At 35.0% G+C, this 576,716-nt stretch overlaps 1 protein-coding gene across 1 annotated transcript; it reads left to right on the forward strand.

Moving 5' to 3' along the window:
* Positions 1-145,171: 145,171 nt before the first annotated feature.
* LOC308264450 (bifunctional heparan sulfate N-deacetylase/N-sulfotransferase 4) lies at positions 145,172-470,851 on the forward strand (the record flags this gene model as incomplete). Its single annotated transcript, XM_080697735.1, has 13 exons — positions 145,172-146,149; positions 297,013-297,100; positions 307,342-307,496; positions 339,516-339,701; positions 341,662-341,790; positions 411,904-412,086; positions 431,443-431,539; positions 436,315-436,438; positions 438,309-438,483; positions 461,843-462,013; positions 463,056-463,165; positions 468,514-468,616; positions 470,732-470,851. 13 exons carry the CDS (start codon positions 145,172-145,174, stop codon positions 470,849-470,851), a joined length of 2,619 nt encoding a protein of 872 aa, XP_080553861.1.
* Between the last annotated feature and the right edge of the window lie 105,865 nt (positions 470,852-576,716).

Below are 576,716 nucleotides of genomic sequence, written 5' to 3' on the forward strand. Positions count from 1 at the left end.
TGTCCTTTGTGCCCTATTACATAATGGGGTTTATTAAAAAGAACCTCAAGTTCCTAAGGTTTGGTAGAAAACCCTCTTGCTAAAAATTAGCTCTGGCGCTTACTTACCTCCCAAGGTTCCTGCTTTCATTTAAACTTAATCATGGTGTATTTTTTTTTTTTTTTTTACTTTTGTGCAGTTCATTTTAGTGCAATGCATTGAAGTAGGTCTCAACTCTTTTTAAGGGTTGCTCTGTCATTTAAGTTGCTCTAATCAAATATGTCCTTCAGATCTCTAATTTTTAATTTGTCAGATATGAAAAAATAGGGAATGAAATCCATTCACATCTGTGTTTTCATGAAGACACCATTTGAAAATGTATTTGTCAAAGAGATTAACTAAATACAATACTTTCTTTTTTAGTTCTTAAGTGTCTATTCAGCAAAGTTTCCAATTTGACTACTTCTTTCTTAAATAATTTGGTTACAATTTATAACAAAGCACATATCTATCTATCATCTATCTATCTATCATCTATCTATATCTATAATGTTCATTCAATGCTCTTTTTCAGGCTTTTTTTTCCAAGGCACTAAAGACAAACACTTTGAATCTTTATAGTAGACTCTGGACATTTTCTCATTAGAGTACAAACCAGCTCACACCTCTAGCTGACAATGTCCAAAGGTATATCTCTTACACAGACTTCAAAGTCTCAGTTAATTTGTAAACTTGATTTATCTGTATATAAGGCTTTCAATTACTTATCATGTTTAAATTGGACCCAGCTTTCTCTGAAAGTCACTTTCCAGTACGTTCTCTGTCAGCAAATTAGAGAACCTGTTAGAAACCTGGAAATCATTCGTAATTACTCTCTACTCACCATTCCCAGCACCACCTCACCAAACCAAGTCCCTCAGCACATGCTCTCAAGTCTACATGCAAACAGTGTCTCCATAGCTCTCAGGCTATCACCATTGATTTGGCTTCAATCATTTCTCATAGTAATCTGCACAAAATATTTTTAACACATAGCCTTTGTTCCCCCTGCAATCTAGTCTTGATGAGGTTGGAGTGGAATGTAAATCAGAAATTAGATTACACATTCACCTGTTTAAAACTTCTCATTGATTGGCATAAGAGAAGACATAAGTGTCTAAAGGTTTACAAAGAACCTCTAAAGATCTGCATGTGTGGACTTGTTCACAGGACTTGTTACAACCTCGTCTGGTAACTATATCCTCAGCCCTAACCTTTGGGTCTGAGGCTGGTGAACACAAGCTCTGGTATAGCTGAATCAGTCTATCTTCCACTGAGGTGCTGTTTGCTTCCAATAGGCTTCAGGTTCATCGCCACCTACTACCTTTCCTTTTCCTGAACCTCTGTCTACTCTGTATTCTACTTCTTCAGGGGCTGTCTTCTGTCATTCACAGTACTCGTCCTACTTCCCAGTGTTTCCATTGCAAACATAGTCTCTTAGTTTATGCAATACCTTTGGGGCTTTCAACTGTGTTTCTTGAAAATTAAAATGTCAATATTAATGTAGTCCTTTTTCCTCTTTTTCTTTTTTTTTTCTTTCATGGTTGGTGCTTATATGTGACCTAGTTTAAAAAATTACCTTCTCTAATATCATGTCTAGTATCATGAAGATAATCTATGCTTTTTCTCAAATAATTATTTTTTACTTCACATTAATATTTTCTATGTGGAATTAATTTCTAAATGTAATGTGAATTGGAAAGCACTAATATAATTTTCTCAAATATTAATTCAATGGCTCTATGAGCTTTACTGCAAATACTATTGTTTCCCAATTTAGAAAAAAACTTTTGTTAAGCAGGAGGCCCCTATCTTGAGTCTATTTTTAGATTTTTTAATTCGATTCCATTTGTCAACTCTTTCCATACCTATGCCAAAATATATTTTGAAAATTATTATACATATGCATATCTTGATCATGATAGTGTAATTGCTTGGTTTGTTATTTTCATCATTAGAGATTTTTTTTTTTTGCATGCTTTTTTTATTAAGTTATACTAAAATGCAAACACCTTAAATGTTCTGTTTGACGATTTCTGACAATTGTGCATATCCATTTCAGAATCCTCCAGCACAAGATACAGAATGTTACCTTTATACTCCCTGCAATGTTTTGATACACATCTGGGCCACATACTAAAATATGTTTTAGTATATATCGTTTAAATAAAACAATTCTTAAAAGCATAGCCATAATGCAATTATCTCTCTTAAAGATATTAACTTTAATTTTACTAATAATACCAACATTATAAGACTTGATTTTTTAAGTTGAAAATCATGCTTCCTTCCTCAGAGAGCAAATTATAGAAAGTTATAGACAGAAGGATTCCATTTAGCATATTTAAAAGAAAAGTTCTCAAGATCAGCTCTACTCAAGTTGAAACGGAGATTTTTAATATGTTTCCTGTCCCAACCAAAGAATTTTATGGAGAGACAAAATATTTTTTAAAAAGTTTGCAAACCCTAATTTTCTCAATATGTATAATGACAAATATCTCTGAAAACTGTGTCATTTTACATAAATCCAGTGAAGCTCAGAGAATTCAATTTGCCATTTGAGACACATGAGAATGTCCTGGGCCTCCTGCATCTGCTCCCCTCTGCCCTTCCTGATGGAGCTATTCCTTTTATTGGAAGCAATTCCTATGATGAAGGAAGATTTTCTTTCTGCATCTTTAGGTAGATTTCTCAAGAGGAAACCAACCTCACTACCTTTTACCTGCTTTTTGACCATTTTTACACTCGAGGTCAGCAGGATTCCCTTACATCCTTTCTCCATCTTCTCTGAAGCATGTCTATCTTTTTTTAGTTGCACTCACATTTACTCAGATAAAAAATGCAGGTACAAAGCCCTTATGATGCGAGTGAAAAATCACACAACAGTGCTGCTTTCTTTGTAAATCATCTTTTTTGCATTTTGCAGTATTGTTTTCATCTGTGGGTTTTTGTTTTTTGTCAGTCTTGGAGAATTCTTGGCCATCATTAAATATCGCTCTACTCTATTCTTTTTATTCTTTCTTGGAAATTAAACTGCAAGTACATTACATTTCTCTAATGGCTTTCCCTGTGTCTATTATTCACTTCTATATTTTATGCTCTTTTACCCCTACTTAAGCCATTCATAATTCTTCACTTCCAGTCACTAAATATATCTTTTACTGTGTACAATTTGCTATTAAGTTCATCTGTTTATTGTTAATTTTTTAAATTTTCAAATTATACAGATTACATTTTCTGTAATTGTTTCCAGTCCTCAGGTAATTTTTTTTTATTTTATCATCTTTTTTCTTAAAACCTAAATCACCTATTTTTGTGTATATTACTGTTAAATATGATATTCAGTTTTTTGTGGACCATGATTTACTGTCATGTATTTCTCTTGGTACTGTTTTGTTTTTGTTTTTGTTTTTGTTTTTAGTTTGCTTAGTGGTTTTGATTGATCATGATCCATTTTGCATTAATAGTTGTATAGCTTCTAAATATTTTTATCTTGCTTCAGAAAGAATTCACTTTTCCTTTTGCTGAACAGCAAATGGGAACAGCTGAGCTAACTCATGATGCGTTTTTCAAGAGCACTTCTGCATATGTCCTCTAATTTTTGTTTAAACTTCTTTTATACTTTTAAGATTGTCAAAAACTTTATAACATTTTGAACACCCTTCTGTTTATCTCCTTTGTGATTTTTCTTTTGTGGATTAAGATTTCACTAAACGTTGGGTGGGAGTCACAGATTTTGTCTTACTTCCTTCTTTATTTTTTTTTTTTTAAGTTTGGGCCTCTAATTTTTTTTTTTTTTTTTTTTTTTTTTGCTTTTGCAAATCTAAGCTCTATTTCTTTTTTCTTCCCAGACTTATGAAACTACTGAAAGCTCTGCAGGTTTTCCGGATTCTTAGTAATAGTATTGCCTGACCTCACAGCTTTTCTGTCTTCCCTAATAATCATAAAATTCATTGAGGTCAGAGGGTTTTGTAAAATGGCATCCTACCTTCTGGTAGGATTTTTCAAATCCTGGCTAACAACTCTAGAAACTGCAGTTTCTATTGTGTTTCATCTGGTCTTACTTTTCTGCAAGCCATTATCTCATATCAGAAGGAGAAATCAACTCCTGGGCTTTTAAAAATGATTTATTTTAAGGTCTTGTGAGCTGAGAGATGGGGTAGAATTGAAAATTTTGATTGTCAAATAGAAATAAGAATGATGGGTGCTCTGTTGTCATCAAAATGAATTACATTTCAGAAAATTATTATATTTGTTTATAGTATTTTCATCTTTTTAATATTGGCTATTTTAGTAAATAGGCATAATAGCAAAGTCCTCAGTCTCCAATTTTGTTCTGTTTTGTTTTTCAGTTATAGCAAAGTGAATGGTCTCCTTTTTTGTAAAATAAGTCTTTATATTTTAATCATATTAAAATGCAATTGTACTTGCTAAAGTTCTTTTCTTTAAATTTCTAATGGCCTTATCCTATAACTTTCTTAAAAGCCCAGTATGTGTCAGGCTTATTTAGGTCATTTCTTCTGAATAATTCCCTTTCTCTTCACTGGCTACCTATTGAAAGAAAATTTATTGTACTCGGTACAGCTAAAATTTTGCTTCTTTTATGGCTTTTCTTTACATCATTATATTAGAAAGAAAAAGGTCATTTATCCTGACATTCATAGGTTGGATGGGTGGGCAATGCTTTGCTGGGCATGGCCCTGTTAACTGAGTCAATGCTTTATAAGATTCTTATGGCAGAATTCAAAAGGGAATGTTTACGACAAAGCAGTTTACAGCACAGCAAGATTTTAATCATGACAGTCAAATTCTTTTTTAACAGAAATTTATATAGTTATTTAGTCATTCTTCTAAGTTGCACCAAATAACCTGATTTGTTTCATAATATAAAAGTCTATGCACTAATCTGAAATTATATGATAATCTTTGCCATCTATTCTCTCAATAACTTTCTGATGGGTTTTCTGACATCTATATAGTTTCAATGTTAATGTATTTTGTGTGATACATCTTTTATATATCTGTAGCTGGTTAATCACTATAATTTGCTAAGAGTCAAAACTGCTAAACAAAACAAAAAATAAATAAATGACAGGTAGAACAATTATAGTGTTATAAACCATACTTCATAATAAACTTGGTTAAATTAAAACATATATCGAACAAGAGTATAGAATGTAACTCAAATAAAATTTTATATTGTACTATTAAAATTGCTCGATTTTATTATATACAAAAGTATAAAAATCATATAAAAACAATACTATCATAAACCAGAAGGTGGCATAAATTACATGTTTGTACAATCTTGGCATAGCCACAAAGGGATGCTCAACAGAGTTCTGAATGTTATTTGTTTTCTCTTAGGTAGAAAAAGTTTCCAAAATTTTACAATTAATTAGCAATTAAACATTCCTCTACCATATCAGCCTTGAAGCTCTGCATACCCAAGAATCACAGCCAGTTCTTCTGTGTCCAAAGGGTATTTCAGTGTTGCATTAGCCCACATATTAAGTACTTACAGAATAATTGAACCAAAATAAAATATATATCAACTAAATTCCATCTAACCCCATTCAGAGTGGCAAGCATAAAGAAATCAAATAACAACAAATGCTGGTGAGGATGCGGGGAAAGAGGAACTCTTTTACACTGTTTGTGGGAGTGCAAACTAGTTCAGCCACTATGGAGATCTGTGTGGAGATTCCTAAGAAAGCTAGGAAGAGATCCACCATACGATCCAGCCCTACCACTCCTGGATATTTTTCCAAAAGGATTGAATTCAGAGAACTATAAAAACATATGCATACCTATGTTCATAGCAGCACGGTTCGCACTAGCCAAAATATGGAACCAATCCAGGTCTCCATCAACAGATGAATGGATTGCAAAACTCTGGGAAATACACACAATGGAATTCTACTCAGCCATAAAGAAAAACAAAATCATACCATTTGCAAGAAGATGGAAAGTCCTGGAGAGCATTATGTTAAGTGAGATCAGCCAAGCACAGAAGGAGAAGGTACATATGTTTCCTCTAGTATGCCCAAACTAGGGGACATAGAGGATACCAGTGGTACTCCAGATAATGGAAGGGAAATACCAGCAAGGCTTGAATGGAAAGATAGAGGAGGAGGAATGCTGAACTTGATTAATGAGGGCCCACATCCGAATATGTGTAAAATTATGATTATGACATGGTTACCCAGGACAATCATTGGTGGGAGGGGGGAAGAGAAAACAGGAGCAGGGGTGAGAGGACATCAAGTATAGTTTAAATGTATACAATTTATGTTCAATATAAAATAAAAATAAATAAATTAGGAATTCTCCAAGAGGAGATGATGGTCATAGATGTTCAACTAATATTTTTTTTATTATTCCAAATGTCAGCATTTATTGAGTGTTTATTGTCTCCCATGAAATGTGCTGGGCTGGATGATACAGCTCTGAGGAAAAGAAAAAATGCGCCCCTCATGCTCGCCCATCCACCTATCCATTCTCTTCCTTCTGAATCTTATCATTTAGTGTATTTCTACCAAGAAAAAAATATTTATTGAGGACCAAACTTATGAGGAAGCATAAATGACTATTGACATTTATTTTAGAAGCTTTTTATCTCTAGTGCTAGGATAATTCTCTATTTTTGTCTTGCCTTTCATCAATACAACAGAAATTTTGAGAACATAATTGTTCCCTGGTGACTGAGAGGAACTTTGATTATTCAAGGTCCAAATCTGAATTATACAGTTTCTCCCTCTTTAGGAATTCACTCTACATAAAAGTTACAATCTATGCTTGAAAGAAGACATAATTTTCAGAAATTCAAGGATATGTGTGTTAACTGTGATCTTATGTGGAGAAAATTGTCAGGAGTATTAAAAGAGAAGTAATTGTAGTTTAAAAAGCAATAAAAATATTTAAATTTAAATAAGATTTTAGGAGATACAGTTGAAGCTCTCATCTCTCACTCACATTATTTATTTCATTCATGAAATAAATTTTGTTGAAAGCTAACCAAGAGCTCTGTTTTGCACTAATGTTATGAATAAAATAAAGAATAAAATAGCTCAGTGGTAGAGCTCTTGTTTAATATACATGAGGCCTAGTTTCAATCATATGACTAAAGAAAATAAACCCCATAGAAAACTTAGTCTGGGAAAGGTCATAATGTATCAAGAAACCAAGAAAGCTAAAAACCAACTAGAGTATAATTGACAGCTATAATATATATGTGTATGTGCATGTGTCTTAACAATTTACCCAGGACAGGTAATTCATTGCCTTGACAGGGTCACAGCTTCACAGACAAAATTTAAAGTGTACTAAAGAACTAATACTAATATTAATAATCAAATAATAATCAACCAGATGAGAAAAAAATAGCAAGCAACAGAAATAATATATGCAAAGAAAAAAATTATTTGTATAAATTATATTTTATATTATAAAATCCTTTGTAGATAATCCCACACATTTGTCTGGGAAAAGTATGTGTTTGAAGGTTTGGAAAGAGGAGAGGATGAAAAAATGTAATGTATTGAGCTAGGAAAGTAGGCTGGAACTGATTCAGTATTATCTTTGATTCTTTACACATTTCTATTAAAACAATTTTATATCTGGAATTGAGCATGAATGGACATCTCATTAATTAATAAAACAAAAACATGATTACTACCTAGAGATATTTGTCACTATTTGGTGAATATGCTAGAGCTATTCCTCAAAACTCATATAAACAAAATACATATAAATTATTTTTATTTAAAATATGCATTGGATGGTAATGCATATTCAAATTAATTACACACTTTAGTTTTATACAATATATTCATGACAAAACATACTTTCATCACATTTTGAAATTCTAAAATATGAGTTCATGCAGATTTTGAAGACTTTTTCCTTTGAGCAGGGAAGAGTTGTAAATAGGTTTATCTTAGAAAGTAATTTTGGTAATTTTGAACAAGATAATTTGGTAAGTAGAAAGTGGGAACTAGAAACAGGGCGGGAATATTAAAATATTTCACAAGTAAATCTGAAAAATTGGAACTCATACTACATGACTAGATGGGAGAAAGTGAAGAACGAATAGTGTTTGAGGTTTTGACAAAGTGGGAACCAAGCAGAGTGTAGGAATTATTTTAAACAGAAGAAGAACAAATGGAGAAAAACTAGAAGGCACAATGTGCATCTACCACCATGGTTACACACACCTAAAAAAATAAAAGAAAATTAAAAAACCAGAACACCAAGGGGATAAAAAATATGCACTTTGTAATGATATATTAAATTTAAGAGTGTCTATTACTCTTTTATTAACTCTCAAAACCGAGGTAAAACCAAGAATATTGTCAATTAATTAATTTAAAGTACTGGCTTTTTATTTTATCTTTTAGCACTTCATAGCAATACCTCTCTGATTAAAACAAGCAGAGTCAATGGGACAGGAGGCCTTGTTCTGCAGGGGCAGGCACAGTTCCTTATTTTGTCAAATCCACCAGATCCTCTTGACTGGTCCTTGACATGTGTGATTAATTGCCAGGAGTCACTTTATTCTGAGCATCTTCTTTCCCCGTGTTGATCAGGCTCTGCTCTCCAGCTGCCACACTGCATCTCTCAGAAGAATTGAAATATGCCTTTATATTTAAATTTAGTCCTTGTGATCAGGCTGAACCTGTCACACACCTGCCATCCTTACCTAATAATAGGCAAGCCTGAGTGAGTACCAGGACTCTCAGTGTCTTTTCAATACACTATCCATTGTGTGAAAATACTGGCGCGTGTCCCGAAGCCTGCATTTATGCACGCATTTATTTTCTCTTTTCCCACTCACCTTGCCATCTGACAGTTTTTATTAAACCCAGTGTGAGGTTAGTTAATGTCTGTTGTGCTTTCTTTACTTTATTTACTTCAAATACAAAAATCACAAATATTAAAAACTAGCTCCAGCCTTGTTCTTTAGATTCTTCTACCTAAAAATGATATAAGCAAGAAAGCAGTCATCTAGAGAGTAGCTGGTAAAATTAAGAGTTAGTGTCTCTAAAAGGTAACTGAATGCACCACAGTTACTAGATTTTGGGGGGGGAAATTATTTAAAATCAGTCAACCAATCTTTGGACTGTTTCCAAAAGCTTGAAAATAGGGTAGTGAGCATTTGAAGGAAAAATGGCAGCTGTGGGAAACAGCACATCTCAGTAGCTGTAACAAATAAAATTCAACCAAGAAGGCAGCATCTTGAAAAAAATTGGAGTATTGATAAATCAATGCTAATAAGATACCCTTCCTAATACTAATTTAAATATTATTACAGTGCTTTCTATTTAACATAGACACTAATTCAAAATAGCAATATTCTCATTTTCCAAAATGACTGTTAAATTTTCACTTAAAAATAGTGCTCTTTCATTTTATACCTATAAATAACATTTGCCCAATACTTTCACTATTTTTTAATAATTAGTCTAAAGAAGGCTAACAATGGAAGTGGTATTTCACCCCCACACTGTTTTCATTGTCTCTTAAGTAGCCATTCTTTTCCTTGTGTATATTCTGAGCTACATGTCTGCTGCCAGCCATGGCACCAGTGGTGAATGTAAAGAATGATTTGTCCTTTTCCAGAAGAACGCCTAGTCTTCTCTCTTGAGGATACTTACTCTTAATTCTGCAGCTCCTGTTTCTCTGCTTGGCCAGCAAGGAGGTTGATTAAAGAAAGTTTTTTTTTTTTTCCCTTCTGTTTTTACAGCAGGGCAAATTCATATTCCTTTCAGAAAAGAAGAAAAAGAGTTAAATTAGCTGCATTAAATACTCTGAATAGACTAAAATATAATTTTTATTAATCAATGTGAATTTAGAAACTTTTATCATCTATACTGTTTTCTTCAGTTTAGATCATAGAGAGGCAATATCCTTTTTTTTTTTTTTTTTTACTTTAATAAGAATAAAACAGCCACTGTCTAGCAAATTTATTCAGGTACCTTTCTCAAAGTTTAGGTACATTTTATTTCTATTACTCATTCATTTTTTCAATCTTTAAATCATTGATGATTTTCTCACACATTTATTGCAACTGTTAATACAGATATAAAAACAGCTAGTCAGAGATTGGTAAACATTAACATTAAATAGTTCACTGATAATTCCATTTATATTCCAATCAAAACACTATGATATCTAGTTGACATTTAAATTTATTGAGACCTCTTAAAATTCCCCAGGAATACGCCTCAACTTAAGCAAATTTGATTCTGTAGAATCATTTTTTTTGTTGTTGTTTTTTCCCCCTATAAAATAGTTAAGAACCTAGGTATAGTGGCACATGCCTATAATCCCAGGGCAGATTGATATAGGAGGACCATCAGTTTGAGTCCGGCTTCTGCCGCTGAATGAGACCCTTAGCAATTTAGCAAGACTGTTTTCAAATAAAAAACAAAAAGGGCCGGGCATAGTGGCACATGTTTGTAATCCCAGCATTCAGGAAGCTGAGACAGAATGATCTGTCTTCACAGACAGCCTCAGCTATTTAGGGAGGCCCTTCGCAACTCAGTGAGACCCTGTTTCAAAAACAAAAAGACTAAAAAATCGGGCTGGGGGTACAATACTCCTGGATTCCATTCTGGGGGATGGAAAATAAAAATGGGCTGGGGACATAGTCCAGAACCTAGAATGTTCCTGGGTTCAATGTCCAGTACTAAGAAAAAAAAAAAGTTAAGAAATTTTGTTAGATGTTTGATCTTTAAATTTTCTATTAAAAAGATTTGTTGGCTAAGTTTTTGTATTTTGATATTATTAATGGAAGCATTTCTCGACTAAGTGAGGCTTTTATTATGCAATAAGTAAACAAATTCATTCCTTCACTCTCCCAATTGCCTGCTCTATGAGAATGGAATTTCCCTGCCCTAGATGAAATTTTTGACAGGTTCTCCAACTCTGGGCTGCTTTCCATTTTCATTACAATGAGAAAGATCTTATTTAATAGCTTCATTCATAGTTACCTCTTTTTCTGTCAGAAAAGGGAATATTTTAGGGGGGAAGCTTGTAGAAGGAAAATACTGAATACATATTTTTTAGTTTCTATTCTCTGTCTGGATTTTTGTTCTCTTCCATACCTTACTTGTCTGCCTCAGACTGCTTCAGAGTTAAAAGGAAGGGAAAGACTAATGAGAAAAAAGGTAAAACTCAAGGATTTTGTTGCTTATCAATTAGTGTTATTATTTATATTTCTGACTTTCTCTGTGCTTTGCAGGTCATTAGAGCCAAATCTGTTGGAGTTCTGAGCTACTTCTAATGACCTAAATGTTGTGTCTTAATCTAGATGTTCACTTATAGTACCTCCATCAGGGCATCTATGTTCCATTCCCATAGGAAATTGAAACAAGTCTATATCTTATGTATCAGTTAAAAATAAATTTAAAGAAAAAAATTAATCGTGAATATGTTAGAAAAATACTGAATCCAAGATTTTCAAACTTAAGATAGGCTACTTTTTATTGCATTATTTTGAGGAGAAATTTTTATGCCAATTTCAGGCCCATTTCTTACTGTTCCAATTTCCCTGATAAGCGAGAGGATGTGCTAACCCTTTGATAAGTTATCCTTGAGTATTCCACCTAACCTTGGAACCCAGTGGTAGATGGTATTTTGGGGGGAATGGATTCTCACCTGAATTTGAAAAATGTTCTAATTTAATAACTTTATTAACTTTATAAAACTCCTTCCACATTGGTGTATCAGTAGTTATTCATAATGATTTTACATGTTAAAAAAAAATTGAGGTTTTGCCGGGCATGGTTGCACACGCTTGTAATCCCCGTGCTTGGGAAGCGGAGACAAGAGGATCACACAGGTTCGAAGCCAGCCGGGCTGGTTTAAGAGACCCTGTTTCCAAATAAAAATATAAAATAGGTCTGGCAGTGTAACCCGGAGGTAGAAGGGCTTCCAGAAACCCCAGTACCACAAAAAAAAAAAAAAAAAAAAAGTTGAGGGTTAAATTTTCAGAAAACACACAGACACACACACACACACACACACACACACACACACACACACACACACACTTCCAGTGATCTAACATAAGTTTAGACAGGGGATATAGCTCCTGTAGTGTAGGACACTAGATTAGCTGTGTGAGTTCCTGGCTTTCTTCAGAATATCATTTAAAATAAGCATTTTAATGCTTTTTATTCAAGTACAATATCTGAACGGGACAATTCTTACAAATAGAATATCCATATTGATTGGTCTTAAACAGAGTTTTATAATCTGTGTGATCTATATTTTCATATTAACAATGAAAAAATTATAAAATCTGGAAATATCTACACAAGTGCCTATTTAATAAAGCATACATAAGTTAATATTACATACATATTTCTGATATTTCTGAAGTTAGTCAATGATTCCAAAGGAGAAAAAATATTTTTAAGCCATCTAGGAACCACTCAGCAGGACTTGTACGAGTGTGCTTCCCCATGTGGAACTGCTGCAAAGCCCACAGAAGCAGCAAATGCAATTAATAAAAGAAATCTAGAACTCTCATCTATTATACTGAATCATGTGTAAGCAAAAATATATAAAATATGAGAAATCCTTATTTTCCCTATTACTCTCTCAATTCCTTCATCCAGACTGCTCTCTAGTCCCCAAGATACAAGAGGTCTGTACTTTGACTCACTATCTGAATGGGGTTTCAAGAGTGCAAATTAATTTAACAATGTGTTTGGGATTTTGTGGCAAGCATCTTTCCTAATACATTATCTACCCAAGCATCTTTCTCAAGCTACCTTCATCCACTTATTTAATACCTATTCATAGCAGGACAGTGAGCCCCAGGGGCTCCACCTTGTCCAACTTCATTTCTTCCCACTTTAATATCTAAATCCATGCTTCTCTCATAGTCATTAAGTAAATGTGTATTTTTTCTAACTGTCCTTTAATTAAAATGATGAAACATGCTCCAAAAATTCTCATGACTCTCAAATTATGGGTAGGTATAGGAATGGCAAAAAGTGACAAAATTGTTAATGGAAATTTTATTGTCTTTGTAAGGAATGAGTTAAGGAGATTTTTTTAGTACCAAGCTGAAGGTTACTTATCAGACTGTGCCTAATATTCATTTGTAAAATGATCAACAATTCCTTTTATGTACTGGACCTGGTGTGTGTGTGTGTGTGTGTGAAGTACTAGACAACCAATAAAAAATTTGATTTGAATGTAAATGAGATAACAGAATAGTATCCCAGAATATTGTTGATTTCAGATATGAATTAACAAAATCTATCACTTTCTAAGTGTTAAATAAATCACATATCATTTACTCTTAATGGTCCTTTAAAATACATAAATTAATACTATTCTCCAGTTACTGATAATGTAAATGTATTAACTTTTCCACATTCCCACCTTCTGACTCCAGAGACTCCACTGTGGTTTTACACTATTTGAAAGAGGATGTCCAGTGGCCAGCCACTGGAAAAGGACTTATTAGTTACTGTTGCTACTGACCACCTCACTTGACTTTTTTTGTGTGTGTGTCTGGAGGTGGAACCCAGGGGCATTCGACCTCCGAGCTACACCTCCTGCCCTAATTTTTATTCTTTATTTTGAAACAGGGTCTCACTGAGTTGCAAAGGGCCTCACTAAGTAGCTGAGGCTTTCTGTGAACCCAGATCCTCCATTCTCAGCCTCCCAAATGCTGAGATTACAAGAGTGAGCCACCACACCCAGCTGTAATTTTAGTTTTATGAAAAACTTCTATATGGTTTTCCCTAGTGGGTATAGTAATTACATTCCCACCAAAAGTGTATTAGAATTCCTTTTTCTCTACATCCTTGTTAGCATCTATTATTTCTTGTTTTATTGTTTGTTTTTGTTTCTTGATGCTAGCCATTCTAATTGTGGTGAGGTGGAATTTCATGGTCATTTTGAATTGCACTTACTCAAAGACTAAAGATATTGAGCATTTTTAAATAAATTATTTGCCATTTTTATTTCTGCTTCTGAGAAGTGTCCATTCAGATAATTTGTTCTCAAATGTGGTACTCAGCCTTTTTTGAGGTTAAGCTTTTTAAGATTATATAAATGGATAATGTATATGACATATGTTTTATAAAAATATATAATATATATAACATATATAGTACTTTTATTGTTACATTGGAATTATACATAATATTTAGTAAGGTTCAAAGTGATACAAACATCTTTGAACACAGCCCCTGGTGTAATTCCTTACAGATCTCACCCCTGCATTCATCATTCACAGTACACATTAGTGATATTGGCAGTGAAACCTTCATACGTGGACAAAGAATAATGTGAGTTGTTTCCCTCCTCAGGCATCTTTTAGTCCCTCCCAGCCTCTCTACCCAATCCCCTTCCTCTATTCTACTGGCCTTCATCCTCATTTAAATAAACTCTCTATTTTCTTGTTGTTTCCTATTTTCTCTCTGGAAAGATACTGAGAAGTGGTATATCTGAATCCTCTGTTTCTATCATCTGCCAGATGAACAGCTGGCATAGATTTCTCTCATTCCTCAAGCTGTTTATTCACTTTGTTTATTGTTTCTTTTGCTGTAAAGAAGCTTTTTAATTTGCTGTAATCTCATTTTTTTTTAATTCTTGCTTTGGGGATCCCATTCAGTAAATTGTTCTGTGAGCCAATTTCTTTAAGCATTTATCTATGTTTTCTCCTAATAGTTTCAAATTTTCAGGTCTTACATTAGAAACTTTGATTCACTTTTATTTATTTTTATTTAAAATGAGACAGAAATGTCGAGTGTTAGCTTTGTAAATGTAGACATCCAGTTTTCTCACTACTGTTTGTCAAAGATGTCATCCTTTCTAAAATGTATATTTTGGCACTTTTATTTAAAATCAGCTGGCTAAAGATGCATGGATGTATTTCTGCATTTTCTATTCTGTTCCAATGGTCTACATGTCTGGTTTATGCCATTTTTTTATTTTTGTTTTTAGTACTGGGGATTAAAACTAGAGGCATTCTACCTCCAAGCTATACCCTGAGCCATTTTCTTTTCTTTTCTATTTTTTCTTCTTTGAAACAGGCTCTCACTAAATTGCTGAGTTTGGCCTCAACCTGTGATCCTTTTTCTTCAGCCTTCCAAGGATTGGGTTTACAGTAATGTACCACAGTGCCTGGCTTGCATTGGCTATTTTTAATATATATTTGAAAATAAAAATCATACTTTGAAACCTCAAATTTATGACTGATTTAAATTTTTTGAAATCTTGTGAAAAAAACAAGTTAATTTTTTGTAATCTTACATTTGAATCACTTTTCAAAAATACTATATAACACCAAAGCCTGACCAGGTCTCCACAGGTAAATGAAGATGCAGGTGAAGTGCAGCAGCCAGAGCTGGAGAGAGGAAAGCACACCTTGGGGAACAGCTCTGGGGAGGGAGACAAGCATCCTTTGGGGTCTCTATGGAAATCTCAGAGATTTTCCTCAAAGAGGACATATACTATGTGACCCCTGACTTGGTTACTTGTTAACCAAGTAACACATCTTGGCTTGCACCAGAGATAATGGGTGGGCCTACACCTAAATCAGGTCAGGGGCAGATAAAAAATACTTGTTCAATCAGTATGGGAAATAGTGACTCCTTATAATCATAACAAAGGCTTGCATTAGAGATAATAGGTAGCCCTACACTTGCATTAGGTCAGGGGCAGGTAAAAAGACTAATGGTTAAGCAGGATGGAAGAAGAGAAATCCTTATAAAAACTATTTTGTGCTAAAAAAACTTCAGTGTCTTACCTTCAAGGCACTCCACTGCATTTATCTCTCTAATGCAGTGTTTTATTGCTCATTCCCTTCTTTCTACCTTTGTAATAATAAAATTTGCTTAAGGTCGCAGCAGTATAGTTCTAGTTTTTTCTAAACTAGCTAAGAACAAGAACCCATGTCAACTTCTCAAACTGTTAAATGTATATGTGTTTTGGTGGAATATTTTGTATGGTACTTTAATGATATATAAAATAAAGAACCACGATTTTTCTCAAGTATTTAGGTGTTGTTCTTATAACCTGATAATTTCTTAATGTGAGACCTCAGAGACTACCCCTTATAATTATCTTCATACAACCAGATTAATTCTGGGTATCTATCTCTAGAGAGATAACATTGGGGTATATACCAAAATATTTTACACTGGACAATTTTAATGCAGTATATTTAGAAAATGAGCATTTACAAAAATGAACTGAAAGCTAAGCTCTAGATCATAATATATCTGAAAATATAGGTAACATATTAGATTGAAGCCAACCAAAAGGATTATCAAATTGGGTAATAGAAAGAAAATAAGTCCTTGAATATAGCTGAATGAAGCCAGATCTATCTTAGGCATCTGTTGGTATGTATTTTTATAATAAAATAAAGTTGCAGGTAACTTTCTGTTACTTACAACAAAAATAATACTAATAAAAGCACACTTAGAAATTCAAACAGGAATAGTTGGTAAAGATAGAGAAATGACCTCATAATTATTTAATTTAATAGATCAGCTATAATATTTATATCAATAAAGAATTTTACTTAGTAATAGCAGTAAAGAATGTAAATTGAATTAAAAATTTAATGGATTTTTCAATAACAAAACAATACATTTTTCTGAATTTTAAAAGTTACAAAACTATTGTTGTCATACACACCTGTAATGTCATTACTTAGGAAGCTGAGACAAAATGATCCCAGGTTTGAGACCAGTCTCAGAAACTTAATGGGGCACTTAGAAACTTAAAGAGACCCTTTTTCAAAATAAAATAGGAATGGAGGTATCAGATGTAGAATGTCTCTAGGTTCAATCACTACTAATACACATGGACACACACACACACACACACACACACACACACACACATCACACACACACTGTATAACTAAGGATCATCCAGGGATACCAGCCATTTCTTCCAAAGGCTTTTGGTTAATAATACAATTGCTTCTATATTAACTATCAGTTTGGTTTTAATACTTAGTCCTGTCATATGAAAATTATTAATTTTTCTTAATATATTCTGAAGAAGTATACTCCCAAAAGAATATGTAATATTAGTAGGCTTATAGGAGTAAACATATAATACTGCCATGAATTTTAATAATTTCATCTTAAATTAAAATGTTTAAAAATTATAGATTGCAACACATAAGGTCTAAGCATTTAAAGGGCTCTGGAAAGTCAGTGGACCACTCTCCCAAACCTTTATGGTTTAATTAGCAGACACGTGTACAGCTTCTACTTGAATTTTTGCATGTGCCCATCTACATAAGATAATTCTCTCAAATGATATTCCAGTTATACAAGATATACAGATATAAAAGTTATCCAGATATACAAGAGACAATACTGTCTCTTGTATTAAAATAAAATATATCCTCTTCCAAATTTAAATTGTTATTTCTCACTTGGTATTCAGAAACAATATAGGCTATTTCAATCAAGCTATTATATTTTCTTTCAACTACTGTAGTCCAAGTCTCTTCAGTGTATTAAAGCACTTTTGATTCTTCCTGGCATACTCCACATCAAGTATAGTGCTTGGCTCCAAATATGGAAAAAAAAAAAACTGGCAGAGAAAAGTTCTGCTCTCATGGAGCATAGTCTCTAAATAAATAATATGCATATATATATATATATATATATATATATATATATATATATATGAAATAATATGTAGGACTGTCAAGATAAACAAATGAGGTTATGAGGAGATGTTGCTGTAGAATAAAAAGGCTCAATAGACGAAAGTAATAATCAGTAAGAGGTGGTATTTGAGCTAAGACCTGATGATAAGAAGAAATCCTGAGATCTGGTGCAAAAGCATTCCAGACAAAGCCAGTTAACCAGGTTGGTCATTACTTTCTTTTATTATGTGGTTTTTAAGCCCCTCTTTTCTGATATGATCTAGCAGCTTCTTTCACCCAAAGTATAAATTCTAAAGATACATATATTTTAAACTAAATTTTAATAAGCTTGAATACATTGAAATTATTATTTTCTATGATTTGATGTTCTGTTTCAATTAGTGAAGCCAAGACTGCATTAGCCTTTTTAGCACTCAAATTGCATTATTGATTCATATTAATGAAGCGCTATTTTCAGCATAATTTTTAAAATAATTTTACCAGTTAATTAGTTTCATCAACACGGGTCCTTTCCTTGCACTCTTGGGAATTCCTAAAATGAGGGATAGAAACTTTTGCAACATAGTTATATTAATAGTTATAATTAACATCAAATAACTTTAACTCAGGTGCTGTTAAATGAGTATGGGAAATCTTTTCTTCTTCCATGTGCAACTGAACTCGATTTTTATGTTTATCTACAGGCTTATAGTAACTGGAGACAATGGGTGACTTTCTATTAGAATTCCTTGACATTGTGCCTTTCTGCGATCACTGGTTTATTACAGAAAGGAAAATAAATTGTCCTCTCATTTCTTTCTTTCTTTTTTTTTTGTTTGTTTTGTTTTACTGGGGATTGAACCCAAGGGCATTCTATCTCTGAGCTACAACCTCAACCCAATTTTTTATTCTTTATTTTGAAACAAGGTCTTACTCAGTTACGAAGAGACAAACTAAGTAGCTGAGGCTGGCCAAGAACTTGCAGTCCTCCTGTCTCAGCCTCCCAAGTATTGGGATACAAGCATTCAACACCACACCCAGCCCCCCCCCCTTTTTTGTTGGTATATTTTATTTTTCTTAATGGTGCATTATTGCCATACATCTTAATGGGGTACAAGATGGTAGAGGCATACAGGCACACATAACTCATTTAGCCCTTCCCCAATTCCCACCTCCTTTCCTCCCCGATCACTCCTTCTCATGTTTGGCTTGGTGATTGATATGTTTATTAATTTTCAACATGCACATTAGGGAATTTCCCACTTCTCTTCTCCCACCCCCCTCAGTTAGGTTGCCTTATTTTCTCACTAAGGTTTTATTTACTTTTTTTTGTCTAGAGTTCTTCCTCATTTTTTATTTTTTATTTTATGTGAAACATATTGAAAATGGCATACATTCAGGCTGTGCTTGGTGCCCTCTCCATCCTTCACTTTTCCCCCCAACAATGAGTATCCAGATTGATCATGCTACATTCACACTTTTACACATATCTGAATGTAGCTCCTTCATTAATCAACCTCAGCCTTTTTCGTCTCCTACCCTTTCATTCTAGCTGTACTGAAGTTTCCCTTCATTTTTGGGAGACCCTCTGGCATTCCTAATACTCCCTACTTTGGGTATATTAGAGAAAACCTGTCCCTTCTTTTTCTGTGCTTGGATGATTTCACTTACCATAATGTTCTCCAGGTCTTTCCATCTTCTTCCTAATGACATGATTTTCTTCTTCTTTATAGCTGAGTAGAATTCCATTGTGGGTATTTCTCTTAATTTTACAATTCATTTATCTGTTGATGGAGACCTAGGTTGGTTCCATATTTTGGCTATTACAAATTGTGCTGCTATGAACATGGGTATGCATATGTTACTGTAGTTCTCTTGATTTCAACCTCTTTCAAAAAATACCTAGGAATGGTGATGATAGATCATATGGTGTCTCTATTCCCAGTTTTCTAAGGAATCTCCACAATGATCTCCACAGTGGATGAAATACTTTGCATTCCCACCAACAGTGAAAGAGTTCCTCTTTCCCCACATTCTCACCAGCATTTGTTGTTATTTGATTTCTTTATGCTTGACACTCTGATTGGGGTTAGATAGACTCTCAGCGTAGTTTTGATTTGCATCTCCCTGATGGCTAGTGATGTAACACATCTTTATTTGTATCTATTGGCCATCTGTATCTCTTCTTTTGTGAAGTGTCTATTCAATTCAGTTGCCCATTTCTTGATTGGGTTGCTGGTTTTGCTAGTGTAGAGTCTTTTGAGCTCTTTGTATATTCTGGCTATTAGCACCCTATCAGAGTGTTGGCTGGTAAAGATCTTTCCCATTCTGTAGGCTTTCTCTTTAGGTTCTTGATGATTTCCTTTAATGAGAAGAAAACTTTTAGTTTGATGCAATCCAACTTGTTAATCTTGCTTTAATTTCCTGAGCTTTGGGGGTCTTGTTGAGAAAGTTACTGCCTGTGCCTATATGTTGGAGTGTTGATCCTATGCCCTTCTCTAGTAACTTCATAGTCTCTGGTCTAATTTCTAAATCTTTGATCCATCTCAAGTTGATTTCTGTGCATGATGAGAGGTAAGGATTTAGTTCCAACTTTCTACAAATGGATAGCCAGTTCTCCCAGCACCATTTGTTGAAAAGGCTGCCTTTTTTCCAGTGTCTGAGTTTGGCCCCTATGTCAGAGATCAATTGACTACAGGTGTAAAGCTGAAGTGTTTTAACAAAAAGAATACTTTAAAATATTCTCATACTAATTTAGCAGGACACTGCTATGTATTTCCATCTACTCCTCAAGTCTTCTTTGAAGAACTTTTCATTATAATTACATCTGAAAATGTTTTTAAATTTTGCAAATTTATATACGTTGTGTGAAGTTTCTATAAAATATCTCTAAAAAAATAAAAAAAATTAAAGAACAATATGTTGGTTGCTAAGCCAGAAACTCATATTAATGTTTCTGCTGTATTTTCTACTATAAATATTTTTAAAATTTATAACATCAAAGCATTCTAGCATCAAAGCATACTAAAAAAATTGACTATCTAAATATATATCAAACCAGCTTCCAGCTTGAAACCCATCTACCATTTATATTAGTTCAAGGTTTACACTGTTAATATTTAATCTGGTATTTTCAGTGGAGATGTGCTGAGCTTTGTGGTATATATTTAGGCAAAGAAGTCAGCAACCCACAGGCAGACACGTACTGCTTGGCTGTATTTTATTTTATTTCAGATAAACTTCTTCCACAAAAAAAAATGCACAAAATAAATCCCACATTTTTGAAGTCAGATTACATTTCCCTTTACCTTTTGTATAATATCTCTAATTGTACTTGTTACATTAAAATAATAATAGGCCAATAACAAATATTCAAAAAGTAATTTTATTTTTGCATGCACAAAGCTAAAACTTGTTCATTTTCCCCAAACATCAACTTTTAGTAATTATAATAGCTAGAGATAACTTAAATAAAAAGCATTAATTTTGTATATTTGTAGATATATTAAGCCTAAGAATTAACTTTTGATGTATATAATTATGTATTTTATAATTTAGAATCAAATACAGTTATTTCCTTGAGATCTGTCTTTCAAACTCAGCTCAGAATATGTGTTAAGTTATCTTTTTGATGACTATTAAGATAACTACAGAAAATACTAAGCAAATTTTTTATTTCAATGAAAATAATCTTAAATGATAATAACCATTGAAACTTAGGAAAAAACAGCTATTTATGCATTTCAAATGCAAAGTAACAAGAAACATACAGGTGTTAATATAATTTGATACAAAATTTACGGAAATTTTGTCATAAGATACCATTTATTAATTTTTTTATTTTTTATATTGCTTTTTTGTATGAACTTTTAAATTTTTAATTGACAGATAAAACCTGCACATAATGGGTATAATGTAATGCTCTGATATATTTGTGGAATATTAAATCAGGTTCATTAAGATATATATTACCTCATATTTATTTTTTGTGATGAAAAAATTTAAAATCTACTATTTATGCATTTTTAAATTAGAATTTTTGAATTATGGCATAAATTATTATTAAGTGTAGTCACCATTCTATTCAATGTCTCACTAAAACTTCTTTTTATTATCTATATATTATTTTATACTCTACAAATTATGTCGAATAATTTTTTGTGGTTTATTACTACCAAAGTATGTTATTATTATAGCCCCCTATTTTAAACAATTAAAACATACATTAGTGAAATGATTCCTATCTTGAAATAATAACCATTTCACTAGAAAGGTCTTAAATGAAATAAAAGAATATAGTTAAATCTTCATGTAAGAAATGGGTGTATTTCTAGCTCATCATTAAATTGATTTTGAAAATTGTAAGTTTCTTTCTCAACCATGAAATTATAATGGCTTTCTTTTTTCTTCTTTTTTTGAGCCCAGTAAGTGTATTACTAAAGAGAGAAGGAGCATTCAAGAAATAAAAGAAATAATGTGCTCCTTAATTTTGATACTGAAAAGCAATTTTTCATCAATCATTTCAATGTATGATATAGTAATTTCATTGATTTAATAGATGATTCGATTTGCTGAGCTTTGAATACAGGAGTAGAGTGCAAATGAACAATATATATATATATATATATATATATATATATATATATATATATATATATATATAGTGTGTGTGTGTGTGTGTGTGTGTGTGTGTGTGTGTGTGTGGTACTGGTACTGGAGTTCCTGGAAGCCCTTCTGCTTCTTGGCTACACTCCCAGACCTATGTTATACTTTTTTATTTAGAAACAGGTTCTCTTAAGCCAGTCGTGCTTAAGAGAACTGCACGATCCTCCTGTCTCCACCTCCCAAGTGCGGGGATTACAAGCATGCACCACCATGCCCGGATAGGAAAGCATATTTTAATAAAAAGTTGAAAGGAGGAACTTGAAAATGTTTTGTCAGAAAGAAAGAAAGAAAGAAAGAAAGAAAGAAAGAAAGAAAGAAACCACTACTGTTGTTAGAAGTCTGAATTCTAAAAGCCAGACTGTCTGGATTCAAATTCAGCAACATCCTTTGCCAGGTGATGGCTGAAATCTTGCAGCTTGTCTGCATGCTTGTCTGCCTATAACTATTATGATAAAAATTGAAATTGTCCACAAATGATTAGGATTCAAAATGGTGACTGAGGGACACAGCACTTCTCAGTAGCTAAAATAAATAAAGTTCAACTACCTAAAAGGCAGCATCTTAACCAACAAAATAAATATAACTCAGGAACCAGAACTGATCCAGGAACCTTGGAAGAAGCAATCCAGAAACCCTGAACTGTGAGATCCACTGAAAAAAAAAAAAAAATTAGGCATCAGACTTGCTGCAGACACAACTGGGCCGCCCATTGGCGCCACTGCAGGTTGCCGGCCCAAACCACAATTCCTGGACCTGACTGAAATCACCATGGCAAAATAACCCAAGAGTTTGAAAATGGACATAGAGCTCCAACATCTTAAGCAGTGAGCGGCACCCAATCTAGAAGCCAGTGTGCTCACCAAAGACAGAACCACAGCAGCCTAGTGAGTCCTCCAGACACCTGGATCAAGGAAGCCAGGTATCTGAGTGCATCCAGAGAAGCTGTGGGTCTTAGTGTGTGCCCCAGGTCTGGCACTAGCCCTGGGTGCCTGTCCCCTGCCCCAGGACCCAGCACTATCCTTTATGCCCTCCCTGTGCCCCAGGCCCTGTGCTAGTTGTCTGTGCTACCCATACCCCTAGACTCAGTGCTCATCTTGTGCGCCTAGCCCATGCACCCTGCCCAAGCATGAGCACTAACTTTGTGGGCCCTGCCCACTCCCTGGGCAGTAATAGCTGTGTACATCCCACCCACACCAGGAGACCGGGAGCTATCCTTAGGCCCCCAGCCCATGAACAGGGTCCAGCACTAACCGTGTATGCCTAGCGCTACCCTCGGAAGCCCTGCCTGAGCCAGAGACCAGTGCTAGACCCTGCACTATGCCTGCACCCCTGGAACTGCCTATGACCACCCCACACCCCTGACCCACTGCTGGCTGGCTGTGCCTGCCCCACAGCTGGAGGCAAATACAGAAAGAGACTTGGATCTTCATGTTCAGGAGACATACAGAACACAACTAAGACAAGATCAAAGAAGAATGTCCCCACATTATATAATAATCAAAATGACCAACATAGACATCAAGGAAAGAATCTTAAAAGCAGTGAGAAAAAAAGGACAGGTGACATAGAGAAGTAAAACAATAAGAATCACTCCAGACTATACATCCCAAGTCATGAATGCTAGGAGAGACTGGTACGATGTGATCCAGACCCTGGAAGAAAACAACTTTCAACCAAAACTACTATATGAAGCAAAACTAATATTCAAAATTGATGGAGAAACAAAAGTGTTTCAAGATAAGCAGAACTTCAAAAAATTCATGAATTCTAAGCCAACACTAGAGAAAATACTTAAAGAAATAAACCATAAAGAAGAAAAAAGAAGCAGACTTCAGAACCAGAGAAGAGAGAAAGTTAATGAGTGGGCCATTTAAGTAAAGAACAGAAGATAGAACACAAAATGACAGGAAAAAACAACATACTTCAATAATAACACTGAATGTCAAAGGACTTAACTCTCCAATCAAAAGACACAGACTGGAAATGTGAATTCAAAATATAATCCAAATATATCCTGTTTGCAAGAAACACACCTTCCAGCAAAAACCATTCACAGACTGAAAGTGAAAGGATGGAAGAAGATATATCATGCCAATGGGGACCAAAAACAGGCAGGAGTAGCAACACTAATATCCAACAAAACAGACTGTAAGCAAAAATATATCAGAAGAGACAAAGAAGGGCACTTCCTTTTATTAAAAGGAAAAATCCACCAAGAAGATATAATGATAGTTAATGTTTATGCCCCAAATGTGGGTACAGCCACATTTGTAAATCAAACCTTCTTGGACATCACATCTCAAATAGACCCAAATACAATAATAGTGGGAGACTCAATACACCTCTCACACAAGTGGATAGACCTTTAAGGCAAAAGATGAGTAAAAACTCTTCAGAAATAATGAAAACTATAAACCAAATGGACTTAATAGACATATACAGAATATTTCAACCAGGAACAACAGAATACACATTCTTCTCAGCAGCCCATGGCACCTACACCAAAATAGATCACATTCTGGGACAAAAAGCAAGCATCAGCAAATTCAAAAGATGTAATATATTTCCCTGTATCTTTTCAGACCATAATGCAATGAAAGTAGAAACCAACAACAGGAAACCCAAAATAAACTATTTAAATACATGGAGATTGAATTGTTGGACCTGACGGCCCCCCGGGAAGCATGCACCCCTCCCAGAAATCACTCACAGGCAGATATCGATGCAATTTGCAAGAGGTTTATTTCATTCAGCACTGGGGTTGCCTCACGAGTTGAGGAATCGACCCCTAGTAACAGAAGCTTGCAGCTTTTATACTCTTAAAACACAAAAGTACAGTTAACATTAAGCATTAGGTGTCTCATTGTCATTGGTTCTTACTTCTGACCTTTACTAGGATTGGGTAGTTTATCAGGTATTATTCTTTTTGGCACTTAGCAACAGCTGCAGATAGCAACAGTTTCTTTGGTGGGCCAGTTCCTGGAACACAGGGAAGTAAAGTCCCGGTAACGGAAAGTCCCAGTACCTGTAAACAGGGGCACTGGGGCGGAAAGTCCAGAATACTGGGGCAGTTGGGGTCCTACAGAATGATATACTCTTGAATGACGAGTGGGTAAGAGCAGAAATTGGGGGAGAAATAAAGAAATTTATGGAATTAAATGAAAATAGAGAAACAATTTACCAAAATCTATTGGACACTTTGAATGCAGTGTTGAGAGGAAACTTCATAGCATTGAGTACCCACATAAGAAGAACAGAAAATCACCAAGCAAACAACCTAATGACACATCTCAAGGACCTTAAAAACTGCAACAGTCTAATCCCAAAGCCAGCAGAAGGCAGGAAATTATTAAAATCAGAGCAGAATAGCCAGGCGTGGTGGCACACGCTTGTAATCCCAGGATTCGGGAGGCTGAGACTGGAGGATCATAGTTCATGGACAGCCTCAGCTACTACTTAGTGAGGCTCTCTACAACTTAGTGAGACCCAGTTTCAAAATAAAGAATAAAACATAGGGCAGGAGGTGTAGCTCGGAAGTCAATTGCCCCTGGGTTCCATCCCCAGACCCACAAAAAAAAAAAAAAAAAATTCAGTAGAAATAAATGAAATAGAGAACAAAAAACAACTCAACGAATCAACAAAACAGAAAGCTGGTTCTTTGAGATTAATAGGATTTAAAAACCTCTGGCAAAAGAAAGAGAGTATCAACTCAAGTTATTAAAATCAGAAATGAAAAAGTAGATATCACCACAGACAGAGGAGAAATTCAAAGGATTATTAGAAACTATTTTGAGAATTTATACTCCAACAGACTGGAAAACATGGAAGAAACTGATAGATTTCTAAGCACATATAACCTACCTAAACTGAACCAAGAGGACATAACAAGCCTAAACCAACCAATAGCAAAGAAATAGAAACAGGAATCAACAATCTGCCAACAAAAAAAACAGCCCATGCCCTGATGTGTTCCCAGCTGAATTCTACAAATATTTCAATGAAGAACTTATACCAATACTTCACAACTTGTTCTGGGAAATTGAAAGAGATGGAATTCTCCCTAATTCCTTGTATGAATCCAGTATCACATTAATCCCCAAACCCAATAAAGATACTTCAGGAAAGGAAATTTACAAATCAATATCCTTAATAAACGTAGATGCAAAAATTATAAACAAAATATTAGCTATATGCATTCAAAACCATATCAAAAAAATTGTACACCATGACCAAGTTGGTTTCATCCCAGAAAAGCAAGGCTGGTTCAACATACACAAATCGATATGTGTTATTCACCACATAAATAGAACTAAGAACAAAAACCACATGATCATATCAATAGATGCTGAAAAAGCATTTGACAAAATCCAACATCCATTTATGTTAAAAACACTGCAGAAAATTGGAATAGAAGGAACATATTTCAACATCATTAAGGCTATATACAATAAACCCAAAGCCAACATCATATTGAATGGAGAAAAACTGCAAGAATTCCCTTTAAAATCAGGCACAAGATAAGGATGAATATTATCACCACTCCTTTTCAATATAGTACTTGAGACTCTTGCCACAGCAATAAGACAAAAGAAGGAAATAAAAAGAAAATAGGAAGAGAGGAGCTAAAACTATCCTTATTTGCAGATGATATGATTCTTTATCTAGAAGATCCAATGAACTCAACCAAAATACTTCTGGAGCTGATTTACCAATTCAGCAAAGTTGTAGGATACAAAATCAACCTAAAGAAATCAGTTGCTTTTCTTTATGCTAACAATGAATCCACAAAAAAAGAAATAGAAAACTATTCCATTTACTGTAACCTCTAAGCCAATAAAATACATAGGAAAAAAGCTAACCAAAGATGTAAAGGACCTCTAAAGAGAAAACTACAAAACATTAAAGAAAGAAATTGAAGACCTTGGAAGATAGATCTCCCTTGCTAGGCAAAATAAATATCATCAAAATGGCCATTCTGCCAAAAGTGATCTATAGATTCAATGCAATTCCCATTAAAATACCAACAACATTTCTCACAGACCTGGAAAAATCAGTTATGAATTTTGTATGGAGAAAGAAAAGACCCAGAATAGCCAAAGAAGTTCTCAGCAATAAGAACCAAGCAGGAAGAATCACAATCCTGGACTTAAAATTATATTATAGAGCAATAGTAGTAAAAACAGCATAGTATTGGAACAACAATAGGCAGACTAATCAGTCGAACAGAGTAGAGGATACAGAAACAAACCCACACATCTATTATTAATTGATCTTTGACAAAAGGGCCAAACTCACACGCTGGAGAAAAGACAGGCTTTTCAACAAATGGTGCTGGGAGAACTGGCTATCCATTTGTAGAAAGTTGGACCTGACTTCTTACTTTTCACCATACACAAGAATGAACTCAAGATTGAGCAAAGACTTAGAAATTACACAAGAGACTGTGAAGTTACTAGAGAAAGGCATAGGATCAACACTCCAACATATAGGCACAGGGAGTATCTTTCTCAATACAACTTCCAAAGCACAGGAAATTAAAGCAAGAATTAATAAGTGGGATCTCATCAAACTAAAAAGTTTCTTCTCATCAAAGGAAACCATCAAGAACCTAAAGAGGAAAGCTACAGAATGGGATAAGATCTTTCCCAGCCACCACTCTGATAGGGGGCTAATATCCAGAATATACAAAGAGCTCAAAAGACTCTACACTAGCAAAACAGGCAACCCAATCAAGAAATGGACAACTTAATTGAATAGGCACTTCACAAAAGAAGAGATACAGATGGCCAATAGATACATGAAAATATGATCAACATCACTAGCCAGCAGGGAGATGCAAATCATAACTACGCTGAGATTCATCTAACCCCAATCAAACTGGCAAGCATAAAGAAATAAAACAATAATTGCTGGCAAGTATGTGGGGAAAGAGGAACTCTTTCACTATTGGTGGGAATGCAAACTAGGTCATCCACTGTGGAGATATTGTGGAGATTCCTTAGAAAACTGGGAATAGATCCACCATTTGATCCGGCTACACCACTCCTAGGTATCTTTCCAAAGGGGTTGAAATCAGAGAACTACATTAACATATGCATACCCATGTTCATAGCAGCACAGTTTGTAATAGCCAAAATATGGAACCAACCTAGATCTCCATCAACAGATGAATGAATTGCGAAATTATGGGAAATACACACAATGGAATTATACTCAGCTATAAAGAAGAATAAAATAATAGTATTTGCAAGAAGATGGAAGAAACTGGAGAACACTATGTTAAGTGAGATAAGTCAAGCACAGAAAGAGAAAGGACATATGTTTTCTTTCATATGCCTAAGCTAGGGAGTAGTGGTAATATCAGAGGGACTCCAGATGCTGGTGGGGAAATCTCGGCAAAGCTAGAATGGAAGAATAGGAGAGAAAGAAAGCTGAGGTTGTTCAATCGAGGAGCTGCATCTGAATATGTGTAATAGTATAAATATAACATGCTTAACCTTGACACTCTTTTTTTGGGAGAGGGAGGAAAATGGGGGTAGAGGGCACAAAGCACAATCTAAATGTGCAATGTTTTCAGTATGTTCCACTTATAAATAAAACAAAGTATGGAAAAACAAAAAAATAAATAAAAAATAAAATCCATAAATTAAAAATGCCCTGCACATAGGATGCATTCAATGAGTATTTTTTACTGTAAACAAATGGCTAATGTGTCTAAATGTGTGTATTTCTATATCTTTCTGTATCTCTAATAAGAATAGAATTGGAAGAAGTTTACGTATCTAGAAATTTTTTCCAATTTCAATACATGAGCAGATGGAAATTAGCTAATCATGAACATTTGGGGTGAGATAGTTCTTTACAGATATATAAATTCAGGAACTGTGGAAGTCTCTATATACTAAGATATAATGCCGGGATCTTCTTCCTCTCGGCATCTGCACGGGCAAATCGGCATATAGCCCCGAGAGAAGGTGTGGTCTCTGGCTAAAGTTCTTCCCATGTTTAGATATTCTTTCATAACTATTATTCTTTTGGTAATGATTCTTTTAACTCTCCACACGAATTGCTCCAGTGGTGTAAGATCAGGACTGTGAGAGAAATTGAGTCCGTGGAAAATAAAATTTCTGGTAAACGTCCTCGGCTTTGTTCAAATGGTAATAAAAATTAGTTAGAATTTAGATGCAGTGGCAGCATTCCAGTCAGTAATTACAAATGCAGAACTCCTCCCTATCTTTGACCTTCATTCTAATAGAGCCAAGGGCTGAAAGGAATTTTGACCTTTGCACCTAGTGGTAGCGCTGCCTGGAAGCAGGGCAACACCACCTGGTTAAAATAGCTATGTCAAAACAAAGGACAGATAAAATAGATGTATAAATGTGAAAGAAAGAAAATATGGTGAGAATAAGAAAGTATTTTTGTATGAAGAGGAGCTTATCCTAAGATTGTCCCGAATAGGAAAAAAAGGAATTAGAAAGATAAAAAGCAGGTTACAGAAAGAGAGTGGTGAGGAAATGGATTATTAAAAGAGGAATAGGCTTCTAATAAGCCTATCATTTGAGGAAAAGTGCTCAGCTGCTAGAGAAGTACATCTGACAACTAAATCTAAAAACTTCATGTTATTTCTTGGTATTTACCTGCTAACCTGTGTTATGAGCTTTCTTAAGCTTTCAGACAGCAGATGGTATTGCAGACAAAATCCAGCAGACATTCATCGAAATCCTCTAAAATCATCATAAAGGTACACGGATTTCCCTATGCCAACTACATGTATGAAAGCTGGAATCTCGGACTTCATCCCCCATTCAGCTCAAAGGAGGTTGCTAGATAGAGAAGGACATTGGACCAAGCCCTATGAATAAAAGTTCCAAAATGGTTAAAAAGTACTCTTAAAAACTGGATTCTTCAAGTGATTTTGGGTGTAACTTTTTTGTTCTTCTGGAATTAGCCTAGTAAAAGCCTCTGCAACTGCAAGGCCAAAGGGGCTGACTCTGCAAGGCCAAAGGGGCTGACCCGGAGCACAAGACCGGGACTGTGCTTGAGGTCATGGGACTGGTTTCAATCAAAAGGACCTGTGATGTCACAGGCCTCACTTTTGTCTTGTTCAGGGTTGGTAATTTGCATGTGTATCTCTCTATTGTACTTTGGGTGTTTTGCACTTTTCTACTAGAGGATCACTGTAAAATGGGAAAATATAAAAAATCTTGTGTCTAGAATAAAGTGTTCGATTGCACAAGAATCATTGATCCATGTCAGGTTCTTTTCAGAAGTGCCGCTAATAGGAACTTATAGAAACTTATTTCCTAGAAGGGAAAGAATCGCTGCAGATAAGTGGCTGCAGTACGGGCACCCTATCCTCCCCCATCTTTTCTGAGATTGATCGCGAGTGGACTCGCGCCCCAACTGAGCAAAGTCTGTGACAATATAAGATATGATTGCCCAATTTTTCCAGAAGATTGCAGTATTAAATAATAGAACCAATTTTAATATTATGTATGTGTAAAAGGGAAGGAGGGGAAGCTCCCCAAGTGCTGTGTGCATGTATGTCCCTATCACTTTGTACTGCATATTATAATGTGAGACTATAGCACATCAGAAAAAGTATATAAAAATACTGAGAGTTGATGCAGGTGGACTGCAGAGAAGACAAAAGCCCTTGGTGTCCAATGGCTGAGGAAGGAGGGATTGCAGGCCACAAGATGACATTTGTTTGCCTTGCTGGTATAAGTCCTTAGCAGAGCTTCAGAAGGCCTTTTGGATGTGTCTGCTGTTTTCAACAGGCTTTGAAATGTAGGGCTTTTCAGGCAGTGGGGTTCTGTGTTGACCTGGGGGATGTGAGAGGAGCTGAAGAATAGATCTGAAACAGATGAGGACAGTTTCTGCAGAGCTGCTCACACCGGGTTTGCACACAACCTGTGGCCATTTGTCAAGGACCTTGAGGGCCCTTGCTTTTCTTTTGAATCTGTGCCACATAGTGAGTCTGACTACCTAGATGAGGGATTTCAGACATGTTGAAAACTCTGAGCATCCCCAGCATGGGTCCCTGGAGGAAAGCAATGACCCTCTAGGTTTCTGATGCCTCTCGTTCCCGTGGAGGTTAGTGCCCTTCCCACTTTCCTGGGAACAAGACTCAGTCTGGACTCTGCTCTCTTTTTGTATGCAAAAACCAATTTGCTGCACATTGGTATATATCTGTATCTTGGATTTTCAGTTTCTTCACAGTATCATGTAAGGTAGTAGCAAAAGAGCCAAAGAAGATTTGTACAGGTGAGCTCAAAGCTTAGCAGGGGCCAACAGTGAAGGCTGAACCCTGGGAACTCTCCGGGCTCCTCAGCCCAGAATACCAGGTCTCATCTCAGCCCAGCCTCTCCCTGCTCCGCTCTGGTACTTTCTCCTCCTAGTACGCAGCTGGAGCAGGCTGCCCTTGTCCTTAGGAATCTCATGATGCTTCTTGCCTCAGGGAAATGTTTCTTTAATGGGGAGTCTGAGATTTCTTTTTTCTTGATTATGCTTTGTTTGTGGTAACACAAGAGTGAGTACCTTAACCAGCCAGGGTAAGGCAGATCTATGGCTGCCTGCAGCAGAGGGTGAGGCAGAGCCTACTCAGGGATCTTCCAGGTTTCCTTGACAAGCATCAGTCTCTGAGCACTTCCCAGCCATGGTTATTTCTTTGGTGAACAGGGCTGTGGCTTTTGTACAGTAAATATTTTGGTGTTAGGCAGTGGTGTAGAAATTGTTAATCTTGTATAAAACAACTCAATAAATTGTCTCAAGGTTTCCAAATAATAGCAACAACAACAATAATATCTGTTTTCAGGGTTTTATAGTCCTATAATAAAAGATTGTGTGTGTGTGTGTGTGTGTGTGTGTGTGTGTGTGTGTGTGTGTTGGGGTGTACTGGGGATAAAACCAGGGGCATTCTACCTCTGAGCTATACCCCTAGTCCTATTTTTTATTCTTTATTTTGAAACAGGGTCTCAGTGAGTTGTAAAGGGCCTCACTAAGTAGCTGAGGCTGTCTGTAAACCTGGATCCTCCTGTCTCAGTCTCTCAAATGCTGGGATTACAAGCATAAGCCACCATGCCCAGCTGATTCTGTGTGTTTTTAAGCAGTACTGAACAAAAGAAAAAAAAATTGGCAAAGCATTTTCATTTTCAAGAATAAGAGCAAGAACATTCTTTAATTTCCTCTTAACTATACTAGATTCTGCCTAAAATGACAAGGAGTACATTATTAAAATTTTAGTTAGAGATATTATATATATTATGAAAGTGTTTTTCATGTTCCATTGCAAAAATATTAAAAACAAAATCAACAAATATTTCTGATTTGTTCAAAAATAACTAATGTTAACTGTTTTGAACTGTCTATTGGAAGGTTTTAAGATCTTATAAATTTAAATAGAATTTTATGATCTCTACATATATCTGAATAACAAATAATGGGATACAAGTTGATTTTTATAAAGAACATATATTTCTTAAAAATAACTATGTTATGCTTCTTTATGGAATGACCCCTTAAAGTGTCATTTAAGCATAATTGATGTTTAATGAGCAGCAATTTTTCAGGAGATATGATACTGCAATATATCATGCAATGATTTATACCACAGCAAATATTTGTATATTTTATAAAATTGTTTAAGGAAATATTTAAATTATAAACCAAATATATTATGAAATATATGCAGCTTATGATATTGCATAATTGCATGTATCTACAACAATTCTTCCATTGTTAAAATTTATAAAACAACAGCTCAGTAACTCAAATGTAGTGAGTTATTTATACTCCAAAAAGCTAAACTACAGTGACTGCAACCTGATAATTGATGAGTTAAATGAGTTTTATGTCCATAAAAATTTAAAAATCTGAGTAGCCCAAATTTATTGGCCATATCCAGATGGAGTATAAAGTCAATACATTACTGTTTATGTATTGAGTCAATAAAAATTATTAAGAATGATTTCAGCCATAGATGTCTATGTAAAGTACCTTGGTTAAATTTATAATTCAAGAAAATTTTATAGCTGCAAAACTAATATAACAAATACTATCACTGTGTTTTAATAGACTTTAGCTGAACTGTTTTCCTGATATTTAAAAATGTACAACTGGAGTTTAGTAATTACATAAAACATTTTGTTGAGAAGCAGCATTTTTTGCAGGCTTATTAGGATATAAGGCATCATATTCATGGAAATTATAAAAATCATATATAAGCAGATATGTTAATATAACTAAAATAGAAATGAGCTATTGGCAATGTACATTTAAAATGATTCTGCTTTAGCACAATTTTATCACAGAAAATTGGAAAGATTTTTGTTTTCACTGTGGGAAAACATTAAATGACTTTAACTAAAAATAATGGCATATATTTTGTTCATTAGCAATTATCAGAAAAATGAAAATATAACCAGAGAATATCAGAAGAAGAAGGCATATAAGGATAATATTAAAAATATACATTCTCACAGAAACCAGAATTTTTCTCTTCAGTATTAAATGATGTTAGATGGAGTATATTGGCCCCATACTGGAAACCTTAAGTAATTTTGAACAAGAAACTTAAGTCTTCAAGAATAAGCATATTCAAGTGTACTTAGCTCACACCACACCTGCATCTTCAACTAGAATGTAATTGTTGAAAATGTCAAGACTTGAAACATTTTACTCTAGCAAGCTAACAAGTTAACCTGCTACAATGTCATAAACACTTAGCTATGATTTGATATTCCTGGATCAAAGACAAAGGACTGTATTTTGAACATTAGCATGAACATGTTTACCAATTTTGTTTGACTCCAAATCCCACAAAGGAAAAGCACATGAGCCCAGATGGATATCAGCATACATGCTGGCTATGTTTCAGGAAAGAATCATATGGAAAGCATATGGAAAGTGAATCTTTTATAATGGGCCTTACACATTATGCCTACATGTAACTATATAGAGGTTTTTCAAAAAATTAAAAACTGTCTTTATTATACAAAAACAGTAAGCATGTCTCTCTGATGCTACAGAGAGAAGCATTATATCTATCTTTAAAGGCTATTCACTAGGAAAACAGCCTTGCAAGGATGTCCAGAATAAAATGGCAGCCAATGCCTCACAGAAAGATATGAAGACATGTAAGAAAATTATGGGGGAAATGTTTTCTCCCAACAGGAGCAATCACCATTCATTTACTCAGGAAATTAATGGAGCACTATACTCTAAACACTATCCTAGAAACTGATAATATGGTGATGAATAAGGTAGATCAGGTCCCTGTTTTTATGGCACTAAACCAACATAAAGGAAACATGTGAGATAACTTTATGAAATGAGTAGGTTAATAAGACAGAAACTGAATATCTGTGACAAAGTAGTATAGTCAGGGAAAACTTCTTTAAGATTACATTTAAGTTGAGGACAAAATTCTAAGACTTAGGTAGGATTCATAGCAGATGGAAAACTGAATAGAAAGAATTTGAGTGTTGAATATAGGAAAGATGATTTCTGATTAGTATTCTTGCAGCTATAATCTAAAAGACTGACCATATAACTTAGAGAAAAGAAGATTTAATTTTTCATGGTTTTAGATTCAGTCCATGTGAGGCCCAAGGTGGTGGATCTAAGGGCATGGTAGCAGGAAGTGGAGAGAGGGTGAGCTCATGAGCTGTGCTTACATAAAGGAGGCCAGAAGCAAGAGAGATGGAGCAGGGTGAGGGGAATCATATATAATCTCCATGGATGGATTTATCCACTGCTGGAATTACAACCCTCATGACTCTACTATGTCAACCCTGAATATTAATAAATACCTTCTTTGGGGACATCTTATATATAACTATAACAGGTAGCTCTGTCAACAAATTAAAAATTAGACAGATGACAAAATTTCTACAAAATATATCTTAAAATGAATATATAGCTTTTGAATAACTTTATTTATTATTTTAAAATTGCGTTCCACAGAGAAAAAATGTTTGACAGGCAGCTTTTTTCAAACATGTAACAAAAGTATATCTGAGAATTATAACATTATATAAACTTCTCAAAATAAGGAAGAACGGAAAGTAAAAAATAATTGGTAACAGATTTAAATAAATATAACATTCTGTACTGTGAATGACAATAGTCAAAAAATAAAAATATAAGCTATGGACAGGGATAACATATTTTCAAAATATATATCTGATAAAGTGCCATTATAAAAACTATACAGGGAACTTTTAAAATTCAACATTAAGAAAACAAACAATCTGATTAAAACATGGACTAATACCCTAAAATGATATGTCACCAAAGAAGAGATGCATGTCACAAATAGACCTCTGAAAATGTTTTGCATCAGGAAAATGAAACCTAAAACAGTAAGATACTACATCACAGTCAGAAAAATAATGCAAATCCTAAAGACTGACAGTACTAAATTCTGGCTAGGATGTGAGGCAACAGAAACTCTTATTCATTGTTGGTAAGAATTCAAAATTGTTCCACCACTCTAAAAAATAATTTGACAGACTATTATAAAATAAATGTAATATTGCCACACAATCTAGTATTGTACTCCTTGGTATGTACCTAGAAAAATGGAAAGATTAGTACCCACAAAAACCTGCATTTAGATCAATATAGACACTTTATTTTTCCATGATAAATTCTTACAAGTCACCATAATTTCATTCAGTAGGCAATGAAATAAACTGCAGTGCATTCAGAAAATACAATAGTACTTCAGCACTAAAAAGAATTTCAATAGCAAGCCAGGAAATAACATGGAGGAAATACTGCATGCATATTAGTAAGAGAAGGAAGCCAGTTGGAGAAGACTACAAGATGTATGATATCAACTATAAGAAAACTATGGAGCTGTAGATCCATTGTTCCAAGGAATTAGCAAGAAAGGAAAAATAGATTAAACAGCTATCTTAAATATTACTAGAATAATGAATATATACCTTTATAATAATGTCTTCTAAAAAAATGGTCCAAGATAAATAGGGCAACCATTTTTAACAAGTGTAACATTAAAGTAGGGGTTGTAAATAATGGGGAAACTTATGTGTAGGGGGAAAGTATATATGGAAAATCTCAGTGCCTTCCACCCAAATTTTCTAAGAACCTAAAGTTACCCTAAGAAATGGTTTTAAAAAATAAAGGAACTAAAGAGAAGAATGGAACATTTATCAACATATTATGTAAGTCATGTATATGTTTTATACATAAATGAGATGAAGATAGTACAAAAAGAACATTAATGGCTAATTCTACTCAGGAATGAAAAATGAAAACATAAAATAAAATTAAAATATATGTATACCATATATATTTATACATAGAAGTAAATTTACTAAAATATTAATGAAGAAGAAAATTTTCTAAAAGGAAAAGGTGATTACAGTGTTTTGCATACTACTGAGAGATTTTATGAGTCACATTTGAAATTCCAACTAATTGATTGTGACTATAACCAAGAGTGCTTTCAATGAAAGAAATAATAAGAAAGCCCTATTACTTTGTTTTGAGGAAAAATGGGAGTGAGATCAAGCATGTAAAAGTTCATTTATAATAAGGCATTACAGTGAGATCAAGCATGTAGAAGTAGTTCATTTATATTAAAGCATTCAAATATAGCTTAAAATCTCTTCTCTCTGAAACCTCCTTAACTCCAGACTGAGATTTGAAACCATATAATTGAATTGAATTGAAAATTTATGCATATATTAAAGACTTCACATTATGCTTAATGATGCCTTGATTCATTCACAAATAGTAATAATTTAATAATATGTCATCTACTCTTAATATTTTTAAGAAAAACACAACACCATATTTGGACATGCTCAATTGCAAGTTTATCAGTTAAACTCATCTTGTGATTTTTACTTAAGATCACATTGGAGACTATTTAAAATGTCAAAGGAAAGCTGCAGGAACTATACTTTCACACTAAGAAATGTTAAAAATACAATAAATGTGAAGTAAGTATGTAAACAACTGTGAGAATATTTTTCTCAACTTCAATCGTGTGGTGAAACTTCAAGTAAAACTAAATATAGAACTGACAGTGACTTTTTGTCATCAAAAAATATATATTCTAAAACTTTTCATTTTTAAATTTAACTTCTCTAAAATAATATCTGATGAGAGCTTCTTTTCATTTCCTCTTAGGGATGTTAACATAAAAACCATGAAGATGTTGAGTATTGCTTATATTTTGTTTTGCTGTATAATAATACTCTTGTGCCCAAACCAAGGGAAATATATTAAGTGAAAATGAATGTATTTTTATCTTGGTGTTACATGTCTGAGCAAAGCTTTATGAAAATGTAATATTATATATACATGAAACTCGATTAACCAAAATAACTCACTTGATTTCAAGAACACTATCTCGGTATTTTGAAAATAGAAACTTTATATAGTTTCTACTTTGCTATGCTTATACCAAGCATAAAACTTTGGTGATGATTTTCTTGTGAAGCAAATATATTTGCAATAAAACCTAAAGCTTATCTTTAAGCAATCCCAGTAAATATTATGGATATATGTGCATCTTAATACAGTTTCTTCTACAAAATATATGAGAAAAAAGGAAATAGAGCTACCTGATCTTTGCTTTAATTTTACAGCTAATTATGTCTAAGTTACCTGCCTACTTTATTAGTGTAATCAGAAGAAATTATAATAAATTATATGTATCTAAAAATTCCTTAGTTACTAAAAGTTAAGGTCCTTGTCATTAAATAAAATTATAAATCAGTCAAATAGGATCAGCAGGTCCCAAATTATTTCTGACTTTAAAGTTTAGAAATTCTGAATTACTAAAATGAAATGCTGATATTCAGTCATTCCAATCATTTTCACTTCAATACCTCTTCTTCTATCTTTTGTTTCTTACTTCTGCTGATTTGTAGAGTGAGCCTCATCAATCTCCCAGTTTTCTGTCTTTAATATATCTTCCTGAAATCACTCTGATATGAGTTTTGTGCTATGAATCCCTGAAATGGTAATTAATTTCAGTCCTGGGTCACTGAATGATACAGATATGTTCTGAAAAATGTGTCAGGAATTTTGTCAGTGTGCAAACATCATAGAGTATATTTGTACAAATCTAGGTGATACAGCATATCATAATCCTAGATCACATTGTATATATCTCCTCTTGGATATGTGTCCTGTCCTTCATTGTTATGCAGTGAAAGACTGTTTCAATCAGCAATCCCATTGCTGTAACCAATAAATAAATAAATAAATAAATAAATAAATAAATAACAATAAAAAAACTGATGACAACAACTTAGATGAAGAAAGATTTATTTGTTCACAATTCTGGATATTTTAGGTATTCAAGTCTACAGAGCTCAGTAAATGGCAGCAGGAGGCGGAGAGAAAGAAATGCTCTTTTCTCATATTATAAAGGCCAGAAAAACATACTGAGTGAGAAAGAGAGAGAGAGAGAGAGAGAGAGAGAGAGAGAGAGAGAGAGAGAGAGAGGAGACCAAATATAATCCCTGAGGCCACACCGACAAGGATGCCTCCAACATAGCTACTTTGTATCTGTAAGCCCTAAGGGCACATTCGAAATCCAGTCCGTGACACTATTTGCCCCCATAAAAAATACCCACTGCCATTTCTCAGTCTCCTACTCTGATTTGTTAGCAACATGTCACTCTTTTATCTTTGGACTGACCTCTCAAACCTCTGAAATGGCGAGTCAATAAGCCTTTCTTCCTAAAGAAAGAAGTTGTTCAAGCCAGTTATTTTGGTGACAGCAACAAAAAAAGCTAACTAAAACACTTACCTCTTGCATATCTTTACTCAAATGACATTTGAGTTTCTGATGCCTTGTTTTTGTTTTTTTGTTTTTTGTTTGTTTGTTTGTTTGTTTTGGTGGTGGAATCCTTCTACCTCTGGACTACACTCTTATATGTATTTTATATTTTATTTGGAAACAGGGTCTCTTAAGGCAGCAAGGGTGGCTTCAAGCCAATCCTCCTGCCTCTACCTCCCTAGCTCAGGGATTACTAGTTTGTGCCACCATGCCTGGCCAATTTTCTGGTCCCTTTTTATGCTATCTTATTTAAAATGACAACTCATTTACTTTTTTTATTTTTCTTTATAACATTTATTACCATCTAATGAGTATTTACCTATATATTTTATCATTCTCTGTCTCATCCCACTACAGTATGAGCACATAAAAATGATGTTTAATTCTGTAAAATTGTAATTTTGAACATTTCATAGTAATCTGTATGTTTTGCATTATTTTAACATTATTTACTTTCAGAAACAAATCTGACTTCTTTGATACTGATTAACATTTTTATGCTTTTGTACTTCTTGATATTAAGAAAACCTGAAGTCTTTATGTAAAAATAGAATATATGCTGTTTTATATTTGAAGTTTTCTGCCTCAAGTTTTGAATTTTATTTGTACAATATGATGCACACAACATCTCTTTGTGCATTCCCTTCTAAGACCCTTTTTCTAAAAATATAGGAAAGATATTTGGGAAATAAAAATTATTTTCCCTAAAGATATCTAGATATTCTGTGTTTTAAAAAACATAATCTTTCTCATTGCCTTAGACACATATAACACTATATCTTCACCTATATACAACTGCAAGTAAAGGAGAAAGAAGCTATGTCCATATTTAAGTTACTTTTCTAAATCAGCCAGTTCTCTGCTCTTAAAAACTGTTTTAATTAATGAGCTAACATGTAAGATAGGTATTACATAGTAGATGCAAATAAAGCATGTAATGGCATAGTTTTAAAAGCACTGCGTAGATCATGTCAGTAAGGTGGCCTGGGGCCCTCACTGTCTTCTGTCCAGTATGTCACTGACATTTCCCATTTCTTCTCATTTGTGAAACGTATCATCCTGATTTTATGCTGTATGCCACAGCCTCTAATTTTAGAACCAATGTGCACTTTTCCTCAAATGATGTGCTCAGTAGGGTGAAACACAATACAGTTGCTTATAATTAGTAAAGAAGACATAAAAATTTACAGAAGCAAAGCAATTGGGAGCAAAGTTTTCAGTAATCTTAGTACTTTGGTTATCACATGGCAAAATCATGTATCACTCAAGAAAAATGAAAAAGCAGGAAAAGAATATTAATATTAAGATGAACTGGGCATGGTGGCACACCTCTATAGTTCCAGTATTTGGGAGGCTGAGACAGGAGAATTATAGCTTCAAGACCAGCCTCCATAATTTAGCAAGACCCTCAGCAACATGACCCTGTTTCCAAACAAAAAATACAAAGGTCTGAGGGTGTAACTCAGAAGTAGAATGCCTCTGACTTACATCCCAGCATCCCAGTAACAAAGAGAGAGAGAGAGAGAGAGAGAGAGAGAGAGAGAGAGAGAGAGAGAGAAAGGCAACTGAACATAAACATTTAAAATATTTATATTTATATTAAAAACACAAGTGTCTCATATATCTATGAAGACTCAAACCTTTAAGCACTCAAGATATAAATTAAAATGGGATGAGATATGAGACCTATTTATTTTTGCATTATTTTATTCACTTGAAAACTCCAACAGATATAGAGTGTAATATTTTAATATTAGAAAAAGAAGGTCAATTAAAATGAGGAGATAGCCTTTATCCAGTGCTTGGACGATTAAGCCAGAAAATTGTAAATTCTAGACTAGCATGAGAAAAAAAAATCCTTTTGCAAAATAAAAAGAGCTGGGGATGTAGCTCAGTGATAGAATACCCCTGGGTTCAATCCCCAGTACCATAAAAAAGGAGATGTTGTTAGCATTTAATAACTTAAATCATGAATGTTTCTTTCTGAGACATATTTGTTCCTTAATAGGAGATCAGAGAATAACATGAATATTTATTTCTCTCTATTATTTTGTCTAATTAGATATGATCAACTGTGTTTGATTGATTTTTCTTGATTAACAGTGTCTCAATTTTTTTAATTATAAATTCTTATAATAATAACACTCTGCCTTAGAATAATATAGTGATGTTGACTAACAACCTCATAAATCCCCAAAAAATTATGTGCTAGAGAAGAAGTCAAAATGTTAGGCAAAAATATATATTGAATAATTTTATATGTGTGTTGCTAATGTTATCCTACAGTCATCATTATGCTTTAATATTATTTAAGGCTGAGGAGGCATCTGAGAATGACATTTAAATTTCTAATAAAAATATCATTTTTATTATGGCTAAGCTCTAATTTCATTTGATATAAATCTTAAACCTTTAAAAATTTAGAATTTGGAGTAAGCATGTATTTATTATTAAGAGAAACCCAGAAACAAAAGAAAAATATACATGCAGGACTAAATGAATTGTCCTAAACACTCTTTGAAAATCTGTGTATATGCTGCAGTTATAGTTATTTTATAATACTGGAGTGAATTACTGAATTTATCCCCAAAACAGAGAACCATAACTACAAATTCTTCATTCATAATAGTGGGGTAAGTAGCAAAAAAAAGGGGGGGTGAAGATAGGTAAAAGGGAAAAAGAAGAAAGAATAAACAAGAAAATACCTAACAGTCTTTTCTTGAGAAAATCTAATCCACCAAGAGTCCTGAGTATACTTTTCTCCTTTTCTCATAATATTATAATACTTATACTTTTTTTTTTTTTTTTTTTGGTGGTACTGTGAATGGAACCCAGAGGTCTTCTACCTCCAGGTACCTTCCAGGCTTATTTTATATTTTATTTGGAAACAGGGTCTCTTACGCCAGCCGAAGCTGGCTTCGAACCTGCACGATCCTCCTATCTCAGCCTCCCAAGTGCAGGGATTACAAGCATGTACAACCACGCCCAGCATACTTGTACTTTGCTTACTTAATAATTTTTATTGATGCATTGTAGTCATACATCTTAATGGGATACAAGATGGTAGAGGAATACATGCACATATCACTTATTTAGGCCTTCCCCAATCCCCACCCCATTTTCTCCCTCCTCCTTCATTCTCATGTAGGCCTAGTGATTGACTTTGATGTTTGTAAATGTACATTATGTACATTAGGGAATTTCCTTCTTCCTCCCCATGATCTCCCTCAGGTCACCTTAATTGCTCATCTAAGGATTCTCCTTCTTTATCTAGAGTTTGGTAGTTTGGATAGATACCCAGAAGTGGTATTCCTGGAACATATAAATTCATTCCCACTCTTCCTAAGATCTTCCTGTTTTCCAAAGTAGTTTCAATAATTTGAAATTTCATTAACCATGTATTAGAGTTTCCACTTCTCCATACCCTCATTAGCATTTGTTTTTGTTTGTGTTTTTATTGATCACCATTCTAATTAGAGTAAACCAATAAAGTTAAGCTGGGTGTGGTGGTGTACACTTGTAATCTCAGCATTTGGGTGACTGAGGCAAGAGGATCGTGATTCGTGGACAGCCTCATCTACTTGGTGAGGCCCTTTGCAATCAGTGAGACCCTGTTTCAAAATAAAGAATAAAATAGGGTTGAGTGTGTATCTTAGAGGTAAAATGCTCCTGTGTTCCAACCCCTGCACTGAAAAAAAAACCCAACAATTTAAAAACAAAATTGAGTAAAATCTGCACAATGAAAAGAGAGACAATAAGAGAGAGAGAGATGATATAAAAAATTTGTTTCCAGCAAAAAATAGTATAAGTGATCTTATAAAGCTCTGGCCTTTGTGTCTTTGGCAGTACTTTGGTTGAGAGAAATGAGTAGCAATATATTAGTGACAATCGGTGTGTCATGTAAAATACCTGGCTTTTATCCATGAATTAATACAATGAGCATTATTTCTTTGGGCTTGATATTGCTGTGACTAATAATGAATTTAAGCATACTTTTTACTAAATGGTTATGTATTTGAAATTCTCCTTTGGTGAGTGGCCTATTGAAATCCTATACCCAGTACTTTTAATCACTTATTGATTTGTAGAAATTTCTTATAAATTATAGAATCCAGTTGTATGTCAGTTTTAAATAATTCAGATATCTTTGTTTTTTTCTTCGTTAACATTGTCAGTGCTTAGCATTTTGATGTAACCGATTTGTGTCTATTCTTCATCCAGACACCTTATGGTTGGTGCTAATTGAACATTGTTTGAACAATCCATTGTTTACCTAAAGTTTTATATTCTTCAATTTTTAATTGTATTGCCTTATATTTTTTTCCTTTTATATCCTTCATGTACAGGCATATTTTTACAAAACATTTATTATACTTTTACCATTAGTCTTTTCATATGTTCTTTTCTTATAACATTAAAATTAATTTTTTTACTAAGGCTTTCTATAAATTATTTTATTATCAGCCAGAACATAATATCCCAATATTCTCCCTTTTTCTTTTTCACTACAGGAGATTGAACTCTGGGGCATGCTACCTTCAAGCTATACCTCTAAACACAATTTTTTATTTTTATTTTGAAACAGGGTCTCACTAAGTTTCAGAGGTACTCACTAAACAGCTAAGGATGGCTGTGAACCTGTGATCTCCTGTCTCAGCCACTCAAGTACAGAGATTACAAGGGTACATCGCCATGCTCTGATCTTCCCAATATTCTCCATTGTGTACTTTGTTTTCAAAGTTAATATAGTTATCTGAGTACTTTTTTCCCAGTTGTCTTAATACATGTTTAAGAATAATTTAGAAGCTGGTGTGGTGGTGCACACTTGTAATTCCAGTGCTTGGGAGGTTTAGACAGAAGGATCGCACGGGTTCAAAGCCAGCCTCAGCTACTTAGTGAGGCTCTCAGCAACTTAGTGAGACCCTGTTTTCAAATAAAATATAAAATAGGTCTGGGAGCTTAGCCTGGAGATAGAAACGCCCCTGGCTTCCACCCCCAGTACCACAAAAAAAAAAAAAAAAGAATTTGGAATAATTTTAGAATTAAAAAATTAGAATTAGAATTAACATATACAATTAAAAGTTACAATAAAAAGTTAAGAGAATTTAACTGGGATTACAATTAGTTGAAGTAATTACCATTAGTTATGTAACACTGATGGAAAAATGACAGGTAAAAATAAATAGGTTTGATGGGCATGGTGGCACACTCTTGTAATACATATGCTTGGGAGGCTGAGACAGGAGGATCAAACAGGTTTGATCCTCAGCTGGCTTAAGAGACCCTGTTTCCAAATAACAATATAAAATAGGTCTGGGAGTATAGCCCAGAGGTAGAAGGCCCCTGGGTTCTATCTCCAGTACCACCAAAAAGATAAATAAATAAAATAAATAAATAGGTTATATTAATTTATGTAGTGAATACTTTGTGTGTCCTTTAATAAAATTTAATCACTTTCCAAAAGTTCTGTGTATTAATTTTCAAGATAATATTTATTTGACAAATTTCTTTATAGTTCCTGGGACTTTGTAAGTCATATCTTGTTTTTCCATTGCAATTTTTATTCTCAGTATATTACTGCTGATTATTAAGTAAAATAAAAAATTAAGCAAGTAAAATAAAAAATAATGTGAGTATGACAGAGTGTGAAAACACGAGAGAGGTCCGGTACATGTGGCATGTAAAGTTTTAATTGCACGGCTCTCCCAGGGATCAGGGTGAGGCACCGTGGAGCCCGTGGGCCTGTCCTAAGCTAGAGGACGCGGGCTTTCCTTTTCAAGGTATGCATCTCACAAGATGGGGGGGATTTACTCACTGGAACGCCCAATTCTCGCGGGGGTTTCAGCCCCCCCTTGCCCACGCAGAGGTCATGTGAAGCAAAGTCACCCGAGTGCAGGACCCAATTTATCATCCCGGCCTTTTGATGGTAGGGACAAAAGATGACGATTAGACCCTCTAGCGACTTCCTGCTGTCAAGGGGTGTTGTCAGGGGCCCCAGGCCGGGAGAAGTCGGAGTCCACAGGTAGGGGACAGGTGGGTACATAGCTGCAGTGAGAATTGGAGGTTACCCTGGATAGCTTAGTGATGTGTGCTTGAAGAGGCTTGAACAGGCAAGGGCTATTAAAGAAAAAAAAACAAATTGTGAGATTGAGCAGGCAACCAAAAAGGAGACTGGCTTACTCACTACCTGGAGAGCTATCCTGGGCTGGCAAGGAGGATAGAGGTTGAGGGATCCAGGAGCCATCAGTCTTTAGTCAGGCTGAGTTGGGCCAGCGGCAGGGCCTGGTCTGGAAAGGTGGTCCCGCTGTGCTGAAGCACCTGGGGCTCACCCTTTTCAAAGGGCACTGTTTCAGTGGCCCTCCTGGCCACACACTGGGCATGGTCTGATTAGTGGGCGTGGCTTCACCCTACTTCAGGCAGGCTCCTGGAGGTAGTCATTGTTGCAGTTCTCCACCCCTAGGTGGCGCTCCAGAGGGCTGAGCCGCCACCACCAGCCAAAGGGCAGCTACTAGGGATCTGCCTTTTGGTAAAGTCAGAGTGTACACTCCATCTTCACCTGTTTCTCTCTGGAATTAAAACTTTAGATGCCATGTTAAGGTTGTCAGCTGCGCTACACTCACACACAAAGAGCGCGTCTCGGGGCGGGTGGCCGGCAAGAATGGCAACGCGGACTCCCCACGAATGGCCAGAGGGTGTCACCCTGGCCTCAGCCCTGGCCCTGGCATTTTCCACAGCACTTAGGGTGTGCCCAAGAGGGCTGGAATGGGATCCAGAAGCCAAGTGTGTTTAGGACCGTGCGGAGCTGGCTGGGGAGCCACCCAGCAAAATTGTAGTCTGGAGCTGGTCAAGATGGTGACTGTGACATCACCAGGCAGTGACTGCATGCCATCACAAAATGGCGGCTGGTGGGAAAATAAATGGCAGCTGATGGGGGAGAGCATTTGGAGGGATACCAGACCGCTAACAAAGGTTCGTAACTATTCCTGGGCCACCGCAACCCATTTCCCAACTCATATTAAGGCCAGACAGGCGCTCAGGGCATCTGCTAGTTTAAAGGTTCGACTTCCCATAATTGGTTCATGAGCGGAAATGAAGAACAGGAAATGGGCATCCCCGATTTCCCTGCTCAATCTTTCGGAAACGGAGGTTAAGAGATAGGGAAGGACGTCTCCATCCTTTCTCAAAAACAGAGGATGACCTGGTCATCCGGAGGGTGGTTCCAGTGGACCAGGGGACAGTGGGACACCAAGCACTTAGATTTTGGGGCCCCAGTGGACCAGAAGACCCACGTCCGGAACCTGCTAACCAAGTGAAGGAGAGGAAGCTTACCGGAGTGAAGTGTTGCTGCATAAGCGCTGAGAAGCTTCTAGGGGCGCGGTGGAGCCGGGGTACACTGGTGTCTGTTGTGGATGCCACTGGCAGTCGGCGCAGGCGGGATCAAATGGGGCACCCAGGAGGCATGGCTTGCTGGGCCCACGGCGTGGAGACAAAATGGCTTCTAGGCACGCCAGACGCTGAGGCTGGGCCCCAAGGAGCACCACCAGTGAGCCTGGCTCAGGGCGGGTATAACGGAACAGCAGCAGAGAGTGGAGGTATGCCTGGCACAGGTGGCTGTGGTGGACGCTGAGGCCACCTGTGCGCCACCCAATGAGCCTGGCTCCGGGCGGGCGGGGCAAACTGGCCAGAGGTCCTGGTGGTGACCGGATCGCCAAGCTGGAACAGCAGTTTTATGAGGTCCAAGCGGCAGGCAGAGGTCCTGGCCCGTGCAGGCAGTCAGCAGGCAGAGCAGCCTGGCTTGGGGTGAGTGGAACTGGCAGCCTGGTGGCCAGTGGAGCCTGCATGCCCCGGCGGTGGTGGCTGCGGCCGTGGTGGCAATGGAAGATGGCTGCCAGCTCTCCGGAAGAGAGCGCATGGGTGGGAAAAGATGGCCACTGGCTCTCAGCAGAGCGCGGAGTGGGAAGAAGGCCACCTGCTCTCTGGGGCTGGGGAAGAAGGCTTACGGTCCGGGCAGGCACAGGGCGGCAGCGGCAGCAGTGGCAGGAGCAACGCCTGCAAGTGGAGCGCTGGTGTGGGACCTCGCAGTCGAACTGCTGGCAGGTTGGAGAGTCCGGGGCTCAAAAAGAGAGTAAAAATAAAAAGAGATAAAAGAAAAAGAAAAGAAAAAAGAAAAGGGGAGGGACCCAAAAGTCTTCCGGGGTTTCGGTACCAAATGATAAGTAAAATTAAAAATTATGCAAGTAAAATAAAAAATAATGTGACTATGACAGAGTGTGAAAAACATGAGAGAGGTCTAGTACACGTGGCATGTAAAGTTTTAATTGCACGGCTCTCCCGGGGATCAGGGCAAGGCACCGTGGGGCCTGCGGGCCTGTCCGAAGCTAAAGGATACAGGCTTTCCTTTTCAAGGTATACATCTCGCAAGATGGGGGGGTTTACTCGCAGGAACGCCCAATTCTTGCGAGGGTTTTGCCTCCCCGCCCGTGCAGAGGTCATGTGACACAAAGTCACATGAGTGCAGGATCCAACTTATCACTGATATAAACCATTCTATTAATGTAATAATGTAATGATGGCTCTTAGCAATCTTACAATTTTTTAAAATATTTATGGCAATTTATGTGTGTGTGTGTGTGTGTGTGTGTGTGTGTGTGTGTGTGTGTGTGTGTTGGTCAGTGATCTTCATAATAGCTGCCTACTATAATCAAAACACAGTACTTATTGATTTCAAGGAGCTATAGTGCTATACAATGAGTTATCAGATGTAGTAAACAAAATATGTTTTCTAGTTATTTTATATCATAAATAAGAGATTAATAATGCTTTAGTATAAAGTATGTCTTATTCAATAATTGGGACACATTTAATCAGCTTTTTCAATGTTTATATCTTATGTTCAAATGTACCTGCAGATCATGTATTTTATCTGGTAGTCTTATCCTTCATTGATTCTGTTTCACTGACACTACCAAGAATGATGTATATAGATTATTATATTGCCTGCAACTAATAATTTTATTGCTAGACTCCAAAACATTAAATTTCATTTCATTTAATATAATGGTAAATTTCTTTATTATTTATTAAACCAGTGAAAGTAGGTAATATGCTCATTGAAAATGTTTTATTGATCTCTTCCTTTAATTCTGGCCCATGTATTATGGGTGATTTGGTATCCATCTTTTAGAGTGAGTGTACTGTTTGATATCTACCTCTTTTCTTATGTTAATTCTCTTCAAGCATCAACTAACCTTTAGTAATGTTTGGACTTCGCCTTAAGAACCTATGTGAAAATTTAAGAACATATTCAGGCTATTCTGGATGCTATATTGCCTTCATTTTTTTTTGTAGAAAATCTCTAAAATTAAACAAGATAGTTGATGAGCCGTAATCACTTTTTGATTGCTTTCCTTATTTTTGCTTTCCATTTCAGAAAAAATCTGCAAGTTTATGTAAAATGTGGCAGAGATTACATCAGAGAAACAAGGAAAGTGTATTATAAAAGAAAAATAGGTTTTGCAGTAAATTAAGATAAGCGGAAAGTATTATATCACTAATTAATGAAAATAGGCAACTCTGGTTAAGGACTGAGTCATATATCCAGAAGTGAGAGTAAGTATTCAGCAAATAATCAGTAAAATGGAAACAGTTCCTAACTCTTCAAGAAGTTTCAATTTCTGCTTTCTTCTGGGATATCCCTCCAAATATCAATTTTCTTGCAGTGCCAGGCACTGCACTGCCTCTTGTCTTTTGCAGGAGTTGGGGCCCAAGTACTTAATAGCAATGTGTTTTATCTCCCTGCCAAGAGCAGAGGCCCACAGCTTCACCATGGAGAGCAGGTTCTGCGGCTCAGAGCACACCCAGCCCCAGCGGTGCAGAGGAGCGCAGCAGCCAGGAGCGCCTTTCGGCTCCCAGGATGCAGGGCACCAGTCGACCCGACTATGTGGGGCACCATCTGACATGCCCCGAACATTTTTCTTACATAGTGTGTTGTCCAGAGTCCCTGAGCATATGGGGCAGGTGCAGTCTACTTTTGGGAAGATTTCCTCAAAAGTTCAGGGTGGATTAGAATGAATCTACTTGCCTCTCTGAAATCCTGACTGCTGCCGCCGCCACCATCTTGACCCTCCTCACGAGCATTTTTCTTCCATAATATGTTGTCCAGAATTCCTGAGCATGTAGGGCAGATGCAATCTTTTTGTACCAGTATTGGGAATGGCTTAGGAAGATTTGAGAAAGCACTGATTATTACTAGATATATTTCAGAAATAATTGTGTTGAAATGGCAGACCTGGAGAGAGAAAGGCTTGGCTTTGGTCAGGAAGCAAACAGCTATTGAAACTTAGATTGACTTAGCTAAAAGTAATTAGCAAGTCAATAGGAGAGGGGAACTAGGCCTTTCTCTGTCTAAAGACATAGCTACATGATTAGATAAGCTAGATAGGATGGGATGAGGGGGCGACCTTCATGAAAGGAGACACCTTGCCACACCTTGCTGGGGGAGGTACCTTACAGGGTGAGGGGAGGAACCTTACAGGGATGTTTACTGCATCCGAATTACATAAACAAGATGGAAGTCATGGGTATAAAAAGTCTGGTCCACCTGCTGTATCTTGGGGGTGGTGAATTGGCTCGGACCCCCCCCCCCCATGCCATTCTGGCATGGGGCTGTAACTATCTTCTGTATTTGTATCTTTTTAATAAACTTCTTTAAATCTTCAGCAAGTGTCCAAGCTATGTATACTTATCCTTGGCTCAGGACAAAAACCTGCGGTTTTTCTGTTTTTCTGGTTTTGGTTGTTTTGGGTTTTGTTGTGGTTTGAGGGAAATTGTGTCCGGGACCCTAACTGGGGTCCCCAGGGACAGTTTCCCCAAAACCATAACATTCCCCAAACCATATCATATTTCACTGCAACATATTTTGGGGAAGATTTCTCCAACAGTTCAAGGCGGGTTGGATTGGATTTATCTTCCTCTCCAGAATACTGGCCGCCGCTGCCATGGCCACCATCTCTGCCATCTCGGTCTGTCTCTTGTCTCTTATATTTTAGGTAGGAAGTCATGGTTATAAATGTCTCTATATGTTGTCTCAATCATATATTAACCCAAAATCTGATTTCTGAGGTTTCCAGCTATCATTACTGTGGCCACAGTCGCCACTACAACTGCAGCTGCCGCCACCTTGGCCAGGAAGCACTAGAAGCTGCTGCTGCCTTACCTAATCTCTCAGCAGATTTCCAGATCCAAGTGAGCTCTATTAAAAGAAATTGGTTGTGAGTGGATCATCTTGTCAAAGTTACTCACCTTCTGGCTTTCAGGTTTTCAGTAAGTGGAAATAAGTGTGAAGAAATAGAAGCTCTAATACATTGTTGGTGGGATTGAAAGTTGGTGCAACCACTTTGGAGGACAGTATAGAAGATCCTTAAAAGAAAGAAAATGAACTTACCATATGATCCAGCAATACCACCTCTGGGTATCTACCAAAAAGAATGAAAACCAAAATACCAAACAAATGCATAAACAACTATGTTCATAGCTGCACAGTTTACCATTGCCAAACTGTGGAACTAGTCAAGATGTCCTTCAACGAATAAGTGGACTTCAAAACTATGGGATATGTATACAATGGAATTTTGCCCAGTCATAAGGGAGAGCAAAATTATGGCATTTACAGTGAAATGTCACAAAAAATAAGAATTTAGATGCTTTTCTTAATGTGTAAAATATTAGGGAGAAATGGGTAACAATAGGAGCTCTAGATGACGAAGGGAACCTATAGAGGAGCAATTAAGGTGACATATCTGAGAGGATAAGAGGAAGGATAAGAAAAATTCTTTAAAGTACATGATGTACTTAAACATATCAAAGTAAATCAGGAAGCCAAGCATGGGTAGGAGGGAGGGGGATGTTAGAAGTTAGAGATTGGGTAGGGGCTGATTGGGTGATGTGTGCATGTATATCTCCACAAGTTTCTTTTTTTTTATCTTATTTAAATGTATGACTAAAATGCACCAATAAAAATTTATTTAAAAAAAGAAGTTTCAATTTGAAAATAGTAATATAGGGCAACTAGCAATAGCTGAAATACTTCCTAATAATTGTTTTCTTTCATTCACAAATTTCTTATATTCACAAATTACTGGCTTTATGTATTATAAAATATATTAACATTATTAAGGAACTAAATGGATCCTTTTATAAACTGATTGAAAAGAGAGATGAGGCACATCATGACTGTTTTTCTAAAAGCAACAGTGCTTTTCAAAATTAAGTTGCTTGATTATAAAAACTATTTTGAAAATAAAATAAATGACAGTGGGTTAAAAAAGAGAAAGTCCTTTTAGTGAACTAATGCTATTTAAAATAAACATTCAAAGTAGTACAAAATGTTTTATGGTGCATTTTAATGATACATTATACTGAGGTTCAAAGTAATACAAGCACGTATGCGCAGGGCATTTGCAGTTCCCTCTGCAGCCCACTCTGCTCCATATTGGTGAAATCGGTAATGATGCCTTCATATATGAGGAGAGCATTATTTGAACTGCTTTATTCATTTGTTTCCCTTTTTCTCCTCCCCACCTCTCTTTCTCAATATCCTTCCACTATTCTACTGGTTTCTCAATTCACTCATTTAAAGTCCCTTTTGTGATCTCTTTACTCTCTAGCTTCCACATATGAGAGGAATCATAAATCTCACTTAGCATCATATTCTTCAATTCCATTCATTTCTCTGAAAATATCATTTTTTTCTTTTTTATGGGGAAGTAAAACTCCATTATCACATTTTTATTATCCATTCATCTGTTGGACACTTAGCTTGATTCCATAATTTGGCTATTGAAAATTGTGCTGCTATAAACATGTATATGCATATATTACTATAGCATTCTTACTTTAATTCTTTTGGAAAAATACCAAAGAATAATTTTAAATGTATAAGGTATACCTATATTTTAATTAATTAATTTATTTATTTGCAGTACTGGAGATGGAACTCAGGGGCATTCTACCTCCAAGCTACACCCGCAGCCCTAGTTCTTATAGTTCTTAGTCTTTTTATTTTTTGAAACAGGGTCTCATTGAGTTGTGCAGGGCCTTGCTAAGTAGCTGAGGCTGTCCACGAACCACAATCCTCTGTTCTGTGCCTCCCAAATGCTGGGGTTACAAGCATTCACCACCATGCCCAGCTAAGGTATACCTTTAAAGGACATTTCTGAACAATATTATATATTTGAATATGACAATAACTTTATAAAATCCAACATTTCAAAGTATATTATATTGAAAAATTTAAAATATAGTGAGAACAAATGAAAACACAAGTGAGTAAATACCTAGGAATAAACATTGCCAATAAAATAAAATTACATACAAGTTCTTCCATTTGAATCTAGCCTAACTATAACACCTCCTCCATACTAATATGGGTTTAGTTTTCAGAGAAGCAATAGTTTCTCCTATGTTATCTTAGATCTGAGCATAAGTTTTATGAAAGCTAAATGGCCATGTGCAAGTCTATCATAGACTGGTGTGCATCTCTTTGGAATCTTGGCTCTATTTTTAATCAGCTAAGTGATCTTAGAATATGTAACTATCATCCCAGATCATTAGTATGTAATACAAAAATAGTAATTTTCAAATGAGGAATAATCCAAGGTTCATCTCTAGCAAACACTATTATACTCTCTACTTTTTTCTTTAGCAATTATACTTGTATAATAATTTTCTGCCTCCTATAGTATGCAGGCTTAGTTTCACTTTTTGTTTTTTTTTTAATTTATTGGCACATTGTAATTATATATTTTGTTGAAGTTCAGGGTGTTAGAGGAATACACACACACAGTGCTCATTGAGGCCTCCCCCAACCCCACCCCATTTCCTCTCCACCCTTCTTCCCATGCTCAACACAATGATTGATAAGTTTGTGTATGACCATTGAAGTGTTTTCCTCTTCCTCCTTCCCATCTTTCTCAGATTGGTCTCCTTCTTCACTCAACTAAAATTTCTTCTTTTTTGTCTGGAGTTCCTCCTATGTCCAATTTATCCCTAGCTTGAGGAAAATATTTGACCTCTGAGTTGCAAAGGGGATCACTAAGTACCTGAGACTAGCTTTGAACTACTGATCATAAATTTAAATTTTGGGGGAGTGGGTCTGGAGATGGAACCCAGGGGCATTTGACCTTTGAGCTATATCCCCTGCCCTATTTTTTTATTCTTTATTTTGAAACAGGGTCACACTGAGTTCCAGAGGGTCCCACTAAGTAACTGAGGCTGTTCCCAAACTGTGATCCTCCTAGCTCAGCCTCCTAAATGCTTCGCTTACAAGCATACACCACCATACCCAGCTCTTCATTTTTCATTGACCCTAAATTTAGAATTTTTTTTTACTTCTATTTGCTTTCTTTTTTATAGTGGGTCCTTCTCAGCCACCATTTTGGATTATTCTTTACATTTTCCTAAAATACAATATGAACTTAACTAAATACCACATTTTCGACTTATTTTTTTCTTTAAAATTTTATTTTTTTTGACCTGGACTTATGGTGCATTTCTGTAATACCAGTACTTAGGAGAATGAGACAGGAGGATCACGGGTTCAAGGAGAGCCACAGATACTTAGTGAGACTCTGCTTCAAAATAAAAAAGGAATACAGGTTTAGATCAAAGGTTGAATACATCTCAGTTCAGTCCTCAGTTCTCAAAACAAAAAGAAACAAGGACAATTGTTTCTTTTTATGACTTCACCCAATCAATTTACTCAACATATGTATTAAAAAAAAACTATTACATACCAAGCAATCTTTCAGGCAATGGAAACATATTAATGAACAAAATAATATAATTTTCTCTCAAATATGAGACTATAGAGGAGAAATTGTAAACAATAAATAAAATTTATTTTTGCTATAACAGAAAAAAAAGTAAAACAAGAACAGTAGTGTTTATCGTTGGCAGGAAAGCAGGGTTGACATTTGATAGAGACTTATAAAAGAATAACTTATTAAATTACATTGAGATTCTAGTAGTCAAGTTATGGATTCTGGGTCTAACATTACCTTCTGTCCCCAGATTGGCTTTGTTGCTTACTCAGCTCTCAATATGAAGAAAACCTTTGTAATCAATTAAACCACATACTATTGAAAAAGTAAGGTAAGCAGTATGGTAAGTTAACTTTGTAAGATCTGTGTGAACTCATAACCAAAAGGAAAATATTTTCAAGCTCTTTCACAAATAAAAGTGATCCAGTAGAAGAATCAGAACTAAACACATGCCTACCACCAACTCATCTGTGAGCACCCAGCCTCTATTAATTTTCCACACTATAGGGAACCAAAACTTATTTGAAGGTACCTCATCACCTGTCTTTGGATTGCATAAAATAAGATTTTAATACCATTTGCCAAAAATGTTTTAAACATAATGTTTTTTTTGTTTTTTGTTTGTTTGTTTGTTTGTTTTTTGGTGGTACTGGGGTTCCTGGAAGCCCTTCTACCTCCGGGCTACACTCCCAGACCTATTTTATATTTTTGAAACAGGGTCTCTTACGCCAGCGCGGCTGGCTTCGAACCTGCGCGATCCTCCTGTCTCCGCCTCCCAAGCACGGGGATTACAAGCGTGCACCACCATGCCTGCCCAAACATAATGTTTTAAACATAAACAAAAGGATAAGAAGTCAGTATAAAGTAGCTTCCCTTACTCATTCTTGTACAATTTAATCTTTTAGACCTAGCATTACTTGTACTTTTACTATTATAAATATGTTTAAACAAAACTGGGTCTGGAAAAGAATACAAATTGAGGCACACATCCAAAAAATTTATTAAGTAAAATAAATGTAGATGTATTAAAATAAAGCAGAGTTCTAAAAATTCTTAATTATATCTTAAATATAAAATTTAATATTTTTAATCAAATTAGTGAGCATTTGTTTAGAAAAAAACTTATATAAGTTTGTTTTGATATGCAAGAAAAAATATAATCTCTAATCATACCTTACTTATTTTCATATTTTACCCAATTTTTAGAAAACAAAGTTAATGGCATTTTGTAATACATTTACACACATTGATTCATTCAGCAAGTATTTTCAATAGAATATTATTTGACAGTCTCCTTAAGATAATTAGGGTTTAGTAATACATAAATCAGTAAAAATCTATCCAATTTTAATTCTGATGAAATAAAAATAAAATGATAGACCTGAAAGTAAAATATTTATTGTATTATTTGTTGCTAACTATTGAAGTAAAACAATAAATAAAAAAGAAAATAGAATTGTGGAATGCCTTGAAAGATTAAGGCAATGTGTGGGGACAGGCCTCACTGAGATGATATACTGAACTGAATAAAGTCTTGAAGAATGCGAAATAGAGGTTTTTATACATCGAGTAAAGAATAGTGGAGGCCAAGAGAACAGGAGCCATGATGGCTAGAGCAGATGTAACAAAGAGAAGAGCAAAAATTATGACAAAGGGGCCAAAAACATACACTGGAAAAAGTTATCCCCTTCAGCAAATGGTGGTGACTAAACTGGTTAACCATATGCAGAAAATGAAAACAAACCCCACTCTTTTACTCTGCACAAGAGTCAATTCAAGATGCAGCAAAGACTTGGAAATCAAACCAGAGATCCTGCAGTTCCTTGAGGAGGGCATAAGTCCAACACTTCCACATATAGGCACAGATAAAACTTTCTCAACAGGACCCCAAAGGCACAAGAAATTAAAAGCAGGATCTACATGTGGGATTGCATGAAACTTAAGATCTTCTGTACAGCAAAGGAAACTATCAAAAAACCTCAACAGAGCCCACAGAAATTTTTGCCAACTTTTGCTTTGATAGAGAACTAATATCTAAAATATACAGGGTCCGGGCCCCTGGGACCCCAACCCTGGGCAGGTGAGCAGGCGCTGGCGGGGCACTCCTAGGCGACCCCCCTCTCCTCCACCCGGAAGGACCCCATGGTCTGGGCCCCTGGGCCCCTGGGCCTCCGACCCTGGGCGGGTGGGCAGGCGCTGGCAGGGCACCCCTAGGCAAACCCCCTCTCTACCCAGAAGGACCCTGTGGTCCAGGCCCCTTGGCCCCCGACCCTGGGCGGGTGGGCAGGCGCTGGCGGGGCACCCCTAGGCAAACCCCTCTCCACCCGGAAGGACCCTGTAAGAAAGGAAAAGAAAAAGAATAAAAGGAAAATATCGGAGAGGGGTCAAGGAGGTAGAGGATGCCAGGATACTGGAGATGCAGACAAAACTTATCCAAATGAACTGGAATTATTGGAAAAATTCCCCGCTAAGGAGGACTGCTTCTTCTCTACATTGTTAAGAATCTTGGACATCACCTGTAAGGAGAGAGACTTTAGCGGAGACCAAGGAGAAAGGTGGTGCTGAAAGAGGTCTCTGCATTGGCGGTGGAGAATTGTATTCAGGAGAAGCAGAAATTCGAGCCTACCAACCTTATTTATTTATTTATTTATTTTTTTGGAGAAATTACACCAAAAGTTGAATGCGCGATGGCACATGCTTAGGAAGACTGGACAATATTCAGAGTGGAAAAATAGCTTGGGAAAGATTTGAAATGGTGGAGGCAGTGGAAATGGCAGTGGCCAGTACTCAGGGGAGGCAGAGATGTGATACATTACACCTGAAACTTTTGAAGTAATGACCCCAGAGGCAGAATGCTACCACCACCACACACCCTCGAGAACATGCAACAAATAGTTGGGCAAAGAGGGTGCTCGGATTAGAGTCTGCAGAGGGGTGAGGCCGGCGACGGACACAGCAAAGCTGAGATCGGAGCCTGCCATGAGGCAAGGCCGGTGCTGGAGCCTCCAAGGCCGGGATCAGAGCCTGCTGAGGGGTTAGGCTAGTGCCGGGGCACTGGCCGGCATTGGAGCCTTCCGTGAGGCAAGGCCACTATTGAGGTCTCTAAGGCCGGAATCGGAGCCTGCCGAGGGGTTAGGCCGGTGCTGGGGCCAGCAAGGCCAGGATCGGAGCCTGCTGTGAGGCAAGGCTGGTGCTGGGGCCTCTGAGGACAGGATCAGAGCCTGCTGTGAGGCAAGGCTGGTGCTGGGGCCTCTGAGGCCAGGATCAGAGCCTGCCGAGGGGTTAGGCAGGAGCTGGGGCCAGCGAGGCCGGGATTGAAGCCTGCCGCGAGGCAAGGCTGGTGCTGGAGCCTCTGAGGCCGGGATCAGAGCCTGCTGAGGGGTTAGGCCAGTGCCGGGGCCACTGGCTGGGATTAGAGCCTTCCGTGAGGCAAGGCCGCTATTGTGGCCTCTGAGGCTGGGATCAGAGCCTGCCAAGGGGTTAGGCCAGTGCCGGGGCCAGCGAGTCCGGGATCAGATCCTGCCGTGAGGCAAAGCTGGTGCCGGGGCCAATGAGACTGGGATCGGAGCCTGTCATGAGGCAAGGCCGGTGCTGGGGCCTCTGAGGCCGGGATCAGAGCCTGCCGAGGGGTCACGTTGGTGCCAGGGCCAGCGTGACCGGGATCAGAGCCTGCTGTGAGGCAAGGCCTGTGCTGGGGCCTCCGAGGCCGGGATCAGTGCCTGCTGAGGGGTCAGGCCGGTGCCAGGGCCAGCGTGGCCAGCATCGGAGTCTGCCGTGAGGCAAGGCCAGTGCTGGGGCCTCCGAGGCCGGGATCGTAGCCTGCTGAGGGGTTAGGCTGATGCCAGGGCCATCGGCTAACATTGGAGCCTGCCATGAGGAAGGCCCGTGCTGGGACCTCTGAGGCTGGGATCGGAGCCATTTGAGTGGTTAGGCCAGTGTTGGGGCCAGCGAGGCCAGAACCAGGGCCTCCCATGAGGCAAGGCCACTGCTTGAGCCAGCGAGGTCTGGATCAGTCCACTAGATAGCCAGGCCACAACTGGGCCGTCAAGAGTGGGATTGGTATTTGCAATGCGGCATGCACAGAGAAATATAGCAGAAAATTAAAACCAGATGCTTCCCCTAATCAGCAATAACTAGGAGGAAACAGGCATCAGGAAGTGGTCGAGCTATAGAAAGGGCCCTATAGTGAAGCAATTAAGGTGACCAATGAAAGGGTATGGAATAGGGGAGGATGGAGCCTTTTTAAAAAGCAGGAGGTACATAAACACATGTATCAAAGTTAATCACCAAACAAGCATGAGATTGAGGGAGGGGGAGGGAATGGGATGGGGACTGGATGAGAGCTAATTGGATGATGTGTGCTTGTATATCCTCTCAAGTCTTATATTTCAATGTGATGTATGATTACAATGCACCAATAAAAATAAATTTAAAAAAAGATCCAGTTAAGATGAAAAGGCAACCCACACACTGGGAGAAAATATTTGGGAAATGTATTTGATTAAAAAAAACCCTACACTTAAAAAAATAAATAAATAAATAAAATATACAGATAATTCAAGAAGCTCAGCACTAAGAAAACAAATAACCCAATATGAAAAATGGGAAAGTGAACTAAATAGACACTTCACAAAAAAAAAGAAATTCAAATAGCCAACAAATATATAAAAAATGTTCAACATTATTAGCAATCAGAGAGAAATCAAAACTTTCCTGAGATTTCACCTAACTCCAACTAGAACGACAATCGTTAAAAACACAAACAACAACAATTTCTGGCAAGGATGTGGAGAAGTGGGAACTCTAATACAAAGGATGAAATCTAGTAAATAAAGAAGGAATCACAGAGGGCTAGAAGATTAACATGATGAAGGCCAATGGTAGGATTCATAATGTGCATTCACTTTCACCTGAACTCTAGCTGTTCTGTTGAAAATAAATGATAGCAGTTAAAGACAGAAAAAAGATGATAACAAATTAAAGAGCGACTAAAATATTCTAAGATGTACATGGTAATGACCACAACAGGAGTGACAGATACTGAGGTAACAGAAAGTGGAAGAATGTTTGTATAATTTGAAAATAAATATAAACAATTGCAACAAAGTAATAGACATGGGAGTAGAAGAGAGAGACCAGGGGAACACCAACATTTTTTAACAGTTTTGAAGAACTGAAGTGATATTTAGGGATGAATTGTGTCTTCCTGTTAAAGCCTATAAATCCAAACTCCTTGTAATTTGGCTTATTTGGAGATAGGGTCTTTGAAATTTCAAATGAGATTCATTTGATGGTCCTCAATGCAATATGAGTAGTGATTTTATAAAACAGGCAAATAAAGACACAGACACACACACAGAGGGACAATAATGCCATTTGCAAGCCAGCAGAGAGAGTCATACAGCAAACCCTCACCTTAGATCCCTCAGAGGGAAACTGCTGATATCATGACCTCAGATTTCAGGTATCCAGATCTAGAAGGTAATAAATGCTGGTTGTTTAAACACCTTGCTATGACAACACTAAGAAACTTATACAGATGGAGAACTCTTTTCAGAATGACAGTACTTATCATCAAATGACCAAGGAAACTCATATATGCACTTCTGGCTAAAACAGAAGCTTTTAATAGAATAGTCACTAACAATGGCAAATATTAGGCTGATAACAGCAATTATAAACTTCATTTTTCCCCAACTCATGTTTTACTTTGCCACACAATTCAATCAGAGCTTCTATGGTTGTCATGTGGTCTGTCCCCTGAAGTGTTGGGAGCTTGGTCTTTCTCCTAAAGATGGGACCTCCCAATGCTGCCACATGCAACCACTTCTCTCCACCAAGCCATGATGCAGCCAAAGAACTGAGCTGATGCTGGCATCATACCCTTGAACCTCTAAACCATTGGTTAAAGAAGCCTCTTTTTGCATAAATATTTTCCCCAGGTATTTTACTATGATAATGAGAAACTTCTTCATTCAAGTGCCCAAATTGAAATAAATTGTCTTTGACTATAAAAGTCAATACAAATAAGTAACCACTTACAAAACTCTTTGTTCTCACAAGATGAGACAAAATTGTCTGCCTTTGCTTTCCTCTATAATGTACAACCTGAAAAATAATGAGATAGCCAGTGAATGAAGAACTTTTAGAGGTGGAAAAAAAAGATAAACTAGCTGAAGCATGCAAGACTGGAGAAACAAATTAGCAACAGGGCATCTTACCAGTCCCCACAGAAGTCACTTCAGGTCCAGAATTTGCAAACATTAAAGAAGCAAAAGAAGGATAACCATATATTCTCATTTTTACCCAAGATTGAATAAAAGTCCTGCTGGCAACATCAAACAAGCCCAGCAGCTTGGGCAAGGAGAATCAACCAGAGAAAAAAAAATAGGCTGTGATAGACCTCTGCCAAGGGAAAGACCAACATAAGTTCCTCTTGACCTGAGGAGTGTCTCCCTTCCCCACCAGGCTAGATTTCTCTCCTCATCAAGGGCCTTCAGGTGACTGCCAAACACAAGCTAGAACAGTCCCTGAACAGAAAGTTACCTGATTCAGCAAGCCTCTTCCTCCCTGTGTACCATTCCTGTTTCTCACCTAGAAAGACAGGTGGCCCATCCTGTAGAAACTCCTTCTATTCCTCAGTCCAAAGTACCAAATCAACAAAGTAGAAAAAAATAACACCACAAAAGTTCTGAAAATTAAACTGCCATTGGGCCAACTGAGTATAAAAGGAGCTCAGGTCCTGCTTACTTAAGCCAAATAAATGACTGACCTATAAATACAAGATTCAATGTAATGTTATGTTCATATATGGATATCTCACTATGAATCTAACTATCACGTACAATTGTAATTTTTTTAAAGATTAAAATATGATTCATGAACTCAACATAATAGACACAATGTTCAAGACAACTCTCATGCTAAGAACAAGAAAATTACAACTGGAATAAAAAAGAATTGATGCCAACACTAATATGGATAAGATATTATAATTACCTAGCAAGAATTTTAGTTCAGTCATAATAGCATATTTCTTTACAAGAAATTAAAAATTTACTTGAAAGAAAAAAAAAGGAATGGGAAGCCTTGGCAATGAAATAATTCTTAAATCAATGACAACTGAAAGTACAGAATTGATACAATGCAGTACAACAATAGCAAAATTCTAGATGGGTTTAATAATAGAGTGGAAATGACAGAATAGAGTCAGTGAATTTGAGGGCATATCAATAGAAATAAGCAAATAGAGAATAGTCTGAAAAAGTGAATAGGCTGAAAAGAGATTTGCAGAAACCTGTGGGGCAAAAAAAAATGATCCAACTTCCTTATAATTGTCATTCCAGAAAATAGATGAGAGAATGGATCTGAAAGAATATTTGAATAAATAATGACTGAAATCTCATCTAATATGGCAAAACATATACATTTACAGATTAAGAAGCAAAGCAAACTTCAAGTAGTAAAAACCCAAAGAAATCTAGGACAAGGCACGATGAATGATATTTTTTAAAACTTAGGACCAAAAACTACTGAGTGCTACCAGAGCAAAATTTCCTATTGCCTATAGATGAAACACAATTAAAAGGGTAGTGGGTTAGTAGCTCTCATCTACAGAACCAGAAAGGCTAGAAAGAATTGACACATTTTTCAAATATCAAAATCAAAGGACCATCAACTACAAATTTTATATTCAGTAAAACTCTCCTTCGGGAAAGAATGAAAAATAAAAATGCTCATACCTTCATCAAAACTTTTCAATGTCTAAGAAATTTTAGAGTAAAACTTAATCTTTTTTATTGTCATAGTCAGGAAAACTGTTCACATAAACATAAAAAATGATGAGTGATGAACACCAACACCAATCGCAGTATTATCTGTAGAAAAGGGAGGAGAAAGGGAGGGCTGGGAAAAACTCACCAAATGCTATGTGCAAGTGTGTCACTATAACTGTGAACTACATTATGATGTGAAATTATAATATACCAATAAATGTATAAAAATAATGTGTGATTTTTCTAAATATAAATGTTGCTAATATATGAAATTAATCATGCCTTCTCTGCAATGAGCATGATGTGTATTTTTCTACTATTCATGGTAACAAACAACTTTGGATCTCAGTGGATTAAAAGCACTTCATTCTCGTTCATTTCACATGTTAGTTGTTATAGATAGATAACATCACTGCTCAATGGAATTTTTATTCCAGAATCCAAACTGAAAAGTATAGCATTGTCTAGGAATGCTACTTTTAAGACAGATAAAGCAGAACCATAAAATGATTCTTAAAGACTGTCTTCAGCAAAGCTATTACCTATGTGTTTATATGTGGTTGGTCAAGTTAGGGCACATGGTCCAGGTCAAAGTTAGTGAAACAACACCCACAGCAGGCAATGAGTTTCAGGGCAGTGGGCTGGGATGAAGCATGTATTTATTAGAAGGAGCAGTGAATGATTTGGACCAATAATAAATTTATCAAATCATAGCAACACTATTATAGCATTTTTCTTCCCCAGTGATCATTATTGCTTTATAAAATTTATATTTATAAAAAATTCATAACAATTACAAAACTCCAAAGAATACTTTTTGTAGCATTTGTTTAAATGTCTTCAATTGAGTAGTGGTGACACATACTCTTCAAAAAAAACAAAGCAATCAAATAAATTTATGAGCTGCCAGTCTATAAATAAATAGTTTACTTTTAAATTAGAACATCCTTAGGGTTAAGGATGTGGTTCAGTGTAGAGTTCTTGCCTAAAATGGATGAGGACCTGGATTCTATTATAAGCACCACAAATAAAGAACAAAGAAAAGAGATTTAAAAATCCTTGATTTATTATGTATTTTGGCAGTGACATTTTAACTATTTAAATTTAATTTCTACATTACTCACTTAAAATCTCTGAGAATATGAATATGTATACATATATATTTCACATATATCACATATATGTTATTTACATTATGTATTGTTATATACATTACATATACATTTTATAGAGTATTGGCACTAACTAGTTCTATCATCAGGAAAACCAAATGAACTTCCTGGCCTTTAGATATGATGTGATAATTAATCTAGAAAGAGATAAAAAACAGAGATCAAAAAACAGTATATACCATTGCTGCCAAGTAGATAATGAATCTAGAGCCCACCAGCTTTGTTCATCATCTCTAGAAATTCCCTTTGGATCTGTGAAAAAATCTCTTTATCCTTTGTTGAGCTAGTTTAAGATGGATTCCAGCCATTGGAACAAACAGAAAACACACACACACACACACACACACACACACACACACACACCCTTTCTCAGTTAAGTCCAATGACTTCCTAAGTCACTAAAAACAAGCTAGATGAAGAACTGAAAATAGAACCAACCCAGATATCCATGACCATAATTGCATCACTAAACCATAAACCACATACTCTTTTCAAAAAAAGTCTTAGAATGATTAATAATCTCATAGATTAAAGTGCATAGGAGAAACTTCCTTTGTAGACCAACAGAAGGAGATTATACTCACTTTATTTTAATGCCTTAAAAACCACAGATAATTACAATAAAATCACATTATGGTAGATGAGAAAAAAAAACTTTCAGAAATAAAATGAGAGGTTTGTTTTGGACTTTTACTTTAATAGGTTTTAACAGAACAATCTTTTAAAATTCTTAGGTTAAATGCTTATGCTGCTGATGATATTTTATTTGACCTATAAAGTTATTTAGCTACAAAGATTATGCAGGTTATTTGATCAAAAAATTTAAAAAAGAAAAAAATGAGCTATCATGGGCATAGGAATTTACCTCTATATGAAACAAATTGTTCATAGAAATATACTGATTATTTTTATAATTTATTAATATATTATAGTCTCACATCATAGTGCAGTTCACAGTGATATTGGCATGCCTGCATACAGCACTTGGTGGGCTTTCCCCCAGCTTCCTTTCCACTGCCCCTTCCTCATACATGATATTGAGATTGACATTGGTATTTTTTTATATGTATATAATGTTGATGGAAGTCTTTCCTCTCCTCCTCCCCACTTTCCCCAAAATCACTTCTATTTTTTTATTGGAGTTTCTCCTTCATTATCTAAAGTCCCTCTTGTATCCCAATCACTCTTTGCTTCTGAGTCCTGTGTGAATCAATGAATAAAAAGCATACACAGGTGTTTCAGTTGTCCTACCACCATTTGAATACTAATGATATTTTCCCTTTATTATTAACTATATGTTTATTTTTGAAAAATGATTTTGATTAAGAGATTCTATAGCTAAACTAAAAAAAGTTGGTCAAATTTAACACACATTTATCTCACCATAAAAATTATCTGCTTGTATTTAGGGTCTTATTGAAAATAGACGAACTCAGGACTTCCAGGAAGATGGCGATGGAGAAAAGCGGGGCTTACGAGCCCCACTAACAACCAATCTCTATTACTACAAAATCAGCGCCTTTCATAGTCAGAAAATACCATCAGCAGAGAAACAAAAAATGTAATTACAAGGGACAGAGAAAAAGAGGGCTGGAAAATGAGACACCAGAAAGAAACCAGATCACAGTGCTGCGGAATGGTGGGCACCATCTTTCCTTGCAGCACCAGGCCCCAGAGAGGAAGGGGACTCAGAAAGGAGCTCAGAGCCACAGAGGAGATATGCTGGCCTCACGGCCGAGGACACGGCAGCAGTGCCTTACTGTCGGCGGCAGCAGCAAGTTCACTGGATGGCTCTAGATGAACACACTCAACAGCCCACCAGGCTCCAGAAAGGAGCGGCAGACAGCGAGCCGAGGTGAGCCGCTGCAGAATAGCCGGGAAGGATTTGGCACAGGGAGGATCTAAAGCTCCCAGTGGCTGGGCTCAACACACCCTGCAGGGACTCAGAGCGGAGTGCAAAATCAGAGAAGAAATACGCCAGCCTCATGGCCAAGGGCATGGCAGCAGCGCCATATTGCTACCAGCAGCAGCAGCAGCAGCGAATTCACGGAGCCCATTACAGATCCATCGGCACACTCAACAACAGTGAGTCAAATTGTGGCCCCTAGAGAAGAAATCCCAGTACTGCACTCCCAGGGACTTGACCCAGTGGGGGAGTGGCAGTGGCAGAGATATCACACCATAGGAGAATGCCCAATCTGGCAGCCCCCCCCCCCCATGGTCTAAAGCAGCCTCTATTGACTCCCTGGGTCTGAGACTCTGCCATACAACCTAGTAAAGGAGTAGTGGAGACTGATATACCACAGACTCGAGATCCAGAGCACATTAAGTGAAGTCTTAGTGACCCAAGGGAAAAACCCAGAGAAGGCACAAACTTCCAAAATCATGGGAAAGAGGAATAACAATGGAGCAATGAATGCCCACAACCCCACAACATCAGAACCCGATAAAACTGAAATTCAGAGATTTCTAGATCAAATCAGGAAAATAACTGTAGAAATAATAGAGGTGTTTTGAAAAGAATTCAGAGAGAGTCAAAAAGAGATAAAGGATGCAATTAATGAAGTAAAGTCCTCAATTCAAAGTACAAACAACTGATTAGACCACATGGAGAATAGAATCTTGCTCTTAGAAAATGATCACTCCAAAAATGAATGCATAGTTTCTAAATTAGAAAAAAAAAATCCGACAGCAGGAATCTGACATTGAAGAAATATGGGCCCATTTTAAGAGAGCTAACCTAAGAATAATTGGAATAGAGGAGGGAAAAGAAGGTGAAACCAAAGGGATCAACAATCTCTTCAAGGAAGTAATAGCAGAAAATTTTCCAAACATAGAGCAAGAGATCAATACACAGGTCCAGGAAACTTATAGAACTCCCTTTAGATAGGATCGGAGAAGAGGTTCCCCATGCCACATAATTGTCAAAATGACCAATGTGGAAGCCAAGCAGAGAATCTTAAAGGCAACAAAAACAATGGGCCAAGTGACATTCAGAGGCAAACAAATTAGAATCACTCCAGACTTCCCAAACCAAGTCATGAAAGCCAGAAGGGCATGGAGTAACATATTCCAAACTCTGAAAGAAAACAACATCCAGCCAAAAATTTCCTACCCAGCAAAACTTTCTATCAAATTAGATGGGGAAATAAGAAGCTTCCATGACAAACAGAAACTGAAGGAATTTATGTCTTCAAAACCAGAGCTAGAGAAAATACTCAAAGAGATTAACTACAAAGAAGAAATAGGTAATACACACCAGAACCAGAGAAACAAGATTTTCCACCCAGCAGACAACTAAGCAAAGAAGAATATATTCATGTGTTTATTGGTTAAAATCTTTGGAGATTCATTAGTTATTTTAGTCTTTTACCTATTTCTAAATTGTATCGTTTCCTTTTATTGTTACTTATTTTTAGGATTTCTATTTCAAATATTAATATGCCTTCAGATATAGCATTTGGAAATATTTTACCCCATTCTATCAGTAACTTTTAACTCTGTTTACAGTGTCTTTAGATGTACAATTTTTTTTTATTTTTTAGGAAGTTTATTTGTTTATTCTGTTGTTTCCTGTGCCTTTGAAATCATATCCAAGAAATGACTGCCAATTTCAATGTTGTGAAGTGTTAGGACCCAGGTTTTCTTCTAAAAGTTTATAGTCTTAAGATTTACATTTAAGTCTTTTATCTATTTTGAGTTAATATTTGTATGTGGTATTAGGTAAGGGTCCAACTTTATTTTTTTTTATGTAATTATTATTTTTCTGCAGTATTTAATGAAAGAATTATTATTTCCTTCAGCAAATGTTTTTGGAAACCTTGTCAAAAATAACTTGACCATATATGGAAGAATTTATTCTAGGCTTTTTATTTTACTCCACTGGTTTATATATCTGCCTTTATAGCAGTACCACACTGTTTCAATTAATGTAGCTTTATAGGGTTTGAAATCAGAAAATGTACATCTTCTAGCTTTGTTCTTTTTTGAGATTGTTTTGGGTATTTAGAGTTCATATTTCATGTTAGGATAGTTTTTTTCTGGAAAAAAATGTATGATAGTTTCACCTTAAAAAAAAATATCCTCTTGTAAGAAAGAAAGCAAAAAGAAATATTGAAGTGTTATCTCTAAGTGATCAAAAGTTTGATATCAGACAAATAAATCTGTTATGTGAGATTATCATTGTTAATTATGGATAAATTGCTATAATATTAGATGTCAACCACTAAGCCAAGCATGGGAAGGAGGGAGAGGGAGGGAATGGTGTGGGGTAGGGGTTAACTGGCCAATGTGTGCATGTATGTCTACACAAGTTTTTTATCCCATTATGATGTATGAATACAGTGCACCAAAAAAAAATTAAAAAAGAAAGTCTTTGACCATACCTCCTTACATAAGTGTATTTAATTAGTTCAATCTTGAAACCAAAAGTCTTACCCAATATGCAACTTTAAAACCCTGCTTTTTGGGGTTTAGTTATAACTGCATGAAACTAGCTAGTAATCAGGTTTCTTTTATATTTATTTGTTAGTAGAAAACATACCTAAATATTAAAATCAAACAGTGAGCCAATAGGGATATTTTTATTTAAGAAATAAATAAAATAATTAGATAAGGGTGCCAGATATTTTAAATATATGAGCATAAACTTATATATATATATATATATATATATATATATATATATATATATTACACACAAATATATATATATGCATACACACACACACACACACACATATATGTGTGTGTGTATATATATGTGCTTTCCAGGTCATTCACAAGAGGTTTCTAAAATTTCTGCCTGATTATATTCCACAAAACAACCCACAGTGTGAGCCAATCACATAAAATATAGCTGAGGATGTTATTAGAAGAAATTGCTACCTAAATGCAATTTATTTTTTACTTTTATTGATGCATTATAATTTCACACCATAATGTAGTTATTAGTGATATTGACATACATACATATATACACACAGCACTATACGGTCCAAACCTTCTTGTTATTATCCTTTATTTTTAAAAGCTTTCAGGATGAAGTACTTTGTGCCATATATCAACTATTTACTTAAATCTTTTACTAGAACTGTAGCCCATGACTCCCTCTCAACCAAATTGAAAGGATTCTCAATGCTGATTCAATTCAGTTTCTGCTATGTTATTATAACAAATTTTATTTAAGAGTATTTTATGAGGCCAATCTCAACTAGAGGAAATGTAATGACTCTTTATTTTATCATATCTTATTAAAACAATTTGTGCTCAAAGATTTTCATCTATCTGTTTTCCCACCCTCACAGCTTCTACCTATAACACCTATTTTAATACTACTTCACCTAGACATTTCATGCTCACCAAATGCATTCTCTCACTGGTGAAATAAAGATTTTAATCTTTACAGATTACATTACTTAGTATACCTTTACTCTTGTTTCTTTGCCCTGTTTCATTTCTTCCATGACTCATTCTATGTGGACATCATGTTTGCCTGTTCCTATACAAATTCACGTCAGACATTAACATCGTACATACTCATTATATGACTTAATAGATTTTACCTTAAATTACAATCCTAAATACTTGAATATACTGCATAAGGTAATATTCATTTAATACAGCACATAATGTTAATATTTTAGGAGGTGAATTGTATAACACACAAAAAAATTAATTCCATAGCAAATATTTCCCTTATAGAGATTTTGTGGCATTGATTATATTTTCAGCCTCTCACTGGGGAACATTTCCAGAGCAGTGTTACACAGGTTGTCTAGTTAATATAAAACACAATAATCCTGGAGTTCTATTATCTCTATGTAAAACAAACTATTGCTTATGAAAATAACTCTAATAGCTATAAAAACAAAATATCTGAGTACCTTTAAACTATGTTCCAATAGATAACACCCAATTTAGGGAGAATTATTTTTTTATGGTACTGGGGTTCCTGGAAACCCTTCTACCTCTGGGCTACACTCCCAGACCTATTTTTTAAATATTTTTATTTGGAAACAGGGTCTCTGAAGCCAGCAAGGCTGGCTTAGAACCAGCAGGATCCTCTTGTCTCTGCCTCCCAAGCGCAGGGATTACAAACCAAGCCCACCTAATACCGCATTTAAATACCATTAAATAAGAGGCACTCAATGATTGGACCTTTTAAATGTACTAGGTTTTGCCAGAGAATAAACTGTATTAGATAACAGGGAGACAATTCCTTTACAGAAAATTGATGTCTGATTCAAATTCAAGTTATCACACTTATTCAACAAAGACCTAGTATTTCCCCAGTGACTACTCTTGCACCATTTGTGAAAACTGTGAAAATAGCTTTTTTAGATTCTTTGTCAGTTCTTATAAGATAGTAAGCATTTGCAGAATTTCACACATAGATTTCTTCAGCACACCATATCATTTTTTAAAAAATAGTACTAAACTAGAAACAAACTTGGCATTTCTTTTTTAGTGTGTGTTACTACAGATGGAACCCAGGGGCATTCTACATCCAAGCTACACCCCCAGGCATATTTTTTCATTTTTGGATTTTGAAACAGGGTCTCACTGAATTGCAAAGAGCTTCACTAAGTAGCTGAGGCTGGCCATAAACCACAATCTTCCTGTCTCAGTCTCCCAAATGCTGGGATTATAAGCATGCGCCACCACGTCTGGCTAGCATTTCTTTAGTTCTTATTTACCAACTAGAAAATCCTCTCTCACAGAAAACATTATGTAGATTATACTTTAATATATACATGAACAGAAAAATTAAGATCATATAAATGTTTTGGAATATGATTCTTTTTTATCAGGTTTCATTGAAATCTGAATTTTTAAGAAAATGTTGATTATAATTTTATTTTTTAAATATTCAATGCAGTCAGGTGTGGTGGCGCATTCTTGTAATCCCCATGCTTGGGAGGCAGAGTCAGGAGGATAGCGCAGGTTCGAAGCCAGCCTTGCTGGCTTAAGAGACCCTGTTTCCAAATAAAAATATAAAAATTAGGTGTCTGAGAGTGTAGCCCGGAGGTAAAAGGGTTTCCAGGAACTCCAGTACCACCAAAAAAAAAAAAAATATTCAACGCATATGGTTTAATAATTTATCTCACAAGGAGCATTTATGATGTTTTCTCAAATATGCATCTAACATCACTCTAAATTACCAGATTACCAAAAAGTAATAATTGAGTCATAAACAAATAGATAAAATGAATTAATCAGTGTAAGTATATTTTGTAGAATCTTGCTAAATATGTAAATCTTAATTCAGATATAACTTTTGTGGTGTGTGCGTGTGTGTGTGTGTGTGTGTGTGTGTGTGTGTGTGTGTTGTGCTGGGGATTGAACCCAGGAGACTTCTACCTCTGAGCTACACCCAGCCTAACTTTTTACTTTAATTTTGAAACAGGGTCTTATTAAGTTTTTAAGAGCCTCACTAAGTAGTTAAGACTGGCAGCAAACCCAGATCCTCCTATCTCAGCCTCCTATGTACTGGGATTACAAGAGTACACCACCACACTCAGCTATTTGTGACTTTTGATCAAGAGCTTTGATGGAAATATTATCTTTCTAATTTTTTGACATTCTTAAAGACCTGATGGAGAGTACTTTTCTAGGAGATGCTTCACTCAATGACCCCCAAAATATTTACAATTTTTATCTAAATAATATTAAGCAGCACTTGTGATAGACTAACTGGCATTATAGTTTCCTGCATAGTGTTCCACCAGTACACTTTGAACAACTTGGAAACCATTAATCTATTTGTCTTTTGATATCATAAAACCAAATATTCAATATCAGTTTTCTGAACTGAACTGTACTGAAATAAGAGTTTGATTGTACATTATAAAGTTTTTAGCAGTTCTGCTCATTTATGCATATCTAGTCAAATTTCTGCCAGATTCTCTTTTAATATTAAAACATCTAATAATAATGAAAAATCCTGTATAAGTAAACATTATGATGAGGGATAGGACAAAAATAATGAGCAAAAAATAGCTAAAAAATCATTCTTTTCATAGTGAGACTGAGCATACATACCTGATTACATTAACATCAGCCTCTCTCCAGCTAAGTTAACCAAAGGTTTAAAACTTAGTAATGAAATAAAGCCCAAGTTGTTAGCCTGCACACATATGTGTACCAAAACCTTAAAACCATACTTCTGAGTGAAGGAAAGAAAACTTTAACAAAGATCTAAAGATCTGTTAGCATATTTTACATATTATTATGTAAATAAATAAAATAAACAAGGTTAACATCTCAAGTGCCAATGTATACATAGGGTAGAGGCTGAGATGGCAGCATATTCAAGGTGCACTATTTCAGACTACATGATTTCAGTGTTTATTAAAAACACCCGGGCACATGAAGTGATACCTCTTAAAATATGTAAATAGTGTTCAAGGCTCCAATTGCCACTACCTAGCATCTGATTTGATATATTACTAGCTACATTCAGTTTGATATGTCAGTGGCTTCACTTTGATATATTTAATTATGCATAGTTTTGTAACTTGAGCATTGTTATACATAGTAAACACAGTTTAGGACTAAAGTGGATATAATCCATATACCTTTTGATGCCAAAACATATAAGCTATTCAGAGTTTGTATTTTATTTCTTTTATTTTTTGGTGCACTGTAGTTACACATCTTAATGGATTAATGGAGTACAAGATGGTAGAGATGTGTTATTTTATCTTAAAAAGATAAAATAGGCCTGTATTCACTTTTGGATATGATTTAATATCATTTGGTAAGGGCCAAAACTCTCCAATTAGAGAAGTTGGGGCAAAAAATGTCATAAATAATAAATATTATACTATGGGTTAATCTGGCTTCTTAAGAAAATTATAACAAATAGAATGTGAATATAGATGTAAGTAGATAGACCTTATATATAAAGAGATTTATTATAAGGGGTTACAGAGATTCATGGGGTTATTGATGCTGAGAAACCCCATAATCTGTAATTAGGAAGCTGGAGATCCAATATATTAAGATGGTATATGCTCCAAACTGAGTCTGAGGCAAAAGGCAGAAGATCATCACATAAGAAGAGAGAAATTTAACTGGGCATGGTGGCACATGCTTGTAATCCCAGCATTTGGGAGGTTGAGATGGGAGGATCGCAGTTCAAGGACAGCCTCAGCTACTTAGTGAGGCCCTCTGCAACTTAGTGAGACCCTGTTTCAAAATAAGGAATAAAAAATTGGGCAGAGGGTGTAGCTCGGAGGTCAAATGCCACTGGGTTCCATCCCCAGACCCGAAAAAAAAAAAAAAAAAAGAGAGAAATTTGAGGTTTACCAATGAAAAGAAGTAATAAATATCTGGGTAACATAAATATACCTTGAACTTATAGTTACACATTGCATACATGTATAAACTTATCACTAGTGTTCATAAATATGTACAATTTTTATGTGTCAACTTTATATGTATGTATATATACACACAAGATGAAATTTTACTTAGCCATAAAGAATAAAAAATTATATCATTTACAGGCAAATTGATGGATATAAAGAACATTATAATTATTGAGGTTGGTAGCCACAGAAAGTCAAGTGTTGTATGTTTTTTAGCATATGTGGATGGTAGAGAGAATATAAAAAGCAAAAAGAAATTTAGGTAAATGAGAAGGACTAGTAAAAAAGAAGAGGACTAAGGGGAGATAGTGAGAAGGGAAAAAGGAGAACTGATAAATAAAACAGTTCAAATAATGTTTAGTTCATACATGAAGATATCACTATTAGTCTTACTAAAATGTATGAAAGAAGTGGGCAGCAGGATGGGATCAGGAAGGAATCACATCTAGTGCTGTGTTCATGTATGTTTGTATCACTTTGAATATCACTATGATGTAAGATCAAAATGTACCAATAAAAGTATAACAAAATTAAAAATAAGTCATATATAAATAAGTCATATATATGAAAAACATTAGAAACTTTTTCTTACATTTCAAAAGGCTAAAACTGAAAAATCAATGTGTTGGCAATGCAATGCTTTATCTGGAGTTTTTCTTGCTCCTTCTTCACTTCTGGAAGTTTGCCAAAAACCTTTGTAGCTCGTTGGCTTATAGTTTGACCTCATCTTAATTATGGCATCTGCAGTAACCCTTTTTCCTAATAAATTCACATTCTGAGGTAGCAGGAGCTCAATTTGTAGATATGTGTTTTGTAGGAGACCCAATTAGATCTTTAATATATGTGTTCTCTCAGTTTATCTTTTATTTAATTCTTTTTTTTTCTTTTTTTGGTGCTGGGGATTGAACCCAGGGGCATTCTAAATCCGAGCTACACCCCAGGCCCATTTTTTATTCTTTATTTTGAAATAGGGTCCCACTAAGTTGCAGAGGGCCTCACTAAGTAACTAAAACTGCCTGCAAACCGTGATCCTCATGTCTCAGCCTTCAAAATGCTGGGATTACAAGTGTGTGCCACCACTCCTGGCTCTTTTTTAATTCTATGATTTAGTTTTTACTATCACTATTCTACAGATATAAAGAAGCTCTAAGTCAAAGAAGTTTAATGAACTTCCAAAATGTAATTGTAAGAGTTGACATTTGAACCTCATCTTTCTAATCACAAAGCAGATGAGAAAATTCTTATGAAAAGCAGCTACTAAAATTCAAGACACAGATCAGTGACACTAAATGCAGTAGAAGCCAAAGGGATAATTAATTACTTCTCACTAGGGAGATCATGAAAGACTTATATAGGTTATTAGAGTTGAGTTCTACCTTGATGAGTTGAAATTTATTTGGGAGAGAAGAAATATGTTGAAACTAGGAGGGCTTTATAAATAGTTTGCAAATATCAAAGAATTTAAACCAATTTTACCTTTCAGGTCAAGTAACAAGTCTTAAAAATGTCACTTAGTCTCATTTAAACTAAAAGGAAATGTACTGATTCATATAATCAAAAATTCTGAAATAGACAGGATTTACATTTAGCTTAACTCGTAAGTGCAGATGTTTGTCTTGGGCTATTTCTCTTCCTATGGGGAGAAAACAGGTATGAACTTTTCTCTGTATGCGAAGATTTTTCAAGAATGAGGTAATATTCTTTTTTGTTCATTTTAAGGAATAGACTCAAGATTAGCATTCATCACACATATTCAAATGATTTTTGCATAGAATACAAAATAAATGTAAAGAATTTAGAAAAGTGTATCAAATAATTTAATATTATATAGGGGTTACTTGCTAGAATATTATAAAGGAATTCCCATTATTGATGACTCAGAGAATTCTGTATATCTTTATCATTATGCCTAAAATATTACCTAGAAATTGTATTACTTCAGTAAATGTTACTTCTGTTATTAAATTCAAATACCGAATGATCATATCTTAATCATCTCATATCTTCATATTGTGTGATTCTCTTACAGTCATATTGTGTTGTGCAGTATGTGCTCAATGTTAAATCAAAGAAAAAAGTGTAAAACTGTACTAGAAATATAAAATGAGACTAAGCCATTTCCATAATAATTGAGACATGGAATAAATTGTTCTATTTTCCCATTTAATTAACTAAATATTATTTCTTTCTACTAAATTGGAAAAGCAAAAAAATACATAAATATATTATTTTCAATAACTTAGTGGCTCTATGAAAATCTAGAAGCTCTTGGTAATGGTATGAGTTTAATTTCTCTCTTCTTAGAACTTCAAAAGATTAGTTATTAGAAAGTACTGAAGATTATTCAACAAATATCTATAAAATTATACTCTCATACTTTTATATGTCCTCATATATATACTTATTATTACATATGCCCATTATGTTAATTATATTATGTTATATCATATTTATTATATGCTTGCTACTGGGATAAAAGAGTTGAATCAGCCATGATCCTAAGCATATGTATTGATAAAAAAGATCATAATTAAGTAAGCATGTTATTACCATCATTTTAAAATATTTTAGGTTTCAAGATGTGCATAAGCTTTATGAGACCTATACATTTTGGATGTATATTTACAAACACACATATTCTATGTAACATGCATATTATGATGATACTAAATGTCATATTTCATCAAATTGAGTATACTTAATATTTTATCTTTCATAAATATAACAATTATGCAATTTCTTCTCTTTTTTGTTGTTTAAACCTTTATTCAGTCTTCGTTCACTACATGGGATACAAAAGCAATACTTTTACAATCTTTTCATTCTTTTAAATTTTTTTGGTGGTGAATTGTAGTCATACATCTTAATGGAGTACAAGAAAAGTAAAAGCATATACGCACACATCACTCAGTTAGCCCTTATTCAAATCCCACCCCATTCCCTCTTCCTCCCTCCTCATGTTTGGCTTAGTGATTGACTTTCATATGTTTGTTAATGTACATCATGTACATTAGAGAATTTCTCTCTTGCCCCTCCCATCCCCCTAAGTTATGTCACCTTATTTGTTCATCTATAGTATCTCCTTCTTTTTCTAGAGTTCCTCCTATAAGATATTTCTCCCTAGTTTCTGCATATTATGGAGAGCATTTGATTTCTTATGTTTTGTGACTGACTAATCTCACTTATCATAATGTTCTCTAGTTCCATCTTTTGGTTTTGTTGATTTTCTGTATTTTTTTATTCTCTACTTTATTGATTTCTGCTCTGATTTTAATAATTTTCTGTCTTCTTACAGGCTTCATTTTAGACAGTTCCTGTTATTCAAGAGCTTTGAGGTATGTCATTAGGTTATTTATTTGGTGATTTTCTGTTCTTATATAGGCACTCAGTGCTATGAATTTTCCTCTTTATATTGCCTTTAACATAACCCCTGATAAATTTTTATATATAGTATCTCTATTTTTGTTTGTTTATAGTAATTTCTTGATTTCACCCCTTACTTCTTCTATGACTCATTCTTCATTCAGCAGTGTGGTGTTCAATCTCCACATGTTTATGTGGTTTTTCTAGGTCTTCTTATCGTTGATTTCTAGTTTCATTCCATTATGGTTTGAAAAGACAAAGGAAAGTATGTCACTTTTTAAAAATTTGTCTAGTGTTTACTTTGTGGTCTAGGATGTGATCTATCTTAGAGAAGGTTTCATGAGCATCTGAGAAAAATGTGAACTCTGCTATAGTTGGGTGGAATATTCTGTATGTCTGTCATAGGTCCATTTGGTTTATGGTGTTCTTAGGTTTGAGGCATCAGACTGACATTTTGTCTAGAAAACCAGTTTTGTAGTGTGAAAGGGTGTCAATGTCTCCCAGTGTTATTGTATTGGGACTTATGTGTATCTTAATGTCACAAATAGTTGTTTTATAAAAGTAGCTGCACCTATGTTTGGCATACAAATGTTCAGTGTCACTATTCCTCTTGTTGGATTGTTCCATTTACTGTTAAAAATGAACTGTTTTGTCTCTTCTTATAAGTTTGGGCTTGAAGTCTAACTTCTCTGATATCATAATTGCAACTCCTGCTTCTCTCTGAGTTCCATTGGCATGACATTGCTCCATCCTTCACTTTAGTTTGTCACTATCTTTACTTGCAAGGTGTGTTTCTTGTAGGTAGCAGATAGATGGATTCTTGTTTTTAATGCATTTTGCCACCTTATGCCTATGTATTGGGGAGTTGAGGCCATTTATTTTCAGTGTGATTATTGAGAGGTGATTTTTAATTCCTAACATTTTGAGTTTTAACTTCTTTTGAGGTAGTGTATGTTTTTCTTTGCTTAGTTGTTTGCTTGATGGAAATTCTTTTTTCTCTGGTTCTGGTATGTATGACTTATTTCTTCTTTGAAGTTAATCTCTTTAAGTATTTTCCCCCATGCAGGTTTGGACAATGTACATCCTTTTAGCTTCCATTTGTCATGGAAGATTTTTATTTTCCCATTGAGTTTGAGAGATAGTTTTTCTTGGTAGGAATTCTTTTGGCAGCAAGTTGTTTTCTTTCAGAGTTTGGCATATATTACTCTAGGCCCTTCTGGTTTTCATGACTTGGTTTGGAAAGTCTGAGTGATTCTCATTGGTAGGCTTCTGCATGTCACTTTGTCTTTTGTTTTTATTCCCTTCAAGACTCTATCCTTGGCTTCTACACTGGTTAGTGTGACTATTATGTGGTGTAGTAAACCTTTTCTCTGATCTTGTCTAAGGCACTCTATAAGCTTCCTGTGCCTGTATATCAACCTCTTGTTCTATATTTTGAAAGTATTCTAATATTACTTTTGAAAAGATATTATTATTTTGAATAATATTTTTAATAATTATTATTTTGAAAGATAATATTATTTTGAAAAGATTGTTGATCCATTTGGTTTCACCTATTCCCTCTTCTAAGCCTACTATTTTTAGGTTATCTCTTTTAAGATGAGTTCATATTTCTTCAATGTTCAATTCATGTTGTTAAATTGGTTTGTTTTTTCTAAATTATATACTATGTGTTTGTTTTTTGAGTGATCATCTTCTGAGAGCAAGATTATATTCTACATGTGGTCTAACCTATTGTCTATGGTTTGAATTGATGGCTTCACTTTAATGATTGCACACTTTATTTCTTTCAAGTCTCTCTAATTTCTTTTCAAAAGTCTTGTAAAATTTCTACCACTAAAGTTCTGATTTGTCCTTCTGGCAATCTCTGCAATATTGTTTTGTCAGGTTGTGTTATTGTGAGGTTTTAGGAGCTTATTGCTCCTTTGTTATTCCTTCTTCTCATGATCAGAAATTTGGTACCTGTTGCTTTTGATAGATTCCTCTTAGTCTCTAGGTGTCAGTTGGCATATCCAAGGAAAAGTTGTGTTGTATTCAACAATGAATGTTGAGTGAGGAGGGAAATAAAGTTGTAAATGCAAGAATATAAGGTAAAGCTACAGACAGGATAGCATAAAATGAGAGTGCAAGCTATTTAGTGGTATTCTAGTAACCAATGTAGAGTATTTAGTATAGTGATATGAAGTGGATTTAATATGAGAAAGAAGAGAGAAAAAAAGAGATGCAGAGAAGAGAGTAAGTATGTACAAGGGAAGAAGTTTGAGAAAGGGCTTTGGAAGAGAGAAAACAAGCATAAACACACACAAAATAAAAACACAATAAACAAACAAAATGGCAACAACATAATGCAACCATACAAATATATAAATACTCAGCATACTTGGCTTCTGCAGTCTTTTCTGTACAGATGCCAAGTGACACTGGCACCTTTTATGCTGTAGAACTGATTCTCCGAGTCTCTCAGTTAATGCAGATGGCCAGTATTAATGGACTGGATCTAGTGTTAAACATAATTTTCCCTCTATACTTTCCACAGATGTGGATCCTGAGTCTTTCCCTGACTGTGTAGGTGGCAAATGCCTCTGGGATCAAACCCAGGGCATATGTAAGAGTCTCTGTTTCCCATTGCTAGGCCTGGGCTGGGCTCAGTTCTTCCTGTTCACCATGATTTGGTGGTCTGTGGTGATCTCAGAGATCCTACTAGGTGGATCTAGTGTTAAGTTTAGGTCTTTCTTCATTTTTTCCACATGTGTGTTTTCCAAGCTTTCTCCAAGAGCCTCTTCTATGTCCAACAGCTTACTCTATCCCCACCTTTGCCAGTTTGAACCACAAAGTCTCAGATCCAGTTTATTGTGGCTGCAGGAGTTTCTGTGGCCACGCTGTGGCATTCTTTCCTGAGGAGAGCAAATTCACTTATGGTGTTGTTGATTGCTGCTCTGGATCTCTTGAGGGTGTGGTGAGCTCAGCTACCACTGCTGCAAATTGTAGCCAGTGTTTGCACTGGAGAATCTAATGGCTTACAATTCCATTGAGCTGCAATAGCTTACTTCATTTCAAATTAAGGCTGTTTTTCTGTGAGTCTCTAGCAGTTGGGTGTGATGAGGCAAGATGGCATCACCACGTTGCCTGTAGCTATAGCCACTGGAAGCAGCAGGGTCCTTTTCTGCTCTCTGATCAGCCATCTAGCTTTTTTCCTGCTGTCTTTCACTTACCATTTTCTTTTTATTTTATGGTGATTTACTTTGTCAAAATGCTGTTTTTACAGCAATGGAGACTGAGTGTCAGCATGACTGATATGTGCTGCTTCCCTAGGTCGCCATCTGTCTGCCAATTCCTTCTCTTTAATAAAATTTTATTATTTCAAATGCAATTTTCTGTTAATCACACTTCTTATTCATAATAAATTTTCCATCTGATTCTTAGGAAGAAAATAAAAAATGGAAAATTTTGAACAAAGAAGATATATAGTCAGATATTTGATAATTTTTCAATCCACTCTATTAAACAGAAGATACTACTTTTGATTACCTTATTGAACTCCCTTTTTCCCATAGTTCATTATGGAAATGTCTAATTTGGAGTTTTCACTGATTGATTCCCTTCTCTCTTTATACAAATAAATATATTCTTTATAGTATGAATTTAACATTAATTTGCTAAATATTTATAAGTGTAAAAATTATATAGTGGAGATATTTTTTAAGTAAAGTATCCTTCAGATTGCAACATTTAGAAAAAATGCTTCCTGGTAAAACCTTCAATTCAGACCTGACAGTTCTCTTGTGAAACAGTAGTTGGATTGAATTTTGAGCACTCATTATTGTCTCTGATATGCATAAAATATAATTAGATTAAGATGTTTCCTCAAAGTGGATTGAGTATTAGAAAATGTATTGGGTGATTTTGTCTTGATTTTACTTTTTCTTCTATAGAGTAAAATTTTATTAGAGAATATTTAGTAAGGAGGAATGAACCAGTAGGTCTGACAGCTTTCCTTTCCTTTTTATACACATTGAGGATTTCTTTATATGGCTCCGAAAGGTATGCTGTTTCTTTTAAAGTTCTATAGCACTGATTTTTGTAGACAAAAATCAGCTTTTCTAAATTTCTTTAAGAATTTATTCACAGAATTATCTTTTGAAAAGGATGTAAAATTAAAATATAAATTTAAAAGGCATTAAATGGTTTAGAAAGACATAATTCTTTATCACAATTTTTTTATTTTATACCCTTTCTTCCAGATAGCAGATTATTTTTTACATTAATGACTAAATGTCTTAGTAGTAATGCACCTGGCTTCCTCCCATCAAATTGCTGAGTTCTCCTTTTATAGCTCATGAAAGAAGTTTCTTCCAATTTGAGCACTTTAAAATCACATCCAGAGCAACTAGTTCCAGTCTTCAATGCTACTTTGGTACCTTTTGGAACTCCTTCAAAACTCTGATTTGTAATCTAAAGAACAGTTTTCTTTTTATGAAATTCATTGGAATGATAATTGTGTGATGTAGATATACTCTTCTGGGTTAAATAAGCCAGGTGCAGAAAGACAAATAAAACATGATCTCACTTATAGGTGGAGTATAAAATTGTTGATCTCACAGAATAGTGATTACCTGATGCTGGAGATGGAAGAAATTTGGGAAAATGTTAAAGGACACATATTTTTAGTTAGATAGGATATATAAGCTCATGAGATCTAGTAAAGGTCATAGTGACTATTATTAATAGTAGTGCATTATACTCATAATAATTACTAAAGAGTGATTGTAAGTTTTTTTTTACCACAAAACAATAGCAAATAAGGAAGCATAATGCTTATGATAATATAGAAGTACTAAGACAATATTTATATTAATTACATTAATTTTGCATTCCATATTGTACACATATTTTAAAACATGCTATACATAATAAATTTATATTTTGTTAATAAAAACATAAACATAAAAATGAAAAGGTTACTATAACATGAAATTCTTATGTTTGTGGTAGGAGACATTAATTATTTATGCCTTGGTTTTTCTATGTTATAAACTATGTGTTCATTTTTGGAGTGATCATCTTCTAGGAGCGAGATTCTACTCTCCATATGGTCTAAGCGATTATTTATAATTTGAATAGATGCCTTTACTTCAGTGATTGCATCCTTTATTTCTTTCAGACTGTCTCTAAATTCTTTTCAGAATTTCTGTATTAACTCTATAGTTACATTTCTATTTTGACTTTCTGGAGAACTCTGTAGTTCTGTGTTATGATACTGTAGTTGTGGAGTTGTGAGTGCTCATTGTTCCTTTGTTATTCCTCCTTTTCATAGCTTCAGACGTTTGCCTCTGTTGCTTTCCATGTATTTCTCTCAGTTTCTAGGTGCCAGCTGGACAGTTTGTATTGTATTCAATAGTGAAGGTTGAGGAAGGAGGAAAGTGCAGGAGTAAATGCAAAAATAGGGTAAAATCTCAGGTAGAGTTGAATAGAGAATAGAATAAAAGTATGAGTGTGAAATATATTTGTATATACTAGAGTTTAGAGATAGTAAGGATAAAGTAGTATTCTAGTTAACAATGAAGAATTTGTGGTATAATTATATGAAGTAGGTTTGATACAAGACAAAAGAGAGAGCTAAAAAACAGAAGGATAGTAAATGGATAGTGAGAAGAGAGTTGGTATGACAACAACAAGATAACCAACCAGGTAAACACACTCACCACATAAAACCAAAATAACTTCAACCACAAATTAATGCAATTCTGCAACTAAATGACGATCCAGCATATAGGTCTGCAGCAGTCTTTTTCTGTGCATATACCGAATGCCACTGGCACCCTTCCCTCTGTGAGTTTGGTTCTCTGAGATTTTCTCAGTCTGTGTAAGTGGCCACTACCGGTCCAGCTGTGTTAGGTATTAACCACAGGTCACTCTCCCGCTTTCCGCCAGTATGAAGTCTAAGTCTCTCTCTGCCACCATTAATATGGGTGCCTCTGTTCTCCACAGTTAGGATTGGTCAGGTCTGATTTCTCAGCCTTCTCCACTAATGAAAGGTAGTATTATTCAGGCCAGCTCTGAGCCTTTAGGGAGTGTGGTACTCTCTGTCAGTACTCGCTTTACTGAGTTTGACCACTAGATGTCAGACCCAGGGAGTTTATTGTGGCTGCTCAAGTTCCTAAGGGCACATTGGATAATCCCCTTTAGGCTGCAGCATTACTCACACTTCTGATGCTCACTGGCTGGAACTCTGGTGGGCGTGGTGTGCAGGGCTGTCACTGGATTAATGGCATCACAGAGGCGCTCATGAGCGTGCGAGTTTCTATTCTGGTGCTGAGCTCAACTCTGGGTTCCTGGGTAGTGTGGTTAGCTCCTGCAGGTCTTCAGGCGGCTGACTTCTACCCCGTGTGTCTGCTGCTTCTCCCTTCAGATCCTTTGTTCTCCTTTAGTCACTGGAACTCAGTATTGTGCAGTAAGCCTGTGCCCAAGTTGACACCCGCCACTGTGGGCGGGGCTTGCTTTATTTATTTTTTTATTCTCTCTGGACAGTCTTCCAGTCTTTTTCTCTCAGTCACTTGTGTTTAATGTTCTTATTCTTCTGCTGATTATTTTATCTTGCTTTGTAGCATTCAGTTTTAGGGATAATGGGAATCAAGTCAGCATGATTCCTACATGCTTCTACTTTCGGTCGCCATCATTCCCCTCTCTCTACTCCTTTAACTTTATAGTCTGCTTTTTTTTCAGAAATGCAAAAGATGAAGGATCATTCTAAGCATGCTTTATCTGATATCTTTTGTTTGGGGAACATTATCCATAAACTATGTGCTGTATGGAAAATCTATACAACTTTGTACTGCAGGAGTGTTCATTATTCTGAGACCACAGGTTTATATTCATGGTTACTCTAATCCACTTAGCTGACTGAAAAATGAGACCTAAGAATGAATAAACACAATAATATTACTTTATTTTAGGAACAAAATATTCAGTCCTTAAAACCAAAATATTTTAGAAGAGTAATGAGGGGAAAATAAGAAAGATGACATAGCATATACCACTTAGGAAGTTTCACATCCAATCACTTTTTTATCATATTGTTGGTATATTTTAATTATTTTTGGTGAAGTAATAAAATAATATAAGAATATAAGCAGTTCTGTAGAAATGGCCTAAAAAGATCAGTATCTGGGATGCTGACAAGAGAAGAAATGGCATATGGACAGGGAATACCATCTCTACAAGTGGAGTACTTCTCAAAGGTCACAATGACTCTAATAGGCCTGGCCTGATCCAAAATGCTTTCAATTTAAATGTAGATTTCTTCCCCCTGCTGGACTCTGATTCTTTGAACTCTTTTTCTCAAATGTCTTTGTTTCTTTCCCTCCATAAGCCTTTCACTTTCATGTTCATATCTTAATTCTTCTCGTTTTTGAATTATTCCTAATCCTCATATATCAGTTTCCCATTGTGTTGCAATAAATTACCACATCCTTCTGGTTTAAGCAATGCACATGTATTATCTCACAAATCTGGAAGGCAGAAATGGAATACATTGGGACAAAAACTATTTTGTCATTAGGGCTCTATTTCTTCTGGAAGCTCTAAGGGAGAATTTAAAATTTCTAGGCACTGCCTACTTATAGACTTCTTATTTCATCTTCTAACTAGTAAGGGCAGATGAAGTTCTTCTGAACTTATTCTTTTTTATTTTTTTATTTTTTTTAACAATTTTTTTATTGAACATAAATAGTATACATTTACACTATATTTGGGGCCCTCTCCCCCCCGCCCCCGTTTTCTCTTCCCCCCTCCCACCAATGGTTGTCCAGGTTAACCATGTCTTATTCATAATTTTACACATGTTCAGGTGTAGACCCTCATTAATCAAGATCGGCCTTTCTCCTCTCCTATCTTTCAATTAAAACTTAGCTAGTATTTCCCCTCTAATATCTGGAGTCCCACTGGTATCCTTTGTGTTTTCTAGTTTGGGCATATTAGAGGAAATATGTGTATCTTCTCCTTCTGTGCTTGGCTGATCTCACTTAACATGATGTTCTCCAGGGCTTTCCATCTTCTTGCAAATGATATAATTTTGTTCTTCTTTATGGCTGAATAGAATTCCATTGTGTGTATTTCCCAGAGTTTTGCTATCCATTCATCTCACCTAACACAGGAATCAACTCAAGATGGATCAAAGACTTAGAAATTAGACCTGAGACTGTGAAGTTAGTAGAGGAGAACATAGGTTCAACACTACAACATATTGGCACAGGCTGTAACTTTCTCAACAAAACCTCCAAAGCTCAGGAAATTAAAGCAAGAATAAACAAGTGGGATAACATCAAACTAAAAAGTTTCTTCTCATCAAAGGAAACTATCAATAACCTAAAGAGGAAGCCTACAGAATGGGAAAGGATCTTTGCCAGCCACCATTCTGATAGGGGGCTAATATCCAGAGTATACAAAGAGCTCAAAAGGCTCTACACTAGCAAAACAAACAACCCAATCAAGAAATGGGCAAATGAACTAAATAGACACTTCACAAAAGAAGAGATACAAAGGGCTAATAGATACATGAAAAGATGTTCTTCATCACTGGCCATCAGGGAGATGCAAATCAAAACTACACTGAGATTCCATCTAACCCCAGTCAGAGTAGCAAGCATAAAGAAATCAAATAACAACAAATGCTGGCGAGGATGTGGGGAAAGAGGAACTCTTTTACACTGTTGGTGGGAGTGCAAACTAGTTCAGCCACTATGGAGATCTGTGTGGAGATTCCTAAGAAAGGTGGGAATAGATCCACCATATGATCCAGCTATACCCCTCCTGGGTATCTTTCCAAAGGGGTTGAATTCAGAGAAATACAGCAACATATGCATACCTATGTTCATAGCAGCACAATTTGTAATAGCCAAAATATGCAACCAACCCAGATAATCTTTTTTATTTTTTTTAAATGACTTTTGTAACTACTTTGGGGGCACCCAGATAAGCCAGGATAGTTTCCCTCTCCTAATGTCATTTCATCAGCCATCTCATTTCACCTATACCTTGATTCATATAACCAAATACAATGCCATATGAATGGCTTACAAAGAGTTGCATAAAAAAAAAAACTTTGGGGACAATTTCTATGCCTACCACAGCTAAGTATTCTCATTTCCATACCTCTCCCTCTGAACACTATATCTTTTATATAATCAATTTTAGCATTGCAACTCTAGTGACTTTTTAACCTCCTGGGACTCAAAAAGTAATGCTTGGAAATTTTCATTACCTCATATGGTCCTGAAGGCTTCACACCCCACCTTAAGCCTAAAGCCTAATGATTCTAACACTTCATATGAACAGCCTACATCCCTTATTTGCCCTCCCTTTAATTGTATACTTTTGACAAAATACTAAATCTGATTATAGCTCACATCAATATTCATCTGTTTGAGTGCAGCTAAAATAGCAGAAATTCTCATACTATTTTCACTTGGAACTCATAAGTACCTACATATTCATATTTACTATACCATTGTACTAGAATATTAATATATACCTTTTCATAGCTCTTGAAAAGTTCAATGTTTTTTGTCCATTTTCCCTGCTTATCTCATTTTTTACTTCACCCAGAAAATAGGACACGTCAGAAGAGACAATCCAAAAAAGAGCAGAAGAAAGCTCCCTCCATTTAATCTACTGTCTGCTAGCTTTTGCAAGTCCTCACTTCTATTACCACAGAGACTTCCTGCACCACTGTCAAAGGTACATTTCTCCATCAGCAAAACATCCCCTGCACTCTCTCTTATTCACTGATATTACTTCTTTAAATTTTTGTGTTTCTCCCCACCATCAAAATTTTCCTTCTTAATTGGTTCTTTCCCATAACTCTACAAATATTCTGATTAGTCCAACCTTAAAATAATATAAACTTTCATGTCTGTGAGACAATTAATTAAAACTTAATTAATGCTTCAATTTTGTTAATCAATCTTAATTAGTACTTCAATTTCATTCTCATAGCAAAACCCAAAAAAATTCCAAAGGTATTTTCTGTCCACACTGTCTAAAATTATATCTTCTACTCTTTTAATTTTCAATTAGCAATAATCGCGCCTCAGACAAACCTCATTGGCTACGATAGTGACACTGCGCAAAGCTCTTCTACTCTTTTAAATTCACTAAAAGTGGGATTTTGGTTGCTATCTTCCCTTCACATACACATGTGTTATTTTAATGGCACCTGTATCCTATGATCTGTCCTCATCCTTCATTTTAATTGGTTTATCTATGGAATTTGAATTTTTAATGATCCCCTTTTCCTTGATATACAAACTTTACCTGACTTCCCAAAACCCACACTCCAGATATCTTCTTAATCATTACTTTTTGGCACTTTCCACTCTCTAACATGTAAGTTATGAAGCAGTTTAAGATTTCATTCTTGGGTCTTTTCTGCAATTATTCTCATAAATAGTTACTTTCTTCATTCACTCAAATTATATGATATTATGTGCTGAAAATCACCAACACATATCTTCTAGACATTTCTTTTGATTTCTAGATAAATCTATTCAGAATCATCCTTATAATTCTAATCCAAGGTCCAATATACACCTCACATTTATTATACCCACAATAGAAGTATTTATTTTCTTCTGATATGTAACCCTAACCACAGACTTTCTTACTTCAATTAAGGCAAATTTTATTCTCCATTTTCTCAAGTCAATAATCTTCAGATTATGTTTGGCACTTCCCTTTGTCTTTCACTGTACATTCAGTTTCTCAGCTAATACTTTTGGCTATATCTACAGAAGAAAACCAGATTCTAAGCTATTCATACCACATTAACCAACACAATCCATTTGTGTTACTTCAGAAATTTCTTCTTTATTATCACAAAGTCTTTATGTGTGGGGGGGTACTGGGGGTGGAACCCAGGGGCTTTCTACCTCCAGGCTATACTCCCAGACCTATTTTATATTTTATTTAGAAAAGGGTCTCACTAAGTTGCTGAGAGCCTCATTAATTAGCTGAGACTGGCTTTGAACCTGTGCTATCCTCCTGTCTCAGCCTCCCAAGCATTAGGATTACAATAGTGCACCACCATGCCTGGCTATTATCAAATTCCGATTAACAAATAAACAAGGAAGCCTTTATTTAAATTTATTAATATTAATCATGCAAATGGTAATGATTGACCATATTTAAAATGTGTAAAAACTTATATCTGTTTCAACTATTTATATGTATGAGTAGATGACAAGTCAATCTCATAAAAGTAAATTAATAGTGTTTCAAAATTAGTTTGCACATGAAAAAAATGTAAAACTATAGCTCTACAATATTATACATCTATAACCATAGTAGTTTGCCAATGAGAAATTTCAAATGCTAGATTCACAAAAACATCACCAATATAGTCTGTCAATATAACAAACATGAAGTTATTGCTTATTGGGTAAGGGAAGCACTACATTAAAAATACCATCTCAAAGAATATCCAAAGTTTGGATATGAAAAGATATTTGTGTTCTCTGTGTGGAATCTGACAAGGTCTTGATTAACACTGAAATGCTCAAAACATAATGGTATAGGATTATTAAAAACATAAAAAAGAGTCTTGAGACAGGGTTTCAAAGAATCTCAAAAAGTAAAGAGTTAATTGGTATTACCTATGAACAAACCAATCAACTTAAATGGGTCTTTGGGAAGTCACTGAACAGATAATTAAGCCATTTATAACTTTTATTTTACTGAAAAGAAACTTTCTACAACAGTAGAGTAATATTGCCAAAATATTTGTTTAGAAGGTTTTGTGTCTTCAGAAAACATTTTTGAAAATGTTAATATACGACATCCAGTTTGTTGCAGAATTGGACTTAGGAATCCAAGTCTTCTGTCATTAGGTTGGAAATCTATATTTTCTCAATATATCCCTAATTCTATTTTTATACTCAAAGAAGACTGGATGATTTGTTACCACACATTTAATTAAAAAGGTATAACATTATTATCAAGATAGTTTAGCTCTAATGTGAAACAATTCTGTGGTCAGAGAGATTATAAAAATGACAAGAGTGTCATGAGTGGAAAAGTTTTCTGGAATTATTTCTCAGTGAATTTATTTTTGGCACATGGAAAAGATTCTGATTTTTTAAAAATTGATTTTGTATACAGACACGCTGTTGAATTTGTTGATTAGTTTTAAAAGCCTTTTGGTTGAGTTTATGGGTCATCTGAGTAAAATATGTCAACTACAAATATAGTTGCAGTTCTTTTTCTATTTGTATTCCTGTGATTTTCTTTACTTGTATAAAATATGTATATGTAGCTGGGTGTGGGGGCTCACACTTGTAATCCCTGTGCTTGGGAGGCGGACACAGGAAGATCATGCAGGTTTGAAGCCAGCCATGCTGGCTTAAGAGACCCTGTTTCCAAAAATAAAATAAAATAGGTCTGGAAGTGAACCATGGAGGTAGAAGGGCTTCCAGAAACCCCAGTAACACCATATATATATATATATATATATATATATATATATATATATATATATATATGTGTGTGTGTGTGTGTGTGTGTGTGTGTGTGTGTGTGTGTGTACATGTATTTTTTTTTTCCTTCTCTAGCAATAACTCTGAGCTCTGGCCAGAGTCTCAAGTACTATATTGCAGAGAACTGATGATAGTGGATGTCCTTGTCTTTTTCCTGTTTTTAAGGGTAACTCTCATAGTTGTTTTCCATATTCAATATGATGTTGGCTACAGGCTTATCGCATATTGCCTTTACAATGTTAAAGTATATTCATTTTTTAAATATTTTATTGGTGCATTGTAGTCATACTTCTTGATGTAGTACAAGTTGAAGTACAAGATGGCACACATCAATAATGTAGTCTTACTCCAATTCCCACATTATTCCCTCCCCTTCCCTCCTTCTCATATTTAGCTTACTGATCAACTTTGATATGTTTATGAATATTCCTTCTATTCTAATTCTTTGCAGTGTTTTTTTTTTTTTTAGCAAAAATGAGTGTTGGATTTTTTCAATTTTATCCAGCATCTGTTGAAATGATCATATAATTTTTGTTCTTAGTTTTCTTTATATTGTGAATTATAAGGATGGTTTTTCATATTTTGAACCATTCTTGCATCTCTGGAATTAATTCTAGTTGATCATGGTATATAATTTTCTTGATGTGGTTTTAAATGCACATTGCTAATATTTTGTTTAGAAGTTTTGCATCCAAGTTGATCAGTGATATTGGCTTGTAGTTTTCTTCCCTTGAGCTGTCTTTATTTGGTTTTGCTATTAATATGATTTTGGATTTATACAATTTATTTGGGAGATTTCTGTTTCTCTTTGTCATGAAATAGATTAAAAATATTGAGGTTAGTTCATCTTTAAAGGCTTATTAAATTCACCTGGGAAACCATCTGGACCTGGCTTTTGTATGATAATAGGCTAATTATCATTGATTCAATCTCTTTGATTACTATCAGTCAGTTTAAATTTTCTATGTCTTTTTTATTCAGTTTAGAAAAATTGTATGTGTACATGAGTTTGTCAATTTCTTCCAGGTTTACGAATAAACATAATCAGGGAGGTAAAAGATCACTACAAGATAAATTATAAAACTCTGGAAAAAGGAATAAAGATCTTAGAAGATGAAAGGACCTCCCTGGCTTTTGGATAGGCAGAATCAATATCATAAAAATGGCCATTCTTCCAAATGTGATATGCAGATAAAATGTATTACTTGTTAAATTATCAAAATAATGAATAAAATAGGTCTGGATGTTTAGCTCAGAGATAGAATGCCCCTGAGTTCAATTTCAGGTACCACAAAAAGAGTGCTTTTCAAAAATAAACTTCTTCCTAAAGAATTATATGGACTTCTGGGAATATGGCGACAGAGCAAAACCGGGCTTACAAGCCCCGCTAACAACCAATCTCTATTACCACAAAATCAGCGCCTTTCATAGCCAGAAAACACCATCAGCAGAGAAACAAAAAATGTAATTTTAAGGGACAGAGAAAAAGAGGGCTGCAAAAATGAGACACCAGAAACCAGACCGCAGTGCTGCAGCCAGAGCTGCGGCGTAAAGCGACGGGTGCCATTTTGCCTTGCAGCACCAGGCTCCAGAGAGGAAGGGAACTCATAATGGAGCTCAGAAACCAGAGAGGAGATACGCTGGCCTCACGCCCGAGAACGCGGCAGCAGCACCTTACTGCTGCCGGCAGCAGCAAGTTCACCGGATGGCACCAGACCAACGCACTCAACAGCCCACCAAGCTCCAGAGAGGAGTGGCGGATAGCTAGCTGAGGTGAGCCGCTGTGGAACAGCCGGGCGGGATTCAGCAGATTTCTCGGCGCAGGGAGCATCTAAAGCTCCCAGGGACTGGGCTCAGCGCACCCTGCAGGGACTCAGAGTAGAGTAAAAACAGAAAAGAAATATGCCAGCCTCACGGCCGATGGCTCAGCAGCGGTGCCATATTGCTACCAGCGGCAGCAGCAGCGAATTCACCGAGTCCATGACAGCTCCATCTGCGCACTCAACAATGAGTCAAATTGGGGACCCTAGAGGAGAAATCCCAGTATTGTACTCCCAGGGACTTGACCCAGTGGGGGAGTGGTGGTGGCAGAGATATTACACCATAGGAGAACGCCCAACCTGGAACCCCCCCATGGTCTAAAGCAGCCTCGATTGACTCCCAGGGTCTGAGACTCTGTGATACAACCCAGTAAAGGAGTAGTGGGAACTGAGATACCGTAGACTTGAGATCCACAGCACCTTAAGTGAAGTCGTAGTGACCCAGGGAAGAACCCAGAGAAGGAACAAACTTCTGTAATCATGGGAAAGAGGAATAACAATGGAGCAATGAATGCCCACAACCCCACAACATCAGAACCTGATAAAACAGAAATTCAGAGATTTATAGAAGATCAAATCAGGAAAATAACTGTAGAAATAATAGAGGTGTTTTGAAAATAATTCAGAGAGAGCCAAAGAGAGATAAAGAATGCAATTAATGAAGTAAAGTCCTCAATTCAAAGTACAAACAATCGATTAGACTACATGGAGAATAGAATCTCGCTCCTAAAAATGATCATTCAAAAAATGAATGCATAGTTTCTAATTTAGAAAAAAAAAATCTGACAGCAGGAATCTGACATTGAAGAAATATGGGCCCATTTTAAGAGAGCTAACCTAAGAATAATTGGAATAGAGGAGAGAAAAGAAGGTGAAACCAAAGGGATTAACAATCTTTTCAAGGAAATAATAGCAGAAAATTTTCCAAACATAGAGCAAGAGGTCGATACACAGGTCCAGGAAACTTATAGAACTCCCGTTAGAGAGGATCAGAGAAGAGGATCCCCACGCCACATAATTGTCAAAATGACCACTGTGGAAGCCAAGTAGAGAATCTCAAAGGCAACAAAAAAAAGGCCAAGTGACATTCAGAGGCAAACCATTTAGAATCACTCCAGACTTCCCAAACCAAGTCATGAGAGCCAGAAGGGCTTGGAGTAACATATTCCAAACTCTGAAAGAAAACAACTTCCAGCCAAAAATTTCCTACCCAGCAAAACTTTCTATCAAATTAGATGGAGAAATAAGAAGCTTCCATGACAAACAGAAACTGAAGGAATTTATGTCTTCAAAACCAGCACTAGAGAAAATACTCAGAGATTAACTACAAAGAAGAAATAAGTAACATACACCAGAACCAGAGAAACAAGATTTTCCATCCAACAGACAACTTAGATTGGTTATCTGTGGAGATTCATTATTTATGTTAGTCTTTTACCTATCTCTAAATTGTATTGTTTGCCTTTATTGTTGCTAATTTTTAGGATTTCTAGGTGGAATATTAATATACCTTCAGATATAGCATTTGGAAATATTTTATACCATTCTATCAGTAACTTTTAACTCTGTTTACATTGTCTTTGGATATACAATATTTTTTTTTAGGGAGTTTATTTACCCTTTTGTTGCCTGTGCCATTGAAATCATATCCAAGAAATCACTGCCAATTTCAATGTTGTGAGGTTTTATGACCCAGATTTTCTTCTAAAAGTTTATAGTCTTAAGATTTATACTTAGGTCTTTTATCTATTTTGAGTTAATATTTGTATATATGTTAGGTAAGGGTCCAATTTTATAATTTTTCATGTAATTATTATTTTTCAACAATATTTAGTTAAAAGATTAGTATTTCCTCCACCAAATGTTCATGGAAACCTTGTCAAAAATAACTTGACAATATATGGAAGAATTTATCTCCTGGCTTTTATTTAACTCCAATGGTTTATATATCTGCCTCTGGAACAGTACTACATTGTTTCAATTATAGTAGCTTTATATGGTTTGAAATCAGAAAATATACATCTTCTAGCTTTGTTCTTCTTTGAGATTGTTTTGGGTATCTAGAGTCCATATTCCATATCAGGATAGATTTTTTCTGAAAAATAAATAAATAAATGTATGATAGCTTCACCTAAAAAAAAGAAAAGAAAAAATATTCTCTGGTAAGAAAGAAAGCAAAAAGAAATATTGAACTGTTTTCTTTTAGTCATCAAAAACTTGGTATCAGACAAATGAAACTGTCTTGTGAGATTATCATTGTTAATATTGGATAAATTGCTATAAAACTAGATGTCAACCACTAAGCCAAGCATGGGAAGGAGGGATGGGTAGGGAACGGGGTGGGGATCGGGTAGGGGCTAACTGGGCGATGTGTGCATGTATGTCTACAAAAGTATTTTCTTTATACCATTATGATGTATGAATACATTGCACCAATAAAAAATAAAATAAAATAAAATAAAAAGAAGAGATACTAAAGTAAATATATATTTATATATTATATATATTTATATATACGCATATATAAAAATATATAAATAAAAGTATGTTCTGTCTAATAGATATTTTACATAAAATATTTCATTTTATTTATTTTTATTTATTTTTTGTGGTTCTGAAGATTGAATCCAGAGGCATTCTATTTCCAAGCTACACTGCAGCCCTAGTTTTTTTGTCTTTATTTTGAAACAGGGTCTCACTAAATTAAGGAGGTGTCACTAAGTAGCTGAGGCTTCCCATAAACCCAGATCCTCCTGTCTCAGCTTCCCAAATATTGGGATTATAAGTGTGTGGCACTATGCCTGGCTAACCAAACATACTTTAAAATAACAACAAAATAATCATTATTAATACATATTCATAAACTATAAACTTTATCTTACCTTGATGGTAATAAGTTTCAAATGTTTTTCTGATCACTATATGTTGACTGTTTTGTCATTTTAATTTTTTTAAATTGCCAGTAATCATCCTCAGGGTTACATTTCATAATTAATATAGTCTAGTATTCACAAATTTAATAAACTCTTCTTACAAGACCATATTATTTATAATTGAGACAACGTTTTGTTTGCAGATACTAAGATATCTGTTACATTGAAGCTGTTATTTTATTATTTTTTTATTTGAAGTGAACAATATATAAATATATTTTAACCTCTTTCAGAGAACTTTTTTAACAGCTCTTTTTATGACAAGCCATGCTTACTCAAGATTATTTTCTTTCAAAAATTACAAATGCTTTAAAATGGTAGGACACAACTTTTATATCATTCTAATACAGAAAATAAATGTATTCAATTAATAAAAAGTCAAGTTCTTCCCACAATTCAAGATAAGGCACACACTTGTAATCCCAGCACTTGAAAGGCTGAGACAGGAGGATTGCACAGGATCGAAGCCACCCTCAGCTACTTAGTGAGGCTCTTAGCAATTTAGTGAGACCCTGTTTCCAAATAAAATATAAAAAATAGGTCTGGGAATATGGCCTGGAATTAGGAAAGCCCCTGGGTTCCACCCCAAGTACCACAAACAAAAAAGATGTTCTTAAGTACATTTAATATCATTTGAAAAGTAATTTTGTATCTTTGAGAACATATAAATGAAAACATTCAGTACCATTGCCCTTAGTTTTAATTTAATGTTATTTATTTTTTAAATTTTATAGATAAGTCAATAATCTTTAAAATGAGGATTTTATAGCATTTATTTTTTTTATTTTTTGGTGGTACTTGGGTTCTTGTAAACCCTTCTACCTCCGGGCTACACTCCCAGACCTATTTTATATAAATTTTGTATTGGTCTCTTAAGCCAGTGTGGCTGGCTTCGAACCTGCACAATCCTCCTGTCTCCTCCTCCCAAGCTCGGGGATTACAAGCGTGCGCTTATTGGTGCACTGTAGTCGTGCATCTTAATGGAGTACAAGATGGTGAAGGCATATGTGCACACATCACTCATTTAGCCCTTACCAATTCCTACCCTATCCACCCCTCCTTCTAATGTTTGGCTTAGTTGTTGACTTTGATATGTTTGTGGATATACATCATGTATATTAGGAAATATTCCTTTTCCCCCTCCTGTCACCCCCAGTTAGGTTGCCTTATTTGCTTATTTGTGGTTTCTCCTTCTTCATCTAGAGTTACTCCTATGACTGTTTTTCTTCCTAGCTTCAGCATATTAGGGGAAGCATCTGATTTTTTACTTTTTGTGACTGACTAATCTCACATCATTGTTCTCCAGTTCCTGTCTTTCCTTGTGAATGATGTAATTTTGTTCTTCTTGATGACTGAGTAAAATTCCATTGAGTAAATATTCCATACTTTTGTAATTCATTTATCTATTGATGGACATATTGTCTGATTCCATAGTTTGGCAATTATGAATTGTACAGCTATGAACATAAGTATCCATACATTAGTTTGGTAGTTTGGTTTCCATTCTTTCAGATACATTCCCAGAAGTGGTATTGCTGGATCATATGGTAGGTTCATTCCCATTTTTCTGAGTATCCTTCAAATGTTTTTCAAAGTCGCTGCACTAATTTGCAAACCCACCAATAATGTAGTAGAGTTCGCACTTCTCCACATCCTTGCCAGCACTTATTGTTGTTTGTGTTTTGAATGATTGCTATTCTAGTTAGAATTAGGTGAAATCTCAGAGTAGTTTTGACTTACATCTCTCAGACTGCTAATGATGTAGAAAAATACATTTTTTATGTATTTATTGACCATTTCAATTTCTTCTTTTGTGAAATGTCTATTTAGTTCAGCTGGCCAAGTTTTGCTCACTGTGAGTTTTTTGAGCTCTCTTATATTCTCGATTTTAGATCTCTATTGAAGGAATAGTTGGCAAAAATTTTCTCCCATTCTGTTGGGTCTCTTTTGAGGTTCTTGATGGTTTTCTTTGCTAAACAAAAGCTCTTCAGTTTAAACAATCCCATGTACTGATCTGGCTTTTAGTGTCTTGTGCCTTTGGGGTCTTGCAGAGAAAGTTTGTTTTTTGTTTTTTGTTTTTTGTTTTTTTTTTTAGACCTGTGCCTATGTGTTGCAGTGTTGGACCCTATGCCCTCTTCAAGGAGCTCCAAGGTCTCAGGTCTGATTTCCATGTCTTTGATACATCTTGTATTGACTCTTGTGCATGGTGAAAAGATAGGATTTATTTCTATTTTTCTGCACATGGTTAACCAGTTGGTTAATCAGTTTTGCCAAAATCATTTGTTGAAGATCCTATCTTTTTTCAGTGTGTTTTTGGCCCCATTGTAAAAAAATCAGTTGGTAGTATATGTGTGGATTTATTTCTGAGTCTTCTGCTCCATTAGTCTATGTGTCTTTTTTTTTTTTTTGGCAATACTATGCTGTTTTTATTACTATGGCTTTGTAGCATAGTTTGAAGTCAGGTACTGTGATGCCTCCTACATGGTTTTGTTTCTGATAATTACTTTGGCTATTCTGGGTTTTTGTTGTTCCAAATATATTTAAGGACTGATTTTCTTTGTCTTTGAGGCATGACATTGGTAATTTAATAGGTATTGGCTGAATCTGTAGATCACTTTTGGAAGAATAACCATTTTGATGATATTTATTCTGACTATACAACTTGGAAGATTTTTTTTATCTCCTAAGTTTCTTCAATTTTTAATGTCTCATAATTTTCATTTTACCTCCTTGTTTAGGTTTATTCCTAAGTATTTTATTTTTTGTGAGATATTCTGAGTGGAAATGTTTTCTGGATTTCTTTTTCAGTGGATCTGTGTTTGGCATACACTAAAGCTCCTGATTTTTTAATATTGATTTTGTATCCAGAAACTTTGCTGAATTTGTTGATTAGTTCTTTAAGCTTTTCAGTTAACTTTGTTGAGTGTTCTAAGTATAGTATCTTGTCATCTTTAGTTCTTCTTTTCCTACTTGTACTCCTCCTTTGTTCTATTCCTTTGATTTGTACTACTCCTCTGATATATACCAGCTGTTGTCTATATAATTCCTACACAAAAGTGTTAATATGTCTTCAGTTAATTTTAACAGAAAAAGGACAAAGCAATTTAACACCTACACTGTTGAAATTTAAAATCAAGCTGGGCATGCTAGTGCACGCTTGTAATACCAGCATTCGGGAGGCTGAAATAGGAGGATTGCAGTTTGCAGACAGCCTCAGCTACTTAGTGAGGCTCTCTGCAACTCAGTAAGACTCTGTTTCAAAATAAGACTCTGTTTCATATTTTATGCTTGGAAAAACAAAATAATTTGGAAGTATGAGTTAATAAAATATTAACTTGTCCTCATTTCAAGCAGACTAAATCACCCTAACATAAAAACCTATGTTGAAGTTCTTTAGTTATGAATGTATTTTATTATAATTCAGTCTATTTTCTTCAGGTTTTTGCTTTACAGTAGACATCAGGGTATTCTAATCATTTCACAAATGAAGTCAGTCAAAATGTCTTTTCTAATAAATTTTTCTTATAACTTATTTCCAAGTCAAAAAGCATTTAGTTTTTACTTTAAAAATATATATTTCAGCCAGGCGTGGTGGCGCACGCTTGTAATCCCCGCGCTTGGGAGGCAGAGACAGGAGGATCGCGCAGGTTCGAAGCCAGCCGCGAGCGCTGACTTAGGAGACCCTGTTTCCAAATTAAAAATGTAAAAATAGGTCTGGGAGTGTAGCCCGGAGGTAGAAGGGCTTCCAGGGACCCCAGTACCACCACCAAAAAAAAAAAAAAAAAAAAAAAAATATATATATATATATATATATATATATATATATATATATTCCATAAGTTTTCTGCAGGGAAATAAACATACCTTTCTAATGAGTACATGAGTGACATTTATGCTTCATTTTTAATTTGGTAATAAAATAATTAATTTGTTTAAAAATATAGAATGTATTTCCCTACAAAAATTGGCAGGCCTAAACAAGGTTAAAAAATAGTAAAATTTACTAATTTTTTAAAAGTTTTTACTTAATCTTATCCATATATAAATTTGTCATGTCCTATAATAAATTATAGGGATAAACATGATCATAAATTTCATATATATATATATATATATTGAGTATAATAGTATCTTTTAGCAATGACTTTAGATGCACAGTGTTGATTAATGCTCTGTAACAAACTATCCTAAATTTAGCAGTTCAAATAAGCATTTATGTTATAATTAAAGTTAAACTTTTGATTGCTAAATGTTTGCATAAAACATCATAATTGTGAATTATTTTAGTACTAAAATCAATGTATTACATCTTCTGCTATTGTTTACATAAATAAAATATTAATATATAGCTCAAAGCATCACTATTTTATATCCATTCATGTAGTCTTCTCCTGTCTCTATCCTCCTGTGAAGCCCATTTTTGGGAAAGTCTGCCCAGGTCAGCTGATCTGGCTGGCCTCTGCTGATGTTTACTAGACTTGCTTACACAGACACATATCAGCCAGTGACTCTACCCTAAGTTGGACTTGTAATGGAACAAGCCAGTAATTCCAGTAGCTATAAGGCTGAAACAGGAGGGTTGTAGGTTCAAAGCCCGCCTCAGCAACTTATATAAACTATATATATATATATATATATATATATATATATATATATATACATGGGATAGGGGTGTGGTTTAGAGATCTAACATCCTTGAGTTCAATCCCCAGCACCACACACATAAAAAAAAATTACAAAACTAAATGTATTTTACTTTGGCACTATAAAAGTATTTCAATCTTATAGGTAACAGAGAAATTATAATAATATTTTTATGGTATAAATTTCCCAACAAGTAATCATGGAAATACACTGACTACTACTTTTTATGGTTTCATAACAACTCATTTTCTTCATTTAACTGAAAATTTGGGATGTTTAAGTGTCTATAAACATATCATTGCAAAACTGGATATGGTGGTACATGCTTGTAATCCCAACACTTGGGAAGCTAAAACAGGAGGATTGCACAGGTTTGAAGCTATCCTCAACTACTTAGTGAGGCTCTCAGCAACTTAGTGAGATCCTGCTTCCAAATAAATTATGAAATAGGTCTGGTAGTGTAGCCCCTGAGTTCTACCCTCACCAAAAAAGAAAGAAAGAAAGAAAGAAAGAAAGAAAGAAAGAAAGAAAGAAAGAAAGAAAGAAGAAAGAAATAAGAATAAAAAATAGAAATAGGGCTACATGTAGCTCAGAAGTAGAATGCCCCTGGGTTCCATCCCCAACACCACATTAATAAAAAATCTATTATTGCGAATATTTAAAAATCTAAAGGGAATTAATATATTAAATATTACGATATTTTCCATATAAAGAGACCAATGTTATGATTATATGGGGCAAAGATCCATTTATATCTGTTTATATAATAACCTTATATACCTCCTTTAATTTTAAAATCCCAGATACTAGTATTTTCTTTTTATTATTTTGATGGTACTGGGGATTGAACCCAGAGGCGTTCTTCCTTTGAGCTATAACCCCAGCCTGATTTTACTTCTTATTTGGAGAGAGGCTATCACTAGGTTGTTTTGAGTTTCACTGCTTGCTAAGGCTGTCCTCAAACTTGCAATTCTCCTGTCTCTGCCTCCCAAGTACTGGGGTTACAGATATGTACCACCACGCCTGGCTAGTGTTATTTATTGGCTGTACCTTTGTCAAATAATAACAATGTTCTTATAAGATTATAAAAGTGGCCAGATAAATGAAAAAATTAGAAAAAAGTGTCAATGATTATACCATGGAAATTATGTTTTTTTAATATTCAGGACTTTGTAGACAAATAATGATTCTATATTTACATTGTTCAAAATGCAGTTCATGGCTTATTGTATGCATTTACATTAAGAAATTTAGGTCAGCATTTCAAATAGAATGGAATAAAATGGAGCAGGATAGAAAAGAAACTCAAATGCTCTGCCCATATTTTAAGTAAGAAATGTTTATGAAACTTTTATTTCAGGTGTGTGTGTGTGTGTGTGTGTGTGTGTGTGTATGTTGTGGGTGAACAAAAATTTGACAACCAGTGATCAAGACTGTGATATTTTGTCATGGATTCAATTACTATCCTTCTTTTTTCACACTGAAAAACTACAATTTGAAAATAATTGTATATACAGAAAATTATAACAAAGATTTTTTATGCATTGTGTTTATTGTAGAGCATGGGATTTTGAATGATTACCCAGCTTGCATAGTCATATGAAAGACTATTCTCTGACAAATCCATTCAGAGTTCTAGTATAGTGGAAAACCACAGCATGGAGGGTCAGTGAGCTCTACTTCTTACCTCAAACTTGCAGCTTTGTCTAATGTTTTACCATGTGCAATGCAGATACAACTCAGTGAACTAACCCACAGGGTCATTGTGAAACTCAAATGTAATGATCATGAGAAGACTCAGTAACATAACCTGTGAGAACATTTTTGTAAACATTAAAGTTCTTTTGAGTATAATGATTTGGTTATTGAATGCTATACTAACTAGGTGCATATTACTATAACAAAACACCTGAGATAAATAGCTAAATGAACAAAAAGGTTTATTTTTGCTTATTGTTTTGGAGATTTCGTTCCATACTCACTTGGCTCTCCAGTGCTTTGGGCCTCTGGCAGCTCAGTACATCATGGTAGAGGAGGCTACTCACCTTATAGTGACCAGGAAGTAAAGAAATAGAGAAAGGGATTGGGGTTCTAATATCTACTTCAAAGATATAACCCCAGTGACCTAACTTCCTCCCATGAGGTTCTACTTCTTAAAGGTTCTACCATATCCCAATAGTACGATAACAGATTGGTAAGTAACCGATCTGTTAATGCCTGGCCTTTGAAAGACATGACTCTATCACCCTGAACTTTATCAAGATGCATGATTATAATTCACGAAAAAATAAATAAAATAAAATAAAAGAGAAACAAGCATAGCAAATGTGTGTTAGATATAGGCATATTAAAACAGAACTCTGCTGACTACTGACAGCTATGGCTTAGAATGTCAGGTCTAGGAAGCTGTCTTTTTCATATATCATACAAATATTGGTTCATGCTGAAACAGTTACTCCTTCCAGGGTGATCTGGAAATCTGAGATTAAAGAAAAAGCCATATTTTTCAAAATGTGCTTCTTGTTTAATTGCAAATATGCACAAAAATTGTTTGATTGCCATAGTTACTTTGGCAGATGGGGAATATTAATTAGTTAGTTATGAGAAGTTGCACTTGATAAATTGAAGGTTTTTTGTTTTTGTTGTTTTGTTTGTTTGGTTTTTTTTGGTCATGCTGCGGTTCCTGGAAACCCTTCTACTTCTGGGCTACACTCCTAGACCTATTTTTATCCTATTTTATTTGGAAACAGGGTCTATAAAGCCAGAGTGGCTGGCTTCAAACCTGCGTGATCCTCCTGTCTCCTCCTCCCAAGCATGGGGATTACCACACCCAGCTGAAGGTTGTTTTTTAAAATTTATCATGATTTAATTTGAATTAAACAATTCATTGGACTCTGATTTAACCTTCATATACAAATTGATACTCTACATAATAGGTTTAGTTTTCTATGTATGATTAGAAAGAACTAAAATCTGACTTATGGTTATATTCATTTCCATTCATTTATATAGGACTGAAAATACTTTCTATGTATTATGAAAATACTTACTATGCTGAGAAGCAGCAAGGGGTGCATGGAGAGACAGCCATTTTCAAATCAGAAGATAGACAAGAAGGTAAATAAATATATGATTATTTAATGATAGAAATACTCTGAGGCTTACATCTAAGTATATATTTGCTCTTCATGGTCAACCCCTAGACTGTTTATATTTCTAGAGTCAGGTTTGAATTATAGACAAAGCTTTCATTTTATCTTTATATCTGTTATGTGATGCTTATTATATTCTAGGCTTTAGAGAAAGTGCTATTTTATTAATATTTTTGCTAAATTACTAAAATAAAATTGCATTTTATATGTATATATTAGTATGTATATTTATATGTGCATATGCACATATATTTAGTTATAAGATAGAATACAATCTACTATCTGAGATTCAGTGATTGAATCCAATTATAGGAGAAACTGGAGACTATTCACTCAAGTAATCTACCAGTAAGTAGGATACTGAATTAATTTTCCTTGCCTCTGATGAGTGTCTGTTTTTTGTGTATATCAATTTATATATTAGTCAGAGTTTAAGGGGGAAGTGCAGCATCAAATTTGTGGTAACAGCAGTTTTCTTTAAAAAGAATCAACAAAGATGAATTAGCAGATTCTTGGTTCACCATCTTTTATACAATATTGCCATCTATGGGAATCTAAAATATTGAAGATTTTAGCAGATGATAACCATATTCTCAGATAAAATTCTGTGATCATCAAATGTTTTCTGTTTCTTTTTAATTTAATTATGCTCTTTTCCTTGCTCTTAACAGATATATCCAGCTGAGCTAGAAAACAGGTTTATCATTTCTTTATTATGGTATGTTTATAGTCTCAGAATTCATTTTACTTTACTTATTATTTTATATTATATTCAATTGTTTGTTTTTTCTAGTTCTAGCAAAATAACCTTGTCATAATGGTAGTGCACTATTTCAAGCTACTTCATATAGTGATTTCATTTATAATATTTTCTATTTAGAAAAGCCTCAAAGTCCTAAAATTAAATTAAATTAAATTAAATTAAAATATAGAAGACAAATCACTTTGCATGAAGGATCATTCAAACATTGCAATGTCTTTTTCCAACTCTATAATTAATAAATACACTAAAGTTACATAAAATTTTTAAAAATTTTAATAAGAAGAATCTACTAATATTTTATTTATAAGTAATATTAGTTACATTTAAGTGAGATTTATTTAAACAAAAAAATTAATCTGGGTTTTCTTATCCATGGAAAGCATTATTCTAAAATGCATCTTTCTATCTTTCTTTTGAAACAAGTTGTTTCTTCTCTTTGTGGAATATAGAACTGTTACAAGAGTGTCATCAAAAATATGTTTGTGTAGGAAATGTTAACATACCCCTGTTCCCATTCTCTAGCAATCATTTCCTACATGTCTTCATTCAATCATTAATTCATTTATAAATTCATTTTTAAATATAATTACTCAATGCCATGACACTGCTGCAAGTACTGAGGATAGAACTCTAAAAATAGCTATAAATTCTGTCCTCAAATAGCAAGGTCTGCATGGCTGGTACTATGTTTGTCTACAGAACAGGCAATTGTTGACAATGTTGTGCTATACTCCTAACAGGTAGCTGATGACAGAAAGTGACCCTAGTGTCCCACAGGCCCTGGAATACACCTGAGTCTGGTCATCAGAACTCATATTTACTTGTAGCATCTCTCAAGCATAAGGAGACTTTCAGCCATTGTTGGCTAGTTTCAAAATATCACGTTTTCTTAGCACTGTTCACAATTCATCATCTCAACACATCCCTGCAACAAGCATGAGTGCACCCCCCACCACACACACACACTATGCTGAAACCAAATAGGAGACAGGGGGAGAGGATCCAGTTAATTATTCAGAGTGATGTTTAGAGTCAAGCATTCAAGCTAACCGAGTAGAAACTGATTTATTGAGCCTTTGTAAAAAATTAAGATTTCCCATGCTGATCAGAGCATTAGCTGGAGTAGCTCATAAATGAGAAGCCTTTTCCCGAAGGACTGGAACAGACAGAAAACAAATGATATTGGGATACCTAAGATAAAAGGAGTTTGCTAACAGATGATACAAAACACCCTATATGACAGAAAGGGTTTTAGCAAATTTATTATTGTGATTCTGGGATTCTGGCCTGCAAGTATGTTCCTCTCTATCAACATTACAAAAATACACAATTCATAACTGGAAAACCCTAACTCAAAAGGAGATTGCTATTAAACTATAGTAAAATTTTGAAAAACTAAAAAATGTTAGAAAATAAAAATTATAAAGAAAAGAAAGAGAAATGGAGAGACAAAATACATCTTTCTATTGGAATGTCACCATATGGATTGAAGCACTTTGTAGTATTTAAAGATGTTCTTGTGATGTGAAACTCACCATAGCTGTGGCACAATTGTTGTACTTTATGAAATTTCACCACCTTTGTAAAGCATCAAAGAGAAATTCATTGAAAGTTCTCATAGTAACAATCAGACAGCAGAATAACTATGTTTTTTCTATGTTTTCGTTGTTTCTGGTATGTATATGTGAGTGGAGATTGAACCCTCAGGGGTATTCTGCCTCTGAGATATACCCCCAAACCTATTTTAATTTTATTTTGAAACAATATCTTGCTAAATTGCTAAATAGAGATTAGAATCTCTCTAAATTGCTGAGGTTGACCTCAAACCTGCAATTTTCTTCTACTGAACTCTACATTACAGGTGTGTACCACCACCCCGTTGGCTTTTAAGTTAATTTTTATTTATTTCTCCTACTTTGCCCAGGACCTCACTTTTGTACTACTCTTTCAGCATACAACAAAAACTCTTGTGTTTCAAGGATGCTTTAGCCCACAGCTGCTATTTATCAAAACTCCTGTTCCTTTAGGCGTTGTCAGCCAAGCAGGAATTTAACAGTTCAGCCTGGGTATTTCCTCCCTTTGGCCTTTCAAGCTTTGTGTCTTCAAAGGATTTATGTGAAGCCTTAACATGCTGATTTCCCTTATTGAAACAATGCACTACAGTGGTAACTGGCAAGAAGATTCTTTCTTCTAACCAGTGGTTCCCATTTTTTTTCTTCTCTCAGAAACTTACTAACAAGAGATTCAAATGTGCAATAGGATCACATTTCAGTCTGCAATGGGGTGCTGATGATGAAAGAAATAGTATTTTTCATACGTTTTTAACCAGGTATCAGGATACCAGTGAATCAAAACTGACCTTATGTTCCCTATTTTTGTGAGGAATTCTTATCTAAATTAGTGATAGCAAAAAAAATTTCCCCCTTTATAAAATAAATACCTCTTTATTTTATTCACTCACAGGCCAATTAAAGGCATTCTGCCCTAAAGGCATAAACTGAGAACATGAATCTTTTAACTGAAAAAGAATCTTTTGTCCATTCTTTTTCTCTTAAAAAAGAATGAGCAAGAGTCTTTTGTATTAGTTGAAACAAGAGCACAGTTGCTCTTGATTTTTAAAAAATTGCAAGAAAAGAGGAAAGACAGAAAGTTGTGCCATAGTAATATAATTCTGTAAGAAAAATCCTTAGTATTTAAATACTACCAAAGAATAAGCAAATTGCATTCAGTCAAATTTAGAAGAGCTATTACCTTAATTAATTGTTTTCTGTCAAAATTAGAATTAAAAATAGAATTAAAAAAGGAAGATGAAACTTGAAAAGAAGTTTCAGCCTGTCTCAGTCTATCAAGTTCTGGTATTATGAGCATGTGCTATCATGCTTAACTTCTTTTCTTTATCTAAAAGTTACTATTTTTTATTTGCTTTATAATTTTCAATTACATTATGTTTAACACTTTTCCACTGTCAAAATACTTTTATTTTGTTACTAGTTTCATACCAAAGAATAATTGTATATTTCTTCAGATAGAAATATGATTTACATACTAACATGGGAGAAAAAAACTAATCAACAACTTTCTCTTATAATCAGTTAACAGCATCTATATTTATCAAGATTGCTGAAGGTGAAAACCATGCCCCATGTTTTAATGTGTTCAAGTTTTGTAATCAGAATCTCTACATTGTCATAATTTTGATAAAAGAAACAACCTTGATAAAGAGATACTCTTTATTGGGTTGTGAAATACAAGTATACCAATTGGATAAAGACCTCAAATATTTTGCTGTACTGTTTTTGTAAAGGTAAAACTTAAAGGTGATAATTAAAATTGATTAAATAAGAAGACATTATTGTTAAGAAAAGCTTCAGAATTTTTAATCAACATCTAAAATTTATTTTACTTTACCAGCATTTAGGGTTTACATAATACATTCTAGTAATAATTATTTTATTATGACATCGTTGAAATACTTAGCTGCTACTTATTTATATTTTTCAAAGTTTGATGTATGTCACTATGAACATTCTGACTTAATTTTCAAATGTTTCTTGGCACTCCAGATGTTCTTAAAAGGTAGCAAAAAGCTCCTAGACTTTGATAATTTCTAAAGTTTAATTGAATATATTTTTAATATATTTTAACCTGTACTAAGTTATTTGTTGTTATAAATAATTGGTAGGCACTCTTACTAAATTAATAAATGTCTTTTTCCCCTTCCTGTCATATCTATAACTTGTGATCCTCAAAACTTCATTCAGTATAATAACACTAGTAACACTAGGTGAATTGAAATCACTCATCTCAGAGAGCACATTATCAATAAGTGCTGAGTTTAAAGAATAGTCTTCTCATCTATGTCTTCAGTCAAAATGCTTCACTGATACTGCTCCAGTATTCCAAGCAGAACTACTTATAACCAAAGACATATATCCATGGGGTACTTGGAGTTGCAAAAAGTTTGTAGGTAATTTTCTAGCTACTTTTTTACTTGGTACTGGGGATTAAACCTTGAGGTACTCTACCTCAAGGATATAGCCCCAGTACTTTTTGTTTATTTATTTATTTATTTAGTGTATGTGTGTATGTGCGTGTGTCTTACTGGGGATGGAACCCAGGGGCACTCTACCTCTGAGTTACCCCCCAGCCCTATTTTTTAGTCTTTATTTTTAAACTGAGTCTCATTAAGTGGCAAAGGGCCTCACTAAGTAGCCAAGGCTGTCCTGGAACCACAATCCTCCTAACTCAGTCTCCCAAATGCTGGGATTACAAGCATGTGCCACCATGCCCAGCTCAGTACTTTTTATTTTGAAACAAGATCTCTCTATGTCACTGAGGTTGGCCTTCAACCTGTGATCTTCCGGTCTTTGCTTCCCAAGAACTGGAATTAAAGGTATGAACCATCACATCTAGCTTGTGTTTTCTACTTTTATAAGTGGTCTTGGACCAACTTCTTTTAGCTTATCTTGTTTCACTAAACTAAATGACAGAGACTAAGAACTGTAGTGAAGCAAGTAGAGCCCAGGAAAGCATATAGCCTGTAATATAGGAATGCATTTGAAAGTAGTTTACTTTTATCTTGTACATATTCTAATAAAGAATTTCAAAGAACCTTATACAGAATATACGAAAGCACTTTATAGCTTTTATGAGCTTGCCTGAGTGAGTAGAAAACAAAAAGCAGGTCATCTTATATCACATAGAGACTATGTTTCCCATAATTCATAATTTACCTTAATTATTAAACAATGCATATGAAACACACATATATGTATATATATTTCCTTTCTTCTAATATTTATTATGGTCTGTAATACTATAAACTTTAGCTTTCTTGTATTTTTCCAAGTTTTCTATTGCTCTTGCTGGCTTTTGTTGAGCTTGCAATTTCTGTGTTTGACCGGAATACATTAACAGTAGGAAGCCCTATCCTGAACTTTCCTTTTTTTAACCCGATAGAATCTTAAGAGTACCCATTCAAAGTGGAATGCCATTCGTGAATTTCATAGGAACTAGTCTAACTGTACAGTACAAGATTATGCAAATGCTCCAGGAACATCTAATCAATCAGCGTGGTGTGAGAGGGAGGCTGCCCATCGCTGAACTGGCTTCTGTTGGAACGTATTCAAGTGTAACATCCACCGACTGGATGACATCACAACGGCTGCAGGTCCTTGAAAGTCTTGAGGATGATTAGCTGGAGGAATTGGCTGTTTCTGCCAATCAAAATCCAGCAGAGCTGCCTTCATAGTTCTGGAGATAGGAGAGAAAGAGGGAGGGAGGGAAAGACCGACTCGAGCTCAGCCAGAAGCACGGCAGCAGGAGCAACAGAAGAGCAGGAGCAGCTGCTATTCCCGTGATTAAATAGTCTCCTAGCCTTTTTGCTGTACCCGATCTGCTCCCCAGTGTAATGCTCATGTCCAAGAAGGAAGATGCATTTTAACGGTGTGCTGAACAGAGGTTTGAATCATTCCAGCTGGCTGCTTGTTTTGAAAAGGACAATGTGTATATAAATAAAAAGACTGCTGGGAGAATTCAGATACTGAAACTGGGCTATAGAGTGCACTTGGAATATTGTTCAGACAGATTGTATCAACTGAAAGCTCCTTCTAATTAACGTGGAGCCAGTGAACCTGAACACTGGATATTTCCTTTTCTAACGGCGGGATAAATTCAAGTTAGCAAAAGAAAAAAAACTGACATGCTTCTCTAGGTAAGTTACGGTTTCATTTGCTCAAATTGAGATCTGTAAAATAAATGGCTTTATGTTGCTTAGCTACGTAAACAAGTTGAACACAATAAAGTTTTATTTGAGAAATATTTATGTAGCAACAGATAATATTTTTAACACAAATCCATTCTCCCTTTTGGCATGTGTATACTTACCTGTCACTAAGCTTTGTAGAAGTTATGTTTGCACCATAAGTGGAATAGACAATATTGCAAAAAAAAAGATAGAATTTAAAATATTTTAAATAGCTACCAGAACATTTACTCCAACAACACCTCACTTGATAAGAATTTTAGCCTTTTCATATTGAAATCACATATTTTACAAAATCAACACCCAAAGCTAACTGTGGAGCTATAAATGTTTCCTGAGAAGTGTCGACAACCTGGCATTTGAATTACCCAAGAAGAGGACTCTTCTCCTTGGGACCTAAGATTTATAGACATGCTCTGTTTTAATGTTCTGTTTTAGAGAAACAGCTGTCACAGACATTTGAAATTATACAATACAATCATAAATTGCTTATAAAGAAGAGATGCTTTCCTCCTAGCTCCTATTAAAAAAGAAAAAATAAATTCTTCGTATTTTTAAAAGCAGCTATAGAAATATTTAGAAATAATAATTTGTTTGGTTTATTGTAATAGGTTACACTGTGAATTCTTATATAGCTTTGAGAAAGTTTGAACAGTTGATACTTTATCAGATCTCTTTGAAACCCACCTTTCCTTGCTTTCACAATACATTCTATCATAATATTTTTCATTAGCTCAGGATCATAAATGGTTTAAAGTTAATTGCATGCCAAGATATTGCTGTTTCTATAACTCAGAAAGATTTTAGTTATCTACTTTATCAGCTTCATATTTAAAATCCTGTAGTTACAATCCTGTAGTTTTTTGCTAAAAGTGGAAATTGATGAAAGCAAAAGTTACTGTAATTATTTTAATTTCCCCAAAGCTATGAGGCAATGAATTTTCCCCCACAAAAAATTTAATTGTTTCATTTTCACATGAAGAGAATAATTTTGATCTCACTTACCTATAGCCATATGCCCAGAAGGTGCTACACTGGTCATGTTTCCTCCTGAAGCAATTGCATGCAGGGAATATGAAATCCACTGACCAAAAAGTCTATTGATATTTACAAAAAATTAACTAATAAGCAAAATATTCTTGCTACATATATTTAACTCAGTATTAAATGGGAGTTTAAATGTACTATGATTGTTCATTTTTTCAAAATAACTCACTGGCTACCTCATGATGATCAGCGTCATAAAGCACTTACATTGATAGATGTCTATAATAAACAAATTGGAAGATTTTTGCAAAATGAACAAAAGGAAAAATAGTCTTTTGTAACTTGATCTGAATGGCAACTGTTCATCACATAACTGATGTTTAAAAAATCCTTTGAAAAAATTATAATATATATGGCTTATTAACTATAGTATTAGAATCACTTCAAAGGGAAAATATTATGCAATTTAGAAATTCAGGAATCATTCTTAAACAAAATAAAACCTCAATATAATTTTATGTTTATTTTTAATAAGTTTATGTGAAATATATTTGAACATAAATATAATCATAGTTTAAAATTTTATGTGTATTTGATAATCAAATAGAAATATATTTTCACATATATATTTACCAGAAAAGAACAATTTTTAATATTTTATTTGAGTACTGAGTTAAAACTTTCTGTGCTTCATTTAATGGCAATTACTCAGAGCAAAAAGATAAGTGTTTAGTATACTATATTCAAACTAGAAGATTCTAGCTGATGCTGCCTCCCCAGATTTGAAAAGTAGCTGAGGAAACTTATAAAACTAGAATATCAACTCTGACTTGAAGCCAAGACTAAGAAGCTGTGCAGCCAGAAGGCTAATTCTTTCTGGGCTGACATTCATTGATAATGCAATATGTTTTAAGTATAACCCAAAGTGTTACTTTTTTTCCTTCAGTATAACTGTGGGATATTTGAAGAATAAATATCTTTCCTGAGTAGAGCAAATTCCAAAGTAACAAATGTTTCTTCTTTATCAAAATTTACCCTTATGAAAAAATATAAATAAGCTCATATAAATACCTATAAAATGCAATATATACACAAAAAAGAAAGATAGATGAGAAATATCATCTTGGAGAAGGCAGAGCAGCTAGAAACACCGCATAGGGATACATGCCAAGACAAAGGGGCATTTCGTTGGAGCAGCTGGCCTAGTAAAACTCATCGTAAAAGTAGAAATATTAAATACTGTTGGAGGGATTGTGAAGCTAGATAAGAGAAAGGAAGGTAAGCTTCAATTATTATGTAGTCCAAATAACCAGGAAAAAAGGAAATCATGTTATCTGTTGACTTAAGTTCCCAAAGTAAAAAAAAGGGGGTCAGGTGTCAGAAGCAATGCTACTGCCTTTAGACATCATGCAAAACATGTAACCAGCCTTTTTTTTTTAACACTTCAGGAAAATTTCAGATATGCTGTTATACAGAGTGTTAAATGTGCTCTTCATTTTAGTTATTTCCAGCAAGCTTCAGCAGTTAGAGGTGTCAATGGCAATGCAGAACTTGTACATATACAGTCCTGTCTCCAAGCTTGCTTTCTCTCAGTTTTCTAAGAAATGCTATCAAATTCCAGAGTTGATAGATCTGAAATTTCTCTTTGAAGCAATATTGAATTCACATCTTCCCCAAGCCCAAAATAGTCTAATCATGAATTTAAAACTCATTAGTGGCTTGAGGTAATTCAAAACAAATTGTTCCTTTTGAAATGTGAATATTAAGTTATTCTCCATTTCTATTGATAAAAATGTCTACAGCTATATCTCCATGCATTTATTTCTTGCCTTGATACAATTTGTAATATTCATGAGTAACAAGCAAATTCAAACCATGTCGTACTTTATAGCAAAATAACTGACATAATTATGAACTAAATATTAAATTTCAAGTATCTGAAGCAATTTATATGTAGATATATATAACACATTAGAAATATTTTTCAGATATTTTACAAAGTATTCAGATACTTTATGAATGATAAAAATAATTAATTAGTCGAAAATAATAACATCAGAAAACAAGGATTAAAAGTGACTATGGTTGAATGCTTGATAATATAATTTGATGTGATTCAGAGTATATGAGATCCCCAAACATACTAGCATTATTAAGATATAAAATCAAGGCTTCTTAACAAATCTTATTTCATTCTTCTTAAAAAATTAATTTAACAATTTTAAGAGAAGAATAAAGGTAGTATACTTTAGCAAACTCTCTCTCTCTCTCTCTCTCTTTCAATAGATGCAAGCATACTCATCCCTCATGCACAAACACTTCTCTTTGTTTCCCAAATTAGAAGAATTAATTTAATTTGATCTTTCATCATCAATTCAACATGTGTGGTACTTTATTTTAAATATTAATTTCTTTATTTCTTCATTGAATGTCTTTAGTGGTAGGTATCTTCAGATATAACCATATGGAAGTGAAAAAAAAAGTAAATGTAAAAAAGTATTGTTAATCAGCCAGGTGTGGTGGCGCACTCTTGTAATCCCAGTACTTGGGAAGTTGAAACAGGAGGATCATAGTTTGCAGCCAGCCTCATCTACTTAATGAGGCCCTCTGCAACTCAGTGAGACCCTGTTTCAAAATAAAGAATAAAAAAACAGGGCTGGGGGTGTAGCTCAGAGGTAGAATGCCCCCGGGTTCCATCCTCATACTGAAAAAAGAAAAGTATTGTTAATCTCCTTTTGCTCCCTCCTTTCTTTTTTCTTTCTCTCCTGTTTCTTATATCCTTTAAATCTTTCTTCCTTTTCTGTTTTTCTCCATTCCTTCTTTGCTTGACACTTCTTTTCTCTCTCCTTTCCCCACTTCCCACACTCTCCTTTTTCCTTCCTTCCTCTTAGCCATTCTCTTGTCCTCTTTTTCTTTTGCTCTCTTTTTTTTCTTCCCTCTCTCCTCCTTTCTTCTCTCAATTCATTTTTTCCCACTTCAACTTCAATGGTCTCTTGCATGGCTGGTGAGCAAACTGCTTAGTTTTAGTATGACAGCAATTACAATGGCTTTTTTTTTAATGCAGAAAAGGTGAAAAATGCATGGGAAAGAGAGTTAAAGTCCACCCCACAAGAAGTGAAAAAGCAGAGTGGCGTGAGAAATCCATGCCAGAACAGTTGTGACGCCACTCAGTCTCCCGCCTACGAATTCCAACTTGATTTATCAAATATTCTCTGAAGAGGCCTTTGCTCCATTTGCTTTCATTGTTAGTGGCATACTTTTCATGCAACAACTGCAGTTTAAAGGTAAACATAAAATAATAATATTAAAATATATCATCTTTATACTTGTATTGAAAATCCCCACAAACCATTTTGATACTCAGTAGTTTAAACATAGTAACATTCACATTCAGCCCAAAGGCCAATTGCCATGCTAATAGAAAGAAAAGGGAGAAGGGAAAGCCATTTTGCACATGTAGATGGCTTGGCTTGACTCCATTCCTGAATCAGAAATTCAATTGTAGACTGCTGATACACAGAATTTGTCATATTTCACCAGACATCTCAAAAGAGTTCTTTCTGATGCACTGAATAGTCTTTCACGCCTACATGAAAACCATTTAAACCGCAGAAATAAATATAGCGACACTGAAGACTAATACAAGGAAAGGAAACAGATGTAGAGATGCACATGCTCCCATGGATGCATATGAAAGTCCTAATTCTATTCATTACTCTAAAGTGCAAGTGAATAATTAGAGTCAGAATGTAAATCTGATGTTCCTCAATCAAGCTTTCCATAATCTCTATGTCAATTCACTTGAGATTTCACATACTGTAATAAGTAAAATAAAACATAAGCAATTATCTATAAGTTGTACTTATTAATTCATTGAAACTATTATGACTCAGGATATCTCAGTTTACAAAAATAAAAAATCACTTCCTTTGGAATAAGGCATCTTCATTTTTTTTTCAGTACTGGGGATGGAACTCAGGGGTATTCTGCCTCTGAGCTGCACCCCAGCCCTGTCTTTTTATTCCTTACTTTGAAACAGGGTCTCACTAAATTGGAAAGGGCCTCATTAAGTAGCTGAGGCTGTCCGCAAACTGTGCTCCTCTTGTCTCAGCCTCCCAAATACTGGGATAACCTGCATGCACCACCATGCCTGGCTGGCATCTACTTAGTAACCACAGAAATTATCCTGAAATTTATTAGTTGAAGTTAAACTTAATTCATAGTACCAATTCAATTTCTCTGTCTGTACATATTTTTCACTTTCAACAGAGAAAATAGCTTTTTATTATTTTTTGCTCAATAATGTTCATAATGGTCATGAAAATAAGCATTATTCTTTAGTATTTCTAATATGTACCAGATATGATTCAAGGGAGTAGAGTGAACAAAATTGCTCTTGGGAGGCTTATATTCTGGTAGAAAGACACACAGTAAACAAACAAATGTCCCATGAGGGCTACTATGACCACTCTAAGATGCATAAATCAAGGTGGTAAGAGAAGGGTATAAGTATAAAGGCTGATCAAGGAATGTCTTTCTGATAAATTGCCACTCGGAAAATTTTGTTTAAAAGTTATGTATCAGCCAGGCGTGGTGGCACACGCTTGTAATCCCCACGCTTGGGAGGCAGAGACAGAAGGATTACACAGGTTGAAGCCAGCCTCTCTGGCTTAAGAGACCCTGCTTCCAAATAAAATATAAAATAGGTCTGGGAGTGTAGCCTGGAGGTAGAAAGGTTCCATCCTCAGTACCACCAAAAAAAAAAAAAAGTTATATAACAAATAGAACAACATTTTTTCATGGAAAATACAATAAGTATTAGCAATTCCTTGTAATTTGTGAGCTAAAAGGATGAATTTTAACTCTGCCTATTGATTATTATTCCAAGTTTTGTGACACTCTTTGGGAGAGTTTAAGACATGGTATACAGTTTTATGTTACTTTCTTGGAATACAGAAAGACTCAGTTTTAGAAAATTCAGTTCTGAATTTTACTTCCATTCTTTGCAGTTCTAGCATTTAAAATTTTTACCTTTTTTCCCTTATAGCCAGAAAATGCATGGTATTATTCAAACTTAGGCAGCAGAAAAGCTGGTCCTCTTCCTGTCTCATTCTCACAAATTAGAGTGAGTACCAATATTTCAAAAGAATACTCTGTTGGCTGAACCATAAATATGAGTATTCTTTCAGAATGAAATTCAGAAAGATAAATGTAATTCTCAAGTATGTTTATTTTTAATTTCACCAATTGCAGAAGTATTTCAAATTCAATAAGAACTAAAAGTCTGATAAAGCAAATACAATACTAATAGATACTTAACAGTCCCAGGGTCAACACCAAGAAAGCAGTTATCAGTGATTTTCTTTATCACAGATGTGATGTCCTTTGCTTCTTTATCAATCTCACGTTCCTGATTCTCCAGTATTAAGAGCAGTCTTTTCTCACCATCCTCTTTTTCAGGATGGACTACGTGTCCTTCCTATATACCATGGTTTCTATCACTGTACTTATTACCTCTTGGTGTAATTGCTGAGACTATGTCAGTGTTTCCCCCTTAACTAACAGCTTTTCAATAGCAAGAATAAATTGAGGGAGCTTAGCCAAGAATAGGCAGGCAGCTAGCTTTTGATTGGTGCAAAATGTGAGAAGATACGTTGAACCATGTCATATGAGCAGCAGTTGAAGAAGCAGTGATGTCTGAAAGAAAAAAAGGAGGGCTGGAGATATGGCTCAGTGGTAGAACATTTGCCTACTTTGTGTGAGGTCCAATACCCAGCAACACACACACACACACACACACACACACACACACACACACACACACACACACCAAGAAAGAAAAAATAAGAATAAAAGAACCATAAAAAACTAGTATCATTACCTTTATATGTTGAGGATTTTTTTTATAAAAAAGGAATTTTTATTGTGCACTGGGATGGTAGCAGAATAAAATATGAGATATATTACAAAGTTGTTTCTAGGATATAGCAGGGAAAATAATACTGCTAGAAGTCAATGAGATTTCAGTCAAACAGAGCAACCAACATGGGTTGATGGGTTGGAGTGCTACCTGTACAGAAGATTTCTGAGGAAATAATTTCTGCCTTGAGTGGGCAACAAATGGTGGCTACCAAAATTTCTTATTTTCATCCTGTAACTGTCAGAAGTATGGATAAAGGTTTTAGAGTGAACTCTCATTCCATCTAGCATCAGCTCCAGCAGTTGGTTAGAAGACAGGTCAAAAATTTAAAGTAAATAGCAACTGGGAATAATTATATAGCAGAAAAAGATCAATCAAGGTGTTCTTTAAATTACAAAAGTAAATTTTTGCTGGGCGTGGTGGCGCATACTTGTAATCCCCGCACTTGCGAGGTGGAGACAGGAGGATCGCGCAGGTTCGAAGACAGCCTCTGCTGGTTTAAGAGACTGTTTCCAAATAAAAATATAAAAATAGGTCTGGGAGTGTAGCCTGGAGGTAATATCTAAAAGTAGAGGCATGTTCAATAATGAGAATTTTTGTTTCTATAAACTTCTATTTGTTAAGAAATATACAGATTATTTGGCTTAATGGAGAAATTTGAACCCTATTACAAGGGTTATTCGTGCCTGGCATGGTGGCGCACATTTGTAATCCCAGCGTTTAGGAGGCTGAGACAGGAGGATTGCGCAGGTTTGGAGCCAGCCTCAGCTACTTAGTGATTCTCTCAGCAACTTGGTGAGACCCTGTTTCCAAATAAAGTATAAAATAGGTCTGGGAGTGTAGCCCAGAGGTAGAAAAGCCCCTGGGTTCCATCCCCCCGCCCCCCAAAAAAGAGACAGTGTTACGGTCATGTAAATACATGTAGATTGGTTTAAAGATGAGTTACTGTTATGATAAAGCATAAGGCAGGTGGTGATATTAGATTCCACTAAACTTGGATGATGTGTCTATGACAAAACCTTGAGAAATCTAATTAGCTTTTCTCTTCCTCAAGTTTCTGATTTGTGAATGGGGCAATCAGACCTACTTCTTAGAACTTATGGAAGGCTAAATCTAATAATACATATAAAGATCCAGTACAAAGTTGGAAACATGAGATACTTTAGTGGAATTAAGAGTTAATTACATGCCTCAGTACTTTAACTTTGACATGCAATATAACATTTAGCTTTAAAATAATCCCTGAATGATTAGGATTGACTTTTTCTATTACTTTTCCCAATCTCCTTCACATGGAGATAGTGACAAAAATTATCTTTTTGTATTTTTCACTATATTTTACATAATACATTTGAATATTACTCATGTAAAACCCAACATAAAGAATAAAACTTCAGCATCAAATTTTAATCTAGTTAATCATCTTCTTACAAATTATTCAAATGTTTGGAGCTTGATTAAAAAATTAAAAATTTCTTAGTTGCTTTGTTCTTCTAACCACTTGCAAGATCAAGGTATTAAGTGAACAGACTGTTCCAAGGTTTTCACCCTCACTCCTCTGAAGTCACCAATGAAAACACCGGCCTTCTCCTTAGCTACTGGTTCTTTCCTTCTCACACCAGTAATCCCTCCACAGAGCTTCTCGACAAAATATTAAACTATTTTAAAGTAGAGATGAATAATGGTGACCTAGACTGTGGGTGAAAAGACACTAACTATTCCAAGTTTTATCACAAATTTGTTGGTACAATTTAAGTAAATCGTATGGCTTCTCATGTAAAACAAGATTATTTTAACTCTTTCTATTCTATTTTATCCAAATATATTTTGTAGATTAATGCAGTATTTCACGTTTCATAACCTCCCATTGTTTTCAACCAAATAGACTTGCTAGGTGGATTATCTTGATACAGTATGTAATAGTCACAGAATTCATAAATAACATTTGTAATAATTCTAGATTCTAGTCATCAAGCATTGAAATAGGAATGTCTCAAGAAATGTTGTTTCTGACACATAGCAGAATGCTTGAAACCATTCCAAATCTCTCCTCATCAGCTTTTATCTTGCTTTTCCAAACTTTGAGAATTGTGTAGTCTGGATTGGTTTAGGGTGGGAGGATGCAATTTTTAGATGGGATATATTTACATGCAACCATCCTTCTTATTTCTGAGTGATGACAAAGCTGATGTTTTAAAATAACATTAAATATGAGGCATTAAATGAAAAATAGAAGGCATATCAGGGAAATTGAATGGAGCATTTCTTTCTGTGATAAAAATTTACCCTACCATTTTGTGTTATATAACAATTAAACATGTTTTACAGTCTTAGTGTGTAAGTGGATATAGGAATTATAAGTATAAGGTGGATCTAGCAATTATAAGCTATATAAACTCCATGTTTTGAAAATAAGGAATCAAAAGAAAAACTTTAGTTCTATTTTAAATAAAGGATTTTTTTTTTTTTTTGCAATCTAATGCTAGATAATGAGAATTTTACATCTCAGTAATGTAGGAAAGGAGTCCAGGACAATAACAGTATAGGAGAGATAGAGAATTAATTAAAGTGTGAGTTTATATTATCTGATACTTGTCACTTCACCTTTCTGGACATTAAATTCTTTACATATTCTATCCCTTTGAATTTCTGAATAACATTTTTGGTAACTGGAATTTACAGTTGTCTACACACAAGATAAAAAGTGTTCATTCAGTTTATTTTCCAATACCAAAAACTCAAAGCCAATAGTTCAGAATGATACATAAATATTTCCTTACTGTGAGATAATATAATGGAAAAAAAAAATTTTATGACAGGTTCTAGTAATCTAGATAATAGACTCCAGTTATCAAAATTACTTTTAGATGGTTATACATTGACTACTTTTGATATATCTAGGTAAGAAGTAAAATTAGAAAAAGGATTTTTGCATTTCATTTAAAACAGAATGACCTTTTGTTACTTCTGATGCAGAAATTCCATTTATAATGGTAAAATTATAAGTTATCTAAATTAAGAAAAAGAATAATTAAATATTAAGTATATGTTAAATATAACTTCTAGAAGACTCTGAACATTACTACAATTTATGAATTTAATCACAATACTGTTAGTAACACACTAAACACATAAATCCAATTAACACATATTTACACATAAATCTAACACATATTTCTATTACTTTTTAAACTTATGCTTTAATAAATACATGATTTATTATTATAAAGACATGATTTATTATAATAAAGACATGATTTGAAATTAAACTTCAATGCTAAATATCAGGCAAATGTATTTTTTTTCTCTCTTTAGTCTATTTACAAGTCAAAAAGTAAATTTCTATATCTGGTTTCATTCATTCATTTATTCATTCAAGACCTTGGATAAATGGGAACACAAGGGCCAAGAGAACATTTTGTATTTTATGGAAAAGTACAGCCATGATTGTCTACTGACACAATTAGCAAGGATGCAAATCAATACTAAATATAATAAGCACTTTTAAAGTATGGTTATTGAGTTAAGCCAAAGTAATTATCAGTTGATGGCAATCATGATATTATTGCCTCTGGCTATAAGTTGAATGCATAGGCAATGAATTCTTCACTGGAATATCAAGGACAAAATTGACCACTCATTCTTCTACCTGGTTTTGAATCTTATTTTCTTTATTTTTTATTTTTTTAACTTTTTGTTGGTGCATTATAGTCATACATCTTAATGGAGTATAAGATGGTAGAGGCATACATATACACACCACCCAGTTAGCCCTGACCCAATTCCCACCCCATTTCCTCCCTTCTCCTGTCTTCAGATGGGGGAAAGAGGGAAATTCCTTTATGTACATGATGTACATTCACAAACATATCAAAGTAAGTTGCTAAGTCAATTTTCTTTTCTGTTTCAAATCTCTTTTCTTCTCTTCAAATCTCCAAATGGTCTAATTCTTCAGTGGTTAAAACAATTAGCAACCCTCTTCTGATTACTTCAGTCTATGAACATGTTTCCTTTGTCTGAAATCTCATAGCACATATCCTTGAATTCACACTTAGCTAATGATCGTGTATTATTCAAGACAGCCTGGTCTGAATTCCTGTTAACTCTCTCAGTTCTTTTTTCACTTTACTTGTAGCTAGCTCTTCTTGACTGGTTCACCCTCACTTCCTTTTCAGCTCTCCTTAATCTTTTATTTGACTTCACTACACTATTCTCCTGGTTTTTCTAAGGTCACCAGTAATCTTTTAACTGACAACTTTAAGGGCAACTTTCAGATTTATTTTCTTATAAACAATAGTCAGTACTTGACCAAAAAGATTGTATCCCTTGCTCACAGATTCAGTGACCCTTTTCTGGACCTCTAAAGCTCATGCACTGTTGCTTCCTAAGGTTTTCAGGATATGCTCCTATCATATCATCAGATCAGGCAGTCAAAAAGATGGGCAGAGGAGCAGAGAGAGTAATATGGGACCTTCAAGCACCTGAGAAAAGAGGTTGAACAGGCCATTTTAAATGAAAATAGCTGTTATAGTTAGGGATGACAAAAGGCCAAATCCCTAGGAGGACCTCTCTTACACCCTCTCCTGAAATATTCACTAAGGTGTGGCACTAGGAGACCAAATAAACCCACTAAATGCATACGCATTATTAGGGATCAAAGACCCCAGGCTGAATAGAACTAGACACGTGGGAAACTCCACACCATTTTTCACCCTGGAAAGTGGCTAGTTCCACACATTTTTTCTCTGTAATATTGCACACACACACACACACACACACACACACACACACACACACTTTTCCCCTTTACCTTATGATCTCATTACAGACCTTAAGCTTCATTCTTATGCTTTCAACAGCCTAGTGGACATTTCCTTTTGAATAGCTCACAGACCTTTCAAAAAATATTACAATCTACTCATTTTCTCTTCACATATCTCTGTTTACATACAATCTTGTGGCTCCCTTATTATGCTCTACTATAGTTGCCTTTTTTCTCAAGTACCTCATAGGATAAACTTGCATTGCTGCTTTGCTTTTGAAGGGGAGAGGTTCTGGCTCTCAGTGGAGAGAGCATCTGGCACTTGGTAAGCATTCAATCGATATTAAATGAATGACTACAGAAGCCTGAAGTCTTTGAGTGACATATTTTCCCCTTCTCTACATCCAATAAATCACAGAGTCATGACAATCCTATTTCTTATATGACAACACAAAAATAATTCATATGAAAATACACAACCTTGTCCCTCTAAAAATCCCCATGCAAAGCATTCAGCCCTTCCACTTCCTCCTGAAAGGAGAATATCTTGTTTTCTCAATGTTCTCAATATTCACTGACTGAACAATGTCCATTGAAAAATTGTTCACTGAACAGCACAAAGGGGTCTTAGTCTTAGAAAGGAGGCTAGAGGAGGGGGAATAAGAAAAAATATTGCCATCATTTGTCATAAAGGTAGTGTTGTGGGTGGATTTTCAGAGTCACTTTGGGGTGCAGAAGAACTGAAGAATGGAGAAACAGATTTTACAACTGTTATTTCATTTCACGAACTGAAACTATTTAGGGTTGTTTAGGAAATGTGAGTGAAGAAACATAATTCCTTTAAATAAATTATTCTGGCTTTCAATTGTGCTTATTAAGTACATCCTACCAAGCTACCCACATAGGGGTACAAATTAAAAGAGCCATAAAGTTAGACATAAATGTCATAAATAATCTTGGACTTTTCTTTAATAGCCTTTATTTTTAGAGTAGTTTTAGGTTCCTCCCCAAAAAAATCATAGAAGTTAGAAAGAGTTCCTATAGACCCTTCTCATCCACATGAACAGAAGTCTCTTATGCCACCAAAATCCCTTATAATCAGTGAATCAACACTGACACAACAAAATTATTGCCCAAAGTCCGAAGTTTACTTTAGGGTTCACACCTGATATTGAGAATTCTATATGTTTTGATAAGTGTTGATTTGCATCTATTGTTATAGCATTAAATAGAATAGTTTCATGGCTTCACATCCTCTGTACATCCTCTCTCTCTACTAATTCCTATTTTATGCTCCAAATTTCTAACAACCACTGATTAGTTCACTGTCTCCATAGTTTTGCCTGTTTCTGAACTTCACATAATTACAATAATAAATTGTATAGCATTTTCAGATTAGCTTCTTTCACGTAGTGATACTTATTCTAAATTCTTCCATATTTTTTGTGGATTGATAGATTTTGCTTTAGAGCTGAAAGGTGTAAATATCCATGGTGCAGATATATCAAAGCTATTTACCAACTAAAAGACATCTCTAGATATTCCAATTTTGTCAACTATGAATAAAAGTGTTATAAAACATCCATGTTGTTCTCCAGTTCTATCCATTTCCCTGAAAATGACATAATTTTGTTTTTTTTATGGCTGAGTAAAATTTCATTGTGTACATATCCCATAGTTTTGTAATCCATTCATCTGTTGATAGATTTTCTCGTCTCATAGTTTGTCAATCGTGAACATTAGGCTAAGTTAAATAATGCTCAGTAACAAAAAGTAAAAAATCAGATGCTCTCCCTAATAAGCAGAATCTAAGGAGAAAAGGATGATAGGAGGAACTCTAGACAAAAAAAGAGAAACAATAGATGAGCAAATAAGGTGACCTAACTGAGGGGGATGGGAGGGAAAAGAGGGAAATTCACTAATGTACATGATATACATTCATAAATATATCAAAGTCAATCAATAAGCCAAACATGAGAAGAAGGGAGGAGGGAGGGAATGTGTTGGGAATTGGGGGAGGACAAAATGAGTGATATGTGCATGTGTGCCTCTACCATCTTGTATTCCATTAAGATATATGACTGTATAAAAATAAAACAGCTATATGGAGATTTTCATGTCGATGTCAGTTTTTCTTAATTCATTTAATTAAGTATCAAAGATCATGGTTGCTGGCTAAGATTGTTTAGCCTTACAAGAAAGAGCCAGATTGTGCTTCCAAATGACTGCATCACACTGAATTCTTACCATCAGCAAGTGAAGGTTCCTACTGGTCTATGTTCTTCCCAGTGTTTGGTGTTCTCAGTACTTCAGATCTTAGTTATTTTAATACAGTTGTATTTCATTGTTATTTCAATTTGTAATTCCATAATGACATACAGTGTGGAGCATCTTTTAATATTCTTATTGGCCCTCTTTACGTCTTCATCTTTTGTGAGGTGTCTAAGTCCCTTGCTCAGTTTTAAATGATTACTTTCTTAATGTTGAATGTAAAAGTTCTTTGCATATTTTGCATATTAGTCCTTTACAAGATCCATCTGTTATAAATACTTTCCCCCAATTTGTAGTCTGTCTTCTCAGAGTGAAAGTTACTTATTTTAATTAAATTTAACATTTTTCTTCCATGGATTCTTACTTTGAAACTATGCATAAAAAGTCTTTCCCAAACCAAATCCAAGGTTATCTAGATTTTTTCCTATCTTATCATCTAGGAGTTTTTTACTCTTGCACTTTACATTCACTTAGGTAAGTGTATATTACATTTAAAATGGTCTATGAGCCGGGTGTGGTGGCTCACGCTTGTAATCCCCGCACTTGGGAGACGGAGACAGGAGGATTGCACTGGTTCGAAGCCAGCCGTGCTGGGTTAAGAGACCCTGTTTCAAAAAATATAACATAGGTCTGGGAGTGTAGCCGAGAGGTAGAAGGGCTTCCAGTAACCACAGTACCACAAAAAATAATGAATAAATAAAATAAAATAAAATAAAATAGTCTATGATCTATGAGTTAATTTTGAAAAGAATATAAGATCTGTTCTGTTCGTCCATCAGTTTTATGCATGTGAATGTTCAGTTATTTGGCATCATTTGTTGAAAAAATATCCATTTCTCCATTGAATTAACTTGGTTTCTTTATCAAAGATCAGTTGACCAGATTTGTGTAGATTTCCCTTTGAGTTCTCTAAGCTGTTCTATTGATCTACCTGTCTTCTCTTTCATAGATACCACACTGCCTTGATTACTGTAGCTGTGTAGTAAATCTTGACAAATGTGTCAGTTCTTTGACTTATCTCTTCTTTAATATTGAATTGGCTATTGTTAGTTTTTGTTGTACATTATATATTTGCTTGCTTTTCTAAAATATGTTTCTATTTTCTTAAGTCTTTAAATTGTAACTAATTCCTGACCAGACTCTTGCCTCTATGAGTCCAATCCATCCTCTGAGTCCTTCAAAGATGTATTAATTTACTTACTTATTTGTACTGGAGGTTTGAACCCAGGGGCATTATGCCTCCAAAATATACTTTCAGTCTTATATTTTAAAATATTTTTAAATTTTTAGACAGTGTCTTTCTAATTGCTGAGGGGTCTCATTAGTTTTCGGAGGCTGGATTTTCTCAATCTCTCTTTCTCTTTCTCTCTCTCTGTGGTACTGGGGATTGAGCCTAGCAGCATTCTACCTCTGATATCCACCCCAGACCCTATTTTTTATTTTTTATTTTGAGACAGGGTCTCACTAAGTTGCAGATGGCCTCACTAAGTAGCTGAGGGCCTCACTAAGTAGCTGAGGCTGGCTGCAAACCTGTGATATTCCTGTATCAGCCTCCCAAGTACTGGAATTACAAACATTTGCCACCATGCCTGACTGCTGAGGCTGGCCTTAAACCTGTGGTTCTCCTGACTAAGATTCCCAAGTACTTGGATTACAGGCATGTCCACCATGTGCACATTGAACTTAACATTTTAAAGGAGATATTTTTATCTTCTGATAAAAATATCAGTTTTCTATAATGTTCAATTCAGTTTTCTATAATGTTGCCCCTCATTATATTTAGGGTATTGGTTTTAGTTTGCCCTTCATACCAAGATTCATAGATGTTCAAATCCTTTATGGGAAATAATGTAATGTTTGCATATAACTTATACATACTTTAAATATCTCTATATTATTTATGATACCCAATACAATATAATTGCTATGAATAAAGTTGTTATACTGTATTATTTAGGTAATAATAATAATAATAAAAAAAGAAGTCTGTACAGTGCACTATAGCCATGACTATCATAGCCCTGTCTACAGAATGTCCAAAGAAGAGCCAGGCAAACAATGCTCAAATGAGTGTGGATAGAGACTGAGAATCTGCAAAATGGCTAGGGTATGCCTACAAGTAACTTCATTCACATGCACATATGTAGCGAATTCATTTTGTTCTTTGAAACATTCTGAAAATTTTTTCTGAATATGTTCAATATGCAGTTGGCTGAATTTGAGGATACAATAGGGATCCCTTATATGATGAAATATAGACACTGGTAATGGAAAGAAATAAAACAGAGTAATATTTAAAAAGCTTACATTTGAGTGGAAGAGTTAGAGAAGAAAAATTGTATTATTATTTATATAATAAGATAGACTGTTAAAACCACTCACACATATGCACACAGAAAACCAAGAAGAGGCTAAAAAATGTTGGAAGAAAGCTTGCATTTTGCTTTGGGTGGTCAAAAGTAGACATACTGACAGTATTAAATTTGGATTGTAAGATTTCAAGAGATGAGGACATTTCATGGTTCTAGGCAGAAGTGTTCAAGTGTTCTAGGTAGAAGGAACTGTAGGCACAGCAGCCCAAAGGAAAGCATGTGGAGAACACAGAATGTATGAAACACATGGAGAAATCCAGTGGCAGGCTGGAAAGAGTCCCATGAAAGAGAAGTAGTGGGGTTTAGGTAGGGCTGTGTAGACCACTCAAAAAATTTTGCTGTTACTCTGAGTGAAATGGAGGGGACATTTTGGCTTAGAGAATTAATCAGAGAAGAAACATAAAATGATACCTCTAGTCAGTGTATTGAAAAAATAAATGCTCTGGAGTAAGGGCTGAGGAAAAATCACTTAGGAAGATATTTTAATAATGCGGTAAATAAATAATTCTAATTTGGATCAGGGTATCTCTGTGAGAGAGCTATTCTCACATTCTAGATATATTTTACTTGTTGATCTAATGGATTGACTGTCTGATGAATCTGTGGGAAAGAAGGAGAGCTGTCAAAGACTAACCCCAAAAAGCATGTCTGTGTATTATGTCCCTTAGCAAATAAAATAATAGAGTTATCATTTACCTACATGGAAAGAATCAATTCATGGTTAAGGAAAATATCAGGTCACTGAATTTGGTCTGGTTTCAGTTGAATATTTCTATTGCATTTACAACTGGAGATATTCAGGGAGCTGAATAATTAAATAGGACTAATAAAGATTTAGGTGGGATGTAGATTTTGTAGTCAGCTTGTAGATACCATTTAAACCCAGAAGAACACCTGAGTTCAACACAGAAAGGAGCATAAACAGGACTCTTTCCTGTTTATGGAGGTCCAAGGAATAAGCACTTGGAAACTCTACACTTTTGACTAAAAGTGATTGGAAAGAATATGTGAGTAGCAAGTCATACAAAACCAAAAAGCATGCCTTTCTGAAAGTTTAGTATAAAAGAGCTTTTGTGTGAGTGACAGGGTGATCAGCAGTGTAAAATGCTGCTGATACACAAAGTAAGATGAATTAAAATCACTAATTTGAGTTCACAGCATGGAGTTTCATGATGACATTTATATAAAGAAATGTTTATAAAGTGGCAAATGTAAGCATGGTAGGAGCAGGTTCCAGGAAAACAATGGATCCAGCATTTCAAAGAGTTGATAAAAAGAGAAAAATGTGTGGTGGATTTGTGAGGTAAGTGAAACATGACAGAAATAACAATGTTTATATGCTGATGTGAAAACTTCATGATTATATGGGACAGATGTGATCATTACTGAGCAGAATTTTCAATGAGTTGGTGATCTAGAAATTGTGCACAAGTGGAGGTTTTCCCTTAGCTAGAATGGATAATTCATCCAGAAAAAGAACATAAGTGAGTGTGACAGAGGGGTGCTTATTAAAATTGTTTCTACTTGCTGCCATTTTTCCCATTCAATAGAAAATATGTCTATTAGATAAGAGTGGTGAAAAGGAAAGAAAACTTAGAAGTTTTAGGATAGAGAAAAAAGATATGAAAGAGTCATCTGGGAGAGGAGATAACAAATGGACTAAAAGAACATAGGACTGTTAGAAGTCCTATGTTACATATAAACTACTAGGAGCAGCAGCAGCAGCGGAGGTCCATTTGAGGATACTGGCCATGGATTTGTACAACATAGTTCCATTCATCCTCAGAGGAGCAAACAGATTTTGTAAATGTGAGATTTAGCCAATGATGTTTATGTGTTGAATAAAATTAAAGTGAGCAAAAAGATTTGAGAATATATGAAAGAAAAAAATAGAATGATTGATGGTGGAATTTAAACTGAGTCAGGAGTAGTATGAATTCTTGAGAGAGAGTAAAATATGAAAGATGAATGCTTAATGGTGCTACAACTTTTAAATGTTCTTAAAGTCGAAATAATAGGTGAAGTGAGCTAAAAAGATAGGAGATTGTGATTGGATAGCAAATTGCACAAAACCAGTATTCTGAGTCAGCTCCAGCTTCATGGTTATTAGTTATAATGCAAAGCCTTAACATTTGACTGTGAAACTCGGTAGCATTGGTAGGGAAAAAGACAAGAATATTAGGGAGGAGACCTGACAACCAAAGGTATCCTTGTGGAGGGATGAAATGACTATCTTTATTATGGATAATAATTATATTTTTACAATAATGAGTGTTCTCCAAAAAAGATTTCCAAAAATTTATTTTAAAAGCAAGGCATTGGATTGATGACTATTATAAGTAAAATTATTTCAATGAGATGAAAAATCAGAGGCTTTTAGAAAGTAGGAAAGAAGAGCCCAGAAATTACAATGAGAAATGAATCCTTTAAATTAACTTCCTGAGTCAATGGAAGTCAAAAAGGGAGAGAAAATGAAGCAGCAAGAAGCACAGAGGTTCTACAAGAAGAACCAGATTTCAGTGGGAGTTAAGAAGATGGAGATAACCCTCAGAGAATAGTTCACTATATAAGGAAAAAATGATTGGCCATGCATTCTGACAAGCAAAGTGGTAAATTTTAAGATACAGAAGACATAAAATGGAATCACAAATAAGTACTGGGAATGCCGACTTGTGGTGACTGACAAGGATGGGGCAATGGCATCATGAGGAAAGTTGCCAGATTCTCTGTAAGATGAGTTAAGCACTGAGGGACCCAGGCCTACAGACACCATGAGGCTGGGAGAGTCAGATGAGGGCTGGGAACTGGGAGAGGGTCAAGAAGTCCTTGTGAATGTTTATCTCTCTCTCTCTGCCACACTCTTGGGAGAACTGATTGTTTTATAATATTCAGCCAATCTAGCTCCTGCATTGATTTGTGAGAACTGCCATAAAAAACATCACAAACCACAGGGCTAAACAACAGGCACTGTTTTCACCATTCTGGCAGCGAGACATCTGAGGTCCAAGTGCCACCAGGGCCATTGTCCCTATAAATATACTAAGAAAAGGTCTGTTCCAACCTCCTTCTGGAAGTTTCTTGGCTGGCAGTGAGATAACCTCATCTTGCTGTGGAATTCTCCCTGTGTTCTTGTCTGTCAAATTTCTTTTTTTAATAAGGACTCAGTCACAAATAAAAAATAGGGCTGGGGGTGTAGCTTGGAGGTAGAATGCTCCTGGGTTCCATCCCCAATACCCCACCCCACACACACACACATGGAATGACTTATTCTTTGAGGATTTAATGGGGTTTTCTGATGGCATTAGTAACTTGAATTTCCTTAATAGAAAGATATTTTTTGACTATTTACTTGCATTCTTCTATTTTGCTTTATTCATCTCAAAGCTTCTTTAAATCTTTTAAAATGTTATGAGTACATTTTCTAGAAACTTAATACACTTAAATGCATTTAAAATTTAAATGCTATTTATAAATTCATCAATAATTTTATTTTTAATGTCTGAAGTAAATACAGTTAATATCCTTAACTGCTCATATTCTCTTTATCTCTTTCTCTCTCTCTCTCACTCTCACTCTCTCGATGTTTTTCAATGTCAGTGCAGGTTTGTCAAATTAAATAGCCTTTTAAATATTCAGTTTTTAGCTTTATTTCACTATTGTATTTTTCTATCTTACTGTCTTACTGTTTTCCTCTCATCTCTGCTAATTCTTTTCATATATATATATATATATATATATATATATATATATATATATTTTTTTTTTTTTTTTTTTTTTGCAGTACTGAGGATTGAAGCTAGGGTACCCCCATGCTATACGCCCATCCCTATTTATTCTTTATTTTGAAACAGTGTCTCACTAAGCTGCTGAGGTCCTAAGTAAATGTGATGCTCCTGTTTCAGCCTCCCAATTACTGGAATTACAAGTGTGTGCCACCACACCTAGCTCTTAAACTATTTTTCCTATTGCTTTATTCTTTTGCTAGCTTCTTGATATCAATGCTTACCTTAGTAGCTTGTTAATTTTCAGGCCCCCACCTCATCTTTTTTTTTTTACAGCACTGGGAATTAAACCCAGGGGCATTCTACCTCTGAGCTATACCCCCAGCCTTATTTTTAAATTCTTTATTTTGAAACAAGGTTTTACTAAGCTATTGAGACTGAAATCCTCCTGTCTCAGACTTCCAAGTACTGGGATTACAGATGTGAGCCACCATACCCAGCTCAGATTTTCCTAAGGTACATTATTGACTATTTACTTGAATTCTTCTATACTAGAATTCTACAGTACTCTAAATTTCTTTAACCTAGAAGTCATTTAGAATTATGTTTTTAATTATGTTTTGAAATATATAGAAATTTTATAGTGATTTTATTACTATTTTTCAAATAAAGTACATTAAGTCATAATAATGTACTGTCCATGTAATTTTTTAACTCTTTGAAATTTATTACTACTTGCTTTGGGGCACAGTGAATCAATTTTATAAAAGTCTCAAGTTCAACATGTATTATACAGTTGAGGAATGTATTTTAAATATGTCTTTTAGACTAAAGTTTGCTAATCATGTTGTTTAAGTTTTCTGTATCCTTAAAAATGTTCTTTCTAGTTTTTCAATTACTCTTGAAGTTGTTATAAATAATTTCTCTATATTTGGGAATCTCTAAAAGTCTCCTTGTATTTCTTCTAATTTCTGCTTTATATATTTGAGTCTATGATATTTAAATGCATAGACATTTAATTTTTAATATCTTTCTAATGAATTGAGTTTTCTATTGTTACAATCTTTTTAATTATAAGATTACTGATATATGATTTTTATACATTACTTTCATACATTATTGTATGCCACTTGTAATCATCATGTACTTGCTTTTAAAAGATCAGTTAGTTCACTTACTTTTATATCTAATTGCTAACACAAACAGGTCTACTTATTTTGATTTTCTAAATCCTACTTGGCCTAGGCTTATTTTTTCTCCTATAATCTTTGTTTTAATTGAGTGTTTTCCCATATTCCATTTTTCTCCTACCTCTGTAGTACACACACTCACACACACACACACACACACACGCACACACACACACACAGAGTACTTTTTGAGTTTACTACAAATCACAATGTGTATAATTGGTTACCAAGATCTGAAGTGAACTAATATTCTGACCTTTTCCCAGAAAATACAATGATTTTAGAACAGTTTTAATTTCTTATTCATATTTTATCTATTTATTTATTTCACTTTAACTTTTTAATCCCTTGAGGCATTATTATTATTATTACTATTATTATTACTATTATTATATATCTCATGTTTATTTAAATTAACACACATTACCACTATCTTTCTTTTGGGGGGCATTGGAGAAGAATAATGGAGATTGAACCCAGGGGCATTCTGTCTCTGAGCTACATGCCTTGTATTTTTACTTTGAATCGGGGTCTTGGTAAGTTGTTGATACTGTGCTTGAATCTACAATCCTCCTGTATTAACCTCCCAGGTACTGGGATGACAGGTGTGCACCACTAAGCTCAGATACCAGGATCTTTATCTTTAGTTCTATCCAGCAACTTGAGCAATCTTTGTTTGAGAAATTCATAATCTTATAAGTTCCCATTTCAAATTCAGATACTAAATAACTCTTTCCAAACCCACCCAAACACAGGTAATGAATATGCCAGCTAAAAGTGTATAACCTGGAATACCCCAGCTGACTTTGAATCAAAAGCTAGTGCAGTGTAGAAATGGGTCCAAACCAAGTTCCCCGTAGATTAGGTGTCTTCACCTGCATCCATCTCCTGGGCTATCAGCACCTGTGGCACTTGAAGAACTGCTCAGATCCCAGTACTGGTGATGCTGGCTGTGTAATTTTAGTTCTCTAACCACTTTTCAAAATGAGCATTTATAGGCTGTGTGTGTGTGTATGTGTGCTCTCACACACATGTGTCTTTAACCATAAATTTAGTGGAATGATATAGCTAAATCTAATTATGGACTGTGTTTTTGTTCACTTTTAAATTGGCATCTCATTTATAGTTTGCATCTTATATCATGATGTTATACAATATTTGTTTATGCAACATGCTATGATAATTATTGAACAAGAGCTCTTAGTCCCTAAAAATACTTTAACAAATTTTAATGACTAACTTATGGAGAGAAAGTTTAAAAACAACAGCTCTAACATGAATAGAAATAGTCGAGCCAGGCATGGTGGCCCATGCTTGTAATTCCAATGTTTGGGAGGCAGAGAGCTGAGGATCACAGTTCGTGGACAGCCTCAGTTACTTACAGAGGCCCTTTGCAACTCAGTGAGACCCTGTTGCAAAAAAAAAAAAAAAAAAAAAAAAGACTAAAAAATAGGACCAGGAGTGTAGCTCAGAGGTAGAATGCCCCTGGGTTCCATCACCAGTACCACAAAAAAAAAAGAAAGAAGAAAGAAAGAAAGAAAGAAAGAAAGAAAGAAAGAAAGAAAGAAAGAAAGAAAGAAAGAAGTGCACCAATAAAATAAAATTAAAAAAAAAGAAAGAAAGGGTGGGTCTATCAATCATGTTTGTGCATTTTCTTCAAGATGATTGATTTGAGTATATTTCATTGCATGCACAACCTCCTAATGATCCATTATCTTGCAAGTCATCTGCAAAGCAACTGCATATGAACATGTATTTTTACAAATTCTCAAGTAAATGATAAATTATAATGGAAGCACATAATGTTGCAACTCTAATATATAACTGGAGCAGTAGAATTTAGAATCCAGAAAGTCTCCTTTGCAAATAAATCAGAATTCCATCCTAAATAGAAATTATAATGGCATGGCAATTGTATTTCAAATGTAGTTCTCGTATTTTATACTTCTACTTTATAACTGAGAAATAGAGTAACCTAAGAGACAACCAAAATCATAATATACATATTTCTCTTTGTGCAAAAGGTTTTCTTATTATTGATGTTATTTCTCTCTTCTTACATTACTATACATTGTGTATTGTTTAAGTATTGCTAGAAATCATATCTTCTTGGAAATTAAATTATATCACCACCATTTTCATAATAGAGAAATTCAGAACTGAAAGGTAAAGCTTTTTCATAAGAACCAATGTATTTTATTGTATTTTCTTAAGAAGCAAAATAAATATATACTATATTAATTGTAATTTGCAACCAAGATGTGGCAAAGTTGGTTTTCTACATATTTGAATCACAGGTACTAACTTTTATTCACTTAAAAATATTTAGAATTTTAAACTTCACAATATTATCAAGACATTAAACAGCTTATGTTTAATTGATTCCATTTTTATACACAATAGCAAAGACAAAAATAAAGATGTATATCAAATCAACAAAAATAAAAATATAGAATCAAGAAAGTATACAACAAGATAAATTTGACTGTTTTCTCCAAATACCAGAGTTGAGTAAAATATATTTGGCATGTAATCATGGCATAATTGGTATTTTAACATTAAGGTTCACTGAGCTTTCCCAGATGTCAACAGCTGGATGGTTCTACTGACAGAAGAGTTAGCCTACACTATCTGGGCTGATCTTGTAACCACTTTCTATTTTTTATAAGTTGTCAATGGAGAGCAGGTGCTGTTGATCTATTTTTGCAATAAAAGCAAGAATATATTGCCCTCTAGTGTTGAAAAATTAGGACACCCAAAGATTGTTTAGCAATAAATATGCATGTTAAAAAGCAGTATCTTATTCTCTTTTTTGCAAAAAAAAAAAAAAAAAAGGTAATTATTTTCTAGTCCTTGAGAAAGAAATGCAAAATGTTATTGATTAACATTTTTTTTGCAGTACTGGGAATGGAACCCAGGCATTGTACCTCTGAACTACACCCCAGTTCTATTTTTTAGTCTTTTTATTTTTTGAAACAGGGTATCGCTGAGTTGTGAAGGGCCTCACTGAGTAGCTGAGGCTGTCCACAAATCATGATTCTCCAGTCTCTGCCTCCCAAATGCTGGGATTACAAGTGTGCACCACCACGTCTGGCAATTGATTAACATGTTTTTATGGTATGTGTTATAAAAAATGTGGACAAGATTGAAAACGAAATCTTTAATTTTATATTTTGACTTTCTGTATTATAACTACATCCTGTTCTATTATAGTTTTGGGTATTTTATAAGTTAAGAAAGATAAAATACTTATATTACTCCTTAGGCTAACGATTATTCTCTTTTTATTACAAGAATTAGCTTTAATTGTTTTTTTCTGAATTATAAAAACGTAGAAAACATAGCCGGGCATAGTGGCGCATGCTTGTGATCCCAGCATTCAGGAGGCCGAGACTGGAGGATCACTGTTCGCTGATAGCCTCAGCTACTTAGTGAGGTCCTCCGTAACTTAGTGAGACCCTGTTTCAAATAAAGAATAAAAAAATAGGGCAGGGTAGCTCAGAGTTAGAGTGCCCCTGGGTTCCATCCCTAGACCCGCAAAAAAAAAAAAAAAAAAAAAAAAAAGAACACAATTGTGGCACATAAGTCAGTCAACTGAGAGAGTTAATTTTATAGTTCCTATGTAGCCAGATCGTGTGCCTACTGAAAAGTATATTCCCTTATCTGAAAAATAGGAGAAAAGAAAGTGAAAAGTCCATTAGCAAAAGTTTTCTAGAAACTATCATAAGTAAATAGTTAATACTTAATGAGGAAAGAAGAACATATGTATTACTGTATTCATAAAATGATGGGATAGAGCTTGAAAGTAAATTATAAAGTAAAAAATTCAGTTAAAATTAGTTAAGAAAGTACATGACATTTGAGATTAAATCTAAATAAAAAAAAAAGTAAGTGAATATATAGTACATATATAATATATATGTAATCTATATATTCTGAGAGAATGCTAGTGATGTTAATATAATCATAGTTTTCCAGAGCTCTACATTCTATAGGTATAAATAAGGTCTCAATAACAGTTCACTTATTATTGACCTTTCTTTTTGGTTGTCAAAGAAACACGTTAGTGTCCATCCTTGTCTCCCCTGTTTTGGTGCACTAGGAGGCCCTGGCTTTCTAGTTCATTACTAATCATACTGCTCAGAAATCACTGAATGTGTCTAAGCAAGGCCATTGCTGCTGGTGTTTACCCTGGAAAGGGGTGTGCATGCAGAGCTGCTAGTTCCTTCATTTCCAATGTTCTATTTGCCTAAGGGTCTTGAGCTAAATTGGTAAAGAAACCCGGGCAAGAGTTTGCCACTTTCTGAATATAAGTTGATCAGAGATGCCAGGACATGTCTCAGTGGTAAACAACTTAAGTTTTGGGGATCCTGCCACCTTGTTTACTCCAGGTATTTGGTGTTTTAAATAATTATTTACTTACATCTTTATAGATATAAATGTATATAATCTAACAAATTTGAACTCAACAGAAATAGCTGATGTAATAGCTTACTTAAAAGTAAATTTATAAGATAATTTGGTGCAGTTGATTTTCTGGTTTTCAAAAACATATGCTAGAATTTTGAAATAATTGTTCCAATAGAACTATCACAAATATTATGCATGGAACATCAATTTAACTTAGTGAAGATTATTACATATTTACGATATTTCCAATTTAGTATTGGAAGGGAAAAGTTGCTTATTGTGAATGGAAACACTTAATTCTCAGAGTAAGCTATTGAAATGCACCCACAAAATTCTGTGAAAAATGCATAAATCAGTTAAAATATATGATAGTTTTACAAAAACTGATAAGGATAGCATATTCTTTAGAGGAAGAAAAATTATTGTGGAATATAATGAGTAGGGGTTATTCACAAGATTATAGAATTTTAGAATTTTTATAATATAGATGGTCATTGCAGAATATTCAAATTATATATGTAAATATAAGACACAGGTGATCAACTTCTGGTGAATATCCTTCCAAATCCCCCCTGATTATATATATATATATATATATATATATATATATATATATATATAGAGAGAGAGAGAGAGAGAGAGAGAGAGAGAGAGAGAGAGAGAAATGTAAGCATCTTTAAGTTTCTTCAGTTTTCCAATGAGAAAACTGAAAGTCAGAATTACATGCCACTCCTCCAACTCCCAGTTTTATGTAGAAGACAACACTGGAGTCATGCATTGTGTTAGAAGAGAAGGAGAATACATTCAAGATATAAATGAATTATTGTTGGTTTTGCATAACCTGTTGAACAATCTGCATATTGTTGAAGATTCACTTCTGAATGAATGGCAAATGGTTTACATTTAACGTGCAGAAATGACATGATGAAAGAAAGAATTTTGCAAGAAAAAAACTCTTTCAAAAAATTTTACACCAAATATTAAAAGAAAGAGTAAGACAGTTGCCTCAATTGAAGACAAGGGTGAGGGTGTTAAGAAATGAGGGTCTGGGTTAAAAGTTGTTAAGAAGATTATGGAATTAAGAATATCATGCTGCAATCAGACAGTCTCAGAAATATAACAAGGATCATATATTTTCTCTCACATGTGGAAGCTAGAAAGAATATAATGGGAAAATAGGACTTAAGACAGACAAGGAGAGAGAACAATAGAATAGTGGAAGGAGGTTGATGATGGCAAGAAAGGAGGGGCCAAAGGAGGATAGAGGGAGAAAACAGTTGACATAATTTTCTGACAAAATATGAAGGCATCACTACAAATCTCACTAACGTGTACTCGAAGGGGGAGCTCAGGGTCGATTTGGAGAGAAACACACCAAAGTGTAGTGTGCATGTGTGTTTCTATCACTCTGAATCTCACTATGATGTATAATTGCAAAGCACCAATAAAGGTATTTTTTAAGTTTTTAAATAATAAGATCATATCTAGAATTTCAAAATGAAACAAATACAGGCCCAGGCCAATAAACTAAGACTTATGAGTGAATGGTGGACATCATACCCCAGCAGATAGCAAAATATTATAATTATAAACAAAATACCTAATATCTATGGTCAATTATTAAGAAATCATTATATCCAGCTTTGAAAAAACTCCCTAGATGAAAAAAGTTAAAGTTCAAGAAAAGAGGTTGGGGTAAAGGAAAATACTGGCCTTAAAAAGGATATACTTTTTATGGTATCAGAAAGCAAATAAGTGCAGTGAAATTTCTGAGGTTTGAAAACCACTGGTAAGAGGAAACGGACTTGTTCGCCTACACGATTGTGAGTCAGTTCAACCTTCAGTTTCTGTTTTCATTGTACTGTCCCAGAGTTAGGTGTTAGGGCTACCAGGCAGGAAATGCTGTTGAAATCATCACAATATAAAAAGTTGAAAAAATTGAAATGAAAAATATAATGCATGTAAGAAGACCTCTTAATCATTCCCCATTAACTACAACTAATTATGACATAATTTTTTTATTTTTATTTTTTATAAGTGGAACATATTGAGAGTGGTATACATTTACATTGTGCTTCATGCCCTTCCCCCTCCATTCCCCCCATTAGAGAGTGTCCAGGTTAATCATGTTGTATTTATGCTATTACACATATTTGTATGTAGCTCCTCCATTGAACAACCTCAGCTTTCTTCCTCTCCTATCCTTCTATTCAAGCTTTGCTGAGATTTCCCCTCCATCATCTGGAGTCCCTCTGGTATTACCACGACTCCCTAGCTTGGACGTATTAGAGAAAACATATGTCCCTTCTTGTTCTGTTCTTGACTAATCTCACTCAACATAATGTTCTCCAGCTCCCTCCATCTTCTTGAAAATGCTATTATTTTATTTTTCTTTATAGCTTAATAGAATTCCATTGTGTGTATTTCCCATAATTTTGCAATCCATTCATCTGTTGATGGAGATCTACATTGGTTCCATATTTTGGCTATTACAAACTGTGCTGCTATGAACATGGGTATGCATATGTTAATGTAGTTCTCTGATTTCAACCCCTTTGGAAAGATACCCAGGAGTGGTATAGCTGGGTCAAATGGTGGATCTATTCCCAGTTTCCTAAGGCTTAACCACTTTGCACTCCCACCAACAGTGTAAAAATGTTCCTCTTTCCCCACATCCTCGCCAGCAATTGTTGTTGTTTGATTTCTTTATGTTTGCCACTCTGATTGGGGTTAGATGGAATCTCAGCGTAGTTTTGATTTGCATCTCCCTGATGGCTAGTGATGTTGAACATCTTTTCATGTATCTATTGGCTATTTGTATCTCTTCTTTTGTGAAATGTCTGTTCATTTCAGTAGCCCATTTCTTGATTGGGTTGTTTGTTTTGCTAGTGTAGAGTCTTTTGAGCTCTTTGTATATTCTGGATATTAGCCCCCTATCAGAGTGGTGGTTGGTAAAAATCTCCCATTCTGTAGGCTTCCTCTTTAGGTTCCTGATGCTTTCCTTTGATGAGAAGAAACTTTTTAGTTTGAAGAGATCCCACTTATTAATTTTTGTTTAATTTCCTGTGCTTTGGAAGTCTTATTGAGAAAGTTACTCCCTGTACCTATATGTTGGAGTGTAGATACTATGCCTTTCTCTAATAACTTCACAGTCTCTGGTCTAATATCTAAGTCTTTGATCCATCTCGAGTTGATTCCTGTGCATGGTGAGAAGTAAGGATTCAGATCCAGCTTTCTATAAATGGAGAGCTGGTTATCCCAGAAATAGAAATTATATTTGTTTTGTGAGAGCAACTCTACAGAAGCAAATTACAGATAGGCTAAGGACTAGAAAAACCACTCATTTCATCTTTAATGCTCAGGGTTTTGAAGTTTTTGTAATAGTTTTGTAGTATAAAATATATACATATTTATTTTGTTAAAAAACATTGGAGTAAATTTTTTAAAAATATTTTTTCACATCACCTTTGTAGGTGAGACAATTTACCAGAAAAAACTGTTTTAGAGAGAAATTTGGTGATAAGATTATATCTGAAGCCAGGCATGGTGGCTCATGCTTGTAATCCCAGCATTCAGGAGGCTGAGACCAGAGGATCGCAGTTCCTGGACAGCCTCAGCTACTGATTGAGGCCCTCTGTAACTTACCGAAACTATTTCAAAATAAAGAATAAAAAATAGGGCAGGGGGTGTAGGTCAGAGGTCAAATTCCCCTGGGCCTAGACCCGCAAAAAAAAAAAAAAAAAAAAGATTATATCTGAACAAGGAGATGTTCCATGTGGTATATTCCTCAGTCATCTTTTGTGGATTTCATATGGATTGTTTAAACATAGAGAAAGAAAATGGAGATAGGAAATGTAAGCATTGTTACATAGGTTGGTTGATTAATGCTATACTCTCCTCATTAAATTCACTATCACAGCTTTAAATGAATGGTTTTAAAGTCATCCATTAAAAAAGGGGTAATTTCTGGAAATGAAAAAGGGATAGTAAATAAAAAGAGGAAATGAAATTTGTGGGTTTACCTGGAAATGGTAGGGTCTCTTAAATAATGCCAATGCAATTGTAATTATACATCTTAATGAAGTTCAGGGTGATAAGAGGCATATATGCACACAGTACTTTTTGAGTCCTCCCCAAGTTCCCACTCTACTCTCTCTCCCTCCCCACCTTTCTGTGCTCAGCACAGTGATTTATTTTGATAAATTTATGTGTATACCTAATGTTCTAAAAAATGTTCATATATTTATTTGTTGTACAAATTTTAGATGCATGCCTTTACTTCTTACCTAAAGGAAAAAGTAGAAGCAAATCTAAGAATGAATTTAATTTTAGATTGTTTGACTTTTTATTTGATTCTGGATTTTTTATGTTTAACATAAATTTTGATATAAAACATGATCTGGATTTAATGGTGGACACATATATCAAACTATATACAACTAAGTCAGAGCTTCCTACAGATAATTCAGAAACCATTGAAAATACCTAGGATACTTAAAATGGGCTTTTTCTTATATTGGATATTTCGAAGAAAAGCTGTAAGGTACATGTCGGTCACTTACTGGATATCTTTGCCTACAGGCCTCCCAGTGCATACAGTAGCCATTGGTAATTTGCCTATTTAAATGGCTCCTCTCTGAAGTCTCACACTTCAAGGACCTGTCTGTTCTTCCAGAAGATAGGAAGCACCACACCTCAATTCTATGTGACCTCTGCTAGTGGCATTCTAGAATTGTTTTAGTTAACTCATTTTAGATATAACATTTATTATCACTGTGGAACCAGTTGTCAGTTATTGAGTTATCAGTTCTCAAAGAAATTTTGAGGTGATTTGGGAGGAAGGAATGTATCATTTTAAAATATTACAATGAATCCCACCTTTGATTAGTAGAAGTTTTAAATGTGTTGTTAAAAGTCTATAATAGAGCTGGGCGTGGTGGCGCACCCTTGTAATCCCAGCATTTGGGAGGCAGAGACTGGAGGATCGTGGTTTGTGGATAGCCTCAGCTACTTAGCGAGGTCCTTTGCAACTCAGTGAGACCCTGTTTCAAAAATGAAAAGACTAAAATATAGCACTGGGAGTGTAGCTTAGCTGTACAATACTTTTGGATTCTATCCCCAGTACCGAAAAAAAAAAGAAGTCTAATAGACATTTTATGAAATTACTGGAGAAATTTATGGGCTCATCAAACATGTCGGTATAGATTTTATCTATATCAAATGAATTTAAAGGAATGAGTTGCAGGTAGTTTGAATGGAAGAGCCATGCTACTGTTCTGCATCTGGTTGTTGCTGTTTACATTGCTTTTTTTCAGCCTACATCTTCATATGCTTTTTAGCAGGTAAATGTGGAATAGTTCTGCTTCATGGTCAAGACAGAATTAGGCCATCAATATGGGCAACTGACTTAATTGTTTTCTTCTGTCTCTTTCCATGACTATGTGTACAGCCTCATCTTGATTTATAAGCAAAACCTGGAAAATATACAAAATAAATGTTTTGTGGTTTATCTAGAAATAATACAGAAGATATTGCTGTTATTTTTGGTTAAGGATATCAATTTTGTATAGTTTATTTCAGTCTTAATAAAATGTGAATTTTGTTTAAGAAAAAAGAAGCAAATCCAAGACTGAATTGAATTTTAGATTGTTTGCCTTGTTTTTATTTGATTCTGGATTTTTCAATATAAAACATTGCTCCCAAAATCTATACAAAATGAGACAAATAGCAGAGATCTATCATAGAGTCATCTCAAGATCCTAAGTGAATTGTCTAGATTTCAGGAACATTTATAATAGGTACAGACATTTCAAAACTGTTTAATTCTAGAATTTAACAACAAAACCTTAAATATAAAAATAAATAATAACTTGCAATTATTTATTATAATACCTCTCAACTTAGCCACAGATAACATTTCTATTTCTACATCTTAATGCAAGGCAAAATATCCATAAACTAGTGCCCTTATGCTTGAGGTCCTTATGTTTTTCTAATGAAGGTACATAAATATATTATAGTTTGATTTTAATAAAATGCATTCTTTTTGAAAGTCATGTTCTGCTTTAGAAAACAAGACCTAAGAAAATTGTAAATAGATACTTTATGTAACTGCAGGAAATAGAGATAAAAGAAATCACCTGACATTTACTCTTGTATTTACTGAGTTACCTTCATAATATTTGAAGTGTGAACACAGCTGATAGCTTATAGCTATGTACCTAGTATAATATTATGTTATAATGTAATATCAGAGTAGTAATGTTATCATTATGTTTGAAATGACACTTTTAGAAGTTTGTGCTGGCACAACACACTTTGGGAACTAAAATTTATATTATGTCGCTAAAATCAAGAAAATATAAAGTATATAAATATAGGTAATAACTGGTTATTTATGAGTACATTTTTTCAGAAATTACAAAAAGCATACTAACTTGACTTCTATTTATTGCAGTAGTTACTTATAACTTTGTACCTTCATTTTATTTTTTTAATTTATTTATTTTGTGTGTGTGTGGGGGGGAATCTGGGGATGGAACTCAGGGGCATTCGACCTCCGAGCTATACCTCCTGCACTATTTTTTATTCTTCATTTTGAAACCCGGTCTCACTGAATTGCAGAGGGCCTCACTAAGTAGCTGAGGCTGTCCACAAACCAGGATCCTCGAGTCTCAGCCTCCCGAATGCTGGGATTACAAGCATGTGCCACCACGCCCAGCTTGTACCTTTCTTTTAAAAAGTTGTGTGTTTCAAGTAGGTTTATTTGCTGCCAACAGTAACATCAAGGCCAATGCCTCTTTAAGTTATTGAGCATACTGCTTAAGAAAATACTGCTTTTTCATACATGCAACTTACTCAGTAAACTATATATTGTCTTCTCATTCTATGATGGAAAGACTGACATCATTACCAGGCTAAAGTTCCTCAGTTCTAGTCTTCCTGAAAGAAATATTTTGGTCAATATACACAGAATAAGCAAGCACAAAGGAATATATTCAGTGAAATGAAAAGGTACTCCAGATAATGTGGAGCTGGCCACCCCAGGAGAAGGGGAGGCTTTGTGTCTTCTGAGTTGTGGTGTCTTAAGGCCCATGTGAGATTCTCCCTTCTCTTGATAATTTTTTCCGGTGATTAAATTTGTTATCTGCCTAGGTTTAGTCAGCCTGAACCCACTTAACCATGTTGGAACTTTGCCCTCACCACCTAATGAAACACATGAGGAAGGCGAATCCCAAGACAAATGGTAGTGTGATGATCCTGAGGTTGTCTGGAGGGGCAGCTCTAGCAGTCTGCACATATTCTAGTCTACTCAGTTTAATCCCAGATGGAGACAGAACTATCTGACCTTAACACATCAGCCTCTAGGTGGTCCCTTGGCTGTATGATGGCCAGTTTATTTCCACCAAGGGTGGATCCTGAATTTATACCCCAATGTGTCTACCTAGCTACCTAAGTAACATCACCATGTGTGGACAAGTTCCTGTTTGCTTGTTTGTTTCTATGTTCCTGTGTGTTGCTAGCTGGTCTCTGTTCATTCTGCACAGGACATTTCATTAAGATCTTAGCATAATACCTGAGTAGCCTTAAGAATACATGCCACACCCCATTGTTTTACTTTTGTGGCAGTTTTTTAATGTTTTCCTCATTATCTTGAAATAATTGTTCTTAATTCTATTTGAGTCATTAAATTTATGTGTCTTTTAAAAAAATTCACATGGCATGGTGGTGCCTGCTTGTAATCTCAGCATTTGGGAGGCAGAGATAGGAGGACCAGGGCGGACAGTCTCAGTTATTTAATGAGGCCCTTTGCAAATCAATGAGACTCTGTTTCAAAATGAAGAATAAAAAGTAGGGCTGGGGGTGTTGCTTGGAGGTAGAATGCCCCTGGGTTTTGTCCCCAGAACCACAAAATAAAACAAATTAAAAAATCAAATTGTCTTATTTGGCCCATATGGACAACTGAAGACTTTTATGTGGCTTGTTGCCCTCCCCAGCCCCGCCTTGCTTATTTTTTTCTCTTTCTTTCTTCTTTTTCTTAAATTGGACAGGACACTGGATAAGAGAGGTAAATAAATCAGCCTATATCCCCTTGACATTCCAACCAAAATACCCTTGTCCCGTCTTTTACCTCATATGTGGACCTGAGTTAGGATTGAGGGCCATCACATTTTACAGGCCAGGCTTCCTCACCTACACTGGTCAATTTGTTTTAAGAAAGGAAATGGTAAGACTGAATGGAAAAGATACACCCATAAGTTAAAACACACATACTGGTTAAAACACAATACTGTTGTGATAATCAGTATTTCTTATTCTTCTAACACTGAACACATTAAGTTAAATAAATGTCACATTTAAATTTTATTTATTCTTTGGGTTGGCAGATTCTTATCCCATATGCTTTTTTACTTCTTTTCACTGTGGTGTATTAGGAGGAACTGTTCTAATATGCAAAACTGACATCTCATACTTTTTGTATTTAAAAATAAAGCTTGCATTTTTATATTGGAATAGGTAATAATTTAACAAAAAGTATTATTTAATATTTAGTATTTCTTTAAGTATCTTGATTGGTTTTTGTTTTAAAAGACTAGACAAGCTTCTAACATATATGGGTTAAATGAATGCTTCTCTAGGGCCACTTGATTTGGGGCTATGGTGGGGCTCATTTTGACTTGTATGAGTGGATTATAAACTCATCTATATGAATTTGTAAAACAGTATATAACACTGGATATTTGTCTTCCAATATTTATATGCACATATATATATTATATGTAAACACCAGTTAAATTAATTTTAATTTAAGAAATTTAGTCATGAACATCTTCAAACATATATAAAAATAGGGAGTATAACCTAATTACTTTAACTACTATATATCATACCAAAGATTTTTTATTAGTGTATTTCATTTCTTTTTAGTAAAATGCAATTCATTTTGTTTAAGAAAACAGAATTTGGAAACATATAAAAGGCATTTGAAGAGCAAATAATTATCTTAAATAACTACATTAGAAAAAGTGTATTAGTAAGTTATTAAAATGCAGAATTATTTTTTTCATTTAAAAAGAATGTGAAATCACTAGGGGAATTTTCAATTTGGTACAATGCATTTCACAAGTAATAATTCAAGTACATTTATATAATTGGAATCTGAAAAAGCTTTTAAAATATATATAAATTTTGAAATTTGACATTGTGAACCTCTAAGAATATTAATTTTCAGTGTTTTAAAATTTATTCCACACAAAATCTCTAAAACACACAATGTACTTAAACATATCGAAGTCAACCACTAAGCCAAGCAAGGGAAGGAGGGATGCGGAGGGAATGGGGTGGGTATTGGGTAGGGGTTAAATCAGTGATGTGTACATGTATGTACACACAAGTCTTTTACCCCAATATGATTTATGAATATAATGCACCAATAAAAAAATTAAAAAATAAATTAAAATAAAAAAAATTACTCCATACAGATTTTGTATATACCTGATTAATTTTTATTTTATTACTAATAGAATATTTTCAAAAGATTAATATTTATTTGCTTATTGATTTTTTATATTTCTATATATTGACTTTTAATATACTTTTGCTGGTACATTATAATTATACATCATATTGAAGTTCAGTGTGATAGAAACAAAAATGCACACAACACCTAGTGTGTTTCCCTCCACAAGCCAGTCTTCTCCTCCCCTCCCCACACATAGTGTTGAAACTGATAAATTTTAAACACCTAAAAGACATTAAAAATAACATAAATAATTGAAGATACCTCATGTTCATGATCTAGGAGACTCAATAGCATAAATATCTCTCCAAATTAACAACAAAAATATTTTTTCTGAAATCTAGATGAAATACAAATATTTGGAGACAGGGTCTCACTAAAGTTCTGAGATTGTCTTCAAACTTGCTTAATCCTCTTAGCTCAACCTCTTGAGTAGCTGGAATTACAGGCATTCTCCACTACATCTATCTAACCATGTTGTATAATTACTATGCATCAATAAAATTATAAAAATAAATAAATGAATTCCTAAATACAAATAAAATATTATTATATACAGCATATAAACATAGATACATACATCATGAAATGGAAGTCAGCCATAACGAAGAATGAAATCTTGTCATTTCCATGGATGGAATTGGAGGATATTATGTTAAGTGAAATAAGTCAAGCAAAGAAATACCACATGTTCTTCTTGAGGTATGAAAACTAGAAAGTTGATTTCATAGAAGTGGAATAGTGCTTATCGGAAACTGGAAAAGGAAGGAGTGAATAGAATGGAGTCAATAGCTAATAGATACAGAGAAGTAGTTGGATATAAGGAACAACTTCCAATATTCTAGAACACAGTAGGATGACTATAGATGACAATTGTGTATTTTAAAATAGCTAGGGGGGGATTTTGAATGTTACTAAAACAAAGAAATACTTGAGGCTCTGCCACGTATTCTGATCTAGTCATTACATATTGTATACATGTATTGAAATGTTACATTGTACCCATTAATATGCATAATTATGAGTCAATTAAAATTAAAAATATTTTAAATAAAATATTACATTAAAATTATTGTAACCTAATGTTGAATTTTAAAATTTAAAGTGCTAATAAAGAAAAAGATTATTTTAGAACATTAAAAATTATAATGTTTAATCATTTAATTGAATAAATTTTAGTCATCATTAATAGTTATTAATTGCTTTGCTCCTCAAGTTAAAAAATAAAATGTAGAACCCCATAAAATATGCAATGTGATATAATGCACAGCTCATTACAAAACATGCAAATTTGATGGCCTGTGATTGTTTATAAATTAACTAACTCACATTAAATGTACCACAGGTTGGTAACAGGAACTACTAGGTGCTTTTCTAGGAACAACAATTTACAAACTGAAAAATGGAAAATTTTCTAAGCATTTTATCAGTTTTTGGGAGGATTAAACTCACTTATATCAGAATCATCTATTCCAAAAAAAGCATCTAATAATAAAGAACAATTATATGTATTCACAATGAAGCAGTTTGGGAAAGTTTTTTTTAAGTGCTTTCTATATATTTTTTTGAACTTCTAAAATTAAGAGATAGGGAAATAGAACTCTTGATTATTCTGATTACTAGAATAAGTCAAATTAAGAAATGTGCTCTGAGAAAAACAGGTCAAGGAGCTTTTTCTGGTCTCACCTTCCTGGTCTCCGTTATATTTAAGGGATTTAATAATGTTCCTGCTTCATTCTTTCCCTCACAGCCTCTTCCTTACACCTTTCCTAGAGGAATAGAAAGGGTCAGTCCTGTCTACTTATTTGGGCTATTATCCCACATGGTTTCCTGTGATTCTAGATAACAGATATAAGAGGAAAAATTCTGTAACTGCAATTAGCCTTAAGACAAAAATAATTTATTGAATTTGGCACTGAATAGACATGAGCAGATAGTTAAGAGCATGTTCCTCTGTTCTAAGCCCTCAAAGAATACCTGCTTTTCTAATACTATATACATGCAATGTTTACTTGTCTTGGAGAAAAAAAATATTTGTGTGTGGGAATTGAACTCAGAGGCATTCTACCTCTGAACTATGTCCTTTGACCTATTTCATTTTTCATTTTTGAAATAAGGTCTCTCTAAGTTACAGAGGACCTTCAGATCCTCCTGTCTTAGCTTCTTAAATAATAGTATTATGAATGTGAGTCACCATGCCTAGCTTTAAAGATACTTTCTAATTTCTTTTTTTAATTTTGAGATGACTGCTTGAAAATTTATCAGTGTTTTTTTCATATATATGCATATATATATGTACATAGATATTTGAGCGAAATTAGAGTTCTGTATACCAGAGGCCATGAGAAATATCTATTATAGGTCAAGTAATAAAATATAAATTACAAACACCATGCTATTAATATTTAAACATATTAACAGACTATTATAATATTTAATATGTTTCCTAAATATCAGCACATATGTATATATAAACAAATATGTTTCAAATTTTTGTCTTGGTTATATTTCTCTTTCAGAAAACACTTAGAGGATTCTGCAGCAAATCTTGTAACTGGACATATTTGAAATCTCTAGATTGTCTTCCTCATCTTCCAATTTTAACTCATTTGTGATCTTTTAAACATTTTATATGATCTGCAATGGTTACATCAACTTCTGGAAAGTGGCATTTGCACCATCTCATACTTTATTCACTATGGCGTTTTAGGAAAAGAAGTTGAAAATTACTTCCAAAGCATTACTTTTAAAAAATGAATCTTATTGTGAAGCTCCGGAGAAGTTTTCGAACCCTAATTGTTCTCTTAGCTACGTTTTGCTTGGCGAGCATTGTCATTTCTGCCTATTTCCTCTATTCTGGCTACAAACAAGAAATGACACTTATTGAAACCACTCCAGAAGCAGAATGTGCTGATGTCAAAATTCTACCTTATAGATCAACGGAGATGAAAACAATTAAACCTATTGATACATCCAAAACTGACCCTACTGTGCTTCTCTTTGTGGAGAGCCAATACTCTCAACTCGGTCAAGATATCATAGCTATCTTGGAGTCCAGCCGATTTCAGTATCACATGGTCATTGCCCCTGGCAAGGGAGACATCCCTCCTCTTACAGATAATGGCAAAGGGAAATATACATTAGTTATTTATGAAAATATTCTGAAATATGTCAGCATGGACTCATGGAACCGAGAGCTTCTAGAAAAATACTGTGTGGAATACAGTGTTAGTATAATTGGTTTTCATAAAGCCAATGAGAACATCCTTCCAAGTACACAATTAAAAGGCTTTCCACTAAATCTCCTCAATAATCTAGCTCTAAAGGACTGTTTTGTCAACCCTCAGTCTCCTTTACTGCATATTACCAAAGCCCCCAAGGTTGAGAAAGGCCCTCTTCCTGGGGAAGACTGGACAATTTTCCAATATAACCATTCAACCTACCAACCTGTGCTTTTGACTGAATTACAGACAGAAAAATCCCTTTCACCCTTGTCCAGCAAAACACTTCATGCAACAGTAATTCAGGACCTTGGTCTCCATGATGGAATCCAGCGAGTTCTTTTTGGCAACAACTTGAACTTTTGGCTGCACAAGCTTATCTTCATTGACGCCATCTCCTTCTTGTCAGGGAAGAGGTTGGCATTGTCCTTGGACAGGTACATCCTCGTGGACATTGATGACATATTTGTTGGGAAGGAGGGAACAAGGATGAATGTCAAAGATGTGAAGGTAAGAATGTTTATAAATAACATGATGATTTATTCACAAACTTTGTGGTATTGATGAAATTATCATTTTGAATATCTTATATTCCTAGTCACTGAAATTTTACATCTTAAGGTGTAATAGATTTGATACAGGCTTTTATCTTTTTAAACTAAGCCATAACCATTTCACACACACACACACACACACACACACACACACACACACACACACCCCTTTCATGCATGAACCAGAATAGAAGCTTCAGAAGGGGACCAAAGTACAGTAGGTCAAAGACCATTGAACTTAGTATCTTTGCCTGTTAGGCTTCGCCTACCCAACTAGAAACCCCTAGAACAGCCCCCATTATTTTTGTAGATCTGGAAGCTCATAGATCTCGCAGCTTGTAGAAATTGAGCTAATATAGAAATAAAACTATTTCTGAATTGATGGTTAAAATGTAAGAAGAGTCCAAGACCTTTCTGTAATCTCAAGCAGGCTTGAGTATTTGGGTATTTGCTAGTATGGAACATTCAGATTTATCATATTATTTGGGTAACACAAAATTTTCACTGGAAGCACCGCTAAGTTATAATTAGTTGACTTCATAGCAGATCTATCTTGTGGTTGCTATGAGGTTAAAAATCAAAACACAAATATGGAGCTGGCCATGGTGGAACATGCTGATAGTCTCAGCTACTTGGAAAAATTAAGTTATAGGATCACTGAAGTCTAGGGATTTTAGACGAGCCTGAGCCACACAATGAGACTTTGTCTAAACAAACACAATCAAAATTCTCTTTTATTTAAACTCAGCTCAATAATCTTATATCCTCTTTCATTTACACCCATTTTCTCCTATAAATAGATAAAGTCATTTTGTGCATAAGGAATTTCAGCAAGCTTAAACCAAAATTGTAGGAAAGATAATAGAATTATAAAAGAACCAAAAAGTGTTAAGATTTTGTTATCTTTCTTTTATCATTTGTTATTTTCCAAAGATGAACAATATGGTTACTATTTCAAAGTAACAGCTTTTTCATTCTCATCCTAAAGCATCATGATCACTATAAGACAACATGGTTAAATCTAATAAAGTAAATCCACTTTAAAAAATCTTTAAAGTACATTTGGACCAGTGAAATGTTTTTGACAAGCCACTGAATGAAATACTGCTTAACTTGACCCAAATGCTTCATTTAGGGATGGTACAAAGGGGTTAAATATTCATAGTTGAGTTTTAGATTTTTCCTTTTTTTTTTGTATGTGTTATTTTAATTAATATAAATGCTAGTGGTATTTTCATTTTACATTCATAAATTTCATAAATTTAAAAGGACACCATGTGCTATAAATAGTCTCTGAGGACTTATTTCCTAACTTGAAAGTTGTTTTTTTTTTTTTTTTTTTTTTTTTTTTGGTGGTACTGGGGTTCCTGGAAGTCCTTCTACCTCCGGCTACACTCCCAGACCTATTTTTATTATTTTTTTAATTTGGAAACAGGGTATTTTAAGCCAGCAAGGCTGCCTTCGAAACTGCAGGACCCTCCTGTCTCCACATCCCAAAGGCGGTGATTACAAGCGTGTGCCACCAGCCTGGCCTAACTTGAAACTTAATTAATTAATTATTTATTTATTTTTAAAGGGCCAAAGTAGAAAAACTTTACTTCCTGAGAGGCAACAGATGTTAACCAACTTCCAAAACTTCTGAAAAGTAATAATGATATAAAAAACCTGAAAGTGACCAGACATTCCAAAATTTGATTTGATCCTGATGACAAGCAATCCCTCTTCTGGCAGGTGGTATAGGCTTTGGGAAAAAGCAGTTTGCAATTGATGGTTCATGGCTTGGGCTATTCTCAAGTAGTGTCTGGAAGGCAGCTGTCAATCACCAGTGTCCAAATTGCCTGCAAGGATTTTCTGCTTCTTTTTCTCCTTCCCCATTCTCATTACAATAAACTCCTTATTCTTTCTGTTGTCTGCAAGTGTCATTATTTGTACATCAAATACATATCAAAACTTTACTATCTTAACTTTTTTCAGACAATAAATTTTATGTGTGTATTTCCAAAAATAAATAAATAAAATTGGTAATACCTATGCATATATAACAAATAAAACATAGATTCAGTTATTTTCTTTATAAATAACATTAATATAACTGCATATGCAAAGACAACATTGAGTTTAAAATCTTTCTACTTTGGTTTATTTACATATACTAAATAGTTTGAGTATTTTATTAAAATGATTGCATATATTATATATACATATATCATTAGTAACTATAACAAAAATTCAAGTTAGAAATGGGCATTATAAGTTAGAAATGGGCATTATAAGTTGTATATAAATTATAAAAAATTTTTATTGGATAGAATTTTCTAATTAAAAACAAGGAACAATATGAACTAAAAATTTCTGTATAGTGCTAGACAAACTTGACTAGGTAAAGTTTAGATATGATGCTTATTTTCAATAGAAAAGCAAAAAGTACTTATAAAATATTCAAGGGTCACTGATGACTTTCTAAATTACATAACCCCCAAGACAGTAAGGAATAATGAAACAACAAGGCTAGAGCAAAGTCACAGGTAAAGAGAGAAGTAAAATTTGTGTGAGTGTATAGATATGTATTATTGTGTATATTTACACAAGCACATATATACATATTTAAGTTACAGGTTGTACACTAGGTAATATATGAGTTTAATGTACATACATAGATGGGTTAATTTAACTATTACTTTGAGAAAAGGCATTTTTTGTTATTTCTGGTCTAAGGTAAGAACTGATTTTTAAATTTATTTTTAATTCACTTTTAAATTGCATAATTTATTATATATAATATGATGTTTTAAAACATGTATGCAGTTCAGCGTGGTGGTGCACGCTTGTAATCCCAGTACTTGGGAGGCTGAAACAGGAGGATCATGCAGGTTCAAAGTCAGCCTCAGCTACTTAGTGAGGCTCTCAGCAAATTGTGACACCCTGTTTCCAAATAAAATAGAAAATAGGTCTGGGAGTGTAGCCCAGAGGTAGAAGGCCCCTGGGTTTCATCCCCAGCACCACAAAAAAACAAATAAATAAAATAAAACATGTATGTATGGTGCAGTGGCTAATTAACCTATTCTACATGTATATTACTTCACAAACAATTTTTTTGTGAAAAAGCATTAAAAATTCACCCTTTTAGTGATCTTAAATGTATTTACAATGATATACAGTCTTAAACATATTCTTTCTATCTAACTGAAATTTCTCCAGCCTCTGGCCTCCAGCTTCTTGGTAAACACCATGCTACTTTTCTGCTTCCATTTATTAAAAAACTTCAGGAGCCTCATATAAATGTATTTAACAAAATGTCATTCTAGTTTATCCCTTCCAATGAAAATAAAAGAAATTTTTTAAAAAATGAAATGGTATTTTGTAGTTTATATTTATACCAAAAATTTTATTCACTCATTCATTGATACTAATTTTGATGACTTATCTTGACAAGTATGAATATTGCTGCAATTAATAAGGGAATGTATGTGTCCCTTCAACATGCTAACATGCTGATTTTACTTCATAAATATATATACATTTACACATATATATATATATGAATAATATACATATTACATGAAGTAAATAAATTTATATATATGAAGTATATTATTTTACTTCATTTATATGATATAAATGGCATATATGACTCAGACTGTATGCATGTATTTGTGTGTATGCATGTGTGTGTGTGTGTACTCAGAATTACTGGTTCATACAGTAATTTTAATTTTAGTTTTGTTAAGAAGTTTCATACTGTTTTCCATTCTGTCTAATTTGAATTCCCACCAAGAGTGTACAAAATTTTCTTTTCTTTCCATTCTTACCATTTGCTCCCTTAATATTTTTGATAGTAGTCAGTCTAACAAATATAAGTTGATAGATACCTCATTACAGTTTTAATTTTCATTTGCCTGATGATTAATATATCTTTGACATGTTGTTTTATATTATTTTGAATAGTTTTATCTTTTAACCTTCATACCACAGTGATTTATACTCCACAACTACAATATCTCACCATTCTGAATTTGATCGATTTGATTATTTGTGCCAGTGTGTTTTACACTTTTGTGTGTTTTCATGTTGCTAACTAGCAACCTTTTCTCTCAGTTAAAAAAATTCTCTAGCATCTCCTGTAGGATAGCTCTGGTGGTGATGAATTCCCTTTGTCTTATTTGTCTGAGATAATCTTTTTGTTTCCTAAATTTTTGAAGGAGAGCTTTTTGGTTGGTAGGTTTTTCGTTTGTTTCCTCTTGCACTTTAGATATGGTATCTCATTCTATTCTGGATTATAAAGTTCTGTTGAGAAGTCCTCTTTAAGCCTTAATAAAACTCTTTTATATATGTTCTCCTTTTTTCCTCTAGGTAACTTCAGTGGTATTCTTTCTTTCTTTTTGAATTTAACTTTTTGTTTACAATATGTCTCAATATTGTTTTTTTTTTTTGGTTGAATCTGATTGCAGATCTCCAGTTTTATTTTCTCTAAATATTTATATAGTTTCAGAATTTTTAAAGTTTTCTGATATTGCTTCTTTAAGTAAGTTTCTTGTTCCTTTTTCTCTTTCTACTTCTTAAATTCCTTTCCAGACAGTCCCTGTCTTATGATAGTTTAATTTATGATATCTTACAGTTGGTCAAACTCAATTACCACAAAGCAAGCTTCTTTTATAATAAACTATAGAAGAGCTCATGCAAGTTATTGAGCACAATACTGAAAATGAAAACACAATTTTCACCATTGTATTCACCATTGTTTTGCACCACTGTAAAGTCAATATAAGTTAGACTAGGCTAAGCTCTCATAAGCTAAGCCTTGATAGCTGATAGACTAGATACATTAGGTGCATTTTTGTACTTTCATATTTTCAACTTTTAAGCAACTAACTGGAATGTAATTCCATTGAATTACCTATCATTGAATTACCTATAATTCATTACAGGAAAAGAAAAATTGTGGGGAGGTAGGATCGTCACCTCCAAGCTTTCCATGGACATGGAACCTGAATCTCTCCCTGCCTGCATAGGTGGTGGATTCCTCTGTACCAATCCCACTGTAAGAGCCTCTGTTTTCCACAGCTTAAGCTGGTCTGGTCTGACTTCTCTCCATTCACCACAATTGTGTGGTCATTGGTGATCCCAGAGATCCTACTAATTGGGTCTAGTGTGAAGCATAGATCTTCCATGCTTTTCACTGATGCAGAGTCTGATTCTCTCTGAGTCTCTGCTATGTTCAACAGTAGACATCACCTTAACCTTTACCAGGCTGAAACGCAAAATCTCACACCCAGGTAGTTTATTGTGACTGCCTTAGTGCCTGCCGGCACCACACTTAGCATTTTTTGTGGGTACAGTGGGTTTACTTATGGAGTTGTTGAGTGCTACTCTGGATCTCTTGAGGGCGTGGCGAGCTCCACTGCCACTGCTACAAGTTGTAGCCAGTGTTTGCACAGAAAGAACTGATGGCTTACAATTCTTTTTTTTTTTTTTTTTTTTTTTTTTTTGGTGGTACTGGGGTTCCTGGAAGCCCTTCTAATTTAGGGCTATACTCCCAGACCTATAATATATATACATACATACATATATATATACATATATATATATATATATATTTTTTTTTTTTTTTTTTTTTTTTTTTTTTTTGAAACAGGGTTTCTTAAACCAGCGAGTCTGGCTTTGAACCTGCGCGATCCTCCTGTCTCTGCCTCCCAAGTGCGGGGATTACAAGCGTGCTCCACCACGCCCAGCTGATGGCTTAAAATTCTGATGATCTACAGCCATTCACTTTGTTTCCAGTTGTTGGTTGTTTTCTTGTGAGTCTCTGAAGTCAGTGAAGCAAGATGGCGCCACTGCGGATGGAGCCCAGGGCTGCAGCTGTTGGAGGTTGGCAGGACTCTTTTCTGCTCTCTGATTGGTCTTCTAGCTTTCTTTCTCTGCTTTTTTTTCCTGCTGCCTTTTACTTATCATTCTTTTTTTTAATGTTATGGTGTTTTCTTGCTTTTGTAAAAAAGCATTTCTTATGGCAATGGGGATTGGGTGTCGGTAGGACTAATGTGTACTGCTTTCCTCAGTTGCCATCCTTCCAGAAACAGGAATATTTTTAAAGCATAGCAATTTGGTATTGTGAACAGTACATGAGCTTTTATAACTGAACTTGAAAAGCCATTCTTTCTACTATGTGGTCCTACCTGCTGTAAGCTACTGACTATGTATCTATTTTTTTAGTAAAATCTTGCATATCTTATATCATTTTATCATGTTTTCCCTAGACAAAGCCACCGAGATAGAAATTAACTTCTTTTACGAAGCAAGCAAAATTAAGCAGTTTCCATATCATATTTATAGCAAATGTTCACTTTGTACTTAAAACCCAAGATATGAAAGAAAAATTACTCACGTATGCAATCATCTAGAAACAAGTTGTATTTTAAAAGAGAGAAATATCAGAAATCAATGAATCATACATATGGTTTAATTTTTTACCTCAATATAACTGAGTGCTCCACAGGCAATCTTAAAACACTTTTTGTACATTTGAGGCTCATGTATTAGCAAGATAAACTCAGACTATTAAAAGTTATATCCTAAAATCTTGAACTGGTTTCAAAAGTATCTCCTGTTTTATTAGTACTTATTTATATGCATGTAATATTCATTTCAAAAATGATATGAGTTGAGCAATAAAGCATTTTAGGGAAAATAAAATAATAAAGGAGCAACTTTCTTATTTTTTTATTGGTGCATTGTAGTCATACATCTTAATGGAATACAAGATGATAGAGGCATACATACAAACATCACTCATTAGCTCTTTAAAAATTTATTTTTATAAGTCTTGCAGCCATCTACCCTGACTTCCATGTACAGTGTCTCACCTTTGATTGGAATACTTAATATTGTAATAAAATTTTGGTAGAATTAAATTTTTTTTGCAGGTCTGGGGATGGAAGCCATGGGCATTCGGCCCCTGAGCTACACCCCCTACCCTATTTTTTATTCTTTATTTTTGAAACCGGATCTCACTGAGTTGCTGAGAGCTTCACTAAGTAGCTGAGGCTGTCCACGAACCATGATCCTCTGGTCTCAGCCACCCGAATGCTGGGATTACAAGCGTGCGCCACCATGCCCGGCTTAGAATTAAAATTATATAATTTTAAAATATTTCTCTGAAACAGAATAAAAGAAGTTTCCAAATAATAGTTTTGAAGATTTTAGACATGGTGAAAGTAAGTTTCACTTGATAACAAAATCAGATTTTTTTATGCTACCAATAATTTTGGTGCTCTAATCAATCTTTTCTGTTGGCCCCAAATACCATGGCTATTGTAAGCATTTGTACATGTCTTTGAAAAAATGCATCCTTTCTCTCATTGAACATCTACTATATAAAGTATTTATTTTATTTTATTTTATTTTATTTTATTTTATTTTTGATGGTACTGGGGGTGGAACCCTGAGGCTTTCTACCTCCGGGCTATACTCCCAGACCCATTTCATATTTTATTTGGAAACAGAGTCTCACTAAGTTGCTGAAAGCCTCACTAAGTAGTTCAGGCTGGCTTCAAACCCGTGTGATCCTCCTGTCTCAGCCTCCCAAGCGCGGGATTACAAGCGTGTGCCACCATGCCCGACTTTATATAAAGTATTAAAAGACATTATATATATAATAAAATAAAAGTTCATATTTAAAAGTCTTATGTGATCCAGCTCAAATTTATCATTCAATATCTATTCTTACAGCCGGGCGTGGTGGTGCACGCTTGTAATCCCAGCATTCAGAAGGCAGAGACCCGGAGGATCGCTGTTCGCGGACAGCCTCAGCTACTTAGTGAGGCTCTGCAACTCATTGAGAACCTGTTTCAAAATAAAGAATAAAAAATAGGGCAGGGAGTGTAGCTCGGAGGTAGAATGCCCCTGGGTTCCATCCCCAGATATGCAAAATAAAAAAAAAGAAAAAGAAAAACAATATCTATTCTTACTGCTTCCCAATGTACAGTGTTTCTGTTAGACTTACCTGTTGTTGTCTATGTGTCAATTGTAGTTTTTTTTTATTCCAACTTTGACCTATTTCCTCTGGTTCTATGCCTTGACTAAAATGCTTAATGTGCTCATATTTCAATAGGTTTATCAAAATCAGAGACAATAGAGTTATGAGTAATGTGTGCATGTATGCCTCTACCATTTTGTACCCCACTAAAATGTATGACTACAATGCATCAATAAATAATAAATAATAAATAAATAAATAAATAAATAAATAAGTAAGTAAGTAAATAGGAATGGTGGGAAGGAAGGATGAAGAGAGGGAGACTGGATAATGGTTGCTAAAATAAAGTCAGCCAAGCTGGGCATGGTGGCGCACACTTGTAATCCCAGCATTTGGGAGGCTGAGACCTGGAGGATCGTGGTTCGCAGACAGCCTCAGCTACTTAGTGAGGCCCTCTGCAACTCAGTGAGATCCAGTTTCAAAATAAAGAATAAAAAGTAGGGCAGGGGATGGAGCTCGGAGGTCAAATGCCCCTGGGTTCTATACCCAGACACGCAAAAAAAATAAAAAATAAAAAATAAGATAAAGTCAGCCAAGAGGAAGTTATAGTGTTTTATTGCATTGTGGGGTGACTATCTCACAATAACTTTTTATGTGTTTGACGATGACATAGAAGGAGCTTAAAGGCTTCAAATATAAAGAAATAATAAAGTAATAAAAATACTGATTATCCTGGTTTGATTATTAGACATTACATGAATTTTTTAAAATATCACACCATTTCTATAAATGCAATTATGTGTTAATTAAAAATTGAAAAAGATATCTCAAGTTCTACTTCTTTTGACAATATGACATGTACCTAATATCCCTAGCAGATGATGATTTCTCTTTAATCTGAGTCCATGAATAATCATCAAGTTTCTCCCTTTCTTAGCATCTACAATTACATGAATCAACTACAAAATTGGATGGTGAGACATATTTTCTTATTCATTTAATTCTGTCCCAAAGTATCTAAAGAGCACTTTAGACATTATTAGAAATTATTTAATTGACAATTGTAATAGTGTCCTTTAACTGTTTGATGAGTACAGGTCAATTTACTTTCAGAGTAATTGATTTACTACCTAAAGAAATCATAATTTGAGGCTAGTTTTTAACTTATCTTAAAACAAGTCATTTGTATATTTTAAATGTAGGGCGAAAGTAGAAAAAACACCTGTGCTATAAACTTGGAGCCCCAAAATAAGTGACTTGCAAGCTGATTGGTATGATACCCCACCAGGTAGTCTTTTTAATAGATGTGGATCTAGGCTGATATTAAGACTTGATCCAGACATAAGAAATAGAGCAGTGTTGTAACTTGGGCATTCCATACATTTCTTTGAATATGTGTTTCCAGAGTTTAGAGGATAAAAAGAGGCTTGAAAAAGAACAGAGTTCAAATAATTCTAAGTCCACGTATGAAGGTATCATTACCAACCTCATCAATACATAGGAGGGGAACGTAATGTCTAGAGGGAGACATACCAAGTATATCTGCATGAGTGTTTGTATCATATTAAACCTCACTATGATATATAATTGCAAAGCACCAAAAAAACTACTTTCCAAAATATGTGTTCAAAGGTATAAATGGAAAAAGTAATATATTGTACAAACTTCATGACTAAAGCAAAGATGTTGATAGATACCAGGATACCAGTTGGTAGAGGGTCTTAAAATACAAGCAGATGGATTTGGGTTACTTCCAAAAACCATTGAAAGCCTCTTTTTGTTTTGAAATGAGAAAACAATATGACAAATTTATTTTAGACAGTTTGTTCTACTAGTGATATAAATACCTAAAAAAATTGCCAGCTCAAAACTATGGCAGGAATAATGACATAAAATAATAAACAGAGTTTATAAACATGAAAGATCAAACTCATTATTTAAGTAAATTTTCAAACTTGGTTACTAATTCTAATTAGGGTTATAGGAGAAAAAGGAAAAAAAATCTATGAGTTATAAATTTGTGGTGTAAGATGCTATGAACATCAATATGGAAGATGAGAGATTATGCTGATAATCAATATTGGTTTTCTACATTTTTAATTATAACTAAAAACGTTATATTTTGAAAAGTTCGTAGAAAAACGTATTTATAAACTCTACTATATTTTTGTTTTAGTCAACATTTTCACCACAGTCACCAAAGTACAAATGACAAACACAACTTCGGGAAAGAAAGGTTTATTTGAATCTTACAATTTTAAACTTTATGGAGATTTTAGTCTTTGATTAACTGGCTCCTAAGTTGGAACCTCATGACAAGTCTGCAGAGCATGGCAGATAGGAAACAGAGATATGGGGAAAGGGGTTAATGTAGTCCCCAAGAGCACACCCCATTAACCCACCTCCAGCTATGCCCTACATTGGAACCTGGCTACATAGCTTAACATATAAACTTTAGGGGACATAAATCAAAACCATAAAACCAATCAAATAAAGTTACCATCAAAGGTATCTTTCAAAATAAAATTTGGTATGTGTTCATTGAGTCTAGTTTTGATAGATATCAACCAGTATTGATTTACCAATATACAAGAGTCTATACATAGGGGTTTGGTAGATGATCCAGTTTAACAGTCAAGCAAGCAGTGTCTAGAAGTTATTTGACCGATTCTAGGCATGAGACCTAACATACAAGCAGTAAGTGAGGATAAGAACTAGGCAGTAGCTCAGGCTGATTGTAGCCTGTATGTATCAAATATCAAGCTCCTGAATTCAGGTTTGTGGGCAGGTGTATTCTCCTTGAGAAAAAGATCAGAAGACATGGCTCAGAGTCCCAGGAAGTGTGGTATTTGAAATTATTCAGCATAGGCACAAAATAGGGAATCTGAAAGTCACAACAAGTAATGTCAGTAAGACTCTCTTGACACTATGGCCCTGATATTTGATCTAGATTTCTTAGACCTCTATTGTCAAGGTTATTGCTATAGAACCTTTCAGAACCTTTATGTGCCCAGTGTGAGAGTTAAATATATACTATCTGATGTCCCTCAGTTGGCTCAAGAAGAAAAACAGGTGCTGTTGAAGGCTTGGAATAAGAAAGATCCATTTTCTGCATGAGCAGAAGTCATTATATCAATTAAAACATTTTAGAAAATAGAGTTTGGCTTAGCTGAAAGAAAAACCTCCATGCTCTAAGTATTTTGAGAAAGTTGATAATGATCTCAGACACGCTCAAACTTAACGTTGAAGAGGACAGAATATGTCAGAAGAGGATATCGAAATACATTGTAAAGGATATATTTAGTCATAATTTTCTTTTATTTAACAATTTAAGTGCCCAATTTTTTCTTTGATTTTTTTTTCAAGTGGCACCCTTTAACTCTGTCAATGGAAAGACACAGCATCTGTTCCAGAAAACTTTTTTTTACAAAAGCAAACAGGAACTTTCTTCAGTTGAAGAAAATTGCCAACACTCATATAAAAGTGCACTTTTAAAAATGAATGAGAAAGTTGAGAAAGCATATATAAGGGACATCTCCTTCAAATTTGGCATTAAACTGAAAATATTTATATTTCATATATTAGCTTAACTCAGTTTTATATCCAAGTAGTTATTTACTTACCTGGGGGCTCTATATATCATTCTTTATTACAGAGTTTACGCAAATGTGTAAAATAGTTACTGAGTTAAGTGGTATAGATAAGATACATCTTCATTTCAAGGAAGAATACAATATATGCAACTACAAAATTAAGACAATAGTAACAAAAACAGGGTGGCAAAAACTAGGGAAAGATTCGTGGAGGAGGTGAAATTGAAGTGCTTCATGATGGCTGGACAAAGCACCTTCATATCCGTTGGGGAGTATGTTCTGAGCCAGAGGATCAGCACAAGCTAAGATTTTGTAAAAAATGATGAGTTGCCTGTATTGACTGAATCATGGTAAGGTAAATAGTGGGAGTAATGGTTGAAAATGTTGGTTGTGGCCAGAAATTCACATCATGTTTTAGGAGATTGACTTTTAAGTCTGTTGAAAATAAGGTATCGTTTGAGTTGCTAACAATTTTTAAGCTAAAAAGAGACATGATTAGAGTTGCAATTGAAGAAAAACATGTTTGAACCAGGAATGTGTTTTTAAGAGAGAGCTGAGGAATCTATTACAACTATACAAATATATCAATGATTATAGGTTATAAATATAGCATTTATTTAGCATATTAATATATGCTGAGCACTGTGCAAATCATATGCATCCATACAACTCTTAAGAGGTAATATTTTTGTATATTTTCCAAATAAATAACATGAAATAGTGGTGTTAAACTATTTGTCTGGAATCTGGCTAATATGTAGTTAGACAAGACATAAATCCATAACTTTCTTTATTGACTATACAAGCTTTTTTTTTTCTTAGTGAACAATGGCTTGTACTGGAGCTTGAGTCTTAGCTTCAGTATCAAGTAGTTAATACTGAATATATTTATCAGTCTGAATCCTCACATTTTTAGATACTTAAGATAATAAGATAATATATATTATATTACATATTATGTGAGGATTTACATTACATATAAATATTATTTATATATATAAATTCATATATGTATGTATATATTTTATGTAGTATATAACACACACACATATATATGTATATGTATACACACACACATACACACATATATATATGCATATATATGTATGTATATGTATAATGTGAGGATTGAAGTTGGTGATACCAATGTAAAGCAAGCTAATTCATAGCATCGTGGTGACCATCTAAGGAGATAAGGAGAAGAAAAGTGCTAGGGCAGAGTCTGGCCATTAAGACAAACTTCACTCAGGGTCCATTAGAACAAAGGAATGGCCAGAAGCCTCCAATGCATAGTAATCTGTGCACAATCAACAGGCCTTGGACATATATTCAATGGAGGAACAAAGAAGGAAGACATTCAGTGACATCATCATTGTTTTTAGCCTTCTTTTTGTCAATCAACATATGCAGAATTGGGTAGCTGAAAAGGCACTAAAAAATAAGTTTAATTTAATATTCATGGTTTTAATAGTTTAAGGTCTATATAAAATGGTATATCTACATTTGAACTTTTGAAACAAAATCTACATTTTCTGCAACTGTCATGGTGACAATGTAGATTTAGAGAAAACATCAATTTTAATATTTGCAATCTTACTCTTAATCACTAAAGGAAAATGAATGACACAGAAGGAAAAATAAATTGAGCATTTTTAGTATTCTTAATAAACCCATGACAAATTATTCACAGAGAGAAAATTGTTCATGTAACCACTTAGTAGCCATCCTCACAGCCTCATGTAAGCCTTCCATTTAATAAGGAAGAAAGTGCGAAAGTTTAGTACGTATTGAAAGTCTTCCAAGAAAGAAATTAAAGGAATTCCTGACAGCTCAGGGAATAGCACAGTATTCACAATACAGAGAAGGCACAACAGTTCATCTGGAATTCATCATTTTGAACTTTTTACTTTTTTCTTTTTATTTATGACCCTTTTAATAATAATTTCAAATTACCCCCTCTGAATAGCACTGTGTATTGTACCAAATGACACTATGTCATAAATATCTCTGAAATTTGAAATGTTATATGAGGGTTAAGTATCAAGAGAACAAGAAAGGTAAATCTTCACATAATTATTCTGACCAGAAATGACGGTATACTGAAAGAATTCAGTTTTCTTGTGTTTATTTTCTTGATGACAGTGTTCATTGTGACTATATCAATGTTTATTAGGAACAAGGCTTTTATAGGCTTGCTTTCTTTTTAATCTGTTTCCTGGGTATCAATCAATTTTTATTATAGCTTTTGAAATATATTTATTTTGTTTCTATTTTTTTCTTAACAGTGTTGGGATCAAACCCAGGGTATTTGACATGCAAAGCACATATTCTGTCACTGAGTTACATCACCAGCCTTCCAAAATATATTAGAAAACAGATTTAACAAAGAAATAATTTTGTGTTCAGAATATTTTCATGTTTATATGCAAATTAGATTTTAATTTAAAGTTGGAAATTTTCTGAATTATTTTGCACTCAAAACATGCTAGATAGCAATGGATCTAATACTAACAATAGTGCTTACTTTGGTTAGTTTACAATATAAGATAATTACCAAACAGAGAGCAATCTCCTGAAACACCAGAGGAAGAACCCAATTAAACTCTATGAGTTCCATTTTACTGCTTATGTCGTAATAATTGTCTCCATGGGAAAGAGGAAATGTTACCAAATATTTTGGTAAAAACAACAAAGCAGGCTAAGTCTCATCAAGGTAGCAAAGTAACCCATTATTATATTCTTTAAATTTCATTATTAATGTCTTAAAAGCTCTGGGGAGGTATAAGGGATCTTTTCTGTTTAGTTATCAAGATATATCATCTCTTTGATAATATCAGTAATGATTAATTAATTTGTCAATTAATTGGCTCAAATAAAAATGAACCTTTTTGGCTAAAGTCATTGAACTTTGGGTTTTGATAAGTATCAAAATATCACAAAATGGTTTCATAGCAAAAAAAACCACTAAAGGGAAAAAACAAAATAAACTGTTCATTTTAAACTCCTGGTAGAAATAAAGTGTGTGTTCTGAAGTAAATTTAATTATGAAGGAAAATAACAACTTAATTACTTACTCTTCAAAGGGCTAAAATATATTACTATTATTACCATTCAGAAGATAGGTTAAATTATTAGAGCATTCATAGGTAGGAATTACACTTTATTTTCATTCAACTGTTCATTATACACTTCTACTCTGAGCCTTGCTCTCTAGTGCCTCACTGGGGCTGATGATTTCTACCCGCTAATTTTGTTTCCTCAAAAAAAAATTTCTCTAATGTGTTCCTGATGTTATAATGATAAAACATTTCATATACTCTAAAGAGTAAATTTAAAAATGTCTACAACTTAATGGATAATTATAACATATTCCATTCCACTGATCATATTCCACTAGAGAAGAAACCAGTATCATGAATTTTGTGTATCATTGTTTTCATTGTTTATACTAGTATCATTTGTGAAAGTATTCTTAAATAATAAACTGCTTAGTATCTTAGATTTTTATCTTAACATGTAAATTGATTCCCACTATATATATTATCTGCCAACTTTTCTCATTACTAATATTCCTGAGATGAATCCACATTGACGCTTATAGCTTTAGTTCATAAACTTGTTTTCTCTGTACTGTTTATGTTGTCCAATGTTCATATGTCAAACAAAGTTTTACACTTGGTGAATGTAAAATTATTTTGAGTTCTTACTTGCATCTTCCTGCTTGTAAAACAAAATAGGTGTGTGTGTATGTGAGTGTGTATGTGAGTGTGTGTGTGTGTGTGTGTGTGTGTCTGTGTGAGTATCTGTGGGTGTGTGTTATTTAGTGGGGATTAAAACCAGGCCTGTGCACATTAGACAATTGCTCTACCACTGAGCTACATCTCCAGCCTATTGAATAAATTTCCTTGTATTTAATGACTATTATTTTTCACAAATTTTGCAATACTTATATATTGTTTCCTTAACTTAATTTGAATTATTTGTTTTATATTGATATTTAGAAGTTCTTTATGTAGACTGAACTTAATGCTTTGCTCAGGGCATATTTACAAGTATTTTCTCTCACTGTGTTAGTTGGATTTTCACATCTTTTAATGGTGCCATTTGATTCATAGAAATATTTAATTTTTACTCTGGTAAAATGCATCAATGCTTTATATATTATTAGTAGTCATATTTTACATGTATGCATTGATGTTTCTAAAAGTTTGTAAAATTCTGAAATACTGGCCTTATTCGTTAGTTAAATGTTTTCTAAAACTGTCAGAGATGAAATTTTTATTTGGGGAATTTTTTTTAGTTCTGACTTTTTTGAATTACAATATATTCTTTCTTTTTAAAATTTCTTCCTTATTTTGGAATTTATAATTTCTTAAAAGTACTCCAATGTGTGCCGGGCGTGGTGGCACAAGCTTGTAATCCCTACACTTGGGAGACAGAGACAGGAGGATTGAACAGGTTCAAAGGCAGCCTTGCTGGTTTAAGAGACCCTATTTCCAAATAAAATATAAAATAGGTCTGGGAGCGTAGCCCAAAGGTAGAGGGTTTCCATCCCCAGTACCACCCAAAAAAAAAAAAAAAAAAAAAAGTACTCCATTGCATCCCTTCAAACTTTTTTAGTAGTTCATCATAATCTTTTATTTTGTCTTAAAATTGGTAACTGATTAGTGTTTTAGTATGTCACATTTAATTTCTGATGTTTAGTTTTGTTTTTCCTCTTCTGTTTTATTGATATATTTACCTGAAAGAAATCTCTATATTGTTTGTTTTCTATTTCAATACTTGCTATTATAAATATTATTGTATATTTTTCCTTCCATAATTTTTATTTTAGTCTTATATTTTCTTCTCTGTCTCCTTAAAATGCATTTAACTCATAAAATCATCCTTTTACTCTAATATAATGTAAACATTCAGGGTCATGTATCTCAAGATTTAAATTTTAGCTAACCATACAAGGTTTTAAAAAAGAATGTATCTTCTATTCTTAGCATTGACTAATTTTGATTATAATTTCTTCTTTGACAGTTAGGAGTATTTTAAATTTACCCTAAGGTATGAAGTTTTTAAATTATTTCTTAAAACTAATTTCTGATTAAACATTATCTGCATAATCAAAGTTTACTTGGGCTGGTAGTGTAGTTCAGTAGTAGAGTGCTTGTCTAGCATACAGAAGGTCCTTAGTTCAGTCTCGAGTACTGCAAAAAAAAAAACTTAGTTTAAAAAAAAACTAAACATTCAATATTGAGAGTTATGTTATGGGGAAATGCAGCTCTAATTTTCTTTTCAGTTGCTTTGAGACATATGCTTGAAAAAGCAGGTATCTTTAGTTTTAGGGTCCAGAGATACAGTTATCATCTTTGCATAAGAAATAATAATAATGTTCAAATTATTTTAATCTTTCTAAATATTTGTCTTTTGATCTGTAAATTTTTTATCTGTTTGGTCATTGTCAAAATATTCATTGATTATGGTAAATTTACCACAATCTTACTGATATTTTAATTTGTGATTTGATATATTGTAAAGTTCTAGATTGTTTTTAGAAAATTAAAATTACTATATATTTGTGCTGAATTTAAGCATCTATCATTATCATAGAGAAACCTATATCATATATGAAGCATTTTTTTCTAAGATTTTCTATTATTCATTAGTCTTTAGTTGAACTTTCACTTTTGCCTGTTAAATAACTTTATATATGCACAATATTTATGTCAAACCTCTTGGTATACTATGGACTTGGTTGTTTTTCTTATAAATGTAATATAAACTGATTTTTTATGTTTTAATATAGTATGAAAATCTAGCTTTTTATTAATGAATCTAATCAAATCTCCAGAACATAGTTGAAAAACAATATTCAAAGAGATAATAGCTGTGACTTTCCCCCCAAATTGATGAAGTACAACAATTTGCTAGCCTCTTCACGCAGTCTATAGCAGAATAAACCAAAATAAATCTCAACCTAAGATGAATTTTTAATGACACAAGATAAAAAAAAGACTGATTACCCTGTTCAGGTGAAAAAAAAAGACTGGCTTCTAATTTTTCAAAAGTAGCAATGAAAGCAAGATCAAGAATAATTTTTAAAGGGATGATTGATGTTTTTATTTGTAAAAAAGGAAACTAAATTTTTTGTTTGTTTTTGTTGAATTTTTTTACACAGAAGGTGAATAATGGGATAATATTTTTTACAATATTAATATTATGTTTTAAGCTGGTCACAGTGGTGCAGACTTGTAATTCCAATACTTGGGATGTTGGGACAAAAGGATTGCAGAGTCGAGATCAGCCTCATCATTTTAGTGAGACACTCAGTAACTTAGCAAGACTCTTTCAAAATAAAAAATAAAAAAGGCTGGGGTTTGTGCTTTGGAGGTAGAATGACCTTGGGTTCAATCCAAATATATTCCTTCCAAAATTTTGCTTCATTTCAAAAAAGCTGGCATGAATACAAATTGCCTTTGTTCTAGGCCTATGTATTATTGCAGAAAGCTTTATTTGGCTGAAAAAATATGTTTAGCATAGATAGATAGATAGATAGATAGATAGATAGATAGATAGATATACATACATATACATAAACATTTAAAATTCATTTTTAAGGAAAGAACTGAATTGCTCTATTATTCATTAACTATAATTTTGAGTAATATACGTAACCTTATATACAACATTTTCCTCATGAATAACAATAAGAAATATTCCTAACACTCAACAAACATCAGTGGTTACTATATTTGATACTGTAGAGTTCAAGTAAAGCACTTCTTTTTAAAAAATAAATTATATATGTATGTGTAAAAAATTATATATATATATATATATATATATATACACACACACACACACACACACACACACACACACACACACACACACACATACATTTCAGTACTAGGGACTGAAGCCAGAAGCATTCTATCTCTGAGGTACACCCCCAGCCTCTTTTTTTTTTTTTCTTATTTTGAAACAGTCTCACTAGGTTGCAGAGGGCCTCACTAAGTAGCTGAGGCTGGCCACAAACCTGCGATCCTTCTATTTCTCCTCACAAGTACTGGGATTACAAGTGTGTGCCACCATGCCTGGCTTGAAAAATATTTATAATTGTATTTATTCTAATAATTCACATGTAGTTTCACATTTTAGCATTTCAGAAATTGAAATTTGTCTTTGAATTGATGGCATCTTAGATTTTATGAAGTAATTTTAAACTGGTTGTGTTTAAATTGAGATTTGACCATCCAATTTACCTACCTAATTATGCAATATAAGTTGATATAATTAAATCTGAAAGTAACCAGTAAGTTTTTTGTTCCCATGTATAGAATTACAGGCCTATCATAAACAGCTTTACTCATCAGAAAGATGTGGCTATATAAAACAGAGGTACTTTTTTCAGCTATTTATAATAAAAATGTGAGATATATTTACTGTAATTCTAATGATCCATGCAGTGTGATTGAAAATGCCTAGAGAATGGGAGATCTTTTCCAGTTATCCCTCTAATAAAGGATTAATAACTACAATGTATAAAGAACTTAAAAGACATTACAATAAGCCAAATATTGCTAAGTTACTGAGTGTCTCACTAAAATGATGAGGCTGATCTTGACTCTGCAATCCTTTTGTCCCAACATCCCAAGTATTGGAATTACAAGTCTGCACCACTGTGACCAGCTTAAAACATAATATTAATATTGTAAAAAATATTATCCCATTATCCACGCTTCTAATCACAGTACTTCAGAGGCCAAGGCAAGAGGTTTGCAAGTTTGAAGCCAGCCTCAGCTATTTAGTGAGGTCCTCCACAACTTAATGAGACTCTGTTTCAAAATAAAAAATAAAAAATAGGGTTGGGATGTATCTCTGAGGTGGAATGTCCCTGAGTTTAATCCTTAGTACCAAAAAAGACATTGCAATACAAAACAAATAACCCAATCAAGAAATGGACAACTGAACTAGACACTTCACAAAAAAGAAATGCAGATGGCCAGTAAACATATGAAAAAATGTTCGACATCATTAAAAATCAGGGAGATGCAATTCAAAACTACACTGAGATTCCATCTAACTACAATCAGAATGAAATCATCAAGAAGTCAAAAAACAATTAATGTTGGTAAGCATGTGGTGAAATTGGAAGTCTTCTATACTGTTGGTGGGATTGCAAATTAGTGCAGCCTTTATATAGAGATCAGTGTGGAGATTCTTCAGAAAACTGGGAATGGATCTATCATATGATCCAGCTCCTGGGTTTCTTTCAAAAGAGATTAAAATCAAGATATTATAGTAATATGCATATCCATAGCAGCACAATGCACAATAGTCAAATTATGGAACCAATTTAGGTGCCCATCAACAAATGAATGGATTATAAAATTATGGGATCACACAATGGAATTCTACTTAGCAATAAAAGAGAACAAAATTATGTCATTTGGATGAAAGTGGAAGGACCTGGAGAAAATTACAGTAAGTAAAATTAGCCAGTCAAAAAAGTGAAGGGTCATATATTTTTCTCATATGCAGAAGCTAGAAAGTAATTGATACCCGAGATAATGGAAGAGAAACCTGAGTGGAGCCAGAGAAGTGGTCTAGGGGAAGGGGAGGGAAAGAGTGAAGATCAATTAAACAGTTACTACCACCAGCCTGGTATACATATGTGAAAATACCAATGTTAATCTTAATACTCTGGTTTGGAGAAGGAGGGACGGGGAATGCTGGGCAGGGGCACCAATTACTGTGTGCATGTATGTCACTGTCAACATGATTTACATGATGATGTGAGATTATAATGTACCAATAAAGGTAATAAAAATGCATGAGTTTAGAATGCAACAAATCATAGTGCATACTTTTAAGTGACAAAAAGATCTAGTTATTTAAATGCTCAAACATAAACACAAAAAGAATTTCTGAAGTTTGTATACCAATATTAAAATTTTCATGTCAAGATAAATTTTCAAGCATATACTTTTTATCTGAAACTTGATTATATTACAAAAGTAATTTAATATAAGCTGGTTTTATTTGCTTAAAAATTATAAAATTATATTTTAATACATATTATGTATCATTGAACACATTTGCTGCATCTATATTTCCTTTTATTGGAAGATTACTGTGAACAACACACTAAACATGTGTAAGTTAAAAATAAGCTAAAACCTTAATTTTTTAAGAATTTATGTATATTTGAAACATGCATCTACATAAATACCCTCTACTATTACTGAATAATTACATATTTTTAAATAAATTCTTTCCATTATGTATCTTATAGTAACATTATACAATGTTTCTTATGCCTCAATTAATTTTTTTTCTTGCAATACTGGGGATTGAACTCAGGAGCATTCTATCTCTGAGCTACACTCCCAGCCCATTTTTTTTTTAATTCTTTATTTTGAAACAGGGTCTCACTGAGTTACAAAGGACCTCACTAAGTAGCTGAGGCTGTCTACGAACTGCAATTCTCTCTGAGCCTCCTAAGTACTGGTATTACAAGCATGCACCGTCAAGATGTGCTTGCCTGAAATAATTTTAGGAAGGGAATTTAACCAAAAAATTAATTTATATTACAAAAATTTCTTTTCTAGTGTTTATTTTAATTTTAGTTTAACATTTTGTAACTGTCCAATTTGATATATTAGAGTAATCATTATATATACTATTTCAAATATAAGATTCAATATATATGTTTGTTCTATAGGTTTTTGCACACATGCTATAATTTTTCTAACATTTAGCTGTATTAAATTATCCCACAATTAATTAAATATAAGTAGACTAGTAATAACATTTGGATTCTTTCAGATATTAGTAGATAAATATTCATAATCTTATTTCCATATGGCTAAAGAGTAATTATTATAAGTACTAATTTAAAAAATGAAATTGTCTCACTTTACATATGTTGCAATTTGCCTAATTTGTTTAGTTATTTTAGGAAATTCTTATTCTTATAAGTGCTGCTTTGGACCTAGACTGAACAAAACGTCTGGTGGTTCCTCTTGATCTATGGTTTGGCTTTTTGTGATTTCAGTTAGAAGTATTCATGAATAGTCTGAAAATAGCAAATGAAGGATTCCAGAAAAATAATTTATAGGTTTTGAAACTGCACATAATTTAGAGTTTCATGATAAAATCTTGCTTTACTCTGTGCTATTTCACTCAGGACATGAATTATCTCTTTGTCCCTCAGTCCACACAGAAAAACAAGAATGTGTTCTCATTTTCCTGTCACTGCCAAATTTAGGGTGAGTTGGTATGATGAGTGCTTAGTTAGAGGATTATAACTATATTATAACTATTAAAAGATTCAGTTTGTTCTGCAGTGTCAGCACTCACTGAGATTCACGCAATATATGCCTTGAAGAAACAGCGAGAAGACTAAAGTTTTGTGTATGTGTGGGCAAGTGTGTCTGCTTGTGTGTCAAGATGTTCTTATGAAATACTGCTGCTAGGGGAAAAAAAGGTATCATTCTTATTATTACATAAATTTTGCAATTTACTCAGTCCCTGAAACACATTTCTAAAACAAAACCCTTCCATTTTTTTCTGTTACTCCTTGCATTCATAAATTCATGGCAGAAATTTTAAACTGCAGCTATTTCAAATATTTAAATCATATCTTAAAGGTCAGGGAGGTAGCTCAGTGGCAAAAGTGCCTGCTTTGCAGGTGTGGTGCTCTGGGTTCAATCCTCGGTTCCAAAAAAATAATAAAATAAAATAAAATAAAAAATAAAATTATATCTTAATTAGAATATTCCAATTGCAATAATTGAAATTTTTGTTCATGTGTATATAGCTATTTTATATTTAACTTTAAATTTCTCATAAATTCTTAGTAATAGTTTTTTTTATTACAATTAGTTATTGACTACCTTTCAAAATAAAAATTAATATTTTGTGTTTTCATAGTGAAAAAAATTGTAGTAATTTATACTAAAACAGTAAGTAGTGTTCTCTCTCTCTCTCTCTTTCTCTCTCTCTCTCTCTCTCTCTCTCTCTCTCTCTCTCTCTCGGTATTTCCAAATTGAGACATTAAGAGTATTCCTATTGGTAATAATTCATCCAAAGGCTAATAAACCTTTTTGGACATTTCCCCAACTTTCCCAAATAAAGAAAAAGCCTGGGAAGCTTTGCAGAATGATGTAGAAAATATTTAAGAGCCATGTAACATTTTTCTTGAAGTCTAAATAGGTTTCCCTTAAATTATTAACATACCAAAATAACCACCGTCTATTATTTTTGTGCATTCATCACTGTAGGATGTAAAAGATTTTTTAACAGGATAGGAAATGTAGAAGGGGAAATAGGGAAAATATAAGAAAACATACACTTAACAGATGTTTTTCATCCATTATAATTATACATCAATGTGAGGTTCAGAATGATAGAAACACACATGTACACAGCGTTTGTTGTGTTTCCCTCCAGGTCCGTCCCCATACAAAATATTTTCATTTGTACAGAAATTTTCATATATGAACAAAAGATGATTTGAATTCTTTCTGTCATAAGATTTCCAGTTTTTCCTCTTCACCTTCTTCTCCAAATCATCTCCCTCTGTTACACTAGTGTCTCCCCTTATTTATCAAAAATCCTCTTTGTTTCCTGGGTTTTTATTTCTTTCTTCAATATATGAGTTAGAACATATGATCCTTCACTTTCTGTGACTAGCTGATATCACTTAACATAATATTCTAGAGTTTCATCTATTTTCCTACAAATGCCATAGTTGTATTTTTTTCTAATGGCTGAGTAAATTTCCATTGTTTACATACCATAGTTGCATAATCCATTCATCTTTTTTTTATTGTTGTTTTTTTTTTCTTTTTATTGGTGCATTGTAGTCATATATCTTCATGGATGTACAAGATGGCAGAGGCATGCATGCACACATAACTCAGCCCTTATCCATTCATCTGTTGAAAGACACCTAGCCAGGTTCCATAGTTTGCTATCTATAAACATAGAAATGCATGTAACCCTATAGTAATCTGACTTCAATTCCTTTGGAAGATACCCAAGTATGGTGTAGCCGGGTCATTTGGTGATTCCATTCCAGTCTATTAAGGAACCTCCATACTGTTCTCCACAGCAATGCACTAGTTTTTTGTTAATCCCAACAGCAGTGTATAAAAGTTTCAATTTCCCTAATACTATCCACCATTTAATATTGTTTATATCCTTTTTTATGTGTATGAGGTACTGGGGATTGAACTTAGTGGTGCTGTACATCTAAGCTGTACACCCAGCCCCATTTTATTTATTTTTTATTTGGAAACAAGGTCTCACAAAGTTTCTGAGAATCCCTCTAAATTGCTGCAGCTGGCTTCAAACATGTGATCCACTTGTCTCAGTCTTCCACATACTGGGATTACAGGCATGTGCCACTAGGCAGGCATATTGTTTGTATTTTTGATGATTATGAATCTATCTGGAGTTAGATAAAAGCTAAGTGTTGTTTTTATTTGCTCCCTGATTGCTACTGATGTTGAACATTTTTTTTTCAGATATTTTTTGGCCATTTGTATTTCTTCTTTTGAGAAGTGTATATTCTGATCCATTGACCATTTTTGATTGGTTCTTTTTTAGCATATAGTTTTTATGTTTTTATATATTCAAAATATTAATAATCTGTTAAAGGAGAACCTGGCACAAGCCCCCCCCCCTTTCTGTAGGCTCTCTCTTTAGGTTCTCAGTAATTTCCTTTGCTGCACAAAAACTTTTCAATCTTATGTCATCCTATCTATTAATTACTGTTTTTATTTCCTGAGCTTTGGGATTCTTATTAAGAAAGTCTTTACCATCAGTGTTTATACGTTAGAGATTTGATGTTATACCCTCTTCTAGTTTCAAGGTCTCTGGTCTAATATCTAGGTCTTTTATCCATCTTGAGTTGACTGTTGTGAAAGATTAGAGGTTGAGGTTTAATTTCATTATTCTAAATCTGCTTAACCAGTTTTCCCTGCATCATTTCTTCAAAGAGCTATTTTTTCTCTAGCATATGTTTTTGGCCTCTTAGTCAAAGATTAAGTGGCTATAGGAGTATGGGTTTGTTTCTGTACCTTCTATTCTACTTAGTTCATCTATGTGTCTGTTTTTGTGCCATAACTATAGCTTTGTAGTATTAGTGAAAGTTTAGTACTGTAATGCCTCCAACATGGTTTATGTTGCTAAGAATTGCTTTGGCTATTCTGCGTTCTTTGTTTTTACTTATGAGTTTTAGAAGTGTTTTTTTTTCTCTATTTCTGTGAAAAATAATGTTGCAATTTTTTTGTGTGTGGTACTGGGGTTCCTGGAAGCCCTTCTACCTCCGGGCTACACTCCCAGACCTATTTTTACATTTTTATTTAGAAACAGGGTCTCCTAAGCCAGCGCGGGTGGCTGGCTTCGAACCTGCGCGATCCTCCTGACTCTGCCTCCCAAGCGTGGGGATTACAAGCGTGCGCCACCATGCCCGGCTTAATGTTGGAATTTTAACAGGAATTGTATTGAATCTATGTATAAATTTTGGTAATATATTTATTTAGGCGATGCTTGTTTATCCAAGTATATGGGAGATATTAGAATTTTAGGTATTTACAGAGACATTCTCAAGAAGAGTTAGTTTCTATACTGAAGCTTTTAAAGAGAGCTAACCTAGTAAGGTTAAATGAATACAAAAACTTTAAAAATTCTTGTGACTTATGCATCATTTGGAATTTCTTTTTCTTAGTACAATTAAAAGTTTAGCCAACTTTGAAGTGGATGTGTTTAATCTTCCTGGCTAGATATCAATGGAAGATTTTCTTTAAGAAAAAAATTTGATGAAGCATTATATGCTGATAGATTAAGAAAAGTGGATGATAAAGAGATAGTCCATGTACAAATGTTCTTTAGAAGGATATTATGATTGAACTCTATTGTATAATAATTTTGTCCACAGTTTTTCCATTTTCCTGTGGCTGTGTTTGATCTATGTAAATGTGTATTCATTCTCAGCTCAGAAACTTTTGGATAACTAAATATGTCTCCTTGTAATTCTCAGTGTAAAATATTACAACCACATATTGAATAATGGTTTGGATTTAAAATATCTGCCTAACCTGGGTGTGGTGGCCTATGTTTGTAATCCCAGTACTTGATAGACTCAGACAGGAGTATCATAAGTTCAAGGCCAGTTTCAGCAGGTTAGTGAGGCTCTCAGCAACTTAATGAGACCATGTTTCCAAGTAAAAATATAAAACAGTTATGGAGGTGTAGCTTGGAGGTAGAAGGTCCCTGGGTTCCATTCCCAGTACCATGTGCACACACACACAAAATTGTTCTCTTAATAAGGATGAAAACAATGTTGGAAGCTGAGCTTGGTTGCTAAGCAGAAGCCCATGGCAGTGTAGCCTTAGGGATTATGTATATTTTCTCCTTTTCCCTTTCTCCTTTCTCCTTTCCCTGAGCTCGCTATCCTCCCCCCACCCTCTCTCATGCATGTGCTTCTGGCCTCCATAATTGAAAGCAGAGCTCTTGCGCTATTTCTCTGCTTCCCAACACCATGCTCTGAGCTCAAGACCCTGGCCTCATGTGAACTGAACCCATTATTTTCAAAAATAAATCTTCCATCTTTATTGTATTGTTAGTGTTTTGGGATTCTAGTGGTGAGGTTAACCAAGACATATGCTCATATATGTGTGCTATATGAGAACTTTTCCATGATGAAGATGATGGAAATGTACAGAGGATACTGCTGATGAGAATCTATGAGCAATGGAACAAAATTGAACTTTTGTTTATTGCCTTAAATTACACTGCTCATTCCACATCCTGCTTAGGTTCCCTTCTAATGCTTTTCTAGTATCTTCATTTTTATTATGATCAATTTTTCTCTTGCTATCTATTGGTATCATCGAAAGCCACTGGATGGCTTTGTATTGTTGTGGATGTCAGGGATGACATTGTTATTCTTTGACACTCATTATCACACTAAGAAATGTCTTAATATTAAGACATTAATTGAGTATCATAAAGTGCTTTAATACTGTTTTTTAAATGCTACATAATAAAAAGAACATTTCATGACTGTTCAGTGCTACATGATAAAAAGAGCATTTCATGGTTCTTGGCCTTAATAAATCTAATTTGGGGTGTGTGGGGGGGCATGTGAACACCTGTATATGTGTGAAACTTGAGAATTATTTTCATAGTATCAGCTACTCATTAGATCTGATTCTATTAAACATTTGATTTTTAAATTTTTTATTGGCACATTATCGTTATACATCTTAATGGGATACAAGATGGTAGAGGCATCCATGCACACATTACTCATTTAGCCTAGCCCTTTCCTGCTTTCAACCTCATTTTCTACCCCTCCCTCCTTTTCATATTTGGTTTTCTGATATGTTTGTGGGTGTACAACATGAACATTAGAGAATTTTCCCTTCCACCCTCCCCCTCCAATCCCCCTAAATTGAGTTGCCTTATTGGCTTATGTATGGTTTCTACTACTTTGTCTAGAGTTCCTCCTATGACCCTTTTTTTCCCCTAGCTGCTGCATATTAGGAAGAGAATACATTTTTAAATATTTTGTGACTGACTAATCTCACTTAGCATAATATTCTCCACTTCTATCCATTCCCCAGCAAAAAACAAAATATTGTTCTTCTTTATGGCTGAGTAAAATTTTGTTCTGCACATATCCCATATTTTTGTAATCCATTCATCTATTGACCATCTTGGCTGGTTTCATATTTCTGCAATTGTGAATTGTGTGGCTGTGAACATAAATATATATGTATTAGTTTAGTATTTTGGTTTCCATTCTTTTGGGTAGATACCCAGAAGTGTTATTGCCCTATCATATAATATGTTCACTCACATTCTTCTGAGGATCCTCCATACTGTTTTCCAAACTGGTTGCATTAATATGCAATCCCACCAACAATGTATTAAAGTTCCCACTTCTACACATCCTTATGAACATTTGTTGTTATTTGTATTTTTAATGATTGCCATTCTAATTGGAGTTAGGTAAAATCTCAGGATGGTTTAGATTTGCATCTCTCTAAATTGCTAATAATGATGAGCTTTTTTTCATACATTTATTGGTTATTTAAATATGTAAAGTGTCTATTTAGTTCATTTACTCATTTTGATTAAGTTAATTGTTTTCTTAGAGTTGAATTTCTTGAGTTCTTTCTATATTCAAATATTAGTCCCCTATAAGAAGAATAGTTGGGAAAAAATTTTCTTTCATTCTTTTGGCTCTTGGTTGAGGTTCTTGATAGTTTCCATTGTTGTACAGAAGCTCTTCAGTTTCATGCATTCTCGTGTATTGATCCTCTTAATTTCTGTGCCTTTGGGGTCTTGTTGATAAATATTTGCCTTGTGCCTATGAGTTAAAATGTTGGACCTCTACCATCTTCATGAAGCTGCAAGGTCATCTCTGGTCTGATTTTCAAGTCTTTGATCAATCTATAATTGATTCTTGTGAAAGGTAAAAAGAAATGGGGTTTATTTCCATTTTTATCCACATGGTTAATCAGTTTTAAGATGCAATCTTTTTTTCAAGTGTATGTTTTTGGTCCCTTGGTCAAAAATCAATTGGCTGTAAGTGTGTGGATTTGTTTCTGAGCTTCTATTCTGCTCCATTATATGTGTGCCATCATGTTTTCATTACTATGGCTTTGTAGTATAATTTGAAGTCAGGTATTGTGAAGCTTCCTTCCTCCATGTTTCTTGTTGCTAAGAATAACTTTGACTATGCTGGGGTTTTTATTGTTCCAAATAAATTTAAGTATTGTTTTTTCTATATCTTTGATAAATTACCTTGGTACTTTAATGAGTATGGTGTGAATCTGTAGCTCACTTTTGAAATATGGTGATTTTTATGATATTTATTCTCTTTCTAGAAAATAGAAAATTGTTTAATCTCCCAAGGTCTTTGTCATTTCATTTTTTAATGTTTTGCAATTTTCTTTGTAGAGGTCTTTTAGCTCCTTGGTTAGGTTTATTCCTAAGTATTTCATTTTTTTAGTGGGATATCCTGAGTAGAAATGTTTTCTGGATATCTTTTTTAGTGGATTTGTGGTTAAACCATACAGAGAAGCTTCTGATTTTTTAAGGTTGATTTTGTATCCAGACACTTTTCTGAATTTGTTGATGACTTCTATAAGCTTTTTGTTTGGATATGTTGGATCTTCTAGATATAGTATTCTCATCTGCAAATAGGGATAGTTTTAGTTCGTCTTTTCCTATTTTTACTCCTTTGATTTTCTTTTCTTCCCTTATTCCTCTGGCTAGAGTCTCAAGTACTATATTGAAAAGAAGTGGTGATAATGAACATCCCTGTCTTGTTCTGTTTTAGGGGGAATTCTTGCAGGTTTCCCCTGTTTAATGTGATGTTGGCTGTGTGCCTGTTGTAGATTGCCTTCATGATGTTGTGGTACATTCCTTCTATTCTAATTTTCTGCACTGATTTTAGCATAAATGGGTGTTAGATTTTGTTGAATGCTTTCGTCAGCATCAATTGAATTGATCACGTCATTTTTGTTTTTGGTTCTGTTTATGTGATGAATTGCATGGATTTTTTTCATATTTTGAACCTGCCTTACATCTCTGGAATAAGATATAGTTTTGCTGGGTAGGAAGTTTTTTACTACAAGTATTTTTCTTTCAGAGTTTGGAACATGTTGTTCCAGGCCCTCCTGTATTTCTTGATTTGGTTTGGAACTCTACAGTGTTTCTAACTGGTTTGTCTTTGAATGTCACTTGAATTTTTGTTTTAGTTGCCTTTAGAATTCTCTCCTTGGCTTCTTTAAATGTAAGTCAGTTTGACTTATGTGACATGGTGAACCTTTTCTCTGATCTTGTTTAAAGGAGGTCCTATAAGTTTTCTGTACCTGTATATCAACTTCTTTTTCTATGTTTTGGAAATTTTTCTGATATTATTTCTTTAAATAAGTTGTTGATCCCTTTGGTTTCACTTTATTTTCCCTCTTCTGTCTATTATTCTTAGGTTAACTCTTTTAAAAATGGGCCCATATTTCTTTGCTGTCCAATTCATGCTGTCCAATTGATTTTTTCTAAATTATATACTATATCTTCATTTTGAAATGATCATCTTTTATGAGCAGGATTCTATTTTATATGTGGTCTAATATATTGTTTATAGCTTGTATTTATATCTTCACTTCAATAATTACATCCTTCCATAGAACATAAAAAAGTCAATACATATAATTCATCATATAAACAGAATCAAAGACAAAAATTACATGATCATTTCAATAGATGCTGAAAAAGCATTTGATAAAATCCCACATCTATTTATGATAAAGCACTGCAGAGAATCAGAATAGAAGGAACACATCTCAACATCACAAAAGCAATCTAAAATAATCCCAGAGCTAATATCATATCAAATAGGGAAAAACTTCAAATATTCCCCCTAAAAACAGGAACAAGACAAGGATGCTGCCCATTATCACCATTTCTCTTCAATATAGTACTTGAGACTCTAGCCAGAGCAATAAGGCAAGAAAAGAAAATCAAAGGAGTACAAATAGGAAAAGAAGAACTCAATTTTTTACAATTTGAAGATGATATGATATTATACTTAGAAGACCCAAGAAAATCAACAAAAAGGCTTCTAGAACTGATCAGCAAAGTGTCTGGATACAAAATCAATATTAAAAAATCAGAAGCTTTTCTGTATGCCAACTATAAATCCACTGAAAACAAAATTCAGAAAATACTTCTACTCAGAATTTCCCACACAAAAAAATACTAAGGAATAAACTTAACCAAAGAAGTAAAAGACCTCTACAAAGAAAATTATAGAACATTGAAAAAAGAAATTTAAGATCTAAGAAAATGAAAAGATCTTCAATGTTCATGGATAGGCAGAAGGAATATCATCAAAATAGCTATACTTCCAAAAGTGATCTAAAGATTCAACACAATACCCATTAAGTCACCAAGATCATTCCTCAGAGACATAGAAAAATCAGTCCTTAAATTCATTTGTAACAACAAAAAACCCAGAATAGCCAAAGTAGTTATCAGCAAAAAAAACCATGCAGGAGGAATCACAATACTTTAAACAATACTATAAAGCCATTGTAATAAAACCAGCATGGTACTGGCACAAAAACAGACACATAGACCAATGGAGCAGAATAGAAGACTCAGAAACAAATCCACACACTGACAGCTAATTGATTTTTGACAACGGAGCCAAAAACATATACTGGAAGAAAGATAGTATGTTCAAAAAATGATATTGGAGAAACTGGTTAACCATATGCATAAAAATGGAAATAAATCTCACTTTCACACTCTGCACAAGAGTCAATTCAAGATGGATCAGACCTGGAAATTAGACCAGAGACCTTGAGGCTCCTTGAAGAGGGTGTAGGTCCAACACTCCATCACATAGGCACAGATAAAAACTTTCTCAAAAAGACCCCAAAGGCACAAAAAACTAAAAGCCAAATCAATACATGGGATTGCATAAAACTGAAGAGCTTTGGTACAGCAAAGGCAACTGTCAAGAACCTCAATCAAGAGCCAACAAAATGAGAGAAGATTTTTGCCACTTACTCCTCTGATAGAGGACTAATATCTAGAATATACAAAGAACTCAAGAAACTCAGCCCTAAGGAAACAAATAACCCAATAAAAAATGGGCAAGTGAATTAAATAGACATTTCACAAAAGAAGAAATTCAAATGGCCAATAAATGCATGGAAAAATGCTCAACTTCATTGGCAGTCAGAAAAATGCAAATCAAAACTACCCTGAAATTTCACCTAACTTCAACTAGAATGGCAATCATTCAAAACACAAATATCAACAAATACTGGCGAGGATGTGGAGAATGGGGAACTCTAAAACATTTTTAGTGGGATTGCAAATTAGTGCAACCTCTTTGGAAAACAGCATGGAGGATTCTCAAATGAATGGGAACAAATTTATCATTTGATCCAGCAATACTACTTCTGGGTATCTACCCCAAAGAAAGCAAACCGATCTACCAAACTAATGCATGAATATCTATGTTCATAGCTGCACAATTCACCATTGCCCAATTATGGAACCAGCTAATATGTCCATAAACAGATGAATGGATTACAAAACTGTGAGATATGTACACAATTAAATTTTACTCAGCCATAAAGAAAAACACAATTACATCATTTACAGGGAAATAGATGGAACTAGAGGACATTATGCTAAGTGAGATTAGTCAGTCACAGGAAATAAGAAATCAGATGCTTTCCCTAATATGTGAAAGCTAAGGAGAAATGGGTAACAGGAGGAACTCTAGAAGAAGGATATTCTATGGAGGAGCAAATAAGACAGTCTAACTGAGGGAATGGGATGGCAAAAGAGAGAAACTTTTAAAGCACATGATGTTCTTAAACATACCAACGTCAATCACTAAGCCAAGGATGGAAAAGAGGGATGGGGAGGGAAAGGGTTTGGGATTGTGTAAGGGATAATTGGGTGATGTGTGCATGTATGTCTGTCTAAACAAGTATTTTATCCCATTAAGATTTATGACTAAAATGCACCAATATAAAAATTAAAAATAAATAAAAATAATTGCATCCTTCCCTTCCTTCACAGCTTCTTTCTGATTTCTTTTCTGGATTTCAGAATCTTTGCTTATTTGTTCCTTTATTTCTTTCAGACTCTCTGTAAATCTCTAAATTATTTTTGAAAATCCTGTATCATTGATTTGTCCTTCTGGTGATCCCCGAAATTCTGTGTTTTCAGATTCTCTTCTTGTCATATTGTGAGAACTCATTGCTTCCTTATTCTTCCTCCTTCTCATGATTTCAGGTTTTATACATTTGTATATTTTTTGCTTTTGATAGCTTTCTCTCACCCTGTACATATCAGCTAGTATATACAAGGGGAAATTGTGTTGTATTCAGTGGTGAAGCCTGAGTGAGGCAGAAGGTGATGAAGTAGTAACTGAACGAATGAGGTAAATTAGCAAATAGGACCAGATATAATGGTAGTTTGAATTTGGTAAGGTAATATATAGTAGAGATTAGAGATAGTGAATACATAGAATATTTAGTATGGTGTATGAAATGGATTTAATACAACACAAAAAAGAAAAGAAGACAAGCAAAAGATGGGGAGAAGAGAGTAGAGATGTACAAAACAGAAACTCATTAAGGGGTGGGGGAAGAGAGCAAACAAACAAACATGCACATTTTCTAAAGCACAAAAAGAAAATAGTACAACCCTATAAATGAATACTTCACACTTATCCCCTGCAGTTCTCCTGGTTCTGCAGGTATTCTCTTAACTCTCATTCTATAATAGGTTCTTGTGCATGTTCCAAGCATTCTCACTTGCTCTGTAACCTATAGTAATGTTGTCAGTGTATTGCCCTGCATTTTAGTCTTCTTCAGTGATTATAACCCTGGCCTGGTATCTCTCTGTGCAGGTCTGAGTAACACCAGCATCTTTTCCACTACAATCCTGTATCCCTGAGCTATCACAAAACAAAACAAAACAAAACAAACAAAACCTGTTTCTGAGATTCTCTCAGTCTGTGCAGGTAGTCAGTATCACTGGACTGGATCTAGTTTTAAGTGCGGGTTTCCATGCTTTCTACCAAAGCTGAGTCCATGTCTCTCCCTGCCTTTATAGGTACTGGGTGCAACTAAGACTATACTCAGTGTAGAGGAGTTCCTGTTCTTCACAGCTAGGGCTGGGTTGGTCTGACTTCTCTCCAGTCACCATAACTGATTGGTTTTATGAGGATCTCCAGATTTTCTACTAGGGCTCTGAGACCTGTGGACTATAGGCCTTTTTGCCTGATTATCCCTGGGGTCTGTTTGCTAATCTGTGCCTCTGCTGTGTGCTACAGCAGACTCCATCCCCATCTTCACCAGGGTGTAAGATAAAGTCTCAGACTTTGCAAGTCTACTGCTTGCTGCAAGAGTCAGTGCAGCCAAGCTGGGCAGTCTCTTGTGGTGAAATCTGGTTCACTTATGTTGTTGAGTGCTGTTCTGGGTCTCAGGGGGACATGGTGAGCTCAGCCACCAGTGCTGCAAGTCATTGCTGAGTATCTGGCTGGAGGAGCCAACTGCTTACAATTCTGATGAGCTGCAGCCACTTAGTTTTTTTCAAGTCCTTGGCTTTTTTGCTGGGTCTCTGGTGGTGCAGTGCTGGCAGTCCCAACGTGGTGCCATGTAGGCACCTGGGGCCACAGCCAGAGGCAGGTAGGGTACTTTTTGCTCTTTAATCTGCCTTCTGGCTTTTTCCCCACTGCCTTTTAATTTTGGTGCTTTATTAAAATTAATGCTGGTTTCTTTCTTATCAAGATACTGTTTTCATGGCAATAGATATCAAGTGTCAGCAGGACTGCTATGTGCTGCTTCCCTCAGTTTACATTTCACATTTGATTTTTAAATAAAAAACGATTGTTACTACTTTATAAAGTTTCATAATTTAATTTCAAATTCTCTTTTTACAAAATAATAAGCTTTGGTGAAGGGTAATTTCACTTTATACGACTACTACTGGAAAAAAAAAAAGGAAATTGAAAAAATCCTTGAAATTGAAACTGCTTCTGAAAATGCCACATTCAAACATTGTTGCCTTTACCTCAAAGCTGGATAAATCTGTTCAAAGCTTTTGTATTATACAGAAAAGCATATCTTATGTCAATTGTCTTAAAAAATACATAAATACAGTGGAGGCGTGGGGGCGCATGCCTGTAATCCCTGTGCTTGGGAGGTTTAGACAGGAGCCTCGCACAGGTTCGAAGCCAACCTCAGCCACTTTAGTGAGGCTTACAGCAACTTAGTGAGACCCTGTTTCCAAATAAAATATAAAATATAAAATATGTCTGGGAGTATAACACAGAGGTAGAAAGCCCCTGGGTTCCACCCCCAGTACCACACAAAAAAATATAAAATATAAAATATGTCTGGGAGAATAACACAGAGGTAGAAAGCCCCTGGGTTCCACCCCCAGTACCACACAAAAAAATACATAAATACATAAATAAATGAATAAGTAGATGAAATGAAAAGTTGGAGTGGGGCTAAGTTAAACTGTGTTTTTAAAACTCACTAAACAGTTGGGCGTGGTGGTGCATGTTCATAACCCCAGCATTTGAGAGACTGAGACCAGAGAATCACAGTTCACAGACAGCCTCAGTTACTTAGTGAGGCCCTCTGTAACTTATTGAGACCCTGTTTCAAAATAAAGAATAAAAAAGTAGGGCAGGGGTTTTGCTTAGAGGTCGAATGCCTCAGGGTTCCATCCCCAGACCCACAAAATAAAACCTCACTAAACATAATATAACTTAACAGAAAGCCAAAAAATTCCTATATTGGAAAATAGTACATAGAAGGAAGATATAATGCAGCCCTTTTATTCCAAGCTCATCTAACTCAATATACATGCATGTCATACTTAGCTTGAATGTCCTTTTTGCAACAATAAAAATTGTCCAATATACTACAGTTTCATCAATAATGGTATTATTGAAGTTGCTGTGCAATTCAAAGCAAGTACAAGGATATACACTTAGGGTAGTAAGATGAATTAATATTATTAGCATCACTCAAGTAGCTTAAAATTTTTCATTCATTAATGATGATAATGACTCAGGTAGATGGAAAGCTATGAAAAGACATAAGTATTATTTCCCTAGGAATGGTGAGAAAAATATGACCTTTGTAAGATCTACACTTTGTTTGCTTGTTTGTTTTGTGGTACTGGGGATGGAACCCAAGGGCATTCTATGTCAGAGATACACTACCCAGATCTATTTCTTCTTTTATTTTGAAACAAGTTCTCACTAAATTGCAGAGGGTCTCACTAAGTTACTGAGGCTGGCCTTGAAACTATAATCCTCATGTCTCAGCTCCCAGGTACTGGGATTACAAGCCTGCATCACCACACCTAGCTACATTTGTTTCATTTTAAAGAAGAATAAATATTTTCTTGATTTGTTTATGTTAGTAATCATACATTAACTAACAGAACATAAAATATATTAAGTGTCATTTTGTACTATCTATGTTGACTTACTGAAGACCTTTCATGAATTTAAAATTTATAGTGTGTGTGTGTGTGTGTGTGTGTGTGTGTGTGTGTGTGTGTTTCCTGATATCTTCATTCTTCATTCACATACCATACTTTTTTATGAGCCTTGAAACAGTGATGCAGTCACATCCTGTGAATTCCTATGAAAGATGACAAGCAGGTAAATAAGAATCTCATATCTGAACACTGAACTTATAGAGTATATGTGTGTAGAAAACTTCTACCCATAAATCATGAAACTATATCTGTTTATACAATGTCTCAATAAATTATTATGGCTGAAAAGAAAAGTTTCTTTTTGCAGGATTAAAAAATATTTAAGCATTTTGGGTTACAAGTAAACTGAATTTACATGCACCTGTTTTCTGGAACAAAATTGATCATGATTTATATTTATGAAAAGCTTTCCAGATACTTTATATTTTAAACATATCCTTATTGTAGTTATTGTGATTCAATAATTTAATTAAAAGGAAAATTAAATGTCATAGTAACAAGTGGAATTGATGATTTTTTTTAATGAATGTTACAAGAATAAAGTAATAGGTCAAGAAGAAACCATAATAAAATATTTTTAGTTGCTACTCTGTAAATCATTCTTCTTTGTGTTCTACAAATTTTAACTGATTTAATTCTCAAAAATAATATCAGGCTGGGTGTGATGACACACACTTATAACCCTAGTATTTAGGAAGATGAGACAGGAGGATCTCAAGTTCATGGCCAGCCTCAGCTACTTTGTGAGACCCTTCACAACTTAGTGAGACCCTGTTTCAAAAATAAAGAATAAAAAATAGGGCTGAGGGTATATCTCAGAGGTAGAATGCCTCTGGGTTCAATTCACAGTACTACTACTGTTACTACTACTAATAATAAATATAACAGAAATGCTTCCAATACCCTCATTTTACAAAAGAGGAAACAAAAATGTAGTAAGTTGAAGTTTTCCAAGGCCACATAACAAAAAAGAAGTGAAGTTGCTACTTGAATTCCCAAAGCCTGGCTCAATAGCCTCTCAGATGACTTTGATCTTGATTTTTTTCATTCATGATTTTTTCATTCATGATACAATTGGGGTTTTTCTTTGTTGCCCTAATAAACCATTTATTTTTGTTATTCAATTGTTCAAATTAGAAAATATGACTCTAGCTGGGCATGGTGGCACATGCTTGTAATCCACGCACTTGGGAGGCGAAGACAAGAGGATCACGCAGATTTGAAGCCAGCCTTACTGGCTTAAGAGACCCTGTTTCCAAATAAAAATATTTTAAAAAATAAGTCTGGGAGTGTAGCCTGGAGGTAGAAGGGTTTCCAGAAACCCCAGTACCACCAAAAAAAAAAAAAGAAAGAAAATATGACTCATTCAATTAAAATTACAAAAGATAATACAAGTCATAATTTGTTCCTTTTTAAATTCATACAATATCCTGCTATTTGTTAACATTATATAGCAAGTTAAGTTTAAAAATACCTAAAATTTAATCTATTAACAATCATAATGAGAACTAGATCCCTCATAAGCCACCCAAAAGCAAGAAACATAAATACACATGTGTTTTAATACATTTAATCCAGTTTATAAACATAATTTTTTAAAAGTCTAGGAAATTTCTCTCCACATAACTAGTCTGTTCAATAACTTCGATGTAATACTGGAAAGATTTTCCAAATTACATTTTCCTTCAAGTCTATTTACTTTTATTAAAATTTATCAACAACACTAATTTATTTCTCATAGTTGTGGGGACTACAGTCCAAGATCAAGGCACGAGCAGTCTGGGTGCTGGTCAGGCCTCTGGCTGCTTTTTACTTCATCCTCTGGAGGGAGGAATGCTGGGTCCTCACATGGCACAGAGGTGGAAAAGGGCAAATCTGCTCCCTCAGGTGTTTTCATGAATCCCATCATGAGTGTTCTGATCTCAAGTCAATTACTGCTAAAAGGCCCTTTTTAAATACTTTTTCAAAAAGTTTCTTTTCTAATGCTGTACAAATGTTACTACTAATGTCTTGCTCATTTTTTGCTACATCTTTATTCTTGTGATCAAGAAGTCATTTAATAAAATTAATTTAATGGAAGATATAGAGGATCTTACAAATGAGTTTTGAAGACATTTTCATGAATGTTTTGTTGAAATTATAAGTTAATTCTTATAAAGTAGTTTCTTAATATTTTAAATCTCTCACTCTGTATCTTTAATTCACAACTCGATTTTCCTTAAATTATATTGGAAGAAATTAGCAGAAAAATATTTACTATATTTTATGCTTCTTTGATTATAATAATTTTGGTCTTATTAAATATCTGTCTAAATACAAATACTTGGTTATATGTAAGTGAGCTAGATTTGTAAAATGAAAGGAATGTCAACAATTAGAAAACTAATTCAGACAGAAAGAACCACTTATAAAATTCTGGGATTGGAAGGTATAATAATATATGTCTGATGTGACTGAATCTTATATTTGTGTATAAATGTTGAAAGGAGACTAGAAATAACATTTTATATTGTTTATGTAGCATGCTTCAAGAATCTTTAAAGAATTTATACACTATTCTGCTTCTGCATGAAATGAAGAATCATTGGATGTTTTGTTCTTTTTTTTTTTTTTTTTTTTTTTTTTTTGGTACTGGGGATGGAACCCAGGGACATTGTACCTCATAGGTACACCCTCAGCCACACTTTTCAGTCTTTTTATTCTTGAAACAGGGTCTCACTGAGTTGCAAAGGGCCTCACTAAGTATCTGAGGCTGTCTGTGAACCGTGGTCCTCCAGTCTCAGGCTCCTGAATGCTGGGATTACAAGTGGGAGCCACAACACCTGGCTTGGATGTTTTGTTCTTAAGGAGAAAATGAGCCAAAAATACTTTTTAGAAAAATAATAGTGTAGAATAAATGGGAGAAAATGAGATGAAAAATACATCCTCAGAGACATGGTTGAGGGAATTGTGACAATTGAATCATGAAACCAATAATAAGAAATTGAGTTAGACTGTGTCTTTTAGGCTATATAGGAGAGGATAGTTACAGAAAGACATTCTAAAAGTGACTGGTAATAGGGTTGGTTTACCACTGAAAGAAAGTATAAAAGTCTCTTGTGTCTTTAAGAAAGAGAAGAAAAACACATTTTTAAATGAGCGTAAGTTTTCAAGGAGAGGTTATTCAAATGTTGTTGATGTCACTGAGTGGAAGAAAAATATCATCATGTGTTTGGAGAGCACAGCAGAGGTAAGAGTTGGAGCAATAAGCAAGCTATCCAAGTATAAAATAGTAAACATCAGAATGAATAAAAATTAAAAGGCAATGAAATGATGTTGACAAAAGTAAAGTCAACTGGCAAAGATTTCCTCCCAGTCTATAGATACAACAGGCTCTTGATTTTTTTTTCTTTTATTGCACAGAAGTTTAATAATTTGAGGAATGAATAATAAAAGTGGGGTATATACACGTAATGGCATTTTACTCAGCCATTAAAAACAAAATTATGTCACTTGCAGGAAAAGGGATAAGCTAAGTGGTATCAGGTAGTCTCTGCAAGTCAAGGGGCATATTTGCTCTCATATATGGGAACTAAAAAGACAAAGGGACTTCAGATAATTGAGAAGAGAAACCATCAGAATAGTGAAAGGGGATTGTGGGAGGAAGGTAGGAAGGCAAAAGCAAGGATTGAGGAAGGAAACATTTCAAATAATGCTAGGTCCATATTCAAATATAGCACCACCAATTTCACTCTAATGTTGGGGGAGTGGATAACAGGCTGAGATCTGAAGGAAAACACCAAGACCTTTGTGCATGTATATTTGAATCACTTTGAATCTCAATATAACATATGATTACAATGAAAAAATAAAATTATTTTAAAAAGTAGATTGGTTGAAACCATTAGATCAGTCTAATGATAATGTCCTTATAATTGATTGAAAGTCACAAAGCATATATATTTCTATTACTTTGAATCTTAGTATGATATATAATTACACTGTGCCAGCCACAGCATTAAATTTAAAAAAGGGATTTGTCTTTAAATATACTGGAGTCTACAACTATAGACTTAAGGAAGAAGGTCAGAGTAGGTCATCAGGGAAGGCCTTCAAGGAAAACTGTAGTATGTCAAACGGAAAACTATACTCGATGTATTGTGGAAGATGAATTATAGCAGTGAAGCCAAAAGTGCTGCTGCACTGAAGTGATGGGAATTTTCTTCAGGGTGGCCATATTAAGAACTAGGAGGTAGAGACAACTCTGAGCTATTTGAAGAACAAGTCTGTTGAACATGGTGAATCGAGTCTACAGAACAAAGAGATGGGAAACATAATTTTGAATTTGAGTTATGAAATTAGCAAATACGATAGAGGGTGATTCAATGACATGAACAGGTCTGCTGGAGAAACAATTTGATGTAAGAAGACTTCAATTTAATCCGTTGGACTTGGTACAAAACTAGACATTATATAAAATATTTTGTGTGTTTGGAAATACATATTTATTAATTAAAAATAGAAAAAGGTAATGGGAAAAGCTTAGAAGTATTTCTCATAGTTATCATTCTATTACTAACAATCTGCTGACCAGGGATGAAGGCCCTGCCTAGCCAGAAACTATAAGTCTCCTCCTGACTGGTCTGTAGAAACTGGCCTCAGTTATTGAGCTGGGTTCTTTACAGTAAGGTCAAAAGCTAACCTCACTGAAAATCATGGCCCCAAGAACAGGAGGATCAGTAGGCTTTTTATTTCTATGTACCTGAATCCTTAAAATTAAGAAATAGAAGTCTGGTGGGGGTGAGTTCAGATAGGAGAAAATAAATATTAGGTAGAAAGGAGATAACTGGGAAAGAAATGGAAAATATATTTTTGAAATCTAGAATCTTCATAACCCTTAATCCTATAGGGCCTGTTCTACCTTAAGCAATAGCCTCAGCAGGCCCACACCCTTCATTATAATGGCCCCTCTCCCCACCGAAGATGCTTAGGAAAGAAAGGATCCATAAGGAAGGTCAAGCTCAAGTGCCACCCAGCCACCACCTATCGATGCCCAAACCTTAGAATTCTCTTTTTCCCCTCTGTGGTATTAGAGATTGAACCCAGGGGAATTCTACCTCCTAGTTACATCCCCAGCCCTATATTTTTATTCTTTTTAAAAATAGGGTCTCAATAAGTTTCTGGATGGCTTCATTAAGTAGCTGAGGCTGACCTCAAACTTATAATCCTCTTGTCCCAGCCTCCCAAGTACTGGGATTGCAAGCGTGCACCACGATGCCCCGCAAAACCTGAGGACTTTGAAGGAGTCCAGACCTCCACCCTGTGTGCTCCCCTTCCTACCCTCTCGCGGGGTCTCCTATAAAAGAATTGTGAGACCCCAAAGACATGCTCTCTCTCTTGAGATGACCCACTTTCTCTTTTGGGTGTGTATCTCCCAGTTTCATAAATAAACCTCTGTATTTGTCTTTAAAAACAAAAACAGTGCACCAATAAAAGTATATAAAAACCATTATGTGAATTATTAAAGGCCATGCAGTGAGAAACTGACACAAAAAAAAATTAGCAGATTGTTCCCTTAAACATTGCGTTCCTTGATTTTTCTCTTGATTTTCTCAAAATACCACAATGAAGAAAAAACTTATTTATAACATTTTATGAATGTTTGTGGTGACTAAGCATACATTAGAGTACCATATAAAAATTTAATATTGTATAATTAACTTTAAAAAATCCTTTGCCAGGTCAATATCTAAAAGTAATTTCTGGCCGGGCGTGGTGGTGCACGTTTGTAATCCCCGCGCTTGGGAGGCGGAGGCAGGAGGATCACGCTGGTTCGAAGCCAGCCTCGCTGGTTTAAGAGACCCTGTTTCCAAATAAAAATATATAATAGGTCTGAGAATATAGCTCGGAAGTAGAAGGGTTTCCAAGAGCCCCAGTATCATCAAAACAACAACAACAACAACAACAATAATAATAATAATAATAATAATAGTAATTTCTAAACCAAGGTATGGTGGTGCACACCCATAATCCCAGTACTTAGGAGGCTGACACAGTAGGATTACAGGTTTGAGGAGAGTCTCAGTCACTTAGCACACTCTGTTTCAAAATTTTAAGAAAATGAACAAATAAAATAAAGAGTTGCCAACGTGGTGGCTCATGCTTTTAATCCCAGCATTATGGAGAAGAAACCAGAGGATCACAGTTCTTAGACAGACTCAGCTACTTAGTGAAGCCCTTCGCAACTCAATGAGACCCTGTTTCAAAATAAAGAAAAACAAAATAGGGCTGGGGGTGTAGCCCAAAGGTAGAATGTCCTTGGCTTCAATCCCCAGTACAGCAAAAATAAATAAATAAATTGATTAATTAAAAAATAAAAGGGCTGAGTTACAGCTTGAACGTAGGTGCTCCTGAGTTCAGCCCCCAGAACCAAAAATGAAAAAAATAGTTTCTGGATGGCATTTTTTTGTTTGTCCGTTATAGATTGCTGGACTCTCTTTCTTCCTCCTATCCTCCTCCTACTCTATCCATCCACCTTCCTTATCCTCTCCTTCTTCCTCCTCAGCTCTCTCTTCTTTACCTTTTTTTTCTCCTTTTTCAAATTGATCCCAGACAGCATGTTGGAGGTAGTCTTTTTTCCAGAACAATCTGAACAACTGTTTAGCTGTCTCCCAGTGCCTTCCAATTTTTGTTCTTTCTCAGGCTAAGACTGAACAATCATTTTCTTTCTTTTTTTTGTGGTACTGGGGTTCCTGGAATCCCTTCTACCTCCGGGCTACACTCCCAGACCTGATATATATATATATATATATATATATATATATATATATATATATATATATTTTTTTTTTTTTTTTGAAACAGGGTCTCTTAAGCCAGCAAGGCTGGCTTCGAACCAGTGCGATCCTCCTGTCTCTGCATCCCAAGCAGGGGGATTACAAGTGTGTGCCACCATGCCCGGCTTATTAGTGGATTTTCTAACCAAAGACTATTTCTTTCAGAGAAAACCAGTCTCTCTTATGAGCAGAAGAGACATCAACCTCTAGGATTAAATGCTGCCAAATTACTTATATATGTAAATCACATTGCTATAAGTAACTATAGTGTAGTATAAAAATATTCTTTCCATTTGGCAATATACTAATGCAAAATATCAACTTTTACTCTGATAGCCTCCTCTTTGACAATATACATTATTATACATTGAACAAAGAGATATCCTTTTTATTAAGCAAAATATTTCTTGTAAGGCAGTGTCTGTCTAATTTTTTTTAATTCACATTTTCTTTCAAAGTGAAATATTCAGCAGTTTATGACACTTTATCAAACCAGTAATATGACAGTGTTATATGTCCTGATCCCTATTAAGAGCAGAAAATTTAAGAACGTTATTTGTAATATTTGAGTCTGTTAAGTCTAAAATAATATTTGAAATAATAGTATTTATAATAAATTTTAGTTCTAGTTATTTTTAATACAGACACATCATAAACAAATGCATGTGTTTTGGAGGAAGATCAAATGCAAATAATGAACAAGGTACATTGAATTAAAAGCATTTAAAGTGATTTTAACTACACATACACTAATATGAAAAATTAAGTCATCTATTTTATTTACTTTAAAGAGATTAAGGATATAAATGTTTGAAACATGTGATCTATGAGAGAAGTATTAATTCCAATTAAATTGACCTTTAAATTTCTAAAGAAAATTTTATCATATTATGTGTGGGGATCAATGAGAGAGAGAGAGAGAGAGAGAGAGAGAGAGAGAGAGAGAGAATAAAAAGTAGAAGAATCATGCAAAAATATAGTGCTTTATTAATGATATTTTATTGGTGATATTAATATTAGGATACATTACAGCATGTTTTTAAAATTGAAATCTCTGACCATAAACATTGGATACAAGAAAAATTTCTTTTACTATAAGTTTCTTTAAAAAAGGAACAATTAGTCTTTGGAAATAAGTGAATCCTGTTAATGAGAATAATTATGGTCTTTGTAAGCATATAAACTGTGCTTAAATCATAGTATAGATATTTATTCACTGAGCATGACCAGAAATACAGTGAAGAGTTTGGTTTTATGGCAGTACAACAATTTTCAATAAAAGTTGTATGGCACATTGTGAAAGTCACATTCTATCACAGCCTGAGTAGAGGGAATCTGATTTCAAGTTTATTTCCTATAGCCAATGAAATGGCCTTTCAGAATGCTTTATGAAACTACAAATCATTTGAGCTGCTCCCTGGTTGAGAAACTTAAATTAAAGTGGAAAGAACCTCCAAGGCAAATCAACAATCTTCTGAGGCTAAGTTAGCTCTGAAAACATCACCATCACTCTGGTGCAATTACAACTAAATTAAATACCTACAAGAATAGCTTTATTTACTCTTTTAAAAAGTATATAACTGCTATACTTTTAATGTAATCTGCTATTTGTTATATTATTAATCATGCTTCTATTAGTGATTTCAAATTTGAGTATTTTGCAAGTCCCTTGAAAGAAAAACAATAATGAGCTACAGTGATAATTGAAATCATTTTTGAAATATTACATTTTAAAAGATACTTGAAAATATAAAATTATATGTCAAGTCATGTATGTGATTTACATTCAGTTACAACAAGGAAACAACAATTTATCTAGAAATAAAGTCACTTAATTATTGGTACCAAATTAACACTATTAATTTAATGTGATAGATGGCATTGTTGTTTAATTGACTGTTATGCACAACAGAAGTGGCATGCACAATGTGAATCTGGCACTATCTGCTATGCTGAATTTCACTTTAGTTCAGCTTATTGATTCTTTCTCTTGGCATCATGCTTTGGTTCTGGACTGTTCTCCAAAAGCTCAGGTGTTGAAAGCATGGTCCAGGGATTGAGGATATCGATATAACTCCGGTAGAGTGCTTGCCTAGCATGCAGGATGCCTGGGTTTAATCCCAACAAAGCAACAACAAAAATAAAAGAAAGGAAGGGAGGGAGGATGGGAGAGAAGGGAAAGCAAGGTCCCAAATGCCAAGGTTCAGAGGTGGGAGCTTTTAGGCAGTGACTGAATCATGAAAAATCAATAAGAGGATTTATAAAAATCAAGAACACAGGTATAAAAAAGGGGACTTTCTATTTATTCATGTGTGTATTCCAACTTTACAGTGGGCAACAAAACTGTCATGGAATAAGCAAATCTATAAGTTAAAAGATAGACTTGTCATTTTTCTGTTTGTATTAAATGATTATACAGAATTAAAGAACCAAGATCTAAAGACCAATAATGTTAAGTAAATGGTAGAAGATGAGGAAATTTTTGGTATATAACTGTCATATATACAAATAGACTTACAGCAGGGTTAACATTGACAACCACTGTAATCTTCTGATTACAAGTCTACAAAGGTTGCATGTACCCCATTAGAATGTCAGGAGAAAATGTTAGAATCTCTAATCATTAGGCGTGTACTATGTATAAAGTGTATGTAAAAGTGTGTATAAAGTATATGTGTATAAAGTGTATGTGTATAAATTATATGTATAAAATATATGTAAAACTTATGTGCTTTTTGTGATTCCAATGATTTCTTACCTCCCAATAGATAAAAAATTTAATTTTGTCAAGTTCTCAAGTGATTCTTATATTAAAAATAAGTCTACTATGCCTTATCTTCTTGTATTATTGCATATCTTTTTAGGTAGATTATGTTTTTAATATTGTAAATTTTTATTCTTTATTAAATATTATATGTTTAAAATTTTTAATAATTTGTATCATTTTCTTTCTCTGATGAACTTTATAGTGATCTCTTAACATTTAGAGACATTTAATGGGTAATATGTAAAGTAGGCCAAATACCTCTTTTCAAAAGCTAAAATAATTCAAATCTATTATATCTTTCAGCATATGAAATAGTATGGAATAAGTAAGCAAAGAAGTTTTAAATATTTAGTGTTAAAGGGGTTATAATTATCTACTTTTAGTAAACTAGAGAACCAGTATTTTGTTTAAAGAAGGTCAAGAAATCCGAAGCGGTGAAGTGTCAGTGTCAGGAGGATCATATATATTCTAATTCATGTCCTTAGCTCTTTTCTTCTTTTCTCCTTCCTCCTGTTTTTTTTTCTTTTTCTTTTTCTTTCTTTTTTTTCGGTCCTGGGGATGGAATCCAGAGGCATTCATTTTACCTCCTAGCTACACCCCAGCCCTATTTTTTATTCTTTATTTTGAAACAGGGTTTCACTGAGTTACAAAGGGCCTCACTAAGTAGCTGAGGCTGCTTGTAAACAGCAATCATCCTGTCTCAGCTTTCCAAATACTAGGACTACAAATGTGCACCACCACACCCAGTTAGCTTTCTTCTTTATATAGCAATACTAAGTAGTAGGACTTTTCCCTCTACTACAAAAATATGTTACGATGGCAGTTGTAACAATTTTGCTAAATAGTACTATAAGTGACTTACAGTCTAGGAAAATTATCATATTTTTAGCATTATTTTATATTTGATTGTATTAATTATTTATGTGTTAGGGCTGTCCAAGAATATAATAAAGCACTACAAGAGTGCAGAGGGCAGAACTTAATAGTCAATGAGAACTTCCAAGGCAAAGGTGTAGCAGGTAAAAGGATATATATATATATATGTAGGTATATATTCTTTAAATAAATTTAAGTAAATTAGATGAAGAAGTTCAAAAATTTAATAGCATTAAGTCCTAGAGAATTTATAAAATATAGAATCTTAAAGCAATTATAATTTTTTAAAAGAGTTCCCTTCTGCCGGGCGTGGTGGCACACGCTTGTAATTCCCGTGCTTGGAAGGCTGAGACAGGAGGATCGCACAGGTTCGAAGCCAGCCTCAGCTACTTAGTGAGGCTCTCAGCAACTTAGTGAGACCCTGTTTCCAAATAAAATATAAAATAGGTCTGGGAGTATAGCCTGGAGGTAGAAAGCCTCTGGGTTCCACCCCTAGTACAACCAAAAAAAAAAAAAAAGTTCCCTTCTACTAATTACTTACAGTGTCTATTCCTGATATTTTACTACTAATTTACTGATGGTCAAAATGTTGATCACTAGCTGGGCATAGTGGTGCACACTTGTCATCCCAGCATTTGGGAGGCTGAGACCAGAGGATCATGGTTCAAGGACAGCCTCAGCTACTTAGTGAGGCCCTTTACAACTCAGTGAGACTCAGTTTCAAAATAAAGAATAAAAAATAGGGCAGGGGGTATAGCTCGGAGATAGAATGCCCCTAGGTTCCATCCCCAGTATCACACACACACACACAGAGAGAGAGAGAGAGAGAGAGAGAGAGAGAGAGAGAGAGAGAGAGAGAGAGAGAGAGAGAGAGAGAGAAGGGAGTGTAGCTCGGAGATCAAATGCCCCAGGACCGCAAAAAAAAAAAAAAAAGTTGATCACTGACTACTATTCATTGTCTCATTTGTAAAGCAGATAACAAAGTTACCTAAATCGACTATTTCATCTATTTCTGTTGCTCACTGGAACTGAGAAAAATTTCTCATTCATTCATTCGTTTGTTTGTTTATGTGGTTCTGGGAATTGAATCTAGGGGCATTCTACCTCTGAGCTGCTAGATTGCTGAGGTTTGCAATCATCCTGCAATCCTCCTGTCTCAGCCTCCCAAGTACTGGGATTACAAGCATGTGCCACCACACCTGGCTTCATTCAGCTTTACTTTTGTTCAATACATTCTGCCCCCATACCTTACAATGAGCTTCCATTTAATAATATTTTTTAGCATATTCTGGTCATTCTAATTTTCCATTGGACTCTAACAAAGAAGCCTTGTTTCATTCTAAATATTTTCCTTTGTTTAAATAAAACAGTGGAATTTTCATTTAAAATAGTGTTTTAATGTACTTTTGTTAGTGCATTATAATTATACATTATAATGAGTTTCAGAGTGCTAGAAACATAGTTGTACATAGCATTTGGTGTCTTTCCCTCCAGTCTCAGCCTACTCCTTTTCCTTCCTTCTACATGGTATTGAGATTGGCATTGATAATTGTGTATATGTACATGGTATTATTTCAACTGTTTCTTTCATCAAGTTTCCTTCTTCTGCCTCTCTTAGGCCTCTCCATCATGCCACTGGATTATCTCCTTTTATATCTGACGTCCTTTATGTTCCCCAATTTCCAATTTATCTCTAGTTCCTATATATTTACAACCCTTATTTTTATGAGGCAGACTAATCTCAAACAATAATAAATATCGATAAGGTAATAGTAACTGCGGCTAACAATACTCTCTAGTCCCATTCATTTTCCTGCAAAAGACACTTGTTCTTCTTTATAACAAAGTAAAATTCTATTGTTTATATGTAGCACCGTATTCTAACCTATTTACCTGTTGATGGATTTAGGCCCTTAATTTAGCTACTGTGAATGATGTTGTTATAAATATGGATATGCATATATCACTGTAATATTTTGACTTAAATTCTTTTGAAAATTACTCAAGAGTAATATAGCTGAATCATATAATGCTTTAATTCCCAGTCTTCTGAAGACCCTTTCCATTGATCTCCATAGCATCTGTACTAATTTGCAACCCTGCCAATAGCTTATAGAGTTTCCAAACATCCGTACCAGCATTTATTATTGTTTGTATCATTGGTCATGTTATAGTTTGTATTATTGCCATTCTGTGTTGGGAAAACTGATTATTCATTTGCAAAACAAGGGAATAAAGCCCCAACCTTTCACTTTGTAAAAGTGTCAGTTCAAGATTGATCAAAGACCTAGAAATTAGACAAGAGGCTTTTCAATGACTACAAGAGGGGACAGCATCATTTATAAGACTTTATAAATTATACATCCCCTGGGCATGATGGCACACACTTTTAATCCCAGCATTTGGGAGACTGAGACAGGAGGATTGCAGTTCGCAGACAGCCTCAGCTACTTAGTGAGGGCTTTTACAATTTAGTGAGACCCTGTTTCAAAATAAAGAATAAAAAATAGGGCTGTGGGTGTAGCCCAAATGTAGAATAAAACAAACAAACAAATAAGTAAATAAATAAATAAGACTTCCCAAAGCTCAGAAAATTAAAATGAATTAATAAATCGGTTACATTAAAGGTAAAAGCTTCTGTGCAGCAAAGGAAACCATCAAAACTCTAAAGAACGGGACAATCTTTGCCAACTATTGTTTTTCTTAAATAGATGCATCTAGATTGAAACTCAATAATCAGGTTAATTGAGCTGCAATGAAAACAACACCATACAATGTTTCTAGCCTTCACAGAATATATGTTGAAAAATGAATGAATGATAGGTGAATACAATACTTTTTTCCACATCTAGAATGAAAATCCATATCTATAACTTTTGACCATTTATCTTCTGAAAGGAGTTGGGTAAAAACTTTCATAGATTAAAATGTTATTTAAAATATGATTTCCCAAGGGTATTAGTTTATGGAATGACTACAAAAATGCTGTTTTTAAAAGAAAACCTGGTGACAAAAAATGCTACTACTTAGATTTATATAAATTTAAAACCAATTCCTCAATGTACAAAAAAAATTTCCATACACATTTGTCTGTCTTATATAAAGGTAGATAAAATTGGATAGAGAGGATCTGAAATTTGAACTATACTTGTTAATACAATTAATATGAACAAAATCATAAAGACAAGTAAAAATTGAATAAAATAAAATGTATATAATAATCTACTGTCATAAATAAAACAAGTCCATACAGAAAGGCAGTAAATAATTTCTAGTTCAAAAACTCTTGCCATTTTAAAGAGTTCAATCTAAATATTTGCTTAACTTAAAACTATGAAAATATGTTATTTACATAAGTCCATAGATACATAGAATAATTTATTACAATACATACAATGTAAACAAAGTGAGGTATGTCATACTAAGAAACTTTTCTGCTGATTAATCTGAGGATTTGCTTCTGGAATAGGATTCTCTGAACTTAAAACCTACAATATTGTCTTGTATGAAGGAGACTCTATTTTATCAAAGCATGGAAAATCTACTTATTTCTATAGTCATAAGAATTTAATGTAGTGCAACATCTCACATACTGAAAATTGTGACTGATAATTGTCCTTTTGGAAACATGCAAATGGAGCTGAATCCTTTAAGACCCTCATAAAATATGCACATCTCCTCCCAGTAGTACCGGCTAAAATTCATCAACACAGTAACCAAGCCTGATAGAGATTTTACAAACTATAATGTCACTCTATTTGTTATTGAAGATTAAAAAAAAGTATCCCGTAAAATGACATCATTATTTCTTTCAAAAGCATGTCTAGAAGGTTAAAACTTACTCAGAGTACCATGAGCATTTCTGGATGGACTCTAAATTACATAATATCATTAAAGTCAACAGACATATTCTAAATAGTGGTTGTTTGTGTATGTGTACGGTGTGCACATGTGTGTATACATGCGTGTATGTGCACATATGTGCACATATATATTATGTTCAATTTTCAAAGTATAATAAAAATATGCTCCAAGTAAGAAGTTACAATTTACCATTGATTAAGTAGACTCTTAACTGTTTCTATATATATAAAAGGTTACTTTGAATATTTATAATTGATGCTTGCAGAGATATTTCAATGGCAGGAAATATATTTACATGTTTGAGGATAATGATTCCCCAGAAATTAGGATTGCACAAACCTTAACTACAATCACTAGAATATGTGCATATGGAAAAACAAAGCGATAATAAATCATTCCATTTTATTCTCACAGGTGAGAAATTTTAAATCTATAGGTATTTGTTAGAATATATAATATGAAAGAAAGATGTTGGAATAAAAGTATATGGGGAAGAATTAAAAAAAAAATCAAGTAGCCCTCCCCTTTCAATAATCAGAAAAGTCTCTTTCATCCTATCTCTGAGAGAATTTTAAGTATCACCTTCTTGTTAACGTTACTGGATCTTTATTTGTAAAATGAGCATAATGGAATTGAGGTCCCATAATGAACTACAAATCCTCCTACAGCCCTACAAATTATTTTGCTTGGATGTAACAAAGAGAGCAAAGAATATGTTTCATATAACCTCTATTTTAAACTTCCTATGTTAATTCCATTGCCTCTTGTATATCCTCTAGTAACCCCAAACTCAAATAGATCTTTACCTCATGGTTCCTTCTCTTCCACATATTCCATTTCCAACGTAGCTCACTATGTGTTTGGTTCCTTCTCTACACTTTCAATTGCTGCCCATATCTCACAGGGCAAAACTCCAATTCTGTTTAAAACTGACTCTACAGTTCCTCTACAAACTCATTAGAGAAAAGACACACACACAGCTGATTCCCTTCAAACTGATGACTTCTCACTTTCAGAAGATGTTTAGTATTACTTGTATATCGTAAATGATTACCTTAGTGTAGTAGTCTACTGAACAATTGGTTTATGTGTAATTCTGGAAGTACACAAAGATTTGCATGGCAGGAATATAGTTATGTTAGTGACAATACTTCCAAATTTACTATGCACTTCTTATATCTTATCTACTGAAGAAGGTACCTGAGGTCTTTTTCCCAATTTATAAAATGCACTATATTGCCAGGCATGGTGGTGCATACTTGTAATCCCCGTGCTTGGGAGACAGAGACAGGAGGATCACGCTGGTTCGAAGCCAGTCTTGCTGGATTAAGAGACCCTGTTTCAAATAAAAAATATAAAATAGGTCTGTGAGTGTAGCCTGGAGGTAGAAGGGTTTCCAGGAACCCCAGTACCACAATACATACATACATACATACATACATACATACATACAATACAATTTATTTCTTATGAACTTAAATTTTACCATGCTGAAGAATTATAATGTATGGGTTGCAAAACTAGTGAAAGATTCAAAATTTTGGTGTTGATAGAATACACTGACTCTAAATATCAGCCAGGAAATTGTAAGTCAAGTAACTCAATAATTGCTTTCAACACAAATAATTGAATTATTTTAATTACACATTGGGAGTAAAACACTGCAAAAATGAATAAGCCTTTCTTTAACATTCATAAAATTGGTGTTTATTTTTTTCTAAAATTCTTGTTTTATTAAATTATTGTACAACAATATAATAACATAACTTATGTATGGGGAACTTTCATTCACACTCTTACAAAGAAAAATATAGCAACTTGAGCCGGGCGTGGTGGCGCACGCTTGTAATCCCTGCACTTGGGAGGCAGAGACAGGAGGATCGTACAGGTTCGAAGCCAGCCGCGCGCACTGGCTTAGGAGACCCTGTTTCCAAAGAAAAATGTAAAAAATAGGTCTGGGAGTGTAGCCTGGAGGTAAAAGGGCTTCCAGGAACCCCAGTACCACCAAAAATAAAAATAAAAATAAAAATAAAATCCTAGTTGACATTGTAACTCTCCAATAGAAGGAGATCCTGTTTCCAAATAAAAATGTAAAAATAGGCCTGGGAGTGTAGCCCAGAGGTAGAAGGGCTTCCAGGAACCCCAGTACCACCAAAAAAAATAAAAAGAAAAAAATATATAGTAACTTGAAATTTGGGGGTAGGAAGTTCTGGGGATTCGACCTCCAAGCTACACCCTCTGCCCTATTTTTTATATTTTTATTTTGAAACCAAGTCTCATTAAGTTGCAGAGGTCCTCACAAGTAGCTAACACTGGCCACGAACTGTAATCCTCTGGTCTCAGCCTCCCAAATGCTGGAATTACAAGCATGGGCCACCATGCCCAGCAGCAACTTGAAATTTTAAAATGAGTTATGTTTCCTTTTCTATAAAATTCTAAGCCTAAACTGAGTTGGCATTATAAAGAGTATATTTTTTTTACTGAAATGCAGTATCAGAATGCAAACCATGGAATGAATTAATAAAATATTTTATTTGAAATGTACCTCATAAGAAGTTAGTTACAATAATTATTTTTTCAATGAGTGCATGTTTTGATGGTTAAATTTAACTTATAGAAATAGACAAATTCAGTATCAAATTTCTTCCTTTATTTTTACAAATTAAATACTAAAATTTTGCTTATACAACTAAGAAATTTGGAATGGAAATAATCTTTTGATAATGATTCAGTTCTTTTAGCTATTTATTTATTTATTTATTTATTTATTTATTTATTTATTTATTGTACTGGTGGTAGAACATAGGGGCATTCTACCTCTGAGCCACCTTCCTCACCTTTTATTACTTTGAAATGGAGTCTCACTAGGTTGCTGAGGGTCTCACTAAGTTACTGAGCCTGGCTTCAGTCCTTCTGTCTGTCTCAGTCTCCCAAATACTAGAATTATAGACTTGTGCCACAGTGTCTGTCTTTGACTCCAAATTAGATGCTTAAACAATTCCTTAAACAATTGCATAGTAAGATCATATTTAAAAAATCAATAAATATCAACTAAAATGTTGATCAAGTGCTCTTTCATTTTTCTCAGGCCAAATACTATAAACTTTCTGTTCTATAGCAGGATGTTTTACCCCGTATTAGTATCTATCCCCTAGTAAGTGTCAAGAAGGAACACAAAAAAATCTTTTCCACACTTACTAGATAACTATTTACTTTGCATAATATGGTTTAATGTAATAGTACCTCATATACTCCGAAAGTATTGGGGAAAACAAAATAGTGTTAATTTTATTATAATTTGGGAAAATAGATAATGAGATAAATAATGATATAGATATGGATCTGTATATGTGGTTTACATTCTTTACTATATATGGCTTTAAACCTAATAAGCAAGGGAATTCTTTATTTTCAAACTTGTTAGGCATAGCCGGATGTAGTGGTGCACATTTGTAATCCCAGCATTTTGGAGGCTGAGACAGGAGGATCTTGGTTTATGGCCACCCTTAGCTACTTAGTGAGGCCCTCTGCAACTTAGTGAGACCCTGTTTCAAAATCAAGAATAAAATAAAGGCAGGGGGTTGTAGCTCAGAGGTCAAATGCCTCTGGGTTCCATCCCCAGACCCGCCAAAAAAACAAAACAAAACAAAACAAAAAAAACTTGTTAGGAAAATAAGTCTTTTTGCTTTCATGAAAAGTTCATTCTCATTATCAAATGTTAATATATTCAGAAGTACTTGTAAGACTACTCTAAAATAAAACTATATTATTTATTCCAGTGGGTGCTGTCCACTGTATCTTGCAAAATTTAGATTCTTGGAAAATATGTTACTTAAATGTAAACTTACCAAGTGTTTAAGCTTTTAATTCCAGATAAAGGTACATTCATGGTATTGGCTATGAGGCTATCTGAAACATATTTACATATGTGAAAAGGAAGTCATTTTTAAAAGGTACTATCCCATTTTTCTTTGATTTATTCTCTTTATATCATTCCTCAAGTACAATGAGTCCTTTGCCAAAAAATCAGAGGTGAAAGAAATTTTAGTAAACAATCATCCTATAATACTATAAGCTAATTTTTTTTTAAATTTCTGAATAAATAACCTTCTAGCATAAGCCAATACACAGACTTAGCAGAACTTTACTTTAACCAGATTCCTCTGTTTCTGTCCCTGATTATACTCATATCATAAAAGGAGCTATAAAAATTTTGCTGTTTATTGTGCCATGATTAATGGTTAAAGGAGGCTATCCTGTAATCAGTATTGTTGTTATTCCTTTTCTACTCCCACATTCTCACTAAGAAGATCTCCGCCTTGTACAAATATACAGCAGCAAAACTCGAAGCTAGGGTGTGGCTTTATTTCAATGAGTGGGAGAAGGACTACCATGAATAGCAGTAAATACTGAAAAGATTAGTAGTTGAAAGAACTTATGGAAAAGAAAAACATGAACAAGCAATTCTCTTAATGTTATCTTAGTTTGAGCTCAGAAGAAGTAGAACCTGCAAGGGCAATTCTTTTTCATGACATTTACTAAGGACATGCTCAGGGGCAGGAGAATAAGGGAGCAGAAGGGAGCTAGGGTAAAAGCTTAGGAAAAGAGAGGTCACAGCAAAAAATTCACTCCAGTCTTCTGAAATAGAAACTTTAGCTCAAGTCTTTTCAAAGACATTGGCCTGAATTATGCAGAGGACAGAGGGTGGATATTACCTGGGCATAACTGCCTAAGTAATGAGGCTTCTGCTTGACCTAGGTTATAAATGACTCTCCAGACAGAGGGACAGCTGCAGGCCACTGGCAGACAGTGCTTGTACAGCTGTGCACCTTCTAATAAAAATTATTTTAGCAGGGCACCTACATATTCACTGCAAACTACCAACGACCTCTGTTCCCTTGTGATTTCAGACATTAGTAGTCCAAAAGTGAGTCCATTTCTCATGGACTTGACTCTAGAAATTTTCTCTTCTCTCTCTCACATCAGATTTCCCGTCTATTAGGTAATACCCATCTCATTCCCACTTGCTACTATATTCCCACATCAAAAGAAAACAAAAGCTCTGTAAGCGAGGAAGAAAAATCCATTCTAGGTGTGGGGGTCCTGCCAGAATAAAGAGGGCTTTGTAGAGTAGCAGAGGGTCAGTTGTTCCATGCTTGTCTGTACATCTGGGAGGTCAAAGCATTCAGCCACAGCAATGAGATGATCACCCTTTTAAGAGGGGTCCACGAAGAGCTCTGTTCCCATTTCTTTCGTAGATTGTTGCTATGACAGTTTTTAGAGGACTCCATTGAATTGAAGTCCACTTCACTTCATTGTTGCCTCTAGAGAAGTACATTTGTTTCCATCAATCTCACAAGGAAGGAGAGGAACAATACCAACATGAATCATTTCTTAAGTCCTCTGCTAAGGTATTTCTTGAACATGGTCACAATGTTTTTTGAACTTAAAACTTATATGAAGATTGGTTTACAGCCTCAAATTGTTTCACCACCTAGTCTAATGACCTTGTTCCAAATGTCTTTGCAATGCTTATTCCCCATCCACCCATAAACTTAAGTCCCTTCACCCTTTGACTGAGAATATTAAAATTTGGGGTTTATGTGAATTGGCCTTACTTGACTCCATTCTAGTTCTTTTTAAAAGTGGAAATGCCAATTTGTTGAATATTCACATGTTCTTCATAATTAATGAAAATTTGTTTTACAATATGATTCTACTCATTTATATTCCTACCAGGAGAGTATAAAAGTTCCCAAATGCTTCGCATTCTTGCCAACACTTGCTGTTGCCAGACCTTAATGTTCCTTTACGTACTGGGGGTAAAATGGTATCCCTTGTAATCTAATTCATATTTCCCTGATCACTAAATAATTTAATATTTTTTCCATCTCTGTTAGCCATTTGGGGACATTTTTAAATCTCTTTAACTTATACATAATTATGTCAGTCTATTGATCATATTGCACCAATACATTTTTTTAGAAATTCAGTTCTGTAATATATTTTATCCCTCAATCAGTAATTTCTTTGTCCTCTGAAAAAACATAGCATTTTATTTTGTTATTCAGATAACACTTTATATATTAAACTTTCTAATTATTATCATATTTTATGCTTTTATCTCATTATCTATGCATTTGTCTCATTATCAATGCATGCCAATTAGTAAGCATGTTTGGTTTCTTAGGTAAATCAGGAAAAACAAGCCAGGGGTCGTGGCACACCCTTGTAATCCCCGTGCTTGGGAGGCTGAGACAGGAAGATCGCACAGGTTCAAAGCAAGCCTCAGCTACTTAGTGAGGCTCTCAGCAACTGAGTGAGACCTTGTTTCCAAATAAGGTATAAAATAAGTCTGGGAGCATAGCCTGGAGGTAGAAAAGCCTCTGGGTTCTACCCCCAGTACCACAAAAGATAAAAAAATCAGGAAAACAAAATGCAAGTTGAATGTTATACATCCCATTCTACATGTGAGTTTGCTGAGTTGGCAAGAGACATTAAGTAGTTTGTCCTCAGTCACCCAGTTATTCCTTGACTGGTCCAGGATTTTATCCAGCTCTCTCATATCTGAGAACCTATATTCATATGTTCTTCACTCTATTATGCTGCCTTTATGTAACTCCAAATGGGTTTTTACTTCATTTATTCTCAAAAGATATGACTCACTACTACTACATGTATATGCCTGTGCTCATGAGTTTATCTTATATAATAATAGTAATGTACAGTTGTTAATTGGATAAATATATTATTTTCTTCCTTCACTAAAATATGTGGGAATGAAAAACATTTTAGAGATAAGTTCATTATTCTGAAAATCTGGATATTTTAGCCCATATTATTATATTTCTTAAAACATTTCTGCCAACTCTTAGATAGATTCTAATAAATGAGTTATGACCATAATTGAGAATCAAACATTAGAATACATATCTATTATAAGTTTATTTTTATTGCTTCAGGTTTTCTAAACCTCAAATTACAAAAATGATAAGACATTTCAGGCATCTTTGTTGTCAGAGTTCAGACAGTGAATGGGAACTGTTTTTTTTTTTTTTTATGTGCAAGTAGCATGTGCAGTGTTTAAATGACCTGATGGTCCTTTCTAAGAAGTCCAGAGGTACCCTTGGGCACACACCAACTCCCAGGAGTGCCACAAAACCTTTGAAATATCTGAAAGGAAGATATTTTTTAAAAAGTGTGAGGACATCTGTGTGGCACCACCTATAAATTATAATTAACTTGGGGAGCTAAATATATAATAAGGAACTCTAAGATATTTCTGTTGATCTTCTAATACTATGAAATAAATTATCCAGACACTAAAAGTGCCATGAATAGGAAAAGTTGGGGGAACCACCGACATATCTGGAGTTCACTTCTTCGACTTCAAATCACAGATCTGCCAGTTTTAACAATGCCCAGCATAGAACGAGTATTATAAAACTGTTGAATAAATTTAATTAGTAAATCATTTCATCTGCAGCCCCTGCCTTAGAAGTTGTCATATAATGGACACTTTACAAACTATTGATGGCAATGAATAAATGATAGAATTAATACCTTCACAAAAAGCTATTCTTCATAAGGGAAAAATAATACCTAACTTTTATTTCCCAATTTACCTTTACAAATTTTTAAGGGATCTAGTCTATCCTATTTGCAAGTTGAGAAAGTCCAAACCTATAGGCAGAGACTCAGCTATTTTCTAATATATAATGTGGTGTGTCAAGAAGAAATAGATGGGAACACACCAAATTCTGGTTATGGCAATCAGAAACATTTTTGAAATGAAAATGAGAAAAATATCAAAGCTCTGTGATTAAATTAACTTTAAAGCAAGAAATTTAATCTTTTTTCTTTATTTTCATATTTTAACAATATAGTTTTATTCAGAGGTAATCCTTCTCAAAGAATATCATTAGCTAGCCTGTCAGCACAAGGATAACCAGAAATCACCTTGAACTGATTTGCATACCCCTCATATTTAATATTGAAGGTTTAAAAACCTGTTTAAACTTTTCCTTCAATGAACTGAGAGAGTTCTTCTGAAAGACTAAGGAAATTAAATGCTTAATTATCTCTACAAACTAATCAAACAGTGCCAGTTAACTATAACTGAAATTATGGACAATTATTGGCCTTTTGTTTTTATTATCTTTATGAAATAAAGAATAATAAATTTAATGTATGAATGCTCATTGTTCTGACATAAACTCTGTTAACAATTTTACTGCCATACCGGGTACTTCCAACCAAAACAGGAACAGAGTGTCATTTCAATCTCATACTTTTGTCTCCTTTCTCCCATGTTGAGAGGGGCTGAGTGGCATCTAGGATAAGTAAGATCTCACATCACTTACTTGCCATAACTCCAAGGTACGAGTATCACATCACTGAAGTACCAGTGTGGATGTTATTACTAATAATAATTTGAATTATTTTGTAAGTCTTATTATTCTTAAGATAATGTCACCTATGCATGTACCCCAAATACTTTTAAAAGCTATTTATTTATTTATTTTTAATTAATTATTTTTGCAGGTCTGAGGATGGAACCCAGGGGCATTTGACCTCTGAGCTACACCCCCTACCCTATTTTTTATTCTTTATTTTTGAAACCGGGTCTCACTGAGTTGCAGAGGGCCTCACTAAGTAGCGAGGCTGGCCGCGAACCGCGATCCTCCGGTCTCAGCCTACCAAATGCTGGGATTACAAGTGTGTTCCACCATGCCCAGCTTAAAAGGTTTTTAACTAGTACATTACTGTATGATTATGCCTTTAACTTGAAGTGCATTAATGTTACTTTATCAGTTTATTTTTAATATTTACAGGTTTATTTTGAAAAAAAAAATTTAAATTTTGTAAAATTGTTGTTTCTAAAACAAGTCCACCAACCAGTCAATAGTTAAAGAAATCTTAGGCAGGGCATTGTTATCATGTAGATAACCTTTTAAGAAGTATTTCAGAAGACAGGCATGGTGGCGCATGCTTGCAATCCCAGTGCTTGGGAGGCTGAGACAGGAGGATCACACAGGTTCAAAGCCAGCCTCAGCTACTTAGTGAGACCCAGTTTCCAAATAAAGTACAAAATAGGTCTGGGAGTATACCTTGGTGTTAGAAAAGCCCCTGGGTTCCTCCCTCAGTACCACAAAAAATAAATAAGAAATAAATAAGAAATATTCTGATCTATTATGTTTCTTAAAATGTAAGTGTATGTATATATTTACATATTAGTATTAGTTGCATGTAAGTGTAGATATAGTGAGTTGTAGCAAATAAGTCACTCATGTTTTTAAGTGTCATTGAAAATCTTTTAGCATGAAAGGAGATATAAATGTGAGATAAAACACATGTCTGTGTTTGTGTGTGTGTATGTGTATGACTCACACATCCCTCTTTCCTGAAGTGTTATTAAACACTACATACTTCCTTACACTGAATTTCTTCCCTTAACATTACACACTAGAGACTGATCCATAGTAGTATAGACAAACAAATATCATAATGTTGGATTTAGCTTTGTTAGACAATGTGACTCTTTTAATAAATGAGCTAAGCTATTTGCATTTATTGATATAATTTATATGAGCAACTGTCGTCCTGTCACATGCACATTAGGTGTGTGTACACACAGAAACCTAATGTGTGTGCACACAGAGAGACATCTTTTATGTCAATTCTTTTGCCCTATTTTCATTTCATGCTGACTTTGGATACTGAGACTAATAGGTTTTTGTTTTCTCCTCTAGATTTTTTCCTACAAGATATTGATTGATTAATTTATTATTTTGTGGTACAAGTCATTGAATCCAGGGCCATTCTATGTCTAAGCTATATACCCATCCATATCTTATTTTTTATTTTGAAATTGTTTCCCTAAGTTATCCAATGCAGGCCTCAAACCTGCGCCCCTTTGTTCTCAGCTTCCCAATAATGGGATTAAATTTGTGCACCTTTGCATATGGCTTCCTATAAAATTTATCCATGCTGGATGCTTATGTCAGTTACTTCCAAAGGTTATATGCCCCAGTTCTCTGGCCACTATGAACTTTACAGTGAGTACCTTCGACTCATCTGGAGAAAAAAAAATCAGTAAAAACTCTTCCTCTGCCAGCACTTTTGAAATTGGTATCCCTGCTTTCCCATGGATAAGGCTGGTGTTTCTATGCTCTCTCCTCAGGTGTCTCATGCATACTTTTGCTTTCTTTTGCTTCCTTCTTTAAAGATGCTGAAACACCCTGAAGTTTTTACCTGTAGGCACTTTTGTCCTGCCTGTTCATTTTGTGGGTTTCATTAGCTAGTCTATTCACTTATTTGTGTTTTAAATGTGGTTTATGATTTTTAGTTTCTCTAAAGTAATTACTATTTATATTTATATAAAAATCTAAGAAGTATGCTTCTACAACAATATTCTCAAAATATTTATATTACTTAATTTTTAGAAAGGAAAAATCACCTCCTAAAAACTAACATGTTTAATAATTGAATCTTTAATGCTTTAAAAATAAATGATCGCAAGTCACCTTATGATTATAAAATATTGATCTGAGACATGTGGCTTCTCAGGGTTTTGTAACTTGTTTCATGTACAGGTGTGTGTGTGTGTGTGTGTGTGTGTGTGTGTGTGTGTGTGTGTGTGTGTTATTGAGAATTGAACCCAGGGCATGTTACCTCTGAGCTACACCCCTAGCCCTATTATTTTTTTCAGATCTGGGGATGAAACCCAGGGGCATTCTACCTCCAAGCTATGCCCCCTGCCCTACTTTTTATTCTTTACTTTGAAACAAGGTCTCAATAAATTGCAGAGGGCCTCACTAAGTAGCTGAGACTGTCTGCGAACCTCGATCCTCAGGTCTCAGCCTCCCGAATGCTGGGATTATAAGTTTGCACCACCATGCCAGACTAAATGTACAAATTCATTAATGAATGATTAGCCCACTGTGCCCTTTTCCTTGGGTGGTTTTCCTGGCTCTCTTTGCAGACAATCAGGGGCCATAGGTTTCTTACTCTCTTGATGGATTCACCAGTCCATTTTCCATTGTTAGAGTTCCATTTCCCATTGTCTATGGTATTCCCAAGTTTTCCCTTTTCTGTTGCTTCTAAAATTAAGAACAAATTTAATTGTAATCATTTTCCTAATCAATAACTATATAAAAGAGACTAAAGCTAGGAAAAGACCAAACATGGGAAAATAGGAAAAGTTCTTGGACTTTTTGCTGCCCTGCCTGTTTATATTTTCTCACTTCCTTGGGAACTAATCAGTGAAAACCCCAACATTTTTAGTTACTCAACAAATAGTAATTAAACAGATATTATCTGTCAGCCACTCCACTTGAGTCTAGACTCACAAAATGTTCTGTCTGTCTTATGTAGATGAGGATTTTTTATCTTCATTTTCTGATTTTGGCTTTTGATACAGTGGAAGTCAAGGACATGCTTAACATAGAGAAACTTACCTGTAAATGTACTTCAGATTTTTACATTTAATAACCTATTCTACCAGGTTATATTCCTTTCTCTGGTTATATTAATAATTTTGATAATGTATTGGTACATTGCAATTATACATTGCTTAGAGAATCGAAGTCATATTTTCATACATGCATATATTTCTTGATGGGTTTCGAATTATATCCACCCCACTTCCAGCCTCCTCCTTCCTATATATTTAAAATTGTTGCTGATGCCTGATCTCTTCCTCAAGCCTCCTTTTAACCCCCATTCTCTCAAATACCTTTTTACTATTCCATTGATTTCTCTCCTCATTTATCTAAAGTCCCTTTTCTCTACTATGTTCTCTCTGGTTTGCACATATGAGAAAAAACATGCAAATCTTGACATTCTGAGACCAGATATTTCACCATTTGGCATAATGTTCTCAAGTCTCATCCATTTTCCTACAATTGACATAATTTTGGCTGAGTAAAACTCCATTATGTGTGTATATACCACACTTTATTTAGCTATTCATCCTTTGATGGATACCTAGGTGGTTCTACAATTTGCCTACTGTGAATTGTGTTGCTCTAAACATGGATATAGATGTGTTGCTATAGTATTATGACTTAGATTCTTTCAGAAAGATACCAAGGAGTAGTATAGCTGGGTCATACAGTGGCTCCATTCCTATTCTTTTGAGGAATCTCTCTATTATCCCTCCATAGTGATTGTACCAATTTACAATTCTACAAACAGTGTAAAAGACTATTTCCCTACATCCTTGGCAGCATTTATCATTTTTGTTTCTCAGTGATTGTCATTGAATAGATGTAATCTCAGTGTAGTTATTTGCTTTTCTTTAATTTCTAATAGTGTTGAAGAGATTTTTTGTATATTTGTTCACCATTTCTATTTCTTCTAGTGAGAAATTGCTATTCAGTTCAACTACCCAATTTTTTTTGTTGTTGTGTTGTGGGCATGTGTGTGTGTTTGTATGGAAATCTTTGTGTATTTGAGATATTACTCCCCTTTCATAAGGAGTAGCTGACAAAAGATTTTCTCCCATTATGTAAGCTCTCTCTTCAAGCTCTTCATTGTTTCTTTTGATGTACTGAAGCTTTTCAATTTGATGTCATCTGTTTATTCTTGGTTTTATTTCCTGAATTCTGTGGATCTTGTTGAGGAAGTCTCTGTCAGTTGCTCTCATGATTTCTTCTAGTAATTTCAGAGTTTCTAGTGTAATGTTTAGATCTTTGATCCATCTTGAGATGTGTTTTCTGCATGGTGAAAAGGTCAGGGTCTAGTTTTATTCTTCTACCTATTCTACCAATTGATATTTATTTTCCCCAAACCATTTGTTGAAAAGGTTGCCTTTCTCCAGGATGTATTTTTGACATTTTTGTCAAAAATCAACTGGCCAGCATTCAGGAGGCTACGACAGGAGAAATGTGGTTCATGGACAGCCTCAGCTACTTAATGAGGCCCTTCACAACTCAGTGAGACCCTGTTTCAAACATAAAAAAGACTGAAAAAGGGAGCTAGGAGTATAGCTCTGAGGTAGAATGCCCCTGCATTCTATCCCCACTACTGCAAATAATAATAATAATAATAATAATAATAATAATAATAATAACAACAACAACAACAACAACAACAACGACAACTGGCTAGGTAAGCACTCTACCACTTGTATCTATAGCTTGCATTTTATTCTCCATAAATTTATTCCTTTTAATTTATGTATAGGCTACTGAAGCAGACATAATATTAATTGGTTATATTGTTGAATGCCTGAATCAATAATGATGACTAAATCTGACATAGACTAGATTACCAGGATACTAATTTTGGCTTTCAGTATTAGCTATTATGTATAAATTATTCAAGCCAGATTTTTTATACCATACCTTCAAAATTATTTTTAAGCATGTAGAATGATACAGATACTAATTTATTCCCAGAAGATACACAAAGGTGTCTCTCATCACAGAGAACATTCTAGAGAGAAAGACACACACATATTTATATATACATACATGTACATAAATGTAAAAATAGAGTAAGAAAATCCCAAAATCTCCATTACTAGGGATTTGGATGTAGAACAAAAATTTTGTAAAAAAAATTGTATATTTTATGATTTTTCTTGGTTTATAGATTCAAATTTTGATCCATAAATTAGCAGTCATATGTGCATTTCACAACCCAGTTCGTATGAGCTAACTCAAATTAATAATCACATGTCCAATTAAAAAATCTATCCATAATCGCTTTTAACTCTGCTGGTACATTTTGCTCATTGACCTTGATTTTTCCTTTGATTCAGTTTTTAGTAATGTTCCCTCTACTACAGATTACCCTCTTTTTCTTTTTTCTTTCTGTAAAGAACATTAGCAGTCACTATCCCTACAAAAGACAAACAGCTTTGGAATCACAGCTGTATTGACCTTAATTAAATAATTATGTCCTGCTTCTGATGAAAGCTCTTGTAGTATAAACATTTTCTTTCTTCTCCAATCTTACTCCTCTTTTATAAACAATCTAGTTTATCAAGAGAAACAGCATAAAATGTTGTTTACTTTCATAGAGCTAAAAGGTTTCATTACTGCATTGAGTTAACTTTTGCTTTTTAATTCATCTATTTTATTTGCTAATAAAAATATTAGTATAAAATTAGTAAGTATGAAGAATATTACATAATTGTGTCCTCTAATTCCAATTTTTCATAGTAGTCATTTAGGAAGAAAACTAAAGTTTCTTATTTTTATCAGTCTACTGAGATGAATGCATAAGTATTTTTATTTTTATGTCTACTAAAATTATCTGTTTTAGTTCACTTTATAAATTATGCTTGTCATTGTTAGTTTTTCTTACTAGAATACTCTTTTGATCATAATACATGCATATATGCATGCATAATTACTATATTTAAAATTATAGAAAAAGGTGTCCTAGAGTTAATCCCCACAAAAACCAAATTCATATATTTAAAAGTAATTAATTTATAATTATAAATTATTATGATCAGAGATTTTTATATTAAAATCATAAGAAAGTGGACTTTCAAATACCCCCTAAGGAAAACATCCTATTGAAAAATATTATGTAGTCATCAACTTAGAGAAATTTTTCTGACAAGATAAAATTTTTTTTTCTTTTTGCTGGTACTGGGGTTCCTGAAAACCCTTCTGTTTCTGGGCTACACTCCCAGACACTACTTTTTATATTTTTATTTGGAAACAGGGTCTCCTAAGCCAGCGTGGCTGGCTTCTGAACCTGTACAATCCTCCTGTCTCTGCCTCCCAAGCGCAGGCATTACAAGTGTGTGCCACCATGCCCAGCTCCTTTTTTCTTTTAAAAAGTAAAATGTTTGCAATAAAAGTAGAATTCATTAATTGAATTCCTTTTTAACGGGGATTCGTATTAAAAACTACCATGTCATAATAATCATAGAGAAATCTAATCATTTATTTGAATTTTTGTTTCCAATGATAGTTACTCAAATGCTTAAAATCCCTACTATCTTGTCCTGCATAAAGTGGTAAAAGATAAATCCAAGTTATGCTCTCATTATCTCTCTGTGTCTTTACTGGAAATGACATTTTCCATTGTAAGCAGAATTCTATAATTGACTTTCATAGAACGAATTAGATTTTTTTTTTTTTGCTAACACATTTGCTATGCAGCTGACAAAGGAGGTGCTGAGCAAAGAGTCAGAAATCAATATAGTATGTCTGTCACCATATATGCTTGATATATTTATTATGTTTATACAATCACAATGCATGCACTCACATATGGGATATTTTTGCTCCTCAGTAAGTGGTTTGATTACTTTATATGGGGAGTAAAAGTCAGCAAAACATTACCTTATGCTTTCTTAAAAGAGAAACACACCATTATATGTTAAATAGCATTGAATGTATTTAAAGTTCATACTTAATGGTCATTATAAATCATTTCCATAGTTATTATTCTTCCAATGCATCGCACATTCCTTCCTCTTACTTCTTATATAATATCGAGTTCTCCTTGTTCTTACAATCTCTACCATTCATAGTGTTTCTCTATGTTTTCATCTTTTTTTTCTGTGTGTGTGGTCTGGGGACAGAATCCAAAGGCATTTGACCTCTGAGCTACACCTCCTGCCCTATTTTTTATTCTTTATTTTGAAACAGGGTCTCACTGAGTTGCGGAGGTTCTCACGAAGTAGCTAAGGCTGTCCGCGAACCACGATCCTCTGGTCTCAGCCTCCCAAATGCTGGGATTACAAGTGTGCACCACCACGCCTGGCTCTGTTTCCTAGTCTTGAAGAACTAGCTCCAGATCCATGGCCATGTAGACTTAACCCATCACTTTCACTATGACCTTTGCCTTTTCACAATTCATAGCATGGATTTTCTTTTGCATCACATAATAAATTAACACCTGATGACTTTTTTTACTTTTTGCCTACTTTTATCATTTTAGTTGTGCACAGTCTTATTTCCATCACAAATTTGCAAATTCTTTATTAGGCTAGCCCTACCACTTAATGGAATGATATTATATTTATGGTAAACAAATGAAATTTGCAACAATCAAATGAGAAAATTATAAAATAATGAGTTATATTTTTACTGTTTTCTGCAACTGGATTTAGTCTCTTTTGTAAAAATTAAAAAGGAAATTTAATACCACCAGTAATACAACTGTGAGACCATTATGTTAAAGCCAAGTTTGTACCTGACTTATGATTTATACTTGGGAAAAAAAAGATGGAGGAGATGTGAAGAGCTTTCAGATTGTGATGCTGATCTGACTTCTGTGAAAAAAAGAGGGAATGAAGGTAGAGAGATAAGAAGAGTTTCAGATTGTAATACAGACCTAAGGAAATTTAGACTAGGCTCCTGAGACATCCTTTCAATAAAGAAACTCACTAAAGAGTCATGTGTCCCACAGGGCTAGTTCTGACTTGGCACTCTGCCATTTCCAGTAATCAGGTTGGAGAAGGCTGGAAAAGCATTTGTTGTGAAGGCACTGGTAGATTCATGGGATCCCATGAGGGTTATCAATCAATTATGCTCCCAGTAGAAGATTATAACAGCAAATTTTCTTGGCTGCTATCTCATATTTCAAAATAGAGGAAAGAAAACCTTGTGAATGTTCTCATCATAGAGAAATGGTAAATGTTGGAAGAAATGGGTATGCTAATTACCCTAATTTGATTATTACATAATGAATTAAAATACAACACACCCCATTAACATGTATTTTTCTCATCTTAAAGTATTTTTAGAAGCAACAAAATGGTAAGTCCTGATTATTTCTCTTTAGTATTAGAACATGAGCACTTTCAATATGATTCAAATTATTGTGAGGATTTATTAACTATTTCATAATATTTTATTGCTATCTTAATTGTTTCATCTTTATCCCATTGCTGAGAGAGGCACTTCTGCCCTAGGGTTATGGGAATAGCCAATCACACAATTCCCCACACTGGACAGATGAGTCAGATGACAATTGGTCAAATATATCCACAACCTGAGCTAAGGAATATATACTACAATATGCAGAGACATATTTTGAGGTTGCACAGAGCAATAGAGTAAGAACCAGAGGATGTGCAGATTTGTGGTAGAAATAAAGTTTATATAAAGAATACAAGTATGCAAAACAAGAAATGTCATCAGGTTCATTGTGTGATACAAAAGGATAGAAAACAAGTGCTATAAAATGGGAAAAGATTAACAACTAGACTTTATAGTGCCTCTGGTTCCTGCAGGAAGATATAATTGATTTGTTTTAATAATTCCTTTGACTGGCAGAGAACTGAAAGTGCTATTCAAAAAACAGCAGGGACTGTGCATGGTCCTCATATTAATGATATTTGGCTACAGACCTTATCTTCAGGAGGAGAGTAAGAAGGGGAACTAGTGAATAGGCCATTCAAGTCCCTTCCTATTTTACCAGATGTCAAGGCAGCACATAATATTGAATGTTAGTGTAAGGATCAAAACATCTTAGAGCTGAGTGTGGTGGCACATACTTATAATCCCAGTACTTGGGAGGCTGAGACAGGAGAATTGTAGGTTGACAGCCACCCTCAGCTACTTAGTGAGACCCTGTTTGAAAATAAAGAAAAAACATAGAGCTGGGTGTGTATCTTAGAGGCAGAATGGCCCTGGGTTCAATTCTCAGTTCTGTAAAAAAAGAAATAAACATATCTTAGTATTAAAGTATAATTAATTTCACTTAATATTGATGTTAAGTTGTTTAAAACTGCCAAAATCTTTTTTTTTTTTTTTACTGTACTGAGGATTAAACCCAGGGGCATTCTACCTCTGAGCTACACCCCCACTCTAATTTTTATTCTTTATTTTCAAACAGGGTCTAGCTAAGTTGTTGAGGGCCTCACTAAGAAGTTGAGGCTGGCCTCGAACCTGCAATTCTCCTGTCTCAGCCTCCCAGGTTCTGGGAGATTACAAGCATGTGCCACCACAGCTGGCTGCCAAAATCTTTATGTAATTCTGCAACTAGAATATTGAGAATAATATGTTTTTTAATTTAAATAAATTTTAAACTGATGCTTTAGAAGTATATTTCCACATAAAAATACAATTTAAATACTTGATAAACATTGTTCAAATGCTACCCAAAAAGAGTGGACAAACAAATTGCTGGTCATAATTTTGTTTTTGTTTTTGTTTTGTTCTCCTGTGGTACTAGGGATGGAACCCAGTGGCTTTCTACTTTCAGGCTACACTCCCAGACCTCTTTTATATTTTATTTGTAAAAAGGGTCTCACTAAGTTGCTGAGAGCCTCACTAAATACCTGAGGCTGCCATGAGGCAAGGCCAGTGCTGGGGCCTCTGAGGCCAGGATAAGAGCCAGCCAAGGGGTTAGTCCGGTGCCAGGGCCAGTGGCCGGCATCGGAGCCTTTCATGAGGCAAGGCCGCTACTGAGGCCTCCGAGGCCAGGATCGGAGCTTGCAGAGGGGTTATGCCGGTGCTGGGGCCAGCGAGGCCGGCATCGGAGCCTGCCATGAGGCAAGGCCGGTGCTGGGGCCTCCGAGCCCAGGATAAGAGCCAGCCGAGGGGTTAGTCTGGTGCCAGGGCCAGTGGCCGGCATTGGAGCCTTTCATGAGGCAAGGCCGCTACTGAGGCCTTCGAGGCCAGATCAGAGCCTGCCGAGGGGTTAAACAAGGGCTGGGGCAAGCGAGGCTATCATCGGAGCCTGTCATGAGGCAAGGCCGGTGCTGGGGCCAGAAAGGCTGGGATCGGAGCCTGCCGAGGGTTTAGGCCAGTGCTGGGGCCAGCGAGGCCGGCATCGAAGCCTGCCATGAGGCAAGACCGGTGCTGGGGCCGCCAAGGCCAGGATAAGAGCCAGCCGAGGGGTTAGGCCGGTGCTGGGGCCAGCAGCTGGCATTGGAGCCTTCCGTGAGGCAAGGCCACCACTGAGGCCTCCAAGGCTGGATTGGAGCCTGCCGAGGTGTTAGGCCGGTGCTGGGGCCAGCGAGGCCGGGATTAGAGCATGCTGTGAGGCTAGGCTGGTGCTGGGGCCTCCGAGGCTGGGATCGGAGCCTGCCGAGGGGTTAGGCCTAATGTTTTCCAGGTCTTTTCATCTTCTTGCAAATGAGATGATTTTCTTTCTTTATACCCGAAAATTGCACTGTGTGTATTTCTCACAATTTTTCAATTCATTTATCTGTTGATGGGGGCCTAGATTGGTTCCATATTTTGGCTATTACTAATCATCCTGCTATGAACATGGATATTACTAAAATTATGTGAGATTTTTCAGTATCAGTGTTAAACCACCATTATGCAGAAGCCTATCAGAAAAATTATTCTAATAAACACTCAGGACTGGAGGTTCATTCTTACATAAATACTTAACTATAATTTCACTGAAAAACTAAACAAGAAAATTCTAAAGGTCATCAGTGTTATTGCTGTCTAGTACCATTTTTCACATGGTTTGTGAGATTATTTTAATTTTTAATTGGAGAATTAAAATTTTTCTACAAACTAAGGAGATTGCATACTTTAGCAATAAGACAATTTGTGGTCTTCCTGAACATCGTATATAATTAAATATAATTTGATTTCATAGTACTACTACATAGTTCCAAAATCTATTTGAAAATTTTCACCAGAGTTGGGAATTATTAATAGTATTTATCATCATCATCATCATCATCATCATCATCATCATCATCATCATTCATTGGTATTGAGAACTGAACCCAGGGTCACTCTACCACTGAACTACACTTAAGTCTTTTTTATTTTGAAATAGAGTATTGCAAAGTTACCAGGCACTGGCCTTCAACTGGCCATCATCCTGTCTCAACCTTCCAAGCACTGGGATTTCAGGTGTGTGCCACTGTGCCTGGCTGATCTCATCATTTTATAATGAATTGGAAAACTATTACTTTAGGCTGAACCTTCAATCACCAGTCACCTTAGTTCTGTTTTCTGGAGATAGCAATATAAGTCTCTAATGATTCTGGTCTTTAGCCATGAAAGTTAAGTCTTCTTCAGAATAACAAATGTGACAAAAATATTCCATGTAGCATTTTCTGTTTTGTGGAAGATCTTGGGAAGACACATTCTTCAGGGAGTAGGTGTTGAATTACAAGTAGACTCTTAATCTCTCTCTTACTTCTAAGTTGTAAACAGGAAGAGAAAAAAAAAATCAAAGGGGTTGTATATATGGACAGAGAAGCAGTTAACAACACAGATAGTATAATATCATTGTATTTGAAATAATTCAATAGGTTACATAGCTATAAATATTTAATTATTCTTTTCAGAATATATTAAGTTTACTAATTGTTTTTGTATTTCTTTTATGAATTACCTACCATTTCTAAATTAACCTGAGACCTAATACTTACTTCACTGTAGCACTATTCTCAAAGGAACATGACACAGTTTTATGCTTATTCCTAATAACTTCCTTTTCAATTTATCTTATCTTTTAGTTAATGCTTCAGTTAAAATCTCCGACCATGGTATAATAATACAATTTTTCTATTGTATTATCTTTTACCAAAGTGTGATTTATTTTCTTTCTCTGTTGAAAAATGCAAGATTCTGTGACTTATGGTTTCTATCAAGACAACATTATAAGTGAACATTATTGTGTAGGTCAGAATTAAGATGAAAGTAGTCATTTCTCTTGTTACTTCTTCCCACTGAGTAGGATACTCATCAGCAAATTGCATTAAGAATTTATTAGATATTCAACATTAACAGAACAAAATTATGCAATCAAATAGAGTATTTCTGACCATGCCATATTTTATATATTTTTATTTCCTCATTTCTTAAAGAAAATTTTTAAATGAAACATACTTTATGCTCTCTCATGCTTGGTGTATCTGAATAGTATATCTCATTGCCAAATAAAAACTTTTCTTTACATTCTCTGCAAATCTTGTATGATTATGAACCAATTTTCCTACATTTTCAACCTTTCCACATAATGCTTTTACCTTACTTTGACTTCATTGGAAATTTCATATCCTAGGGTCACTATTTTCTCTATATCCTTCTCTGTAAGTAGATGTGACAGGTACAATGGCTATTTCACATTTTTGTAATACTTTGCTTCCCTTTCATCTTTCTCATGCACATTTGGGTTGTTTTCAGTTCCTAATTTGAGCATCTGACCAACTGGCTACAAAGATCTCAACCTATTTCTTTTCCATCTAATTTCTAAATTGTACTCTAAAAACTAAGCTCTCTCACAGTCTTCTATCCCATTTTAACTCCAATCTTTGTCCTATAAGTGTAACTTGTAAATTGGACCAGTCTTTTCAGATTTAGCTGAATAGATAAAAAACAGTTTTTTCAATTTCAATTTGGATCCAAATTATAACTAGCTTCTAAGTGTGCATTAGGTTATTCTTATGCTTAAGAATATTGGTTATTCTTATGCTTAAATTTGTACAATAACCACAACCTTAAATTCTAAATTCTCCAAAAACATCACTGTAATACTTTTATTGCTACTCCTCTGCTTCCTACTTTTAGAAACATCAAACTCAGAGAGATTCCAAAAAGCCTTTTCCAATCTAGCTTTCCAATATCATTTTGTTTTTGTTTTTGTTTTTTGGGTTTTTTTTTTGGTGGTACCGGGGGTGGAACCCAGAGGCCTTCTACCTTGGGGCTATACTCCCAGACCTATTTATATTTTATTTGGAAACAGGGTTTTACTAAGTTACTGAGAGCCTCACTAAGTAGCTGAGGCTGGCTTCAAACCTGTGTGATCCTCCTGTCTCAGCCTCGCAAACACGGGGATTACAGGCATGTGCCACCACGCCTGGCTTCCCATATCATTTTTGTTTTTTAATTTTTCTTTACTGGTGCTTTGTAGTCATATATCTTAGTGGAGTACAAGATGGTAGAGGAATACATGCACACATCACCCAATTATCCCTTACCAAATTCCTGCCCCATTTCCTCCCCCTCCCTCTTTCTCATGTTTGTTTAGTGATTGACTTTGATGTGTTTATTAATATCATCTTTGAATGCATTTATATTTTATTACAAGTCTCATAGAAATATTTAACTCATAATCACTCTTGCAATAACCATGTGTGCCCACTGAGCACTGCAGGACCAGGTGGGCTAGTCTAATTAGAACTTTCAGAGACATAGGAAATGTGCTTAAGGCACTATACCTGCATAGGGCCCCAAGGGGTCACTCCAAGACTACATTTGATACCCTCTGCTCCTGGGCAGGGAAGCACAGAGTACAGAGGTGCAGACTATAGGCTAGAATTACACAGAACCTGGGATTACATAGAACCCACTAACAGTGACTCCCAACATCCTGACACTTAAATGCAGAGTTATCAGAGGAGAGAAAGGGCCCAAACACTCAGAGAGTGGGTTTAGAAACTGACAATAGGGTACAGAGCAAAAAGAGATTGGAATATACTCCAGAAGCTACCACAGCAATCGGATATTCAGATATTATATGGGCCTGCCTAAATTTGTAAATTAGTAGGACTTTTTTTGTTTTGTTTTGGTTTTTGGTTTTGTTTTGTTTTCTGGAGGGTTATTTTTTCTTTTATTTGGGTTTCTTGTTTGTTTGATTGTTTTACTTTGTTGTCTCACATGGTTACTAGGTCTTTTTATTTTGTTTTATTTTGTTCTTTTTTTCTCTTTCTTAATGCTTTTTTTCTCTTTTGGTTATTTTTCTTGTTTGTTACTCTTTGATGTATAATAGTTAGCCTTTGTATCTGGTTTCATTTTATTCGTGTTTGTTTGCTCCTTCTCCCCACTCCTTCTAAAAATTTCTTTATTCTACCCTATCTACTCTCTTCTCCCAATTTTTTCTCTTTTTCCCTAAGCTATATCTCTTTGTTTAATACTCAAAGTATTTCATATCTCCATACTTAAATATTCTACTAACTACAAGAATCCTACTATCTAACCTTCTCCCATTCTCAACCAGATACTACCTTATTATACTTAAACTCTTTCTCAACCTAATAATATCCTCTATTTTACCTGATTAATGCACCCATTACCCCAGCAACTCCATGATCACCCAACTTCTCAACACTGGAAAAACACTGCTTGCCAAGCATGGTGGCACATGCTTGAAGTCCTCACACTTGGAAGGCAGAGACAAGAGTATCGTGCAGGTTCAAAGCCAGCCTTGCTGGCTTAAGAGAGCCTGTTTCCAAATAAAAATATAAAGGATAGGTCTGGTAGTGTAGACCAAAGGTACAAGGGTTTCTAAGAACCCCAGTATCACCAAAAAAGAAAAAAAAAAAAAAAGCACTTGCTTACCTGCTGACACTTTGAAATTTCTAATACTAAGGCTGAATTAAACATAATACCTACAAACCAAAGGAAGACATCAGAAAAACAGGCCTGAGAACCTTGAAAATACAAGAACTAGGAACAGTGAAGAGACAATGAAAATCACGAATACTGAGCTACAAGAAATTCAAGAAGGGGAATTTCAAATCCTGATCTACAGTATAATGAAAGGCTTTAAAACAAGTCTACAATAAATGAAAAAGGAAACAGAAACACTAAGAAAGATTCAGAAAGAGTAATAAATGAAATAAAAACAGCAATAGAAAGAAATTCTGGAAGATTAGATGAAATGGAAAGTAGAATATCACTGTTAAAAGACAGTTCATTCAAAACTGAAAACACAGTCAACAGCATACAGAAGTCATTACAGCAACAAAACCTAAACATACAAAAACTATGGGGCAATATGAAACGTCCTAACTTATGCGGAAAAAGGTACTGAAGAAGGGATAGAGGTACAGACCAAGGGCATTCATAATCTCTTCACAGAAATAATTTCAGAGAATTTTCCAAACATGAAAAGTGACTTGCATATACTTGTCCAGGAGACATACAGAATACCATTAAGACAAGATCAAAGAAGGACCTCCCCATGCCACATAATAATCAAAATGACCAACATAGAGGTCAAAGAAAGAATCTTAAAAGACATGAGAACAAAAGGACAGGTGACATATAGGGGGAACACAAGAAAAACCACCCCAGACTATACAACCCAAGTTATGAATTCCAGGAGAGACTGGTATAATATAATCCAGACCCTGGAAGAAAACAACTTCCAAACTGCTATATTCAGCAAAACTATCATTCAAAATTGATGGAGAAACAAAAGTTTTTCAAGATAGGCATAATTTCAAAAAAAATTATGAATTAAAGGCCAACACTAGAGAAAACACTTAAAGAAATAAACTATGAAGAAGAAAAAAAGAAGCAGACTTGGGAACCAGAGAAGAGATGAAGTTGATCAGTGGTGAATATAAGTAAAGAAGAAATAACAGGATACCAAACAAAAGACAGAATACAAAATGGCAGGAAACAAAAATCATATTTCAATACTAACTCTGAACATCAAAGGCCTAATTTACCAATCAAAAGACATAGACTGGCAATGTGGATTAAAAAACATAATCCAAATATATGCTGTTTGCAAAAAACTCACCTTACATCTAATGTCTTTCACAGACTGAAAGTGAAAGGATGGACAAAGTTGTACCATGGCAATGGAGACCAAAAACAGGCAGGCATAGTAACACTAATATCCAACAAAACAAACGTTAAGCTAAAACACATCAGAAGAGACAAAGCAGGGCACTTCCTTTTATTAAAAGGAACAATACACCAATAAGGTATAATGATAGTAAATGTTTATGCCCCAAATGTGGGTGCAACCACATTTGTAAAACAAATCCTCCTGGATTTCAGATCTCAAATAGACTCAAATACAATAATTATGGGAGATTTCAACACACCTCTCACACCACTGGATTGAACTTTAAGGCAAAAGATGAATACAGACTTTTTAGAACTAAATAAAACTATAAGCCAAATGAACCTAATAAACATATACAGAATATTTCAACTAGAAACTACAGAATACACATTCTTCTCAGCATCCCATGGAACCTTCTTCAAAATAAATCACATCCTGGGCCACAAAACAAGCACCAGCAAATTTAAAAGATGTACTATAATTCCTTGCATCTTTTCAGCCCATAATGGAATGAAAGAAATCAACAAAAGAAAACTCAAAAAAACTATTTAAATACATGAGAACTGAATGGTACACTATTGAACGATGAGAAGGTAAGATCTGAAATTAGGAGAGAAATAAAGAAATTTCTGGAATTAAATGAAAATAGAGAAACAACTTACCAAAATATGTGGCACTATGAAGGCAGTGTTAAGAGGAAAGTTTATAGCTTTGAGTGCACACATAAGGACAGAGAATCAGCAAGTAAACAATATAATGACAAAAATCAAGGACCTAGAAAGACTGCAACAGTCTAATCCCAAAGCCAGTAGAAGGCAGAAAATTATTAAAATTAGAGTAGAAATAAATGGAATATAGAAGACAATACAATTCAAAGAATCAACAAAACAAAAAGCTGATTCTTACAAAAGATTAACAGGATTAACACACCTCTGGCCAACCTAACAAAAGAGAGAGAGAATCAACTCAAATTATTAAAATTAGAAATAAAAAAGGAGACATCTCCACATACAGTGGGAAAATTCAAAGGATTATCAGAAACTGTTTTGAAAATTTATACTCAAATAGACTGGAAAACATGGAAGAAATTGATAGATTTCTAAGAACATATAATGTACCTAAATGGAACCAAGAGGATATAGCAAGCCTATACCAACCAATAGGAAGCAAATAAATAGAAACAGCAATAAGAATTCTGCCATCAAAGAAAAGCTCAGGCCCTGATGGGTTTCCAGCTAAATTTTACAAAACCTTTAGTGAAGAATTAATACCAATACATCACAACATGTTCTGGGAAATTGAAAGAGATGGAATTCTTCCAAATTCCTTTTATGAGGCCAAAGATATATACCTCAAAAAAAAAAAACCTCATAAAAGGAAAATTACAGACCAATATCCTTAATGAACATAGATGCAAAAATTCTAAACAAAATACTAGCTATACACATTCAAAACCATATCAAGAGAATTGTATACCATGTCCAAGTTGGTTTCATGCCAGAATAGCAAGGCTGGTGCAACGTATGCAAATCAATACATGTTATTTACCACATAAATAGACATGAGAACAAAAAACATGATCACATCAATTGATGCTGAAAAAGCATTTGACAAAACCCAACACCCATTTATGCTAAAAACACTGCAGAAATTTGGAATAGGAGGAACATATTTCAACAACATTACGGCAATATACAACAAAGCCAAAGTCAACATCATATTGAATGGGAAAAATCTGCAAGAATTTCCTCTAAAATCAAGAACAAAACAAGGATGCCCACTATCACCACTCCTTTTCAATACAGTCCTTGAAACTCTTGTTGCAGAAATAAAACAAGAGAAAGAAATCAAAGGAATTCAACTATGAAGAGAGGAATTAAAACTATCCTTATTTGCAGATGACATGATCCTTTATCTAGAAGACCCAAAGACTTCTGGAGCTGATTAACCAATTCAGCAATGTTGCAGGATATAAAATCAACCTAAAGAAATCAGTTGCTTTTCTTTATGCGAACAATGAGTCCACAATGAAAGAAAGAAAACAATTACATTGACTATAACCTCAAAATAATAAAATACTTAGAAATAAACCTAACCAAATATGCAAAAGTCCTCTACAAAGAAAACTGTGAAACATTAAAGAAAGAAATTGAAGAAGATCTTAGAAAATGAAAAGATCTCCCGTGCTCATAGATAGGAAGAAAATATAATTAAAATGACCATTCTACCAAAAGTGATCTATAGATTCAATGCAATTCCTATTAAAATACCAATGACATTCTTCATAGACCTAAAAAATTCAATCATGAATTTTATATGGAGAAAGAAAAGACCCATAATAGCCAAAGCAATTCTCAGCAGTAAGAACCATGCAGGAGGCATCGAATCCCAGACTTCAAATTGAATTATAGATTAATAGAATAGAAGATATAGAAGCAAACCCATAGACCTATAGTCAATTAATCTTTGACAAAGTGGCCAAAATCATATGCTGGAGAAAAGATAGCCTTTTCAACAAAGGAGCTAGGAGAACTGGCTATCCATTTGTAGAAAGATGTAACTAGCCAGGTGTGGTGGCACATGCTTGTAATCCCCACTCTTGGGAGGTGTAGACAGGAGAATCATGCAGATTCGAAGCCAGCCGCGCTGGCTTAAGAGACCCTGTTTCCAAATAAAAAAAGTATTAAAAATAGGTGTGGGAGTGTAGCCCAGAGGTAGAAGGATTTCCAGGAACCCCAATACCACCAAAATAAATAAATAAATAAATAAATAAATAAATAAATAAATAAATAAAAAAAACTGAATTCTTACCTCTCATAATGCACAGGAATCAACTCGAAATAGATCAAATATTATAAATTAGACCAGAGACTGTAAAGCTATTAGAGGAGGGCATAGCTCAACACTCCAACATATAGACACAGGAAGTAATTTTCTCAACAAGATCTCTAAAGCTCAGGAAATTAAAGCAAGAATTAACAAGTGGGATGGCATCAAACTAAAAAGATTCTTTTCATTAAAGGAAACCATCAAGAACCTAAAGAGAAAGCCTACAGAATGGGAGAAGATCTTTACCAGCCACCACTTGGATAGAGGGATAATATCCAGAATATACAAAGAGCTCAAAAGACTCTACACTAGCAAAACAAATAACCCAATCAAGAAATGGGTAACTAAACAGAATAGACACTTCACAAAAGAAGAGATACAAATGAAAAGATGTTCTACATCATTTGCTATCAGGAAGATGCAAATCAAAAATATGCTGAGATTCCATCTAACCCCAATCATAGTGGCAAGCATAAAGAAATCAAATAACAACAAATGCTGGTGAAGATGTGGGGAAAGAGGAACTATTTTACACTCTTGGTGGGAGTGCAAACTAGTTCAGTCACTATGGAGATCAGTGTAGAGATTCCTTAGAAAACTGGGAATAGATCCACCAGATGACCCAGCTCTATTACTCCTGGGTATTTTTCCAAAGGGATTGAAATCAGAGAACTACAGTAACATATGCATACCTATGTTCATAGCAGCACAATTCATAATAACCAAAATATGAAACCAATCTAGTCCCCCATCAACAGATGAATGGATTGGAAAATGATGGGAAATACACACAGTGGAATTCTATTTAGCTATAAAGAACAAAATCATATCATTTGCAAGAAGGTGGAAAGACCTGGAGAACATTCTGTTAAGTGAGATCAAAGAAGCACAGAGAGAGAAGGGACATATTTTTCTCTAATATTCCCAAAGTAGGGAGCATTGGGGATACCAGAGGAACTCCAAATAATGGAGAGGAAATCTCAGCAAAGCTAGGATGGAAGGGCAGGAGAGAGAAAAAGCTGAGGTTGATTAATGGAGGAGCTACATATGAATGCATGTAAAAGTATGAATATAGCATGGTTAATCTGGACATTCAGTATTAGGAGGGAGGAAGGGAAATGAGGGGAGAGGACACCAAAAAAAAAAAAAAGAAAAGAAAAAGAAAACACTAGGGTGTGCTCACCACTTCCACCACATGAAGAACCAGCAAAAAATCCCTCATCAGATGCCTGTAGCTTGATCTTGAGCTGTACTGCCTCCAGAACTTTGATATCATAGATTCCCATTCTTCATAAATCATCTCATCGTGGACATTCTGTTGTTGCAGCATAAAGCATAACACTACTAGGGTTAGATTAAAAGGTTCCCCAAAAGCCATATGCTAAAGGTTTTCTTGCCAGCCTGGGGGACTACTAGGAGGTACTGAAAACATTGGCGTGAGGCCAATTTGGAGGAGATGGGTCACTAGGACATGTTCTTAAAGGGTGTATCTTGTCTTCAGCCCCTTCCCACCTCTCTTTACTTCATAACGGATATGAGGTAAATAGCTTTGTTTCACCACACACTTCCCAACATGGTGCTCTTCCATGCCAGAGACCCACAGAGAAGGAACAAAGTAAACCATGAGCCAAAATAACTCTTTTTTAATATAAGCTAATTTTCTCAAGTATATTGTCACAGTACAGAAAGTTGACTAATGCTGATATCTTTTTCACTGCTACTTATAAAGAGCAACACTGTGATCTAATCAGTATTATAAGTCTGTACTGTTCACTGTTACAAATGAGCAAATAAGCTCTTATGAGATTAATCACGAAACTGTGAAATTGAGTAAAGTATCTGACCTCACTTAAGCCTTTGAAATATATTTACTTGCGATTTTATTTTGTGTGTAGGGCAGGGGGAGGGTGTATGTGTCTGTCTTTCTATTTGGTATTGGGATTGAACACAGAAGAGCTCTACTACTTAGCTACATCTCCAGTTCTTTCATTATATTGGTTTTGAGACAGAGTCTCACTGAGTTGCCTAGGCTGGCCTCAATCCTTCCCCCTCAGCCTACTGAGCTTCTGAAATCACAGGTGTGCACCATGAGGACTGACTATTCACTCATTTTTAAAAACTATAATAGCAAACATACTACATATTGCCCTTTTACTTTATGAAGAAAATAAAGGCTGCACAGATAATCTAACATAATATTACTGAAATAAAAATATATTTAAATATGCATAGATCCTTATTTTATTTCTAAAATATCAGAGAAGTCCCCTTTTACTTGCTCAACACCAACTCTTCAATCTGTGCCTCTGATTCCAACCCTATGCCTTTCTCTTCTGTAATCTTTCTGTACTAATAAATAGCTCTTGAGACTGTATTTTAATCTCTCCTCCTCTTCTTTTAAAACATAGTAATATTCAAAATAGTTGCCCATCCTAAAATCTATTCTTTGACCTCATATCATTTTCTGGTTATAGCTGTTCTTTGTTCCTCTACCTTCAAGATAATTCTTTAAATAGCAATATACTCCTGATTTTAATGTATCTGTCTATATTTTGCTGGGTAATTTATATGTGCCTGTACAGATCCACACTGCACTCTACAAATTACAGCAATAAACTATCTGGTACTATAGCTAAGTTGTTAAGGTTGGCCTTGAACCTGTGATCTTCCTGTCTCAGTCTCCCAAGTACTAGGTTTATAGGTATGTGCTATCATGTCTAACCTTACTAAGTGTCTTTACAGAACTTCTTACCTCTTTCAGGTGACCTTCTCCATGTAAAATTCTTTTTATCCTAGTTCTGGTAAACACACCCTTCTTGTGACCTCAGGTTCATAAGTAGTAATGGAGTGCTGCTTCTAGGCTATAAGCTACTGTATTATCCTTTGTGGTTTCTCTGCTCCCTGCCCTCATTTTTGTAAATCATCCTTTTATTAAATTTTCCTTTGGTAATCCTAATTTTAGTTTGGCATGTTTCCTAGGAGAATCTTAACTAATACAATGTACATTTCTTACCTAATATCATCTGGCTTTCACCACATTTCTGTAATAAAACTGTTCTTGTTAAGTGCTTCAAGTACTGCCTAATTCTTATTCCCAATTAGTCCTTTTCAAATCTTCTTATATTGACATTAACATCACTCCATCTAGTGATATGCTCCTGCAACTTGCTATTTTTCACAAAGGACGACATAATAGTCTTCTTGTTTCATGATTCTTTCTTATCTTTCTTTGACTTTGGTATTGTTGCCATATTTTATTATCTCCACCTGAAATGGTATTGTGTTCTATGTCTCTAGTAAAGCCTATTGTTATTTTCATTCTAAATTTTTATATTTGTGAATCCAATCAATAAATAGTTTTTAAAAATCACATGTAAGCTAAAGTATTTCAAAAATTATATGTGTGCCTGCATTTCTGAAATTCATCAACTTAAACATCCAATCAAGACTTACTCCTAATTATATTTCCTAAATATCATCTTGAGCTTATGCCTTTGAAAAAGAAAGAAGTATGGGGGAGGATGGTCTTACCTTAAGTTAAAGTTGACCTTCAAGTAATTTTAGTAATAATTTGATCTGGATTGTTTTAATTGCTGGGAAATTGAACCTATGAGGAAGCAAGACTGCATACTACCAAGATTGAGTAAAACAATCATAAATCTGCTCCATTATCTTATAATGCAGGGAAGACTATCAGCATTGTATACCTTTTAAAGGGATAGTGAAACACAAAAAAAGCTTGTTTTTTGCTTCATCATGATTGTGCCCTTCAACCAGTTATGTGCATTAACTCTTTTTATTGTTTCTGTTATTACTTTTAGCAATGATAATGATGGTGGCTATTTAAGGCTTCTCTCTTTTGTGAAACCATAACAGCATCCTAATTATTTTATCTGATTCTACTTTGATTTTATTAAGTTCATCTTCAACAAAACCACGAAAATAATCCATTAAATCCATTTGTTTATTTATTTATTTATTTATTTGTTTATTTATTTATTTATTTATTTATTTTTGGTGGTACTGGGGTTCCTGGAAACCCTTCTACTTCCGGACTACACTCCCAGACCTATTTTTTTATATATATTTTTATTTGGAAACAGGGTCTCAACCCAGTGTGGCTGGCTTCGAACCTGCGCGATCTTCCTGTCTCTGCCACCCAAGTATGAGGATTAAAGTGTGCACCACCACGCCCAGCTTCATTAAATCCATTTAAATAAATACCGATTAATCCTAATTGGGTGATGTGTGCATGTATGCCTCCACCATCTTGTACTCCATTAAGATGTACAACTACAATACACCAATAATTTTTTTTTAAATGAGGCCCTCTGAAACTTAGTGAGACCCTGTTTAAAAATAAAAAAATAAAAAATAGGGCTGGGGGTGTACCACAGTACCACAAAATAAAATAATAATATTAAGTTTTACCTACATGTAGGCAAATGTAATCTGGCAATCCAAAAGAGTTGAAAGGGAAATAGAGCTTTATTATTTTAGAACTACAGTAAAGAATATCTGAACACAAAGCATTATAATATTTAATAATGAATAGAAAATGAAAAATATTAATTTTTAAAACTATAATATTAGTTTAATAGCAACATAAGTAGTTTACTAACCTAAGTGACACTATAATAAGAAAGAGCAAGACATATAGAAATGGCTCAATTCTTAGAGATATTTGTAAAATTTACTAAATCTCCATTAATAAAGTCATATATCATAAATATATACCTTGCATAAACATGTTTTAACTTTTTAACCAGGATGAGTACATTCAAAAGTAGTAGACTGTAATTCAGGAATAACTTCATTTATTTATTTTTTTGTGGTACTGGGGATGGAACCCTTCTACCTCCGTGATACACTCCCAGACCTATTTTATATTTTATTTGGAAAGAGGGTCTCTTAAGCCAGCGAGGCTGACTTCGAGGCTGCCGATCCTTCTGTCTTTACCTCCCAAGCATGGGCATTACAAGTGTGTGCCACCACGCCCGGCTAAGGAATAACTTTAAATTATGTCTCAGTATGATAAGTTCTATTTCAGCTGTGATGAATAAATGTATATCGTAAGATGTGTGAACTCTAGAAAGCAATACATGGTGTTCATGTGGCAGCAAGCTAATGAGATTTTTATGGAATAATTCTTTTTTGATTATGGTCATTGTGAAGAACAAATGACAGAGATGAAATTGTAATAATAAGCTTAAATTCTCCCTTAAGGTTAAATTCTGTCAGGAACTCTCAAAAGTAATCTTCAATTTTAAATTTATATTTTAGTGCACATTTTGTTTCCTTGTGTTCACACAAAAAGTATTAACAGAAAATAATATTCCCTTGGCTCTTCAAAGTCATACATTCTCCAAGCTAACAAAAAGGATCAGAATGTCAAATCAGGCTATCATGAATCTTAGTGCCATCTGACTCAGTGTCACACTTCCTAAACAAAGTCAAGGACACAGGCAGTCAGCAGGCTCAGATGAAGCAGGGAATGTTCTTTGATATCAAGGTTGTCCCCTAGCTTGTATGTGGTACTTTTCCCAATAAAATGGCACCTACTAAGAAAGCTCATAGGATTCCTAACATAGTGGAGGATGATCCCTAACATAATGGAGGACAACTTAAACTCAAACTTATTTATTTTATACTCCAAAGGTTTCATAATTTATGTGATATACTAGAGAATAGATATCATACATGCTGAGTTATGTGTGTGTGTGTGTGTGTGTGTGTGTGTGTGTGTGTGTGTGTGTGTTGGTGAGTAAACTTGAGTGTTCTACCACTGAGCCACATCCCCAGCCATTTTTTGTTGTTGCTATTTGTTTGTATTTTATTTTGAGACAGTGTCTTCTAAGTTTCCCAAGCTGGCCTTGAACTTGTGATCCTCCTGCAACTCCAGAGTTGCTGAGATCATAGTCATGGGCCACTGTTCCAAGCTCATGCATGCTGAATTCTAATTATAATACTCAATTTTCAACCAGGATATTCTTCTCAGTGTGCTATGGATGCTGAAATTAAGTCTCTGCACATGAACAACTTGGAGTTAAGTCATTCTCAGAGGTACAGGGAAGCTGAGTAAAACACATAAAATCTTCTGCAAAGTATTTCTAAACATGATTAAACAGCAGGGAGGTCATGGGTTAGGCACAGGGAGAGGCAGTCATGGGTTAACTCTAGGGAGGGACAGCGAAGTAGTCATAGGATAGTCCTAGGGAAAAGGAAAGTGCAAACACTTCTTTCACAAATACTTACCAGTTCCATCTGGTCCTTGCAAGCTTGTCTGAGTGCACACAATTTCCACTTCACTAGAGACTATGTACCTAGTTAAGGCCATTCAAAATGGGTACCTCAGCATGTAATCTAAGAAGGCTTGCAACATCTCAGTATATGTAATAGAGCAAGTTTCTCTTCCCTCTAGTGTATCTAATCAGTTTATTTACTAGAAGATCCACCTGTCATCTTTTTTGTCCTCTCTCTCTCTCTCTCTCTCTCTCTCTCTCTCTCTCTCTCTTCTCTCTCTCTTTCTTTTTTTCTTTACAGTACTGAGAATTGAACACATAGCCTCTTATATGGCATAAATGTATGCTCATTTATGGGAATTTGCATTTTTTAATTTTTTTATTGGTGCATTATATTACAACATCATATTGGGGTAAAAAACTTGTGTGTAAAAATATGTACACATCGCTGATTTAACCCCTACCCAATTCCCACCCCATTCCCTCCCCGCCCCTCCCTCCCTTGCTTGGCTTAGTGAAAAAGTGGGATTAATTTCCAATTTTCTGCATATGGTTAACCAGTTTTGCCAACACCATTTGTTGAAGAGGCTATCTTTTTTCCAGTGTATGTTTTTGGCCCCTTTGTCAAAAATCAATTGGCTGAAAGTGTGTGGACTTGTTCTGGGTCTTCTATTCTGCTCCATTGGTCTATATATCTGTTATTTTGCCAGTACTATGCTGTTTTTATTACAATGGCTTTGTAGTATAGTTTAAAATCAGGTATTGTGATTCCTCCTGCGTGGTTTTTGTTGCTGAGAACTACCTTGGCTATTCTGGGCTTTTTCTTATTCCAGATAAATTTAAGGACTGATTTTTCTATGTCTGTGAGGAATGATTTTGGTAGTTTAATGGGCATTATGTTAAATCTGTAGATCACTTTTGGGAGGATGGCCATTTTAATGATATTTATTCTGCCAATCCATGAATATGGAAGGTCCTTCCATCTTCTAAGATCTTCTTCAGTTCCTTTTTTCAGTGTTCCATAATTTTCTTTGTAGAGATCTTTTATCTCCTTGGTCAAGTTTATTCCCAGGTATTTTATTTTTTGTGGGAGATCCTGAGTGGAAGTGTTTTCTGAATTTCTTTTTCAGTGGATTTATATTTGGTGTACAGGAAAGCTTCTGATTTTTTAACATTGATTTTGTATCCAGATACTTTGCTGAATTTATTGATCAGTTCTATAAGCCTTTTGGTTGAGTTTGTTGGGTTTTCTAAATACAGTATCATGTCATCTGTGAATAGTGAAAGCTTGAGTTCTTCTTTTCTTATTTGTACTCCTTTGATTTCCTTTTCTTGCCTTATTGCTTTGGCTACTCTCTAGTACTATATTGAAGAGAAGTGGTGATAATGGACATCCTTGTCTCATTCCAGTTTTTAGGGGGAATTCTTGAAGTTTTTCCCCATTTAATATGTTGTTGGCAGTGGGCCTATTGTAGATTGCCTTAATAATGTTGAGATATGTTCCTTCTATTCCAATTCTCTGCAGTGTTTTTATCATAAATGGATGTTGAATTTTATCAAATGCTTTTTCAGAGTCTATTGAAATGATCATGTGATTTTTTGTCCTTGATTCTGTTTAAATGGTGAATTACATGGATTGATTTTTGTATGTTGAAACAGGCTTGCATCCCTGGGATGAACCCTACCTGGTCATGGTGTATGATTTTCTTGATATGGTTTTGAATGTGTGTTGCTAGTATTTTGTTTAATAGTTTTGCATCCATGTTCATCAGAGATATAGGCCTGTAGTTTTCCTTTCTTGAACTGTCTTTATTCGGTTTGGGTATTAGTGTGATGTTGGCTTCATAGAAAGCATTTGGGAGAGTCCCGGTTTTTTCTATTTTATGAAATAGTTTGAGTAGTATTGGGGTTAGCTCTTCTATAAAGGTTTTATAGAATTCACTTGGGAAACCATCTGGTCCTGGGCTTTTCTTTGATGGTAAGCTCTTTATTGCTGTTTCAATCTCTTTGATTGTTTTAATTGGTTTAAGTGTTCTATATCTTCTTAACTCAGTTTAGGAAGGTTGTATTTATCTAGGAAGTTGTCAATTTCCTCCAGATTTTCCATTTTGTTGGAGTATAGTTTTTCAAAGTAGTCTCTGATAATCCTCTGGATTTCTACACTGTCAGTAGTAATTTCTCCTTTTTCATCCCTTATCTTCATAATTTGGGTTGATTCTCTCTTTTTTTTAGTTAGGTTGGCTAGTGGTTTATCTATCTTATTAATTTTTTCAAGAAACCAGCTTTTGGTTTTGTTGATTTTCTGTATTTTTTTATTCTCTATTTTCTTAATTTCTGCTCTAATTTTAATAATTTCCTGTCTTCTACTGGCTTTGTGGTTCAAATGTTCCTGTTTTTCAAGGGCTTTGAGGTGTGTCGTTAGGCTATTTATTTAAAGATTTTCTGTTTTTCTTATGTGAGCACTCAGTGCTATAAATTTTTCTCTTAATACTGCCTTCAGTGTCCCAGAGGTTTTGATATGTTGTCATTTGTTTCTAGAAATTTCTTAATTTCACTTCTTACATCTTCTATGACCCATTCTTCATTCAGAAGTGTGGTGTTCAGTCTCCACATGTTTATGTTGTTTCTCTGGGTCTTCTTAGAGTTGATTTCTAGTTTCATTCCATTATGGTCTGAAATGACACAGGGAAGTATGTAACAATTTTTAAATTTGAGAGTGCTCATTTTGTGTCCCAGAATGTGATCTATTTTGGAGAAGGTTCCATGAGCAGCTGAGAAAAATGTAAACTCCGCTGTAGTTGGGTGAAATATTCTATATGTGTCCAACAGGTCTATTTGGTTAATGGTGTTCTTTAGTTCTGAGGCATCTTTACTGACCCTTTGTCTGGAAGATTGGTTTAGTATTGTGAGAGGTTTGTTGAAGTCTCCCACTATTATTGTGTTGGGATTTATGTGTGACTTCATGTCAGAAAGAGTTTGATTTATGAAAGTAGCTGCCCCTATGTTTGGGGCATAGATATTGATTATTGTTATTTCTTCTTGCTGGATTATTCCTTTTACCAGTAAAATGTGACCTTCTTTGTCTCTTCTAATAAGTTTGGGTTTGAAGTCTAACTTGTCTGATATCATAGTTGCTACTCCTGCTTGTCTTTGAGTACAAATAGCATGGATTAACTTGCTCCAGCCCTTTACCTTGAGTTTGTTCCTATCTTTACTTGTAAGGTGTGTTTCTTGTAAGCAGCAGATGGATGGATTCTGGCTTTTAATCCATTTTGCAACTTTATGTCTTTTTAGTGGGGAGATGAGGCCGTTTACATTCAGTGTGATTATAGAGAGATAATTTTTAATTCTCAACATTTTAAGATCTTATTTCTGTTTGAGATACTGTTTATTCTTCTTTGCTTAGTTTTCTGCTGGATGGGAATTCTTGTTTCTTTGGTTCTGGTGTGTATTACCCATTTCCTCTTTGCAGTTAATCTCCTTGAGTATTTTCTCTAGCGCTGGTTTTGAAGACATAAATTCCTTCAGTTTCTGTTTGTCATGGAAGCTTCTTATTTCCCCATCTAATTTGATAGTTTTGCTGGGTAGGAAATTTTTGGCTGGAAGTTGTTTTCTTTCAGAGTTTGGAATATGTTACTCCATGCCCTTCGGGCTCTCATGACTTGGTTTGGGAAGTCTGAAGTGATTCTAATTGGTTTGTCTCTGAATATCATGTGGACTTTTGTTTTTGTTGCCTTTAATATTCTCTCCTTGGCTTCCACATTAGTCATTTTGACAATTATGTGGCATGAGGATCCTCTTCTCTGATCCTGTCTAAAGGGAGTTCTATAAGTTTCCTGGACCTGTGTATCAACCTCTTGCTCTATGTTTGGAAAATTTTCTGCTATTACTTCCTTGAAGAGATTGTTGATCCCTTTGGTTTCACCTTCTTTTCCCTCATCTATTCCAATTATTCTTAGGTTAGCTCTCTTAAAATGGGCCCATATTTCTTCAATGTCAGATTCCTGCTGTCGGATTTTTTTTTCTAATTTAGAAACTATGCATTCATTTTTGGAGTGATCATCTTCTAAGAGCAAGATTCTATTCTCCATGTAGTCTAATCTGTTGTTTATACTTTGAATTAAGGCCTTTATTTCAATGATTGCATTTTTTATCTCTTTTTGACTCTCTCTGGATTCTTTTCGAAAGTCCTCTATTATTTCTAAAGTTATTTTCCTGATTTGATCTTCTAGAGATCTCTGGATTTTTGTGTTATCAGGTTCTGATGCTGTGGGGTTGTGGGCATTCACTGCTCCATTGTTATTTCTCCTTTCCATGATTTTGGAAGTTTGTGCCTTCTCTGGGTTCTTCCCTGGGTCACTAAGACTTAAGGTGCTCTGGATCTTGAGTCTGTGGTATCTCAGTCACCACTACTCCTTTACTGGGTTGTATCGCAAAGTCTCAGACCCAGGGAGTCAATAGAGGTTGCTTAGACCGTGGGGGGTGCCAGGTTGGGGGGTGCCAGGTTGGGCATTCTCCAGCGGGGAGTTGTGACTATGGTGTGATATTTTTGCTACCGCCACTCCCCGACTGGGTTGGACTGCTAAAATCTCTGACCCAGGGATACTATCTGCGCAAGTCCCTGGGAGTGCAGTACTGGGATTTCTCCCCAGGGGGTGCAATTTGACTCACAGTTGTTGAGTGCACTGATGGAGCCGTAGTGGACTTGGTGAATTTGCAGCTGCTGCCACTGGCAATATGGCATCACTGCCATGCTCTCGGCCGTGAGGCTTGCATATTTCTTCTCTGGTTTTGAGCTCCGCTCTGAGTCCCTGCCAGTTGTGCTGAGCCCGGCCCTTGGGAGCTTTAGATATTCCCTGTGCCAAAAAAAACTGCTGACTGCCACCCGGCTGTTCAGCAACTGCTCACCTCAGCTCGCTGTCCATCCCTCCTCTCTGTAGCCTGGTGGCTGGTTGAGTGCGTTGGTCTTGAGCCGTCTGGTGGTCTCGCCGCTGCTGCCAGCAGTAAGGTGCTGCTGCCGCGTCCTAGGCTGTGAAGTTGGCATAGTTCTCTGGTTTTGAGCTCCACTCAGTCCCTGCGGGGTGTGCTGAACCTGGCCCTTGGGAGCTTTTGACGCTCCTTGCGCTGAAAAAACTGCTGATTGCTGCCTGGCTGTTCAGCAGCTGCTCACCTCGCCTTGCTGTCCACCCCTCCTCTCTGGCGCCTGGTGCCTGGTGCCTGGTTGAGTGCACTGGTCTGTAGCCGTCTGGTGAAGTCACCGCTGCCGCCGGCAGTAAGGTGCTGCTGCTGCATCCTAGGCCATGAGGCCGGCGTACCTCCTCTCTGGATTTTAGCTTCGTTCTGAGTCTCCCTCCTCTCTGGAGCCTGTTTCTGTGAGGGACGATGTAGCCCGCGCCGCTCCAAACCATGGCTCTGGCCACTCCGTGCTGCAGTTCCGGCCACTCAGGCCATTCCACGCCGCGGTGGCGGCCACAGCACTGCAGGCTGATTTCTTTCTGGTGTCTCGTTTTTCCAGCCCTCTTTTTCTCTGTCCCTTGTATTTATAGTTTTTATTTCTTTGATGATGGTGTTTTCTTGCTCTGAAAGGCTTCTTTTGTGGTAATAGTGATCGATTGTTAGCAGGACTCATAAGTGCCACTTTTCTCCATCACCATCTTCCCGGAAGTCAGGGAATTTAGATTTTATGAAAAAAAATTTTAATTTCTAGTGTTCTCTTCAAAATTCCTGTTTTGAAGAGAAATTTTAAAAGCCCATCATTGGGAAAAATTAGTGATTTTCTCAAATTGTGTATTTCCCATAAATGTCCCAAATATGTTTTAAAATAGTTAAATAAAAGTAGAGTATCATGTAAGAGAGGAATCTTTTCTTAGCCCAAGGTATTTACAGTATCACTGCTGGTAATGTAGGACCCAAGAGAAATAGTGAGTAAGAATAATAAGTAGACAGTTTAAGTGAGCATTTAGCTCAGAAAGAAAAAAGGAAGGGATGGAGGAAGAGGAGAAAAAATGATCTTATTGAAGAGATAGCTACAAAGAAGGAATAGAAAGAATGTTGTCTCAGAGATACTTATTATGACATTAAAATAGCACTTACATTGTCACTGAAAATATTTTATAATAAATGTTATATTGATACATCTTTCTAAAATAAAAGATGTGTTTTAGAAAATAAGTTTTTACATTATGATAACTTTTACTATCTCATTGTATTAGTTGATATTGTTATTGTGCATGGACCATGAAGCCAATAAGTTTTCTAAGTACTTTAATATCTCAGCTCTATATCTTCTATATATTCTGAATTTCATAATCCTGAAAAAATAAAATGACACATCTGCCACATAAGCCACTTGATTTTGATTCTTGTTGATTGTACAAAACTGTGCCCAAAGCATCAATTGACAATGAAGACTTATAATCAATTCAAATAATTTGTTTGAATACAATAATGTTAGAAATATTTTGTCTAATTTGAGTCTTAATTTTTGCATTATTCATGAGCAAATAATTTAAGTCAAAAATATTGCAGATGATTTTGCACACCTGTAATCCCAGAACTTGAGAGGCTGAGACAGGAGGATTATAGTTTCAAGAGCAGGGTGTGTTAACTTAGTGAGACACTGTTTCCAAATTAAAACAAAAAGATCAAGGGATGTAACTTACTAGTGGAAGCCCCTCTTCAATGAGAAGTATCACAAACAAACAAAAAAGGTGTTATCACATTTAAAATACATATTGTTAAATATTCTTAAATGCAGCAGCCTCCATAATGTTTTATGTGGAAAGAGGAATTCCATAACTAAAGTTAAGATACTTCCATTTTATGCCTAGAATTTTTTCTCTATCATATAATAATTATGTCATATATCATATTAGTTAATAGGAAAGCTTTTTGATGTATATAAGCACATGAAAATATTGTAATGTGGCTTAAGGACACTTGGAATTCAGTACATGCAATATGAGATAATCATTACTTTCAACGTATATCATTTTTACCTTTGATTATAAATTATAACTAGCTTAATTTTATTTATAAGGATCAACTTAAATATCTTGGTTATAGTAAAGTTTAGAGCTATATACAAGCTATATACAAGCTTTAATAATATTTTAAATTATAAAATAAGTAGATCTTAAGAGACATGTGTGTTGTGGTTTACTCACATACATATGTATGTGTCTGCATTAATTATATCATGTTAATACATTATAGTACTGACCATTTAATATAAATATGTAGTTAATTTTTCTTCTCTAATTTTTTGTGGAAAACAGTTTCTAATTGAAATAAGCAAATTATTACCTCTACTATCCTCTGTGTAAAAGCAGTTAGATATAGGCTGTATTAGATTCAGCACTGGGAGCTTTTGGTTTGCTTATGGATGACCTCTAGTTAAAAAATAAGTTTGTTCTAGATAATACTGTTATAAACTATTGCCCTACTAGTCCTGAGTAACCAAGACATTTTATGTCTTGTAACTGCTATGATTGTTACATCTGGTTGATCTCTTATCATCTGAATGTTGTAATATATTCATTTAGAAAATTTAATGATTTTTTAAGAGAGTAAAGTAGTATATCCGTCAGCATTCTTGCAATGTAACACAGAGGAAGGATTTGTTTTCCTACAGTTTTAGGTTCAGTCTATGAGAAGCCAGGGACTATATATCTCAGGACATGGCGACAGAAAGTAGAGACAGGGAAAGCACATGGTATGCACACATCATGGAGGCTGGAAGCAAGACAAGAAGCTAGGGGAGTTAGAACCATGTATATAACCTCCAAGGATATGTCTGTCTAAAAATATGGAAACAAAAAGAGTACAGCTCGACAGCAAGAACAATTTTTTTTTTTTCTTTTTGAAATAAAACATGGAAGAAGGCAACTGACTGGGTGTGGATGGGAGGGGAGGCACAAGAGTTAGAGGCTCACTTTTTTACAGACTAGGGGCCTTTTATGGAGTGTTAAGAGGGAGAAAGAGAAAAGCAGTTGTATATTTTTCCAACTGATGGGCTTGACCCTAGGCCAAAGCAAGTAAATTTGTGGGGCTGGGGACAGAGGATGGTTAGAGGCATCTTCCAGCCATTCCTGGAGTCCTTTGTTCTGATCTCTAGCCAGGCCTCACATTCAGACCTTACAGTGCCTACAACACCCCAGGGACAACCTCCTCCAGCCATAGCTACCAGCCTGCCAGCTACCACCAGGTAAATCTTTTACAGTGGATCTATCCACTTCTGGGATTACAGTTCTCATCACCTCAATTACATCAACGTGAATATTGATAAATTAGCTCTTATGGGGACATTTTATATCTAACTAAGCAGGTGGAAAAAAAGGAAATCCATCCTTAATGTTGCACAAACTGATCTACAAGGTGTCTAGGAATCCACTACCATATGTCAGAAAATAATATTTGGAAGTAAGGAATGATATATTAATAGAATTTTCTGGGGAAAGAAAGAATATTGTATATGGTAATGTTTCATAAAGAGAAAAAGTACTGGTGAAGTGTTTTTTTTTTATTTGAGTGATGTTTGGTGGATAAAACAAAGAAGAAAAATGTACACACTGGATAAAAATTGCTATGAACATTATTTAAACCCCATAGAATCCAAAAGTCTCACTAAGAAAAGAAAATGCTTAGCAATTCACACATAGTTCTTTATCATAATATATGGAGATTTTAAGAAGCTAATTTGCTTTATTAAATAGCATGTCTTCCTTAATATTAGCAAATATTTGAAAACTTTTAAATATTCATTCTATTTGAGCAATTTAATTGTGATTAAACCAAGTTTGTAGTTAAAAATCAAGTAACCAATTGATAACACTAATCTTAACAGCACTATAAATTCTTATATTCCATTAGTGAAACTATTTCCTAACTTTTCATATATATACATTTTGACAAGATAAGGAGGAAATATTATTGACAATTATAGTCCCTATTTCTATAACTGGTCTATGGGGCCATAGCTGAATTTATAATTGCATTCTTTTATTACTGATGCTGTATTCCCTGTGCCTTCAGCAAGCACCTAAGGGCTCATACTTCTTTACATAAAGAGGTGACTCAAGCCTTTATTCCTGAAGTTCATGGGTCATTGCAGTTCTTCCTGGGTTGAGTTGTTGTAAATTTCCATTCATTTTAATCACTGGGAAGAGTAATGTTAAGAACCATCATAAGGAATCTGTTGTATTTCTGACATGCTCTTCCTTACCTCCATTGTAGAGTAATAGTCCAATTTCTAACTTAGAGTCAGGGGCAATGGCCCAAGCCAGAACTCCCTGCTTAGTCTGTTGAATCAGAGACATGACAAATCCAAAGTGGCTAGCAGGCAGACTTCTAATTCAATATAATTTTTTGTGTATATCCCAGTAGAAGCATTCCTTCCTTTGGAATTAAGACCTCTATAATGATGTTTTAAGAACAGGAAGCAAAAATTATGTTAGTAGGTGTTTTGGGGTAGTAGTGATGGATACCACTTCCATTTCCTTCCCTGAACACTAATTCTGTGTAATCAGCCTTCTGCGTGAGTGATTGCAAAGTTACAAAGTTGAATTGACACTACTTCAACTGTTGCAAAGTTGTTGCCACAACTAAGTCTTCAAAAAGTTATTCTACCAGCCTATCAAACCAACCGCTAAAATATGGTAGAAAATATAGTTGGACTGGTGAATTCCATGGGAATCCCATTCCTGCACTTTTTTTTCTATTAACTGAGTTACTAATACCCAGTGATCAGAAGCAATGATGTATTAGAACAATTGTGTTTATTGCATTCTAGAAATCCATGGCTAATTCAGTAGAAGACGTTTAGATAAAATGTCAAATCCTTATCCAGAATACTATTCCAATAAGAACAAAGCACTGCTATTCCCATGTTGTGATGTAACCAACCGACAACAAAGTAGTGAGTTGACTGTAAATTAACAGTACATCAATCACTCAGTATTGGTCTCTGCTTCCAGCAGACTGGCATTTGTCTGTAGCCTAGCTATGTTACCCAGGTGAGTGGAAGTCCAGGCTGCTGGACCCATACATAACCTTTATCTCTGACACAATTGCTACATTGAACATTAGCACATTGGGTAATGACAGCAGTAGTTGAGGGTAAGGATTGATATCCACAAAACAGGTAATCATATCTACTTTATGATTAAAATCCTCCTCTCTTGAAGTCACCCTTTTTTTGAGAATCCAAATGGGGCACACATATCTTCACATGTTTTGCCCATTAAAGAGGTCTATACACATATTTCTTCCCCAAATTTCTCTGTCACTAATTTTCCAAATGTTTTTATTTTCCAATCCCCTGACCTTCCAGCCAAACCACTGGCCACAGACCAATGAACTGGTATATTGTCACACATCTGACTGTTTCTCCTAAGCAAAGTGAGCAACCAGGTCCACTATTTGAAATCCTGCCTGCTGGAATGATTCCTCTTCACCAGTATCTTTAAGGGATGTCCCAGAGAGGGGCTGCAGTACGGTAGATGACCACCTTCAAGTGATACCTGCATATCCTGTGGGGCCATCTGTAAACCATGAATGAGTCTTCTTTTTCTCTGTCATCTAAATGAAGAAATTTTTTCTGAGAGGCTATGGTACAAACTGGGACAGAATAAATAGTGGAAACCATGTGCATTTGGGCAACTTATTCATATAACTGAAGTCTTCAGGTCTTGATTAGGCCCAATCTCTTATAAGTCTCTTCCATTTGATGGCACAGGACTCCTGCACATACCCAACTTCATAGATAGATGTCAGAAAACATCTGGTTCAAGGTAGGCAACTTACATTGCAAGATAATATGGTAGAAAACAGCTGTTTGGACCTGCTAAGGTCCAGTTATAGGCAAGAGCTTTTCTTCTACAGGAGGGTAGTTATTCACAGAGTGGCAAAATTATTCTCTGAAATTCTAAAGAATTGTGCTGTCCTCATTTACAGGGGCCCGCCACCATAGGCTCCAACAGCATCCTTTTCTACCACTATTGCTTCAAACACCATTGATCTCACAGGTCACATGGCCTAAGTGTCATAACAGCATGCACAGAAGCCTGAACTTATTGCAAAGCCTTCTTTTGTTCTGGATCCCTCTAAAAAATAGCATCTTTTCATGTCACATTTTAGTAAATGTGAAAGAATAACACACAAATGCATTTCTTCAATAACTTGTCTTTACTTTAGAAGGGAAATCTTCATAAGCACTACACCATCAGACCCTTAAAATTTTCAGCAAAGTAAAAGGCCTGTAGTTTTATTGGAAGCAGTGAGCAGACTCACTATGGACATGCAAATTTCTTACCAGTAAGTCTAAGGTGGTTGTTTTTGTTTGCTCTTTAGGCCTCTTCAGCATAATTTCATCAATGTAATGGGCCCATGTGATGACTTATGGCAGAGAGTTCAAGAGCACTGTGAACTAAATTAGAATATAGAAATGGAGAGTGGCTGTATCCATGGGGTCAGACAGTGCGGAACATTGATGACTTTGCCAACTGAAAACAAACCGTATAGTAGGATTTATTGATAAGGATGGTGAAAAAGGTATTTGCCAAATCAGTAACCACATACCAAGTACCAGGAGATGTGTTAATTTGATCAAGCAATAAAACCACATCTGGTACAGCAGCTGCAATTGCAGTCACCATCTGGCTTAGCTTATGACATTCTGCTTTCGTTCTCTCAGGTCCATCTGTCTTCTACACAAGCCAAATGGGAAAGCTGAATGTGGATGTGGTAGGAATCACTATCTCTGCATCTTTTAAGTTTTTCATGCTGATACTAATCACTGCAGATCTTCATCGAATGTGATATTGCTTTTGTTTTTACTAATTTTATTAGGTAGAAGTAGTTCTAGTAGTTTTCCTACCATAAAGTCTTCACTCTACAGCCAATGTGGATATTCTGCCAGCTTTTAAGTATATTCATTTCCATAATGTATGTAGAACTGGGTAAATAATCACAGAATGAGTTCAGGGACATACTGGGCTTAATGCAAAATAGACCTGAGCTAAAATTTATTAATCAACTGACCTTAGTAAGATTCTCCATAAGACCTATTTTGGGTCCTTGGAATTAGAGTCAATTCAAAGCCAGTGTCCAGTATTTCATGAACGTCCTCATTATTCCATTTTCAACACAGTTACAAGATGCAATGTATTAAGACCCTGTTGGGGATGCTGGGAGAAATATTAATAGCATTATAATTTTTTGTGGTCCTAGGAATGGAGCCCAGGGGTCTCTACCTCCAGGCTACAACCCTGACCTATTGTTTTATGTTTTATTTTGAAACAAGGTCTCTCTAAGTTGCTGAGAGCCTCACTAAGTAGCAGAGTCTGGCTTAGAACTTGTGCAATCCTCCTGTCTCAGCCTCCCAAGTACTGGGATTACAAGTGTGCGCCACCATGCCCGGCTGCATTATACATTTTTGATAGTATAGTGGAGTCTTTCTTCAAGGAGATTTGCCTTTCCCTTCATTCAAGATATTTGGGGCCTGAAAACAGGCTTAAGTTCTAGAAATTGATTGTGGGTCCTTCTGTTTTTATTGTTCTGGTTAGGCTTTTTGCTTATTTGATATTGTTCTGTTTATATAAATTAAGTAAGAATTTATTACAGGCTCCTTAGTATTTCACTTCTATGAACAAGAAGAATGGCTCTGGTCTTAGGAGGCAGTGCTCTAGGTCTGCAGCAGTCAGACTGTTTTGCTTGCTGCTGTGACTCAGCTGTCCATTATGGTAACCATGCCCTCCTTGCCTTTGACAGCTGAAAGCCAACACTCAGCACCTGTCCTCTCAGAATCTAATTAGTCCCAGTGTTTTCAAGTTTTTTTTAATTTAGTTATTAAAATTCAACTAGAGAATCTATTAAATAGGAAAGAGCAATCACAGTTCTTCAAAGATGCCAGAATTCCATTCACAAATTATTTCCCATACTGTTAGTGAAAGGCATATCTTCTAGTCTTCTGTTGTGTCACTTTTGTTGTGAGTGAGGAGAACTTAAATGAAAAATACACTCATTTCAACCTCCAATGAATCCTTTCCTCTACATTAAAATACAGCGAGTCTGGCATTTATAACTCACTGATGGTGGGTCCCCATAAGCCAACAAAACCAAGCAATCTGTGAGAGCCAACTTTAACTAAACAAATTTTCTTTTCTTGGTGAACTTATATCGCTAACTTTAGCTTGATACAGGTATGCTTTCCTCCACCACTATCCCATACCCTTAGCATTCATTCTTACACTTTTCCTGGATTTAGGAAATACATCTGGTTCTTTTGAAGTATAAGATACCTTCTTGTGGGTTTCACCTCTGACTTTACCATTAGGAGACTTGAACTTTAGTTATAGTTCTGAGAGCAAGAGAGATTATAGACATACATCTAGAGGAGAGTTTGCATCATTTTACAAGCAGGGAACCTGTCTTAGGGGAAGGCTTTTCAGTTTCCTTAGGCAATGAAGGGTCAGTACCCTCAGACAAACTGGGGTGGGGAGGATTTCCTGCTATAGGAAAAAAAAGCTGCTCCTATTGAAAATTAATGGAAAAAAGCCTATTTTCCACTAATAAGACTCAGAATTTGAAGCTTAGTATCCTCAGCTTCATAAAGTCCTCTGATATATTATCATTCCAATGTCTAAGATCCCATTCCTTCTTAGTTGATGCTCCCAATTAAACACCAGAAACCCTCTGAGACAGGAACTAAAATTTTCATTGCAATTTTTCCAGTTTTAGGATAGTATTCTAGGTATGAACTTCAGCAATCATAAGTCTTGCAACCACATAAGGTAAGGATTTTTCTCCCAGGGCCCACACTGCAGGTCATTTATGTGGCTGTGGTACATGAGGTGGTATTTTTGAATGCCTGTGTTCATTCTTTTCTTTTCCACATGATCCAGATACCTTAGCAGCAACTGTCAATCTCATTATGTTTGTTAATTTGCCAAAAAAATCATATCCATAATATTCCACTCTTATAAATTGTTAATGGGCATTATCCATTGGAGATATTTCCCTATTGCTTGATTGTACAATATAATATCAGTGCCTTTTCTCACTACTAGAGTCATTAGTGTCCTCTTACCTACTCAAATTAGAAAACCAACACAAGAAATCTCAGCATCAATTTAGAAAACTCATCCTTAATATTTCTTCCTCTAAACATTTTCAATATCAACATCTATATTTGGCATAATTCTCCAGAGAAACGAGTATATAGAAAGAGTTGGGGGTGGGCAGAAAGATTTTCTATAAGGACTTGGTTAATGTGATTATAGAGGGTCAGAAATCCTAAGATTTGTATTTTGCTATCAAGATATTCTGAGGGTTGCTGATAAGATACCTTCCAAACTGAAATCAATCAGACTCAATACACAAAAATATTTGATTTTTCAGCTCAAGTTTGAAAGCAGAAAAAGAACTATGTGCCATCTTTATTGGCTAGGCGGGAACTCCCTAGGAAGCTGTTCTATTCAAGTCTTCAATTGATTGGTCGAGGCCTATTCATACCAGAAAGTACAATATCCTCAGCAATCTCATTAAAATTATAATTTCATACAGAAGCACCCTAATAGAGTAATATTTGACCTAATGCCTGGGCACCCCATGGTCCAGTAAGGTTGACACATAAAATTAATTATGACAATAAGTTTTAGTTAATTGAGGCATTCATTTAATAGATATTTAAGACCTTTAATGTGCTAGGTTGGTGTGAGATACAAATAGTATGGACAATTCTTAATTTCATTTTGAAATGTAGCACATAAATAATATTTCCAAATAATATTCCTAAATATTATGGTTGTAACTACATACTCAAAACAGACTACCTTTACACACAATCCCCATAAAGAAATCATTAATTCAAACTGGTGGATTAGAGAGATAAGAGTGAAATCACTTCGCCTTATAAGAAAAGACAGTATTTGCTCAAGGACTTGAATCGAAGTTCAACTTTAATATATAAAAATAGGAAGGACAAGCATAATTTCATTCTATTTGGAAGATACAATACAGAAAATGTACATAGAAAAAAATCTTTTTTCTTAAATTTGAACTTTATCATGACTTGATCTGGACTCAGATTGAAAAAAGTAACTTATGAGAAATAGGTTTGGAAAATAATATGAGAGGTAACTCACAGTGGATTTTAAAATGCATAGCCACTAAAACTTTTTGAATCTTCATTGACAGCAATCTATTATTCTGTTGGTCACAATCTATGATTGTGTGGAGTTTAAAATAGTTAGATGCAATGAAAATATTATGAAATATAACATGGGAATTTTTTTTAAAAGACAGTAGGCAGATGAACTTAACTTACATTTTTAAGCCTTTGGTAAAGGAATAGAAGGAATTGTAACATTAGAGGAAAATGGAAAACTGGAAAAGATACTGATTGTGAGATAGAGAATAATTGCATTATATATATATATATATATATATATATATATATATATATGTAATTCAAAAGGCATTTGACTTGAGAAGTTCATTAAGCAACTTTCCAGTGGACTGTGACTCAGAAAAGAGTTCCAAGCCAAATGTGTATTTAATAGCCATACTTATGTATGGTGGAAGTTAAAATAAAATTTTAGAAAGGGAAGTAAAACTTATGAGAATAAAAGTAATGACTAGGAGACTTGGTGAATATTCTGTGCTGAAAAATAAGTAGAGCCACTGCAATATAAAAATGAGAGTAACATAAAGAAATTGTTCAAAATTGTATAAAAACGGAGATATCAATTTTAAACATCATCAAATAAAATGAAGAATGATAAAAATATATATTCTGCAACTAGTTTTTACTATTAGAAACTGTCTTGTGTTTCTTTAGTTCAAGATAAATTATTGATGAGAAAGGACAAAATGTAGCTTATTTTGGAAAGATATGTGAATAATAAAATAAATGAATAATAATACTACAAAGGAGCAGCAAAATTGTTGTCATTTTTCTCCCATGGAGAAAAAGGGATCTTTGTACTCTGCATATTTAAACCTGAATAAATAAAGATCAAGCCGGGCGTGGTGGCACAAGCCTGTAATCCCCACACTTGGGAGGCGGAGACAGGAGGATCGCGCAGTTTCAAAGCCAACCACATTGGCTGAAGAGACCCTGTTTCCAAATAAAAATATATAAAAAAATAGGTCTGGGAGCATAGCTCAGAGGTAGAAGGGCTTCCAGGAACCCCAGTACCACTAAATAAATAAATAAATAAATAAATAAATAAATAAATAAATATCAAAAGCAAAAATAATGTAAAGGTAGGAAACGCCCTTACTTGAAAGAAATATCCGTTTGCTCAATAATTTGGCAAAGCTAATATAGTTAGCAAACTTAATTGTGAAATTAAAAGTAAACTTCAGATAAATCTTTATATTAAAAAGTAAATATTCCAATATTAATATTAAGTCTTTATTTAATCCAGATGAATAAATTCCAGTAAGAGAAGAGAGTTAGACCACTTAAACTGTGGTGTTGGATGAGTTTTACTTTGTAACCATCAAGAAATAGCACAATTGATTTAGTATGACATTAAGCTATACCATCAAAGTAGTGAAAATTTAAGATGCCAGTTCAATTTTCCATCAGATAAACCAGCCATTTATAAGTGAAAGCTCCTGTATATCACTAATAAACTTAAAAACAATAAATTTATCTGGTTGTAAAAAAATGATCTCAAAAATACTTGCTTATAATAGGCAAAATATCTAGATTATAAAATTGATAAGCAATCATTTGCTTTATATGGTTTTATCATTGTTCCTTTGAATCAATTGTTACCTTATTGGTTTATATTTTATTTTGTATTGTTTTCTAAAAACCATGGGCTATCTCTAAGAGTCTGGTACTCATTCAGTGTGGTCATTGCGTCCCTTGGCATTACCCACTTTTCTTTGTTTCACACTTGCCTACCTACACACATTTGTTTTCTCTTCATTTTTGCCATTCCCATATTCTTACAAATTTTTTATGATTTATTATATTTTCTATTAAACTTACAACTATATATTTTCAATTTTACACATGAAAAATTGATACTGGTCTATAAATATGTAATGTTATTCATATGGGACAATATAACTATTGTATACTACCTGTGCTCATATTTCTGATTTTATTGGTTGGGTTCCATGGTCAATTGTTATTTTGTTTTAGGAAGCAGTATTGGAATATAAAATAAAGTAAGTTCCATAAATCTTTAAAGAAGACATATTTTAATTAACTTAAATAGGCACTATGTTACAATTTTGAGATGAGTAGACATTACAGAAATATATTTTTATTTTTGTTATTACCTGACAGTGCTATTTTTCTAACACATTCAATTATTCACTTGAAAAAAGGAGGGTGTCTGCCATTCACAGTGGTTCAAGCCTATAATCCTAGTAGTTGGGAGGCTGAGATAGGAGGATTACAGGATCAAGGCCAGCCTCAGCAATTTAGAAAGGCCTTCAGCAACTTAGTGACACCCCATTTCAAAATAAAAAGTAAATAGGGCTAGGGGTGTAGCTTAGAGGTGGAACATGCCTGAGTTCAATCCCCAGTACCACATGGAATGTGTCTAAATTGATATAAGAAATGTCAGTTCATAAAGCTGTCAATTATTTTATTTTTAGATTTTTTTAAATTTTTATTTTTTGGTGATACTGGGGATGGAACCCACAGGCATTCTACCTCCGGGCTACACTCCCAGACCTATTTTATATTTTTATTTGGAAACAGGGTCTCTTAAGCCAGCGGAGGCTCTCTTCGAACCTGTGCGGTCCTCCTGTCTCAGCCTCCCAAGCTCAGGGATTACAAGCGTGCACCATCACGCCCGGCTAGCTGTCAATTATTTTAAAGAAGGAAGTTTTGTAGATTGCAGAAAAAAAGATGATGCCTTAATATTAATCATAAACTGTTGTTTAAGTATAAAGTTTCATGGTACATGAAATATAGTGAAAGGTTAAGAAATAGACTTGAATATAGTATCTGAGAAGATAAGTGGTAAGGCTTTTCTCAGACTGTAAAAAATACATAAGTACCAGAAAGGCATGCCAGCTAGGGAGTTAGGTTAAGATAATTGTTTAGTGTATTTGTAGACCTGTAACTCAGCAATGAATAGAAACCATGTAAGAGACAAGTGAGTTATACAGTAAGATAAGTCATATAGGAGGATAAGCATAATTTTCAATGACTGCTAATCTTCAGAAGACAAACTGAACATAAATAATACAAATGTTTCTATCATTTTTCTCTTTTTTACATTTGTTACTTATTTAGTATTTTGGTAATTGTGAGAAAATAAAGGAAGTATAATTGCATTGCCTAGAATTTAATTATCATTTATGTAAAAAATTACAAAATAAGATAAACTGACTTGTTTACAAACTTTTTGCAATGTTCAATTCTGAATTAGTGATAAGCTTCAAAATTATATTTAGTCAAATAGTTGCAGAGTAGCTGAAAGTTTTCTTGAACAATAATTCACATTTTATTGGCAAGTTGAGCAAACTGTCTAGCAGCTTCTCTTAATTTAGAAAATAACTGGATTGCGTTTGAAAGAATAAGATGCTTATATAATAATATCTTTCACAACAACTAATATTCTAAGTCTATATTCAGTCAACCATTTAAGATATAAAAGAGACAGGGACCATCTGAAAAGGCAATCTGTAAAATTATTAATATATGCTTATTGCTTAATCTGTGTGCACTGTAATTATTAGTAATCTGAGACTTGATGCATTATATTCATTTTAGAAGTAAGAAACTCTTCAAACTTCAGTAAGCCAATTCATTAATTCACAACTATTCAAACTACATTACATTAAGTTAAAAATACAGTGTATTCTCCTTACTAAAGAATAGCCTTTTTTTTTTTTTTTTTTTTTGTGGGACTGGGGTTCCTGGAAACCCTTCTACCTCCGGGCTACGCTCCCAGACCTACTTTTTATTGTTATTTGCAAACAGGGTCTCTTAAATTAGAATTTTCATTGCATCTATGTTGTTCTATTCCTATACCATTATAGGAAAATTATGAAACAGAGACAAAATGAGAACTATGTAGATGGTCTTTGCTACAATCATATTTGTGTAGAGAAGCAGGAGAAAATGCTTAGATTCACTGGACATATAACAGATATGTTCAACAGTCTTCCTGTTTTTCACATCAGGACAAATGTCAGTCAGTGAAGTGTTTTGTTCTGTATTGATTGTTTGCTTATTTTTGTGTGGCAAATTTTAATCTCTATATCCCATGTCTCCTTGCCTTCTCTGGGACTTTGCTCCATCAATCCTTCTAATTCTTGTATCATTATTCCTTCCATTGAAATTTCCAAATCACCTTGCTTTCCTCTTGAACAAATAAACAAACATACAAAACCCAAACAAATTAAAAAAGTAAAAAAAAATCTCTTCCTCAATCATATCTGGCTAGCTCCTAAATCAATGTTTGCCTATTCCTTCTGGAAGGTGTTTCCTGCATTTTATTTGCACTTAAATTTTCAATACAATTGGTCTGTGTTCCCTCTATCACTCCAAAGAAATTATTTTTAATTCATACTCAAATCCATATTGCAAAAGTAAAAACCCTTGCTTCTGTCACCATTTCACAAAAACAGCATTACAAGATCTCACTATTTGGAATAAATTCAGGCTGCCTGCACAATTACATGATCTATAATCTGTGCCTAAATTATCCTATAAGTAAATTGGGGTGATAATAATAGTATTTTTCACAGTATGATGAGATTAACTTATTTATTCCACATACATTGTTAACAGCAGTATATAGCTCAACAAGTTTAATCCAGCTATGAGTACTTCCATTTCCTAAGATAGAAAATGTGAGACAACAGTTCATTCTATATAGCAATTAAGCTATGAGGCTAAATGTCATAAGCAATGAGAACCCCATGCAGTAACACCCAGCTGCTTAAAACTCTCAAAATTTTAAGTTTTTATCACACCTATCATTATCGTTATTTTTAGTATTATTATGAGTTGCGGGCATTAATTATTATTTTTTGCGGTATTTGGGATTGAACTCAAGGGTGTTTTACCCCACAGTCCTATTTTTTATTCTTTATTTTGAAACAGGGTCTCATTAATTTTCAGAGGACCTCACCAATTACTGAAGCTGTTCTAGAATCTGTGATCGTCCTGTCTCAGCTTCCCAAGTACTGTACCGCCAGGCCCAGCTTAAGTAAATTTTTTGTTGTCTGTCTTCCTATATCTATAGTGTAACTGTAAGTGTTCATAAGGAACTGGAATTGGTCTTCCACTCTACTAAGTTTATTTTCTTTTTGGAAACCTTATCTAAACTCATGGTTTCAACTTAACTCATGGTTTCAATTTAACCAAATGCATGCCATTTCCAGAATTCTCTACTTATAAATGATGTTTAGGATCTCCTTGCTCTTGATATGTCCCACATTTTCCTTCTAATGTATATTTCTTTCTTTATCCCAGAAGCTTTCACTCTCAAGATTGCCTACAGTCTCCCCTAAATATTTCTCAACTTTCCAAAATAAATTTCTATGCTTCTAAAAATGAAATAAAATTAAAATAAACTTGTGTGTGTGTGTGTGAGAGAGAGAGAGAGAGAGAGAGAGAGAGAGAGAGAGAGAGAGAGAGAGAGAGGAGAGAGAGGTCATTTGACTATCCCTCAAGTACTTTAAATTCAGCGTCCCTCAAAATAATACCATCACCTTTTCCCTCTAACTTGTTCTTCCTTTGCCTATGAATAGCATCACTACCCTTTCACATGTTCGAAAGAAAAATTTGGGAATTAAACTCAAACTTTTTCCGACTTCACTACTAACTGTGTATCATAAGTAGTAAATTGAGAGCTTTTCTTTCCCAATTCAAGCTTCCCTTAGATTATAGCGCTAGGTTTCTCTCTACATATAGGCTGTTCAGTCCATCTGCAGGAAATATTATCTGAATGATCTTCACCATTATCCCAATTAAATACATTCAATGTCACCGTACTACTCTGAGAATAAATTTTAAATCTTTTGTGTTTTGCAAAACTCCCATCAACATCTTTGTCCTTTTTCTAATCAATAATCCTTTAGTCATACAGAATGCTCTGTGATTTCTTGAATACATTTTTGTCCCATCTCTCCATGTGTTCCACACCCATTATTCATTTCTGTCTCCTTCATTCTGGCTTGCCATACTCTCTCCCCTGGTGCACCTGTGCTGAGCTTAGACCTGCCTGAGTTCTCAGTCACTTTTCCTGAAGTCTTCAGTTTTACACAAAAGTTCCAATTGTCCTCAACATAGCAAATTACATTCTATACTTTAAATGCCAATATTCTTGTCTTCTTTCCCAGTATGAAATCAATAATAATGAAGACTTACCCACTACTCTTCACACTCTCTCCACATCAGCCTCAGTGGTATTAAAGCTGATCTTAAATTATCTTGGACATGTTCTTCCACCAAGCTATTGGTGTTAACTACTTCTGTCAGGTACATTTATGGCTCATTTTCTCACCTTTTTAACAACTTTGCTCAAATCTCACTGGCAAAGTGAGAACTGCCATGATCACTCTATTTAATCCCAGCATTTCGGGGAGGCTGAGATGGAGGATCACAGTTTGTGGACCACCTCAACTAAGCAAGGCCCTTTGCAACTCAATGAGACCCAGTTTCAAAATTTTCATTAGGAAGACTAAAAAAACAATAGGGCTGGGGATGTAACTCAAAGGTAGAATACCCCTGAGTTCTATAGTTCTATCCCCATTACAGAAAAAAAAAGTAAAGAAAGAAAGAAAACTACTCTTCCAACAGGCCCAGCTGTCTTATCCATCTCTATGATTTTGTGTAAATAATGTATTAAATTTTAGACTGTCTCTTCTATTATAATGTAAGCATGTAAGAAGCCCAGATATTTTATTCTTCTCTATCACCAGTGTCTAAAACATACTCAATAATATTCAGTAAAGAATGAATAGGAACGAAAAACTATAAGTAATGTAATGGCAAACAAAGATATTCAATAATTCTAAGTTGAATTATTTGAATAATTATTTGAATAATTCTAAATTGAAATAATTAAGCAATTCAATTTTAACAATTCAATTCAGTATAAGAAATTTAAAATTAAAGAATCAAGTCCTTGTTAAAATTAGAGAGAAAATTCTACCATGGTGGTAAGAATCAAAAATAGCCTTGTGAAAAATTAAATCATAACCCATTTGATTTTCTTATGAAAGAGGTTATTTTCCACCCTTTTCTTATCCCTAACTTAGGAAAGACCCAAAAAACTTTTTCTCAATTAGCCTAGAAAACAATGAAATATTAAGTACTAAAGAAACATCATACATGTCATGTCCAATTCACTGATCTGATACATTTGTTATAGGAGAATAACTTTCTATTATAGCTTCAAATTGTACTGTGATTTGGAGTTGATTGAGACAGGGTGTTTAGTGTGACAAACAGCAAGATGAAGATATATGTATGCCGACCCCATGATCAAGGCCAGCCTTACCAGCAGAATGTCAAATAGACATGCTTTGTAACAGCCATGGCTCAGAAAGCCTCATATTGCATTCCTTGTTCATAGCATCTAAAGCTTAAGAGTTGGAGAATAATGTATTACCAAGTGCCAACCGAAAAATCAGTCTGCAAAATCCCTTCACCTCTTACAGTGATAGAAAATGAATTATAGTGTTTGGAAAACTGTAACTTTTCTAGATCTTCACTGAAGATATTACATATTTATTGATTTGACATTTAGCAAGAGATCCAAATTTAAATCCAAAATAAGTATTAATATTGCGGCATAACCATGATTAAAAAATGAGGTTTTTTTTGTTTTAATGAGATGTTGGTACTGATGATTCCCAAGTGTTTATAATTTTAGTCATTATTTTAATTTTAGCTATTTGCTTAAAACAAAGTTGAGATTATATCCATTGAGGAACTGAAAGGGCAGGTCATTTAATTTCTAGAAGTGAAGAAGCCACATCTCAGTGAGTGAGGAGAGAACAGATGTTGGCTCTCGTGGCCATGAGACCAGACACTAGATCTTCTCACTCAGCTGCTTATAGACCACGTGAAACAGGCAGCACCCATCTGAGCTTTTATGCCTCCTTTGCCTTATTTCTTTTTTTTTTTTTTTTTTTTTTGGTGGTGGTACTGGGGTTCTTGGAAGCCCTTCTACCTCTGGGTTACACTCCCAGACCTCCTTTGCCTTATTTCTAAAATAACAATTTAGCCATGTAAGGAAGCACAATCAATGTTCAATTCCACCAAAAAAGTCAATTTAATATAATTACAATTTATTAAATACTAGTACTGATTTTCTGTTACTCTATTTACATCATTATATAGTCACTTCACACCTTTAAGAAGTTATCTATTTGTTACTTGATCGACGAAGAGATAGATTACATGAACATTGAGTAAAATATCTCAGCTGATAGAGCTTCTGGGAAGTAGAGCAGGGTCTGAACCTCACTTTGTCCCTGTACATTTTGCATGCTGCCTTTATTTATTTATTTTTTTTATGGTACTGGGAATTTAACCCAGAGCCATTTTATCTTCGAGCTACACTCCCAGCCCTATTTTATTTTATTTTAATTTAATTTAATTTTATTTGAAACAGGGACCTGCTACGTTACTGAGATTCTTTCTAAGTTGCTGAGGCTTGCCGGGCGTGGTGGCGCACGCTTGTAATCCCCGCGCTTGGGAGGCAGAGACAGGAGGATCACGCAAGTTCAAAGCCAGCCACACGCGCTGGCTTAGGAGACCCTGTTTTCAAATAAAAAATGTAAAAATAGGTCTGGGAGTGTAGCCTGGCGGTAGAAGGGCTTCCAGGAACCAAAATAATAAATAAATTCCAGTACCACCAAAAATAATAAATAAATAAATAAATAAATAAATAAATAAATAAATAAATAAATTGCTGAGGCTTGTGTTGAACCCATCATCTTCTCATCTCAGCCTCCCAAGTACTGGAATTATAGGCATGCACCATCATGCCTGGCTCATTCTGCCTTTAGGAAAGTGCATGCAGTGGATATGAAAATCAATTACATTCATATTATGAATTAAATAGAAAATTGTAACTCATTCTTTAAAAAGGAGGCACCAATAGCAGAGGTGGTAGCACATGCTTCTAATTCCAGTTCTTTGGAGGCTGAGACAGGAGAATTACAGGTTTGAGGCCAGCCTCAGTAACTTAGAGAGACCCTATTTCAAAATAAAAAGGGTTAGCTCAGAGGTAGAATTTTCCTTTATTGCAGGTTAATCACATAAGAACACAAAAAGAGCAGTGCTTTGTTCTTATTGGAATGGCCTTGAATCCAATCCCCAGTACCAAGTAAAACTATAAAACAAGGCACCATTATTGCAATTATTTATTATGCAATTAATACAAACCCAGTGCTATTGAAAGATGCAGTAAAAATAAAGTATGTACTTGGTTACAGCCTTGAAAGAGGTTATTACCACACACAATGTATATAATAACTTTTTTGCAATATATACTTAGCAAAAATTTAAAAAATAAAATACCCCTTATAGGTAGCCATTGTTCTTTGACAAGCATACAGGATCAGACTCTATTTATTTTAAGCCAAATAGATTTACTGGAAGGGATGTGACAACTCACACACTGGTATAAATAACAAAGGGAGGGAGCACATCTTAGAAGGAAATAATCTCTAATAGTTTAAGTGGGTGAAGTCGATATCCATGGTCTCTGTGGTATCACTGTGCTGGGAAGATCAGCTCAACCGCCTGTCTTGGGCCATTCCAATGAATAAGTAAATTTCTAAAAGCCTAGTTAGCCTGGTTTGAGTGCATGCTCATTTCTTGGTTAAGCCAAGTTCGGCCTTAGAAACCCCACCAAGGGCTCTTGCAATATAGGAAAATCAAGATGCTGTTACTAATAGAAAGAGAAATAAATTAAAATTGGCCATGCTAAAGAAGGAAGCTAATGCTATGATCTGAATGTTTGTGACCTTCAAAAAATGCTGAATTTCTAACTCCCAAGATGATATTAGCAGATGATCAGGTCCTAAAGGCGGAGCATGCATGGGATGAACACCCTTTTAAAAAAAGGCACAAGGGAGCTCATTCACCCCTTTTCCATGTGAGGACATACTTGGAGGGTGACATCTATGGCTAAAAAGAATTCTTTTGTCGGACACCAAATCTGCCATTGCCTCAGCCTCCGGAGATATGAAAAACAAATTTCTATTGCTTATATGCTATCTAGTTCATGGTATTTTGTTAGAGTATCCCAAATAGACTAAGTCCATCAAGGATTATAAAGCATAGAGGATCTCAATGAGGGCTTCAGAAGAGATTTAGATCTTAAATGACAGATGAAGTTTGTATAACTAAACACAGAGAACTCTTGCAGAAGACCAATGTGCTCTACAGTAATAGTGGTGTCATATAGAGGACTATGGGCTACTGCCAATGAAGACAGATTTTTCCTCAAGTATTTATGGACTTCTTTTGCTTTAGTTTTCTTTTTTAAATGATTGTAGTCCCTCCGGGCGTGGTGGCGCACGCTTGTAATCCCCGCACTTGGGAGGCGGAGACAGGAGGATCGCGCAGGTTGAAGCCAGCCGCGCTGGATTAAAAGAACTTGTTTCCAAATAAAATATAAAATAGGTCTGGGAGTGTAGCTCAGAGGTAGAAGGGTTCCATCCCCAGTAGCGCCAAAAATAAATAAACAAACAAATAAATGAATAGATAAATAAATAAATAAATAAATAAATGATTGTAGTCCGTACAGGACTATGTTTAAGTACAATTCTCACTGTATACATGGAAAAGGATTGAAGAAACCTTAAAATTCTTTATAGCTCTTTAATTTGTCACTATTAGTATATTACTAGAAATATTAGATTTCTCAGTAGGCTTCTAAGATATATATATATATATATATATATATATATATATATATATATATATATAATTTTTTTGTTTGTTTGTTCTGGGGTTCCTGGAAACCCTTCTACCTCCGGGCCACACATCCAGTCCTATTTTATACTTTGTAAAAAGGATCTCTTAAGCCAGCGCAGCTGGCTTCAAACCTGCGCGATCCTCCTGTCTCCGCCTCCCAAGCGCAGGGATTACAAGCATGCGCCACCATGCCCGGCAGAAGTACATATTTTAATGTGGCAACATATAAGAGAAATGAGAGATTAAATTACCAAGAAATCAGGTAAAATTGTTAAAAGAAAGATCTGATTTTCTCATATATTCTATAATTTATGTCAGTAAACTTTACTTTCATTTTATAATTCTCTTGAATTGCCATAATAGTTAAATTAGTCCTTCTTAATGTCAGATTATCTGGCTGCCATTATATTTTAGAAGTAGATTAGATTGATGAAATATAATTTTTAAGCAATTATGAAATTTAGTATTTTAAAATAGATACTTTTATATTCTTTCTTATTATATTACAGTATAGAATGACATGGTCATGACTTGATAATCGGAAATGAATACTTTAATTAGAGATTTTGAAGATATTCTTGAAATATGGTAACACTGCTATTTGAACTAAGATTGTCAAAGAGAATTTATTGATAAATATGTGTTTTCATTAATCACCTCCACAAAGAGCCTTTCAAATGTCGATTACAGCCTTACTATTTCAATGGGGTTATGAGGTATTATATAAATCCTATAGCTCTTGCCATGAAAATTTAAGCCTTACCAAGAAAAATCTATTTTTCTAATATTCTCTGGGAATTAATTCTGAAATATGAAAGAAAAGAAGAAAAGTCAATCCAAATACTTGAACTTTTCATGAACATGCTAAGATATTTGGTAACTCTATTATTTGTGCACATTTATTATACAACATACATTCTCAGCTTGACCTATAATAATTTTGGCCATACAATGGAGGGTATAGCAAATGCCTTCTTATGAAGCTTGATGGATAAAGTCATTCCTCAGAGAAGAACAAGAAAAATTTATATCTAAGACATAAAATAAATTTCTTTGCCAGCAAGAGACTCTCATCCAAGGAGTAAAATAGAATATGCCATGATCCAGTTTTCTGGGTAAATAAAAGCAATACCACAAAATATTGATAAAGTTTGTGGGTAATTGTAAAAAAAAAAAAAAAAACCAGCTCTCTGATTGAAAAACTATATAGTCAGACCACAAGATTTCTTCTATCAGCAATGTCACTTTGATGATGTATCTGAAAGCAATGAGGCTTAAAAGCCTGAATTCTAACACTTATAAAACTGCTTTTAATTCTCACCCTGGGCTTGCTTTCTTTTAGAAACAATGTTTTCCCTGAGGCCTTCAGTAGGGGGTGAGGTATGTGCTACTCCAGAGAATCTGCTACCCAGGGAATAGTTAATGGGGCTTCACAGTATGAGCCATGACTTCCACATCCCTGCACTTTGGGGAATCCATTTTCAACTTGGATTATAAACTAGAACGGATTCTCTCCATTAAAACAAGTTTTAAAAAGCCTCTATCATACCCACAACATGCAAGGAAAAGCTGATCTCCAGAAAAAGTCACTAGCTATATGTTGCTCATTTTAGGGACAAAAAGAAAGAAAGTTGAAATGCGAAGCATCCATTTTTACATTAAAGCAAAGCAAACACAGGGTTTGGTGGGAAACTGTAAGATTTCTGAGACTAGTGGACATGACAGGAATGTAGGTAAGGGATAAGAACTGCAGGTGGAAATGACTAATCCCCCAGGTCCTGTAGGTATAGAAATCAAGTCCAAAACACATCAAATCTATTAGCCACACTACTTAAAAATTATCATCAGTGGAGAAAAACCACAAGTGACTAGCACAACATACTATTTACCTATTGATAGGGTCTGAGAAGCACCCCTTTACCTAAATAACTAATAACACACCAAGGATGTACAAGCAGGGTTTATTGTGCTGCAGCTCTTTACTGGCTAGCCAGTGGCCGAAACTCCTTCACTAGCTTGACTGTCAGTCGAGGAATTGCCCAGCAGCTACCAGAGTGAGCCTCTGGCCGAGCTAGCGTTAGCCTCAAGTAGACAGCAAGGAAAGTGGTCGGAATTTCGACCAAAAAGCTGACTCCAGGGTCTGAATTTATAGCCCCAGGAGGGAGTGGTTACACACATTAGAACCCGCCAAAAGTCAGAGCCCGCCAACCTTAGAATACAACCAATCAGATACAAGGACAAACAAGTACAACCAATAATTTTAAAACATGCATCCACACACTTGAATTGCAACAAATAGTTTCAAAGGTATGCCTGTCTACGTCATCGCCCACCAAAGACTGCTTATCTCCCTTATGGTATGTGCTCATTCGCTAGGGCTGCCTCTGGCTAGGCTTATGGAATGCAGGTGTTTCCTGATAGATAAGACGGTTACAGGCTTATAACTCAGGAAAAAATACTTTTACATTCTAAAATACTTAAAAGCAATTCCTAAACTTTAAAAGCAATTTCTAATATTCTTTAAACATCAAGTAAGTCTAAAATGAGAGACTATCACCGAACAAATGCCGGACATATGTGTAAGCAGTTTTACAGGAGCCAGAACTTGAGCAGGCAGTAATTAAAGAAAGACAGGAACTTACAAGTTCACTATATTCTGAATCCTAAATCCCAATGTCTTAATTCTCTAAAGCCATTCTTAACAGTACCAGGGCAGCCTGGCCAGAGGTCAGGTGTCAGGCCCGAGGCTGTAACCCATGGTGGACCGCAGGGGTCCCTGTCTTGTGCCATCGGAGGAGTAGTGGAAGAGCAAGGCCAGGCAGTCCTGACCCACAGCCTGCTCCGCTCCATGGGTTCCTGCAGGCCCGCTGTCTTGGACCCGCCTGGCCCTTCCCTGCTGCCCCTTCTCTTCCCTGACCCCCAGACTTGTCCTGCAGCCGGGGTCTAGACTCCATTCTTGTGAGCCAGGAATACTCGGTGTCCACGCCACTGCCCACACAGGCCTCAGCATCCAGATCCCTCCAGAGGGTCCGCTTGGGCCCTGGCACTGCAGGGATTGGGGGGATGGAGGGGGGATTGGACTTCTCCAAATACTTCCCTGCGGCCACCCTGGGCCCGGCCAGGAGCCACCCTGTCCCCGCACAGGGCCCTGCGCGGTGGAGTGACTGGCATAAGCCCCTGGCCTTCCCACAGGGACCTGCGGGAGACCTGCAGAACATTACAAGGAGGAGAGAGGGTGAGGAAGACACACATGTGGCCTCCTGTAAACAGTCTGATTTCCCAACATAAACCAGACCCGGCCCAAGTGGAAGTGCTGTAGAATGTTCTCTGGACTGGAAAATCCCAGTCCGAGGAAGGGCTGCCGTTCCCACCCACCTTGGCTGGGCCAGGCTTATCTCTGTGCTGAGGAATCTGCTCGGAGAGCATATTAGCATGGCCTTGTTTCCCAGGCTGGAGGGGGAGGGCTGATGTGGCTCAGAGATATGGGGTTCGGGGCCCATGTTGCTTGCAGCTGTGGGGGCAGCGCGGGGAGGACAGAGACCTTGGCCAGCAAGCTGGAGATTAGAGGCTTTGACGCTGGCGGGTCCCCTACCCTGGTCCTTGAATCCTGCAACCTTGGCTCTTGTGCTGGAGGGGGCCTCCTGGGCAGCTGGGCTTACAGATCTTCATTCTGTTTCCAATCCTAACTTACTTCTATATCTTAAATCTATATTCCAATATCTTACTTCTATAAGGATCCTATGAGGGGGTTATTTTCCACAGCATTCCTACACTATGTATCAGAGACTACACACATTTCCAATATAGTATGATTTCCCCCCAAAATTCTTCAGTTCTCTTCAATATGCAAGTTTAAAACCACTAGAACCAGTGGATAGTTTTTCAATCTGTTAGAGCTGGGTTTTTGATGGTTGTACTGAGCAGAAAAGAAAATTTACAGAATTCTTTCATAAGAGTTCATTTACAGAATTCATTTACAGAATTCTTTCATAATGAGTTATATTTCTCTCTGTGCAGAGTAAGCAACTGCCACTGAGTAGTCACTTCAACCTGATACCTGCTAACTCTGCACTATGGATCAGGCATTGTGTGCGGCTGCTTAGCATACAATATAAGAAAAAAATAAAATTTAGTTTCTTCTGACCACAGCATTGCTATATTGTAGAAGGCTAAGAAAAGTCCCACAAAAACTATTACATAAAATTGCCTTCATTTACCTAGATTTACTAGTATATAATATTTATTGTAATAGTATTGGGAAGAGATTTTAAAATATATTAATGTACCAGGATTGGGAAAGATTTCCAACTTTAAAAATATATCATTTGTACTAGGAAAACCAGGATTGGTAGGAAGGAGGGACTTGTAATTTACATTTCTAAAGAGCAGGAAGAAATCCAGAGGCAGGGAAGAATTTTCTTTACATTTCTAAGGAAAAACAAATGGCCTGAGGGATGGGAGAAAATCCCATATCCTGGAGAAAAAAATTTCACACATCTTGGGGGATGGAACAAGAGGTATAGAGGGCTGTGTTTGGAGGCAGGACAGACCCCCTTCCAGGGGCAAGTCTGGCTGGAGACTGGGCTAGAGATAGGGTAGCATATCTACAGATCAAAGGACCTGCCGCAGAATTGGTCTGGATAAAAGCAGTAAACTGGAGTTCTTTGGTATTTTCATTTGAATTGTCCCCCTGTGCCCCTCTCTCTGGCACAGGGCTGTAACTATCTCCTGTATTTCTATCTTTTCAATAAACTTCTTTAAATCTTCAGCCACTGGCCAAGCTATGCATATTAATTCTTAGCTTAGGACAAGAATCCATGGTTTTTCTGTTTTTCTGTTTGTGTGATTGTGTTGGGGGAAATACTTCTCCCCTCACACACCAAACACATTTCACCGTAATATTTATGCTTACAAAAATCAGATTACTTGTAATTCCAGTACTTGGGAGTCTGAGACAGGAGAATTGCAAGTTCAAGGACAGCCTCAACAAATTGTGAGGATCTCATCAATCTAGAGAGACCCTGTTTCAAAATAAAACTAAAAAAAAGGCTCAGAAGTAGCCCTGAGCTCAATCCTGAGTACCATCTCAAAAAGTGTTGATGACTATTCATGGTGCATTTATTAAACTAAGGGTAGCTAGAGTAGCTCAGTAACCTGCCTTTTGGCACCAGCAGTAGCTGCTCAACAGAACCCTTTGCAGTAGTGCTGATTGTATATATATATATGTATGTATGTTTGGATATACATATGTTTATATGTATGTATTATGTATGTTATTTGTACTGGGGATTGAACATAGGAACATTCTATCTATGTGCTACACTTCCAACAATTTTTCTGGTCAAGTTTTTTTTTATTACATATCCTATTGTATCTCACAAATTTGTTACATTTTAATATCATCAGTTTCAATGAATCTACATTTTTCTTGTTATTTCTTTTTTTGACAGATGGATTATTCAGAAGTGTTTTGCTTAGTTAACAAGTTTGAAAGATTTGTATATATTTTTGTTGCTGATTTCTAATTTGATTTGATTTCATTGCAATAAGAAACAACTCTCAGCACTTTTTGGTTGTGTTGTTGTTGTTGTTGTTGTTGTTGTTGTTGTTGTTGTTGTTTGATGGTACTGGGAGTGGAACCCAGGGGCTTTTCTACCTCTGGGCTATACTCCCAGACCTATTTTATACTTTATTTGGAAACAAGGTCTCACTAAATTGCTAAGAGCTTCACTTAGTAGCTGAGGCTGGCTTTGAACCTGTGCAATCCTCCTGTCTCAGCCTCCCAATTGCTGGGATTACAAGTGTGCACCACTATGCCCAGATTTCTCAGATGTTGTTGTTGTTGTTGTTTTGATGATATTGGGGTTCATGGAAACCCTTCTATCTCTAGGCTACACTCCCAGACCTATTTTTATATTTTCATTTGGAAATAGTCTCTTAAGCCAGCGAGGCTGGCTTTGAACCTGCAAGATCCTCCTGTCTCCACCTTCCAAGCACAGGGATTACAAACGTGCCCCACCACACCCAGCTCCCAGCAGTTTTTTTTTTGTTGTTGTTGTTGTTTTGTTTTGTTTTGTTTAAACAGGATCTCACTAAGTTGGGGTGGATCTCACTAATTTACTGAGACCGGTCAAAAACTGTGATCCTTCTGTCTTAGCCTCCCAAGAACAAGGATTAAAAGCATATGCCACCAGACCTGGATAGCAGAATTGATTTTAAAGAACTCACTGGAGTGAAAGCAAGTAAATGTAATTTTACAAAAGAAATTTTTTTTTATCTATGAGGCCACCTACAAATACAAGAAAGAGGAATTCTCCAGAGTTGTTTTCTAATTTAGTCTGAATGAAGAGAAGCTCACTGGCAAGTAATTTCAGTTCTCGATTTAGACTACTGGAGAGATGTGTGCTGATTGAAAATTAGATTTTTAATATTGGCCTGGTTTAAATAAGGTAAGGAATTTATCATAATAAAAATGAGGGATGATTATTTGATTCTAGGCTGATCACCTTTTTCTGACTAGTACAGGCAGGGGAACTGGGTCTGATACAAAAAGCAAGTGCCTCTAGTCTGAGTGAATACATAGGAAACCTAGAATAGAAGTGGAAGATTCAGCTCTTATAATGCTTCATGCCCATTTCTATTATTTTAATGTGTCATTATAAGGAAAAGGTATTCTCAGATTTTAAAAAATGTGGAGTTATACATGAATAATAATAGTATAATGTAAAAGAAAGATGGAGATTAGAAAACAAAGATCCTGATGTCTACTCTGCAATGAGCCAATGAGCTATGGAAATATGAACAATCTTAAAATTATTTCACAATCATTATATATATATGTGTATACATATATATACACACATATATATACATATATGTATGTATGTATGTATGTATGTATATATGTATAAAAATAATTTTCTGAGTACTTTAATTTATATCTTTTTAAAATTACTTCAGGTAGGTCTTCCCTGTCCTCATTTTAAAGATAAGAACACCAAGGTTCAAAAAAATCTTTTTCAAAATGTGTCATAGGAGGAACTCTAGATGAAAAAGGAAATCCTATAGAGGAGCAAACAAGACAACCTAAAGGAGGAGAAAGGAGGGGGGAAGAAGGAAATTCTCTAAAACACACAATGTACTTAAATATATTGAAATCAACCACTAAGCCAAGCAAGGGAGGGAGGGATGGGGAGAGAATGGGGTGGGAATTGGGTAGGGGTTAAATCAGTGATGTGTACATGTATATACACACAAGTTTTTTTACCCCAATATGATGTATGAATATAATGCATCAATAAAAACTACTTTTAAAAAAAAGTTTTGTTGCTGGGCATGGTGGTGCAAAAAAAAAAAAATCTCTGCCAGTCTGTGGCCAATTCAATTTTTTACTTTAAATCTTTATTTCACTATCACTTTAATGCATCAAAAGGAAGTAAGGTTTCCACAGTAAAAAATTATTATAGAGAATTTTTAAAATAAATTTTAATAAACATAATATAGAAAACAAAAGAAAAAAACATTCAACTAATAAATTAATTTATAATATATCATTATAAATACCTTATACACTAATACTGGGTTCATAATAACCCTAAAAACTATAATATAGCTTTGGCTTCATCCTAGGATATTATTAAATGGATATTTCATTACTATATAACTTCCTGTCCAGTTTAGGTAACATTTTAAAGCATAAAATAATGACTTAAATTCTTATTTGAAATTTTAAGGAGAAACTGTATAAATTAAAACAGCTAGTTAAATCAATATTTCAGTCACTAGATTTACATTCTAATCCCACTTCAATGATCTGTAATAGTTACCAGTCAGAACAAATTTCAGAGAGTTCTTGAAATAACCTATACCAAGAAAAATGAATAATTTATTCAGAGGTTTTTCTTTTGGCTGCTTAGGAACCCTATGGAGATTTGATGGCTTTTTTTCATTTAGCTGGCATTTTTCTTGTTAGGTAATCATGAATACCTACTTAGTCCTTGCTTGTTGATTAATTAACCAGAAAAAATGAAAGCTATCGCCTTTCTTTAAACCCCTAGGGTTGAATTTTTCACAAGTTCAATGTATTCTTCAAATTAAAAATTGTTCATCAAATTAGTCTTCTTATATCATCTGATTATCTAATTCAAAAGACTCAAATACTTAGGCATATTCAATGACTCCATAACTAAGGAGAACACATATATTTAGACATAAGTTTTTTAGTAGGCAAATGGTAATTGCAAATGTCCTGGAAATAGTCCCAGTGACCTAAAAATCAATCACCTAGCTCCTAGTTTTTGATATCTACCATTTTTAGATGCTACTATCTTCAATGCACAATTTTTTAACTGAACACTTACTATTCTAAGTACTGTTTAGCCTCATAGTTTATATCAAAAAGAAAGTTTCCTTACCCTCATTCTAGTGGCTAGCAAGAAAACAACACCTATAATGATTAAATTATAGGGTAGAAATTATTAAGTCCTATGGGAAATTTAAAAAAATGTACTACATGTAAGCAAGTGGTGACTGAGTCTGAAGGAAAGCTGCATTATTAAATGGGATGATCAGAGTAGAGCTCTGAGTGGAGGAGATTTAATGGAAGTATTGAAAGGGTTTCAGAGTTCACCATCAGCACTATGTCAAAAAGCAAACACTCTATTATTTCCATGTAAAAAGAAAAGCATTGTTAGCCAAGTAAAGCTATTCAAAACAAACAAATGCATGAAATGAAACAGCTCCAACACTTTTGAAATGCAAATTAAACTTGATTTCTTAACAAGATTTTCCTTAAAGGAAAAAGAAGTTGAGTCACATTTTTTAATAACATTAGATTTTTTTTTTTTTTTGGTAGTACTGGGGTTCCTGGAAACCCTTCTACCTCTGGGCTACACTCCCAGACCTATTTTATATTTTTATTTGGAAACAGGGTCTCTTAACCCAGCAAGGCTGGCTTTGAACCAGCACGATCCTCCTGTCTCCATCTCCCAAGCACGGGGATTACAAGTGTGTGCCACCATGTCTGGCTAATAACAGCATTAGATTTTTTTAAGTATTCTATCACATATTGAAAAATGATATTCTAGAGGAGAGTAAGGAAGGAATCTTTTAACATATCCCCAAAGGAGATTTGGCATATATACACAATGAATTTTTACTCAGTCATAAATAAAAAAAATCATGCCATTTGCAGGGAAATGAATGGAATTTAAGAATATCATAATAAGCAAGTATAGTCAGTCTCATAAAATGAGTTGGTATATAGTTACTCTTATATGTAGAGCTAGAGAAGTATTTGGAAATAATGACTACAGCAGATAGATGAGCATAGATAGACTCGAGGGGAGTGACTGAAGGAGATTACGGAAGCACTCACTTTGTAGCTTAGATGTGGTCTATTTTGGAGAAGATTCTATGAGCAGATGAGACAAATGTGAACTCTGCTGTAGTTGGGTGGAATATTTTGCATATGTCTGATAGGTCAATTTGATTTATGGTATTCTTTATTTATGATGTATCTTTAACTGACCTAGTTAAAGATAGAAAATTGGTCTAGCAGTGTAAGAGAAGCATTGACGTCTCCCAGTATTATTGTATTGGTATCTATGTGTGACTTAATGTCACAAAGAGTTTGTTTTATGAAAGTAGAAGCACCTATGTTTGGGACATGAATGTTGACTATTATTTTCTCTTGCTGGATTGTTTCTTCTACAAATAAAAAAGAAGTGACCTACTTTGTCTCTTCTGATAAGCTTAGGCTTGAAGTCTAATTTGTCTGATATACAGTTGCTACTCTTGCTTGACTTTGAGTTCTATGGGCATGGATTTCCTTGCTCCAGCCCTTCACCTTTAGTTTGTTACTATTAAGCACATTTTATTGTAAAGTGTGTTTCTTATAGGCAGCATATAGATAGATTCTGGTTTTTAAACCATTTTTCTACCTTATGTCTTTTTATTGGGGAGTTGAGGCCATTTATATTCAAGGTGATTATTGGGAGATGATGTTTAATTTCTAAAATTTTGAGTTTTAACTTCTATTTGAGGTAGTGTTTGTTCTTTGCTTAGTTGTATATTTTATGAAAATTATTGTTACTCATGTTCTGCTGTTTATTACTTATTTCTTCTCTGTCATTAACCTCCTTGAATATTTTTTCTAGTGCTGATTTAGAACACATAAATTCTTTTAGCTTCTGTTTTTCATGGAAGATTTTTATTTTCCAATCTAACTTGGCATGGTGAACCTTTTCTCTGATATTAAGGTGGTTCTATATGTTTCCTGTACCTGTGTTTGGCCTCTTTTTCTATGTTGGAAAAATGTTCTGATATTACTTCTTTGAAAAAATTGTTGATCCCTTTTATTTCACTTTCTATTCTCTCTTCTATGCCTATTATTCTTAGGTTAGTTCTTTTAAAATTGTCCAATTTCATGCTATCAAATTGTTTCTTCTAAATTACATACTATACATTCATTTTTGGAGTATTTATCTTCTAAAACTAAGATTCTACTTTTCATTTGGTCTAGTCTATTGTTTGTATTTTGTACTGATGCCTTCACTTCAATTATTGCATCCTTCACTTCCTTCAGAGCTTCTTTTTAATTCCTGTTCAGTAAAGTCATAAAGAATATAACAGTTGAAATAATGCTATAAGTGTATACAAAACTACCAATTTCAATACCAAGGACATATAAATATGTGGGGGAAGGGGCCCAGAGAGGGCACAGGAGCTATGAAATATATATGTCTGACACTCTACCACAATATGATAAAATTACAATGCACCAAATTTAAAATAAAAAGACTGACAAAAAGCAAGTAGATTTGAAGTAAGGTTAAGTAACTTAAGTTCCTTATTGAATTTACTTTTATACTTTTATTTAATGTATTTTGAAACATGCTGACTTCAGCTTAATTTTTTTGCCTTCTTATAGCAACAATTAATATTTATTGAAAATGTATTACATAGCATGCATTATTTATATATTTTGTCCTATATGCTTAATCATTGCTCCCAAAAAGTTTATGATGGGCATATTATTAAGTCCCCCATTGCAGAGATTTAAAAGTAGGGAGCTGAGGGTATATAAAGGGTGAGTGGTAGAGCCAATCTCTAAACTCGAGAATTGTGACTCCAAAGCCTGATCTCTTTAATGCAATGTCACTTAGACTCCTATGGGTAATTTTCACAAGCACTGCTTCAATGTACAGGGGAGAAAGTATCAGAATATTGATTAATGTTAATTTAAAACTAAGAAAAATATTTATCTAAGTAATATTTAGTTGAGATGAACCCTGCCCCTAGGTCTGAAGCTCAGACCACAGCATAGCATCTAGAGGAAGTGAACAGAGCATAAAAGTGCCAGAGTAAGCCGGGATTACAGAATTGTCTTCAGTTTCAGTCACTTGCTACATATCCTTGTTAATTAAATAGTGTAAAGGCATTTACAGTCTTTATGATCTAGTTGGACTAAATTAGCCCTCATAAAAGAAGTTTGAGAACTCCTTTTGCAAAGAGACTCATATTTAAGCATAGTACTAAGAACTCCAGCACAAACTAATATACATCTGCATAGATCCACCATACAGATACAATCCAGCTATATTACTTCTGGATATCTTTTCAAAGGGACTAAAGTCAGAATATTATAGTAATATATGATTATCCATGTTTATAGAAGCACAATGAATAATAGCCAGATTATGGAGCAAACCTGGGTGTCTATCAACAGATGAATACATTACAAAATTATGAAATATCCTCACAATACAATCTGACTCAGCAATAAAAAAGAACAAAATTATGTCATTTGCATAAAAATAGATGAACCTTTAGAACATTATGTTAAGTGAGATTAGCTAGTCACAGAAAGTGCAGTATCATATGTTTTCTTTCATATGTGGAAGGTAAGAAGTAATTGGGATATAAGTAGAAACTTTAGATTATGCAGAAGAAACTCCAGTGGATCCAGGGAAGTAGAGATCATCTAGGAAAGAAAGAGAATCAATAACGGAATCACTTCCATTGATATTATATTCATATGTGAGAATATTAATATCAACTTCACTACCCCAAAGGCGGAAGGGGAAAGTGAAAAGGTAGCCAGGGGGAAAGCCCATCAATATTATGATGTGAGACTATAATGCACCAATAAAACTATAAAAATGAAAAACAAAATATTAAATACTCATAAATATGCTAGTTCTTAAAAATGTAAAAAATAGTTTTTATTCTGAAAAGTAATCTATATAAAACAAAACATGCATGTGGGTTATTAAAATAAGAATAGAAAGCCAAAACATATAAGCAATTTTATCAACAAAAGGCAATGAATGTTCAAAGGAAACTTCACCTTGTACAACACATCAGACCTAATACAGAATATGAACACTCGCAGGGTGAAAGGTAAAGATTTGAGGCAGAGAAGGAAAAGTAATATTTTGTTTTGTTTTGAGAATAATTTACATTTTCAATTTTTAAAATTAGAATCTTTAAAATCAATCTTAAAGTCAGAATAATCTAGCAAGTGTGAATAGATGGAATTCCACAATTTTTCCCCATATAATATAATGTTGGCTTTGGGTTTATTGTATATTGCCTTAATGATGTTGAGGTAAGTTTCTTCTATTCTCACTTTCTGCAATTTTTTTTAAGAATATGTGTTGGAATTTGTCAAATAGTTGTTCAGCATTTATTGAGATAATGATATGAATTTTGTCCTTAGTTCTATTTATGTGATGAATGACATATATTAATTTGTGTACATTGAACCAGCCTTGCATCTCTAAAATGAAATCAATTAGGTAATAGTGTACAATTTTTATGTTGTTTTAAATGCATATTATTAGTATTTTGTTTAGAATATTTGCATCTGTGCTCATCAGTGATATTAATCTGTAATTTTCTTTTCTTGAAGTATCTTAATTCAGTTTAGTTAAGGTGATACTAATCACATAGGTGTTTGGAAAGATTCCCTCCTGTGATTTCTCAGAATAACTTGTGAAGTATTGGATTTAGGTCTTCTGTTAAGGTTTTGTAGAATTTGGCTTCTAATCTTTCTGGAGTTGGGCTTTTCTTTGATGGAAGGCTCTATATTGGTGATTCTATTTATTTGCTTGCTATTGGTCAGTTTAGTTTTTCTATATCCTCTTGGATCAATTTAGGTAGGTTGTATTTGTCCAGAAATCTGTTGATCGTTTCCAATTCATTAGAGTATAAATTTTCAAAATAGTTTCTGATGGTCCTTTGAATTTCGCTTATATTTGTGGTGATATTTTGGATTGAATCTCTCTTTCTTTTGATTAAATTGGCTAATGGTTCATTAATCTTAATTATTTCAAAGGCCAGCTTTTGTTTGGTTGATTTTTTGTATTGTTTTGTTGTTGTTGTTTTCTATTACATTGATTTATTTTTAATTTTAATTATTTCCTGCCTTCTACTGGTTTTGGAATTAGTCTGCTTCTATTCTTTAAGTCCTTAAGGTGTGTCATTAGGCTGTTTATTTGATGACTTTCTGTTTTACTTATGAAAGCACTCAGGGATATACACTATCTTTTTTAAACTACCTTCAAAGTGTCTCTATTTTTATTTAATTCTAGAATTTTTATTTCTTCTATGATCCAGTTTTCATGCAAAAGTGTATACTTTAGTTTTTATGTATTTATGTAATTTCTTTTGGTCTCCTATTGTTGATTTCAACTTTCATTTTATTGTGATACAAATAATTATATATTTTGAACTTGCTAGTACTTGCTTTGTGGTCCAGGATGTGCTTTATTTTGCAGAATCTTCCTTCAGCAGCTGAGAAGAATGTGTATTCAGATATTGTTGGTTAAAATCCTATATATGTTTATCAGTCCATTTGGTTTATAGTATTCTTTAGGTCTGAAGAGTCCTTACTTCTCTTTTGCTTGGAAGATTGATCCAGTATTGTGAGCTGTGTATTGAAGTCTCTCAATGTTATGGTATTTGAGTATATTTGAGATTTAGTGTATCAAAGAGTTTATCAAAGTGGGTGAGCCCACATTTGGGGCATAAATGTTTACTATCATTACATATTCTTGTTGGATTGTTGATTTTATTAGTAAGAAGTGACCTACTTTGTCTCTTCTGATAAGTCTCACTTTAAAGTTTGCTTTATTGGATATAAACATTGTGAGCCCTACTTACTTTCAGTCTCCATTTGCATGGAATATCTTTTTATATCCTTTCATCTCTAGCCTGAAATGTGAGTTTCATCTTTGCCTTAAGGTGAGGTGAGTTTTTTGCAAGCAGAATACAGTAAAATTATGTTCCTTAATCCACATTGCCAGTCCATAACTTTTAATTGGGGAGTTTTGATTTTTGACATTCAATATTATTATTGAGACATGACTTTTTTCTGTATTTTTCAGTTCTGTTTTTCTGTTTGATGTAGTGTTATTTATTCTTTGCTTAGTTGCCCATCTGATAGGTTTCACCATTCCTCTGATTCTGGCATTTCTTTCTTTTTTGTTCTTTGTGCTTTTTATTTTTTAAGTTTTTTCTCTTTTGCCAGTTTAGCAGTCATTAATTCTTTTAGTTTCTGCTTCTCTTGAAAGGTTTTTATTTCTCCAACAACATTGAATGATATCTTTGCTGGATATAGCAGTCTTAGTTGAAAGTTGATTTCTTTGGAGTACATAATAACAAGTCTCTCTTAGCTTTTAAGACATAAGTATAGAAGTATGGAGTAAATCTTTTATTATTTTGTCTCTGAATGTCACCTGTATTTTTTTTTGTTCTTGATTCATTTTAGATACTTGGCCTATGTTAGTCATTTTGATTATTATGTGCCTTAGAGAAATTCTTTTATCTTGTTAGTATTCTGAATGTCTCCTATATGTGGATGTCCAACTCTTTTTCTTTATTTGGTTAATTTCTCTGACAAGATTTCTAATGTAGTTGTTTTGTACTTCTAGATCTTCTTAAATGCCTATAAACTGTCAATTATGTCATTTTAGATTATCCCATATTTCTTGGATGTTATGATTACATTGTTGTATTGTGTTCTATTATTTATTTTGTAGTCAGTTTTGAATGTGCTGTCTTTTAAGAGTGCAACTTTATTTTCCATATCTTCTAGTTTCTCAGAGGTGGTTTTTATTGAAGTCTTTAATTCATATTACTTTTCTCTAACCCTCTTTTTGGTTGTTATTCTTTCATTTTCTGTACACTAATTTAATTTCTGAAGCTTTTGATCAGATTGAAAATCAAAATTCTAAATTTTTCTGGCATTTTTCACAGGTCAGTATTGGTGATCTCCTTTGTTGTTGAGTTTTGTAAGTTTACCATTTCTTCATTCGTCTTCATTCTCATGCTTACAGAATTTTTATGTTTAGATTTCTGTTGTGTTGGCATCCTCTTTCTTTTTGTATGAGAATCCTATGTCTATTTGTTGTCCCTTTATAAAAAGGTCTATGCTGGGGGTATATATTTGCCTCAACAAATCTCTCTAACATAATCAGACTTTTTATTTTGTCCCCCGAAACCTCTTTAAAGAGATATTGTTCTTAGGCAGCAGGTAAACAGGAGTCTCTGTTTGGCTGCAGGCCAACATGCTCTCCAAGCCCCAAATCAGCAGGGCCAGAAATGATTATGTTCTCTTCAGAGCTTGCAGTCTGCCAGTTGAGATTTAATGCCCCATAGACAGTACTACTTCTCTTTTGGTTGTAAAACCATAAGCCCCTGTAGAGTGGTGACTTCTGGCCTTTGTGGCCTCTGGGCATAAGCTTATCAAGGCCAGAGATTAGTATGTGCTGAGCTTGTGGCCCAGCTGGTTGAGCTTTGATGGCCCAGGGACACCATTCCTGCTCTGCTGGCTACAATCACATGAAACACTGTGAGTCACTTGAACTTGTGTTTTCCAGGCCCAAACTGTTATTAATAATGAGCATTGCTCAGGTTCCTGCAGGAAGGGACAAGTTTATTTGCACCCACAGGGATTCACTGGGAAGTTAGGCTGGTTGGTCTGTTGACTGACAGTGGCCTTGAAGAGGTATTGTAGCTACTGGGGTTGGTGCAAGAAGATCCTATTATTTCTTGGTTGCACTTCAGATACAACCAGAGAAGTCTACTGGGTGGTTTGGCTGGACCATCTGGGAAGTCACAGTTTAGGTATTTAAGAGTAGAGAGAAGTATATGATTACTTTTGATGATGATTTTCTACAGTCCTTGGCTAAATAAGATTCTTAGCTAGAGTTGGGCTCAGAGCCACCAAGTCCCAGCAGCTGTCAGACAGAGTATGGGCTCACCAAGATGGTGCCACCTCTACTCTCCACTCACCAAATGAGACAGGTAGAGCTGTTTTCTGTCCTCTGATCTCTGTGCTACACTTAATTCTACCATGTTTCTACTGTTTTTATGTTTAGTTCTGACTCCTTTTCTTCTCTTGACAAGAAGCAGTCTTTCTACTGGTTGAGTTCTGAGTTTTTGAGCAACCAAAACAGACTGTCTTCCTCTATCCTACAATATTTAAGTCTGACATTAATATATTTATAGGCAAAAATTTTCTAAAATAATGCCACAATTTCTTGTTAATTAAAATGGACATTAACATATTTCTTGGTCTTTGAAACACTACTATACTCTGCCATTCACTAGCATTTTTGAAGAAACATTAGTCAATACAAAGTTACTATATATTGGAAAACCACTTAGACACATATACTAAGTACATAAATTTTATATGTCACATTATAAAAAATGTGAAAATGAAATATTTTTAAAGCCAGATATTCAGATTGTGTGACATCATTTAGTATGATTCACTTCTCTCCAAAACACTGAAAATACTTTTTCTCACCTTTCCTAGGTTTTTTTTTAGCAATGTCAAAAATTAAAAAATTTTAAAGACCTTTTAAAAACTCATTTACTTAATGAAAACTCCACTGGCCAACATTATACTACATCACTCCTTTCCTTAATTTGAATTCTTGAAGTATTTGTATCTATTTTCTTTGTGTGTGTGTATGTGTGTGTGTGTGTGTGTGTGTGTGTGTATGTGTGTGTGGTACTGAGGTTCCTGGGAGCCCTTCTACCTCCAGGCTACACTCCTAGACATATTATTTATATTTTGATTTGGAAACAGGGTCTCTTAAGCCAGCGCGGTGGGCTATCCTCCTGTCTCTGCCTTCCAATCGCGGGGATTACAAGCGTGCGCCACCACACCCTGATGCGTCTATTTTCATTATACCCTCTTTCATAGTGGCTGTTTAGACTGATTTATTTTTTGTCTGTTCAATGGAAAATTGTTTCTTTTATATGTAGGAATAATTACTTTTATTTACTTTGGAAGGTGATTCATTCATTTCAAAGTTACCCATAAACTTGTTCATTCCAATAACACACTCTTGGTTATTTACCCAAAGGAGTTGAAAATTTATATCCACACAAACACTTGGATGTAAATGTTTATAACAGGTTTATTTAAAATTATTCAAACTTGACTGCCGGCGGCACCAGCGAATTCACGGGACGTCCACAGCAAGCCAAGGGGAGCAGCTGCGGAACAGCCAGGCGGGATTTCTCGGCGCACAGGGCATCTAAAGCTCCCAGTGGCTGAGCTCAGCACACGCTGCAGGGATTCAGAGTGGAAATCAAAACCAAGAAAAAAAAAACGCCAGCCCCATAGCCGAGGGCATAGCAGCAGCGCCATATTGCCACCGGCGGCAACAGCAAGAATTCACCGAATTCAGTACAGCTACATCTGCGTACTCAAGAACAGTGAGTCAAATTGTGGGCCACAGCGGAGAAATCCCAGTACTGTACTCACTGGGACTTGACCCAGTGGGAGAGGGGCAGTGGCAGTGATATCACACCATAGGAGAACGTGCAACCTGGCACCCCCCATAGTCTAAAGCAGCCTCTATCGACTCTCTGGGTCGGAGACTCTGTGATACAACCCATTAAAGGAGTAGTGGGGTCTGAGATATTACTGACTCGAGATCCAGAGCACCTTAAGTGAAGTCATAGTGACCCAAGGGAAGAACCCAGAGAAGGCACAAACTTCCGAAATCATGGGAAAGAGGAATAATACTGGAGCAATGAATGCTCACAACCCCACAACATCAGAACCCGATAAAACAGAAAATCAGAGATTTCTAGAAGATCAAATCAGGAAAATAACTGTAGAAATAATAGAGGTGCTTCGAAAAGAACTCAGAAATAGCCAAAAAGAGATAAAGGATGCAATTAATGAAGTAAAGGCCTCAATTCAAAGCACAAACAACCGATTAGAACACATGGAGAACAGAATCTCGCTCTTAGAAGATGATCATTCCAAAAATGAAGGCATAGTTTCTAATCTAGGAAAAAATATCCAACAGCAGGAATCTGATATTGAAGAAATATGGGCCCATTTTAAGAGAGCTAACCTAAGAATAATTGGAATAGAGGAGGGAAAAGAAAGTGAAACCAAAGGGATCAACAATCTCTTCAAGGAAGTAATAGCAGAAAATTTTCCAGACATAGAGCAAGAGGTCGATACGCAGGTCCAGGAAACGTATAGAACTCCCTTTAGACTGGATCGGAGAAGAGGATCCCCACGCCACATAATTGTCAAAATGTCCAATGTGGAAGCCAAGCAGAGAATCTTAAAGGCAACAAAAGCAAAGGGCCAAGTGACATTCAGAGGCAAACCAATTAGAATCACTCCAGACTTCCCAAACCAAGTTATGAGAGCCAGAAGGGCTTGGAGTAACATATTCCCAATTTTGAAAGAAAACAACTTCCAGCCAAAAATTTCTTACCCAGCAAAACTTTCTATCAAATTAGATGGAGAAATAAGAAGCTTCCATGACAAACAGAAACTGAAGGAATTTATGTCTTCAAAACCAGCACTAGAGAAAATACTCAAAGAGATTAACTACAAAGAAGAAATAGGTAACACACACCAGAACCAGAGAAACAAGATTTTCCATCCAACAGACAACTAAGATTGGTTATCTGTGGAGATTCATTATTTATGTTAGTCTTTTACCTATCTCTAAATGGTATTGTTTGCTTTTATTGTTGTTATTTTTTAGGATTTCTAGTTGGAATATTAATATACCTTCAGATATAGCATTTGGAAATATTTTATCCCATTCTATTAGTCACTGTTAACTCTGTTTACATTGTCTTTGGATATACAATATGTTTTTTTTTATTTTTTAGGGAGTTTGTATACTCTTCTGTTGCCTGTGCCATTGAAATCATAACCAAGAAATCACTGCCAATTTCAATGTTGTGAGGTTTTAAGACCCAGATTTTCTCCTAAAGTCTTAAAATTTATATTTAGATCTTTTATCTATTTTGAGTTAATATTTGTATATGGGATTAGGTAAGGGTCCAATTTTATTCTTTTCCATGTAATTATTATTTTTCAACAATATTTAGTTAAAAGATTATTATTCCCACCACCAAATGTTCGTGGAAACCTTGTCAAAAATAACTTGACAATATAGGGAAGAATTTAGCTCTAGGCTTTTATTTAACTCCAATGGTTTACATATCTGCCTTTAGAATAGTACTACACTGTTTCAATTATTGTAGCTTTATATGGTTTGAAATCAGAAAATATACATCTTCTAGCTTTGTTCTTTTTCAAGATCGTTGTGGGTACCTAGAGTCCATATTCCATATTAGGCTAGATTTTTTTTCTGAAAAATAAATATATAAATATATGATAGTTTCACCTAAAAAATAGAAAAAATAGATTCTCTGGTAAGAAAGAAAGCAAAAAGAAGTATTGAAATGTTATCTTTAAGTCATCAAAAGCTGGGTATCAGACAAATGAAACTGTTATGTGAGATTATCATTTTTAATTTTTGATAAATTGCTATAATACTAGATGTCAATCACTAAGCCAAGCATGGGAGGGAGGGATAGGGAGAGAATGGGGTGGGGATCGGGTGGGGGCTGACTGGGCAATGTGTGCATATATGTCTACAAAAGTATGTATCCCACTATGATGTATGAATACAGTGCACCAATTAAAAATAAAAATAAAATTATTCAAACTTGAAAATAACCAAACATGCCTTCAATAGGTCACTGGATACAAAGCAATCCATTGTGTCCAAACAAGGAATGTATTAAAAGATAAAATGATGTGACTCATGGAGCCACAGAAAAAGGTAGAGAAAACTTAAATACTGTGAAGTGAAAGAAAATGATCTTTAAAAGGCAACACATTGTCTAATTTCAATTAATTGACATTCTGAAATGGTAAAATTATGAAATACTATGTAAATATCAGTGATTGCCAGAAGGAAAAAGAGCTAAGTGAAATAAGGGGAGAGGGATTATGGTAGTGAACCTAATCTACATTCTATATACATTCTACAGTTTACATTTTACAGGATGAGACAACTGCAAGTAAATGACATACATTTGTCTAGGTATAGAATCTACAGTTTAATAAGTAAATCTACTGTAAATATGAGAATTAGATAATAATAAAGTATGAATATTCATTTATCAGCTATAACAAGTATACTGGAAAATGTTAACAATACGGTAGTGTGTACAGGGTGAGAAGAGGGAGTTACATGGCAAATTTATACTCTCTGCTTAATTTTTCTGTAAACCTAATGCTGTGTGAATATTTATATAAACCTAATACTGTTTTAAATTTTTCTTTCAAAAACTATATCTAACAACTGAGAGGAAGAATGGCAACTAAATGTAATGTGGTATCCTGATGTGACCCTGCAATAGAAAAAGAACATTAGGGAAAAACTGAGAAAAAAATGAATAAAATATAAACTTTAGTTAATGTATCAATATTGCTTTATTAACCGTCAAAAACACATCATGATAATGCATAATGCAGTAAGTATTGGATATATGAGAACTCTGTGCTATCTTTGCAAATTTTTTGTGAAAAACTTATTGATAAAAAGATTTATTGATTGTTTAATCCAGAAACATCACTAAAAACATAGAAAAGGTTCATAGTAGATTTTCTATGTAAATATATAGTTATTATTAAAGGTATTTGTTTAGCAAGGCATGGTGGCACATGCTTGTAATCCCAGATTTCAGGAGGCAGAGACCCTGAGAATCACAGTTCAGGGGCAGCCTCAGCTACTTAGTGAAGCACTTCACAATTCAGTGAGACCCTGTTTCCAAAATAAAAAGACTAAAAATTAGAGGTGGGGGTGTAGCTTGGAGGTACAGTGCCCCTGGATTCCATCCCCAACAATGCAAAAAAAAAATGGATATTTGTTTAAAATAAAATACATTGTTAAAAATTTAAGTCTAGATTAATAAACAATGTACAAGATTCAAAAAATCCATATATGGAATGGATTTGTCATTATAGCAAAATGAAATGTTTTGATTTTTTAATCTAACTCCATCATTTGTTAAGTTTTAACACTACATTTAATCATTACGCCCAAATGCCTTGCTTTCATTTGAATTAGGCAAGTAGCCCAGTTGTTCAAGCTATCTATTATGATAAGACTATACATTGTTAAAATTGTACCTTTCCCTGTGGTTATAGGTGTACGTTGCCTACAAATGAAAATAACACTTCCTATGCCAATTAATGTCACAATTTAGCACCTTTTTCATCTGAATACTCATTTATTACTGAATTCACATATATTTTACATTATTAAAAATGGTTCTCCCCCAAAAATATTGATTTGCCTTTGCTTCACTTTCTATGATAAAATAATTGAGAAAATTTTTCTTAGGTCGATTAATATGGCATCTGTTTTCTCCACCCTACAACTCATTTGTCAGGCAAAAGTGGAACTTTGCTCCTGCAGTGGTATCGATCCACATGGCCCTTTTTTAGTTAGGAGTAAAGGCTTTTTAATTACTTTGGCTGACTTTCATTTTTTACAAAGTCTTAGGCACATCAACTATCCATATTTTCATTTGTCTTACATTTATATACTTTTTGGTCTCCAGAGATTGATTGACCATTTCTGTCCTTGAAAAATACAGCCTACCCTAGTTTATGCTAACTTTGTCTAGTTTAGAAATCTGAAAGAGCTATCTCTCAGCTAGGGTTTGATAACCTCTTCCTTTTCCTTCACCAGAGGTGTTTTGACCTTTAATTAAAAGGAAAATTTGTTGTCTTCCTTTCAGAAGACAGCAAATAATGAACTCATTAAAATGAGGTTAGTGTTCAAGCCTTAGAGCAATAAGAGTTGAAGTCTCATTAGCAGCTAACAATGCAGAACACAGCACATAAATAAACCTAATACGGAACAGCAAAATGCCTCGGTGCATTAAATTTGAGCAGAATCAAATGTTTACCATCAGTGATGTCTAGGGCATGAAGTTTTAATGCACTTAATAAAGGAAAGCAAATTGCTTCCTATTAACCATGATATGTTACCACAGAAACTTCCCCAAAAAGTATATTATGTAAATGTGGGATGCATTAGTAATTAACAAGAATATTGTAGAAAAAAATATCTGTGTTGCTTAATAGATAAAGCAATGAGGAAGAATAAAGGGGACTCAAAATTTCCAAATGTAATTCTAGAGATTAATATATAATAATGTGGAATATAAGATTTTTAATAGAAAATATTTAAGATTTTTTAATAGATTTTTAAAATTATCCTATTTGTGGCCCAAGGTGAGAGATATTTGCAATGTCAGACTAAAGAATCTGTGTTATAACATCTCTGTAGTTGATGAAATATCTTCCAGATAAGAGACTCCTTAAGAATATTTAAAATTATTTTGTTAGCACATTGCAATTAAACATTGTAGTGAGGTTCAAGGTGATAAAAAAAAATGCATGCACACAACTCTTAGTGTATTTTTCTCCACGTTTTCCCCATTCAGTCTCCCTCCTCCCTCTGCATGTATTACTGAGATTGGTAATAATACCTTCACATATTTCTGTAGTATTATTTGAACTGTTTCCTTTTTCAATATTCTGTATTGTATTCCCCTTTCTTACTCACATGCCAGTCCCCTGCTACTCTATAGTTTTCTCTCTCTCTCTCTCTCTCTCTCTCTCTCTCTCTCTCTCTCTCTCTCTCTCTCTCTGCATTATTTAAAGTTCCTATGTTTCCTATATTCTCTCTAGCTTTCACTAAGAATTTATCTAAAAGAGCTGCATACCTCATTTATGGAAGCATGAAAAATGTCACTTCCACAAATTCTAATACTTTGTGACTTTTTTATAATACTAAATGATCTAATGTTAGAAAAATAGTAAAAGTTTTATTTTAATTATTAAGTGAATGTTATTAGACATTTTTAATGTCTAACACCTATATCACAATATTTACATTAAAATATTGATAATAATAGACTTCTCATTCTGCTTTGTTTCATACTCATATATGGTCAGTCTTTTTTAAATTTATTTCTTATATATTTGACCAGTATCTATTCTATTTCTTAAATATAAAATTATCAAAGCAAACTATTACATGATAACTCAGTCCATCATTCTTTCTCCAAAAAATTGAACAAGCCTGATTTTATTCCATACTTCTTGAATTCTCATGAAAACAGAGTGGAAAAATATTGTACAGGACTAAAAAGTATAATAGGAACATATGCTTCTTGTAGATAAAGCCAGATCAACCAATAATACATTGGGGATTTTGAAGAGAGGTTTCACTCCTGAATATTAAGGTAGCAGGTTTCATCACATTCCACATTCAATTATCTCACAACCTGCTGCCAATTCATTATTTGAGTCCTAGAACCTTCATCTTTAAACTATATCCAAATCAGATCATGTTTCCTCTAATTCACCACAAACTCCAAGCCACTCATTTTTCATTTAAGCTAATTCCTTCTCTCTTCTAAATGTTTCACTACCCCATACTTGTCCTTCTCTGACCCAGTCAGTCCTTCATACATTGAAAAGATGTACCATGCTGTCCCAGTCCCATTACATTCAACTTATCTATCCATACTGGTAATTTACTTAATGACTGCCTATCTCACCCACTAGAAAAAGCATTCCTAATCAGAAAACTTTATTTTGTTCAAAGCTGAATACACAATACATAGGACAGTTAGGCTATATAATTTGCTTACTTACTTCTGAAAATTAAATCTAGTAAAATATTTAACTTATTTGAAATTCTTGAATTTAAGTTATAGCAAAATTACATTATGAAAAATATAATGTGCAATATGGATGATATCAAACACAGAACTTCAAAGGACACATACCATTGCACACAGAAAAAATTTCACTGTTGCCTTCTCTTGTTTGGAAATTAGGGCAGTATCAAAATATTTATCATTAATCTATTTTTGTTTTTCTTTTGGTGAATGTCTCACTAGGTTCCCTTTGTCTGTAGGGAATCAGAGTTGGTAGACTAGTAGGTGTTTATCAGATGATGTCAAGCCTGTTTGTTATAAATGTGAATTGTAATTAGGCTTTAAATAGGATTGAGCTTGAGGAAGTGACAACAAAGTTTCACAGGAATTTTTATTTTTGAAACTCAAGTTTATGTCAGATGGAGAGACTTTCTAGGTGACTCATCTGCCAAATACAGAAAAAAATCCCTATTAATGTAATATGTTATGCTATAAATTTTTAAAATATATTTTATTATGAATTATGTAATTAATCATGGTTCTATACACATAATGATGTTTAATCATATTAAAACCTACAAATATATATTGTCTTCATGCTTCAGGCAATGCAATGAGAAATTTCTACTATATTTGAGCTTACACAATAAATGAGCCTTAATGCCCCAGATATATATAAATTGATTTATGACGTGATATTTAGTCATTGGAAATAATTATTGGGATGCACATTTAAAATTACATGCATTTAAATGTGTCCTTGGAAAATACTAAACTTTTTGTCATATGAAAACTTACAAAAATTTCTAAGTTTGATTGTGAAAATTTGAAATAACCCATATTTATTAAGGTATGGTAAAATAAACATAAAACATTATTATAAAAGTAAAATACAGAAATATTTTCAAATGCAGGATATATCTATGTATAAATAATCTTTTTAAGGAGCACAGTATAATAGGACCCAGTAGACTACTTGGAAAATATAAGTGACTCAATATATGCCTGGTGAAAAACACTTTCTGAAGTTGATGCACCTTTTGGTATTTATTTAAGTTCTATTTGGTCCATATAGGTGAGTGTTTTTACTTGTAAGTTTTTCCCAACTGAGCTGCTAAGTAAGCTCCTAATTTTTAAACATTAAATTTGTGCCTTATATTAATTTAATTAAAAATTCTCTAATGTTAGTCATATTTTCAATTCTGTTGTCAATGATGACTTTGTTTTGTTTTCTGTGTCCTCACAGGGGATTGATTAAAGTGCTTAATTTGATAATTTTTGACCCAAATCACATTAATATTTTAATTAAATAATACATTTAAAAGTATCCATTTTATTGTACTATATAAATAGCCTAGACCCTGATAATCAACATCAAATTTTTTCATAGATGGATTCTATTTATTCATTTATTAGCTGAAATTATATATAAAGAAACATACCATTCTTATCTCTTATTAGGAAGAAGACAAAAGTATTCTTTGTGGTATATACAACAGTTTTTGGTTTTTTTTTTTTTTTTGCTTTGTTTTTGCAGTACTGGGGATGGAACCCAGGGTCATTCTATCTCCAAGCCATAACCCCAGCCCTATTTTTTAGCCTTTATTTTGAAACAGAGTCTCACTAAGTTGTGGAGGGCCTCATTAAGTAATTGAAACTGGCCACGAGCCCAGATCTTCCTGTCTCATTCTCCCAAATACTGGGATTATAAGTGTGCACCACCATGCCTGGCCATAGAATATATTTTGATCAACATGTTTTCTATCCAATGTGTGCTACACAAATTCAGTGACATTTTTATTCAAATCAATTGTTTATCAATCAATTGAACCATTAATATACACAAACTATTATCACCATTGTTATTAATGTATTCTTTGTTGTGGGGCAGAAATAGAGTATATTGGCAAGAAAGTAAGAATATTTTTCTTTACTTTTAATCTAAAATTAAATGGCTATAGTGGGTAAAATTTGAAAATAAAATGTTGACTATCTATCATCTATAAAATTCTCGGGGTTCCATTCACATTTCAATAGAATCAATAATAGGAATTAATAATACAATAGTTCTCAATAATAGAACATTAATGTGAGTTATAAGTAATAGACTTATTAATAGCCAAAGCTATACAAGGAATCTCTGAATCTTACCCTTACCCCCTCTAAACAATGAGTGTCCAGGTTGATCATGCTATATTCACACTTATACACATATTTGAATTTAGCTCCTCCATTAATCAACCTCAGCCTTCTTCCTCTCATACCCTTCCTTTCTAGCTTTGCTGAGGTTTCCCTTCCATTACCTGGAGTCCTTCTGGTATCCCCAGTGTTCCCTAGTTTGGGCATATTAGAGAAAACATATGTCACTTCTCTTTCTGTGCTTGGCTGATCTCACTTAACATAACTTCTCCAGTTCTTTCCATCTTCTTGCGAATGGCATGATTTTTTTCTTCTTTATTGCTGAGTAGAATTTCATTGTGTGCATTTCCCATAATTTTACAATCCATTCATCTGTTGATGGAGACCTAGGTTGCTTCCATTTTTGGCTACTATGAAGTGTGCTGCTATAAACATGGGTATGCATATGTTACTGTAGTTTTCTGATTTCAATCCCTTTGGAAAGATACCCAGTAGTGGTATATCTGGATCATATGGTGGATCCATTCCCAGTTTTCTAAGGAATCTCCACACTGATCCCCCTAGCTGCTGAACTAGTTTGCACTCCCACCAACAGTGTAAAAGACTTCCTCTTTCTCCACATCCTTGCCAGCATTTGTTGTTATTTGACTTCTTTATGCTTGACACTATGTGTGATTGGAGTTAGATAGAATCTCAGTGTAGTTTGATTTGCATCTCCCTGATGGCTAATGATGTTGAACATTTTTTACGTATCTATTGGCCATTTGATTTTCTTCTTTTGTGAAGTGTCTATTCAATTTAGTTGCCCATCTCTTGATTGTGTTATTTGTTTTGCTAGCATGCAGGAGACATCAAAATCCCTGACTTAAAATTATGCTATAGAGCAATAGTAGTAAAACAGTATGGTAATGGAACACAAATAGGCATAGATACTAATGGAACAGAATAGAAGATACAGAAACAAACATACTTATAGTTAATTAATCTTTGACAAAGGAGCCAAACTCATATGCTGGAGAAAAGACAGCCTTTTCAATAAACGGTGCTAGAAGAACTAGCTATTCATTTGTAGAAAAATGGAACTAAATCCTTACCTCTTACTATATACAGGAATCAACTTGAGATGGATCAAAGACTTGGAAATTAGACCAGAGACTGTGAAGCTATGAGGGCATAGGCTCAAAACTTAAATAGATAGGCACAGGCAGTAACTTTCTGAACAAGACCTCCAAAGCACAGTAATTTAAAGCAAGCATTAACAAATGGATGGCATCAAACTAAAAACTTTCTGCTCATCAAAGACAACCATCAAGAACCTAAAAAAAGCCTACAGAATGAGAGAAGACCTTTACCAGCCACCTCTCTGAGAGAGGGATAATATCCAAAATATACAAAGAGCTCAAAATTGTATATTTCTAAATATATTTTCAGAATTTCATAATACTAAGAAATTTATCTTGATCTGAAGCTCTTGAAGGATAGCAAAATTCTAATATAATGGTAAAATTCTTTTTGAACAGATCCTTTTCAGAGAGCTAACATGATTATGTGACTGAATCCATACATAAAATTACATTTCTTATAAAATCACATTTATATTTTGTTGGTCTCATTGCATAGTAGGTAGGAAACTATATTCTTTTTTAGTTTTTTTTTAAATTTTTTATTGGTGCATTATATTCATACATTATATTGGGGTAAAAAATGTGTGAACATACATGTACACATCACCAATTTAACCCCTACCCAAGGAAACTATATTCTTTAGAGAATGGCATTATTCCAAAAACACATGTGTCATCAAGGTTTAGCCATTCACTTAATGTACTTTTCTTAAAAGAAACATACGAAACTTGGACTAGTTGAAGTGAGTGTTGAAATTTGATTGAAATTTGAGGGAAAAGCTAAATTAAAACAGGCTCAAGGTTTTTCCTACTACTTAGTATAAATTGAGAACCTCCCCATATTTTATAACATAGAGTGTTCCCTAAATGTTTTGAACATACAATTATTTTTCTAAAGAATAACTAAATTTTATAAACCTAGTGACCATGGATCATAGTTTGAAAAGCTCTCTTTGTGGCAAGAAATACTGTTTCTTGTTATCCCTTTATACAGTAAAATTGTCCATGATAACCCATAGCTATCTTCTATATGGTTATAGAAGATAGCTCACACTTCCATACTTGGTATACCCCCAGGCAGCTCTAAAAGTGGTGACTAAATTGATACCTGCTGTAGAGATTTGACAAACAATGCAAAGACATTTCCATTAAGTCAGCCCCTCTGCCCAGAAGCAGAAATTATACTGAGTTATTCAAATTAGTTTCAATTTATAGCTTAACATAAAGAGAACTTATAAACAATATAGTATAGAACTATATGAAAATCTATGGGAACATTTTGAGTTGTAAATTTTTTAACTATCACTCTCACCCAATACAGTTTTTACCTTCTTGTTTTCTTTGTGTATGCTTTTCTTCTTATCTGATTCTCATTATATAAGAAGTCATCATTTTTCAATATACTTTTATTGGTGCATTATAGCTGTACATGATATTGCAATTTAATGTCATAGAAACATACATACACATAGTACCTGGTGATTTGTCTTTCATATCATGCCTGATCCTTCATCCTCTGCCTCCACAATATTGAAATTGGTACTGATAGCTTCATAAAGTACATATAGAATTACTCAACTTGTTTACTTCAGAGCTCAGTGTGGTGGCACATGCTTATAATCTTAGCATTTTAAGGCTGAGACACAAGGATATCAGTTAATGGATGGCCTCAGCTAAGTAGTGAGTTATGAGGCCCACTGCAATTAAGTAATGAGGCCCACTGCAATTTACTGAGATCATGTTTCAAGATATAGAATAAAAATAGGGCTGAAGGTATAGCACGGAGGTAGAATGCTCCTGGGTTTCATCCCCAGTATCACACACACACACACACACACACACACACACACACACATACACACACACACACACACACACACACACACACACACACACAAGTTTACTTCATCAAGTCTTTCCTTTCCCCTCCCCACCTCCCTTTCCATCTCCTCCCACCATTCTACTGGTGTCCTCGTTTATCCTAATTCCCTTCTGTTTTCCAATATCTCTCTACTTCCACATATGAGAGAAAACATGACCCTTCACTTTTTGAGGCTGACTAATCTTACTTAATACAATATTCTCTAATTCCATCCATTTTCTTGAAAATTGTCTTTTTGTCATTGAACTTGCAATGCCTAATTTCATTCCACTACCTCCATAAAAATTCTAATTATAAACTAGTTCTACCTCAATATTATGCCATAATTTGCTTAGTTTAGTATTAGGAAAATAAGACAATCATTTTTATTATTACCTCATAAAATGATCTCAAAAATAATCATACCACACGAACAATTAACTCTGTGTAAACAATATATATATTTATCTTTTTACAACTAAGAAAATCTTGTAACTAATGATAAATACTGCTGAGAAAATTATTTTAACTAGAGTAAATTAAATAACATAATGAAAGACCAGGTTTAGAGAAACCAACTTAGGATGAAAGACCAGGTTTAGAGAAACCAACTAAGGAAGAACAATGAATGTTAGGGGCTTAAAATAATACTATTTTGAGGCTATTTATAAGCCTGCATTTCAAAATTTACTTTCTTGTTTCAAAATCCTAATCAATTAGATAGAATATGGTACTTTTAATTTTGAATATTTCTCAAATGCAAATGTTTTGGCCCTCAGCTTGGTGCCCTCAGCTTGGGAGCTGGTAGAATCTTTATGAGGAGGGGCCTAGTAAAAGGAGCCAGGTGATTGGGGTGTGCCATTGGAGGCAATGCCAGTACTCTGGCCTTGTCCAATGTCTTCCACTGCTCCCTGATTCTGTAAAGTGGACACACCTCCTCTACCAAGCATTCCTACATAGTATATTGTGACACCAAAAGGCCAAAAAACAGGGTGAAGAAAACATTGATTAAAACCTATGAAACCATGAGCTGAGATGGATATTTCTATATGAGAAGTTGATTATTTCAGGCATTCTGTCCTCACAATAAAAAACTGACTAACACATATAGGATGGAGGTATAGAAAGCAGGATTCAGTAATGGTTTGAGATGGCCTTTTAGACAAAACCAAAGATACAGCTGAAGGGTGAAATTGGGGCTGATGAGAATAGAATAGTATCTCATCATTCCTAAGGAAATTCTCTGCTCCCAGGAAAAGAACCAGAGTGCCAATCAGAAAAAAAAAAAAATTATAAGCCTATCTCAAGTATTTTCAAAATGGAAATATGTTAGTGGCTTAGAATTCTGTGGACACAGAAATGCACAGAACACTTTTAAGTAACAAAATTTAGAGCACAAGACATTACATTATGCTGCTAGGAAGGAAGAAAATCAAAGACGTGGAGTTTTTGGCTAAGGCAAACAAATAAGTTTTACACTATGAATACACTTTAAATGATTTATATAACCTCCCTTGTGTTGTTTTATAATCAGGAAGAAAATAAAAACTTTTCACATATGTGACCCAAGTTAATATTATTGTACAAGATCAAACTGATTTTCAGGTTTTTTCTTCTCTTCACCAGTATCTTTAATCAGTTTCAGTGATTAACTTTTCCAGCCTGCAAAAGGTTAAAGAATCTTTCTTAACCCATGTAAGTATCATAGAGGCAGTTAATTTCTCAAATTTACCCTCCAATCTTAGGTGACAAAAGTTTGAGAGCAATGATTTCAAGTTCTGTCTTTCCTCTTTTCCCACATTCTTGCAAGCATTTGTTGTTATTTGATTTCTTTAGGCTTGGCACACTGATTGGGTTTAGATGGAATCTCAGGGTAGTTTTGATTTGCACCTCCATGATGGCTAAAATTATGGTGAACATCTTTTCATGTATCTATTGGCCATTTGTATCTCTTCTTTTGTGAAGTATTCAGTTCAGTTGCCCATTTCTTGATTGGGTTATTTGTTTTGCTAGTGTAGAGTCTTTTGAGCTCTTTTTTATATTCTAGATATTAGCCCTCTATCAGAGTGGTGGCTGGAGAAGAAAGATCTTCTCTTTCTGTAGGCTTTCTCTTTAGATTCTTGATGATTTCCTTTAATGAGAAGAAACTTTTTAGTTTGATGCCATCTCACTTGTTAATTCTTGCATTAATTTCCTGTGCTTTGGAGGTCTTGTTCAGAAAGTTACTGCCTGTGCCTATATGTTGGAGTGTTGAGCCTCTGCCCTCCTCTAATAGCTTCACAGTCTCTGGTCTAATTTCTAAGTATTTGATTCATCTCCAGTTGATTCATATGCACAATGAGAGTTAAGGATTTAGTTCCATCTTCCTACAACTAGATAGCCAGTTCTCCTAGCACCATTTTTTGAAAAGGCTGTCTTTTTTCCACCATATGAGTTTGGGCCCTTTGTCAAAGATTAATTACTTATACGTGTGTGGGTTTGTTTCTTTATCTTCTATTCTGCCCTGTATGCCTGTTGTTGTGCCAATACAAAGCTGTTTTTACAACTATTGCTCTACAGTGTAATTTGAAGTCAGGGATTGTGATGCCTCCTACATGGTTCTTATTGCTAAGGATTGCTTTGGCATTTCTGGGTCTTTTCTTTCTCCATATAAAATTCATGACTGATTTTTCTAGGTCTATGAAGGATGTCATTTTTTATAGGAATTGCATTGAATCTGTAGATCACTTTTGGCAGATTGGCCATTTTGGTGATTTTTATTCTGCCTATCCATGAGCAAGAGAGATCTTTCCATCTTCCAAGGTCTTCTTCAATTTTTTTCTTTAATATTTTGTAGTTTTCATTGTTGTTGGGAGTACACACTAGTTCAGCTGTTATGAAGATCAGTGTGGAGATTCCTTAAAAAACTGGGAATGGATCCACCATATGATCCAGCTATACCACTACTGGGTATCCTTCCAAATGGATTGAAATCAGAGAACTACAGTAACATATGCATACCCATATTCATAGCAGCACACTTCATAGTAGCCAAAATATGGAACCAACCTAGGTCTCCATCAACAGATGAATTGATTGCAAAATTATGGAAAATGCACACAATGAAATTCTACTCAACAATAAAGAACAAATCATGTCATTCACAAGAAGATGGAAAGAACTGGAGAAGTTAAGTGAGATCAGCCAAGCACAGAAAGAAAAGGGACATATGTTTTCTCTAGTATTTCAAACTAGAGAGTATTAGGGATCCAGAGGGACTCCAGATAATGGAAAGGAAACCTCACCAAAGCTAGAAATGAAGGGTATGAGAGGAAGAAGGCTGAGGTTGATTAATGAAGGATCCACATTCAAATATGTGTATAAGTGTGAATGTAGCATGGTTAATCTGGACACTCATTGTTTGGAGGGGGAGAAGGAGAAATGGAGGGAAGAGGGCACCATGAACAGTCTGAATGTAGCCAATTTTAATATGATCCACATAAAAATAAAAATAAATAAATATAAAAAATAGCAATATGTGAAATTAGAAAAAAATTAAAAATATAAAAAAAGTTTTGTCTTTTCTGTCAAAGTGGTATAAAGTTGTCAGCAACTCAGTCATGCTGTTGTGTAGAAAAATGTTTAGGGTAGCAGAGGAAGTATTGATTTTTCCATCAAACTCTCAACTCTTTCCCACTTCACTGATAGTCTGAGACCTGAAACATTCATGAAACACACTTCACACCCCTTCTCCATCAATCCACCAATGATCAAGCTATTTACTTTTTCCCACTCCCAGTAAAACCAATAGAAGCCATGATTTTATCATTTACTAAAATTGCTTCAAAACTCTCATAAATGAACTCTCTGTTTTTCTTCTGTTCCTATAATTCCTTCTCAGGAAATACATAGAGGAAGCAATTTAAAATGTAAATCATATGTTATATGAAATTAAGTAGAAGTAAGTATGTTAAGAAGATGGCCTGATCTTTTCTGACACCAAACCTTGTTCTCAGTGGTCCATTTGTAGAAAAGATCAGGTCCTCCATTTAGGGCTATACCCACTTCTTATTCTTCACACATCAACTAAATGGATAGTTTTTCATTTATCTCCTTGCCTACCTTGTGAAAACAGATGTGTTCTGTGTCACTTTTAATGGCATATACTAAAACTGTGTTTTGTGACAGTAATAACAAGTTGCCATCAAATAGTTGTTTGAGAGATTTGTAATGGTCCATAAACTCCATGTAAATAGCAAACGTATCTATTTTGTTTTGTGTTGGACATTTAATAGTGCCTTATTTTTCCCATTTGTAAGATAGTTATTAAAGGAGTCATTGAAAGATTTAAAGAAATACTGCAAGTACAGTTCTTTCCAAATCTCACACATAGTAAGAAGTTCAATGTTGCATATTACCTTTACCATCTCTACTGTATCTTTAGCACCTGGGGAATGCGTAAAACATAGTAAGAATTCAGTCAATACTGGACCAGTAAAGAATGAAGGAAGGAACAATGGCATTGGTGGGAAGACAGGTCAAAGACATCACTGACAGAAACTTAGACCAGAGAAAATGATATGAATGAAACATTTATATGATGTTCAGAAAGGCTAAAGTACAAACTGCTCTCAGATATCAAGGTGGTTTTGGTCCTGTAGGTTTTGTAGAGTTGAGAAGAATTTTAGCAGATTAATGTTCTCCTTCTCCTCCCCAAACACCTACACACTTGTTAAGTATTATCTTCAGAGGTATTTACTCATTCTTTATTAACTTATACATTTCACAATCAGAGCTAAACTCTTTAGTATAAAATTACTTAGAAGCCGTGCATGGTGGTGCAAGCTTTTTACCCCAGCATTCGGGAGGCTGAGACCTGAGGATCACAGCTACTTAGTGAGGCCCTCTGCAACTCAGTGAGACCTGTTTAAAAAAAAAAAGGATAAAAAGTAGGGCAGGGGCTGTAGCTTGGAGGTTGAATGCTTCTGGGTTCCATCCCCAGACCTGCAGAAAAAACAAACAAACAACAAAAAAAAACTTATAAGACCTAGCATGTTAGCATAAGTTTGGGCAGATTTATAAATTTATCAGAGAATTTCCTCTTTGATTAACAATAAGAGTTTATTTTTAAAAAAGAAAAAGAAAATGGGGATTATTTTCTAAAGAGAAAAAGAGAAAAAAGAGATAAACAAGAAGAATGGCAAGGACTTCAAAGCTAAATTCAAGTGCTTCAAACTTGTGTTTTTGACCCACTCTTCTTTATTTATACATTGACAGTCTCTGCACAAAAGTTCATGAAATCCTGTTTCTGTGTCACACAAACTCACAGAAGTGGGACTTAAGGTCATCAAGTTTTCATCCACTTAAAGAAAGCTTGCCTAATTGGCCTTCTTTTAGGAATATCTGGGTGGACTATTTAATCTTTCCATGAAGCAATTTTTCCACCTAAAAATAAAATCATAATTTTTGATTCCCAAAAGGAATGTAGTAAGTATAAGATGCCACTTTTATCAGTTTATTGAGTCTAATCAAAGACTATGCAAAGCAGAAAAAGCAAACACTGTACCCTGAGTTAATTTATTTTAATATTTTGAAAGTATAAGTCTATATCAAATTATAAGTCTATACAGACGCCTATGATTTCTTCAATTAAATGCACTTAGGGGAAGGATTAGCCTGGAAGTAAGATTCTAAATGTGAATATTAAGATGTGTAACATAAAACATGTTGAATATACCTTTTATATAAATAATGTACTCAATATTTTCATAAATTCTTTTATGATAATAATCTCTTTGAAGTTATCCTGGTAATTTATTTCATATGGGTAACTTGAAAACAATTGCTTGACATTTTTTAGAACCACCCAGAATATATGTTGAAATGCATGCCCCTAGGCCCAATGACAGTCTAAATTAACATCTCCAAGGAGCCATCCAAAATAGATAATTTCAGTGACTTCTTCAAAATAATGTTCTGCAAAATAAAGTTTGAACAAATCATTCTCTTTAACAGTATGTACTTATATAAGCACAAAATTGGATTTGCTTTATTAAATACTAAAGAACTGAACCAAACATTTGTAATCCCAGCATTCGGGAGGCTGAGACCCGAGAATTGTGTTTCCCGGACAGCCTCAGCTACTTAGTGAGGCCCTTCGCAATTCAGTGAGATTCTTTTTTTTTTTTTTTTTTGAAGATTTAAAGAAGTTTATTAAAAGATAGAAATACAGAAAATAGAAATACAGCCCCATGCCAAAATGGCATGAGGTGGTGACTCGAAATGAATACACCAAAGGGATTACACGTGGACTATACCCATGATCTCCATCTTGTTTGCATGACTCTGACTTAGTGAAAGTCCCTTTAAGGTACCTCCCCTAGCAAGGTGTGGTGAGGTGTCTCCTTTCATGAAGGTCGACCCCTCCTACCATCTTAGCTAGTTTATCCAATCATGCAGATCTGTCTTTAGAGAAAGGCCTAGTTCTACTCTCCTATTGACTGGTTAATTGCTTTGAGCTAGGTTAATTTACATTGGAATAGCCGCCTGTTTTAGGCAGAAATCAAGTCCTTTCTTTACCCATGTCTGCTGCCATTTTGACACAACTATTTTGAAATATATCAATTATTTTCTTTTGAAATATATTAATGATCAGAGCTTTCCCAAATCTTCCTAGGCCATTCCCAATACTGGTACATTCCCCCCTTTGTCTAGTAACTTCCTGACACCTGTCAGGCCAAAGGTAGATACAGAAAATACATTCTGACATTTGCAATTTTACAAACATTTAACACGAGCTCAATTTCCATCAATTTCCCCCTATATCTATTGCATAAATGTACCCCTTAGCAAAGGAAGAAGGACATCGAGTCTGTCATAAACTGCTTCGAGCTGTACAGGGGCGAGGTTGGGGGGCCCCAGCTTTAGGGTAACATTCATGCATGTAGTTGGCATGGGGGAAACAGATGGGTCCATGCTGTGTGAGTCTATGATGGCTGCACTAAAGTTATTGCTCAAAGACTTTTTTTTATCTCAATCAGTCTTAGCTAAAATGGTTACTTCAGAAAAGTTGTCCAATTAGACTCCTGTGAGAGGTGATTAAATAAAGTTATTTTCTTCTTTGACAAAATCAATGTTTTAAGACACTAGGGATACTTTCATGATGTCATGGAGTTCTGTGGTAATTTATGATACAGTTTTTAAGGTGTGTGGTAAAATAGGATATACATTGTCTTTAATATTATTCCTTTTACAAAATTAATGTTTTATATGTGTGTCAGCCTAAGTCAGCAAAACAGGTTTTAATTTCTCATTTAAGTGTTATGTTTAGGTTTTCATGGTTAAACTGTATTGAGTATTGTCTCATAGGGTCAAAGCTTTCTGACAGACAGAACCTGACAGAATTCAGTGAGATTCTGTTTCAAAAATAAAAAGATTAAAACCTAAGGCTGGGGTGTAGCTCAGAGGTACAATGCCCCTGGGTTCTATCCACAGTACCACAAATAAATAAATTATTAATTCATACATACATACATGCATACATACATACCAAAGAATTCATTATGAGAACACTGAATAAATGCAAATAACTAGTTTTTCCTTAAACAAATTACATATTTATTTTAATTAATATTCAATCAAGATACATAGTGATTTCTTCATAGCTAGTACAAGTCATAATGTTTTATGACTTGCAAACTCTTAAAACAATATATTATATTCATTGTCCAAACTCTAAGTATATTTTATTTTACATATATTTTCAAAAGTTAAATTTACCTGCAAAATATTTGATACAGAAAAGTGTATTTAAAAACACATGCTAGTTTGATTTCTATCTGAAATTGAGATATTATTTTCAGCTTATTAGCAAGTTTTTCCAAAAAAGGGGGTTTTACTATGCATATCTATTATTAACTTCATATTCATAATTTTTGCTCTGATCTTTCCTATGATATTTTGTTTTTCCTATACTTCAATCTTTATTTTTCAATTTTTTTAAATTTTCATGGCTGAGTACTTTCCTATTTTAAACTCATTTCTGATTTTTATTTTTATTTAAATATATTTGTTATCATTTGTTTCTTTTTCTTTGTCATTAAAATCACAGAAACTTTCTTTCTATGAATTTTGAAAACCAAAGAGCATTTATTTACTAAGAAGAAAACCTTGGCATCTTTTATAATTTCTTTGTTTTTTTTTTAATTTTTAATTAAAAATTTTTTTTATTAGTGGATTGTAGTCATACATCTTAATGAAATAAAAGACTTGTGGAGACATATATGCACACATCACCAAATTATCTCATACCTAATCCCCACGCCATTCCCTCCCCATCCCTCCTTCCCATGCTTGGCTTAGTGATTGACTTTGATATGTTTAAGTACATCATGTGCTATAGAGAGTTTCCTCCTTCTTCCTTCCCATCTTCTCAGTTAGATTGCCTTATTTGTTCCTCTATAGGATCTCCTTCTTCATCTAGAGTTCCTCCTGTCACCCATTTCTCCTTAGCTTTCACATATTAGGGAAAGCATCCAATTTCTTCTTTTTTTTTGACTGACTAATCTCACTTAGCATCATTCTTACCCCCACTTTAAATAAGATTACATGTTGGGAGTTTACAACTACACAATTCCACTTCATTTAACAACAGAAAGCTCTCATTCTTCATATGGCTAATTAGCACTAGTGAAAGGAAATCCATCCACTCTGGCCTCCTTGAGCTTTTCTTAATAAAACATCCATAAAATAATGTTATAAGAGGTCAGTATTATAAAAAAAAAAGCTAGTAAACTGTAAGATTTTTTCTACATTGTTCTGATTTTTTTTTTTTGTATAGCCTAGGAATCATGTTTATCTTTTTACCTTTGGAAATAAGTTACTAACAATATGGATAAAACTAATTATCTTTATTACTATGCGGTTTATATGAGGTTTTATCATACTTTGAGCACCTTTCCCATATATTCAGCAACATGGGATACATAAAAATGAGTAAGGTTTGTTCAACCCATAGGTGCTTATACACTAGGAAGAAAAATAGGAGACAAAATAAAAATAAAGTAAAACATGAAATAAAAAAAAGCATAAAATAAAGTAAAACATGATGAAAGTCTTAAATTAATGTAGAAAGCTTAGATAGTAGATGAGAAAAGAAAATACTTTGACGCATTAAAGAAGCCTTCATTTAGAAAGCTGGCAGTTGGGCTGAGATAGGATTTGGGAAGCCAAATTGAGACCAGAGGAGGCTCACTAGGTAAAGAGAACAGGATCTAAAGAATAGCATGGAGAATCAGGCTCTGTGGCATCCCAGCACTTTGAAGGCTGAAACAGGAGGATTTTAAGTTTGCCAACAGCCTCCTCAAGATACTCAGCAACTTAGCAAGATCCTGTTTTTGTTTGTTTGTTTTGTTCTGTTTTAAATAATGTTAGAGGTATAATTCATAGGTAGAAAGCCCTGGGTTCAGTCTCTAGTATGAAAAGAAGACAAAAAAGAAAGAAAAAGAAAACAAAAGAAAAAAATAGCATGGAGTATTGAGGAGATGGGAATAGTTCAATATAGCCAGATTACATTGTGATTTGGAGAAATTGTATAGTTTAAGTAGAAATTTGAATCACCAAAAATCCTTAGTTGACAGGGAGCAAATTAAATACCTGGAACTAAATGATGATATTTATTGAGTTCTTATTATGTGGCGGATACATAGCTAACAACTTTGCACATCTTATAAGATGTAGTCCTTATGATAATAACATGAAATGATGCTAAATATAATGTCATTTCATAGGTAAAAGATTTAGAGGCATGAAATAACTGACAAAAGCTGGTTTACTAATTGAAAGGTCTACCTAACCAACGTTGCAGTGCACTTTCAACCTCTGAAAGGTTGGCATGATTGCAGAGAGAAAGATAGAGTAGAAAAAGTTGAAAATGAAAGGTGGAAACACTGTTGGAAACACCAGTATCATAAAAGGTCAAGAAAATGGTAATACGGGGCTGCCTAAAGCAAGTTGATCAGGGAACATTTTTTTTTCTCATTTGATTGCCCCTAGTAAGCACCAAATATGGAGCCCACATCCCAATCTCTTACTATCTATGAAAGCATGAACTAGACTTCTTTTGGAGCACTTGTCAAAATTGCCATTATACATTTTTATAACTGTATACTTCCTATCCTATTCTCTTTCTAAACAAAAAGGTCCAAGTTTACATGGGCTATGCTTATTTAACCCAATACTGTATCCATCTACACCAATTTTTATTACATTGAATAAATGTAATAAATTGAAGAATGGCTGATGGATTATAAAAGAATGGATGATAAATAAATGTATAACAAAATGATTTTAATAATTCAGAGGGGGACAAAATCTGAATGGATGGGATCATAGTAGAGGATGGGAAGGGAGAAATTTAAAAATGTGTATTTCAAGATGTAAAATTATGAAAACTCAGGGATTATACATTTAGAAAAGCAAAAATAAAAACAGAAAAGGGAATTCACTAAGAGGAAAAATGCATGATATTATTTTAAAGTTGTCTTCTATAGGATTTTATCCATAAGTTCAATTAATTTCATATATTTGTATTTAACCACATTCTCTTATTTGTTTGTCTGGGTGTGTGTGTGTGTGTGTGTGTGTGTGTGTTTGTGTGTGTATCCCAGGGACATTCTACCTCTGTGCTAGACTCCCAGTCTTGTTTTATTTTTTTATTTATTTTTGAAACAAGATCATTCTAAATTTCTGAGGGCCTCACTAAATTGCTGGGGCTGTCCTTAAGTCTGAGATCCCCAATTCTTTGCCTCCCAACTACTAGGATTACAGATGTGTGCCACACCACATCTAGCACTCCATCCTCTTTTTAATATTTACTTTGATCCTGTTTGAGAATTTTTAAAAATGTTTCATAGACCCGAGTTAGACTAATCAGTCTATTTATTTCATTGTCTATATAATTGATATCATTTAGATAAGACTAGCCATAATTACATCCAGTATAATTATGGTCTTAGATAACACTCTATAGTTTATCAATCTCTGAGTTAGTTTGTTATTTTTTTATTTCTTTCCCCAAAATTAAACTAAATTGCAGGTATAAATGAATAAATAGTTCACAATATTTTAGGCAAATTGCTTAGTACTATGACTAATGCAAAAGGAATTGTCTAAACCCCTGGTTTTTTATTCACCTTAACAGATGGATAGCACTAACCAAAATTCAGTCCTAGTTTGAAATGAGTTTCTCATTTTCATTAAAACAAAGTAAGTACTCTTAAAAAGTCCATTTTGAAATGAAAAAAGCATTGTAATCAATAAGCAGACCAATAAGCAAACAAGAAGCCCAAGGACATGAGAGTTCTAAATTATACTACATATGCTGACATAGAAATAAGAGTACTGGAGGGATTTGCAGAAAATCGATACAACCAATTCTGTCTATTATCAGTATGTTCTCCATCCATAAACAAGAAATTAACATAGTATAATTCCAAAACTGGAAATTATTTTCTCCTTTTAAATTTTTTATTGGTGCATTATATTTAAACATCATATTGGAGTAAAAAACTTGTGTGTACAAACATGTACACACAAAACTGGCAATTATGAAAATACTTATGTTTATGTTTTCTTAATATTTCCTTATGAAATTAGTCATATATACGGTACTTATTCCTATGTGTTTTTCTCCTCTTCATATCTCTAGATTTATAAGCAATGCCTTATAAAAAGTACATTTTATCTTGACTTTTAAGCAAAATCTCAAACTTCCAACAGAATAATTATACCCTTAAAATAATGGGAGAATATAGTACAGTAAAATAAAATACTAAACTGTACTTCAAACAAAAGTCCCCTCCTATTACTTACTAACATATACAGGACTTGTCTTCATCCAACAATTCAAAAAAAATTCCCCAAGGAAAGAAAATATAATATCTGAAATTCAAGAAATGTCTCACACAGAAATGAAAAATGATTCCAGTGCTGTGCAGTTAGAGAATTGCCTCTCAGTGATGCAGAATGTGCTCACGACTTAACTGTTTCGTAAGTTGGTTAACCTTCAACAAAAATAATAACTGTAGCAATTGTAATACCTAAAATAGAAATAGGACATACCAGTGCCCGCAAAAATCCAAAAAGCAACAAAGCAGTTTTGGTCTTCTCATGCACACGCATTTACAAAGAAGCATCCCAAAGCTTCATATTTACTTTTCTAAAATCATGTTAATTTCTTATTTATTTCAGGCATTACTAGAGACTCAAACTTTACTGCGCACTCAGGTTGCAAATTTTACCTTCAACCTTGGATTTTCAGGGAAGTTTTACCACACAGGTAAGGAGCTTTGTGTTCTCAGGCAGCTTCATATAAATAGGGAATAAAATTATAAATTTTCCATAAGTAGGAAAAACAGAATGTCCAGATTGATTATAGGGGAAAACTTGGGTGCATTATATGAGAAGCCACATCCAAAATCAATGAACTTGTTTACTTTGGCAAATACTATTAAAATCAAGGGCAAAAGAAAAAGAAAATTGACGTTTTCAACTCAATAAAAGAAACCATAATCATTGTTCTAAATATGACCGCGAATCTTGTTTGTCAGCATAGTCTAAGTGAAAGCACACTTCTGAAATGGTGATGTAAATGACAACAATACTAATAAAAATAGACAGTAGTTTAAAATAGTCAAATAGTCAAAGTGGCGGATACTTTTGCACGCAATCAGGCCTATATTTTTTTCCATCTCTACCCAGCCATAGTTATATTTCTCTTCATTCTCAACCTTTCAACAAATTCTCAAAATGGAATTAGCATTCATGTACTATTCTGTCCTAGTGTTTCTCACCTCTGGACACCCTCACCTTCAGATTTTGCCTTTTATTTTATGAATATTAGCATTGTAATAGCTGTGACTAGTATAAAAGAGATCTATGTTCATAAAATTGATTGTCTTGCAATGGCGACAAAAATAGTATTAAAGTATGTGTTGGGGTCATACTGAGAAAATATTCATACTCTTCACCAATTTGTACATTTATGTGCTGTGAAATAAATGCATTGTTTAGGATTTTGCACTGTTGTTTGTTATAACATCTTAGTGGAAACCTTTCACAGTATTCCCTATGCATGCATGCAGCTTATTGACTCATTAAAAATATCCCATGCAAAGGTAGACTTTAATTATCATAAATAGAGCTTGTTTATCAAAAGAAGCTGTTGAATGGAAAAGCTCAGCATGGTTTATTTGAATATTCAAGAAACAGTGTCTTATTGGCTTTTCCTTGATGCTTTTTATCTCCTGCTTTGAAACATGTAACTCTATTTAAAATAATAGGAGAGAAATTAGTATTTATATCGGTTGATAAATCAAGTGATAGCATATTTTAAAATGACATTTAGCAAAAATAGATTTAGGTCAGTATATCTGCACAGGCAAAGCAATTTCAGCTTACAATTGACATGGTTTTGTAAATCTTCTTCAAAAGCATCCTCAAGAAATGAGTTCAGGCCTAAGAAGCTCACACTGTCATGTTATAAAGCACTTGTAAGGCTGCATATACTCATGCAGAAGAAAAAGTGTGGGATTGTATCGAGCTCACATACAAACAATACTGTTTTGTTTTATATAGCTGTAAAGTGAAACATGTTTTTGGCTAAAATATATCTGGATAACAATCTCAGTTTTTATTTATGTTTCATACTGAGACCTACTAAACCCTACAGAAATTTACTGAATTAATGTTGATAGAAATTATAACACTCCTCATATCTTCTTTATAATCCCGAACATGTACACAGTACACATCAGCTAGGAATTGGGCAGCACCCCAGTCAATATCACAGGAATAGCTGTTGGAGGAAGATATAAAAAGACATATTTGAATTATACATTTTTGCTTATATGTTTGTTTTTGTAATAACATGGATGGAAGCCAGTCATGCTGTACCACTGAGCTACATCCCAGTGCTATTATTTTTATTTCTGAGACATGTTCTCACTAAGTTGCTGGAGCCACTTGAAATCCTCCTGCCTCAGCCTCCCCAGTTGCTTAGATTATAGGCATATGTTCAGCTTTAATTATATCTCATAAATATGCCTTTTTTACTTTGTGTTGAAACTAACCTAAAAATAAAAGAAACATTTTATGTTGTTATGCTGGGGTGATAGTGCATTTTAGATAATAGGCAGCATACATAAATTCTTAAATCCTGGAAGTTTAATATTCTTCATATAAATGTATAATCATTATATAACTGTTAAACTCTTTTATCTGCAGGAGCATTGAAAAGCATACATACCATTTTTCAAGGATGCAATCATACTGTATCTAGTACTTAGTAATGTACTTGTGCATATGGAATATTCTTCCAGGGCTGACTTTCACATTAAGGACTCCCAATGTCAGAAAAGAGTGGCTTCATTCCTATCTAGTCACATTCCTATTTTGAGATTAAATGTCATAGGAAGAAAGATTGCAAATCAAGAAAGTGCTGTCCTTTCATGTACATTTGACTGTGATGTGTAACCATGAGGAGATGGCCTTGTTGCAGTGACTGCCTCGGTTCTCTCCCAAGATGATTTCATTTCCCAGTGCAGAAGGACTGATAAGCCTTGTTGTTTTGAAGACATTTAATCACATATGTCCAGAGTAATAATGATTGATTTTGCATATTTTAGACTGATTCACTTATTGGAATTTCTCATGTATTATTTCCCCTTCAGCTTCCCTGTCCTGCCTGCTACAATCTCACCCAAAAAGGTCATATTACTAAAGTCTTCCCTAGAAGTCATTTGCCCACAGGTACCAGATTGAAAGAGGAAGGACAGTGCTGATTAAAAGAAAAAAATAAAAGCATTTTAGTCTAGAAATGTTTATGACTTGACTGAAATTGCACAATGAAAGATCAATTGAAAGATAGAGGTATTACGCATTAAATGCCTTCTGGGCATGGCGGGGTAAAATTTTTCTTTTTCATGGAGCACATTTTCTGCTGACAATCATTGCTATTCTTAGTAATTTATAATAAATTGAACATGTCAGCAATTAATTCAGGAATAATGCCTGCAAATTACATTAACATTGGTCTTTTTATGAGAGTTACTTTAAAAAATATCATTTTACATAAAATTAACTTTCAAATTTAAAAGTAGGAGAAATGTTACATACATTCTCCTTGGGTTATTTTTGTTATTGCCTTTTGCTTTTCTCTATGAAGTGTGGATTAAAAGACTAGATGTTGAGTTGGGCGTTCTGGCACATGCTTGTAATCTCAGCATTTGGGAAGCTGAGATAGGAGGATCCAGGTCCACAGACAGCCTGCGCTACATAGTGAGGCCCTTTGCAACTCAGTGAGACCCTGTTTCAAAAGAAAAAAAAAATAGGGCTGGGGATATAGCTCTAAGGTGCAGTGCCCCTGGGTTCAATCCCCAGTACCAAAAAATAAAAATAAAAAAAGACTAGATGTTGGAAACAGACTGCTTGTGTTAAAATCCAAGTTCTGATATTTTAGTAGCTATGTGAACACAAACAGGCTATGTAAACAGGCTACAATGTGCCTCAGTTTCCACATCTCCTTTTTCTTGCAATACTGGGGGTGGAACCCAGGGGCATTCTACTTCTGAGCTACACCCCCAGCCCTGTTTTTTATACTTTTTTTTCTTTTCTTTTGGTGGTACTGGGGTTCCTGGAAGCCCTTCTACCTCCGGGCTACACTCCCAGACGTATTTTTTATACTTTTTTTTTTTTTTTTTTTTTTGGAAACAGGGTCTCCTAAGCCAGCGGGCGGGGCTGGCTTCGAACCTGCGCGATCCTCCTGTCTCTGCCTCCCAAGCGCGGGGATTACAAGGGTGCGCCACCACGCCCGGCTTATACTTTATTTTGAAACAGGGTCTCACTAAGTAGCTGAGACTGTCTGAAAACTAACCAAGATCCTCCTGTATCAGCCTCCCAAATGCTGGGATTACAAGTATGTGCCACCAAGCCCAGCTTCCATTCCACATCTCCTTTTTTTGTGTGTGTGGTATTGGGGATTGAACCTAGGGACATTCTGAACTATACCTCAAGCCCTATTTTGTTTTTTATTTTGAAGCAAGTTCTCACTAAGTTGCAGAGGCCGGACACACACCTGGCATTTTCCTGTCTTAGCCTCCCAGGTACTGGGATGACAAATGTGCACCACCACACCCAGTCCAGTTTCCACATCTGTAAAAGAGGGATAATAATAACAATCCCGCTGATCTGAAATATGCCTGGCATGTTATAAGTGTTCTGAAGCATATATTATTAATATTTTAAATATTTTGTAAATGAATCAAATATCAAAAATGTAAATAATAGGTAATTAATATTGCTCTTTTTTCTAATTTTGGAACTGTAGATGGCTTTTAATCAGTTTTTATCATCATGCATTTCTTTTTATTTAGTATAATATATTTTAATTTATTTTTTCTACATCAACCTGTATAGGAACATGAATAACAGTTTCAATGCAAAAAACTAGGAAATATCATCTCACTATTTAAAGTTATAATATTCTATACATAATCAGAAAATATGGGGTAGATATTTGTACAAAAGCAATAATGCAAAAACTGGTATTTTATCTATCTTATTTTAATGTTATAACTGTACCTATAAAGATATTAACATATAGTCTAGAACTTCCTGAACTTGTCTAATTTGTAGATTAAGAATTTTTAGAGTATATTATTATCTCAACATAGATCTTTCTAAAGTAATAACAGAGAAATTCATGCTTTGTATATTTACTTAAAGAACAAAATATAATTAATTAAAAAAAGATCTAGATTTGAACACAGTAAAAGATTCAATGCAAGTGTATATACTTTAATGGACTGTAAATTTTGCTAACATGATCAAATATGAATTATGAATTATATTTTCACATATAATTTAAACATACATTAAGTATTAGAAATATATATGTTCAGAAAGAGCCGAAAATATAACATTTTTATTTACTTAGATTTGAAATTCTGCTCTATTCTCTTAGTGTGATTTGTATCATATTTTTCATTAAGCTATTTCTAATGTCAAGGGTCTGCTTCCTGTGGCTTTGAATTATATGACCAGCATAAAATAAGGGAAAGGCTAACAGAAGTTAATCCATGATGTTAAAAAAAGAGGCTTTGTCACTTTCAACACTGTGGAGAGTGTTTACAAATTAGCATAATCTCTGATATAAAAATCACTAAGACTTTATGATCAGTCATGTATCTATTTTTAGTCTGAAAATTTGACTTTAAATTGAGTAATTGACCTTCTTCCCAGTCAAGTATACATTATGTGCTTCCTGCCACTTGCAGTAGTGATCAACAGAGTTTCAGGTGAATGGAAGCATTTCTCAGACATTCTGTATTCAAACCACAGAGACTAATTTCAGAGGGCTGGGGCAACTATCAATTCCTTCTTGATATGTGACATATAGTAAATCTTTCAAATCTATGACTCGGTCTGTTAAATTAAGCCCCTGAGACATATCTATAACATAATCCCTTCCTCTGAGGAAGTAATAAACTTATCCCCATTTGGATTTCAATATTTGATATTCTTAATATATAAACAAAAGTAAATGAATTGTGAGTCTGTGATTCTAATGGTTTTGGCTAACAAAAATTAAGAATGATGACTTTTCATCTTAAATCATAGTTTTATCACTTTCAAAACTTCTAGATCTTTGCTCTGGGTAGCAGCATTCATGGTGCCGAAACCCTGTTTAAACCAGGCAATTCTTGCAGCTTTTATGGACTGTGAATCAAAAACTATGTATTATGGGCACAATAATAAATTTTAAAAGACTGAAATTGACATTCAGTGGCCATAGGAAGCTGCTAAAGTCCATGGACTATAGGAAAATAGACTTAATTAAATTATTCATTTATTCACTTCTCTAGGAAAGTAACATGTTAATAAAATCTACTGCCTGGCTGAAAGAAAATTATAGACAGATTTTTAGACTGCATAGAAACATAAATTCAAAACAGAAAGTATAATGTAGCAATATTATTTTAAGAAGAGATACTAATATTTGTGAATGCTCTCTATCTACAAGTTAGAATATTCAGTGTTTTAATAAATTGATCTCACTAATTTTTTTTTACTAAGACTGTAGGAGCTAAGTATTTATTTTTCCATTTTAAAACAGGAAAGTAAGACTCATAGAAGCTAATTTGATCAAAATCATACGGTTAATTAAGTGACAAAATAGAGACTCCATTCCCCATCTCTCCATGTCCCCTTAATTTAAGTAGAATATAAAGAATCAATCATCAACCTGTAGAAAACACTTTATCGTTGAAGAATAAGACAAATAAATTTGCCCCACATTAGAAGCCAGGACTTACCATTTGACTATACTTACAGAGTTTAGTATGAGAACAAACAATAATTGATTATTATATATTTGATTCAGAACATTTTTTAAATCAGGCTGAATTTTATAAAATTGAATAAAAAATATAGTCTTTCATATTGTAAAAAATATTTTGAATAACTACAATATTTTTAATTTCTTTTTTTAAATGGTTTTATTGGTGCACTGTATTCACACATCATAATGGGAAAAACTTGTGTAGACATACATGCACACATTGCCCAGTTAGCCCCTACCCAACCTCCACCCCATTCCCTCCCCATCTCTCCTTCCCATGCTTGGCTTAGTGGTTGACAACTAATATTATAGCAATTTATCCAAAATTAACAATGATAATCTCACATAACAGATTCATTTGTCTGATATCAAACTTTTAATCATTTAGATATAACATTTCAGTATTTCTTTTTGCTTTCTTTCTTACCAGAGGATATTTTTTCTTTTTTTAAGGTAAAACTACTGTACATTTATTTTTTTTCCAGAAAAATCTATCCTAACATGAAATATGAACTCTAAATACCCAAAACAATCTCGAGAAAGAACAAAGCTAGAAGATGTACATTTTCTCATTTCAAACCTTATAGAGCTACAATAATTGAAACAGTGTAGTACTGCTATAAAGGCAGATATATAAACCAGTGGAGTAAAAAAAAGCCTAGAAATAAATTCTTCCATACATGGTCAAGTTATTTTTGACAAAGTTTCCAAGGACATTTGGTGAAGATAATTATAATATTTTCACTAAATATTGTTGAAAAAAATAATTACATAAAAAGGATAAAATTGGACCCTTACCTAATACCATATACAAATATTAACTCAAAATAGATAAAAGATCTAAATGTAAATCTTAAGACTATAAACTTTTAGAAGAAAACCTGGGTCATAACACTTCACAACACTGAAATTGGCAGTGGTTTCTTGGATATGATTTCAAAGGCACAGGCAACAAAAGAATAAACAAACTTCTTAAAAATTAAAAAAAAAATTTGTACATCCAAAGACAATGTAAACAGAGTTAAAAGTTACTGATAGAATGGGATAAAATATTTCCGAATGTTATATCTGAAGGTATATTAATATTCCAAATAGAGATCCTAAAAATTAGCAACAATACAAGCAAACAATACAATTTAGAAATACAATTTAGAAATAGGTAAAAGACTGAAATAACTAATGAATCTCCAAAGATTTTAACCTATAAACACATGAATATATTCCTCTTTGCTTAGTTATCTGTTGGATGGAAAATCTTGTTTCTCTGGTTCTGGAGTGTATTACCTATTTCTTCTTTGTAGTTAATCTCTTTGAGTATTTTCTCTAGTGCTGGTTTGGAAGACATAAATTCCTTGAGTTTCTGTTTGTCATGGAAGCTTCTTATTTCCCCATCTAATTTTATAGATAGTTTTGCTGGGTAGGACATTTTTGGCTAGAAGTTGTTTTCTTTCAGAGTTTGGAATATGTTATTCCAAGCCCTTCTGGCTTTCATGACTTGGTTTGGGAAGTCTGGAGTGATTCTAATTCATTTGCCTCTGAATGTCACTTGGCCTTTTGTTTTTGTTGCCTTTAAGATTCTCTGCTTGGCTTCAACATTGGTCATTTTGACAATTATGTGGCGTGGGGAACCTCTTCTCTGATCCTGTGTAAAGGGAGTTCTGTAAGTTTCCTGGACCTGTGTATCGACCTCTTGCTCTATGTTTGGAAAATTTTCTGCTATTATTTCTTTGAAGAGATAATTGATCCCTCTGGTTTCACCTTCTTTTCCCTCCTCTATTCCAATTATTCTTAGGTTAGCTCTCTTAAAATGGGCCCATATTCCTTCAATGTCAGATACCTGCTGTCTGATTTTTTTCCCCTAAGTTATAAATTATGCATTCGTTTTTGGAGTGATCCTCTTTTAGGAGCAAGATTCTATTCTCCATATGGTCTAATCAATTGTTTATACTTTGAATTGAGGCCTTTACCTCAATTATTGCTTCCTTTATTTCTTTTAGACTCTCTCTAAATTCTTTTCGAAAGTCCTGTATTATTTCTACAGTTATATTCCTGATTTGATCTTCTGGAGATCTCTGAACTTCTTTGTTATCAGGTTCTGATAATATGGGGTTGTGGGCATTCATTGCTCTATTGTTGTTCCTCTTTCCCATGATTTCAGAATTTTGTGCCTTCCTTGGGTCACTATGACTTCACTTAGGGTGCTCTGGATCTCAGTCTGTGGTACTCTCAGTCACCACTACTCCTTTACTGGGTTGTATTGCAAAGTCTCATACCCAGGAAGTTAATTAAGGCTGTGCAAGACCGTGGGGGGTCCCAGGATGGGCGTTTTCCCATGGGGAGCTGCAACTAGGGTGTGGTACCTCTCCCACTGCTACTCCTTCACTGGGTTGGACTGCAAAATATTGGACACAAGGAGATTATCAAAGATTATCAAAGCTGCGCAAGTCCCTGGGAGTGCAGTACAGAGATTTCTCCTTTAGGGGCCGCAATTTCACTCATGGTTATTGTGCGCGCAGATCTGGAGCTGTGGCAGGGTTCGGTGAATTCGCTGTTGCTGCTGGCAATATAGCGCTGCTGTCACGCCCTCAGCCATTTCTTTTCTGGTTTTGAGCTCCGTTCTGAGTCCCTGAAAGGCATGATGAGCTTGGCCTCTGAGAGTTTTAGACGGTCATTGTGCTGAAAGAACTGTAGAATTACATCCGAATGATCCGCAGCTGCTCACTTCAGCTCCTTATTTGTCTTTCCTCTCTGGAGCCTGGTGCTGTGAGGGAAGATGGTGCAGGCACCGCTCCGCTGTCGCATTGTGGACTTGATTTATGGTTTCTGGTTGTTCTTCTAGTCTTTTTTTTTCTGTACCTTGTGTTTTCATTTTTTATTTCTCTACTGATGGTGTTTTCTGGCTATGTATGAAAAGCACTGATTTTGTGGCAACAGAGATTGAGTTTTAGCAGGACTCATAAATGCTGCTTTTCTTGGTCGCCATCTTCCGTGAAATAAGTTATTGTGTTCCTCTCTCTCTCTCTCTCTCTCTTTCTCTCTCTTTTTTTATATTTTAACTTGTGACATGACAGTGGTTTCCTGTGCTGTGGGTACTGTTAATTTTCTTCAATTAAAAAAAAAAGAAGTATTAGCTTAAATTATAAGATAAAGTTTTTTATTATAAATAATTAATGGATTAACTAAAATTTTTATGAAATAATTGTATTTATGGAAAAATTCACATACATAATATTAAGTTAAAATATAAAGGAACAAAATTATTTATTTAGAAAGATTTTAATTTTTTAAAAAATATAAATAGAAAGTGATTTCTAAAGATACAAAAATGTCCCTATTTAGTTCTAGAAAATGGCTTTGTAAGGGTTTTTTTGTTGTTACTGTTTTTATTTTTATTTTCTGACTTTATATATTATTAATCTGTGGTTTGTCTAGTTTTTCAGTAAACATTTTAATTTATTTATTTTATTTATTTATTTATTTATTTATTTATTTATTTATTTATTTTTGTGGTACTAGGGATGGAATCAGGGGCATTCTACCTTGAAGTTACACCCCTATCCCTATTTTTTATTTTTTTGTTTGGAAACAGGGTTTCACTAAGTTTCTGAGGGCTTCAGTAAGTATCAGAGGCTGTCTGAGAGCCTACAATCCTCGTGTCTTGGCCTCCCAAGTACTGGGATTACAAGCGTGTGCAACCACACCCTGCAACATATTATTTTATAATCAGAAAAATAAACAAAATTTATTAGTTAAATTACAGGGTCAATTTTAATGATATATAGGGAAATTTTTAAAAGGGAAATAATTATCTCTGATAAGGGCAATAGAGAAATATCTTGATAACTTGATATTTCAAAAACAAAAACCAGACCATTTAAAAGTAGAACTACTTTTTATTACTACCACCTACTAGCAATTATAAATAATATCAGTAATAAAATGCTTCTACGTTCTAAATTAAACAATTGTAATTGGGACAGAGACATTCACCACTCCCTCCCTAAATTCCTAACCCTTATCTCTTATATAATTTTTACTACAGTCACTTTGTTCTGTTAAACCAAAGACACACAATTGGATCTATGTGCCAGTAGCATGAAAAATTACTTAATATTACAAAAATTATCTTTAAGCTAATACAAAAAAATCACTAAAGTAATTTTTAACTTTCTATTTTCTAGGTACTGAGGAAGAAGATGAAGGAGATGACCTTCTCCTAAGTTCTGTGGATGAGTTCTGGTGGTTTCCCCACATGTGGAGCCACATGCAGCCCCATCTCTTCCACAATGAGTCATCTTTGGTGGAGCAGATGATTCTCAACAAAGAATTTGCCCTGGTGAGCACATTTTCTTATATTTTTCAAACTATGAATTGTGATATAATAGTGTATTATAAAATAATTTTTTTAGGTTGGATCCTAGAGAAATAGAATAAAACGAAATATATAAGTATATTTTGTGTGTTAAGAATGCATGTTGCTGTATAACATTTTATTTCAGGCATGTGTTGTATGTGGATGGTGCTGTGATGTGATCTTTATTTCACAGTAACATTTTTCATAAAGTAAGTCATTTTCAGAAATTTGCCCTCTCTTCTTTTATTTTAGAATTATTCTAGCATCTGTGAAAAAAAAATAGTATTTGCTCCATTATGTTCCTACTGCAATATAATTCAGCTCTCAAAAGGCATTCATTGCAGCCAGGTATAGTGGCACATGTTTATAATCCCAGTATTTGGGAGGCTGAGACAAAAGGATCACAGGTTTGTAGCCAGACTCAGCAAGTAGTGAGACTCTCATCAACCTAGAGAGACTCTGTTTCAAAATCAAAATAAAATAAGGTGGGAGCCAGGAGTGGTGGCGCATGCTTTTAATCCCAGCATTTGAGAGGCCGAGACAGGAGGATCAAGGTTCGCAGCCAGCCTCAGCTATTACTTAGTGAGGTCCTTTGCAATTCAGCGAGACCCTGTTTCCAAATAAAGAATAATAAATAGGACTGAGGGTGTAGCTTGGAGGTAGAACACCCCTGGTTTCCATCCCTAGTACCATAAAATAATTAATAATAATAATAATTAATAATAATAATAATAATAAGGTGGGGTGTATCTTGGAGGTAGAATGCCCCTGGGTTCCATCCCTAGTACCACAAAATAATAATAATAATAATAATAATAATAATAATAATATAATAATAACAACAACAACAATAACAATAAGGTGGGGGTGTATCTTGGAGGTAATATTTCCCTGGGTTCAACCCCATTGCAAAAAAAAAAACAGTCATGGATTGCAAGAATGAATGTAGTGAAGCAATGACTCAGACCAATAATAGCTCTCACACTTAGTATGTAACCATTTTCACCTGGAAGACTTTTTAAAGCAGATTTCTAGACCTCATTTGCAAAGATTCCAACTCAATATATCAGCAGAAAGGCATGAGAATTTGCATCACAATCTTCTCAGACAATACCCATGTTGCATGGGAAGAATCACTTGTTTAGTTGAGGGGTTAGTAAATTTATCCATTGGCCGAATCTGTACTGCTGCTTATTTTTCATGATACCTTAGCTAAAAAGTATTTAAATTTTACATTTTTTTTTAATTTTGTATTGGTGCATTGCAGTCATACATCTTGATGGGGTTAAAGATGGTGGAGGCATACATGCACACATCACTCATTTAGCCCTTCCCCAATTTCTACTCCAACCTCTTTCCTCCTTCTAATGTTTGGCTTACTGATGACTGATGTGTTTGTGAATGTACAGCATGTACATTAGGGAATTTCCCTCTTCTTCCCCTTTCATCTCTCACAGTCAAGTTGCTCATCTATGGTTTCTCCTTCTTCATGTAGAGTTCCTCCTATGACTCTTTTTCTCCCTAGCTTTCATAAATTAGAGAGATAATCTGATTTTTTTACTTTTTGTGACTGACTAACAGCATAATGTCCTCCAGTTTCATCCATTTCCTTTCAAATGACATAATTTTGTTCTTCTTTATGGCTGAGTAAAATTTCATCATGTACATATCCCACAGTTTTGTAATCCATTCATCTATTGATGGACATCTTGGATGGTTCCATAGTTTGGCAATTGTGGACTGTGCAACTATGAACATAGATATGCATGTATTAGTTTGGTAGTTTGGTTTCCATTTTTTGGGTAGATACACAAAAGTGGTATTTCTGGATTATATGGTAAATTCATTTCCATTCTTCTGAGGATCCTCCATACTGTTTTTCAAAGTGGTTGCACTAATTTACAATCCCACCAACAATGTATTAGAGTCCCTACTTCTCCACGTCCTCGCCACCATTTGTTATAATTTGTTTTTTGAATGACTGCCATTCTAATTGGAGTTAGATGAAATATCAGAGTAGTTTGGATTGGCATCTCTGATTGCTAATGATGTTGAAAATTTTTATACATTTATTGGCTATTTGAAATTCTTCTTTTATGAAGTGTCTATTTAGTTCACTTGCCCATTTTTAATTGGGTCATTTACTTTCTTAGTGCTGAGTTTTCTGAGTTCTCTGTTTATTCTGGATATTAGTCCTCTATCTGAGGAATAGTTGGCAAATTTTTTCTCCAATTCTATAGGCTCTCTGTTGAGGTTCTTGATAAATTCCTTTGCTGTAAAAAACTTCAGTCTAATGGAATCTCACGTTTTGATTCACCTTTTAATTTCTTGTGGATTTTACATTTTCTATGATCAACAAAAATAGAAGAAACAATAATATTTTGTGACATAAAATCATACAAAACTCAAATTTCAAAGTCCGTAAATAAAATTGTGCTGGATATGGCCACTTGCCACCTTTGTGTTTTGTCTGCAGCTGCTTTCCCACTGTACTGGCAGGCAGATTTGAACAGTTACAAAACTGAGCCAAAACGAGCTCAAAAAGCCTAAGCTATTTCTATACGGATCTTTACTGAAAAGTTTGCCAATCCCTGAACACTAATGCCACGAACACCAAATATCCCTTTAAAAATGTAAAAAGATAGCTAGGCATCCCAGTATTTTGGAGGCTGAGACAGGAGGATTGAGATTTGCAGCCAGCCTCAGCTACTTAGTGAGGCCCTCTGCAACTTAGTGAGGCCCTGTTTCAAAATAAAAATTAAAAAGAGGGCTGGGATGTAGCTAGGAGGTAGAATACCACTGGGTTCAATCACTATTACTGAGGGAAAACAAATGTAAAAAGAAAGGTTATCTCCGAAAAATACTCAGATGCATATTTTCACATCTTCACACAGAGAGACATATAATCATGAAAGGTTTGTGATAATCACAGGGCTCAAAGACCTTCAGCCTCCATTAGTAACTCCTATCATGAAAACCTAAGAATCCATCTGTAGGGTGTGGTCATTGCTATCTTTGTTTGTTTATTTATTTATTTATTTATTTATTTATTTATTTATTTATTTATTTATGGTACCAGGGTTCCTGGAAACCCTTCTACCTCTGGGCTACACTCCGATACACCTATTTTTTATATTTTTATTTGGAAACAGGGTTTCTTTGGCCAGCGAGGTTGACTTCGAACTTGCGTTCCTCCTGTCTCCACCTCCCAAGCGCAAGATTACAAGCGTGCATCACCATGCTGGCTTATCTTTCTTTTTTTGAAAGCCATATTTGGAAGCATAACCCATAAGTGAATACAGTATTTTATGAAGTGGTGCCTAGTTGTTAAGTTAATGGCTCGCCCCTCTTCCCATCTCTAAATTTGCAGGACAGATCTACACAAATCATCCTTACTAGTAAATGTGGATAGCATAAAAAGCAATTATGATCATATACCCAAGCACTAGCAAACCTTGTTTGAATCTTCACCTTCCAGCAATGGCTGCTAAGTCTTGAACAAATTACTTAGAGTCTGTGCATCTCTTTCACCCCAGTGTAAAAGTGAGGATAGTAAAAATAACTATTATATAGAATTGCTATGAGGATATGTGTAATATGCTTTGAATAGTGCCTGACAGTCAATAAGCATTCAACAGGTATTAATTATCCAATTATGTCCTTTTGAATGCAGACAAGTATACAGTTATACTACAATGGTTTGGATAGTGGTGTGTGGTGTGTGTGTGTGTGTGTGTGTGTGTGTGTGTGTGTGTGTGTTTACAAGATGCTGGTTTTCATTTAACCTTTATGGAAGATTTAATAAATTGTGTACTGCTTCATAGCAACATAAAATTAAGTAAATTTTCCCTTTTCAAAAATAAACTTTCCTTAGGCTGGGCATTGTGGCGCACACTTGTAATCCCCGCACTTCAGAGGCGGAAACAGGAGGATCGCGCAGGTTTGAAGCCAACCATGCTGGCTTAAGAGAACCTGTTTCCAAATAAAAAATATAAAATAGGTCTGGGAGTGCAGCCCGGAGGTAGAAGGATTTCCAGGAACCTCAGCACCACCAACATAAATAAATAAATAAATAAATAAATAAATAAATAAATAAATAAACTTACCTTGAGTAAGCAGGCTAAATTTTTTTTGGCGCAGTTACCTTGAATTTAAACCCTGTTTATCATTTGGTATTAACCTCCCCACTCCATTACCACTCTGTAGCATTGAGTTTTAGGTTTGTAGGTTATGTTTTATAAAGGCTGATTTTACCTGTTTATGTAATTTATTATTTAAATGCCATGCTGAGAGGTCTGGGAAAGACTCAGATGTAATTGCTTTGTAATGAAACGTTGAAAGCTATTTAGAGTCCATTCAGAGCAATTACGTTTGTTTAGTCAGGGTGACTAGATGCTAGACTTCAATCTATAAATATATCCTGCAAAAAAAATGATCTCTTTATGTGTTACGTAGTCAAAATATTACAACTAAAGTGAAGTCTGTTAAACACATGTACTAAATTACTAAATTGACATCGTCTTTTCCTCCAAGAGTTCAACTCAGTAAAACCCCGAATGTTTCAAGCAGTGATGTTCAGAACCCCACTTTCACTGTGAATGTAACTTGATAGTAAGTGTGCTTTACAGAAAGCCAAGAATTTTTTTTTTTTTTTTTTTTTTTTTTTTTTTTTGGTGGTACTGGGGTTCCTGGAAGCCCGTCTATCTCCGGGCTACACTCCCAGACCTATATTATTTTTGGAAACAGGGTCTCCTAAGCCAGCACGGCTGGCTTCGAACCTGCGCGATCCTCCTGTCTCTGCCTCCCAAGCGTGGGGATTACAAGCGTGCGCCACCACGCCCGGCCAAGAAATATTTTTTATAAAGTTTTTATCTTTCCACATCCAGGTGGCACTTTATTTTATTATTTATTTTGTACTAGTAAGGATTGAACCCAGGAACATTCTCTGAGCTACACCCCCAACCCTTTTTATTTTTGTTGGAAACAGGATCCCACTAGGTTGCTGAACAAAGCCTCACTAATATTACTGAGGCTGTCTTTGAACCTGTGATCCTCCTGTCTCAGCCTCCCAAGTTCTGGAATTACAGGTGTGAGTTATCATACCTACCCAGGTGACACCTTAAAACAAACAATATCAAAATAAAAAAGGACAGTGGAAAGTAGACATGAGATGCTTGCAGGCTAAATCTTACACCAAACTGCTAATAGCAAGTTCTAATACAGTTGGCAAGTTTTTAAATGTCTTCATGTCTTACTTTCCTCCACTGAAATGGTAATGACTTCTTTTTTATTCTCTACAAAGTTTTTAGATAATTAATTTACATCAACTCATCTGCCAGCCAAAAGCACTGGACCAGATAATGCCACTGATCAATTCCAGCTTTACAATTCTGTGATCACTGACATCAGTCCACAAATTTGGAATGAACATCTTAAAGTATTCATTTAGCTTCACTTGAACCAATTATAGAAAGTGATTTTTAAACTGAGTGAGAATGTAGATGGATAAAAAATAAAAAATGTTTAAATCCCCTTTTTATTTCATTTGTCCTGATATTTCTAACTATTTCTTCATGTGACCTTGAGTGCAGGATTGTCAGTTGACAACACAGTTGTTCTCATAGAATTTCTAGATGTGATTTAAGTGGCATATTGATAGCTTTGTATTGATATTTCAAAAATAGTTTAAAAGATAATCAACTGGTATGGTCTTGATTGTGGAATTCTCTGAATTATTTCTGGAGAGGGTTGATTTTCTGTAATAACATTTAAAAATTATGAGAGTAACATATTTCAATGCTGTTTCTTTGTTTCTTAAACCTTTCATTTTGGAAGAGGCTTTATTAGTGTAAATTACTGCCATTGTTTAATCTGTGCACCAATTATGCAGTATGGAAATATGTGTGTATATGGATATTGTGTGTACATATATGCTTACTCCATGAGCACTACTGCATGCAGCTTGAGTATTATGGTTGTGTATGTATGTGCTTGATACATGAGCATAAATTTTTTGTCTTCCATGTTGATGTTTTAATGATGTAAATTTTCATTATATTTATATTTCTTTATATTTAATTGAATAGCAAGGTACCTTATTCATAACTAAGCAAACAAAGATGCTTGACATAAAGACATAGGTTTTTAAATTTTGCTTTTAAGCTATACACTTTTATGAAATCTATATAAATGTTTCATATTTAGATAAGATATTCATAAAGTGAAAGTGTTAGCATATTCAATTAGTTATACAGATGGTAATATTTAAAAGAAATAAAGAAATGTGATAGTTGAATTAATGGCACAATGAGATGATGAAACTGAAAAAAAGCTGCCTATCCATGTCTGCCATGCCTACATTTTACTAGATTATAGCATTGTGCTGTACAACAAATAAAAGATGTCAAAACTAATAAGGTATAAAATAGGGAATTTAGAAAAATTGATACCTGTGCATTATTATTATTTATGTTAAAAATAATACAATCTGAAGCATCTGGAAGAGAAAGGAAAAGAAATTGTGCAGTATGTAACAATATGGATGAAACTTGAGACAGCTTTATGCTATTAAATAGGCCAATCAGAAGAAGACAAATACTGCATGATTCCAATTTCTTGATATACCTAACATAAAAGAATGGAATGGTGGTTGCCAAAGACTGGGGGGAAGTTTTTAGGTATTGTTTCTTTGAATACCTTTGTGTTTATTTCCCTCTTTCTATTCTTTCTGGTACCCACATTCCACATACACTGGAGCTTAATAGTGTGTCACATTTCTCTGAGGGCTTAGTCATTTTTGTAACTCTTCTCTGTTCTTCTGTGTCTTTAACCATGATTTGTTTTAGCTTCTTAAACACATTTAAGTCATAGTCTGCTAAGTGTAGCATATAGATTCTCACTAAAGGGAGTTTCTACTGTTTGTTTAATTTTCTGTTTCTTTGCATCCCTTGTAATTTTTGTTGAAAACTGAACATTTTAGACATTCTAGACACTGATTCCTTCTTCTCCTCTCCAGGGTGCCTTTTGTTTTATTTACTTGTTATATTGTTTAGTGACATAGCTGGACAATTTAAGATATTTCTTTCCCCGGAATGTGCAGCTTTGTGCTGCTTCTCAGAAAGAGCACAGGCATGTTGATAAGACAGTAGTTAGGGCAGGGTTCCTGGGAGCCTTCTGTTAAGCCATCTACCTCTGGTATAACCTTAAGCCAGATGTGAGCCTTCACTGATTACCAGCTATTTTACAGACTGCTTTCAACACTGCCTTAGGGAACAGATCACTCCATATTGTGACCTAAGAAAGTGTGTTGCTCTTTGCAGAATCAGTCTTTGAGGTCAGTCTAAAAGGCTCTTTCTGTTAACTTATATTTAGTGTATGATTAGCTTGTTGTCTCTCTTAATTAAAATAACAACAGACTAATCCTTGTTTTCCTCAAAATCTTTATTGCCTTAAAAAATGGTCTTGGAATTTAATTTTCCCACATTCTATTCCCCAAACTGTCAGGTTCTTTGAGAAGAACATTTGAGTTCACTTTTCTTATGACCTCTTTCTACTCTGGAGCACTCTCTCTCCTACAGAGATGCTGGTGGTGGTTACAAAGATTTGCTTCTGTCAATGGCATACCTAGGTTACTGGGATGGTTTCTTGGTTGGTTTCTGGGTTCTGTTCTTCCTGGCTTGCCTCTCCCGGTATGGAATCACCACTCTACAACTGGAATGGGTCAAGAGAAAATTTGAACCTCAGTATTCTTGACTTGCTGCTCCTGAGTACAACTGTTGTGCTCAATAAGTGGAACAACACAAAGGAAGTGAACTCTCAGTCTCCCATTTGCTCTTGACTAAAAGAGGTTTCACACAGAGAGCTTCTATACACATAGGTGGAAGCCAGAGAAATTCCAGAGGCTGCCATTCCCAGAGATAAATCATAACCATAAACTGGGAGCTTGAGATAAGCATTCTGTCACTCTAAAAGAGGAACAGGTATGAAAGGTCATGGCTCAATAACTGTCTTGTCAACCTTGATACATTTTCTTGAGTAATTTTGTCTTCATTTTCCTTAAGTCCTGTATTAATTTTCCAGAGACTTTTTTTTTTTTTTTTTGGTGGTGGTGGTACTGGACGTGGAACTTAGGGGCTTTCTACCTCTGGCCTATACTCCCAGACCTATTTTATACTTTATTTAAAAACAGGGTCTCACTAAGTTTCTGAGAGCCTCACTAAGTAGCTAAGACTGGCTTTGAACACTTGCAATCTTCCTATCTCAGCCTCCTAAGCACTGGTTATTATAAGTGTGCACCACCACATCCGGCCTTCCAGAAACTTTTAAATGATAGTTTATTAACAATTTTTACCACTTTGGAACATTTCAGTGGGAGAAGAGCTACAGAGCTCCTTACACCACCATTTGAGAAGTCAAAATTCTGCCATTTTTTTGGCTAATTTATGGTAACAGCCTCCTCACTGGTCTCCATTTCCATTCATGATCTTTTTGAGTCCATTTTTTTTACAAAGAAATTACATTGAAATTACCTTTTAGCTTGTAATTCAGACTTTGTGACCCCCACAATACCTTAAAATAGGCCACAAGGCCTAAGTATCTGGCACCTTATTTCATCTGCTAGAAGTATCCATCTAGTTTTTTATTTTGTTTATTTTTTTATTTTAGAATTTTATTGGTACAATATAATTATACATGGTAACGAGCTTCAAAGTGATGCATTTATATATGCCTATTGTCTAATATGTTCAATGACTGGTTTCTGGAAGTCGTCAGTATGTCTTCAATCACATAGTTGTTAGTTCCTGATGACATCCATCAGTCTTTACTGCTGACATAATTGCACTGGGATCTTTCCCCTGGTTTAGTGACTTTGGCCTTGATGCCAAAGTTTCCTAGATTTTCCTATGAATTATTATTATTATTATTATTATTATTAATTATTATTATTATTATTACGGGTCTGGGGATGGAACCCAGGGACATTTGACCTCTGAGCTCCACCTCCTGCCCTATTTTTTATTCTTTATTTTGAAACCGGGTCTCACTGAGTTGCAGAGGACCTCACTAAGTAGCTGAGGCTGTCCGTGAATCGTGATCCCCCGGTCTCAGCCTCCCAAATGCTGAGATTACAAGCGTGCACCACCACACCCAGATTCTTTCTATGAATTATTGCTGACCTACTCCAACTAGGCTATTTAGAACTTGAATTTGAAAGAGTATTTTCTTTCCTTCCATTTCATACACTAGCATATACACTTTAAAAAAATATACAGCCGGACATGTTGGTGCAGGCTTGTAATCCCAGCATTTGAGAGGCCAAGACCAGAGGATCGCAGTTCGTGGCCAGCCTCAGCTACTTAGTGAGGCCCTTGCAACTCAGTGAGACCCGGTTTCAAAATAAAGAATAAAAAATAGCTCTGGGAGTGTAGCTCGGAGGTAGAATGCCCCTGGGTTCCATCCCCAGTACTGCAAAAGAAAAAAAAAGTATAAATGTTGGATTAAAGAATATTTTTAGTGGCATCATCCTGTATAATTTCAAGCACTCATTTTGGCCATATAAGAGGCTTGAGAAAATATAGCTTTTGTCTCTTTTATACCTGCAAATAAACTACTTGTCTTTTCATCTCACCTTCTATTTTCTATTTTCCTTGCTCCCCAAGGATGAGACAACTTTTATTTTACCCCATCTTTTAATACACCTCAATCCCTGTAATCACTTACGTTAATTTTGTGCCAGCATTGCCCTCCTATTTTTACATTTAAACTCTGTGGTGTGATATAAAAGCATCTGCAATTGATAATAATTTCCTTTGTGATGCTAGAATTTTTAGACTAGGTATTTGGATAAAAACTCACTGTGGTTTTAGAAATATTTTGTTTGTTAAATGTCTATTTTTTTAGACTTTTTTGTGGTTTTGAAAATATTTTGTTTGTCATGTGTATTTTTCATAAGAGTGTTTTAAAATCTTAAATCAGAGTAGCCAAAAAAAGTATTTTTTATTGTGAAAAGGCATTAAATAATAGAATCAAACACTAATGGCATTTCCCTGGAAGACAGAGCAGTGAAAATTTGCTAAATGTTTAGAAAATGGAAGATGTGCGTGACCTTGAAAATAGTTAATTCTATTTATTGGAAACCTGTGATGAATAAAATGGCCTTAGGAAGGAAGAAAATAATAAAATCACAGTGAGAAAATTATAAAACACCAGCCAGAAAACTTTAAGGTCATTGATATGAGCACTTAAATGATTTTGTTGTTGCATATAGAACACTTATTTACAGATGGCATTTTATAGTTTAAAAGTATTTTTACACATGTATGTGATCAGTAGACATGGCTCTTCACCATTATGTCTGTTAATTTGCTCTTTAAGTATACATATATTTCTCATATATTTTCTCAAAGTGTTATTCACAGACACAATTTTTTTTCTTTTTTATCGGTGCATTGTAGTTGTACATCTTAATGGAATACAAATGGTAGAGGCATACACACACACATTACCCAATTAGCCCTTCCCCAATTCCCACCCCATTCCCTCCCCTCTCCCTTCTTCTCATGTTTGGCTTAGTGATTGACTTTGATATGTTTGTATATGTACATCATGTGCATTAGAGAATTTCCCTCTTCCCCCTCCTATCTCTCTCAGTTGGGTCACCTTATTTGCTCATCAATAATTTCTCTTTCTTTGTCTAGAGTTTCTCCTATGACCCTTTTTTTGCCCTAGGTTCTGCATATTAGGGAAAGAATATTATTTCTTATTTTTTGTGACTAATCTCACTGAGGATAATGTCCTCCAGTCCCATTTTCTTGCAAATTATGTAATTTTGTTCTGCTTTATGGCTGAGTAAAATTTCATTGTGTACATATGCCATAATAATCCATTCATCTGTTGATGGACATTTTGGCTGGTTCCATAGTTTGACAATTGTGAATTGTACAGCTATGACCATAGATATGCATGCATTAGTTTTGTAGTTTGGTTTCCATTCCCTTGAGTTCATACCCAGAAGTGGTATTGCTGTATCATATGGTAGGGACATTTCCATTTTTCTGAGGATTCTCCATATTGTTTTCCAAAGTGGTTGCACTAATTTGCAATCCCACCAACAATGCATTAGAGTTTCCACCTCTCCACATTCTCACCAGCATTTGTTGTTGTTTGTATTTTGAATGATTGCCAGTCTAGTTGGAGTTAGATGAAATCTCAGGGTAGTTTTGTTTGCATCTCTGATTGCTAATAATGTTGAGCATTTTTTCATACACATATTGGCCATTTGAATTTCTTTTTATATGAAGTATCTATTTAGTTCACTTGCCCATTTTTGGTTGGGTTATTTGTTTTTGTAGTGCTGAGTTTTTTTTAGTTCTCTGGATATACTAGATATCATTCCATTATCTGAGGAATAGTTGGCAAATTTTTCTCCCATTCTATAGGCTCTCTGTTGAGGTTCTTGATAGTTTCCTCTGCTTTACAGAATCTCTTTAGTTTAATGCAATCCCATGTACTGGTCTGCCATTTAGTTTCTTGTGCCTTTGGGGTCTTGTTGAGAAAGTTCACAGACACAACTTGTCTATCATTATATTTTATTTTAGGACAGTATTGTCTATCACAAACTTTCCTACTTTCATGTTAATATGTTTGTGTTTCATTCAAAGTAGCTAAGATTATATACCTATATATTTAACCTATTATTTATGCTATACCAACATTATTATATTACAATAAATGAGATATGCATTGGTCACTGAAAAGCTTCAGTATTTTGAATAATTTATTGTTTTAACAAGTTGAGTGGATAGCTCTTCAAAATATATAATTTACTGCTTTCAATTAATAAATATGCACTGAACATTACATCACATTTTTTACAAAGACTAAAGATTTTAACTGTTAAAAACTTACAGATAGTTCTGTACTGAGAAAAGCATATGTTGTATAAAACCTCGATTAATATGGACAATTAAAATATACACATTAAATAATGACTGGTAATTGAGAAAGATAAAATATATGTATTTTTCCTTATATCTACATATTGAAAATAGGTAAAGAGTTTTATATTCTTTTATACAAGTAGGATAACACTGTTTAGTAAAGTTCTTGGTTAGCTTATTCAAGAAGTCTCTGAGGTTCTCATCAATTCCTATTTCCACCAAACCCACAAAATGAATAATAGCATGAACTTTTTGCCTGCAAATTAGAATTGGTATTTCATTAGCTATTAATATTCATACTGCTTAGCAAAGGATTTAGAGAAAAATGGCTTTTCTTGTCATGTGTTATATCATTGTAAGCCCTTGACTTGTTGATCTGGTATTGGCAGGTAGATGAAAGAATTTTCCTTAGACAGAAAATCTCTATAATACATATTTATCTATCTGATTTTACTAGCAAACGGCAATAGCAGACCCACCCCATCCCCCAAATTCCTATTTTAACCTGACCATCTTTTTTCTGTCTAGAATCTATTTTATTTTTGAACATGTTTAACCTCAACAGAATAAATGCCATTTACTAAATGCATTTTAATATTGAGTAGCAATAATTGAAGGAAATTAACTATTAATATCACCCAAGATGCATTAAGTCTTAAATCTGCCTATTTTGAATCCCTTGTTACCATTATTCTTGGTAAGTTTAAAACCTTAAAAAATATTATTTAAGCTTTGCTTTATATCTATAGTTTTAAGCTTTCAAATATTTAATGTAGTTATATATCATACTGAGTTCAAAGTAACACAAACATACATGGGCACAATATTTAGTGTGTTTCCCTCCTGACCCCACCCCTTTCTAAACCTTTCCCTGGACATGTTAGTGGAATTGGTAGTGATACTTCATATACGAACATAGCATTATTTGAATTGTTTCAGTTGGGTGTGATGGTGCATGCTTGTAATCCCAGTGCTTAAGAGGCTGAGACAGGAGGATCGTGCAAGTTCAAAGCAAGCCTCAGCTACTTAAGTGAAGATCTCAGCAACTTGGTGAGACCCTGTTTCCAAATAAAATATACAATAAGTCTGGGAGTGTAGCCCAGATGTAGACAGCCCCTGGGTTACATCCCTAGTACCAAATAAATAAATAAATAAATAAATAAATAAATAAATATTAAAATTAAAAATTTAAAAAATTAAAAATAATAAAAATTGTTTATTATTTTTCTTTTCCTTATGCACCTTTTCCTCCCTATTTCCTTCCATTATTCTGCTGGTCTCTTTCCTCATTTATTTAAAGTCACTTTAGTTTCCTATTTTCTCTCTGGTCCAAAAGTAAGAAAAAAAATATAACCCTTTGCTTTCTGCAAGGGTACACTTAGCATAATATTCTCTAGTTCTATCCATTTTTTCAACAAGTTACATGATTTTGTTATGAATGAATAAATTTCCATTGTGTTATTTTCACTATCTGTTCATCTGTTACAGAAACCTAGGTCTGTTCCATAGTTTACCCATTATGAGGTGTGCTTCTATAAACATGAATATGATTGTGTTACTATACTATTCTGACTTTATATCATTTGGAAAGATGCCAAGGAGTGGTATAGCCAGATCATTTGGTGGTTCCATTTCTAGTCTTTTGAGATATCTCCACACTCATATTCATATTGGTTGTACTAATCTGAAATCCTACAACAGTGTATAGAAGATAAGTTCAAGTGCTAATATATGGAACAATTGCAACAGAAGTTTTCTCTCCAAGATATAAGCTGATAAATAAGTGATATTTAATTTACTTGATTTAAAGTAAATTAATATTTTCTCTGATTAATGAGTTCTTTTGTATTATATAGAACAATAGACTATTCAAAATATACAAATGAAAAAGTTATGTTCTTCTGATGGAAACAGAGCCTCAGTTATTTTTAAACATAAGAATCCTTCCCTGTGTGACATGAATTTACACTGAATATGCCATTACCTAGTTTCTCAGTGTATAACTTAATCCCATATAGTTGATTTCAGACCATTTTGTTTGCAATTCCATCTTTGCCAGTTACTTACATGAGCAATCTTGTCAAATTAAATTTATGTGCTTTAATTTTTAAGTGTGCAACTTTGGGATGACCATCTCTACCTTACCAGATTTTGTGAGAATTAGATGTTATGTTCACCTGTAATATTTATGTAATTTTCCAAAAAATGCCTGCTATAGAAGTCTATCAAAAGTATATACTACCCCCATTATTATCATCCTCATCATCACCATCATCATTGTCATATTTTTTCAAGAGTCATACTATCATTTCTTTGAGATAAGAAGTAGATGATGCATAGACAGCCAAGTGACTTTTTCAAGCTCATGTATTATTCAAATTGAGAGAAAAACAAGACATTTTAATTTGCTTTGCAATCTACCATCTACCCACAATTCTAAGGTGGCCACAAAATTTAATGATAAAAATAGACTAATATCTTTCTCAACATTCCAAAAAAGCATGGATAATAAAAGTTGCCTTTTTATATTTATTTATTTATTTGTTTATTTATTTATTTGTTTATTTATTTATTTATTTTAAATTTAGGGGCATCTATCTCTGAGCTATACTTTCAGCTCTACTTTTTATTCTTTAGTTTGGAACAGAGTCTCACCAAGTTGCAGAAGGCCTCATTAAATAGCTTAGGGTGGCTGCAAACCTACGATGATCCTTCTGTCTCAGCCTCCCAAGTACTGTAATTATAGGTATGCACCACCATGCCTGCCTGGCTAAAAGGGTGTGTGTGTGTGTGTGTGTGTGTGTGTGTGTGTGTGTTATTTTGGGTTGAATCCAGGGGCATTCTTCCTCGGAACTACACTCCCAGCCATTTTATTTTCTGTTATAAAACAGGAGTTTGCTAATTTGCTGAGTGCCTTACTAAGTTGCAGAGGTTGGCCTTGAACTTGTGACCCTCCTGTCTCAATCTCTGTCTTAGCATTCTCACTGTTATAATCTAAAACACTGATCACTTAACTTAAAAAAGGAAGATTTATTTTCTCAGGGTTTTTCATGGAGATTTCGGGTCCATTTTATGTGAGGCTGCGGACCACAGATCTCAGAGTGTGGCAGTAAGAGGCAGAGAGACAAAAGCACAAAGTCTAGTTCTCACATTATAAAGGCTGGAAATAAGAGACAGCAAGTAAGCACAATTCCTCAGTCCACACCCCGAGGCCCACCTTCCCTAACTGCACACTACAGTCTGAGTTACTGCCAAGATAAATCCACATGAGCAGATTACCTACTAATGAGGTTACAAGCCTCATGACCTAACTCAGTTCATCTTGAGCACTTCGGATCACTCTACACTTGACTGTAACATTCTGTCCCTGGCTACTGCAGAGTTCATGCTCAGTTTGGAATGTAAAATTCATTTAGTCTATCTCTTAAGTTTCCAAAGTCTTAACAGTTCAATCATCACTCAGAAATCCAAAAATGAACCTTTTTTCTGTGAGCCCCTATAATAGAAATAAAAGCAAAGTACACATCCAATGTCCAATGGTAAGGAGCAAACATTAGCATTCCAAATGGGAGAAACAGGACCATAGGAATAAGGGATGAAACCCAGCAAAGCAAACATTTCACCCTCAGCTCCATTTCTGGCCTCTAGGGTCCATGGCAATGAGATGCTATCTCCAAGGGCCTTGGCAGCCCTGCCCCCTTTCACCCATCTCACTTTTTCCACAACATCATTTCTCTGGGTCATAGTTTTATAGATGCCTTCCCCACCAAATTGTGAATCTATAAAGTCTCTCTTCTTTACTTTCTGCTCCCAAAATTTGCTGTACAATTCACTGAATATAGATAGCAGTATTCATAATGCAGTTTGAATATTGTTGTTTTGAGATTTCCTCTGCCAATTTATTACTCAACCCATCATCTCTAAATTCAGACTCACATAAAGTTTAAGGACAGGGCAAATTCCAGTAAGTTTTTGAAGTGTAACATAATGTGGCCTTTTATTCCATTTTCCTATGGAGTCTTTTGTCCTTCAAAATTTCCTAAGAACAGTCTATACCATCTATCTTTCTAGCCACATTCTGGCCCTTAAAATTTCTCCTCAAAGCAACAGTGCCAAAGACTCAATGCACATGGTCAGACTTAGATATATCTGTGATTCTACTCTTTTGGTACTAATTTCTGTCTTAGAATTCTCACTGATATAATCTAAAAGATCGACCGAGGAAGGAAGATTTATTTGCTCAGAGTTTCCCTTGGAGACTTGGGGGTTTATTCCATCTGAAGCCAAGGACTGTGAATCTCAGAGAATGGCAGCAGGAAGCAGAGAGAGGGTGAGAACAAGGCTTAGTTCTCACATCATGGAGACTGGAAGCAAAAGAGAGCAAGTGAGCAAGGTTAATCCAAGGTATAAGCACAACCCCTAAGACCCAACCCCAGGGACCTACACCACCAGCCTAGGTTACCACCAAGATAAACCCATTTGAATGGATGTAATTACTGATGAGTTTACAACCCTCGTGACTTAACTATATCAGCCTTGAGCTCTTCAGGACCACTCTAGATCTGACCATAATAGCCTCTCAAGTACTGGCACTGAAAGCCTGCATGCCACTTCTGACTCCATTCTTCTATTACCTTATTTCCAATGCCTTTGTCTCTTCCTTAATTTCTTTTCTTGACAGACAATTAACTAATATACATTATATACTAAGCACTTTATTTGGCACCAGAGGTGCAAAATGAGTAAGATCCTGCTTTTTATCAGAGATTTTTACTTAGGAGATTGATGGGGTGAGTATAATAAAGTGTCATTTCTTGGGTTTTAAAAAAATGAACATAACATAGTAAAGCCACAAACAATGATAAAGAACACAAAACAATGCATAAAATAATGTGCTCCAGTCCTGCAATAATATATAAATATATTTATATTTATATATTTAACAACAACTATTGATGGGTTAAGAAACAACTGTCTGTGTTTGACCTGCTCTCTGTCTTGTGTGTTTGATGTGCTAAGAATGGGTTTCATATTTTGTTTCATATTTTCAATGAGTTGTAAAATTCAAATAAAGAAGAAAATGTAGGACAGAGGCTGTACATTGCCGAGAAAGTGTACAAAACTTAAATCTATATGCATAATGACCTAGAAGAGAATAGATCAAACTGGAATCACAATGATGAGTAGCATTCTATGAGCCTATAATTACTGCACCTTCTGTGCCTTTAGAAATATGAAATATGTGGAATATAAAAATTCTAGTTACAGTTGCCTTGATGAATCTTCAAAAGGAGCATAAAAATTTGAGGAAAGTAGAGGAAATGGATTTTATTTTAGAGAAGGAATTGATCTGGGAATTAGGAGATGAAATCAAGTAGCTCATGTAGAGCATAAACAGAGGAACTCTTTACCCTACGTGTTAGGGCTTCAGGAAACCTGCATCCAACTGTATTATTTGCCTTTGAATATAATTGTACCATTGGAAATAAAAATTTCACATCCCTAATTAATTTATTATAACTTATTACTCTCCAATAACCTTCTAGACAACTATTCTTATGTATGAACAATACATAAAGTTAGGCTGCTTAGCAACAGATCATGGAAATTTTTATTTCTATATTCTCATTGTATACTTCAAATGTCTTTAGTTCTTGGTTGTCATTTCTAAGTGCATACTCAGTGCCAATTTTTATATTTTCCTTAATAGCATGAGGCCAGAGTTTGCTTGTGAAGACAAAGTGTCCACCTAAATTACTACACTGTTCAGCTTTTGTTCCAGATAGTGGGAGTTTAGAAGTCCTTGCCCATCAGATGTAGGCATAGGTCATGGTGTGATGCTTCCAAGAAAGCTCCAGGAGGAGGTTATATCCAGCTGGTTCTGCCATTTTCCTTTGTTCCTTTCTCTTAAGGTCCTGGGGGTAGACTTATGAGGTTCACTTTCAAACTCTTGAGGAAAGGCCAAGATGATTAGAGACTTCAACTTTTGACATTCTTGAACTACTAAACCAACGTGAGCAACTAGGTATCTCCAGATGTGTCATTGCTGGGGAAGAAGAAAAATATTTTTTTCTTTTTTAATTCACTATTTTGTTTTTGTTTTTATTATTTTGGCACAAAAGTTTAACCAACTAGCTATTTAACAGAGCTCTCTAATGCTTTTCCATTGTGTTTTTTTTTTACTTAGTTTACTTTGAGGTTTGCTTACCTTTAAGTTGCCCCCATTATCTAGATTTGATAAACCCTCCAAAGAAATATTTATATAGAATAATACCTTAAAACATTATAGCCGAGAACTTGTTAAGAAGTGTTTATAGTGAGATTTTATTCCTATTTGTCAGTTAGTTATTACATAGCAGTTTTGTAAATGGATTCTTAAAATGGTCAATAATAGCATAATTAACTCTTATTGACAAATTTTACTTTCATTATTTCAATGATTCAAAGTGTTTTTAATTATTAAATGACAGTGGAATAAATGAGAGATAATGTTTTCTTATTAATATTATTTAACTCCTGCTGTGCAGAGTATACCTACTAAAATTAGGTAATTCATCAGAGTTGTAGTTACCACATATTTTCCTTCCCATCCCCTTTTCCTTTTAGCCTTATTGAGTTTGAAAAACACTTTTAGCCTGATAATGTCTTTTACACCTTATTTTCCATGGCTGAACATTGTCAACATTCCATGGTTATCTTTTAATAGTTAATACTTTGGTTCCTTACAGTCATTTCTGCACTAATGAGTAATGTGGGAAAAGAGAAATTATTTCCAAACATGTTGAGAGTAGAGGGATTTAAAGCTGGTTAGTAATATAGGAGAATTGAGGTGTTTGATGTGAACTCATTTTAAGTATGAGAATTGTATTTATGCTTTTATTTTCAAATATGATAACCATTTCAATGTAACAAAATGGAAATGTATCAATTCAGTATAATTTTAATTTGGAGTGTGAATATATCTATAAAAATATAATTTAATTACCTTCATAGACGTCTAATCAAGTGAACAAAATTATTCTTTTAACTTTCTTGAATATATAGGTCCCGGTTATTAACATAAGCTTATCTTCTGTCTGATGACATTTAACCTGCTTCACATAATAGTAAAGGTTCCAGAAAATTTTAGACATCACAGATTGAATTATTTTAACTTAGAGAAAGCACAAGATGTCATAGAAGGACAAATTATAATAACACCTTGTATTTTGGGGGTGGGGAGGAAAGTGACAACCAAAAAAATGGCTCATGCAAATACCAAATGTTTTAAACATTTTCTCATAAATGTGTTAAGCTGACATTAAGGGGGAAAAATGCCTCCTAAGGGAAATCTCAGCTTGATTCAAAAATAATATTAGAAAAGTATTCCATTGCTAAAGGAAAGTAATAGTTTATGCAAATCTCCTATTTCTACAGTGATGTCTTTAAATTAATGATTCTAACACCCATAAGCTATATCACAGCAGAAGTATCCAAAAAGTTTGAAAATGTGTCTAGAGTCAGAAAATGAAGTGCATTTTATCCAGCTTCAAAAAAGGCCATTAACCTTCTTTGACTTGTCTTTTTTACACATATCCACATCGTTAGCTATTACCTCTAAAACAGTGTTTTACTTCATGAAAAATAAACAAAAGTAGAAGATTTAAAAAAAAACCTAATGTGTGCTAGAGAAAAGGTATGCCAAGATTAATTTAGGATTTTTTTTACTTAAGACAAAATAACAAAATAAATAGTAAAAAAAAATGGTGTGATTTGTATTAATCAAAATTTTGAATATTTTCTCTTTGCATTATTCTGTTATGGGACAATAATATCCCCTAGAAATAAATGTTATAGGACCATGATCTCTCTTCCTTGGTTCTTGCTTCTCAAGAGAAATTTTTCAAACAGAAAATATAAGTAGGGGAATATAAGAGGTTTATTTAGGTAAATGGTAAGTATAGTTTAAGAGAGGGTCATGATAAAGGGGGAACCTTCTAGAGAAGGGTTCTGAAGTAGGCCACTTCCTGGAGTGAAAATCTGGCTGTCGTCTTCCACATGGTGAGCTTCATTTAGTCTGGAACCTTTCCCCTTATGTATATACACTTGGAGTAGCCAGTATCTCTTTTCATACTACCACTTAGTACTTTTGCACTGTTTATGCCATGTTAGAAACTTTCACCTAGATGATTAAATGAAATCTCAGGGTGAGGTGTGTGTGAGTAAAGTGGCAATCTAAATGACAGTATAACATCCGAGGCTATCTTTGGATTAGTTTAGTATTCTGCTATCTCTGAAGTTCTTTAATCACAGACTAGGGATGATGGAATTCCATGCTTCCTCTCTTTAGGGCTTGCTTGGTTTCCTCTCAGGTCTCTTCTATTCCTGCCCTTACCTGCTCATTTCTGTTGAGCTTCCCAACAATGCTACTATAAAAACAATGAAATAATGGAAAATAAATAGCATTTCTGTTTCCATCTGTCTCTTACAACATGTGAGAATCTTAAATGTTATCATTTATTCCAGGATAAAGGCATTACTCAGAAGTTAAATACTTAAATCAAATTTCTCTTTCTACTAAATCAGATCCAGAACTGGCTCTTTCCATAGTGGGGAGGCCACAATGACAGAACCAGCACTCAGAGGCAGCTCTACACTCTTTGAGTTATGCAGCATCATTTTGCTGCCCTCCACCTCCAGAGGCCCTTGCTGTTTTCTTTCTTCCACTTGTTTCAAGAATGTATGATCATAAACATTCCTTTCTATACTTCCCCTTCCTTATCTGTCCCTGAAAAGCCTCATACTTGACTGTCTGTTTCATCTTATAGGAAGGAATATTTATTTGCTCATAATTCTGGAATTGTCAGGAGTTCAGTCCATGGGAGGCCAGGTAAAGTGTACAGAGCTCAGAAAATGGCCAAGGAAGCAGAGGGAGAGAGCACAGGGCTCTGTTATCACATAATGGAGGCCAGAGGAAGAGAGAGCAAGGGAGAAAGGGCTCTATATATAATCCCCAACACCCTAGCCTTAGAGACCATAGCTCAGGAGCTAAGTCCCACATCCAATAAGGCTCCCCTGTCTACCTGTGGTCTAGTGAGACATTCTAAATCCAACCCATAACTTCTCATCTTTTCTGTACCTTTTTTCCCTCATTCACCCCTGTAAAGCTTGCACCCCTGAAATTGAATTTTTTGGGACCAACACTGACTTCTTCTAACTTTAAATGTTGACTATAGACCTCTAATAGACCCTCAGTATTTCCCAGATGTTACATTTCAAGATTTTATTTTCTTGATAATTCTCATGTAAACCACTGTTTCATACCTGCTCTCTCTTTAGACTACAACACACATTGTTCTATCCCCTTTCTTAGCTGATGATTTTGCTATTTTATTTTATTTTATTTTATTTTATTTTATTTGCTGTACTGAGGATGGAACCCAGGGGTATTCTACCCCCAAGCAACACCCCCAGCCCTATTTTATTATTCTTTATTTTGAAAAGGGTCTCACTGAGTTGCAATGGACCTCACTAAGTAGCTGAGGCTGGCTTCAAACCTGCACAATCCTCCTGTCTCAGCTTCCAAAATGCTGAGATTACAAGCATGCGCCACCACGCCCAGCTTTGCTTCTTATTGTATAGAAAAAAAGATCCATCATAAGGCAACTTTAACATACTCCTATAGTCACCTGCATGAACATCTCCACAGAAAATATGGGATACTTATAATCAATATAGCCAGTACCCAAATGATCATAATTATTTATTAAATTATTTTGAAGATTTATGTACTACTTATTAACTTAAACTATGTTAACAGTAGTGCACATATAAATTGAGGTCTGGCATCCTCTGAAGAGAACATGGAGGCCTGGCTTCTGTCTTGAGATGATAAGTAAAGAAAACCATAATAGAAATGCCAAACCTACATCCACATTTAATCTATCCATCTCCACTGTTCAAGACCATTATTCTAACAATTCTTCCCTCTCTACCAAATCATTTTTCTCTTCCTAAAAACACATTGCCAATTTCTCCTATTTTAAATAATCCCCTTGCTTTTGTTTCTTTAATCTCCAGCTACAGCATCATTTCTAAATTCTCTTTTATAGCAAAACTTCTTGAAACAATTGTCAAAGTCACTGTTCTCATTTCAGCTGCTCTTTTTATCCATAAGTTCATTCTGATAAGCTTATCCTTCTCTACTTCATCAAAATCACTATTTTTCAGCTTTTAAATTGCCATCTGGTATTAAACCCAAAGAGCAATTCTTACATTTCATATAACTTGGCCTATCGGCAGCATGCGACAGATTGTCCTCAGTCATCGTTTTGAAGTCATCTTTTCTTTAATTGACTCATTTCATTGTAGATGCCTGGTGTTCCTCCCACCTTACTTGCAGCACTCATTTTAAGTGTATTTTTGGTTTCTTCTTTTCTTCCTGACTGCTTAATATCAACATTCCCTATTCATTCAACCTGTTTGCATACTAATTTTTTGGTGATCTTAATAAAATTTATACAATGAAAACTTGCCAAATTTATATCTAAAGCTGAGCTTTCTCCTCTGAAAGCTAAACTTACTTATTGGACTTCTTAACATATACAGCCAGATGACTAATATTAAATATGTGTTCCCCAAACTTGCCACATTTTCTAACTTCCTCATCAAATGCAGTGGGAATCCATACTTCCAGATGCTTACTTTTTCTCAAGTACCATATTCAGTCTATAATCAAATCCTGTTAGGTCCACCGTCACAAAATGTACCCAAAATAAAATTACATTTCAGCTACCTTGTCTATGGGGAGGGGGGTCCAAGCTATCATATCTTATCTATATTATTTCAGTAGCCTGATACCTGCCTTCTACATTCTTTCTTACTTGTTTCAATAAGCTCTCAATATCACCACCATAATATCTTCTTTTTTAATCTGTACCTAGGTAATATCATCTATCTACTTAGAATTTTCTAGTAGCTTCTCATCTCACTAGAGTAAATACTAATATTATCCAATGACATATATGAACCTAAAAAACCTGCACCCACTCTTTCTATTCAGGGATGATGTACTATTTAGCCTCTGGAAAATCGAGTGTAAATAGTGCCCCCTAGGGTTGCTCAACAAATACCTTGCAAAAATATTTGTGGTGGCCAGGTGTTGAGGGGCATGTAACGTAATTTCAGTACTTGGGATGATGAAACAGGAGAATCATAAGTTCCAGGAAACCTCAGCAACTTAGTGAAACCCTCAGAACTTAGCAGGACAGTTTCAAGATAATAAAAAATAATAATAATGCTAGGGTTCTCATTCAAAAATTAAATGCACCTGGGTTCAATCTCCAGTAACACACACACACACACACACACACACACACACACACACACACACACCCCACAGAGAAAAAAGATATTTGCAGGAGCATTGCCTCTAGACATAATCTCTTGCTACTCTCTCCCTCTGCTAACTCTGCTTCAAAACAGTAGGATCTTTGCTTTTCAATCGAATAGTGTATATGGTGTCTCTTGTGCCTAAAATGATCTTTGCCAAATTACCTGTATAGCTCAGCTCCTCACAAATTGGGACCTTGATCCACAATATTACTTTATCTGTGAGACCCATGCTGAATGATCTATTTAATATTGCAACCCATTACTCTCTTTCCTACCTCTGAAATATTTTTCTCATAGTTCTTATCATCTTTTAATATTGTACAATTTGTTCACATATATTGTATAATTTTGGCATCACCCCACAAAAAAGTAAACACTCTGACGGCTGAGATTTTTTTCTGTTTTTTTTTTTTTCTGATTTATCCTCAATGCATGAAAGAGATTCTGATACATCCTAGATATGTAATAAATGTTTTGAATAAAGGAAATTAATGAGCCTAAATATGGTGAACCTTTTTTTTCTGACAGTAGGAATTAAACTCATAGACCTTTGACCTCTGAGATATATCCCTAGCCCTATTTTTTTTTTTTTTTTTGAAACAGGGTTTCATTAAGTTGTTAAAGGCTTCACTAAGTTGCTGAGACTGGTCTTGAGGCTACAAGCCTCCTGTTTCAGCCTTCCAAGTTTATAGGCATGTGCCAAAATCCCAGCTATCATGAACATTTTTATTGTTAAATAAAGTAAGACTACCGGGCACAAGATGCTAGTGATGCAAGAGCCAAGTTAACTGAAATGGTATTTTTATACATGCTTAGTTTTTTTCCATTAGTTCCCTTTAAACAGAAAAAAAATAGACTTCCAGTGGAATCAAGAATATTAAAGGATGTGTCTCAATTGCCCAAAATAGCTCTACTTAGGACCAGAAAGTTCAACACTGTAGAAGAATGCAATTGCTGTGCTCTTTTTCCAAAGAAAAATCCATTTGTAACACCGAGCCCTCCAGAGATTTGTCACCATTTACTAGGCTTCAGTCCAGAAAGTGTCAAGACTGACCCAGCCAATTCCCAGGGTCATATAGTCTTTGCTTTTATCACTTATGAAAACAGAAGACAATTTCAGTTCTCAAAACACAGTGAAAAATCAATGATTCTAGGATCATTTTCAAAGTTGGCAATACAAACCCAAGTCCTTATTAAAAGGAAGAATAGATAATGAGATCTATTCTCTTTTGTACCAGTGTCACTCCCTAGAAGATGCATATTTAGGGAAACAAATTAATACTTTAAGTTCAACAGGGTACTGTTTAATGCTAATCTCTTCACTGTAACTGCATTGATTTATGAAGTATTATTTCATTTTTCCTTTTACATTAATTTAGTAAACAAATATGATTTGTTTTAGTAATTATATTATTTTTAAAATATTTATTAATTACTAACAATCTATGGGATACTGTGCTGAGCACTAGGGATATAAAGCTATCTCAATTATATTATGGGATACCTTTATAAGCTATGTTTTTTATAGTAGCAGAAAAAGCTCTCTGTCTGGCACTTCCCCCATCTATATAGACACCTTGGTTCATTCTTCATGTTTCTGCCCAGCTCTTTGTATAAAACCCAAGTAATGACTCCTTTATTCCCATGAGCCCAATCGTCACCACTCCCATCTTTTTTTCTGTTGTTTTTTTTTTTCCTCTGACTCTCTGTGTTGCGTCAGTATCTACCAATGACTGACCTCTATATGTAACACAAGTGTGCCTCTTGTGTCATCTTTAGCTCTTTCTGCCTCTGCATGTGATACATGCAGATCTCTTTGCCCAGATAGGAGGATGGTTATCTTTGCAAAAGAGTGCTGCAATGCATACCAGTACCAAGGTGCTCCATCATTAAAGTCAACCCACTAAACCAGTAATATTTCAAGAGGACCCACCTCCTTTTTTATGACACTTGCATTCTGTATCTTTACCAGAGTATTAACCTGTGCTCCCAGATTATAAGAAAAAAATTGTAATGACTAGAAATGAACACAATAGTTATGGAGGACTTAATGAAAGAAAAACTTAAAGATGTAGGTAGTATATAAGGAAACACCCAGGTAATGTCCTAGAAGTAATCACCATGGCAATTGGAGGTTGTGAAATTTCAAGGCTTGTAGAGGTGAAAGAAAAGAGAGGTTACAATTAGACAGAGAGATTTGTGTGTGTTGTGAGCTAGAGAGAAACACTTTGTTGCTTTAACTTTGACTGAGGGAGTCAAACAGCACTAGATGACTTTGTGTAGAGGGAAGTAGAGAAATAAATATCTTGGCTTCACTGTTCCTTTCCTCTGATCTCTTACCAGCATCGTTCATTTGCCAAACTGAATAGGAAGCAAAAAAGCAAGGGAACCTAATGAGATAGTCCATACCTTCTGGCTCCCGAGAAGCAGGCCAGGGTAGAAAACGATGGTATTGATAATAGGTCACTATTATTTCTGATTTTAATCTTTGCTCCATCTCTGTAGATTTAGGAGTTTACATATATTTTGCTGTTAGCATCTATCTTCTCTCTGCTTTTATCCCTAATGAGTATCTTTGGATACAGGTTGTATCCTTGCATTTGCATGTCCCAAAGTTAATACTTATCCTACAATAACCTATGCATTTTTTCTGGGCAAATATACACTTAAATGGAGCTTAGTTCAGATACACTATTTTAAGCATCATAGTTATTAACTCATTTATGAACCTCATTATTTAATTTCCAAATATTATCAATGTCCTTTTATTGATGAGGAATTTGAGGCACAAAAATTTTAAGTAAACCAGGCTCATATACCAGGTGTCCTTACCACTGGTCAACCTGTCTCTGGAGTCAGGCTCTAGGACACTGTTTGGAATAAATATTTTATGAGGTACCTACTATAGCACATGCAGTGTGATAGACTACAGTAATAACAATGTGAAAATCAAAGAATCTTTATATTCAAGAAGGTTAAGTTCTATAGGAACAAGTATTCAAAGTATAATATATAAATATTCTTGGAAGACTATGAGGACCCAAAATCATCTATCCAAATTCAGTCAAGGGCAAGAAGCCAATAATCAGACAATGAGCCCAGGAGGAAATAATTATTGAGATTTGGAGGATGAAGTTAAGTAGTTTGAGCTTTTATATGAATATAACAAGGAGTAATTAGATGGGTTTATGCTGGTGAATTATATGATTATGACTTTTTTCTTTTTCAGTGCTGGGAATCAAATCCATGGCCTCATGAATTTTAGGCAAATACTCTATCATTGAGCTATATTCCCAAACCACATGTTATGTTTGCTTGTTTGTTTGTTTGTTTGTTTGTTTTGCTGTTTTCTTTTGTGTTTTGGTACTGGGGATGAAACCCAGGAACATTCTATCTTCAAACTACACCCCAGCCCTATTTCTTATTCTTCATTTTGAAACAGGGTCTCACTGAGTTGCAAAGGGCCTCATCAAGTAGCTGAGGCTGTCCGTGAACTGTGATTCTTCTGTCTCAGCCTCCCAAATACTGGAATTATAACCATGTACCACCATACTTGGCTACCACATGTTATTATAAACATATACTCTGATGGCAAAAAGCATATATATACTTAAATATATATAACCATTTAAAATTATTTTTATTTTTATATTTCAATGCACATTATGCCACTTATCTTATTTTTGAGATTTTGGCTTATTATTATTAAATGTCAGATTTCAGTTTTAATATGAATTTTATAGAAGACATAGGAGATATAATAATGCTATTTTTTTAGTCTTTCCTTCGGTAGAGTCTTGTATAAAAATTCTACTCATATTAAAAAAATGACAAATTGATTGAAGATATTCATTTTTCCCATAATAGTCATTGGTCTAAAGTAATCTTTTCAGTGTTTTATGAGATTACTATTTTGATTTTATTTTATTCTGAAGTTTACACTTAATAACTGTTATTTGGAAATCATAATAAAAATAGTTCTTTGAAGCACTTTACCTCCAAATTTAAGTTCCATTTGATTATTGTTGGATATGAAAAATATTCCTCAATACAATGTTTTTGGGCCAAAAACTTGCACATGTAACATATAACTAGAACAATCAGCAAAAACCCAAGAAGTGAAAGTCTATATTCCATTCCAATCAAATACTTCTTAAATTTATTATATTGAATAGTATTTACCTGCTACTCATAAAATTTCTTATTTTACTTCAATAGCCAATGTCATCTGGAAGTGAATTTGACTTCTGTAGATATTCATGTTAAAGACATAACATTTTATTATACCAGCAAAATATCTACAAATTAAAAATAATAATAATTTCTTTAAAAAGAAAATGCTACCGGGCATGGTGGCGCACGCTTGTAATCCCTACACTTGGGAGGCAAAGACAGGAGGATCATGCAGGTTTGAAGCCAGCCTTGCTGGCTTAAGTGACCCTGTTTCCAAATAAAAATATAAAATAGGTCTGGGAGTGTAGCACAGAGGTAGAAGGGTTTCCAGGAACCCCAGTACCAACAAAAAAAAAAAAAAGAAAGAAAGAAAGAAAAAAAGAAAATGCTTATCAGCCAAAACTCAACAAGAATTAGGTTGCATTTGTCTAATTAGTCAATTGTCTCTAGATTTAGAATTTTATTAGAAGAAAAACCATGTCTTATATCCAGTATATCCATAGTACTTAGCAAAGCACTAAACCTAAGTCATTAACTCAAAAATAATTATGTAAAATATAGTTGGATTTAATTATTTCAAAGCATCTTTGGTATTTGGTATTTAAATAGATTGCAGACTCCTATTCACTACTGGCTGCTCAATATATAAGATTTGACCATGTATATAACATGGTAGTATCCAGCTCATTAAATAGGTGTTTGTCATTTATCAGTCAGTTTTATTAGAGAAATATTAAATAGTACTTTACCAAATTCTTCCTCTGTTTTCTGAATATTCGAACCATTAAACATCTTAACTGAACCTCATACTCTTTTATACTTATTAGAAAGACCCAAAGTAAAGTTTTCCAAGCTAGAAACATTATGTTATTTTAAACAAAACTCTGGAAAGGCTGATGGAGCGGATTGTGAGCTATACTTTTGTGAGAACTCATAGAGCCATACAGAACGGGTTCCCTAGGGTGGTATCCAGCCACATAGGCGGGTTCCCTAGGGAAGCTATCATGTTTGAGACAACCATTGGAGCTCAGACAGAAGCAATATACCTTCATTACTACTCTAAAGAGGAGAATGAAACAACTGCTCAGAAGTGTTTCTCATTTTCAAGATTTTGCTGTCCAACAATAAGAGCCGAGAGCTGCCAAAATTTACCCTCTGCCTCCCCACTGTCCCCCCAAAATCTCTTCTTAATGATTTAATTTGCAAGAAATCCATTTGCATTAAAAGAGAGTTGCAGAGTAATGGAGATATGTAGCAATTTGCTTTACAACCTCTCAAAGTAAAAAAAAGAAGATAGTTTTAGTTCAGAGATATATTAAAATCAATTCCTTTTGTTCATAATAGAAGCAATTTTGTGGAAAAACAAAGACTATGAATTTAGGAAGCTTGGGTGTAATTCTAGCTCTTACACTTGTTAACAAGAGCAGGTAACTCTGAAACTCAGTTTCCACATTTATAATGATTTCTAGTTCTCCTAGCAGAATTATTATGAGGGTCACGTTAGCTACAAAATGTAAAAATCATAAATATTAAGCAATTGTAATGAAAATATTAAGGAATTGCAAAGAAATATAATCAGTAAAAATAATAAAAAATTACTTTATTCAGTTGCTCTTAGAATTATAGTTCTAAAACATTTTATTTTATACTTGTTTCTGGAAAATGATCTTTTTCATATGTGGTCTGCAGTTTACCACTATATCTCATTTTCCAAACAATAAGAATTTAATAACACTGGGGAAATAAGATTATTTCAAACTCCCCTGTAAATATTTGTGCTAGTGTACCATATTATAGGATTATAGAATTTCTAGATCTCATAAAAGACATTTAAAAACTATATTTAAATTTGGTTAGTCATTTATGTCTATATTTTACAGTTTTTAGTGCTTCCTAGATTTATATAAAAAACCCTTTCAAATTTGAAGTTTTGTGATCTGGTATAGAAATGTCTATAATGCTTAGTTCATTTTTTAGTTGACCAATTCTCTGTAAAGTGGGTTTTAAGCTCTGGACATAAAGAATGAAAGTTTCTAGTTCAGTAAGCCCCTTGATAACAGGAAAAGAATTACTGGGGAATTACTTTTCACTTTGTGTTATCATTTAGATTGAAAAAATATAAACTCATAATTATCTAGTGTGATTTACTATTTTGATTGAGCTCCAGTTGCCAGTGTGATAAGATGACCTTATGAAAAGAATAACATTGAGCCCCAGAAATCAATAAGTATAATAAAATCGTTTTACTGACCCTTCCTTCCTACTCACCAAATCAATTGCTTTTTACCTTCTGATTTTTCATGAAAAGTTCTACAATTCATTTTACTACCTGTCAAAAGTGAAATGCCTGTTTTTAAAGAGATATAGTTGTTTGATATTTCAATTCCCTTCACTGACTATTTTCATCTCTTTGTATATAGGACACTATTCTGAGCCCCAAATATGCACTAAAACATTGTACAGTAATAGAAAATAAGGACTGATTATTAAAGACTACTAGGGTTCATACACTGTAATTCTTTGAATAATAGGATAGGACTTATGAAATCCTTTATGAATCATTCTGAGGGAGCAAGAAGAGTATAAAAAATTATCCATTTCCAGAATTAGAATATTTTTCCAGACAATCATCATACAATTCTATGTATCAAACAGAGGTGTTTAAACACCAATTTTTCTAGGTTTCTCTCTTGGTGAATTTCATTTCTGTCTCACACTCAGTGTAGCCACACACTTGCAACATCTCGGCTTCTGGATGATTGCTCATCCCCAGAGCACTTTGTGATCATTTACGGGGCAGTAGAAACAAGCCAGAGAGTTCAGGCCTCTCCAGTACAGTACATGACCTGCAGCTGTGTCAGGGTTATACCTGTTGCCTGCTCCCCTCATAGCTTCCAAGCTCTTATGTTACTGATTGTGTCCAAACTTGCCTAGTATTGAAAATATAACCTCTAGGGCTGGGAATGTAGTTCAGTAGTAGAAGGCTTAGCATGCTATTAATCTCTGGGTTCAATTTCGTGTACCACACACTAAATACATTCATTCATACATATATACATACATACATACATACTCTTGGAAGAAACACTTTTCTTCTTCTGTACCCACCAAGAAACAAATTTTTCCTAGTGCATAGAAAAATACTCCATCTCATATTACAGCATTGATTTCATATTTCAGTCTTATCAACAGTCATTTATTGTAATAGAAGTTAGAAAATAACATAGTCTTGATGAAAGAAAACTGAATATGGCTATACAATGAGGGCTATTCCAAGAAAGGAAGAATTATGGAAATGTGTAAAATATTTAGGGCCCATCTTTTGAGCTGAATGTGGCATATAACCTGGGCAGTGTAGATATGTGATCCATTTACTGCTTGTTTACTATACCAAACTGAATTCTTTTTCTATGTTGTGTACCATGTAATAGAAAATATAAATGGCAATTGTGAAGTCAAAACTTGTGTGTTATGTTCATTGATTCAATCAGCCTTTATATATGACTGTACATTGTCATTTATAACCTCAATTGATGAGATTCAATCCTACAGAGTCTTCATAAAGCAGATAAGCATTTAAAGGTAAAAATATAAAGCAGAAATTAGGAAAATGCAGATCTATTTCATCTATGTATCAATTTAATAGTATTCTTTGACAATGTTTTTTTTATTTTGTTTTAAATTTATGCTTATTTTCCTTCAGAGCTGACTGTTTACCTAAGGTAAGCATCTAATAGTAAAATGTGTTTCAAAAAAAATAAATTGACTTGCAAAACCTTAAAGCCAAGAGCAGAATCTTAACCTTTACCCTTCCTTTTCCCTCTGTATTCAAAACATCACCAGATATTATATGGCATTAACGCCCTGGTTTTTAACCCAGCTACCTGTAATCTAGTTTTCTTACACTTCTTCACCTAAACTACATCATAGGAATAGCTCCATAATGCAGAGCCATGATTGATTCATTTCCTCATTTATAGTTCTTGTCACTAGGTCCTCCTTAGACACAGAACAGATATCAGACTCCAGGCTCAAACTCTTCAAATAGTGTTCATTCTAAATCTTTCCATTTTTCTTTGAAATTTCATTATTGTAGGTTTCATACTAACCTTTCTGTTTTTTCAACCACAAACACACACACACACACACTCACACTCACACACGTGTGCCCCTCCATCCTCTTTTTTGGATACTTACTCATGTTACACATTTCTTTATTTTTTTCCTATATCTTTCTGAGGAAAGGCATAATTCCCTTACTTTCTCCTCCAAAAGTTTCTGAATTCAAAATTCATAATTAATCGCGTACATATACCACATGACAAAAGCAATTGCTACATCTATTATACCATCACAGCTCTGTAAGATTAGGAGTTGCAGAAAGTTTAAAAACTCTATCCTAATATCTTTATTATTTTTATACTTACCACAGACTATAACGTATCATAATGTAGAATCAATTTTAAGCAAATGAATTGGTCACACTCTATCATGATGTTCTTCTGGCTTCTTCTAGGAACATGGAATACCCACCACCATGGGCTATGCTGTGGCTCCACATCACTCAGGTGTCTACCCGGTTCACATTCAGCTGTATGCAGCTTGGAAGAAGGTCTGGGGTATTCAGGTCACCAGCACTGAAGAATATCCACATTTGAAACCTGCACGATACAGAAAGGGCTTCATTCACAATAGCATCATGGTGAGCAAATACTGCTGTGTTTATTATAGGCTCTTTAACATGTAGAATGCAAGCAGGTCACCAGTACCCCTAAGGATGTAACACCAGGCCTCTTTTATATGAATATGTGAAATTTATAAAATACTATGTGGGTAACTGGTCACTCGTTAACACAATCTTTGACTATAGACTCGCTGCCTATACTGCGGGGCGGCTTTGGCCAGTCTAAGAAAAGCTAGAAACAATAGAAATGAATTTTGTATAGATTACCCACTGAAGTTTCCAAACTGAATTTTTTCCCTCGGGATCCTATACTTCTCCCGAAGCATTTATCAGTATTACTTGTTTGAGTGATTTTACTGAGAATTAAAGGCAGAATGTGGTCCCATGGATCAAGGAAATATCTCTCAAAATCTTACACTATTAACAGAATGGAACAAATAGTATGTGAGAGCTAAGTTTATCCAGTCAGTTTATTCTGGCTTTCAGGCACTCAAACTATCGTAGTAAACTGCTGTTTGTCTTTTTCTTGCATACTCTAAAGAGGGTGGTTTATATTTCCTTTTCAGATGATTGGTCTTTTCTTATAAATAAGAATACAGCCAAAATCATTTTAGGTGAGAATTTATAAATAATTATTGAAATAAAAATAATACTACTAACTTTGATCTAAAGTAGCCTGTTTTAAAATGCCCATTCCAGCCAGGCGTGGTGGCGCACACTTGTAATCACCATGCTTGGGAGGCGGAGACAGGAGGATGGCGCAGGTTTGAAGCCAGCTGTGCTGGCTTAAGAGACCCTGTTTCCAAATAAAAATATAAAAATGGGTCTGGGAGTGTCTAGACCGGAGGTAGAAGGGTTTCCAGGAACCCCAGTAGCACACACACAAAAAACTCTTTCACAAACTCTTCTCCATCTCTTAAATTTTTGCACCATCTTGCTTGTTGCTGTTAAAATTATCTATTTATTCGTGAGTCTCTCTCTCTCTACTTACTCGCTATCCAAAACCAAAGATACATTTGCCTAACCAGAGCTGGTACTCAATATGTTTATCATGAAACTTTATTATTTTATTCTAAGATGTTACCAGAGAATCTAAAGAAGATGCAAATCTAAATAAAGCCATTTATAATGCAAATAGTGGCATTGGTGTACCTAAAAATCTAGTAAAGAATTATTTACATAATCTAAAATTAGATGAAAGTACCCAATTTTATCTTCTTTAGAGTGCATGACCATTCAAATTGCTTTGACATTAAAACATTCCTTTTAGCCAATATTACATGTATTCATTTACTGTGAATTCAATGCTTTTATGAAAATTAAGTGGAGAATAAATAGAATTACAGTTATTTTGTGCAACTGGATGCATTTTTCCATTAGATTATAGTAGTTTATTATACAAAATAAGTTTTTAGAATGAAATTACTTACATGTTTTCTCTGTTGAACACTCAGATTTACAACAGAATCAACTACAAAACAAACCAGAAACAATCATTAAACGATTTGACTACTATTGTAATAAAAATGAAATTCATAGTATAGTAAAAATGAAACTAATATAGAGGAGGTGGAAAATATTGACTGTTCTGAATCCCAGAACCTGAGTACAATAGAAGCTGGAACTTCAAAAGCAAGAAGTAATAGCCTAACTACATGAAAAATGGAACCTTGGAGAATCGTTTTTAATTAAATTACTCCTAAGACAGCTTTTCTTTTTTTACTAGTCTGTTAACATAATTCTGGTGATAGTTTAGATCCATAGAACTGAGTAAAATATCTTTAACTATATCTCCTTTAATTTTGTAATTCCCTTAATATTTACAAATTATACCAAATTATCTTGAGTATATCAGTATTTTATCTTCTCAATGAAGAAAATCTAAAAGGAATTAATATTTGTAAACCAAGATTTTATGAAATAACAGGTGAGTTCTTAATTAAATCACCAATGTGTTGCTTTTATCCCTTTTCCTCAGGTCCTTCCCCGCCAGACCTGTGGGTTATTTACCCACACTATTTTCTACAAAGAGTATCCAGGAGGACCACAAGAATTGGATAAAAGTATCAGAGGCGGTGAACTTTTCCTCACAATCCTTCTAAATCCAGTATGTATTCTTCTTATGCGTCTTAAAATTACTTTAGTGTTTTTAAATAAGTTTTATTTTTATCCTTTTAAACTAAGCTACCTCTGTATTAACAACATCTTGATTGCTAGTAGATTTAAATTGATATTCCAGGTCTTTTTTGATACAGTTTTACTTTCTGGGGGAATTTTTTGTAGATTTGATTACAAAGTTGTGCTTTTTTATGTGGCTGATGAAACACTTATTTCTCACAGTAAAAGAGGTATTATGTCTTCCATTTTTTAAGCTAATTTGTTTTTCCAACTTTACTAAGGTATTAGTGACAACTAAAAATTGTTTATTATACATAGAATTCTCTGTATATGAGATCATGTTGTTTGCAATTGGAGACAATTTAACTTCTTCCTTTCCAATTTGAATGCTTTTTATTTTTATCTTGCCTTATTCCTCTGGCTAAAATATAGTATAATTTGGATAATTGTAGTGAGAATGGGCATCCTTATCTTGTTCCTTACCTTAGAGAAAAAATATTTTAGCTTTACACCATTGAGATAATGTTAGTTGTGGGTCTATTGTATATTGTCTTTATTGTGTTAAGGTGCAATGCTTCCTAATTCACTGACAGTTTTTTAATCATAAAAAGATGTTGGATTTCTCAAATGCTATTTATTCATTTATTGAGATGATCATATAATTTTTACTTTCATTTGTTATATTCATATGATGTATCACATTTAATGACATATATATTATTCAACCAAACTTGCGTTCCTGAATTAAATCTCACCTGATAATGAGGAAGGATCCTACTATGTATTGTTGAGTTTGGGTAGCTAGTAATTTTTTGTGGAGAATTTTTGCATCTATTTTAGCTATAATGTTTATACATAAAATTCCAATTACACATATTAATCTAAATAATATTAAAATAATTTTTATGAAAAAGGAGTTGCTGATCATATTCATGGGGAACTTAGGCTTTTGCAAGTCTGCTGGCCGAGCTTTTGCTCAATGCCTACACGAGATGTTGTAACAGTGTCCTATGAGGCTAGTAAAAGCTAGAAAAATAGTATGAAGGAAGGAATATCCTGGCATCTCACCCTGTATAGTGCTTTAAAGTAGACTCAAATACTATAATTCTTCCTTATCTCTTTAACAATTCATCTGCCTAAAGAAATGGGACTAGGTTAAATAACCTTAAAAATTCAACTTATGTGGTTTTTCTCCTTTTTCATTTTTTTAAATTTTTGTTTGGTTTCTACTCTCTTCTTCAGCATTTTTTTTAAAAAATCACATACTATACCAAGAAGAGAAAAATTTCTTTGCTTGCCCAGCTTCTAGTATAACGATTCACAGTGTTTTATTCTCCCACACCATAAAAGATCTGTGTCATTTCTGTGCTCAAAAGTGCATGATATTCTTCTTATACATTTTTAATAATTTTTATTTTAATTTTGGCTCTGGCTGTAATTCAAAGATATAACCTGTTTCTATGGTTTTTACATTTTAAAAATAGATCATCAGCCGGGAGTGGTGGGGCACGCTTGTAATCCCTGCGCTTGGAAGGCAGAGACAGGAGGATGGCACAGGTTCGAAGCCAGCGTTCTGGCTTAAGAGACCCTGTTTCCAAATTTAAAAAAGTATAAAATAGGTCTGGGAGTGTAGCCCGGAGGTAGAAGAGTTTCCAGGAACCCCAGTACCACCAATAAATAAGTAAATAAATAAATAAATAAAATCATCATTTTCTAATATATCCTAAAACAGAAAATGTGAATGAGAATATAGTTCTGCATCTTGACTCACATACTAACTCCTATACTATTGCAGCTTAAGTCTTTGGATTGAGTAAACTACAAGGACTGGATTTCTCAATTTCCTTGGAGACCAATTTACTTTGTCCAAAAAGTATAACAATTAAAAATTATATGATCTGAAGGCCAACCAAATGACATTTCACATGCAAAGCCAGAGTCTTCTTATTCAGATAACTTCTTGATTTTTTTTTAGATTCTTATTATGACCTCATCACATATTGATTTTTTCCTACACTTTTCCACACTTGTCAAATACTAACATGTATTTCCCTGGTGCTGAGTACTTCCTGTATTTTCAATCTAATCTTTGTTCCGACAGAAAGAAATATAATTTAATCATGTATGAGGTGAAACAGCTTATACCAGATAGCCCACCATCATTCAAGTTGAGACACTATCCCATAAAATATGTAACAAATGACAATATTAAAAAAAAGTCTAGTGTCTTATCAGACTGTGTCACCAGTAACTATAAAAGCTTGAAATGAATATATCCTACCCAATTTTCTTTTCTCATTTTAAATTTGTGCTGCACAGAGAACAATATGAAAATATAATTTTCTGGATTTTCTAAACAGATAGGTTTCATGAAACTTAGATTTTTAGGATGCTTTAAAATGTCAGTTCTGGAACCAGGATATTTACAATATTTGTCAAAGTTCAAGGCAGTGCCTAGACTCACTAACCTTTGCTGCTTTTATTGACTGTTTGCAAATTCAGGTGAACAACAACAAAAAAATATATACACCTAAAAGAGGGGTATACTTGAAATTGACAGTTAGGTGTAATGGAACTTCAATGATATATTTCTCCATGTGCTACTTCTGAACCTTCATACACCTAATCTAGTTAATGACCTTTCCTTCTTTCTGTATATCAATCTCCAAGTTTGTGGAATCTAATAGCAGGCATAATAAATTATGGATTAGTGCTGGCTCTTCAGGCAGATTAAAGGAAAGGCAGCTTTAAGGCAAAGGAAAATATCAGCATGAAAAAACATAACCAAAGTTTGAGGAGTTTTTTTTTTTAAATGCTGAATCAGTATAGAATCAGATATGTAAGGTAATTTACAGTTGTCTATTTTATGATTGGTCCGACAAAATAAAACCCAAGAAATATCCCAAGTCTGTAGCAGATTACATGAAATTCATGGCATTCAAGCATTCTTTGATTATTTTGAATTTAATTTCCTATCAAGACAGTGCTTTACAAAAAAAAAGCTTAAGTGTCAGATGTTACATATAGAACAAATCACGTTTTTTTCAAAATATACTTATAAAATAAGCATACTAAAATATAGCATAATACTTAATATATGTATTATATTATTTTATAAGTATTTTAATACTGCTTGCTCAGAATCATACAATGTGTTATACTAGCATCCCAGTAGTATTTATTTTTGTAGAAATTAACTTCTAACTTGTCTTTTAGATAGTGCAAACTGCCTCTTCCCTAGACAGGGACTTTGAAGCAATTAGTGTTATTGAGAGTGCTGGGGCTTACACCCCTGGAGCATAGCCACCAACTGTGAGAAGAATGAACCCCTGCAGAGCATATAGATTGTGGAAAATTCTATTTCCACTCACTGAAAGACCTACTGTCACCTCTTTCTTTATCTGTATTTTCTCCCCCTTTCTTTAAAGATTTGCAGAACTCACCTTTACACAAAAGGACATGAATCACCACTTCAGCAGTGATTCACACTCACAGCAGGAATTTTGTAAAATCTGGAGTCAGCTAAGATCCCTGGCTTGTCTATGCATATGATATTATTCCTTCTGTTCACACTGAAAATCAAGATCAGGGTTAGTATAAGGATGCAGTAAAATTTTGGGAAGATTTCCTTTTTCTTAGTGTTTAGTAGTTCAGGTTTTGATTAATTTTCCATAACAGAATTTACTTAAAAATTAGTAATTCAGAATGTGCACTGTGCCTCACAAAAGAACAGAATGTTTTTTCCTCCTAAACCTGAACTCTGTCCTCTCAATAGATATGAAAAAGCTATCATTGTGTAGACATCATCTTTCTTATGCAATAGTTGCTAGAGGTCCTAGTGGAATATGATTTGTATTCCCATGTATTTCCAGACCATGAACAAATCCATAAGATTGCATTGTGGTTTTTTTCAACTTTGTTTCCATAGAAATATAAATGAAAGCAGCAATATTTTATTGGGGAAGTCTATTTCATCTAGGTAGTAGAATAGCTCATTAGCATAAACACATTTTCAACAGCAAAACATGCAACCTCCTATTTATGCAGATGTTATTCAATAGATAACCTTTTTTCTTGTAATATATGTAAATATTAAATGCATGATGGCTCAATGTTTAGAGATGGTTTGAAGCTATAATCTATAATAAGAACAAAACATAACAAAAGAAACCCTCATCCACACCCCCATTATGGTTTATATGACTAGTAAGTTGCATGCGTGAAAGTAGAAAAGTAGAAATTAAAAATTAAAATGTACAGAGTTGTTTTTATTCTCAGTTCTTTATAGAGTTCAAAAGTATTTTCACAATCTCTTTCACAAATTGTATAGCACCTACATTTACAACGTGTATTTCTTTTTCTTAATATTTGCTTTTAAACATTTTTCTTTCTTTTTTTTTTTTTTTTTTTTTTTTTTGGTGGTACTCGGGTTCCTGGAAACCCTTCTACCTTCGGGCTGTACTCCCAGACCTATTTTATATTTTTATTTGGAAACAGGGTCTCTTAAGCCAGTGTGGCTGGCTTCAAACCTACGTGAGTCACCACGCCCAGCTTGCTTAAACATTTTTAAAATACTTTTTTTGGATCACTTTGCTTTTCTTAACTTTGCTTATTTCTATTTTATTTTCTTTTGGGTACTCCTTAGAATCAGATACAATGAAAATAAAAGTAAGAGCTCTTTCATAAAATATATTTATATTCCCTATTTTGTTTTTGGAGAAAGTAAATGGTCTGTTTTTCAAACAATAACTTATAAGTGATGAACTTGCTTAAATCCATTGAGAAGTTAAAAGTCATAAATTCTTCTGTCTGGACAGCAGGCATCTAAAACTGTTCTATCACTAAAGTTAGTTTTAGTCAATATCATTATTATAATTTTTATCTAATATTTATCTAATCTTTTTAATTGTTGATAAAATAATTAGAAATTTGGTGTTTAAATTTTAATAAATATTTTAGAACTCTCATATGTGTTTTAACTCAATTAAGTCACATATATGTTTTAACTCAATCAAGAAATATAAAATAATTCTCTAAATAAAAGTTATATATTTAAATTAAAATGAGTAGAAATAGAAGTTCATCAAATAAATGAGGTAGAATTTGGAACTGGCCCTCAAACTTTGCTAGTAGCAAGTTTTCCAATTAGAGGGAAGACACATCCAGAGCTATAGAGGGTAATATTATCATGGCAATGTTTGGAGTTTGCAGGAATATATGATAAGCATAAATCATAAGAGTGTATAAAAGGAAGATCATGAAAATTTTTGTATGACATGTTGATAATATGAATACCATTATTCCACTGCAAAGAAGAAATTTAAACAGAAGTGTTAGAGTCAATAATTGTTACTTATAGTTGAGATTGACACTTCAGGACTTATTCCATATCAAAAGGCTTTATTATATGTAGTTTCTTATCCTTATAGTATTTATCTATCCCCAACTTTGTCTCATAATTTATCCTTCAGATTTACTTCTACTTTCTCTTTTTGCCTCCCTCACAGTTTTGGGTAGCAGTTATAAACATGTATAGAGCTATATGTACAATATAGCGCACAGCTTTATCTTTGTGTTACTGAATATCCTCCTTACCCATACTATGTGTATGCCCAGGCATTGGCTCAATGGGCTAAATAAATCAGTGAATGAAAATTACGCCATCTTAATGCATGTGCTTTTTTTCATTAGTTTATACTGTGTTAGAAGAATAGGAAAAAGAAAAGAACGAAAGACAATAGGAAAGAGAAGAAGAGAATTAGAATAGTAATCACCAAGAAATTGAAAAGCAATAAATGCTGATAAGTATTAGGAAGTTTTATACGTTATTAATGGGATTGCAAATTAGTGCACCAACTGTGGAGATCAGTGTGGAGATTCCTCAAAAAGTTGGGAATGGATCAACCATGTGATCCAGCTATACCACTCCTAGGTATCATTCCAAAGGGACTGAAATCAGGATAATATAGTAATACATGAATGTTTAAGTTTATAACAGTACAATTCAAAATAACCAACTATGGAACCAATAGATGGATGAATTACAAAATTATGGGATATACACACAATAAAATTCTACCTAGCAATAAAGAAGAACAAAATTATATAATTTACAGGAAAATGGGTGAACCTGTAGGTAAGTGAGATTAGCCGATCATATAAACTGAAAGGTCATAGTTTTCTCTCATATGTAGAAGCTAGGGAGTAATCAGGATACAAGAGGGATTTTAGGTAATGAAGAAATCTCAGTGTAGTGGGGAAGGTGGACTAGGACTAAATACCGATGAAAAAGTCATATTAATTTTCATGTATATCAGAATTACGTTCAATAAAATAGAGGAAAAAATGTTGGTTCTCTTACTATTTGATACAAATAGGATGACAGAATGAGATGTGGGAAAAAGCAAACATTTTGAATTCAGAAAAAAAATAATAATTTTGATATACATATCATTTTAAAAGTCAGAACTATACATCATTCTTATCATCCAGTGATACATTAAATATTTTCAAAGCCCATGAGACCTGGGTTTATTTCTATTTTGAACTATGCCTCCTTGCTGGAACACATAAATCAGGTGATAAGGACATTCTCTATTACAAATAGTTTTAGTTCTTTTTATGTTTTGCTTCTAAAAATGTTTTGGTGGCATCTCAATTTATTGTGCTTTTTGAGCTGGTTTTAAATGGTAAAATTTCAATCATTATTTTTTATTCCAGGGAACAAATTGAGTCATCAAATACAGAGCTTGCCTGGTCTGTCAAGACTGTTTTGTCATTTGGTTTTATTGTATATCCAAGAACCTCAGACGTTTTATCAAATTTTCTTATTTTTGTTTTGTCTATTAATGTTACTAGGTGTGTGGTGTTTTAAATTTCATATTAAAAAGTTTGCTAAAGTCACTAAGAACTCTGTACCTTACCAGTATTTTGTGCTTAACATTAACTGCTGTGGGAGTGATGGAGAATAAGCAGAATTATAGCAACCTCCATGCTTAGAATGTACAAATTAATGATATGAACATTGGAAGGCCTTTTCGGTTGTTCCATGTTTATAGATTATTTAGGTGACTGAGTTGGATTTAATATAAGTGAGAAAATTCAACCCCATAAATGAAATAGAAAAGTCTGGATGGATTTTATTATCTTCACAAAGAGAAAAGATACTCTTCATGTCTACAATCATTGATCCTATAGATCTGTCTCTATTGAACTCCACACCTAACAGAACAGTCAGTGTTCAATTATCTCTCTTTGAGAACATTAACTAAAACCAGAGAAGCAGCCAAGAGATTTAGAAGTAAAGAAAAGGTCATGTTCTTGTAAACAGAAACTTCATGATGACTTCCAGCCTTCTCCCGCACTATATGAACATTACTAGCTTAAACAATGTAAAAGATAAGATTCCAAGCATGAAGTATATTCTTGACTTATAGTTGTCACTTTTAACACAATCTAAAGTATTCAATAATGCCATTCAAACTACAAAATGTAAGTAACAGAATCTTGCTCCTAACTGAAGTTGTTATTAAATTCACTTAAACTCTCTTTCACACACAGGTACACACTCAAATAAAATGTGAATAAAAGATATGACTCAGAAATTGCCATCCTCTTGCAATTCACTTCAGAAGTCCATTTCATAGTTCAGTTAAACAACTTGCTCCAGAAATCAAGTCTCTGCAGGCAGAACTTCCTACATGGACTGAGATAGCATGTTCAAAAAGAGTTTAGAAATTATTAGCTATTTGGAGAAATAAAAGAAAAACTTAAACACATAACATTACCCCCACTTGAAATAGTATCTATCCTATCTTTTGCTGAATACATCTTAAAATACATATATTTATAGTTATTTAGGAAATATATATATATATATATATATATATATATATATATATATATACTATAGTTTATGACTCTTAAGTATTTAGTTCATTTAATATTTAAAAAAGTAGTTCAACCATAAGCAAGCACCATAACAGTAACTGACAGCATAAGGAATAATTGTTATGGTTTTGGAAATAACTTCTAAGAAGTAGGAAACCTCCTGGTATTATCAGAAGACTTTCTTTTTACAAGTTGTACCTAGAGCCAGTCCTATTGTTTACTGTTGAATGAATAAATTCATCACTAAGTACATGGCAATTAGTGCTTTCTCTCCATTTTTGGAGCAACCCTGCTGGATAATGCCTCCATTACCTCAGTCCCCCCAAAAAACTGCCAACCTTGTCACACAGATACCAATCATCAGTCGAGCAGTCAGAGTGTTGCTGTCAATAAAATGTAAAGCAGACCATGACAGTTCCTAAAGCTGTCCAACAGCTTCTCATTTAACCTTAGAGTTAGATCTAATCTGACCATGACCTGGCTCTTTACTGCCCCCTCTGCATTAATTGAGCTCCACTTTGACCTTCATTTATTACACTCCAACGATGAACCCCTTTTTCCCTCTAATTCTTCAAATATGACAAGACTAGGTTTATATGCCAACACCAGTTTGGTTGGAATGAGCTCCTTCCAGGAATCTGAAAGACTAATTTCTTTCCTTACATGTCTCAGGTCAGAAAACACCACCTTTTTGCCTGTCATTCATCCATCTTATTTTTCATAGTGTTTACTACTCTCTGAAACATTAATGTGTTCACCATCTGTCTCTTTCCCTAGTTCCATACCCCATCCTCATAACACCAATGATGAGGACCACACCAGCTCTGTAAGAACAACAATAATTTTGTTGGATGGAGAGTCAAGGGAGAATACTGATGGCACAGAAATTGTTAAATCGTTGACTGTGAACTCATATATATTCCTGCATAGATGTCTTTGTGAACTTTAGAGATATTTATCCAAGAATTTACATTCTTATGTGAAAATGATATCAAATTTTCATTGGTCATATTTTTATTGTGGCATCCTGAGATAACTTTACATTTTTATGAAAACAAACATGTACCTGATGTTTATAAATTTTGTGCAGTTTGACATAAAGTAATATTTCATTTTATATTACTAATCTAGTGATGTTAATGTCTTCCTGAAAATAAGAAAAAGATGCCTAGATATCATTTCCTGAGAATCACATATCCAAATTTGAGATATAAGAGTAAAATATACAAAACTTATGATATCCAAGTCATCTTTCATGTCCACTCAAGTATTGACACCCATTAATTTTTTTTATTTTTTTTATTTTTTCTTTGGTGGTAGTACTGGGGTTCCTGGAAACCCTTCTACCTCCGGGCTACACTCACAGACCTATTTTTATACTTTTTTTTTTTTTGTAACAGGATCTCTTAAGCCAGCGCTGCTGGCTTCGAACCTGCGCGATCCTCCTGTCTCTGCCTCTCAAGTGCGGGGATTACAAGTGTGAGCCACCACACCTGGTCTGACACCCATTAATTTTAATATTAGAAATTTCTCTTTTTTTGATTTTTGTAACTGACATTTGTTAAGGTATTACTATATTTAACTTTCCAATGCTTCATATGCACTAGTTCATTTGGTACACATATATTTAATACATAATACATATGATGCTTCCCAACAACCATATGAAGTTGCTCTGTAACCAACTGGAGAACAGCAGAGCTGTAGTTGGGGCTCAGGAATTTGCTTTCCAAAGACTCCATTATTCACTACACTGTGCTGCCTCTCCAAAGTAGATGGCTGTCAAGACAATAATAGAACTTGGAAAAATATGTCTTTTTGAGGGAAAATGATTTTAACAGCAATAACTGAACTCTGTTAGTTTCCAGGGCTGGATAAGTTTACATGATTGCAAAGGTAGATATGCCTTTCAGTATTTCCTTCTCACCTCACAGCTATAGGCTCCCTGGGTCATTCAACAAATACCTGTTAAAAATGTATGGTGTCTCAGAGATTTTTTTTTTTTTTTCGGTACTAGGGATGGAACTCAGGGGCATTTTACCTGATCCCCCAGCCCTGTTTTTTTTTTTTTTTCTTTATTTTGAAACAGGGTCTCACTGAGTTGCAAAGGGCCTAAGAAGCTGAGGCTGTCTGCAAATCCTGATCCTCCTTTCTCAGCCTCCCAAATGCTGGGCCAGATAATTTTTTAAAAAGTTAAGAACACAGCACTCATAGATTGGTTGAGAAATAATCATACAATGGAAGATTTGCTGAGTGCTGTCAAACAAATAAGCAGTAGCATAGAAACACAGAAATGGAGGATTTCAACTACCTGAAAGAAACAGAAAAATCTCTGAGGCAATAGTACACTTGAGTTGGGCAGAGTACCTAGAATTTTGACATTTTTTTAAATGTTGTTATTTTATTTTATTTTTTAATTTATTTTTATTGGTGCATTGTAATCATATATCACATTGGAATACAAGACTTGAGAGGATATACAAGCACACATCATCCAATTAGCCCTCATCTAGTCCCCATTCCATTCCCTCCTCCTCCCTCGATCCCATGCTTGTTTGGTGATTAACTTTGATACATTTGTTTATGTACCTCCTGCATTTTAAAGAGGCTCCATCCTCCCCTATTTCATACCCTCTGATTGGTTGCTTCACTATACGGCCCATTCTATAACTCGACCACTTCATGTTGTCCCTTTCCTCCTAGTTATTGCTGATTAGGGGAAGCATCTGGTTTTTATTTTCTGTGATATTTCTCTGTGCATGCTGTGTTGCAAGTGCCGATCCCACCCTTGACGGCCCCCGTAGTGGCCTGGCTACGGTGGACTGATCCAGACCTCGCTGGCTCAAGCAATGGCCTTGCCTCATGGGAGGCCCCAATTCTGGCCTCGCTGGCCCCCACACCGGCCTAACCCCTCAGCTGGCTCCACTCCCAGCCTTGGTTGCCCCAGCACTGGCCTAGCCTCAAGGCAGGCTCCGTCCCAGACTCGTTGACCCTGGCACCGGCCTAAACCCTCAACAGACTCCTCTCCTGGCCTTGGAGGCCCCAGCACAGGCCTTGCCTCACGGCAGGTTCCGATCCTGGCCTCGCTGGCCCCAGCACTGGCTTAACCCCTTGGCAGGCTTTGATCCCGGCCTGGGAGGCCTCAGTAGCAGCCTTGCCTCACGGAAGGCCCCGATGTCAGCCGCTGGCCCCAGTAGGTTAGGCCGGTGCCAGGACCAATAGCTGGCATCGGAGCCTTCTGTGAGGCAAGGCCATTATTGAGGCCTCCGAGGCTAGGATCGGAGCCTGCTGAGGGGTTAGGCCTGTGCCGAGGCCAGCGAGGCCAGGATCGGAGCCTGCCGAGGGGTTGACATTTTTTTTTTTTTTAAAGAGAAGAGCATTTCATGCTGAGAGGAAGGTAGTGAGCTAATGATCTGGAGGCATATGTGGAAAAGGGAATAGAAAGAATGAATGTTGAAGGGAAAGGCGCAGAAGAGTGACAGGAGAGGTGTCTATGAGGGCATGGGGCTAGATTGCAGAGGCTTGTATGGAGCCTGCGCAGAGGCACTTATGTGGGTGAAGCACATGGTATTCAGGTTTGAAAGAAAGTTAATGTTCTTATTTTTTAACAGGTAAGATATTCCACAAAATCATGAACTTTCCAAAGAAAAATAGTTTTTCTTTTACTAAGCCATAAGCAAAGTTTCCTTTATGTGAGAACTTTCAGAAAACTGTCCTAATCTTACAGGTCATAGTAATAACTTTTGTTGGCCCATTGCTCACAAATAGGATGATGGTATAAGAAACCAAGTTTGTGCATTTCCTTCTTTCTAGGCAGTCTTTGCAAAATAAAGGTTTCAAAACTGCTATAAATTAGCCTTTCAAGTTGATTTTAAAACTGTGCAACAAAAAAGAATACTCAAAGCCGGGTGTGGTGGCACACGCTTGTAATCCCAGCATTTGGGAGGCTGAGACAGGAGGATTGCGGTTCGTGGACAGCCTCAGCTACTTAGTAAGACCCTTTGCAACTCAGTAAGACCCGGTTTCAAAATGAAGAATAAAAAATAGGGCAGGGGGTATAGTTCAGAAGTCAAATGCCCCTGGGTTCCATCCCCAGACCCACAACAACAACAACAAAAAAAGAATACTCCAATTTTGAAACCATATTCTTTGTATTTTTCTTTCTTTCTTTCTTTCCTTCTTTCCTTCCTTATACTCTCCTTTCTCTATTCTCCTCTTCCTTCTCCAACTATTCTTCTTTTTTAAATTTTTTTTATTGGTGCATTATAGTCATACATCTAAATGGGATAAAAGACTTGTGGAGACATACATGCACACATCATCCAATTAGCCCATAACCCATTCCCACCCAATTCCTTCCTTATCCCTCCTTCCCATGCTTAGCTTAGTGATTGACTTTGGTATGTTTAAGTACATTATGTACTTTAGAGAGTTTTCCTCTTCCTCTCTTCCATCCCCTCAGTTTTGTGGTCTTATTTGCTCCTCTAATTCTAAGATCTCCTTCTTCATCTAGAGTTCTTCCTGTTACCCATTTCTCCCCTAGCTTTTGCATATTAGGAAAGACATCCAATTTCTTCTTTTTTGTGACTGACTAATCTCACTTAACATAATGTCCTCCAGTTCCATCCATTTTTCTGTAAATGATGTAATTATGTTTTTTTATGGATGAGTAAAATTCCATTGTGTACATATCCCACAGTTTTGTAATCCATTCATCTGTTTATGGACATCTTGGCTGGTTCCATAGTTTGGCTATGGTGAATTGTGCAGTTATGAACATAGATACACATGCATTATTTTGGTAGTTTGGTTTCCTTTCTTTTGGGTAAATACCCAGAAGTGGTAGGTATTGCTATAGTATGTTACTTCTAGAATTATTATATTGTCAGACCATAAAAACATGTAGATATTATACAGTCCACTGACTTTTAATGCTATTTAAAATTATAAATGAATTTATAGGTTTTTTGTTTGGTTGGTTTTTGTTTTTTTAATTTTTTATTAGTGCATTTAAGTCATAGATCTTAGTGGGGTACAAGATAGTAGAGGCATACATGCACACATCACCCAATTAGTCCTTCTCCAATTCCCACCCCATTCCCTTCTCCTCCCTCCCTCTCATGTTTGGCTTCGTGATTGACTTTGATATATTTGTTGATGTACATCATGTACATTAGAGAATTTCCCTCTTCCTCCAGCCCATACCCCTCAATTAGGTCACTTTATAGTTTTTATTTTTTTATTTATTATCATTATTATTATTATTTTTGGTGGTACTGGGGTTCCTGGAAGCCCCTCTACCTCTGGGCTACACTCCCAGACCTATTTTTACATTTTTATTTGGAAACAGGGTCTCCTAAGCCAGCGCGCACAGCTGGCTTCAAAACTGTGCGATCCTCCTGTCTCTGCCTCCCAAGCGCGGAGATTACAAGCGTGCGTGCGCCACCACGCCCAGCCACTTTATAGTTTTTAAAAAGCACAATTGGGTAAGGGATAATTGAGTGATGTATGCATGTATGCCTCTACCATCTGATAATACATTAAGAGGTATGACTATAATGCACCAATTAAAATTTTTAAAAAACAATAAAAATAAAAATAAAAACACATAAACGTTTTACTGTTTATGTATTGAAAATTTTTGAAAGGAAAACAGAAATAAATCTGGTAATACTTTTTCACTGCTCAATAAAAACACCTTTTAAACATAAGTTCAATCGTGGGAAGAACTGTGACTCTGCATATTTTGACAGCAAGTAGGGAATTATAAAAGAGCAATGGATTTAATATCAAGCATAGTTATCTTAAGTTCTAATTACACTTATTAATACCATTGTAGCCTATTTGGTATCAGTAGAGAAAAAGGAGTAATGTGAAAAACTAAAACCAAATTAAAGTATATCTTAGTTCATTTATCCCCATTATGAACTTGGCCAATCTTTTTGAGTCCCACCCCGCATATCTAACAGTTTTGTGGCATTATTTTAAGCTGAATAAGCAAAGAGGTCACAAAACAAAATATATCTTTGTAATCACCATAGAACACCTGAAAACAGAGCCCAGGATGCTGGTACACACTTGTAATCCCAGTACTTGGGAGGCTAAGATAGAAGGACTGCAGGTTCGCAGCCAGCCTCAGGTACTTAGTGAGGCCCTCCTCACCCAGTAAGACCCTGTTTTATTAAAGAATAAAATATAGGGCTGAGGGTGTAGCTTGAGGGTAGAATGACCCTGGGCACAGAGAAGAAAAAAAAAAACCTCTGGGAGCATTAAAAGTTAGCAGAAATATTTGCCTCCAGGCATTTTCTTATCTACTCTTGAAGGACCTTTTTTTCAGGAATTCATACCAAGCCCCTTAGCTAAGCAATTTGCTATATTGAATATTTTCTTGCTTTTTCAATTCATTAAAGATAGTGCTAGTTTAATATTTAAGAGATAATAAATATCAGATGTTGAGTAATAAAGAAGGAATTTTAGGAGTACATGCAAGTTCTTATATTGCCGCCTAACATTATCCTGAGTCTAAGTTACTAATTCTCTTCCTGGAAATAGCAGGAATAAAAATAACTTAAAGAAACCAGACATGGTGGCGCATGCTTGTAATCCCAGCATTTGGGAGGCAGAGACAGGAGGATCGCAGTTCAAAGACAGCCTCAGCTACTGAATGAGGCCCTTTGCAACTCAGTGAAGCCCTGTTTCAAAATAAAGAATGAAAAAAAAAAATAGGGCTGGAGGTTTAGCTCAGAGGTAGAATGCCCCTGGGTTCCATCCTCAGTACCTCAAAAAAAAAAAAAAAAACTTAAAGAAATATTAAAGGTATTTGGCATAGTGGTACATACCTGTAATCCCAGATATTCAAGGGGTTGAGGTAGGAGAATCACAGCACAAGTTCAGTCTAGGCAAACCTGCTCCATCCTGTCTCAAAATAAGAACTAAAACCCAAAAAGGGCCAGGAATATAGCTCAGTGGTAGTGCTTGCCAAGCATGTGGGAGGCCCTGTGTTCAATCCCAGTACTAGAAAATTTTAAAATAAAAAGAAGCATTAAAGGAAAACAAAGTCTTTCTTGCCTTTCAATATACAGTGATTAAAAGCATGTATTAGAAGCCAACCATGGTGGTGTGCACCTATAATCACAGGACTTGCGAGGCTGAGACAGGTGGATCACAGGTTTTCAGCCAGCCTCAAAAACTTAGCAAGACACTGTTTCATAACAAAAAATAAAATAGGGCTGAGAGTGTAGTTCAGAAGTAGAATGCCTCTGAGTTCAATTCCCAGTACCACACACACACACACACACACACACACACACAGAGAGAGAGAGAGAGAGAGAGAAATAAATTCAAGTAATTCCCATCTCAGTTTTTTCCTACTTCAGCTTTAACATAATCAAATTACTAAACTTGAATTTAGGCTAGTGCTCATAATTGTCGAAGTCCCAAGAAAATATAGTTTAAAAAGATGATTCTGAAAGGATAATAGTTACCTTATTCAACAATAAAATGTTCTCCACAGTTCACACACAGGCCTCAGCTGTGTCTAATGTATTTAAAGGCCACTGAAGTATGCTTATTATTTCTCCTGTTGTGGGTAATGAAAAGTAAGAAATTCTTTCTAATTTAATAATTTCAAATATTTGGATGTATAAGTATAAATAATTTTGAACAAGCATCTTCAAAACATTCATAAATATTTATGTATAAATTAAAATTATTTCTTCTGTACCAATATATTACTATGCCATATATATTATGTTATAATGTAAAATAAATATTAATAAAACTTTAATGCTTTCTTCTCATAGATGGGTTTATCAAGCCCCCAGGGTTTTTGCATATCATTCTGGGGACCACCAATGTAATAGACAAAAGAGTTAATTAGTAAATTAGGAAATATATTCCTAACTATGCAGAAGAAATTTCACATACACATGAAATCTTCTTTTTATTTATTTTGTTTTTTTTTTTAGCAGTAGTGGGAATTGAAACCAGGGGCATTCTATCTCCAAGATATACCCTCAACCCTATTTTTATTCTTAATTTTGAAATAGCATCTAAGTTGTGGAGGGCCTCACTAGGTAGCTCAGGCTGGCTGCGAACCTGTGATCCTCCTGCCTCAGCCTCCCAAATATTGGAATTACAAGTGTGCACCACCACATCCAGCTCTAAAATATATTTTTTTCTAAATTTTTTATTGGTCCATTGTAGTCATACATCTTAACAAAGTACAAAATGGTAAAGGCATACATGCACATATCACTTATTTAGCCCTTCCCCAATCCCCACTCCATTCCTTCCCCTCCTTCCTTCTCATGTTTGGCTTAGTGATTGACTTTGATATGTTTCTGAATGTATATCTTGTACATAAGGAAATTTCCTTCCTCCTCCCTCCCATCCCTATCAGTTAGGTTGCCTTATTTGCTTACCTATGATTTCTCTTTCTTCATATAGAGTTCCTTCTATGACCCTTTTCCTCCCTAGCTTCCACCCATTAGGAGAAGCGTTTGATTTTTACTTTTGAGATTAGACTGACTAATCTCACTTACCATAATGGTCTCCATTTCCACCATTTCTTCACAAATGGTGTAATATTGTTCTTCTTTATGGCTAAGTAAAATTCTATGTGTACAGAACCCATTGAAAAATATTTTTAAAAAACAAAAGGAATAATTTGAGCATGGTGGCTCATGCCTATAACTCCAATACCGAGTTTGTCTCAGCCTGAACACCTAGTCTCTTTGTTCTTACAGAATAATTTGCACAAATAACTAATTTTCCCTTTTCTGTTTGACTATTAAAACTATGAACCAAATTTATGTTCCACTGGCCACATGTAATTATTGTTGCCAATATATTACTACCAATAGACTACATCTGTTATATCAAATGCCAAGAAATAAAATCTTTCCTCCCATCTACTTTCACTCTATGTTGCAGGTTATTCTAACCACTCTTTATACTCTCTCTCAAATTAGATAAAGGATAGAGCTAGATAGTTAAAATTACAAAAAGGTGCAGAAACAATTATTCATATAATCTTTTAAGTACAATAGCAATTTCATATTTGTTGCAATTAATCTGATCATGAAAATATGTCCTGAGGCCATACAAGAAGAAAAAATATTCTCCAGTGGTCTGGTTAAATAAGACATACTGGGCAGAAGAAGAATGTCAAGATAAAATCAGCCAAGTATCAGGACTAAGTCTTTTAATGCCTTAGGAGCTGTGAAAAGGACATTGAATGCTGTTCTTTGTATTTTTATAAAGACTTTGTATTTATGAAAGTGTGTTGTGAGACACCAGGAGGCTTTGAAGAGGTTTCTACATAGATTATGTTTTAAAAAATAATCTGGTTGCTGAATAGAGAATGTGTAGTCTGCAAGTGTAGAGCAAAGTTTCAAATAGGAGAATATTACAAAGCAGAAATTAATACTTGAACTAGGTAGTAAGTAACTGTAAAAAGTGAGAAAAATTTGAAATAGGATGAATTTTAATTGCTTATGGATCAGATGTGAAGTGAAGAAGAAAAAGTTTCAATGCTTTATCCAGAAGAGGATGAATGAAAGCACAGTTAATAAAATGGGGAATATAGGTGGAGAACTAGCTTGAAGAAAGGACTTGATAGGGAATATTTGTTGATATGTTGATTTTGAAATAAATGTTAAGTGTCCAATAGAGTAGTCATTTGCCTAAGTGAGTCTGCAGCTTGAGAGATGGATAACAATGAGGTGAATCAGCATTTGGGTGGCATATAAAATTATAGATTAAATTATATATCTACAGAGCAAAACAATACATTTCAGTAAAATAAATTTCTTTTGAATATTTAGGAACATTATTCAGACACTGCTATTTCTTGTTAGCAATAGTAAGGAAAATGTTCTCATTTTCTCTAGGACAAAAAGCAAGCCATGATATATACACAGTGGCACATACAAACCACTTCCTTGAATGATTGCCATTAAATTGAAATATGATGATGTTGTAGGGCATTTTTTTTCATTTAATAGAGATGTCCATTTCCTGAAATGGCAATTCTGAGAAAATAAGGGCAAGGATGAATGATACAAGCTTTTCATTTTTGCTCACATATTACATTTATGCCTCATTTGATACCTTTAATCCCCCCCCCACATACACCCCTTATTTCTTCACCAAGCTTTGGACTGGATCTGAGGAGAATGTGCCCTGACATATGTAAGGTATATGAGACAGAATCTGTACCCTTGATCATATCTTTTCAGTGTCCAAAAGGCCTCACAGTATCTTTTTTTCAACTCATCTTTCTTGTTCCCTTGCCACTTTGGACAATAAAGAACCAGCTCATAAATGTTTTACAGACAAGATAAGCTAATAAATATAGCTCTAAATATCATCTGCTTACAACAGTCAAAGGATTATCTGTTCTGAAATAATTCCTTATGCCAACCAAGAGAGCTATCTGTAAATCAGAATTTAAAATAAAACATACATTTCAAATTAGATATTAGCAGCTCCTATGGTATTTAAATGACATCTTGCTACTCATAACAACAAGCTTTTAACTTCACACATCCCATAAAATTATCTTTACTAACAAGTAATGATTTTCCCAAGGAATTAGTCATATCTTGATTTATAAATTTTTAGTGGTCATTGAATTAATCTAAAATAACAATTTAGCTTGCTAATAAGTCTCAGAAGTTAAGATTATTTTAAGCTTCTAACACTAAGACCAAGTTCAGATAGATGTAATGATCTGACTTATTGTTCCTCACCTTTAGTAAGATTTATTTACTATTATAATGATTAAGCCAAACACTAAATTTTTATTATTCTAGTAATTGACTATTCTTTTTTCTATCCAATGAAATCTACTAATAATTTTCTTGACATATGAACTTTGCAAATAATAAATACATAATATATCAGTTCTAGAATCTGGTAAAAGAAAAGTATTTTCTGTTCTAAGCATTATATTTGTAGCATATTTTGTAAAATTTTTCTTTATCAATAAAACTAATAATATCAGTAGACATTTTATATAAGTTAATTAAGTAGCATTCAAAATACATTATTATAAAATATGGTTTACTTTCTTTACTATAATTATAAAAATAAAATAATGTTAAATCACAGTTGCTTCAAAATAAAATATAGGCAGCCGGGCGTGGTGGCACACGCTTGTAATCCCCGCGCTTGGGAGGCAGAGACAGGAGGATCGCGCAGGTTCGAAGCCAGCCACGCTGGCATAAGAGACCCTGTTTCAAAAATATAAAAAAATAGGTCTGGGAGTGTAGCCCGGAGGTAGAAGGGCTTCCAGGAACCCCAGTACCACCAAAAAATAAATAAATAAATAAATAAATAAATAAATAAATAAATATAAAAAATAAAAATAAATAAAATACAGGCTTATAATCATTGATTTATTATTATAAGAAAGTATTTGTATGTTCCCTATTTATATATATATATATATGTGTGTGTACATGTATGTTACACACGTTTTCTGATTGTTATATTTGTTAAGATGTTTCTTGATGTTGCTCTATTTTCTGTTTCCTTTCTGAAAGGGGAAAATATCAACCTTGAATAACATAAAAAATAATTGACTATAACTCAAATATATTTTATAATCAAACTATAGATGTATCTTAGAGTTGGTATCCAATAAAATGATTTTGCATACTATATATACAAAATATAAGAGAAAAGCATTTTATATTCTAAAAGTCTACACAAATAAAAAGTAGATCAACATAGTTCTACAGTCCCAGAGAGTGAGTAGACTTACCATAATTTAATTCAACTGATATGATTTAGAGTCAACTGATGTTATTAGTGCTTAGAAATGTTTTTGTTACAAAAAGTTAAGAGTCATAGTATTCATTGAGAACTTTCTTAAGTACCAGAAGTTGGTCCAAGCCCTTTGTGCATATTAACTTATTTAAATCCTCACAACAAGGCTTTGAGAGAGAGACTATTACCATGCTTAATAAATAGAGAAATTGAAGTGTGTCAAGGTTGAGTTCTGTTCTGGAGACAAGACATTAAGGACAGGTCAGAAGTAGGCTGGACTGGCAGGCACTTAGCAACTCAGGCTATCTATATGTTTATTCTCAGTTTATAGTGAATCCAAGAACAAGTTTGAAATAAGACTTTAAAATAAAGCAACAATTAAAAGAGAGATGACACATATGCACTGCCCTGTTTTCCAGTGTTTAAAATTTGGAAGTTAAAAGGGATAAATTATTTGGTAATGGTTATTCATTACTGAAACATCAGAGAATAAGTAGTTTCCCTTTTTCTCATTGTTTGTTGTGGGGGTTGCTGGGGATTGAACCCAGGGGTGTGCTACACCCCACACCCTGTTTTTAACTTTGAAACGGGGTCTTGCTAGGTTGCTGAGAGTCTCACTAAGTTGCGGGGGCTGATCTTAAACCTGTGATTTTCCTGTCTCAGCCTCCCCAGTAGGAATATTACAAGTATGCATCACCATGGCTGGTCCCCTTTTTCTCTTTCTAATGTGCTTTCCCACTAGATTGAACTGACTTAGTGCTTCTTTTCTGTAAAATGAAGATGTAGTGTCAAAGAAAATAGAACCACTAATCACTACAAGAACATGAAGAGTTATTGCTTTTATTTGTTGACAACAATTTTAACAAAAATATGCAAAAGATGTCAGGCTTGAAAAAGTCTTAATTGTTAAAAATAAATATAAATACACATAGTCTCTTCCACAGAGCTAGGGTCCCCGACAAGTTCAAGTGTAAATTGATCATAAACTGGCCTCTCATCCAGACAGTGGTCAGATTGGTATATATCCAAACTAAAACCGAAAGACCTAAACCAAGATGAATAAAGAAAATATTCCATTGTGCCTCAACACATATATGTAAGACTCTACTATTATTTTATATAATAATAGTAAATAAACTAAGAGAGAAAGAATGGGTTAAGGACAACCATCTGTTTACAGCATAGAAGTTGGAAGATTATATTTATAGTGAAAGGTGTGTTACTAAAGAATGATTATCTGCAGACTAATCTCCCCCAAATATCTCCTTTCATAACAAGTAATGCTGCTAGAGGTGCTAACACGATAGAAAAATTACAGTGTGAACATAAAAGGCGAAGGGACTTTTATCATCCAGCTCCAGATATATGATTAAATCTGTTTCTTCCTAACTCGAGCTTTCCTGCACAATTTTTCTTCCTAAATATGATTGTAAGTCTATCTTTCTTTTCACTCCTTCTCCCTCCTTTTCGTTTTTAATACAGAGTTCATAAACGAAGCAAAATATCAGGGTCTACTGAGAATAATACTTTTCAGCTTCATTTTTTATAGTTAATTATGTTATGACTCATAGAAAAAATTGATCCCAAGGTTCATAATTTTTCTTTTTCTAATTTCTTCTGTTACAAAGCTGCCTTTCCACTATTTCCTCATTAATGTAAGCCAATAGTGGTCCTTGTTTGAAAGCACTTCATCAGAATTAGCCTCAAGTGAGTCAGCTGATGGAAAAAACTAAAATAAATGAACATGTGTCAAAGAGAAGGCCGTTGAGCAAAGAAATCAGGTTACCTTTCAGCACGGGCTACAGGATAATTTATTAAAGTGTCAGAGGCAAACCTTTAAGGTGAAAAACAGCTGATACAAAATTCTCTGATTACCCAAAGTGAATGTGTAATGGAAGTAAATGAAAAAGAACAGAATTGCAACTGTGCCATTTCCCATTCAAGATTAACTGGAAAATGGCTGATTTGCAAATATAATCACCCCAATAGACTGACTGAATAATAAGGATAAATTTCAAGGTTTGTTTGCACATAGTAGGATGACAAATGGGTATTCATTATCATTTGTTAGCACTTTAAACTGTGAACAAGTCAATAGTCATCATTTTTTAGAAACTGCATGAAATCACCTTGACAAAGAAAAACAAAGTCATGAAAGCAGATAACTATCTTTTTATATCTCAATTTCACTAGTCTTGGCAATTTTTATAACTTAAACTAAAACACAGTATCCTTGGTCAGAGGCAGTGTCAAATAAAACATTTTATATTTATAAGTACATTCTGGTTTTAAAAATCAGAGAAAGTCTTCTCTGTGGGTAATAACTGAGAAGTTGAAAGAAATCTATTGAGATAAAGGTTCAGTTTGTGTGCACTATATAATGACTTTAAGACGCTAAATATTATGTGTATAATCCTATCCAAGATGAATATCTCACTTAACAAGCTTTATTCACACCAAATAACAATGAAGTTGTCCAGATAATATGTAATGTAAGGATATTATAGATTGGTATATTAATTAGGTCGGGGTCACATATGTAATATAGACTAATTTGTGGAAGAAAAACAAAAATGAAAGGACATTATTCTACCACTAAATTTTGGGCAGGTAGATAAAGAAAGACATTGAGTTCAAACAAATTATTCTAGCCTGGTTTTAATTTTTAAACTTTTTAAATTTATGTTTTTAACTTACTGCATTGTAATTATATATCATAATGAGTTTCAGAGTGATAGAATCATACATGCACACAGCACTTGTATTTCTTTCCTGTTCCCACCCTACTCCCTCTGCCTCCCCATACATAATATGGAAATTGGAATTGACAACTTCATATGTAAACATAGTACGATTTGAACTGCTTCTTTCATTGTCTCCCCTTTCACCTCCCCACCTTCATTTCCAAATCTTCTTCTACTATTCTACGAGTATCTCTTTTTATTTATTTGAAGTCTTTTTGCCTCCCAGTTTTTCTCCATCTTCCACATATATGTACAAACAAATGACTTCACTTTCTGGGTCTGGCATTTTTTTTTTTTTTGCTTTTGTTTTTTGTTTTACATTTTTGGGCATAGTTTGTTTGGATAGAAAAGTAACTTTAAAGCTATGTAAAAATTTTAATTCAATATTCTATTATCAAAGAAGGAAAATGTTCCATTTGGGGGCCATTCCAGTCTTTAATTGTGAAATGTATAAATGGGTAAGAACAATAAAGTCTCCCTGTTGTTGACTGTCTGAAAAATGTTTATTGTACATGTGTGGCCTATAGTAATTAGTGAGGTATATCTTGCAGTCTATTTGGAATTGTGTATACTTAATAAAAATGCAATTAATACATTTTACCCCTTATTCCTTGTAAATACTCCCTACATATTTATTTGTTTTTATTTTTATATTTATTTAAATTTTTTATTTTGTATATATGTATTATTGGTACATTATAGTCTCATATCAAAATGTACATCGTGTTGACAATGGCATATATTCACACAGTACTTGGTGCCCCCCCCACATCTTCATTTCCCTCCTTCCCAAAACCAAGTGATCAGGTTAACAACCTTTTATTCACATGTATACACATAATCTTAGGTAGCATTTCCATTAATGAACCTCAGCCTTCTTCCTTCCTTAGCTTTCCTCCCCAGCCTCATGAGGATCTCCTCCATTATCTGGAGTTCCTCTGATATCCCAAATCATCCCTAGCTCCAGCATATTAGAGAAAATACATATTCCTTCTCTTTCTCTGCTTGACTAATCTCATTTCACATAATGTTCTCCATTTCGTTAAGACAAACATAATTTTGTTGTTCTTTATAGCTGAGTAGAATTCTATTGTGTATATTTCCCATAATTTTGTAATCCATTCATCTGTTGATGGAGACCTAGGTTGGGTCAATAGTTGGCTATTGTGAATTGAGCTATGCACATGCTTATGCATATATTACTGTAGTTCTCTGATTTCAACCCCTTTGAAAAGATGTCCTAGTAGTGGTATGGCTGTTGATGGTATGGTATATCTATTCCCAGTTTCCTAAGGAATCTCCACACTGATCTCCATAGTGGCTGGACTACTTTGAACCCTCACCAACAGTGTGAGTTCCTATTTCCTCACATCCTTGCCAACATTTATTATTATTTGATTTTTTTATGCTTGCTACTCTTATTGGAATTAGAATCTCAGTGTAGTTTTAATTTGCATCTCCCTGATTGCTAATGATGTTGAATATTTTTTCATGAATTTAATGGCCATTTGTATCTCTTTTTTTGTGAACAATCTATTCAATCCAGTTGCCCATTTCTTGACTAGGTCATTTGTTTTGGTAGTTTTGATATTTATTCTGCCTATTCCTGAGCAAGGATGATCTTTCCATCTTCCAAGGTTTTCTTCAATTTCTTTAATGTTGTGTAATTTACATTGTAGAGGTATTTTATACCTTTAGTTAGGTTTATTCCTACATATTTTATTGATTTTGAGGTTACTGTAAGTGGATTATTTTCTGTATTTTTTTCTTCATAGATTCATTGTTGATATATAGAAAAGCTACTGATTTCTTTAGGTTGATTTTGTATCCCACTACTTTCTAGTAGTCTTTTGGTTGAGTTTTTTTGATTCTTGTAGATATAGGAACATGTCATCTTAAAACAAAGATAATTTTAATTCTGCTTTTCCTATCTGAATTCTTTGATATTCTTATCTTGTCTTATTGCTCTGACAAGAATCTCGAGAACATATTGAAATGGAGTGGTGATAGTGGACACCCCTGTCTTTGTTTCAGAATTTAGAGGAAATTCTTGCAGTGTTAACCCATTCAATATGGTGTTGGCTTTGGGCTTATTGCAAATTGCCTTAATAATGTTGAGATACATTTCTTATATTCCAATTCTCTGCAATTTTTTTTTAACTTGAATCGGTATTGAATTTTTTCAAATGCTTTTTTGGCATCTATTGATATGATCAAGTGATTTTTGTTCTCAGTTCCATTTATGTGAGTAATAAGATGCATTGATTTACATATGTTGAACCAGTTTTGCTTTCCTGGGATGAAACCAACTTGGTTGTGGTGTACAATTTTCTTGATATGGTTTTGAATGCACATAGCTAATATTTTTTATAATCTTTACATCTATATTCATAATGATATTGGACTGCATTTTTTTTCTTAAGGTACCTTTATTTGGTTTTGGTATTAATGTGATACTGGCCTCATAGAAGAAGCTTGGAAGACTTCCATCTCCTTCGATTTCCCACAACAAGTTGTGAAGATTGCATTTTGTTCTTCTCTGAAAGTTTTGTAGAATTCAGCTAGAAACCTATCTGGGCCTGGACTTTTCGTTGATGGGAGAATTGTTACTATTGTGTCTCTTACTTTTCTTGCTATTTGTTGGTTTAGGTTTGCTATGTCTTCTTGGTTCAATTTAGGTAGGTTATTTGGGCTTAGAAATCTATCAATTTCTTCCATATTTTCCAGTCTATTGGAGTATAAATTTTCAAAATATTTTCTGATATTCCTTTGAATTGCCTCACTGTCTGTGGTGATATCTCCTTTTTTATTTCTGAGTTTAATAATTTGAGTTGGTTCTCTCTTTCTTTTGGTTAGGTTGACCAAGGGTTTTTCAATCTTATTAATCTTTTCACAAAACCAGCTTTTTGTTTTGTTAATCCTTTATATTTTTTATTCCCTATTTCATCTATTTCCACTCTGATTTTAATTATTTCTTGCCTTCTGCTGGCTTTGGTATTAGACTGTTGTTGTTTTTCTAGATCCTTGAGATGTATCATTATGTTGTTTATTTAATGACTCTTTTCTTATGTGGGCACTCAATGCTATAAACTTTCCTCTTAACACCACCTTCAAATTTTGCATAGATTTTGGTGTGTTGTGTCTATTTTCATTTAATTCCAATAATGTTTTTTATTTCTTCCCTTATTTCTGATCTTACCCATTCCTCATTCAAGAATATATCATTCAGTCTTCCTATTGTTGATTCTACTTTCATTCCTTTGTAATCTGAAAAGATGGAAGGCATCATATTACATCATTTTATTTGCTGGTGCTTGCTTTATGGCCCAGAATATTATTTATTTTGAAGCAGGTTCCATGGGCAGATGCAAAGAATGTGAACTCAGATGTTGCTGGTTGAAATATTCTGTATATGTCTATTAGATCCATTTGGTTTTTAGTTTTCTTTAGTTCTGAAGCATCTTTACCCATATTTTGCCTTAAAGATCAATATACTGGTGTGAGTGCTGTGTTGAAATATCTGAATATAATTGTATTTGGGCTTACTTGAGATCTGATGTCCTAAAGACTTTGTTTTACAAATGGGGGTGCATCCACATTAGAGAAGTAAATGTTTAGTATCATTATATTTTCTTGCAGAATGTTTCTTTTATTAATTGGAAGTGCCCTGCTTTGTCTCTTCTGATATGTTTTAACTAAAAGTCCATTCTATTAGATATCAGCATTGGTACCCCTGCTCATTTTTGGACTACATTGGCATGATATATCTTTGTCTATCCTTTCACTTTTAGCCTAAAAATATCTTTGGCTGTAAGGTGAGTTTTCTTTCAAGCAGCACATACTTGGATTATGTTTTTTTTTATCCACATTGCCAGTCTATTAATGCCTGTTAATTTGTGTTTTGTGTTAAGTCCTTTAGCATTCAGTGTTATTATTGAGATATGATTTTTGTTTCCTGTTTTTGTGTTCTATATTCTGTTTGATGTAGTGTTATTTCTTCTTTCCTTAGTTGCCCTCTGATCAAATTCATCTCTTTTCTGGTTTTAAAATTTGCTTCTTTTTCTTCTTTATGGTTTATTTCTTTAAGTATTTTCTCTAATGCTGGCTGAATATTCATAAATTTTTAAGATTATGCTTATCCTGAAGCATTTTTATTTCTCCATCAATCTTAAATAATAACTTTGCTGGACATAGCAGTCTTGATTGTAAATTTTTTTTTTCTTTCTGGATCACGTCACACCGATCTCTCCTGGCATTCATGACTTGGGTTGTGAAGTCTGGAGTGATTTTTATTGTTTTGCTCCTGAATGTCACCCATTTTTTTGTTCTCACTGCTTTTCAGATTCTTTCTTTAGACTCTGTGTTGGTCATTTTGATTATTACATGGCATGGGGAGATCCTTCTTTGATCCTGTCTTATGTTGTTCTACATGTCTCCTATATGTGGATGTCCAAGTTATTTCTATGTTTGGAAAATTCTCTGAAATTATTTTCCTGAAAAGATTACAGATACCTTTGGTATGTAACTCTATCTTTTATTCAATGCCTTTTATTTGTAAGTTAGAACATTTTCTATTGTCCTATAGTTGTTGAAAGTTTAGGTTCTGTTGTTTTAATATTTTCTGTATAGTGTTGACTATGCTTTTGGTTTTGAATGAACTGTCTTCTAACAGTGATATTCTGTTTTCCATTTCATCTAATCTTTCAGAATCACTTTTTATTGCTGTCTTCATTTATTTATTGACTTCTTCTCTTTCTGATTCTTTATTAATATCTCAATTTTTCTCTTTCATTTTCTGTACACTTACTTTGAGGCCTTTCATTATATTGAAAATCATGATTTGGAATTCTTCTTGGCAATTCTTTTCAATCATTATTTGTGAGTTCCCTGTTCGTTTTGTGGGAATATATGATTTCCTCACTGTTCCTAGTTCTCATATTTTCCAACTTTTTAGGATTATGTTTCTGCTGCTTTGGCATCTTTTTTCTCTTTGTTTTTGAGTCATTGTTGATAGGTTCTTTTTCAGACTGCTACTGGAAGAGATGGTTCCAGCTGCCACTCACACTCTAATATTAACTGTAAAGACTGTCTACTGTCACTCCACTGTCATAAATAATGAGTTGCTCTGGGATTTCTTCTGCTTGCTGCTATGGTGGCATTGATGGGTTTCAGGTGTTAAGGTCAGGTATTCTTTATGTCTACCTTTATAAAGAGTCAGCTCAGTAATGTGAGCAGAATAATTTTTTTACCTATGTGTTTTTTAACTTCATTGTGTGGGCTGTTGAGCATATTCTTTTATTTGCTGTGGTTAGTTTTTCATTAGTGTCTGGCTGGTCTTTCCTGTGGATCACCTCTCTGATCCAATCATAGCTGAAGATATTTAGAGATAACAGCAGGTTCATGCATGGGGAAGTAGTATTGTTTTCAATGGTTAAGGTTAAGTGAAGGGGGAGTAGGTGGAGTAATGGGTACAAGAATAGGGTAATTTAGAGGATAATATTGAGTAAGAGTTTAAGTATAATAAGGTAGTATCTGGTTTAGAGGAGAGATAGTGAATATATAGTAGGATTCTTATAGTCAGTGTACAGTATTTAGGTATAATAATGTGAAATAAATTGATTATAAGACAAGGAAATACAGAAAGAAAAAAGTTTTGAGGGAAGAGAGTAGATAAGAGAAAGGGTGGACACTTTTAAAAGAAATGGGGAAAGGAACAAACAAACATGCAGTAAATAACAAACCAACCAACCAACCAACAATGACAACAATAGCAAATCAAAAACAAAATATAAAAAAGCAAAAAACACTAAAAACAATGAAAAAACAATAATGCAAATATACACAGAAAGAGCCAACCTGACCTCTGCAGTCCTCCTGGTTCTACATGGATACTTTTATGTTTAATGTCAGCTCACTATAATCGTTGTGGAGATTCCAAAACCTCTCATTTGCTCAGTAACCTATTGTCAGTTTGTGAACCTTCTGGGTTTTCTGCAAAGTTTGGGCCCCTATATTGCAGTCTCTTTTTCAGAGCCTGTGCAGAGATGTCTGTGCCCCTCTCTCACCTCTCACCACCCTCTGCTTAGGTCCTAGGATGGTGGATATCACCATAAATGGGTTCAGTGTAAGCACAGATTTCTGAGCCTTCTGGCCCTGGGCCTACACCTCCCTACCTGCACTGGCAGAGGGTGTCCAGTGTAATCTCGGAGCAACTCTCTGTAACCCTGAGTGGATACTGCACCGTGGGTACTATGGGCCTCTCGGTGTCTCCATAGATTTTTTTTTTAAATCATATGTATTTATTGTGTACATGATGCTTTGATAGATATATACATTGTGGAATGGTGAAATGTAGCGTTGTTACATATGCAAGACCTCACAGAATCCTCATGTGTTGTGATGAGAACTTCCACTCTGAGCAGTTTTCAAGAATTCAGTGTAATATAATTAACTAACTATGGTTGCCATGCAGTGCAATAGATCTCAAGCATATTTCTTCCACTAAACTGTGACTTGTATTCTTTGACAAGCATTTCTCTACCCCCCCACCCACCTATTTTCACATTTTTTCCACTTTTTGGACTCATCCTATGAGACAGGTTTTATTTTTCCTCAGGGGATATTTGAAAACATAAAATTTCAACTGGGATCCTTTTGTCCAAGGTATGATTGTTGGAGAAGCTAATTTATAGATCTGAGTAAATCAGAATTACAATCAGTGTAACTAAAAGTTGATCTTCCAGTTGGGGTGTGGCGGCACACACCTGTAATTCTAGAACTTCAGAGGCTGAGATCTGAGCATTGCAGGTTCGTGGTCAGTCTCAGAGACTTAGTGAGGCCTTCCACAGCTTACATCCTGTTTCAAAAAGAAGAAAAAAGGGTGGAGGGTATAGCTAGAGGCAGAATTCCTCTGGGTTCAATCCACAGTACCTCTCCCCCAAATAAGTAGATCCTACTTGAGATGTGCTTGCCCATAGCTATGGTAGGGGTCCACTCAAGAGAGAAGTCCCTTACTACACACAAATAGTCTGAAGTCTGTCTGTCATGCTTGGAAGATAGGATCTCCATAGATTATAACTTAATCACCTCAGGGGTGTACTGCCAAATCTTAGTCACTGTGGTTCCTGCAGCTGTTCTGAGCGCTCATCCACTGAGAAACACTATTACCTTACTGTCCTGCGGGCCTGGGTCTCAGAAGGGCACGGTGCATGACTGGAGGTACAGGATTCTGATGGGCACATGAGCTTTTAGATCCTTTTATTTCCATCACCGAAGCATGGTGCTGGTGGCTTAACATGTTGGAGTCTTGCCACAGCTTATTTCACTTCAAGTCCTTGTATTCCTTGACGAGGATTTCTTGGGGCTGTAGAGTGCTCAGGCACTTCATGGCATGAGCCTCAGCAGCAATGGCATTCACCAGGCCAGTGGTGCTCTCTTGCTCTTTACTATCTTGTCTTCTGAGTACTAGATTATATTCCACTGTGGTTCCTTTTTGTGTTTTTGTTTGTATGTATCTTTGTTGCTTTGTTTTTCTTGACAAGAATCTGCCTTCTCAGTAGTTGACTTTTGTTTGTTACAGCTACTGAGATGTGTGCTGCAGTTTTTTCCATCTTCACATTTTTTTTTTTTAAAAGGCTCATGATATTTTTGCAGTACTGGTAATAGAACCCAGGGGCATTCTACCTCTGAGCTACATTCCTAGCCCTATTTTTTTTTCTTTATTTTTAAAACAGGGTCTCACTGAGTTGCAAAGGGCCACACTAAGTAGATGAGCTTGTCAAGAACTGAGATCTTCCTGTCTCAGCCTCCCAAATGCTAGGATTAGAAGTGTGCATCACCATGCCCAGGATGTTTCATGACATTCTTTTTGTCAAATATCTTAAAAGTATTAGATAATTATTCTAAAATATTTCACATAACACTCATCTATTTCTAGTATTTATGAAAAAACAACTGGATAATCAAAAGTTGCCAAAAATAGGTTTTAGATCTATAGACATTTCTACTTTCTTCATATTTGTATGACCTAAGCATATAAAGTGAACATGAGTCATTGATACTAAAATTTATTTATTATAGTAGTTTACTAGTGAGAGAGATAGCAATAAATATTACTAATAATAGCCTGTGTATATCTTAACAAGTAAGAATATTCTGCACAATTTTTTGTTATATACTTTGCTTATCACCATAGTGTTTCAATTTTCTTAACATTTTTGATAATTATTGTTAGTTCTGAAAAAATGAATAAGAATATATGATATATACATATAACACAAAAATTATGTTCCATGAGTTATAAATAGGAATTTTTTATATTTTAAACTACTGTTACACAGATATAATGCATATGAAAAGAAGAGCATTTTGTGACTTGTGAAAATTTTTATTTCTTCCCTTAATTTTTTTCTAACAAGTGCATATTAATGAAAGGTAAATTTTTACATTAAAAATCATTACTATTATGAGAGTTATATGACATAAAGACTAACATCTCATAAAAACATGAATACAATAGAAATATATAGTGCTAATCTCAGTACTTGAGAAGCTTAAACCAAAGGATCACAGGTTTGAGGTCAGCCTCAGAAATTTAACAAGATTCTCAGCAACTTAGCTAGGCTACATTTCAAAGTAATTTTTTTAAAGACTAGAAATGTAGTTTGAAGGTAGAATTTCCCTGGGTTCAATCCCTAGTACCAAACAAACAAACAAATTGAAAAAGGACAGGATTCTCTGGCATATTTCATAATGGTTACATTTCCCCTTCCACTAAGGGAGGGTAACACTAGAGAATTTATCTCTATCATTATCTGTGAAAACCTGGTTAAGTTCTTGGAGTAAAACTTTCTCAGAAGAATACCAGAATTACAGGAGTGCATCACCAGGGCCAAATTCTGTTCTTTTTACCAAGGTCTACTCTTACAAAATATAGTTAGGCATTCAGAGCCTGGCCTCCAGGCCATTTACCAGAACCTAACTGAACTTGAGGAAATAGAAAAAATGTCAGAGTTTTCCCCCTTGCACATGAAATAAGGGGAATACCAGTTCTAGATCTTTCTAATCTTTATTGTGGGAAATGGAAAATATGCAACTCTAGCCTCCTGTGCCATCCTGTCCACCTAAAGGGAGGAACTGAAAAGTACTGGTGAAGTCTACAAGGCCAGGCCTCACTGAGAGCGAGACCTGACCATGGACTACAAAATTCTTCCTTTGAGCTGCAATTTGTCACCATATCACTAAAGCCCTGCTTAAAACAGTTCCTTTTACTCAATAATTGTGCCTTGCTATTAAGGAAAACCTACAAGGCACACTAAAAGACAGGAAAAAGTTTAGAAAGAAAGCAATCTTTACAAATCAATTTAAATCATAGTACTGTAGGCATACATGCATATCCATGTTTATAGCAGCACACAATTCACAATAGCCAAGTTATTAAATCAGCCTAGGTGTCCATCAACAGTAGAATTGATTATGAAACTATGGTATATGCACACAATAGAATTTACTCAGCAATAAAGAAGAACAAAATTATGTCATTTGGAGGAAATGGATGAAACTAGAGAATATTATAAGTGAGACCAACTAGTCTCAGAAAGTAAAAGGTCATGATTTTTTCCTATATGTGAAAGCTACAGACACATTGGGGAACAAAAGGGATTATAAATAAATGAGGAGAGAGACCAGTAGAATAGGAAAAGGGGACTTTTTGGGGGGACAAAGAGAGGAAAAAGGAGATGATGAAAACTGTTCAAATAATACTATGTACCTCTATAAAGTTATCAGTTCCAATTTCAATAATATGTACCGGGAGGAGGAGGAAGCAGGGTGAGATCCAGAGGGAAACACACCAAGTGCTCTGCACATGTATATTTCTATCACTCTGAACTTGTTATGATGTATAATTACAGTGTACCAATAAAAGTATTTTAGAAAGATATTTAAATAAAAGAAGAGAAAGGCAAAGCATCAAAATCAGAATCACATATAGCAGGAATGTTAAAATTATTCCAATAGGAATTTAAAACAACTATGACTACTATGCTAAGTAAACTGTTGATAAGTTAGATAGCAGGCAAGACCATGTAAACAGTTGTAATGTGATATGATAAAAGAGACAAAAATTATAACAAAAAAACAAAAAGAAATTCTAAATACCAAAAAGTTCTATAACAGAAATAAGAATTCTCCTAATGGGCTTATTAATACTAATGTTATTCGTATTAATAATTTTATTAATAACAAACTGGACACAACTAAAGAACAAATCTTTGACATGGAGATACCACAATAGAAATATTAAAAACTGAAATCAAGGGAAAAAGGACTCAAAAGAACATCACAATATTAAAAAAAAAATGTGGGAAAACTACAAAAGGAGTAAATGATGCTTAGTGGAAATATCAGAAGAAAAATGAAAGAAAAAAAGAAATTCTTGAAATAATAATGAATGAGAATTTTCTCAAATTATTGTCAACCACCAAGACACGGATCCAGGAAGCTGAGAGAATTCCAAGTAGGATCAACCTCCAAAAAGAAAATCTATACCAGGTCATATCATATTTAAACTAAAAAAAAAATTAAAAATTTTCTGAAAAAAGCTACATTGGGAGGAAAACAAATTACATAGAGAAGAAAAAAGATGTGATTACATCTAACTTCTCAGAAGCCTGACTGTGAAGGCAAGAAAACAAAGTGGAATATTTAAAATGTTCAGGAAAAGCCCACAAATCTAAAATTCTATATTCTGAAAAATTATCCTTTCAATGAAGAAAAATATTTTCTCAGGAAAAAAAAAATGAGGGAATTTGCTGATAGTAGATGTTTATTGCAAAAAATGTTAAAAAAATTATTGAGAGATAAAAATCTTATGTAGATGTTTATTGCAAAAAATGTTAAAAAAATTATTGAGAGATAAAAATCTTATGTAGGTAAGAAATTTTGAATCCAAATAAAGAAAGAAGAAAACTAGAGAAGGAATAAGAGAGTAAAATAAAAACTTATTTTTTTTATTTTTAATTGATCTAAAAGATAACAGTTTTTCTGAAACACCTATTCCTCACAACTTAATCTGTAGATTCAATACAATTCCAATCAAAATGTCGAGAAGTTGTTTTGGGGATATCAACAAAGAGATACTAAAGTTTATATAAGGAGATAAAAATTGAAAATAGCCACCATTAATATTAAAGAAGAATACAGTTGGAGTACTGACAGTACCCAACTACAAAGTTGTAGTAGTCAAGGAAGTGTGTTTTATCAAAAGAATAGATAAATAAATCAATGGAACCTAATAAAGAAGCCAGAAATTCACCCAAATAAATAAAGTTAAGTGAATTTTGACAAAGGAAAAAAGACAGTATATGGACAAAAGATAATCTTTTCAACGACTAGTGCTGCAACAACTAAACATCCACTATATATATATATATATACATGTTTGTACATATATTTGCATATTTGTATGTATACCTAGACACATAATTTATGACCTTCACAAATGTAAACTTAAAATAGATCATAGACCTAAATATAAAACACACACAATTATAATATTCCTAGAAGATAACATAGGAGAATCTCTACCTGAACTTAGGTTTGGTGATGACATTTTATATCAAACACAAAAATCACAGTTCATGAAAGGGATAATTGATAGGTTGGTCTTCATTAATATTCATTAAAAATTTCTGCTTGACAAAAGACAATGTCAAGAAAATGACAAGTTACACATTGGGAGGTAATATTTGCAAAAGATGGCTCATACAAGACTAGTATTCTAAATATACAAAGACTTTTAATCCTCAAAAAAACATGAAATGAGCATCCCAATTACAAAATAAGCCAAAAACAATAACAAACACTTCACCAAAGAAGATATATATCTGGCAAGTAAACATTCTGTGCATCAACAGGGAAATGCAAAATAAAATAGGATAATATATGTTCTTCTAATACCCAGTATTTTGTCAAGAGCAAATAATTGTATGAACAGGTAATGTTACCCTCACCTTCACTAAGAAGGCATCATAATAAGAAACCACATTTAATGTCCTTTTTATCAGTTTTTACTAAAAGAAGTACAGATGAATATCAAAGACTGAATCAAAGACATATCACAGTCAGATGTTCATAGTTCTCATTGGTTAAGTTATATCAAAGCATCTAATCACATGAAAATTTTATACCATAATCCCAAGAATGCAAATATGTGAAGAGGTTTCTTAATTTTCAACTGCTTTCTTATATTAGAATAAAAATGTTCATTGCTTCATTAGATTTTAAACACAAAATACCATAATCTTAATAAAAATTTATTAGACAAATGACTTTTAAAACTTAGATATTGTAGAAACATGATTTGAATATGTACAATCCCTTCTTTGTTTTCTCTTGAGTATACCCTTTCTATGTCAATACAGGCACACTCAAAATTAATTTACTATAAGATGCATCATGTATGTGAAATGTTTTTACATGTATCATGGTTAAATTTAAGTGGTATGTATATGAAACAGGAATTACTTGGTTGTCGAAAGTAGCTGTATATGGTGATACAGAACTATGATAATACCAACTACTTGGAAGGCTGAGATAAGAGGATAGCAAGTTCAAGGCCAGCCTCAGCAACTTAGTAAGATCCTGTTCAAAAAAAAAAAAAAAAGAAAAAAGAAAAAGAAAAAGAAAAGAAATTTAAGTAGCTTGGAAGTATAATGCCCCTGAATTCAATCCTCATTACCGAAAAATTTTAAAAAATATATTTAGTAGTCAGCATTGTACCAGGACTAGAAATGGCCTAAGAAGATTCAAAAAAGAAGTCGTGGTTATAAAAATATATAGATGTATAGAAAATGAAGTGTAGACCTGAGACCTGTAAAAGGGAAGGGCTGGTAAGGATTGGGTACTGCCCAGAGTCAGTTAACTATTATAATGAAAAGTACCTTGCTAAAAGTAATTAGCAAGTAGATAGTGGAGTTGGGACTTCAGACTTTCACATTCTAAAGACAGGTTTGCATAAATAAATGATATCTCACTAAGGATTCCCCAAGAGAAGGGGAGGAGGTGATTGACCTTCATAAAAGAAGAGCTGATACCACATGGCCCTTGCTTGTGAATCATTGTGGTTTAAACAAAGAAATCTGGGCATAAACCAACAGTTGGGCTGGAAATTAAGGGGCAGACTTAGACCTAGGTCATAGAATTATATAATAGAGCAAGATGGAGAAGTTTATGCCCATAAAAGCTGTTGTGTATTTTGTATTCTGGTGACTTTGTTTCGGGTCAGTTCCTTATATTATTCTGTAATAGTATAGGGCTGTACCTGTATTTGTTATTTCTATATTTGTACTAATAAACTCATTTAAATCTTTAGCAAGAGTCCAGACTAGTGTACATCTGTCCTAAGTCTGGACAAGAATCTGCGGTTACAGGAATAATCTCTGGAAGCCTAACCTAGGTCCCCGGAGAACCACAAGAGGTCAAACCATAACAAGCATATTTCTTTTGAATAATCTTTATGCAAAATAAGAATAACATTTTATGACTCTTAAGGAATAATAAAGTGGGACAACATGCACAACTAGATACCAACACTTAAATAAGTTCTATTCTTTTTTGTATGTGTTATATTTCTTTTTTTTCTTTTTTTTTTTTTTTAGTACTGCAAATTGAACCCAGGAACATTCTACCTCTGAGCTAAACTTCCAGCTCTATTTTTTAATGCTTTATTTTGAAACAAAAACTCACAAAGTAGCTAAGGCTGGTCTCAAAACTGGGATCCTCCTATTTCCGTGCTTCCCAAGTACTTGGGATTACAATCATGTGCCACCACATCCAGCTTTATGTGTTATACTTCAAAGCAGAGAACCTTACAATGTAGAAAAATATAAGCCATCTAGGAGTACAAAGAAAATTTTTCACAGTATATCTCAAATATAAATGATATGCATGATATTATCAAATCTTAAATTCAATAAATAAATACTGGGTGATTATAAATTTTAGTATTCTAGGGAATATACAAAAATAGACAAAAATATCCTCATTCAAGAACTTATAATCTAATAGGGAACAATTAAGCAAGGTAAAATTGCCTGTAATCAATCATTTTCACCCTGTAAAATGTCAATTTTATATGGTTTATCTAATATAACAAAAATCTCCAAACAGTATGTATAGTGTGGGCAGTAAAAAAGGTAAAATGCTACTCTGATTCAAAAAGTAGACTTGGAGAAATAATTTCCAAAGATAAAGTTGGAAAGATATGCATACATATGAGAGGATGTACAAAGATACAAGTAAAGAAATGATATTTTCACAGAAAGGAGAAGGCATGTGACTGGATCATAGTTACATACCTGGATCTCAAGCGGTGGGGTAGAACATGTAGGGCCCCAGTTAGCATAACAGCAGATTCAACTATAATCAATGGGTTGAAAACAATGAACATCAGGGTGAATAATGTGGGGGCTGATGGTCAGTGAGTTATGGAGACAAGATGGAAATTGAGATAAAGCTGTTGCTCCTGCAAGGAAGCTAAAGAGACCGAAAAAAAAAAAAAAGACTTTAAATTAGAATAATAAATATGCAAGTAGAAGGAAGGAATTACTGCCAGAAAAGTGTCCAGATAGCCATTAGTGACTTTCAAAAGGAGAGAATTCAAATGCAGAGGTTAAACCTTAAGCTCTATTCAAAGGTACTAATGAATCAGGGCCTGATATAAGAATAAAGGAATTTAAAGAATGCAGTGAAAAGTGGACAGCAAGAAAGGTTGCATACATATATGAATGTGTCACTTTGGATCTCACTACAATGTATAATTATCTTTTTTTTTTCTTGTTTTTTTGCGGGTCTGGAACGCAGGGGCATTTGACCTCCGAGCTACACCCGGCGCTCTACTTTTCATTCTTTATTTTGAAACCGGGCCTCACTGAGTGCAGAGGACCTCACTAAGTAGCTGAGGTTGTCCACGAACCGTGATCCTCTGGTCTCAGCCTCCTATATGCTGGGATTACAAGCATGCGCCACCATGCCTGGCTTGTATAATCATCTTGCACCAATAAAATTCTAAAAAAAAAAAAGATAAAATTCAAAAAAGAGGTGGTAGTAGAAAGTTTACATCACAGCTCAAGGTCTTAAGTGAATGGTAGCCCATTGTATAATTAAGAGACTAGATGATGATAGTCTACATGACAGTGAGGAGTAGGGAGAATAAATTTGAAAAGGTTTATCTTAAGATAGAAAAGTGATTAATAAAAAAAAGATTTCCAGAAGTGGAACTACCACTAAGAACTCACCAGATTAATCTTAGTGAACTTGACTAGGCTTTTCAGTTTGGAAGAAACACAAGAGAAAGACAGAATGACATTAGAGCTGTACTGGATATATTAAGAGAGGAGTAAACAGACATCTTTAATCACCTCTGAGTACTCTTTCTTATACTAGGTTTGGAATAACAAAAAATTATTTCTGCTGCAGGAAATTTTTTGCTGTGTGGTCAACATCTCTATATTTAGTGAAAATATTGGTGGTTATAATTCTTGAGGAAAGCATGTTGGAAGACTTGTTTTAGAGATTTTCTATAATTAAATTTTATTCTAATTACTTGTAAGGTGATTTCATAGACAAGGCCTTGTGTATTAGTGAAGTCTTATCAAATTTCCCCTGACCTCTAGCTATTGTTTAATTAGTCACCCTAATATTTTACTTACATTATCTTACTTAGAGTTGTCTCAGTGAAATATAACTGTGTGAGATTTGTAAGTACTTCACACCCATGCCATAGCCTGAAAAATACTATAAATGTTGAATTTACAAAAGTTAATGTCAAGAATTTTTAAGGGGAGAATTTTTTATTGTTAACCATTCAATATTTGTATACATATATTAAAATAATGAAAAAAGCTTATCCATGGGTAACAAAATATTAAGCCTTCTAAAAAACAAAAACAAAAATAAAAAAAAAAACTTGAGAAAGGCACCAATATTTCCTCAAACCCAGCTCCATCCCACTATGTAAAAATTTGTAAATTCAAAGAGGTTTTGTGTTCACTGTGAGGCAAATGTTTTCTTTCTCACAACAAAACCTCATGATGTCAGTATTATTATTCCCAGTTTATTGATGGAGTCACTGAGGCTCTCAGGGGTAAATACATTCTCCAAGTCCAACATTAGAAAGCAGTGAATCCAGAAGTTAGAAGAGTTCCATCTAAAACTTAAATTCTCTGTGCTTTTATTCCCCATCCAAGACTACCTTTCTGGAAGGTACAGCTTTTTTTATTTGGAGACAGCACATAACATTTTAAAAGAAGCTTGTGATTCATGTTTGCTATGACATTTTCTAAAGGTCTTTGTAAACCTCTATGAGGATTATCAATTTCACTGTACTTCTCTTGAGTTTTGTGCTGTATTCCAAGTACAGATTAACCTCAAACACTTTATTACCTAATGTGAATATAAGCTTTATTATCTCTGCCAGAGTGTCAAGTCCAGCATTCACTTTATATCATGGGCTTCTTGTTACTTGACTTTATAAATTCTTCAAGGTCATCTCCGGCTATCCCCACTTCCTTGTGTGATTTCCTGTTAATACTTGATAAAAAAAATAACCAGTTAGGTAATTTGTATATTCATTACTTGACTAAAATGAGTGGTACTGAAATTCACTTAAAATAAAATGTACAAAATATGTTCCTCTCGTGTATCTTGGGAAGGCGGTTTGAAGGAATACTCCTACTTTCCAAATAAAAAATTATAAAGAATCCATTTCTTCTTAGTAGTAAAATGGGTAGCTTTTCTTTTGTTCAAACACATGTGCTTTTTTATAATGAGCTTCAATGTGAATTTTTATTTTTATGTACTTATTTACTTTTAATAAGAGAGAATCACACCAAATGCCATGTGCTTGTATGTTTGTATGAAAGCTCACCATGTGTTATAATGTACCAATAAAGTACAAGTGTTTTTTAACATATAGTCTATGAAAGTTGGCTTGAAAATGTAGATTCTCCTGTTTTATACCAACAAGGGAGTATTTAAGGAAGTATGATAATATTCAGTACACCGAAAAGAAACTGACAGCTCAGCTGAGATGTTAGATGAGAACTTGGAGGAAGAAATAACATTTAAAAGCAAACAAAACAAAAAGCAAGGGAAAGTAAAGCTAGAGCTGAAATAGAAATATATTAGTGGTTCTTTTCCTTCAAAGTGTCAAAAAGGTGGGATTTGGAATCACTAACTCTTGTGTTTTAAGACCAACTTTATTTTTGTGAGTAGGATATGCCGTCTCTGAGTTTTAGCCAATTAATTAGCTCATCAGTTAAGTGAAAATTATAAGGTTGTTGCATAAACTAGTATTTAGAGCTATTTTGGGAGTAATAGTGATTTTATATACTTAATCTTCAACTGTCCTCTTCATTCACTGACTTGGTAAAGATGCTTTTAAGCTTGAACCATACTGAATAAGCAGTTTGAAAATGAAGTAATTATTCTTCTCATGTATATTATTTCTGCCTGGGATTTCTATCATTAGTAAGGTTTTGTTATATTATAAGATAAGTAAAGTCCAGCAACTTGTGAGTGCTAGGAAAAAACATATAAGGCAGAGGGCAGAGTTAACAAAAATATAAACTTCATAAATCAAAGCTTTATGTGTTAGGTATTTTTCACTGTGACCAAAATACCTGAAAAGAACAACTTAAAGGTTGAAAGGGTTATTTTGGCTCATGATTCCAGAGGTTCAGCCCATAGTCAGTTGGCTCCAAGGCAGAATCATCATAGGAGCATGGCGTGGAGGAGGAACACTGCTTAGCTCATGCAGCTGGGAAGCAGAAACAGAGAAAAGGAGGGAGAGAGGGAGGGAGAGAGGAAGAGGCTTGGAGAAGCTAAGCCCTTCCAGGGCATGCCCCTGGTCACCTCTTTCTTTCAGCATTACCCCACCCACCTACATTTTCTACCCAGTATACCCATTTAAAGTATGAATCCATCAGATGGGTTAATCCACTAATAAGGTGAGAATCATCAAGATGCGAACATTGCCTAAATGCCCTACCTCTGAATATTGCTGCTTGGCGGGCTATGCATTCAACCTTTTGTGAAAGGGAATTCCAAATCCAAACCATAGCATCTTATTAGGATCCACATAACAAATTAGATGAAAATAACCAATGTTCCTTTCTACTACCATAAAGGTATTAATGAAAAATCAAAGAGGGTCTAATGATAGTGAACTGGGAAATCCCTGAGCACAGAGAATATCCTGTCCCTTGCTTGCCAATAGTCAAAAGGTGATTAACTTGAGTTATATGGAGAAAAAATATTCATTGTTTTAATAAATAAACTGAATTTTCTCTAGAGGAGCAGATGTATTTACCAACATTTGAAGAATTTTAAATACCAAATTAATTTAAGCTAAATAGTTTGGGATTTCATAGAGTAATTATTAAGTGGATCCATGCATGGATGTCTGTTTGTTTTTGTACCAAAAAAGTAGACAGGCAGCAATTATAAGTTTTAATCACATAGTCTCTTCTTTGTAGCTGTAGCTTTATTCTTGTTAATCTGAAACTGCAGCAAAAATTTTTGGATGTTTGTCCAGGCAGGCATCTCCTTAAACAGTTCTGACATATAAGCCCTGACCTCTCAGTCAGCATTGTAATCTTCTCTTGCATTATTCTTGATATAGGCCAGACTCAGTAGTCACATGTTTGCTAATTTCTATTTACCTGACTGCTTTCTCTACATTAAAAAATGATGTTTTATGTTTGGAATAGATTAATCCTTATAGCAAACAAGCAAAATAAATTTGCTGCTCCTCAGAGATCTCACATAGGTCCAGATATTTTTAAAAATTTTTCTTCATAAATCACCTGATTTCCCACCTAAGACTTGGCTTTGAATTCAGGTTCTTTGTGAACACAAATATATGTTTATATTAGTCTCATTTGTTGCTTCATTTTTATTATCACAGTAAGAAAACTAAAGTGTGATTCACAATGGATTAGTTGGTATTATGCACTTTTCAAAGGGAACTACATAAGACTATCTGATAGGTGATTCCAAATATTCACTAAAAGGCATAACCATAACTGTTTCTTATCTTTTTCAGCTTTCTCCATCCTCTTGTGAGTTCTTTTGTTTGCATTGGATTCATAATGCTAAGCTTCTCTGTAAATACTTCTCACAAAAAATACTTCAGAATTTTGTTTGAAATTTACTAACAAGCAGGCTAGAAAATAAAGAAACGCTGAATAACCAGCATCATGTACCTCCATCATGCCTTCAGAGGGTGTTCTCATTTACTTATTGAATGAAGCAACATATAACATCTAATAATCATTGAAACAAATTTTCCAAAATAATGATTGTTTCTACAAAAAAAAGCCTATGTGGTAATGAGAAAAACCATAAACTATAAACACAAATTTTGAAAGTCATATAGTATGCCACCAATGAGATTAACCCACGATGATGTTCGACCTTTATTGTTATCAGGCTTACAACTGATCGCTCCTTAAGGAACATTTACTTCTATTTATCATGAGTTAGCCAATTGCAGTCTTACCACAAAATGAAGAATAACTTCCAGGTGAAGGGCAAACACCTACCAGAAATCATTTTATGCATCCATTTAAAGGTTTTCTCAATGAACCTAGAAGCTTAATTTCATAATTTGAAGACTTTGGTGTGCATTCACCTCCATTCACTTCCCAGAACAAGGAAGCAGGATAATTCCAGGAACCAGCATTTCTCTTTATTTACAAATAAGAGAATGATGTTCTACTCCTAGCCATTTATGTATTTATCAAATATTTTCATCAAAGTTTGGAAAACTGCCCAGTAGTCACCTGAATTCAAAACATAGACATGGTTTATTGGAGGGTATATTGTTCACTATTTTAAAAACTCTGTGTATTGAAATTTACACTAAATATGTGAAAAAATATCACGAACATTTGTTGAAGAGTAAAGTCAAAGCATGAGATCTCTACTTCAGTATGGACTCCATTCCCTACTACTTTGAATGTGAATGTAATTTCTGCACCCTATTTTTTAAAAACTTACAAAACCAAACTCTTCATCATAACTTAATTGTTGACCCCCACACCCACCGAGTTTGTGGTTCCTGCTTTGTGTCATGCCAAGAAATATACAGAGTTCAAATATATAAAATTTATCCCTCCCCACATGTATTCATAGTCTAGAGGAAGAAATATTAAATCAAAATATAATAAATAATAGCACATTTCCAAAATTCTACAGGAATATAGAAGAGAAAAATTCACTCAATATTTCCTTTTTTACCTTTGAAGAGATACTACTAAATAAAATTTGAGCATCTATTTTAGACGTGCTGAAGCAAAAATACAAGATATCTCTAAGGATAACCAATTGAAGAACAAAAATAATCTCCAGGCACACAAAACATTTTTCAAGAGCAGATGTGTTATAAATGTGAAAGGCATTGAATTCTAAGACAATATGTCATTATTAAAATTAGTGCTCTGTCAACACAAAATTTAGGTTTCAGGAACTCCTTTTGTGTTACTGCAGCTGTTTGTAAAGTGACCCGGTCCAAATGCTCAAGGAGATCCAACAGTAATAAAAGGACTACACTTTTTAATTTGTAATAGCAGACAATAATCTGTAATGGTAGGCTGTCAGGATACAATGCATGCTAAACCCTTGAATCTCAAAGAACTACTGTGATACATGAGCAAGGGTAGAGCTGTTTGGATATTGGGAAAGGGATATTTGACAGGGATGATTTTGTTCACAATGCTATTCATGTATTAAAATATAGCTAGTGGCACATGATCTGATTTTGAGAGCTTGAAAATTAAAGAACATTTTTCTAGTACAATTAAAAATCTAAGTCTAGCAATACCCACATTCAATCAGTATAAAATACAGTATAAAAAGGAGACAAAGGAGGGAAATGGTGAAATACAGACAATTTTAGTTTGTTAGATTCCATGTATTCAATGTAAAACCACTGTGATATCAGTATTATACAAAATGATCACTCCCATATCAAACTCATTTTAGCCATGTGATTCACTTTAAAACCAATCTTAACATAGATATAAGCATTACCTCTGTTAAAGTGTTTAGACAAAATATTTTCAAAGATATATCACTGGGCATGATTAGGAAACTATTATTGGAAGACATGATTATATGATAAGTTGGTTAAAAATTCACCTGTGCTACATTGGAACATGATTCCAACACGTAAGATAATTCTAGAAGAATATTTTAAACAGAATATTAACTCTATAGTCTCTTTCAGCCATAAAAACATCATAGAAGTGAAGTTTTAAGTTACAAAGTGATTTAAACCTAAATCAAATATTTCTCCCTTCAATGATGATTACATCTGCCTGTATTTTCAGAAGCTTAGAGTTGGTGTGTATACACATACATGTGTGAATCCATGTGTGAATGAGTACAAAAGTAAATTGATGGGTAAGTACATGTGTGTGAGAGAAAGAATATATCTGTTAGTATATAAAGTCCTGTGTTGAATTTTGGCAGGAAATGCATTTTTTATCCGTAATAATCTTTCTCATTCTGAATTTTGTCTTTCTAAAATTAATAAATATAGGTACTCTAAGTGTTCTTTTTTTATTAATGTTAGCATGACATATCTTTCTCTGTCCCTTTACTTTTTAACCTGAGTCTGTTCATTTATAGTGAGTGTCTTCTAAACATGTAGCTGAGTCTTTTTTTAATCTACTTTGAAAATATCTGTGTTTTACTTGGTATATTTAGACCATCTACAACTAATGTGATTATTGATATATGATTGGATTATTAGTCATTATGCTATAGTTTTTTTATTTGTCATATTTGTTCATTGCCCCTTTTTGTCATCTCTAGCTTTAACTGAGCATTTTATATAATTCCATTTTATCTCCTTTTCTACCATATCTTTATACATATGTTATTAGGAGTGATTTCTCAAGCATTTACAAATGCATTTTTTTTTTTTGGTAGTACTCGGGATGGAATCCTTCTACCTCTGGGCTATACTCCCAGACCTATTTTATATTTTATTTAGAACAGGGTCTCTTAAGCCAGTGCGGCTGGCTTTGAACCTTTGTGATCCTCCTGTCTCTGCCTCACAAGCGTGAGGATTACAAGTGTGCACCACCACATCACCACATCAGGCTACAAATACATTTTAACCTAATTTAACACTACTTTCAAATAACACTATACTATAGCAGGTATTTTTTAAGTAACAGACTCTTCCCAGTTCTTCCCTACAATTTCTTTTGATGCTCTTGTTATCATTTCACTTGTATTCTATAGTCACCCAAATACTTCTTTTCTATTATTGCTGCATACAGTTGTCCTTTACATCAATTAAGAATAAGAAAACTAAACTAGTACACTTTATCTTTATTTATTCCTTTAATAATTTTCCTTTCCTTATGTAAATTCAAGTTTCTGAACATAGCATTTTATTCTCCCTAAATAACTTCCATTAAATTGTTTTTCAGGATACATCTGCTGGCAGAGTTCCCTCAGCTTTTGTTTGCTCATGAAAGCCTCCACTTCTCCCTCACTTTTGAAAGATTATTGTGATGGGTATAGAATTATAGATTAGTGTTTTTATGTTTTAACACGTTAAATATTTTATTCTATTTTCTTTTGCCTACATACTTTATGATGAAAACTCCATTGTAATTCCTATCCCTATGAGTCTACTGGATATATATAAATATTTCTCTGGCTTTCTGGGTATAGTTGCTTGTCATTTGTGCATTTGTTTTTGTAGGTTTTGGGGTATTTATACTGTTTTGTATTCTTTGAGCTTTCTGGATCTCTGACATGGTATCTGTTATTAATTACAGAATTTCTTAGCTATTATTTTAATTTTTCTTCTGCCCCATTCTTTCTTCTTGTTCTAGTATTATACATACATTACACCTTTTGAATATATTATCCCACAGCATTGGGATGTGTTTTTTATTTTAGATTTTCTTTTTCTATTTTCATTGCTTGTTTTCTCTATGCACTTTAATTTGAGAACTTTCCTTCTTCTTGTTTTAGTTAGCATTCTCACTTATGTGAGACAAATATCTGAAATGTAAAATTTAAAGGAAGAAGTTTGCTTACTAATGGATCTGACTTTCACCCATATTAGACTTGTTTTCAAGAAGGAAGGGCTTCAAACCTTTGAGGTATCATGATGGGGAGCATAGGGATCAGATTAGAGAGCAAGAGCTGTAGCTGGCTGGGATGGGGACACATGCTATCTATCCCTAGGGAATCACCTCTAAAAGTGGCTCACCTTGTCTATTGCATGAGGTCCAGGGATGTCTTAAATTCATATATAACACTTCTCTTCAATCTCCTCATTTTTTTTTCTTGGCCATGTTGAATCTATAAATCACTAATTCACTTGTCACCACCAACTCTTTAGAGATGCTCTCAATGTGGCAAGAATTTAAACCCTGCACCACTCCTGGAGACCTCATGGTACCACCAGGAATGACAGCAGTGATGTTTGATGCCCACAACACATGGCACAACTATATTCGGCTGCTTTTACCACCTCCCTCACACAGGAAGCCCATATTTTGAAGTCTCATGTTCTTGGAAATCCATAGCTTTAAGGGATACCATCTTGTTTGCAATTATATAAAGAGTAACTCAAGCCAAGGTATTTTCCTGTGTAAACTTGACCCACAAAAAAAAAAAAAAAAAAAAAGTAGATGTTATACCATGCAAAGTGAAGCTTGAGCAAAAAGAAAACTTAAAAAAAATCTTTCTATGTCATTTTAATTTGAATTGTATACTAAGAATTAATTGTTTCCCTTTCTAGGGACCCTGCTTATTTTCCTTATTATAATGCACCAAAGAAGGAGACAAAAGCATGTTAGCATAAGTGTAAGACAATTTTGATGTTTTTGTTTTCCTTTTCTGAAAAGAACACATTGCATATTCCTGTATTCAACTCTGGTGCTTATCAGAATACTCCCTTGACATTTGAGCAGTTAGAAGATACATTAGTAGTGTAGAATTTTGAAACAAATATTTGCCAGAGCTTTGCAATACTCTTTGGTAGAAACTTTAAAAAAATTTTCCAGCTTAGAATTTTTTTATTTTTTTTATTGGTGCATTGTAGTCATACATCTTCAAGGAATACAAAATGGTAGAGGCATACACGCACACACCACTCCATTCCCTCTCTCTCCCTCCTCATAAACACAAGGCTTACTGGTTGACTGATATGTTTACGAATGTATGTCATGTACCGTTATAAAGTGAGTTGATTAAAATATTATAAAAATATATTTTAGAAAATCAAAATGTTACTTATTGCCGGGCGTGGTGGCGCACGCTTGTAATCCCTGCAATTGGGAGGCGGAGACAGGAGGATCACGCAGGTTCAAAGCCAGCCGCGCTGGCTTAAGAGACCCTGTTTCAAAATAAAAAGTATAAAATAGGTCTGGGAGTGTAGCCCAGAGGTAGAAGGGTTTCCAGGAACCCCAGTACCAAAAAAAAAAAAAAAAAAAAAAAGTTACTTATTTACAAAAAGCACATTGGGGAATAATTTTAATGTGTTTCTAATCATTATTAAGATATCCCTTATGCCATTGTTCTTTTGCATTCATTTGGCAAATCTTCAGTTCTAGAAGAATTTGACTGTTTGCTCCCTAAGACCTAATAATTGATTTAATTCTAGAGAATAGCATACAGATTTGAGTCTGTATAAACCTGTATGGACTCACCTGGTTCCTCAGAGCAGCTGCAGCATACTTCTGGGCTTCCCCTGTTAGCTTGCTGTCCTTGTTCTTTATGCTTTTAAATTTTTATTTAAACTTTTATTTATCTTAATTTTTATTTATTTATCCTTTCAATTGCTCTAATATCCATCTAGTTATGTAAGCAAAACACCTGAGTATCATCTTTGACATTATTTTTTATCCCTTAAATTTAATCAAACATAAATTTTTAGAGATTCTAATCAAATACAAATCACTAGATATTCAATATCTTAATATTTTTAAAATCTATTTAATTTCTCTCCTTTCCCAGTGGCACTGTTCAGATAATCTTTTACCATTCAATCATGTGCTACCAACTACCTCCTAAATGACTCTCAACATCCAGTCTTCCCTTTCCTTTTTTAAGAAAGACAGGCTGTATCTGTATAGAAAACTCACATCTTACCATGCCCCCTCCTTACCAAAGTCTTCCCAAGCTTCCCATTGCTCTTGGGATTAAAAGATTCAAGAACTTAAAAGATTCATATAGGCTGGCCTTCTCCTTTTTCATGCCACCCTACTGCTTTGCATGGACCACATTTTACAACTTTTAGTTTTTAGGATGCACTTTTACCAACTGTTTTTTATATATGCCTTCTCTTCTCTCTAACATAGCCCCATCCCCATGTCACCATCCCCCTTGCAATCACTCTCTCCCCAAATTAAGTGTCTATATTTATCTTTCAAATCTCAGTTTCAGAGTCCCTTTTTTAAGGAAGCCTTCTGTGAATCTTAGATCAGTTTCCTATGCTCAGAACCTATGCGATAATGCAGAGTGATGGAATTTCAATTTCATAATTTTATTAGAATCTATTGTTTTATATTCTATTATCCCCATTGACCCTAAATTCCTTTAGGCAAAAAATACATAATCCAATCACTATTATATCTCTAATTTCTAATAAACTACTAGGTATGTTCTAGGCATTTAATATTTAGCCATTGTTTGATCCTTGAATAAATATAGAGAAATTTTTTTTCTTACTGAAAGCAGTTGAACTGTATTTGAGGCTATTAGAGAAGCTCGAACTGATTGCTAATGGACATGTTTTTCTCCACCCAGTTGCTAAACTGCCCATGATTATTCCTGGGGTTATGAATTTGCACTTCAATGACTTTTTCCTAGCATCACTACAAGTGGTTGAAAAGAAAATTTGATCTCTTAAAAAAATAGCAATGCTGAGTTGCTCATATGGAAAGCATATTTAGTTGTCCCCCATTGTGTAAAACTTGGAAGATCTTTGTTCAAAATTAGGATGTTCTAAAGGCAATTATCACAACATCAAAACTCACTTCTGACTTGCCTACTAAAGGAAAACAAAACAAATATATGCAAAAACAATGTGCTTGCAAACATGTGTTGCCTTTTAATGACTTAAGCCTTTATTAATGCACACACCAAAAAAGTGGAAAGTAGAGCTCCTGCTCACTGAAATGTATCAAGAGCCTTCTGTTCTCTGTTAGAACAGCTGCCCTATTTATTGCTGCTTTGACAAAGACACTGCCTAACTTTTGTATTCAAGAAGATCAGTGTTTACACTCTAGTCGGTCTTGAATCAAAACAGTTCTGATTTGTTAATAATTCACTAACCAAATATTATGACTGAAAAACTGGGATGCTGGTAAATAATCAGATGCAGAATGAAACTTCTGTTGCATTTAGACTGATCGTAGAAATGGAAAACACAAATAAAAAATGTAATTTAGCAATTCATCCTATCCTATTAAATGCCAGCTGTTTGCAGTGTTGTAAAATGGGAGGCTTTGTTTTTCCCCTCACGTCTTTAGAATTTGGGAAATAATTGGGAGGCAATTAAGCTACTTCATATTTGGTGCAGGCAAAGAAGTCTGTGTTACAGAAGATACATTTGTTCATTCAGTAAATATTTGTTGCACATCTATTTTGTGCCAGGTATTTTACAAAGCATTAAGAAAACAACAAAAAGTAGCAGCTGCAGAGTCCCTATGTTGAAGGAGTTTACCTTCTAACATGGGGCTGAGGAAACAGACTATAAAGAACAGAACAGCCCCCCTGTCAGGGTGGAGTGGCAGGAAGGGCAGCAGGTGGGGCAGAGTACTGTAACTGTGGGTGTGAGGTGGGGTGGGGAGAGAAGCAGGTTCAGCACTACTTAAATCCTCTGTAGGTAGTATCTGCTGCCATCATCTATTCCTTACACTTCCATAAATTAAACAAAGGATTCCGTTTAACAATCTTCTACACTGATTTTCAACTGCAGCCATCAGTGGTGGTTCTGAGAGATGCAACTTGGATTTCCTAAGAAATAATATGAAGACTACAAAAGAACATCATGTATTAGGTATCAAACAGTCCCTTTCCCCCTGGCATACATTTATATTAACAATTACATTATCAAGGGCCATGGCATATATAGATGATTTCATAAAAACAAAGAAAGTACTGACTTTACTTACAAAAGGTATTACTTAAGAGATAAAAATCCAATAAATTATATCATATTTGATATATTACAACCATTCCCCACTTATCTGTAGGAGATATATTCAAATTCATTCATTAAATCTCAGGTTGTAACAAACCCTATATATTCCATGTTGTTTCCTATATACACATACCTTTAATAAGGTTTAATTTATAAATTAGGCACAGTATGAAATCAACCACAATAGCTTATTATGAAGTAAAACAACCATAACAATATATTCTAATAAAATATATTCTAATAAGAGTCATTTAAGTATTATGAATTCTTTTTATCTAGGACTTTTCATTTAATTTTTGTGGGGGAGTTTATTGGGGATTAAACTCAGGGACATTTGACCTCTGAGCTACACCCATGACCCTTTTTTATTATTATTTTGAAACAGGACCTCAGTTATGGAGCACTCACTGGCCTCAAACCTTCAGTCATCCTGTTCATTTATTATTTTTGAACCTTAGTTAACTCTAGGTGAATTCTAAATTTACTTTTTTTTTAAATTGTTGCATTGTAGCCATACATCTTAATGGGATAAAAGACTTGTGGAGACATACATGCACATATCACCTAATTAGCACTTACCCACTCCTCATCCCACTCCCTCCCCATCCCTCCTACCCATGCTTGGCTTAGTGATTGACTTTAATATGTTTGTTTAAATACATCATGTGCTTTAGAGTTTCCCTCTTCCCCACTCCCATCTTCTCAGGTTGGTGGCCTTATTTGATCCTCTATAGGATCTCCTTCTTCATCCAGAGTTCTTCCTGTTACCCATTTCTCCCTAACTTTTGCATATTTGGGAAAGCATCTGACTTTTTTTGTGACTGACTAATCTCACTTAGCATAATGTCCAGCAATTCCATCCATTTTCCTGTAAATTATGTAACTGTACTTTTCTTTATGGCTGAGTAAAATTCCGTTGTATACATATCCCACAGTTTCGTAATCCATTCATCTATTGATGTACATCTTCTAGAATGGTAATCATTCAAAACACAAACAACAACAAATGCTGGTAAGGGTATGAAGAAGTGGGAACTTTAAAACATTGTTGATGGGATTGAAAATTAGTGCAACCACTTTGGAAAATAGTATGGAGGATCCTCAGATGAATGAGAATGAAATTACCATTTGACCCAGCAATACCACTTCTGGGTATCTACTCAAAAGAAAGGAAACCAAACTCCAAACTAATGCATGTGTATCTCTGTTCATACCTTCACAATTCACCATTGCCAAACTATGGAAATAGCCAAGATGTCCACCTAAATTTACTTTAATTGAGTATGCATAATGATGATAGCTTCCATGCAATGCATTTTATTTGCAAAATGTTTCCACATACCCTAACTCACTTAAGAACTACAACAAACCTATAACCTGAGTTATTGTTTTTATTTAATAATTGAGAAGCCCAAAATTCAGAGAAGTTAATAAATAAGATAATACACAGCCAGTCCTAAAATCCAGGCATTCTGATTGCAAATTCATGTTTAAACTGTCCCATTGTGAACAAACTAAAACATTATGAATTATTATGAATTATTATGAATTATTGCAGCAAAGTGTTTTTTCTACATTTCCAAAATTATACAATAAGTAAAATGTTTGGGTTATTTTCATCAGTCGCTTTTGATTTTTAAAACTCCTTATATTATTTTTTTATTATATGGACTCCAAATTAAAACCAAAGATTTAGGGGTTTTTTTTTTTTTGTGTGTGTGTGTGTGTGATAGTGGGGGTGGAACCCAGAGGCTTTCTACCACAGGCTATACTCCCAGACCTATTTTATATTTTATTTGGAAACAGGGTCTCACTACACTGCTGAGAGCCTCATTAAGTAGCTGAGGCTGGCTTTGAACCTATGCGATCCTCCTGTCTCAGCCTCCACCACACCTGGCAAAGATTTAGTTTTTTACACTTCCAAGAAAAGAATTTCTTTCAATATATATAAATATAAAAAGTATAATATATAAAAACATCAACTAGAAATAGTGATTAAATGCCTGTGGTGTTTTGCATCTTATATGAGACCATTTTGAATGTAAAAATGGAGCAAAAGAGGCCTCTTTTCAGGAAGTAGCCTGAGTAAGAAGGCTGACACCTGGAGCACTCTGCACTAAACCATCTTTAGCAGCCCTTTTTTTAATAACTATATAACCCATAGACTGAGAGAGAAATTTGATTTGGGAATTTCACTTTTTCTCTCTTACTTTCTCCCTCCATTCCTCACTCCCTCCCTTTCTTCCTTCCTTCCTTCCTTCTTTCATTTTTCCTTTTCTTTCTCTTTCTTGCTTTCTCCTGTCCACTTTCTCTCTCTCTCTCCTTCTAAAAGTGGCTTTTAGAGGAATGTATTTTAAAAGTTTATATAAATCAGGGAAATGTATTTCTTTAATAATGGAAGATTAGAATAAATTTCTGTTTTCATAACACAGGTGTTCTCTGTTTTCCATCATGGAAAATGTTAATGTGTGTTTTAAGTGCAACAAGAAAAGCAAAATCTTCCTAAATTCAACTTCAGGGAAGAGGGCGACCAAGGAAAGCAGCATATACCAGTCCTGCTTAAACCCAATCTTCATTGCCTCAAAAACAGCATTCTACAAAGCCAGAAAATACTATCAGTAGAGAAATAAAATAATAGTACAAGGGGCAGGGGAAAACAAGATTAGAAGACTTATTAGAAAGTAGAAAAGAAACCTGCCTGCCTTACTGCACTGCGGTAGATGCTGTGGCAGCACCATTTTGCCTCACAGCATCCAACTCCAGAGATGAACAGGAAAACAACCAAGGACCTGAAGTGAGTAGCTGCAGACCACAGGAGTTGTAAGCCATCAGTTCTTCCTGCCCAAACACCAGCTACAACTTCCAGCAGTGGTGGCTGTTCTAACCACACCCTCCATGAAATCAGAGTGGAACTCAACACTAGAAAAGAAACTCACCCTCCTTGCAGATTCAGGAACCACAATGGTGTCAACTTGCCTCACTGTACCCAACTCCAGGGATGATCAGGAAAACATCCAAGGACCTGAAGCAAGCAGCTTCAGATCATCGGAATTTTAAGTCATCAGTTCCTTCTGCGCAAAAATGGCTACAACTTTTAGCAGCTGCAGCCAAGCTCACCATGCCCTCCAGAGATGCAGTCTGGCATGAAATAACACCTAAAATCATAGGTGAAGCCACAGTCTCCATAGGAGAATTCCTAGAGCAGCACCTCCCGGGACTCACACAGGCACTATAAACACCCTGGGTCTGAGACTTTGTGGTTCAACTCAGAGAACGTGGGGATAGAGTCTGCTGTTGGATATAGGAGAGGCTCAGATACACTCAGGGTCCAATCAGAGGAAAGTGTGGGGGAAGATTGATGCTTAACACTAGACCCAACTAGTAGGATCACCAGGATCACCATAGACCACAGAATCGTGGTGAACAGAGAAATATATGCCACCTACAAAGGCAGGGAGAGGCCAAGACTCCAAATCTGTGGAAAGCATGGAGCATGACCTGCACTTAACGCTAAATCCAGCCCCATTAATATCAGCCAGATGCTTAGACTGAGAAAGACTCAGACTACCAGGCTTACTGTAGGAAAGATGTCAGTAGCACATGGTATCTAAAAAGAGAGAGACTGCAGAGGTCCATTCTGCTGAATATTCATTTAATTGTAGAGTTGCACTAATTTATTGTTGGGGTTGTTTTTGTTTTTGTTCTTACTTTGTGTGTGAGTGTGTATGACTGTTTCTTCACAAACTCTCTCCCAAGCTTCTTCACAAAACCTCTGCCAAGCCTCTTCTCTTGTACATACCTATACTCTTCTCTCTATTCCTCTTCTTTCTTTTTTCTTTTTTCTCTCTTCCTTATCTTGTATTAATCCATTTTATTTCACTATACCAGAAACTCTGCATTGGTTACTATAATACTACTATATTCTCATTATCTCTAATCTCTAATTTATCCTATCTTACTAAACTTATACTCTCATTCTATTCGATCGTATGTGAGGCTTTACCCTATTCTTCCATTTATGATGTCACTTCCTTCTCATTCAACCTTCACTGTTGAATACAATACAACTAGCATTTGGATATACAGCTGGCACCTAGAGAATGAGAGAAATCTATCAAAAGCAACAGACACAATCTTCTGAAATCATGAGAAGGAGAAATAACAAGGAAGCAATGAATTCCCACAACACCACAATAACAGAATCTGACAACATAGAATTGCAGAGTTCTCCAGAAGGTCAAATCAGGAATGTAACTGTAAAAATAATACAGGACTTCCAAAGAGAATTTAGAGAGATTCTGAAAGAAATAAAGGATGCAGTCATTAAGGTGAAGGCATCAATTCAACTGTCAACAATGGATTGGACCACATAGAGAATAGAATCTTGCTCCTAGAAAATGATGACTCTAAAAACAAATGCATAATATATAACTTAGAAAAAATAATTTAACAGCATGAATTGGACATTGAAGAAATATGGGCCCATTTTAAAAGCTAACCTAAGAATAATTGGCAAAGAAGAGGGAAAAGAAGGTAAAACCAAAGGGATCAACAATCTTTTCAAAGAAGCAATATCAGAAAATTTTCTAAACATAGAGCAAGAGGTCGATACACAGGTACAGGAAAGTTATAGAACTCCCTTTAGACAAGATCAGAGAAAAGATGCCCCATGGCAAATGATAGTCAAATTGGCCAATATAGAAGCCAAGGAGAGAATCTTAAAGGCAACATGAATAAAAAACCAAGTGATATTCAAAGACAAACCAATTAGAACCACTCCAGACTTTCTAAACCAAGTCACGAAAGCCAGATGGGCCTGGAGTAGCATATTCCAAACTCTGAAATAAAACAATTTCTAGCCAAAAACTTTCTGCCCAGCAAAACTATCTCTCAAATTAGACAGGGAAATAAAAACCTTCCACAAAAAACAGAATCTAAAGAAATATATGTCTTCCAAACCAGCACTAGAGAAAACACTCAAAGAGATTAAGTGCAAATATATATATATATATATATATATATATATATATATATATATATATATATATATTCCAGAACCAGAGAAACAATAATTTCCATCCAGCAAAAAACTAAACAAAGAAGAACAAACATTTCCTTAAACAGAAGTTAAATCTCAAAATGTAAGGAATTAAAAATCATCTCTCAGCCAGGCATGGTGGTGCACACTTGTAATCTCAGGATTTGGGAGACTGAGACAGGAGGATCCGGGTTTGCAGCCAGCCTCAGCTACCTAGTGAAGTGCTTTGCAACAAAGGGAGACCCTGTTTCAAAAATAAACAATAAAAAATAATAGGGTTCGAAGTGTATCTCAGATGTCAAATGCCCCTGGGTTTCATCCCAGTATTGCAAAAAAAAAAAAATCACACTGACTGTAAATGGCCTCAAATACCCAATAAAAAGACATGATTTGGCAAAATGTATTAAAAATCCAAATCCATCTATCTTTGGCCTCCAAGAAACACACTTTATAAGTAAAGATAGTAACAAACTTAAGGTAAAGGGCTGGAGCAAGGTAATCCATGCCAACAGAAGGCAAAGACAAGCAGGAATAGCAACTATGATATCAGACAAGTTAGGCTTCAAGCCCAAGCTTATTAGAAGAGACAAAGCCAGTCATTTTTACTGGTAAAAGGAACAATCCCACATGAGGAAATAACAATAGTCTATATTTATGCCCCAAACATAAGCACAGCTACATTCATAAAAAAAAACTCTTTGTGAAATTAAGTCATACATAAATCCCAATACAATAATATTGGAAGACTTTAACACCTTTCTCACACCATTAGACAGATTTTCCAGACAAAAGGTCAGAAAAGTTGTCTAAGACCTAAAGAACACCACCAACTAAATGGACCTGTTAGATACATACAGAATATTCAACCCAACTACAGCAGCATTAACATATTTCTCAGCTGCTCACAGAACCTTATCCAAAATAGTTCACATCCTGGGCCACAAAGTGAGCACTAGCAAATTCAAAAAATGTTAAATACTTCACTGTGTCTTTTCAAACCATAATGGAATAAAACTAGAATTCAACTATAAGAATACCAGAGAAACCACATATACATATGGAGACTGAACACCACACTGCTATGACCCATGAAGAATGGGTCATAGAAGAAGCAAGGGGTGAAATCAAGAAATTTCTAGAAACAAACAAAAAGAGTGACACAACCTATCAAAACCTCTGGGATACTTTAAAGGCAGTATTAAGAGGAAATTTCACAGAACTGATTGCTCACATAAGAAAATCACCAAATAAATAACCTAATGACACATCTCAAAGCCCTTGAAGAATAGAAACAATCTAACCCCAAAGCCAGGAAAAGACAGGAAATTAGGAAAATGAGAGCAGAAATCAACAAAGTAGAGTATAAAAACCAGTACAGAATATCAACAAAATCAAAAGCTGGTTTCTCAAAAAAAATTTAAAACATAGATAAACCATGATCCAACCTAATCAAAAAAGAATCAACCCAAATTACAAAGAGAAGAGAAGAAAAAAGAGATATCCCTACTGACAGTGTAGAAATTCAGAGGATTATCAGAAACTACTTTAAAAATCTATACTCCAACAAAATTAAAAATCTGGAGGAAATTGATAACTTTCTAAATAAATACTACCTGCCTAAAGTGAGTCAAGAAGATATAAAAAGTTAAAAACAAACTATTAGCAATCAAATAGATTGAGACAGAATAAAAAGCTTACTGTAAAAAGCAAAAAAAAAAAAAAAAAAAAAAAAACAGGACCAGATGGTTTCCCAAGTGAATTTTATAAATCCTTTATAGAAGAGTTAATCCTGATATTCCTCAATCTATTTCATAAAATAGAAAAAAGGAACTCTCCCAAATACTTTCTATGAAGCCAACATTACATTAATAACAAAACCAAATAAAGACATTTCAAGGAAAGAAAACTACAGTCCTATATCTTTGATGAACTTGGATGCAAAATTTCTGAACTACTAGCAATACACATTCAAAACAACATCAAGAAAATCATACACCATAAACAGGTAGGGTTCATCTCATGGATGCAAGGCTGGTTCAACATATGAAAATCGAACCATGTACTTCATCATATAAACAGAACCAAAGACAAAAATCACATGATCAGTTCAATAGATGCTGAAAAAGCATTTGACAAAATCCAACATCCATTTATGCTAAAAAATACTTCAGAGAATTGGAATAGAAGGAACATACCACAACATGATAAAGGCAATCTATAATAGGCCCACAGCCAAAATCATATTAAATGAGGAAAACTTCTAGAATTTCTCCTAAAAACAGGAACAAGACAAGGAGGTCCATTATCAACACTTTTCTTCAATATAGTACTTGAGACTCTAGCCAGATCAATAAGGCAAGAAAAGGAAATCAAAAAGTAGAAATAGGAAAAGAAGAACTCAAACTTTCACTATTTGCAGATTACACGATACTATATGTAGAAGACCCAACAAACTCAACCAAAAGGCTTATAAAACTGATCAACAAATTTAGCAAAATGTCTGCATAAAAAATCAATCTTAAAAAATCAGAAGCTTGTCTGTATACCAACCTTAAATCCACTGAAAAAGAAATCCAGAAAACAATTCCACTCAGGATTTCCCACAAAAAATAAAATAATTAGGAATAAATTATGCAATTTATATGTAGAGGTAAAAGACCTCTACAAAAATTATAAAAACATTGAAAAAAGAAAAAAAGATATTTTATGTTCATGGATAGGCAGAATAAATACCATCAAAATGGCCATACTTCCAAAAGTGATCTACAGATTAAATGCAATACCCATTAAATTACCAAGATCATTCCTCACAGACATAGAAACATCAGCCTTTAAATTCATTTGAACAACAAAAAACCCAGAATAGCCAAAGTAGTTCTCAGCAACAAAAAACATGCAGGAGGAATCACAATATCTGACTTTAAATTATACTATAAAGCCATAATAATAAAAACTGCATGGCACTGGCACAAAAACAGATATATTCACCAATAGAACAGAATGAAGACTCAAAAACAAATCCACATACCTGCAGCCAATTGATTTTTGACAAAGGGGCCAAAAACTTACACTGGAAAAAAGATATCCTGTTCAACAAATGGTGTTCTAGTTAACGATATGCAAAAAAAATTGAAATAAATCCCACTTTCTCACCCCGCACAAAAATCAATTCAAGATGAGTCAAAGACTTGGAAATTAGACCAGAGATCTTGAGGCTCCTTGAAGCTGGCATAGATCCAACACTGTAACACATAGTCACAGATAAAATCTTTTGCAACAAAACCCCAAAGGCACAAAAAACTAAAAGGTGAAGCAATACGTTAGATTGCATGAAACTGAAGAGCTTCTGTATAACAAAGCAAACTATCAAGAACCTCAACCGACAGCCAACAGAATAGGAGATTTTTGCCAAGTACTCCTTCGATAGAGGACTAATATCTATAATATACAGAGAACTCAAGAAACTCGTCACTAAAAAAAGAACCCAATTTAAAAATGGGCAAGTGAATTAAATAGACCCTTCACAAAGGAAGATATTCAAATGGCCAATAAACATAAAAAACGCTCAACATCATTAGCAATCAGAGAGTTCCAAATCAAAATTACCCTGAGAGTCCACTTAACTCCAACTAGAATGTCAATCATTCAAAACACAAACAACAACAAATACTGGCAAGGACGTAGAGAAGTGGGAACTCTAATAGATTGTTGATGGAATTGTAAATTACTGCAACCACTTTGGAAAATAGTATGGAGGATCCTCAGAAGAATGGGAATGAATTTACCATATAATCCACCAATACCACTTCTGGGTATGTACCCAAAAGACAGGAACCAAACAACCAAACTAATAATTCATGCATATCTCTGTTCATAGATGCACAATTCACCATCGCCAAACTATGAAAACAGCCAAGATATCCATCAACAGATGCATGAATTTAAAAACTATGGGATATGTACACAATGGAATTTTACCCTGCCATAAACAAAAACACAATTACATCATTTAGAGGGAAATGGATGAAACTGGAGGACATGCTAAGTGAGATTAGTCAGTAACAAAGCAGTAAGAAATTGGATGCTCTAATATGTGAAAGCTAATGAGAAAATGTGTCATAGGAGAAACTGGACTAAGAAGGAGATTCTATAGATTCTCTAATGCACATGATGTGCTTTAACAAACATATCAAAATCAGTCACTAAGCCAAACATAAGGAGGGAGGGGAGGGAATTGGGTGGAAATTGGGTAATGGCTTATTGGGGGATGTGTGCATTTATGTATCCACCATCTTCTACCCATGATTAAGATGTATGACTACAATGCACCAATAAAAAAATTTAAATAAATAAAATTAGATAAATTAATAAAAAGAAAAGTAAAATCTTCCTAAATAAATAATTATTTATATTTTCAATATTTGTTATCATAAAATTCTAGCGTCTACAGTCATCCAAAATGTATGTATAGAGAGAATATTAAAATAAACTTGATTTCCCACATTTCCCAAAATTTTGAATATTTCAATGACATTTTACATAGAGAAATTTTAGGAAAAATTTATAATTGACATCTTAATTTGTTATATAAGATTGCAATAAAAAATCTTTGAGATAATTAAAATGATAGGAGAAGAGGTTGAAAAAGGAGAAGTAAATATAATAAACTTATCACCAAAGTTTAAAAGAATAATAGCATATGGAAAAATACCAAGTCTAGATTTGTATACCAAGAAATTTGTTTTAAAACTTTTATTTTATGTGGTTAGAACACTCAATATAAGCTCCAACCTCCTATTTTTTAAGCGCACAATCCACTTGTTGACTACTTCAAAGCTGGATTTTCTCTGATTCCCTAAATAATATCAATCAGGGAACTGGAATTTCTTCATCTTTTTATTTTTAATCTAAACTACAATTGTTCCTTAGTACCTATGCAAGCAATACAAGAAAGATGAATACAAAACCGCTTTGTAAGATTTTATAAGTAAATATTATAATTCAGTAGCATATTATTAAGAAAAAATCGGCCATTAAACTCTATCAAAAATGTGTTGTTTTTTAAAATGGTTTCCAAAGTAATGACAAACTTCAGATTGAGTAAAAGAACAATGTAATGACAATGGATTTGGGAAAACTTTTTTTTACTTTTGGAACCTTAAAACATAGATGTAAGCATTTATCAAGATATTAATGCCGAGTGTGGTGGCGGACACTTGTAATCCAGCATTCAGGAGGCTGAAACCGGAGGATCGCAGTTCGCAGACAGCCTCAGCTACTTAGTGAGGCCCTCTGCAACGTAATGAGACCCGGTTTTAAAATAAAGACTAAGCTGGGAGTGGTGTCACACGCTTGTAATCCCCGCACTTGGGAGGCAGAGACAGGAGGATCGCGCAGTTTCGAAGCCAGCCACACGTGCTGGCTTAGGAGACCCTGTTTCCAAATTAAAAAAAAAAAAAATGTAAAAATAGGTCTGGGAGTGTAGCCCAGAGGTAGAAGGGCTTCCAGGAACCCCAATACCACCAATAAAATAAATAAAATAAAGAATAAAAATAGGGCAGGGGGTGTGGCTCAGAGGTCAAATGCCCCTGGGTTCCATCCCCAGACCAACACACAAAAAAAAGATGTTACTGAAAACTGAAGTATGGTTGCCTATAATTATTGACCAATAATTATGCCATCTGTGTTCAAATGAAGTGTTATTGCATTAATACTGATAATGTTTAGTATAATCTCATGCTTTGTATCTCTTGTGTGGTTCCAGCCTATATTAAGAAAGAAAAGAAAGACCCAAAGTACCTTTTATATAAAAAATATGAGAACAATGCCAAAGCCCATCAGACGAGGCACCAGGGATGCTTTCCCCTACATTCCATCTGTCTTGGAGTTTTATGAGAACTAAAAGCCTAATCAATAATTTAACAAGCTAATGGACATATTTTTAAACACAGTGAACTCATTCTGAAAAGGGACACACTTTCAGAGCCACAGAGGCAAAAATGGAAACTAACTGCTAATATTTAATGCTTATCTTGAAAATGCTGTGTTATAGCTTGAGCAGGGATCAGGCTGCCTTAAAGTCTGTACGTCTCTTCCTGTTCCACACAGCTATGGTTTCTATCTTCTGTTATTGTGCTTTCTCCTATGAACCATGTGTCTGACTATTGTGTAAATGACTTGATTTCGATTTTTAAAGGCAATATAAACAGTGATAAGTATTCAAGTATCTATTATATGTATTTCAACTAAAAATGAACTCTCTAAAATAATTTTAAATTCGAGTTTAAAATGCTGTGTAATATATTCTGGTTATTGATATTCATGACCAGAAAATTTACAATGACACTGTATTTGTGATACAAGTAGAAAAAGCAAGGAGGCTATTTTGATATTAATGCTGGAAATATTTGAATTCAAACTGAAGAATGTTGCTGTTTTATTTATAGATAAAATAAAGATGTTAGTTTTTATTCATTTTTCCCTTTTTCCTATATTTTGAATATTAACAACTTCATAGCAGAGGCAAAAATAAAATGTTATAAAAAGCAGCTAATTGTATAACTTACAATTAAAGACTCAAGGGGATAGCCTATATTCATTAATAATTTTTCATTTCTTACTATAACAGTGCCTGTGCACTCAGTTAAGGATGATCCATAGAGTCAATTATATGTGCCCAGTTCTCTTTTATCAAGATGTATACATTACCATTCTTAAAGCTCCTTTTTCCTTGGACTATAGATGAACCAAAGGATGGATCCATTCCATAGGCAATATCTCCCCAAAATTCATTGTATACATATTATGTCTGGCAATCAGATTAATATAATTGTATGATTCTCTTGCATAATTAGATTATGAAAGTCCCCACAAGCTTGCTTTTATATTGTTGCAAAAGATGAAAGGAAGAATTTAAGATTTGCTTTATATTCGATTATAATGGGGTTGAGGGCATTAAAAGTTGGGAAAGAAACACATAAAAATGCAAAGAATAAGACAAGTCGCCCAGAGGCATGGTTGACGGCAGAACAACTAGGGAGGCAACTGGAAGGCCTGTTTCAGCAGCCCTTACCAGCTTGGTCTTCAGGTAACCCACTGAGCAAGACTTCCTCTCCTGCTTTTGACCTGTGAGAGAGAACCCTGCAGATCTCAATCAGCACATGTCTCTGAGCTGCAATAGTTCAAGGTATAGAGAGTTTTGCATAGGAACAATTTGCACCCACATGGCATAGAATATTGAGCAAAAACGTTCTTTGGATCTAGTAAGAACATAACAATCAAAATAAGTAAATAAAAAGAACAGAATAAGCAGAGAAGCTTGCGCTGTCGTGTACAGACTGCAGCGACGTGATGTTTCCTCTGTGAAAGGTTGTTCCTACTGCCTCGAAAGGCACATCCTTTCACATCCCTGTGTGGGCCGCAAACCACATTCATTTTTAATTCCTTTTATTCTTCCTATTCTGAGTTTTTTTTTCCTTTTAAAACAAGCCATTTGTCCAGAAATACTAAAACTAAAAGGCTCTGTATGCACAATGGGTGCTTTTAGCCAGCCAGATATGCACGGTTAAGCTGTGCTTGCAGATTGTTTTTCTTAAAGTGCAGTCAATTGACCATATACCGGCACTAATTTGTTTCTAGCGAGTAAGGCGTGTGCACACGTGGCTCCTTACACCAGAGACCACAGCCATCATGGTCACGGCACTTGTTTTATTCTCTGCAGAGGTTTAAATGCAGCAGCATACCTCCGCTTATAACCACACCATTTCTGCGGATTCTATTTTTTCCAAAGGCAGATTCTCCATTTGCCTGGCATTAGGTTTTCTACTTCCTTCACAAAATAAGGCTCACTCTTCTAAGAAAACGTGGAAAAGATTACTTAGAGCCAGTCTGCTGCAGCACTCTTTTAACACCATTATGTTAATATTATAATGAAACGATAATATACATTTGTAATAATATACATTACTCTCAAAGCAGAGTTTCATTTATAATTTTGTTAGACTCAGAAGCTCACGGGAGCTTTAAAATTCCATCTTAAAATAACAACGCTAGAGGGCAGGTGGCAGATTTCTAGGACATTGTTATATTTCTTCAGGCACCCAGCCTTGCAGCCTTTTGTTTTTTTTCAATCAGAATTTTAGTACTGGGAAACTATAATTATTCTGAAGCACACTACTTTACAGTGTCTTATTTCTTAATTACAGTATGACATGAGATAAATGCATACTTATTGGAATCAAATGCATATTATTTTGTGGTGATTATAAAGAAGTTCTCTTGACAACAATTGCAATTATATAGTTATCAACTACTGATACCATGCTATGTTCTGGAAACTCTTTAATTAAGTCCTGCCAAGAAGACATTTCCTATTCATGATAAAAGAGCTTAAGAATAAGACTGGCCAATGTTAAAACCAGTGGCAAAGATACCCTGAGCTTGTTCAAATAATCCTACATTAATCTTAAGTAAGAACATTATGTTAAGTAATATTTGGGAAACTGACTTTAAACTCCTACATAAACAAGTTATGTAAAAAATGTTCTTTAAAATGGCCTTTATCGTTTTGACCTTTACAGTATCAATCTTTCAATAGACCCCAAAGAACAAAAATGGACAAGAAATATGACAGGAGTGATATTATCTACAAAGATAAATTTTTTGTCTGTTGGTAGTAATTTTTTCTTTTTTTTCTTTTCTTTTTTTTTTTTTTTTTTTTTTTTGGTGTTACTGGGGGTGGAACCCAGAGGCTTTCTACCTCCGGGCTATACTTTCAGGCCCATTTATATTTTATTTTGGAAACAGGGTCTCACTAAGTTGCTGAGAGCCTCAATAAGTAGCTGAGGCTGGCTTCGAACCTGCGCGATCCTCCTGTCTCAGCCTCCCAAGTGCGAGGATTACAAGTGTGCGCCACCACGCCCAGCTGGTAGTAATTTTTTCAAACTCTATAATTCATTGTCTTAAAAGTTTTCATTTAGGATTCCCCAAATAATTTATCTTTTGTCATTCCTTCTCAAAGAAAATAAGAAAAATTGTGTCACTAAGATAATGCATAGTTTTTCCATTGTTAAAAAGATATGTAGATATCTAATTTAATATATAAAATATTTGTGTTAAAGTCTTAGCTATAAAATGTGTTCAGTTGGGTACTCTGAGCCAACTTAACACATTTCAATTCATGTGGTGCATGCCTGTAATCCCAGTGCTTGGGACTCTTGAGATGGAGGATGGAAGATTCAAGACCACCCTCAGCAACTTAGTATGACTCTAAGCAACCTAGCAAGATCCTGTTTCAAAATAAAATAAAATAGGGCTGGGAATGTAGCTCAAATATAGACTGCCCCTGGGTTCAATCCCCAGTATCACTCATAGACATACACCGGATTTGTATTTCTAGCTTCCTGGGCTTGAATTTCTGTGCTGCCACTGACAAGATGTGGCCTTGGACAACTTACTTAAATACTCTGTTATTCAGTTTCTTCATCTGTAGAGGGGACAATAACAGTACCTACCTTGTCTGAGCTCTCTGAGGATTTAATGTTTTTTATATACTTAGAGAGTTTCAAATCATGCCTAGGACATAGTATTTTTTATATTTAGTTACACTAAGGGCAGTGGCCAAATTCTTTTCTTCTCTTTATTTTCAACTATGGTGAGAAAAGAGTTCTGTAATTTTAATGTTTTTCGTAGGGAATCCTTTTCAGTATTCTAGTATGACATACAGTAAAACATTCTCTTTCCCAAAGTAAAAGGGGCAGTCAAAGATTGTGTCTTTAACTTATACTTTCTTGTCAGAGTAATTTTTTTTAAATCCTGGCACAAGGTAGTACTTTAATTATTTTTAAGATAAAAGGCCTCTGCTCTGGGCATTTACAACTAAATAATTACATATCTTAGGAACAGAAAGTCTACAGTATAACTTTAACTGCATAGCTACTATTCTAACCAGGTTGTGTTGAGAATGATATTGAAATGGTAATTGCAAACCCATTTGTAGTTTAAAATAACCCAAATGACCATGTGGAGTTGCATAGTCCCTTAAGAAAAAATAAATGAACATCTACATAAAACATTAGCCATTGAGACAGTTGACTTTTCTTCTATATTATTTCATGGTTTCAAATGTTATATTTGTGCTCATATTATTAATTGTAATATATTTTTCTTATTTATTAATGAAGTTAACAAAGTACTTTATTATAATATTGGGTTGCTATAAATGTTCATAGATCTATAAAACTAGTAAAAATGAATTTTTAAATAACTAATGAATTTTAGCTTTCTAAATATACTTCTATTGCTGCATTATAGTCTCACATCATAATATAGTTCACAGTGATAGTGACATACATGTACACAGCCCTCAAAGGTTTTGCCCTGGCTCTCTCTCCACTCCCCCCTCCTTTATACAAGGTATTGAGATTGACATTGGTATTATCACATATGTACATATGTCCATGGAAGTAATTCCTTCATTGATGCTTTCTCTCCCCCTCCTCCTTTCCCTAGACCACCTTGTTGGCTTTACTGAAGATTCTCTTCCATTATATAAAGTCCCTCTGGTATTTGGATTACTCATTTGCTTCCACATATGAGAGAAAACATATGACCCTTCACTTTCTGTAACTTGCTAATCTCACTAACATAATGTTCTCCAGGTCCATCCATTTTCCTGCAAACAGTATAGCTTTATTCTTCTTTATTGCTAAATAGAAAATTATTGTGTATATATCCCATAATTTTCTAACCTACTTATCTGTAGATGGACACCTGGGTTGGTTCCACAATTTGGCTACTGTAAATTGTGTTTCTACAAACATGGAAATGCATATATTACTGTAATATTCTGATTTCAATCCTTTTGAAAAAATACACAGAAAGCTAGATCATATGTTGGGTACATTCCCAGTTTTCTGAGGAATCTCCATTCTGATCTTCATAACAACTGAACTAATTAGCATTCCCATCAACAGTTTAGAAGAGATCCTATTTCCCCACCTCATCACCAACATTAATTATTGACTGACTTCTTGATGGTTGACATTCTTATCGGGGTTAAATAAAATCTCATGTAGTTTTGATTTGCATCTAACTGATTGCTAATGATGTTGAACATTTTTTCATATATGTATTGGCCATTTGTATCTCTTCTTAGGGAAGTGTCTATTTAGTTCAATTGCCCATTTTTTTTAGCCTAAAGTCTTTTAAATTTCTTATATTTTCTAGATTTTAGTCCTCTATCTGAGGGATAGCTAGCAAAGATCTTCTCCCATCCTGTAGGCTATCTCTTTAGACTCTTGATGATTTTTCTGATAAGGAAAAACTTTTTAGTTTAATACCATCTCATTTATTAATTCTTATTTTAATTTCCTCAGCTTTAGGGTGTCTTTTTGAAGAGGTTTATACCTGTGTCCTGGAATGTTGGACCCATGCCCTCCTCTAGTAACTTCAAAGTCTCTGGTCTAATTTCCAGATCTTTGATTCATCTTGAGCTGAGTCTTGTGTAGGGTAGGAATTTAATTTTATTTTTCTACAAATTGATAGCTTTCCTAGAACTATTTGTTATAAAGACTATCTTTTCTGCAAAATATGTATTTAAACTTTTGTCAAAAATCAATTGACTATAAGTATGTGAATGAATTTTGGTATATTCTGTTCCACCAGTCTGTGTCTGTTTTGTTCCGATATCATTCTGTTTTTATTACTACAGCTCTGTAGTATAATTTGAAGCCAGGAATTGTGATGCCTCCTTCATGGTTCTTATTGCTGAGAATTGCTTTGGCTAGTTTGACTCTTTTAGGTTGTTTGACTCTTTGGGTTGTTTGACTCTTTTAGGTCTGAGAAGAATGACATTGGTATTTTGATAGGGATTGCATTGACTCTGTAGATCACTTTTGGTAGAATGGCCATTTTTATATTCTTCCTAACCAAGATTATGAGAATTATTTCAATCTTCTAAGATATTCAGTTTCTTTCTTTAATGTTTTATAATTTTTATTATAGAGGTCTTTTACCTCCTTGGTTAAATTTATTTGTAAGTATTGTTTTTCATGTTATTGTGAATGGAATTGTTTTCTGGATTTTTTTTCAGTTCATTCATGATTGGCATATAGAAAAGCTACTGATTTTTTAAGATTAATTTTGTATCCTGATAGTTTGCTGAATTGATTAATAATCAGCTCCAGAGGTTTTTTGGAAGGATCTTCTAAATATAAGATTGTATTTTTTTAATATGACATTTGGTAACAAGAACAAAATATTGTTGTTAGAAAATTAACTCTCCCATCCAAGTACTTTCCAAATATAAAAAATAGGTCTGGGAGTGTAGCTTGGAGGTAGAAGGGTTCCATCTCCAGTACCACAAAAAAAAAATTCTCTTTTATCTCTCTTATGAGTCATAGAAATAACCTCTACAAGTTGGATCAAATTATGTCATTTCTCCTTTATTTCATACTTTTAATTTCTGGTGCAATGTCTGATGGACTGTATCATCAATTTATAATCACATTCAAATTTTGGGTTCGTTTTTTATTTTGTGCTACTGGGTATTGACCCCAAGAATGTTCTACTTTGAGCTATACTACCAGTCCTAATTTATGGTTTATATTGAAACAGGGTCTCACTAAGTTGCAGAGGGCCTTGTCTTGCTGAGGCTGGCCAGAAATCTGCCACCCTCCTGTCTCAACCTCCAACTATTGGGATTACAAACATACACCCAACAAGTTAAGTTTTTCAAGAACAATCTAGATTGCACTTTTCCTAAGTTTCTGATATAAAAAGGAACAACACTGACTAAAATGTTCTAATAGTTTAGTGAATATTAAGGTATAAAAAGTTATAGGATAACTGAATTTGTGGCTAAATGCAATAATTCTGTGAAAAGCTTAGTTTTTTAAAATTGAATATAATATTTAACTGCTACATCAAAAAATAAAAACTTCACTGGTCATGGTGGCGCACACTTGTAATCTCAGCATTTGGGAGACTAAGGCAGGAGAATCATGATTTGAGGACAGCCTCAGCTACTACTTAGTGAGGCCCTTTGCAACTTAGTAAGACCTGTTTCAAAATAAATAATAAAAAATAGGGCCAGAGGTATAACTCAGAGATAGAATGCCCCTGGGTTCCACCCTAGTACTGTAAAAATAAAATAAAATAAAACAATAAAATAAAATAAAAACTTTACTTATTATTAATACTTATTATTAAAAACTTTACTTTCTTTTCCCTCCTCTATTCCAATTATTCTAAGAAAGTGCCAAAGGGATCAACAATCTCTTCAAGGAAGTAATAGCAGAAAATTTTCCAGACATAGAGCAAGAGGTCGATACGCAGGTCCAGGAAACATATAGAACTCCCTTTAGACAGGATCGGAGAAGAGGATCCCCACGCCACATAATTGTCAAAATGACCAATGTGGAAGCCAAGCAGAGAATCTTAAAGGCAACAAAAACAAAGGGCCAAGTGACATTCAGAGGCAAACCAATTAGAATCACTCCAGACTTCCCAAACCAAGTTATGAGAGCCAGAAGGGCTTGGAGTAACATATTCCCAATTTTGAAAGAAAACAACTTCCAGCCAAAAATTTCCTACCCAGCAAAACTTTCTATCAAATTAGATGGAGAAATAAGAAGCTTCCATGACAAACAGAAACTAAAGGAATTTATGTCTTCAAAACCAGCACTAGAGAAAATACTCAAAGAGATTAACTACAAAGAAGAAATAGGTAACACACATCAGAACTAGAGAAACATGACTTTCCATCCAACAGACAACTAAGATTGGTTATCTGTGGAGATTCATTATTTATGTTATTCTTTTGCCTATCTCTAAAGGGTATTGTTTGCCTTTATTGTTGTAACTTTTAGGATTTCTAGTTGGAATATTAATATACCTTCAGATATAGCATTTGGAAATATTTTATCCCATTCTATTAGTAACTGTTAACTCTGTTTACATTGTCTTTGGATATACAATATCTTTTTTATTTTTTAGGGAGTTTGTATACTCTTCTGTTGCCTGTGCCATTGAAATCATAACCAAGAAATCACTGCCAATTTCAATGTTGTGAGGTTTTATGACCCAGATTTTCTCCTAAAAGTTTATAGTCTTAAGATTTATATTTAGGTCTTTTATCTATTTTGAGTTAATACTTGTATATGGGATTAGGTAAGGGTCCAATTTTATTCTTTTCCATGTAATTATTATTTTTCAACAATATTTAGTTAAAAGATTATTATTCCCACTGCCAAATGTTCGTGGAAACCTTGTCAAAAATAACTTGACAATATAGGGAAGAATTTAGCTCTAGGCTTTTATTTAACTCCAATGGTTTACATATCTGCCTTTAGAATAGTACTACACTGTTTCAATTATTTTAGCTTTATATGGTTTGAAATCAGAAAATATACATCTTCTAGCTTTGTTCTTTTTCAAGATCGTTGTGGGTACCTAGAGTCCATATTCCATATTAGGATAGATTTTTTTTCTGAAAAATAAATATATAAATATATGATAGTTTCACCTAAAAAATAGAAAAAATAGATTCTCTGGTAAGAAAGAAAGCAAAAAGAAATATTGAAATGTTATCTTTAAGTCATCAAAAGCTTGGTATCAGACAAATGAAATTGTTATGTGAGATTATCATTTTTAATTTTTGATGAATTGCTATAATACTAGATGTCAACCACTAAGCCAAGCATGGGAGGGAGGGATAGGGAGAGAATGCGGTGGGGATCGGGTGGGGGCTGACTGGGCAATGTGTGCATGTATGTCTACAAAAGTATGTATCCCACTATGATGTATGAATACAGTGCACCAATTAAAAATTAAAAATAAAAACTTTACTTATTACTTATTATTATTTACTTTTTATTTCAATATAAGTACACATTTTATAATGTGCAAATCAGGTTAAAAATATCTATGTTCTCAAACATTTATCATTTCTTTATGGGAAAAACATTCAAAATCCTTTATCGTGGTAAAAAAAAAACTTCATTAAACAACAAAGAAATAAGTTTAATCTAATTTTATTTCAGTATGTATAAAAGTCTGAATTTAAAAATATAGGGAAAAATTGTTCAATTTTAGAACTGGTGGGTCGTCACTCATTTGGAAATTACTTGTTGGGGGTAAATAAATTTGGTTACATAACAGGGGAAAAACTGATATTGAACGTGATGCTACATGTTGTTTGGAAGAGCAGAGAGGAAATTTCAAACCCAGTTTCAATTTTAATAGTGGTTTTAAGTATTATTTTGATAAGGGAACTAATGTGGACTTTCCACTTAAAAAAAGTAATTGTACTTCCCATGAAATTCTAAGATTAGATGATATGCTGCCTGGAGTTTATGCTGCCACTTTTGAACTTAAGCATGTGATATTGTGTGGCCATTTTTATCTATCTTTCAGATCAGCATTTTCATGACCCATTTATCTAACTATGGGAATGACCGCCTAGGGTTATATACCTTTGTGAACTTGGCCAACTTCATGCACAGCTGGACTAACCTGAAGCTGCAAACTCTGCCTCCAGTGCAACTGGCCCACAAGTACTTTGAACTCTTTCCTGAGCAAAAAGACCCTCTCTGGCAGGTAACATTTAACATTCTTTCCTGGGTTAGAGGGAAGGAAACTAGCCTAATTTGTGATAGGAATTCTGCTGGATATATTGAAACTAATAAATATGAACTGCTTGCTTACCCAGTAATCTCATTCTCTTTTTCAACAATATTGTTTGTTGTTGTTTTACAGAGCCAATGTTTCAATTTTTTGTTTAATTTTTCTGAGTTTTTGTTATCAGGTTGGTTTAGAAAAATTTCGTGTGGAAGATGTTTTCATTGCTGGCATTTCTTCCAAGCTAGACATATTGACTTGCATGTAGTGTGTCTACAAACTAGCATTACAATATTATTGGATATCTAGGAAGATGGAAATCAAGAGCCACTTGTAATCTAAGAAACCATAACTAGATCCTAAGATATATGCCTACAATGTGATGTATAAAAAGAGGAAAACTAAGTTATATCTTGTGTCCTCAGTGTATCTTCACTTTTCTTTAAATCTAATTTTTGCTAGCAGACCTACTGAAAAAAGAGAGAATTGTCAGTTTTAGGATTGTTTCTACCAATAGTTCAACTTCACGTGGGTCCACTCAGTTTGGATGCATTAAATGTAAACTATCTGCTTCTTAGCAGTTATCTAGGAAAATGCTGTCTCCCACTTTCCTGGTTCAGTATTCATCAGATTACATCGACCCACACAATCAATAAGCTGGCTGCATAGAAGAGATCAGATGTTCCCCTGCTAAGCGATCGCTAAAAAAGTAGCATCATCACTTATGAGAAAATACTGTGAAACCAACTTTTTTATCTTCCTCCTCTCTCTCCAAGATTATTTGCTTCTCTTTATTTTATAAACCATATTACATGCTACTCTGCCTATACAGTCAGGGACCCAACCAACATATGTTTATTTAGTGTATGTTATATATAAAGCCAGGTTAGCTGTTCCAGGATAAGTAGAAAAGAATGGAATATAAAAGTTTTTTTTCAATGCCAGTAAAGGGATTACTTTGTGTTTTTTTTTATTATCACGCATTTTAAAATATGTTTTAAACTGATTGTTATAAGTCATGCCTTGCTCTGATGGTTTATTTAGCCGCCCTTTGCTACTTGGGTTTACAGTGAACTGTACATTCTAATTCTTTTAGCATTTCAATGAATTTCTTTATCATTTTCATGTTTGTTATACAAGTTAGATCAATAGTCAAGTAGATACATGATTGTTATGAGTATAAAGAATCACATTAAACAAATATTGAAATTTATAAAGGCAAAGAATTATATCCCATAAATGGTGGTTACTTGATGGATCACATGCTTTTATAAAATTCATGAATCATTAATAGTCAATCAGTCCTCTTCTTGCACATGATTATCTGAGATATCTGTAATTATGGTTTAATACTAAAAAATAAAAGCACCCAAATTAATTCAAGTTTAGACAGGTAGTTGATATATAAAGGACCAATGGCCCCAAATTCTACTCTGTGATTTTTAGAAAAAATGTTTTTACCTAAAAATGATAAGATATATTTGGTAAGTTTTTATTTAAAATATTTAAATAAAATCTCAACATTTAAAATATTTCTATTTAAAATTCCATTGTGTATATATAACACATTTTCATTATCTGTTTATATGTTAACAGAAACCTAGTTTGATTCCATAATTTGACTTTTGTCAATTTTGCTGCCTGCAAGAATGGACATGAGTTTATCACTATAGTATTCTGATTTTGATCCATTTTTCTATACTTCAATTAGTGCATTTTAACTATACATTATAGTGAAGTCCAAAATCATGCCAACATGCAAACAGATCTTGGATATGGATCTTCCCTTTAGGTGAACCCCCCCCCCCCATAACATATGTTGAACTTTTTCTTTTATCGGTTCTTTCTTTTCCCCTCCCCATCTCTCTGATTTTAATTCTTTTTTAAAAAAATACTGAGGGGTGGTATAGCTGGGTCATATGGTGGCTCTATTCCTAGTCTTTTGTAGAACTGATCTTTTCTTAAAAGACTGAATATAAACAAAACATGTCAACTCCAATAAGATTTGGTCTCTAATAAGATTTTGTTTGTTAAGCCTAAAATTATAAAGACTGCTGATTGATTACATATGAATAAAAGCTCAAATACAAAATGGGAGATGAAGATGTAACTCAGTGGTAGAGTGCTTGCCTATCATGCATAATGCCCTGGGCTCAATCATCAGTACTGAAAAAAAAAGAGAGGGCAATTAAAAATGAGATTATTCTGTGCATTTCTAGTTTTTGTGTATACACATTTTCAAGTGCTGACAATATTAACATTGAATAGTATGATACAGGTAAATTCAGAGGGAATTTTGGAATCAAAGTATTAATTACTTGTTAATAATTAGTAAAGTAATAAAATAAAGAAATGTATCATAAATTATTTCATGCATTCACCATTTTTGTTAGTAATGTTTATTTATATAAATTTGAGTGTTAAGTTCAAGAGGAAATTACTCAGGTGCATGAGATTTTGAGAGCAATTGACTGATTACAGCAAATTGAATAAACTTTGTCAATCAGAAATGATGTGATATATGGTGATATAATGATAAAGTGCATACTTTATGAGTTCTTTTCCCTTCATGTTCATATTTTTAATAACAGGAAAACTGTAGGCATTATCATTTCCTTAAAATAAGTTTAATTTTTAAAAGTAAGCAAATCTAGCTGGGCATGGTGGGGCACGCTTGTAATCCCCACGCTTGGGAGGCGGAGACAGGAGGATCACGCAGGTTTGAAGCCAGCTGTGCTGGCCTAAGAGACCCTGTTTCCAAAAATAAAAAAGTATAAAATAGGTCTGGGAGTGTAGCCCGGATTTAGAAGGGCTTCCAGGAACCCCAGTACCACCAAATAAATAAATAAATAAATAAGCAAATCTAGCAGTAATTGGTATATATTTTATGGCTCAGTCATCATGACCCTAGAGAGTTAAGATCTATAAATTTTGCATCACCATATACCGTCAAAATGAAACACTCAGTTATCTTTTTGTGCTTCTGAGAATGACTTCTGACTTAGTATATTTCACTTTTAAAGGAAAATCAACTGTTATTTTTCCTTAGATTTTCAATTCACACCTTTTTTATTATGACAAATAGAAAGAAAGGGTGCAAAATGGTACTCTTCACATCTATTTAATTTCCTTTGGTTCCTTATGTAAATTTTCATTAGCACCAACTACCATGTATGTGAGGCAGCTTTGTCACCCAATTAAAAAGTGTAATATGCATATCTGCCAATGAACAGCATGATAAATATGCACAGAATGCATTTGTGCTTGTATCTCATGGGGAATTGATTTTTCTAAAGCTGATTAATACAGGAGTATGTGCTGTAGACACATGTGAAATGCAATCTCTACATTGTTTCCTGGCTAGTTTAATCCCTAGTGTGTAAAAGTCTTAAAATTATATCCACAGGTACTTATTAATTCATGACATTTATTATTTTGATAGAATAGTCACTACAAATCATGAACTAGCTTCCTCTGTCTTCATCTCTCTCTTTTTTCTTTTAACTCCCATTACAGGGACCAAAACCACAGCATAGAGGCAGTTGGAAGGTCAAATTCTTGTACATTCCCTAATCGATGCTTTTAAGCTCTCAAGCTGTCAGGTTAGCTCAGTCTCAATCTGCACTCAGTCACTCCAGAGTCTCACTATCAACAAATATGCCAAACGTGATGTGTATGCCTGTGTGCCCGTGTGACCAGGGGAATGCTCAAGGAGCCACAGCTTCTCTTCCCATGGTAGTTTCTCCAGAGTTAGAGAATTGGGAAAGTAAATCACAGGATGCTAACCTTATGTGCTTAGCACTTTTGTTGATTCTGTCAGACAGTCCAGCCCCAGTTAGAAATGATGAAATTTGAATATCTCTGACATAAACAAATCGCAAGATCTAGTGGCACACAGATTCTATTAATATATGTCTGTTAAAGTAATGAATATATGCTGACACAGAGAATTATAGATTGCAAGAGCAGAAGCTAGGGACATTTAGCCCAAACTATTAATTTTAGAGAAGAAATGGGTGACACTTAGTGAGGTGAAATATACTGCTCTAAGTCACTTGGCTTATTAGAAACCAGTCAGGACTAAAGGCCAAATATTCTTATTCCTACACCAATGCAGTTTCAATAAGATGGTGGTTTTACACTTAAAATAACAAATCTACTTCTGTGGAATGAAGTTTCAGAAATAAGCCCTCACTGTGGAATAGCAATTCAGGGATCATGCCTCACTGCAGAAGAATTAGATGGCGTGGTCAGTCTGAATTTAGATTGTGATAGAATAAGCAACAACAACAACAAAAAGAAATATGAAGAACATTTCTATATTCGTTTCTTAGCTATGAGTAGAGATCTAATGAAAAATAATCTTGAGGAACCGACTGAAGTCAGTAAGGAGAACAGAGTTTTTGAAAGCCACCAGTGCAATTTGGGTTTTACAAGTCCTGAATATTAGACTGAAGTGACGAGAGAAAAGGGTTGGCCAATATAGATAACACCAGAAGCCTTTTATTTTCAGGACAGAAAAGTACAGAGAGGAGGTGAAGTTAAGGAAACTACCTATGAAAGAGGAAAACCCTGAATAGCTGCATGGCTGTTGAAGAATTAGACCTTCAAATAAAAGGTGGTAGAATTTGATTGTAGGTCAGACTGAGAATAAAAAAAGAGTTATAATTAACCCACATTTTGGAAAATTGGATAATTACAATTGCATTTTTTCACATTGATTCATTATTTTAGCCTTTCCTGTGAAATGGCCAATATAATTAATACCACTTCACTAATGACAGAGTAGAAAACTGACTTCTTTATGACCCTGAATATTTTTCTAATCAAAATTTAGATTATATATTCCTATGTTATATATATCTTCTTAATAGTTCTTTCTTCCTTTCCTTCTCTCTTTCTCTCTCTTTCTTTCTTTCTTTCTTTCTTTCTTTCTTTCTTTCTTTCTTTCTTTCTTTCTTTCTTCCATTCTTTCTTTCTGACACGGGTGATTGACCCAGGAGCATTTGCTGAGGTTGGTCCTGAATCTGCCATGCTCCTGTCTTAGCCTCATAAGTACTAGAAAATGTAGCCATGTGCTACCATGTTTGGCTTAGGAATATTATGTTTCTTAATCATTCAGGAATATCCTTGAAATATGAATAATGTTCTTCATGATTTTAATTATTTAATTTATAATAGAGCATTTCACTGTTTTGATTACACAAGACTGTCAGACACTGTGACATCTGACAATGATGACATAAGTCTTGGGTTTTTCATTTCCTGTCAGTCAGTTGCAAATATGTTCTTGTCAAGTGTCAAATTCTCCACACAAATCATTTGCCCAGGTTCAGTCAGAGAAAAATTATTGGAGAGAGTGCCCTAAAAATAAAATAAAAATGTTACAATACTTTTATACTTTCTGAACTAAAATAATTATAAAAATACATGTGATCCCAATATTCATGGATATCAATAAAAAGAAATGATTTTATATGTGCATCTTGTGGAAACTTATAGCAACTTTAATGTCATACAATAACCTAATGACACTATATTAAACAAACCAATTTAAAAGACTTCAAAACCTCATTTTTTATATTGACTTGGCTATTTTTTCCACACAGGGCTATTTGTAAAATCATGAATACTAATATAAAGGACTATATACTACAGGATGCAGTTGTCTGCTTACTGACAGACCTACAAAGCAAACATGCAACTTCAGAGTTTTACTCTGAAAAATACTGCATGGGAAAAGGCCAAAAGTATTACTTCATTTAAATAAACATGAATGTATTATGGTAAGGAAAATGTAAAGGTGGGGATACCATAGAGACACTTGTGCTTATCGCATCACCCTTGAAATTGTCATCTACTCCAGGCACACAGAGACAGGTCCCCTTCCCATACAGCCCCATTGCCAGAGGCTGGCATTCCTACTGCTTCATAATTCAATGTACTATGGTAGAAAAGTCTGAGAACTCATCATACTATCAGGTGTCACAGGAGTTCTGTGGGTATAGCATTCATTATGAATCAGTACACTCAGAAAGGAAAGGCTTTCCCAAGATGTTAAGGGGCTCAGTGGGTTCTACTTGGAACATAGTGGAATCAGAATTTTGTTAAGGGTAGCGTATGCTTTAGAGTTTTTCCATGAATATTTGCTGACTGAAGTGTTGAGAATAAACATCCCTAGACTAATATTAGTGCACATGGATTGTATTAGGCTTAAATGACATTGAAAGTAAAAAAGTTGAAAGCCTACACAATAAAGACTTGGAAAATGATTGTTGTAGGTTTGTATGTGGCAAAAGTTAATAAACAGAAGAAATTTTAAAACAACACAGCCATTTAGGGGAAAATAGTAATTTTAAAAATGTTTTATAGAATTCTTTCAACAGTGATGTCAGCAACAGCAGAAGGCAAGCAAAGGGGAAATTAGGAGAAAACCAATAACCTCTGAAATGTTTATGATTATCAGAATAATCTTTCCACTGTGAACACTGGGTGTTTTTAAAGTTTCAACTATTAAGGTCCTAGATATATATAGTTATAACTATATATGTCCTAGTTATCTGGCATAGGCACATGACTTGGATGTGGATAATTGATCTTGAATTGCTAATTCCACAGTGTCTTTGTCAGTGAAGAACGTAGGCAAGTGATGAACAAAGCAGTTATATACAGGTAAAAAGGAAAAGTAGGCTCTACATAACTACATCTAATGAAAAATAGTTATTTTCATGTGTCTATAGAAACATGGATTTCAAAATAGGGTAAGTGGTATGATGTTTTTAAAAATCCACGTATTCAGTTTGATTAGAAATTTTTAATTTTTACCTCATCAGAGGATAAAAACTTGAGTGTTCACATTCTCCTAAGTAACAGAATTTACAACTCTAAGTCTTGCCCACTGCTTCAGGAAATCTTCTCTCCACCTTATTTATGTCTACTTAAAAGTAAATTTGTCTCATGTATCTCATGTAAAAACCACCTGCCTTGCCTTCCTTCTGTGTGAGCTGAGTTACACTCATTTTCACTAGACTGACACTAACCATGTGCTGCCAAAAGCAGTTTTAACTGAATTCCTTTATTAAATTTAAATATAATCTATACTACTAGAAACTTAAAATAGTAAATTACTGTTAATTGCATTTTCAGTTATACTGAAAACAATCTGATTGGAGAGTGAAAAGGGATATACATAATTGCTTTGTAATTTTATGACTTTTAAAATTAAAACAATAATAATAGAACAAAGCATGAAAGTACAGGAAAATGCTTAAGCTGTTTTCTGGAAAGATTATTTGACCTTCATAATTATTGTAAAATCTGTGTCCCTCTGTCTCTGTCTCTGTCTCTGTCTTCTTTCTCCCTGACACACACACACACACACACACACACACACACACACACACTCTCTCTCTCTCTCTCTCTCTCTCTCTCACACACACACACACACACACACACACACACACACACACACGCACACTTTAACTGTGGAGACAATCCAGCTTTGGAATCCAAATCTGAAACTAACTTGCTAAGTAGATTCTGGAGCGTTCATGAAAAAAAGCACTGGGGACTTTGAGTGTTTTTTGGGGGGTTGCGAGGGTTGAAACAAAATTTCTACACAGTTTATATTATGTTAATTTTCAAGCATATATATTATTATTAAATGATTACTGTGCTCTCCTGAATCAGTCCATTAGTCCTTTAGTATACAAATATCTATTAAGTACAAGTACTAGATTGTAACAATGAAGAAGACAGGGGTCTCATCTTCAGAGAATTTGCATGCTAGTTAATATAGAATTATTATACAGTTCAAGTATGCTATATATAACATAAAATTACTATAAACATATACACACATGAATAAGTGATATCGAGTATTGAAATGCAATGAAGAAAATATGACAGGAATCCACTACAGAGAAGTAAGAGTAGCAGGAAGCAACAGGGAAGGCAGGGGATAATATTTCAGTTGAGAGCTGAAGAGCAAAAAGTGCTGAATCTTAATTTGATGTATCGCAGGATCCACACAACTCATCCGTAAGTGGAAATGGGATTATAGAGGGGCTTGGACCATCTGGCAGGAGCCTATATTCTCATGTTTGCTGAAGAAGCTCCAGGTATTTCTCTAGAAAGCAACTCATACATTCTAGTCTAGTAATCTAGCTGTGTGAGGCAAAACTCCTCCTTTGAAGGGGGAGCCACTATAGGTGCCCACATGTTCTGAATATGGACCAGGTAGTTTCTTGCAGAATGGCTACCTGTAATAAGCCATCATCGGTAAAATTAAACTCTTCCTTTTGATCCAGTTGCCCAAAAAATCTAGACAAAGGGAAAGAAAGAGACAATGAGAAACAATATCATAAACACTATTTATCTATAGCATGATTTGATAATTAAAATCATATTAATATATTTAATTCTCTCAACAACCACATAAAGTAAACTAGTGGTCATTATTTTATTTTTAAAGTTACTTTCGTTTTTGTCTGTTTTAATTTCTAACATAGCAAATGATCAGAATAATTCATATAATTAAAAAATAATGCTATAGGGTTTTGCACAAGACTGAGAACACTTATGATGGATTTGTGTGCCCATGGATTGGGAGGCTTTTAAAAGCATTGTATTAGTGTATTCTAATTATATATCAGACTGAGATTCAAAATGATTTATTTATTCACACACCATCTCTTGGTGTGTTTCCCTCTATGTCTTCTCTGCCTCCCCATACATCATGCTAATGAGACTGGTAGTGATACATTTATATGCAAACAACATTATTTGGTCTGTTTTCTTCCTCAAGTCTCTTTTTTCCTCCCTTTCCTCTTTACCAACTCCCTTTTACTACTCAACTGTCTCTCTCCTCCTTTTCACGAGCCACCTATTCTCTCCTGTTTTCTCTCTAGCTTTCACATATGACAAAACATGTACCCCTTGATTTTCCAAATCTGACTGATATCACTTAGCATGATGTTCTCTAGTTCAATTCATTTTACTGCAAATGACATATTTTTGCTCTTCTTTATGGTTGAGCAAAACTCTATTGTATATGTACATTTTCTTTAGACATTTACATTTGAAGGACACCTAGGTTGTTTCCTATGCATGTATCACTGTAGTATTCTAACTTCAACTCCTTTGGAAAAATACCAAGTAGTTTGTATTTGGGTCTTTTCTAGTCTTTTGAGAAATAACCATTCTAATTTCCATAGTGTTTTTTCTACTTTACAATCCCACCAACAGCATTTCAGTGTTCCTTGTTCCCCATATCTTTGCCAGCTCTCAATTATTATTTTATAGTTAAGAAAATTGAGGTTCAGAGAATTTAGGAAAATTTCTTAAAGCACTCTTTCTCTTAATCCCATGTTCTTAATCACTAGGCTATACTGCCAATTTAAATTAAATAGAAGAGGCTTAAGGTGGATATTAGCTTAAAATAGAACAATCAGAAAAAAACCTAACTATGAACTGGAGGGAGAATGAGCATTGCAGAGAAAAATAAATTATTCAAAGATTCATGCAAGTCATTAATATTTTTATAATAGTGAGTGCAGTATAAAGCATCACATTGATGTTAGCAATTGTTAACTCAGAATAGTGTTCCTTAAAGTGTGGTTCATTAACATGCATGAATTGTTGACACACCATGAGACAACACACTTATGCAAAAATGTAAATCAGCTGTATATCTAAGACTCAGCTGAATTTTGATTTTATCTTGTAGCAGGATTTGTCATTGAGTCAAGGAATACATTGGTTCACATTCTAGCACCAGCTCCTTATCCTCTCATAGACAAGTACTTTGAAACACATTGAGTTTCAGTATAGGTGATGTTGTAACGGTGACATTCAAACGCACCTTGTCTGTCTAAGATGGAAGTATGTTTCTCACTCAGGTAACTGTCTAAAGGTGAGAAGGTCTTTTAGGAGACATAGATAGCTCTGTTCATCCAATGCCCCAAGCCAGAAGGTGCTTCAACATATGGCTCTGACTCGAAACACAAGGCCCATTTCACAGCTGGCAGTAAATGGGACAGGGGAAAGTCAAGGAGAATGGCTTTTCCTTAAGAAGTTGCTTCCCATTCTTTTGGTTCACTTTCATTAGGACTAAAATTATTTATATGAAGACAGCTAGATTCAAAGACAGACATAATGATGCAAGCCTATAATCTCAGTACTTGGGAGACTGAAACAGAAGTACTGCAGGTTTAAGATGAGCCTCAGCAACTTAGCAAGACTCTGTTACAAAATAAAAAATAAAAGGAGTTGAAAGTGTAGCCTAGAAGTTGAAGGTAAAATGCCCCTGGGTTCACAGTACATGAAGAAGAACAATGAGGAGGAGGAGGAGAAGAACAAAGCTAAATGGAAAATAGGCTGTGAAATATGGGCTCTATCTGGAACATGTATGCTAAGCAAAATAGGGGATATTCCATCATTATCTAAAGAAAAGAATAGTTGAGCCTACTCTGCCACAGTAAAAAACATAAAGAATTAAGCTGAAGCTAGATTATGGAGAATCATTTAAGATTGAATACTGAATCTTAAGTTTAGCATTCAATAAAATATATAACATGTGAAACAGTATTTAAAGACAATAAAGGTATCAGTTAAAACACAATAAAATCTGTTATATAAAAATTTTAAAAAGAATGATAAGTTTATAGATTTATTGATTTATAAATAACTCCTTTAATTGCCATTTTATTTCTATAGATGAAATTCTTTTTTAAAATCCAAGATATATATTTTCCCAGGAAAATTCTAACATAACGCAGATATATATATATTATTAGTCTTTTTATTTTTGTACTGAACCCAAGGGGAACTCTACCTCTGAGATACACTCCCAGCAGTTTTATTTTTTATTTTTTTTTTTTGTTTTTTTTTTTTTTGCGGGTCTGGGGATGGAACCCAGGGGCATTTGACCTCTGAGCTACACCCCCTGCCCTATTTTTTTATTCTTTATTTTTGAAACCGGGTCTCACTGAGTTGCAGAGGACCTCACTAAGTAGCTGAGGCTGTCCGCGAACCGTGATCCTCCAGGTCTCAGCCTCCCGAATGCTGGGATTACAAGCGTGTGCCACCACGCCCGGCTTTTATTTTTTATTTTTAAACAGTATCTCGCCAGGTTGCTAAAGGTCTCACTAACTTGCTGAGGTGGGCCTAGAACTTGTGATTCTCCTTGTCTCAGCCTCCCAAGTACTGAGATTACAGGTATACAGCACCAGACTTGGCATTGCTAGTGTTTTCATATTGCATCTCATGCTTCTTCAGGGGAGATTAGGCTACAGAATGCATTTGGATCAAGTGCATCTTTTAATTTTTTATAGTGTGAGTGTCACCACTATAGGTATCCATTGTACAAGAAGAATATGAGATAAGAATTCATTTGTAGATGATTTATTGAAGAAATACTTTCAGAAAAAAAAAACCTATAAGGGAAATTGTGAATTAGCATAGAGAAAAGAAAGATACTGAACAGGCAGGTGATCTTAGCAGTGCCTAACCTTCCTTGCTCTATTGAATGACAGTCTCAGACAGTTGTTCCACCTATAGGCCAGCAGGTCAGTCTCTTGTACCTTCACATCACTAGATCTGAGCCACCCTTGAGTGTGGGAAAACATGCAAAGTGTAACTTGTCTGTAATAAGGTTCTATCAGCCAGCCAAGGGCAATTCTCAATCTGTACCACTGAAGCCTTTTAGCAATTAAGAAGTGGGGCGGGAGCTCTTAGGGTAAAATTACAATATCCATAAAAGAAGATCTCTTCAGTGGGGGAAAAGAACACCCATCACAACCCACTCCTTGCACCCATTCAGCTCCATTTGCTTCTTTATTATGTTCCATCCAGTTTTCCAGGATTCTGTGAACACGATTCCTTGGGGAACTTCTAATAGAATAGTTACCCTAAGAAAATGTTACTCTATTGCCCCATTGGGTCCCAGAGCTTAAAACAGCACTGGTTTGTTCCACCAACTCTCCTCTTATAAATTTCTCCAGGAATTATGAGAGAGAAAATCTGTACCTGAATAAAGATAACTTAGTGTATAAAGCAAGGAACACTATCATAGACTCTTTTATGGTTCTTGCCCCACATTTTAAGCTGCTGTCCTTTCTTATTTAGAGTATAACTGAGTGTGGAGGTACCAAGAACCTAGTGTCAAACACAATTTTCTCTGTTCTCACTGTGTTATAGTTATTCTGCTGCCTCATGGTGATCCAGCTCAATTACCCCCAGAAGGATAGTAATTTATTTCCAGGTCTACTAATCTACTGGAACAAGGAGTCCAAAGCCACCAGGAAGCAGTTACAGCTCTCAGTCTAGTGATACTCTTTCCATATTCCCTGGAAAAAACATTCTTCCTAAGGAAATAGGACCCCCTACTCATCCGGAAGTTAAAGCTGTGGGGATGAAATGTTCACACCTCCAAGTAAAAGTACCAGCCTTCTTCATCACTGACAATAATGATGAGCAGGTCTACTCTTACATCTACTCCTAATCCCTGGACTTAACCATCCTGTCCTTTGAAGACATCACACCAAGTAAGAGCTTTCAATTTATAGAGTACAATGAATCTTTAAACTGGATCCTTGACTTTATCTTTAAAAAAGCCTTTCCACAATGGGAGCTTATAGATAGGAGGGTATGTTGATAGGACCAATGGCTCGCATGTTCCTATGTCCACTGCCACACTTCCTTTACCAGAAAGTGGTTCCATGTATCTGAAGCAATATTATGTGGTATAGCATGTCAATGAGTCAGGCACTGTGAGCCCATCACTCTGTGATGGCTAAGGCTATGTGGGTAGAGAAGGAAAATGAATATCTTCAATCTGTGTCAAGATTGATCTGGATGAATCACTGCCCTTTTCAGGATGGAAGTGTCCAATGTAATCAATTTTACACTAAGTGACAGGAAAATGCTATTTCTGGGATTTAGAAATGATCTCTGTTACTTTCAGGTCAGATACTGAGCAACATCCTTAAAGAAAAGAGCCATGGGGAAGGAGGCACACGCATGTCTTTCATTTATGCTACCATGGCTACTTCATTCAAAAGCCCTTTGCATCAGCAGAGGGTTAGTGAAAAGGGAGGTTAGGTAACATCTGGTAATGTTGGGAACTGGCTGAATCATTCTGGCCCATTTGGTTGTTTAACATATGTTTACATTGTATGGTCTCTGATGAGCATTAATGTACAAGACAAAGTTCACCAATCCTTTTGGTCACTGTAGATCATAACTGAAACTACAAGCCTCCTTCGTAGAACTTCCTAGTGCCATGGGACCACCATATGACCCAGAAATACCTCTCTTGGGCATCTTGCCAAAGGAATTAAAGTCAGAATATTATAACAATACATGCATATCCATATTTGTAGCAGCACAATTTACAAGAGCAAAATTATGGAATCAGCCTAGGTGTCTATCAACAGATGAATGGATCACAAAACTGTGATATAAACACACAATGTCATTTTACTCAGCCATAAAGAAAAAAAATTGTGTCGTTTGCAGGAAATGAATGGAACTTGAAAATATTATGCCAAGCAAGATCATCCAGGCTCAAAACATAAATAGTTGTATATTTTCTATCATATGTGGACGCTAGAGGAAAATTGGAAAACAAGGGTAACCTCAGATAAAGGAGCACTCCAATGGAGCAATGGAGGCAGTGTAGAGGAGGGAGGAAGGGGAACAGAGATGGAAAGAAGGAAACAGTTGAAGTAAAGCTATATATGTACGTTAAATTACTAATGCTAATCTCAAAGATATGTATGGCAAAGGGAGAGAGGAGGGTGAGATCAGGAGGAAAGTGCTACAAGAGTTGTGTAGTATGAATTTTCCTATTAATCTATAACTCAGTATGATATATAATTACAACACACCAAATAAAAATATCTTTAAAAAAAAGAAACTTACTAACCCTAATTTCCCTAGCTTGTTATTTCTAATTGTCTGGCCAACTTATTCTACACCATTCATCACTGCCCATTAGTCTTTCACATCCTATGTTTCACCACTTATTACCCTATATCCAGGTTAAAAAAAATTAGATGACAAATACACTGCCCAAAAATATGCCAGCTTAATTTTACCAACACAAGGGTCAATCCATCCATGAACAAGCTGAGTTCTTTCCTCTTCAACAGGAGAGTAAGGGAAACTTATCATGAAACTATAGAAATAGTCTGATGGAGAAGCATCAATAAAAGTGGCTTATCAATGGCCCTCAGATCAGCCTGAGACCAATTCCAAATGTGCCACTCTCATTTTAAAATGAATTGTTACTGGGCTCGCCTGAACTTAGGATTTGGTGGGTTTGTCTGTACCAGTCCACACAATCACATGAATGACCTTGATGAACACTCTCTTCTAGAGCCCAACAGCAAACCAGAAGCTGTTGTTCAAATGAATGCTTTGGATGAGATACTTTACTGCAGAACATTACAGTATATATTGGGTTTCTCTTCAGCGGCTTACCAGAAACTCTATTTGCCAAGAGATGCCATGGTATCACAGGTCTGCCAAGATATATGGCCCATGAGTGAGGGTGATTGGTGCCTCAGCCTTACCTCTTGCAACTCCCTTTTATACTCTGAGCCCTATTTTTTTTTTTTTTTTTTTTTTTTTTTGGCATTTAAAATTTTTTTATTGGTGCATTGTAGTCATACATATTAATAAAGTATAAGATGGCAGAGGCATACATATGCATAACACTCTTTCAGACAAATGCAGGAATCCTTTGGCAATGAGTTATACTCCTCATGACAAATACATTTTCACAAAAGGCAAAGGCAGCCTCCCTTTGAATATCTGTGCGACCAGGACAAAGCAGCGGGCTCTTTCTAGACCAAAGAGAGCACTTTTGCCAACAACTTCCATTTTGTAGAATGTTCTTTCTCTAAATGACTTATTTTCTAAAACAGTAATGGAATGTACATATTTTTTGAAAAGCAAATATTTTAATTATACCTGAAGTGATTTTTCTCACAAAGGCTTGGAGGAAAATGTTAGTTCAGGCAAGTCTTAATTAAATGTAAGATTAATTTATTGCAAGCAAAACACTATCTGCCAAAACCCCAACACATCTTTTTTCTTTTTTTTTTTTTTTTTTTTTTTCACTATGAGAGTTTTTATTTATTATTTTTACTTTTTGGTATTGGGGATGGAACCCAGGGGCATTTTACCTTGGAGCCACAACCCCAGCCCTATTTTTTATTCTTTTTTTTTTTTTTTTTTTTTTTTTTTTTTTTTTTTTTATTTTTTTAACAATTTTTTATTGAACATAAATAGTATACATTTACACTATATTTGGTGCCCTCTCCCCCCGCCCCCATTTTCTCCCCCCCCCCCACCAATGGTTGGCCAGGTTAACCATGTCTTATTCATAATTTTACACATGTTCAGGTGAAGATGCTCCTTAATCAAGATCGGCCTTTCTCCTCTCCTATCTTTCCATTAAAACTTAGCTAGTATTTCCCCTCTAATATCTGGGGTCCTACTGGTATCCTTTGTGTTTTCTAGTTTGGGCATATTAGAGGAAACATGTGTATCTTCTCCTTCTGTGCTTGGCTGATCTCACTTAACATGATGCTTTCCAGGGCTTTCCATCTTCTTGCAAATGATAAAATTTTGTTCTTCTTTATGGCTGAATAGAATTCCATTGTGTGTATTTCCCACAGTTTTGCTATCCATTCATCTGTTGATGGTGATCTGGGTTGGATCCATATTTTGGCTATTACAAATTGTGCTGCTATGAACATAGGTATGCATATGTTGCTGTATTTCTCTGAATTCAACCCTTTTGGAAAGATACCCAGGAGTGGTATAGCTGGATCATATGGTGGATCTATTCCCACCTTTCTTAGGAATCTCCACACAGATCTCCATAGTGGCTGAACTAGTTTGCACTCCCACCAACAGTGTAAAAGAGTTCCTCTTTCCCCACATCCTCGCCAGCATTTGTTGTTGTTTGATTTCTTTATGCTTGCTACTCTCACTGGGGTTAGATGGAATCTCAGTGTAGTTTTGATTTGCATCTCCCTGATGGCCAGTGATGAAGAACATCTTTTCATGTATCTATTAGCCCTTTGTATCTCTTCTTTTGTGAAGTGTCTATTTAGTTCATTTGCCCATTTCTTGATTGGGTTGTTTGTTTTGTTGGTGTAGAGCCTTTTGAGCTCTTTGTATACTCTGGATATTAGCCCCCTATCAGAATGGTGGCTGGTAAAGATCCTTTCCCATTCTGTAGGCTTCCTCTTTAGGTTATTGATAGTTTCCTTTGATGAGAAGAAACTTTTTAGTTTAATGTTATCCCACTTGTTTATTCTTGCTTTAATTTCCTGAGCTTTGGAGGTTTTGTTGAGAAAGTTACTGCCTGTGCCAATATGTTGTAGTGTTGAACCTATGTTCTCCTCTACTAACTTCACCGTCTCAGGTCTAATTTCTAAGTCTTTGATCCATCTTGAGTTGATTCCTGTGTTAGGTGAGATATAGGGGTTTAGCTTCATCTTTTTACAAATGGCTAGCCAGTTCTCCCAGCACCACTTGTTGAAAAGGCTGTCTTTTCTCCAGCGTATGTGTTTGGCCCCTTTGTCAAAGATTAATTGACTAAAGATGTGTGGGTTTGTTTCTGTATCTTCTATTCTAATCCACTGGTCAGTATATCTGTTTTTGTGCCAGTACCATGCTGTTTTTACTACTATTGCTCTATAGTATAGTTTGAAGTCTGGGATTGTAATGCCTCCTGCGTGTTTCTTGTTATTGAGAATTGCTTTGGCTATTCTAGGTCTTTTCTTTCTCCATATGAAGTTCATGATTGATTTTTCTAGGTCTCTGAAGAATGTCACTGGTATTTTAATGGGAATTGCATTGAACCTATAGATCAGTTTTGGCAGAATGGCCATTTTGATGATATTTATTCTGCCTATCCATGAGCACGGGAGATCTTTCCATCTTCCAAGGTCTTCTTCTATTTCTTTTTTTAATGTTTTATAGTTTTTGTTGTAGAGGTCTTTTACATCTTGGGTTAGGTTTATTCCTAGGTATTTTATTGGTTTTGAGGTTATAGTGAATGGAATTGTTGTTTTTGTTTCCTTCATTGTGGATTCGTTGTTGGCATAAAGAAAGGCCACTGATTTCTTTAGGTTGATTTTGTAACCTGCGACTTTGCCGAATTTGTCGATCAGCTCCAGAAGTCTTTTGGTTGAGTTCTTTGGGTCTTCCAGGTAAAGGATCATGTCATCTGCGAATAAGGATAATTTCACTTCCTCTCTTCCTATGTGGATTCCTTTGATTTCCTTCTCTTGTCTGATTGCTGCAGCAAGAGTCTCAAGGACTATATTGAAAAGGAGAGGTGAAAGTGGGCATCCTTGTCTTGTTCCTGACTGTAGCGGAAATTCTTGCAGTTTTTCCCCATTCAATATAATGTTGGCTTTGGGTTTGCAGTATATTGCCTTGATGATGTTGAAGTACTTTCCTTCTATCCCAATTTTTTGCAGTGTTTTTAACATAAATGGGTGTTGGATTTTGTCGAATGCTTTTTCAGCATCTATTGCTATGATGATGTGGTTTTTGTTCTTGGTTCTATTTATGTGGTGAATAACATGTATTGATTTGCGTATGTTGAACCAGCCTTGTTTTTCTGGGATGAAACCGACTTGGTCGTGATGAATTATTCTCTTGATATAGTTTTACTCTGAGCCCTATTTAAAACTTTATGCATCACCCAATAATTATCTCAGAGCAATATTCTCTACTGCAGTGATATACTGCCTGCAAAACCACAAGAGGCCTATAGAGCGCTCTGCTTTCTTCTTAGCAGTGGATAGTGAAAGGTACAGTAATTCACCCTTTGCTATCAACAGGACATCCAAGTGGACTCCAGATGTCTACACCAATAAATACTTCAAGGGTAGCATACAACTGAAAATCTGTATGCTTGTCTTCCATCCTCTAAACTGCATGTGTCCCACTGAGGCAGCTAGAGTGCCTGCACTTATTATTAGGTCCAATTAACATCATATTATCAGGAGAGTGGACCAACATTAGGTTATGCAAAAGATCAGGATAATCCAGTTCCCTTCAGTTTGAATTGGCTTTACAGCATTGTTTTGTGTTTGTGTGTGTGTGTGTGTGTGTATGTGTGTGTGTGTGTGTGTATACATATATGTGTGTGTATATATATATTATTTGGAAAAAATATATATTTGGAAAAATTGTTCTGAAACATATTTTGAGCTGGACATAGTGGCATATGTCTGTAGTCCCAGCTTCTCGGGAGGCTGAAGCAGGAATATTGCTTAAGCTCAAGAGTTAAGGCCAGCCTAGACAACATAGTGAGACTTTGATTCAAGGAAAAAATAATAATCCTATTTTGAGAAAAATGTGTTTAAGTAATATTTTCTTTAATGACTTTTACCTTCTTATTTTTTAAAAAAATTCAAAGTAGCAAAGAAAAATATGAAACTGAGCAAAGTGGTACAAGCCTGTAATCCCAGTACTTATGAGGCTAAGGCAATAAGATCACAGGTTCAAGGCCAGCCCCAGCAACTTCATGAGACCCTCAGCAACTTACCAAGAACCCTATTTCAAAATATAAAAAAGGGTTTTTTTAAAAGTTGTTTGGGGTGTAGCTCAGAGGTAGACTGCCCCTGACTTGAATCTCCAGTACCAAAAACAAAAATAAAAAAGGAGATTAAACAAATGAGTAAGAGTTTAAATGAAACAGAGGTTAATTTTTGCATCTTTTAATTGACCTTTGGAATTTCAACTGTGGCAAACATTTCTTGATATTTTTAATAAGCATAAACATATATTCTGTGGAATATTCAGAAATCTTTAATTGTGTAGCATCTCTTTTGGCACAGTTGTCAAAAGAATCATAAACACAACTCATTTGAAAAGCATTATCTTAAGAAATATCTGTTAAAGTAAGTTACTTCAAATGAAAAATAACAAAGTATTTGGATTCTATATTTAGATATTAAATATGGAAAATTTAGAATTCAAAATAAACTGTATAACTATGAAAAAAGTAGGCTAAGTCAGGTATAGGCTTCTGACTTCAAGATATAAAACATAACCCCACAAAACAGTATCTCAGGGCTCAGTACCTGGCCAAGCAGCAGATGACAGCAGGATTGATCTGAAGCTAAGTTCTAGCCCTCAGGTAAGGAAGGTGCCAATTGTTTCAGAAAGAAAGGACTTGGAAGTCAGAGAATCAGCACTCAAGAAGCTCACATGAAAATTTGATCTGTCTTTTGAGCAATGGCTGGGAAATAGAGACAAGCATTCAACACTCAGCAATATTTGTTATCTTCCTTCTTACAGAACCCATGTGATGATAAACGGCACAAAGACATATGGTCCAGGGAGAAAACTTGTGACCACTTACCAAAATTCCTTGTAATCGGGCCACAAAAAACAGGTAAAGATAGCCAATTATGCTACTTTTTTAGTATTATGCAATACACTTTTGTATGAATGGCATTTTTGGATCAGGTTTTGCTTTCTGAAATTCTTGAACATCTATGCAAGTCCATTACTGAAGTGCTTTCCTTCCCCATAACAGTTCTTCCAGGACACCGAGAAGACCCGACTGTTGCCATTACACTTAAGTGCTAAATATTTTATCTACATATTTGAAAACTGTTTAAGATACATGCTAATTTTTTTTTAAAGTTGAATTTGTGTTACCTGACCGTGTGTGTGTGTGTGTGTGTGTGTGTGTGTGTGTGTGTGTGTGTAATACTGGGGATAAGCACCCAGGGGCATTTTGCCTCTCAGCTACACCCCCAGCCCTATATTTTATTTTTTATTTTGAAACAGGGTCTCACTGAATTGCAGAGGGCCTCACTAAGTAGCCAAGGCTGTCTGTGAACCATGATCCTCCTGTCTCAGCCTCCCAAATGCTGGGATTACAAGCATGTGCCACCACGCCTGGCTTGGTCCTATTTTTTATTCTTTGAAACAGGGTCTCACTGAGTTGCAGAAGACCTCACTAAGTAGATGAGGCTCTTTGCAAACCGCAATCCTCCTGTCTCAGCCTCCCAGATGCTGTGGCTTGGCCTACTTAGCTCCTGAATAAAGGTACGAGTGATTTGGGCCAACAAAGCATATAACACTGCATATCACCCTTGAATCATTTTGTTTTTCAGAGCCACTTCCATTATTACTTTCAAATATTTTATGTGCATGGTTTTTCATAAAAAAGAATAATATAATACTAATACATATCAGACTTATTTTCTAATACATTTAAGGTTTATCTGGCATTTTCCCCTTGATTCTTTCTTTCTTTCTTTCTTTTTCTTTCTTTCTTTTCGGGTCTGGGGATGGAACCCAGGGGCATTCAACCTCCGAGCTACACCCCTGACCTGTTTTTTTATTCTCTATTTTGAAACAGGGTCTCACTAAGTTGCAGAGGATCTCACTAAGTAGCTAAGGCTGTCTGCAAATGGTGATCCTCCAGTCTCAGCCTCCCAAATGCTGGTATTACAAGCGTGCGCCACCACGCACAGCTTCCTTGGTATTTTCTTATGCACTGAAGGACAATTATATAAGAATGTACTGGAGTGAAAATATTTCAGCAATAAGATGACACTTTCAATTAGAATATTTTATACTTTCTTCAGTATGTGACAGCTTTATACACTTTGTACATGTCCTGATTAATTGATATTTTTATTGAGTTGCTGTGTTTTGAATTCACTACTTTGGAAGCATTTTCATCAGTGAGTGCACAAACCATGACACAAAACAAACAGGCACCATAAATATAAGGCAGGCTCCTGTGAAGATATTTGTAATACAAAGCAAGTAGATCATTTTAAAGGTTGTGGAAAAATTTCCCCAACTATTAGATATTGGTTGCCAAAATCTTTTCTTCCTCTAGGAATATAAGTTGTATTATAACAGTAAGTTAACACATATGCAGGAAGAATAAAAGAAGGACATATTTTCAGATATATCACATTTTGCTGTTGTTTAAAAGGTACATTAATTTTCTACCAACTCCCTTATAGCAGTGCTAACTCTGGAATGACTACTAAAGAAATATTCCTGTGTTATGAACTCATGTTAAAAATGTAATGTAAAGAAATATCCTCTATCATTTATCCTTGGATATTATCATTATTAGTTCTGCTAGAAAATTATACATTGGCAGTTCTAAATCTATTTTCTTCCTTATTTTTACTTATTACAAAAATATGTTATACCTTTGGATTTTAGTATTTGTCCTATCAGTATGGCAATGATAAAGCTTTTAGCTGGTTTTAGTCTTCCTAAAACAAACAAAAAGTTGAAACAAAGAAATTTGGATGATATTAAAATACTATTCTAATAGAGCTGTACTAAGCTTAAAATATAATTTTAGAAGTCTGGAGTGATATTGTGTTCTTCTCATTGCTTTATTTAGTAAAGCATCTATTGCTGTAGAGACTATGAATTCCCTGAAGAGAATTCAAAGGTAAATACTAATACTATGGCCTAAAATACAGTTGCCTTTTGACAACTTAGACATGATATTCACATCCCTTACAATAAATGTGAAATACAAAAAGTCATCCTCAAACTCCTATTCTTTAAGTTGTTGTGAGATGAGAATTGAAGGACGCAATTTTGCACTTTGCTACTGCTGTTAGTAGAAGAGATTTTCATTGGTTAAAAGTGTGTCAGGAAATGAAGGTAGAGAGAAGGCAAATAAGCAGAGACTTCAGACCCTCAAAGTTCATATAATGGCCCTTCTCACAGAAGGGTCTTCACGTGGCTGCATATCTTTCATCATTTAGAGTCAAACTTCAGTGTTGCCAATATAAAAAACAAATATTTCTAGTGGAGTTAAATTTAGCAAAAATAATTCTAAGAGCATAATTCATCGGTCTTAAATCTTGCAGAAGATCTCAGTGTTCCCATTGTCAAAATTAATTTCTCATGATTTGGCTGACTTATTCTGGTATATTAAAACAAGAGAGCAATTAGTATATGTAAAATAAAACAAAGTTTTTCTTAGAGTATTACAAATTCTGTAGCCTTTCTCTTATTTTGTTAAATATGTATATCAAAGAAATTAAATAAAAATGAATGGCAAGAATGATGAAAACATAGTTGATAATAAAAATATACATTTTAAGGTAGAACAGATTTTTATGACTGATTATCTGAATACCAAGCCACATGTCTCCTGTTTAATCTCTCCTTCCTATCAGAGGACTCCTGATGTACTCCAGCTCCTGGTGTCAGGAGAGTAAACAAAGGTATTGCCTTTTTGCATCCTAGGCAAAACCTGAGTACAATTTCACAACTATCAAAGTGATTAAACATTTCTTGATGCTACTGAGTGAAGTGATAAAACATCTATTATTGGATATTCTGCAATAATTTCAAAATACTTTTCTTTTTTGGTGGTACTTGGGATGGAACCCTTCTACTTTCCCAAACCTATTTTATATTTTTTTATTTGGAGACAGGGTCTCTTAAGCCAGCGTGGCTGGCTTTGAACCTGCGCGATCCTCCTGTCTCGTCTCCCAAGCGTGGGGATTACAAGCGTGTGGCACCGCGACCGGCCAAAATACATTTTTTAATCTGTTCCTTGGACTCAACCACATTCAACACCTTAGTGATATTAAGCTATCAATTTCCTCAGCTGTCTTATGGGTTTCAAAAGCTTCTCCTGTTTATTTTTTCACTGCACTTTAAATGCTTTTTATCTAATTCTCCACTTAAAAATATCCCTCTTGATTCCATGATTTCTTCTATTTCTCTGTCTCTAATTCACTGCTTTTTTTTCCAGAATAGTTTTGCTTTTCTGCTTACATTTTTATCTTTTAAACTTGTTATTTTCAGGAATAAATCAGATCAGTTCTTCAAAACTCCTTTCACCCCTTATAACTTTAATTCCACAGTTATTAGTTCTTAAAAGCCTTTAAAATTAATAATGAAATCTATATAAGGGCATTTATTAATTTTTCTATCCTATTCAACAGAGCTACCGATTTTAGGTGTTTTAATGTGTCCTCCATCCAAGGCAACCATTTCCCTTAGATCTATTATTTTCTTTAGCCACACATGGACTCAATTTGATTTTGGTGACTCTGTAAAGTGGCAACCTCATTAGTACTTGAAGCACAGTAACCTTTGCTCCTGTAAGCTTGAAGTATGAAAGAACAAAATGCCAGTTTTCCGTTGACCTCTGCTTCCATACCCTACACTGCAATGACTATGATTCTGCCAGTCCACCTATGTACCTCCTCTCTAGTTCTCCTAGGACATCCAACAACCCTTCTATGTCATTCTATGTCACCAAAAGTCTTGACCTTTTCAAGAAGGAAAGCCTTGATTTATGAGAGGTATGATGACCCGGTTACTTTCTGAGCACTTTCTGCTATAGCTCCCAGTTCCTGGCATGTCTTTGATGGAGATAAGCTTCAGACATTACATCTGAAACTTTGGACCTGTGAACACTAAGTGGTTCTACCCGCTAGTCTGTTTAGCCTAGTGTCCGTCATCAGACTCAGTTGCCCTTTCTTTCCTAGATTTGATATTAAAATGGCCATCTTTCTAAAATAGGCCCTTCTCTTTCCACTTTATTGACTAACATTTATATTTTCAAGGAACATCTTTAGATTTTACTTGCTCCTAGAAATCCTTACTGAATCCCCAAGCCAAATTCTCAGATGGCAGAAGGGCACACTGATCACCTCTTATTTTGACACCATTCCCACTACCCCCACAGTTACTTTGACACAAGTCCACACATGGACTTTAAATTTACTGAGGGCAGCATGAGTTTTCCTATCAAGTGTTTTTTATCATTAATTATATCAGGACTTTACACAGAGTAGCATGTCAACATCTGTTAGATTTACCTGAGTGGGATACAAATGACACCTGAGGACCCATCCACTTCAAGTCTTAGAGCAGCTGTCAACCTTTAGTGTTTTAGTCACTCACCTGCCTCCAGGATTGAAATTGAACCACCTGATTCCTGAAGGTCTCCCCTGGTTGGTTCACCAGTCTATTTTACTTCAGTTAAGTCAGATGTTCATAATAAAACAATATTGTATTGTTACATGAAATGTGCTTAGTTGATATAAAAGAAATAATGTTAGCACTGGAAAAAGCTGGTCTTAATATCACTTCTTGAGCAGTGATATTTTATCTCTTATTACTATATAACCTTTGGCTTCTTTTCTCTTATAGGAACTACTGCACTTTATTTATTTCTTCTTATGCACCCTTCCATTATCAGCAATCTGCCTAACCCAAAAACATTTGAAGAAGTTCAGTTCTTTAATGGCAACAATTATCACAGGGGAATTGACTGGTAAGAAAAATAACAAAAATAAATTCCATTATTAGCACATGCTCCATCAATGCAGAGCAATTATAGATGTATGCATGCCATCTGTATAATTACAGAATAAATTTGTTATGCTCAATTCTACCACAGTGAATTAGAAATTAATATATAATGATGATAATTTTAATCAGTGTTGCCTATAATTTGATTTGGACAGTGTAATAATGATAATATTTTTCTGGTAAGTTAATATAATTGATTAAATAACATTATGGGATATTTTTCCTCAGAATTATTCATAAGGACATTTAAATTTCTCTTTAAGCATACAATTATTCTACAGTGCCTAATTTTTTATATTAAACACATAATTTGTCTTCACAATGATGCTTCAGGAAACAAATCAGTAGGCTGATTTATTTTGTACTGTGTGACATATATCTTCATTAGCTACATGAAATATATATGTTTTACTACAATATAGGCTGATCTTTGCCATGCAAATAAGAACTGTTCCAAAGCCATGTTGTCTAGTTACGTGCATGCATGAAAGAAAATTAGCCCTTGATAAATTATAAAAAAATACTCATAAAATTTCCCATAAACTAATATAAAATAAAACTGATATTGAAGATCATCTTCACTCAAGTGATTCATTTCAAGTTCTATTTCAATATTCCAAGAAAACTTGGACCTGAATTTAATTTCCTCTTGTATTTAAGGCAAATCTCACCTGAGGAAACCTTCCCTCAGTGCACATAAAGCATGTGACTTTGTGTGTCATAACCATGCATCAACATGTTCTCAGTGAAAGACCATTCCTTTTCAATGTAGGCAGGGTTACAATGGGGCAGGGCAATGCCAGTGAGCAGATCTGTTTCCATCAGGAATGAAGATCTGAACACTCAAATCCAGAATACTACCCTACTTTACTTTAAAAAGGGTAAATATGTTTTGGAATTGCATGCAAGTTATTAAAGGCAAAACAGCAATTTCCTCTTATCTGTGAGCTCAGATGGAATACAAATTGTTAAGCAGGAATATAGATGAGATTCTTCAGTACTCCACATTTGGGAAACATAATAACAAATGTCAAAGAGGAAAATAAGTGTCTTCTATGAATTCTTAATTGCTCTCATTATTTATTTCTAGAACATTTGAGGGTTAGAGAAGTGATGAGCTGTAAGGAGGGTTACACACATAATTAAAGCCTTGTACTGCATTAACCTCAGAACATATTGATTCCATAATCTACACACAGAGGAACGTTCCGACAGCATATGGAGAAATGAACCTACCGAGGCACCACAGGATCAACTGGCAGGAAATATCCCCTTAATTACTCTAGATAGACTATAATGTGCTCACACTTCTATATATACTACAAATTATACAGAAGTTAAAAAGGAGAACAGCTATCCCTTAATCTGTTTAGTAGTTTTATAGCTATTTCGACTTACATGTCTTTCTGTCTTGTAAACTTTAATCTCCCCTTAAGAATTTCTGCATTCAAATTTGCAAACACACAGTTACTATTTTAAAATATCAGCAAAACAAGATGATACAAAATTTTGTTTTCCAGGAGTAAGTAATAATTCTGGATTTGGCTTTCAATAGCAGAGTGTCAGCTCAAATCTCCTGTATTTTCCTTTTGTTCCTTATCAGCATGCCTACTCCATTTGATTCCTGCTATCCAAAAATGAATCCTTAGAGCAATAATATTGGGCTTGTTTTCATATTTAATGTGTATGGAATGCCCATTTTGGGACTATTTTATAGCACAATTTTTAGAAATTGGTATAAATGAATGTCAAAATATCCAAATTGTTTCCTAGTCAGAGTATATGACAAGGACAAAAAACATCTCAGATTAATTATCTCTCTCTGCCTTCAGGTATATGGACTTTTTTCCTACTCCATCTAACATTACAAGTGACTTTCTATTTGAAAAGAGTGCTAATTACTTCCATTCAGAAGATGCTCCCAAGCGAGCTGCATCTCTTGTCCCCAAAGCCAAGATCATCACCATCCTCATCGACCCCTCAGACAGGGCATACTCTTGGTACCAGGTATGAGCAATGATAAATACTGATAAAAGCATTCAGTAATAGCTTAAATATAGGCAATGGAAATAAAGCCAGATGTGTTGAGGGGTCAAATGTTAAAACATCTAAGTCTGTAGATAGAAAGCTAGATAAGATAGCATATAGGTAGAAAAGACTGAATATTTAACTCATACCAAATTGGGCAAGGACTTTCAAGCCTAATAAAAAAAAAATCAGACATCAAAGAATTAATAAATTGTCTAATGCATATAAACATGTAAATGTTGGTCTACCAAACATTAACACAATTAAAAGTCTGTATCTAAGAAGTTCATCTTTAATAAACACATAATAAATGGCTTAATGCCTTTAAATTCTGGAACATTTTTCCAAATTGATAAGTAAATAATATAATAGTAAATAAGTAAGTAAAATGAACAAAGAGCACAAAGAGGCAACTACAGACACACAAAACACTATTACTCAGTAATTCATGTGAAATGATTGACCCAATTAGGAATTAACAAAATATGAATTAAAATGACACTCAAACTGGGTGTGGTGTCACATGCTTGTAATCCCAGGATTAGAGAGGCAGAGACCAGGCGATAGCTGTTCATGGACAGCCTCAGCTAATTGGCAAGACCCTTTGCAAGTCAGTGAGACTCTGTTTCAAAAATAAAAAGACTAAAAAATAGGGCTGGGGATGTACCTCGGATGTACAATGCCCATGGGTTCCATAGCTGGTACTGAAAAAGGACACTTCTTGTTACTATTTGGACAAAACTCGTGATATTTCTGCTGGCAACAGTGTATTGCTAAAGGCTCTAAACAATAGAAGGATATGTTTAGGACATTTTCTGAAAACTTTTTTGACAATATAAAGAGGTAAATAAAGATGCTTTCTATTCATTTCCTTTTTAGAATCTATCATATAAAAATGTTGAAAAGTATCAGCAAATACACATGTATATTGCAGCACTATCTATTAAAAACAGGAAAAGAACTGGTAAATTTCTGATAATAAAGATCTCTATGTTAGCCGGGAGTGATGGCACATGCTTGCAATCCCAGCATTCGGGAGAGATGAGGGGATTGTGGTTCTAGGACAGCCTCAGCTACTTAGAGAGGCCCTTTGCAACTCAGTGAGACCCTGTTTCAAAAAATAAAAATGCCAGGCATGGTGGCACACGCTTGTAATCCCAACATTTAGACACCCAGCTCGGAAATCCCAGCATTTGGAAGGCAGAGACCGGAGAATCATGGTTTGTGAACATCCTCAGCTACTTAGGCCCTGCAACTCAGTGAGACCCTGTTTCAAAACTAAAAAAAAAAAAAAAAAAAACTTGGGCTGGGTGTGTTGCTCAGAGATATAATGACCCTAGGTTCTGTACCAGTATTGGGAATGGCCTAGGAAGATTTGAGAAAGCTCTGATTATTAATATATTTCAAAAATTGGGTGAAGAGTAAATCTGTGCAAGGACTTGGTTTCTGCCTAAAAGCAGGCAACTATTCCAATGTAAATTAACCTAGACAAAAGCAATTAACCAGTCAATAGGAGAGAACTAGGCCTGTCTCTATCTAAAGACAGATCTTAGTTAAGGAGAACTAGGCCTTTATCTAAAGATAGATCTACATGATTGGATAAGCTAGCTAAAATGGTAGGAGGGGTCGACCTTCACAAAGGAGACACCCTACCACACCTTGCCGAGGGAGGTACCTTACAGGGACATTCACTACTTCAGGATTAAGTGAACAAGATGGAGGTCATGGGTATAAAAAGTCCGGTCCACGTGTAATCCCTTTGGTGTATTCATTTCAAGTCACCCTCCATGCCATTTTGGCATGGGGCTGTATTTCTATCTCCTGTATTTCTATCTTTTCCTCGTTTTCTGTTTTTCTGTTTTTTTGTTTCTTTGGGGAATTTTTTGGGAAATTATTCCCAGGGGTCTAACAAAGATCCCTGGGGACAGTTTCCCAAACCATAACAGGTTCCATCCTCAGTGCCACCAAAAAAAAGAAAAAACTGAAAACTATATATATATTTGTGTTACCCTGAAATTGAATATTGTACAGTTAAATTTAATTACTGCTGAAGGATTCAAAATGGCGACTGAGGGACACAGCACTTCTCAGTAGCTGAAACAAATAAAGTTCAACTACTTAGAAAGCAGTGTCTTAATCAACAAAATAAATACATACCAAGAACCAAAACAGATCCAGGTACCTCGGCGGAAACCCTGAACTCGAAGAAGAAGAACAAAGAGCAGACAGCAGACCTGCTGCAGATACAATCGGGACGCCTACTGGTGGGCTGCCTGCCTGTGCAGCTGCCTGCCAGCCCAAAAGTCACTCCCGAGCCCTACTGAAGTAACCGCGGCAAGATAATCCGGGACTGAAAACGGACATAGGACCTCATCTTAAGCAGTGAGCAGCAACCACATCAGAATTTTGTGTGCTCACCAGCAACTGGATCACAACAGCACGGGGACTCCCACGGAAGCCTGAACCAAGGAAGCCAGGTACCTGAGTGCGTCCAGGGAAAGTGCAGGTCCTAGCGTGCGCCCCAACCCCAGCACTGGCCCGGGGCATCTGTCCCACGCCTCAGAACCCAGCACTGTCCTCGCGCACCCGGTCTGCATCCCAGACCCCTGCTAGTAGTCAGTGCCTGGGCCACTGCCACCCCTAAATCAGAGCCTGCCTTCCAGGCGGCGAAAGCTCTGTGCACCCCTGAAATCTCCTTGGGGGCCCCCCAGCTTCTACATCCCGTGGGAGGCAGAGATCACTGCTGGACACCACGCACTGCCTGTGCACCCGGACCCACCGCTGGGAGTTCCCACCCACCCGGTAGCCTGATGCTTAGTTCTAATCGAGAACACAGCGCAATACACCTTGGAAGAGCATAGCAGCAGCAATAGGCAGCTTCACCCACTCACACCTACGTCCATTAATAGCAGCACACCCAGCCTACACTCTCGGAATAGGCAGAGCTCTGGCAGTAAGTGTGGGCATCCAGGAACTGGCATCCCTTTGCCCATGGGTACATCTGGGGACCACACCGGCTAGCCCAGTTGGAATTTCCAGAGACACAGGAAAATCCATCAAGACACAATATCTGCACAGGACCTCAGGGGGAGGCTCCAAGTATACTTTGGACATCCTCCACCCCTGCTGTAGGGAAGCACAGGCGGGAGTCTAGGGTGGTGAGTGCAGAGGTGCTGACTACAGGTTGGAATTTCGCAGAACCTGAGATTTGTACAGAATCTAATAACAGTGAAACCAGATATCCTGACACATAAACCCAAAGCAGTTAAAGGAAAGAAAGGTGTCCAAACACCCAGAGTGACCTAAGAAGATAAAAATAGAGTACAAAGAAAACTAAGAGACATTGTATTATATTCTGAAAGCTACCAAAGCAATCAATATGCAAATATTATATGGACCTGACCCCATATTCGTAAATAAGTAGGACTGTTTGTTTTACTTTTATTGTGGATGGTTTTTTTTTTTGTTTTGCTTTTACAGTGCTTTTGTTTTGGGTATGGTTATTGCTGTTTTATATTTTTTTTCCTTAACCCACCCTTCTTTTTCTTTAACTTGTTGGTTTTTTTATATAAATATTTGATAGTTTGCCTTATTTTCTGATTTCACACAGCTGCTAGTTCCTTTTATTTTATTCTTGTCCTTTTTTCCTCTTTCTTTCTCTTTCCTTCCTTTTTTCGTTCTCCTCCTTTGATTGGTTTTTCCTTTCTTGGATTACATAATAGTCTTGGTATCTTGTGAGGATTTTTTTTTATGTTTGTCTGCTCCTTCCATCACCCCTCTTTACAAACTTTTCCACACTAACATACATACTCTTCTCCCCCAAAACTTTTCCCCATAATATACCTCCTTGTTTAATACTCAAAGTATTTCATATATCCATACTTACTCTACTAATGACAAGAATCCTACTAGTTAACTCTCTCTCATTCTTAACAAGATATTATCTTAACATACCTAAAGTCTTTCTCAACCTAAACATACCTTCTACCTAATCCGACTTCTTTACCCATCACCCCAGCTCCTCCCACATCACCCACCCTCAACTGGAAAAGCTCTGCTGACTTGCTGATACCCCTAAACTCCTAATATTAAGATTGGAATAAGCATAATACTCACGATCGATGGGTAGAAACCAGAAAAACAGGACAGAGAATGCTATAAATATGAGAACCAGAAATTATGAAGAGACAGCAGAAATCACGAATACTGACCTACTGGAAATGCAAGAAGGGGAGTTCAGAATCTTGATGTACAATATGATGAAAGGATTTAAAACAAGTATAGAGGAGGTTAAAGGTGAGATAGAAACACTAAAAAAGAATCAGAAAGAGGTCTGGAATGAAATGAAAGAGACAATAAGTGAAATGAAGACAGCAATAGAAAGAAATTCTGGAAGATTAGATGAAATGGAAAACAGAATATCAATATTAGAAGACAGTACATCCCAAACCGAAAACACAGTCAGCAATATACAGAAATCTCTACAGCAACAAAACCTAAACATCCAGCAAATATGGGATAATATGAAGCATCCTAACTTACGGATAATAGGCATTGAAGAAGGAACAGAGGTACAGACCAAGGGCATCTGTAATGTCTTTAAGGAAATAATCTCAGAGAATTTTCCAAATTTGGAAAGAGACTTGGACCTTCATGTCCAAGAGGCATACAGGACTCCAGTGAGACAGGACCAAAGAAAAACCACTCCATGCCACATAATAACCAAAATGACCAACATAGAGGCCAAGGAAGGAATCTTAAAAGCAGTGAGAGCAAAAGGAAGGGTGACATATAGAGGCACAACAATAAGAATCACCCCAGACTATACAACCCAAGTCATGAATGCTAGGAGAGACTGGTATGACGTGATTCAGACCATGGAGGAAAATAACTTCCAACCAAAGCTCATCTATCCAGCAAAACTACTATTCAAGATCAATGGTGAAACAAAAATCTTTCAGGATAAACAGAATCTCAAAAAATTCATGAATTCAAAGCCAACACTAGAGAAAATTCTTAAAGAAAGAAACCATAAGGAAGAAATAAAGAAGCATACTTCAGAATCAGGGAAGAGAGGAAGTTGATAAGTGGTCCATTTAAGTAAAGAAAAAAGATCATACCACCCAAGAGTAGACAGAACACAAAATGGCAGAAAACAAAAATCATATTTCAATAATATCTCTTAATGTCAAAGGACTTAACTCACCAATTAAAAGACATAGACTGGCAATTTGGATTAGGAAACATAATCCAAATATATGCAGTCTGCAAGAAACTCACCTCACAGCCAAAGATATTCACAGGCTGAAAGTGAAAGGATGGGAAAAAATATACCATGCCAATGGTGACCAAAAACAAGCAGGGGTAGCAACTCTGATATCCAACAAAACAGACTTTAAACTAAAATACATCAAAATAGACAAATCTGGGTACTTCCTTTTATTAAAAGGAACAATACACCAAGAAGATATAATGATAGTAAATATTTATGCCCCAAATGTGGGTGCAACCACATTTGTAAAACAAACCCTTCTGGACATAAGATCCCAAGTAGACCCAAATAATATAATTCTGGGAGACTTTAATATGCCTCTCACACCACTGGATCAATCTTCAAGGCAAAAGATGAGTAAAGACGCTTTAGAACTAAAGGAAACCATAAACCAAATGGACCTGATAGACATTTTCAGAGTAATTCAACCAGGAACTACAGAGTACACATTCTTCTCAGCAGTCCATGGAACCTTCTCCAAAATAGATCACATCCTGGGACACAAAGAAAATACCGGCAAATTCAAAAAATGTAATATAATCCTTGCATCTTTTCAGACCACAACGGAATAAAAGTAGAAATCAACAACAGGAAACTCAAAATAAATTATTCAAATACATGGATATTTAATGATACACTATTGAATATAAATGGGTAAGAACAGAAATTAGGGAAGAAATAAAGAAATTTATGGAAACAAATGAAAACAGAGATACAACCTACCAAAACCTATGGGACACCATGAAGGCAGTATTAAGAGGAAAGTTTATTGCATTGAGTGCCCACATTAGAAGGACAGAGAACCACCAAGTAAAGAACCTAATAACACAACTCAAGGACCTAGAAATTCTGCAACAGTCTGTTCCCAAAGCCAGCAGAAGGCAAGAAATCATTAAAATTAAAGCAGAAATAAATGAAATAGAGAGCAAAAAAAAAACAATTCAAAGAATCAATAAAACAAAAAGTTGGTTCTTTGAACAGATTAATAGAATTGATAAACCCCTGGCCAACCTAACCAAAGAAAAAAGAGAAACAACTCAAATTATCAAAATTAGAAATGAAAAAGGAGATATCACCACAGATAGCGAAGAAATTCAAAAGATTATCAGAAACTACTTTAAAAATTTATACTCCAATAGACTTGAAAACCTGGAAGAAATTGGTAGATTTCTAAACACAGTTAACCTTCCTACACTCATCCAAGAGGACATAGAAAGCCTAAACCAACCAATAACAATCAAAGAAATATAAACGGCAATAAAAATTCTTCCACCCAGGCCCAGATGGGTTCCCAGCTGAATTCTACAAAACTTTCAGTGAACAACTAGTACCAAAACTTCATAACATGTTCCGGGAAATTGAAAGAGATGGAACTCTCCAAAATTCCTTTTATGAGGCCAGTATCACATTAATCCCCAAATCAAATAAAGATACCTCAAGAAAGGAAAACTACAGACCAATATCCTTAATGAACAGAGATGCAAAAATTCTAAACAAAATATTAGCTATAAGCATTCAAAACTATATCAAGAGAATAATACATCATGACCAATTCGGTTTCATCCCAGAAAAACAAGGCTGGTTCAACATACGCAAATCAATACATGTTATTCACCACATAAATAGAACCAAGAATAAAAACCACATCTTCATAGCAATAGATGCTGAAAAAGCATTCGACAAAATCTAACACACATTTATGTTAAAAACACTGCAAAAAAAATGGGATAGAAGGAAAGTACTTCAACATCATTAAGGCAATATACTGTAAACCCAAAGCCAACATCATATTGAATGGGGAAAAACTCCAAGAATTTCCGCTAAAGTTGGGAACAAGACAAGGATGCCCACTATCACCACTCCTTTTCAATATAGTCCTTGAGACTCTTGCTGCAGCAATCAGACAAGAGAAGGAAATTAAAGGAATTCACATAGGAAGAAAGGAATTAAAATTATCCTTATTCACAGATGACATGATCCTTAATCTGGAAGACCCAAAGAACTCAACCAAAAGACTTCTGGAGCTGATTGACAAATTTAGCAAAGTTGCAGGTTACAAAATCAACCTAAAGAAATCAGTGGCTTTTCTTTATGCCAAAAACGAATCCACAATGAAAGAAACAAACAAACAAACAAACAAACAAATAAAAAAAAAAACCAATTCCATTCACTATAACATCAAAACCAATAAAATACCTAGGAATAAACCTAACCCAAGATGTAAAAGATCTCTACAACAAACACTATAAAACATTAAAGAAAGAAACTGAAGAAGACCTTGGAAGATGTAAAGATCTCCTGTGCTCATGGATAGGCAGAATAAATATCATCAAAATGGCCATTCTGCCAAAACTGATCTATAGGTTCAATGCAATTCCCATTAAAATACCAGTGACATTCTTCAGAGACCTAGAAAAATCAATCATGAACTTCATATGGAGAAAGAAAAGACCTAGAATAGCCAAAGCAATTCTCAACAATAAGAAACATGCAGGAGGCATTACAATCCCAGACTTCAAACTATACTATAGAGCAATAGTAGTAAAAACAGCATGGTACTGGCACAATAACAGATATACTGACCAGTGGATTAGAATAGAAGATACAGAAACAAACCCACACATCTTTAGTCAATTAATCTTTCACAAAAGGGCCAAACACATACGCTGGAGAAAAGACAGCCTTTTCAACAAGTGGTGCTGGGAGAACTGGCTAACCATTTGTAAAAAGATGAATCTAAACCCCTATATCTCACCAAACACAGGAATCAACTCAAGATGGATCAAAGACTTAGAAATTAGACCTGATACTGTGAAGTTAGTAGAGGAGAGCATAGGTTCAACACTACAACATATTGGCACAGACAGTAACTTTCTCAAAAAAAAACCTCAAAGCTCAGGAAATTAAAGCAAGAATAAAAAAGTGGGATAGCATCAAACTAAAAAGATTCTTCTCATCAAAGGAAACTATCAATAACCTAAACAGGAAGCCGACAAAATGGGAAAGGATCTTTACCACCACCATTCTGATAGGGGGCTAATATCCAGAATATACAAAGAGATCAAAAGACTCTACACTAGCAAAACAAACAACCCAATCAAGAAATGGGCAAATGAACTAAATAGACACTTCACAAAAGAAGAGATACAAAGGGCCAATAGATACATTAAAAGATGTTCTTCATCACTGGCCATCAGGGAGATGCAAATCAAAACTACACTGAGATTCCATCTAACCCCAGTCAGAGTGGCAAGCATAAAGAAATCAAACAACAACAAATGCTGGCGAGGATGTGGGGAAAGAGGAACTCTTTTACACTGTGGGTGGGAATGCAAACTAGTTCAACCACTATGGAGATCTGTGTGGAGATTCCTAAGAAAACTTGGAATAGATCCACCATATGATCCAGCTCTACCACTCCTGGGTATCTTTCCAAAGGGGTTGAATTCAGAGAAATACAGCAACATATGCATACCTATGTTCATAGCAGCACAATTTGTAATAGCCAAAATATGGAACCAACCCAGACCACCATCAACAGATGAAAGGATAGCAAAACTGTGGGAAATACACACAATGGAATTCTATTCAGCCATAAAAAAGAACAAAATTATATCATTTGCAAGAAGATGGAAAGCCCTGGAGAACATTATGTTAAGTGAGATCAGCCAAGCACAGAAGGAAAAGGTACATATGTTTCCTCTAATATGCCCAATCTAGGAAACACAAAGGATACCAGTGGGACTCCAGATAATGGAGGGGAAATACCAGCAAACTTTGAATGGAAAGATAGGAGAGGAGGAAGGCTGATCTTGATTAATGAGGGTCTACATCTGAACATGTGTAAAATTATGAATAAGACATGGTTAACCCAGACAACCATTGGTGGAAGGGGGGAAGGGAAAATGGGGGCGGAGAGGAGAGGGCACCAAATATAGTTTAAATGTATACTATTTATGTCCAATAAAAAAATTGTTAAAAAATTTAATTACTGCTCTAATTAGTAAAATTATAATTAAAGCATTGTGTTTATTCTAATGTGTGGATACATATTAATTACAAAGATATATAATTAGACATTGTGAATATGCTGTGATGAAGTATGTAATGGCAATCTGAGAGCATTTTCTAGAGTAATAAACAAGTTAAAATTCAAGGATGAGAGATTCAAAATGGTGACTGTGGGACACAGCACTTCTCAGTAGTTGAAATAAATAAAGTTCAACTACCAAAAAAGCAGTGTCTTAACCAACAAAATAAATATATCTCAGAAACCAAAACAGATCCAGGAGCCTCGGCGGAAGGCATCAACAAACCCTAAACTGCGGGGGTTGGGGGGTGGGTGTTTGCATCTTATCTGCTGCAGCCACAGCGGGGCCGCTGGTGCCAGTGTGGGCTGTCAGCCCAAATTGCAGTCTCTGGACCTGACTTACACCAATGTGGCAACATAACTCAAGAGGAAAAGTCTTTTGAGGATGGCGACCAAGAAAAGCGGGGCTTAAGAGCCCCGCTAACAACAAATCTCCATTACCACAAAATCTGCGCCTTTCATAGCCAGAAAACACCATCACCAGAGAAACAAAAAAAAATCACCAGGCTCCAGTGAGAAAGTGGACTGAGAACAGAGCCACAGAGGAGATCCTCACGCCCGAGGACATGGCCTCACGCCCGAGGACACGGCAGCAGTGCCATACTGCCGGCGGCACCAGCGAATTCATGGGACAGCCACAGCAAGCCGAGGGGAGCCGCTGCGGAACAGGCAGGCGGGATTTCTCGGCGCACAGGGCATCTAAAGCTCCCAGTGGCTGAGCTCAGCACACGCTACAGGGATTCAGAGTGGAAATCAAAACCAAGAAAAAAAAAACGCCAGCCCCACAGCCGAGGGCGTAGCAGCGGCGCCATATTGCCACCGGCAGCAGCAACACCGAATACACCAAATTCAGTACAGCTACATCTGCGTACTCAAGAACAGTGAGTCAAATTGCGGGCCACAGCGGAGAAATCCCAGTACTGTACTCACTGGGACTTGACCCAGTGGGAAAGGGACGGTAGCAGAGATATCACACCATAGGAGAACGTGCAACCTGGCACCCCACACAGTCTAAAGCAGCCTCTATCGACTCTCTGGGTCGGAGACTCTGTGATACAACCCAGTAAAGGAGTAGTGGGGTCTGAGATACTACAGACTCGAGAACCAGAGCACCTTAAGTGAAGTCATAGTGACCCAAGGGAAGAACCCAGAGAAGGCACAAACTTCCGAAATCATGGGAAAAAGGAATAATACTGGAGCAATGAATGCTCACAACCCCACAACATCAGAACCCGATAAAACAGAAAATCAGAGATTTCTAAAAGATCAAATCAGGAAAATAACTGTAGAAATAATAGAGGTGCTTCGAAAAGAACTCAGAGAGAGCCAAAAAGAGATAAAGGATGCAATTAATGAAGTAAAGGCCTCAATTCAAAGCACAAACAACCGATTAGAACACATGGAGAACAGAATCTCACTCTTAGAAGATGATCATTCCAAAAATGAACGCATAGTTTCTAATCTAGAAAAAAATATCCGACAGCAGGAATCTGATATTGAAGAAATATGGGCCCATTTTAAGAGAGCTAACCTAAGAATAATTGGAATAGAGGAGGGAAAAGAAAGTGAAACCAAAGGGATCAACAATCTCTTCAAGGAAGTAATAGCAGAAAATTTTCCAGACATAGAGCAAGAGGTCGATACGCAGGTCCAGGAAACTTATAGAACTCCCTTTAGATGGGATCGGAGAAGAGGATCCCCACGCCACATAATTGTCAAAATGACCAATGTGGAAGCCAAGCAGAGAATCTTAAAGGCAACAAAAGCAAAGGGCCAAGTGACATTCAGAGGCAAACCAATTAGAATCACTCCAGACTTCCCAAACCTAGTTATGAGAGCCAGAAGGGCTTGGAGTAACATATTCCCAGTTCTGAAAGAAAACAACTTCCAGCCAAAAATTTCCTACCCAGCAAAACTTTCTATCAAATTAGATGGAGAAATAAGAAGCTTCCATGACAAACAGAAACTGAAGGAATTTATGTCTTCAAAACCAGCACTAGAGAAAATACTCAAAGAGATTAACTGCAAAAAGAAATAGGTAACACACTCCAGAACTAAAGAAACAAGATTTTCCATCCAACAGACAACTAAGATTGGTTATCTGTGGAGATTCATTATTTATGTTAGTCTTTTACCTATCTCTAAATTGTATTGTTTGCCTTTATTGTTGTTAATTTTTAGGATTTCTAGTTGGAATATTAATATACCTTCAGATATAGCATTTGGAAATATTTTATCCCATTCTATTAGTAACGGTTAACTCTGTTTACATTGTCTTTGGATATACAATATTTTTTTTTTTTTTAGGGAGTTTGTATACTCTTCTGTTGCCTGTGCCATTGAAATCATAACCAAGAAATCACTACCAATTTCAATGTTGTGAGGTTTTATGACCCAGATTTTCTCCTAAAAGTTTATAGTCTTAAGATTTATATTTAGGTCTTTTATCTATTTTGAGTTAATATTTGTATATGGGATTAGGTAAGGGTCCAATTTTATTCTTTTCCATGTAATTATTATTTTTCAACAATATTTCGTTAAAAGATTAATATTTCCACCACCAAATGTTCGTGGAAACCTTGTCAAAAATAACTTGACAATATAGGGAAGAATTTAGCTCTAGGCTTTTATTTAACTCCAATGGTTTATATATCTTTCTTTAGAATAGTACTACACTGTTTCAATTATTGTAGCTTTATATGGTTTGAAATCAGAAAATATATATCTTCTAGCTTTTTTCCTTTTCAAGATCATTTTGGGTATCTAGAGTCCATATTCCATATTAGGATAGAGTTTTTTTTCTGAAAAATAAATATATAAATATATGATAGTTTCACCTAAAAAATAGAAAAAAAAATATTCTCTGGTAAGAAAGAAAGTAAAAAGAAATATTGAAATGTTATCTTTAAGTCATCAAAAGCTTGGTATCAGACAAATAAAACTGTTATGCGAGATTATCATTTTAAATTTTTGATAAATTGCTATAATACTAGATGTCAATCACTAAGTCAAGCATGGGAGGGAGGGATAGGGAGAGAATGGGGTGGGGATCGGGTGGGGGCTGACTGGGCAATGTGTGCATGTATGTCTACAAAAGTATGTATCCCACTATGATGTATGAATACAGTGCACCAATTAAAAAAAAAAAAAAAGAAGAAAAGTCTTTTGAGGACCCGGGGTGCAAGGGAACCAAGCCACCACCACGCCAGGTTGCCTGCCACCGGTAAGCTGCACAGGCCCGAGAAGGCTCTGGCTCCGCTCCACCCGGTGCCACCCCAGCTACTGCCACCTCCAGCCTCAGCCCAGTGCCACCCCAACCCCAGCACCACCCCAGCCGCTGCCGCCTCTGGACCCAGCACAGCCCCAGCCAGGGCCCCAGCCCAGCCCTAGCCCAACCCCAGCCAGAGCAAGGGCCCAGCCTGCTGCCTCTGGTCCCAGCACAGCCTCAGCCTAAACCCGAGCCTGCATGGTCCCACCCGGGTGACCCAAGGCCCGGCCATAAGAGAGCACAGCCCAGGCCAGCTTACAACCCAAAACAGACTCCGGGACTACCACTAAAGAAATCCAGTAACTTTGACCTGCAAGAGTCACCACAACACACACAAAAGGTGCCATATCAAGCTGCTGACCCAAAAAGGATTTTGGGGAACTGCAATCCTGGCAGCCCCAAGAACTAAGAGTCTGAAAGTGACCATAGAGCTCTAACATCTTAAGCTTCGAGTTCACCCGAGCACCTGAGCGGCACCACTGGTGCACCAGAGGAGGCACCCACAGAGACACTGGGAGACCTGCAAAGTCCCCAACCCGGACCTGGCATATCCCCAGAGAATCAGATATGGAAGAGCTGCCAGCCCTTCAGAGCCCCTGATTGAGCTGCCAGGTAACAGCATGAGCTCAGATGAGCCACAGGAGCCAGTGGGCACGCAGTGAGTGCCACTAGATGCGGCAACAACTGAGGGTGTCAGTATACGCACAGGGGAGCACCTTCAAAATCATTGACAAAGCAAGGGCGCTTAAGGCATGATGCTTACACAGGGCCACAAGAGGTTGCTCCAAGCAAATACAAGACATTGGCACATACACTGTATATTAGTAAAATAGTAGGACTGTTTCCTTTTCTACTCTTTTTTTTATTCTTTTTGTTTGTTTGTTTTATTCTGGTTTTTTTTTTTTTTTTTTGGTTTCTGGGTCTTTTTTTTTTTGGTTTTCAGGTTTTTGGAGGGAGGCTGTTATTCTCTTTATTTCTTCTATTTTTACCTTTATTTGGTTTTCTTGTTTGGATCTTTTATGTCATATCACATGGCTGTTTGTTTTATTTTACCTTATGTTTATCCTGTTTATTCTCTTAACCCTTTTTGTTTTCTCCTGGTGGTCCATTTTTGTTTTGTCGATGCTGCTGTTTATAACTGATGTATAATAGTCTTTCTACCTTATTTTGTTACTTTATCCATTTGTGTGTGTTCCTTCCCCCCACTCCCTCTACAAAAGTCTACAATTTAGACTCTCAACTAGCTTCCTTCAAATCTTTCCCCTTGTCCCATCACTGTATCTCTTTCTTTAACACACAAAGTTTCTCTCATCTCCATACTTAAATATTCTAATAAATACAAGAGTCCTACTATCTAACCTTCTACCATTCTCAACCTGATCCAACCCTATTATACTTAAATTCTTCCACAACCTAATTATATCCTCTACCTTACCCGACTCCTGCACCCATCACCCTAACTACTCCACCATCACCCAATCCTCACCACTCAAAAAAGTACTGCTTACCTGTTGACTCTTCTAAATCCCTACTACTAAGATGGGACTAAACATAATAACCACAAACAATGAGAAAACATCAGAAAAACAGGCCTGAGAATGTTGAAGATCTGAGAACCAAGAATACTGGAGAAATGACAGAAGTCACGAATACTACCTACAAGAAATGCAAGAAGGGAAGTTCCGAATCTTGATCTACAATATGATGAAAGGATTTAAAACAAATCTAGAGGAGACAAAAGATGAATTAGAAACACTAAGAAAGAATAAAAAAGAGGTCTGGAATGAAATGAAAGAGTCAATAAACAAAATGAAGACAGCAATAGAAAGAAATTCTGGAAGATTAGATGAAATGGAAAATAAAATATCACTGTTAGAAGACAGTACATCCTAAACCAAAAGGACAGTCAGCACTATACAGAAATCATTACATCAACAAAACATAACAATCCAGCAAATATGGGACAATATGGAGTGTCCTAACTTACAAATAATAGGCATTGAAGAAGGGATAGAGATACAGACCAAGGGCATCTGTAATCTCTTCAGAGAAATAATTTCAGAGAATTATCCAAACATGGAAAGAGACTTGCACCTTCATGTCCAGGAGACATACAGAACACCATTAAGACAAGATCAAAGAAGGACCTCCACACACCACATAATAGTCAAAATGACCAACATAGTGGCCAAGGAAGGAATCTTAAAAGCAGTGAAAACAAAAGGATAGGTGACATATAGAGGCAAAACAGTAAGAATCACCCCAGACTATACAACCCAGGTCATGAATGCTAAGAGAGACTGGTACAACATGATTCATACCCTGGAAGAAAATAAATCCCAACCAAAACTACTATATCCAGCAAAACTACTATTCATAATTGACAGAGAAACAAAAGTGTTTCAAGATAAACAGAATCTCAAAAAATTCATGAATTCAAGCCAACACTAGAGAAAATTCTTAAAGAAATAAACCATAAGGAAGAAAAAAGAAGCAGACTTCAGAACCAGAGAAGAGAGGAAATTAATAAGTGGGCCATTTAAGTAAAAAAGAAAGACCAAACTACAAAATAGAAGACATAATACAAAATGACAGGAAACAAAATCATATTTCAATAATATCTCTTAACATCAAAGGACTTAACTCACCAATCAAGACATAGACTGGTAATGTGGATTAAAAACCATAATCCAAATATATGCTGTCTGCAAGAAACTCACCTTACAGACAAAGATATTCATACTGAAAGTAAAAGGATGGAAAAAGATATACCATGCTATTGGAGACCAAAAGAGAGCAGGGGTAGCAACCCTGATATCCAACAAAACAGACTTTAAACTAAAACACATCAGAAGAGACAAGTCAGGGCATTTCCTTTTATTAAAAGGAACAATACACCAAGAAGATATAATGATAGTACACATTTATGCCCCAAATGTGGATGCAACCACATTTGTAAAACAAATGAAGGGTTCAGGACATCAGATCTCAAATAGACCCAAATACAATAATTCTGGGAGACTTTAATATGCCTCTCACACCACTGGATCAATCTTCAAGGCAAAAGATGAGTAAACACTCTTTAGAACTAAAAAAAAAACTATAAACTAAATGGACCTAATAGACATTTACAGAATATTTCAGCCAGGAACTACAGAATACACACTCTTCACAGCAGCCCATGGAACCTTCTCCAAAATAGATCACATCCTGGGACACAAAGAAAGTGCCAGCAAATTCAAAAGATGTAATATAATTCCTTGCATCTTTTCAGACCACAACGGAATAAAAGTAGAAATCAACAACAGGAAACTCAAAATAAATTATTCAAATACATGGATATTTAATGATACACTATTGAATATAAATGGGTAAGAGCAGAGATTAGGGAAGAAATGAAGAAATTTATGGAAACAAATGAAAACAGAGACACAACTTACCAAAATCTACGGGACACGTGAAGGCAGTATTAAGAGAAAAGTTTATAGCATTGAGTGCCCACATAAGAAGGACAGAGAATCACCAAGTAAAGGACCTAATGACACAACTCAAGGACCTAGAAAGACTGCAACAGTCTGTTCCAAAAGCCAGCAGAAGGCAAGAAATCATTAAATTAGAGCAGAAATAAATATAATAGAGAACAATAAAAAATTCAAAGAATCAAAAAGCTGGTTCTTTGAAAAAATTAATAGAATTGATAAACCCCTGGCCCCTAATGAAAAGAAAAAGAGAATCAACTCAAATTATTAAAATTAGAAATGAAAAAGGAGACATCACCATAGATAGTGAAGAAATTCAAAAGATTATCAGAAACTACTTTAAAAACGTATACTCCAAGAGACTAGAAAACATGGAATAAATGGATAGATTCTAAGCATAGTTAAACTACCTAAACACAACCAAGAGGACGTAGCAAGCCTAAACCAACCAATAGCAACCAAAGAAATAGAAATGGCAATAAAAATTCTCCCACCAAAGAAAAACCCAGGCCCAGATGGGTTTCCAGCTGAATTCTACAAAACCTTCAGTGAACAACTAATACCAATACTTCAGAACTTGTTCCAGGAAATTGAAAGAGATGGAACTCCCCCAAATTCCTTCTATGAGGCCAGTAGTATCACATTAATCCCCAAAACAAATAAAGATACCTCAAGAAAGGAAAACTACAGACCAATATCATTAATGAACATAGATGTAAAAATTGTAAACAAAATACTAGCCATATGCATTCAAAACCATATCAAGAGAATAATAAGAGAAAGTTGCAGGATACAAAATCAACCTAAAGAAATCAGTGGCTTTTCTTTACGCCAACAATGAATCCACAATGAAAGAAATAAACAAAATTCCATTCACTATAACTGCAAAACCAATAAAATACCTAGGAATAAACCTAACCCAAGATGTAAAAGACCTCTACAACAAAAACTAAAAAACATTGAAGAAAGAAATTGGAGAAGACCTTGGAAGATGGAAAGATCTCCCGTGCTCACGGATAGGCAGAATAATATTTAAAAAATGGCCATTCTGCCAAAAGTAATCTATAGATTCAATGCAATTCCCATTAAAATACCAGCAATATTCTTCATACACCTCGAAAAATCAATCATGAACTTTATATGGAGAAAGAAAAGACCCAGAATAGCCAAAGCAATTTTCAGCCATAAGAACCATGCAGGTGGCACCACAATCCCAGACTTCAAATTATACTATAGAGCAATAGTAGTAAAAACATCATGGTACTGGCACAATAACAGGTATACTGACCAGTAGATTAGAATAGAAGATACAGAAACAAATCCACACACCTTTAGTCAATTAATCTTTGACAAAGGGGCCAAACTCATACACTGGAGAAAAGACAGCCTTTTTAACAAATGGTGGTGAGAGAACTGGCTATCCATTTGTAGAAAGATGGAACTACATCCTTATCTCTCACCAAGCACAGGAATCAACTCAAGATGGATCAAAGACTTAGAAATTAGACCAAAGACTGTGAAGTTATTAGAGGAGAGCATAGGCTCAACACTACAACATATTGGCACAGGCAGTAACTTTCTCAACAAAAACTCCAAAGCTCAGGAAATTAAAGCAAGAATTAACAAGTGGGATAGCATCAAACTAAAAAGTTTCTTCTCATCAAAGGAAACCATCAACAACCTAAAGAGAAAGCCTATAGAATGGGAGAAGATTTTTACCAGCCACCACTCTGATAGGGGGCTAATATCCAGAATATACAAAGAGCCCAAAAGACTCTACAATAGCAAAGCAAACAACCCAGTGAAGAAATGAGCGATTGAACTGAATAGACACTTTACAAAAGAAGAGATACAAATGGACAATAGATACATGAAAAGATATTCTACATCATTAGCCATCAAGGATATGCAAATCAAAACTACACTGAGATTCCATCTAACCCCAATCAGAGTAGCAAGCAAAAATAAATCAAATAACAACAAATGCTGGCAAGGGCATGGGGAAAGAGGAACTCTTTTGCACTGTTGGTGAGAGTGCAAGCTGCTTCAACCACTATGGAGATCTGTGTGGGGATTACTAAAAAAACTGGGAATAGATCCACCATATGATCCAGCTCTACCAGTCCTGGGTTTTTTCCAAAGGTGTTGAAATCAGAGAACTACAGCAACATGTACATACCTATGTTCATAGCAGCACAATTCATAATAGCCAAAATATGGAACTAACCCAGGTCTCCAACAACTGATGAATGGATTGCAAAGTTATGGGAAACACACACAATGGAATTCTATTCAGCTATAAAGAAGAACAAAACCATGTCATTTGCAAGAAGATGGAAAGTTCTGGAGAGCATTATGTTAAGTGAGAGCAGCCAATCACAGAAGGAGAAGGGATATGTTTCCTCTAATATGCCCAAACTAGGGAACAGGGGATACCAGAGGGACTCCAGATAATGGACGGGAAATCTCAGCAAAGTTTGAATTAAAAGATAGGAGAGGAGGAAGGCTGAACTTGATTAATGAGGGTCTACATCCGAATATGTGTAAAAGTATGAATAAGGCATGGTTACCCTGGACAATCATTGGTGGGAGGGGAGGAAGGGAAAATGTGGGTGGGGGGAGAGGGCACCAAGTATAGTTTAAATGTATACCATTTATTTTCAATAAAAATTCACATAAAAATTCAAGGATGCGTAGCTATTAACTGTGTGAAGGCAAAGAAAAAGATGAATAAGAAAGAATAATATATGTAAAGTGCTCTGGATATAAAGAACCATAATATATTTAAATAGCTAAAAGACATTTAATTGTAGCTACCAAGAAGACCCTAAGAGGTGCCCCAAAAGAGAGGAGGCTGAGAGGAACACCAGAGCCAGGAGGCTACCATTTTTTGAGAAATTGAAAGCCTTTTAGAAAATGTTATATTAACAGCCATTTGAAGAATGGGTTGAAGTGAGACATATGACCATTCAGATAATTCAAAACAGAGGATATTTCAGGAGTCTTGCTGAGAAATACAGGTAGGCTAAAGTTAGTAAGTAGAAACTGAATGAAGGATAAGTTATTAATAGATTTTTGCAACTCCAAATCAATGAAACTTGCTAAGAATGAATCGAGGAGGAATAAGGTCTCCTTCTAGTCTAGGTAACTGGATAATGGCCAGGCATTACCATGCAAAGAACATGGGAATCCAGGATCCAGGAAGTCTGTTGGTAGGGTGGGAGGAGGAAAGCTGAAGAAATGCACAGGATGTTTGTGACATGTGGATCCCTGTCCTCATGAAAAAACAAACAATTAGTTGGAACTCTGAGAAGTCTGAGCTGGAGACAGAAATTTGAAAATCAGAGGCAAATTTGCAAATCATGGTCACAAAAATGGTAAAATTATCCAAGGAAATTTAGAGATGGGAAGCACAGAGTACAATAAGGCAGCAAGAGAGATGCAGAAATACAGTCACAGCAGAAGAAGAAATCCAGGAATGCAGTGACACTGAATCCAAGAGGAGGCAGTGCTGCCAAATAGAGGTGGTAAAGACAGTGACAAGAGCTCCCAAGGAAGCAGACAATTAGGTAAAAACAAGTCCTGGTTTATTTCCATTGAGTTGAAAGATATGAAGGGAAGTGAAGCCTTTAGCAACAGAGTGAAAAGAGAAAAGCCATATTCAGTTCAGGAATTGGTTAGTGGGAATGAAAGAATAGTGGCATCCTCTGTAAAACACTAAGGAAGTGTGATGTTGAAAGGGAAAAACAAGATAGGGCTTATTATATAGGACAAGAAATGGGATCAGGAAAACATGTTCTATGGTAGTGGTGATTTGAATTAGGATGGAAAGTTTACAAAGAAAAGGAGAAGCTAAAATCCTAGGGAAGAAAATGGGTAGTCATCTATGTGAAGAACTAGGAAAAATGGCTACAATGAATAGTTTCATAAATAAAAAAAAGTTAAAAACAGAAAATTAAATACATAGAATTGCAAAAAAAACTACTATACTCAAACAATTATTAAAATACTTTTTAAGCTAGCAATTTTTATGGAACCATTGATATATTCTAATGGTGAGTTTTAAACTATTAACAGTTTGAAGTGGTGGTGAACATGAACATTTTGATATATCTGAAACAGCTGCAATGTGATATAAAAATAACTGATTTTTGTTGGTGGTAAGAGCGCAGACATAATAAGTACTCTGGCAATTGTCTACACTCAAAATTAAAGAAAATGCCAAATTCCACTTAGAGGTTACTGAAAATAAAGAAGCCTTTTTACTGATACACATTCATAGACTCACTGAATTCTATTTTCTACATAACTTTTTAAAATTGATGCATTGTAATTATACATCATTATGAGGTGCAGGGTGACAGAAGCATCCATGCCCCCCTCCCTCCTTCTCAAGTTTGGCTCAGTGACTGACTTTGATATGCCACTGGACTTTATTAACCAGCCTCTGTCTAAAATAACCTGGGTTGAAACTTGAAGGCTGTAGGAGAGAATGATATTCATGCTAATAAATTCCAAGGCCTGAAATAGAGAAATGGAAGTTACTATGACAGTCTGTGATGTTCAGAATGAGTTAATCTGTGAAAAGGAGGGCAGTAGTTTGGGGAGCTACCATTTCTGAAAGAAAAAAAGAAGATATGAAATTGTGTGCATGAGTGGAATAAAGTTGACCAGAGAGACCTAAAATTGCTTTTAGCAATGGTGGCCTGATTGAAATCACTGATATTGAATTATGGTAATAACAGTGAACATAAACCAGAATCTCAACTATGTGAGTATATTTTGTGTATGTACATGCCTAATATGTCTAGAAATTAATAGCAAAATAACAAAAACTAAATGGAAGTTTAATAGTATGTCATTTTTAAACATTTTTCTTCATTCTTTTTCTTGACTTTTCAAAATTTTTTTCAATAAAGACATAGTACTGAGCAAGACTCATAAGTTGCCATCAGAATTCATGACCCAGTATTTTTGACAAGATACAAAAATATATCTTTTTTAGTTAACAAAAATGCATATTCCAAAGCAAGATAAATTTATTTTTAAATCCTGGCAAAGGCATTAGGTATTAATACATAATTAAAAGTTTTGAGTGCAAATATTTGGAGAAAATGTTGCAGCTTTTTCTACCAGAAAGTATAGCCACTCCCTAGAGCAGATTAAAATGAATATTTTTTCACAGATTAAAACATTTTAGTAAAATAGAATCTATATAATATGGGTGATCCTCTGTGCCTGCTTTTTCAAATAAATTCTTTGAACATACAGGTTTGAAAGGAATTATTTTTTATAATACTTTTTATTGGCATACTGCTAAAAGTAGGGCCCCAAAGTGCTCCACTTCTCAAAATAATATAGCCTATTACTTAGCTAGTCCTGTCTATTCAGTAAATACCATAAATCCAAAGCTCAGTAGGTATAATTCAAAAACTCCTACAAACGTCAACTGCCACTGTAATTTCTACCCCATATTTTTATAATGGACCTCACAGAGGAAATAAGTGCTATTTTTTCCATAAAATATGTCCCTTTGAAACTTCCAGGTCATATTTTTACTACAATTCTTAGTTGCAAAAATATATAGAAAAGTTAGTGCTAAACAGGTGAATGCCAATGTAGAACAGATTGAGTATTCTTCCATATTACCACTGTGTATAATAGAAATTTTAGGATTGTTTTGCTGCATTAATATTACAATTTTAGATACTTTAAATAAATTATGTAATCTACTTACTCAGCATAATATAATATATAATGTAGTAAGGTCAAAAATATGTACAATAATAAGACAGATTTTATTAGTCCCACAGATGTGCCACTTACTAATTACTCTTTAAACCATTCACTTCTTAAATCATGGATACTTTTCTAGTTGGTTTATTTCTAACACAAACATAATTCCCATTACTCACACAAAAGTTGTGCTATTACACAGTCATATCAAGTCCCAGTATATGTCCATTCCCTACACACCCACTCCACCTTGGCTCAAACTTACTCATAAGATGAAAATCCTCTTTGTTTCCATGTTGGTTAGTTGGTCGGTTGTTTGGTTGATTTTGATAATCAGAAACCTAATTTCTCAGCAGGGCTTGGTGGTACATGCTTGTAATCCCCATACTTGGGAGACTGAGACAGGAGGATCACAAGTTCCCAGCCAGCCTCAGGTACTTAGTGAGACCTCCACAACTTAGCAAGATCCTGTTTCAAAACAGGATCTTGCTATATTTTCTGGTAGAATCAGGTTTGGGGTATAGCTTGGAGGTAGAATGCCCCTTTGTTCAGTCTCCAGTACTTCAAAAAGGAAAATAATCTTTCTCATTACATTTTAGTTTAAAAGCTTCCGCCATTGAAAAAAGTCCCTTCATCTGTCAGTCAGAATTAATCTTCCATTGTCCTGGCTGTCACAGCAAGTCACTTAAACCTCTAGTCAAATCTATAACCTCATTACAACCTGTCACTCTTTTATCTCCTATACTATAGCTATGTCATATTTATGTCATTTTATCTTCAGAATCTATTTCTGTTCTTTGTTCTAGAAAGATGCATAAGACATTTTTGTGAAATTATATTGACTGTTAGGTTCACCTCTCACTGAGTTGGGTTCTATCCTGTTTGACCAATGACAGTTTGGTGTGAAAGCCTCAGAGGATTTGGTACTGAAAAGTAGGAGCAAAGCAGTATTTGGGAATTAGCAGTGTTCCCTGAAGACCTATTGGAGAACAAAGGAGCCTCGGTTATCATTACCATGACTATGTGACCTACTCAAGCCTTAGGGAGGCGCCTGCATTCTCTACCATACAGAGAAGCCATACAGAGAAGCCAGGGAAATGTCAGCACCTGCAAAAGCAGCTGTAATGAAACAGTGGGCCACCTCATATGCAAGCCCGCTCTTGCCCATCTAACTTTGTTTCCATCAGGCTCAATTTGCCTGGTATCTGACATTTTTTCTTTTTCACTTCAAATCAAACCTAAAGAAAATTCTTTCTCAGCTTTGCAACCAAACATTTTAGAAATGAAGATAACCACAAGCTTGTCTGCATTATCACGAGTATGCAGTAAAGACTGGAAATTTAAGCAATGTGCCAATGTCTGTTTCAACTTATGCACTTTTTACCAAATTTTTATTCTAAAATTATGTAACATTTATCATTTTATGAGAAAACAAACACATCACACACACATATTTTCATAAAAATTAACTTTACAACTGACTTTTTTTGAAGCACCAACGATCACATGAAGATCCAGCTGCCCTGAGGTTTAATTTCTATGAAGTTATTACAACAGGAAATTGGGCACCATCTGACTTAAAAACTTTGCAGAGGAGATGCCTGGTGCCTGGATGGTATGCAGTCCACATAGAAAGATGGCTCACTTACTTCCCTACTTCCCAGGTAATGTCCTAAAACTAATTTCCTCTATTTATCATCTCATTATTATGCTGCACGGACAAATAGAAAATGTGAATGAACACTGCCACAGAGAGTAATGTATTCTTACAAAATAGTGATGTGAGGAAGAAATACGTTTTTTTTTTTACATTTTTAATTTTACCAATACTATTGAAATATTGTTCAATGGCTCTGAAACACATTCCTGAGATCCTCTTTTGAATAGTACCTGGTCTCAGAATAAGTTCTCCCAAAAAGTATTTCATATGGTTCACAGGCAACAATTCTCAACCACTATCAGAGCAGCCAGTTCATAACAATGTAGAACTGCATGTGCATATTCTCCCTGCCTATCCTGTGGACTTTTGTTAAGGACAGAAGAACTCATGTACTAGATGGCCACCATGGGTTTCTGTAAGATATCCAGGAATACATAATAGAACCAGAAGTCAGGATTTGAAGAAAGCACCCATATCTCTTATAGTCTTCACTCCAGCTCAGATCACAATTGAAGCCTCAGCAAATGGATTCTAGACATTAAAAAGTGTCATGGTTATTAAACATTCCTCAAGTAAATCTGATATTTTAGGGCAATGAAGCAAGATCATAAGTCAATAACAAACAATTTATTCTGCCCTTGTAATCACTTGTAAGAATAGAGGGTTTTTTGTTTGTTGTTTGTTTTTGTTTTTGTTTTGATCTAGACAGCCACTATTTCTCAGCCTTTCACTTTAGGAATTTGGGGAGCTGATAGTTAACCTGATTCCATGCTGATGAAAATCCTATTCTATTGAAGCACTAAATCAAGGCAGTGCTATATTTATTTCTGATTTAGGATAAAGTAAGTTAATGGCTATAACTTAATAACTCACAAAAAATTGCCTAAGAATATAAGAATTGTTAATATTAAAATGTGCTATAAGTAGTGCATGTTTTCTTCCTGTTACAAGTGACTTAATTCACTAGTGCCATCTCACCTCATGGAAGGCACCCAATTGTCTATTTAGTCCTATTCTTCATGAACTGACTATTTTTGACATTACAGTTGCTAATTATTGATGGACAACAGCTGAGATCTGACCCAGCTACTGTGATGGATGAAGTCCAGAAGTTTCTGGGAGTTACACCTCATTATAATTACTCTGAAGCATTAACGTGAGTCTATTCTCATGCTTGATTTCATTTCCATTATTTGCCATCATAAATTATCACAGGTAGGTGTGTATATAGCATCATTAATACTAACTGAATTTACATATCATTTTGCTACTCAAAAGCAGTCAAAGAAATATTTTCATTACTCATGTAGCATCTCCCTTTTGAATGCCAGGAATATTTTATCTTATAAAGTATTATAGATATTTTATATTATGATAAATTCCCCTATTTGAAAGCTTTCCTCAACTATCAGTTTGGTTAACTAAGTGTGTGTGTGTGTGTGTGTGTGTGTGTGTGTGTTGCTGGAGATTAATCAAGAACATTTTAAGTTAGATCTATACCCCTAGCCCCTTTTTAATTTTTAAATTTATTTTATGTGGATCATATTGAAAATGACATATTTTCAGACTGTGCTTGGTGCCCTCTCCTCCCCCTACTTTGCCTCCCCCCATCCCAACAATGAATATCCAGGTTGATCATGCTACTTTCATACTTTTATACATATTTGAATGTAGCTCCTCCATTAATCAACATCAGCCTTCTTCCTCTCCTACCCTTCCATTTCAGCTTTGCTGAAGTTTCCCCTCCATTATCTGAGGTCTCTCTGGTATTCCTAATACTCCTTAATGTGGGCATATTAGAGAAAATATATGTTCCTTCTCTTTCTATACTTGGCTGATCTCACTTAACAATGTTTTCCAGGTCTCTCCATCTTCTTGAAAATGGCATGATTTTGTTATTCTTTATAGCTGAATAGAATTCCATTGTGTGTATTTCCCATAATTTTGCAATCCATTCATCTGTTGATGGAGACCTAGGTTGGTTCCATATTTTGGCTATTACAAATTGTGCTGCTATGAACATGGGTATGCATATGTTACTGTAGTTCTCTAATTTTAACCCCTTTGGAAAAATACCCAGGATCATATGGTAGATCCATTCCTGGTTTTCTAAGGAATCTCCACACTGATCTCCATAGCGGCTGAACTAGTTTGCATTCCAACCAACAGTGTAAAGGAGTTCCTCTTTCCCCACATCCTCACCAACATTTGTTATTATTTGATTTCTTTATGCTTGCCACTGTGATTGGGGTCAGATAGAATCTCAGCGTAGTTTTGATTTGCATCTCTCTGATGGCTAATGATGTTGAACATCTTTTCATGTATCTATTGGCCATTTGTATCTCTTCTTTTGTGAAATGTCTATTCAATTCAGTTACCCATTTCTTGATTGGGTATTTGTTTTGCTAGAACAGGGTCTGATTAATTGCTGAAGCAGGCCTCAAACCTGCGATCTTCCTCAGTCTTTTATGTACTGGGATTACAGGCCTGTGCCACCAAGCTCAGCTAAACTAAACATTTTACAAGAACTCTGCAGAAAATGACTTAGAAATTGAATCTGCAAAGGTGAAAAAAGATATAGTATTTCTCTGAGTAATTCACAAATTGAAAATTTAACATTGATGACCAGAATTTCCTCTCTAAAAATGAGAAATTTGGGGGAATAATTGAGAGTGAAGCAAATTAATGTTTTCTGCATTTAATTATTTATAACCAAATACAATGACGTATAATGTTGCAGTTGTCTACTTCTTGTACATTGGCAGATAAGGACAGCTTTATCTGGATTGTAAGGTCATGAATGAGTCCGGACACAACCAGGTTGCTTGCTTTTACCCATAGCTGAGGCCATGACTGGGAAGACTTGACCATCTGGGTATGCTCAAATCTTTGGCTCATAGACTGGGATGACTCAAAGGCTGAGCTCAATAAAATAAAGTCTTCAGGGGCCCTTACTGGTGCTTGATTTTCTCACAGTCACTGTGTTCCAAGAGCAAGTGACATGTCAAGGGAATGTGTGGTCCCAGAAACCCAGGGACTTCTCTGGCCTGGATTAGCAAGTCACACAGCATTGCTATGCTGCATTATGGCCACGGTGGTCACAAGAAAGGGAGACAAGTTTCCACCACTGGATAAGGAAAGACAATGGTGCTACAGAGGAGCATGTGGGACTGGAGATATTGTTGCAGATATCTTGGGGAAATAAAATCTGAAATGTATCAAGGTACTTAAAATAGGGAAACCGGAAGTGGTGGTACACGCTTGTAATCCCCGTGCTTGGGAGGTTGAGACAGGAGGATCCCACAAGTTTGAAGCCAGCCTTAGCTGGCTTAAGAGACCCTGCTTCCAAATAAAATATAAAATAGGTCTGAGAGTGTAGCCCAGAGGTAGAAGATCCCCGGGTTCCATCCTCAGTAATACACACACACACACACACACACACACACACACACACACACACACAAAATAATAATAATAATAATAATAATAATAATAATAATAATAATAAAATGGGGAAAATGAGCTGGGTTCGGTGGTGTACACCTGTGATCTCAGAACCTGGAAGGTTGAGACAGAAGAATTACAGGTTTGAGGCCAGCCTCACCAACTTAGTGAGGCTCTCAGTAAATTCATGAGACCCTGTTTCAAAATAAAAAATTGAAAAGGGGTTAAAGATGTAGCTCAGAGGTAGAATGCCCCTGGATTCAATCTCCAGTACCAAAATAAATAAATAAAGTGTTAAAAATGTAAAGAAGCAAAAATAAAACCTCCAAGTAGCCAAAACATACTGTAAAAGGCATAAATTTTACCCATAAATAGTCCCCCAAAACATCTGATATAAAGCCTATTGAATTTTAGATGAAATTCTAACAAGCCTGATTATATAATTTCCCAGTTCACAGTAGATTAGAATCAGCAATTAGACAATTAGAGAAGGTAATGGAGGGACAGGAAAAGCAGTAATAAGATTGGGTTGCTCCTTATCCACTAAAACAACCCTAATGAAGTTTTTACCTGCACATGGAAATAACAACACAAGTTATGCCCTGTTGATTAAGTAGGAACATCTTATAATGTGTTTTGCTTTAATAGTTATTGATGTTGACACACCTTTTCCTGAAGCAGTGTGGGCAATGCTTTTATCCTGTTTACTACAAATAGTTGTCTACAGTCTGACAAACCTGTAATATACTTTGAGAGAGTGATTACAAACTACAAAAAACATGGATTTTAATATATCTCACATATCACAAAATTATTAACTATAGTGATATTCAGTGTAATAAAAGAAGTCAAATGTCAGCTAACTCTTGTCATAAAATTTGCCTAACAGTTATTTGAGATGTTTTCCATATTAATTTCACAATTCTATGCCTACTAAAATAAAACCACAGAATAATGAGTTGGTAGAACTTTGGGGAGGGGGATATTGGGAATTTAACTCAGGGGCATTCTACCTTTGAGCATATCTCCTGCCCTATTTTAATTTTTAGTTTGAAACAGGGTCTTACTAAATTTCTGAGAGCCTCACTAAATTGCTGGGGTTGGCTTTGAACTTGTGATTCTCTTGTCTTGGCCTCCAAGTACTGGGTTTACAGGCATGTGCCGTCATACTCAGCTGAGTTGATAGAACTTAGAAAAGACAAATTCCTTGATTAAACTTTGGGCATAAAAAGTTGTCCATGCAATAAGTGAAAACAGGATAGAAAAATCGTGGATGCAAGGTTATAAAACCCTCTTTTAGAAAATGACTTTTAGTATTCTAGATGATTCTCCTTCCTCAGGTTGTACAAAGCTTTGCTTCCCCACAGCTGCAGAAAGGAGAGACTGCAGAGCACACTAAGACGCCCCCCTCCCCCATGCTACCAGGAAGCAAGGAAAGGCTCTTGGTCTGCAGATAAATATCTTGACTTTGTTGCTGGTGCTGTATTTTACCTTAATGCAGTTAAATATTCTCATCTTGAGGCAGAAAATGCTGTTTGGGGCACTGTTAACGTCGACATCCTCATCTCATTTTGCACAACACTGAATTGTTTTTCCTCTTGGGAAATTAATGAAAACTGGAGAAAGGACTGTGATAGGCAAGGTGCAGATTGAAAAATTCAGATTGGAAATGACTCTGTCTTCCTTTTATCCATTTAACTAGTGATGTATTTAATTTTAATTGATAACATGTACTAGGACAACTTGGACTGCAAGGATCAGGTCTCCAATAATAGGTTGGGCAGGGAACTGTGAAGAAAATTTCCCTCTCACCCTAAATGAGTTCACATATGTGAGCAGCAAATTGCAGGTGCACCAGTATTATAGGAACGGGCCCAGGGCAAGAAAATATTCTGCAACTAATTAACTTTACATCCCAGTCAATTATGCTTCATCCTTCTAAAACATCTGCTGAGCAACAAAAATGCAAACCTTTTCGATGTTTTATGCATGCAGTAAGTCCCATAGCAATAAATTTAAAATTTTCCTTCTTACTTGGTTTATTCTTTTATTTTCCCTACCTTGTTAATCCTAAACAAAAATTCTTACATATTTGAATTTAAAAAAACAGCTAAGCCATATATCCTTTCCTCTGTGGCTTAGTGCTAACCATGGGAGCAATACATTAGAATTGTCTTTAAGAGTAGAGGGATCTGAAATCACCAAGAGAATTATCTGCCTTCAACAAAAGAAAAGACGTGTTGTCTTATCTTCTGATCACCTTTTTGTATGGTTTCTATTTTGTGTCTAAAAACAATATTAAACATATATATATATATGTATATATATATATATTTTTTTTTAATGGTATGGGGGTGGAACCCAGGGGCTTTCTACCTCCAGGCTATACTCCCAGACCTATTTTACACTTTATTTGGAAATAGGGTCTCACTAAGTTGCTGAGCGCCTCACTAAGTAGCTGAGCCTAGCTTCAAACCTGTACTATCCTCCTGTCTCAGCCTCCCAATTGCTGGGATTACAAACATGAGCCACCATGCCCAGCTTTAAGTTATATCTTTATGCTCTTCAAATTGAATACTTTGATCTGTAAAAATAATACAGTATTTTTAAAATCAGAATGTATATTTATTTTCAAAGAAGTATACCCACATTACATTCAGCCTCTTTAATGTACACCATATAGGATGATCTCAAAGAAATTTGTCAATGTATTTTGATAGGAACATCACTTTTATAAATACATACAATTTTCTAAAAGTATTATAAATGGGGTAAAATTTTGATGTTGATTCTTGATTTTTAATAATTTCATAGGTATAATATGGAAATTAAGTTAATTTCAACATAAAATTGAACTGAAGACATGACTTTTTTCTTAGTACTCTAAAATTACACAATTTCTTCCATTTCAACCTCTTTCCAATCAGCAGAATATCTGTAAAATGAAGAAAATTAAATCTAAGCAATGCATATACAGAAGTACACTTTATCCAATTGGTAATGCTCTCTCACTGAAAATTCTGTATATAGTTTACACTCATTACATATTATGTATTATAGGTTTGATCCGCAAAAAGGTTTTTGGTGTCAACTACTAGAAGGAGGAAAGACCAAGTGTCTTGGAAAAAGCAAAGGCCGAAAATATCCACCAATGGATCCAGAGGTAATATTTAACTGCTTTGAATTACTCTGGCAAAAGTAGTCACTTTTTCAAAACTAGTAATTGAAACTTGCTTCCTATTTCTGATATTTATTTACGATCAATAGTTTGCACATTTAGAAGATGCTAAAGATAGACAATCTCTAAAAATTGTTTCCTGTCAAAATGCAATTTAAACATAAATAGCCATGGAAAAGTAGTTATTTTCTACATGTGTAAAGCACTTAAATAAATTATTTAGTAAACAAGTGATTTTAGATAAAAAAATACAAATGCTATTGTTATATATACAATACACAGGTCTGATATTTATACTGTGCATGATACTAATATAAAAATGGAAAGGATACAAGTATAAAATAGTAGGAATCCAGATTATGCTGAATAAACTAGTATTATCAATGATTTTTTTTTTCCCTGCAGGTCTGGGGATGGAACACAGAGGCATTTGACCTCTGAGCTACACCCCCTGCCATGTTTTTTTTTTATTCTTTGTTTTGAAACAGGGGTTCACTAAGTTGCAGAGAGCCTCACTAAGTGGCTGAGGCTGTCTGTGAACCGTGATCCTCCAGCCTCAGCCTCCTGAATGCTGGGATTACAAGCGTGCGCCACCACGCCCAGCTGTCAATGATTTTTAAGAGGATGTGTAAAGCAATGACAAACTAAACTAGAAAAGGCAAAAATATTACTCGAAGTAAAGATATGTAAAGAGATGCTACAGAGTTAAACTAGGTTGGGAAGACAGCCAGTAATCTACTCAGCTAGATACTGTGAACATTTCTCCTAAGGCAAAGTAGGTAAAGGGAGGACACAAGAGATGCACATGTTTCTATAGAGATTGAAGTACCAGAAGATCCTTAAACTTTATCTTTGAAATCAATAATTTCAAAAGGTTTTTCACAAATCAATTTAGTCTTCCAAAAACAGTCAATGTACTATTCCCACTACTACTATAAACATCTTTTCCCAAATTTGAAATGTTTATAATCTGGTTTAAGGGAAGAAACATAATGAGATGTCTGGTCAGTGTTCCAAGATGAAACGTAGTTGTCTTAAATCTGTTTCCACAGTACACTCAACAGTTAATAGGGAAGTTTTAGAAAGAGAAGAGACTCATTTGGGTTAAAATAATTGGGAAGGCTTGGGAGATATGGTGCAACTTCAATCAGATGGACAAACCGTGTTTGGGTCATTGCTACTCACACAGGGAAAGTATCTATCTACACTATTTTGCCAAAAAGACACAAATCTATGGGTATTTGGGTTATAATATGAATTAATATCAAGAAACAAAGACTAATTACAAATTTTCTGTTTTCTAAAAATCCATGTCAATAAAAGTTAAACATGACCATTCATATATTTCATCATTTTAATCTAATAAGGGGTAATATCTCCAGTGTCTCAAAAAATATAAGAATTACAAAACAGATCCAGCTTCAGCAATATTATAATAGTTTGGAAATAGAAGTCTCTTGACTATTTAAAATATTTTGTCCTATGGTAATTTGGGAGATACTAGGGATGAACCAGTGGCATTCTCCCTTCAGGCCACAATACTAGCCCTTCTTAATTTTTATTTTGAAATAGGGGTCTGAGTTGCTAAGGGATCTCACTGAGTTTCTGAGGCTGTTTTAAAACCTGCAATCCTCCTGTCTCAGCCTCCCAGGTACTGAAATTACATGTGTGTACCACAACATCGGCTAAATTTCTTAATGAGTTCTTAATGAGCATATTCACTTTAATTGTATTCTCTAGACCATTTTTTAAAGGAAAATATGCATTTTTTAAATCTGGCTAACTTCTATATATTTGGTTTCTCATCAGGTACCTACCTAATTATTCTCTACTTTCAGACTCTGCCCTCAATTTCCTCAGTGCAGATCCCACAATTACTATGAACTGTAATGATAGATGCAATACTGAGGATAAACCTGGACCTATTTTTATGTTGCAACTATACTTTCATAAAAAAATTCAGAAAGTAAAAATGAGCAATGCTTGAAGAAAAATAACGAAGAAATAATATACTGAAAGGGAATTACTTAAGAAATGTAGATTACCTAAATTTGTTTGATGAACTAACTTACTTTGAGTCTCTTTTTTTCTTGCTTTCAGTCTAGAACTTTCCTTTCGAACTACTACCGAGATCATAACGTGGAACTGTCCAAACTGCTTCACAGACTGGGGCAGCCTCTGCCATCATGGCTGAGACAGGAGCTACAGAAAGTGAGATAGCACTGGAGATGAGAATCGGGCCTCTCAAGATATTTTCTTCACTATTAAGTTGAAAAGACAAACTCCACAACTTTTAACCCCTTAATGCACTTGATTGTCCACAGAGGGCTGTGTGAATAAGTCCCCCTCAATTGTTTTCATAAAATGGAAACTGTTACATGTGCACACATTGCCAATTACTAGCGTTAATTCCTATGTATGCTTTTAAGAAAAATGCGGGGTTTTGTGGTCTTATCCATTTTCTAGTGGGATCATCATACAGCTCAATTCCTCTGTTAACTAGAAGATTTCAGAAATGATGTATGACTAGTAATACTGACTATATGCAAAAAAATTAAAATATTGAGGAAAAGATAGGACTGAGGTGTCGTAAATGAAGTTAGCTGAACCGAATATCTGAATTAAGGGCTAACCTTTCTCCATTACTCACTTAAAAACAACTTTCTTATGAAAATAAATTAAATAATCCCATTCTTTTTTGGAAAAAAATTATTTTTAGCTCACCTGTATCTTTCTCTCTTGTACTCCCTTTTATGAAATTCTTCTCATTATTTGTGTTTTCCTTTCATGAGAAAGGTCTATTTAAAAGTTCTCTCTTCACTGAGACTACTATTTCACCTGACACTGCTTGTCATTCTCAGTGAACCTGGGATTATGGCTTCAACAAAATCTGTCAGAGAGTTTTGGGCAAAAGGAAAGGGTAACTGCATATCTTACACATCACTATTATGTGTACGACTCTTTAAATGGGTCCAGAATCTTAGCATACTATTTATATATATATTTCCACCTTGACAATGATGGAGACTTTATATATTTTTTCACTATCCAAGATTTAAAAAAAAACTTTGTTGATAAGAGATGGTATGAAAACACTAATCTGTGTTCACCGGTGTAGGGAGGCACTGTGCTTTCTATGTAGTATCTAACACTCAACCTTTTTTAGAGCATGAATTTTTCAGATATCCTCATATATCTACTATTGTAGACAATTATATTTTAATGCCTATTTTAAGAAAGAAACATAGTCTAAAATTCACCTCCTCAAACATCACTTATTCTTTAACTTGAACTCATTTTTCAATCATGTCATCCCAGAATTAATTTCTAGAAAAGTGATTTTTTTTTCTGTCTTAGAGATATAGGTTCCTATCTTATTTGGAAGTTATTGTCATGCTAGGTGGATTTTTATCCTATTTGTCAATGATGATATAGTAAGGATTTGTTAATCTTTTCTGTGATACATGAAGGTAAAATTTCCACTGAACAGTAAATCAAACTGACTTTGGTAATATTCCCCATCAATCCTTTCTTCCTCCAGAGTAATTTTTCTATAGGCTGTAAATAATACTACTTTTTTCTATAATTTGAGAAATTATGCTTGCAATAATTCAATAGCAAACTAACAGTCTTATTTATTTGTTGTTGTTGTTTTAAGCAAGCACAATAAATTAGGGTATTCTAAAAGAGAATTCAAATTTTTACATATTAATTTTGGAAAACAATTTTGCATTTATACTTTATTGTATTTTGTTTTTTCCCTATTGATTTTTCAGCATAGAAAATTCAAACTTTTTTTCAGAAAATGTATGATTTTTCTTGAGCCTGAGTTGACATAAACCAGTTATTTTTGTGGTTCCTCTGTTGACCATTGGTCTCAAATCCTCAACCTTATTACTAGAGTGTGTGTGGGGGGGGGCTTCACAGCATTCCATAAGCACACTAAAATAATAATAGTGTATTTCCAACTCTCAATTTTATGTTCACTAGTTTCTTCCCATTTAAATTCTAATTCTTTCTTTCTTGACATAGATAACATTTTTTTTAATCTCAGTGGGATGAGATGTTTATAGAATGGAAAGGAGATATTTTTCACAGGTAAAACTGACAGAACCTCAAGATTCTCCAACTCATCAATAGATTTTTAACAATGTGACTCATTTTCCTGCATTTTTTTTATTTTAAAATAATGTATATAGTACCATTTATCTAGTTACACATATTTGACACAAAACTTATCTGATGTTAACTAGTCCCTTTTCTCCTGGTTATTTCACTTGATGTGTGCATTTTTCTTATAATGATAATGAAGGTAACAAAGTACATTTTAACTCTATAATTTATCTTCATCTTGCAATAAGCTACTTGGATGGGTCTAGATTATGAAATTCTGCACTGTAATAAAACAGAAAAAATATCTCCATTTTAAAAGTATCTTATGCTGGGCATAGTGTTACACAACTGTAGTTTCAGCTACTCTGGAGACCAAGGGAGGAGGATGGCTTGAGCCCAGGAGTTGCAGGCCAGCCTGGAAAACACAGCAAGATGCCATCTCAAAAAGAAAAAGAAGGATATTCTGATTTTCTCCACTTTTGCTCACTTCAGAATCATTGAATCAATATGTAGTATATTTAATTATCCATAATATTAAATTAAATCCTATCATATGGCCTTAAATTATCTTATTTTTAATTTTAAAAACACTTCATAAAGTGATTAGGCATGGCTTTAAGACATTAGTCTTCTCTTCTTTTTTTTTTAAATTGTCTTCCTTTTTTTCTTTACCCCACTGCCTAACTCACAAACATAATTATTGACCACATCCCCTTGACAAAGGCAAGAACAGTGTCAGATTGTAAGTATCAGATGGTAAATTAAATTTGTTTTTTGTTTAACAATGACCCAAAGAGAATTAGATAAGCAACAAGGAAGAGCACTAGTGAGCAATATTTATATTTTTTCTATCACTGTATTTTTTCTAAGAAAATTAGCTTTTAGTCCAATGAGACTGGATATTATTTGCCTGGATATTAACAAACCTATCTTATATCTACTCTATGTATTTTTTCTATATCACTATTTTAACATAATAGTACATAACCTATTCATTACAAGTATTGACTCATTTTAATTACACACAACACAAAATATTTATAGTAGAATTATATCTTAAAAACTCTGATACTGGTATCTAGATAGCATTAAACATTTGATTGATGGAGCTTCATAAAAAACAATACTGGCCAATGACATAAAAAGTGAAACATCTAGTAGTTTACAAATAGGAATATTTTCTCAACCCGAGGAACACTGCTTAGTGATGAAAAGATAAATATTTTAAATATGAATATATATGCAAATGTATATGCATATATGTTATGTCTGAGGAACTTCAACTAACTATTGATCATTAAAATTATATTTTCTGTGTCAATTGGTGAGGTAGGTGGGAAGAGCACATAGAAAATTCTGTATTTACTGAAATTTAATTGTTAAAATATGTAGTATGTGCATACATATCATTGGTTCTCACTTCTTCCAAATAAATACTACTATTGGTATGATCATCAGAGAAATGTCATTTCTCCTCTGAACTCCGAAGATTTAATCAGTGATTACTTTTTCCCTTTTATTTTTTTCCCAGAATTCTTAAAATAAACAAATACTACCAGGTTTGAGAACTGGTTTTTCAAAACTCAGCTGACATCCCAGTTCTACTTTTCACTGGCTGTCTGGCCTTAGACAATTTATGAAACTTCCCTGAACCATAGTTTTCTTTTCTGTAAAATAGAGACTGTAAAGCAATTACTCATTGGTTCATTATAGGTACTAAATGAGAATATATTTATATAACATAGTTTGATGCTTGATGTAATTCTGATGAAATATTCATTAGAAAAATGATGTTTAGCCAACACATACTCTCTTTTTATCATCAAATAGGAGTAGTTTTTCTACTCTCTTAAAAAACAAATCATGACTTAAAGTATATAATAGTAGTTGGCAAAATAAGAAACTATCTACCTAATCACTACTCAAAAATCAATTTTGTACTGCTACCTTTTGGATGCCCTACTACTTTTTGGATGATCGGCATTCACATGAAAAATAGTTTCATCTAAGTCCGTGTCCTTAATGTCTCTTTATTCCTTTTTCTCTATCCACTGTTATTTACTCACTAGTCTATTTCCTTTGTACCTATTCTCATATAGAGGCACATAGGTATCATGAAAGGATCTATAAAAAATAATCAGTGCTATCAATTACTAAATACTTAAAAACAACAACAGTATTTATCTGAATTCTTGGAATTATTCATCTCTGATTTTGCCTTCTAAAAACATTCTTCCTATGAAGTAAAAAATGTTTTATTTTATTTAGATATATATTCTATGTTTAGTATCAAAAAATTACTTCCTATTTTGCCCATGATGAACACAGTATTTCAGGCCTGAAATTAAGTGTTCATATAAATAATTAATTCCTGTTCAAAAAATGTTGCTATTTTTTAAATCTTTGAAGTGTGCGCTTGAGAGGTAAAGACAGGAGGATTGCGCAGGTTCGAAGCCAGCCTCACTGGCTTAAGAGACCCTGTTTTTACTGGTTCTTTCCCTGACTACTTTTTTTTTCCCCCTGACTATTTTTCACTAAACTAAAGTTTCTCAGTAGAAATATAATGTGAATCACAAATGGAAACATTATCTGTAATTTTAAACTCTCTAGTTTCCAGGCGTGGTGGTGCACACTTGTAATCCCTGCACTTGGGAGGCTGAAACAGGAGGATCGCACAGGTTCAAGGCCAGCCTCAGCTACTTAGTGAGGCTCTCAGCAACTTAGTAAGATCCTGTTTCCAAGTTAAAAATATAAAATAGGTTTGGGAGTATAGTCTGGAGGTAGAAAGACTCTGGGTTCCACCCCTACTACCACCAAAAAAGAAAAAACTTGTTAGTAACAATTTAAGATTATAAAAATGTGAAATTAGTGTTAATTGTTTAATATATCCCAAACAGCCTATTAATAAATAAATAATATAAACATAAATATTGAGATATTTATATTTTATGTTCATATAGTCTTTAAAATCTAGTTGCATTTTATTCTTGCAGCATATAATAATTTGGACTTGCTGTATTTCACCTGCTAAGTAGCAGGTGTATTGGACAGCAGAGCTCTAACCTCTACAACCTCTACTCTCAACATCCACTTGTTTTGCTCACCTACAATTCATTCATTAATTAAAGATTTCTACCTTGGGTTTTAAGAGATGGCCAAACACGCCACATTCACAACCAGATAGTGAGATCAACAGTAGTTTGCTAGACGCATACAGCCCAGGGAGGAGGACATTGTATGCAATAGAAGGCTGTAGGGGAATTGCACTGGGGGATAGAGTGGACACCAGAAAGTCAGACTCTGCTGTGCCAAGATAGTAATGTGGTTTCTAGTTTCCACAGGAAGAAGGGTTTGGCTTGTGAGAATAATTCTACAGGCTGGAATGGAAATAAAAGCCATTCTTTCATTTGTGTTTATGTGATCAAAACACCTGACAAGCACAACTTAGAGGAAGAACAACTTGTTGGAATCAGAGTTTCAGTCCATGATTGTCTGATACCACAGTGGCAGTGGGTGGCAAAGGGATGCCAGAGTCACATTATAGTTTCCAGAAGTAAAGACAGGGTATCTCTACTCTGGACACATATATATCTTGCAAGGGGGTGCCCTCTAGCCATGCCCCATCTCTGAACCTTGCTGTATTAAGTACTTGCTTTTAAGACATAAACATTTGGGGAACATTCCAGACCCAAACCATACCATCCACTATTCAGGAATAAGTAGACATGGTGCATAGACCTTTTAAGGTAATTTTGAGTTGGAAAAACTTATCCATTGAAGCAAAGTGAGAAGATGAACTTTTGGTTGGAGCATTTTAGGTCCTCCCAATTTTACTAGATGTCAAAGTACTCATAATATTAAGCTTTAATTGTAGGCCTCACTCTATACTCTCTCACTCCTGTTTTACCACAGCTTCAAACCTTTTCTCCTATTGTTACAACCCCTGAGCTTGAGCATCCCCATCTCTCTAAATCACACACTGCACTGCTGATGGAATGGGCTTTATAGTTTGTAAGTAGGACAACAGCCTTCATTATCCAAAGACCTTCAAATATTTCTACATACTTAAAGTTTGCAAATTCCATAACATATTCTTATGCAGTTCTTTATAATCTGCATTTCCCTACCAAACCTTTCTTTTTTCATAATCTTTCCAAAATTACATCTCAATTTGCAATTCTCCAACTACCTTTTCGTATTTATATTTCTAAGTCTTTTTCTTGGTATTGCTGATTCACTAACACAATAACACTTGAATCTTAAACAACCTAGCTATGGAAACAAACATCCTTTTCCTCCCCAGTTCCTTCACCAGACTTGAATGGTTCTCTGGTCTTAAGTTGGTTCACAACTCTTCCAGTTCCCTTAGTAATAGGTCACCGGTAATTGGATATTGGTGCAGGTAATTTAATATTTTTAGATTACATTATTATTATATCTACATTTTTCTGTAATTTTTCACATATGTGTCTATATTCTAATCTATAAAAGAAAATTAATGCATTTTAATTTGCATATCTTTCATAGCACAAAATAAGTAAATGTTACATGAATGTGTGTATGATCTTACATCTTTACTGTGGTAGAAAATTAAAATTCAGTTTTTAAGCAAAAAACTTAAAAATACAAAATGATTCTCTCATTCATAATACCAAGATATAAATTTTCAAAAATGTTATGGTTGAAGAGTATTACCTGTACTCTAGAGGAGTTTTTATGACTGTGCATCTGTATCATTTATCCTGGTTTACTAAGGCCATGTCCCCACTCAGACAAATGGACAAATTTAAGCATCCCTAGACACAAAAATTGAAGTACTTTGTTGCTTTTTCATATTGGTTTAAAGACCTCGTGATATTGTTTTCTATAGATCAGTTTGTTTAGAATCAGAGCAAAGCTGGTAGTTGGCTGCCTGCAGTGTACTAAGCACAGTTGAAAGTGCATGGCTGAGAACTAAAAAGAGTTCAATAGACTGAAGGGATAAAATAACAATGCATTCATATTTGACCACTGAGGCCTTGCATTTCCTTTTTGACAGAGAATAATGCAAATTGTTGATAATATGCATAAAATGTCTAAGTAAACACAGTCTTGAAAAAGTATAAGTAAGCCAGGCATAGTAACACATACTTGTAATTCCAGTACTTTGGAGACTAAGACAGAAGGATTTCAGGTTCAAGGCCAGCCTCAACAAGACCCTGTTTCAAAATAAAAATAAAATAAAATAGGGTTGGGGGTGTTTCTCAGAAGAATGCTCCTGGGTTTAATCCCCAGTATAAAAGGAAGGAAGGAAGGAAGGCAGGCAGGCAGGCAGGCAAAAAGGCTAAAAGGGAAGGAGGGAGGAAAGAAAATGAGAAAAAAAAAAAGGATAAGTAGAATTATGTCAAGAACCTTTGGTCTTTTTTTTATTTGAATTTAAGATGAATTAAAATATCTCCACATAATCAGACACATCCATGTAAACACAACTATTTCTATACTATTATTATTTATGACTATTTTCATTAAATTTTATTTTTATTTTTCTTAAATGTCAAGTCTTTTTGTAAACCTAAATAATCTTCCAGAAATATGTTAGTGTGTGGTAAAAAGACACAACAGAAATGGGAAACCCAGTGCCAGTGAGCAAGTATCCAAAACAGTCATGATTGCCTTCTTATGGCTACCAGTGGCTTTCTCCAGATCATATGGGTTAGTGCAAGAGAGAGGAAAAAAAAAAATCTGTGTTATATAACTCTGAAAATGCTCTTAAACTGTCAGTAAAAGCAAGAAAAAAAACTTCAACTGCTTCTGACTTAGAGACAGAGGTGACATCCTGCTACATGAACAGGGACACACAGATGAACACATAAGGTTATGTTAGGAGAGGGAAAGCTACATTGAGATATTTTCCTGTTTCTCTCTATTTTGTTGTTAAAGACAGATCACAAAAATCACAAGTAGTATGCAGTGGTGAGTGTTGAAGTTAATGGACTTGTAGTAATTGATTTGACATTTAAGTTCCAAAACCAACAGAATAATTTGGATGATGGGCTTAGTAAGCAACTTGGCATTTGAGGCTCAAAAGCAACAAAGTAATGTGCTCAACTTACCTATCTCTCTGCACCCTACACTCTACTGAGTGGAGGCATGGACAGTTTTATTTTTTTATTTTTTTTTTCCTCTCTGAACCTCCAGGTTAGAAGTCTATATACTAAACTCTAGAATGTCCCGATGAGTTGTATTCTCTCCTGGATGTTCCCAAAATATTGTCTGAAAATTGTACTGTATTCTTGCCCAGAAGCCTTTAATTGGTTGAAAAACTATATGCAAACCTGTAACTGTTTTGATGAAAGAAATGTTTTTCCTACAAATGAAACCTAAAGACACTTTCATCCCATGTCAGAAAAATGCCAAAACTACAACAAAATACAATCCTAGACCTAGACAATAGGAAGTCATGCCTTTGTCACATGACACACATACAACAGATACAAACTACACAACTTCTTTCCTCAGCCACCTCAGTCAATGTGAATAATATCTACCAGTTCTTGTGCTGTTGTTTGAAATGAGCCCTTTTTTATCAACCCTTGTGATTTCTACCCCACGGCCTATTAAGAGAAGCAAGTGTGGTGCATTTATCTCTGGAGCCAGCAGCTCACATCACCTTATTAGCACTGGCTAATCCATGGCCACCTTGCTCAGATGTTCTGTCATAAAATTTCCCAATATTTATGTTGTAGAAGATAATAGCAGCCAACCCATGAGCCCTTGTGGGAACCATACAAGTTAAAAACATAAAAGCACACAGAACAATAGATGGAAGATAACAAACCCTGGTAGACTGACTTATTTTTACATTTCTATTTATAAACATACAATATATGTCTTTAAAGATATTTTTAAAATGTTTTGGCTTCCCATAAAATGAGTTACATATAAAATTAAGCATATTTAAAAGCATAAGACTCTGAAACCACAAAGTGATTTTAGGTAATAATAATATGATCACCTACAATCACTGTATATTTTAAAATTCAAATTCTGTTAATTATTTTTATGTAGTTGGCCAAATTAGAGAATTTTTATAGTCTAATTTCCTCCTGTCTAAAGAACTGAGTATAAGAACCTAAAATAAGCCCATAAAAATTATAATAGAAGACAAAACTGGTCTCATTAAATTCAAGTTCAAACTCAAGGCCCCTGAAAAGGATGAATTTACTCAGAGTACTAAGACAACATGCAAAGGATATTATCGTATTTATGAAAAATAGCATAAAACTGCTAGGTGCTATTACTGAGTAGTAGTGGGAAAGAAATTCCAAAACATAGAAAATGTCAATTTAGTTTTTCAAACAGGTTTTTACAAGTTATATTCTGTTAATTATAAACCATTGAATTTGACAATATTTATTTGTGAGCAAAATTTAAGATTCTGGAATAGAATATTTAAAATTTCCCAAAAGTATTCCAAACAAAATTAGTTTTTAAGATACTAGTGGGAAACATGAAAAAGTGAAAAGGAGTCTGTTTGAGAAGTGCTGCTGACAACTGAGCTAATGGATGAGACATGCTTAACCTTCACATGTTAGTATTTATAGTATTTATGTACTTTGAAAATTTCCTCAAGTGAATAGTATTTTAAAAAGTTATTTGAGTGATTAGCTTATTCTTTTGGGAACTAGCATTTCATGGAGTACAAGCCAGTATCCCTTTATTGAGGAGAGATAGAATAGCACTTGGAAGAGGAGGATTCATCTCTAAAAATCATGGGCAATGGCCAGAACCTTTTACAAAAAAAAAAAAAAAAAAAAAAAAGAACACCATTTATAATGATTTTACATTTTTAAATGGTGTAAAAACATTTTAAAAATAAGAATAATATGAGTCAGAAACTGTATGTGGCCTGCAAATCATAAAATATTCACTATGTGGTTTTTTTATTTAAAAAATCTCTTTTAGCAATTATGGAGTAACATTTTTTGATATCTTGGTGAACAATCATGAAAAATAAAATCTACAAAGCAGTGAAGTTTTATAAATCAGCAAATAGTTGAAATGACATACTCAATATGATTAATGAATAAGTGTTTCACAGAAAAGAATATTTAGAGTCAGGAGTGGTGGTGCATGCCTGTAATCTCAGCATGGGAGGCTGAGACAGGAGGTCTCAGTTAGTGGACAGCCTCAGTTACTTAGTGAGGCCCTTTGCAACTCAGTGAGACCCTGTTTCAAAATGAAGAGTAAAAAAAAAGGGCTGGGGGTTTACCTCGGAGGTGGACTCCCTGGGCTCCATCCCGAGTACTGCTGTAACGCCCAGTTTGAGGAGTCCTCAAAGGCCACCAGGTGACTGTCACCATATGCAAAACAAAGAGCCTTTATTTGGGCTTAAGCTTGGACTGTCAGAACTCACGGATGCAGCTGCAAGCCTTGAGCAGCAGCTAGACAAAGCTTTTATGGTGGTTAGGGTAGGAGTGGGGGAACTACTTAGCTACATGATTGGTGACTTCTGAGCAAGGTTGGTCTGGTGCAAGGTGATTGGTCCATACTGACCACATCAGCTTAAACTTTTTAAGCGCAGGTATTTGGGCTTTAACAGTCAGTATTCAGCTGGGCTAACAGCCAATTCTTGGCTGATCAAGGTCAATCCTGGTTGCAGCTCTTAGCTGATAGCTTAGAGACAGAGAGAAGGATTTTGTCCTAAGTCTTATTAACAATTTACAGTTGTCAGGGTTGTTGAGAGATAGATAGATAGATAGAGATAGATGAGAGAGAGAGAGAGAGAGAGAGAGAGAGAGAGAGAGAGAGAGAGAGAGAGAAAGAGGAGAGGGAGAAAGAAAGAAAGGAGGGAGGGAGGGAAGAAAATTTAAGTGGTTCACTCCTCAGTTTTACATGAGAAATTTGTATAAAAGTATTAAAACCTGGGTGTAGTGGCTCACACCTGTAATCCTAGATTGGAGGGCTGAAGCAGAAGAATCACAAATTCAAGGTCCACCTCAGCAATTTAGCAAGACCCTCACAATTTAGTGATATTCTGTCTCAAAATAAAAATAAAGCCGGGCATGGTGGCACAGGTTTGTAATCCCAACATTCAGGAGGCGGAAACTGGAGGATTATAGTTCTCCCACAGCTTCAGCTATTTAACTACTTTGAGAGCCCCTTCGTAACTCAGTGAGACCCTGTTTCAAAAATAAAAGGACTAAAAAATTGGGGCTGGGGGAGTAGCTCAGAGGTAGAATGCCCTTGTGTTCCATCGCTGTACTGCAATAAATAAATAAATAAATAAATAAATAAATAAATATAAAATTAAAATGGGGTAGGGCCATTGTTCAGAAGTAGAATATAGCTAACTTCAATCCAAGTACCACCAAAAATTGTTCAGATGAAAATATGAATCAAAGTTCCCACTATTATACTTAGAAGAGTATCCAAAATAATTTTTTTATTGCTGTTAAGTAGGATACATCCTTCCCAGGTCCTTGGGATAAACTGCTTACTATTTTCCTTTTACCAGTTGTCTAGACTCTAAAAGAATTAGGATTTATGGACCCTGATCTAAAATTGATCAGGAAGAAATTGTTTATGAAAAAACCGGAAGGATGTAAATCTCAAGGCAACCAAAGTTTATTTTGCACTCACATAAATCAAATCAATGGGGAAGGGGAATGGGCAAGGAGAAAATTTTTGCTTCACATTGTAATCCAAAACTCAGGCTGCTCCTGGCTCTGTTGTCTCTACACAAACAAAGCTTTCATTGTTATTCTAGGCTTTGGATAACCACCCTTCAGGATAAAGGAAGTAAAAATCAAAATTATTTAGGAGCATTTTATGCACATTAAACAATATACAACACTTTAGTAAATATTACACTGGCCAGAATTTGGTCACAAGGCTTGAATTTACTGAAAGGCAATTGGAAAATGTCATCCAGTTATATGCCAAAAGGAAAGGGAAATGCTCGGTAGATAATCAGAAATTCTCTGTCATAATTGACCCTTCCAGTCACCAATTATCCATTGCCTCCATCCTTCCACACATAACCTTATCTGGTCACTTCATTCAGCTCATTGTAGAAAAATCTCCAAGTCATGTGGGCAGCCTCTCCATCAGGACCAGATACAACTCTGTGGTCTGCAGACACACAGGAGTCATTTGCTCATCACACAGACACACAATGGCGGATCAGCACAGGGTGACCACACAAAACACTACCATTTAGAAATGGGAACAACAGGGCTCAAATGACTGTCATTGAATGGTAACGATCACATATTTCTGTTGAGAAGGCCAGTGGCAACTGGCAGTGGAAAATATTTTTTTTAATTAGAACCTATCATAATTAGAACCTCTGAAAGGAAGTTGATTATTTTTCTTTGCGGGAAGCTCCCATCTCTACTCTCTAGAACCTTTTTTTTTTCTTGTTTCTTTGTTTAATTTTGTTTTCCAAAATCTGGACTCATGATTTAATTACCAATATGCATACTTTAAAGTTTTCCAGCTGGACATGGTGGTGCACGCTTGTAATCCCAGCATTTGGGACGCTGAGACAGGAAGATCATGGTTTGTGGACAGCCCCAGTTACTTAATGAGGCCCTTTGCAACTGACCTTGTTTCAAAAAATAAAGTATAAAAACTAGGGCTGAGGATGTAGCTCGGCAGTAGAATGACCCATCTCCAGTACCATAAAAAAGAAAAATCTTTTTTTGCCTTTGTATTTAATATGGCTGTTTCTAATAGTTCCATTTACAAGTAATCATCCTCAAATTCTAATCTTAACTGCTATATTTCAGCATTTTTTTGCTCCAACACCAATATTTACCTACCAATATCTTCCCCACCTTTTTTTCTTCCTTTATTTAATGGCAGCTACACACAAGCATTAGACTTAAATGGAAAGATAATACTCAATATTAATTTGCCAAAGCTCTACACTTCAGTGGGTCTTTGTAAATAAAGGCTTCTTTCAATCTTCTATCATTATGGGTTAGCAGAAGTCAAATTTTTTTAAACTTTTGAGGCCCCAAATGACTAAAGTACTTATTTCATTTTATGTTTGCCTTTAATCCAATGAATTCTTGAATGAGCCCATCTCTTCGTTCTAATAAAAGCCAAAAAAACTTTGTATTATGTAGCTATCACAATAGAAATACAATATTCAATACAATTTGATACATCTTCCATGTTATCATGTATGACTGTTTTACAAATATTTTGTCCTTCATATCCAAACTCACAACATCAGTTTTCTTATTGACATCCACCCAAATTTAGCAATGTGGAAAATGTTCATTATTTTGCAACATTTCTTTTTAAGCTACCAAATTCCAAATTGCTTAAGTCACTACTAGATGCTGTAATAGAATAGCACCAAAACTTATGGTCATAAAATAAAATGCATATACTCCAAATAGTGGTGAGAGGTGTTTGCTCACACAGAACACACCCTGTGATGAGCACATGCATGATTCTTCTATCGAAGGCATGTTCATCACTTCTGCCTTAGATCCACCGGCCATGTGATAACTGGGAATTGCAGTTGAGCAGTTTGCAAGATCAACGGCCTAGGCGTTTGTTGAGCAGCTTCGTAGCCCTGCCACACTGGTTTGAAGGGCTGTCAGAATTTAATTTAATGTACTCTTAATGTAAAAAATAATGGGCATTTAGAAATGTTGACATAATATTAGCTTCCATTCAAAATAGTACATCTAGCTAGGCGTGGTGGCACAGGCTTGTAATCTCAGCATTTGGGAAGCTGACACCTGAGGATCGCGGTTCGCAGACAGCCTCAGCTACTTAGTGAGGCCCTCCGCAACTTAGTCAGACCCTGTTTCAAAATAAAGAATGAAAACTTCTGGGAAGATGGCGACCGAGAAAAGCAGGGCTTAAGAGCCCCACTAACAACCAATCTCCATTACCACAAAATCAGCGCCTTTCATAGCCAGAAAACACCATCACCAGAGAAACAAAAAAATCACCAGGCTCCAGAGAGAAAGCAGACTGAGAACAGAGCTCAGAGCCACAGAGGAGATAACCGGCCTCACGCCCGAGGACGCGGCAGCAGCGCCATACTGCCGGCGGCAGCGGCAAATTCACCAGACGGCTACAGTAAGCCGAGGTTAGCCGCTGCGGAACAGCCAGGCGGGATTTCTCGCCTCAGGTAAAATCTAAAGCTCCCAGTGGCTGAGCTCAGCACACGCCACAGCGATTCAGAGTGGAAATCAAAACCAAGAAGAAATTCGCCAGCCTCACGGCCGAAGGCATAGCAGCAGCGCCATATTGCCACCGGCGGCAGCAACAGAGAATTCACCGAATCCAGTACAGCTACATCTGCGTACTCAAGAACAGTGAGTCAAATTGCGGGCCACAGAGGAGAAATCCCAGTACTGTACTCCCTGGGACTTGACCCAGTGGGAGAGGGGCAGTGGCAGAGATATCACACCATAGGAGAACGTGCAACCTGGCACCCCCCACAGTCTAAAGCAGCCTCTATCGACTCTCTGGGTCGGAGACTCTGTGATACAACCCATTAAAGGAGTAGTGGGGTCTGAGATACTACAGACTCGAGATCCAGAACACCATAAGTGAAGTCATAGTGACCCAAGGGAAGAACCCAGAGAAGGCACAAACATCCGAAATCAGGGGAAGGAGGAATAATACTGGAGCAATAAATGCCCACAACCCCACAACATCAGAACCCGATAAAACAGAAAATCAGAGATTTCTAGAAGATCAAATCAGGAAAATAACTGTAGAAATAATAGAGGTGCTTCGAAAAGAACTCAGAAAGAGCCAAAAAGAGATAAAGGATGCAATTAATTAAGTAAAGGCCTCAATTCAAAGCACAAACAACCGATTAGACCACATGGGGAACAGAATCTCGCTCTTAGAAGATGATCATTCCAAAAATGAATGCATAGTTTCTAATCTAGGAAAAAATATCCGACAGCAGGAATCTGATATTGAAGAAATATGGGCCCATTTTAAGAGAGCTAACCTAAGAATAATTGGAATAGAGGAGGGAAAAGAAAGTGAAACCGAAGGGATCAACAATCTCTTCAAGGAAGTAATAGCAGAAAATTTTCCAAACATAGAGCAAGAGGTTGATACACAGGTCCAGGAAACTTATAGAACTCCCTTTAGATGGGATCGGAGAAGAGGATCCCCACGCCACATAATTGTCAAAATGACCAATGTGGAAGCCAAGCAGAGAATCTTAAAGGCAACAAAAACAAAGGGCCAAGTGACATTCAGAGGCAAGCCAATTAGAATCACTCCAGACTTCCCAAACCAAGTCATGAGAGCCAGAAGGGCTTGGAGTAACATATTCCAAACTCTGAAAGAAAACAACTTCCAGCCAAAAATTTCCTACCCAGCAAAACTTTCTATCAAATTAGATGGAGAAATAAGAAGCTTCCATGACAAACAGAAACTGAAGGAATTTTTGTCTTCAAAACCAGCACTAGAGACAATACTCAAAGAGATTAACTACAAAGAAGAAATAGGTAACACTCACCAGAACCAGAGAAACAAGAGTTTCCATCCAACAGTCAACTAAGATTGGTTATCTGTGGAGATTCATTATTTATGTTAGTCTTTTACCTATCTCTAAATGGTATTGTTTGCCTTTATTGTTGTTAATTTTTAGGATTTCTAGTTGGAATATTAATATACTTTCAGATATAGCATTTGGAAATATTTTATCCCATTCTATTAGTAACTGTTAACTCTGTTTACATTGTCTTTGGATATACAATATTTTTTTTATTTTTAGGGAGTTTGTATACTCTTCTGTTGCCTGTGCCATTGAAATCATATCCAAGAAATCACTGCCAATTTCAGTGTTGTGAGGTTTTATGACCCAGATTTTCTCCTAAAAGTTTATAGTCTTAAGATTTATATTTAGGTCTTTTATCTATTTTGAGTTAATATTTGTATATGGGATTAGGTAAGGGTCCAACTTTATTCTTTTCCATGTAATTATTATGTTTCAACAATATTTAGTTAAAATATTATTATTTCTACCACCAAATGTTCGTGGAAACCTTGTCAAAAATAACTTGACAATATAGGGAAGAATTTAGCTCTAGGCTTTTATTTAACTCCAGTGGTTTATATATCTGCCTTTAGAATAGTACTACACTGTTTAAATTATTGTAGCTTTATATGGTTTGAAATCAGAAAATATATATATTCTAGCTTTTTTCCTTTTCAAGATCATTTTGTGTATCTAGAGTCCATATTACATATTAGGATAGAGTTTTTTTTCTGAAAAATAAATATATAAATATATGATAGTTTCACCTAAAAAAATAGAAAAAAAATATTCTCTGGTAAGAAAGAAAGTAAAAAGAAATATTGAAATGTTATCTTTAAGTCATCAAAAGCTTGGTATCAGACAAATGAAACTGATATGTGAGATTATCATTTTTAATTTTGGATAAATTGCTATAATACTAGATGTCAACCACTAAGCCAAGTATGGGAGGGAGGGATGGGGAGAGAATGGGTGGTGATCGGGTGGGGGCTGACTGGGCGATGTGTGCTTGTATGTCTACAAAAGTTTGTATCCCACTATGATGTATGAATACAGTGCTCCAATAAAAAAAAAATTTAAAAAAATTAATAAAAAATAAAGAATGAAAAAATAGGGCAGGAGATGTAGCTTGGAGGTCAAATGCCCCTGGGCTCCATCCCTAGACCCACACACACACACACACACACACACACACACACACACACACACAAATAAATAACACATCTAGATCATGAATAGTAAACCTAGAGCATAAGAGTTGATTTTTTTGCTTTATTTTGTGCTAAACAAATTAAACCTAGGACATGGAAATTCTTGAGTGAAGTTTATACTATGAAAAGACATGAGATTGTATACCAACTAGAGTACTTCCCTTAACTAAGAAAAATAGGCTACCCACTTCCATAAAGGGCAGCTTCAAAACATAGGAGTCACTGATTTTTTGCTTTTTACAATTTCTCCTATCAACATAGCCTTCCAATTTTATCTCCAAAACTACCTAGACTCAAAGAAGTTTCTATATTTCCATTTCTCATATCCTAATTTAAGGCCCCCACCATTTATTTCCTACTTACAAATTTGAGCTCCTATAGACTCCTTTCCATATAAGCCAAGGTAATTTTTTATTTTATTTTCTGTTACTTTAGCAAAAGTCCTGAAGCTGTGTGCTTTATAAAGAAAAGAGTTTTTTTTGTTTTTATTTTATTTATTATTATTATTATTTGTACTGTGGCTTGAACCCAGGACTATTCTACCTCCAAATTATACCCCAGCCCTATTTTTTTTTATACTTTATTTTGAAACAGGTCTCACTCTGATGTGGAAGGCCTCAATAAGTAGCTGAAGGTCGCCTCAAACCTGTGTTCCTCCTGTTTCAGCCTCCCAAATACGGGTATTACAAGTGTGTGCCACCATGCCCAGCAAAGGAGGCCTATTCTGTTCACAGTTCTGGGGCTTCGAGTGCATGTTGTCAGCAGGACGTCTGCTCTGGCAATGACCTCATGATCGATGGCCACATGGCAGGAACACCTGGAAAAGAGAAGGATCACATGACAAGAAAAGAAAGCAGAGCAAAGGAAGAAGGGACAGTCTTGTTCTTTTTCATGAAAACTAACTCAAGGTCCCACAAGAACTACCTTCATCCCTTCCAGAATCTATACCCCAATGATTTAGCCCACAGACTTCTCAGCACCACCACTGATGACCGAGTTCCAACACATGAACCCCAAGAGGACTCAACCCTGACCTAAGTCATAGCAGCAATTCTTTGAGCAACTTCCCTATCACTCCTTCTCCCTTTTAATTTGTGTGTGTGTGTGTGTGTGTGCATGCATTATAGTGCACCAAAAATGTGATAGTGACATACACGTACACAGCGTTTTTGAGCTTTTTCCTGGCTCCATCCCCACTCCCCTGCTTCTCCACACATGGTATTGAGATTGGTATTGGTATTCTCAGCCCCCCTCTTAACTCACCAATGTCAGTCCACATTAGCTTTCTTACTTTCCTCTAAACCTATCAAGCAGCCTCTTATCTAAAAGCTTTCACATCTGTTCTTTGCATAAATATACTTACCTAGATACGAGCATCACTTATTTTCCTCTCGTCTGGCTGAAATGTCATCTTTCTTTTCAGGTGACATTCAAGCTTTTCCAGACCCCTGTGCTATTAGTTTTCTATATATATATATATATTTTCCTGCTTGATTCTTCTACCACTTAACACTAAACTGACATACAAGTTATTCTTTGTTCACTTTTTTCTACTTCCTCTAACTATGAGATACATGAGAGAAGGGTTCTCTTCTGATCTCTAAAGTTTCCCTGTGTCTGGAGCTCTTTGTACATTGTGTTAGGCTCTCAATAAATATTAGAAAAACAAGAATTAGAAAGGAAATTGGGATATATTAAGGAATATGAAACTATGACATGAGAAGAAATTGGTAACAGAAGTCTGGGTGCACATTGGGAAATGAGGAGCTGGCAAGAGTAGAAACAGGTTTCAAGAATGTATTTGAATCATGAACCTGTCACAAAAAAGTATAAAAGTTATTCTTTCTCTTCATAGAATGAAATATTTTCTAGTAAGGGTAAATGGAATGAGAGGCTCAGAGAAAGAGAAACTTTCTCATATTTTTAGGTGGAAAAAAACAAAATTTTTAAGAAATTCATAAACATGTTTTAAACTTTTAGAGTTTTATTTTTTAAATTATAAAGAATATTATTTTAATAGTAAAGGAAAAAAGAGAAGAAGAGAGAGAGATGCATGTTGGAATAGAGAGATATATAACACTATGGAAATGACAAGTCCTTAGTGAGTTGTCTATTTCTCTATGTAAAAAGTTTTATATTTGTTTATTTATCTAATTTATTCACTTATTTAGTAATTCAGTTATATAAGTCTGGAATTTTAAGGGAAGAAGTTTGTGAGTCGAGGCACATATCTATCCTAAACTTCTAAAAAAGAGCTGACTGGGGACTCAGCTTAGTGGGAGAGCACTTGGCCAGCACGTGTGAGAGGCCCGGGCTCTGATTCTCAGAATCACAAAAATAAATACACAAGCAAACAAATAAATGTAGAAATAGAGAACAGCCAGGCAAGGCGGTACATGCCTATAATCCAGGATTTTAGAGAATAAGACAGAATAGTCATAGATTTGAGGCCAGTCCTAGTACTTGACATGACTCTATTTCAAAATAAAAAAGGGCTGGGGATGTAGCTTGGAGGTACAATGTCCTTGAGTTCAATCTGAAGTACCAAAAAATAAATTAACAGGAGAAATTTGCTTTTTCCAAATCATATTCAGCTTCAGTAAAGAGTATACATACATATGTGTATCTGTATATACATAATGTCTGCATATATGTATGTACATATATGAACCTGAAATATATACACATGTATATGAACATCCATACATAAATGCATGCATATGTATTTATGTATGCATGGACAAGTTAAAGTACAGATATGATCATCATGTCTCCAACACAGCAAGCATGCTGCTCTTTCAAGCCATTGTAAAGTTTGCAAAACAAAAATCTATTATCACTGGGATTGTAGTCTTGCTATCTTTTCCAAGCAGTTTCACTTCTAAAAGTAGTGAACATATACTTTTATTTTGTCTCTGGCATTTTATTTTTCACATTATGACATTTATACCACTTATCACCAAATGCTTTTTTTCTGGTTGACTTTATGATTCAACTTCTCCAATAAAAGTTTTATAGCAGGAGTCTAATGAATTAGACTCTACTGAAAGGAAAGTAAATTGGCCGATTTCAGAGCTTCAAAGCTATAGCAATAAGTTCTATGGATTTATTGCAGACCTCTCTACTGTTCCAACAAGAGTATAGATTGCATTGTTTCCAAGCCTCCTTTATAACATTTTTAAAGGCGGAAACTGCTAAGATATATCCCACCAGGATCACAGAAACCCAAGGTTTCACAGAGAAACCAAATAAAAACCGCATTGGCTTCACTAACATAAGTACCATGGGAAAATTAGGGTTATTGAGAAAATATTAAATTTAGGTATGGGTTTTAGAAAGCCTGTGTCATTATGAACCCAAAATAAAGATCCTGAAAATCAGCCAAGTCCTTCATGACAACCGGACGGTCTCTAGCAAGTGATCAGCCTGGCCAAGCTAAGAGTCCTTAAAAATCCCTAAGAGTAACACCTAGGAAAACATGGGATGCTCCTCATATGTTAAAAGAGATCTAAGAAACAGAATAGGGTAAAAAAATAAGAGGTAAAAAAATTTATTTTTTAGTTATTGAATTCTAGAAGAAAGTTATTGATTACTGTTTATCTTAATGGGAACAAAAGTCAAAACAATTGTATTTGTGACCTGATACTTAGTTCATTCATTTTAGACTTAGATAAAGAAAAAGAAACCAAACAAGTTAAAAAATAGATGAAACTTTAAACATAGCATTTATATGATTAAGCAAATGATACTTTAGTTGATATAGGTACTAGCTATTTCCCCTACATAATTTATCAAGTATTAATTTTACAACTGGAGATAATTTAATTTAAAATAATTTTGAATGTAAATGAAACAAGTGAAAAGTTGCAAAACTTGTGTAGTTTATCTTAACATACTTCAGTGTTTAATTTAAACAAATAAGAAAATAAAATTAGTTTGAGCAATTTGAATAGTATTTTTTATCAAAATGAGCATTGTATAGTTCCATGAATGAAAAAGAAATTTGAAGGCAGTAAATCAGAGAATTTCAGCACATTATGTTAGTACCATTATACTCACTAACATCTTTCCTAGTACTGAAAAGTTGAAATATTATAACAAAAATAATAAAGTTATTTATCCATGACATTCAAATTCATAACAAGAAGATTTTGTTTGTCCATGGTAATATATTGCTGGGAGACCTATATATAATTAGATATGAGTTTTTAGCTTAGTATCTCTCTGTATATTTTGACACTATTGTACAATAACATGGTTACAGAGGACATCAATTTCATTAGATAAATTAGTGTATATTCATTATGGAAAACTTGTTCCTAGTGTAATATTCTATAAGCACAAGTATTGAAGTTACTTTGTGATTGAAAAGAGCTATACCAAATAATACGATGTCTTTCAGTGCTTGTTTCTACAGCAGAAATGGTGCTGACTTTCTTCCCCATCACACAAAAAATCATCACCTCAACGTCAGGGAACATGAAGTGTGTAAATTCCTCTTCCTTTCTTCCCCAACTGGTTTATGGTACCCTTTTTATCAAATGATAAGCTAGATAAACTAGGTTATTTATCCACGTATATTGCAATATCTACTGTGCCAATATCAAACTTTGTTGAACACTCTCACTTTTAGTTTATACTATTAGAATTATTCTTGTTTTCAAGTGTCATTTCTCTTCTTGCTATTTTATTCTTCAATGAAATTTTAACATCATATCAAGTATGTGAACAAGTTAATTCTACTAGAGTTTTTGTGTAGAGTTGCATTATACATAAACTATATCATTAAATTATTCAATTTTTCCATCATATTTTCTATTTATTTGATTTCATATATATATATATATATTGGCCCCCCAGTTTTCTGAATACATTTTGGAATTTAAATCACATTGTGCATAGAACTCTTTCCCTGTGTCATTTCTAAAGTTTTAGTTTTCATTAGAGAAATAAAAACTATTTTTCCCTTAGAAGAGCTATGGAAATATTTTAATTATCTTGTGTTTGGGTAGTTTGAGGTAGTTTTTCAAAAATTTTAATTATTTTATAGTTAACTTCTTTGAGTTCACATTTATTTATGTGTGTGTGTGTGTGTGTGTGTGTGTGTGTGTGTGTGTGTGTTTTACAGGAGATTGAACCCAGAGGCATTTTACCTCTGAGCTACACTTCAGTCAATTGCAGACACCATAAAACTTTTCATCAAAGAACCTCTACCACCTCTATCATCATCTATAAGCTTATTTAAGAGCTCCTTATGAACCTGGAATCATCCTGTCTCAGCCTCTCAAGTACTGGGATTACAAGTATGAGCCACAGCACCTGACTCCTTGAGTTTATTTTTAATTGAAAGATATAAACTGTGTATTTATATAAAAACTATGTGTTAAGATAAATACATATCCTAAAAAGGCTTAACAGAGGTAGTTAATGTATGCATTACTGAACACACAAATTTATTATTTATTGTGTCAAAATCTATTCTCAGCAGTTTTCAAGAATACAATACATTGATATTAACTATAACCACATGTCATATAATAGATCTCTTGACTTTATTCTTTAATATTAATTTTTTAATCATTCAACCAACATCTCTCTAGCCCTCCAACCCTCAGACCTTAGTGACTACCATTCTATTCTACTTCTTTTTTCTTTCTTTCTTTTTTGCAGTATTGGGGGTGGAACCCAGCGATACCAGTGGTATTCTATCTCTGAGCTACACTGGGTATTCTATCCCCACCCCTATTTTTTTATTCTTTACTTTGAAACGGGGTCTCACAAAGTTGCAGAGGGCCTCACTAATAGCTGAGACTGGCCTTGAACTCACAATCCTGTTTCAGCCTCCTAAGTACTGGGATTACAAGTGTGTGCCACCACGCCAGGCTTTTGACTCTACTTCTGAGTTCTTTTTTTTTTTTTTTTCTTTTAGGTTCAACATATAAATGAGGTGATTTCCATACCTGGTTCATTTCACTTAATATAATCTTCTCCATGTTTATACATATTGTTGCAAATGACAAGATTTGTTTGAATTCCTTATGTTCTGAATACTAACCATTATCAAATGTATAACTTGTAAATATTCCCTCCCATTCTGTAAGTCTTTCCATTCCATTTTCTACTTGGCTATTTGGATCTTTAATTTAATGGATTCCCATTTGCCTCTGTTTGCTTTTGCTGCCGATATATTTGGTCCAGAATAAGGTAACAAAGCATATGTTTTCTTCTGGTACTTTTGCAGTTTCATGAGTTGATTTTTATATATGGTCTGGGAAAGAGTATTATTTAATTCTTCTGCATGTGGATATCCTGTTTTCCCAATACTATTTATTAAAGAGACTGGTTTTCCTCATTTTGTATTCTTGGGAAATTGTCAAAAATCAACTGAATGTAAATGCATAGTTTTATTTCTGGCCATTATTTATTTATTTATTTTAGCCTTTATTTATTTTTATTTAATTTTTATTTTTATAAGTGGAATATATTGAGAGCAGTGTACATTTACATTGTGCTTCATGCCCTTCCCCCTCCCTTTCCCCTCCACCAATAGAGAGTGTCCAGGTTAATCATGTTGTATTTATGCTATTACACATATTCGTATGTAGCTCCTCCATTGCACAACCTCAGCTTTCTTCCTCTCCTAGCCTTCTGTTCAAGGTTTGCTGAGATTTCCCCTCCATCATCTGGAATCCCTCTGGTATTACCACTACTCCCTAGCTTGAACGTATTAGAGAAAACATATGTCCCTTCTCTTTCTGTGCTTGACTAATCTCACTTAACATAATTTACTCTAGTTCCTTCCATCTTCTTGCAAATGCTATTATTTTATTTTTCTTTATTGCTGAGTAAAATTCCATTGTGTGTATTTCCCATAATTTTGCAATCCATTCATCTGTTGATGGAGATCTAGGTTGGTTCCATATTTTGGCTATTACAATATATCTGGCCTTTATATCCTTTTTCATAGGTCCATGTATCTGTTTTTATGCCAGTAGTATGTCTGTTTACTATAAATTTGAAATATATTTTGAGGTCAGGTAGCATAATGCTTCAACTTTGTTCTTTTTGCTTGCAATTTCTTTTGCTATTAGTAGGTGTTTTTGTTGTTAGGGATTGTGTAATTCAACAAAAATTTTAGAATTTTTTATTTTTTGAAAAATGGAATCAAATTTTGATAGACATTGCATTGAATCTATAGATTACTTTGAGTAATTCAATTTAACCAACAATTTAATAAGGACTCAACAACAATAACAACAAAAAAGAAAATTACAGGCCAATATCCCTAGAAATATATATGTATTAAAATACTTATAAAGCATATCCAACAACACAAAAAGGATATTAATCATAACCAAGTTGTATTTATCACTAATATTCAGGAATACTGTTGGGTTGATCATTTTAGCAATATTAATTCTTATAATCCATAAAGATAGGTTATCTATTTCCTGATGTTGTTTTTACTTTTTGGTTTCATCAATATTTTATAGTTTTCAGGGTCTAGGTCATTGCCTCCATGGCTAAATTTATCTCTAAGTCTCCTTGTGTAGCTTTGTTGAATGGAATTGTTTTCTTGGTTTTTTTTTTTTTCAGATAACTTATTACTTGTGCACTGAATTACCACTGACTTTCATTAGTAATATTTTTATTTTGTAGAATGAAGTTTTACTATTTTTATTAGTTTTTATTACATGATACGAGCATTAATCCATTCTGAGGGCAGTGCTCCATGATCTAATTTCTTTCCACTAGACACCACCTCTTATAGGCTCCTCCCTTTCTCAACATCATCCCACTGAGGACAAGTTTCCAGCATATGAGGAGTCAAGTCACATCAAGACCATATGTATGTATGTTGAACCATCTTGACTTCATTAGAATAAATACCGCTTGAAAGTGATTAATAAATCCTTTTCACATATTGATGAATTTGCTTTACTAGTATTTTTGAAGATTTTTGCATGTATATTTATCAGAGGTATTGTCCTGTAATTTTTTGTGTTATTTTGTAATGAACTTATCTGGTTTTTGTATCAGTGTAATATTAGCTTCATAAAAATAATTCTAGAAGTGCTCCACCTTCTATTTTTTGAAAGAGTTAGAAAAGTATTGGTGTCAATACTTCTTTAAATATTTGATAGAACTCAGCAGTCAATACATAAGTTCCAAAACTTTTCTTAAATTAAAAATTTTTTATTGTAGATTCATTATTGATCTTTCTGGATTCTTAATTTCTTCTTAATGATTAGTCATAATATGTTATATTTGTTCATGAATTTACTTCTAGTTTATGGAAATTGTTGGCAGGTAATTGTTCGTAGCCATCTTTTATGATCCTCTGTATTCCTTTTAATCTTATTTGTTTCAGTCTTCTTTTTTTTCCTTAGTCTAGTCAATGGAAGTGTTATGTTTATTAATTATTCCTCCCGTCACCACTACCCTCTCCTAGACCACTTTCCTCACTGCACTGGAGTTTCTCCTAAATTATCTAAAGTTCTACTTGTATCCTGATTACTCCCAGGCTTCCACATTTAAAAGAAAACATATTATCTTTCACTTTCTGTGACTGGCTAATCTCAACATAAGGTTCTTCAGATCCATCCATTTTCTTTCAAATGAAATAATTTTGTTTTTATTTATTGCTGAATAGAATTCCATTGTGTGTATATCCCATAATTTTGTAATTCATTCATCTGTTGATGGACACCTAGGGTTGGTTCCATGATTTGTTTATTGTCAATGGTGCAGCTATAAACATAGATGTGAATGTATCAATACGATATTCTGATTTCAGTTCCTTTGGAAAGATATTGAGCAGTTTTATAGCTGGGTCATATTGTGGATCCACTCCCAATTGTCTCAGGAATCTCCACACTGATCTCCATAGTGGGCACACTAATTTGCAATGTCATCAATAATATTTTAAAGTTCCTATTTCCCCACATTCTCACTAGCATTTATTACTATTTGACTTCTTGATGATTGCCATTCTAATTGAAGTTAGGTGAAATCTCAATGTAGTTTTGGTTTGCAACTTTCTGGTGTTGAACTTTTTATGTATTTATAGGCCATTTGTATTTCATTTTAATAACATATTTAGTTCACTTTTCTATTTTTGATTGGGTTATTTGGGTTTTTTTTAGCAGTAAGTTAAGTTTTTTGTATATTCTAGATATTAGACCTCTATCAGAGGAATAGTTTGTAAAGCTCTCCTCCCATCATGTCCATTCTCTCTTAAGGTTCTTGATGGTTTTCTTTGCTTCACAGAAGTTTTTTTTTTTTTTTAATTTAATGCTATCCCACTTGTTAAGTCTCATTTTAATTTATTGTACTGCAGGTGTCTTATTGAGGAAGTTTCTACCAGTGCCTATATCTTGGAGCATTGGTCCTATACCCACTTCTAGCGGTGTCAAAGTCACTTGAGTTGACTTCTGCCAGGTGAGAGGGTGGGACTTAATTCTATTTTTCTACAAATGTACAATAAGTTTTTTGAAAAGACTGTCTTTTCTCCAATATATGTTTTTAGCATCTTTGTAAATAATCAATTGACTCTAAGTGTATGAATTTGATTCTTAATATTTTATTCCATTCTGGTTTTGTTTGTTTTTTGTTAATATCACTTTATTACTATATATCTGTAGTATAGTTGAAGTCATGTATAATGATGCCTTCTGCATAGTGCTTATTACTGAGAATCCCTTTGGGTATTTTAGGTATTTTGTTTTCCTATATAACTTTTAGGACTGATATTTTAGCTCTCTGAAGAATGATCTTGGTGTCTTAATTGGGATTACATTTAATCTGTATATTGCATTTTGTAGAATGGCCATTATGATGATATTAATTCTACCCATCAAAGAATGTGAAAGGTCTTTCCATCATCTAAGGTCTTCTTCAATGTTTTTATTTATTGTTTTATAGTTTTCAATATAGAATGCATTTTCTCTCCTTAGTTAGGTTTATTCCTAGGTATTTTATTGGTTTTGAGACTATCTTGATTGGGATTGTTTTCTGGCTTTTTATCTCTGGATTTGTTGTTGGTGTGCAAAAACTACTGGTTTTTGTAGGCTAATATTTTATTCTGCTGCTGTGCTGAATTTGCTTATCAGCTCCAGAAGTTGTTTTTTTTTTTTTTTTTTTTTTTTTTTTGGTGGTACTGGGGTTCCTGGAAGCCCTTCTACCTCCGGGCTACACTCCCAGACCTATTTTATATTTTTGAAACAGGGTCTCCTAAGCCAGCGCGCGCAGCTGGCTTCTAACCTGCGCGATCCTCCTGTCTCTGCCTCCCAAGCGCGGGGATTACAAGCGTGCGCCACCACGCCCGGCTCCAGAAGTTTTTTTTTTTAACTCCTCTAAGCATAGGATCATGTCATCTGATAAAAGAGATAATTTTAGTTTTTCTTCTAATATTTGTATGACTTCGATTTTTTTTTCTTGTCCTATTTGCTCTGGCCAGAGTTTCTAGCCAGAGTGTGATAGTAGGTATCCTTGTCTTGTTCCTGATTTTAGAGGCAATTCTCCTAGTTTTTTTTTTCCATCTAATATGATGTTTATTTTGGTTTTATTGTATATTGCCTTTGTGATGTTATTCCTTGTTTTCAGTTTTCTGAAGTGTTTTTTAACAGGAATTGGTGTTAGAATTTGTCAAAAGCTCTTTCAGCATCAATTGGTATGATCATGTGATTTTTGGCTTTGTTTCTATTTATGTGGTGAATTATATGTATTGACTTGCATATATTAAACTAGCCTTGCATTCCTGGAATGAAGCTGACTTGGTCATTATAATTTTCTTGATGTGCTTTTAAATGCTTATTACTAGTAAATTGTTTGAAATTTTTAAGTTCATCAACAATATTGGTCTGTAATTTTCTTTTCTTGAGCTTTTCTGCTTGCAGTCAGCAGGCAATGGGCTACTGTGTCCCTAGCCCTTGGTAAGTAGAGCCAGCTCTACCAGTGGGCCAGCTAGCCATCACTTTAGTATCCAAAGACTGACCTGCCACCACACAAAGAGTCCAAGCTCCTAAGTAGGAGTAATCAGAACTTTCTCTGTGTTTTATCACTATGGGATACCACTTCTGTTTATGAATGGCCCAGAGGAGTGGAACAGACTGCCATCTCTAGATCCCATCCTTAGAAACTCTAGGAACAGTTAGCAAATTCATGCTTCCAAACTCACAGAGCTCTCCAGTTTGGTAGGTGGCACAGAGACACTCACTTCCTCCCCCCACCCCCCAACACACAGTCTTGTGGATTGCTGGTGAGCCACCTGCAAACTTATCAAAAAAAGATAGGCTGGAGCCTCTCTGGACTGTATAGGAAGTGTATAGGTACACTCGGGCTATGATTAGTTCTAACACAGCCAGGGATATATTCACAAGGCAGCCTGGCTGGGCAATTTTGAAAATTCACAGGCAGACTGAGGAGCAGGTTATATTTTTTTCTTTGGCATTGTTTCTCTACAACCACTATGTCAATTTTGCTCAGCTTCTCCTCCTCTTGTTCTCCCTCCTCCTCTCCTCCTCTTCCTCCTTCTTTCTTTCTGGTGTTCTCCTGTAGGGAGAGGAGTCCCTCCTCTAGCCTGCAGAGCTCACAGCTAGCAAGGCATGCTCTCTCTCTCTCTGTGTGGCACATCATTTTCTCCATTGTTTGGCATTTAACCTTTATACTACAGATACAGTGTTATGATACTGTAATATTTTTAATTAGACCATGTAGTTACTTTTATTAGTGGGGTATATACTTACATATGTATGTTTAATACTAAGCATTATTTGCTTTCAGTTTGAAACACTCCCTTTAAGATTTGGTATAAGATTGATCTGGTGGTAATAAACTCCCTCATCCTTTGTTTGGGGAAATTTTTTTTATCTTTTTTTCATTTCTGAAGGTCAATTTCACCAGGTCTTTATGGCTGGCATATTTTGTTTTTCAGAACTTTGAATGCATCAGATCATCTGTCTCCTGGCATATATGATTTTTGCTGAGAAGGCCACTGTTAGCCTTATTGAAAATGTCATATATAATATGTTCTTTCTCTTGCTGCTTTTAGGGTGTTCCTCTTTTGCCTTTTGATAGTTCCATTACATGTTTTATGTAGTTTTGTTTCTATTTAATCTTACTGGAATCCTTTGGCCTTCCTCTACCTGAATATTTATGTCTTTCCCATGATTTTAAAACTTTTCTGCTATTATTTAAGTATTTTTAACTGGCTCTTTTATCTATCTCATAACATTCCTATACTTTACCTTTATAATTTGTTCTTTGATACTGTTCAATAAATGCCATAAATTCATTGTTTCTCCTTTCTTCTTTCTAGATTGTATATTTTTCAATAACCTGTTTTTAAGTTCTTAGATTCTTTCTTCTGATGGATCAATTTTGTTTCTTCTTATTGTGTTTTTACTTCATTCAATGCAGTTTTTTAGTTCAAGAATTTGAGTTTTAAAAAATAACATCAACATATCCATTTACATTCTAATTTTGGCCATTTGTTTTTTTCCTGGTTTCACTGAATTTTTCTTTATCATTTTTTATTTTCTGAACTTTGTTAAAATAATTTTTGTGTATGTGTGGTACTGAGGATTGAATCCAGGGGTATTCTACCTCTGAGCTATACCCCCAGTCTACTTTATTCTTTATTTTGAAATAGGGTCTCACTAAGTTGGAGAGGACTTCACTAAATTATTGAAGCTGTCTGTGAATCTGGGATCCTCCTTTCTCAGGCTCCCAGGTACTGGGATTACAAGCATGTAATGCCATGCCTGGCTAAATATAAGCATTTTAATACTTGTATTTTCTTTTAGTTTCCTGAAGGGAAAATATTCAAGTAGAAAATAATTTTATATTTTTCTTTGTGTATCCATATTTTTATTGTATTATTCAGATTTAGAAAAGATTGAAAATGGTATTTTAAACTAATAAAATATACTGTTTAGATAATTTAAGTTCATATGCTTCTATTTATTCATATACCTTGGTTTACATATGTTCTTATCATGTATTTCTAGGTTATGCTAATTCATCATTCAAATTTTTTAGCCAGGCATGGTGGTACAACATCAGTAATCCCAGTATTTTGGAGGCTGAGACTGAAGGATCACAGGTTCAAGGCCAGCCTCAACAACATAGTAAGGCTCTTGGCAACTTAGCAAGACACTGTTTCCAAATAAAAATAAAATAAAATAGGGCTTAGGTGTATCGCAGAGGTAGAATAACCCTGGGTTGAATCCCCAGCATCAAAATAAATAAATAAATAAATAAATAAATAAATAAATAAATAAACAAACCTTAATTTGTTTTATGTTTGTTAAATATTTCACTGTCATATAAAACAAACTTTAGCAAAAAGTTATTAGAGAGAAAACAGATTTTTTAAAACATATGTGTAAATAAAAATAATCATATCTGAGGAGTTTGTAAACTGTGAGCAAATTTATTAAATCTATTTCTGGAGGAACTCATAAGGTTACCTTTTGTTATTTACCTAAAAAGAAAAACCAAATTATGAGATATTTTCATAGGATAATCACTACAGACCTTGAAGATATTTAGTATTGATTCACTATAAATACTAAATAATACATCTATGAATCAATGTACTTAACTAGAGAAATAAATAAATTGTTAGTAATCTTCTAGTAATAGAAATAGTTTAGTAATGCTCATTAAGAGTTAACTTAGAACTATTAAGGGTAAACAAGAGTTGAATAAAACAAAATCATATTTTATAGAAATTTATTTCTTTATTTTTGGTGGTACTGAGGTTCCTGGAAACCGTTCTACCTCCGGGCTACACTCCCAGACACTGATTTTTCATATTTTTTATTTGAAAACAGGTCTACTAAGTCAGCGTGGCTGGCTTCCAACCTGAGCGATCCTCCTGTCTCCGCCTCCCAAGTGCGGGGATTACAAGCATGCGCCACCACTCTTGGCTAGGAAATTATTTTAAACACAATACTTGAATTTAGAACACACAAATATATTTTCAAATTATTTTCCTAGAGTATCTGTGACTAATGAAAAGATGAATTTATAAGATTAAATATCACTGAATAAAATGATTGTTCTACTTGACAAGAAGTTGACTATTTCACTTCACAAATCATGATTTTTAAGTAAGGAGATAGATTACAAAACTATATCTCCTTATTATATAATAACATCTAACTGATGACCAATATTACAATATTTTAATAATTTGTTTTATAATCTAATTTCCTATTGATTTGTCATCTAAAATATAAACATGAAAAAATATAGTTAATTCTTCTACTCTTAAGTTATATCATTAAGCTTTACTAGTCATAAAACATAAATGCAAGTGATAAAATTATTCTTCTTAAATAAACTTCGAATTGAGTCAAAAAATAATAAGAATGAGACTTTTTTAAAGGTTACCCTACCCAGGAACAAGCCTATTTAAATACATGTGATTATTTTTTGACTATTAATTTAAAAATGTAACATGATGACAACTGTTCTAAGTAGTTGATATATTTCTTGTCACAAAGTCTAAGCAAGAAAATGACTGCAGGCTTTTTAGGTTGCTGACAGTGCCATTGGAAATTTACATACACCAATCTCATTCACTCCTAACAGATATTTATAGAACCCTCCATATATTTAAGAACTATAAGACATTCATGAAATAGAAACATGTCCATCAAGTTATGTTGAGTCAAGTAAAGAAAAAGGCAAACCACTAGTTGACTGCAAATGTAGAATCCTAATATGCTGATGAAACTACACATGAGTTTCCATGGGAGAAATAAAAAAATTCGCCCAAACTGTAGAAAACTGAAAGGAAGGAATTAAATTGGCAGGAGTGAATAAAATACATATGAATATTCAGTTTAATGGAATAAATGGTTATTTTATAAATTCAGCTTTGTTTCCACTCAACTGAAATATTTATGTCTATATATAAAACATATAGAGGATATGGGTTGATCCATAAATATTGTTTTGGCTCTCCAAATTTCTCTAATCTGATATAACAATAACACATAAAAATATTTTTTCAAGCCAGGCCTGGTGGTGCTTGCTTATAATCCCATTACCTGAGAGGCTGTGACAGGAGGGTTGCAGGTTTGCAGCCAACCTCAGCTACTTAGTGAAGCTCTCTGCAAATTCTTGAGACCGTTTCAAAATTAAGAATAAAAGATCGGGCTGGGGGGTGTAGCTCAGAAGTAGAACTATACTCCCTACGCATACTATTCTATGAAGAAATATGACTATAGAGAAAGTTCAACTGGCATATAAAACAATCTGGTTTTACAAAATTTAATTTAGGAAAGTGAGTATTCTGTATAATTCTTAGTTATATAGGGATCTAACAGACTTTGAAACCACAATGCTTAATATGCTAAGTCATCAAATTTAACCTACAACAACAGTGATTCAATTACATAATACTATATACAAACAGCAATATGGAAGTCAGTTACAAGAAGAAAAATACTATATTTCAGTTTGTGTTTTTACATAATATCAAATTTTTAAAGCAAAAGTCAAGTTTTTTTCCAAATATATTAAAATACACAAAAAGCCCTTTAATCAAAATTTCCAATTAAAGCCCTTTAATGAAAATTTAATCTTCATTTTTATCTTAAAACTTATTAGTGGTGATGATATTTAAATTAAGTGTACACTAAGTAATCCCAGGGATAAAAGTTTAATTGTTGTTTTAACTCACTGTAGACATAAATAAACACAGAAGTCACAGATACTGGAAACTCTACCATGCTGTGAACCACGTTACTGGGATGCAGTTGCATATTAATCTGATGTAATGTATAAACTGATTATCTGAAAGGAAAAAAATTTAATGTGACTATCCGTAAATAAGTTACCTTGAAGAGATGTCAAAGCATATGAGTACAATGTCAAAGAGTATTTGGGAAAATTCCTGCTTAATGGAAAAATGCCCTGTTTAATGGAAAAATTCCCTGCTTAATGGAAAATTTTTCTTCTTAATAGCCATCCACAGCTCATTGAGCATCTCTCTCTCTCTCTCTCTCTCTCTCTCTCTCTCTCTCTCTCTCTCACTCTCTCTCTCTCCACTTTTAATATTTAGTTATTTAGTTTCACAATTGATCCACTTAAGTTAACAGTAAGTGCATTTTAGATTGATAAGTTTTTACTAAGTCTAGACAATAAATATCTTCTGCAATTTGTACAAACTCAGTTGTATTCCAAATGTTTATATGCTCAGAGAGGACATTATATTTTCAATACTCCTTCGCTGCATCTAAAGAATGAAATACATATCCAAAGGGGATATCAAAATGTACTCATGTTTACTGAGTTCAGGTGTATACTTTAAAGGAATATACTAAAATTATCAAAACTTAGGAATCCAGATGAAAAATGCTAAAGAATTTATTACATGTGTAGAATGTTTATAGACTAAGCATGCTTCATTTCAAATGCCTCAATCACTCTAAGTATATTATAAGCAATTCAAAATGTATTGAAAAGAATTGAATTACTGAATCTAAATACTGACTTGGGTAAATTACTGATTGCAATATGTTCCCTATTTGGTTGATTCGATGAAAAAAATAATACCATGGCTAAGAATACTAAACTTTCCATTTCAAAAATTCAAACTGCTACTGAACATTTGAAAATTTTCCTGAATATGGTAAAAGGTCTTTTATGTGTGGTTAAAACTAGATTTAAAGAGAAAACACTATATATATATATATATATATATATATATATATATATATATATATATATATATATGGCAAAGTTTAAGAATTTAAATTACCAACCCTTCTTTACTAACAAAAAGTACATAGTTTTTATAGATCACACATTATTTTGACATATGTAATTTTTTGAGGTACTGGAGATGAAACTCAGGGGCATTCTACCTCCCAGCTACAGCCCCAGATATTTTTTATTCCTTATTTTGAAGCAGGGTCCAACTGAGTTGCAAAGGGCCTCACTAAGTAGCTGAGGCCCTCTAACTGTGATCCTCCTGTCTCAGCCTCCCAAATGCTGGGGTTACAAGTGTGCGCCACCACAGCCAGCTTCTTGGCATATGTTTTTAAAAGTGACTCACTGGGGAGTTAACAAAACTTAGTGTGATGTGTATGCAGAGTAACAAATGTCAAATTATTAGTTCAATTACCTAATATTCTAAACACTTTAGTCATTAGGACATTGGACCAATGAAGTAAAATAAAGTACTCTACATTCAATACTCAAGCTGGACAGAAAGACAAAACATAAACAGGAATGACAAATGTAATATTCTTTTAAAATCCTCCTTTAATAGTATATCTAAGAAAGTCATTAAATTAAATTAAGCATATTCTCTAATTGCTTCCACTGAAATGACAGTGGAAAACAGAATTGTATAAGGCACATTCATTTTACATTGCATTAATTTTCTACTTTTAAGAAAATGAGACTTCAGAATTACTCATTACATTTCACACACATTTAAATGGATCTCTGTATAAGTAATATTGTGTATAATATAATAATGCATGGAATTTTAAATGGTGTGCCTGGGACTTGTTAAAGTCAATCTTAAATTTTAACTTTTCTTCTTCTTTTGGTTAGCACCAAAAGTCTTCTACCATACTCTATGAAACTTATAATTCTTCCCCTTTTCTTTGATTAAAAATAATAACAAAAACTATATGCATGATTAAATGTGCAGAAAGATATGTAAATCAATACATAGATAGGTGTATTCTTCTTTATGAAGTTGGGATCCAACATAATCTGTTAATACAGTATGTATATCACCCTCATTCCCTTCTGCCCTCCCAAACAATCAGCCGCTTCTGCACACTCATTCAGCCCCACACCAATCATCTAGCTATGGGGAAAGGCAGCCATGCAAATAATTCCCCAAAATAATTTAACTTGGAATTTAGAGACTGAATTAACTTCACAAAGAAAGTTTGGCAAAGGATAAAAAAAAGGTACATCACAGAAGAGAAAATGTGAATGGCCAATAAACATGTCAGAAGATACCCTCATGTATTATTTTATCCCATGTTCAAATATACAGCATAAATACTAACATTATATCCTTTTAATGGTGGAAAGCCAAAACTCAGAAGAATGAATATTTATCAAGGTCACATCAGTAACAAACTACAGAGCTGAGATTGAAATCCAGATGGGCACCACAGGAAGTCTGATTCACTTAAAATAATGAAGTAAAAAAGTAAGATATTGAGGACATAGAAATTTATTTTTTAAAAATAACAGAAGGCTGGAGACATAAGTAAAGGATCCAAAGAGAGGCAAGGATCATACCAGGGTCATTACACCTCGGGCCTGAGTCTGACAGATCTATAAATTTTATAGGATAATGTTTTTCAGTAGGATTCCATGGCTCAGATTTTTTCCATAGAAATGACAACCCTCACCCAGGCACTAATATCCAGAATCTAGGAAGGCAAGAAAGGCTGTAGTGTCATTGACAAATATATTCCCATTACAGAGCAGAGCCCCAGACCTACATGTTGAATGGCTGATCCCCATGCAGTAAAGAAGAGCACAGAGAACAAGAGTGCATTCAGGAGCTGCCAGTAACATTTCAACCGTAAGGCTATTTGTGGAAGGAATGCTTTTTCACACACACACCAAGTATTCTTTTTTCTGTTTATTATTTTGGAGGAAACCTATCTCATTATCTATTCTCCCTTCAACAATTACAAAAGAAATTTTTTGTTAACTGAGCAGATTTATTATTTGTTTCCTCCCAATGCAAAAATCAACAATTTTTATTTTTCTATGTCACTATTTCTTACCACAAGTACATGATGTTTCTTCCCTTTTCCTCATCATCTTAATCTTTATATCTTTCACTCTGAGGCACTAAACTTTCTACATTACCAAGGTCCAGAAGAAGATGTGATGAGGATCAAGAGAAGCTACCAGATACCAAATCCTGCTCGGATTAGAGAGGTGTGCTTCTTCTAACTAGATATTTTTCACCTGCTTCAAAATAGCTACAAATTTTCAGCTCCGATTCTCACTTGAGATACGATATTTAAGAAATTTTAGAGCCTATGATGGGCTGCAGTTGAAGGATTTAGGGTAGAAATACTTTTAATAACCAGATTCAAGTGGATATCTCCAGAAATAATAGTTGAGTAGAGAAGACATAGCTATCACCTATGTAGTAAAATTTCTGAAAATTATCACAAATAGTAATGTCTCAACTTGCATAGCATACTCAGAATGTCTCAGACAACATCCCAGTAATTCTCTTGTAATTAAAAAATCTTGCATTATTACCATAAACTCAATCCATTTTGTTTGTTTGTTGGTTCATTTGTTTGTTTATTGGTACTGGTTGTGCCAGTATGGGGAATGACCTAGGAAGATTTGGGAAAGCTCTGATTATTAATATGTATTTCAAAAGAAAATAATTGGTATATTTCAAAATAGTTGTGTCAAAATGGAGGCAGACATGGATAAAGAAAAGACTTGGTTTCAGCCTAACAACAGGCAGCTATTCCAGTGTAAATCAACCTAGCTCAAAGTACTTAACAAGTCAATAGAGGAGAGCTAGGGCTTCCTCTTTCTAAAGACAGATCTACATGATCTAGGGGGGATGGGGCAAGGTTTGACCTTGCCCTTTATGAAAGGAGACACCTTACCCCACCTTGCTAGGGGAGGGACGTTCAGGTCAGAGTCACGCGAACAAGATGGAGGTCATGGATATAAAAGGCCAAGTCCACGTGTAAGCCCTTTGGTATACTCATTCGAGTCATGCCCTCATGCCATCTTGGCATGGGGCTGTATTTCTATTTTCTGTATTTCTATCTTTCTAATAAACTCCTTTAAATCTTCAGCAGCTGTCCAAGCGATGAATACTTATTCTTAGCTTAGGACAAGAATCCACGGTTTTTCTGTTTGTCTGTGTGTGTGTGTCTGGTGGGGGGGGGGATTACTTCACACACACACACCACGCACCTTTTTCCCCCCCAACCTATTCCCGCAACACTGGTGATTGAACCCAGGGAGCTCTAAGCTCTCTCTCCAGTCCTATTTTATTTTTTATTTTGAAACAGTGTTTCACTAAGATGCAGATGGCCTCACTAAATTGCTGGTGCTGGCCTTAAACCTGCCATTCGCCTTTCTCAGTCTCTTAAGTATTGAGATTACAGGTATACCCACCCCATCACGCCTCGCTCAGTCCGTTTTTGTTGTTGTTCTTTAACTGCTGTTCATTTAACGTTTGCTGAGGTCTGCTGAGTGTCATGTTAGTGAGCTCTGCTTGGTGCCTTCCAGCCAACTGAGGTGATTTTCACAGGCAGTTTATAAACACAAGACAAAATGAGTTGTATCCTATTTCCCAGGGTTCTTTTCAAATCATCACTTATTTTCCTTCAGGCAATATTTATTTGAATAATATTATTAACCTTTGCTATTTTTTTAAACTTTCTCTCCTCACTCAGAATGAAGGAGCTGTAAGGCTCCTTCATATGAAGACAATAAAAGGGTATATAGAAACGTAAAGAAACACAAACTTCAATTTAATAGTAGTAAGATCTACCTGAAAGCAGCTTAAAATATAATGAATGTTTCCACAAAAATCATTCAAATAAATCTGTGTAAGATTAAACAAACATATGGTGTGTTACTGATAAAAATTTTTGTGATTTTGATGTGATTTGTGGAAAAGCCTGGTTTATGGTCATCAATCAAGGGTGGGGTTTTTTGTGTTTTTTTTTGGGGGGGGGTTGGTTCTAGGATGGAACCCAGGGGCATTCTATTTCCTAGCTACACCCCCAGCCCTATTTTTTTTTATTTTTTATTTTGAAACAGGGTCTCACTGAGCTTCAAAAGGCCTCATTAAGTAGTTGAGACTGCCCTCAAACCACAATCCTTCTATCATAGCCTCTCAAATACTGGGATTACAAGCATGTGCTGCCACACCCAGCTTTCAGGTATATATTGGCTAATAAATATAATATTTATATCTTACGGGCCTTCTTCAAAAGAACTATACATTCAGCTACTAGAGTCCCTCCTCCCTTCCCTGGAAAGTACCTTTAGCTAGGCAGGGGTCCCTTTACAGTGCAGCCACAATCCATGGCCAAGATTATGTACCTTATGATCTTACCCCTTTGTCATTTTTCTTGGAAAAGTGGCTCTCCAGTTGATCCTTGGAGACACATTTGCCAACCCTGTCTTAAGGAAACAATATCCTGTGTCAGAACAGCAAATACCTTCCCTCATCTCTTACTCTTAGTATGTCCTTAGTTTTGCAATTTCAGCTTTTAATACATAAATTGGCCATTCTATCAGAATATTTCTCAAGTCTCCAAAACTGTAATTTTCTTTTTTCTTAAACTGAGTGTTTTGTTAGGAAGCCCTTCATCACTTTCATGTGGACACTGTGATGCGCCTCCAAGATTCTCTACATCAGCTCGGGCTCTTCAGGGACAGCTCAGCTGCAGAAAACCACTTCAGTCGAGGCCCTTGATTTAGAAGGATACTGCTCAGCTAAACTTGGGGCAACACTGAGGAGCCCTGCCAGCGCCAGCCTTCCTGGTAACTTGGTCCAAACCTGTGTCACACCTTGACTTCCTGCCCGCTCCTACTTCATCTTCTTTCTTTCTAAGAGGTTGATCTTAAGAATACCAGTAAGTACTTGCATGCCAAATTCCATCTTAGAATCTCATTTCTGGAGGACCCAAGATATACTTCTTCAAAACTTTCTTGTTCATTTATAGGAACTAAGATTTGTTAGGAAGAAGTGTTTGTCCAGAGTGAAAGATAAAGACATCTGCATTCTACTCATTTAGTTTCCTACCTGCCAAAATTACTTAAACTCTATAAACCTCAATTTCTCCATCAGTGAAATGAGAATAACATTAACTCACAGGAATTTTTGTGGAAATTAAATAAGATAACCTATATAAAAGACATCGTTTATGTCAATACAAAAATAAGCACTCTCTAAGCATTATTTCACTGATAAGTTCTTGGCCATATTCATTACTTGATTTTTATTCTGGGTTTATGCTGATTATGGTGCCATTAGATAGTTTTTCTTTCTGCAAAGCTTTGCACTTAGTCTTCTTAAAAATAGGCCCAAAAAAAATCCCTCAGCCAAGTTATTGTTCCAGGCTGTTCATTAATTGCAGTATCATTCAGGTTTTTTGATAATGTTATGTGGCTGTGACCCAGTTTACAATAATGCTAGCATTACTTCTATGTTTCTATATGAGAAAGTAGATGCCATGTTTTATTAGTCACACTGCTATTAAGAAGTTCCATCTGCATGTGGAAAAACAGAGAAAAGTAAATAACACTACTCATCATTACATTTTAGGAAAATATCACAATATCCTCTGTATGTCAGATGTTAGATCCTTATTAAGATCATCAAAAACATTAAAACATGAACAGTTTATTTTGTGAATTTTCACTATTGATATTACCAACAGAAACATGTTATAGACTACCTTTATGAAGCAAGAATAAATGTATAATAATACACCAGTTTCATCATAGACTTCATGTCTTAGAAGACTCCAAATCAATAATTAGAAATATGATATTTTATAATTAAATGCATACAAACATTCTCAGAACTCAACTAAAAATGTTATTATATAGATTTCATTGGATCTACCAATACAGTACATTTCTTTGTTTAAAGGATTTTTATTTTTATGGTGGAAATTGTAAGAATCTATATTTATTCAAAGTCCCAAAGATTTCATCATTACCAAATTCACTTTGGAGATATATCCCTTGTATCAGTGATCATTCTCATTGCTGTGACTCAAAAGACCTGACCACTACAACTTAGAGGAAGGAAATTAGTTGGCTCAGAGTTCTGAAGATTTCATGTCCATGTTGGGCCAGGTGAAGTTTATGGAGCTTGGTGGAAACAGAAGGGTAAAAAGGCTCTGCCTTCACATCATGGAGGCCAGAAGCAAGAGAAGGAGCAAGGAGAAGAGGGACAAATATTATTTCAAAGGCCATATCCTCAGAAACCCTCTTCAGAGCCAAGCCCTGCCTCCTTCATGGCTGCCTTGTTTCTGTGACATTTAGGGATCATTCTAAATATAAGCCATAACATCTCTGAATTTAGCACACACTTAGAAATGGGAAAGCTGTTTATGAGCTGTACTTAAAATACAATATGAGGTTCTTGTTAAAGCAATATTCATATTTCAATATAGAATTAGACATCTAGCCACTTCATAGTTTAAATAACAGACTGCTTTAAAGAGTAGAGGCCTCTATTACTTTTCAAGCTCAGCAAAAAAGCCAAATAAATTTCAAATACTGGCTCTTTTTTTGTTTTTTATTTTGTTTTTTGTTTTGGTTTTGTTGGTGGTACTGGGGTTCCTGGAAACCCTTCTACCTCCGGGCTACACTCCCAGACACCTACTTTTTATATTTTTATTTGGAAACAGGATCTCTGAAGCCTGCAAGGCTGGCTTCGAACCTGCGCGATCCTCCTGTCTCTGCCTCCCAAGCATGGGGATTACAAGTGTGCGCCACCACGCTTGGCTTAATACTGGCTCTTTAAATTAGGTGGGCTGGGCCAATTTAAGTCACTAACCTCTTTTAGCCTTTACTTCTCTATGTATATGACAGTTGTAATAAATGTGACAAAACAGGTAAAGCATCTGATCAGAGTTAAGTCGCAATAAACTTATATCCTCCATCCTCCTCTTTCTTAGATTCTTTGTGCAAGTAACTACAGATGACAGAGGTGAATATCATCTTGAAAGGTTTAATAATAGGTCACAAAAATCCTAAATGTAGTGGGACATGGTGGTACATGCCTGTAGTCCTCATAATTGGACTGAGACAGAAGGATCACAGGTTGGAAGACAGCCTCAGTAACTTAGTGAGGTCCTCAGCAACTTAGTAAGATCCATTTCAAAATAAAAACTAAAATAGGGCTGAAGTATATCTCAGAGATTTAAAACCCTGTGTTCAGTCCACAATAACAAAAAAAAAGAACAAGCCTGCATGTTTGTACTGGAGTAGAAATATTGGACAAAAAGGGAATGTTTCTTTTTTTTTTTTTTTTTTTTAAATAAAAAGTGATCTTTATTTTCTACTTGGTCACCACAAAATTTTTTTTTTAATTTTATTTTATTGGTGCACTGTATTCATACATCATAGTGGGATACAAACTTTTGTAGACATACATGCACACATCGCCCAGTCAGCCCCCACCCTATCCCCACCCCATTCTCTCCCCATCCCTCCCTCCCATGCTTGGCTTAGTGGTTGACATCTAGTATTATAGCAATTTATCCAAAATTAAAAATGATAATCTCACATAACAGTTTCATTTGTCTGATACCAAGCTTTTGATGACTTAAAGATAACATTTCAATATTTCTTTTTGCTTTCTTTCTTACCAGAGAATATTTTTTTCTTTTTTTTAGGTGAAACTATCATATATTTATTTTTCAGAAAAAAATCTATCCTGATATGGAATATGGACTCTAGATACCCAAAACAATCTCGAAGCAAAAACAAAGCTAGAAGATGTATATTTTCTGATTTCAAAAGGGAATGTTTCAATCAGCATCTCACCACTGTAATCCCAAATAACTGACAAGCATCATTTAGAGGAAGACATATTTATTTGTTTACAGATAATGGAAATTTCAAAATGGACATCTGTAGATATGTACTATCCATTTACACTTGCTGACAAGAAGGATCTTTGCTATAGGTACTTAGGGCATGATACAGGAAGCAGAGAGAGAGCAAAAGGTCAGAGAGAAAGGGTTAGAGCCAGGTACTACACCTCAGAGGACTGCCTCTCTCTCTCTGCCTCTCTCTTTCTTACACACACACACACACACACACACACACACACACACACACACACTGTGCCTGGACACACCCCCAAGGCCCCATCTTCAAGCACGGCTGCCTCCACAGCATGAGGTACAGAGTGAACAGTGAACGTTATAAACCATAACAGAGAACATATTTGTCCCTGCATATAGTAAAACATAAACACATGCATCAGAAATATATGCACTGACTGGACTGTACTCACAGGCTTTAAATTTATTTGTAGTATTTTATTTTATCTAATATTTGAATCACTATAGTCATTGGAAATAATTTGATATTTACAGATTTCAAATATATCAGAATCGAAGGACTGAAATGTCTTACTTCATTGTGTTAAATGTTAGATACATCGCAAGCTCAGGAAAGTCTTCACATATTATGAAAACATCTGAAAAGTATTATTTTCTTTAATATAGATGTAGCTTTCACCTTGGAGAACAACTTGTGCATTGTTACTGTTTACATTGCTGTAAGTATCTTTACTTTCCAAGATTTAACAAGAGACAAAAGTCTGGGAAGGGAGATGAAGATTTTAAAGTGATAAAGCACATTCCTTGCTGCTCTGTTAATGTCTGCCTGCCCCTAGATTGTTCTAGCCAGAATTGTCCTGACTTTCCTGAAAATAAATAATGGCTTATATTCATCAAATATGTTTCTGGTAAAAGAATGAAAGAGGGGCATTGAGAAACTAATTACAGGGTGAGAAAAGTCTCTGCAGATTTACCATAGGTTTTCCAAAGGGAGTTAGATGCTCATACTAAAGGAATAAACCAGTAGTGTTTTATGAGATACATCGATGAATGCTCAGAAAGGCAAAGTGAGGGAAAAGGATGTGCTCTTGGGGAGAATCTTAGAAAGAATTTAAATTCCATGTGTTATCTCTACTCTGGAAAAAGACATATCTTAACATCTAACATTCTTTTCTCTAAAATATATGTATTGCTTATTATCCTCAGATCTTTCAACTTAGATACATAACTTGCTGGTGGACTACAGGAAGCATCTGAGGTGCTGAGTCCTAGACCTTCCTGTGGGTTTAGGACTGGGAGACCTGGGCTGGGAGAAAGTTAAGTCCTGAGATCCCCTGATTCCAGGGAAAAAAAGCAGATGTACAAGGATGGACTGAGAGCTGCAGACAGTGACGGGGAAGTCCAAACACCGAGTGAAGGAGCCGCCTTCATGCTGGACAGGAAATAGCATCTTTTTCCATATGACAAAGGATTACTAGGAGTTGAAGCATCTGGTGAGAAGCCAGGTAGAGACAGATGTCAGGTTTTTTGTCTTTCCACAATTCCTCAGCATGCTTTTGCAGAGTTTTATATGGGTTTTGAGGAAGTGCTTCCCTGGCTCAGGGGAAGAAGTTGCTAAAATGACCAAGAAGGCAGCGTCAGCAACTCAGCAAGATTCTCAGCAACTTAGAGAGATTCTGTTTCAAAATTAAAAATAGAAGACAAAAAGAACTGGACTTGCAGCTTGGAGGTAGACAAACTGGTACTGGGTTCAATTCCCAGTACCAGAAAAAAATAAAATAAAATTTTAAGAACCAGAGAATTGGAAGAGAAAACTGAGCTGTGGTCTTCTACCTCCTCTTCACTGAGACTCTCTATGTGCATATGCATATACAACTCATTTGTTGAATGGTTTCTAAATCCAGGTGTGGTGGTGCACACCTGTAATCCCAGTACTTGGGAGGCTGAGACAGGAGGATCTCGGGTTCAAGGCCAGCATCTGCAACTCAGCAATACTCTATTTCAAAATAAAAAAAGTAAAATAGGGGTTGAGATATAGCCCAGAGATAGAATGTCCCTGAGTTCAGCATCTAGTACCAAAATAAATAAATAAATACATAAATAAATACATAAATAAATGTATGTTAAGATGTTAAGATAAAAAATAGATCTAATTTTATTTTTTATTTTTATTTATTTATTTATTTATTTATTTATTTATTTATTTATTTATGGTGGTACTGGGGTTCCTGAAAGCCCTTCTACCTCCAGGCTGCACTCCCAGACATATTTTTTTAATATTTTTATTTGGAAACAGAGTCTCTTAAGCCAGCGCGGCTGGCTTCGAACCTGCATGGTCCTCCTGTCTCTGCCTCCCAAGTGCGGGGATTACAAGCATGCGCCACCACGCCTGGCATAATAGATCTAATTTTAAAACCAATAATATTTATATAACTTATGTGAAAAATAAATAAGATGTATTTTATGCATTGGTAAGACATGAAGGTAGTCAATATTTTAGTCATCGCAGACAATTGACTTTTTAAAGATTTCTACATCAGTATGGGATAAGTTACTATTTTTTACTTGAAATTTTCTGACTCTGTAGGATTAAGATAATCAATTCCTTAATAATTCCTTAATGCTCATAAGCAGAGGTTTTAAAAGAATGAAATGAAAAAAGTCAATTTGTGTTATACAGAATTTAAATGCCTTCAAACATTAATTCTACATTAAAGAATCCATTAAGACATATGTCCTTTCAAATACTTGCTTAGCCAGTAGTTAATAGGTCAATAGGTCAAATAATAGATTGAGGGGGTCAAAATATGAAGTGAGAGTGCTGAATGCTCTTGCCTTCTCCCCTACCTTTGAAAATGCATGGTCTTTCCATGCCACCACTTCCAAATATAATATTTTCATTCTTTCCTGTAACTGTCTACTTACTCCAGAGACAACCTCTGGAAAGTTTTCATATGCTGGAACTTACTCTGTTGTCTTAACTAATTACAAATACATGCATATTTATATCATTTAAAACTCATTTCTTCAGTATCCTCACACACTGCTCTGAGCTAAGGAAGGTCTGTGCATTTTTTAGACTTTTATTAGAGCCTTGCAGTTACATATCATTCCTGAGGTTCAATGTGATACAAAAATACCTGAGCACAAGTCTTGTGCTTCCCTCCGCATCCCACAATACTCACCCTCCTGCCTCTCTGCACATGCTAGAGAAGCCTGGAGTGATAACTTTGCATATTGCCAGAGCATAACATAAACTGTTTTCTTCCTCAGTCCAATTTTTCCCTTGCCCTCTCCCTCTCCTAACGCCCTTCCACTATTCTATTGGTCTCTCTCCACATTTATCCAGTCTCCTATGTTCTGTATTTTCTTTCTAGCTTCCACATATGAGAGAAAGCACAGGGCCCTTCTCTTTCTGAGACTAGCTGATCTCAGTCAGCATAGTGTTCTCTAGCATGCGCTGGGTGCTATCGAATGCTCTTGAGAATTATAAATGCATTCATTTTTATATCGTTTGTAATTCACTCTTCAGTATTCTCACTGTTCTGAGTTAACAAAGGTGTAGTATCGAGGAAGAGAAAGAACTAGGAATGTCACCTTCAAATTTTGTTCTTCAAAATTTCTCCTTTTCTCCTTCAAATTTTGTTCTGATGACACCTGTCATCAATAAACCTCTTAATGAATTAGTACCACTTCTATGTCCCCAAATTCCCCCCTCCAAATTAATCGCATCTGGCCTTTGTTATAATGATCTCATGTACCTATCAGAAGTACCAACAAACCACCCCCAAGAGAGCCAGGCGTGACATATACCTATAATCTCAGTACTTGGGAGGCTGAGATAGGAAATACCAGGTTCAAGTCCAGCCTGAGCAATGTTGCAAGGCTCTCGGCAACTTAGTGAGACCCTATTTCAAAATAAAAAATAAAATAGTGTTAAGAGTATATCTTGGAGGTAGAACACCCTTGAGTTCAATCTCCAGCAACACACACACACACACACACACACACACACATACACACACACACCTACTAAGGAAGACACTTTATGTGCACTATCAGGAACCAAACTCTGATATAAAGTGGCTGCTGAATTACAGATGTCACTCTCATACAGCCCAGTGCACTCCCAGATACCCACCAGCAGTAAATAAAAGGCAGCAAAAAAACATGGCCATTGGGTACTAGTTATGTATTTAACCTTTTATTTTAATATGAGACCGTTTATCATTGTAAAACCAGTTAAAGGAATTCATAAAATAAATATATGATCCTCTTAATAGAGGCAGAAAAAAATCACTCAAAAGTCAACATTACTTATGACAAAACTTAGACGAGGCAGAGTGATAAATCCTTATCACAAACATATATCTCTGTTTCTTATACATTCTTTTGATTGCATATTTAAAATATTTTATGATTAAAATGTTTAAATACTATAATTGCAATTCATAGTCATTTCTGGCAATCACTGCTCAACATGGCTCATTTGTCAGATGGGAATGTAAATATATTGAGGAAAATGAATCTAAAAATTGCTGCTTGTAAATTCTAGGATTTACAGCCTGCATCAGAGTACAACATGCCTCACTCCTCTATTCCTACCCTTTAAGCCCCTGACAAACACTAACCTACCTTTTGTCTTAATGAATTTACCTCTTCCAGATGTATCCTATGAAAAGTAAGTGTTCAATAAGTAGCCAGTGTATCTGGCCTTTTCACTCAGCCTAATATTTTTAAGGGTCATCCATATTGTATCAAGTATCATTACTTCATTTCTTTTTATGGGTAGATAATATTCAAATATAATGATAAACCACAACCACACCTATTTGTTAACTGATTAGTGTTCTGCTTCTTATGTATGTATGTATTTTGCATTACTGGCAATGGGACCCAGGGACATTCTACCTCCGAGCTACACCCCCAGCCCTATTTTTTATTCTTTGTTTTGAAACAGGGTCTCACTGAGTTGCAAAAGGCTTCACTAAGCTGAGGCTGTCCTCAAACCTCGATCCTCCTGTCTCAGCCTCTCAAATACTGGGACTACAAGCATGCACTACCACACCCCGCTAGTGTTCTGCTTCTTTATTAACAAGCATAACATTTGTGCAAACAATTTTCTGTGTGAACATATATTTTCAGGAGTATGTATCTAAAAGTAGAATTTTTATGTCATATGACAACTGTTAGTTTGATATTTTGAGGAACTATCAAATGTTTGCCTAAGTGGCTGTATCATTTTTCATGACCTCAGCAAGGTATACAGGTATAATTTCTCTACAATCTCACCCTCATAAGTTACTATCACAATAAAAACTACCATTTTTATTTTGATCATCTGGGAGTATGAGTTAATATGTCTTTGTGCTTTTGATTTTATTTCTCTTGTGACATTTTTTTTTGGGGGTGGTACTGGGGTTCCTGGAAGCCCTTCTACCTCTGGGCTACGCGCCCAGACCTATTTTTATACATTTTTATTTGGAAACAGGGTCTCTTAAGCCAGCGCAGCTGGCCTCGAACCTGCGCGATCCTCCTGTCTCCGCCTCCCAAGTGCAGGGATTACAAGCGTGTGCCACCACACCCAGCGGACATATTTATTTATATTTATTTTTTGGTGGTACTAGGGGTGGAGCCCTGAAACTTTCTACCTCTGGGCTATACTCCCAGACCTATTTTATATTTTATTTGGAAACAAGAGTCTCACTAAGTTGCTGAGAGCCTCACTAAATAGCTGAGGCTGGCTTCAAACCTGTGTGATCCTCCTGTCTTAGCCTCCCAAGCACGGGGATTACAAGCATGCGCCACCACCCCCGGCTAGTGACATAAATTTATTTCTCATTGCATTTTCTGTTGGATCATTGTAAATGTCCTCTGGAATAACACGTATTCAAATACTTTACCCATTTTAACTTAATAATTTGCCTTTTTATTGTTTAATTATAAGTGTAATTAATAAATTTTAGATAGAAGTCTTAGCAGATGAGTGATTTACAATATGTTCTCCCCTTGGGTGGCTTGTCTTCACTGTTTAGATGACGTCCTTGCAAATGCAAGGCTTTCATTTTGTAAAGTCCAATTTATCTATTTCTGTCACTTAATCTTTGTTGTTACATCAAAGAAGCTATTGACTAAGGTCACTAAGATTTACTCTTTTGTGTTTTAAAATATAGATTTTGCTCTTATACATCAGTCTCTGACCTATTTTGAGTTTATTTTGCACATCATGTAAAGTAAGTAGTTCAAATCTAGCTGGCCCTGTACCAATTACTGAATGCTTCTTTAAAAAAATAAAAATATGTAAAAAAAAATGGAACTGCCTAATCCTCATTCCCAAACTAAACTGGGCTTGCACCCAGTTGGGAACCTCACTGGGGCTCCTCTACTCCCATCAAGGTAAGTGGTCTTGATGGCAAAACGGATTGCTCTTTATTTATAATGCTCCCTTAAAACTAGTCAGTTTCTCACTGGACAGTAATGTCAGTAATATTTTTAGAATTTTAAATATAGTAAACAGCCACATTTACCTCCCAATATGAGACATATTTACCTATTCAATCGCTAAACATATTTTACAATTCTACATGTCAAGTAAATAGTCAGTTGCTGCAGCATGACAGAAAGGGGCTGGGTCTCCACAAAATCTAACCAATGTCCTCTGTGTTCATTTTCTCTCTAAAATGATTCGCTGGTACCAAACTAATGCCTGTGTATCTATGTTCATAGCTGCACAATTCACCATAGCCAAACTATGGAACCAGCCAAGATGTCCATCAACAGATGAATGGATTACAAAACTGTGGGATATGTACACAATGGAATTTTACTCAGCCATCAAAAAAAAAACCTCAATTACATCATTTTCAGGGAAATGGATGGAACTGGAGGACATTATGCTAAGTGAGATTAGTCAGTCACAAAAAATAAGAAATCAGATGCTTTCCCTAATATGTGAGAGTTAGGGAGAAATGGGTCATAGGAGGAACTCTTGAAAGAGGAAATCCTATAGAGGAGCAAACAAGACAACCTAAAGGAGGAGAAAGGAGGGGGGAAGAGGAAAATCTCTAAAACACATAAAGTACTTAAACATATCAAAGTCAATCACTAAGCCAAGCAAGGGAGGGAGGGACGGGGAGGGAGAGAAACAAGATTTTCCATCCAAAAGACAACTAAGATTAGTTATCTGTGGAGATTCATTATTTATGTTAGTCTTTTACCTATCTAAATTGTATTGTTTGCTTTTATTGTTGTTAAATTTTAGGATTTCTAGTTGGAATATTAATATACCTTCGGATATAGCATTTGGAAATATTTTATCCCATTCTATCAGTAACTTTTAACTCTGTTCACATTGTCTTTGGATATACAATATATATATATATATATATATATATATATATATATATATATATATATATTTTTTTTTTTTTAGGGAGTTTGTTTACCCTTCTGTTGCCTGTGCCATTGAAATCATATCCAAGAAATCACTCCCAATTTCAATATTGTGAGGTTTATGACCCAGATTTTCTTCTAAAAGTTTATAGTCTTAAGATTTATATTTAGGTCTTTTATCTATTTTCAGTTAATATTTGTATATGGGATTAGGTAAGGGTCTAATTTTATTCTTTTTCATGTAATTTTAATTTTTCAACAATATTTAGTTAAAAGATTATTATTTCTTCCACCAAATGTTCATGGAAACCTTGTCAAATATAAATTGACAATATATGGAAGAATTTAGCTCTAGGCTTTTATTTAGCTCCAATAGTTTATATATCTGCCTTTAGAACAGTACTACACTGTTTCAATTTTTGTAGCTTTATATGGTTTGAAATCAGAAAATATACATCTTCTAACTTTGTTCTTTTTCGAGATCGTTTTGGGTATCTAGAATCCATATTCCATATTAGGATAGATTTTTTTCTGAAAAATAAATATATTTTTCAGATATATGATAGTTTCACCTAAAAAAAAAGAAAGATATTCTCTGGTAAGAAAGAAAGTAAAAAGAAATATTGAAATGTTATCTTTATGTTATCAAAATCTTGGTATCAGACAAATGAAACTTTTATGTGAGATTATCATTTTTAATTTTGGATAAATTGCTATAATACTAGATGTCAACCACTAAGCCAAGCATGAAAAGGAGGAATGGGGAAGGAATGGGGTAGGGATCGGGTGCAGGTTGACTGGCGATGTGTGCATGTATGTCTACAAAAGTTTTCTTTGTATCCCACTATGATGTATGAATACAGTGCACCAATAAAGAATTTTAAAAAACTTAAAAAAGTAAAATGATTAGCTGGGGATGGAGGTGAAGAGGTGAAAGGGAAGACTTCATGAAGGAAACAGTTCAAGCAATGTTATGTTCATATATGAACATCATCATCAATACCAATTCCAATATTATGTGGAGGGGTAGGCAGCAGGCGAGATCTAAAGGGAAACACACCAAGTGCTCTGTACATATATGTTTCTATCACTCTAAACCTTATTATCACATGTAATTATAATGTATCAATAAAAATGATTCATTATTTTATTTATTTCTACACACTTACTTTTTTATTTATTCACTTACACCAAGTGCCTACTATGTGTCAGGGAACAGCAATACAATAATCTGTAAAAATAGACAGATACTGTCCTGGTCTCATGGGACTTAAAATCTAGTGATGAAGATCTGTATTTATCAAATAAACCAGACAATAAACTAAAATTGTGATGACTGCTACCAAAGAGATTCACAATGTTATAAGATTCTATAATGGAGGAACGGATTTTTGTCAAAATCAAAAAGGATATTCCTAAGAAAATAAACATACTCTAAGATCTGAAGGATTAAAAGGTACCAATTAGTGAAAGATAAATAAAAATCATCTTTGCCAAACAAGAAAACTTAAGTGTGCACCAACTCCTGAGCTGACAACTTTGAATATGTAAGAAATTATGAGACATGTTAAGAACTTATGCTCTTAACCTGAAAACGTGGAATGATATCAAAGAGATGTAACACATGCTAAGGTGGGACTTATTTTCCCGGTAGTGAATACTGTCAAGAAGTTAAGTACATTTTCTCACAGTTTTCAAAGCCCGCCGAGGGCTGCACTGTTGAGGTCACTGGTTCAGCACCAGGGATTCTGTCTTCTTGCCCCAACTCTGACACAGTTTTAAGTCCTATACAAATTTCTTTACTTTACTTGGCTTCATTTTTCTTATTAGCTCCCCTAGAGTGCCACTGCTGGCTATAAAATTAGTTTGAGACAGGAGGATCACAAGTTGAAGAACAGCCTTGGCAACTTAGTGAGGCCCTAAGCAACTTTAGTGAGGCTCTGCTTAAAAATAAAAAATAAAAACAGAACTTGGAGTGTATCTCAGAGGTAAAATATCCATCTTTTCGATCCCCAGTAACCACAAAATAAATAAAATAAGATATTTTGATTTTTAGAATAACTTAATCATTTAAAATAAATTAGGAGACTTCCGGGAAGATGGCGACCGAGAAAAGCAGGGCTTAAGAGTCCCGCTAACAATCAATCTCCATTACCACAAAAAGAGCGCCTTTCATAGCCAGAAAACACCATCACCAGAAAAACAAAAAAAACCACCAGGCTCCAGAGAGAAAGCGGACTGAGAACAGAACTCAGGGCCACAGAGGAGACACACGTGCCCGAGGACGCGGCAGCAGTGACATACTGCCGGCGGCAGCGGCGAACTCAACGGACAGCTACAGCAAGCCAGGTGAGCCGCTGCGGAACAGCCAGGCGGGATCTTTCGGCGCAGACAGCATTTAAAGCTCCCAGTGGCTGAGCTCAGCACACGCTGCAGGGATTCAGAGTGGAAATCAAAACCAGAGAAGAAAAAATACGCCAGCCTCATGGCCAAGGGCGTGGCAGAGGTGCCATATTGCCACCGGCGGCGGCAGCAGCAGTGAATTCACCGAGTCCAGTACAGCTACATCTGCGTACTCAAGAACAGTGAGTCAAATTGCGGGCCACAGAGGAGAAATCGCAGTATTGGGCCTCCTGGGACTTGACCCAGTGAGGGAGTGGTGGTGGCAGAGATATCACACCATAGGAGAACGTGCAACCTGGCACCTCCCATAGTTTAAAGCAGCCTCTATCGACTCCCTGGGTCGGAGACTCTGTGATACAACCCAGTAAAGGAGTAGTGGGGTCTGAGATAATACAGACTCGAGATCCAGAGCACCTTAAGTGAAGCCATAGTGACCCAAGGGAAGAACCCAGAGAAGGCACAAACCTCCGAAATCATGGGAAAGAGGAATAACACTGGAGTAATGAATGTGCACAATCCCACAACATCAGAACCTGATAAAACAGAAAATCAGAGATTTCTAGAAGATCAAATCAGGAAAATAACTGTAGAAATAATAGAGGTGCTTCGAAAAGAACTCAGAGAGAGCCAAAAAGAGATAAAGGATGCAATTAATGAAGTAAAGGCCTCAATTCAAAGCACAAACAACCGATTAGACCACATGGGGAACAGAATCTCGCTCTTAGAAGATGATCATTCCAAAAATGAATGCATAGTTTCTAATCTAGGAAAAAATATCCGACAGCAGGAATCTGATATTGAAGAAATATGGGCCCATCTTAAGAGAGCTAACCTAAGAATAATTGGAATAGAGGAGGGAAAAGAAAGTGATACCAAAGGGATCAACAATCTCTTCAAGGAAGTAATAGCAGAAAATTTTCCAAACATAGAGCAAGAGGTTGATACACAGATCCAGGAAACTTATAGAACTCCCTTTAGACAGGATCGGAGAAGAGGATCCCCACGCCATATAATTGTCAAAATGACCAATGTGGAAGCCAAGCAGAGAATCTTAAAGGCAACAAAAACAAAGGGCCAAGTGACATTCAGAGGCAAACCAATTAGAATCACTCCAGACTTCCCAAACCAAGTCATGAGAGCCAGAAGGGCTTGGAGTAACATATTCCAAACTCTGAAAGAAAACAACTTCCAGCCAAAAATTTCCTATCCAGCAAAACTTTCTATCAAATTAGATGGAGAAATAAGAAGCTTCCATGACAAACAGAAACTGAAGGAATTTATGTCTTCAAAACCAGCGCTAGAGAAAATACTCAAAGAGATTAACTACAAAGAAGAAATAGGTAACACTCACCAGAACCAGAGAAACAAGAGTTTCCATCCAACAGACAACTAAGATTGGTTGTCTGTGGAGATTCATTATTTATGTTAGTCTTTTACCTATCTCTAAGTTGTATTGTTTGCCTTTATTGTTGTTAATTTTTAGGATTTCTAGTTGGAATATTAATATACCTTCAGATATAGCATTTGGAAATATTTTATCCAATTCTATTAGTAACTTTTAACTCTGTTTACATTGTCTTTGGATATACAATATTTTCTTTTATTTTTTAGGGAGTTTGTATATTCTTCTGTTGCCTGTGCCATTGAAATCATATCCAAGAAATCACTGCCAATTTCAATGTTGTGAGGTTTTATGACCCAGATTTTCTCCTAAAAGTTTATAGTCTTAAGATTTATATTTAGGTCTTTTATCTATTTTGAGTTGATACTTGTATATGGGATTAGGTAAAGGTCCAATTTTATTCTTTTCCATGTAATTATTATTTTTCAACAATATTTAGTTAAAAGATTATTATTTCCACCACCAAATGTTCGTGGAAACCTTGTCAAAAATAACTTGACAATATAGGGAAGAATTTAGCTCTAGGCTTGTATTTAACTCCAATGGTCTATATATCTGCCTTTAGAACAGTACTACACTGTTTCAATTATTGTAGCTTTATATGGTTTGAAATCAGAAAATATATATCTGCTAGCTTTGTTCTTTCTCAAGATTGTTTTGGGTATCTAGAATTCATATTCCATATTAGGATAGATTTTTTTCTGAAAAATAAATATATAAATATATGATAGTTTCACCTAAAAAAACAGAAAAAAATATGCTCTAGTAAGAAAGAAAGCAAAAAGAAATATTGAAATGCTATCTTTAAATCATCAAACGCTTGGTATCAGACAAATGAAACTGTTATGTGAGATTATCTTTTTTAATTTTGGATAAATTGCTATAATACTAGATGTCAACCACTAAGCCAAGCATGGGAAGGAAGGATGGGGAGAGAATGGGGTGGGGATCGGGTGGGGGCTGACTGGGCGATGTGTGCATGTATGTCTACAAAAGTTTGTATCCCACTATGATGTATGAATACAGTGCACCAATAAAATAAAATTAAAAAAAATAAAATAAAATAAAATAAATTAGTCCATAAAATGAAGATGCTACTTGTTCCATATACCAGAACATTGTACTATCACTCAGAGCATGGTTTTAAGTCACTTTTTTCCCCAGGAGTGTATGTAAGTGTGTGTGCACGTGAGCATGTGTGTGTGTGTGTACGTGCACACCCACACTGAACTGGGGATTGAGCCCAGGGACATTCTATTCTACCTCTGAGCTATACCCCCCATCCCTATTTTATTTCTTATTTTGAAACAGGGCCTTACTAAATCGCAGAGGTCCTCCCTAAGTTTCTGAGGCTAGCCATGAACCTGTGATCCTCCTGTCCCAGCCTCCCAAGTACTAGAATTATGGGTGTGTGCTACCATGCCTGGCTCAAGGAGTTGCTGAAATGTCAAAAGCAGAGTCAAAGTTGGCTACAGAAGGGGAAAAAAAGAATGTTCTAATAAATCTGAAAAGTTGATTCTCCTCATTCACTTCCTCTGAGTGGGCAAATGACTATTTACAAAGCTATTAGAGTTCTCATTAATGGTCATTATTATTCACGGCTATTATTGCAATTACCAAAGTGCCTGTGTGAGCTTTACCTTGGAGTTTTCTTTTTAATTGGTTATGTTGAGTGTTGCTAGCTGACCTCCTTGCATAATGGATAGAGCAAGGAAGTGCACAGCAAGGTGATTAAAAAGCAGGATTTTGTTGTAAGGAGGAAAAGAGTGAGTCTATCAGGATCAGTCAGTGATACTTCATCACCAAGCCCCAATCCTGTCTTCATCTGTACAGAAACCACACTGTGACACATACAGAATGATGACATTTTGATGGACTTTTCTTCGAGGAAAGTAGAGGAGAGACCGTCTTCCAGAGGCTGGAAAACAGAAATTAAATTGCCAACAAAACTCTTATCATCCTGTTATTTAAGCATTTAACCCAGTGCCCTGGTGAAGCATGATTAATAAGAAATCTGTCCTCGGTGCCAATTTATGTTGAGGGAGTTCATTGTCAAGTGTCACTAGCACATTGAAAACTTTAATTTATTACTTAGGGGAATTTGTCCTTATGATTCATTTGAACATGAAGTTTGATATTTTGTTCTATATTTAGCAATTTCAGTCTACAGTGTGATCATTTTTGTTTGTTTTGATAATATAATGCAATTTTGCAACATCCCTTTTGCAAAAAAAATTGGATATAAACTAATTGAATGTAGGATTCATGTTTGCTATATTATACAATATTTTTTACTTATGTCAGTCAACTAAAACTATTATTGGACACCTACCATACTCACCACAGTGTAATAGTTGCTAAATTGAAAAGTAAAACAACAATAAGAACCGAATGTGGTTGTGTGCCCAGTACTTGGAAGGCTGAGACAGGAGGATCCTTGTTGGTGGCTAGCCTCAGCTACTTAGTGAGACCCTGTTTCAAAATAAAGAATAAAAAATTGGGCTGGAGGTGTAGCTCAGAGGAGAGCACCCCTGGGTTCAATCCCCAGCAACACACACACACACACACACACACACACACACACACACGAGTAACTGTTAAAACAAGCTTTTAATAGGCTTAAAATAATAGTAATAGTTTAAAGAAGAAAGAGAAAGCTAGGCATGGTGGCACACACTTGTAATTCGAGTACTTGGGAGGCTAAAACAGGAGGATCACCAGATTCTCCGCCAGCCTCAGCAATTTGTGAGGCCCTCGCAATTTAGTGAGACCCTGTTTCAAAATAATAAAGAATAAAAAATAGGTCTGCAGAAGTAGCTTGGAGGTAGAATGCCACTATGTTCCACCCCCAGTATCACAAAAAAGGAAGGAAGGGATACATGAGAGTAATGCTATCGTAAAATATTCATGGAGGAAATAAAGATTGAACTAGATATATATTTACACATGTATATAAAAGGAATTTATTCAGGCAATGGGCAAAATCATTATATAAAGGCAGGAAGACCTTTATTATGTTTTGGTGGTCAATAAAAATTTTATCCTAAACAGTTAATTTTGAGAATAAGTGAAGAAATATGGAGAAAAATAATAAAAAATTTAATATTTTTGAAAGGCAAGAAAAAAATCGAGCGTGGTGGCACACACTTGTAATCCCTACTTGGGATGCTGAGAAAGAAGGATTGCAGATTCATGCCTTGGCTACTTAATGAGGCCTTGTGCAACTTAGTGAGACCCTATTTCAAAATACAGAATAAAAATTAGGCTGGAATTATAGCTTGGAAGTAGAATATCCCTGAGTTCCATCCCGAGCAACACACACACACACACACACACACACACACACACACTCACAAATGGCAAGAAAAGATCTTATACTAAATGCTGTGCTGTCAGAAAACATTGTGATGATAATAATAATTTATAAATGCAACTCTTGAAATTTTTTTCAAAAATTCTTACAATGACTATCTGTAGTGGGTAGACCAAACATCGTCATCCTCCTTTTCAAACAGATGAAGAAGCAGCCTTATTACAACTAAGAAACTAGTAACTTGTATCCACAACTAGTCACAGTGACTAGTTTCTGAGGGAAGGCTCTATTTAATAGGCCCCAAAGAGAACTAGCAGGATGCATATGTTACTCAAGCAAAATGAGTCTTATTGGACAAGCAAGGTGGACAGGCAAGACAAGAATCGGGAGTTCATGGCAGATGGAGCCAGTTGTCAGCCTCCATGTCTCTCTTGGAAACAAATATGACATAGTCTGAAGAGAGGCATGATGAGCCCAGGACAAGTTCTGAAGGAAGATCACAATAAGACTAATAAACTTTAGAAATCAGCGGGGTATGGTGGCACATGCTTGTAATCCCAGTACTTGGTAGGCTGAGACAGGAGGATTGTAGGTTCCAGGCCAGCCTCAGCTACTTAGTGAAGCCCTTCGCAACTTAGTGAGACCCTGTTTCAAAATAAAGAATAAAATATCTGGCTGGGGATGTAGCTCAGAGGTAGAATGCCCCTGGGTTCAAACCCCATGCAAGGAAAAAAAAATGCAAGAGTTGGTTCTCAAAAGACAACCAAGGAACCTATTGAAGAGGTATAAGCTTATAAACTTAAATGAAGTATGAAAAAAAGTTAAAAAAATGATCTTAGGAAACTGCAGTGTTCAACCTTGAAAAGGATGATATATAATTAGGGTTTAAGTAGAAATTAGACAGGGCTTATAATTTGACCTCCAAAGCTAAGTGACTATTTGAATTGAGGTTGTATTTGTCTTTCTGTCCTCCCAATATAGTTATATATTTTATATATTTAATAAGTTAGAAAACAACAGAAGGGAAAGAAAGAATTTACAAGATAAAAATCCAAGAGATTTTGAGAGAGAGAGAGGCAAGGACAGGGTAACAGAGAGTGAGGAAGAAAATAGTTCGAATATTACCATGTCAATATTTGAAGGTATCACTGCCAGTCGTACAAACATCATTAGCAGGTACCTGAAGGGTGGGCTGTGGAAGGAATACACCAAGTGATTTGTGCACGTAAATAAGCATACGTGCACATATCATTTTTGTTGTTGTTGTTGTTTTTGTATGTGAGTGGGTGAGTGAGTGCGTGTTACTGGAGATTGAACCCAGGTGCATTCTACCTCAGAGCTATATCTCTAGCCCTATTTTGTTGTTTATTTGGAAATACGATTTTGCTAAGTTGCCGAGGCTGGCCTCAAACTTGTGATTCTCCTGTCTCAGCCTCCAAAATATTGAAATAACAGGTATACATCTCCATGATAGCTTCGTTTATATTACTTTTAATTTGACTATGATGTATAATTACAATGCACCAATAAAGGTATAAAAAGAAAAGAGCCAGACATGGTAGCACAGGCCTGTAATATAAATTCTTGGTAGAATGAGACAGGATTATCCTAGATTCACGGACAGCCTCAGAAATTTAAAGTGAGGACCTCTGCAGTAATACCCTGTTTCAAAATAAATAAGACTGGAGATATAGTGCAGAGGTAGAATGTTCCTGGGCTCAGTCCTCAGTACCACAAAAAAAGAGAAAAATTTGTAAGAAAGTATGTTTCTGTGTGTGTGTGTGTGTGTGATACTGGGGATAGAACCCAGGGGCCTTCTACCTCCGGGCTACACTCCCGACCTATTTTATATTTTATTTTGAAACAAGGTCTCACTAAGTTGCTGAGAGCCTCACCAAGTAGCTGAGGCTGGCTTCGAACCTGTATGATCCTCCTGTCTCAGCCTCCCAAGTACTGGGATTACAAGTGTGCACCACCGTACCTGGCTCAGAAAGTATGTTTCTAAAAGAAAAATATCTATCAAAGAGGAGAGGTCTGTTAAACCACAGCCTATAATTAATGACTTGAAGTTTCTTAAGTATACCATGGACCATGGGACATACTGGGACATGGGACATACTGTATTCTTACAGAAAGAAGAGATGGAGAATATAGGCAGGTAGAAGAATATGGGGAAAATATAGAGACAGTTTTTGTCCACTCTCTATTGAGAAGAGAAGTTGTCAATCTGTCCTAAATAAAAATAATTACAAAAGTAATTTTTCAATTTTACTAGTGCATTTTAATTGCACACCATAGTGAGGTTCAATGGGAGAAAAACACACATGCACACAGCACTTGGCAGATTCCCTTCCACATCCTACAGGAAACGCATCAGGAAGTTCATGGAATCAATAGGAAGGTTGAAGAATCAGGTTCAAAAACAGGCAGGAAACAAGGGCAGGTCCAGAAAACAAAGACAAAGGAATTAATTTACCTTTCTCCTAAGCATTTTACCCAAGGGGCCAGTTTTTCATCTTTCATTTTTGTATCACCAGGCCCAGGCAATACCATTCAATCAGCTGGGGTCCCCATGTCCTTGATACCAAAGACAAGAAATGAGAGCATCCTCCCATAATGGCTTTCCTAATGGAGGAAGGTATTGTCTCCTGCCAATACTGCATACAGTGAGGGATTTCCCATAATAAAAATAGGCACTGGTAATAAAATTAGCTCCCAAATGACTAGTAAACAAAAATGAGCCATGTGTTATAGTCCATTCTTTGGCTGTCCAGAATCAAAATATGCCCTTCTTTCTCTGTTCCACAAATGAAGAGGTTTTAAAGGATCCTAACCATCATTTTTACACTTATAAATACTCACTGCTAAGATCTTCTAACAGGGCCTGCTCTCAACAGCTCTACATCCACATCTCAGGTATCTATCAATCTCTTTTCTTATACAAAGCTAAAAGTGTGCTAAATTTGCAATAAAATGTATGACTACCCAGTGCCAATGTAGTGTCAATGAACTGGCTTCATTTCTCTTCTTTTTAATGGTCTATGTCATGGGATTCTTTCCTAGCATCATAGGTAGATATTAGGAGATACATGGTAGAATATAAGTAGTGTTCAAAAATATGAATGTCCAACTAACTTTTGCTTTTAGTACCTTCTTGGGCCCAGTCCTGTATTTATTATTTGCTCTTAAAATGTTCCTAAGCACACTACACTCATGTCTCCAATGATTAAATAATAATTCATGTTAGGCATAGAGGGCTTGACTATGGCTACAACACAAAATAATGAAGAACATAGATTAGAGTTTGAGGAAAATTGGTTCCTCCTTAAAAGGTAACTTCTTTATGTGAGGGAAGAGTTGCAAGCTCTTCAAGCTAAAGGGAAGTAGACATTACTTAAAGTAGGGAAGTGAATAAAGAGATTAATCTAGATGTTTTTAAGTTCTGATTGAGGTTTTTAATATAATACAATAAAAACTGTACTTAAGCATGGGGCAAGATAATATTTACAAAATGTAAAGCAGTCAGATAATTTGCTATGTTCGTTAGTCAAATACAGTCTTCAGCTGATTTTTTTGGGGGGAGGTGGTACTGGGGATGGAACCCTTCTACCTCCGGGCTACACTCCCAGACCTATTTTTATATTCTTTTAATTTAGAAACAGGGTCTCTTAAGCCAGCAAGGATGGCTTCGAACCTGCGCTATCCTCCTGTCTCTGCCTCCCAAGTGCAGGATTACAAGTATGCTCCACCACGCCCGGCTTCAGATGATTTTTTAACACTGTAGAAACCCAACACTTCAATTGTAAGAAGTTGAGCTATTAATGACAAGCTCAAGGAAATGGAAGCAAGTTTTCTCCAGTTCCACCTGTGTTTTATTAAGCAATGTCAATTAAAAATTATGTTCTCCTTGGGGATTCAATCAGATCTTGACAGCAAATTAGGCTCAAAGACAACTTAAAGTTATACTTCAGGACACTGGGTTTACTGTTATAGTATGTTAAGTTGGAATACATAAGAATTGATTATTTTTACAATTGGAGGAAGTATTTTTTCTTCTGTGGAAAGTTAAATTCTCCATCACTGTCTTCAACTTCATTGCCTACTTTCCATCAAATATTCTATCCCCCTCCTGTGTCTTCATTCATTTTCTGTAATTGCTCTCTTGGCTTAGGCACATAAATATATACCTAAACTATGTATTTCTCTTACCATTTTATAGTTTTCCTTCCTTGTCCTGGTTTGATCATTAAATCTCGTAGAGCATAGAGTATATCATTTCCTGATCTTTATTTGGGTTGCTAAAATATTTGGCCGTTTCTATCTTCTTAACACTGCTCCTCTGGTTTATTTCTACATCTTTAACTTCCTCAATTTTACTCATCTACCTATCTATCTATCTAATCTATCTATCATTTATTTATCTGTGATTATTATATATACTCGAGATAGGCTGTAAAAACATTCAAAGCCCCAAATAGTATGGAAATTACAATCTAAAAGAAGGGAAAGTTAATGCAATGTACATGTACTAATGCACTAATGTAGAATATACTAATGAATACAACATAAAATGTTCAGAGATCATTATTTTCATAAGGGTAAAGTATTGGTTTTTCAGTCAGCATTCTTACTGCTGTAACCCAAGACACCTGGATTATAGGAAATTAGAGGAAGGAAGATGTACTTGTTCACATTTCTGAAAATTTCAGAAATTTAGTATATGTTAGACCATTATATCATCATAGCTCAATTAATGGCCCAGAAGCAGAGAGAGCGGGAGCACAAGGGCTCACTTCTCACAGCAAAGTGGCTAGAAGCAAGAGAGAGCAATAATGTGTACTATTACAATAGGTAATACATCCACCATTTATACATCCTTCCTCTAGCACCTATCCAAGCGAGTTTCCATATTGAGGTCAGCATACATTTGGGGAATATAAATTTTATAAGTCCTTTGTATTAATCTGGTAAGAATGCCATAACAAAACAGCATATACTGGATGACTTAAACATCAATCCATAATATCTCACTGTTCTGCAGGTTGGGAGTCTTTGGTCAATGTCTCAGTAGGTGTAGCCTGAGGACTCTTTCCTATGCTTGCAGGTCACATCCTCTTTCTATGTCCTCACATGGCCTTCTCTCCATGCACTAGAATCCCTAGTATCTCTGACACCAAATTCTCAAATTTTAGTAACTGCCTGGAAAATCCACAAAAAATATAAATAGGTTGCAATTTTTTTTCTTATTTGGTAAAAGTTTGAAAGACTACCAAAAGAGTATAAACCATTAAGACAAGAAAAAAATAAATAAGGGTAGTTGAAGATAAAGGCAGCTTTTTCTTCCTCCCTGAAGTTAAGATTATTCACCCATTAATTCTTCTATTTCATGTAATGTGAAAGCAGACATAAAAGTTTTGAGAAAAATTAAAGTACATTTGACAAAGTCATGGTAGACAATAGGAAAGGGATCTCACCAGAAAAGAATGGTAGCTTTGTCAGGAGATATCAAAGACCAGTTGAAGTTACAAGTATAGATTTAGAGTGGTAAATAAAATTTCTTAAATTGTACTAAGACTTACAGAAATGGAACTAAATACTGGATTAGAACAATAAATCATCATTCCATATTTAGAGAGGAAAACAGTATCTCAAGAAGACATTTGCCAGCATGAAACTTTTTAAGTCTTTTAAGCATATGCAAGTTGACTTATGAACATATGGTTGAAGATAAATGGGAAGAGAAATGCATATATATTACTGTACAAGTATCCTAGACCATTTTATCCACTCATGGCACAAAAGTAAGAAGCTATTGGAAACTTCCATATATCTGGAAAATCCTAGGAGTTTGTTTAGATGATAAACCATGTTTGAAAAAAAAATTATGTCTGGATGAAAAACTCATGTTAGAGAAAAAGAATAATTATACTCCAGGCCAATAAGGATTAATGCAGGTATAAGAATGAATGAGGGCAGAAAATATGAAAACAAAAGCATGTCATTATTGTTGGGAGATTAACATATAAATTCTTTAAAAAGGCAAATCTGACTTGGGAAGGTGGCCACAAGATATCAATGGTATGTTTCTGCAAAATTAAAGATTTCTGAGCAATTTTTTCTAAAATTTGGAATTTGAAATTAGAGGCAATTTATAATTGATTGGCTAATAAAAGAGCTTTAGAAATATAAACCATGCACAAAAATGCATGGTTTATAAGATGAAATTTACCTAAATATCTTCTATTCTGTTTCACTGGTCTATGTGCCTGTTTTTGTGCCAATACCATACTGTGTTAGTTAATATAGCTCTATAGAATAATTTGAAGTCAAGAACTGTGAGGCCTCCTGCCTGTTTCTTTTTTCTTTTATCTTTTTTCTTTTTTGTGGTTCTGGTGATTGAACCATGGACATTCTACCTCCAAGCTATACCCCCAGCCAAGCGTTTTTATTCTTTCTTTTGAAACAGAGTTTCACTGAATTGCAAAGTGTCTCGCCAAGTAGCCAAGGCTGGCTGCAAACCCAGATCCTTCTGTCTCAGCCTCCAAAGTATTGGGAATCCAAGTGTGCTCCACCAAGCTCAGCTCCCTGCATAGTTCTTATTACAGATAATTGTTTTGATTTTTCTGGGTCTTTTGTTCCTTCATATGAAATTCATGACTAAGTTTTCTAGGTCTATGAAGAATGTCATTGGTATTTTGAAAGGGATTGGATTGATTCTGTAGATCATTTTTGGCAGAATGGACATTTTGATGATATTTATTCTGCCTATCCATGAGCAGGGGAGATCTTCTCATTTTCAAAGTCTTCTTCAATTTTTTTTTTCTTTAGTGTTTTATAATTTTTATTGTACAGGTATTTTACATCTTTGGTTAGGTTTATTCCTAGGTATCTTATTAGTTTTAAGTTTATTTGAAGTGAAATTGTCGTCTGTGTTTCTTTCTTTGTGGATTTATTGTTGGCAGATAGAAAAGCTACTTATTACTTTAGGTAGATTTTGTATCTCTCTACTTTGCTGAATTGATTAATCAGCTTTAATAGTATTTTGGTTGAGTTTTTTGGGTCTTCTATATATAGGGTCATGTCATCTGCACATAAAGATAATTTTAATTCTTTTTCTCCTATTTGGATTCCTTTGATATCCTTCTCTTGTCTTGCAAAAGTCTCGAGGACTATATTGAAAAGGAGTGGTGATAGTGGCCATTCTTGTCTTGTTCCTGATTTTATTTTATTTTATTTATTTATTATTTATTTTTTTGGTGGTTCCTGGAAGCCCTTCTACCTCCGGGCTACACTCCCAGACCTATTTTATATTTTTATTTAGAAACAGGGTCTCCTAAGCCAGCGCACGCGGCTGGCTTCAAACCTGCGAGATCCTCCTGTCTCCTCCTCCCAAGCGCGGGGATTACAAGCGTGAGCCACTATGCCCGGCCTTGTTCCTGATTTTAGAAGAAGTTTTTCCTCATTCAATATGATGTTGTCTTTGGGTTTATCATATATTGCCTTAATGATTTTGAGATATGTTCCTTTTATCCAAATTTTCAGAAACAAACCCACACACTTATAATCAAATGATCTTTGACAAAGGGGCCAAATACATACTCTGGAGAAAAGACAGCTTTTTCAACAAGTGGTGCTGAGAGAACTGGCTATCTATTTGTAGGAAAATGGAACTAAATCCTCACTTCTTCCTCAAGATGAATAAAGGACTGGAAGTCAAACCAAAGACTGTGAAGCTATTAGAGGAGGGCATAGCTTCAACACTCCAACATGTAGTCACAGCATAGTAACTTCTTCAGCAAGACCTCCAAAGCTCAGGAAAATAAAACAAGAATCAACAAGTGGGGTGGCATCAAATTAAAAAGTTTCTACTCATTAAAGAAAATCATCAAAAATCTAAAGAGAAAGCTCACATAATGGAAGAAGATCTTTACCAGCTATCCCTCTGATAGAGGACTAATATCCAGAATATACAAAGAAGTTAAAAGACTACACTAGCAAAACAAATAAACGAATCAAGAAATGGCCAGCTATATTGAATAGACACTTCATAAAAGAATAAATAAAAACAGCCATGAAAAAATGTTCAACATCATTAACAATCAGGGATATGTGAATCAAAACTACACTGAGATCCCATCTAACATAAATCATAATTGCAAGCATAAAAAATTAAAATAACAATAAATGTTGGTGAAGATGTGGGGAAAGAGAAACTTTTACACTGTTGGTGGGAGAGCAAACTAGTTCAGCCACTATGGAGATCAGTGTGGAAATTTCTTAGAAAACTGGGAATGGACTCACCATACAATCCAGCTATACCCCTCCTGGGTATCTTTCCTAAGGGGTTGAAATCAGAGAACTATAGTAACATATGCATACCCATGTTTAAAGCAGCACAATTCACAATAACCAAAATAGGAACCAACTTAGCTGCCCATCAACAGATGAATTAATTTCAAAATTATGGGAATTCCATACAATGGAATCTACTCAGTAATAAAGAAGAACAAAATAATGTGATATGTAAGAAGATGGAAAGACCTGGAGAACATTATGTTAAGTGAGATTAGCCAAGCACAAAAAGAGAAGGGACATATGTTTTCTCTAACTAATATACTGGAGCTAGGGAGTATTAGAGATACCCGAGGAATTCCAGATAATGGAGGAGATCCTAAGTGGGGCCGTGGAGAAAGGGTAGGGGAAGAGGAAGAATGAGATTCATTAATGAAAATGCTACCTTTGACTATGTGTATTCATGTGAAGATAACATTGTTAACCTGCACATTTAGAATTGGGAAGGAGGGAAATAGGGAAGTGGGGGGGCACCAAGTACTGTGTGAATGTATGCCATTGTCAACAAGGTCTACATTATATTTGAGACTATAATGCACCAATAAAAACTTGCCTAAATATACAAACTAAGATAGCTAATAAAAAATATTAGTGTAGAGAAGGATACAGGAACATATGCCTGAAATTCCAGTATTTGGGAGGCTGAGACAGGAGGAAGATCACAGATTTGACTCTAGCCTCAGCAATTTAGCAAGACCCTATTTTAAAATGACAATTGCTGAGCCAGATGTGGTGGCGCATGCTTGTAATCCCAGCATTTGGAAGGCTGAGACAGGAAGATCCGGGTTCACAGACAGTCTCAGCTACTTAGATCCTTTGCAACTCAGTGAGACCTGTTTCAAAATAAAGAATAAAAAATAGGGCTGCGGGTAGAGCTTGGAGGGAGAAAAGTTCTGGGTTCCATCCCCAATACTGCAAAAGAAAAAAGAAAAAATAGGGCTGGGGGTGTAGCTTGGAGGTAGAATACTCCTGGGTTCCATCCCCGACTCTGCAAAAAAAAAAAAAAAAAAAAAAAAAAAAAGACAATTTCAAAAAGGGCTTGGTGTGTAGCTCACAGGAAGAATGTATTAGTAGGAAATAAATAGTATACATGATTAGAAATAATAAAATACAAGCTAGGAGGACCATGCTTTTAAATATTAGGAGTGTCTTTGGCATTATGTAGGGCCAAAAATCCTAAGTATAGCAGGATTCTTAAAATTTATTAGGCCATGGGGCTCATTATAAAAGAAAATACACTCAGTAAACCTCTAAAATTTTGTCTTCAAGTATCTTCAGAACAGGTTCCTGTTCTGTTTATACCAGTTTGGAACATTAATTTGGAAATATAACATTTAAACATTTTTGAACTGCGAATAATTCTCAAAAATACAGTCGATTTTTTGTTGTTTTTTGTTTGTTTGTTTGGTTGATTGGTTGGTTGGTTTGGCTTTTTTTTTTTTTTTTCGGTACCAGGGATGGAATCCAGAGGCATTCTGCCTCCAAGCTATACCCCCAGCCGTATTTTATTTATTTATTTATTTATTTATTTATTTATTTCGAGTCTGGGAATGGAACCCAGGATTATTCGACCTCTGAACTATACCCCCTGCCCTATATTTTATTCTTTATTTTGAAACTGGGTCTCAGTGAGTTGCAGAGGTCCTCACTAAGTAGCTGAAGCTGTCCGCAAACCATGATCCTCAGGTCTCATCCTCCAGAATGCTGGGATTATAGGCGTGCACCACCATGCCTGGCTTAGTCTTATTTTTGAAACAATGTCTAACTGAGCTGCAAAAAGTCTCACTAAGTAACTTGGGCTGTTGGCGAACTGGGATCCTCAGGTCTCTGCCTCCCAAATGCTGGGATTACAAGCTTGCACCACCATACTCGGTCTACAGTCAAGTTTTTTTTAATTCATTTTTACATTAATAAATGAAAATATAATTTCTTCTTGGTGAGGTAAATGCATCAGGCTTTCATAGAATGATGATCATAATGATTAAAATGATCCAAGTTATTTTAAATTGCCTCATTTGATGATTTTAGATTGTAATTTGACTTTTCACGTACATTGGACTGCAGAGAAAGAATAAGTTCATCATTTAATGCAAATATCTATGGGTCTGAGTTGATATTGGTACATGAGTGATGAATTCATAAATTGTCATTATGGTTTTATGCTTTATTTTGCTGTGCTTTTGGCTAGTTTTGCAGCTGGGATGGTGACACTGCATACATTAACAGTTATATTTCCAAGGCAGAAAATCTGAGGCCAAAATTCAGAAATGTGATAATCAATCACTCCTTTGAAGAATGGCTAGCCTTTCTCATGTAGCACTACTCTTTCTTATTGCAAAAATGAAACAAGGAGAAAGAAAACATTTCACTTTAGAGTTTATAATAACTGAGAAGGTGAAAACATGTATCCTTGAAGGCAGAAATCCAAACATTTAGGAAAGAATAGTATTGATTTCATGATATGAGATTCTGCCACTGCAGGTGGCTTAGGGATGCTCAGAAATATAATCTTTATTTTTTTCAATAATAAGTGGTCCCATTGAGAAAGATAGAAGAATATACCTAAAGAATCTCTGAAAAAGAACGTACAGAATGCCTTAATGAGTTCACACTTTCAAATTTATATACAAACTATGGGGACAATGCATTTGAAGATCAAAAGGAAGGTGCCATATACAAATAAAATCAATATAAGTGCATCTAAAACTCCTAATGAATTCACTCTTTACAAAAGTGCTCTGAAAAATGATGTCTCCCTTTTTGTTTAAATTCAAATTGAGGAAGATGATGAAATACAAAGCTAGTTTTTAGTGGTACACTATTGATGCTCAACATGAGGCACATTTTCTTTGTCCTCAAATTTTATCCTCCCTTTCAAGAAGAATGATGTTCAGCATGGCAAGAAGGAAGTAAACCCTAATATGAAAGAGGAGATTGTAAAAGAATACCCGGGATGTTGTAAATGAATTAAATTCTCATGGTGGGAGGATAATTATATCTCAGGATCCAGCAAAAATGTGTAAATGAGATCAGTGAACTACTGTTAGAAACCTTTGAAGAGCCTGAAGAATATGAATGATGCCAAAGGCCTGTGGAGAAATAAATGCCATTGCTAATTTAAAAAGAATAAAGAAATAGAATCCTTGATTTGTTTATTATGTATACATTTATTTATTTTTGTTCTGCTAATTCCATAAGGTTTAAGGGAGTTTACACAAAAGTACAATTGAAATAATAACAGGGATGTGAGGGCAATCTGGCTGCGACATCTGTCACCCCATTGATCGCCAGGGTTGATTCGGCTGATCTGGCTGGCTAAGCTGTGTCCCCTTCCTCCCTCACCGCTCCATGAGCGTCCCTCCCGAAGCTGCGCACTCGGTCGAAGAGGACGACCTTCCCCGAATAGAGGAGGACCGGTCTTTGGTGAAGGTAGAGGAGTAGCTGCGCTCCCCTGCTAGAACCTCCAATCTCTCAAGGTCCATTTGTAGGAGAACGTAGGGTAGTCAGGCTTCCAAGACTCCAGACACATCCAAATGAGGCGCTGCACGTGGCAGTCTGCCTTTCTTAAAAAAAAAAAAAGAAAAGAAATAATAACAGCAATGATTGAAATATAATAGAAAAGAAATGACATGGAGCAGGGAGGGAAGACCCTTCACTGGCACATAAGATATTCTTGAGGAGACTTCTCCACAATGGGCTCTTTTCCACTGGCCAGAACCAACTTACTAATCCTGAGTTGGTCTGGTGATCAGCTCTGAGCCGTTCGGATTCTTATGTTCAGCAAACGGAAGCTGAGACTGATGCATCATAAAGGTGGCCATTATTGGAACTCAGTGCAAGATGATTAACTGCAATGGGTGTGGTCCTCACTGCAGGCCATGGCTGCTTCTTATCCTGAGCCTGGTTATTGAACTCATATCTTAATAGTTTCCTTACAGTATTGAACTCATATCTTAATAGTTTCCTTACAGTATTGAGTAGACTAGTAGTTAAAATATGAATTCTCTCAATTCCAGTGGCTTACTACCATCAAAATATATCTGCAGCCCGCACAATAGCCTGCAGTGAGTGTTTTGGGTGAGACAGCTTTCCTGGGAGGAGTCTTTCATGCAACAATTCTCAGACTTAGGCTTCTTATATCTTAGGACTCTCCTCTAAGTTCTCTGAGTGTTCTCAATTAAATAAGTGAATAAGGAAAATGTTTTTATGGTTCACACTTGAAAGTTTCAAACCCCTCTATCATTGTCCATCGGTGGGAGCTCAGTCCTGTGGCCACACATAACTGCACTTTGTCTGGTTGTGTGGCCAGGAAAGAGATGGAAATGGCAAGTGGCAAGTCTCTGCCACAGTCAGCGCTTCTGCTCACCAAATGCCTTTTCCCACACAGAAAATATACTCACTCGATGCTTAAGGATCATCATTCAAAACGCATGAAACCCACATTCCCAGAAAAGTGCAAAATTGGGTGCCAATTTTTATTACACCTAAAATTCTTTATCTAAGGTAATGAGAGTAGGCTTATGATTCTCAGAATCAAAAACCTTACCCAATAAGCAACTACTGAAAATAGACTTTTAAGACAGTATATTTTTTACTACTAGCTCCTCCGTTAATATTTGAAGGTAGAACCCACACACATATTTGGGTTCTAACTTCAAAGATTTTAATTTAATTCACCTAGATTTGCAGACCTAGGTGTGACCCTTTTTTTTTTTTTTTTTTTTTTTTTTTTTTTTTTTTGCTGTGACACTTTTAATACTCTCTCTAGTTAAGCATAATGTCCTTTAAGTCCTGAGACCACTTCTCCAAGTTAAAAAGACAGCAATTGCATGTACAAGTAATGACTCCCAAATAAACAGAACCAATATATATTTTTTTAAATGTCCACAGAGAGGCAATCTACTAGTTTTCTCATCCACACTGTTAATAATGGGATTAATGAACTTTATCTGTATCCATTCTAAATGCAACAATCCTTTATTGCTGGGATTAAATAACAAAGTAACCAATTTGAAAATGTTATCTGAAAGAATTTGTACTCCAACTTGAATTTTTACTCTGACAGAGAATGGGGCTCACAACAGTCTGACCAGAGAGAAGAAAAAAAATTGGCTCAAGAATGCTATTCAGTCGATATGACATCGTGAGTGATTTTTTGTTTGTTTTTGTGTTTTTCCTCCTTAAAATTTCTTTTTATCCTCTTAATAAAAATTTCAGGAGAAAAAAATAAGATGAAAATTCAGCAAAAAAGACATTGAATATTTTGTAGACAATGGTTTCCAGTCTGGTGCACTCGTGGGTTCTGGATCTTTTAGACTTGCTCCCTCCTTTGCCCAGAGCTCCCATGGTGAAGGCCACACTGGAATCCTACCTGCATGGCATGGGAGGAGTGAAACAGCTTGGCAGGCCGCTTAGGCTAGGTAGGGCTCAGGGGCTGACCCTCTCAGGGAGTGCAGGCAAATGGGCTGTCTGCCCCAGTGTTTTTTCTAAAAATTTTTTATAGGAGACTAATAGAATTTGTAGCCATAGCTTTAAAATCATCCTAGGATTTACTCAGACATTCAGAGATTATTGAATCAAGACTTAGAAATGAGCCGGGCGTGGTGGCGCATGCTTATAATCCCAGTATTTGGGAGGCTGAGACCAGAGGATTGCGGTTCGCGGACTGCCTCAGCTACTTAGTGAGGCCCTCTGCAACTCAGTGAGATCCTGTTTCAAAATAAAGAATTAAAAATAGGGCAGGGGGAGTAACTCAGAGGTCAAATGCCCCTGGGTTCCACCCCCAGACACGCAAAAAAAAAAAAAAAAGACTTAAAAATGTGAATAACCGGGGGAACTACGTCCTCTTAAACAGTGACTCTGACTTAGAAGGATTTGATAAAAAGTAAAGTTTCATTGATGCCTCGAACTCAAAAAGGGAAAGCTTTATAAAATGTGGTGGGATAGTTTTATTCAAAATGAACTGCCTGATTTATATCTGGGTGGTTATAAGTTTACATTATATAAATAAACACAGAAATTCTATCCAAAAACACACCAAGGTAAATATGCAAGAGGGAAAACTATTTTATCTAAATACTGGAATATGATACAATTGGGTATTTTATTATCATATCCAGCTGCTAAGTAATTTGACAAATTTTGAAGAGAGTGTTTAAATTGTAGAGATTTACTTATTACTTATCTCTAACAGAAATACATCAGTATAACAAAGCCATGTTTATTATTGACATGTCAGCTTAGACAGTACCTATGACCCCTCTATATCTGTGACTTAGAGTCAGGTATAAGAGAAAAAGCAAAAAACAATGTGATTATTATCCAGTATTGACTCACTGTAGATAAGGTTTCCAAGGGTCTTCTATTTATTTTTCTAAGTCACAAGCATATAGATGCATTAAAATTGAACCACTATATATATTTACACTTTCTTGTAAAACAGATTAAATGTGTATGTATGTATTTGATATTTCTAAGAGCATTAATTTAGAGCTGGTTCCAGACTTATTGGCCAAATATGACAGAAAATTTCCAAGATACTTTATGTATTTTCAATTTATAATTATTTGTTTTGTTTAATTTGGGACCTATCACTTTCTTTCAAATACTACATATTCTTTAAAAGCAAATGCCTTATAGTCTTTTGGGGAAAACAGCTCCAGGTAGCAAATGATAATAAGAAATAGTTTTAGAATTTAATTTGACTCCCAAAGCATAATCTTATAGGGGATAAAGCATTTAGATTAAAAAACTGCAGATAACAATTAAAACAAGACACTGGTTGGGTAGACTATAATACCTCTAACTTCTTGCCTTTGCTTTGAGTAATTTTATATAAAGTGAAGGCTGTAAATGCATGTCTATGTTTATAGAAAATAGTTGTAAGTGCCTTTGGTAAACTGTCTGCTTTCACTATATAATGATGTTATTAACTTTCGTTGTCTATTTGTACTAAGTATCCACTAGAAAAAGGATCTAGAGATAAATGCAGTTGTAATCCTTGAGAATTTTCAGAATACACTTGGGTAATCAAACTCCGGATGAATCTTGTTGATAAAAAACAACAACAACCCTGCATTTCATTTGGAAATAACATAGCATATGTACTCTAAGCAAAGATTCATTGTTAATGCACATCTCAAAGGCTTTGTCTTCATGACATGTAAACATAAAAACAAGCATATTAATTGGTAGGACAACCAGTGATTTAGAGACATGGTAATTAATCTAGGGAACAGATTATAAAGGAAAAAGTCTATATGATGTGAACAGCAAAGAAAGGGCTTTTGTTTTTATCCTAGAAGATATATTGAAAGGGTAAGGGAAACACTTTCATGTTTTGTGTCCCAATTGAGGAAGTATATTTTTCACATGATATAAAGTGACACTTTCTTGTAAAACAGATTAAAATTGAACCCACTAAATTCAATGACTCTAAATCATGCAGAACTGTAACAATTGAAAGTGTCATTTAATAATCCCTCTTTTCCTGGTGACATACTCCAAATCCCTTCTTACTGGGCATAGAAAATTGAGAAAGAATTTATGGATGAAAGTTTTTTTAAGATCCGTGAAGTGCTATACTTCACCTAAAGATTCCATTAAAGAGAAGAAAAATGTGAAGAACAAATAGTATCTAAAATACTAATATATTCTACATCATGAAAAGACATGGTCTCAAAAGCATAGAAAAAGTTCAAAGGAATTCTTCCTATTGGTAGCATTTTAAGCCTTTTTTGTTCAAAATCAACATACTCATTTCCTAAACAAACATATTCGCTGAAGGCTGAATCAAAAAAGTAAATCATTTATGTGGAAACAATTTAAATATATAGACTTTTAGATTAAAATTTTGCTTCTACCAATAGACCAATTTATTAATCTGGGACTAGTTGTTTGATGTTTATTACCAAAAACATTAAAAAAAAATCTACACTAGGGCTGTGTTTAGTTTTTTCCAGTTTATCTAGATTTGTTTGTTTTGTTTTGTTGATTGCTGCTTCTGCTCACTCATTGGTGCCTTAATTGTAACAGCTACTAGAAAAGTCTCTATTTGGCACACTTTGAGTTATGTTTTCTAAAATCAAAATGGATAAGCTCAAACTAGTTTTCTTTTAAGTGTAAAACCTCCTTTTATTTTCTGCTTCTTTTCTACATTCCATTCCCACGTGGAAAAATGGAGATATAATTCCAACAAATACAAATAAAATGCACTGCAAGTGCTGAAAGAAATGGAAGGACGGAGGGTAGGAGGGTAAGAAGGAAGCCAATGTGATCAATATCCTCTTCAGGGCGATTCTTCAGCTTTCTATGCATTATTATTACAGAGTGTTTCAAACATAGATTCTAAATGTATTTTTTTGCATGTGATTTTTTTTTTATTTTTCATATGCCTTTATAGGGGCATTATAGTCTCATATAATAAGTAAATCATATTGACATACACGACATGGCAAGATTCTTTTTTTTTTTTTTTTTTTTTTAGTGGTACTGGGGTTCCTGGAAACCCTTCTACCTCTAGGCTACACTCCCAGACCTGTTTTATATATATTTTTTGGAAACAGGGTCTCTTAAGTTAGCAAGGCTGGCTTGGAACCAGTGCGATCCTCCTGTCTCTGCTCCCAAGTGCGGTGATTACAAGCGTGCATCACCACATCCGGCTCAGTTTTTTTTTTTTTTTTTAAATCTTGTGTCTTTGGGAAGTTCATATACAAGATCTTACTAAATCAATACCCATCATGTACTGAACACAATGTCCTTAAATCAGTCTTTGCAATAACATTAGGAAGTAGATTTCCTTGGTTTACAGATGTGAAAATTGAGGCTCAGGAAATTCTATTTGCTCTAAGTATTGAAACCAACTAATTACCTTCATTTCTCTCTAACTATTCACTATATATTACCATGAAAACCTTTGTAATTTTAGGAGGTAATTTAGGACTTTACAAGCTTATACTCACTTTGATTATTCTGGGGCAAACATTCAAAACCTGATGTGGCCTCTCCCAGTTATGACACGGATGGTTCACTGTAAATGCCCTTCATTTCCTCCCTGAATATCTCTTTAATAGTAATAACCGAAAATGCTTTAGTATTACTTTAAAAACATTATGCCAAGTAAAGGAAGCCAAATAAATTACTCTACATATTGTATAAATTACTGAACATAAACTTACTATGTATAACTTATTATATATACATATACATATACATATACATATACATATACATATACATATACATATACATATAATCTTCTCCACAAAGACAAAAAGCAGGATCATAGATGTACAAAACTCTATACAAAAATTAGTAAAAATTAGTAGTCATCTTGTTACGGTTTGACCTATTATTGTTTGGGGGGAACTGCTCCCAGGGTCCTCTGTTAGTCTCCCTGAAACTATTCCTATAACCGCAAGTCCTTGTCCAGACTAAGGATAGATATGTAGTAGTCCAGAATCTTGATGAAGACTTAAATGAGTTGTTTATTATTATAAAGATAGAAATACAGAAAACAGTTACAGCCCCATGCTATCCCTGGATAGCATGGAGAGGTGGTCCAAACAAAATCACTGGAATACAAAATATAAAACAACCTTTTGTAGATACAAAGTTCTCCATCTTGCTCTACTACGTAATCCTATGACCTATGTTAAGTCCTCCCCTTAGCTTCCCGCCTAACTGTTGGTATCCACCTAGGTTTCTTTATTTAAACCAGAATGATTCACAAAGTCAAGGGCCATGTGGTATCTGCTCTCCTTTCACAAAGGTCAATCTCCTCCTCCCATACTCTTGGGAACTCCTTTACTCCCTGCTAGATATCATTTTATTATGCAAACCTGTTTTTAGAATGCGAAAGTCATTGTTCCCAACCCCTCTATCCACTTGCTAATTTTCTTTCCTTTATTTTATTTTATTTTTTTGGTGGTCCTGGGGTTCCTGGAAACCCTTCTACCTCAGGGCTATACTCCCAGACCTATTTTATATTTTTATTTGGAAACAGGGTCTCTTAAGCCAGTGAGGCTGGCTTCGAACCAGCACCATCCTCCTGTCTCCACCTCCCAAGTGCAGGATTACAAGTGTGCACCACCATGCCCAGATCCACTTGCTAATTATTTTTGGTGAGGGTAATTTGCATTATAACTCCTATCTGTGTCCTGGCAGTAAACAAGCCCTGACTGTCAGCCCTTCCCTGTGACAGATCTGTGCTCCATTTTCTATAAACTGATTTTTGAAATATATATTTTAATAGCCAAAACTTCTTTTTCAAATCTTTTTAGGCCATTTTCTAATACTGGTAAACATCTCACATGTATTACTTTGTCTAATGGCTGTGATCTCCTCAGAAGGTAAAGCTGCCCAAGGACTCTGAATATTCACTGTTGTGACTTCCACAGACTGTCATAGAGTTGGGGTTCAGGAAATTCTTGTTGAAACTATTGGATATAACTTATTGTAACTTATTCTGAAACCAATGTATTTGTGGCCAAGAAAAAATGATGTTCCAATGATAACCCTCTAACACTAACTGCTTACACTGCAGTGACACTCATGTAATCTTTTGCACTTGGCCAAGTTTTCCCGCTGGTTGTAGACAATGAATTCAGAGACACTGAATTAAATCAGGTGGAAATTTTGTGACCATTTCATATGCTAATGTTGGACTGAATTTCATTGCTAAGCAAGGCCATTTCTATCCACAGTTAGAAGGAATAGAACTGGATTTCCTCTCTATTCCTTAAATGAAAGCATATTGCACTGAGATAAACTGATTTAGCTAAAGTTGCAGTAATAAGATTGAATACATTATTTAAAAGAGGAGGGTAGAGAAAATGGCTTTTTAAAATCTCTTCTCTCTCATAGTATACAAAAATATATTGTCTTCAAGATGAAAAAAAAATCCTATCTTTTTTGTGCCAAATAAACTCTCAATTTGCATCAATTATCCTCCTTGGCTAACTATCCCAGGTCCTTTGATTGTTCTGGCACAGTAACTTGCCATCTGAGAAACATTATTATTATTGTAGAGAAAACTGTTGAATCTTATTGTGTGCTTAGTCTAAACAAAAAAAAAACATAGCAAATTTATAATTAAAGGGAATTGAACAATTTTTCTACCATGGGTAAAGGCAATTGATATCCACAAATATATATTTAGAGAAACATAAGAAGCAAATTGAGCATGCCATTATTTCAAACTGAAAATTAAAAAATAATAGATTACTCATAAAGCTATCCAGGAACATAGAAAAATTGTTCATGGTAGAAATCTTAACTGTGAAAAGTGATGCAATTAAATATAATTGGACACTCACTTGAACAGTAAGATGATACTCAGGGCAATCAAGAATAGATTCAGAACTGGAAAGAAAAATTGAAGAAAGCACCATCAACAGTCATATCTTTAAAACTGCAGTCAGGCAGTGCGCATTATGACTTTCAAGTAAAATTACTTTAACAGTTTCATTTGGCACATAAATGAAATCTTTTGTTCCCTAAATCTCTATAGTACCTCGGGACTTCTTAAAGTCATTTGTGCTTCTTAGAACAAAGGGCTGTTAAACTCAGGCTTGGAATGCTTGCAATGATATTATGAAATACAAATATGTTTCTTTTACTCATCAGCTCAATAGTCTCTAATGCATTCCTACTATGTGTCAGGTAATAAGAAGCCTAAGAGTGCTTGATTCTTCCCCTCAAGATATGATTGCTTCAAGTGACAAGTTTAGGAGATGTTTATGAAGAGTGCCAGATAATCTCAGTTATGCAGAGTGCCAGATAATCTCAGAGAGCCACTAACGTCCTTGAATTGTTAGGGAATCCAGTTTGACATAAATCTTGTCAGATGAATAGAAATGTGCTATGTAGAGACTGAGCAAAAAGCAATCCATGTCTGAAAGATCAACCAAGGTAGAAAATTTATGGGAAAAAAATCTCATACCTCTTCATGTTAAATCATTCAACAAGGATAGTTATATCCTATGAATAAATGATCTCAAGATTAATAAATATGTGATGATTTGATGCTTCCACATGATATTCTCTTAGATAAGGAGGGGAAATTCTTTCCCAGAAATACATACCCTGTACATTCTTCCCAGTGACCAAAGAAGTTGCAATGCTGCCTGGTATCATGGCACATGTCTGTAATCTCAGTACTTGGGACACTGAGACAGGAGGACCAGAGATTCAAGGCCAGCCTCAACAATTTAAGGAGATCGTCAGCAACTTACTGAGAACCTGTTTCAAAATTTAAAAAATAAAATAAAATAGAGTGGAGGGTGTAGCTCAGAGATAGTATGCCCCTGGGTTCAGTCTCAAGTACAAAAAAAAAAAAAGAAAGAAAGAAATTGTGATTTACTATTGTGCATTTCTATAAATCTTTTACTTTCCATACAATATGAAGACATTTAAGATGAAAAATAAACCCACCTTGACATTTTCCAAGTTTATGTACCCTTCTCAAAGCCTACATGAATTTTGATAATAATGTGTATTTGTTAAGAGCTAACACTCTAGAGCTACATGAGTCCACACTCTGCCTTTTCAGTTTGGGGAAGTTGAACAAATTCCTTATTTTTTGGAGCTTCTATAAATGGGAATAGCAATGCTATACTGCATTTAAAGGTTGCTGTGAAGAGTATATATAGTGCTCTTTCACTAACAAACTGAAATTAATTACGTATTCAGTGGCTTAGTTATTATTTAAATTCTATGATAAAACACAGTTGAAAGTCACTAATATATACATATGCACACTCTGAATAAAACAAAGAAAATCTTAGTATATCTTGAATAAAGTAACCAGAATTGGCCAAGACAAAAACCAGTGTTACCTTCTCATATTTATCTTTCACCATCACCTTTACTGTCCTTTGTCTCATCTTACGGATTCTGGTTGAAACAAACCAAAATGGTCCAGGACAGTGTGCTTCTCCACTCTTGACAGTACACGTCCCTAGACATCACTATGACCTCGTGCTATGTGACTGGCTAAAGAGGTATGAAAAGGTGGTCCCCTCCAATATGACCTACTGTCTAGATAGCATACCTCTTTTTAAAGAATATTTTATCTTAAATTACATCTACTACTACCACTTATTTCAATATTTTATTCTCTTTATTTCTATCATATTTATTTCTATCATTTATTTCTTATGATGAAATTCTTATCTACAACTATAGCTCTCACTCCTCAGTCAATTGGAAAGTCCCTTTGATTTCTACTTTTCTAAATTATTTTCTTTATTTTCCACTGCTACCTTGCTAACTCTGGCCCCAGTTTCTCCTGTACAGCCTATTATAATAATGCCCATCTTCCTGACCCATCCCACCCACCCTCACCCAGGTCCCAGTTTCTCCAGTACAGCCTTTTATAGTAGCACCCATCTTCCTGACCTGTCCCATCTACCCACCCAACAGTTCACAGCCAGAACACTCCCTTGTGCAATATCCTTGAGTGATACCATTAGCTCAGGTCAAATTAAAATTGCTTAATATAGTTAGCAAAATGAAAAATTTTTAAAAACTTTTTTTTTCTCTATCAGCAATTATTTAAAAATACAAGCAAATGTTCAACATCATTACCAATCAGGGAGATACAAACCAAAACTATTCTGAGATTCCATCTAATCCCAATCGATAAGGATGGAAATCATCCAAAAGTCAAATAACAATAAATGCTAGTGAGGATATGGGGAAATAGAAACTCTTCGACACTGTTAGTAGGATTGCAATTTAGTGCAGCTGTTATGGAGATCAGTGTGGCGATTCCTCAGAAAAATTGAAATGGATCCACCATACAATCTAGCTATGCCTAGATTGTGTCTATCAGAAAGCTACAGTGATATATGCATACCCATGTTTATAGCAGCACAATTTACAATAGCCAAATATTGGAACCAAATTAGGTGTCCATCAACAGATGAATGTACTACACAATTATGGGAAATGTACACAATGGAATTCTACTCAGCAATAAAGAAGAACACAATTATTTCATTTGCGGAAAAATGGATGGACCAGGAGAAGACTGTTAAGTAAGAATAGGCAGTCATAGAAAGTGAAGGGTCATAAGTTTTCTTTCATATTCAGAACTAATCAGGGTACCAGAGAGACTTAAAATAGTGGAGAAGAAAATCCAGTGGAGACAGGGAGGTGGTCTAGGGGAAGGGTGAGAAGGAAGAAACAATGAGGGAATCACTTCCATTGACATCATATCCATATGTGAGAATACCAACGCCAATTTCAATACTCCGATAAGGAAGGGGGAATGGGGCTAGAGCCAGAGGAAAGCCACCAAGTGCTGTGTTCATGTATGTCACTATCACTATGATATTCATTATGATGCAAAACTATAATACAACAACAAAATTACAAAAATAAAATAAAAACCATGTAAAAAATAAGAATAAGCAAATAAAAAGGAGGGAGAGAGAGGGGGAAAGAAAGAAGGAAGAAGGGAGGAAGGAAGCCCCATGGAGTTCACAGATAAAGGTCACACTTGTACTTAATGAAAGAATGATCAATTGGAGAAGTAACTCTGAATTTCTCCCGATGAACAAAAGCAACAAATATGTATTATCATCACTGACTGCTGAATATTCCAAGTTCTAACTTAAGAAATATTCACACAAAATACTGATTTATCTTAAAAAAAAATTTTTACATTCCACACAGCTTTTTTGTTCACGAACTGTAAGACTATCATACAACCTAATTAAAACAACTTATTGGCCAGGCATGGTGGCACACACTTGTAAATCAGGTACTTGTGAGTCAGACAGGAGGATCACAGGTTTGAAGCCAGCCTCAGCAGTTTAGTGATGCACTCTGCAACTTAGTGAAGCCCTGTTTTAAAATAAAAGAATAAAAAATAGGGATGGGGTGTAGCTTGGAGGTAGAGTACCTCTGGTTCAACTCCAAATACTACTAAATAAATAAATAAATAAATAAATAAATAAATAAACAAACAAACTAGTAAAAGTTGAAACTCTGGGATTAGAACCTAGAGAATTGGATTCTGGTATCTACTCTATGCTACATTCTGAGTCCATACTATGCCATTACTACCTATACTACCAACACTTAAAAATAATAGACATAGGCTGGGCGTGGTGGCACATGCTGGTAATCCCTGCACTTGGGAGGCGGAAACAGGAGGATCACGCTGGTTTGAAGCCAGCCTTGCTGGCTTAAGAGACCATGTTTCTAAATAAAAATATAAAATAGGCCTGGGAGTGTAGCTCGGAGGTAGAAGGGCTTACAGGGACCCCAGTACCACCAAAAAAAAAATTAAAAAAAAAGAGACATATATTTTGGCAAGAAAGTACTCACCAGAAACCATAAAACTGAGAAAGTTTTATCCACTCATCAACTCCAAAACCTGTACCATATTTTTCTTATAGTGCTGATATTAATTTTTCATATATTTTAGGGGGGTTTTTGTCCTAAAGATTCAACAGTATTTGAGCACACTTAAAAAGGCACTTTAGAAAAAATGAAAGGTAAATGAAGATAAGTTTTTTTTTTAATGTGTGTTTTTTTAATTTGCAATTCCAATTTTAAGTCAGACAAGTCCCAAGTAAAATTAAGACTCAGGTAGTTCAATTGATTGTGTTTTTTATAATTTTTTCAGTTCTCATGCATTTTCTCAATTGAGAAAAAATATTTCCCACTGTTTTCAACAGTGATTCAGAATCCACTGCCATTCATGTTCCCTCATTCAAATTCTAAGTGAACCAACTTTATCCTAACGTATAGCATTCATATAGTTATGACTCATGTTTATGCATATGAAACATAGGAATTTCACATGTAAGATGACTTTATGAATGTATTTATGCCATCTCCTAATATCCTGTGAATCCTCGATGTCATCCATTTCCAGAGATCAAAGCAAAGTTCAGGGATCCCTTTATTATCTTTTAATACACACACACACACACACACACACACACACACACACACATGCATGCATAAACATACACATACACCAAAAATTAAATAATTCAATAATACTAAAGCTATGCATATTTTGGCCCAGTTTCTTTAAGAGTGAAAGTATTTTTTCTTACCTTATTAAATGATCTCAACTGAATGTTTTTCCCATGGATAATCAGTCCCAATAATAGTAAGATATTTTCATAGAAATATTTTAATATTTCTTAAAGTTAGAGTTTAATCTTTAAAAATACTCAGTTACAACCTTGAAATATTGTTGTATGAACAAAAATAAAATAAAAATAAATTAAATATGCCTGTGATCCACTAAGGTAGATCTCTTCTAGTTCAGTTTTAAATGGTATGGCTAAAGCTATGGCAGTTTTGTCATTTGTTAATTGGTGAGAAAAGTTGTGGTCAAACAGAACCCCAGTAATCTATTTCCTTAGGTTTTTAATACAATTATAAATACTGAACAAAACAAAATAGAAAACCATTTAGGAAAAAAAATTGACATAAAACATATTTATTAATAGAGGATCATAATCACAAAATTTTGCCTAAGCCTCAACTTTCAGTTTATTCTCACAACATTAATTTAAGTTACATAATGATTATGCAGTCCTCCATAATTTTAGAGTCTAAAGGCCCCAGGGCAACTGGCTTTTAACTCTTTTTTTCATTTAATATATCTTTATTGGTGCATTGTAGTCAAACATCTCAATGGAGTACAAGATTTGTGAGGATATACAAGTACAAATCATTCAATTAGCCTTTATCCAATCCCCATCCCATTCCTCCCCCCTTGATCCCATGCTTGATTTAGTGATTAACTTTGATATGTTTGTTTATTTTTATTTTTTATATTTTGGTGGTACTGAGGTTCCTGGAAGCCCTTCTACCTCCGGGCTACACTCCCAGACCTATTTTTTATTTTTGGAAACAGGGTCTCTTAAGCCAGCGCTGCTGGCTTCAAACCTGCGCAATCCTCCTGTCTCTGCTTCCCAAGCGTGGGGATTACAAGCGTGTACCACCATGCCTGGTGATATATTTGTTTAAATACATCATGTGCTTTAAAGAGATTCCATCTTCCCCCATCCCATCCCCTCTGATTGGTCACCTTAATTGCTCCTCCATAGGGCCCTTTCTTCAGCTAGATTTCCTCCTATTACCCATTTCTTCCTAGTTTTTGCATATTAGGGAAAGCATCTGATTTTTTATTTTCTGTAATATTTCTCAGTGTATGCCGCATTGCAGGTTCCAATCACTGAAGGCCCCGGCACCAGCCTGGCCACCCAGCAGACTGATCCTTGCCTTGCTGGCTCCAGCACCGGCCTTTCCTCATGGCTGGCTCCAATCCTGGCCTCAGAGGCCCCGGCACTGGCCTTGCCATAAGGCAGGCTCCTATCCCAGCTTCGCTGGCTCCACAACGGCCTCACTGCATGGGAGGTTCCAATCCCAGCCTTGCTGACTCCAGCACTGGTGTTGCTGACCCCAGCACCGGCCTTGCCTTATGGCAGGCTCGGATCCCAGCCTCAGAGGCCCCAGCACTGGCCTTGCCTCATGGCAGGAACAGTCTACTTTTGGAGAGATTTCCTCAAAAGTTCAAGATGGATTAGACTGGATCTGTCTGCCCCTCCAAATACTGGCCACCACCACCGCCACTGTCGCCACCATCATCTTGGTTCTTTGCTGAACACCCTTCCCACATAGTATGTTTTCCAGAATTCTGGAGCATGTGCGGCAGTAGCAGTCTACCTTTGAGGACATTTCTTTAAAACTTTAAGGTGGATTGGATTGGATCTCTGCCCCTACCAAATACTGATCATCACTGCCACTGCCATAGCCATCTCAGTTCTCTTCTGAGCACCTTATTCACAACATGTTGTCCCAAATTCTCAAGCAAGTGCAGTGGTAGCATTCTACCTTTGGGGCAATTTCTTCAAAAGATCAAGGTGGATTGGATCAGATCTCTGCCTCTCCCAGATACTAGCCTCTGCTGCCACCACTGCTGCCACTGCTACCACCATCTCAGTTCTCTCCCAAACACTTTTCCCACAGAGCAAGTTGTCCAAAATTCCTAAGCATGCATGGCAGTAGCAGCCTACCTACCTGTGGGACTATTTCTTCAAAAGTTCAAGGTGGATTGGATTGGATCTCTGCCTCTCCCAAATACTGGCCTCCGCCACCTCTGCTGCTGCTGACTTCCTCCTGGTTCTCCGCTGTGCAGCTTCCTTACATGGTATGATGTCCAGAATTCTTAAGCATATGCAGTAGGAGCAGTCCCCATTCACGGAGATTTTTTTCCAAAAGTTCAAGGTGGATTGGATAGGATTTGTCTGCATCTCCTGAATCTTGGCTACCACCGCCACCATCTTGACCCCTTTCCAATATTTTTTTAATAAGAGAAGACAGTATGTGTGTTTTGAAGAGATTGTGAGATCAAGCACTCAGCAGCAATGAATTTTATCTCCCTTCCATGAGTGGAAGCCACAGCCTCACCACATAGAGCAGGGTCTGCTGTTCCGAGCACACTATGGCCCCCAGTGCAGCGTAGAGGAGCGTGGCGGCTAGGCACACCGAGTTCTCCAGGATGTGGGGCTGGGCTTCCCACCTGGCACTGCTGGGCTCCCTCCACCATGCCCAGATCATTTTTCTCTCAAGGTATGTTGTTAAGAGTCCCCAGCATGTGTGGCTGAAGCGGTCTTTTCTCTAATCTCTTCTGGGATGTTCTTCCAAAAATCACTTTTCTTGTGTGGCGGGCACCCCCTTGTCATCTTGCTTCTAATTCTGCCATTATCCACTCTCTCTCCTGTATTCTAGATAGGAAGTCATGGTTGGAAACTTCTCCTTAAGTTGTCCCAATCAGATATTAAACCAAAATCTGGTGCCCAGGGCTTCTCCGAGGAATGCATGTCCTTTTCGGCGCCTGCCATCTTCCCTTTCTCAGCTTTTAACTCTTGCTCCCTGGTAATGACTCATCTTCCTGCCACTACCTTGAAATTCCCTATAACCAAATATCAGAAAACTTATTCAGAGCTCCAATGCCTTCGGAATAAACAAACAAACAAAACTGTCCTTACAAAGCCCTTCATGATGCCCTTATAGAAGCTAATGTTGTTGAAGAGAAAAATATCCCAGTTATCATTGAGCACATGAAAACACAGAGGCTTGGAGAGATGAAATGGCTTGGCCAATATCAGTCAGCTAGTAAAAGTTGAAACTCGATCCAGGATGAAACCTAATCTGAGTGGACATCTATGGATGAGAAATGCGGATATTGACAGTGTTCCCCCATCAGCTGCAGGTGCACCTGATGATGCAGCTCTGCCCCCTGCTTGGTGACCACACCTATGCGGCTCGCGTTGGCAGCATCCTGGGCCAGCACTTTCTGTTGCCAGCCCAGAGCACCAAGCCCCAAGAACAGGTCCTGTATGAAGCCCTTCTAAGGCGCCTGCGCCTGACCCCAGCCCAGGCTGCCCAGCTGCCCCTGCATCTCCACCTGCACCACCTCCTGCTCCCAGGCGCCAGGCCCCGGGAAGCCCCCATCGAGTTCCTGGCACCCCTGCCCCCTTCTTCTTCAGGACCTGCAGTGCCTAGGGCTCAGCCAGCCCTGGTCCTCTGTCTCATCCTGACCCTTCGCCCAGTTCCCAGGAGAAAAAGGTCAGCGATCCAGCTGCTCAAGGCCCTGGGCAGACTAAGAGCGTGTCCTGGCTAGGTTGGCTGCTCACAGTGGAGCTTTGCCGAAGGACTCTGTGAACTTGAGACAATAAAAGTTCTACCTCAAAAAAAAAAAAAAAAAAAAGTTGAAACTCTGGGATAGAACCTAGAGAATTGGACTCTGGTACCTATGTGATTAACCATTCTACCCTACGCTACATTCTGACTCCGTACTCTGCCATTATTACCTACACTACCAACACTTAAAAATAATGATAATAAGAAATTATGCATCAACCTCCTTTATCTCCTTAAATCATATAAAAACTAAACGATATTATCTTTGGGGCTAGAATTTAACCTATTTAATTTTTATCCAGATGATTAATTTGGAATGCATGAGAATTTTCAATAAAAATTATTAAAATTTGAATTACTGAAATGCCTTTAATAATTCCAAGAAGAAATGTTGCTTACAATACTCATTCTCTTTAGCTATTACTGGTTAATCCTCCAGTTAGACAGCCTTTCCCTTTTAATGCAAGCCAGTATTTTAAAGAAATTACATTGTGAAGGAAGCCTGAAATACCAGCCAGTTGAAAGCAGAATATCCAGCAGAGCTCTTTTTATATATGTTTGAGAGTTTAATCGTGTGCTGCTGGGTAGATGTTTGGCCTGTGAAGGTTACACAGTGGTCTCTTAAAGTATACCATAAAAATGCTCATAGAGGGGGAAAGATCTGACAGCCCCATGACGCTTCCAAGCTGGGCAATTATTTCAGTAAATCTCATACCCTGGACTTTTTAAATAACATTACCCTTTTCATACCCCTATGTCTATTAATTGAGAACAAACAATATCCCTCAGAAAAAAATAGGTACTTCAATTTTCTTCCTTCCCTGAGCTTAGCTGATGGAAATGCAGTTATGCAGTTCCTGGCTCTTCAAGGGACCTAGAATTCTAGCAGCATTCTATGATTCAGCACACACACACACACACACACACACACACACACACACACACACAGAGAGAGAGAGAGAGAGAGTACTTGATTATATAATGCTGAAGAGGCATAAAATATTGTTTTCAGCTACCTAGGAACCATTTGCTTTTTCCTCAAATTTCTAGAATGTCCCAAATATTTACTATCCAGAAAAGTCTTGATCTCCTAGATAGGCATGTGAATTCTAACAAGATGTCCCCCTTGGAGGCACTGGTAAAAGTGAAGTATCCCCGTTTGCTATGAAATGCTAGACAATGCCCTTGAAAGCCCAGCTCGGCCAGGATGGGCAGCCCGGTATTAAAGACGATCTGTGGTTTTCATCATGTTCATTTGTGATGTGCTGTGACTAAGCAGACATTCAAGATGGTCCCTGGGAATAAAGTCTGCTTTGTAGCATTTGTCAACATAGCTGTATTACTGTTTTGATCCAGATGGCTCTCTAGATGAAAGAGAGATGCCTGTAAATCATACACTGGATGCAATTTAAGACAAGGTGAGAAAAAAATGGCCCCTAGCAGCAAAGAATACTGTGATGCTTGGGGGGGGGGGGTTGGTCCCTGGGATATTAGAGTGACATCCTTCACAAACCCCTCCAACATTAATTCCATCAGCTAGGAAAACACCTACAGCACTAAGAAGAGAAAGGAGTACTGTGTTTAATAAAAGCAGCACTCCGCTAAGGAGAGAGGTTGGGACATTTTCTCTCTGTGAGACTTCACAAAACCTTTCAGTCCAATTTATAAGAAAACATGCCAGACCTTATTTAATAATAAAAAAGTGCAATTACAATATGAGTTTACATCTTAAAAAATTCAAGACAATTCTTTTTTAATGAAAAATAAAAAGGTTCTATTACCAAATTAGCCTTATCTTTCCCTTACCATTGTGTATTTGTATTATTATTAATAATAATATTAATATTATTATTACCCTGGCAATCTGTCCTATTATTCTGTTCTTCCTTCCATAAAGGACTTAATCTAGCCAGGTGTGATGGCTCATGCTTTATCCCAGCCAGTACTTGGGAGGCTGAAACAGGAAGATTGCAGGTTAGAGGACAGCCTCCACAAGTAGTGAGACTCTCAGCACTCTAACAAGACCTTGTTTACAAATAAAAATAAAATGGGGTTGGGGTGTAGCTCAGAGATAGAATGTCCCTGGGTTCAATCTCCAGTGCCACAAAAAAAAAAAAAAAAAGAATTTAAGCTGTTAAATTCACATCAACAAGGAATGTATACTGAAAGGTACTGGCAGATTAGATTCAAACAAGCCATTATGAATTTTTCTTTTTATTTTATTGATGCATTACAATTATACATAATAGTGAGGTCCCATGTGTTAAAAATGTACACAGCCCTTTGTGTATTTTGCTCCTCATCCCACCCTGCTCTCCCTTCTCCCTCCCCACACAAGTTAGTGAGATTGGTAATAAGACCTTGGCATATTGCCCTAGTAAACTGCTCCCTTCAACAGTCCTCCCTCTTCCCCTCCCTAGCTCTCACCCCTAACCCCTTTCAACTACTCTACAGATCTATCTTGTGTTGTTTGAAGTGTCTTGTGTTTTCTATTTTCTCTGTAGCCATTATGGACTTGCGCACGTTACTATTAATATGAGGATAAGGAGTTGCCTCTGGGTAGATATTTATACATAATTATTTCTGCAATCTTTTATTTATTTAGAGATTTAACTTTGCCTTATAAATGTGTTTATTTTCTTCTTTATGCACACATATTCTGCTTTTCTTAATGCAAATGAAACAAGCAAAAAATATATGAACCTCTTATGACAGTTTTTCAAATTTTTTATAATTTTTTCAATTAAAAAGTACTTTGCTTTTTACTCAAGCAAACTTGAATTCACATCAACTGAGAAAAGATTCTTTTTTTGAAATTCCTTTGCCCCATGGTTTGATAAAGAAACTAATGTCAATGTCTGCTTTATACAATGATTAAGACATTCGAATTCTTGCTGGAATGTGTCATGTCTGTTGTTTATTCTAATAAACCCAAAGGCAAAACAGGGATTACTGTTTTTAACAATATTTAAATCTTTAAGTTATTAAAGATTTGCTTTATTTTGTTTTTTGGGTTGCTTCTGTTTATAATTCAGTGGTCCCCTCTTTCTTTCTCTCTGTGACACTTAAGCCAACCTTTGCAATGATTCAGCTGCTCTTTCTTTACTTAAAATCTAAATCACCCACTTTCAGAGCTCCAGAATGCATTAGCCACCTGATTATAAAACACTGTGATCTGGATGACCACAGTCACCTGTATAAATAGACATATATGGGACTGAGCTCATCTTCCTTTTCTGAAATAAGTCTCATTCCCTGCATTACTGTTCTTGGTAAACGGTCTTGGTAAAAACCTGAAATCCAGCCAAGATTTATCATTCTTGTTTCAATCCTAAAAGCAGAAGGGAACCAGAATCTATTCATTCTACTCTCTTCCGCTATTATCTTCCACTTTCTTTTTTAACTGGAGATTGTGATTACAGGCATGAACACTACTACTTTCTTCAAGGACTCATAATCCCTTTTTGAAATCACTGGGATTACTTAGAGCCTTTACTGAAATCACCCTGAAAATTCTCTACATATTTTGTGTATTTTTCAATTAATCCACAAACATTTATCAATGTGATTTAATTTTCTAGCTTAAAATGATTCACTGGTTCCCCATTCTTTATAAGAAAAACACAGAAAATACTGGATCTATGAGACTGTCTTTGATGTAGGGCTGAAACATCTCTACAGCTTCCATCTCTCATGTCACTCTCTAAAATATCTGGCACTTTGGATTTGTTAGACTGTTTCATAAAGGCATACCCTTCTTGTGCTTTTAATATCCTCCTTCCTGAAGGGTCCTTTCCTAGTCAATTTGGAGAAAACATACTTATCTTCCAGACTAAATGAAGACATGCTATTTTCTAGAAAATACCTCTTGATTTCTCTTTATTTTCTGTAGCTATATTGTACTCAAGCTTTTGTTTCTTTCATAGCAGAACAGTTCATTTATATATTTGTTAACATGTATACATTTCTATAATATGATATATTTAGTTTTCTATCTACCCTTTTGTGTGTTGGGGGGGTGGTAATGGGGAGGAACCCAGGGGATTTCTATCTCTGGACTACACTCCCAGACCTATTTTATATTTTATTTGGAAAACAGGGTCTCACTAAGTTGTTGAGAACCTCACTAAGTAGCAGAAGCTGGCTTTGAGCCTGCACGATCCTTCTGTCTCAGCCTCCCAAGTACTGGGATTACAAGCATGTGTCACCATGCCAGGCTCTATATCTACTTTTTATATGGTAGATATAAAATACATCTTTTAAAGTATACATTAATTCAAGAAAATATTTTTAAATTTTTTTGTGTGTGTGCTAGGGATTGAACCCAGAAGGATTCTACCTCTGAGCTATACTCCCAGCCCTGTTTTTTTATTCTTTATTTGAAAACAGTGTCTCACTAGGTTGCTGAGAGCCTCACTAAATTGCCAGTGCTAACTTTGAACCTGTGATCCTCCTGTCTCAGCCTCCCAAGTACTGGGATCACAAGCATGCACCACCAAACTCGGCTTCAAGAAAATATTTTGCCTTTATTTTTGTATGTGGCACTAAGGATGGAACCCAGGGCTGTTCAACCTCTGAATTACATTCCCCAGCCCTATTTTATATATATATATATATTTTAGAATAGTTTCACTGGATCTTCTAGCCTTGAACAATCCTCCTTTCTCAGCCTCTCAAGTGCTAGGATTACAGGCATATGTGACTGAGCCCAGATAATACTTTATCTTTTTACCTCAGTATTTTTCAACTAAGTTTATTGCATAATAATATATAATCAACACACAACCAAATTATGTATAATGATTTTTTAATTTTCAGCTCACACTTACATAGTCTGTACCTTGTGCCATGTCACTCTGAAATTCATTACCATAGCCGATCTCTAATTTTGCAAGAAGTTGGTTCTCCTCCAATTTATTTTCCTCATATATTTAGTCAGTATTTCAACATAATGTCCTCTATGTGTGTGTGTGTGTGTGTGTGTGTGTGCTTGTGTGTGAGTGCATGCACAAGCACGATGTGTATGTATGTGTGTATGTGTTTGGTACAGGGGATTGAGTTCAGGGCATTCTGCCTCCGAGCTTTCTAGGGTCTTGTTATCTTGCAGACAGTCTTGCTAAGCTGCTGAGGCTGTCTTTAAACCTATGATCCTCCTATTTCAGTCTCCTAAGTAGGGTCACAGGCCTTCACCAATATGCGTGGATTAATGTTCCTTCTTAAGAATCCACAGTGGAAAACCCACTCCTGGCTTTCTCAGAACACTCAGGTGCCGAGTGTCCTTTTTACTCCTAATTCCCTTTAAATGATGGACGCTATCTTCTGCTGGGAACCATGACATGTTCCTTCCCCCACATCTACTTGATGCACAGTAATTGTACAGTTCAACCATTCAGGAAAGTGTTGTCATCCTTATTGTTGGGGCAAGAATTGTACTTGTCTTGGATAGTTTTTTCTGAGCAACTCAATTTACTAATTTTCATCTTAAACTGAATATAATCTTTTACCTGAATATAATTTTAGATGCATAGTCTAAGGATCATATTAAAAAACATTACTTTCGATTATAAAAATGGGTGATGTGTGCGAGTATGCCTCTACCATCCTGTACTCCATCAAGATGTATGACTACAATGCACCAATAAAAGTTTTTTTAAATTTCAATGATTAGCATTTACAAAATTCCAAGAACTGTTCAAAATAATTTGCTTATTGGATAGAGATGTATGGAATGGGAGAATATCAAATCAAACAAGACAGTAGGAGACAGAGATTTCTTTTGTATTTAACAAAACTAAAGTTAGTTTAGCAATGTTTTAGTCCTTCAAGTTATACTTCTTTACATTTAGGTGAGTATGTACTGCAGTTGATGCATTATTAGCTTGGTCAGTGCTGAATTCCCCCTCTGACCTCCATTGTCAGTCTTTCCTGCTCACTCGCCTGTTCCCATTTGTAGATTTTGCTGGCTCACTTGAGCAGTGGCTGGGAGCAAAGGACATAACCAAGCCTCACTCATGGTTGAGTGCACACTGGCAAAACTGTGCGGAATGTGGTGCTCTGCCACTTTCATCTGCTCTTCCAGCTGGTGCAGATACCTCACGGTGTCTCCTGGCATGGACAGTTTCTGAGGCTGGCTTTTGTAATGTGACTATGACAGTGACCTTCATGAGCTCAAATGGGCTTCTTGCAGCTTTCAGACTTCAGTCATTCTCCACAGCAGGGCTGAAGCCTCCTCTTTTCATCTCCAGTTGGTGACCTGCTCCATGTCCTCAGCTGGTGTGGTCACTGGGCATGCTGGCTAATGTGCCGGTTTATATCCCCAGACCAGCCTGCTGAGATACTTTATAAGAAAAAATTAAAAATAAATTTGTTTTTCCTCCCATCCTTATATAATGTACAGATCTTATCAGCCTGTTTTAACTGAAATAAAGAGAATAGGTCTCTGAGACTTTACCAAAGATATCTTTCTATATTCCAAATTGATCGCAGTATAGTCCTAGTAATACATACGTCCGTAATCCTAGTAAATGGAAAGATTGTAGGTTCAAGGCCAGTCTCAGCAACATAAGTGTGAGGTTCTCAGCAACTTAGTGAGCCCCTGAAACAAAATGTAAAATAGCACAGGGCTTGGAGCACAGCTTAGAGGTTCAATCTTTCGTACCATACATACACACAAAAATAAATAAATAAAATCTTTCTATATTGGCAATTCATTAAGTGTTCAACCTTTACAGAAAATTACTAAATTTCTTATAATTTTACTAAATGATATTACCATTTATTCTTTCACATACATAGGCAGCCATTCTGCTCTCTCTTTCACAAGGAGGTTATCAAAAATTATTGTCAATACTTTACAGAAGTTCTACATGTCTCTAAGATTCCCTAGTAATGTTAATAAGCAAGGAAGGGAACAAGAAAAAAGAAGGTTAAAAAAAAGAAACAAGGAAAGGAGACAAATAAGTAAAGATAAAGGAGGGAAAGATAGAGAAAAGAAAAGTAAGAATCAGAAAAATGAGGGAAGTCAGCCATGGCTGAACACTCTTGTAATCCCAGTACTTGGAAGGCTGAGACAAGACAATCACAGGTTCAAGGCCAGTGTCAGCTACTTAGTGAGGCCCTACACAACTTAGTGAGACCATGTTTCAAAAATTAAAAATAAAAAATAGGGTTGAGGGTGTAGCTCAGAGGTAGAATACCCCTGGGTTCTATCCCCAGTACTGCAATAAAAGAAAGAAAAAAGAGGGGTTCCCATTATCACTCTATTGATCCGCCTCAGTTCACGGTGGCTAATGATACGCATTGCAATTCTCCCCAAATGTTGAGGTTATAATAACTCATCATTCAGTTCTTTCTTTCTAATCAAAATCTTATCTGAGAAAAAAAAGTAAAGCATTAATTTTGCCTCACTAATTTGCAGAGGCTGGCCACAAACCTCCAATCCTCCTCTCTCGGCCTCCCAAGTGCCCAGAGCACAGGCATGCACCACCGTGCCTAGCTCAGCAATAACCTTTTGACTGGGGCCTCTGGGAGGGTACTAAGCCCCCCCCCATACCTTTTCTTTTTCATCACCTCTCCATCCCCATTCCATTACACTTCCTGTGATTTTTTTGCTCAGAACCCCAGGGCATAGAGTACTACAGGGCATATACAACCAAAATTTGTAAAACTCCTGTTCTATAAATTTTTCTAGATTTTTTTTAGAATTATTTCAAACTCACCATTCTCTAGTTCAGCTAATCTGTCCTCTGTTTTTGTTGAAATCAGAATGTTTTTTGTTGTCATCAATTTTCTACCATTCTTTCTTTTATCCATAATTCTTCAAAATGTATCAGCAAAAGACATGTAACCATCTCATCCCCAAGTTCTCTTGGAACCTTTGATATAATTTGTCTGAATCACTTGAAGTATCAGGTCCATTCTATAAATTATTTCACCTCAGCCTGGTGTGGCGGCGACCCTTATAATCCCTGCGCTTGGGAGGCGGAGACAGGAGGATCACACAGGTTCGAAGCCAGCCTCGCTGGCTTAAGAGACCCTGTTTCCAAATAAAAATATATAATAGGTCTGGGAGTGTAGCCCAGAGGTAGAAGGGTTTCCAGGAACCCCAATACCACACACACACACACACACACACACACACACACACACACACACAAATTATTTCATCTCTCTTAAAGATCAGTTCCCAGTCAGCTGAGAGAGGAGGCTGAGAGAGGAGGATTGCAGGTTTGTGACCAGCCTCTGCAATTTAGTGAGGCAAAATTAATGCTTTACTTTTTTTTCTCAGATAAGATTTTGATTAGTGCTCTCCCCTCTCAAGCTAAAGGATCATTTTTTTCTGACAAAATGGCTAAAATGCAACAGATGAAGGAGCTCTGCCTTTTCCCTGGTGTCTGTTCACTTAGACCACCTGCCCAAACAGCAGGCGTCTGTACACTTCTGTCTTCTTGCTCTTAACATGCATGAAAAAGATTTGGGGGACCTTTGATGTTTTTCTAAAGTCACTTTTTATTCAGGTTTAGAGTTTTCCTGATTATTATCTATTCTTTGTTGATTTTTAATATTAGTTCTTAGCCCTGTAATCTCATTTTCATGTTTGGGGTCTGATAAATTCCACTCTAAGTTAATAGAAACCTTGGTGTGGACAAGTTTGAGTTTGTTTTTTCTAGAAAGAGTAATAGTGCTATCTCCTGACCCCAACATGTATCCCTCAGTTATGGGATTCTTCGTGATACTGAAATTTTTTGTTTATAAGTTATCAATATCTGTTTAATTGTGCTCTTTTTAAAGTCTCAGGGCATGAGAATCCATACATATCTTTACTCTGAATCACTGCACTCTACCTTCCTTTCTACTTCACATGTGGTATTCTAGACCTGGTGTCCTCATTTTTAGTTATCTACATCCAACATCTCTGCATATTCAATCAGTATTATTTGATGGTACAACAACACGGAGTATTAGATCAAATTATTACTTGTTCTGTGCTCTTAGAAATAAAACATCATTCAAGATCATTGTTATGGGTTAAATTGTGTTCCTACAAAAGTTATTACATTGAAGTCCTCAGGACCAGTGCCCCAGAATGTGACCTTACTGAAGTATAGTATCATTGCAGACATAATTAGTTAAGATGAACTCATGTGCTTGGAAAATCCCTTCACTGTAGAAGCCTGTACATATCCTTTGTCTGTTAGTTCTATCTTTCAGCTATCTCTCTTTCTCACTTTCCCTCACCCCCCCAAAAAAAAATCTTCCTTTTTCTCCATCTGGCTAAAAGTCTTATCTCTGAATACATTTTATTTTCACTTTGTTTCTTATAATATCACCTTAGATAGTTGACAACTATGTTTTCTGACATCCTTAAAATATTTTTAGTGAATTATTTGGCTCAGGAGTTGGGCAACTGACTTTGACTTTCACCAAGTTTCTTGATTTCTAAAGGTATCAGCGTCTTCATTCTTTATCTGAACATTTAACAAATGAAAAAGAAAAACATTTATCCAATAAGTTAGTGAGAATGATTAAACAAAATAATGTAAAAAAGAAGCTTAGAACATTTATAACATATAGTAAACACTAAATAAATTACTTAGTTCTCATTATACTCTTGCTTTTTGTTTTTAACTGAATAAAAGAACTCTTTTGGCCTGGCAAGTGTCTAGATCACAGTTCTCTATTCTTTCCAAATAATTCAATAAAAAACCACATTTTTAAAGTTTAAATCATGTCAAATAAAATAAACCTTGTTCTTCTACACAGCAGTTATTTGTTTACTCACAATTTTCTTTCTTCGGTTTGCAGGCAGCCTTAGCTACTTAGAAAAGCCCTTCACAATTCACTGAGACCCTGTTTCAAAATTTAAAAGACTAAAAAATAGGGAGTGGGGGTGGAGCTCAGATCAGAGGTACAATGCCCTGGGTTCCATCCCCATTGCCGCAAAAAAATAAAGAAAGAAGAGAAAAAACCAGCCAAGTCTTCACTTTTATACTGAACATTCAGTGCTCTTTAGGATGCCTTTCCAGTGTTCCCTGGGGAATTTGTCTACACACACACACACACACACACACACACACACACACACACACACGTGCATACAGGAGTACAGGAACCAGGTGTTACGGAGCACACATATAATCTCAGTAACTTGGCAGACTGAGACAGGAGATTCGAGAATAACCTCAGCAACCTAAGGAGACTATCAGAAAACTAGTGAGATTTTATTCAAAACAAAAATAAATAAATAAAAAGGGCGGGGGGGTGGTAGAATGTCCCTTGCTTCAATTCCTGGTACAAAAAAAAATAGGAAAATAGGAATTTTAACACATAAACAATTATTAACATGAGAAGACAAGATTTTTCCTCCTCACCTGTACCTGAACACAAAAGCATCGCAGTACATGGACATGTTAGTCCCCAGACACCAAAGACCTTAGTTTTTCTTTTAGGACCAGCGACTGCTTTAGTCATATTTGTTGATGGCTGAAAATCTTCTTTCCTCTATACCAAGACCACATTTCCTCTGCACTATCTCAGTCGCACCTGTCATCGAGCCCTGTGTGTCTCAAGCTTCCCTCCTTTCACTTCCTGGTTTTAATGTCTTCAGGTTGCTCAAATCTTTCTTTACTCGCTTGTTTTATATGCCATCCAGGAGTACTGCAACCCCAATAAAGAAGTCTCCCTCACTCACATCTTCCCATTTCTTTCATCCTTTTCTGTTATTGTGGTTGTTGCACTTTCAGAATTCCATGACAATTTGCCAAGTCATTAACACTAGTACCCTATTTTTCAGTTTCAAAATAGAAACACAAATGTAATAACCATATTAAAATAGTCATACTACAATATTCAATAAAATGTTTTTGAATGAATTTTGTTTCCTCAATCTTTTTCTTTTCTTCTGCGTTCCCTTTTCTTTGGCAGGTCTCTAACCATCTCTGGAGTTTTTAATGAATCAGATACTGATAACAGTAAATTAAATCAAGGAAAGTCCACATTTTCCTGACTGTCATTTGAAGACAGTCTTGATCTGAAACCCCACTTTGGCACTTTGCTTTTGGCAAAGACTGCCAAAAGAATGATGATTTAATAACACCATTCCTGGCATGGGGAGCTATGCAAGTGGCCATTTGGATGCAACTCGAAAACTCATTATTCACATTGACCTAAAAAGTGATCCCTGGAATTCTAGCCATGAAAGGTTAATGGTATAATTCTCTAGACTTCTTTGAATTTTAATTAAAATGATAAAAAAGATTTTGAATTTCAACATGAACCTGAGATTTATGTATTCACTATGAGATATGCCATCAAACCTAAATCCTATGTGGAGTAAATGGAGAACTTCAACAATACTCATTTTTATTTATGAATTCCATCCTATGAATATTTCTGGCAATGCATTTCAAATTATGGTCATGCTTCTGTAAGAATATAATTAGATCTTTTCTATAAAAGGAATTGCTTGACTTAGGCTCCATTGTAGAACTGCCATTGTGTAGCCTTGTGTGTGCTTGTATTTTTTGTAAAGATAGCATTTTTAGGAAATTGCGAGTGCAACCCCTCCCTGGCACCCGGTCAGCCAACAGTGTAAAGCTCACAAGGCCACATGCCCACCAATAGGAGCTCAGCCCAGAAGCTCCGTGCTAGAAATAAAATGCCCAGCAGTCCTCCACCACATTGTTCCTGCACGCCTGATGGCAGGAGCTGGCCATCTATTACTGGTGGTGGGATCACTTTTGGAAGAAGAAAAAGTCACCTTGCCAAGCTCCTTTTGAATATGTGTCTTTTCTTACCACTCCATGGAAATTTATTTCTAACACTTCTGTAACAGAGTAACATGACCCACTATTTTTCAACATACATCATATTCCAAGAGTCAGACTCTTGGAATGACTTTGAAAGGTATTTTCTAAGCATACAGGTTTGGAGGAGGGGTGGAGGGATCTTGCTGTATTTTCAATCTATGGAGTGGTCTTTATATATATTCATTTATTGTATGTTTCCTTTTATTATGCTGTGAATAATTTCTTCACATCTTAAAAGGGGAAGTAATTGATAGATCTACCACAAAATGTTAAGTTAACTAAACTTTTTTTATTGTCAAAAAACTGATATCTCAAAGAATCACATTATACAGTACCAAATTAACAATGTTAATAATAAAAATATATTTTAACAGCACACAGCTTTGTGTTATGCTCTGTTCCAGTGTTTTCACACATATTAACTCAATTCTCACAATAATCATTTAAGTACACACAATTATTACCCCAGTCTTACACATGATAAAACCAAGATACAAGGAAGATTAAAAAAAAAAAAGTGGCCAAGGCAGGATTCAAAGCTGACTACTAGAACCAGAAATTACAAGTATACAATTTATTTTAAGTAAATTATTGTTTCTAAATCTGCATATGTAATGAAGCCTAATACCTCAAACACACACACACACACACACACACACACACACACACACACACACGCAATGTTTACTCAAGTCAAATCTTATGCTAACTGTACCATATAATGGTAAGATCCTGATGTGGTGTTAAACATTGCGGTTTGATTTTCTTTCTTTATCTATAAAAAGGAAGTCAAGTCTGGAGTGCAGCTCAGTGCTAGAGCAGGCCTGGGTTCCATTCCCAGCACTGTGACAGAGTGGTTGGAAGAGACAAGGCCAGCAGAACTTTTGAAAAGTGATTTCCTGGTGTTTGGAAATACAGAAAAAGGAGTGGGCGAGTGTAGTAGTTGTGAGTCTCAGTCTTTCCACACACGTATTACTGGGCGCATTCTCCAATGTTCCATCTCTGTCAGAGACAAAAGCCATTGTAAGAACCTTCCAGAATTATAATTTCAGATAATTCAGTATGATACTGTCTGTGTCATTGTATATTTCATTTATAAATACATATAAACTCATCTTGATTACTCTTTTCCTCAAAAATAATAATACAGGTTTTTTTTTTGCAGTACTGGGGATGGAACCTAGGGGCATTGTACCTCAGAGCTACACCCCCAGCCCTATTTTTTATTCTTTATATTGAAACAGGGTCTCACTGAGTTGCGAAGGGTCTTGCTGAGTAGCTGAGGCTGTCTGCGAACCACAATCCTCCTGTCTCAGCCTCCCAAATGCTGGGATTAAATGGTGCACCACCACACCCAACAATAATATAGCCTTTTACAACAATTTTCTTATAACCAATTTCACTTAGAAAACTTTTATCCCTATGATTAGGTCTGCTCGTATTTATAATTATAAACTCAAAATTCTCAGTATAATCCTGAATTATCAATTATCTTAACTAGGATAATTGTCATTATTTGAATAACACTGTTTATGCTAAAGATTTAACTTCCTTCTATGACAGGTATGTCTTTAAAATATATATTCCATATACTTGAATGAAAAAATGTATTATATTTTCAAATATTTAAATTATTCCATTGTATGCATTTTTATTTCTTTTTTAATTTTTAAATTTTATTTATTTTAATTTTTTGCAGTATTGGGGATTGAACCCAAGGACATTCTACCTCTGAGCTACACACCAGCCTGAATTTTTTATTCTTTATTTTGGAACAGGATCTCACTAAGTTGCAGAGGGCCTCACTAAATGGTTGAGGCTGGCTGCGAACACATATCCTCCTGTCTCAGCTTCCCAAGTACTGGGATTACAAGCATGCACCACCACATCTGGCTTGTATTTTTATTTCATCAGCCTCTTTTAACCTGGCTAGTGAGCAGAGAGATGAAGAAACAATAGCAGAAAGGGACATATGCAATCTGAATGGGAAGACTTAGGCAGCAAGGGAGCATAGCTTCATGCTTACCATGCCTAGACTTGTATTTTGCCACAGAAGAGAGAAAGGATATGACTTATAAGAATGGAAAGATATTTTTATTTTACGTAATCCCAGCATTTGGGAGGCTGAGACCGGAGGATCGCAGTTCGCAGACAGCCTCAGCTACTTATTGAGGCCCTCCGCAACTTAGTGAGACCCTGTTTCAAATTAAAATGAATTAAAAAATAGGACAGTGGGTGTAGCTTGGTGGTTGAATGCCCCTGGGTTCCATACCCAGACCCTAAAAAAAAAAAAGTATCTTCCAATCAATTATGAACAGGGACTGAATGAATTTATTGAGGAAATTAGCTGGCACATTTTAGTTCCTGGTTTGCTTCTATTTCCCTCCCTCTTAGAAGCATTAAAATCCAATTCTTTTTAACCCTGATTTTTTGACATTTTTAACCCTAATTTTTTGACATTTTTCATTTGGCTGAAAGGAATTTCCTTCCCTCTCTGGTGTTTTTAATGGACCTGAAACCCATGTGATTAACATGTCTTCCTTTCTCATGCTATGCTTGGCAGTGATATCATTTCAGAAATAATGTTTATATCTCCTGAGATCAAGTACTAATTTCTGAAAGTCTCAGCTGAAAAAAAAAACCTGTTATAAATAGCTGCCCTTCCTGGGCATGAGATATAAGAGAAAAAGAATTTTGGGGGGTATTTGGATCTTTGCCTTCTAATTATTCAGAAAGAATTAAAATTGTTATTGGAATATCATAAACTATGAACTTCTTTCTCTTTGGGGACCATATTCCTCTTGGTTATATTCCTCAAGTTTTCTAAAAATATAACCTTGCTACACATTAGAATCACCTGAGTAGCTTTTTAAAAAAATATACTATTATTGGTTCCTTGTAATTATACACCATAGTGAGGCTCAAAGTGATAGCAACAGGCATGCACACCATACTTGGTGTGATTCCCGTTGGACCCCACTCCTCTCTCCTTTCCTCTTTCCCTATACATGCTCATGGGGTTGGTAGTGATAGCTTCATATGTAGACATAGCATTATTTGAAGTGTTTCCTTCATCAAGCCTCCTTTGCCCCCTCCTGTTGTCCCTCCCCAACCCTCTTTCACTATTCTGCTAGTGACTCCTCCCCACCCCCATCCTTGTGTATGTTTATGTGTAGAGGGGAAGTATTGGGGATAGAAACCAGGAGTATTCTGCCTCCAAGCTACAGCCCCAGCCCTATTTTAATTTTCATTTTGAAACAGAATCTCACTAAGTTTTAGAGGGTCTCACTAAGTTGACAATTGATTCTCTTGTCTCAGCCTTTCAAGAATTAAAGGCCTGCATCACCTAGGTTGGCTCCTGTTTTCTTTCTACTTCCATATATGAGAGAAAACATAAACCCCTTGACTTTCTGACCTCCTTTAGCATAATATTCTCTAGTTCCATCCATGTTCTTACAAATAATAAAACTTTGAGTTCTTTACCAGTTGAATTGATAAAACATGAAGCCGGCCGTGCTAGTGCACACTTGTAATACCAGTACTTGGGAAGCTGAGACAGAAGGATCTGGGTTTGCAGACCCTCAGTTACTTAGTGAGGCCCTCCATAACTTAGTGAGACCCTGTTTCAAAATGAAAAAAAAAAAATCAGGCTGGGGCTTAGCTAGAGGTAAAATGCACCGGGGTTCATTTTCTAGCACCATGAAAAAACAAAAAGAAAACATAGTATGAACACACAACAGAATTTTACTCAGTCACTAAGAAGGTGCATTCCTTGATGTAGGTGCTGGATCAGTATCCTCCCTAAATGCTGGGGCAGGATAATTTTTACTCCAGGTCTAATTTGCTGTAATCAGGCTTTTCCAGCAGCACCCTAGATGGCAATACCACCAAGATCTTTATGGTGGCTGCAGCTGGTGACTTTTGGTCAGCCTATCTTTTGCCCTGAGCTTCCAGTCGGGGAGACACAGAGCTGACAGGATATCCAAAATTTCAACTTTGTTATTGCAGTCTTATTAGCACAATAGTTTAGCCTTTGAGGCAGAGGTTCCGGCGGGTAGGGGTTCTGCCCACAGGGTCTTTTACTCAGTCACAACTGCTGCACCTGCCCTCTTCTCTCCATCCTGTCTGAACAGTCAGGTCTGGGTCCAGCCACAGACTGTGAGGGCCAAGGCTGGCGCTTCTAAAAGTGCCTTTTTAATGTGTTGAAAGGCCTGTTTCTGCTCCTCTGTCCTGGTGAAGGTTTCTTCAGTGCCCCTTGTGTCCTCATATAAGGGCCAGGCTAGATCAGCAAAACCCAGTACCCAGAGTCTACAGAATCCAGCCAAGCCCAAGAATTTCTTCAACCCTCTCCAGCTAGTGGAGGAGGGTATACTGAGGATAGTTTGTTTTCTGGCAGGCAACAACCATCTCTTTCCATCCAGAAGCATGTAGCCCAGGTAAGTCACATCTATGGAGCATATCTGGGCCTTTTGGGCTGATATCTTGTAGCCCAGATTTGCCAGGGTGGCTAGCAGTCCCCTAGTGGCCACAAGACAGGTGGGAATATTGGGGGCTGCCACCAGAAGATCATCAACATAACCTCTGGGTGCTGGATTCACACAGATCTTGGTGTAGGGCCTTGTCAAAGATGATGGGCGAGTTTTTCCTTGAAGCAGTCTGGTCCAAGTCAACTGTCCATGAAAGCCCCCCTCGGTCCTGCCACTTGAAGGTGAAGAGGGCCTGGCTCTCTTGCCAGGGGAACGCTGAAAAAGACATCCTTCAAAGCCATCAATCTTCTGGATCTTTTTCCTGATGTCTGGAGCCGCCTAGCTAATGAAGGCGATGTTGATGGCTCACTGGTTTTCAGCTCGGGATCTACAGGAGTGTATGTCCTATAAGCCTCTAGGGGGTGGTCAAGGAATGCAGCTGGAGATTAGTTTTTGCCCTGCACAACCTGACTAACTTTAGACAAATTTGAGGGGCACCTTGCAGCTGCCCAGAAACCGCCCAGTAGAAGCTGGAGATAGACCTTTAGAACCTCCTTACCTTGAGTTGTGTTATAATCCCACTGGGGCTAGGAAGAGGGGAAGGCCTGCTCGATTTGGAGAGGGTCCTCTGTATGCCTCCTGTTGTCCCCAAGAACTTGCTTTCTTGCTTCTCTTATAATGCAGTTTCTCTCCTCTGTCCAGTTATACAAGTCACTAGCCGAAAAAGGCTGATATACCATAAAAACTCTACCTCCTTTATCTGGGGACCCTGTAACTCGAAGAGGAAGGGCTTGAGTCACAGAGTGAGAGCTCCTGGAGGCCTCAGGAGATGAAGCCGCACAGGGGAGCTAGAGCGAGTATGGTGGGGACTAGGGTAGAATGGGGAGAGGAATCCCCGCAGCAAGAGGTGAAGGGGTGGAAGGGGAGAGACCATCACCACGGGAGGGTGGCAGAGAGAGGGACCATTGCCGATGAGGGCCCGGAACTGAAGAGGTTGTGTGGGGGAGGGCGCAAAAGAACAGGAAGGTCAAAAGGGACTTGAGCCACTTGGGAGGCTCACTAATAGCCACGATATAGGGAACCTGGTCAGGATGTTCTGGGTGGCTAAAGATGACATTGTGGGAACTGAAAATAAGATGGGGATCAAAAGAGCCCTCAGGAGGCCAACCTGTACCAAAGTGGGCCATTCCTGAGAACAGTATTTATGAAAGTTTTCAAGGCTCACAGTGTCTCCGGAAAGAGCGGCCGCTTGTTGCAGATCTGCAAAATGAGCACTGAGTAAATCAATAATAGGTGACGAGGACAGACAAGCCTGAGACATGCCCATAATGGGAAGCAAAAGAAAAGCGGAAAGGAAACAGATAATGACACTGACAATGAACAGAGAAGGAGTATCGGCCAAGAAAATAAGAATGCTTCACGTAGGGACTCCCAGAGGAGGATCCCGACCAGATCCAAAGGGCCAAAGGTAACAGCTCAATGGCCAGAGGTGGAGTCCGAGCATCCTCCCGACTCCACCTGCTCAGAGACCAATAGTGTGTCTTTCTGTTCTCTAATGAGCCCCAGATTGTCCGGACTTTAGGAAACTGATGGCGAGACCAAAATAAAGGAATGGTACTCACCAAGCGCTCTCAGGTAAACTGATTCCAATCCAGGGGCTCTTCCTCCAGTCCCGGAAGAGCCCCCAAAATGTTGTGCCCAAGCCGATGTCGCAGGAACAGAGACAGAATGCACCAACCGGACTTGGAAGATCAGCTTATTTAACCACACACACACACACAAAAAAAAAAAACAGACTAACCAGTCTGACACAGTCCAGAGCTGCGACCATGAGCTGAACTTACAAGGGGTTTTTAAAAGGTGAAAGCCACACACAGGTGGCTGAGAGGAGAGGGAGGCCCATTGTTATTGTCTGACAAGATTGCAAAATTTCTGGATTGGGGCTGGGTGTTTCAGGATGTTGACCACAGGGTAAGCAGGATGTTGGTCTACATTTAAAATAATACCCTCCATTGATGTTACTTTAACCCCCTTAAAAACTCCCCAGGAGCATTACTGTGCAAAGTTTCTTCTTAAAGACTGGTACAAAATGGGAAGCAAGCTCTAAACAATTTTGACTTCTTGGGCACATTGGGGAAATTCCAGCAACTGTGGAGTCACAGCTGGGTCAAACATGGAGTTTCTCTTGTTATTAGGGCCTTACACTTAGTGCTGAGTTTTTTGTTTTGTTTTGTTTTTTTTTTTTTTTTGCATTCTCTGTATATTCTAGATATTATTCCTCTTATTGGAGAAGTAGTTGACAAAAATCTTCTCACATTCTGTTGACTCTCAGTTGAGGTCCTTGATAGTTTCTGTACAGTTTTGCTGTACAGAAGCTCTTCAGTTTCATGCAATCCTACGTATTGATTCGCCTTTTAGTTTCTTGTGCCTTTGGGGCTTTTTGAGAAAGTTTTTATCTGTGCCTATATTTTGCAGTGTTAAACCTATGCCCTCTTCAAGGAATCTTGTATCTATGTTCATAGCTGCATAATTCACCATTGTCAAATTATGGAACCAGCCAAGATGTCCATCAACAGATGAATGGATTATAAAACTGTGGGATATGTACACAATGCAATTTTACTCAGCCATAAAGAAAAAAAAATTACTCATTTACAGGGAAGTGGATGGAACTGGAGGACATTATGCTATGTGAATTTAGTCAGATACAAAAAATAAGAAATCAGATGCTTTCCCTAATATGCAAAAGCTAGGGAGAAATGGGTAACAGGAGGAACTCTAGATAAAGAAGATTCTATAGATGAGCAAATAAGGCATAAGGTGACCAAACTGAGGGAATGGGAGGGGGGAAGAAAGAAGCTTTCTAAAGCAAACGATGTACTTAAACATGTCAAAGTCAATCAAACATGGGAAGGAGGGAGGGGGAGGGAATGAGGCGGGAAAATTGGGTAAGGGCTAATTGGGTGATGTGTGTGTGTATGTCTCCACAAGCCTTTTATCCTATTAAGATGTATGACTACAATGCACCAAAAAATTTTTTTAATTTATATTGTATTTGCAAATTTGTTATTGCATTATGAACATTTCTGCATATTGTTGATTATTTTTAATATGTATTATAATTTAATTTTTATAAATCTTTTTAAATGTGAAAAAAACTTTAATCAGGACTTTATGCAATTTCTAAATCTGTAATTTTACCAGATAAAGTGGTCTGAGAATATATCTCACTTGATTCAAAGGAATTTGAGAGATGGTAATAACTTTAAATACCAATAGGTACCACATCATTCCTCCTCCCAAGTGATGTGCGAGCCTGTTGTGGGTTGATTGGTCCTATTTTTCAGCATATTAATTCAACACATCATTTTCAGTGTAAGTCACTGCTCTAGGCACTTGGGTTCATTAGTGAATAAAACCTCCCTGCCCTGTGGGGTTCACGTTCTTAATCTCTAATTTAGTGACCAACTAAAACCAGTTTTTCATTCAAGTGCCTAAAAATATCTCCTCATCTAATTTTGACTAGTGGCCTCACTAAAGGTGGGTAGACACATAAAAGTGGGTAGGCACATATTTAACAGAGTCATGCAAATGTTGACCTTCTGCTAATGAATACACCTGTTCTGGTTGCTATATTGTCTTGAAACTTGTTCTTGCTCGACATTCCAGATCTGAGCTCAGCTCACCTCCACCACTTCATATCAGTGTGACACTGGAAACATCAGTTTTGTACCTACCACAGTTCCTCACAACTACATAATAGCAGGTCCCAGATTTGTATTTAAATCTTATAAAGCACCTGCCACATTGTTAGTGAAAAGTCAGTGTTTACCAAATCGCAGTTGTTATTAAATTGTATAAAGCAAAAAAAATGATTGAAATATTATCTATCAGTCACATAAGTGAATTGAAAAGTATTATTGACAATAAAAAAATTGTAAAAATATTTTACTAGTAGAGAAAATTACCTGGTAATTCTTGATAGTAATAAAAAAATTTCAACAAAAATACTTTACTAGTTGAGGAAACTACCAATTTCTTATAAGGCTAGTCTCTTTATTGTGGTTGAAATAATATATTTTCTATTCTAGAAAAAATGTACAACCAACCCAGATAAAATTCCCTTGCTGTGTTCCCATGCTACCTAGCCTTCCCTTTCCCCATATCTCTCACACTCAAAAAGGCACGATTCCTGTTTAACTCCACCTGTTCACTGAAAGCCGCAGGACAGCAGGAGAAGGAGTGTCCTCACCACTAAATCCTCGGCACGTGGCACAAAGTACAGGGCACAGTAGGTACTCAGCAGATTATTCTTTATCACCATGCATTCAGTATGAAATTTATATTTTGACTCATGAGGTCTATTTATATATAATATAGACTAAGTCATCTTTAGTTTTCTACAGGAAATAAGAAAAACATGTGAAGTACCTTTAGGGAAATATATTCAGGAGAAAAATAATGATTTGGGTACAAGTTTCCTAGAAACCAAAACAGACCATTTGTTACAGCTTTAATATTTTTCCAATTAATTTGCTTTGTGTATTGCGGTTTTTGTTGATTTGTTTAGACCTTTTCGTTTCTCAGGAAACTACCTCCAAAGAAACCATTATTTCCAAGAATGTGCAGATTAGCAGTCCACATCAGCTGAGCAAAATGAAACTTATATCCTACAGATAAAAGCCAGTTGCTATGATTCTGGACCAAGGAAGAGGCTGAGGAGAAGAGATGCTGTCCCAGCACTGCTGCCAGCCCTTTCCTGTACCACTGCTCATAAGGTTTCTAGGTCACATCCTTCCATCAATCACATCATTTAATTCTCACAATACCCTGTGAGGGGGCTTCTGTCATTTGTTCTCTTTCATCAGTGAAGAAAGTTTGCTAGGTCCAATTCAGAAATCTCAGGGGCACACAGCTATAAGAAGGTGAACTAGATTGCTGTTTACTTTTTTCAATACCTTTTGATGTCCACATCCCAAGCTCATATAGGAAGTTTACACATATGTTGTACTTACAGATATTTATTAATATGTTATATAGTTATATGTTTTATTTAGGCACATATATATAACACATATGCTGTATATATATATATGTGTGTGTGTGTGTGTGTGTGTGTGTGTGTGTGTGTGTGTGGTGTGTATGTGTATAATTTAGCAAGTAAATCCCTGAAATAATCAAATTTCAAAAAAGGATCAATTTTTCAAATATATATGTCTGAAATAATGTCATTAAAATTGTCTAATAATGATAATCTGGTCCCAGGGAGCAATTTCTTCCTACAAAGTGATGTTGCAGGGTAGCTCATATCCTTACAGTTAGGAGCAAAAAATATCCTGTAATATTACAAGGCTTCATTCAGCCAGGAGCATTGCTCAGGACTTACTAAGACTTAGAAAAAATAAAATAAAATAGCAGTAGCAGAAATGACTATTAGCAGTAAACACCTGGGAAATGTTTCTATATTGTTTCCAATATTCTACTAGTAAGTATACAGCCAAGAAATTGGTATATATAAGCTAAAATAAGTAAATTTATATGTTCAGTGCTGTAACTGACACACTAATAAAAATGCTAGATTAAGTTTAAAGCATGAAAAGCTTCTAGCTATATATTATTTACTAGGTGCTGTGAAAAGTATTAGGAAAAATGGGTTAGTTGGTTTTATAAAGTCTCTAGTTTTAAGGAACTCACAATAATTTGCAAATTATAATTTTAGATATTATCAGTCTTGAGAACATAGACGAGGGGTATTATATGAGGGTATAGCCATTCTCTTGGAGAATAAATTGAAACACAAGCAGGTGACATTCAAATGACTCTAACTGGCAGCTGTGCCGGGAACA

The sequence above is a fragment of the Muscardinus avellanarius genome (genome assembly GCF_963383645.1).
Source record: "Muscardinus avellanarius genome assembly, chromosome: 6".
NCBI lineage: Eukaryota > Metazoa > Chordata > Mammalia > Rodentia > Gliridae > Muscardinus > Muscardinus avellanarius.